General features: G+C 37.4%; 1 annotated feature.

The window, feature by feature from the left end:
• Positions 1-576,716: part of a centromere (Linear centromere model derived predominantly from reads generated in PMID: 17803354. This region does not represent an actual centromere sequence, as long-range ordering of repeats and unmapped WGS contigs is not provided by the model. For details of model production, see http://arxiv.org/abs/1307.0035.) that runs on past both edges of the window.

Here is a 576,716-nt window from a genome sequence, read left to right on the forward strand (position 1 = left end):
TGTGATGTTTGCATTCAAGTCACAGAGTTGAATATTCCCTTTTATAGAGCAGGTTTGAAACACTCTTTCTGCACTACCTGGAAGTGGACATTTGGAGCGCTTTGAGGCCTATGTTGAAAAAGGAAATATCTTCCCATAAAAACTAGACAGAAGCATTCTCAGAAACTTGTTTGTGATGTGTGTATTCAACTAACAGAGATGAACCTTTCTTTTTACAGAGCAGTTTTGAAACACTCTTTTTGTGGAATCTGAAAGTGGATATTTGGATAGCTTTGAGGATTTCGTTGGAAACGGGATTACATATAAAACCTAGAGAGAAGCATTCTCAGGAACTTCTTTGTGATGTTTGCATTCAAGTCACAGAACTGAACATTCCCTTTCATAGAGCAGGTTTGAAACACTCTTTCTGTAGTATCTGCAAGCTGACGTTTCAAGCGCTTTCAGGCCTATGGTGAGAAAGGAAATATCTTCAAGTAAAAACTAGACAGAAGCATTCTCAGAAACTTATTTGCCATGTGTGTTCTCAACTAACAGAGTTGAACCTTTGTATTGATACGGCATTTTGGAAACACTCTTTTTGTAGAATCTGCAGGTGGATATTCGGATAGCTTTGAAGGTTTCGTTGGAAACGGGAATATCTTCATATAAAATCTAGACGGAAGCATTCTGAGAAACTGATTTGTGATGTTTTCATTCAAGTCACAGAGTAGAATGTTCCCTGTTATATACCAGGTTTGAGACACGCTTTCTGCACTACCAGGAAGTGGACATTTGGAGCGCTTTGAGGCCTATGATGAAAAAGGAAATATCTTCCCATAAAAACTAGACAGAAGCATTCTCAGAAACTTGTTTGTGATGTGTGTATTCAACTAACAGAGATGAACCTTTCTTTTTACAGAGCAGTTTTGAAACACTCTTTTTGTGGAATCTGAAAGTGGATATTTGGATAGCTTTGAGGATTTCGTTGGAAACGGGATTACATATAAAATCTAGAGAGAAGCATTCTCAGGAACTTCTTTGTGATGTTTGCATTCACGTCACAGAACTGAACATTCCCTTTCATAGAGCATGTTTGAAACACTCTTTCTGTAGTATCTGCAAACGGACATTTCAAACGCTTTCAGGCCTATGGTGAGAAAGGAAATATCTTCAAATAAAAACTAGACAGAAGCATTCTCAGCAACTTATTTGCGATGTGTGTCCTCAACTAACAGAGTTGAACCTTTCTTTTGATACAACATTTTGGAAACACTCTTTTTGTAGAATCTGCAAGTGGATATTGGGATAGCTTTGAAGGTTTCGTTGGAAACGGGAATATCTTCATATAAAATCAAGACAGAAGCATTCTCAGAAACTGCTTTGTGATGTTTTCATTCAAGTCACAGAGTAGAATGTTCCCTGTTATATACCAGGTTTGAGACACTCTTTCTGCACTACCCGGAAGTGGACGTTTGGAGCGCTTTGAGGCCTATGTTGAAAAAGGAAATATCTTCCCATAAAAACTAGACAGAAGCATTCTCAGAAACTTGTTTGTGATGTGTGTATTCAACTAACAGAGATGAACCTTTCTTTTTACAGAGCAGTTTTGAAACACTCTTTTTGTGGAATCTGAAAGTGGATATTTGGATAGCTTTGAGGATTTCGTTGGAAACGGGATTACATATAAAATCTAGAGAGAAGCATTCTCAGGAACTTCTTTGTGATGTTTGCATTCACGTCACAGAACTGAACATTCCCTTTCATAGAGCATGTTTGAAACACTCTTTCTGTAGTATCTGCAAACGGACATTTCAAACGCTTTCAGGCCTATGGTGAGAAAGGAAATATCTTCAAGTAAAAACTAGACAGAAGCATTCTCAGAAACTTATTTGCGATGTGTGTCCTCAACTAACAGAGTTGAACCTTTCTTTTGATACAACATTTTGGAAACACTCTTTTTGTAGAATCAGCAAGTGGATATTTGAATAGCTTTGAAGGTTTCGTTGGAAACGGGAATATCTTCATATAAAATCAAGACAGAAGCATTCTCAGAAACTTCTCTGTGATGTTTGCATTCAACTCATAGAGTTGAACACTTCCCTTCATACAGCAGGTTTGAAACACTCTTTTTGTAATATTTGGAAGTGGACATTTGCAGCGCTTTGAGGCCTATGTTGAAAAAGGAAATATCTTCTCCTAAAAACCAGACAGAAGCATTCTCAGAAACTTGTTTGTGATGTGTGTATTCAACTAACAGAGATGAACCTTTCTTTTTACAGAGCAGTTTTGAAACACTCTTTTTGTGGAATCTGAAAGTGGATATTTGGATAGCTTTGAGGATTTCGTTGGAAACGGGATTACATATAAAACCTAGAGAGAAGCATTCTCAGGAACTTCTTTGTGATGTTTGCATTCAAGTCACAGAACTGAACATTCCCTTTCATAGAGCAGGTTTGAAACACTCTTTCTGTAGTATCTGCAAGCGGACGTTTTAAGCGCTTTCAGGCCTGTGGTGAGAAAGGAAATATCTTCAAATAAAAACTAGACAGAAGCATTCTCAGAAACTTATTTGCGATGTGTGTCCTCAACTAACAGAGTTGAACCTTTCTTTTGATACAACATTTTGGAAACACTCTTTTTGTAGAATCTGCAAGTGGATATTTGGATAGCTTTGAAGGTTTCGTTGGAAACGGGAATATCTTCATATGAAATCAAGACAGAAGCATTCTCAGAAACTTCTCTGTGATGTTTGCATTCAACTCATAGAGTTGAACACTTCCCTTCATACAGCAGGTTTGAAACACTCTTTTTGTAATATTTGGAAGTGGACATTTGCAGCGCTTTGAGGCCTATGTTGAAAAAGGAAATATCTTCTCCTAAAAACCAGACAGAAGCATTCTCAGAAACTTGTTTGTGATGTGTGTATTCAACTAACAGAGATGAACCTTTCTTTTTACAGAGCAGTTTTGAAACACTCTTTTTGTGGAATCTGAAAGTGGATATTTGGATAGCTTTGAGGATTCCGTTGGAAACGGGATTACATATAAAACCTAGAGAGAAGCATTCTCAGGAACTTCTTTGTGATGTTTGCCTTCAAGTCACAGGACTGAACATTCCCTTTCATAGAGCAGGTTTGAAACACTCTTTCTGTAGTATCTGCAAGCTGACGTTTCAAGCGCTTTCAGGCCTATGGTGAGAAAGGAAATATCTTCAAGCAAAAACTAGACAGAAGCATTCTCAGAAACTTATTTGCGATGTGTGTTCTCAACTAACAGAGTTGAACCTTTGTTTTGATATGGCATTTTGGAAACACTCTTTTTGTAGAATCTGCAGGTGGATATTCGGATAGCTTTGAAGGTTTCGTTGGAAACGGGAATATCTTCATATAAAATCTAGACGGAAGCATTCTCAGAAACTGCTTTGTGATGTTTTCATTCAAGTCACAGAGTAGAATGTTCCCTGTTATATACCAGGTTTGAGACACTCTTTCTGCACTACCTGGAAGTGGACATTTGCAGCGCTTTGAGGCCTATGATGAAAAAGGAAATATCTTCCCATAAAAACTAGACAGAAGCATTCTCAGAAACTTGTTTGTGATGTGTGTATTCAACTAACAGAGATGAACCTTTCTTTTTACAGAGCAGTTTTGAAACACTCTTTTTGTGGAATCTGAAAGTGGATATTTGGATAGCTTTGAGGATTTCGTTGGAAACGGGATTACATATAAAATCTAGAGAGAAGCATTCTCAGGAACTCCTTTGTGATGTTTGCATTCACGTCACAGAACTGAACATTCCCTTTCATAGAGCATGTTTGAAACACTCTTTCTGTAGTATCTGCAAACGGACATTTCAAACGCTTTCAGGCCTATGGTGAGAAAGGAAATATCTTCAAATAAAAACTAGACAGAAGCATTCTCAGAAACTTATTTGCGATGTGTGTCCTCAACTAACAGAGTTGAACCTTTCTTTTGATACAACATTTTGGAAACACTCTTTTTGTAGAATCTGCAAGTGGATATTTGAATAGCTTTGAAGGTTTCGTTGGAAACGGGAATATCTTCAAATAAAAACTAGACAGAAGCATTCTCAGAAACTTATTTGCGATGTGTGTCCTCAACTAACAGAGTTAAACCTTTCTTTTGGTACAACATTTTGGAAACACTCTTTTTGTAGAATCTGCAAGTGGATATTTGAATAGCTTTGAAGGTTTCGTTGGAAACGGGAATATCTTCATATAAAATCAAGACAGAAGCATTCTCAGAAACTTCTCTGTGATGTTTGCATTCAACTCATAGAGTTGAACACTTCCCTTCATACAGCAGGTTTGAAACACTCTTTTTGTAATATTTGGAAGTGGACATTTGCAGCGCTTTGAGGCCTATGATGAAAAAGGTAATATCTTCCCATAAAAACTAGACAGAAGCGTTCTCAGAAACTTGTTTGTGATGTGTGTATTCAACTAACAGAGATGAACCTTTCTTTTTACAGAGCAGTTTTGAAACACTCTTTTTGTGGAATCTGAAAGTGGATATTTGGATAGCTTTGCGGATTTCGTTGGAAACGGGATTACATATAAAATCTAGGGAGAAGCATTCTCAGGAACTTCTTTGTGATGTTTGCATTCAAGTCACAGAACTGAACATTCCCTTTCATAGAGCAGGTTTGAAACACTCTTTCTGTAGTATCTGCAAGCGGACGTTTTAAGCGCTTTCAGGCCTGTGGTGAGAAAGGAAATATCTTCAAATAAAAACTAGACAGAAGCATTCTCAGAAACTTATTTGCGATGTGTGTCCTCAACTAACAGAGTTGAACCTTTCTTTTGATACAACATTTTGGAAACACTCTTTTTGTAGAATCTGCAAGTGGATATTTGGATAGCTTTGAAGGTTTCGTTGGAAACGGGAATATCTTCATATGAAATCAAGACAGAAGCATTCTCAGAAACTTCTCTGTGATGTTTGCATTCAACTCATAGAGTTGAACACTTCCCTTCATACAGCAGGTTTGAAACACTCTTTTTCTAATATTTGGAAGTGGACATTTGCAGCGCTTTGAGGCCTATGTTGAAAAAGGAAATATCTTCTCCTAAAAACCAGACAGAAGCATTCTCAGAAACTTCCTTGTGATGTGTGTACTCAAGTAACAGAGTTGAACCTTCCTTTTGACAGAGCAGTTTTGAAGCACTCTTTTTGTAGAATCTGCAAGTGGATATTTTGATACCATTGAGGATTTCGTTGGACACGGGATATCTTCATATAAAATCTAGACAGAAGCATTCTCAGAAACTTCTTTGTGCTGTATGTCCTCAATTAACAGAGTTGAACCTTTGTGTGGATACAGCATTTTGGAAACATTCCTTTAGTAGAATCTGCAAGTTGATATTTAGATAGCTAGGAAGAGTTCCTTGGAAACGGGAATATCTTCATATAAAATCTAGACGGAAGCATTCTCAAAAAGTGCTTTGTGATGTTTGCATTCAAGTCACAGAGTTGAATGTTCCCTTTTATAGAGCAGGTTTGAAACACTCTTTCTGCACTACCTGGAAGTGGACATTTGGAGCGCTTTGAGGCCTATGTTGAAAAAGGAAATATCTTCCCATAAAAACTAGACAGAAGCATTCTCAGAAACTTGTTTGTGATGTGTGTATTCAACTAACAGAGATGAACCTTTCTTTTTACAGAGCAGTTTTGAAACACTCTTTTTGTGGAATCTGAAAGTGGATATTTGGATAGCTTTGAGGATTTCGTTGGAAACGGGATTACATATAAAACCTAGAGAGAAGCATTCTCAGGAACTTCTTTGTGATGTTTGCATTCAAGTCACAGAACTGAACATTCCCTTTCATAGAGCAGGTTTGAAACACTCTTTCTGTAGTATCTGCAAGCTGACGTTTCAAGCGCTTTCAGGCCTATGGTGAGAAAGGAAATATCTTCAAGTAAAAACTAGACAGAAGCATTCTCAGAAACTTATTTGCGATGTGTGTTCTCAACTAACAGAGTTGAACCTTTGTTTTGATATGGCATTTTGGAAACACTCTTTTTGTAGAATCTGCAGGTGGATATTCGGATAGCTTTGAAGGTTTCGTTGGAAACGGGAATATCTTCATATAAAATCTAGACGGAAGCATTCTCAGAAACTGCTTTGTGATGTTTTCATTCAAGTCACAGAGTAGAATGTTCCCTGTTATATACCAGGTTTGAGACACTCTTTCTGCACTACCTGGAAGTGGACATTTGCAGCGCTTTGAGGCCTATGATGAAAAAGGAAATATCTTCCCATAAAAACTAGACAGAAGCATTCTCAGAAACTTGTTTTTGATGTGTGTATTCAACTAACAGAGATGAACCTTTCTTTTTACAGAGCAGTTTTGAAACACTCTTTTTGTGGAGTCTGAAAGTGGATATTTGGATAGCTTTGAGGAATTCGTTGGAAACGGGATTACATATAAAATCTAGAGAGAAGCATTCTCAGGAACTTCTTTGTGATGTTTGCATTCACGTCACAGAACTGAACATTCCCTTTCATAGAGCATGTTTGAAACACTCTTTCTGTAGTATCTGCAAACGGACATTTCAAACGCTTTCAGGCCTATGGTGAGAAAGGAAATATCTTCAAATAAAAACTAGACAGAAGCATTCTCAGAAACTTATTTGCGATGTGTGTCCTCAACTAACAGAGTTGAACCTTTCTTTTGATACAACATTTTGGAAACACTCTTTTTGTGGAATCTGCAAGTGGATATTTGGATAGCTTTGAAGGTTTCGTTGGAAACGGGAATATCTTCATATAAAATCAAGACAGAAGCATTCTCAGAAACTTCTCTGTGATGTTTGCATTCAACTCATAGAGTTGAACACTTCCCTTCATACAGCAGGTTTGAAACACTCTTTTTCTAATATTTGGAAGTGGACTTTTGCAGCGCTTTGAAGCCTATGATGAAAAAGGTAATATCTTCCCATAAAAACTAGAAAGAAGCATTCTCAGAAACTTGTTTGTGATGTGTGTATTCAACTAACAGAGATGAACCTTTCTTTTTACAGAGCAGTTTTGAAGCACTCTTTTTGTAGAATCTGCAAGTGGATATTTTGATACCATTGAGGATTTCGTTGGACACGGGATATCTTCATACAAAATCTAGACAGAAGCATTCTCAGAAACTTCTTTGTGCTGTATGTCCTCAATTAACAGAGTTGAACCTTTGTGTGGATACAGCATTTTGGAAACATTCCTTTAGTAGAATCTGCAAGTTGATATTTAGATAGCTAGGAAGATTTCCTTGGAAACGGGAATATCTTCATATAAAATCTAGACGGAAGCATTCTCAGAAAGTGCTTTGTGATGTTTGCATTCAAGTCACAGAGTTGAATATTCCCTTTTATAGAGCAGGTTTGAAACACTCTTTCTGCACTACCTGGAAGTGGACATTTGGAGCGCTTTGAGGCCTATGTTGAAAAACGAAATATCTTCCCATAAAAACTAGACAGAAGCATTCTCAGAAACTTGTTTGTGATGTGTGTATTCAACTAACAGAGATGAACCTTTCTTTTTACAGAGCAGTTTTGAAACACTCTTTTTGTGGAATCTGAAAGTGGATATTTGGATAGCTTTGAGGATTTCGTTGGAAACGGGATTACATATAAAACCTAGAGAGAAGCATTCTCAGAAACTGCTTTGTGATGTTTTCATTCAAGTCACAGAGTAGAATGTTCCCTGTTATATAACAGGTTTGAGACACTCTTTCTGCACTACCTGGAAGTGGACGTTTGGAGCGCTTTGAGGCCTATGTTGAAAAAGGAAATATCTTCCCATAAAAACTAGACAGAAGCATTCTCAGAAACTTATTTGCCATGTGTGTTCTCAACTAACAGAGTTGAACCTTTGTTTTGATACGGCATTTTGGAAACACTCTTTTTGTAGAATCTGCAGGTGGATATTCGGATAGCTTTGAAGGTTTCGTTGGAAACGGGAATATCTTCATATAAAATCTAGACGGAAGCATTCTCAGAAACTGCTTTGTGATGTTTTCATTCAAGTCACAGAGTAGAATCTTCCCTGTTATATACCAGGTTTCAGACACTCTTTCTGCACTACCTGGAAGTGGACATTTGCAGCGCTTTGAGGCCTATGATGAAAAAGGAAATATCTTCCCATAAAAACTAGACAGAAGCATTCTCAGAAACTTGTTTGTGATGTGTGTATTCAACTAACAGAGATGAACCTTTCTTTTTACAGAGCAGTTTTGAAACACTCTTTTTGTGGAATCTGAAAGTGGATATTTGGATAGCTTTGAGGATTTCGTTGGAAACGGGATTACATATAAAATCTAGAGAGAAGCATTCTCAGGAACTTCTTTGTGATGTTTGCATTCACGTCACAGAACTGAACATTCCCTTTCATAGAGCATGTTTGAAACACTCTTTCTGTAGTATCTGCAAACGGACATTTCAAACGCTTTCAGGCCTATGGTGAGAAAGGAAATATCTTCAAATAAAAACTAGACAGAAGCATTCTCAGAAACTTATTTGCGATGTGTGTCCTCAACTAACAGAGTTGAACCTTTCTTTTGATACAACATTTTGGAAACACTCTTTTTGTGGAATCTGCAAGTGGATATTTGGATAGCTTTGAAGGTTTCGTTGGAAACGGGAATATCTTCATATAAAATCAAGACAGAAGCATTCTCAGAAACTTCTCTGTGATGTTTGCATTCAACTCATAGAGTTGAACACTTCCCTTCATACAGCAGGTTTGAAACACTCTTTTTGTAATATTTGGAAGTGGACTTTTGCAGCGCTTTGAGGCCTATGATGAAAAAGGTAATATCTTCCCATAAAAACTAGACAGAAGCATTCTCAGAAACTTGTTTGTGATGTGTGTATTCAACTAACAGAGATGAACCTTTCTTTTTACAGAGCAGTTTTGAAGCACTCTTTTTGTAGAATCTGCAAGTGGATATTTTGATACCATTGAGGATTTCGTTGGACACGGGATATCTTCATATAAAATCTAGACAGAAGCATTCTCAGAAACTTCTTTGTGCTGTATGTCCTCAATTAACAGAGTTGAACCTTTGTGTGGATACAGCATTTTGGAAACATTCCTTTAGTAGAATCTGCAAGTTGATATTTAGATAGCTAGGAAGAGTTCCTTGGAAACGGGAATATCTTCATATAAAATCTAGACGGAAGCATTCTCAGAAAGTGCTTTGTGATGTTTGCATTCAAGTCACAGAGTTGAATGTTCCCTTTTATAGAGCAGGTTTGAAACACTCTTTCTGCACTACCTGGAAGTGGACATTTGGAGCGCTTTGAGGCCTATGTTGAAAAAGGAAATATCTTCCCATAAAAACTAGACAGAAGCATTCTCAGAAACTTGTTTGTGATGTGTGTATTCAACTAACAGAGATGAACCTTTCTTTTTACAGAGCAGTTTTGAAACACTCTTTTTGTGGAATCTGAAAGTGGATATTTGGATAGCTTTGAGGATTTCGTTGGAAACGGGATTACATATAAAACCTAGAGAGAAGCATTCTCAGGAACTTCTTTGTGATGTTTGCATTCAAGTCACAGCACTGAACATTCCCTTTCATAGAGCAGGTTTGAAACACTCTTTCTGTAGTATCTGCAAGCTGACGTTTCAAGCGCTTTCAGGCCTATGGTGAGAAAGGAAATATCTTCAACTAAAAACTAGACAGAAGCATTCTCAGAAACTTATTTGCGATGTGTGTTCTCAACTAACAGAGTTGAACCTTTGTTTTGATATGGCATTTTGGAAACACTCTTTTTGTAGAATCTGCAGGTGGATATTCGGATAGCTTTGAAGGTTTCGTTGGAAACGGGAATATCTTCATATAAAATCTAGACGGAAGCATTCTCAGAAACTGCTTTGTGATGTTTTCATTCAAGTCACAGAGTAGAATGTTCCCTGTTATATACCAGGTTTGAGACACTCTTTCTGCACTACCTGGAAGTGGACATTTGCAGCGCTTTGAGGCCTATGATGAAAAAGGAAATATCTTCCCATAAAAACTAGACAGAAGCATTCTCAGAAACTTGTTTGTGATGTGTGTATTCAACTAACAGAGATGAACCTTTCTTTTTACAGAGCAGTTTTGAAACACTCTTTTTGTGGAATCTGAAAGTGGATATTTGGATAGCTTTGAGGATTTCGTTGGAAACGGGATTACATATAAAACCTAGAGAGAAGCATTCTCAGGAACTTCTTTGTGATGTTTGCATTCACGTCACAGAACTGAACATTCCCTTTCATAGAGCATGTTTGAAACACTCTTTCTGTAGTATCTACAAACGGACATTTCAAACGCTTTCAGGCCTATGGTGAGAAAGGAAATATCTTCAAATAAAAACTAGACAGAAGCATTCTCAGAAACTTATTTGCGATGTGTGTCCTCAACTAACAGAGTTGAACCTTTCTTTTGATACAACATTTTGGAAACACTCTTTTTGTAGAATCTGCAAGTGGATATTTGAATAGCTTTGAAGGTTTCGTTGGAAACGGGAATATCTTCATATAAAATCAAGACAGAAGCATTCTCAGAAACTTCTCTGTGATGTTTGCATTCAACTCATAGAGTTGAACACTTCCCTTCATAGAGCAGGTTTGAAACACTCTTTTTGTAATATTTGGAAGTGGACATTTGCAGCGCTTTGAGGCCTATGTTGAAAAAGGAAATTCTTCTCCTAAAAACCAGACAGAAGCATTCTCAGAAACTTGTTTGTGATGTGTGTATTCAACTAACAGAGATGAACCTTCCTTTTTACAGAGCAGTTTTGAAACACTCTTTTTGTGGAATCTGAAAGTGGATATTTGGATAGCTTTGAGGATTTCGTTGGAAACGGGATTACATATAAAACCTAGAGAGAAGCATTCTCAGGAACTTCTTTGTGATGTTTGCATTCAAGTCACAGAACTGAACATTCCCTTTCATAGAGCAGGTTTGAAACACTCTTTCTGTAGTATCTGCAAGCGGACGTTTTAAGCGCTTTCAGGCCTGTGGTGAGAAAGGAAATATCTTCAAATAAAAACTAGACAGAAGCATTCTCAGAAACTTATTTGCGATGTGTGTCCTCAACTAACAGAGTTGAACCTTTCTTTTGATACAACATTTTGGAAACACTCTTTTTGTAGAATCTGCAAGTGGATATTTGGATAGCTTTGAAGGTTTCGTTGGAAACGGGAATATCTTCATATGAAATCAAGACAGAAGCATTCTCAGAAACTTCTCTGTGATGTTTGCATTCAACTCATAGAGTTGAACACTTCCCTTCATACAGCAGGTTTGAAACACTCTTTTTGTAATATTTGGAAGTGGACATTTGCAGCGCTTTGAGGCCTATGTTGAAAAAGGAAATATCTTCTCCTAAAAACCAGACAGAGGCATTCTCAGAATCTTTCTTGTGATGTGTGTACTCAAGTAACAGAGTTGAACCTTCATTTTGACAGAGCAGTTTTGAAGCACTCTTTTTGTAGAATCTGCAAGTGGATATTTTGATACATTTGAGGATTTCGTTAGACACGGGATATCTTCATATAAAATCTAGACAGAAGCATTCTCAGAAACTTCTTTGTGCTGTATGTCCTCAATTAACAGAGTTGAACCTTTGTGTGGATACAGCATTTTGGAAACATTCCTTTAGTAGAATCTGCAAGTTGATATTTAGATAGCTAGGAAGATTTCCTTGGAAACGGGAATATCTTCATATAAAATCTAGACGGAAGCATTCTCAGAAAGTGCTTTGTGATGTTTGCATTCAAGTCACAGAGTTGAATATTCCCTTTTATAGAGCAGGTTTGAAACACTCTTTCTGCACTACCTGGAAGTGGACATTTGGAGCGCTTTGAGGCCTATGTTGAAAAACGAAATATCTTCCCATAAAAACTAGACAGAAGCATTCTCAGAAACTTGTTTGTGATGTGTGTATTCAACTAACAGAGATGAACCTTTCTTTTTACAGAGCAGTTTTGAAACACTCTTTTTGTGGAATCTGAAAGTGGATATTTGGATAGCTTTGAGGATTTCGTTGGAAACGGGATTACATATAAAACCTAGAGAGAAGCATTCTCAGGAACTTCTTTGTGATGTTTGCCTTCAAGTCACAGGACTGAACATTCCCTTTCATAGAGCAGGTTTGAAACACTCTTTCTGTAGTATCTGCAAGCTGACGTTTCAAGCGCTTTCAGGCCTATGGTGAGAAAGGAAATATCTTCAAGTAAAAACTAGACAGAAGCATTCTCAGAAACTTATTTGAGATGTGTGTTCTCAACTAACAGAGTTGAACCTTTGTTTTGATATGGCATTTTGGAAACACTCTTTTTGTAGAATCTGCAGGTGGATATTCGGATAGCTTTGAAGGTTTCGTTGGAAACGGGAATATCTTCATATAAAATCAAGACAGAAGCATTCTCAGAAACTTCTCTGTGATGTTTGCATTCAACTCATAGAGTTGAACACTTCCCTTCATACAGCAGGTTTGAAACACTCTTTTTGTAATATTTGGAAGTGGACATTTGCAGCGCTTTGAGGCCTATCATGAAAAAGGAAATATCTTCCCATAAAAACTAGACAGAAGCATTCTCAGAAACTTGTTTGTGATGTGTGTATTCAACTAACAGAGATGAACCTTTCTTTTTACAGAGCAGTTTTGAAACACTCTTTTTGTGGAATCTGAAAGTGGATATTTGGATAGCTTTGCGGATTTCGTTGGAAACGGGATTACATATAAAATCTAGGGAGAAGCATTCTCAGGAACTTCTTTGTGATGTTTGCATTCAAGTCACAGAACTGAACATTCCCTTTCATAGAGCAGGTTTGAAACACTCTTTCTGTAGTATCAGCAAGCGGACGTTTTAAGCGCTTTCAGGCCTGTGGTGAGAAAGGAAATATCTTCAAATAAAAACTAGACAGAAGCATTCTCAGAAACTTATTTGCGATGTGTGTCCTCAACTAACAGAGTTGAACCTTTCTTTTGATACAACATTTTGGAAACACTCTTTTTGTAGAATCTGCAAGTGGATATTTGGATAGCTTTGAAGGTTTCGTTGGAAACGGGAATATCTTCATATGAAATCAAGACAGAAGCATTCTCAGAAACTTCTCTGTGATGTTTGCATTCAACTCATAGAGTTGAACACTTCCCTTCATACAGCAGGTTTGAAACACTCTTTTTCTAATATTTGGAAGTGGACATTTGCAGCGCTTTGAGGCCTATGTTGAAAACGGAAATATCTTCTCCTAAAAACCAGACAGAAGCATTCTCAGAAACTTCCTTGTGATGTGTGTACTCAAGTAACAGAGTTGAACCTTCCTTTTGACAGAGCAGTTTTGAAGCACTCTTTTTGTAGAATCTGCAAGTGGATATTTTGATACCTTTGAGGATTTCGTTGGACACGGGATATCTTCATATAAAATCTAGACAGAAGCATTCTCAGAAACTTCTTTGTGCTGTATGTCCTCAATTAACAGAGTTGAACCTTTGTGTGGATACAGCATTTTGGAAACATTCCTTTAGTAGAATCTGCAAGTTGATATTTAGATAGCTAGGAAGATTTCCTTGGAAACGGGAATATCTTCATATAAAATCTAGACGGAAGCATTCTCAGAAAGTGCTTTGTGATGTTTGCATTCAAGTCACAGAGTTGAATATTCCCTTTTATAGAGCAGGTTTGAAACACTCTTTCTGCACTACCTGGAAGTGGACATTTGGAGGGCTTTGAGGCCTATGTTGAAAAACGAAATATCTTCCCATAAAAACTAGACAGAAGCATTCTCAGAAACTTGTTTGTGATGTGTGTATTCAACTAACAGAGATGAACCTTTCTTTTTACAGAGCAGTTTTGAAACACTCTTTTTGTGGAATCTGAAAGTGGATATTTGGATAGCATTGAGGATTTCGTTGGAAACGGGATTACATATAAAATCTAGAGAGAAGCATTCTCAGGAACTTCTTTGTTATGTTTGCATTCACGTCACAGAACTGAACATTCCCTTTCATAGAGCATGTTTGAAACACTCTTTCTGTACTATCTGCAAACGGACATTTCAAACGCTTTCAGGCCTATGGTGAGAAAGGAAATATCTTCAAATAAAAACTAGACAGAAGCATTCTCAGAAACTTATTTGCGATGTGTGTCCTCAGCTAACAGAGTTGAACCTTTCTTTTGATACAACATTTTGGAACCACTCTTTTTGTAGAATCTGCAAGTGGATATTTGGATAGCTTTGAAGGTTTCGTTGGAAACGGGAATATCTTCATATAAAATCAAGACAGAAGCATTCTCAGAAACTTCTCTGTGATGTTTGCATTCAACTCATAGAGTTGATCACTTCCCTTCATACAGCAGGTTTGAAACACTCTTTTTGTAATATTTGGAAGTGGACATTTGCAGCGCTTTGAGGCCTATGATGAAAAAGGAAATATCTTCCCATAAAAACTAGACAGAAGCATTCTCAGAAACTTGTTTGTGATGTGTGTATTCAACTAACAGAGATGAACCTTTCTTTTTACAGAGCAGTTTTGAAACACTCTTTTTGTGGAATCTGAAAGTGGATATTTGGATAGCTTTGCGGATTTCGTTGGAAACGGGATTACATATAAAATCTAGGGAGAAGCATTCTCAGGAACTTCTTTGTGATGTTTGCATTCAAGTCACAGAACTGAACATTCCCTTTCATAGAGCAGGTTTGAAACACTCTTTCTGTAGTATCTGCAAGCGGACGTTTTAAGCGCTTTCAGGCCTGTGGTGAGAAAGGAAATATCTTCAAATAAAAACTAGACAGAAGCATTCTCAGAAACTTATTTGCGATGTGTGTCCTCAACTAACAGAGTTGAACCTTTCTTTTGATACAACATTTTGGAAACACTCTTTTTGTAGAATCTGCAAGTGGATATTTGGATAGCTTTGAAAGGTTTCGTTGGAAACGGGAATATCTTCATATGAAATCAAGACAGAAGCATTCTAAGAAAGTGCTTTGTGACGTTTGCATTCAAGTCACAGAGTACAATATTCGCTTTTATGGAGCCGGTTTGAAACACTCTTTCTGCACTACCTGGAAGTGGACATTTGGAGCGCTTTTAGGCCTATGTTGAAAAAGGAAATATCTTCCCATAAAAACTAGACAGAAGCATTCTCAGAAACTTGTTTGTGATGTGTGTATTCAACTAACAGAGATGAACCTTTCTTTTTACAGAGCAGTTTTGAAACACTCTTTTTGTGGAATCTGAAAGTGGATATTTGGATAGCTTTGAGGATTTCGTTGGAAACGGGATTACATATAAAACCTAGAGAGAAGCATTCTCAGGAACTTCTTTTTGATGTTTGCCTTCAAGTCACAGGACTGAACATTCCCTTTCATAGAGCAGGTTTGAAACACTCTTTCTGTAGTATCTGCAAGCTGACGTTTCAAGCGCTTTCAGGCCTATGGTGAGAAAGGAAATATCTTCAAGTAAAAACTAGACAGAAGCATTCTCAGAAACATATTTGCCATGTGTGTTCTCAACTAACAGAGTTGAACCTTTGTTTTGATATGGCATTTTGGAAACACTCTTTTTGTAGAATCTGCAGGTGGATATTCGGATAGCTTTGAAGGTTTCGTTGGAAACGGGAATATCTTCATATAAAATCTAGACGGAAGCATTCTCAGAAAGTGCTTTGTGATGTTTGCATTCAAGTCACAGAGTTGAATATTCCCTTTTATAGAGCAGGTTTGAAACACTCTTTCTGCACTACCTGGAAGTGGACATTTGGAGCGCTTTGAGGCCTAAGTTGAAAAAGGAAATATCTTCCCATAAAAACTAGACAGAAGCATTCTCAGAAACTTGTTTTTGATGTGTGTATTCAACTAACAGAGATGAACCTTTCTTTTTACAGAGCAGTTTTGAAACACTCTTTTTGTGGAATCTGAAAGTGGATATTTGGATAGCTTTGAGGATTTCGTTGGAAACGGGATTACATATAAAACCTAGAGAGAAGCATTCTCAGGAACTTCTTTGTGATGTTTGCATTCAAGTCACAGAACTGAACATTCCCTTTCATAGAGCAGGTTTGAAACACTCTTTCTGTAGTATCTGCAAGCTGACGTTTCAAGCGCTTTCAGGCCTATGGTGAGAAAGGAAATATCTTCAAGTAAAAACTAGACAGAAGCATTCTCAGAAACTTATTTGCCATGTGTGTTCTCAACTAACAGAGTTGAACCTTTGTTTTGATACGGCATTTTGGAAACACTCTTTTTGTAGAATCTGCAGGTGGATATTCGGATAGCTTTGAAGGTTTCGTTGGAAACGGGAATATCTTCATATAAAATCTAGACGGAAGCATTCTCAGAAACTGCTTTGTGATGTTTTCATTCAAGTCACAGAGTAGAATGTTCCCTGTTATATACCAGGTTTGAGACACTCTTTCTGCACTACCTGGAAGTGGACGTTTGGAGTGCTTTGAGGCCTATGTTGAAAAAGGAAATATCTTCCCATAAAAACTAGACAGAAGCATTCTCAGAAACTTGTTTGTGATGTGTGTATTCAACTAACAGAGATGAACCTTTCTTTTTACAGAGCAGTTTTGAAACACTCTTTTTGTGGAATCTGAAAGTGGATATTTGGATAGCTTTGAGGATTTCGTTGGAAACGGGATTACATATAAAACCTAGAGAGAAGCATTCTCAGGAACTTCTTTGTGATGTTTGCATTCAAGTCACAGAACTGAACATTCCCTTTCATAGAGCAGGTTTGAAACACTCTTTCTGTAGTATCTGCAAGCTGACGTTTCAAGCGCTTTCAGGCCTATGGTGAGAAAGGAAATATCTTCAAGTAAAAACTAGACAGAAGCATTCTCAGAAACTTATTTGCCATGTGTGTTCTCAACTAACAGAGTTGAACCTTTGTTTTGATACGGCATTTTGGAAACACTCTTTTTGTAGAATCTGCAGGTGAATATTCGGATAGCTTTGAAGGTTTCGTTGGAAACGGGAATATCTTCATATAAAATCTTGACGGAAGCATTCTCAGAAACTGCTTTGTGATGTTTTCATTCAAGTCACAGAGTAGAATCTTCCCTGTTATATACCAGGTTTCAGACACTCTTTCTGCACTACCTGGAAGTGGACATTTGCAGCGCTTTGAGGCCTATGATGAAAAAGGAAATATCTTCCCATAAAAACTAGACAGAAGCATTCTCAGAAACTTGTTTGTGATGTGTGTATTCAACTAACAGAGATGAACCTTTCTTTTTACAGAGCAGTTTTGAAACACTCTTTTTGTGGAATCTGAAAGTGGATATTTGGATAGCTTTGAGGATTTCGTTGGAAACGGGATTACATATAAAATCTAGAGAGAAGCATTCTCAGGAACTTCTTTGTGATGTTTGCATTCACGTCACAGAACTGAACATTCCCTTTCATAGAGCATGTTTGAAACACTCTTTCTGTAGTATCTGCAAACGGACATTTCAAACGCTTTCAGGCCTACGGTGAGAAAGGAAATATCTTCAAATAAAAACTAGACAGAAGCATTCTCAGAAACTTATTTGCGATGTGTGTCCTCAACTAACAGAGTTGAACCTTTCTTTTGATACAACATTTTGGAAACACTCTTTTTGTGGAATCTGCAAGTGGATATTTGGATAGCTTTGAAGGTTTCGTTGGAAACGGGAATATCTTCATATAAAATCAAGACAGAAGCATTCTCAGAAACTTCTCTGTGATGTTTGCATTCAACTCATAGAGTTGAACACTTCCCTTCATACAGCAGGTTTGAAACACTCTTTTTCTAATATTTGGAAGTGGACTTTTGCAGCGCTTTGAAGCCTATGATGAAAAAGGTAATATCTTCCCATAAAAACTAGACAGAAGCATTCTCAGAAACTTGTTTGTGATGTGTGTATTCAACTAACAGAGATGAACCTTTCTTTTTACAGAGCAGTTTTGAAACACTCTTTTTGTGGAATCTGAAAGTGGATATTTGGATAGCTTTGCGGATTTCGTTGGAAACGGGATTACATATAAAATCTAGGGAGAAGCATTCTCAGGAACTTCTTTGTGATGTTTGCATTCAAGTCACAGAACTGAACATTCCCTTTCATAGAGCAGGTTTGAAACACTCTTTCTGTAGTATCTGCAAGCGGACGTTTTAAGCGCTTTCAGGCCTGTGGTGAGAAAGGAAATATCTTCAAATAAAAACTAGACAGAAGCATTCTCAGAGACTTATTTGCGATGTGTGTCCTCAACTAACAGAGTTGAACCTTTCTTTTGATACAACATTTTGGAAACACTCTTTTTGTAGAATCTGCAAGTGGATATTTGGATAGCTTTGAAGGTTTCGTTGGAAACGGGAATATCTTCATATGAAATCAAGACAGAAGCATTCTCAGAAACTTCTCTGTGATGTTTGCATTCAACTCATAGAGTTGAACACTTCCCTTCATACAGCAGGTTTGAAACACTCTTTTTCTAATATTTGGAAGTGGACATTTGCAGCGCTTTGAGGCCTATGTTGAAAAAGGAAATATCTTCTCCTAAAAACCAGACAGGAAGCATTCTCAGAAACTTCCTTGTGATGTGTGTACTCAAGTAACACAGTTGAACCTTAATTTTGACAGAGCCGTTTTGAAACAGTCTTTTTGTAGAATCTGGAAGTAGATATTTGGATACATTTGAGGATTTCTTTGGAAACGGGATATCTTCATATAAAATCTAGACAGAAGCATTCTCAGAAACTTCTTTGTGCTGTATGTCCTCAATTAACAGAGTTGAACCTTTGTGTGGATACAGCATTTTGGAAACATTCCTTTAGTAGAATCTGCAAGTTGATATTTAGATAGCTAGGAAGAGTTTCCTTGGAAACGGGAATATCTTCATATAAAATCTAGACGGAAGCATTCTCAGAAAGTGCTTTGTGATGTTTGCATTCAAGTCACAGAGTTGACTATTCCCTTTTATAGAGCAGGTTTGAAACACTCTTTCTGCACTACCTGGAAGTGGACATTTGGAGCGCTTTGAGGCCTATGTTGAAAAAGGAAATATCTTCCCATAAAAACTAGACAGAAGCATTCTCAGAAACTTGTTTGTGATGTGTGTATTCAACTAACAGAGATGAACCTTTCTTTTTACAGAGCAGTTTTGAAACACTCTTTTTGTGGAATCTGAAAGTGGATATTTGGATAGCTTTGAGGATTTCGTTGGAAACGGGATTACATATAAAACCTAGAGAGAAGCATTCTCAGGAACTTCTTTGTGATGTTTGCCTTCAAGTCACAGGACTGAACATTCCCTTTCATAGAGCAGGTTTGAAACACTCTTTCTGTAGTATCTGCAAACGGACGTTTCAAGCGCTTTCAGGCCTATGGTGAGAAAGGAAATATCTTCAAGTAAAAACTAGACAGAAGCATTCTCAGAAACTTATTTGCCATGTGTGTTCTCAACTAACAGAGTTGAACCTTTGTTTTGATACGGCATTTTGGAAACACTCTTTTTGTAGAATCTGCAGGTGGATATTCGGATAGCTTTGAAGGTTTCGTTGGAAACGGGAATATCTTCATATAAAATCTAGACGGAAGCATTCTCAGAAACTGCTTTGTGATGTTTTCATTCAAGTCACAGAGTAGAATGTTCCCTGTTATATACCAGGTTTGAGACACTCTTTCTGCACTACCTGGAAATGGACGTTTGGAGCGCTTTGAGGCCTATGTTGAAAAAGGAAATATCTTCCCATAAAAACTAGACAGAAGCATTCTCAGAAACTTGTTTGTGATGTGTGTATTCAACTAACAGGGATGAACCTTTCTTTTGACAGAGCAGTTTTGAAACACTCTTTTTGTGGAATCTGAAAGTGGATATTTGGATAGCTTTGAGGATTTCGTTGGAAACGGGATTACATATAAAACCTAGAGAGAAGCATTCTCAGGAACTTCTTTGTGATGTTTGCATTCACGTCACAGAACTGAACATTCCCTTTCATAGAGCATGTTTGAAACACTCTTTCTGTAGTATCTGCAAACGGACATTTCAAGCACTTTCAGGCCTATGGTAAGAAAGGAAATATCTTCAAATAAAAACTAGACAGAAGCATTCTCAGAAACTTATTTGCGATGTGTGTTCTCAACTAACAGCGTTGAACCTTTGTTTTGATACAACATTTTGGAAACACTCTTTTTGTAGAATCTGCAAGTGGATATTTGGATAGCTTTGAAGGTTTCGTTGGAAACGGGAATATCTTCATATAAAATCAAGACAGAAGCATTCTCAGAAACTTCTCTGTGATGTTTGCATTCAACTCATAGAGTTGAACACTTCCCTTCATAGAGCAGGTTTGAAACACTCTTTTTGTAATATTTGGAAGTGGACATTTGCAGCGCTTTGAGGCCTATGTTGAAAAAGGAAATATCTTCTCCTAAAAACCAGACAGAAGCATTCTCAGAAACTTCCTTGTGATGTGTGTACTCAAGTAACAGAGTTGAACCTTACTTTGGACAGAGCCGTTTTGAAACAGTCTTTTTGTAGAATCTGGAAGTAGATATTTGGATACCTTTGAGGATTTCTTTGGAAACGGTATATCTTCATATAAAATCTAGACAGAAGCATTCTCAGAAACTTCTTTGTGCTGTATGTCCTCAATTAACAGAGTTGAACCTTTGTGTGGATACAGCATTTTGGAAACATTCCTTTAGTAGAATCTGCAAGTTGATATTTAGATAGCTAGGAAGATTTCCTTGGAAACGGGAATATCTTCATATAAAATCTAGACGGAAGCATTCTCAGAAAGTGCTTTGTGATGTTTGCATTCAAGTCACAGAGTTGAATATTCCCTTTAATAGAGCAGGTTTGAAACACTCTTTCTGCACTACCTGGAAGTGGACATTTGGAGCGCTTTGAGGCCTATGTTGAAAAAGGAAATATCTTCCCATAAAAACTAGACAGAAGCATTCTCAGAAACTTGTTTGTGATGTGTGTATTCAACTAACAGAGATGAACCTTTCTTTTTACAGAGCAGTTTTGAAACACTCTTTTTGTGGAATCTGAAAGTGGATATTTGGATAGCTTTGAGGATTTCGTTGGAAACGGGATTACATATAAAACCTAGAGAGAAGCATTCTCAGGAACTTCTTTGTGATGTTTGCCTTCAAGTCACAGGACTGAACATTCCCTTTCATAGAGCAGGTTTGAAACACTCTTTCTGTAGTATCTGCAAGCTGACGTTTCATGCGCTTTCAGGCCTATGGTGAGAAAGGAAATATCTTCAAGTAAAAACTAGACAGAAGCATTGTCAGAAACTTATTTGCCATGTGTGTTCTCAACTAACAGAGTTGAACATTTGTTTTGATACGGCATTTTGGAAACACTCTTTTTGTAGGATCTGCAGGTGGATATTCGGATAGCTTTGAAGGTTTCGTTGGAAACGGGAATATCTTCATATAAAATCTAGACGGAAGCATTCTCAGAAACTGCTTTGTGATGTTTTCATTCAAGTCACAGTGTAGAATGTTCCCTGTTATATACCAGGTTTGAGACACTCTTTCTGCACTACCTGGAAGTGGACGTTTGGAGCGCTTTGAGGCCTATGTTGAAAAAGGAAATATCTTCCCATAAAAACTAGACAGAAGCATTCTCAGAAACTTGTTTCTGATGTGTGTATTCAACTAACAGAGATGAACCTTTCTTTTTACAGAGTAGTTTTGAAACACTCTTTTTGTGGAATCTGAAAGTGGATATTTGGATAGCTTTGCGGATTTCGTTGGAAACGGGATTACATATAAAATCTAGGGAGAAGCATTCTCAGGAACTTCTTTGTGATGTTTGCATTCAAGTCACAGAACTGAACATTCCCTTTCATAGAGCAGGTTTGAAACACTCTTTCTGTAGTATCTGCAAGTGGACGTTTCAAGCGCTTTCAGGCCTGTGGTGAAAAAGGAAATATCTTCAAATAAAAACTAGACAGAAGCATTCTCAGAAACTTATTTGCGATGTGTGTTCTCAGCTAACAGAGTTGAACCTTTGTTTTGATACAGCATTTTGGAAACACTCTTTTTGTAGGATCTGCAGGTGGATATTTGGATAGCTTTGAAGGTTTCTTTGGAAACGGGAATATCTTTATATAAAATCAAGACAGAAGCATTCTCAGAAACTGCTTTGTGATGTTTTCATTCAAGTCACAGAGTAGAATGTTCCCTGTTATATACCAGGTTTGAGACACTCTTTCTGCACTACCCGGAAGTGGACGTTTGGAGCGCTTTGAGGCGTATGTTGAAAAACGAAATATCTTCCCATAAAAACTAGACAGAAGCATTCTCAGAAACTTGTTTGTGATGTGTGTATTCAACTAACAGAGATGAACCTTTCTTTTTACAGAGCAGTTTTGAAACACTCTTTTTGTGGAATCTGAAAGTGGATATTTGGATAGCTTTGAGGATTTCGTTGGAAACGGGATTACATATAAAATCTAGAGAGAAGCATTCTCAGGAACTTCTTTGTGATGTTTGCATTCACGTCACAGAACTGAACATTCCCTTTCATAGAGCATGTTTGAAACACTCTTTCTGTAGTATCTGCAAACGGACATTTCAAACGCTTTCAGGCCTATGGTGAGAAAGGAAATATCTTCAAGTAAAAACTAGACAGAAGCATTCTCAGAAACTTATTTGCGATGTGTGTCCTCAACTAACAGAGTTGAACCTTTCTTTTGATACAACATTTTGGAAACACTCTTTTTGTAGAATCTGCAAGTGGATATTTGAGTAGCTTTGAAGGTTTCGTTGGAAACGGGAATATCTTCATATAAAATCAAGACAGAAGCATTCTCAGAAACTTCTCTGTGATGTTTGCATTCAACTCATAGAGTTGAACACTTCCCTTCATACAGCAGGTTTGAAACACTCTTTTTGTAATATTTGGAAGTGGACATTTGCAGCGCTTTGAGGCCTATGATGAAAAAGGTAATATCTTCCCATAAAAACTAGACAGAAGCATTCTCAGAAACTTGTTTAAGATGTGTGTATTCAACTAACAGAGATGAACCTTTCTTTTTACAGAGCAGTTTTGAAACACTCTTTTTGTGGAATCTGAAAGTGGATATTTGGATAGCTTTGCGGATTTCGTTGGAAACGGGATTACATATAAAAACTAGGGAGAAGCATTCTCAGGAACTGCTTTGTGATGTTTGCATTCAAGTCACAGAACTGAACATTCCCTTTCATAGAGCAGGTTTGAAACACTCTTTCTGTAGTATCTGCAAGCTGACGTTTCAAGCGCTTTCAGGCCTATGGTGAGAAAGGAAATATCTTCAAGTAAAAACTAGACAAAAGCATTCTCAGAAACTTATTTGCGATGTGTGTCCTCAACTAACAGAGTTGAACCTTTCTTTTGATACAACATTTTGGAAACACTCTTTTTGTAGAATCTGCAAGTGGATATTTGGATAGCTTTGAAGGTTTCGTTGGAAACGGGAATATCTTCATATAAAATCAAGACAGCAGCATTCTCAGAAACTTCTCTGTGATGTTTGCATTCAACTCATAGAGTTGAACACTTCCCTTCATACAGCAGGTTTGAAACACTCTTTTTCTAATATTTGGAAGTGGACATTTGCAGCGCTTTGAGGCCTATGTTGAAAAAGGAAATATCTTCTCCTAAAAACCAGACAGAAGCATTCTCAGAAACTTCCTTGTGATGTGTGTACTCAAGTAACAGAGTTGAACCTTCCTTTTGACAGAGCAGTTTTGAAGCACTCTTTTTGTAGAATCTGCAAGTGGATATTTTGATACCTTTGAGGATTTCGTTGGACACGGGATATCTTCATATAAAATCTAGACAGAAGCATTCTCAGAAACTTCTTTGTGCTGTATGTCCTCAATTAACAGAGTTGAACCTTTGTGTGGATACAGCATTTTGGAAACATTCCTTTAGTAGAATCTGCAAGTTGATATTTAGATAGCTAGGAAGATTTCCTTGGAAACGGGAATATCTTCATATAAAATCTAGACGGAAGCATTCTCAGAAAGTGCTTTGTGATGTTTGCATTCAAGTCACAGAGTTGAATATTCCCTTTTATAGAGCAGGTTTGAAACACTCTTTCTGCACTACCTGGAAGTGGACATTTGGAGCACTTTGAGGCCTATGTTGAAAAAGGAAATATCTTCCCATAAAAACTAGACAGAAGCATTCTCAGAAACTTGTTTGTGATGTGTGTATTCAACTAACAGAGATGAACCTTTCTTTTTACAGAGCAGTTTTGAAACACTCTTTTTGTGGAATCTGAAAGTGGATATTTGGATAGCTTTGAGGATTTCGTTGGAAACGGGATTACATATAAAACCTAGAGAGAAGCATTCTCAGGAACTTCTTTGTGATGTTTGCCTTCAAGTCACAGGACTGAACATTCCCTTTCATAGAGCAGGTTTGAAACACTCTTTCTGTAGTATCTGCAAGCTGACGTTTCAAGCGCTTTCAGGCCTATGGTGAGAAAGGAAATATCTTCAAGTAAAAACTAGACAGAAGCATTCTCAGAAACTTATTTGCCATGTGTGTTCTCAACTAACAGAGTTGAACCTTTGTTTTGATACGGCATTTTGGAAACACTCTTTTTGTAGAATCTGCAGGTGGATATTCGGATAGCTTTGAAGGTTTCGTTGGAAACGGGAATATCTTCATATAAAATCTAGACGGAAGCATTCTCAGAAACTGCTTTGTGATGTTTTCATTCAAGTCACACAGTAGAATCTTCCCTGTTATATACCAGGTTTCAGACACTCTTTCTGCACTACCTGGAAGTGGACATTTGCAGCGCTTTGAGGCCTATGATGAAAAAGGAAATATCTTCCCATAAAAACTAGACAGAAGCATTCTCAGAAACTTGTTTGTGATGTGTGTATTCAACTAACAGAGATGAACCTTTCTTTTTACAGAGCAGTTTTGAAACACTCTTTTTGTGGAATCTGAAAGTGGATATTTGGATAGCTTTGAGGATTTCGTTGGAAACGGGATTACATATAAAATCTAGAGAGAAGCATTCTCAGGAACTTCTTTGTGATGTTTGCATTCACGTCACAGAACTGAACATTCCCTTTCATAGAGCATGTTTGAAACACTCTTTCTGTAGTATCTGCAAACGGACATTTCAAACGCTTTCAGGCCTATGGTGAGAAAGGAAATATCTTCAAATAAAAACTAGACAGAAGCATTCTCAGAAACTTATTTGCGATGTGTGTCCTCAACTAACAGAGTTGAACCTTTCTTTTGATACAACATTTTGGAAACACTCTTTTTGTGGAATCTGCAAGTGGATATTTGGATAGCTTTGAAGGTTTCGTTGGAAACGGGAATATCTTCATATAAAATCAAGACAGAAGCATTCTCAGAAACTTCTCTGTGATGTTTGCATTCAACTCATAGAGTTGAACACTTCCCTTCATACAGCAGGTTTGAAACACTCTTTTTGTAATATTTGGAAGTGGACATTTGCAGCGCTTTGAGGCCTATGATGAAAAAGGTAATATCTTCCCATAAAAACTAGACAGAAGCATTCTCAGAAACTTGTTTGTGATGTGTGTATTCAACTAACAGAGATGAACCTTTCTTTTTACAGAGCAGTTTTGAAACACTCTTTTTGTGGAATCTGAAAGTGGATATTTGGATAGCTTTGCGGATTTCGTTGGAAACGGGATTACATATAAAATCTAGGGAGAAGCATTCTCAGGAACTTCTTTGTGATGTTTGCATTCAAGTCACAGAACTGAACATTCCCTTTCATAGAGCAGGTTTGAAACACTCTTTCTGTAGTATCTGCAAGCGGACGTTTTAAGCGCTTTCAGGCCTGTGGTGAGAAAGGAAATATCTTCAAATAAAAACTAGACAGAAGCATTCTCAGAAACTTATTTGCGATGTGTGTCCTCAACTAACAGAGTTGAACCTTTCTTTTGATACAACATTTTGGAAACACTCTTTTTGTAGAATCTGCAAGTGGATATTTGGATAGCTTTGAAGGTTTCGTTGGAAACGGGAATATCTTCATATGAAATCAAGACAGAAGCATTCTCAGAAACTTCTCTGTGATGTTTGCATTCAACTCATAGAGTTGAACACTTCCCTTCATACAGCAGGTTTGAAACACTCTTTTTCTAATATTTGGAAGTGGACATTTGCAGCGCTTTGAGGCCTATGTTGAAAAAGGAAATATCTTCTCCTAAAAACCAGACAGAAGCATTCTCAGAAACTTCCTTGTGATGTGTGTACTCAAGTAACAGAGTTGAACCTTCCTTTTGACAGAGCAGTTTTCAAGCACTCTTTTTGTAGAATCTGCAAGTGGATATTTTGATACCTTTGAGGATTTCGTTGGACACGGGATATCTTCATATAAAATCTAGACAGAAGCATTCTCAGAAACTTCTTTGTGCTGTATGTCCTCAATTAACAGAGTTGAACCTTTGTGTGGATACAGCATTTTGGAAACACTCCTTTAGTAGGATATGCAAGTTGATATTTAGATAGCTAGGAAGATTTCCTTGGAAACGGGAATATCTTCATATAAATTCTAGACGGAAGCATTCTCAGAAAGTGCTTTGTGATGTTTGCATTCAAGTCACAGAGTTGAATATTCCCTTTTATAGAGCAGGTTTGAAACACTCTTTCTGCACTACCTGGAAGTGGACATTTGGAGCGCTTTGAGGCCTATGTTGAAAAAGGAAATATCTTCCCATAAAAACTAGACAGAAGCATTCTCAGAAACTTGTTTGTGATGTGTGTATTCAACTAACAGAGATGAACCTTTCTTTTTACAGAGCAGTTTTGAAACACTCTTTTTGTGGAATCTGAAAGTGGATATTTGGATAGCTTTGAGGATTTCGTTGGAAACGGGATTACATATAAAACCTAGAGAGAAGCATTCTCAGGAACTTCTTTGTGATGTTTGCATTCAAGTCACAGAACTGAACATTCCCTTTCATAGAGCATGTTTGAAACACTCTTTCTGTAGTATCTGCAAGCGGACGTTTTAAGCGCTTTCAGGCCTGTGGTGAGAAAGGAAATATCTTCAAATAAAAACTAGACAGAAGCATTCTCAGAAACTTATTTGCGATGTGTGTCCTCAACTAACAGAGTTGAACCTTTCTTTTGATACAACATTTTGGAAACACTCTTTTTGTAGAATCTGCAAGTGGATATTTGGATAGCTTTGAAGGTTTCGTTGGAAACGGGAATATCTTCATATGAAATCAAGACAGAAGCATTCTCAGAAACTTCTCTGTGATGTTTGCATTCAACTCATAGAGTTGAACACTTCCCTTCATACAGCAGGTTTGAAACACTCTTTTTCTAATATTTGGAAGTGGACATTTGCAGCGCTTTGAGGCCTATGTTGAGAAAGGAAATATCTTCTCCTAAAAACCAGACAGAATCATTCTCAGAAACTTATTTGCGATGTGTGTTCTCAACTAACAGAGTTGAACCTTTGTTTTGATACAGCATTTTGGAAACACTCTTTTTGTAGTATCTGCAGGTGGATATTTGGATAGCTTTGATGGTTTCGTTGGAAACGGGAATATCCTCATATAAAATCAAGACAGAAGCATTCTCAGAAACTTCTCTGTGATGTTTGCATTCAACTCATAGAGTTGAACACTTCCCTTCATACTGCAGGTTTGAAACACTCTTTTTGTAATATTTGGAAGTGGACATTTGCAGCGCTTTGAGGCCTATGTTGAAAAAGGAAATATCTTCCCATAAAAACTAGACAGAAGCATTCTCAGAAACTTGTTTGTGATGTGTGTATTCAACTAACAGAGATGAACCTTTCTTTTTACAGAGCAGTTTTGAAACACTCTTTTTGTGGAATCTGAAAGTGGATATTTGGATAGCTTTGAGGATTTCGTTGGAAACGGGATTACATATAAAACCTAGAGAGAAGCATTCTCAGGAACTTCTTTGTGATGTTTGCCTTCAAGTCACAGGACTGAACATTCCCTTTCATAGAGCAGGTTTGAAACACTCTTTCTGTAGTATCTGCAAGCTGACGTTTCAAGCGCTTTCAGGCCTATGGTGAGAAAGGAAATATCTTCAAGTAAAAACTAGACAGAAGCATTCTCAGAAACTTATTTGCCATGTGTGTTCTCAACTAACAGAGTTGAACCTTTGTTTTGATACGGCATTTTGGAAACACTCTTTTTGTAGAATCTGCAGGTGGATATTCGGATAGCTTTGAAGGTTTCGTTGGAAACGGGAATATCTTCATATAAAATCTAGACGGAAGCATTCTCAGAAACTGCTTTGTGATGTTTTCATTCAAGTCACAGAGTAGAATGTTCCCTGTTATATACCAGGTTTAAGACACTCTTTCTGCACTACCTGGAAGTGGACGTTTGGAGCGCTTTGAGGCCTATGTTGAAAAAGGAAATATCTTCCCATAAAAACTAGACAGAAGCATTCTCAGAAACTTGTTTGTGATGTGTGTATTCAACTAACAGAGATGAACCTTTCTTTTTACAGAGCAGTTTTGAAACACTCTTTTTGTGGAATCTGAAAGTGGATATTTGGATAGCTTTGCGGATTTCGTTGGAAACGGGATTACATATAAAATCTAGGGAGAAGCATTCTCAGGAACTTCTTTGTGATGTTTGCATTCAAGTCACAGAACTGAACATTCCCTTTCATAGAGCAGGTTTGAAACACTCTTTCTGTAGTATCTGCAAGGCGACGTTTTAAGCGCTTTCAGGCCTGTGGTGAGAAAGGAAATATCTTCAAATAAAAACTAGACAGAAGCATTCTCAGAAACGTATTTGCGATGTGTGTCCTCAACTAACAGAGTTGAACCTTTCTTTTGATACAACATTTTGGAAACACTCTTTTTGTAGAATCTGCAAGTGGATATTTGGATAGCTTTGAAGGTTTCGTTGGAAACGGGAATATCTTCATATGAAATCAAGACAGAAGCATTCTCAGAAACTTCTCTGTGATGTTTGCATTCAACTCATAGAGTTGAACACTTCCCTTCATACAGCAGGTTTGAAACACTCTTTTTCTAATATTTGGAAGTGGACATTTGCAGCGCTTTGAGGCCTATGTTGAAAAAGGAAATATCTTCTCCTAAAAACCAGACAGAAGCATTCTCAGAAACTTCCTTGTGATGTGTGTACTCAAGTAACAGAGTTGAACCTTCCTTTTGACAGAGCAGTTTTGAAGCACTCTTTTTGTAGAATCTGCAAGTGGATATTTTGATACCTTTGAGGATTTCGTTGGACACGGGATATCTTCATATAAAATCTAGACAGAAGCATTCTCAGAAACTTCTTTGTGCTGTATGTCCTCAATTAACAGAGTTGAACCTTTGTGTGGATACAGCATTTTGGAAACATTCCTTTAGTAGAATCTGCAAGTTGATATTTAGATAGCTAGGAAGATTTCCTTGGAAACGGGAATATCTTCATATAAAATCTAGACGGAAGCATTCTCAGAAAGTGCTTTGTGATGTTTGCATTCAATTCACAGAGTTGAATATTCCCTTTTATAGAGCAGGTTTGAAACACTCTTTCTGCACTACCTGGAAGTGGACATTTGGAGCACTTTGAGGCCTATGTTGAAAAAGGAAATATCTTCCCATAAAAACTAGACAGAAGCATTCTCAGAAACTTGTTTGTGATGTGTGTATTCAACTAACAGAGATGAACCTTTCTTTTTACAGAGCAGTTTTGAAACACTCTTTTTGTGGAATCTGAAAGTGGATATTTGGATAGCTTTGAGGATTTCGTTGGAAACGGGATTACATATAAAACCTAGAGAGAAGCATTCTCAGGAACTTCTTTGTGATGTTTGCATTCAAGTCACAGAACTGAACATTCCCTTTCATAGAGCAGGTTTGAAACACTCTTTCTGTAGTATCTGCAAGCTGACGTTTCAAGCGCTTTCAGGCCTATGGTGAGAAAGGAAATATCTTCAAGTAAAAACTAGACAGAAGCATTCTCAGAAACTTATTTGCCATGTGTGTTCTCAACTAACAGAGTTGAACCTTTGTTTTGATACGGCATTTTGGAAACACTCTTTTTGTAGAATCTGCAGGTGGATATTCGGATAGCTTTGAAGGTTTCGTTGGAAACGGGAATATCTTCATATAAAATCTAGACGGAAGCATTCTCAGAAACTGCTTTGTGATGTTTTCATTCAAGTCACAGAGTTGAATGTTCCCTGTTATATACCAGGTTTGAGACACTCTTTCTGCACTACCCGGAAGTGGACGTTTGGAGCGCTTTGAGGCCAATGTTGAAAAAGGAAATATCTTCCCATAAAAACTAGACAGAAGCATTCTCAGAAACTTGTTTGTGATGTGTGTATTCAACTAACAGAGATGAACCTTTCTGTTTACAGAGCAGTTTTGAAACACTCTTTTTGTGGAATCTGAAAGTGGATATTTGGATAGCTTTGAGGATTTCGTTGGAAACGGGATTACATATAAAATCTAGAGAGAAGCATTCTCAGGAACTTCTTTGTGATGTTTGCATTCACGTCACAGAACTGAACATTCCCTTTCATAGAGCATGTTTGAAACACTCTTTCTGTAGTATCTGCAAACGGACATTTCAAACGCTTTCAGGCCTATGGTGAGAAAGGAAATATCTTCAAGTAAAAACTAGACAGAAGCATTCTCAGAAACTTATTTGCGATGTGTGTCCTCAACTAACAGAGTTGAACCTTTCTTTTGATACAACATTTTGGAAACACTCCTTTTGTGGAATCTGCAAGTGGATATTTGGATAGCTTTGAAGGTTTCGTTGGAAACGGGAATATCTTCATATAAAATCAAGACAGAAGCATTCTCAGAAACTTCTCTGTGATGTTTGCATTCAACTCATAGAGTTGAACACTTCCCTTCATACAGCAGGTTTGAAACACTCTTTTTGTAATATTTGGAAGTGGACATTTGCAGCGCTTTGAGGCCTATGATGAAAAAGGAAATATCTTCCCATAAAAACTAGACAGGAAAGCATTCTCAGGAAACTTGTTTGTGATGTGTGTATTCAACTAACAGAGCATGAACCTTTCTTTTTACAGAGCAGTTTTGAAACACTCTTTTTGTGGAATCTGAAAGTGGATATTTGGATAGCTTTGCGGATTTCGTTGGAAACGGGATTACATATAAAATCTAGGGAGAAGCATTCTCAGGAACTTCTTTGTGATGTTTGCATTCAAGTCACAGAACTGAACATTCCCTTTCATAGAGCAGGTTTGAAACACTCTTTCTGTAGTATCTGCAAGCGGACGTTTTAAGCGCTTTCAGGCCTGTGGTGAGAAAGGAAATATCTTCAAATAAAAACTAGACAGAAGCATTCTCAGAAACTTATTTGCGATGTGTGTCCTCAACTAACAGAGTTGAACCTTTCTTTTGATACAACATTTTGGAAACACTCTTTTTGTAGAATCTGCAAGTGGATATTTGGATAGCTTTGAAGGTTTCGTTGGAAACGGGAATATCTTCATATGAAATCAAGACAGAAGCATTCTCAGAAACTTCTCTGTGATGTTTGCATTCAACTCATAGAGTTGAACACTTCCCTTCATACAGCAGGTTTGAAACACTCTTTTTCTAATATTTGGAAGTGGACATTTGCAGCGCTTTGAGGCCTATGTTGAAAAAGGAAATATCATCTCCTAAAAACCAGACAGAAGCATTCTCAGAAACTTCCTTGTGATGTGTGTACTCAAGAAACAGAGTTGAACCTTACTTTTGACAGAGCCGTTTTGAAACAGTCTTTTTGTAGAATCTGGAAGTAGATATTTGGATACCTTTGAGGATTTCTTTGGAAACGGGATATCTTCATATAAAATCTAGACAGAAGCATTCTCAGAAACTTCTTTGTGCTGTATGTCCTCAATTAACAGAGTTGAACCTTTGTGTGGATACAGCATTTTGGAAACATTCCTTTAGTAGAATCTGCAAGTTGATATTTAGATAGCTAGGAAGATTTCCTTGGAAACGGGAATATCTTCATATAAAATCTAGACGGAAGCATTCTCAGAAAGTGCTTTGTGATGTTTGCATTCAAGTCACAGAGTTGAATATTCCCTTTTATAGAGCAGGTTTGAAACACTCTTTCTGCACTACCTGGAAGTGGACATTTGGAGCGCTTTGAGGCCTATGTTGAAAAACGAAATATCTTCCCATAAAAACTAGACAGAAGCATTCTCAGAAACTTGTTTGTGATGTGTGTATTCAACTAACAGAGATGAACCTTTCTTTTTACAGAGCAGTTTTGAAACACTCTTTTTGTGGAATCTGAAAGTGGATATTTGGATAGCTTTGAGGATTTCGTTGGAAACGGGATTACATATAAAACCTAGAGAGAAGCATTCTCAGGAACTTCTTTGTGATGTTTGCCTTCAAGTCACAGGACTGAACATTCCCTTTCATAGAGCAGGTTTGAAACACTCTTTCTGTAGTATCTGCAAGCTGACGTTTCAAGCGCTTTCAGGCCTATGGTGAGAAAGGAAATATCTTCAAGTAAAAACTAGACAGAAGCATTCTCAGAAACTTATTTGAGATGTGTGTTCTCAACTAACAGAGTTGAACCTTTGTTTTGATATGGCATTTTGGAAACACTCTTTTTGTAGAATCTGCAGGTGGATATTCGGATAGCTTTGAAGGTTTCGTTGGAAACGGGAATATCTTCATATAAAATCAAGACAGAAGCATTCTCAGAAACTTCTCTGTGATGTTTGCATTCAACTCATAGAGTTGAACACTTCCCTTCATACAGCAGGTTTGAAACACTCTTTTTGTAATATTTGGAAGTGGACATTTGCAGCGCTTTGAGGCCTATGATGAAAAAGGAAATATCTTCCCATAAAAACTAGACAGAAGCATTCTCAGAAACTTGTTTGTGATGTGTGTATTCAACTTACAGAGATGAACCTTTCTTTTTACCGAGCAGTTTTGAAACACTCTTTTTGTGGAATCTGAAAGTGGATATTTGGATAGCTTTGCGGATTTCGTTGGAAACGGGATTACATATAAAATCTAGGGAGAAGCATTCTCAGGAACTTCTTTGTGATGTTTGCATTCAAGTCACAGAACTGAACATTCCCTTTCATAGAGCAGGTTTGAAACACTCTTTCTGTAGTATCTGCAAGCGGACGTTTCAAGCGCTTTCAGGCCTGTGGTGAAAAGGAAATATCTTCAAATAAAAACTAGACAGAAGCATTCTCAGAAACTTATTTGCGATGTGTGTTCTCAACTAAAAGAGTTGAACCTTTGTTTGGATACAGCATTTTGCAAACACTCTTTTTGTAGAATCTGCAAGTGGATATTTGGATAGCTTTGAAGGTTTCGTTGGAAACGGGAATATCTTCATATAAAATCAAGACAGAAGCATTCTCAGAAACTTCTCTGTGATGTTTGCATTCAACTCATAGAGTTGAACACTTCCCTTCATACAGCAGGTTTGAAACACTCTTTTTGTAATATTTGGAAGTGGACATTTGCAGCGCTTTGAGGCCTATGATGAAAAAGGAAATATCTTCCCATAAAAACTAGACAGGAAGCATTCTCAGAAACTTCCTTGTGATGTGTGTACTCAAGTAACAGAGTTGAACCTTCCTTTTGACAGAGCAGTTTTGAAGCACTCTTTTTGTAGAATCTGCAAGTGGATATTTTGATACCTTTGAGGATTTCGTTGGACACGGGATATCTTCATATAAAATCTAGACAGAAGCATTCTCAGAAACTTCTTTGTGCTGTATGTCCTCAATTAACAGAGTTGAACCTTTGTGTGGATACAGCATTTTGGAAACATTCCTTTAGTAGAATCTGCAAGTTGATATTTAGATAGCTAGGAAGATTTCCTTGGAAACGGGAATATCTTCATATATAATCTAGACGGAAGCATTCTCAGAAACTGCTTTGTGATGTTTTCATTCAAGTCACAGAGTAGAATGTTCCCTGTTATATACCAGGTTTGAGACACTCTTTCTGCACTACCTGGAAGTGGACGTTTGGAGCGCTTTGAGGCCTATGTTTAAAAAGGAAATATCTTCCCATAAAAACTAGACAGAAGCATTCTCAGAAACTTGTTTGTGATGTGTGTATTCAACTAACAGAGATGAACCTTTCTTTTTACAGAGCAGTTTTGAAACACTCTTTTTGTGGAATCTGAAAGTGGATATTTGGATAGCTTTGAGGATTTCGTTGGAAACGGGATTACATATAAAACCTAGAGAGAAGCATTCTCAGGAACTTCTTTGTGATGTTTGCATTCAAGTCACAGAACTGAACATTCCCTTTCATAGAGCAGGTTTGAAACACTCTTTCTGTAGTATCTGCAAGCTGACGTTTCAAGCGCTTTCAGGCCTATGGTGAGAAAGGAAATATCTTCAAGTAAAAACTAGACAGAAGCATTCTCAGAAACTTATTTGCCATGTGTGTTCTCAACTAACAGAGTTGAACCTTTGTTTTGATACGGCATTTTGGAAACACTCTTTTTGTAGAATCTGCAGGTGGATATTCGGATAGCTTTGAAGGTTTCGTTGGAAACGGGAATATCTTCATATAAAATCTAGACGGAAGCATTCTCAGAAACTGCTTTGTGATGTTTTCATTCAAGTCACAGAGTAGAATGTTCCCTGTTATATACCAGGTTTGAGACACTCTTTCTGCACTACCTGGAAGTGGACATTTGCAGCGCTTTGAGGCCTATGATGAAAAAGGAAATATCTTCCCATAAAAACTAGACAGAAGCATTCTCAGAAACTTGTTTGTGATGTGTGTATTCAACTAACAGAGATGAACCTTTCTTTTTACAGAGCAGTTTTGAAACACTCTTTTTGTGGAATCTGAAAGTGGATATTTGGATAGCTTTGAGGATTTCGTTGGAAACGGGATTACATATAAAATCTAGAGAGAAGCATTCTCAGGAACTTCTTTGTGATGTTTGCATTCACGTCACAGAACTGAACATTCCCTTTCATAGAGCATGTTTGAAACACTCTTTCTGTAGTATCTACAAACGGACATTTCAAACGCTTTCAGGCCTATGGTGAGAAAGGAAATATCTTCAAATAAAAACTAGACAGAAGCATTCTCAGAAACTTATTTGCGATGTGTGTCCTCAACTAACAGAGTTGAACCTTTCTTTTGATACAACATTTTGGAAACACTCTTTTTGTAGAATCTGCAAGTGGATATTTGAATAGCTTTGAAGGTTTCGTTGGAAACGGGAATATCTTCATATAAAATCAAGACAGAAGCATTCTCAGAAACTTCTCTGTGATGTTTGCATTCAACTCATAGAGTTGAACACTTCCCTTCATACAGCAGGTTTGAAACACTCTTTTTGTAACATTTGGAAGTGGACATTTGCAGCGCTTTGAGGCCTATGTTGAAAAAGGAAATATCTTCTCCTAAAAACCAGACAGAAGCATTCTCAGAAACTTCCTTGTGATGTGTGTACTCCAGTAACAGAGTTGAACCTTCCTTTTGACAGAGCAGTTTTGAAGCACTCTTTTTGTAGAATCTGCAAGTGGATATTTTGATACCTTTGAGGATTTCGTTGGACACGGGATATCTTCATATAAAATCTAGACAGAAGCATTCTCAGGAACTTCTTTGTGATGTTTGCATTCAAGTCACAGAACTGAACATTCCCTTTCATAGAGCAGGTTTGAAACACTCTTTCTGTAGTATCTGCAAGCGGACGTTTTAAGCGCTTTCAGGCCTGTGGTGAGAAAGGAAATATCTTCAAATAAAAACTAGACAGAAGCATTCTCAGAAACTTATTTGCGATGTGTGTCCTCAACTAACAGAGTTGAACCTTTCTTTTGATACAACATTTTGGAAACACTCTTTTTGTAGAATCTGCAAGTGGATATTTGGATAGCTTTGAAGGTTTCGTTGGAAACGGGAATATCTTCATATGAAATCAAGACAGAAGCATTCTCAGAAACTTCTCTGTGATGTTTGCATTCAACTCATAGAGTTGAACACTTCCCTTCATACAGCAGGTTTGAAACACTCTTTTTGTAATATTTGGAAGTGGACATTTGCAGCGCTTTGAGGCCTATGTTGAAAAAGGAAATATCTTCTCCTAAAAACCAGACAGAAGCATTCTCAGAAACTTCCTTGTGATGTGTGTACTCAAGTAACAGAGTTGAACCTTCCTTTTGACAGAGCAGTTTTGAAGCACTCTTTTTGTAGAATCTGCAAGTGGATATTTTGATACCTTTGAGGATTTCGTTGGACACGGGATATCTTCATATAAAATCTAGACAGAAGCATTCTCAGAAACTTCTTTGTGCTGTATGTCCTCAATTAACAGAGTTGAACCTTTGTGTGGATACAGCATTTTGGAAACATTCCTTTAGAAGAATCTGCAAGTTGATATTTAGATAGCTAGGAAGATTTCCTTGGAAACGGGAATATCTTCATATAAAATCTAGATGGAAGCATTCTCAGAAACTTCTCTGTGATGTTTGCATTCAACTCATAGAGTTGAACACTTCCTTTCATAGAGCATGTTTGAAACACTCTGTGCACTACCTGGAAGTGGACATTTGGAGCGCTTTGAGGCCTATGTTGAAAAAGGAAATATCTTCTCATAAAAACTAGACAGAAACATTCTCAGAAACTTGTTTGTGATGTGTGTATTCAACTAACAGAGATGAACCTTTCTTTTTACAGAGCAGTTTTGAAACACTCTTTTTGTGGAATCTGAAAGTGGATATTTGGATAGCTTTGAGGATTTCGTTGGAAACGGGATTACATATAAAACCTAGAGAGAAGCATTCTCAGGAACTTCTTTGTGATGTTTGCCTTCAAGTCACAGGACTGAACATTCCCTTTCATAGAGCAGGTTTGAAACACTCTTTCTGTAGTATCTGCAAGCTGACGTTTCAAGCGCTTTCAGGCCTATGGTGAGAAAGGAAATATCTTCAAGTAAAAACTAGACAGAAGCATTCTCAGAAACATATTTGAGATGTGTGTTCTCAACTAACAGAGTTGAACCTTTGTTTTGATATGGCATTTTGGAAACACTCTTTTTGTAGAATCTGCAGGTGGATATTCGGATAGCTTTGAAGGTTTCGTTGGAAACGGGAATATCTTCATATAAAATCTAGACGGAAGCGTTCTCAGAAACTTCTCTGTGATGTTTGCATTCAACTCATAGAGTTGAACACTTCCCTTCATAGAGCAGGTTTGAAACACTCTTTTTGTAATATTTGGAAGTGGACATTTGCAGCGCTTTGAGGCCTATGTTGAAAAAGGAAATATCTTCTCCTAAAAACCAGACAGAAGCATTCTCAGAAACTTCCTTGTGATGTGTGTACTCAAGTAACAGAGTTGAACCTTACTTTTGACAGAGCCGTTTTGAAACAGTCTTTTTGTAGAATCTGGAAGTAGATATTTGGACACCTTTGAGGATTTCTTTGGAAACGGGATGTCTTCATATAAAATCTAGACAGAAGCATTCTCAGAAACTTCTTTGTGCTGTATGTCCTCAATTAACAGAGTTGAACCTTTGTGTGGATACAGCATTTTGGAAACATTCCTTTAGTAGAATCTGCAAGTTGATATTTAGATAGCTAGGAAGATTTCCTTGGAAACGGGAATATCTTCATATAAAATCTAGACGGAAGCATTCTCAGAAAGTGCTTTGTGATGTTTGCATTCAAGTCACAGAGTTGAATATTCCCTTTTATAGAGCAGGTTTGAAACACTCTTTCTGCACTACCTGGAAGTGGACATTTGGAGCGCTTTGAGGCCTATGTTGAAAAACGAAATATCTTCCCATAAAAACTAGACAGAAGCATTCTCAGAAACTTGTTTGTGATGTGTGTATTCAACTAACAGAGATGAACCTTTCTTTTTACAGAGCAGTTTTGAAACACTCTTTTTGTGGAATCTGAAAGTGGATATTTGGATAGCTTTGAGGATTTCGTTGGAAACGGGATTACATATAAAACCTAGAGAGAAGCATTCTCAGGAACTTCTTTGTGATGTTTGCCTTCAAGTCACAGGACTGAACATTCCCTTTCATAGAGCAGGTTTGAAACACTCTTTCTGTAGTATCTGCAAGCTGACGTTTCAAGCGCTTTCAGGCCTATGGTGAGAAAGGAAATATCTTCAAGTAAAAACTAGACAGAAGCATTCTCAGAAACTTATTTGCCATGTGTGTTCTCAACTAACAGAGTTGAACCTTTGTTTTGAAACGGCATTTTGGAAACACTCTTTTTGTAGAATCTGCAGGTGGATATTCCGATAGCTTTGAAGGTTTCGTTGGAAACGGGAATATCTTCATATAAAATCTAGACGGAAGCATTCTCAGAAACTGCTTTGTGATGTTTTCATTCAAGTCACAGAGTAGAATCTTCCCTGTTATATACCAGGTTTCAGACACTCTTTCTGCACTACCTGGAAGTGGACATTTGCAGCGCTTTGAGGCCTATGATGAAAAAGGAAATATCTTCCCATAAAAACTAGACAGAAGCATTCTCAGAAACTTGTTTGTGATGTGTGTATTCAACTAACAGAGATGAACCTTTCTTTTTACAGAGCAGTTTTGAAACACTCTTTTTGTGGAATCTGAAAGTGGATATTTGGATAGCTTTGAGGATTTCGTTGGAAACGGGATTACATATAAAATCTAGAGAGAAGCATTCTCAGGAACTTCTTTGTGATGTTTGCATTCACGTCACAGAACTGAACATTCCCTTTCATAGAGCATGTTTGAAACACTCTTTCTGTAGTATCTGCAAACGGACATTTCAAATGCTTTCAGGCCTATGGTGAGAAAGGAAATATCTTCAAATAAAAACTAGACAGCAGCATTCTCAGAAACTTATTTGCCATGTGTGTTCTCAACTAACAGAGTTGAACCTTTCTGTGGATACGGCATTTTGGAAACACTCTTTTTGTAGAATCTGCAGGTGGATATTCGGATAGCTTTGAAGGTTTCGTTGGAAACGGGAATATCTTCATATAAAATCTAGACGGAAGCATTCTCAGAAACTGCTTTGTGATGTTTTCATTCAAGTCACAGAGTAGAATGTTCCCTGTTATACACCAGGTTTGAGACACTCTTTCTGCACTACCTGGAAGTGGACGTTTGGAGCGCTTTGAGGCCTATGTTGAAAAAGGAAATATCTTCCCATAAAAACTAGACAGAAGCATTCTCAGAAACTTGTTTGTGATGTGTGTATTCAACTAACAGAGATGAACCTTTCTTTTTACAGAGCAGTTTTGAAACACTCTTTTTGTGGAATCTGAAAGTGGATATTTGGATAGCTTTGAGGATTTCGTTGGAAACGGGATTACATATAAAACCTAGAGAGAAGCATTCTCAGGAACTTCTTTGTGATGTTTGCATTCAAGTCACAGAACTGAACATTCCCTTTCATAGAGCAGGTTTGAAACACTCTTTCTGTAGTATCTGCAAGCTGACGTTTCAAGCGCTTTCAGGCCTATGGTGAGAAAGGAAATATCTTCAAGTAAAAACTAGACAGAAGCATTCTCAGAAACTTATTTGCCATGTGTGTTCTCAACTAACAGAGTTGAACCTTTGTTTTGATACGGCATTTTGGAAACACTCTTTTTGTAGAATCTGCAGGTGGATATTCGGATAGCTTTGAAGGTTTCGTTGGAAACGGGAATATCTTCATATAAAATGCTAGACGGAAGCATTCTCAGAAACTGCTTTGTGATGTTTTCATTCAAGTCACAGAGTAGAATGTTCCCTTTTATAGAGCAGGTTTGAGACACTCTTTCTGCACTACCTGGAAGTGGACATTTGTAGCGCTTTGAGGCCTATGATGAAAAAGGAAATATCTTCCCATAAAAACTAGACAGATGCATTCTCAGAAACTTGTTTGTGATGTGTGTATTCAACTAACAGAGATGAACCTTTCTTTTTACAGAGCAGTTTTGAAACACTCTTTTTGTGGAATCTGAAAGTGGATATTTGGAGAGCTTTGAGGATTTCGTTGGAAACGGGATTACATAGAAAATCTGGAGAGAAGCATTCTCAGGAACTTCTTTGTGATGTTTGCATTCACGTCACAGAACTGAACATTCCCTTTCATAGAGCATGTTTGAAACACTCTTTCTGTAGTATCTGCAAACGGACATTTCAAGCGCTTTCAGGCCTATGGTGAGAAAGGAAATATCTTCAAATAAAAACTAGACAGAAGCATTCTCAGAAACTTATTTGCGATGTGTGTCCTCAACTAACAGAGTTGAACCTTTGTTTTGATACAACATTTTGGAAACACTCTTTTTGTAGAATCTGCAAGTGGATATTTGGATAGCTTTGAAGGTTTCGTTGGAAACGGGAATATCTTCATATAAAATCAAGACAGAAGCATTTTCAGAAACTTCTCTGTGATGTTTGCATTCAACTCATAGAGTTGAACACTTCCCTTCATACAGCAGGTTTGAAACACTCTTTTTGTAATATTTGGAAGTGGACATTTGCAGCGCTTTGAGGCCTATGTTGAAAAAGGAAATATCTTCTCCTAAAAACCAGACAGAAGCATTCTCAGAAACTTGTTTGTGATGTGTGTATTCAACTAACAGAGATGAACCTTTCTTTTTACAGAGCAGTTTTGAAACACTCTTTTTGTGGAATCTGAAAGTGGATATTTGGATAGCTTTGAGGATTTCGTTGGAAACGGGATTACATATAAAATCTAGAGAGAAGCATTCTCAGGAACTTCTTTGTGATGTTTGCATTCAAGTCACAGAACTGAACATTCCCTTTCATAGAGCAGGTTTGAAACACTCTTTCAGTAGTATCTGCAAGCGGACGTTTCAAGCGCTTTCAGGCCTGTGGAGAAAAAGGAAATATCTTCAAATAAAAACTAGACGGAACCATTCTCAGAAACTTATTTGCGATGTGTGTCCTCAACTAACAGAGTTGAACCTTTGTTTTGATACAGCATTTTGGAAACACTCTTTTTGTAGGATCTGCAGGTGGATATTTGGATAGCTTTTAAGGTTTCGTTGGAAACGGGAATATCTTCATATAAAATCAAGACAGAAGCATTCTCAGAAACTTCTCTGTGATGTTTGCATTCAACTCATAGAGTTGAAGACTTCCTTTCACAGAGCCGGTTTGAAACACTCTGTGCACTACCTGGAAGTGGACATTTGGAGCGCTTTGAGGCCTATGTTGAAAAAGGAAATATCTTCCCATAAAAACTAGACAGAATCATTCTCAGAAACTTGTTTGTGATGTGTGTATTCAACTAACAGAGATGAACCTTTCTTTTTACAGAGCAGTTTTGAAACACTCTTTTTGTGGAATCTGAAAGTGGATATTTGGATAGCTTTGAGGATTTCGTTGGAAACGGGATTACATATAAAATCTAGGGAGAAGCATTCTCAGGAACTTCTTTGTGATGTTTGCATTCAAGTCACAGAACTGAACATTCCCTTTCATAGAGCAGGTTTGAAACACTCTTTCTGTAGTATCTGCAAGTGGACGTTTCAAGCGCTTTCAGGCCTGTGGTGAAAAAGGAAATATCTTCAAATAAAAACTAGACAGAAGCATTCTCAGAAACTTATTTGCGATGTGTGTTCTCAGCTAACAGAGTTGAACCTTTGTTTTGAATCAGCATTTTGGAAACACTCTTTTTGTAGGATCTGCAGGTGGATATTTGGATAGCTTTGAAGGTTTCTTTGGAAACGGGAATATCTTCATATAAAATCAAGACAGAAGCATTCTCAGAAACTTCTCTGTTCTGTTTGCATTCAACTCATAGAGTTGAACACTTCCTTTCATAGAGCTGGTTTGAAATACTCTTTTTGTAATATTTGGAAGTGGACATTGGCAGCGCTTTGAAGCCTATGGTGAAAAAGGAGATATCTTCTCCTAAAAACCAGACAGAAGCATTCTCAGAATCTTTCTTGTGATGTGTGTACTCAAGTAACAGAGTTGAACCTTCATTTTGACAGAGCAGTTTTGAAGCACTCTTTTTGTAGAATCTGCAAGTGGATATTTTGATACCTTTGAGGATTTCGTTAGACACGGGATATCTTCATATAAAATCTAGACAGAAGCATTCTCAGAAACTTCTTTGTGCTGTATGTCCTCAATTAACAGAGTTGAACCTTTGTGTGGATACAGCATTTTGGAAACATTCCTTTAGTAGAATCTGCAAGTTGATATTTAGATAGCTAGGAAGATTTCCTTGGAAACGGGAATATCTTCATATAAAATCTAGACGGAAGCATTCTCAGAAAGTGCTTTGTGATGTTTGCATTCAAGTCACAGAGTTGAATATTCCCTTTTATAGAGCAGGTTTGAAACACTCTTTCTGCACTACCTGGAAGTGGACATTTGGAGCGCTTTGAGGCCTATGTTGAAAAAGGAAATATCTTCCCATAAAAACTAGACAGAAGCATTCTCAGAAACTTGTTTGTGATGTGTGTATTCAACTAACAGAGATGAACCTTTCTTTTTACAGAGCAGTTTTGAAACACTCTTTTTGTGGAATCTGAAAGTGGATATTTGGATAGCTTTGAGGATTTCGTTGGAAACGGGATTACATATAAAACCTAGAGAGAAGCATTCTCAGGAACTTCTTTGTGATGTTTGCCTTCAAGTCACAGGACTGAACATTCCCTTTCATAGAGCAGGTTTGAAACACTCTTTCTGTAGTATCTGCAAGCTGACGTTTCAAGCGCTTTCAGGCCTATGGTGACAAAGGAAATATCTTCAAGTAAAAACTAGACAGAAGCATTCTCAGAAACTTATTTGCCATATGTGTTCTCAACTAACAGAGTTGAACCTTTGTTTTGATACGGCATTTTGGAAACACTCTTTTTGTAGAATCTGCAGGTGGATATTCGGATAGCTTTGAAGGTTTCGTTGGAAACGGGAATATCTTCATATAAAATCTAGACGGAAGCATTCTCAGAAAGTGCTTTGTGATGTTTTCATTCAAGTCACAGAGTAGAATGTTCCCTGTTATATACCAGGTTTGAGACACTCTTTCTGCACTACCTGGAAGTGGACGTTTGGAGCGCTTTGAGGCCTATGTGGAAAAAGGAAATATCTTCCCATAAAAACTAGACAGAAGCATTCTCAGAAACTTGTTTGTGATGTGTGTATTCAACTAACAGAGATGAACCTTTCTTTTTACAGAGCAGTTTTGAAACACTCTTTTTGTGGAATCTGAAAGTGGATATTTGGATAGCTTTGAGGATTTCGTTGGAAACGGGATTACATATAAAACCTAGAGAGAAGCATTCTCAGGAACTTCTTTGTGATGTTTGCATTCAAGTCACAGAACTGAACATTCCCTTTCATAGAGCAGGTTTGAAACAGTCTTTCTGTAGTATCTGCAAGCTGACGTTTCAAGCGCTTTCAGGCCTATGGTGAGAAAGGAAATATCTTCAAGTAAAAACTAGACAGAAGCATTCTCAGAAACTTATTTGAGATGTGTGTTCTCAACTAACAGAGTTGAACCTTTGTTTTGATATGGCATTTTGGAAACACTCTTTTTGTAGAATCTGCAGGTGGATATTCGGATAGCTTTGAAGGTTTCGTTGGAAACGGGAATATCTTCATATAAAATCAAGACAGAAGCATTCTCAGAAACTTCTCTGTGATGTTTGCATTCAACTCGTAGAGTTGAACACTTCCCTTCATACAGCAGGTTTGAAACACTCTTTTTGTAATATTTGGAAGTGGACATTTGCAGCGCTTTGAGGCCTATGATGAAAAAGGAAATATCTTCCCATAAAAACTAGACAGAAGCATTCTCAGAAACTTGTTTGTGATGTGTGTATTCAACTAACAGAGATGAACCTTTCTTTTTACAGAGCAGTTTTGAAACACTCTTTTTGTGGAATCTGAAAGTGGATATTTGGATAGCTTTGCGGATTTCGTTGGAAACGGGATTACATATAAAATCTAGGGAGAAGCATTCTCAGGAACTTCTTTGTGATGTTTGCATTCAAGTCACAGAACTGAACATTCCCTTTCATAGAGCATGTTTGAAACACTCTTTCTGTAGTATCTGCAAGCGGACGTTTTAAGCGCTTTCAGGCCTGTGGTGAGAAAGGAAATATCTTCAAATAAAAACTAGACAGAAGCATTCTCAGAAACTTATTTGCGATGTGTGTCCTCAACTAACAGAGTTGAACCTTTCTTTTGATACAACATTTTGGAAACACTCTTTTTGTAGAATCTGCAAGTGGATATTTGGATAGCTTTGAAGGTTTCGTTGGAAACGGGAATATCTTTATATAAAATCAAGACAGAAGCATTCTCAGAAACTTCTCTGTGATGTTTGCATTCAACTCATAGAGTTGAACACTTCCCTTCATACAGCAGGTTTGAAACACTCTTTTTGTAATATTTGGAAGTGGACATTTGCAGCGCTTTGAGGCCTATGTTGAAAAAGGAAATATCTTCTCCTAAAAACCAGACAGAAGCATTCTCAGAAACTTCCTTGTGATGTGTGTACTCAAGTAACAGAGTTGAACCTTCATTTTGACAGAGCAGTTTTGAAGCACTCTTTTTGTAGAATCTGCAAGTGGATATTTTGATACCTTTGAGGATTTCGTTAGACACGGGATATCTTCATATAAAATCTAGACAGAAGCATTCTCAGGAACTTCTTTGTGATGTTTGCATTCAAGTCACAGAACTGAACATTCCCTTTCATAGAGCAGGTTTGAAACACTCTTTCTGTAGTATCTGCAAGCGGACGTTTCAAGCGCTTTCAGGCCTGTGGTGAAAAAGGAAATATCTTCAAATAAAAACTAGACAGAAGCATTCTCAGAAACTTATTTGCGATGTGTGTTCTCAACTAACAGAGTTGAACCTTTGTTTTGATACAGCATTTTGGAAACACTCTTTTTGTAGGATCTGCAGGTGGATATTTGGATAGCTTTGAAGGTTTCGTTGGAAACGGGAATATCTTCATATAAAATCAAGACAGAAGCATTCTCAGAAACTTCTCTGTGATGTTTGCATTCAACTCATAGAGTTGAACACTTCCCTTCATACAGCAGGTTTGAAACACTCTTTTTCTAATATTTGGAAGTGGACATTTGCAGCGCTTTGAGTCCTATGTTGAAAAAGGAAATATCTTCTCCTAAAAACCAGACAGAAGCATTCTCAGAAACTTCCTTGTGATGTGTGTACTCAAGTAACAGAGTTGAACCTTCCTTTTGACAGAGCAGTTTTGAAGCACTCTTTTTGTAGAATCTGCAAGTGGATATTTTGATACCTTTGAGGATTTCGTTGGACACGGGATATCTTCATATAAAATCTAGACAGAAGCATTCTCAGAAACTTCTTTGTGCTGTATGTCCTCAATTAACAGAGTTGAACCTTTGTGTGGATACAGCATTTTGGAAACATTCCTTTAGTAGAATCTGCAAGTTGATATTTATATAGCTAGGAAGATTTCGTTGGAAACGGGAATATCTTCATATAAAATCTAGACGGAAGCATTCTCAGAAAGTGTTTTGTGATGTTTGCATTCAAGACACAGAGTTGAATATTCCCTTTTATACAGCAGGTTTGAAACACTCTTTCTGCACTACCTGGAAGTGGACATTTGGAGCGCTTTGAGGCCTATGTTGAAAAAGGAAATATCCTCCCATAAAAACTAGACAGAAGCATTCTCAGAAACTTGTTTGTGATGTGTGTATTCAACTAACAGAGATGAACCTTTCTTTTTACAGAGCAGTTTTGAAACACTCTTTTTGTGGAATCTGAAAGTGGATATTTGGATAGCTTTGAGGATTTCGTTGGAAACGGGATTACATATAAAATCTAGAGAGAAGCATTCTCAGGAACTTCTTTGTGATGTTTGCATTCACGTCACAGATCTGAACATTCCCTTTCATAGAGCATGTTTGAAACACTCTTTCTGTAGTATCTGCAAACGGACATTTCAAGCGCTTTCAGGCCTATGGTAAGAAAGGAAATATCTTCAAATAAAAACTAGACAGAAGCATTCTCAGAAACTTATTTGCGATGTGTGTCCTCAACTAACAGAGTTGAACCTTTGTTTTGATACAACATTTTGGAAACACTCTTTTTGTAGAATCTGCAAGTGGGTATTTGGATAGCTTTGAAGGTTTCGTTGGAAACGGGAATATCTTCATATAAAATCAAGACAGAAGCATTCTCAGAAACTTCTCTGTGATGTTTGCATTCAACTCATAGAGTTGAACACTTCCCTTCATAGAGCAGGTTTGAAACACTCTTTTTGTAATATTTGGAAGTGGACATTTGCAGCGCTTTGAGGCCTATGTTGAAAAAGGAAATATCTTCTCCTAAAAACCAGACAGAAGCATTCTCAGAAACTTCCTTGTGATGTGTGTACTCAAGTAACAGAGTTGAACCTTACTTTTGACAGAGCCGTTTTGAAACAGTCTTTTTGTAGAATCTGGAAGTAGATATTTGGACACCTTTGAGGATTTCTTTGGAAACGGGATATCTTCATATAAAATCTAGACAGAAGCATTCTCAGAAACTTCTTTGTGCTGTATGTCCTCAATTAACAGAGTTGAACCTTTGTGTGGATACAGCATTTTGGAAACACTCCTTTAGTAGGATATGCAAGTTGATATTTAGATAGCTAGGAAGATTTCCTTGGAAACGGGAATATCTTCATATAAAATGTAGACGGAAGCATTCTCAGAAAGTGCTTTGTGATGTTTGCATTCAAGTCACAGAGTTGAATATTCCCTTTTATAGAGCAGGTTTGAAACACTCTTTCTGCACTACCTGGAAGTGGACATTTGGAGCTCTTTGAGGCCTATGTTGAAAAAGGAAATATCTTCCCATAAAAACTAGACAGAAGCATTCTCAGAAACTTGTTTGTGATGTGTGTATTCAACTAACAGAGATGAACCTTTCTTTTTACAGAGCAGTTTTGAAACACTCTTTTTGTGGAATCTGAAAGTGGATATTTGGATAGCTTTGAGGATTTCGTTGGAAACGGGATTACATATAAAATCTAGAGAGAAGCATTCTCAGGAACTTCTTTGTGATGTTTGCATTCACGTCACAGAACTGAACATTCCCTTTCATAGAGCATGTTTGAAACACTCTTTCTGTAGCATCTGCAAACGGACATTTCAAGCGCTTTCAGGCCTATGGTAAGAAAGGAAATATCTTCAAATGAAAACTAGACAGAAGCATTCTCAGAAACTTATTTGCGATGTGTGTCCTCAACTAACAGAGTTGAACCTTTGTTTTGATACAACATTTTGGAAACACTCTTTTTGTAGAATCTGCAAGTGGATATTTGGATAGCTTTGAAGGTTTCGTTGGAAACGGGAATATCTTCATATAAAATCAAGACAGAAGCATTCTCAGAAACTTCTCTGTGATGTTTGCATTCAACTCATAGAGGTGAACACTTCCCTTCATAGAGCAGGTTTGAAACACTCTTTTTGTAATATTTGGAAGTGGACATTTGCAGCGCTTTGAGGCCTATGTTGAAAAAGGAAATATCTTCTCCTAAAAACCAGACAGAAGCATTCTCAGAAACTTCCTTGTGATGTGTGTACTCAAGTAACAGAGTTGAACCTTACTTTTGACAGAGCCGTTTTGAAACAGTCTTTTTGTAGAATCTGGAAGTAGATATTTGGACACCTTTGAGGATTTCTTTGGAAACGGGATATCTTCATATAAAATCTAGACAGAAGCATTCTCAGAATCTTCTTTGTGCTGTATGTCCTCAATTAACAGAGTTGAACCTTTGTGTGGATACAGCATTTTGGAAACACTCCTTTAGTAGGATATGCAAGTTGATATTTAGATAGCTAGGAAGATTTCCTTGGAAACGGGAATATCTTCATATAAAATCTAGACGGAAGCATTCTCAGAAAGTGCTTTGTGATGTTTGCATTCAAGTCACAGAGTTGAATATTCCCTTTTATAGAGCAGGTTTGAAACACTCTTTCTGCACTACCTGGAAGTGGACATTTGGAGCGCTTTGAGGCCTATGTTGAAAAAGGAAATATCTTCCCATAAAAACTAGACAGAAGCATTCTCAGAAACTTGTTTGTGATGTGTGTATTCAACTAACAGAGATGAACCTTTCTTTTTACAGAGCAGTTTTGAAACACTCTTTTTGTGGAATCTGAAAGTGGATATTTGGATAGCTTTGAGGATTTCGTTGGAAACGGGATTACATATAAAATCTAGAGAGAAGCATTCTCAGGAACTTCTTTGTGATGTTTGCATTCACGTCACAGAACTGAACATTCCCTTTCATAGAGCATGTTTGAAACACTCTTTCTGTAGTATCTGCAAACGGACATTTCAAACGCTTTCAGGCCTATGGTGAGAAAGGAAATGTCTTCAAGTAAAAACTAGACAGAAGCATTCTCAGAAACTTATTTGCGATGTGTGTCCTCAACTAACAGAGTTGAACCTTTCTTTTGATACAACATTTTGGAAACACTCTTTTTGTAGAATCTGCAAGTGGATATTTGAATAGCTTTGAAGGTTTCGTTGGAAACGGGAATATCTTCATATAAAATCAAGACAGAAGCATTCTCAGAAACTTCTCTGTGATGTTTGCATTCAACTCATAGAGTTGAACACTTCCCTTCATACAGCAGGTTTGAAACACTCTTTTTGTAATATTTGTAAGTGGACTTTTGCAGCGCTTTGAGGCCTATGATGAAAAAGGTAATATCTTCCCATAAAAACTAGACAGAAGCATTCTCAGAAACTTGTTTGTGATGTGTGTATTCAACTAACAGAGATGAACCTTTCTTTTTACAGAGCAGTTTTGAAACACTCTTTTTGTGGAATCTGAAAGTGGATATTTGGATAGCTTTGCGGATTTCGTTGGAAACGGGATTACATATAAAATCTAGGGAGAAGCACTCTCAGGAACTTCTTTGTGATGTTTGCATTCAAGTCACAGAACTGAACATTCCCTTTCATAGAGCATGTTTGAAACACTCTTTCTGTAGTATCTGCAAACGGACATTTCAAACGCTTTCAGGCCTATTGTGAGAAAGGAAATATCTTCAAGTAAAAACTAGACAGAAGCATTCTCAGAAACTTATTTGCGATGTGTGTCCTCAACTAACAGAGTTGAACCTTTCTTTTGATACAACATTTTGGAAACACTCTTTTTGTAGAATCTGCAAGTGGATATTTGAATAGCTTTGAAGGTTTCGTTGGAAACGGGAATATCTTCAAATAAAATCAAGACAGAAGCATTCTCAGAAACTTCTCTGTGATGTTTGCATTCAACTCATAGAGTTGAACACTTCCCTTCATACAGCAGGTTTGAAACACTCTTTTTGTAATATTTGGAAGTGGACATTTGCAGCGCTTTGAGGCCTATGATGAAAAAGGTAATATCTTCCCATAAAAACTAGACAGAAGCATTCTCAGAAACTTGTTTGTGATGTGTGTATTCAACTAACAGAGATGAACCTTTCTTTTTACAGAGCAGTTTTGAAACACTCTTTTTGTGTAATCTGAAAGTGGATATTTGGATAGCTTTGCGGATTTCGTTGGAAACGGGATTACATATAAAATCTAGGGAGAAGCATTATCAGGAACTTCTTTGTGATGTTTGCATTCAAGTCACAGAACTGAACATTCCCTTTCATAGAGCAGGTTTGAAACACTCTTTCTGTAGTATCTGCAAGCGGACGTTTTAAGCGCTTTCAGGCCTGTGGTGAGAAAAGAAATATCTTCAAATAAAAACTAGACAGAAGCATTCTCAGAAACTTATTTGCGATGTGTGTCCTCAACTAACAGAGTTGAACCTTTCTTTTGATACAACATTTTGGAAACACTCTTTTTGTAGAATCTGCAAGTGGATATTTGGATAGCTTTGAAGGTTTCGTTGGAAACGGGAATATCTTCATATGAAATCAAGACAGAAGCATTCTCAGAAACTTCTCTGTGATGTTTGCATTCAACTCATAGAGTTGAACACTTCCCTTCATACAGCAGGTTTGAAACACTCTTTTTGTAATATTTGGAAGTGGACATTTGCAGCGCTTTGAGGCCTATGTTGAAAAAGGAAATATCTTCTCCTAAAAACCAGACAGAAGCATTCTCAGAAACTTCCTTGTGATGTGTGTACTCAAGTAACAGAGTTGAACCTTACTTTTGACGGAGCAGTTTTGAAGCACTCTTTTTGTAGAATCTGCAAGTGGATATTTTGATACCTTTGAGGATTTCGTTGGACACGGGATATCTTCATATAAAATCTAGACAGAAGCATTCTCAGGCAACTTCTTTGTGATGTTTGCATTCAAGTCACAGAACTGAACATTCCCTTTCATAGAGCAGGTTTGAAACACTCTTTCTGTAGTATCTGCAAGCTGACGTTTCAAGCGCTTTCAGGCCTATGGTGAGAAAGGAAATATCTTCAAGTAAAAACTAGACAGAAGCATTCTCAGAAACTTCTTTGTGCTGTATGTCCTCAATTAACAGAGTTGAACCTTTGTGTGGATACAGCATTTTGGAAACATTCCTTTAGTAGAATCTGCAAGTTGATATTTAGATAGCTAGGAAGATTTCCTTGGAAACGGGAATATCTTCATATAAAATCTAGACGGAAGCATTCTCAGAAAGTGCTTTGTGATGTTTGCATTCAAGTCACAGAGTTGAATATTCCCTTTTATAGAGCAGGTTTGAAACACTCTTTCTGCACTACCTGGAAGTGGACATTTGGAGCGCTTTGAGGCCTATGTTGAAAAAGGAAATATCTTCCCATAAAAACTAGACAGAAGCATTCTCAGAAACTTGTTTGTGATGTGTGTATTCAACTAACAGAGATGAACCTTTCTTTTTACAGAGCAGTTTTGAAACACTCTTTTTGTGGAATCTGAAAGTGTATATTTGGATAGCTTTGCGGATTTCGTTGGAAACGGGATTACATATAAAATCTAGGGAGAAGCATTCTCAGGAACTTCTTTGTGATGTTTGCATTCAAGTCACAGGACTGAACATTCCCTTTCATAGAGCAGGTTTGAAACACTCTTTCTGTAGTATCTGCAAGCTGACGTTTCAAGCGCTTTCAGGCCTATGGTGAGAAAGGAAATATCTTCAAGTAAAAACTAGACAGAAGCATTCTCAGAAACTTATTTGCCATGTGTGTTCTCAACTAACAGAGTTGAACCTTTGTTTTGATACGGCATTTTGGAAACACTCTTTTTGTAGAATCTGCAGGTGGATATTCGGATAGCTTTGAAGGTTTCGTTGGAAACGGGAATATCTTCATATAAAATCTAGACGAAGCATTCTCAGAAACTTCTCTGTGATGTTTGCATTCAACTCATAGAGTTGAACACTTCCCTTCATACAGCAGGTTTGAAACACTCTTTTTGTAATATTTGGAAGTGGACATTTGCAGCGCTTTGAGGCCTATGATGAAAAAGGAAATATCTTCCCATAAAAACTAGACAGAAGCATTCTCAGAAACTTGTTTGTGATGTGTGTATTCAACTAACAGAGATGAACCTTTCTTTTTACAGAGCAGTTTTGAAACACTCTTTTTGTGGAATCTGAAAGTGGATATTTGGATAGCTTTGCGGATTTCGTTGGAAACGGGATTAAATATAAAATCTAGGGAGAAGCATTCTCAGGAACTTCTTTGTGATGTTTGCATTCAAGTCACAGAACTGAACATTCCCTTTCATAGAGCAGGTTTGAAACACTCTTTCTGTAGTATCTGCAAGCGGACGTTTTAAGCGCTTTCAGGCCTGTGGTGAGAAAGGAAATATCTTCAAATAAAAACTAGACAGAAGCATTCTCAGAAACTTATTTGCGATGTGTGTCCTCAACTAACAGAGTTGAACCTTTCTTTTGATACAACATTTTGGAAACACTCTTTTTGTAGAATCTGCAAGTGGATATTTGGATAGCTTTGAAGTTTTCGTTGGAAACGGGAATATCTTCATATGAAATCAAGACAGAAGCATTCTCAGAAACTTCTCTGTGATGTTTGCATTCAACTCATGGAGTTGAACACTTCCCTTCATACAGCAGGTTTGAAACACTCTTTTTCTAATATTTGGAAGTGGACATTTGCAGCGCTTTGAGGCCTATGTTGAAAAAGGAAATATCTTCTCCTAAAAACCAGACAGAAGCATTCTCAGAAACTTCCTTGTGATGTGTGTACTCAAGTAACAGAGTTGAACCTTACTTTTGACGGAGCAGTTTTGAAGCACTCTTTTTGTAGAATCTGCAAGTGGATATTTTGATACCTTTGAGGATTTCGTTGGACACGGGATATCTTCATATAAAATCTAGACAGAAGCATTCTCAGAAACTTCTTTGTGCTGTATGTCCTCAATTAACAGAGTTGAACCTTTGTGTGGATACAGCATTTTGGCAACATTCCTTTAGTAGAATCTGCAAGTTGATATTTAGATAGCTAGGAAGATTTCCTTGGAAACGGGAATATCTTCATATAAAATCTAGACGGAAGCATTCTCAGAAAGTGCTTTGTGATGTTTGCATTCAAGTCACAGAGTTGAATATTCCCTTTTATAGAGCAGGTTTGAAACACTCTTTCTGCACTACCTGGAAGTGGACATTTGGAGCGCTTTGAGGCCTATGTTGAAAAAGGAAATATCTTCCCATAAAAACTAGACAGAAGCATTCTCAGAAACTTGTTTGTGATGTGTGTATTCAACTAACAGAGATGAACCTTTCTTTTTACAGAGCAGTTTTGAAACACTCTTTTTGTGGAATCTGAAAGTGGATATTTGGATAGCTTTGAGGATTTCGTTGGAAACGGGATTACATATAAAACCTAGAGAGAAGCATTCTCAGGAACTTCTTTGTGATGTTTGCCTTCAAGTCACAGGACTGAACATTCCCTTTCATAGAGCATGTTTGAAACACTCTTTCTGTAGTATCTGCAAGCTGACGTTTCAAGCGCTTTCAGGCCTATGGTGACAAAGGAAATATCTTCAAGTAAAAACTAGACAGAAGCATTCTCAGAAACTTATTTGCGATGTGTGTTCTCAACTAACAGAGTTGAACCTTTGTTTTGATATGGCATTTTGGAAACACTCTTTTTGTAGAATCTGCAGGTGGATATTCGGATAGCTTTGAAGGTTTCGTTGGAAACGGGAATATCTTCATATAAAATCTAGACGGAAGCATTCTCAGAAACTGCTTTGTGATGTTTTCATTCAAGTCACAGAGTAGAATGTTCCCTGTTATATACCAGGTTTGAGACACTCTTTCTGCACTACCTGGAAGTGGACGTTTGGAGCGCTTTGAGGCCTATGTTGAAAAAGGAAATATCTTCCCATAAAAACTAGACAGAAGCATTCTCAGAAACTTGTTTGTGATGTGTGTATTCAACTAACAGAGATGAACCTTTCTTTTTACAGAGCAGTTTTGAAACACTCTTTTTGTGGAATCTGAAAGTGGATATTTGGATAGCTTTGAGGATTTCGTTGGAAACGGGATTACATATAAAATCTAGAGAGAAGCATTCTCAGGAACTTCTTTGTGATGTTTGCATTCACGTCACAGAACTGAACATTCCCTTTCATAGAGCATGTTTGAAACACTCTTTCTGTAGTATCTGCAAACGGACATTTCAAACGCTTTCAGGCCTATGGTGAGAAAGGAAATATCTTCATGTAAAAACTAGACAGAAGCATTCTCAGAAACTTATTTGCGATGTGTGTCCTCAACTAACAGAGTTGAACCTTTCTTTTGATACAACATTTTGGAAACACTCTTTTTGTAGAATCTGCAAGTGGATATTTGAATAGCTTTGAAGGTTTCGTTGGAAACGGGAATATCTTCATATAAAATCAAGACAGAAGCATTCTCAGAAACTTCTCTGTGATGTTTGCATTCAACTCATAGAGTTGAACACTTCCCTTCATACAGCAGGTTTGAAACACTCTTTTTGTAATATTTGGAAGTGGACTTTTGCAGCGCTTTGAGGCCTATGATGAAAAAGGTAATATCTTCCCATAAAAACTAGACAGAAGCATTCTCAGAAACTTGTTTGTGATGTGTGTATTCAACTAACAGAGATGAACCTTTCTTTTTACAGAGCAGTTTTGAAACACTCTTTTTGTGGAATCTGAAAGTGGATATTTGGATAGCTTTGCGGATTTCGTTGGAAACGGGATTACATATAAAATCTAGGGAGAAGCATTCTCAGGAACTTCTTTGTGATGTTTGCATTCACGTCACAGAACTGAACATTCCCTTTCATAGAGCATGTTTGAAACACTCTTTCTGTAGTATCTGCAAACGGACATTTCAAACACTTTCAGGCCTATGGTGAGAAAGGAAATATCTTCAAATAAAAACTAGACAGAAGCATTCTCAGAAACTTATTTGCGATGTGTGTCCTCAACTAACAGAGTTGAACCTTTCTTTTGATACAACATTTTGGAAACACTCTTTTTGTAGAATCTGCAAGTGGATATTTGGATAGCTTTGAAGGTTTCGTTGGAAACGGGAATATCTTCATATGAAATCAAGACAGAAGCATTCTCAGAAACTTCTCTGTGATGTTTGCATTCAACTCATAGAGTTGAACACTTCCCTTCATACAGCAGGTTTGAAACACTCTTTTTGTAATATTTGGAAGTGGACATTTGCAGCGCTTTGAGGCCTATGTTGAAAAAGGAAATATCTTCTCCTAAAAACCAGACAGAAGCATTCTCAGAAACTTGTTTGTGATGTGTGTATTCAACTAACAGAGATGAACCTTTCTTTTTACAGAGCAGTTTTGAAGCACTCTTTTTGTAGAATCTGCAAGTGGATATTTTGATACCATTGAGGATTTCGTTGGACACGGGATATCTTCATATAAAATCTAGACAGAAGCATTCTCAGAAACTTCTTTGTGCTGTATGTCCTCAATTAACAGAGTTGAACCTTTGTGTGGATACAGCATTTTGGAAACATTCCTTTAGTAGAATCTGCAAGTTGATATTTAGATAGCTAGGAAGATTTCCTTGGAAACGGGAATATCTTCATATAAAATCTAGACGGAAGCATTCTCAGAAAGTGCTTTGTGATGTTTGCATTCAAGTCACAGAGTTGAATGTTCCCTTTTATAGAGCAGGTTTGAAACACTCTTTCTGCACTACCTGGAAGTGGACATTTGGAGCGCTTTGAGGCCTATGTTGAAAAAGGAAATATCTTCCCATAAAAACTAGACAGAAGCATTCTCAGAAACTTGTTTGTGATGTGTGTATTCAACTAACAGAGATGAACCTTTCTTTTTACAGAGCAGTTTTGAAACACTCTTTTTGTGGAATCTGAAAGTGGATATTTGGATAGCTTTGAGGATTTCGTTGGAAACGGGATTACATATAAAACCTAGAGAGAAGCATTCTCAGGAACTTCTTTGTGATGTTTGCATTCAAGTCACAGAACTGAACATTCCCTTTCATAGAGCAGGTTTGAAACACTCTTTCTGTAGTATCTGCAAGCTGACGTTTCAAGCGCTTTCAGGTCTATGGTGAGAAAGGAAATATCTTCAAGTAAAAACTAGACAGAAGCATTCTCAGAAACTTATTTGCGATGTGTGTTCTCAACTAACAGAGTTGAACCTTTGTTTTGATATGGCATTTTGGAAACACTCTTTTTGTAGAATCTGCAGGTGGATATTCGGATAGCTTTGAAGGTTTCGTTGGAAACGGGAATATCTTCATATAAAATCTAGACGGAAGCATTCTCAGAAACTGCTTTGTGATGTTTTCATTCAAGTCACAGAGTAGAATGTTCCCTGTTATATACCAGGTTTGAGACACTCTTTCTGCACTACCTGGAAGTGGACATTTGCAGCGCTTTGAGGCCTATGATGAAAAAGGAAATATCTTCCCATAAAAACTAGACAGAAGCATTCTCAGAAACTTGTTTTTGATGTGTGTATTCAACTAACAGAGATGAACCTTTCTTTTTACAGAGCAGTTTTGAAACACTCTTTTTGTGGAATCTGAAAGTGGATATTTGGATAGCTTTGAGGATTTCGTTGGAAACGGGATTAAATATAAAATCTAGAGAGAAGCATTCTCAGGAACTTCTTTGTGATGTTTGCATTCACGTCACAGAACTGAACATTCCCTTTCATAGAGCATGTTTGAAACACTCTTTCTGTAGTATCTGCAAACGGACATTTCAAACGCTTTCAGGCCTATGGTGAGAAAGGAAATATCTTCAAATAAAAACTAGACAGAAGCATTCTCAGAAACTTATTTGCGATGTGTGTCCTCAACTAACAGAGTTGAACCTTTCTTTTGATACAACATTTTGGAAACACTCTTTTTGTAGAATCTGCAAGTGGATATTTGAATAGCTTTGAAGGTTTCGTTGGAAACGGGAATATCTTCATATAAAATCAAGACAGAAGCATTCTCAGAAACTTCTCTGTGATGTTTGCATTCAACTCATAGAGTTGAACACTTCCCTTCATACAGCAGGTTTGAAACACTCTTTTTGTAACATTTGGAAGTGGACATTTGCAGCGCTTTGAGGCCTATGTTGAAAAAGGAAATATCTTCTCCTAAAAACCAGACAGAAGCATTCTCAGAAACTTGTTTGTGATGTGTGTATTCAACTAACAGAGATGAACCTTTCTTTTTACAGAGCAGTTTTGAAACACTCTTTTTGTAGAATCTGCAAGTGGATATTTTGATACCTTTGAGGATTTCGTTGGACACGGGATATCTTCATATAAAATCTAGACAGAAGCATTCTCAGAAACTTCTTTGTGCTGTATGTCCTCAATTAACAGAGTTGAACCTTTGTGTGGATACAGCATTTTGGAAACATTCCTTTAGTAGAATCTGCAAGTTGATATTTAGATAGCTAGGAAGATTTCCTTGGAAACGGGAATATCTTCATATAAAATCTAGACGGAAGCATTCTCAGAAAGTGCTTTGTGATGTTTGCATTCAAGTCACAGAGTTGAATATTCCCTTTTATAGAGCAGGTTTGAAACACTCTTTCTGCACTACCTGGAAGTGGACATTTGGAGCGCTTTGAGGCCTATGTTGAAAAACGAAATATCTTCCCATAAAAACTAGACAGAAGCATTCTCAGAAACTTGTTTGTGATGTGTGTATTCAACTAACAGAGATGAACCTTTCTTTTTACAGAGCAGTTTTGAAACACTCTTTTTGTGGAATCTGAAAGTGGATATTTGGATAGCTTTGAGGATTTCGTTGGAAACGGGATTACATATAAAACCTAGAGAGAAGCATTCTCAGGAACTTCTTTGTGATGTTTGCCTTCAAGTCACAGGACTGAACATTCCCTTTCATAGAGCAGGTTTGAAACACTCTTTCTGTAGTATCTGCAAGCTGACGTTTCAAGCGCTTTCAGGCCTATGGTGAGAAAGGAAATATCTTCAAGTAAAAACTAGACAGAAGCATTCTCAGAAACTTATTTGCCATGTGTGTTCTCAACTAACAGAGTTGAACCTTTGTTTTGATACGGCATTTTGGAAACACTCTTTTTGTAGAATCTGCAGGTGGATATTCGGATAGCTTTGAAGGTTTCGTTGGAAACGGGAATATCTTCATATAAAATCTAGACGGAAGCATTCTCAGAAACTGCTTTGTGATGTTTTCATTCAAGTCACAGAGTAGAATGTTCCCTGTTATATACCAGGTTTGAGACACTCTTTCTGCACTACCCGGAAGTGGACGTTTGGAGCGCTTTGAGGCCAATGTTGAAAAAGGAAATATCTTCCCATAAAAACTAGACAGAAGCATTCTCAGAAACTTGTTTGTGATGTGTGTATTCAACTAACAGAGATGAACCTTTCTTTTTACAGAGCAGTTTTGAAACACTCTTTTTGTGGAATCTGAAAGTGGATATTTGGATAGCTTTGAGGATTTCGTTGGAAACGGGATTACATATAAAATCTAGAGAGAAGCATTCTCAGGAACTTCTTTGTGATGTTTGCATTCATGTCACAGAACTGAACATTCCCTTTCATAGAGCATGTTTGAAACACTCTTTCTGTAGTATCTGCAAACGGACATTTCAAACGCTTTCAGGCCTATGGTGAGAAAGGAAATATCTTCAAGTAAAAACTAGACAGAAGCATTCTCAGAAACTTATTTGCGATGTGTGTCCTCAACTAACAGAGTTGAACCTTTCTTTTGATACAACATTTTGGAAACACTCTTTTTGTAGAATCTGCAAGTGGATATTTGAATAGCTTTGAAGGTTTCGTTGGAAACGGGAATATCTTCATATAAAATCAAGACAGAAGCATTCTCAGAAACTTCTCTGTGATGTTTGCATTCAACTCATAGAGTTGAACACTTCCCTTCATACAGCAGGTTTGAAACACTCTTTTTGTAATATTTGGAAGTGGACATTTGCAGCGCTTTGAGGCCTATGATGAAAAAGGTAATATCTTCCCATAAAAACTAGACAGAAGCATTCTCAGAAACTTGTTTGTGATGTGTGTATTCAACTAACAGAGATGAACCTTTGTTTTTACAGAGCAGTTTTGAAACACTGTTTTTGTGGAATCTGAAAGTGGATATTTGGACAGCTTTGCGGATTTCGTTGGAAACGGGATTACATATAAAATCTAGGGAGAAGCATTCTCAGGAACTTCTTTGTGATGTTTGCATTCAAGTCACAGAACTGAACATTCCCTTTCATAGAGCAGGTTTGAAACACTCTTTCTGTAGTATCTGCAAGCGGACGTTTTAAGCGCTTTCAGGCCTGTGGTGAGAAAGGAAATATACTTCAAATAAAAACTAGACAGAAGCATTCTCAGCAAACTTCTTTGTGCTGTATGTCCTCAATTAACAGAGTTGAACCTTTGTGTGGATACAGCATTTTGGAAACATTCCTTTAGTAGAATCTGCAAGTTGATATTTAGATAGCTAGGAAGAGTTCCTTGGAAACGGGAATATCTTCATATAAAATCTAGACGGAAGCATTCTCAGAAAGTGCTTTGTGATGTTTGCATTCAAGTCACAGAGTTGAATATTCCCTTTTATAGAGTAGGTTTGAAACACTCTTTCTGCACTTCCTGGAAGTGGACATTTGGAGCGCTTTGAGGCCTATGTTGAAAAAGGAAATATCTTCCCATAAAAACTAGACAGAAGCATTCTCAGAAACTTGTTTGTGATGTGTGTATTCAACTAACAGAGATGAACCTTTCTTTTTACAGAGCAGTTTTGAAACACTCTTTTTGTGGAATCTGAAAGTGGATATTTGGATAGCTTTGAGGATTTCGTTGGAAACGGGATTACATATAAAACCTAGAGAGAAGCATTCTCAGGAACTTCTTTGTGATGTTTGCCTTCAAGTCACAGGACTGAACATTCCCTTTCATAGAGCAGGTTTGAAACACTCTTTCTGTAGTATCTGCAAGCTGACGTTTCAAGCGCTTTCAGGCCTATGGTGAGAAAGGAAATATCTTCAAGTAAAAACTAGACAGAAGCATTCTCAGAAACTTCTTTGCCATGTGTGTTCTCAACTAACAGAGTTGAACCTTTGTTTTGATACGGCATTTTGGAAACACTCTTTTTGTAGAATCTGCAGGTGGATATTCGGATAGCTTTGAAGGTTTCGTTGGAAACGGGAATATCTTCATATAAAATCTAGACGGAAGCATTCTCAGAAACTGCTTTGTGATGTTTTCATTCAAGTCACAGAGTAGAATGTTCCCTGTTATATACCAGGTTTGAGACACTCTTTCTGCACTACCCGGAAGTGGACGTTTGGAGCGCTTTGAGGCCTATGTTGAAAAAGGAAATATCTTCCCATAAAAACTAGACAGAAGCATTCTCAGAAACTTGTTTGTGATGTGTGTATTCAACTAACAGAGATGAACCTTTCTTTTTACAGAGCAGTTTTGAAACACTCTTTTTGTGGAATCTGAAAGTGGATATTTGGATAGCTTTGAGGATTTCGTTGGAAACGGGATTACATATAAAATCTAGAGAGAAGCATTCTCAGGAACTTCTTTGTGATGTTTGCATTCACGTCACAGAACTGAACATTCCCTTTCATAGAGCATGTTTGAAACACTCTTTCTGTAGTATCTGCAAACGGACATTTCAAACGCTTTCAGGCCTATGGTGAGAAAGGAAATATCTTCAAGTAAAAACTAGACAGAAGCATTCTCAGAAACTTATTTGCGATGTGTGTCCTCAACTAACAGAGTTGAACCTTTCTTTTGATACAACATTTTGGAAACACTCTTTTTGTAGAATCTGCAAGTGGATATTTGAATAGCTTTGAAGGTTTCGTTGGAAACGGGAATATCTTCATATAAAATCAAGACAGAAGCATTCTCAGAAACTTCTCTTTGATGTTTGCATTCAACTCATAGAGTTGAACACTTCCCTTCATACAGCAGGTTTGAAACACTCTTTTTGTAATATTTGGAAGTGGACATTTGCAGCGCTTTGAGGCCTATGATGAAAAAGGTAATATCTTCCCATAAAAACTAGACAGAAGCATTCTCAGAAACTTGTTTGTGATGTGTGTATTCAACTAACAGAAGATGAACCTTTCTTTTTACAGAGCAGTTTTGAAACACTCTTTTTGTGGAATCTGAAAGTGGATATTTGGATAGCTTTGCGGATATCGTTGGAAACGGGATTACATATAAAATCTAGGGAGAAGCATTCTCAGGAACTTCTTTGTGATGTTTGCATTCAAGTCACAGAACTGAACATTCCCTTTCATAGAGCAGGTTTGAAACACTCTTTCTGTAGTATCTGCAAGCGGACGTTTTAAGCGCTTTCAGGCCTGTGGTGAGAAAGGAAATATCTTCAAATAAAAACTAGACAGAAGCATTCTCAGAAACTTATTTGCGATGTGTGTCCTCAACTAACAGAGTTGAACCTTTCTTTTGATACAACATTTTGGAAACACTCTTTTTGTAGAATCTGCAAGTGGATATTTGGATAGCTTTGAAGGTTTCGTTGGAAACGGGAATATCTTCATATGAAATCAAGACAGAAGCATTCTCAGAAACTTCTCTGTGATGTTTGCATTCAACTCATAGAGTTGAACACTTCCCTTCATACAGTAGGTTTGAAACACTCTTTTTCTAATATTTGGAAGTGGACATTTGCAGCGCTTTGAGGCCTATGTTGAAAAAGGAAATATCTTCTCCTAAAAACCAGACAGAAGCATTCTCAGAAACTTCCTTGTGATGTGTGTACTCAAGTAACAGAGTTGAACCTTCCTTTTGACAGAGCAGTTTTGAAGCACTCTTTTTGTAGAATCTGCAAGTGGATATTTTGATACCTTTGAGGATTTCGTTGGACACGGGATATCTTCATATAAAATCTAGACAGAAGCATTCTCAGAAACTTCTTTGTGCTGTATGTCCTCAATTAACAGAGTTGAACCTTTGTGTGGATACAGCATTTTGGAAACATTCCTTTAGTAGAATCTGCAAGTTGATATTTAGATAGCTAGGAAGATTTCCTTGGAAACGGGAATATCTTCATATAAAATCTAGACGGAAGCATTCTCAGAAAGTGCTTTGTGATGTCTTCATTCAAGTCACAGAGTAGAATGTTCCCTTTTATAGAGCAGGTTTGAAACACTCTTTCTGCACTACCTGGAAGTGGACATTTGGAGCGCTTTGAGGCCTATGTTGAAAAAGGAAATATCTTCCCATAAAAACTAGACAGAAGCATTCTCAGAAACTTGTTTGTGATGTGTGTATTCAACTAACAGAGATGAACCTTTCTTTTTACAGAGCAGTTTTGAAACACTCTTTTTGTGGAATCTGAAAGTGGATATTTGGATAGCTTTGAGGATTTCGTTGGAAACGGGATTACATATAAAACCTAGAGAGAAGCATTCTCAGGAACTTCTTTGTGATGTTTGCCTTCAAGTCACAGGACTGAACATTCCCTTTCATAGAGCAGGTTTGAAACACTCTTTCTGTAGTATCTGCAAGCTGACGTTTCAAGCGCTTTCAGGCCTATGGTGACAAAGGAAATATCTTCAAGTAAAAACTAGACAGAAGCATTCTCAGAAACTTATTTGCGATGTGTGTTCTCAACTAACAGAGTTGAACCTTTGTATTGATATGGCATTTTGGAAACACTCTTTTTGTAGAATCTGCAGGTGGATATTCGGATAGCTTTGAAGGTTTCGTTGGAAACGGGAATATCTTCATATAAAATCTAGACGGAAGCATTCTCAGAAAGTGCTTTGTGATGTCTTCATTCAAGTCACAGAGTAGAATGTTCCCTTTTATAGAGCAGGTTTGAAACACTCTTTCTGCACTACCTGGAAGTGGACATTTGGAGCGCTTTGAGGCCTATGTTGAAAAACGAAATATCTTCCCATAAAAACTAGACAGAAGCATTCTCAGAAACTTGTTTGTGATGTGTGTATTCAACTAACAGAGATGAACCTTTCTTTTTACAGAGCAGTTTTGAAACACTCTTTTTGTGGAATCTGAAAGTGGATATTTGGATAGCTTTGAGGATTTCGTTGGAAACGGGATTACATATAAAACCTAGAGAGAAGCATTCTCAGGAACTTCTTTGTGATGTTTGCATTCAAGTCACAGAACTGAACATTCCCTTTCATAGAGCAGGTTTGAAACACTCTTTCTGTAGTATCTGCAAGCTGACGTTTCAAGCGCTTTCAGGCCTATGGTGAGAAAGGAAATATCTTCAAGTAAAAACTAGACAGAAGCATTCTCAGAAACTTATTTGCGATGTGTGTTCTCAACTAACAGAGTTGAACCTTTGTTTTGATATGGCATTTTGGAAACACTGTTTTGTAGAATCTGCAGGTGGATATTCGGATAGCTTTGAAGGTTTCGTTGGAAACGGGAATATCTTCATATAAAATCTAGACGGAAGCATTCTCAGAAACTGCTTTGTGATGTTTTCATTCAAGTCACAGAGTAGAATGTTCCCTGTTATATACCAGGTTTGAGACACTCTTTCTGCACTACCTGGAAGTGGACATTTGCAGCGCTTTGAGGCCTATGATGAAAAAGGAAATATCTTCCCATAAAAACTAGACAGAAGCATTCTCAGAAACTTGTTTTTGATGTGTGTATTCAACTAACAGAGATGAACCTTTCTTTTTACAGAGCAGTTTTGAAACACTCTTTTTGTGGAATCTGAAAGTGGATATTTGGATAGCTTTGAGGATTTCGTTGGAAACAGGATTACATATAAAATCTAGAGAGAAGCATTCTCAGGAACTTCTTTGTGATGTTTGCATTCACGTCACAGAACTGAACATTCCCTTTCATAGAGCATGTTTGAAACACTCTTTCTGTAGTATCTGCAAACGGACATTTCAAACGCTTTCAGGCCTATGGTGAGAAAGGAAATATCTTCACATAAAAACTAGACAGAAGCATTCTCAGAAACTTATTTGCGATGTGTGTCCTCAACTAACAGAGTTGAACCTTTCTTTTGATACAACATTTTGGAAACACTCTTTTTGTAGAATCTGCAAGTGGATATTTGAATAGCTTTGAAGGTTTCGTTGGAAACGGGAATATCTTCATATAAAATCAAGACAGAAGCATTCTCAGAAACTTCTCTGTGATGTTTGCATTCAACTCATAGAGTTGAACACTTCCCTTCATACAGCAGGTTTGAAACACTCTTTTTGTAATATTTGGAAGTGGACATTTGCAGCGCTTTGAGGCCTATGATGAAAAAGGTAATATCTTCCCATAAAAACTAGACAGAAGCATTCTCGGAAACTTGTTTGTGATGTGTGTATTCAACTAACAGAGATGAACCTTTCTTTTTACAGAGCAGTTTTGAAACACTCTTTTTGTGGAATCTGAAAGTGGATATTTGGATAGCTTTGAGGATTTCGTTGGAAACGGGATTACATATAAAATCTAGAGAGAAGCATTCTCAGGAACTTCTTTGTGATGTTTGCATTCAAGTCACAGAACTGAACATTCCCTTTCATAGAGCAGGTTTGAAACACTCTTTCTGTAGTATCTGCAAGCTGACGTTTCAAGCGCTTTCAGGCCTATGGTGAGAAAGGAAATATCTTCAAGTAAAAAGTAGACAGAAGCATTCTCAGAAACTTATTTGCGATGTGTGTTCTCAACTAACAGAGTTGAACCTTTGTTTTGATATGGCATTTTGGAAACACTCTTTTTGTAGAATCTGCAGGTGGATATTCGGATAGCTTTGAAGGTTTCGTTGGAAACGGGAATATCTTCATATAAAATCTAGACGGAAGCATTCTCAGAAACTGCTTTGTGATGTTTTCATTCAAGTCACAGAGTAGAATGTTCCCTGTTATATACCAGGTTTGAGACACTCTTTCTGCACTACCTGGAAGTGGACATTTGCAGCGCTTTGAGGCCTATGATGAAAAAGGAAATACCTTCCCATAAAAACTAGACAGAAGCATTCTCAGAAACTTGTTTGTGATGTGTGTATTCAACTAACAGAGATGAACCTTCCTTTTTACAGAGCAGTTTTGAAACACTCTTTTTGTGGAATCTGAAAGTGGATATTTGGATAGCTTTGAGGATTTCGTTGGAAACGGGATTACATATAAAATCTAGAGAGAAGCATTCTCAGGAACTTCTTTGTGATGTTTGCATTCACGTCACAGAACTGAACATTCCCTTTCATAGAGCATGTTTGAAACACTCTTTCTGTAGTATCTGCAAACGGACATTTCAAACGCTTTCAGGCCTATGGTGAGAAAGGAAATATCTTCAAAAGAAACTAGACAGAAGCATATTCAGAAACTTATTTGCGATGTGTGTCCTCAACTAACAGAGTTGAACCTTTCTTTTGATACAACATTTTGGAAACACTCTTTTTGTGGAATCTGCAAGTGGATATTTGGATAGCTTTGAAGGTTTCGTTGGAAACGGGAATATCTTCATATAAAATCAAGACAGAAGCATTCTCAGAAACTTCTCTGTGATGTTTGCATTCAACTCATAGAGTTGAACACTTCCCTTCATACAGCAGGTTTGAAACACTCTTTTTGTAATATTTGGAAGTGGACATTTGCAGCGCTTTGAGGCCTATGATGAAAAAGGTAATATCTTCCCATAAAAACTAGACAGAAGCATTCTCAGAAACTTGTTTGTGATGTGTGTATTCAACTAACAGAGATGAACCTTTCTTTTTACAGAGCAGTTTTGAAACACTCTTTTTGTGGAATCTGAAAGTGGATATTTGGATAGCTTTGCGGATTTCGTTGGAAACGGGATTACATATAAAATCTAGGGAGAAGCATTCTCAGGAACTTCTTTGTGATGTTTGCATTCAAGTCACAGAACTGAACATTCCCTTTCATAGAGCAGGTTCGAAACACTCTTTTTGTAGTATCTGCAAGCGGACGTTTTAAGTGCTTTCAGGCCTGTGGTGAGAAAGGAAATATCTTCAAATAAAAACTAGACAGAAGCATTCTCAGAAACTTATTTGCGATGTGTGTCCTCAACTAACAGAGTTGAACCTTTCTTTTGATACAACATTTTGGAAACACTCTTTTTGTAGAATCTGCAAGTGGATATTTGGATAGCTTTGAAGGTTTCGTTGGAAACGGGAATATCTTCATATAAAATCAAGACAGAAGCATTCTCAGAAACTTCTCTGTGATGTTTGCATTCAACTCATAGAGTTGAACACTTCCCTTCATACAGCAGGTTTGAAACACTCTTTTTCTAATATTTGGAAGTGGACATTTGCAGCGCTTTGAGGCCTATGTTGAAAAAGGAAATATCTTCTCCTAAAAACCAGACAGAAGCATTCTCAGAAAATTCCTTGTGATGTGTGTACTCAAGTAACAGAGTTGAACCTTCCTTTTGACAGAGCAGTTTTGAAGCACTCTTTTTGTAGAATCTGCAAGTGGATATTTTGATACCTCTGAGGATATCGTTGGAAACGGGATTACATATAAAACCTAGAGAGAAGCATTCTCAGGAACTTCTTTGTGATGTTGGCCTTCAAGTCACAGGACTGAACATTCCCTTTCATAGAGCAGGTTTGAAACACTCTTTCTGTAGTATCTGCAAGCTGATGTTTCAAGCGCTTTCAGGCCTATGGTGAGAAAGGAAATATCTTCAAGTAAAAACTAGACAGAAGCATTCTCAGAAACTTATTTGCCATGTGTGTTCTCAACTAACAGAGTTGAACCTTTGTTTTGATGCGGCATTTTGGAAACACTCTTTTTGTAGAATCTGCAGGTGGATATTCGGATAGCTTTGAAGGTTTCGTTGGAAACGGGAATATCTTCATATAAAATCTAGACGGAAGCATTCTCAGAAACTTCTCTGTGATGTGTGCATTCAACTCATAGAGTTGAACACTTCCCTTCATACAGCAGGTTTGAAACACTCTTTTTCTAATATTTGGAAGTGGACATTTGCAGCGCTTTGAGGCCTATGTTGAAAAAGGAAATATCTTCTCCTAAAAACCAGACAGAAGCATTCTCAGAAACTTCCTTGTGATGTGTGTACTCAAGTAACAGAGTTGAACCTTCCTTTTGACAGAGCAGTTTTGAAGCACTCTTTTTGTAGAATCTGCAAGTGGATATTTTGATACCTTTGAGGATTTCGTTGGACACGGGATATCTTCATATAAAATCTAGACAGAAGCATTCTCAGAAACTTCTTTGTTCTGTATGTCCTCAATTAACAGAGTTGAACCTTTGTGTGGATACAGGATTTTGGAAACATTCCTTTAGTAGAATCTGCAAGTTGATATTTAGATAGCTAGAAAGATTTCCTTGGAAACGGGAATATCTTCATATAAAATCTAGACGGAAGCATTCTCAGAAAGTGCTTTGTGATGTTTGCATTCAAGTCACAGAGTTGAATATTCCCTTTTATAGAGCAGGTTTGAAACACTCTTTCTGCACTACCTGGAAGTGGACATTTGGAGCGCTTTGAGGCCTATGTTGAAAAAGGAAATATCTTCCCATAAAAACTAGACAGAAGCATTCTCAGAAACTTGTTTGTGATGTGTGTATTCAACTAACAGAGATGAACCTTTCTTTTTACAGAGCAGTTTTGAAACACTCTTTTTGTGGAATCTGAAAGTGGATATTTGGATAGCTTTGAGGATTTCGTTGGAAACGGGATTACATATAAAACCTAGAGAGAAGCATTCTCAGGAACTTCTTTGTGATGTTTGCATTCAAGTCACAGAACTGAACATTCCCTTTCATAGAGCAGGTTTGAAACACTCTTTCTGTAGTATCTGCAAGCTGACGTTTCAAGCGCTTTCAGGCCTATGGTGAGAAAGGAAATATCTTCAAGTAAAAACTAGACAGAAGCATTCTCACAAACTTATTTGCGATGTGTGTTCTCAACTAACAGAGTTGAACCTTTGTTTTGATATGGCATTTTGGAAACACTCTTTTTGTAGAATCTGCAGGTGGATATTCGGATAGCTTTGAAGGTTTCGTTGGAAACGGGAATATCTTCATATAAAATCTAGACGGAAGCATTCTCAGAAACTTCTCTGTGATGTTTGCATTCAACTCATAGAGTTGAACACTTCCCTTCATACAGTAGGTTTGAAACACTCTTTTTCTAATATTTGGAAGTGGACATTTGCAGCGCTTTGAGGCCTATGTTGAAAAAGGAAATATCTTCTCCTAAAAACCAGACAGAAGCATTCTCAGAAACTTCCTTGTGATGTGTGTACTCAAGTAACAGAGTTGAACCTTCCTTTTGACAGAGCAGTTTTGAAGCACTCTTTTTGTAGAATCTGCAAGTGGATATTTTGATACCTCTGAGGATTTCGTTGGAAACGGGATTACATATAAAACCTAGAGAGAAGCATTCTCAGGAACTTCTTTGTGATGTTGGCCTTCAAGTCACAGGACTGAACATTCCCTTTCATAGAGCAGGTTTGAAACACTCTTTCTGTAGTATCTGCAAGCTGACGTTTCAAGCGCTTTCAGGCCTATGGTGAGAAAGGAAATATCTTCAAGTAAAAACTAGACAGAAGCATTCTCAGAAACTTATTTGCCATGTGTGTTCTCAACTAACAGAGTTGAACCTTTGTTTTGATACGGCATTTTGGAAACACTCTTTTTGTAGAATCTGCAGGTGGATATTCGGATAGCTTTGAAGGTTTCGTTGGAAACGGGAATATCTTCATATAAAATCTAGACGGAAGCATTCTCAGAAACTGCTTTGTGATGTTTTCATTCAAGTCACAGAGTAGAATGTTCCCTGTTATATACCAGGTTTGAGACACTCTTTCTGCACTACCTGGAAGTGGACGTTTGGAGCGCTTTGAGGCCTATGTTGAAAAAGGAAATATCTTCCCATAAAAACTAGACAGAAGCATTCTCAGAAACTTGTTTGTGATGTGTGTATTCAACTAACAGAGATGAACCTTTCTTTTTACAGAGCAGTTTTGAAACACTCTTTTTGTGGAATCTGAAAGTGGATATTTGGAGAGCTTCGAGGATTTCGTTGGAAACGGGATTACATATAAAATCTAGAGAGAAGCATTCTCAGGAACTTCTTTGTGATGTTTGCATTCACGTCACAGAACTGAACATTCCCTTTCATAGAGCATGTTTGAAACACTCTTTCTGTAGTATCTGCAAACGAACATTTCAAACGCTTTCAGGCCTATGGTGAGAAAGGAAATATCTTCAAATAAAAACTAGACAGAAGCATTCTCAGAAACTTATTTGCGATGTGTGTCCTCAACTAACAGAGTTGAACCTTTCTTTTGATACAACATTTTGGAAACACTCTTTTTGTAGAATCTGCAAGTGGATATTTGGATAGCTTTGAAGGTTTCGTTGGAAACGGGAATATCTTCATATAAAATCAAGACAGAAGCATTCTCAGAAACTTCTCTGTGATGTTTGCATTCAACTCATAGAGTTGAACACTTCCCTTCATACAGCAGGTTTGAAACACTCTTTTTGTAATATTTGGAAGTGGACATTTGCAGCGCTTTGAGGCCTATGATGAAAAAGGAAATATCTTCCCATAAAAACTAGACAGGAAGCATTCTCAGAAACTTGTTTGTGATGTGTGTATTCAACTAACAGAGATGAACCTTTCTTTTTACAGAGCAGTTTTGAAACACTCTTTTTGTGGAATCTGAAAGTGGATATTTGGATAGCTTTGCGGATTTCGTTGGAAACGGGATTACATATAAAATCTAGGGAGAAGCATTCTCAGAAACTTCTCTGTGATGTTTGCATTCAACTCATAGAGTTGAACACTTCCTTTCATAGAGCTGGTTTGAAATACTCTTTTTGTAATATTTGGAAGTGGACATTTGCAGCGCTTTGAAGCCTATGGTGAAAAAGGAGATATCTTCCCCTAAAAACCAGACAGAAGCATTCTCAGAAACTTATTTGCGATGTGTGTCATCAACTAACAGAGTTGAACCTTTCTTTTGATACAACATTTTGGAAACACTCTTTTTGTAGAATCTGCAAGTGGATATTTGGATAGCTTTGAAGGTTTCGTTGGAAACGGGAATATCTTCATATAAAATCAAGACAGAAGCATTCTCAGAAACTTCTCTGTGATGTTTGCATTCAACTCATAGAGTTGAACACTTCCCTTCATACAGCAGGTTTGAAACACTCTTTTTGTAATATTTGGAAGTGGACATTTGCAGCGCTTTGAGGCCTATGATGAAAAAGGTAATATCTTCCCATAAAAACTAGACAGAAGCGTTCTCAGAAACTTGTTTGTGACGTGTGTATTCAACTAACAGAGATGAACCTTTCTTTTTACAGAGCAGTTTTGAAACACTCTTTTTGTGGAATCTGAAAGTGGATATTTGGATAGCTTTGCGGATTTCGTTGGAAACGGGATTACATATAAAATCTAGGGAGAAGCATTCTCAGGAACTTCTTTGTGATGTTTGCATTCAAGTCACAGAACTGAACATTCCCTTTCATAGAGCAGGTTTGAAACACTCTTTCTGTAGCATCTGCAAGCGGACGTTTTAAGCGCTTTCAGGCCTGTGGTGAGAAAGGAAATATCTTCAAATAAAAACTAGACAGAAGCATTCTCAGAAACTTATTTGCGATGTGTGTCCTCAACTAACAGAGTTGAACCTTTCTTTTGATACAACATTTTGGAAACACTCTTTTTGTAGAATCTGCAAGTGGATATTTGGATAGCTTTGAAGGTTTCGTTGGAAACGGGAATATCTTCATATGAAATCAAGACAGAAGCATTCTCAGAAACTTCTCTGTGATGTTTGCATTCAACTCATAGAGTTGAACACTTCCCTTCATACAGCAGGTTTGAAACACTCTTTTTCTAATATTTGGAAGTGGACATTTGCAGCGCTTTGAGGCCTATGTTGAAAAAGGAAATATCTTCTCCTAAAAACCAGACAGAAGCATTCTCAGAAACTTCCTTGTGATGTGTGTACTCAAGTAACAGAGTTGAACCTTCCTTTTGACAGAGCAGTTTTGAAGCACTCTTTTTGTAGAATCTGCAAGTGGATATTTTGATACCTTTGAGGATTTCGTTGGACACGGGATATCTTCATATAAAATCTAGACAGAAGCATTCTCAGAAACTTCTTTGTGCTGTATGTCCTCAATTAACAGAGTTGAACCTTTGTGTGGATACAGCATTTTGGAAACATTCCTTTAGTAGAATCTGCAAGTTGATATTTAGATAGCTAGGAAGATTTCCTTGGAAACGGGAATATCTTCATATAAAATCTACACGGAAGCATTCTCAGAAACTTCTCTGTGATGTTTGCATTCAACTCATAGAGTTGAACACTTCCCTTCATACAGCAGGTTTGAAACACTCTTTTTCTAATATTTGGAAGTGGACATTTGCAGCGCTTTGAGGCCTATGTTGAAAAAGGAAATATCTTCTCCTAAAAACCAGACAGAAGCATTCTCAGAAACTTCCTTGTGATGTGTGTACTCAAGTAACAGAGTTGAACCTTCCTTTTGACAGAGCAGTTTTGAAGCACTCTTTTTGTAGAATCTGCAAGTGGATATTTTGATACCTCTGAGGATTTCGTTGGAAACGGGATTACATATAAAACCTAGAGAGAAGCATTCTCAGGAACTTCTTTGTGATGTTTGCATTCACGTCACAGAACTGAATATTCCCTTTCATAGAGCATGTTTGAAAAACTCTTTCTGTAGTATCTGCAAGCGGACATTTCAAGCGCTTTCAGGCCTATGGTGAGAAAGGAAATATCTTCAAATAAAAACTAGACAGAAGCATTCTCAGAAACTTCTTTGTGCTGTATGTCCTCAATTAACAGAGTTGAACCTTTGTGTGGATACAGCACTTTGGAAACATTCCTTTAGTAGAATCTGCAAGTTGATATTTAGATAGCTAGGAAGATTTCCTTGGAAACGGCAACATCTTCATATAAAATCTAGACGGAAACATTCTCAGAAAGTGCTTTGTGATGTTTGCATTCAAGTCACAGAGTAGAATATTCCCTTTTATAGAGCAGGTTTCAAACACACTTTCTGCACTACCTGGAAGTGGACATTTGGAGCGCTTTGAGGGCTATGTTGAAAATGGAAATATCTTCCCATAAAAACTAGACAGAAGCATTTTCAGAAACTTGTTTGTGATGTGTGTATTCAACTAACAGAGATGAACCTTTCTTTTTACAGAGCAGTTTTGAAACACTCTTTTTGTGGAATCTGAAAGTGGATATTTGGACAGCTTTGAGGATATCGTTGGAAACGGGATTACATATAAAATCTAGGGAGAAGCATTCTCAGGAACTTCTTTGTGATGTTTGCATTCAAGTCACAGAACTGAACATTCCCTTTCATAGAGCAGGTTTGAAACACTCTTTCTGTAGTATCTGCAAGCGGACGTTTCAAGCGCTTTCAGGCCTGTGGTGAAAAAGGAAATATCTTCAAATAAAAACTAGACAGAAGCATTCTCAGAAACTTACTTGCGATGTGTGTTCTCAACTAAAAGAGTTGAACCTTTGTTTTGATACAGCATTTTGGAAACACTCTTTTTGTAGAATCTGCAAGTGGATATTTGGATAGCTTTGAAGGTTTCGTTGGAAACGGGAATATCTTCATATAAAATCAAGACAGAAGCATTCTCAGAAACTTCTCTGTGATGTTTGCATTCAACTCATAGAGTTGAACCCTTCCCTTCATACAGCAGGTTTGAAACACTCTTTTTGTAATATTTGGAAGTGGACTTTTGCAGCGCTTTGAGGCCTATGTTGAAAAAGGAAATATCTTCTCCTAAAAACCAGACAGAAGCATTCTCAGAAACTTCCTTGTGATGTGTGTACTCAAGTTACAGAGTTGAACCTTCCTTTTGACAGAGCAGTTTTGAAGCACTCTTTTTGTAGAATCTGCAAGTGGATATTTTGATACCTTTGAGGATTTCGTTGGACACGGGATATCTTCATATAAAATCTAGACAGAAGCATTCTCAGGAACTTCTTTGTGATGTTTGCCTTCACGTCACAGAACTGAACATTCCCTTTCATAGAGCATGTTTGAAACACTCTTTCTGTAGTATCTGCAAACGGACATTTCAAGCGCTTTCAGGCCTATGGTAAGAAAGGAAATATCTTCAAGTAAAAACTAGACAGAAGCATTCTCAGAAACTTATTTGCGATGTGTGTCCTCAACTAACAGAGTTGAACCTTTGTTTTGATACAACATTTTGGAAACACTCTTTTTGTAGAATCTGCAAGTGGATATTTGGATAGCTTTGAAGGTTTCGTTGGAAACGGGAATATCTTCATATAAAATCAAGACAGAAGCATTCTCAGAAACTTCTCTGTGATGTTTGCATTCAACTCATAGAGTTGAACACTTCCCTTCATAGAGCAGATTTGAAACACTCTTTTTGTAATATTTGGAAGTGGACATTTGCAGCTCTTTGAGGCCTATGTTGAAAAAGGAAATATCTTCTCCTAAAAACCAGACAGAAGCATTCTCAGAAACTTCCTTGTGATGTGTGTACTCAAGTAACAGAGTTGAACCTTCCTTTTGACAGAGCCGTTTTGAAACAGTCTTTTTGTAGAATCTGGAAGTAGATATTTGGATATCTTTGAGGATTTCTTTGGAAACGGGATATCTTCATATAAAATATAGACAGAAGCATTCTCAGAAACTGCTTTGTGATGTTCTCATTCAAGTCACAGAGTAGAATGTTCCCTGTTATATACCAGGTTTGAGACACTCTTTCTGCACTACCTGGAAGTGGACGTTTGGAGCGCTTTGAGGCGTATGTTGAAAAAGGAAATATCTTCCCATAAAAACTAGACAGAAGCATTCTCAGAAACTTATTTGCGATGTGTGTTCTCAACTAAAAGAGTTGAACCTTTGTTTGGATACAGCACTTTGGAAACACTCTTTTTGTAGAATCTGCAAGTGGATATTTGGATAGCTTTGAAGGTTTCGTTGGAAACGGGAATATCTTCATATAAAATCAAGACAGAAGCATTCTCAGAAACTTCTCTGTGATGTTTGCATTCAACTCATAGAGTTGAACACTTCCCTTCATACAGCAGGTTTGAAACACTCTTTTTCTAATATTTGGAAGTGGACATTTGCAGCGCTTTGAGGCCTATGTTGAAAAAGGAAATATCTTCTCCTAAAAACCAGACAGAAGCATTCTCAGAAACTTCCTTGTGATGTGTGTACTCAAGTAACAGAGTTGAACCTTCCTTTTGAAAGAGCAGATTTGAAGCACTCTTTTTGTAGAATCTGCAAGTGGATATTTTGATACCTTTGAGGATTTCGTTGGACACGGGATATCTTCATATAAAATCTAGACAGAAGCATTCTCAGGAACTTCTTTGTGATGTTTGCATTCACGTCACAGCAACTGAACATTCCCTTTCATAGAGCATGTTTGAAACACTCTTTCTGTAGTATCTGCAAACGGACATTTCAAACGCTTTCAGGCCTATGGTGAGAAAGGAAATATCTTCAAATAAAAACTAGACAGAAGCATTCTCAGAAACTTATTTGCGATGTGTGTCCTCAACTAACAGAGTTGAACCTTTCTTTTGATACAACATTTTGGAAACACTCTTTTTGTAGAATCTGCAAGTGGATATTTGAATAGCTTTGAAGGTTTCGTTGGAAACGGGAATATCTTCATATAAAATCAAGACAGAAGCATTCTCAGAAACTTCTCTGTGATGTTTGCATTCAACTCATAGAGTTGAACACTTCCCTTCATACAGCAGGCTTGAAACACTCTTTTTGTAATATTTGGAAGTGGACATTTGCAGCGCTTTGAGGCCTATGATGAAAAAGGTAATATCTTCCCATAAAAACTAGACAGAAGCATTCTCAGAAACTTGTTTGTGATGTGTGTATTCAACTAACAGAGATGAACCTTTCTTTTTACAGAGCAGTTTTGAAACACTCTTTTTGTGGAATCTGAAAGTGGCTATTTGGATAGCTTTGCGGATTTCGTTGGAAACGGGATTACATATAAAATCTAGGGAGAAGCATTCTCAGGTAACTTCTTTGTGATGTTTGCATTCAAGTCACAGAACTGAACATTCCCTTTCATAGATCAGGTTTGAAACACTCTTTCTGTAGTATCTGCAAGCGGACGTTTTAAGCGCTTTCAGGCCTGTGGTGAGAAAGGAAATATCTTCAAATAAAAACTAGACAGAAGCATTCTCAGAAACTTATTTGCGATGTGTGTCCTCAACTAACAGAGTTGAACCTTTCTTTTGATACAACATTTTGGAAACACTCTTTTTGTAGAATCTGCAAGTGGATATTTGGATAGCTTTGAAGGTTTCGTTGGAAACGGGAATATCTTCATATGAAATCAAGACAGAAGCATTCTCAGAAACTTCTCTGTGATGTTTGCATTCAACTCATAGAGTTGAACACTTCCCTTCATACAGCAGGTTTGAAACACTCTTTTTCTAATATTTGGAAGTGGACATTTGCAGCGCTTTGAGGCCTATGTTGAAAAAGGAAATATCTTCTCCTAAAAACCAGACAGAAGCATTCTCAGAAACTTCCTTGTGATGTGTGTACTCAAGTAACAGAGTTGAACCTTCCTTTTGACAGAGCAGTTTTGAAGCACTCTTTTTGTAGAATCTGCAAGTGGATATTTTGATACCTTTGAGGATTTCGTTGGACACGGGATATCTTCATATAAAATCTAGACAGAAGCATTCTCAGAAACTTCTTCTTGCTGTGTGTCCTCCATTAACAGAGTTGAACCTTTGTGTGGATACAGCATTTTGGAAACATTCCTTTAGTAGAATCTGCAAGTTGATATTTAGATAGCTAGGAAGATATCCTTGGAAACGGGAATATCTTCATATAAAATCTAGACGGAAGCATTCTCAGAAACTGCTTTGTGATGTCTTCATTCAAGTCACAGAGTAGAATGTTCCCTTTTATAGAGCAGGTTTGAAACACTCTGTGCACTACGTGGAAGTGGACATTGGGAGCGCTTTGAGGCCTATGTTGAAAAAGGAAATATCTTCCCATAAAAACTAGACAGAAGCATTCTCAGAAACTTCCTTGTGATGTGTGTACTCAAGTAACACAGTTGAACCTTCCTTTTGACAGAGCAGTTTTGAAGCACTCTTTTTGTAGAATCTGCAAGTGGATATTTTGATACCTTTGAGGATTTCGTTGGACACGGGATATCTTCATATAAAATCTAGACAGAAGCATTCTCAGGAACTTCTTTGTGATGTTTGCATTCAAGTCACAGAACTGAACATTCCCTTTCATAGAGCAGGTTTGAAACACTCTTTCTGTAGTATCTGCAAGCTGACGTTTCAAGCGCTTTCAGGCCTATGGTGAGAAAGGAAATATCTTCAAGTAAAAACTAGACAGAAGCATTCTCAGAAACTTATTTGCCATGTGTGTTCTCAACTAACAGAGTTGAACCTTTGTTTTGATACGGCATTTTGGAAACACTCTTTTTGTAGAATCTGCAGGTGGATATTCAGATAGCTTTGAAGGTTTCGTTGGAAACGGGAATATCTTCATATAAAATCTAGACGGAAGCATTCTCAGAAACTGCTTTGTGATGTTTTCATTCAAGTCACAGAGTAGAATGTTCCCTGTTATATACCAGGTTTGAGACACTCTTTCTGCACTACCTGGAAGTGGACGTTTGGAGCGCTTTGAGGCCTATGTTGAAAAAGGAAATATCTTCCCATAAAAACTAGACAGAAGCATTCTCAGAAACTTGTTTGTGATGTGTGTATTCAACAAACAGGGATGAACCTTTCTTATTACAGTGCAGTTTTGAAACACTCTTTTTGTGGAATCTGAAAGTGGATATTTGGATAGCTTTGAGGATTTCGTTGGAAACGGGATTACATATAAAACCTAGAGAGAAGCATTCTCAGGAACTTCTTTGTGATGTTTGCATTCAAGTCACAGAACTGAACATTCCCTTTCATAGAGCATGTTTGAAACACTCTTTCTGTAGTATCTGCAAACGGACATTTCAAACGCTTTCAGGCCTATGGTGAGAAAGGAAATATCTTCAAATAAAAACTAGACAGAAGCATTCTCAGAAACTTCTTTGTGCTGTATGTCCTCAATTAACAGAGTTGAAGCTTTGTGTGGATACAGCATTTTGGAAACATTCCTTTAGTAGAATCTGCAAGTTGATATTTAGATAGCTAGGAAGATTTCCTTGGAAACGGGAATATCTTCATATAAAATCTAGACGGAAGCATTCTCAGAAACTGCTTTGTGATGTTTTCATTCAAGTCACAGAGTACAATGTTCCCTGTTATATACCAGGTTTGAGACACTCTTTCTGCACTACCTGGAAGTGGACATTTGGAGCGCTTTGAGGCCTATGATGAAAAAGGAAATATCTTCCCATAAAAACTAGACAGAAAGCATTCTCAGGAAACTTGTTTGTGATGTGTGTATTCAACTAACAGAGCATGAACCTTTCTTTTTACAGAGCAGTTTTGAAACACTCTTTTTGTGGAATCTGAAAGTGGATATTTGGATAGCTTTGCGGATTTCGTTGGAAACGGGATTACATATAAAATCTAGGGAGAAGCATTCTCAGGAACTTCTTTGTGATGTTTGCATTCACGTCACAGAACTGAACATTCCCTTTCATAGAGCATGTTTGAAACACTCTTTCTGTAGTATCTGCAAACGGACATTTCAAACGCTTTCAGGCCTATGGTGAGAAAGGAAATATCTTCAAGTAAAAACTAGACAGAAGCATTCTCAGAAACTTATTTGCGATGTGTGTCCTCAACTAACAGAGTTGAACCTTTCTTTTGATACAACATTTTGGAAACACTCTTTTTGTAGAATCTGCAAGTGGATATTTGAATAGCTTTGAAGGTTTCGTTGGAAACGGGAATATCTTCATATAAAATCAAGACAGAAGCATTCTCAGAAACTTCTCTGTGATGTTTGCATTCAACTCATAGAGTTGAACACTTCCCTTCATACAGCAGGTTTGAAACACTCTTTTTGTAATATTTGGAAGTGGACATTTGCAGCGCTTTGAGGCCTATGATGAAAAAGGTAATATCTTCCCATAAAAACTAGACAGAAGCATTCTCAGAAACTTGTTTGTGATGTGTGTATTCAACTAACAGAGATGAACCTTTCTTTTTACAGAGCAGTTTTGAAACACTCTTTTTGTGGAATCTGAAAGTGGATATTTGGATAGCTTTGCGGATTTCGTTGGAAACGGGATTACATATAAAATCTAGGGAGAAGCATTCTCAGGAACTTCTTTGTGATGTTTGCATTCAAGTCACAGAACTGAACATTCCCTTTCATAGAGCAGGTTTGAAACACTCTTTCTGTAGTATCTGCAAGCGGACGTTTTAAGCGCTTTCAGGCCTGTGGTGAGAAAGGAAATATCTTCAAATAAAAACTAGACAGAAGCATTCTCAGAAACTTATTTGCGATGTGTGTCCTCAACTAACAGAGTTCAACCTTTCTTTTGATACAACATTTTGGAAACACTCTTTTTGTAGAATCTGCAAGTGGATATTTGGATAGCTTTGAAGGTTTCGTTGGAAACGGGAATATCTTCATATGAAATCAAGACAGAAGCATTCTCAGAAACTTCTCTGTGATGTTTTCATTCAACTCATAGAGTTGAACACTTCCCTTCATACAGCAGGTTTGAAACACTCTTTTTCTAATATTTGGAAGTGGACATTTGCAGCGCTTTGAGGCCTATGTTGAAAAAGGAAATATCTTCTCCTAAAAACCAGACAGAAGCATTCTCAGAAACTTCCTTGTGATGTGTGTACTCAAGTAACAGAGTTGAACCTTCCTTTTGACAGAGCAGTTTTGAAGCACTCTTTTTGTAGAATCTGCAAGTGGATATTTTGATACCTTTGAGGATTTCGTTGGACACGGGATATATTCATATAAAATCTAGACAGAAGCATTCTCAGGAACTTCTTTGTGATGTTTGCATTCAAGTCACAGAACTGAACATTCCCTTTCATAGAGCAGGTTTGAAACACTCTTTCTGTAGTATCTGCAAGCTGACGTTTCAAGCGCTTTCAGGCCTATGGTGAGAAAGGAAATATCTTCAAGTAAAAACTAGACAGAAGCATTCTCAGAAACTTATTTGCGATGTGTGTTCTCAACTAACAGAGTTGAACCTTTGTTTTGATATGGCATTTTGGAAACACTCTTTTTGTAGAATCTGCAGGTGGATATTCGGATAGCTTTGAAGGTTTCGTTGGAAACGGGAATATCTTCATATAAAATCTAGACGGAAGCATTCTCAGAAACTGCTTTGTGATGTTTTCATTCAAGTCACAGAGTAGAATGTTCCCTGTTATATACCAGGTTTGAGACACTCTTTCTGCACTACCTGGAAGTGGACATTTGCAGCGCTTTGAGGCCTATGATGAAAAAGGAAATATCTTCTCCTAAAAACCAGACAGAAGCATTCTCAGAAACTTCCTTGTGATGTGTGTACTCAAGTAACAGAGTTGAACCTTCCTTTTGACAGAGCAGTTTTGAAGCACTCTTTTTGTAGAATCTGCAAGTGGATATTTTGATACCTTTGAGGATTTCGTTGGACACGGGATATCTTCATATAAAATCTAGACAGAAGCATTCTCAGAAACTTCTTTGTGCTTTATGTCCTCAATTAACAGAGTTGAACCTTTGTGTGGATACAGCATTTTGGAAACATTCCTTTAGTAGAATCTGCAAGTTGATATTTAGATAGCTAGGAAGATTTCCTTGGAAACGGGAATATCTTCATATAAAATCTAGACGGAAGCATTCTCAGAAAGTGCTTTGTGATGTTTGCATTCAAGTCACAGAGTTGAATATTCCCTTTTATAGAGCAGGTTTGAAACACTCTTTCTGCACTACCTGGAAGTGGACATTTGGAGCGCTTTGAGGCCTATGTTGAAAAACGAAATATCTTCCCATAAAAACTAGACAGAAGCATTCTCAGAAACTTGTTTGTGATGTGTGTATTCAACTAACAGAGATGAACCTTTCTTTTTACAGAGCAGTTTTGAAACACTCTTTTTGTGGAATCTGAAAGTGGATATTTGGATAGCTTTGAGGATTTCGTTGGAAACGGGATTACATATAAAACCTAGAGAGAAGCATTCTCAGGAACTTCTTTGTGATGTTTGCCTTCAAGTCACAGGACTGAACATTCCCTTTCATAGAGCAGGTTTGGAACACTCTTTCTGTAGTATCTGCAAGCTGACGTTTCAAGCGCTTTCAGGCCTATGGTGAGAAAGGAAATATCTTCAAGTAAAAACTAGACAGAAGCATTCTCAGAAACTTATTTGCCATGTGTGTTCTCAACTAACAGAGTTGAACCTTTGTTTTGATACGGCATTTTGGAAACACTCTTTTTGTAGAATCTGCAGGTGGATATTCGGATAGCTTTGAAGGTTTCGTTGGAAACGGGAATATCTTCATATAAAATCTAGACGGAAGCATTCTCAGAAACTGCTTTGTGATGTTTTCATTCAAGTCACAGAGTAGAATCTTCCCTGTTATATACCAGGTTTCAGACACTCTTTCTGCACTACCTGGAAGTGGACATTTGCAGCGCTTTGAGGCCTATGATGAAAAAGGAAATATCTTCCCATAAAAACTAGACAGAAGCATTCTCAGAAACTTGTTTGTGATGTGTGTATTCAACTAACAGAGATGAACCTTTCTTTTTACAGAGCAGTTTTGAAACACTCTTTTTGTGGAATCTGAAAGTGGATATTTGGATAGCTTTGAGGATTTCGTTGGAAACGGGATTACATATAAAATCTAGAGAGAAGCATTCTCAGGAACTTCTTTGTGATGTTTGCATTCACGTCACAGAACTGAACATTCCCTTTCATAGAGCATGTTTGAAACACTCTTTCTGTAGTATCTGCAAACGGACATTTCAAACGCTTTCAGGCCTATGGTGAGAAAGGAAATATCTTCAAATAAAAACTAGACAGAAGCATTCTCAGAAACTTATTTGCGATGTGTGTCCTCAACTAACAGAGTTGAACCTTTCTTTTGATACAACATTTTGGAAACACTCTTTTTGTGGAATCTGCAAGTGGATATTTGGATAGCTTTGAAGGTTTCGTTGGAAACGGGAATATCTTCATATAAAATCAAGACAGAAGCATTCTCAGAAACTTCTCTGTGATGTTTGCATTCAACTCATAGAGTTGAACACTTCCCTTCATACAGCAGGTTTGAAACACTCTTTTTGTAATATTTGGAAGTGGACATTTGCAGCGCTTTGAGGCCTATGATGAAAAAGGAAATATCTTCCAATAAAAACTAGACAGAAGCATTCTCAGAAACTTGTTTGTGATGTGTGTATTCAACTAACAGAGATGAACCTTTCTTTTTACAGAGCAGTTTTGAAACACTCTTTTTGTGGAATCTGAAAGTGGATATTTGGATAGCTTTGAGGATTTCGTTGGAAACGGGATTACATATAAAATCTAGAGAGAAGCATTCTCAGGAACTTCTTTGTGATGTTTGCATTCACGTCACAGAACTGAACATTCCCTTTCATAGAGCATGTTTGAAACACTCTTTCTGTAGTATCTGCAAACGGACATTTCAAACGCTTTCAGGCCTATGGTGAGAAAGGAAATATCTTCAAGTAAAAACTAGACAGAAGCATTCTCAGAAACTTATTTGCGATGTGTGTCCTCAACTAACAGAGTTGAACCTTTCTTTTGATACAACATTTTGGAAACACTCTTTTTGTAGAATCTGCAAGTGGATATTTGAATAGCTTTGAAGGTTTCGTTGGAAACGGGAATATCTTCATATAAAATCAAGACAGAAGCATTCTCAGAAACTTCTCTTTGATGTTTGCATTCAACTCATAGAGTTGAACACTTCCCTTCATACAGCAGGTTTGAAACACTCTTTTTGTAATATTTGGACGTGGACATTTGCAGCGCTTTGAGGCCTATGATGAAAAAGGTAATATCTTCCCATAAAAACTAGACAGAAGCATTCTCAGAAACTTGTTTGTGATGTGTGTATTCAACTAACAGAGATGAACCTTTCTTTTTACAGAGCAGTTTTGAAACACTCTTTTTGTGGAATCTGAAAGTGGATATTTGGATAGCTTTGCGGATTTCGTTGGAAACGGGATTACATATAAAATCTAGGGAGAAGCATTATCAGGAACTTCTTTGTGATGTTTGTATTCAAGTCACAGAACTGAACATTCCCTTTCATAGAGCAGGTTTGAAACACTCTTTCTGTAGTATCTGCAAGCGGACGTTTTAAGCGCTTTCAGGCCTGTGGTGAGAAAAGAAATATCTTCAAATAAAAACTAGACAGAAGCATTCTCAGAAACTTATTTGCGATGTGTGTCCTCAACTAACAGAGTTGAACCTTTCTTTTGATACAACATTTTGGAAACACTCTTTTTGTAGAATCTGCAAGTGGATATTTGGATAGCTTTGAAGGTTTCGTTGGAAACGGGAATATCTTCATATGAAATCAAGACAGAAGCATTCTCAGAAACTTCTCTGTGATGTTTGCATTCAACTCATAGAGTTGAACACTTCCCTTCATACAGCAGGTTTGAAACACTCTTTTTCTAATATTTGGAAGTGGACATTTGCAGCGCTTTGAGGCCTATGTTGAAAAGGGAAATATCTTCTCCTAAAAACCAGACAGAAGCATTCTCAGAAACTTCCTTGTGATGTGTGTACTCAAGTAACAGAGTTGAACCTTCCTTTTGACAGAGCAGTTTTGAAGCACTCTTTTTGTAGAATCTGCAAGTGGATATTTTGATACCTTTGAGGATTTCGTTGGACACGGGATATCTTCATATAAAATCTAGACAGAAGCATTCTCAGAAACTTCTTTGTGCTGTATGTCCTCAATTAACAGAGTTGAACCTTTGTGTGGATACAGCATTTTGGAAACATTCCTTTAGTAGAATCTGCAAGTTGATATTTAGATAGCTAGGAAGATTTCCTTGGAAACGGGAATATCTTCATATAAAATCTAGACGGAAGCATTCTCAGAAAGTGCTTTGTGATGTTTGCATTCAAGTCACAGAGTTGAATATTCCCTTTTATAGAGCAGGTTTGAAACACTCTTTCTGCACTACCTGGAAGTGGACATTTGGAGCGCTTTGAGGCCTATGTTGAAAAACGAAATATCTTCCCATAAAAACTAGACAGAAGCATTCTCAGAAACTTGTTTGTGATGTGTGTATTCAACTAACAGAGATGAACCTTTCTTTTTACAGAGCAGTTTTGAAACACTCTTTTTGTGGAATCTGAAAGTGGATATTTGGATAGCTTTGAGGATTTCGTTGGAAACGGGATTACATATAAAACCTAGAGAGAAGCATTCTCAGGAACTTCTTTGTGATGTTTGCCTTCAAGTCACAGGACTGAACATTCCCTTTCATAGAGCAGGTTTGAAACACTCTTTCTGTAGTATCTGCAAGCTGACGTTTCAAGCGCTTTCAGGCCTATGGTGAGAAAGGAAATATCTTCAAGTAAAAACTAGACAGAAGCATTCTCAGAAACTTATTTGCCATGTGTGTTCTCAACTAACAGAGTTGAACCTTTGTTTTGATACGGCATTTTGGAAACACTCTTTTTGTAGAATCTGCAGGTGGATATTGGGATAGCTTTGAAGGTTTCGTTGGAAACGGGAATATCTTCACATAAAATCTAGACGGAAGCATTCTCAGAAACTTCTCTGTGATGTTTGCATTCAACTCATAGAGTTGAACGCTTCCCTTCATACAGGAGGTTTGAAACACTCTTTTTGTAATATTTGGAAGTGGACATTTGCAGCGCTTTGAGGCCTATGATGAAAAAGGTAATATCTTCCCATAAAAACTAGACAGAAGCATTCTCAGAAGCTTGTTTGTGATGTGTGTATTCAACTAACAGAGATGAACCTTTCTTTTTACAGAGCAGTTTTAAAACACTCTTTTTGTGGAATCTGAAAGTGGATATTTGGATACCTTTGAGGATTTCGTTGGAAACGGGATTACATACAAAATCTAGAGAGAAGCATTCTCAGGAACTTCTTTGTGATGTTTGCATTCAAGTCACAGAACTGAACATTCCCTTTCATAGAGCATGTTTGAAACACTCTTTCTGTAGTATCTGCAACCGGACATTTCAAGCGCTTTCAGGCCTGTGGTGAGAAAGGAAATATCTTCAAATAAAAACTAGACAGAAGCATTCTCAGAAACTTATTTGCGATGTGTGTCCTCAACTAACAGAGTTGAACCTTTGTTTGGATACAGCATTTTGGAAACATTCCTTTAGTAGTATCTGCAAGTTGATATTTAGATAGGAAGATTTCGTTGGAAACGGGAATCTCTTCATATAAAATCTAGACGGAAGCATTCTCAGAAACTTCTCTGTGATGTTTGCATTCAACTCATAGAGTGGAACACTTCCTTTCATAGAGCAGGTTTGAAACACTCTTTTTGTAATATTTGGAAGTGGACATTGGCAGCGCTTTGAGGCCTATGTTGAAAAAGGAAATATCTTCTCCTAAAAACCAGACAGAAGCATTCTCAGAAACTTCCTTGTGATGTGTGTACTCAAGTAACAGAGATGAACTTTCCTTTTGACAGAGCAGTTTTGAAACACTCTTTTTGTAGAATCTGCAAGTGGATATTTTGATACCTTTGAGGATTTCGTTGGACACGGGATATCTTCATATAAAATCTAGACAGAAGCATTCTCAGAAACTTCTTTGTGCTGTATGTCCTCAATTAACAGAGTTGAACCTTTGTTTTGATACAGCATTCTGGAAACATTCCTTTAGTAGAATCTGCAAGTTGATATTTAGATAGCTAGGAAGATTTCCTTGGAAACGGGAATATCTTCATATAAAATCTAGACGGAAGTATTCTCAGAAAGTGCTTTGTGATGTTTGCATTCAAGTCACAGAGTTGAATATTCCCTTTTATAGAGCAGGTTTGAAACACTCTTTCTGCACTACCTGGAAGTGGACATTTGGAGCGCATTGAGGCCTATGTTGAAAAAGGAAATATCTTCCCATAAAAACTAGACAGAAGCATTCTCAGAAACTTGTTTGTGATGTGTGTATTCAACTAACAGAGATGAACCTTTCTTTTTACAGAGCAGTTTTGAAACACTCTTTTTGTGGAATCTGAAAGTGGATATTTGGATAGCTTTGAGGATTTCGTTGGAAACGGGATTACATATAAAACCTAGAGAGAAGCATTCTCAGGAACTTCTTTGTGATGTTTGCATTCAAGTCACAGAACTGAACATTCCCTTTCATAGAGCAGGTTTGAAACACTCTTTCTGTAGTATCTGCAAGCTGACGTTTCAAGCGCTTTCAGGCCTATGGTGAGAAAGGAAATATCTTCAAGTAAAAACTAGACAGAAGCATTCTCAGAAACTTATTTGCGATGTGTGTTCTCAACTAACAGAGTTGAACCTTTGTTTTGATATGGCATTTTGGAAACACTCTTTTTGTAGAATCTGCAGGTGGATATTCGGATAGCTTTGAAGGTTTCGTTGGAAACGGGAATATCTTCATATGAAATCTAGACGGAAGCATTCTCAGAAACTTCTCTGTGATGTTTGCATTCAACTCATAGAGTTGAACACTTCCCTTCATACAGCAGGTTTGAAACACTCTTTTTGTAATATTTGGAAGTGGACATTTGCAGCGCTTTGAGGCCTATGATGAAAAAGGAAATATCTTCCCATAAAAACTAGACAGAAGCATTCTCAGAAACTTGTTTGTGATGTGTGTATTCAACTAACAGAGATGAACCTTTCTTTTTACAGAGCAGTTTTGAAACACTCTTTTTGTGGAATCTGAAAGTGGATATTTGGATAGCTTTGAGGATTTCGTTGGAAACGGGATTACATATAAAATCTAGAGAGAAGCATTCTCAGGAACTTCTTTGTGATGTTTGCATTCACGTCACAGAACTGAACATTCCCTTTCATAGAGCATGTTTGAAACACTCTTTCTGTAGTATCTGCAAACGGACATTTCAAACGCTTTCAGGCCTATGGTGAGAAAGGAAATATCTTCAAGTAAAAACTAGACAGAAGCATTCTCAGAAACTTATTTGCGATGTGTGTCCTCAACTAACAGAGTTGAACCTTTCTTTTGATACAACATTTTGGAAACACTCTTTTTGTAGAATCTGCAAGTGGATATTTGGATAGCTTTGAAGGTTTCGTTGGAAACGGGAATATCTTCATATGAAATCAAGACAGAAGCATTCTCAGAAACTTCTCTGTGATGTTTGCATTCAACTCATAGAGTTGAACACTTCCCTTCATACAGCAGGTTTGAAACACTCTTTTTGTAATATTTGGAAGTGGACATTTGCAGCGCTTTGAGGCCTATGTTGAAAAAGGAAATATCTTCTCCTAAAAACCAGACAGAAGCATTCTCAGAAACTTCCTTGTGATGTGTGTACTCAAGTAACAGAGTTGAACCTTCCTTTTGACAGAGCAGTTTTGAAGCACTCTTTTTGTAGAATCTGCAAGTGGATATTTTGATACCTTTGAGGATTTCGTTGGACACGGGATATCTTCATATGAAATCTAGACAGAAACATTCTCAGAAACTTCTTTGTGCTGTATGTCCTCAATTAACAGAGTTGAACCTTTGTGTGGATACAGCATTTTGGAAACATTCCTTTAGTAGAATCTGCAAGTTGATATTTAGATAGCTAGGAAGATTTCCTTGGAAACGGGAATATCTTCATATAAAATCTAGACGGAAGCATTCTCAGAAACTGCTTTGTGATGTTTTCATTCAAGTCACAGAGTAGAATGTTCCCTGTTATATACCAGGTTTGAGACACTCTTTCTGCACTACCTGGAAGTGGACATTTGCAGCGCTTTGAGGCCTATGATGAAAAAGGAAATATCTTCCCATAAAAACTAGACAGAAGCATTCTCAGAAACTTGTTTGTGATGTGTGTATTCAACTAACAGAGATGAACCTTTCTTTTTACAGAGCAGTTTTGAAACACTCTTTTTGTGGAATCTGAAAGTGGATATTTGGATAGCTTTGAGGATTTCGTTGGAAACGGGATTACATATAAAACCTAGAGAGAAGCATTCTCAGGAACTTCTTTGTGATGTTTGCATTCAAGTCACAGAACTCAACATTCCCTTTCATAGAGCAGGTTTGAAACACTCTTTCTGTAGTATCTGCAAGCTGACGTTTCAAGCGCTTTCAGGCCTATGGTGAGAAAGGAAATATCTTCAAGTAAAAACTAGACAGAAGCATTCTCAGAAACTTATTTGCGATGTGTGTTCTCAACTAACAGAGTTGAACCTTTGTTTTGATATGGCATTTTGGAAACACTCTTTTTGTAGAATCTGCAGGTGGATATTCGGATAGCTTTGAAGGTTTCGTTGGAAACGGGAATATCTTCATATAAAATCTAGACGGAAGCATTCTCAGAAACTGCTTTGTGATGTTTTCATTCAAGTCACAGAGTAGAATGTTCCCTGTTATATACCAGGTTTGAGACACTCTTTCTGCACTACCTGGAAGTGGACATTTGCAGCGCTTTGAGGCCTATGATGAAAAAGGAAATATCTTCCCATAAAAACTAGACAGAAGCATTCTCAGAAACTTGTTTGTGATGTGTGTATTCAACTAACAGAGATGAACCTTTCTTTTTACAGAGCAGTTTTGAAACACTCTTTTTGTGGAATCTGAAAGTGGATATTTGGATAGCTTTGAGGATTTCGTTGGAAACGGGATTACATATAAAATCTAGAGAGAAGCATTCTCAGGAACTTCTTTGTGATGTTTGCATTCACGTCACAGAACTGAACATTCCCTTTCATAGAGCATGTTTGAAACACTCTTTCTGTAGTATCTACAAACGGACATTTCAAACGCTTTCAGGCCTATGGTGAGAAAGGAAATATCTTCAAATAAAAACTAGACAGAAGCATTCTCAGAAACTTATTTGCGATGTGTGTCCTCAACTAACAGAGTTGAACCTTTCTTTTGATACAACATTTTGGAAACACTCTTTTTGTAGAATCTGCAAGTGGATATTTGAATAGCTTTGAAGGTTTCGTTGGAAACGGGAATATCTTCATATAAAATCAAGACAGAAGCATTCTCAGAAACTTCTCTGTGATGTTTGCATTCAACTCATAGAGTTGAACACTTCCCTTCATACAGCAGGTTTGAAACACTCTTTTTGTAATATTTGGAAGTGGACATTTGCAGCGCTTTGAGGCCTATGTTGAAAAAGGAAATATCTTCTCCTAAAAACCAGACAGAAGCATTCTCAGAAACTTGTTTGTGATGTGTGTATTCAACTAACAGAGATGAACCTTTCTTTTTACAGAGCAGTTTTGAAACACTCTTTTTGTGGAATCTGAAAGTGGATATTTGGATAGCTTTGAGGATTTCGTTGGAAACGGGATTACATATAAAACCTAGAGAGAAGCATTCTCAGGAACTTCTTTGTGATGTTTGCATTCAAGTCACAGAACTGAACATTCCCTTTCATAGAGCAGGTTTGAAACACTCTTTCTGTAGTATCTGCAAGCGGACGTTTTAAGCGCTTTCAGGCCTGTGGTGAGAAAGGAAATATCTTCAAATAAAAACTAGACAGAAGCATTCTCAGAAACTTCTTTGTGCTGTATGTCCTCAATTAACAGAGTTGAACCTTTGTGTGGATACAGCATTTTGGAAACATTCCTTTAGTAGAATCTGCAAGTTGATATTTAGATAGCTAGGAAGATTTCCTTGGAAACGGGAATATCTTCATATAAAATCTAGACGGAAGCATTCTCAGAAAGTGCTTTGTGATGTTTGCATTCAAGTCACAGAGTTGAATATTCCCTTTTATAGAGCAGGTTTGAAACACTCTTTCTGCACTATCTGGAAGTGGACATTTGGAGCGCTTTGAGGCCTATGTTGAAAAAGGAAATATCTTCCCATAGAAAATAGACAGAAGCATTCTCAGAAACTTGTTTGTGATGTGTGTATTCAACTAACAGAGATGAACCTTTCTTTTTACAGAGCAGTTTTGAAACACTCTTTTTGTGGAATCTGAAAGTGGATATTTGGATAGCTTTGAGGATTTCGTTGGAAACGGGATTACATATAAAACCTAGAGAGAAGCATTCTCAGGAACTTCTCTTTGATGTTTGCCTTCAAGTCACAGGACTGAACATTCCCTTTCATAGAGCAGGTTTGAAACACTCTTTCTGTAGTATCTGCAAGCTGACGTTTCAAGCGCTTTCAGGCCTATGGTGAGAAAGGAAATATCTTCAAGTAAAAACTAGACAGAAGCATTCTCAGAAACTTATTTGCCATGTGTGTTCTCAACTAACAGAGTTGAACCTTTGTTTTGATAAGGCATTTTGGAAACACTCTTTTTGGAGAATCTGCAGGTGGATATTCGGATAGCTTTGAAGGTTTCGTTGGAAACGGGAATATCTTCATATAAAATCTAGACGGAAGCATTCTCAGAAACTGCTTTGTGATGTTTCCATTGAAGTCACAGAGTAGAATGTTCCCTTTTATATACCAGGTTTGAGACACTCTTTCTGCGCTATCTGGAAGTGGACATTTGGAGCGCTTTGAGGCCTATGATGAAAAAGGAAATATCTTCCCATAAAAACTAGACAGAAGCATTCTCAGAAACTTATTTGCGATGTGTGTCCTCAACTAACAGAGTTGAACCTTTCTTTTGATACAACATTTTGGAAACACTCTTTTTGTAGAATCTGCAAGTGGATATTTGGATAGCTTTGAAGGTTTCGTTGGAAACGGGAATATACTTCATATGAAATCAAGACAGAAGCATTCTCAGTAAAGTGCTTTGTGATGTTTGCATTCAAGTCACAGAGTTGAATATTCCCTTTTATAGAGCAGGTTTGAAACACTCTTTCTGCACTACCTGGAAGTGGACATTTGGAGCGCTTTGAGGCCTATGTTGAAAAAGGGAATATCTTCCCATAAAAACTAGACAGAAGCATTCTCAGAAACTTGTTTGTGATGTGTGTATTCAACTAACAGAGATGAACCTTTCTTTTTACAGAGCAGTTTTGAAACACTCTTTTTGTGGAATCTGAAAGTGGATATTTGGATAGCTTTGAGGATTTCGTTGGAAACGGGATTACATATAAAACCTAGAGAGAAGCATTCTCAGGAACTTCTTTGTGATGTTTGCCTTCAAGTCACAGGACTGAACATTCCCTTTCATAGAGCAGGTTTGAAACACTCTTTCTGTAGTATCTGCAAGCTGACGTTTCAAGCGCTTTCAGGCCTATGGTGAGAAAGGAAATATCTTCAAGTAAAAACTAGACAGAAGCATTCTCAGAAACTTATTTGCCATGTGTGTTCTCAACTAACAGAGTTGAACCTTTGTTTTGATACGGCATTTTGGAAACACTCTTTTTGTAGAATCTGCAGGTGGATATTCGGATAGCTTTGAAGGTTTCGTTGGAAACGGGAATATCTTCATATAAAATCTAGACGGAAGCATTCTCAGAAACTGCTTTGTGATGTTTTCATTCAAGTCACAGAGTAGAATGTTCCCTGTTATATACCAGGTTTGAGACACTCTTTCTGCACTACCTGGAAGTGGACGTTTGGAGCGCTTTGAGGCCTATGTTGAAAAAGGAAATATCTTCCCATAAAAACTAGACAGAAGCATTCTCAGAAACTTGTTTGTGATGTGTGTATTCAACTAACAGAGATGAACCTTTCTTTTTACAGAGCAGTTTTGAAACACTCTTTTTGTGGAATCTGAAAGTGGATATTTGGATAGCTTTGAGGATTTCGTTGGAAACGGGATTACATATAAAACCTAGAGAGAAGCATTCTCAGGAACTTCTTTGTGATGTTTGCATTCAAGTCACAGAACTCAACATTCCCTTTCATAGAGCAGGTTTGAAACACTCTTTCTGTAGTATCTGCAAGCTGACGTTTCAAGCGCTTTCAGGCCTATGGTGAGAAAGGAAATATCTTCAAGTAAAAACTAGACAGAACCATTCTCAGAAACTTATTTGCGATGTGTGTTCTCAACTAACAGAGTTGAACCTTTGTTTTGATATGGCATTTTGGAAACACTCTTTTTGTAGAATCTGCAGGTGGATATTCGGATAGCTTTGAAGGTTTCGTTGGAAACGGGAATATCTTCATATAAAATCTAGACGGAAGCATTCTCAGAAACTTCTCTGTGATGCTTGCATTCAACTCATAGAGTTGAACACTTCCCTTCATACAGCAGGTTTGAAACACTCTTTTTGTAATATTTGGAAGTGGACATTTGCAGCGCTTTGAGGCCTATGATGAAAAAGGTAATATCTTCCCATAAAAACTAGACAGAAGCATTCTCAGAAACTTGTTTGTGATGTGTGTATTCAACTAACAGAGATGAACCTTTCTTTTTACAGAGCAGTTTTGAAACACTCTTTTTGTGGAATCTGAAAGTGGATATTTGGATAGCTTTGCGGATTTCGTTGGAAACGGGATTACATATAAAATCTAGGGAGAAGCATTCTCAGGAACTTCTTTGTGATGTTTGCATTCAAGTCACAGAACTGAACATTCCCTTTCATAGAGCAGGTTTGAAACACTCTTTCTGTAGTATCTGCAAGCGGACGTTTTAAGCGCTTTCAGGCCTGTGGTGAGAAAGGAAATATCTTCAAATAAAAACTAGACAGAAGCATTCTCAGAAACTTATTTGCGATGTGTGTCCTCAACTAACAGAGTTGAACCTTTCTTTTGATACAACATTTTGGAAACACTCTTTTTGTAGAATCTGCAAGTGGATATTTGGATAGCTTTGAAGGTTTCGTTGGAAACGGGAATATCTTCATATGAAATCAAGACAGAAGCATTCTCAGAAACTTCTCTGTGATGTTTGCATTCAACTCATAGAGTTGAACACTTCCCTTCATACAGCAGGTTTGAAACACTCTTTTTCTAATATTTGGAAGTGGACATTTGCAGCGCTTTGAGGCCTATGTTGAAAAAGGAAATATCTTCTCCTAAAAACCAGACAGGAAGCATTCTCAGAAACTTCCTTGTGATGTGTGTACTCAAGTAACAGAGTTGAACCTTCCTTTTGACAGAGCAGTTTTGAAGCATTTTTTTTGTAGAATCTGCAAGTGGATATTTTGATACCTTTGAGGATTTCGTTGGACACGGGATATCTTCATATAAAATCTAGACAGAAGCATTCTCAGGAACTTCTTTGTGATGTTTGCATTCAAGTCACAGAACTGAACATTCCCTTTCATAGAGCATGTTTGAAACACTCTTTCTGTAGTATCTGCAAGCGGACGTTTCAAGCGCTTTCAGGCCTATGGTGAGAAAGGAAATATCTTCAAGTAAAAACTAGACAGAAGCATTCTCAGAAACTTATTTCCCATGTGTGTTCTCAACTAACAGAGTTGAACCTTTGTTTTGATACGGCATTTTGGAAACACTCTTTTTGTAGAATCTGCAGGTGGATATTCGGATAGCTTTGAAGGTTTCGTTGGAAACGGGAATATCTTCATAGAAAATCTAGACGGAAGCATTCTCAGAAACTGCTTTGTGATGTTTTCATTCAAGTCACAGAGTAGAATGTTCCCTTTTATATACCAGGTTTGAGACACTCTTTCTGCACTATCTGGAAGTGGACATTTGGAGCGCTTTGAGGCCTATGATGAAAAAGGAAATATCTTCCCATAAAAACTAGACAGAAGCATTCTCAGAAACTTGTTTGTGATGTGTGTATTCAACTAACAGATATGAACCTTTCTTTTAACAGAGCAGTTTTGAAACACTCTTTTTGTGGAATCTGACAGTGGATATTTGGATAGCTTTGAGGATTTCGTTGGAAACGGGATTACATATAAAATCTAGAGAGAAGCATTCTCAGGAACTTCTTTGTGATGTTTGCATTCACGTCACAGAACTGAACATTCCCTTTCATAGAGCATGTTTGAAACACTCTTTCTCTAGTATCTGCAAACGGACATTTCAAGCGCTTTCAGGCCTATGGTAAGAAAGGAAATATCTTCAAATAAAAACTAGACAGAAGAATTCTCAGAAACTTATTTGCGATGTGTGTCCTCAACTAACAGAGTTGAACCTTTCTTTTGATACAACATTTTGGAACCACTCTTTTTGTAGAATCTGCAAGTGGATATTTGGATAGCTTTGAAGGTTTCGTTGGAAACGGGAATATCTTCATATAAAAACAAGACAGAAAGCATTCTCAGTAAACTTCTCTGTGATGTTTGCATTCAACTCATAGAGTTGAACACTTCCCTTCATACAGCAGGTTTGAAACACTCTTTTTGTAATATTTGGAAGTGGACATTTGCAGCGCTTTGAGGCCTATGATGAAAAAGGTAATATCTTCCCATAAAAACTAGACAGAAGCATTCTCAGAAACTTGTTTGTGATGTGTGTATTCAACTAACAGAGATGAACCTTTCTTTTTACAGAGCAGTTTTGAAACACTCTTTTTGTGGAATCTGAAAGTCGATATTTGGATAGCTTTGAGGATTTCGTTGGAAACGGGATTACATATAAAATCTAGAGAGAAGCATTCTCAGGAACTTCTTTGTGATGTTTGCATTCACGTCACAGAACTGAACATTCCCTTTCATAGAGGATGTTTGAAACACTCTTTCTGTAGTATCTGAAAACGGACATTCCAAGCGCTTTCAGGCCTATGGTGAGAAAGGAAATATCTTCAAATAAAAACTAGACAGAAGCATTCTCAGAAACTTATTTGCGATGTGTGTCCTCAACTAACAGAGTTGAACCTTTCTTTTGATACAACATTTTGGAACCACTCTTTTTGTAGAATCTGCAAGTGGATATTTGGATAGCTTTGAAGGTTTCGTTGGAAACGGGAATATATTCATATAAAATCAACACAGAAGCATTCTCAGAAACTTCTCTGTGATGTTTGCATTCAACTCATAGAGTTGAACACTTCCCTTCATACAGCAGGTTTGAAACACTCTTTTTGTAATATTTGGAAGTGGCCATTTGCAGCGCTTTGAGGCCTATGTTGAAAAAGGAAATATCTTCTCCTAAAAACCAGACAGAAGCATTCTCAGAAACTTGTTTGTGATGTGTGTATTCAACTAACAGAGATGAACCTTTCTTTTTACAGAGCAGTTTTGAAACACTCTTTTTGTGGAATCTGAAAGTGGATATTTGGATAGCTTTGCGGATTTCGTTGGAAACGGGATTACATATAAAATCTAGGGAGAAGCATTCTCAGGAACTTCTTTGTGATGTTTGCATTCATGTCACATAACAGAACATTCCCTTTCATAGACCATGTTTGAAACACTCTTTCTGTAGTATCTGCAAACGGACATTTCAAACGCTTTCAGGCCTATGGTGAGAAAGGAAATATCTTCAAATAAAAACTAGACAGAAGCATTCTCAGAAACTTATTTGCGATGTGTATCCTCAACTAACAGAGTTGAACCTTTCTTTTGATACAACATTTTGGAAACACTCTTTTTGTGGAATCTGCAAGTGGATATTTGGATAGCTTTGAAGGTTTCGTTGGAAACGGGAACATCTTCATATAAAATCAAGACAGAAGCATTCTCAGAAACTTCTCTGTGATGTTTGCATTCAACTCATAGAGTTGAACACTTCCCTTCATACAGCAGGTTTGAAACACTCTTTTTCTAATATTTGGAAGTGGACATTTGCAGCGCTTTGAGGCCTATGTTGAAAAAGGAAATATCTTCTCCTAAAAACCAGACGGAAGCATTCTCAGAAACTTCCTTGTGATGTGTGTACTCAAGTAACAGAGTTGAACCTTCCTTTTGACAGAGCAGTTTTGAAGCACTCTTTTTGTAGAATCTGCAAGTGGATATTTTGATACCTTTGAGGATTTCGTTGGACACGGGATATCTTCATATAAAATCTAGACAGAAGCATTCTCAGAAACTTCTTTGTGCTGTATGTCCTCAATTAACAGAGTTGAACCTTTGTGTGGATACAGCATTTTGGAAACATTCCTTTAGTAGAATCTGCAAGTTGATATTTAGATAGCTAGGAAGATTTCCTTGGAAACGGGAATATCTTCATATAAAATCTAGATGGAAGCATTCTCAGAAAGTGCTTTGTGATGTTTGCATTCAAGTCACAGAGTTGAATATTCCCTTTTATAGAGCAGGTTTGAAACACTCTTTCTGCACTACCTGGAAGTGGACATTTGGAGGGCTTTGAGGCCTATGTTGAAAAAGGAAATATCTTCCCATAAAAACTAGACAGAAGCATTCTCAGAAACTTGTTTGTGATGTGTGTATTCAACTAACAGAGATGAACCTTTCTTTTTACAGAGCAGTTTTGAAACACTCTTTTTGTGGAATCTGAAAGTGGATATTTGGATAGCTTTGAGGATTTCGTTGGAAACGGGATTACATATAAAACCTAGAGAGAAGCATTCTCAGGAACTACTTTGCGATGTTTGCATTCAAGTCACAGAACTGAACATTCCCTTTCATAGATCAGGTTTGAAACACTCTTTCTGTAGTATCTGCAAGCTGACGTTTCAAGCGCTTTCAAGCCTATGGTGAGAAAGGAAATTTCTGCAAGTAAAAACTAGACAGAAGCATTCTCAGAAACTTATTTGCGATGTGTGTTCTCAACTAACAGAGTTGAACCTTTGTTTTGATATGGCATTTTGGAAACACTCTTTTTGTAGAATCTGCAGGTGGATATTCGGATAGCTTTGAAGGTTTCGTTGGAAACGGGAATATACTTCATATAAAATCTAGACGGAAGCATTCTCAGAAAGTGCTTTGTGATGTTTGCATTCAAGTCACAGAGTTGAATATTCCCTTTTATAGAGCAGGTTTGAAACACTCTTTCTGCACTACCTGGAAGTGGATATTTGGAGCGCTTTGAGGCCTATGTTGAAAAAGGAAATATGTTCCCATAAAAACTAGACAGAAGCATTCTCAGAAACTTGTTTGTGATGTGTGTATTCAACTAACAGAGATGAACCTTTCTTTTTACAGAGCAGTTTTGAAACACTCTTTTTGTGGAATCTGAAAGTGGATATTTGGATAGCTTTGAGGATTTCGTTGGAAACGGGATTACATATAAAACCTAGAGAGAAGCATTCTCAGGAACTTCTTTGTGATGTTTGCATTCAAGTCACAGAACTGAACATTCCCTTTCATAGAGCAGGTTTGAAACACTCTTTCTGTAGTATCTGCAAGCTGACGTTTCAAGCGCTTTCAGGCCTATGGTGAGAAAGGAAATATCTTCAAGTAAAAACTAGACAGAAGCATTCTCAGAAACTTATTTGCGATGTGTGTTCTCAACTAACAGAGTTGAACCTTTGTTTTGATATGGCATTTTGGAAACACTCTTTTTGTAGAATCTGCAGGTGGATATTCGGATAGCTTTGAAGGTTTCGTTGGAAACGGGAATATCTTCATATAAAATCTAGACGGAAGCATTCTCAGAAACTGCTTTGTGATGTTTTCATTCAAGTCACAGAGTAGAATGTTCCCTGTTATATACCAGGTTTGAGACACTCTTTCTGCACTACCTGGAAGTGGACATTTGCAGCGCTTTGAGGCCTATGATGAAAAAGGAAATATCTTCCCATGAAAACTAGACAGAAGCATTCTCAGAAACTTGTTTGTGATGTGTGTATTCAACTAACAGAGATGAACCTTTCTTTTTACAGAGCAGTTTTGAATCACTCTTTTTGTGGAATCTGAAAGTGGATATTTGGATAGCTTTGAGGATTTCGTTGGAAACGGGATTACATATAAAATCTAGAGAGAAGCATTCTCAGGAACTTCTTTGTGATGTTTGCATTCACGTCACAGAACTGAACATTCCCTTTCATAGAGCATGTTTGAAACACTCTTTCTGTAGTATCTGCAAACGGACATTTCAAACGCTTTCAGGCCTATGGTGAGAAAGGAAATATCTTCAAATAAAAACTAGACAGAAGCATTCTCAGAAACTTATTTGCGATGTGTGTCCTCAACTAACAGAGTTGAACCTTTCTTTTGATACAACATTTTGGAAACACACTTTTTATAGAATCTGCAAGTGGATATTTGAATAGCTTTGAAGGTTTCGTTGGAAACGGGAATATCTTCAAATAAAAACTAGACAGAAGCATTCTCAGAAACTTATTTGCGATGTGTGTCCTCAACTAACAGAGTTGAACCTTTCTTTTGATACAACATTTTGGAAACACTCTTTTTGTAGAATCTGCAAGTGGATATTTGAATAGCTTTGAAGGTTTCGTTGGAAACGGGAATATCTTCATATAAAATCAAGACAGAAGCATTCTCAGAAACTTCTCTGTGATGTTTGCATTCAACTCATAGAGTTGAACACTTCCCTTCATACAGCAGGTTTGAAACACTCTTTTTGTAATATTTGGAAGTGGACTTTTGCAGCGCTTTGAGGCTTATGATGAAAAAGGAAATATCTTCCCATAAAAACTAGACAGAAGCATTCTCAGAAACTTGTTTGTGATGTGTGTATTCAACTAACAGAGATGAACCTTTCTTTTTACAGAGCAGTTTTGAAACACTCTTTTTGTGGAATCTGAAAGTGGATATTTGGATAGCTTTGCGGATTTCGTTGGAAACGGGATTACATATAAAATCTAGGGAGAAGCATTCTCAGGAACTTCTTTGTGATGTTTGCATTCAAGTCACAGAACTGAACATTCCCTTTCATAGAGCATGTTTGAAACACTCTTTCTGTAGTATCTGCAAGCGGACGTTTTAAGCGCTTTCAGGCCTGTGGTGAGAAAGGAAATATCTTCAAATAAAAACTAGACAGAAGCATTCTCAGAAACTTATTTGCGATGTGTGTCCTCAACTAACAGAGTTGAACCTTTCTTTTGATACAACATTTTGGAAACACTCTTTTTGTAGAATCTGCAAGTGGATATTTGGATAGCTTTGAAGGTTTCGTTGGAAACGGGAATATCTTCATATGAAATCAAGACAGAAGCATTCTCAGAAACTTCTCTGTGATGTTTGCATTCAACTCATAGAGTTGAACACTTCCCTTCATACAGCAGGTTTGAAACACTCTTTTTGTAATATTTGGAAGTGGACATTTGCAGCGCTTTGAGGCCTATGTTGAAAAAGGAAATATCTTCTCCTAAAAACCAGACAGAAGCATTCTCAGAAACTTGTTTGTGATGTGTGTATTCAACTAACAGAGATGAACCTTTCTTTTTACAGAGCAGTTTTGAAACACTCTTTTTGTGGAATCTGAAAGTGGATATTTGGATAGCTTTGAGGATTTCGTTGGAAACGGGATTACATATAAAATCTAGGGAGAAGCATTCTCAGGAACTTCTTTGTGATGTTTGCATTCAAGTCACAGAACTGAACATTCCCTTTCATAGAGCAGGTTTGAAACACTCTTTCTTTAGTATCTGCAAGCGGACGTTTTAAGCGCTTTCAGGCCTGTGGTGAGAAAGGAAATATCTTCAAATAAAAACTAGACAGAAGCATTCTCAGAAACTTCTTTGTGCTGTATGTCCTCAATTAACAGAGTTGAACCTTTGTGCGGATACAGCACTTTGGAAACACTCCTTTAGTAGAATCTGCAAGTTGATATTTAGATAGCTAGGAAGATTTCCTTGGAAACGAGAATATCTTCACATAAAATCTAGACGGAAGCATTCTCAGAAACTTTTCTGTGATGCTTGCATTCAACTCATAGAGTTGAACACTTCCTTTCATAGAGCTGGTTTGAAATACTCTTTTTGTAATATTTGGAAGTGGACATTGGCAGCGCTTTGAAGCCTATGGTGAAAAAGGAGATATCTTCTCCTAAAAACCAGACAGAAGCATTCTCAGAAACTTATTTGCCATGTGTGTTCTCAACTAACAGAGTTGAACCTTTGTTTTGATACGGCATTTTGGAAACACTCTTTTTGTAGAATCTGCAGGTGGATATTCGGATAGCTTTGAAGGTTTCGTTGGAAACGGGAATATCTTCATATAAAATCTAGACGGAAGCATTCTCAGAAACTGCTTTGTGATGTTTTCATTGAAGTCACAGAGTAGAATGTTCCCTTTTATATACCAGGTTTGAGACACTCTTTCTGCACTATCTGGAAGTGGACATTTGGAGCGCTTTGAGGCCTATGATGAAAAAGGAAATATCTTCCCATAAAAACTAGACAGAAGCATTCTCAGAAACTTGTTTGTGATGTGTGTATTCAACTAACAGAGATGAACCTTTCTTTTTACAGAGCAGTTTTGAAACACTCTTTTTGTGGAATCTGAAAGTGGATATTTGGATAGCTTTGAGGATTTCGTTGGAAACGGGATTACATATAAAATCTAGAGAGAAGCATTCTCAGGAACTTCTTTGTGATGTTTGCATTCACGTCACAGAACTGAACATTCCCTTTCATAGAGCATGTTTGAAACACTCTTTCTGTAGTATCTGCAAGCGGACATTTCAAACGCTTTCAGGCCTATGGTGAGAAAGGAAATATCTTCAAATAAAAACTAGACAGAAGCATTCTCAGAAACTTATTTGCGATGTGTGTCCTCAACTATCAGAGTTGAACCTTTCTTTTGATTCAACATTTTGGAACCACTCTTTTTGTAGAATCTGCAAGTGGATATTTGAATAGCTTTGAAGGTTTCGTTGGAAACGGGAATATCTTCATATAAAATCAAGACAGAAGCATTCTCAGAAACTTCTCTGTGATGTTTGCATTCAACTCATAGAGTTGAACACTTCCCTTCATACAGCAGGTTTGAAACACTCTTTTTGTAATATTTGGAAGTGGACATTTGCAGCGCTTTGAGGCCTATGTTGAAAAAGGAAATATCTTCTCCTAAAAACCAGACAGAAGCATTCTCAGAAACTTCCTTGTGATGTGTGTACTCAAGTAACAGAGTTGAACCTTACTTTGGACAGAGCCGTTTTGAAACAGTCTTTTTGTAGAATCTGGAAGTAGATATTTGGATACCTTTGAGGATTTCTTTGGAAACGGTATATCTTCATATAAAATCTAGACAGAAGCATTCTCAGGAACTTCTTTGTGATGTTTGCATTCAAGTCACAGAACTGAACATTCCCTTTCATAGAGCAGGTTTGAAACACTCTTTCTGTAGTATCTGCAAGCGGACGTTTTAAGCGCTTTCAGGCCTGTGGTGAGAAAGGAAATATCTTCAAATAAAAACTAGACAGAAGCATTCTCAGAGACTTATTTGCGATGTGTGTCCTCAACTAACAGAGTTGAACCTTTCTTTTGATACAACATTTTGGAAACACTCTTTTTGTAGAACCTGCAAGTGGATATTTGGATAACTTTGAAGGTTTCGTTGGAAACGGGAATATCTTCATATGAAATCAAGACAGAAGCATTCTCAGAAACTTCTCTGTGATGTTTGCATTCAACTCATAGAGTTGAACACTTCCCTTCATACAGTAGGTTTGAAACACTCTTTTTCTAATATTTGGAAGTGGACATTTGCAGCGCTTTGAGGCCTATGTTGAAAAAGGAAATATCTTCTCCTAAAAACCAGACAGAAGCATTCTCAGAAACTTCCTTGTGATGTGTGTACTCAAGTAACAGAGTTGAACCTTCCTTTTGACAGAGCAGTTTTGAAGCACTCTTTTTGTAGAATCTGCAAGTGGATATTTTGATACCTCTGAGGATTTCGTTGGAAACGGGATTACATATAAAACCTAGAGAGAAGCATTCTCAGGAACTTCTTTGTGATGTTGGCCTTCAAGTCACAGGACTGAACATTCCCTTTCATAGAGCAGGTTTGAAACACTCTTTCTGTAGTATCTGCAAGCTGACGTTTCAAGCGCTTTCAGGCCTATGGTGAGAAAGGAAATATCTTCAAGGAAAAACTAGACAGAAGCATTCTCAGAAACTTATTTGCCATGTGTGTTCTCAACTAACAGAGTTGAACCTTTGTTTTGATACGGCATTTTGGAAACACTCTTTTTGTAGAATCTGCAGGTGGATATTCGGATAGCTTTGAAGGTTTCGTTGGAAACGGGAATATCTTCATATAAAATCTAGACGGAAGCATTCTCAGAAACTGCTTTGTGATGTTTTCATTCAAGTCACAGAGTAGAATGTTCCCTGTTATATACCAGGTTTGAGACACTCTTTCTGCACTACCTGGAAGTGGACGTTTGGAGCGCTTTGAGGCCTATGTTGAAAAAGGAAATATCTTCCCATAAAAACTAGACAGAAGCATTCTCAGAAACTTGTTTGTGATGTGTGTATTCAACTAACAGAGATGAACCTTTCTTTTTACAGAGCAGTTTTGAAACACTCTTTTTGTTGGATCTGAAAGTGGATATTTGGATAGCTTTGAGGATTTCGTTGGAAACTGGATTACATATAAAATCTAGAGAGAAGCATTCTCAGGAACTTCTTTGTGATGTTTGCATTCAAGTCACAGAACTGAACATTCCCTTTCATAGAGCAGGTTTGAAACACTCTTTCTGTAGTATCTGCAAGCGGACGTTTTAAGCGCTTTCAGGCCTGTGGTGAGAAAGGAAATATCTTCAAATAAAAACTAGACAGAAGCATTCTCAGAAACTTATTTGCGATGTGTGTCCTCAACTAACAGAGTTGAACCTTTCTTTTGATACAACATTTTGGAAACACTCTTTTTGTAGAATCTGCAAGTGGATATTTGGATAGCTTTGAAGGTTTCGTTGGAAACGGGAATATCTTCATATGAAATCAAGACAGAAGCATTCTCAGAAACTTCTCTGTGATGTTTGCATTCAACTCATAGAGTTGAACACTTCCCTTCATACAGCAGGTTTGAAACACTCTTTTTCTAATATTTGGAAGTGGACATTTGCAGCGCTTTGAGGCCTATGTTGAAAAAGGAAATATCTTCTCCTAAAAACCAGACAGAAGCATTCTCAGAAACTTCCTTGTGATGTGTGTACTCAAGTAACAGAGTTGAACCTTCCTTTTGACAGAGCAGTTTTGAAGCACTCTTTTTGTAGAATCTGCAAGTGGATATTTTGATACCATTGAGGATTTCGTTGGACACGGGATATCTTCATATAAAATCTAGACAGAAGCATTCTCAGAAACTTCTTTGTGCTGTATGTCCTCAATTAACAGAGTTGAACCTTTGTGTGGATACAGCATTTTGGAAACATTCCTTTAGTAGAATCTGCAAGTTGATATTTAGATAGCTAGGAAGAGTTCCTTGGAAACGGGAATATCTTCATATAAAATCTAGACGGAAGCATTCTCAGAAAGTGCTTTGTGATGTTTGCATTCAAGTCACAGAGTTGAATGTTCCCTTTTATAGAGCAGGTTTGAAACACTCTTTCTGCACTACCTGGAAGTGGACATTTGGAGCGCTTTGAGGCCTATGTTGAAAAAGGAAATATCTTCCCATAAAAACTAGACAGAAGCATTCTCAGAAACTTGTTTGTGATGTGTGTATTCAACTAACAGAGATGAACCTTTCTTTTTACAGAGCAGTTTTGAAACACTCTTTTTGTGGAATCTGAAAGTGGATATTTGGATAGCTTTGAGGATTTCGTTGGAAACGGGATTACATATAAAACCTAGAGAGAAGCATTCTCAGGAACTTCTTTGTGATGTTTGCATTCAAGTCACAGAACTGAACATTCCCTTTCATAGAGCAGGTTTGAAACACTCTTTCTGTAGTATCTGCAAGCTGACGTTTCAAGCGCTTTCAGGCCTATGGTGAGAAAGGAAATATCTTCAAGTAAAAACTAGACAGAAGCATTCTCAGAAACTTATTTGCGATGTGTGTTCTCAACTAACAGAGTTGAACCTTTGTTTTGATACGGCATTTTTGAAACACTCTTTTTGTAGAATCTGCAGGTGGATATTCGGATAGCTTTGAAGGTTTCGTTGGAAACGGGAATATCTTCATATAAAATCTAGACGGAAGCATTCTCAGAAACTGCTTTGTGATGTTTTCATTCAAGTCACAGAGTAGAATGTTCCCTGTTATATACCAGGTTTGAGACACTATTTCTGCACTACCTGGAAGTGGACATTTGGAGCGCTTTGAGGCCTAAGATGAAAAAGGAAATATCTTCCCATAAAAACTAGACAGAAGCATTCTCAGAAACTTGTTTGTGATGTGTGTATTCAACTAACAGAGATGAACCTTTCTTTTTACAGAGCAGTTTTGAAACACTCTTTTTGTGGAATCTGAAAGTGGATATTTGGATAGCTTTGAGGATTTCGTTGGAAACGGGATTACATATAAAACCTAGAGAGAAGCATTCTCAGGAACTTCTTTGTGATGTTTGCATTAACGTCACAAAACTGAACATTCCCTTTCATAGAGCATGTTTGAAACACTCTTTCTGTAGTATCTGCAAACGGACATTTCAAACGCTTTCAGGCCTATGGTGAGAAAGGAAATATCTTCAAATAAAAACTAGACAGAAGCATTCTCAGAAACTTATTTGCGATGTGTGTCCTCAACTAACAGAGTTGAACCTTTCTTTTGATACAACATTTTGGAACCACTCTTTTTGTAGAATCTGCAAGTGGATATTTGGATAGCTTTGAAGGTTTCGTTGGAAACGGGAATATCTTCATATAAAATCAAGACAGAAGCATTCTCAGAAACTTCTCTGTGATGTTTGCATTCAACTCATAGAGTTGAACACTGCCCTTCATACAGCAGGTTTGAAACACTCTTTTTGTAATATTTGGAAGTGGACATTTGCAGCGCTTTGAGGCCTATGATGAAAAAGGTAATATCTTCCCATAAAAACTAGACAGAAGCATTCTCAGAAACTTGTTTGTGATGTGTGTATTCAACTAACAGAGATGAACCTTTCTTTTTACAGAGCAGTTTTGAAACACTCTTTTTGTGGAATCTGAAAGTGGATATTTGGATAGCTTTGCGGATTTCGTTGGAAACGGGATTACATATAAAATCTAGGGAGAAGCATTCTCAGGAACTTCTTTGTGATGTTTGCATTCACGTCACAGAACTGAACATTCCCTTTCATAGAGCATGTTTGAAACACTCTTTCTGTAGTTTCTGTAAACGAACATTTCAAACGCTTTCAGGCCTATGGTGAGAAAGGAAATATCTTCAAATAAAAACTAGACAGAAGCATTCTCAGAAACTTATTTGCGATGTGTGTCCTCAACTAACAGAGTTGAACCTTTCTTTTGATACAACATTTTGGAAACACTCTTTTTGTAGAATCTGCAAGTGGATATTTGGATAGCTTTGAAGGTTTCGTTGGAAACGGGAATATCTTCATATGAAATCAAGACAGAAGCATTCTCAGAAACTTCTCTGTGATGTTTGCATTCAACTCATAGAGTTGAACATTTCCCTTCATACAGCAGGTTTGAAACACTCTTTTTGTAATATTTGGAAGTGGACATTTGCAGCGCTTTGAGGCCTATGTTGAAAAAGGAAATATCTTCTCCTAAAAACCAGACAGAAGCATACTCAGAAACTTGTTTGTGATGTGTGTATTCAACTAACAGAGATGAACCTTTCTTTTTACAGAGCAGTTTTGAAACACTCTTTTTGTGGAATCTGAAAGTGGATATTTGGATAGCTTTGAGGATTTCGTTGGAAACGGGATTACATATAAAACCTAGAGAGAAGCATTCTCAGGAACTTCTCTTTGATGTTTGCCTTCAAGTCACAGGACTGAACATTCCCTTTCATAGAGCAGGTTTGAAACACTCTTTCTGTAGTATCTGCAAGCTGATGTTTCAAGCGCTTTCAGGCCTATGGTGAGAAAGGAAATATCTTCAAGTAAAAACTAGACAGAAGCATTCTCAGAAACTTATTTGCCATGTGTGTTCTCAACTAACAGAGTTGAACCTTTGTTTTGATACGGCATTTTGGAAACACTCTTTTTGTAGAATCTGCAGGTGGATATTCGGATAGCTTTGAAGGTTTCGTTGGAAACGGGAATATCTTCATATAAAATCTAGACGGAAGCATTCTCAGAAACTGCTTTGTGATGTTTTCATTCAAGTCACAGAGTAGAATCTTCCCTGTTATATACCAGGTTTCAGACACTCTTTCTGCACTACCTGGAAGTGGACATTTGCAGCGCTTTGAGGCCTATGATGAAAAAGGAAATATCTTCCCATAAAAACTAGACAGAAGCATTCTCAGAAACTTGTTTGTGATGTGTGTATTCAACTAACAGAGATGAACCTTTCTTTTTACAGAGCAGTTTTGAAACACTCTTTTTGTGGAATCTGAAAGTGGATATTTGGATAGCTTTGAGGATTTCGTTGGAAACGGGATTACATATAAAATGCTAGAGAGAAGCATTCTCAGGAACTTCTTTGTGATGTTTGCATTTAAGTCACAGAACTGAACATTCCCTTTCATAGAGCAGGTTTGAAACACTCTTTCTGTAGTATCTGCAAGCGGACGTTTTAAGCGCTTTCAGGCTTGTGGTGAGAAAGGAAATATCTTCAAATAAAAACTAGACAGAAGTATTCTCAGAAACTTATTTGCGATGTGTGTCCTCAACTAACAGAGTTGAACCTTTCTTTTGATACAACATTTTGGAAACACTCTTTTTGTAGAATCTGCAAGTGGATATTTGGATAGCTTTGAAGGTTTCGTTGGAAACGGGAATATCTTCATATGAAATCAAGACAGAAGCATTCTCAGAAACTTCTCTGTGATGTTTGCATTCAACTCATAGAGTTGAACACTTCCCTTCATACAGCAGGTTTGAAACACTCTTTTTCTAATATTTGGAAGTGGACATTTGCAGCGCTTTGAGGCCTATGTTGAAAAAGGAAATATCTTCTCCTAAAAACCAGACAGAAGCATTCTCAGAAACTTCCTTGTGATGTGTGTACTCAAGTAACAGAGTTGAACCTTCCTTTTGACAGAGCAGTTTTGAAGCACTCTTTTTGTAGAATCTGCAAGTGGATATTTTGATACCTTTGAGGATTTCGTTGGACACGGGATATCTTCATATAAAATCTAGACAGAAGCATTCTCAGAAACTTCTTTGTGCTGTATGTCCTCAATTAACAGAGTTGAACCTTTGTGTGGATACAGCATTTTGGAAACATTCCTTTAGAAGAATCTGCAAGTTGATATTTAGATAGCTAGGAAGATTTCCTTGGAAACGGGAATATCTTCATATAAAATTTAGACGGAAGCATTCTCAGAAAGTGCTTTGTGATGTCTTCATTCAAGTCACAGAGTAGAATGTTCCCTTTTATAGAGCAGGTTTGAAACACTCTTTCTGCACTACCTGGAAGTGGACATTTGGAGCGCTTTGAGGCCTATGTTGAAAAACGAAATATCTTCCCATAAAAACTAGACAGAAGCATTCTCAGAAACTTGTTTGTGATGTGTGTATTCAACTAACAGAGATGAACCTTTCTTTTTACAGAGCAGTTTTGAAACACTCTTTTTGTGGAATCTGAAAGTGGATATTTGGATAGCTTTGAGGATTTCGTTGGAACGGGATTACATATAAAACCTAGAGAGAAGCATTCTCAGGAACTTCTTTGTGATGTTTGCCTTCAAGTCACAGGACTGAACATTCCCTTTCATAGAGCAGGTTTGAAACACTCTTTCTGTAGTATCTGCAAGCTGACGTTTCAAGCGCTTTCAGGCCTATGGTGACAAAGGAAATATCTTCAAGTAAAAACTAGACAGAAGCATTCTCAGAAACTTATTTGCGATGTGTGTTCTCAACTAACAGAGTTGAACCTTTGTTTTGATATGGCATTTTGGAAACACTCTTTTTGTAGAATCTGCAGGTGGATATTCGGATAGCTTTGAAGGTTTCGTTGGAAACGGGAATATCTTCATATAAAATCTAGACGGAAGCATTCTCAGAAACTGCTTTGTGATGTTTTCATTCAAGTCACAGAGTAGAATGTTCCCTGTTATATACCAGGTTTGAGACACTCTTTCTGCACTACCTGGAAGTGGACGTTTGGAGCGCTTTGAGGCCTATGTTGAAAAAGGAAATATCTTCCCATAAAAACTAGACAGAAGCATTCTCAGAAACTTGTTTGTGATGTGTGTATTCAACTAACAGAGATGAACCTTTCTTTTTACAGAGCAGTTTTGAAACACTCTTTTTGTGGAATCTGAAAGTGGATATTTGGATAGCTTTGAGGATTTCGTTGGAAACGGGATTACATATAAAATCTAGAGAGAAGAATTCTCAGGAACTTCTTTGTGATGTTTGCATTCAAGTCACAGAACTGAACATTCCCTTTCATAGAGCATGTTTGAAACACTCTTTCTGTAGTATCTGCAAACGGACATTTCAAACGCTTTCAGGCCTATGGTGAGAAAGGAAATATCTTCAAATAAAAACTAGACAGAAGCATTCTCAGAAACTTATTTGCGATGTGTGTCCTCAACTAACAGAGTTGAACCTTTCTTTTGATACAACATTTTGGAAACACTCTTTTTGTAGAATCTGCAAGTGGATATTTGGATAGCTTTGAAGGTTTCGTTGGAAACGGGAATATCTTCATATAAAATCAAGACAGAAGCATTCTCAGAAACTTCTCTGTGATGTTTGCATTCAACTCATAGAGTTGAACACTTCCCTTCATACAGCAGGTTTGAAACACTCTTTTTGTAATATTTGGAAGTGGACATTTGCAGCGCTTTGAGGCCTATGATGAAAAAGGTAATATCTTCCCATAAAAACTAGACAGAAGCATTCTCAGAAACTTGTTTGTGATGTGTGTATTCAACTAACAGAGATGAACCTTTCTTTTTACAGAGCAGTTTTGAAACACTCTTTTTGTGGAATCTGAAAGTGGATATTTGGATAGCTTTGCGGATTTCGTTGGAAACGGGATTACATATAAAATCTAGGGAGAAGCATTCTCAGGAACTTCTTTGTGATGTTTGCATTCAAGTCACAGAACTGAACATTCCCTTTCATAGAGCAGGTTTGAAACACTCTTTCTGTAGTATCTGCAAGCGGACGTTTTAAGCGCTTTCAGGCCTGTGGTGAGAAAGGAAATATCTTCAAATAAAAACTAGACAGAAGCATTCTCAGAAACTTATTTGCGATGTGTGTCCTCAACTAACAGAGTTGAACCTTTCTTTTGATACAACATTTTGGAAACACTCTTTTTGTAGAATCTGCAAGTGGATATTTGGATAGCTTTGAAGGTTTCGTTGGAAACGGGAATATCTTCATATGAAATCAAGACAGAAGCATTCTCAGAAACTTCTCTGTGATGTTTGCATTCAACTCATAGAGTTGAACACTTCCCTTCATACAGCAGGTTTGAAACACTCTTTTTCTAATATTTGGAAGTGGACATTTGCAGCGCTTTGAGGCCTATGTTGAAAAAGGAAATATCTTCTCCTAAAAACCAGACAGAAGCATTCTCAGAAACTTCCTTGTGATGTGTGTACTCAAGTAACAGAGTTGAACCTTCCTTTTGACAGAGCAGTTTTGAAGCACTCTTTTTGTAGAATCTGCAAGTGGATATTTTGATACCTTTGAGGATTTCGTTGGACACGGGATATCTTCATATAAAATCTAGACAGAAGCATTCTCAGAAACTTCTTTGTGCTGTATGTCCTCAATTAACAGAGTTGAACCTTTGTGTGGATACAGCATTTTGGAAACATTCCTTTAGAAGAATCTGCAAGTTGATATTTAGATAGCTAGGAAGATTTCCTTGGAAACGGGAATATCTTCATATAAAATCTAGACGGAAGCATTCTCAGAAAGTGCTTTGTGATGTTTGCATTCAAGTCACAGAGTTGAATATTCCCTTTTATAGAGCAGGTTTGAAACACTCTTTCTGCACTACCTGGAAGTGGACATTTGGAGCGCTTTGAGGCCTATGTTGAAAAAGGAAATATCTTCCCATAAAAACTAGACAGAAGAATTCTCAGAAACTTGTTTGTGATGTGTGTATTCAACTAACAGAGATGAACCTTTCTTTTTACAGAGCAGTTTTGAAACACTCTTTTTGTGGAATCTGAAAGTGGATATTTGGATAGCTTTGAGGATTTCGTTGGAAACGGGATTACATATAAAACCTAGAGAGAAGCATTCTCAGGAACTTCTTTGTGATGTTTGCATTCAAGTCACAGAACTGAACATTCCCTTTCATAGAGCATGTTTGAAACACTCTTTCTGTAGTATCTGCAAGCGGACGTTTCAAGCGCTTTCAGGCCTATGGTGAGAAAGGAAATATCTTCAAGTAAAAACTAGACAGAAGCATTCTCAGAAACTTATTTGCCATGTGTGTTCTCAACTAACAGAGTTGAACCTTTGTTTTGATACGGCATTTTGGAAACACTCTTTTTGTAGAATCTGCAGGTGGATATTCGGATAGCTTTGAAGGTTTCGTTGGAAACGGGAATATCTTCATATAAAATCTAGACGGAAGCATTCTCAGAAACTGCTTTGTGATGTTTTCATTGAAGTCACAGAGTAGAATGTTCCCTTTTATATACCAGGTTTGAGACACTCTTTCTGCACTATCTGGAAGTGGACATTTGGAGCGCTTTGAGGCCTATGATGAAAAAGGAAATATCTTCCCATAAAAACTAGACAGAAGCATTCTCAGAAACTTGTTTGTGATGTGTGTATTCAACTAACAGAGATGAACCTTTCTTTTTACAGAGCAGTTTTGAAACACTCTTTTTGTGGAATCTGAGAGTGGATATTTGGATAGCTTTGAGGATTTCGTTGGAAACGGGATTACATATAAAATCTAGAGAGAAGCATTCTCAGGAACTTCTTTGTGATGTTTGCATTCACGTCACAGAACTGAACATTCCCTTTCATAGAGCATGTTTGAAACACTCTTTCTGTAGTATCTGCAAACGGACATTTCAAGCGCTTTCAGGCCTATGGTAAGAAAGGAAATATCTTCAAATCAAAACTAGACAGAAGCATTCTCAGAAACTTATTTGCGATGTGTGTCCTCAACTAACAGAGTTGAACCTTTGTTTTGATACAACATTTTGGAAACACTCTTTTTGTAGAATCTGCAAGTGGATATTTGGATAGCTTTGAAGGTTTCGTTGGAAACGGGAATATCTTCATATAAAATCAAGACAGAAGCATTCTCAGAAACTTCTCTGTGATGTTTGCATTCAACTCATAGAGTTGAACACTTCCCTTCATAGAGCAGGTTTGAAACACTCTTTTTGTAATATTTGGAAGTGGACATTTGCAGCGCTTTGAGGCCTATGTTGAAAAAGGAAATATCTTCTCCTAAAAACCAGACAGAAGCATTCTCAGAAACTTCCTTGTGATGTGTGTACTCAAGTAACAGAGTTGAACCTTACTTTTGACAGAGCCGTTTTGAAACAGTCTTTTTGTAGAATCTGGAAGTAGATATTTGGACACCTTTGAGGATTTCTTTGGAAACGGGATATCTTCATATAAAATCTAGACAGAAGCATTCTCAGAAACTTCTTTTTGCTGTATGTCCTCAATTAACAGAGTTGAAACTTTGTGTGGATACAGCATTTTGGAAACACTCCTTTAGTAGGATATGCAAGTTGATATTTAGATAGCTAGGAAGATTTCCTTGGAAACGGGAATATCTTCATATAAAATCTAGACGGAAGCATTCTCAGAAAGTGCTTTGTGATGTTTGCATTCAAGTCACAGAGTTGAATATTCCCTTTTATAGAGCAGGTTTGAAACACTCTTTCTGCACTACCTGGAAGTGGACATTTGGAGCGCTTTGAGGCCTATGTTGAAAAAGGAAATATCTTCCCATAAAAACTAGACAGATGCATTCTCAGAAACTTGTTTGTGATGTGTGTATTCAACTAACAGAGTATGAACCTTTCTTTTTACAGAGCAGTTTTGAAACACTCTTTTTGTGGAATCTGAAAGTGGATATTTGGATAGCTTCGAGGATTTCGTTGGAAACGGGATTACATATAAAATCTAGAGAGAAGCATTCTCAGGAACTTCTTTGTGATGTTTGCATTCAAGTCACAGAACTGAACATTCCCTTTCATAGAGCATGTTTGAAACACTCTTTCTGTAGTATCTGCAAGCGGACGTTTCAAGCGCTTTCAGGCCTATGGTGAGAAAGGAAATATCTTCAAGTAAAAACTAGACAGAAGCATTCTCAGAAACTTATTTGCCATGTGTGTTCTCAACTAACAGAGTTGAACCTTTGTTTTGATACGGCATTTTGGAAACACTCTTTTTGTAGAATCTGCAGGTGGATATTCGGACAGCTTTGAAGGTTTCGTTGGAAACGGGAATATCTTCATATAAAATCTAGACGGAAGCATTCTCAGAAACTGCTTTGTGATGTTTCCATTGAAGTCAGAGAGTAGAATGTTCCCTTTTATATACCACGTTTGAGACACTCTTTCTGCGCTATCTGGAAGTGGACATTTGGAGCGCTTTGAGACCTATGATGAAAAAGGAAATATCTTCCCATAAAAACTAGACAGAAGCATTCTCAGAAACTTGTTTGTGATGTGTGTATTCAACTAACAGAGATGAACCTTTCTTTTTACAGAGCAGTTTTGAAACACTCTTTTTGTGGAATCTGAAAGTGGATATTTGGATAGCTTTGAGGATTTCGTTGAAAACGGGATTACATATAAAATCTAGAGAGAAGCATTCTCAGGAACTTCTTTGTGATGTTTGCATTCAAGTCACAGAACTGAACATTCCCTTTCATAGAGCAGGTTTGAAACACTCTTTCTGTAGTATCTGCAAACGGACATTTCAAGCGCTTTCAGGCCTATGGTAAGAAAGGAAATATCTTCAAATAAAAACTAGACAGAAGCATTCTCAGAAACTTATTTGCGATGTGTGTCCTCAACTAACAGAGTTGAACCTTTGTTTTGATACAACATTTTGGAAACACTCTTTTTGTAGAATCTGCAAGTGGATATTTGGATAGCTTTGAAGGTTTCGTTGGAAACGGGAATATCTTCATATAAAATCAAGACAGAAGCATTCTCAGAAACTTCTCTGTGATGTTTGCATTCAACTCATAGAGGTGAACACTTCCCTTCATAGAGCAGGTTTGAAACACTCTTTTTGTAATATTTGGAAGTGGACATTTGCAGCGCTTTGAGGCCTATGTTGAAAAAGGAAATATCTTCTCCTAAAAACCAGACAGAAGCATTCTCAGAAACTTCCTTGTGATGTGTGTACTCAAGTAACAGAGTTGAACCTTCCTTTTGACAGAGCCGTTTTGAAACAGTCTTTTTGTAGAATCTGGAAGTAGATATTTGGATACCTTTGAGGATTTCTTTGGAAACGGGATATCTTCATATAAAATCTAGACAGAAGCATTCTCAGAAACTTCTTTGTGCTGTATGTCCTCAATTAACAGAGTTGAACCTTTGTGTGGATACAGCATTTTGGAAACATTCCTTTAGTAGAATCTGCAAGTTGATATTTAGATAGCTAGGAAGATTTCCTTGGAAACGGGAATATCTTCATATAAAATCTAGACGGAAGCATTCTCAGAAAGTGCTTTGTGATGTTTGCATTCAAGTCACAGAGTTCAATATTCCCTTTTATAGAGCAGGTTTGAAACACTCTTTCTGCACTACCTGGAAGTGGACATTTGGAGCGCTTTGAGGCCTATGTTGAAAAACGAAATATCTTCCCATAAAAACTAGACAGAAGCATTCTCAGAAACTTGTTTGTGATGTGTGTATTCAACTAACAGAGATGAACCTTTCTTTTTACAGAGCAGTTTTGAAACACTCTTTTTGTGGAATCTGAAAGTGGATATTTGGATAGCTTTGAGGATTTCGTTGGAAACGGGATTACATATAAAACCTAGAGAGAAGCATTCTCAGGAACTTCTTTGTGATGTTTGCCTTCAAGTCACAGGACTGAACATTCCCTTTCATAGAGCAGGTTTGAAACACTCTTTCTGTAGTATCTGCAAGCTGACGTTTCAAGCGCTTTCAGGCCTATGGTGAGAAAGGAAATATCTTCAAGTAAAAACTAGACAGAAGCATTCTCAGAAACTTATTTGCGATGTGTGTTCTCAACTAACAGAGTTGAACCTTTGTTTTGATATGGCATTTTGGAAACACTCTTTTTGTAGAATCTGCAGGTGGATATTCGGATAGCTTTGAAGGTTTCGTTGGAAACGGGAATATCTTCATATAAAATCTAGACGGAAGCATTCTCAGAAACTGCTTTGTGATGTTTTCATTCCAGTCACAGAGTAGAATGTTCCCTTTTATATACCAGGTTTGAGACACTCTTTCTGCACTATCTGGAAGTGGACATTTGGAGCGCTTTGAGGCCTATGATGAAAAAGGAAATATCTTCCCATAAAAACTAGACAGAAGCATTCTCAGAAACTTGTTTGTGATGTGTGTATTCAACTAACAGAGATGAACCTTTCTTTTTACAGAGCAGTTTTGAAACACTCTTTTTGTGGAATCTGAAAGTGGATATTTGGATAGCTTTGAGGATTTCGTTGGAAACGGGATTACATATAAAACCTAGAGAGAAGCATTCTCAGGAACTTCTTTGTGATGTTTGCATTCAAGTCACAGAACTGAACATTCCCTTTCATAGAGCAGGTTTGAAACACTCTTTCTGTAGTATCTGCAAGCTGACGTTTCAAGCGCTTTCAGGCCTATGGTGAGAAAGGAAATATCTTCAAGTAAAAACTAGACAGAAGCATTCTCAGAAACTTATTTGCGATGTGTGTTCTCAACTAACAGAGTTGAACCTTTGTTTTGATATGGCATTTTGGAAACACTCTTTTTGTAGAATCTGCAGGTGGATATTCGGATAGCTTTGAAGGTTTCGTTGGAAACGGGAATATCTTCATATAAAATCTAGACGGAAGCATTCTCAGAAACTGCTTTGTGATGTTTTCATTCAAGTCACAGAGTAGAATGTTCCCTGTTATATACCAGGTTTGAGACACTCTTTCTGCACTACCTGGAAGTGGACATTTGCAGCGCTTTGAGGCCTATGATGAAAAAGGAAATATCTTCCCATAAAAACTAGACAGAAGCATTCTCAGAAACTTGTTTGTGATGCGTGTATTCAACTAACAGAGATGAACCTTTCTTTTTACAGAGCAGTTTTGAAACACTCTTTTTGTGGAATCTGAAAGTGGATATTTGGATAGCTTTGAGGATTTCGTTGGAAACGGGATTACATATAAAATCTAGAGAGAAGCATTCTCAGGAACTTCTTTGTGATGTTTGCATTCACCGTCACAGAACTGAACATTCCCTTTCATAGAGCATGTTTGAAACACTCTTTCTGTAGTATCTGCAAACGGACATTTCAAACGCTTTCAGGCCTATGGTGAGAAAGGAAATATCTTCAAATAAAAACTAGACAGAAGCATTCTCAGAAACTTATTTGCGATGTGTGTCCTCAACTAACAGAGTTGAACCTTTGTTTTGATACAACATTTTGCAAACACTCTTTTGGGAGAATCTGCAGGTGAATACTTGGATAGGTTTGAAGGTTTCGTTGGTAACGGGAATATCTTCATATAAAATCAACACAGAAGCATTCTCAGAAACTTCTCTGTGATGTTTGCATTCAACTCATAGAGTTGAACACTTCCCTTCATACAGCAGGTTTGAAACACTCTTTTTGTAATATTTGGAAGTGGACATTTGCAGCGCTTTGAGGCCTATGATGAAAAAGGAAATATCTTCCCATAAAAACTAGACAGGAAGCATTCTCAGAAACTTCCTTGTGATGTGTGTACTCAAGTAACAGAGTTGAACCTTCCTTTTGACAGAGCAGTTTTGAAGCACTCTTTTTGTAGAATCTGCAAGTGGATATTTTGATACCTTTGAGGATTTCGTTGGACACGGGATATCTTCATATAAAATCTAGACAGAAGCATTCTCAGAAACTTCTTTGTGCTGTATGTTCTCAATTAACAGAGTTGAACCTTTGTGTGGATACAGCATTTTGGAAACATTCCTTTAGTAGAATCTGCAAGTTGATATTTAGATAGCTAGGAAGATTTCCTTGGAAACGGGAATATCTTCATATAAAATCTAGACGGAAGCATTCTCAGAAAGTGCTTTGTGATGTTTGCATTCAAGTCACAGAGTTGAATATTCCCTTTTATAGAGCAGGTTTGAAACACTCTTTCTGCACTACCTGGAAGTGGACATTTGGAGGGCTTTGAGGCCTATGTTGAAAAAGGAAATATCTTCCCATAAAAACTAGACAGAAGCATTCTCAGAAACTTGTTTGTGATGTGTGTATTCAACTAACAGAGATGAACCTTTCTTTTTACAGAGCAGTTTTGAAACACTCTTTTTGTGGAATCTGAAAGTGGATATTTGGATAGCTTTGAGGATTTCGTTGGAAACGGGATTACATATAAAACCTAGAGAGAAGCATTCTCAGGAACTTCTTTGTGATGTTTGCATTCACGTCACAGAACTGAACATTCCCTTTCATAGAGCATGTTTGAAACACTCTTTCTGTAGTATCTGCAAACGGACATTTCAAACGCTTTCAGGCCTATGGTGAGAAAGGAAATATCTTCAAATAAAAACTAGACAGAAGCATTCTCAGAAACTTATTTGCGATGTGTGTCCTCAACTATCAGAGTTGAACCTTTCTTTTGATTCAACATTTTGGAACCACTCTTTTTGTAGAATCTGCAAGTGGATATTTGAATAGCTTTGAAGGTTTCGTTGGAAACGGGAATATCTTCATATAAAATCAAGACAGAAGCATTCTCAGAAACTTCTCTGTGATGTTTGCATTCAACTCATAGAGTTGAACACTTCCCTTCATACAGCAGGTTTGAAACACTCTTTTTGTAATATTTGGAAGTGGACATTTGCAGCGCTTTGAGGCCTATGATGAAAAAGGAAATATCTTCCCATAAAAACTAGACAGAAGCATTCTCAGAAACTTGTTTGTGATGTGTGTATTCAACTAACAGAGATGAACCTTTCTTTTTACAGAGCAGTTTTGAAACACTCTTTTTGTGGAATCTGAAAGTGGATATTTGGATAGCTTTGAGGATTTCGTTGGAAACGGGATTACATATAAAACCTAGAGAGAAGCATTCTCAGGAACTTCTTTGTGATGTTTGCCTTCAAGTCACAGGACTGAACATTCCCTTTCATAGAGCAGGTTTGAAACACTCTTTCTGTAGTATCTGCAAGCTGACGTTTCAAGCGCTTTCAGGCCTATGGTGAGAAAGGAAATATCTTCAAGTAAAAACTAGACAGAAGCATTCTCAGAAACTTATTTGCCATGTGTGTTCTCAACTAACAGAGTAGAACCTTTGTTTTGATACGGCATTTTGGAAACACTCTTTTTGTAGAATCTGCAGGTGGATATTCGGATAGCTTTGAAGGTTTCGTTGGAAACGGGAATATCTTCATATAAAATCTAGACGGAAGCATTCTCAGAAACTGCTTTGTGATGTTTTCATTCAAGTCACAGAGTAGAATGTTCCCTGTTATATACCAGGTTTGAGACACTCTTTCTGCACTACCCGGAAGTGGACGTTTGGAGCGCTTTGAGGCCTATGTTGAAAAAGGAAATATCTTCCCATAAAAACTAGACAGAAGCATTCTCAGAAACTTGTTTGTGATGTGTGTATTCAACTAACAGAGATGAACCTTTCTTTTTACAGAGCAGTTTTGAAACACTCTTTTTGTGGAATCTGAAAGTGGATATTTGGATAGCTTTGAGGATTTCGTTGAAACGGGATTACGTATAAAATCTAGAGAGAAGCATTCTCAGGAACTTCTTTGTGATGTTTGCATTCACGTCACAAAACTGAACATTCCCTTTCATAGAGCATGTTTGAAACACTCTTTCTGTAGTATCTGCAAACGGACATTTCAAGCGCTTTCAGGCCTATGGTAAGAAAGGAAATATCTTCAAATAAAAACTAGACAGAAGCATTCTCAGAAACTTATTTGCGATGTGTGCCCTCAACTAACAGAGTTGAACCTTTGTTTTGATACAACATTTTGGAAACACTCTTTTTGTAGAATCTGCAAGTGGATATTTGGATAGCTTTGAAGGTTTCGTTGGAAACGGGAATATCTTCATATAAAATCAAGACAGCAGCATTCTCAGAAACTTCTCTGTGATGTTTGCATTCAACTCATAGAGTTGAACACTTCCCTTCATACAGCAGGTTTGAAACACTCTTTTTCTAATATTTGGAAGTGGACATTTGCAGCGCTTTGAGGCCTATGTTGAAAAAGGAAATATCTTCTCCTAAAAACCAGACAGAAGCATTCTCAGAAACTTCCTTGTGATGTGTGTACACAAGTAACAGAGTTGAACCTTCCTTTTGACAGAGCAGTTTTGAAGCACTCTTTTTGTAGAATCTGCAAGTGGATATTTTGATACCTTTGAGGATTTCGTTGGACACGGGATATCTTCATATAAAATCTAGACAGAAGCATTCTCAGAAACTTCTTTGTGCTGTATGTCCTCAATTAACAGAGTTGAACCTTTGTGTGGATACAGCATTTTGGAAACATTCCTTTAGTAGAATCTGCAAGTTGATATTTAGATAGCTAGGAAGATTTCCTTGGAAACGGGAATATCTTCATATAAAATCTAGACGGAAGCATTCTCAGAAAGTGCTTTGTGATGTTTGCATTCAAGTCACAGAGTTGAATGTTCCCTTTTATAGAGCAGGTTTGAAACACTCTTTCTGCACTACCTGGAAGTGGACATTTGGAGCGCTTTGAGGCCTATGTTGAAAAACGAAATATCTTCCCATAAAAACTAGACAGAAGCATTCTCAGAAACTTGTTTGTGATGTGTGTATTCAACTAACAGAGATGAACCTTTCTTTTTACAGAGCAGTTTTGAAACACTCTTTTTGTGGAATCTGAAAGTGGATATTTGGATAGCTTTGAGGATTTCGTTGGAAACGGGATTACATATAAAACCTAGAGAGAAGCATTCTCAGGAACTTCTTTGTGATGTTTGCCTTCAAGTCACAGGACTGAACATTCCCTTTCATAGAGCAGGTTTGAAACACTCTTTCTGTAGTATCTGCAAGCTGACGTTTCAAGCGCTTTCAGGCCTATGGTGAGAAAGGAAATATCTTCAAGTAAAAACTAGACAGAAGCATTCTCAGAAACTTATTTGCGATGTGTGTTCTCAACTAACAGAGTTGAACCTTTGTTTTGATATGGCATTTTGGAAACACTCTTTTTGTAGAATCTGCAGGTGGATATTCGGATAGCTTTGAAGGTTTCGTTGGAAACGGGAATATCTTCATATAAAATCTAGACGGAAGCATTCTCAGAAACTGCTTTGTGATGTTTTCATTCAAGTCACAGAGTAGAATGTTCCCTGTTATATACCAGGTTTGAGACACTCTTTCTGCACTACCTGGAAGTGGACGTTTGGAGCGCTTTGAGGCCTATGTTGAAAAAGGAAATATCTTCCCATAAAAACTAGACAGAAGCATTCTCAGAAACTTGTTTGTGATGTGTGTATTCAACTAACAGGGATGAACCTTTCTTATTACAGAGCAGTTTTGAAACACTCTTTTTGTGGAATCTGAAAGTGGATATTTGGATAGCTTTGAGGATTTCGTTGGAAACGGGATTACATATAAAACCTAGAGAGAAGCATTCTCAGGAACTTCTTTGTGATGTTTGCATTCAAGTCACAGAAGTGAACATTCCCTTTCATAGAGCATGTTTGAAACACTCTTTCTGTAGTATCTGCAAACGGACATTTCAAACGCTTTCAGGCCTATGGTGAGAAAGGAAATATCTTCAAATAAAAACTAGACAGAAGCATTCTCAGAAACTTGTTTGCGATGTGTTTCCTCAACTAACAGAGTTGAACCTTTCTTTTGATACAACATTTTGGAAACACTCTTTTTGTAGAATCTGCAAGTGGATATTTGGATAGCTTTGAAGGTTTCTTTGGAAACGGGAATATCTTCATATAAAATCAAGACAGAAGCATTCTCAGAAACTTCTCTGTGATGTTTGCATTCAACTCATAGAGTTGAACACTTCCCTTCATACAGCAGGTTTGAAACACTCTTTTTGTAATATTTGGAAGTGGACATTTGCAGCGCTTTGAGGCCTATGATGAAAAAGGTAATATCTTCCCATAAAAACTAGACAGAAGCATTCTCAGAAACTTGTTTGTGATGTGTGTATTCAACTAACAGAGATGAACCTTTCTTTTTACAGAGCAGTTTTGAAACACTCTTTTTGTGGAATCTGAAAGTGGATATTTGGATAGCTTTGCGGATTTCGTTGGAAACGGGATTACATATAAAATCTAGGGAGAAGCATTCTCAGGAACTTCTTTGTGATGTTTGCATTCAAGTCACAGAACTGAACATTCCCTTTCATAGAGCAGGTTTGAAACACTCTTTCTGTAGTATCTGCAAGCGGACGTTTTAAGCCCTTTCAGGCCTGTGGTGAGAAAGGAAATATCTTCAAATAAAAACTAGACAGAAGCATTCTCAGAAACTTATTTGCGATGTGTGTCCTCAAGTAACAGAGTTGAACCTTTCTTTTGATACAACATTTTGGAAACACTCTTTTTGTAGAATCTGCAAGTGGATATTTGGATAGCTTTGAAGGTTTCGTTGGAAACGGGAATATCTTCATATGAAATCAAGACAGAAGCATTCTCAGAAACTTCTCTGTGATGTTTGCATTCAACTCATAGAGTTGAACACTTCCTTTCATAGAGGTGGTTTGAAATACTCTTTTTGTAATATTTGGAAGTGGACATTGGCAGCGCTTTGAAGCCTATGGCGAAAAAGGAGATATCTTCCCCTAAAAACCAGACAGAAGCATTCTCAGAATCTTTCTTTTGATGTGTGTACTCAAGTAACAGAGTTGAACCTTCATTTTGACAGAGCAGTTTTGAAGCACTCTTTTTGTAGAATCTGCAAGTGGATATTTTGATACCTTTGAGGATTTCGTTGGACACGGGATATCTTCATATAAAATCTAGACAGAAGCATTCTCAGAAACTTCTTTGTGCTGTATGTCCTCAATTAACAGAGTTGAACCTTTGTGTGGATACAGCATTTTGGAAACATTCCTTTAGTAGAATCTGCAAGTTGATATTTAGATAGCTAGGAAGATTTCCTTGGAAACGGGAATATCTTCACATAAAATCTAGACGGAAGCATTCTCAGAAACTGCTTTGTGATGTCTTCATTCAAGTCACAGACTAGAATGTTCCCTTTCATAGAGCAGGTTTGAAACACTCAGTGCACTACCTGGAAGTGGACATTTGGAGCGCTTTGACGCCTATGTTGAAAAAGGAAATATCTTCCCATAGAAACTAGACAGAAGCATTCTCAGAAACTTGTTTGTGATGTGTGTATTCAACTAACAGAGATGAACCTTTCTTTTTACAGAGCAGTTTTGAAACACTCTTTTTGTGGAATCTGAAAGTGGATATTTGGATAGCTTTGAGGATTTCGTTGGAAACGGGATTACATATAAAATCTAGGGAGAAGCATTCTCAGGAACTTCTTCGTGATGTTTGCATTCAAGTCACAGAACTGAACATTCCCTTTCATAGTGCAGGTTTGAAACACTCTTTCTGTAGTATCTGCAAGCTGACGTTTCAAGCGCTTTCAGGCCTGTGGTGAAAAAGGAAATATCTTCAAATAAAAACTAGACAGAAGCATTCTCAGAAACTTATTTGCGATGTGAGTTCTCAACTAACAGAGTTGAACCTTTGTTTGGATACAACATTTTGGAAACACTCTTTTTGTAGAATCTGCAAGTGGATATTTGGATAGCTTTGAAGGTTTCGTTGGAAACGGGAATATCTTGATATAAAATCAAGACAGAAGCATTCTCAGAAACTTCTCTGTGATGTTTGCATTCAACTCATAGAGTTGAACACTTCCCTTCATACAGCAGGTTTGAAACACTCTTTTTGTAATATTTGGAAGTGGACATTTGCAGCGCTTTGAGGCCTATGATGAAAAAGGAAATATCTTCCCATAAAAACTAGACAGAAGCATTCTCAGAAACTTGTTTGTGATGTGTGTATTCAACTTACAGAGATGAACCTTTCTTTTTACCGAGCAGTTTTGAAACACTCTTTTTGTGGAATCTGAAAGTGGATATTTGGATAGCTTTGAGGATTTCGTTGGAAACGGGATTACATATAAAATCTAGGGAGAAGCATTCTCAGGAACTTCTTTGTGATGTTTGCCTTCAAGTCACAGGACTGAACATTCCCTTTCATAGAGCAGGTTTGAAACACTCTTTCTGTAGTATCTGCAAGCTGACGTTTCAAGGGCTTTCAGGCCTATGGTGAGAAAGGAAATATCTTCAAGTAAAAACTAGACAGAAACATTCTCAGAAAACTTATTTGCGATGTGTGTCCTCAACTATCAGAGTTGAACCTTTCTTTTGATACAACATTTTGGAACCACTCTTTTTGTAGAATCTGCAAGTGGATATTTGAATAGCTTTGAAGGTTTCGTTGGAAACGGGAATATCTTCATATAAAATCAAGACAGAAGCATTCTCAGAAACTGCTTTGTGATGTTTGCATTCAAGTCACAGAGTAGAATGTTCCCTGTTATATACCAGGTTTGAGACACTCTTTCTGCACTACCTGGAAGTGGACGTTTGGAGCGCTTTGAGGCCTATGTTGAAAAAGGAAATATCTTCCCATAAAAACTAGACAGAAGCATTCTCAGAAACTTGTTTGTGATGTGTGTATTCAACTAACAGAGATGAACCTTTCTTTTTACAGAGCAGTTTTGAAACACTCTTTTTGTGGAATCTGAAAGTGGATATTTGGATAGCTTTGAGGATTTCGTTGGAAACGGGATTACATATAAAACCTAGAGAGAAGCATTCTCAGGAACTTCTTTGTGATGTTTGCATTCAAGTCACAGAACTGAACATTCCCTTTCATAGAGCAGGTTTGAAACACTCTTTCTGTAGTATCTGCAAGCTGACGTTTCAAGCGCTTTCAGGCCTATGGTGAGAAAGGAAATATCTTCAAGTAAAAACTAGACAGAAGCATTCTCAGAAACTTATTTGCGATGTGTGTTCTCAACTAACAGAGTTGAACCTTTGTTTTGATATGGCATTTTGGAAACACTCTTTTTGTAGAATCTGCAGGTGGATATTCGGATAGCTTTGAAGGTTTCGTTGGAAACGGGAATATCTTCATATAAAATCTAGACGGAAGCATTCTCAGAAAGTGCTTTGTGATGTTTGCATTCAAGTCACAGAGTTGAATATTCCCTTTTATAGAGCAGGTTTGAAACACTCTTTCTGCACTACCTGGAAGTGGACATTTGGAGCGCTTTGAGGCCTATGTTGAAAAAGGAAATATCTTCCCATAAAAACTAGACAGAAGCATTCTCAGAAACTTGTTTGTGATGTGTGTATTCAACTAACAGAGGTGAACCTTTCTTTTTACAGAGCAGTTTTGAAACACTCTTTTTGTGGAATCTGAAAGTGGATATTTGGATAGCTTTGAGGATTTCGTTGGAAACGGGATTACATATAAAACCTAGAGAGAAGCATTCTCAGGAACTTCTTTTTGATGTTTGCCTTCAAGTCACAGGACTGAACATTCCCTTTCATAGAGCAGGTTTGAAACACTCTTTCTGTAGTATCTGCAAGCTGACGTTTCAAGCGCTTTCAGGCCTATGGTGAGAAAGGAAATATCTTCAAGTAAAAACTAGACAGAAGCATTCTCAGAAACTTATTTGCGATGTGTGTTCTCAACTAACAGAGTTGAACCTTTGTTTTGATATGGCATTTTGGAAACACTCTTTTTGTAGAATCTGCAGGTGGATATTCGGATAGCTTTGAAGGTTTCGTTGGAAACGGGAATATCTTCATATAAAATCTAGACGGAAGCATTCTCAGAAACTGCTTTGTGATGTTTTCATTCAAGTCACAGAGTAGAATGTTCCCTGTTATATACCAGGTTTGAGACACTCTTTCTGCACTACCTGGAAGTGGACATTTGCAGCGCTTTGAGGCCTATGATGAAAAAGGAAATATCTTCCCATAAAAACTAGACAGAAGCATTCTCAGAAACTTGTTTGTGACGTGTGTATTCAACTAACAGAGATGAACCTTTCTTTTTACAGAGCAGTTTTGAAACACTCTTTTTGTGGAATCTGAAAGTGGATATTTGGATAGCTTTGAGGATTTCGTTGGAAACGGGATTACATATAAAATCTAGAGAGAAGCATTCTCAGGAACTTCTTTGTGATGTTTGCATTCACGTCACAGAACTGAACATTCCCTTTCATAGAGCATGTTTGAAACACTCTTTCTGTAGTATCTGCAAACGGACATTTCAAACGCTTTCAGGCCTATGGTGAGAAAGGAAATATCTTCAAATAAAAACTAGACAGAAGCATTCTCAGAAACTTATTTGCGATGTGTGTCCTCAACTAACAGAGTTGAACCTTTCTTTTGATACAACATTTTGGAAACACTCTTTTTGTAGAATCTGCAAGTGGATATTTGAATAGCTTTGAAGGTTTCGTTGGAAACGGGAATATCTTCATATAAAATCAAGACAGAAGCATTCTCAGAAACTTCTCTGTGATGTTTGCATTCAACTCATAGAGTTGAACACTTCCCTTCATACAGCAGGTTTGAAACACTCTTTTTGTAATATTTGGAAGTGGACATTTGCAGCGCTTTCAGGCCTATGATGAAAAAGGTAATATCTTCCCATAAAAACTAGACAGAAGCATTCTCAGAAACTTGTTTGTGATGTGTGTATTCAACTAACAGAGATGAACCTTTCTTTTTACAGAGCAGTTTTGAAACACTCTTTTTGTGGAATCTGAAAGTGGATATTTGGATAGCTTTGAGGATTTCGTTGGAAACGGGATTACATATAAAACCTAGAGAGAAGCATTCTCAGGAACTTCTTTGTGATGTTTGCATTCACGTCACAGAACTGAACATTCCCTTTCATAGAGCATGTTTGAAACACTCTTTCTGTAGTATCTGCAAACGGACATTTCAAACGCTTTCAGGCCTATGGTGAGAAAGGAAATATCTTCAAATAAAAACTAGACAGAAGCATTCTCAGAAACTTATTTGCGATGTGTGTCCTCAACTAACAGAGTTGAACCTTTCTTTTGATACAACATTTTGGAAACACTCTTTTTGTAGAATCTGCAAGTGGATATTTGAATAGCTTTGAAGGTTTCGTTGGAAACGGGAATATCTTCATATAAAATCAAGACAGAAGCATTCTCAGAAACTTCTCTGTGATGTTTGCATTCAACTCATAGAGTTGAACACTTCCCTTCATACAGCAGGTTTGAAACACTCTTTTTGTAATATTTGGAAGTGGACATTTGCAGCGCTTTGAGGCCTATGATGAAAAAGGTAATATCTTCCCATAAAAACTAGACAGAAGCATTCTCAGAAACTTGTTTGTGATGTGTGTATTCAACTAACAGAGATGAACCTTTCTTTTTACAGAGCAGTTTTGAAACACTCTTTTTGTGGGATCTGAAAGTGGATATTTGGATAGCTTTGCGGATTTCGTTGGAAACGGGATTACATATAAAATCTAGGGAGAAGCATTCTCAGGAACTTCTTTGTGATGTTTGCATTCAAGTCACAGAACTGAACATTCCCTTTCATAGAGCAGGTTTGAAACACTCTTTCTGTAGTATCTGCAAGCTGACGTTTCAAGCGCTTTCAGGCCTATGGTGAGAAAGGAAATATCTTCAAGTAAAAACTAGACAGAAGCATTCTCAGAAACTTATTTGCGATGTGTGTTCTCAACTAACAGAGTTGAACCTTTGTTTTGATATGGCATTTTGGAAACACTCTTTTTGTAGAATCTGCAGGTGGATATTCGGATAGCTTTGAAGGTTTCGTTGGAAACGGGAATATCTTCATATAAAATCTAGACGGAAGCATTCTCAGAAACTGCTTTGTGATGTTTTCATTCAAGTCACAGAGTAGAATGTTCCCTGTTATATACCAGGTTTGAGACACTCTTTCTGCACTACCTGGAAGTGGACATTTGCAGCGCTTTGAGGCCTATGATGAAAAAGGAAATATCTTCCCATAAAAACTAGACAGAAGCATTCTCAGAAACTTGTTTGTGATGTGTGTATTCAACTAACAGAGATGAACCTTTCTTTTTACAGAGCAGTTTTGAAACACTCTTTTTGTGGAATCTGAAAGTGGATATTTGGATAGCTTTGAGGATTTCGTTGGAAACGGGATTACATATAAAATCTAGAGAGAAGCATTCTCAGGAACTTCTTTGTGATGTTTGCATTCACGTCACAGAACTGAACATTCCCTTTCATAGAGCATGTTTGAAACACTCTTTCTGTAGTATCTGCAAACGGACATTTCAAACGCTTTCAGGCCTATGGTGAGAAAGGAAATATCTTCAAATAAAAACTAGATAGAAGCATTCTCAGAAACTTATTTGCGATGTGTGTCCTCAACTATCAGAGTTGAACCTTTCTTTTGATACAACATTTTGGAACCACTCTTTTTGTAGAATCTGCAAGTGGATATTTGAATAGCTTTGAAGGTTTCGTTGGAAACGGGAATATCTTCATATAAAATCAAGACAGAAGCATTCTCAGAAACTTCTCTGTGATGTTTGCATTCAACTCATAGAGTTGAACACTTCCCTTCATACAGCAGGTTTGAAACACTCTTTTTGTAATATTTGGAAGTGGACATTTGCAGCGCTTTGAGGCCTATGATGAAAAAGGAAATATCTTCCCATAAAAACTAGACAGAAGCATTCTCAGAAACTTGTTTGTGATATGTGTATTCAACTAACAGAGATGAACCTTTCTTTTTACAGAGCAGTTTTAAAACACTCTTTTTGTGGAATCTGAAAGTGGATATTTGGATAGCTTTGAGGATATCGTTGGAAACGGTATTACATATAAAATCTAGAGAGAAGAATTCTCAGGAACTTCTTTGTGATGTTTGAATTCAAGTCGCAGAACTGAACATTCCCTTTCATAGAGCAGGTTTGAAACACTCTTTCTGTAGTATCTGCAAGCGGACGTTTCAAGCACTTTCAAGCCTATGGTAAGAAAGGAAATATCTTCAAATAATAACTAGACAGAAGCATTCTCAGATACTTATTTCCCATGTGTGTTCTCAACTAACAGAGTTGAACCTTTGTTTTGATACGGCATTTTGGAAACACTCTTTTTGTAGAATCTGCAGGTGGATATTCGGATAGCTTTGAAGGTTTCGTTGGAAACGGGAATATCTTCATAGAAAATCTAGACGGAAGCATTCTCAGAAACTGCTTTGTGATGTTTTCATTCAAGTCACAGAGTAGAATGTTCCCTTTTATATACCAGGTTTGAGACACTCTTTCTGCACTATCTGGAAGTGGACATTTGGAGCGCTTTGAGGCCTATGATGAAAAAGGAAATATCTTCGCATAAAAACTAGACAGAAGCATTCTCAGAAACTTGTTTGTGATGTGTGTATTCAACTAGCAGAGATGAACCTTTCTTTTTACAGAGCAGTTTTGAAACACTCTTTTTGTGGAATCTGAAAGTGCATATTTGGATAGCTTTGAGGATTTCGTTGGAAACGGGATTACATATAAAATCTAGAGAGAAGCATTCTCAGGAACTTCTTTGTGATGTTTGCATTCAAGTCACAGAACTGAACATTCCCTTTCATAGAGCAGGTTTGAAACACTCTTTCTGTAGTATCTGCAAGCGGACGTTTTAAGCGCTTTCAGGCCTGTGGTGAGAAAGGAAATATCTTCAAATAAAAACTAGACAGAAGCATTCTCAGAAACTTATTTGCGATGTGTGTCCTCAACTAACAGAGTTGAACCTTTCTTTTGATACAACATTTTGGAAACACTCTTTTTGTAGAATCTGCAAGTGGATATTTGGATAGCTTTGAAAGTTTCGTTGGAAACGGGAATATCTTCATATGAAATCAAGACAGAAGCATTCTCAGAAACTTCTCTGTGATGTTTGCATTCAACTCATAGAGTTGAACACTTCCCTTCATACAGCAGGTTTGAAACACTCTTTTTGTAATATTTGGAAGTGGACATTTGCAGCGCTTTGAGGCCTATGTTGAAAAAGGAAATATCTTCTCCTAAAAACCAGACAGAAGCATTCTCAGAAACTTTCTTGTGATGTGTGTACTCAAGTAACAGAGTTGAACCTTACTTTTGACAGAGCCGTTTTGAAACAGTCTTTTTGTAGAATCTGGAAGTAGATATTTGGATACCTTTGAGGATTTCTTTGGAAACGGGATATCTTCATATAAAATCTAGACAGAAGCATTCTCAGAAACTTCTTTGTGCTGTATGTCCTCAATTAACAGAGTTGAACCTTTGTGTGGATACAGCATTTTGGAAACACTCCTTTAGTAGAATCTGCAAGTTGATATTTAGATAGCTAGGAAGATTTCCTTGGAAACGGGAATATCTTCACATAAAATCTAGACGGAAGCATTCTCAGAACCTGCTTTGTGATGTTTTCATTCAAGTCACAGAGTAGAATGTTCCCTGTTATATACCAGGTTTGAGACACTCTGTCTGCACTACCTGGAAGTGGACGTTTGGAGCGCTTTGAGGCCTATGTTGAAAAAGGAAATATCTTCCCATAAAAACTAGACAGAAGCATTCTCAGAAACTTGTTTGTGATGTGTGTATTCAACTAACAGAGATGAACCTTTCTTTTTACAGAGCAGTTTTGAAACACTCTTTTTGTGGAATCTGAAAGTGGATATTTGGATAGCTTTGAGGATTTCGTTGGAAACGGGATTACATATAAAATCTAGAGAGAAGCATTCTCAGGTAACTTCTTTGTGATGTTTGCATTCACGTCACAGAACTGAACATTCCCTTTCATAGAGCATGTTTGAAACACTCTTTCTGTAGTATCTGCAAACGGACATTTCAAGCGCTTTCAGGCCTATGGTAAGAAAGGAAATATCTTCAAATAAAAACTAGACAGAAGCATTCTCAGAAACTTATTTGCGATGTGTGTCCTCAACTAACAGAGTTGAACCTTTGTTTTGATACAGCATTTTGGAAACACTCTTTTTGTAGTATCTGCAAGTGGATATTTGGATAGCTTTGAAGGTTTCGTTGGAAACGGGAATATCTTCATATAAAACCAAGACAGAAGCATTCTCAGAAACTTCTCTGTGATGTTTGCATTCAACTCATAGAGTTGAACACTTCCCTTCATAGAGCAGGTTTGAAACACTCTTTTTGTAATATTTGGAAGTGGACATTTGCAGCGCTTTGAGGCCTATGTTGAAAAAGGAAATATCTTCTCCTAAAAACCAGACAGAAGCATTCTCAGAAACTTCCTTGTGATGTGTGTAGTCAAGTAACAGAGTTGAACCTTCCTTTTGACAGAGCCGTTTTGAAACAGTCTTTTTGTAGAATCTGGAAGTAGATATTTGGATACCTTTGAGGATTTCTTTGGAAACGGGATATCTTCATATAAAATCTAGACAGAAGCATTCTCAGGAACTTCTTTGTGATGTTTGCATTCACGTCACAGAACTGAACATTCCCTTTCATAGAGCATGTTTGAAACACTCTTTCTGTAGTATCTGCAAACGGACATTTCAAACGCTTTCAGGCCTAGGTGAGAAAGGAAATATCTTCAAATAAAAACTAGACAGAAGCATTCTCAGAAACTTATTTGCGATGTGTGTCCTCAACTAACAGAGTTGAACCTTTGTTTTGATACAACATTTTGGAAACACTCTTTTTGTAGAATCTGCAAGTGGATATTTGGATAGCTTTGAAGGTTTCGTTGGAAACGGGAATATCTTCATATAAAATCAAGACAGAAGCATTCTCAGAAACTTCTCTGTGATGTTTGCATTCAACTCATAGAGTTGAACACTTCCCTTCATAGAGCAGGTTTGAAACACTCTTTTTGTAATATTTGGAAGTGGACATTTGCAGCGCTTTGAGGCCTATGTTGAAAAAGGAAATATCTTCTCCTAAAAACCAGACAGAAGCATTCTCAGAAACTTCCTTGTGATGTGTGTACTCAAGTAACAGAGTTGAACCTTACTTTTGACAGAGCCGTTTTGAAACAGTCTTTTTGTAGAATCTGGAAGTAGATATTTGGACACCTTTGAGGATTTCTTTGGAAACCGGATATCTTCATATAAAATCTAGACAGAAGCATTCTCAGGAACTTCTTTGTGATGTTTGCCTTCAAGTCACAGGACTGAACATTCCCTTTCATAGAGCAGGTTTGAAACACTCTTTCTGTAGTATCTGCAAGCTGACGTTTCAAGCGCTTTCAGGCCTATGGTGAGAAAGGAAATATCTTCAAGTAAAAACTAGACAGAAGCATTCTCAGAAACTTATTTGCCATGTGTGTTCTCAACTAACAGAGTTGAACCTTTGTTTTGATATGGCATTTTGGAAACACTCTTTTTGTAGAATCTGCAGGTGGATATTCGGATAGCTTTGAAGGTTTCGTTGGAAACGGGAATATCTTCATATAAAATCTAGACGGAAGCATTCTCAGAAACTGCTTTGTGATGTTTTCATTCAAGTCACAGAGTAGAATGTTCCCTGTTATATACCAGGTTTGAGACACTCTTTCTGCACTACCTGGAAGTGGACATTTGCAGCGCTTTGAGGCCTATGATGAAAAAGGAAATATCTTCCCATAAAAACTAGACAGAAGCATTCTCAGAAACTTGTTTTTGATGTGTGTATTCAACTAACAGAGATGAACCTTTCTTTTTACAGAGCAGTTTTGAAACACTCTTTTTGTGGAATCTGAAAGTGGATATTTGGATAGCTTTGAGGAATTCGTTGGAAACGGGATTACATATAAAATCTAGAGAGAAGCATTCTCAGGAACTTCTTTGTGATATTTGCATTCACGTCACAGAACTGAACATTCCCTTTCATAGAGCATGTTTGAAACACTCTTTCTGTAGTATCTGCAAACGGACATTTCAAACGCTTTCAGGCCTATGGTGAGAAAGGAAATATCTTCAAATAAAAACTAGACAGAAGCATTCTCAGAAACTTATTTGCGATGTGTGTCCTCAACTAACAGAGTTGAACCTTTCTTTTGATACAACATTTTGAAACACTCTTTTTGTAGAATCTGCAAGTGGATATTTGAATAGCTTTGAAGGTTTCGTTGGAAACGGGAATATCTTCATATAAAATCAAGACAGAAGCATTCTCAGAAACTTCTCTGTGATGTTTGCATTCAACTCATAGAGTTGAACACTTCCCTTCATACAGCAGGTTTGAAACACTCTTTTTGTAATATTTGGAAGTGGACATTTGCAGCGCTTTGAGGCCTATGATGAAAAAGGTAATATCTTCCCATAAAAACTAGACAGAAGCATTCTCAGAAACTTGTTTGTGATGTGTGTATTCAACTAACAGAGATGAACCTTTCTTTTTACAGAGCAGTTTTGAAACACTCTTTTTGTGGAATCTGAAAGTGGATATTTGGATAGCTTTGAGGATTTCGTTGGAAACGGGATTACATATAAAACCTAGAGAGAAGCATTCTCAGGAACTTCTTTGTGATGTTTGCATTCAAGTCACAGAACTGAACATTCCCTTTCATAGAGCATGTTTGATACACTCTTTCTGTAGTATCTGCAAGCTGACGTTTCAAGCGCTTTCAGGCCTATGGTGAGAAAGGAAATATCTTCAAGTAAACACTAGACAGAAGCATTCTCAGAAACTTATTTGCCATGTGTGTTCTCAACTAACAGAGTTGAACCTTTGTTTTGATACGGCATTTTGGAAACACTCTTTTTGTAGAATCTGCAGGTGGATATTCGGATAGCTTTGAAGGTTTCGTTGGAAACGGGAATATCTTCATATAAAATCTTGACGGAAGCATTCTCAGAAACTGCTTTGTGATGTTTTCATTCAAGTCACAGAGTAGAATCTTCCCTGTTATATACCAGGTTTCAGACACTCTTTCTGCACTACCTGGAAGTGGACATTTGCAGCGCTTTGAGGCCTATGATGAAAAAGGAAATATCTTCCCATAAAAACTAGACAGAAGCATTCTCAGAAACTTGTTTGTGATGTGTGTATTCAACTAACAGAGATGAACCTTTCTTTTTACAGAGCAGTTTTGAAACACTCTTTTTGTGGAATCTGAAAGTGGATATTTGGATAGCTTTGAGGATTTCGTTGGAAACGGGATTACATATAAAAACCTAGGGAGAAGCATTCTCAGGAACTTCTTTGTGATGTTTGCATTCAAGTCACAGAACTGAACATTCCCTTTCATAGAGCAGGTTTGAAACAGTCTTTCTGTAGTATCTGCAAGCTGACGTTTCAAGCGCTTTCAGGCCTATGGTGAGAAAGGAAATATCTTCAAGTAAAAACTAGACAGAAGCATTCTCAGAAACTTATTTGCCATGTGTGTTCTCAACTAACAGAGTTGAACCTTTGTTTTGATACGGCATTTTGGAAACACTCTTTTTGTAGAATCTGCAGGTGGATATTCGGATAGCTTTGAAGGTTTCGTTGGAAACGGGAATATCTTCATATAAAATCTAGACGGAAGCATTCTCAGAAACTGCTTTGTGATGTTTTCATTCAAGTCACAGAGTAGAATGTTCCCTGTTATATACCAGGTTTGAGACACTCTTTCTGCACTACCCGGAAGTGGACGTTTGGAGCGCTTTGAGGCCTATGTTGAAAAAGGAAATATCTTCCCATAAAAACTAGACAGAAGCATTCTCAGAAACTTGTTTGTGATGTGTGTATTCAACTAACAGAGATGAACCTTTCTTTTTACAGAGCAGTTTTGAAACACTCTTTTTGTGGAATCTGAAAGTGGATATTTGGATAGCTTTGAGGATTTCGTTGGAAACGGGATTACATATAAAATCTAGAGAGAAGCATTCTCAGGAACTTCTTTGTGATGTTTGCATTCACGTCACAGAACTGAACATTCCCTTTCATAGAGCATGTTTGAAACACTCTTTCTGTAGTATCTGCAAACGGACATTTCAAACGCTTTCAGGCCTATGGTGAGAAAGGAAATATCTTCAAGTAAAAACTAGACAGAAGCATTCTCAGAAACTTTATTTGCGATGTGTGTCCTCAACTAACAGAGTTGAACCTTTCTTTTGATACAACATTTTGGAAACACTCTTTTTGTAGAATCTGCAAGTGGATATTTGAATAGCTTTGAAGGTTTCGTTGGAAACGGGAATATCTTCAAATAAAATCAAGACAGAAGCATTCTCAGAAACTTCTCTGTGATGTTTGCATTCAACTCATAGAGTTGAACACTTCCCTTCATACAGCAGGTTTGAAACACTCTTTTTGTAATATTTGGAAGTGGACATTTGCAGCGCTTTGAGGCCTATGATGAAAAAGGTAATATCTTCCCATAAAAACTAGACAGAAGCATTCTCAGAAACTTGTTTGTGATGTGTGTATTCAACTAACAGAGATGAACCTTTCTTTTTACAGAGCAGTTTTGAAACACTCTTTTTGTGGAATCTGAAAGTGGATATTTGGATAGCTTTGCGGATTTCGTTGGAAACGGGATTACATATAAATCTAGGGAGAAGCATTCTCAGGAACTTCTTTGTGATGTTTGCATTCAAGTCACAGAACTGAACATTCCCTTTCATAGAGCAGGTTTGAAACACTCTTTCTGTAGTATCTGCAAGCGGACGTTTTAAGCGCTTTCAGGCCTGTGGTGAGAAAGGAAATATCTTCAAATAAAAACTAGACAGAAGCATTCTCAGAAACTTATTTGCGATGTGTGTCCTCAACTAACAGAGTTGAACCTTTCTTTTGATACAACATTTTGGAAACACTCTTTTTGTAGAATCTGCAAGTGGATATTTGGATAGCTTTGAAGGTTTCGTTGGAAACGGGAATATCTTCATATGAAATCAAGACAGAAGCATTCTCAGAAACTTCTCTGTGATGTTTGCATTCAACTCATAGAGTTGAACACTTCCCTTCATACAGCAGGTTTGAAACACTCTTTTTGTAATATTTGGAAGTGGACATTTGCAGCGCTTTGAGGCCTATGTTGAAAAAGGAAATATCTTCTCCTAAAAACCAGACAGAAGCATTCTCAGAAACTTCCTTGTGATGTGTGTACTCAAGTAACAGAGTTGAACCTTCCTTTTGACAGAGCAGTTTTGAAGCACTCTTTTTGTAGAATCTGCAAGTGGATATTTTGATACCTTTGAGGATTTCGTTGGACACGGGATATCTTCATATAAAATCTAGACAGAAGCATTCTCAGAAACTTCTTTGTGCTGTATGTCCTCAATTAACAGAGTTGAACCTTTGTGTGGATACAGCATTTTGGAAACATTCCTTTAGAAGAATCTGCAAGTTGATATTTAGATAGCTAGGAAGATTTCCTTGGAAACGGGAATATCTTCATATAAAATCTAGACGGAAGCATTCTCAGAAAGTGCTTTGTGATGTTTGCATTCAAGTCACAGAGTTGAATATTCCCCTTTATAGAGCAGGTTTGAAACACTCTTTCTGCACTACCTGGAAGTGGACATTTGGAGCGCTTTGAGGCCTATGTTGAAAAAGGAAATATCTTCCCATAAAAACTAGACAGAAGCATTCTCAGAAACTTGTTTGTGATGTGTGTATTCAACTAACAGAGATGAACCTTTCTTTTTACAGAGCAGTTTTGAAACACTCTTTTTGTGGAATCTGAAAGTGGATATTTGGATAGCTTTGAGGATTTCGTTGGAAACGGGATTACATATAAAACCTAGAGAGAAGCATTCTCAGGAACTTCTTTGTGATGTTTGCCTTCAAGTCACAGGACTGAACATTCCCTTTCATAGAGCAGGTTTGAAACACTCTTTCTGTAGTATCTGCAAGCTGACGTTTCATGCGCTTTCAGGCCTATGGTGAGAAAGGAAATATCTTCAAGTAAAAACTAGACAGAAGCATTGTCAGAAACTTATTTGAAATGTGTGTTCTCAACTAACAGAGTTGAACCTTTGTTTTGATACGGCATTTTGGAAACACTCTTTTTGTAGAATCTGCAGGTGGATATTCGGATAGCTTTGAAGGTTTCGTTGGAAACGGGAATATCTTCATATAAAATCTAGACGGAAGCATTCTCAGAAACTGCTTTGTGATGTTTTCATTCAAGTCACAGTGTAGAATGTTCCCTGTTATATACCAGGTTTGAGACACTCTTTCTGCACTACCTGGAAGTGGACGTTTGGAGCGCTTTGAGGCCTATGTTGAAAAAGGAAATATCTTCCCATAAAAACTAGACAGAAGCATTCTCAGAAACTTGTTTGTGATGTGTGTATTCAACTAACAGAGATGAACCTTTCTTTTTACAGAGCAGTTTTGAAACACTCTTTTTGTGGAATCTGAAAGTGGATATTTGGATAGCTTTGAGGATTTCGTTGGAAACGGGATTACATATAAAACCTAGAGAGAAGCATTCTCAGGAACTTCTTTGTGATGTTTGCCTTCAAGTCACAGGACTGAACATTCCCTTTCATAGAGCAGGTTTGAAACACTCTTTCTGTAGTATCTGCAAGCTGACGTTTCATGCGCTTTCAGGCCTATGGTGAGAAAGGAAATATCTTCAAGTAAAAACTAGACAGAAGCATTCTCAGAAACTTATTTGCCATGTGTGTTCTCAACTAACAGAGTTGAACCTTTGTTTTGATACGGCATTTTGGAAACACTCTTTTTGTAGAATCTGCAGGTGGATATTCGGATAGCTTTGAAGGTTTCGTTGGAAACGGGAATATCTTCATATAAAATCTAGACGGAAGCATTCTCAGAAACTGCTTTGTGATGTTTTCATTCAAGTCACAGAGTAGAATGTTCCCTGTTATATACCAGGTTTGAGACACTCTTTCTGCACTACCTGGAAGTGGACATTTGGAGCGCTTTGAGGCCTATGATGAAAAAGGAAATATCTTCCCATAAAAACTAGACAGAAGCATTCTCAGAAACTTGTTTGTGATGTGTGTATTCAACTAACAGAGATGAACCTTTCTTTTTACAGAGCAGTTTTGAAACACTCTTTTTGTGGAATCTGAAAGTGGATATTTAGATAGCTTTGCGGATTTCGTTGGAAACGGGATTACATATAAAATCTAGGGAGAAGCATTCTCAGGAACTTCTTTGTGATGTTTGCATTCAAGTCACAGAACTGAACATTCCCTTTCATAGAGCAGGTTTGAAACACTCTTTCTGTAGTATCTGCAAGCGGACGTTTCAAGCGCTTTCAGGCCTGTGGTGAAAAAGGAAATATCTTCAAATTAAAACTAGACAGAAGCATTCTCAGAAACTTATTTGCGATGTGTGTTCTCAGCTAACAGAGTTGAACCTTTGTTTTGATACAGCATTTTGGAAACACTCTTTTTGTAGGATCTGCAGGTGGATATTTGGATAGCTTTGAAGGTTTCTTTGGAAACGGGAATATCTTCATATAAAATCAACACAGAAGCATTCTCAGAAACTTCTCTGTGATGTTTGCATTCAACTCATAGAGTTGAACACTTCCCTTCATACAGCAGGTTTGAAACACTCTTTTTGTAATATTTGGAAGTGGACATTTGCAGCGCTTTGAGGCCTATGATGAAAAAGGAAATATCTTCCCATAAAAACTAGACAGGAAGCATTCTCAGAAACTTCCTTGTGATGTGTGTACTCAAGTAACAGAGTTGAACCTTCCTTTTGACAGAGCAGTTTTGAAGCACTCTTTTTGTAGAATCTGCAAGTGGATATTTTGATACCTTTGAGGATTTCGTTGGACACGGGATATCTTCATATAAAATCTAGACAGAAGCATTCTCAGAAACTTCTTTGTGCTGTATGTCCTCAATTAACAGAGTTGAACCTTTGTGTGGATACAGCATTTTGGAAACATTCCTTTAGTAGAATCTGCAAGTTGATATTTAGATAGCTAGGAAGATTTCCTTGGAAACGGGAATATCTTCATATAAAATCTAGACGGAAGCATTCTCAGAAAGTGCTTTGTGAAGTTTGCATTCAAGTCACAGAGTTGAATATTCCCTTTTATAGAGCAGGTTTGAAACACTCTTTCTGCACTACCTGGAAGTGGACATTTGGAGCGCTTTGAGGCCTATGTTGAAAAAGGAAATATCTTCCCATAAAAACTAGACAGAAGCATTCTCAGAAACTTGTTTGTGATGTGTGTATTCAACTAACAGAGATGAACCTTTCTTTTTACAGAGCAGTTTTGAAACACTCTTTTTGTGGAATCTGAAAGTGGATATTTGGATAGCTTTGAGGATTTCGTTGGAAACGGGATTACATGTAAAACCTAGAGAGAAGCATTCTCAGGAACTTCTTTGTGATGTTTGCATTCAAGTCACAGGACTGAACATTCCCTTTCATAGAGCAGGTTTGAAACACTCTTTCTGTAGTATCTGCAAGCTGATGTTTCAAGCGCTTTCAGGCCTATGGTGAGAAAGGAAATATCTTCAAGTAAAAACTAGACAGAAGCATTCTCAGAAACTTATTTGCCATGTGTGTTCTCAACTAACAGAGTTGAACCTTTGTTTTGATACGGCATTTTGGAAACACTCTTTTTGTAGAATCTGCAGGTGGATATTCGGATAGCTTTGAAGGTTTCGTTGGAAACGGGAATATCTTCATATAAAATCTACACGGAAGCATTCTCAGAAACTGCTTTGTGATGTTTTCATTCAAGTCACAGAGTAGAATGTTCCCTGTTATATACCAGGTTTGAGACACTCTTTCTGCACTACCTGGAAGTGGACGTTTGGAGCGCTTTGAGGCCTATGTTGAAAAAGGAAATATCTTCCCATAAAAACTAGACAGAAGCATTCTCAGAAACTTGTTTGTGATGTGTGTATTCAACTAACAGGGATGAACCTTTCTTATTACAGTGCAGTTTTGAAACACTCTTTTTGTGGAATCTGAAAGTGGATATTTGGATAGCTTTGAGGACTTCGTTGGAAACGGGATTACATATAAAACCTAGAGAGAAGCATTCTCAGGAACTTCTTTGTGATGTATGCATTCAAGTCACAGAACTGAACATTCCCTTTCATAGAGCATGTTTGAAACACTCTTTCTGTAGTATCTGCAAACGGACATTTCAAACGCTTTCAGGCCTATGGTGAGAAAGGAAATATCTTCAAATAAAAACTAGACAGAAGAATTCTCAGAAACTTATTTGCGATGTGTGTCCTCAACTAACAGAGTTGAACCTTTCCTTTGATACAACATTTTGGAACCACTCTTTTTGTAGAATCTGCAAGTGGATATTTGGATAGCTTTGAAGGTTTCGTTGGAAACGGGAATATCTTCATATAAAAACAAGACAGATGCATTCTCAGAAACTTCTCTGTGATGTTTGCATTCAACTCATAGAGTTGAACACTTCCCTTCATACAGCAGGTTTGAAACACTCTTTTTGTAATATTTGGAAGTGGACATTTGCAGCGCTTTGAGGCCTATGATGAAAAAGGAAATATCTTCCCATAAAAACTAGACAGAAGCATTCTCAGAAACTTGTTTGTGATGTGTGTATTCAACTAACAGAGATGAACCTTTCTTTTTACAGAGCAGTTTTGAAACACTCTTTTTGTGGAATCTGAAAGTGGATATTTGGATAGCTTTGCGGATTTCGTTGGAAACGGGATTACATATAAAATCTAGGGAGAAGCATTCTCAGGAACTTCTTTGTGATGTTTGCATTCAAGTCACAGAACTGAACATTCCCTTTCATAGAGCAGGTTTGAAACACTCTTTCTGTAGTATCTGCAAGCGGACGTTTTAAGCGCTTTCAGGCCTGTGGTGAGAAAGGAAATATCTTCAAATAAAAACTAGACAGAAGCATTCTCAGAAACTTATTTGCGATGTGTGTCCTCAACTAACAGAGTTGAACCTTTCTTTTGATACAACATTTTGGAAACACTCTTTTTGTAGAATCTGCAAGTGGATATTTGGATAGCTTTGAAGGTTTCGTTGGAAACGGGAATATCTTCATATGAAATCAAGACAGAAGCATTCTCAGAAACTTCTCTGTGATGTTTGCATTCAACTCATAGAGTTGAACACTTCCCTTCATACAGCAGGTTTGAAACACTCTTTTTCTAATATTTGGAAGTGGACATTTGCAGCGCTTTGAGGCCTATGTTGAAAAAGGAAATATCTTCTCCTAAAAACCAGACAGAAGCATTCTCAGAAACTTCCTTGTGATGTGTGTACTCAAGTAACAGAGTTGAACCTTCCTTTTGACAGAGCAGTTTTGAAGCAGTCTTTTTGTAGAATCTGCAAGTGGATATTTTGATACCTTTGTGGATTTCGTTGGACACGGGATATCTTCATATAAAATCTAGACAGAAGCATTCTCAGAAACTTCTTTGTGCTGTATGTCCTCAATTAACAGAGTTGAACCTTTGTGTGGATACAGCATTTTGGAAACATTCCTTTAGTAGAATCTGCAAGTTGATATTTAGATAGCTAGGAAGATTTCCTTGGAAACGGGAATATCTTCATATAAAATCTAGACGGAAGCATTCTCAGAAAGTGCTTTGTGATGTTTGCATTCAAGTCACAGAGTTGAATATTCCCTTTTATAGAGCAGGTTTGAAACACTCTTTCTGCACTACCTGGAAGTGGACATTTGGAGCGCTTTGAGGCCTATTTTGAAAAAGGAAATATCTTCCCATAAAAACTAGACAGAAGCATTCTCAGAAACTTGTTTGTGATGTGTGTATTCAACTAACAGAGATGAACCTTTCTTTTTACAGAGCAGTTTTGAAACACTCTTTTTGTGGAATCTGAAAGTGGATATTTGGATAGCTTTGAGGATTTCGTTGGAAACGGGATTACATATAAAACCTAGAGAGAAGCATTCTCAGGAACTTCTTTGTGATGTTTGCATTCAAGTCACAGAACTGAACATTCCCTTTCATAGAGCAGGTTTGAAACACTCTTTCTGTAGTATCTGCAAGCTGACGTTTCAAGAGCTTTCAGGCCTATGGTGAGAAAGGAAATATCTTCAAGTAAAAACTAGACAGAAGCATTCTCAGAAACATATTTGCCATGTGTGTTCTCAACTAACAGAGGTTGAACCTTTGTTTTGATACAGCATTTTGGAAACACTCTTTTTGTAGAATCTGCAGGTGGATATTCGGATAGCTTTGAAGGTTTCGTTGGAAACGGGAATATCTTCATATAAAATCAAGACAGAAGCATTCTCTGAAACTTCTCTGTGATGTTTGCATTCAACTCATAGAGTTGAACACTTCCCTTCATACAGCAGGTTTGAAACACTCTTTTTGTAATATTTGGAAGTGGACATTTGCAGCGCTTTGAGGCCTATGTTGAAAAAGGAAATATCTTCTCCTAAAAACCAGACAGAAGAATTCTCAGAAACTTCCTTGTGATGTGTGTACTCAAGTAACAGAGTTGAACCTTACTTTTGACAGAGCCGTTTTGAAACAGTCTTTTTGTAGAATCTGGAAGTAGATATTTGGATACCTTTGAGGATTTCTTTGGAAACGGGATATCTTCATATAAAATCTAGACAGAAGCATTCTCAGAAACTTCTTTGTGCTGTATGTCCTCAGTTAACAGAGTTGAACCTTTGTGTGGATACAGCATTTTGGAAACACTCCTTTAGTAGAATCTGCAAGTTGATATTTAGATAGCTAGGAAGATTTCCTTGGAAACGGGAATATCTTCACATAAAATCTAGACGGAAGCATTCTCAGAAACTTCTCTGTGATGTTTGCATTCAACTCATAGAGTTGAACACTTCCCTTCATAGAGCAGGTTTGAAACACTCTTTTTGTAATATTTTGAAGTGGACATTTGCAGCGCTTTGAGGCCTATGTTGAAAAAGGAAATATCTTCTCCTAAAAACCAGACAGAAGCATTCTCAGAAACTTGTTTGTGATGTGTGTATTCAACTAACAGAGATGAACCTTTCTTTTTACAGAGCAGTTTTGAAACACTCTTTTTGTGGAATCTGAAAGTGGATATTTGGATAGCTTTGAGGATTTCGTTGGAAACGGGATTACATATAAAATCTAGAGAGAAGCATTCTCAGGAACTTCTTTGTGATGTTTGCATTCACGTCACAGAACTGAACATTCCCTTTCATAGAGCATGTTTGAAACACTCTTTCTGTAGTATCTGCAAACGGACATTTCAAACGCTTTCAGGCCTATGGTGAGAAAGGAAATATCTTCAACTAAAAACTAGACAGAAGCATTCTCAGAAACTTATTAGCGATGTGTGTCCTCAACTAACAGAGTTGTACCTTTCTTTTGATACAACATTTTGGAAACACTCTTTTTGTGGAATCTGCAAGTGGATATTTGGATAGCTTTGAAGATTTCGTTGGAAACGGGAATATCTTCATATAAAATCAAGACAGAAGCATTCTCAGAAACTGCTTTGTGATGTTTTCATTCAAGTCACAGAGTAGAATGTTCCCTGTTATATACCAGGTTTGAGACACACTTTCTGCACTACCTGGAAGTGCACATTTGGAGCGCTTTGAAGCCTATGATGAAAAAGGAAATATCTTCCCATAAAAACTAGACAGAAGCATTCTCAGAAACTTGTTTGTGATGTGTGTATTCAACTAACAGAGATGAACCTTTCTTTTTACAGAGCAGTTTTGAAACACTCTTTTTGTGGAATCTGAAAGTGGATATTTGGATAGCTTTGAGGATTTCGTTGGAAACGGGATTACATATAAAACCTAGAGAGAAGCATTCTCAGGAACTTCTTTGTGATGTTTGCATTCAAGTCACAGAACTGAACATTCCCTTTCATAGAGCAGGTTTGAAACACTCTTTCTGTAGTATCTGCAAGCTGACGTTTCAAGCGCTTTCAGGCCTATGGTGAGAAAGGAAATATCTTCAAGTAAAAACTAGACAGAAGCATTCTCAGAAACTTATTTGCGATGTGTGTTCTCAACTAACAGAGTTGAACCTTTGTTTTGATATGGCATTTTGGAAACACTCTTTTTGTAGAATCTGCAGGTGGATATTCGGATAGCTTTGAACGTTTCGTTGGAAACGGGAATATCTTCATATAAAATCTAGACGGAAGCATTCTCAGAAACTGCTTTGTGATGTTTTCATTCAAGTCACAGAGTAGAATGTTCCCTGTTATATACCAGGTTTGAGACACTCTTTCTGCACTACCTGGAAGTGGACATTTGGAGCGCTTTGAGGCCTATGATGAAGAAGGAAATATCTTCCCATAAAAACTAGACAGAAGCATTCTCAGAAACTTGTTTGTGATGTGTGTATTCAACTAACAGAGATGAACCTTTCTTTTTACAGAGCAGTTTTGAAACACTCTTTTTGTGGAATCTGAAAGTGGATATTTGGATAGCTTTGCGGATTTCGTTGGAAACGGGATTACATATAAAATCTAGGGAGAAGCATTCTCAGGAACTTCTTTGTGATGTTTGCATTCAAGTCACAGAACTGAACATTCCCTTTCATAGAGCAGGTTTGAAACACTCTTTCTGTAGTATCTGCAAGCGGACGTTTTAAGCGCTTTCAGGCCTGTGGTGAGAAAGGAAATATCTTCAAATAAAAACTAGACAGAAGCATTCTCAGAAACTTATTTGCGATGTGTGTCCTCAACTAACAGAGTTGAACCTTTCTTTTGATACAACATTTTGGAAACACTCTTTTTGTAGAATCTGCAAGTGGATATTTGGATAGCTTTGAAGGTTTCGTTGGAAACGGGAATATCTTCATATGAAATCAAGACAGAAGCATTCTCAGAAACTTCTCTGTGATGTTTGCATTCAACTCATAGAGTTGAACACTTCCCTTCATACAGCAGGTTTGAAACACTCTTTTTCTAATATTTGGAAGTGGACATTTGCAGCGCTTTGAGGCCTATGTTGAAAAAGGAAATATCTTCTCCTAAAAACCAGACAGAAGCATTCTCAGAATCTTTCTTGTGATGTGTGTACTCAAGTAACAGAGTTGAACCTTCATTTTGACAGAGCAGTTTTGAAGCACTCTTTTTGTAGAATCTGCAAGTGGATATTTTGATACCTTTGAGGATTTCGTTAGACACGGGATATCTTCATATGAAATCTAGACAGAAGCATTCTCAGAAACTTCTTTGTGCTGTATGTCCTCAATTAACAGAGTTGAACCTTTGTGTGGATACAGCATTTTGGAAACATTCCTTTAGTAGAATCTGCAAGTTGATATTTAGATAGCTAGGAAGATTTCCTTGGAAACGGGAATATCTTCATATAAAATCTAGACGGAAGCATTCTCAGAAAGTGCTTTGTGATGTTTGCATTCAAGTCACAGAGTTGAATATTCCCTTTTATAGAGCAGGTTTGAAACACTCTTTCTGCACTACCTGGAAGTGGACATTTGGAGCGCTTTGAGGCCTATGTTGAAAAACGAAATATCTTCCCATAAAAACTAGACAGAAGCATTCTCAGAAACTTGTTTGTGATGTGTGTATTCAACTAACAGAGATGAACCTTTCTTTTTACAGAGCAGTTTTGAAACACTCTTTTTGTGGAATCTGAAAGTGGATATTTGGATAGCTTTGAGGATTTCGTTGGAAACGGGATTACATATAAAACCTAGAGAGAAGCATTCTCAGGAACTTCTTTGTGATGTTTGCCTTCAAGTCACAGGACTGAACATTCCCTTTCATAGAGCAGGTTTGAAACACTCTTTCTGTAGTATCTGCAAGCTGACGTTTCAAGCGCTTTCAGGCCTATGGTGAGAAAGGAAATATCTTCAAGTAAAAACTAGACAGAAGCATTCTCAGAAACTTATTTGCGATGTGTGTTCTCAACTAACAGAGTTGAACCTTTGTTTTGATATGGCATTTTGGAAACACTCTTTTTGTAGAATCTGCAGGTGGATATTCGGATAGCTTTGAAGGTTTCGTTGGAAACGGGAATATCTTCATATAAAATCTAGACGGAAGCATTCTCAGAAACTGCTTTGTGATGTTTTCATTCAAGTCACAGAGTAGAATGTTCCCTGTTATATACCAGGTTTGAGACACTCTTTCTGCACTACCTGGAAGTGGACGTTTGGAGCGCTTTGAGGCCTATGTTGAAAAAGGAAATATCTTCCCATAAAAACTAGACAGAAGCATTCTCAGAAACTTGTTTGTGATGTGTGTATTCAACTAACAGAGATGAACCTTTCTTTTTACAGAGCAGTTTTGAAACACTCTTTTTGTGGAATCTGAAAGTGGATATTTGGATAGCTTTGAGGATTTCGTTGGAAACGGGATTACATATAAAACCTAGAGAGAAGCATTCTCAGGAACTTCTTTGTGATGTTTGCATTCAAGTCACAGAACTGAACATTCCCTTTCATAGAACAGGTTTGAAACACTCTTTCTGTAGTATCTGCAAGCTGACGTTTCAAGCGCTTTCAGGCCTATGGTGAGAAAGGAAATATCTTCAAGTAAAAACTAGACAGAAGCATTCTGAGAAACTTCTTTGCCATGTGTGTTCTCAACTAACAGAGTTGAACCTTTGTTTTGATACGGCATTTTGGAAACACTCTTTTTGTAGAATCTGCAGGTGGATATTCGGATAGCTTTGAAGGTTTCGTTGGAAACGGGAATATCTTCATATAAAATCTAGACGGAAGCATTCTCAGAAACTGCTTTGTGATGTTTTCATTCAAGTCACAGAGTAGAATGTTCCCTGTTATATACCAGGTTTGAGACACTCTTTCTGCACTACCCGGAAGTGGACGTTTGGAGCGCTTTGAGGCCTATGTTGAAAAAGGAAATATCTTCCCATAAAAACTAGACAGAAGCATTCTCAGAAACTTGTTTGTGATGTGTGTATTCAACTAACAGAGATGAACCTTTCTTTTTACAGAGCAGTTTTGAAACACTCTTTTTGTGGAATCTGAAAGTGGATATTTGGATAGCTTTGAGGATTTCGTTGGAAACGGGATTACATATAAAATCTAGAGAGAAGCATTCTCAGGAACTTCTTTGTGATGTTTGCATTCACGTCACAGAACTGAACATTCCCTTTCATAGAGCATGTTTGAAACACTCTTTCTGTAGTATCTGCAAACGGACATTTCAAACGCTTTCAGGCCTATGGTGAGAAAGGAAATATCTTCAAGTAAAAATTAGACAGAAGCATTCTCAGAAACTTATTTGCGATGTGTGTCCTCAACTAACAGAGTTGAACCTTTCTTTTGATACAACATTTTGGAAACACTCTTTTTGTAGAATCAGCAAGTGGATATTTGAATAGCTTTGAAGGTTTCGTTGGAAACGGGAATATCTTCATATAAAATCAAGACAGAAGCATTCTCAGAAACTTCTCTGTGATGTTTGCATTCAACTCATAGAGTTGAACACTTCCCTTCATACAGCAGGTTTGAAACACTCTTTTTGTAATATTTGGAAGTGGTCATTTGCAGCGCTTTGACGCCTATGATGAAAAAGGTAATATCTTCCCATAAAAACTAGACAGAAGCATTCTCAGAAACTTGTTTGTGATGTGTGTATTCAACTAACAGAGATGAACCTTTCTTTTTACAGAGCAGTTTTGAAACACTCTTTTTGTGGAATCTGAAAGTGGATATTTGGATAGCTTTGCGGATTTCGTTGGAAACGGGATTACATATAAAATCTAGGGAGAAGCATTCTCAGGAACTTCTTTGTGATGTTTGCATTCAAGTCACAGAACTGAACATTCCCTTTCATAGAGCAGGTTTGAAACACTCTTTCTGTAGTATCTGCAAGCGGACGTTTTAAGCGCTTTCAGGCCTGTGGTGAGAAAGGAAATATCTTCAAATAAAAACTAGACAGAAGCATTCTCAGAGACTTATTTGCGATGTGTGTCCTCAACTAACAGAGTTGAACCTTTCTTTTGATACAACATTTTGGAAACACTCTTTTTGTAGAACCTGCAAGTGGATATTTGGATAACTTTGAAGGTTTCGTTGGAAACGGGAATATCTTCATATGAAATCAAGACAGAAGCATTCTCAGAAACTTCTCTGTGATGTTTGCATTCAACTCATAGAGTTGAACACTTCCCTTCATACAGCAGGTTTGAAACACTCTTTTTCTAATATTTGGAAGTGGACATTTGCAGCGCTTTGAGGCCTATGTTGAAAAAGGAAATATCTTCTCCTAAAAACCAGACAGAAGCATTCTCAGAAACTTCCTTGTGATGTGTGTACTCAAGTAACAGAGTTGAACCTTCCTTTTGACAGAGCAGTTTTGAACCACTCTTTTTGTAGAATCTGCAAGTGGATATTTTGATACCTTTGAGGATTTCGTTGGACACGGGATATCTTCATATAAAATCTAGACAGAAGCATTCTCAGAAACCTCTTTGTGCTGTATGTCTTCAATTAACAGAGTTGAACCTTTGTTTGGAAACAGCATTTTGGAAACGTTCCTTTAGTAGAATCTGCAAGTTGATATTTAGATAGCTAGGAAGATTTCCTTGGAAACGGGGATATCTTCACATAAAATCTAGACGGAAGCATTCTCAGAAAGTGCTTTGTGATGTTTGCATTCAAGTCACAGAGTTGAATATTCCCTTTTATAGAGCAGGTTTGAAACACTCTTTCTGCACTACCTGGAAGTGGACATTTGGAGCGCTTTGAGGCCTATGTTGAAAAAGGAAATATCTTCCCATAAAAACTAGACAGAAGCATTCTCAGAAACTTGTTTGTGATGCGTGTTTTCAACTAACAGAGATGAACCTTTCTTTTTACAGAGCAGTTTGGAAACACTCTTTTTGTGGAATCTGAAAGTGGATATTTGGATAGCTTTGAGGATTTCGTTGGAAACGGGATTACATATAAAATCTAGAGAGAAGCATTCTCAGGAACTTCTTTGTGATGTTTGCATTCAAGTCACAGAACTGAACATTCCCTTTCATAGAGCATGTTTGAAACACTCTTTCTGTAGTATCTGCAAGCGGACGTTTCAAGCGCTTTCAGGCCTATGGTGAGAAAGGAAATATCTTCAAGTAAAAACTAGACAGAAGCATTCTCAGAAACTTATTTGCCATGTGTGTTCTCAACTAACAGAGTTGAACCTTTGTTTTGATACAGCATTTTGGAAACACTCTTTTTGTAGAATCTGCAGGTGGATATTCGGATAGCTTTGAAGGTTTCGTTGGAAACGGGAATATCTTCATATAAAATCTAGACGGAAGCATTCTCAGAAACTGCTTTGTGATGTTTTCATTCAAGTCACAGAGTAGAATGTTCCCTTTTATATACCAGGTTTGAGACACTCTTTCTGCACTATCTGGAAGTGGACATTTGGAGCGCTTTGAGGCCTATGATGAAAAAGGAAATATCTTCCCATAAAAACTAGACAGAAGCATTCTCAGAAACTTGTTTGTGATGTGTGTATTCAACTAACAGAGATGAACCTTTCTTTTTACAGAGCAGTTTTGAAACACTCTTTTTGTGGAATCTGAAAGTGGATATTTGGATAGCTTTGAGGATTTCGTTGGAAACGGGATTACATATAAAATCTAGAGAGAAGCATTCTCAGGAACTTCTTTGTGATGTTTGCATTCACGTCACAGAACTGAACATTCCCTTTCATAGAGCATGTTTGAAACACTCTTTCTGTAGTATCTGCAAACGGACATTTCAAGCGCTTTCAGGCCTATGGTAAGAAAGGAAATATCTTCAAATAAAAACTAGACAGAAGCATTCTCAGAAACTTATTTGCGATGTGTGTCCTCAACTAACAGAGTTGAACCTTTGTTTTGATACAACATTTTGGAAACACTCTTTTTGTAGAATCTGCAAGTGGATATTTGGATAGCTTTGAAGGTTTCGTTGGAAACGGGAATATCTTCATATAAAATCAAGACAGAAGCATTCTCAGAAACTTCTCTGTGATGTTTGCATTCAACTCATAGAGGTGAACACTTCCCTTCATAGAGCAGGTTTGAAACACACTTTTTGTAATATTTGGAAGTGGACATTTGCAGCGCTTTGAGGCCTATGTTGAAAAAGGAAATATCTTCTCCTAAAAACCAGACAGAAGCATTCTCAGAAACTTCCTTGTGATGTGTGTACTCAAGTAACAGAGTTGAACCTTACTTTTGACAGAGCCGTTTTGAAACAGTCTTTTTGTAGAATCTGGAAGTAGATATTTGGACACCTTTGAGGATTTCTTTGGAAACGGGATGATCTTCATATAAAATCTAGACAGAAGCATTCTCAGGAACTTCTTTGTGATGTTTGCATTCACGTCACAGAACTGAACATTCCCTTTCATAGAGCATGTTTGAAACACTCTTTCTGTAGTATCTGCAAACGGACATTTCAAACGCTTTCAGGCCTATGGTGAGAAAGGAAATATCTTCAAATAAAAACTAGACAGAAGCATTCTCAGAAACTTATTTGCGATGTGTGTCCTCAACTAACAGAGTTGAACCTTTCTTTTGATACAACATTTTGGAAACACTCTTTTTGAAGAATCTGCAAGTGGATATTTGGATAGCTTTGAAGGTTTCGTTGGAAACGGGAATATCTTCATATAAAATCAAGACAGAAGCATTCTCAGAAACTTCTCTGTGATGTTTGCATTCAACTCATAGAGTTGAACACTTCCCTTCATACAGCAGGTTTGAAACACTCTTTTTGTAATATTTGGAAGTGGACATTTGCAGCGCTTTGAGGCCTATGATGAAAAAGGTAATATCTTCCCATAAAAACTAGACAGAAGCATTCTCAGAAACTTGTTTGTGATGTGTGTATTCAACTAACAGAGATGAACCTTTCTTTTTACAGAGCAGTTTTGAAACGCTCTTTTTGTGGAATCTGAAAGTGGATATTTGGATAGCTTTGCGGATTTCGTTGGAAACGGGATTACATATAAAATCTAGGGAGAAGCATTCTCAGGAACTTCTTTGTGATGTTTGCATTCAAGTCACAGAACTGAACATTCCCTTTCATAGAGCAGGTTTGAAACACTCTTTCTGTAGTATCTGCAAGCGGACGTTTTAAGCGCTTTCAGGCCTGTGGTGAGAAAGGAAATATCTTCAAATAAAAACTAGACAGAAGCATTCTCAGAAACTTATTTGCGATGTGTGTCCTCAACTAACAGAGTTGAACCTTTCTTTTGATACAACATTTTGGAAACACTCTTTTTGTAGAATCTGCAAGTGGATATTTGGATAGCTTTGAAGGTTTCGTTGGAAACGGGAATATCTTCATATGAAATCAAGACAGAAGCATTCTCAGAAACTTCTCTGTGATGTTTGCATTCAACTCATAGAGTTGAACACTTCCCTTCATACAGCAGGTTTGAAACACTCTTTTTCTAATATTTGGAAGTGGACATTTGCAGCGCTTTGAGGCCTATGTTGAAAAAGGAAATATCTTCTAAAAACCAGACAGAAGCATTCTCAGAAACTTGTTTGTGATGTGTGTATTCAACTAAGAGAGATGAACCTTTCTTTTTACAGAGCAGTTTTGAAGCACTCTTTTTGTGGAATCTGAAAGTGGATATTTGGATAGCTTTGCGGATTTCGTTGGAAACGGGATTACATATAAAATCTAGGGAGAAGCATTCTCAGGAAATTCTTTGTGATGTTTGCATTCAAGTCACAGAACTGAACATTCCCTTTCATAGATCAGGTTTGAAACACTCTTTCTGTAGTATCTGCAAGCGGACGTTTTAAGCGCTTTCAGGCCTGTGGTGAGAAAGGAAATATCTTCAAATAAAAACTAGACAGAAGCATTCTCAGAAACTTATTTGCGATGTGTGTCCTCAACTAACAGAGTTGAACCTTTCTTTTGATACAACATTTTGGAAACACTCTTTTTGTAGAATCTGCAAGTGGATATTTGGATAGCTTTGAAGGTTTCGTTGGAAACGGGAATATCTTCATATGAAATCAAGACAGAAGCATTCTCAGAAACTTCTCTGTGATGTTTGCATTCAACTCATAGAGTTGAACACTTCCCTTCATACAGCAGGTTTGAAACACTCTTTTTCTAATATTTGGAAGTGGACATTTGCAGCACTTTGAGGCCTATGTTGAAAAAGGAAATATCTTCTCCTAAAAACCAGACAGAAGCATTCTCAGAAACTTCCTTGTGATGTGTGTACTCAAGTAACAGAGTTGAACCTTCCTTTTGACAGAGCAGTTTTGAAGCACTCTTTTTGTAGAATCTGCAAGTGGATATTTTGATACATTTGAGGATTTCGTTGGACACGGGATATCTTCATATAAAATCTAGACAGAAGCATTCTCAGAAACTTCTTTGTGCTGTATGTCCTCAATTAACAGAGTTGAACCTTTGTGTGGATACAGCATTTTGGAAACATTCCTTTAGTAGAATCTGCAAGTTGATATTTAGATAGCTAGGAAGATTTCCTTGGAAACGGGAATATCTTCATATAAAATCTAGACGGAAGCATTCTCAGAAAGTGCTTTGTGATGTTTGCATTCAAGTCACAGAGTTGAATATTCCCTTTTATAGAGTAGGTTTGAAACACTCTTTCTGCACTACCTGGAAGTGGACATTTGGAGCGCTTTGAGGCCTATGTTGAAAAAGGAAATATCTTCCCATAAAAACTAGACAGAAGCATTCTCAGAAACTTGTTTGTGATGTGTGTATTCAACTAACAGAGATGAACCTTTCTTTTTACAGAGCAGTTTTGAAACACTCTTTTTGTGGAATCTGAAAGTGGATATTTGGATAGCTTTGAGGATTTCGTTGGAAACGGGATTACATATAAAACCTAGAGAGAAGCATTCTCAGGAACTTCTTTGTGATGTTTGCCTTCAAGTCACAGGACTGAACATTCCCTTTCATAGAGCAGGTTTGAAACACTCTTTCTGTAGTATCTGCAAGCTGACGTTTCATGCGCTTTCAGGCCTATGGTGAGAAAGGAAATATCTTCAAGTAAAAACTAGACAGAAGCATTGTCAGAAACTTATTTGCCATGTGTGTTCTCAACTAACAGAGTTGAACCTTTGTTTTGATACGGCATTTTGGAAACACTCTTTTTGTAGAATCTGCAGGTGGATATTCGGATAGCTTTGAAGGTTTCGTTGGAAACGGGAATATCTTCATATAAAATCTAGACGGAAGCATTCTCAGAAACTGCTTTGTGATGTTTTCATTCAAGTCACAGTGTAGAATGTTCCCTGTTATATACCAGGTTTGAGACACTGTTTCTGCACTACCTGGAAGTGGACGTTTGGAGCGCTTTGAGGCCTATGTTGAAAAAGGAAATATCTTCCCATAAAAACTAGACAGAAGCATTCTCAGAAACTTGTTTCTGATGTGTGTATTCAACTAACAGAGATGAACCTTTCTTTTTACAGAGTAGTTTTGAAACACTCTTTTTGTGGAATCTGAAAGTGGATATTTGGATAGCTTTGCGGATTTCGTTGGAAACGGGATTACATATAAAATCTAGAGAGAAGCATTCTCAGGAACTTCTTTGTGATGTTTGCATTCACGTCACAGAACTGAACATTCCCTTTCATAGAGCATGTTTGAAACACTCTTTCTGTAGTATCTGCAAACGGACATTTCAAACGCTTTCAGGCCCATGGTGAGAAAGGAAATATCTTCAAGTAAAAACTAGACAGAAGCATTCTCAGAAACTTATTTGCGATGTGTGTCCTCAACTAACAGAGTTGAACCTTTCTTTTGATACAACATTTTGGAAACACTCTTTTTGTAGAATCTGCAAGTGGATATTTGAATAGCTTTGAAGGTTTCGTTGGAAACGGGAATATCTTCATATAAAATCAAGACAGAAGCATTCTCAGAAACTTCTCTGTGATGTTTGCATTCAACTCATAGAGTTGAACACTTCCCTTCATACAGCAGGTTTGAAACACTCTTTTTGTAATATTTGGAAGTGGACATTTGCAGCGCTTTGAGGCCTATGATGAAAAAGGTAATATCTTCCCATAAAAACTAGACAGAAGCATTCTCAGAAACTTGTTTGTGATGTGTGTATTCAACTAACAGAGATGAACCTTTCTTTTTACAGAGCAGTTTTGAAACACTCTTTTTGTGGAATCTGAAAGTGGATATTTGGATAGCTTTGCGGATTTCGTTGGAAACGGGATTACATATAAAATCTAGGGAGAAGCACTCTCAGGAACTTCTTTGTGATGTTTGCATTCAAGTCACAGAACTGAACATTCCCTTTCATAGAGCAGGTTTGAAACACTCTTTCTGTAGTATCTGCAAGCGGACGTTTTAAGCGCTTTCAGGCCTGTGGTGAGAAAGGAAATATCTTCAAATAAAAACTAGACAGAAGCATTCTCAGAAACTTATTTGCGATGTGTGTCCTCAACTAACAGAGTTGAACCTTTCTTTTGATACAACATTTTGGAAACACTCTTTTTGTAGAATCTGCAAGTGGATATTTGGATAGCTTTGAAGGTTTCGTTGGAAACGGGAATATCTTCATATGAAATCAAGACAGAAGCATTCTCAGAAACTTCTCTGTGATGTTTGCATTCAACTCATAGAGTTGAACACTTCCCTTCATACAGCAGGTTTGAAACACTCTTTTTCTAATATTTGGAAGTGGACATTTGCAGCGCTTTGAGGCCTATGTTGAAAAAGGAAATATCTTCTCCTAAAAACCAGACAGAAGCATTCTCAGAAACTTCCTTGTGATGTGTGTACTCAAGTAACAGAGTTGAACCTTCCTTTTGACAGAGCAGTTTTGAAGCACTCTTTTTGTAGAATCTGCAAGTGGATATTTTGATACCTTTGAGGATTTTGTTGGACACGGGATATCTTCATATAAAATCTAGACAGAAGCATTCTCAGAAACTTCTTTGTGCTGTATGTCCTCAATTAACAGAGTTGAACCTTTGTGTGGATACAGCATTTTGGAAACATTCCTTTAGTAGAATCTGCAAGTTGATATTTAGATAGCTAGGAAGATTACCTTGGAAACGGGAATATCTTCATATAAAATCTAGACGGAAGCATTCTCAGAAAGTGCTTTGTGATGTTTGCATTCAAGTCACAGAGTTGAATATTCCCTTTTATAGAGCAGGTTTGAAACACTCTTTCTGCACTACCTGGAAGTGGACATTTGGAGCGCTTTGAGGCCTATGTTGAAAAAGGAAATATCTTCCCATAAAAACTAGACAGAAGCATTCTCAGAAACTTGTTTGTGATGTGTGTATTCAAGTAACAGAGATGAACGTTTCCTTTTACAGAGCAGTTTTGAAACACTCTTTTTGTGGAATCTGAAAGTGGATATTTGGATAGCTTTGAGGATTTCGTTGGAAACGGGATTACATATAAAATCTAGAGAGAAGCATTCTCAGGAACTTCTTTGTGATGTTTGCATTCAAGTCACAGAACTGAACATTCCCTTTCATAGAGCAGGTTTGAAACACTCTTTCTGTAGTATCTGCAAGCGGACGTTTTAAGCGCTTTCAGGCCTGTGGTGAGAAAGGAAATATCTTCAAATAAAAACTAGACAGAAGCATTCTCAGAAACTTATTTGCGATGTGTGTCCTCAACTAACAGAGTTGAACCTTTCTTTTGATACAACATTTTGGAAACACTCTTTTTGTAGAATCTGCAAGTGGATATTTGGATAGCTTTGAAGGTTTCGTTGGAAACGGGAATATCTTCATATGAAATCAAGACAGAAGCATTCTCAGAAACTTCTCTGCGATGTTTGCATTCAACTCATAGAGTTGAACACTTCCCTTCATACAGCAGGTTTGAAACACTCTTTTTCTAATATTTGGAAGTGGACATTTGCAGCGCTTTGAGGCCTATGTTGAAAAAGGAAATATCTTCTCCTAAAAACCAGACAGAAGCATTCTCAGAAACTTCCTTGTGATGTGTGTACTCAAGTAACAGAGTTGAATCTTCCTTTTGACAGAGCAGTTTTGAAGCACTCTTTTTGTAGAATCTGCAAGTGGATATTTTGATACCTTTGAGGATTTCGTTGGACACGGGATATCTTCATATAAAATCTAGACAGAAGCATTCTCAGGAACTTCTTTGTGATGTTTGCATTCAAGTCACAGAACTCAACATTCCCTTTCATAGAGCAGGTTTGAAACACTCTTTCTGTAGTATCTGCAAGCTGACGTTTCAAGCGCTTTCAGGCCTATGGTGAGAAAGGAAATATCTTCAAGTAAAAACTAGACAGAAGCATTCTCAGAAACTTATTTGCGATGTGTGTTCTCAACTAACAGAGTTGAACCTTTGTTTTGATATGGCATTTTGGAAACACTCTTTTTGTAGAATCTGCAGGTGGATATTCGGATAGCTTTGAAGGTTTCGTTGGAAACGGGAATATCTTCATATAAAATCTAGACGGAAGCATTCTCAGAAACTGCTTTGTGATGTTTTCATTCAAGTCACAGAGTAGAATGTTCCCTGTTATATACGAGGTTTGAGACACTCTTTCTGCACTACCTGGAAGTGGACATTTGCAGCGCTTTGAGGCCTATGATGAAAAAGGAAATATCTTCCCATAAAAACTAGACAGAAGCATTCTCAGAAACTTGTTTTTGATGTGTGTATTCAACTAACAGAGATGAACCTTTCTTTTTACAGAGCAGTTTTGAAACACTCTTTTTGTGGAATCTGAAAGTGGATATTTGGATAGCTTTGAGGATTTCCTTGGAAACGGGATTACATATAAAATCTAGAGAGAAGCATTCTCAGGAACTTCTTTGTGATGTTTGCATTCACGTCACAGAACTGAACATTCCCTTTCATAGAGCATGTTTGAAACACTCTTTCTGTAGTATCTGCAAACGGACATTTCAAACGCTTTCAGGCCTATGGTGAGAAAGGAAATATCTTCAAATAAAAACTAGACAGAAGCATTCTCAGAAACTTATTTGAGATGTGTGTCCTCAACTAACAGAGTTGAACCTTTCTTTTGATACAACATTTTGGAAACACTCTTTTTGTAGAATCTGCAAGTGGATATTTGGATAGCTTTGAAGGTTTCGTTGGAAACGGGAATATCTTCATATAAAATCAAGACAGAAGCATTCTCAGAAACTTCTCTGTGATGTTTGCATTCAACTCATAGAGTTGAACACTTCCCTTCATACAGCAGGTTTGAAACACTCTTTTTGTAATATTTGGAAGTGGACATTTGCAGCGCTTTGAGGCCTATGATGAAAAAGGTAATATCTTCCCATAAAAACTAGACAGAAGCATTCTCAGAAACTTGTTTGTGATGTGTGTATTCAACTAACAGAGATGAACCTTTCTTTTTACAGAGCAGTTTTGAAACACTCTTTTTGTGGAATCTGAAAGTGGATATTTGGATAGCTTTGCGGATTTCGTTGGAAACGGGATTACATATAAAATCTAGGGAGAAGCATTCTCAGGAACTTCTTTGTGATGTTTGCATTCAAGTCACAGAACTGAACATTCCCTTTCATAGAGCAGCTTTGAAACACTCTTTCTGTAGTATCTGCAAGCGGACGTTTTAAGCGCTTTCAGGCCTGTGGTGAGAAAGGAAATATCTTCAAATAAAAACTAGACAGAAGCATTCTCAGAAACTTATTTGCGATGTGTGTCCTCAACTAACAGAGTTGAACCTTTCTTTTGATACAACATTTTGGAAACACTCTTTTTGTAGAATCTGCAAGTGGATATTTGGATAGCTTTGAAGGTTTCGTTGGAAACGGGAATATCTTCATATGAAATCAAGACAGAAGCATTCTCAGAAACTTCTCTGTGATGTTTGCATTCAACTCATAGAGTTGAACACTTCCCTTCATACAGCAGGTTTGAAACACTCTTTTTGTAATATTTGGAAGTGGACATTTGCAGCGCTTTGAGGCCTATGTTGAAAAAGGAAATATCTTCTCCTAAAAACCAGACAGAAGCATTCTCAGAAACTTCCTTGTGATGTGTGTACTCAAGTAACAGAGTTGAACCTTCCTTTTGACAGAGCAGTTTTGAAGCACTCTTTTTGTAGAATCTGCAAGTGGATATTTTGATACCTTTGAGGATTTCGTTGGACGCGGGATATCTTCATATAAAATCTAGACAGAAGCATTCTCAGGAACTTCTTTGTGATGTTTGCCTTCAAGTCACAGGACTGAACATTCCCTTTCATAGAGCAGGTTTGAAACACTCTTTCTGTAGTATCTGCAAGCTGACGTTTCATGCGCTTTCAGGCCTATGGTGAGAAAGGAAATATCTTCAAGTAAAAACTAGACAGAAGCATTCTCAGAAACTTATTTGCCATGTGTGTTCTCAACTAACAGAGTTGAACCTTTGTTTTGATGCGGCATTTTGGAAACACTCTTTTTGTAGAATCTGCAGGTGGATATTCGGATAGCTTTGAAGGTTTCGTTGGAATCGGGAATATCTTCATATAAAATCTGGACGGAAGCATTCTCAGAAACTGCTTTGTGATGTTTTCATTCAAGTCACAGAGTAGAATGTTCCCTGTTATATACCAGGTTTGAGACACTCTTTCTGCACTACCTGGAAGTGGACGTTTGGAGCGCTTTGAGGCCTATGTTGAAAAAGGAAATATCTTCCCATAAAAACTAGACAGAAGCATTCTCAGAAACTTGTTTGTGATGTGTGTATTCAACTAACAGAGATGAACCTTTCTTTTTACAGAGCAGTTTTGAAACACTCTTTTTGTGGAATCTGAAAGTGGATATTTGGATAGCTTTGAGGATTTCGTTGGAAACGGGATTACATATAAAATCTAGGGAGAAGCATTCTCAGGAACTTCTTTGTGATGTTTGCATTCAAGTCACAGAACTGAACATTCCCTTTCATAGAGCAGGTTTGAAACACTCTTTCTGTAGTATCTGCAAGTGAACGTTTGAAGCGCTTTCAGGCCTGTGGTGAAAAAGGAAATATCTTCAAATAAAAACTAGACAGAAGCATTCTCAGAAACTTATTTGCGATGTGTGTTCTCAGCTAACAGAGTTGAACCTTTGTTTTGATACAGCATTTTGGAAACACTCTTTTTGTAGGATCTGCAGGTGGATATTTGGATAGCTTTGAAGGTTTCTTTGGAAACGGGAATATCTTCATATAAAATCAAGACAGAAGCATTCTCAGAAACTTCTCTGTGATGTTTGCATTCAACTCATAGAGTTGAACACTTCCTTTCATAGAGCTGGTTTGAAATACTCTTTTTGTAATATTTGGAAGTGGACATTGGCAGCGCTTTGAAGCCTATGGTGAAAAAGGAGATATCTTCTCCTAAAAACCAGACAGAAGGATTCTCAGAATCTTTCTTGTGATGTGTGTACTCAAGTAACAGAGGTGAACCTTCATTTTGACAGAGCAGTTTTGAAGCACTCTTTTTGTAGAATCTGCAAGTGGATATTTTGATACCTTTGAGGATTTCGTTAGACACGGGATATCTTCATATAAAATCTAGACAGAAGCATTCTCAGAAACTTCTTTGTGCTGTATGTCCTCAATTAACAGAGTTGAACCTTTGTGTGGATACAGCATTTTGGAAACATTCCTTTAGTAGAATCTGCAAGTTGATATTTAGATAGCTAGGAAGATTTCCTTGGAAACGGGAATATCTTCATATAAAATCTAGACGGAAGCATTCTCAGAAAGTGCTTTGTGATGTTTGCATTCAAGTCACAGAGTTGAATATTCCCTTTTATAGAGCAGGTTTGAAACACTCTTTCTGCACTACCTGGAAGTGGACATTTGGAGCGCTTTGAGGCCTATGTTGAAAAACGAAATATCTTCCCATAAAAACTAGACAGAAGCATTCTCAGAAACTTGTTTGTGATGTGTGTATTCAACTAACAGAGATGAACCTTTCTTTTTACAGAGCAGTTTTGAAACACTCTTTTTGTGGAATCTGAAAGTGGATATTTGGATAGCTTTGAGGATTTCGTTGGAAACGGGATTACATATAAAACCTAGAGAGAAGCATTCTCAGGAACTTCTTTGTGATGTTTGCCTTCAAGTCACAGGACTGAACATTCCCTTTCATAGAGCAGGTTTGAAACACTCTTTCTGTAGTATCTGCAAGCTGACGTTTCAAGCGCTTTCAGGCCTATGGTGAGAAAGGAAATATCTTCAAGTAAAAACTAGACAGAAGCATTCTCAGAAACTTATTTGCCATGTGTGTTCTCAACTAACAGAGTTGAACCTTTGTTTTGATACGGCATTTTGGAAACACTCTTTTTGTAGAATCTGCAGGTGGATATTCGGATAGCTTTGAAGGTTTCGTTGGAAACGGGAATATCTTCATATAAAATCTAGACGGAAGCATTCTCAGAAACTGCTTTGTGATGTTTTCATTCAAGTCACAGAGTAGAATGTTCCCTGTTATATACCAGGTTTGAGACACTCTTTCTGCACTACCCGGAAGTGGACGTTTGGAGCGCTTTGAGGCCTATGTTGAAAAAGGAAATATCTTCCCATAAAAACTAGACAGAAGCATTCTCAGAAACTTGTTTGTGATGTGTGTATTCAACTAACAGAGATGAACCTTTCTTTTTACAGAGCAGTTTTGAAACACTCTTTTTGTGGAATCTGAAAGTGGATATTTGGATAGCTTTGAGGATTTCGTTGGAAACGGGATTACATATAAAATCTAGAGAGAAGCATTCTCAGGAACTTCTTTGTGATGTTTGCATTCACGTCACAGAACTGAACATTCCCTTTCATAGAGCATGTTTGAAACACTCTTTCTGTAGTATCTGCAAACGGACATTTCAAACGCTTTCAGGCCTATGGTGAGAAAGGAAATATCTTCAAGTAAAAACTAGACAGAAGCATTCTCAGAAACTTATTTGCGATGTGTGTCCTCAACTAACAGAGTTGAACCTTTCTTTTGATACAACATTTTGGAAACACTCTTTTTGTAGAATCAGCAAGTGGATATTTGAATAGCTTTGAAGGTTTCGTTGGAAACGGGAATATCTTCATATAAAATCAAGACAGAAGCATTCTCAGAAACTTCTCTGTGATGTTTGCATTCAACTCATAGAGTTGAACACTTCCCTTCATACAGCAGGTTTGAAACACTCTTTTTATAATATTTGGAAGTGGACATTTGCAGCGCTTTGAGGCCTATGATGAAAAAGGTAATATCTTCCCATAAAAACTAGACAGAAGCATTCTCAGAAACTTGTTTGTGATGTGTGTATTCAACTAACAGAGATGAACCTTTCTTTTTACAGAGCAGTTTTGAAACACTCTTTTTGTGGAATCTGAAAGTGGATATTTGGATAGCTTTGCGGATTTCGTTGGAAACTGGATTACATATAAAATCTAGGGAGAAGCATTCTCAGGAACTTCTTTGTGATGTTTGCATTCAAGTCACAGAACTGAACATTCCCTTTCATAGAGCAGGTTTGAAACACTCTTTCTGTAGTATCTGCAAGCGGACGTTTTAAGCGCTTTCAGGCCTGTGGTGAGAAAGGAAATATCTTCAAATAAAAACTAGACAGAAGCATTCTCAGAAACTTATTTGCGATGTGTGTCCTCAACTAACAGAGTTGAACCTTTCTTTTGATACAACATTTTGGAAACACTCTTTTTGTAGAATCTGCAAGTGGATATTTGGATAGCTTTGAAGGTTTCGTTGGAAACGGGAATATCTTCATATGAAATCAAGACAGAAGCATTCTCAGAAACTTCTCTGTGATGTTTGCATTCAACTCATAGAGTTGAACACTTCCCTTCATACAGCAGGTTTGAAACACTCTTTTTCTAATATTTGGAAGTGGACATTTGCAGCGCTTTGAGGCCTATGTTGAAAAAGGAAATATCTTCTCCTAAAAACCAGACAGAAGCATTCTCAGAAACTTCCTTGTGATGTGTGTACTCAAGTAACAGAGTTGAACCTTCCTTTTGACAGAGCAGTTTTGAAGCACTCTTTTTGTAGAATCTGCAAGTGGATATTTTGATACCTTTGAGGATTTCGTTGGACACGGGATATCTTCATATAAAATCTAGACAGAAGCATTCTCAGAAACTTCTTTGTGCTGTATGTCCTCAATTAACAGAGTTGAACCTTTGTGTGGATACAGCATTTTGGAAACATTCCTTTAGAAGAATCTGCAAGTTGATATTTAGATAGCTAGGAAGATTTCCTTGGAAACGGGAATATCTTCATATAAAATTTAGACGGAAGCATTCTCAGAAAGTGCTTTGTGATGTTTGCATTCAAGTCACAGAGTTGAATATTCCCTTTTATAGAGTAGGTTTGAAACACTCTTTCTGCACTACCTGGAAGTGGACATTTGGAGCGCTTTGAGGCCTATGTTGAAAAAGGAAATATCTTCCCATAAAAACTAGACAGAAGCATTCTCAGAAACTTGTTTGTGATGTGTGTATTCAACTAACAGAGATGAACCTTTCTTTTTACAGAGCAGTTTTGAAACACTCTTTTTGTGGAATCTGAAAGTGGATATTTGGATAGCTTTGAGGATTTCGTTGGAAACGGGATTACATATAAAACCTAGAGAGAAGCATTCTCAGGAACTTCTTTGTGATGTTTGCCTTCAAGTCACAGGACTGAACATTCCCTTTCATAGAGCAGGTTTGAAACACTCTTTCTGTAGTATCTGCAAGCTGACGTTTCAAGCGCTTTCAGGCCTATGGTGAGAAAGGAAATATCTTCAAGTAAAAACTAGACAGAAGCATTCTCAGAAACTTATTTGCCATGTGTGTTCTCAACTAACAGAGTTGAACCTTTGTTTTGATACGGCATTTTGGAAACACTCTTTTTGTAGAATCTGCAGGTGGATATTCGGATAGCTTTGAAGGTTTCGTTGGAAACGGGAATATCTTCATATAAAATCTAGACGGAAGCATTCTCAGAAACTGCTTTGTGATGTTTTCATTCAAGTCACAGAGTAGAATGTTCCCTGTTATATACCAGGTTTGAGACACTCTTTCTGCACTACCTGGAAGTGGACGTTTGGAGCGCTTTGAGGCCTATGTTGAAAAAGGAAATATCTTCCCATAAAAACTAGACAGAAGCATTTTCAGAAACTTGTTTGTGATGTGTGTATTCAACTAACAGAGATGAACCTTTCTTTTTACAGAGCAGTTTTGAAACACTCTTTTTGTGGAATCTGAAAGTGGATATTTGGATAGCTTTGAGGATTTCGTTGGAAACGGGATTACATATAAAATCTAGAGAGAAGCATTCTCAGGAACTTCTTTGTGATGTTTGCATTCAAGTCACAGAACTGAACATTCCCTTTCATAGAGCATGTTTGAAACACTCTTTCTGTAGTATCTGCAAACGGACATTTCAAACGCTTTCAGGCCTATGGTGAGAAAGGAAATATCTTCAAATAAAAACTAGACAGAAGCATTCTCAGAAACTTATTTGCGATGTGTGTCCTCAACTAACAGAGTTGAACCTTTCTTTTGATACAACATTTTGGAAACACTCTTTTTGTAGAATCTGCAAGTGGATATTTGGATAGCTTTGAAGGTTTCGTTGGAAACGGGAATATCTTCATATGAAATCAAGACAGAAGCATTCTCAGAAACTTCTCTGTGATGTTTGCATTCAACTCATAGAGTTGAACACTTCCCTTCATACAGCAGGTTTGAAACACTCTTTTTGTAATATTTGGAAGTGGACATTTGCAGCGCTTTGAGGCCTATGTTGAAAAAGGAAATATCTTCTCCTAAAAACCAGACAGAAGCATTCTCAGAAACTTGTTTGTGATGTGTGTATTCAACTAACAGAGATGAACCTTTCTTTTTACAGAGTAGTTTTGAAACACTCTTTTTGTGGAATCTGAAAGTGGATATTTGGATAGCTTTGAGGATTTCGTTGGAAACGGGATTACATATAAAATCTAGGGAGAAGCATTCTCAGGAACTTCTTTGTGATGTTTGCATTCAAGTCACAGAACTGAACATTCCCTTTCATAGTGCAGGTTTGAAACACTCTTTCTGTAGTATCTGCAAGCTGACGTTTCAAGCGCTTTCAGGCCTGTGGTGAAAAAGGAAATATCTTCAAATAAAAACTAGACAGAAGCATTCTCAGAAACTTATTTGCGATGTGTGTTCTCAACTAACAGAGTTGAACCTTTGTTTGGATACAACATTTTGGAAACACTCTTTTTGTAGAATCTGCAAGTGGATATTTGGATAGCTTTGAAGGTTTCGTTGGAAACGGGAATATCTTGATATAAAATCAAGACAGAAGCATTCTCAGAAACTTCTCTGTGATGTTTGCATTCAACTCATAGAGTTGAACACTTCCCTTCATACAGCAGGTTTGAAACACTCTTTTTGTAGTATTTGGAAGTGGACATTTGCAGCGCTTTGAGGCCTATGATGAAAAAGGAAATATCTTCCCATAAAAACTAGACAGAAGCATTCTCAGAAACTTGTTTGTGATGTGTGTATTCAACTAACAGAGATGAACCTTTCTTTTTACCGAGCAGTTTTGAAACACTCTTTTTGTGGAATCTGAAAGTGGATATTTGGATAGCTTTGAGGATTTCGTTGGAAACGGGATTACATATAAAACCTAGAGAGAAGCATTCTCAGGAACTACTTTGTGATGTTTGCATTCAAGTCACAGAACTGAAAATTCCCTTTCATAGAGCAGGTTTGAAACACTCTTTCTGTAGTATCTGCAAGCTGACGTTTCAAGCGCTTTCAGGCCTATGGTGAGAAAGGAAATATCTTCAAGTAAAAACTAGACAGAAGCATTCTCAGAAACTTATTTGCCATGTGTGTTCTCAACTAACAGAGTTGAACCTTTGTTTTGATACGGCATTTTGGAAACACTCTTTTTGTAGAATCTGCAGGTGGATATTCGGATAGCTTTGAACGTTTCGTTGGAAACGGGAATATCTTCATATAAAATCTAGACGGAAGCATTCTCAGAAACTGCTTTGTGATGTTTTCATTCAAGTCACAGAGTAGAATGTTCCCTGTTATATACCAGGTTTGAGACACTCTTTCTGCACTACCTGGAAGTGGACGTTTGGAGCGCTTTGAGGCCTATGTTGAAAAAGGAAATATCTTCCCATAAAAACTAGACAGAAGCATTCTCAGAAACTTGTTTGTGATATGTGTATTCAACTAACAGGGATGAACCTTTCTTATTACAGAGCAGTTTTGAAACACTCTTTTTGTGGAATCTGAAAGTGGATATTTGGATAGCTTTGAGGATTTCGTTGGAAACGGGATTACATATAAAACCTAGAGAGAAGCATTCTCAGGAACTTCTTTGTGATGTTTGCATTCAAGTCACAGAACTGAACATTCCCTTTCATAGAGCATGTTTGAAACACTCTTTCTGTAGTATCTGCAAACGGACATTTCAAACGCTTTCAGGCCTATGGTGAGAAAGGAAATATCTTCAAATAAAAACTAGACAGAAGCATTCTCAGAAACTTGTTTGCGATGTGTTTCCTCAACTAACAGAGTTGAACCTTTCTTTTGATACAACATTTTGGAAACACTCTTTTTGTAGAATCTGCAAGTGGATATTTGGATAGCTTTGAAGGTTTCTTTGGAAACGGGAATATCTTCATATAAAATCAAGACAGAAGCATTCTCAGAAACTTCTCTGTGATGTTTGCATTCAACTCATAGAGTTGAACACTTCCCTTCATACAGCAGGTTTGAAACACTCTTTTTGTAATATTTGGAAGTGGACATTTGCAGCGCTTTGAGGCCTATGATGAAAAAGGTAATATCTTCCCATAAAAACTAGACAGAAGCATTCTCAGAAACTTGTTTGTGATGTGTGTATTCAACTAACAGAGATGAACCTTTCTTTTTACAGAGCAGTTTTGAAACACTCTTTTTGTGGAATCTGAAAGTGGATATTTGGATAGCTTTGAGGATTTCGTTGGAAACGGGATTACATATAAAATCTAGAGAGAAGCATTCTCAGGAACTTCCTTTGTGATGTTTGCATTCAAGTCACAGAACTGAACATTCCCTTTCATAGAGCAGGTTTGAAACACTCTTTCTGTAGTATCTGCAAGCGGACGTTTTAAGCGCTTTCAGGCCTGTGGTGAGAAAAGAAATATCTTCAAATAAAAACTAGACAGAAGCATTCTCAGAAACTTATTTGCGATGTGTGTTCTCAACTAACAGAGTTGAACTTTTGTTTTGATACAGCATTTTGGAAACACTCTTTTTGTAGGATCTGCAGGTGGATATTTGGATAGCTTTGAAGGTTTCGTTGGAAACGGGAATATCTTCATATAAAATCAAGACAGAAGCATTCTCAGAAACTTCTCTGTGATGTTTGCATTCAACTCATAGAGTTGAACACTTCCCTTCATACAGCAGGTTTGAAACACTCTTTTTGTAATATTTGGAAGTGGACATTTGCAGCGCTTTGAGGCCTATGATGAAAAAGGAAATATCTTCCCATAAAAACTAGACAGGAAGCATTCTCAGAAACTTCCTTGTGATGTGTGTACTCAAGTAACAGAGTTGAACCTTCCTTTTGACAGAGCAGTTTTGAAGCACTCTTTTTGTAGAATCTGCAAGTGGATATTTTGATACCTTTGAGGATTTCGTTGGACACGGGATATCTTCATATAAAATCTAGACAGAAGCATTCTCAGAAACTTCTTTGTGCTGTATGTCCTCAATTAACAGAGTTGAACCATTGTGTGGATACAGCATTTTGGAAACATTCCTTTAGTAGAATCTGCAAGTTGATATTTAGATAGCTAGGAAGATTTCCTTGGAAACGGGAATATCTTCATATAAAATCTAGACGGAAGCATTCTCAGAAAGTGCTTTGTGATGTCTTCATTCAAGTCACAGAGTAGAATGTTCCCTTTTATAGAGCAGGTTTGAAACACTCTTTCTGCACTACCTGGAAGTGGACATTTGGAGCACTTTGAGGCCTATGTTGAAAAAGGAAATATCTTCCCATAAAAACTAGACAGAAGCATTCTCAGAAACTTGTTTGTGATGTGTGTATTCAACTAACAGAGATGAACCTTTCTTTTTACAGAGCAGTTTTGAAACACTCTTTTTGTGGAATCTGAAAGTGGATATTTGGATAGCTTTGAGGATTTCGTTGGAAACGGGATTACATATAAAACCTAGAGAGAAGCATTCTCAGGAACTTCTTTGTGATGTTTGCATTCAAGTCACAGAACTGAACATTCCCTTTCATAGAGCAGGTTTGAAACACTCTTTCTGTAGTATCTGCAAGCTGACGTTTCAAGCGCTTTCAGGCCTATGGTGAGAAAGGAAATATCTTCAAGTAAAAACTAGACAGAAGCATTCTCAGAAACTTATTTGCGATGTGTGTTCTCAACTAACAGAGTTGAACCTTTGTTTTGATATGGCATTTTGGAAACACACTTTTTGTAGAATCTGCAGGTGGATATTCGGATAGCTTTGAAGGTTTCGTTGGAAACGGGAATATCTTCATATAAAATCTAGACGGAAGCATTCTCAGAAACTGCTTTGTGATGTTTTCATTCAAGTCACAGAGTAGAATGTTCCCTGTTATATACCAGGTTTGAGACACTCTTTCTGCACTATCTGGAAGTGGACATTTGCAGCGCTTTGAGGCCTATGATGAAAAAGGAAATATCTTCCCATAAAAACTAGACAGAAGCATTCTCAGAAACTTGTTTGTGATGTGTGTTTTCAACTAACAGAGATGAACCTTTCTTTTTACAGAGCAGTTTTGAAACACTCTTTTTGTGGAATCTGAAAGTGGATATTTGGATAGCTTTGAGGATTTCGTTGGAAACGGGATTACATATAAAATCTAGAGAGAAGCATTCTCAGGAACTTCTTTGTGATGTTTGCATTCACGTCACAGAACTGAACATTCCCTTTCATAGAGCATGTTTGAAACACTCTTTCTGTAGTATCTGCAAACGGACATTTCAAACGCTTTCAGGCCTATGGTGAGAAAGGAAATATCTTCAAATAAAAACTAGACAGAAGCATTCTCAGAAACTTATTTGCGATGGGTGTCCTCAACTAACAGAGGTGAACCTTTGTTTTGATACAACATTTTGGAAACACTCTTTTTGTAGAATCTGCAAGTGGATATTTGGATAGCTTTGAAGGTTTCGTTGGAAACGGGAATATCTTCATATAAAATCAAGACAGAAGCATTCTCAGAAACTTCTCTGTGATGTTTGCATTCAACTCATAGAGTTGAACACTTCCCTTCATAGAGCAGGTTTGAAACACTCTTTTTGTAATATTTGGAAGTGGACATTTGCAGCGCTTTGAGGCCTATGTTGAAAAAGGAAATATCTTCTCCTAAAAACCAGACAGAAGCATTCTCAGAAACTTCCTTGTGATGTGTGTACTCAAGTAACAGAGTTGAACCTTACTTTGGACAGAGCCGTTTTGAAACAGTCTTTTTGTAGAATCTGGAAGTAGATATTTGGATACCTTTGAGGATTTCTTTGGAAACGGTATATCTTCATATAAAATCTAGACAGAAGCATTCTCAGGAACTTCTTTGTGATGTTTGCATTCAAGTCACAGAACTGAACATTCCCTTTCATAGAGCAGGTTTGAAACACTCTTTCTGTAGTATCTGCAAGCTGACGTTTCAAGCGCTTTCAGGCCTATGGTGAGAAAGGAAATATCTTCAAGTAAAAACTAGACAGAAGCATTCTCAGAAACTTATTTGCGATGTGTGTTCTCAACTAACAGAGTTGAACCTTTGTTTTGATATGGCATTTTGGAAACACTCTTTTTGTAGAATCTGCAGGTGGATATTCGGATAGCTTTGAACGTTTCGTTGGAAACGGGAATATCTTCATATAAAATCTAGACGGAAGCATTCTCAGAAACTTCTATGTGATGTTTGCCTTCAACTCATAGAGTTGAACACTTCCTTTCATAGAGCAGGTTTGAAACACTCTGTGCACTACCTGGAAGTGGACATTTTAAGCGCTTTGAGACCTATGTTGAAAAAGGAATTATCTTCCCATAAAAACTAGACAGAAGCATTCTCAGAAACTTGTTTGTGATGTGTGTATTCAACTAACAGAGATGAACCTTTCTTTTTACAGAGCAGTTTTGAAACACTCTTTTTGTGGAATCTGAAAGTGGATATTTGGATAGCTTTGAGGATTTCGTTGGAAACGGGATTACATATAAAATCTAGAGAGAAGCATTCTCAGGAACTTCTTTGTGATGTTTGCATTCACGTCACAGAACTGAACATTCCCTTTCATAGAGCATGTTTGAAACACTCTTTCTGTAGTATCTACAAACGGACATTTCAAACGCTTTCAGGCCTGTGGTGAGAAAGGAAATATCTTCAAATAAAAACTAGACAGAAGCATTCTCAGAAACTTATTTGCGATGTGTGTCCTCAACTAACAGAGTTGAACCTTTCTTTTGATACAACATTTTGGAAACACTCTTTTTGTAGAATCTGCAAGTGGATATTTGGATAGCTTTGAAGGTTTCGTTGGAAACGGGAATATCTTCATATGAAATCAAGACAGAAGCATTCTCAGAAACTTCTCTGTGATGTTTGCATTCAACTCATAGAGTTGAACACTTCCCTTCATACAGCAGGTTTGAAACACTCTTTTTCTAATATTTGGAAGTGGACATTTGCAGCGCTTTGAGGCCTATGTTGAAAAAGGAAATATCTTCTCCTAAAAACCAGACAGAAGCATTCTCAGAAACTTCCTTGTGATGTGTGTACTCAAGTAACAGAGTTGAACCTTCATTTTGACAGAGCAGTTTTGAAGCACTCTTTTTGTAGAATCTGCAAGTGGATATTTTGATACCTTTGAGGATTTCGTTAGACACGGGATATCTTCATATAAAATCTAGACAGAAGCATTCTCAGGAACTTCTTTGTGATGTTTGCATTCAAGTCACAGAACTGAACATTCCCTTTCATAGAGCATGTTTGAAACACTCTTTCTGTAGTATCTGCAAGCGGACGTTTTAAGCGCTTTCAGGCCTGTGGTGAGAAAGGAAATATCTTCAAATAAAAACTAGACAGAAGCATTCTCAGAAACTTATTTGCGATGTGTGTCCTCAACTAACAGAGTTGAACCTTTCTTTTGATACAACATTTTGGAAACACTCTTTTTGTAGAATCTGCAAGTGGATATTTGGATAGCTTTGAAGGTTTCGTTGGAAACGGGAATATCTTCATATGAAATCAAGACAGAAGCATTCTCAGAAACTTCTCTGTGATGTTTGCATTCAACTCATAGAGTTGAACACTTCCCTTCATACAGCAGGTTTGAAACACTCTTTTTCTAATATTTGGAAGTGGACATTTGCAGCGCTTTGAGGCCTATGTTGAAAAAGGAAATATCTTCTCCTAAAAACCAGACAGAAGCATTCTCAGAAACTTCCTTGTGATGTGTGTACTCAAGTAACAGAGTTGAACCTTCCTTTTGACAGAGCAGTTTTGAAGCACTCTTTTTGTAGAATCTGCAAGTGGATATTTTGATACCTTTGAGGATTTCTTTGGACACGGGATATCTTCATATAAAATCTAGACAGAAGCATTCTCAGAAACTTCTTTGTGCTGTATGTCCTCAATTAACAGAGTTGAACCTCTGTGTGGATACAGCATTTTGGAAACATTCCTTTAGTAGAATCTGCAAGTTGATATTTAGATAGCTAGGAAGATTTCCTTGGAAACGGGAATATCTTCATATAAAATCTAGACGGAAGCATTCTCAGAAAGTGCTTTGTGATGTTTGCATTCAAGTCACAGAGTTGAATATTCCCTTTTATAGAGCAGGTTTGAAACACTCTTTCTGCACTACCTGGAAGTGGACATTTGGAGCGCTTTGAGGCCTATGTTGAAAAAGGAAATATCTTCCCATAAAAACTAGACAGAAGCATTCTCAGAAACTTGTTTGTGATGTGTGTATTCAACTAACAGAGATGAACCTTTCTTTTTACAGAGCAGTTTTGAAACACTCTTTTTGTGGAATCTGAAAGTGGATATTTGGATAGCTTTGAGGATTTCGTTGGAAACGGGATTACATATAAAACCTAGAGAGAAGCATTCTCAGGAACTTCTTTGTGATGTTTGCATTCAAGTCACAGAACTGAACATTCCCTTTCATAGAGCAGGTTTGAAACACTCTTTCTGTAGTATCTGCAAGCTGACGTTTCAAGCGCTTTCAGGCCTATGGTGAGAAAGGAAATATCTTCAAGTAAAAACTAGACAGAAGCATTCTCAGAAACTTATTTGCGATGTGTGTTCTCAACTAACAGAGTTGAACCTTTGTTTTGATATGGCATTTTGGAAACACTCTTTTTGTAGAATCTGCAGGTGGATATTCGGATAGCTTTGAAGGTTTCGTTGGAAACGGGAATATCTTCATATAAAATCAAGACAGAAGCATTCTCAGAAACTTCTCTGTGATGTTTGCATTCAACTCATAGAGTTGAACACTTCCCTTCATACAGCAGGTTTGAAACACTCTTTTTGTAATATTTGGAAGTGGACATTTGCAGCGCTTTGAGGCCTATGTTGAAAAAGGAAATATCTTCTCCTAAAAACCAGACAGAAGCATTCTCAGAAACTTGTTTGTGATGTGTGTATTCAACTAACAGAGATGAACCTTTCTTTTTACAGAGCAGTTTTGAAACACTCTTTTTGTGGAATCTGAAAGTGGATATTTGGATAGCTTTGCGGATTTCGTTGGAAACGGGATTACATATAAAATCTAGGGAGAAGCATTCTCAGGAACTTCTTTGTGATGTTTGCATTCAAGTCACAGAACTGAACATTCCCTTTCATAGAGCAGGTTTGAAACACTCTTTCTGTAGTATCTGCAAGGGGACGTTTTAAGCGCTTTCAGGCCTGTGGTGAGAAAGGAAATATCTTCAAATAAAAACTAGACAGAAGCATTCTCAGAAACTTATTTGCGATGTGTGTTCTCAACTAACAGAGTTGAACCTTTGTTTTGATATGGCATTTTGGAAACACTCTTTTTGTAGAATCTGCAGGTGGATATTCGGATAGCTTTGAAGGTTTCGTTGGAAACGGGAATATCTTCATATAAAATCTAGACGGAAGCATTCTCAGAAACTGCTTTGTGATGTTTTCATTCAAGTCACAGAGTAGAATGTTCCCTGTTATATACCAGGTTTGAGACACTCTTTCTGCACTACCTGGAAGTGGACATTTGGAGCGTTTTGAGGCCTATGATGAAAAAGGAAATATCTTCCCATAAAAACTAGACAGAAGCATTCTCAGAAACTTGTTTGTGATGTGTGTATTCAACTAACAAGAGATGAACCTTTCTTTTTACAGAGCAGTTTTGAAACACTCTTTTTGTGGAATCTGAAAGTGGATATTTGGATAGCTTTGAGGATTTCGTTGGAAACGGGATTACATATAAAATCTAGAGAGAAGCATTCTCAGGAACTTCTTTGTGATGTTTGCCTTCAAGTCACAGGACTGAACATTCCCTTTCATAGAGCAGGTTTGAAACACTCTTTCTGTAGTATCTGCAAGCTGACGTTTCAAGCGCTTTCAGGCCTATGGTGAGAAAGGAAATATCTTCAAGTAAAAACTAGACAGAAGCATTCTCAGAAACTTATTTGCCATGTGTGTTCTCAACTAACAGAGTTGAACCTTTGTTTTGATACGGCATTTTGGAAACACTCTTTTTGTAGAATCTGCAGGTGGATATTCGGATAGCTTTGAAGGTTTCGTTGGAAACGGGAATATCTTCATATAAAATCTTGACGGAAGCATTCTCAGAAACTGCTTTGTGATGTTTTCATTCAAGTCACAGAGTAGAATCTTCCCTGTTATATACCAGGTTTCAGACACTCTTTCTGCACTACCTGGAAGTGGACATTTGCAGCGCTTTGAGGCCTATGATGAAAAAGGAAATATCTTCCCATAAAAACTAGACAGAAGCATTCTCAGAAACTTGTTTGTGATGTGTGTATTCAACTAACAGAGATGAACCTTTCTTTTTACAGAGCAGTTTTGAAACACTCTTTTTGTGGAATCTGAAAGTGGATATTTGGATAGCTTTGAGGATTTCGTTGGAAACGGGATTACATATAAAACCTAGAGAGAAGCATTCTCAGGAACTTCTTTGTGATGTTTGCATTCAAGTCACAGAACTGAACATTCCCTTTCATAGAGCAGGTTTGAAACACTCTTTCTGTAGTATCTGCAAGCTGACGTTTCAAGCGCTTTCAGGCCTATGGTGAGAAAGGAAATATCTTCAAGTAAAAACTAGACAGAAGCATTCTCAGAAACTTATTTGCCATGTGTGTTCTCAACTAACAGAGTTGAACCTTTGTTTTGATACGGCATTTTGGAAACACTCTTTTTGTAGAATCTGCAGGTGGATATTCGGATAGCTTTGAAGGTTTCGTTGGAAACGGGAATATCTTCATATAAAATCTAGACGGAAGCATTCTCAGAAACTGCTTTGTGATGTTTTCATTCAAGTCACACAGTAGAATCTTCCCTGTTATATACCAGGTTTCAGACACTCTTTCTGCACTACCTGGAAGTGGACATTTGCAGCGCTTTGAGGCCTATGATGAAAAAGGAAATATCTTCCCATAAAAACTAGACAGAAGCATTCTCAGAAACTTGTTTGTGATGTGTGTATTCAACTAACAGAGATGAACCTTTCTTTTTACAGAGCAGTTTTGAAACACTCTTTTTGTGGAATCTGAAAGTGGATATTTGGATAGCTTTGCGGATTTCGTTGGAAACGGGATTACATATAAAATCTAGGGAGAAGCATTCTCAGGAACTTCTTTGTGATGTTTGCATTCAAGTCACAGAACTGAACATTCCCTTTCATAGAGCAGGTTTGAAACACTCTTTCTGTAGTATCTGCAAGCGGACGTTTCAAGCGCTTTCAGGCCTGTGGAGAAAAAGGAAATATCTTCAAATAAAAACTAGACGGAAGCATTCTCAGAAACTTATTTGCGATGTGTGTCCTCAACTAACAGAGTTGAACCTTTGTTTTGATACAGCATTTTGGAAACACTCTTTTTGTAGGATCTGCAGGTGGATATTTGGATAGCTTTTAAGGTTTCGTTGGAAACGGGAATATCTTCATATAAAATCAAGACAGAAGCATTCTCAGAAACTTCTCTGTGATGTTTGCATTCAACTCATAGAGTTGAAGACTTCCTTTCACAGAGCCGGTTTGAAACACTCTGTGCACTACCTGGAAGTGGACATTTGGAGCGCTTTGAGGCCTATGTTGAAAAAGGAAATATCTTCCCATAAAAACTAGACAGAAGCATTCTCAGAAACTTGTTTGTGATGTGTGTATTCAACTAACAGAGATGAACCTTTCTTTTTACAGAGCAGTTTTGAAACACTCTTTTTGTGGAATCTGAAAGTGGATATTTGGATAGCTTTGAGGATTTCGTTGGAAACGGGATTACATATAGAATCTAGGGAGAAGCATTCTCAGGAACTTCTTTGTGATGTTTGCATTCAAGTCACAGAACTGAACATTCCCTTTCATAGAGCAGGTTTGAAACACTCTTTCTGTAGTATCTGCAAGCGGACGTTTTAAGCGCTTTCAGGCCTGTGGTGAGAAAGGAAATATCTTCAAATAAAAACTAGACAGAAGCATTCTCAGAAACTTATTTGCGATGTGTGTCCTCAACTAACAGAGTTGAACCTTTCTTTTGATACAACATTTTGGAAACACTCTTTTTGTAGAATCTGCAAGTGGATATTTGGATAGCTTTGAAGGTTTCGTTGGAAACGGGAATATCTTCATATGAAATCAAGACAGAAGCATTCTCAGAAACTTCTCTGTGATGTTTGCATTCAACTCATAGAGTTGAACACTTCCCTTCATACAGCAGGTTTGAAACACTCTTTTTCTAATATTTGGAAGTGGACATTTGCAGCGCTTTGAGGCCTATGTTGAAAAAGGAAATATCTTCTCCTAAAAACCAGACAGAAGCATTCTCAGAAACTTCCTTGTGATGTGTGTACTCAAGTAACAGAGTTGAACCTTCCTTTTGACAGAGCAGTTTTGAAGCACTCTTTTTGTAGAATCTGCAAGTGGATATTTTGATACCTTTGAGGATTTTGTTGGACACGGGATATCTTCATATAAAATCTAGACAGAAGCATTCTCAGAAACTTCTTTGTGCTGTATGTCCTCAATTAACAGAGTTGAACCTTTGTGTGGATACAGCATTTTGGAAACATTCCTTTAGTAGAATCTGCAAGTTGATATTTAGATAGCTAGGAAGATTACCTTGGAAACGGGAATATCTTCATATAAAATCTAGACGGAAGCATTCTCAGAAAGTGCTTTGTGATGTTTGCATTCAAGTCACAGAGTTGAATATTCCCTTTTATAGAGCAGGTTTGAAACACTCTTTCTGCACTACCTGGAAGTGGACATTTGGAGCGCTTTGAGGCCTATGTTGAAAAACGAAATATCTTCCCATAAAAACTAGACAGAAGCATTCTCAGAAACTTGTTTGTGATGTGTGTATTCAACTAACAGAGATGAACCTTTCTTTTTACAGAGCAGTTTTGAAACACTCTTTTTGTGGAATCTGAAAGTGGATATTTGGATAGCTTTGAGGATTTCGTTGGAAACGGGATTACATATAAAACCTAGAGAGAAGCATTCTCAGGAACTTCTTTGTGATGTTTGCCTTCAAGTCACAGGACTGAACATTCCCTTTCATAGAGCAGGTTTGAAACACTCTTTCTGTAGTATCTGCAAGCTGACGTTTCAAGCGCTTTCAGGCCTATGGTGAGAAAGGAAATATCTTCAAGTAAAAACTAGACAGAAGCATTCTCAGAAACTTATTTGCCATGTGTGTTCTCAACTAACAGAGTTGAACCTTTGTTTTGATACGGCATTTTGGAAACACTCTTTTTGTAGAATCTGCAGGTGGATATTCGGATAGCTTTGAAGGTTTCGTTGGAAACGGGAATATCTTCATATAAAATCTAGACGGAAGCATTCTCAGAAACTTCTCTGTGATGTTTGCATTCAACTCATAGAGTTGAACACTTCCTTTCATAGAGCTGGTTTGAAATACTCTTTTTGTAATATTTGGAAGTGGACATTGGCAGCGCTTTGAAGCCTATGGTGAAAAAGGAGATATCTTCTCCTAAAAACCAGACAGAAGCATTCTCAGAATCTTTCTTGTGATGTGTGTACTCAAGTAACAGAGGTGAACCTTCATTTTGACAGAGCAGTTTTGAAGCACTCTTTTTGTAGAATCTGCAAGTGGATATTTTGATATCTTTGAGGATTTCGTTAGACACGGGATATCTTCATATAAAATCTAGACAGAAGCATTCTCAGGATCTTCTTTGTGATGTTTGCATTCAAGTCACAGAACTGAACATTCCCTTTCATAGAGCAGCTTTGAAACACTCTTTCTGTAGTATCTGCAAGCGGACGTTTCAAGCGCTTTCAGGCCTGTGGTGAAAAAGGAAATATCTTCAAATAAAAACTAGACAGAAGCATTCTCAGAAACTTCTTTGTGCTGTATGTCCTGAATTAACAGAGTTGAACCTTTGTGTGGATACAGCATTTTGGAAACATTCCTTTAGTAGAATCTGCAAGTTGATATTTAGATAGCTAGGAAGATTTCCTTGGAAACGGGAATATCTTCATATAAAATCTAGACGGAAGCATTCTCAGAAAGTGCTTTGTGATGTTTGCATTCAAGTCACAGAGTTGAATATTCCCTTTTATAGAGCAGGTTTGAAACACTCTTTCTGCACTACCTGGAAGTGGACATTTGGAGCGCTTTGAGGCCTATGTTGAAAAAGGAAATATCTTCCCATAAAAACTAGACAGAAGCATTGTCAGAAACTTGTTTGTGATGTGTGTATTCAACTAACAGAGATGAACCTTTCTTTTTACAGAGCAGTTTTGAAACACTCTTTTTGTGGAATCTGAAAGTGAATATTTGGATAGCTTTGAGGATTTCGTTGGAAACGGGATTACATATAAAACCTAGAGAGAAGCATTCTCAGGAACTCCTTTGTGATGTTTGCCTTCAAGTCACAGGACTGAACATTCCCTTTCATAGAGCAGGTTTGAAACACTCTTTCTGTAGTATCTGCAAGCTGACGTTTCAAGCGCTTTCAGGCCTATGGTGAGAAAGGAAATATCTTCAAGTAAAAACTAGACAGAAGCATTCTCAGAAACTTATTTGCCATGTGTGTTCTCAACTACCAGAGTTGAACCTTTGTTTTGATACGGCATTTTGGAAACACTCTTTTTGTAGAATCTGCAGGTGGATATACGGATAGCTTTGAAGGTTTCGTTGGAAACGGGAATATCTTCATATAAAGTCTAGACGGAAGCATTCTCAGAAACTGCTTTGTGATGTTTTCATTCAAGTCACAGAGTAGAATGTTCCCTGTTATATACCAGGTTTGAGACACTCTTTCTGCACTACCTGGAAGTGGACGTTTGGAGCGCTTTGAGGCCTATGTTGAAAAAGGAAATATCTTCCCATAAAAACTAGACAGAAGCATTCTCAGAAACTTGTTTGTGATGTGTGTATTCAACTAACAGAGATGAACCTTTCTTTTTACAGAGCAGTTTTGAAACACTCTTTTTGTGGAATCTGAAAGTGGATATTTGGATAGCTTTGAGGATTTCATTGGAAACGGGATTACATATAAAATCTAGAGAGAAGCATTCTCAGGAACTTCTTTGTGATGTTTGCATTCACGTCACAGAACTGAACATTCCCTTTCATAGAGCATGTTTGAAACACTCTTTGTGTAGTATCTGCAAACGGACATTTCAAACGCTTTCAGGCCTATGGTGAGAAAGGAAATATCTTCAAATAAAAACTAGACAGAAGCATTCTCAGAAACTTATTTGCGATGTGTGTCCTCAACTAACAGAGTTGAACCTTTCTTTTGATACAACATTTTGGAAACACTCTTTTTGTAGAATCTGCAAGTGGATATTTGAATAGCTTTGAAGGTTTCGTTGGAAACGGGAATATCTTCATATAAAATCAAGACAGAAGCATTCTCAGAAACTTCTCTGTGATGTTTGCATTCAACTCATAGAGTTGAACACTTCCCTTCATACAGCAGGTTTGAAACACTCTTTTTGTAATATTTGGAAGTGGACATTTGCAGCGCTTTGAGGCCTATGATGAAAAAGGTAATATCTTCCCGTAAAAACTAGACAGAAGCATTCTCAGAAACTTGTTTGTGATGTGTGTATTCAACTAACAGAGATGAACCTTTCTTTTTACAGAGCAGTTTTGAAACACTCTTTTTGTGGAATCTGAAAGTGGATATTTGGATAGCTTTGCGGATTTCGTTGGAAACGGGATTACATATAAAACCTAGAGAGAAGCATTCTCAGGAACTTCTTTGTGATGTTTGCATTCAAGTCACAGAACTGAACATTCCCTTTCATAGAGCAGGTTTGAAACACTCTTTCTGTAGTATCTGCAAGCTGACGTTTCAAGCGCTTTCAGGCCTATGGTGAGAAAGGAAATATCTTCAAGTAAAAACTAGACAGAAGCATTCTCAGAAACTTATTTGCGATGTGTGTTCTCAACTAACAGAGTTGAACCTTTGTTTTGATATGGCATTTTGGAAACACTCTTTTTGTAGAATCTGCAGGTGGATATTCGGATAGCTTTGAAGGTTTCGTTGGAAACGGGAATATCTTCATATAAAATCTAGACGGAAGCATTCTCAGAAACTGCTTTGTGATGTTTTCATTCAAGTCACAGAGTAGAATGTTCCCTGTTATACACCAGGTTTGAGACACTCTTTCTGCACTACCTGGAAGTGGACGTTTGGAGCGCTTTGAGGCCTATGTTGAAAAAGGAAATATCTTCCCATAAAAACTAGACAGAAGCATTCTCAGAAACTTGTTTGTGATGTGTGTATTCAACTAACAGAGATGAACCTTTCTTTTTACAGAGCAGTTTTGAAACACTCTTTTTGTGGAATCTGAAAGTGGATATTTGGATAGCTTTGAGGATTTCGTTGGAAACGGGATTACATATAAAATCTAGGGAGAAGCATTCTCAGGAACTTCTTCGTGATGTTTGCATTCAAGTCACAGAACTGAACATTCCCTTTCATAGTGCAGGTTTGAAACACTCTTTCTGTAGTATCTGCAAGCTGACGTTTCAAGCGCTTTCAGGCCTGTGGTGAAAAAGGAAATATCTTCAAATAAAAACTAGACAGAAGCATTCTCAGAAACTTATTTGCCATGTGTGTTCTCAACTAACAGAGTTGAACCTTTGTTTGGATACAACATTTTGGAAACACTCTTTTTGTAGAATCTGCAAGTGGATATTTGGATAGCTTTGAAGGTTTCGTTGGAAACGGGAATATCCTCATATAAAATCAAGACAGAAGCATTCTCAGAAACTTCTCTGTGATGTTTGCATTCAACTCATAGAGTTGAACACTTCCCTTCATACAGCAGGTTTGAAACACTCTTTTTGTAATATTTGGAAGTGGACATTTGCAGCGCTTTGAGGCCTATGATGAAAAAGGAAATATCTTCCCATAAAAACTAGACAGAAGCATTCTCAGAAACTTGTTTGTGATGTGTGTATTCAACTAACAGAGATGAACCTTTCTTTTTACAGAGCAGTTTTGAAACACTCTTTTTGTGGAATCTGAAAGTGGATATTTGGATAGCTTTGAGGATTTCGTTGGAAACGGGATTACATATAAAATCTAGAGAGAAGCATTCTCAGGCAACTTCTTTGTGATGTTTGCATTCACGTCACAGAACTGAACATTCCCTTTCATAGCAGCATGTTTGAAACACTCTTTCTGTAGTATCTGCAAACGGACATTTCAAACGCTTTCAGGCCTATGGTGAGAAAGGAAATATCTTCAAATAAAAACTAGACAGAAGCATTCTCAGAAACTTATTTGCGATGTGTGTCCTCAACTAACAGAGTTGAACCTTTCTTTTGATACAACATTTTGGAAACACTCTTTTTGTAGAATCTGCAAGTGGATATTTGAATAGCTTTGAAGGTTTCGTTGGAAACGGGAATATCTTCATATAAAATCAAGACAGAAGCATTCTCAGAAACTTCTCTGTGATGTTTGCATTCAACTCATAGAGTTGAACACTTCCCTTCATACAGCAGGTTTGAAACACTCTTTTTGTAATATTTGGAAGTGGACATTTGCAGCGCTTTGAGGCCTATGATGAAAAAGGTAATATCTTCCCATAAAAACTAGACAGAAGCATTCTCAGAAACTTGTTTGTGATGTGTGTATTCAACTAACAGAGATGAACCTTTCTTTTTACAGAGCAGTTTTGAAACACTCTTTTTGTGGAATCTGAAAGTGGATATTTGGATAGCTTTGAGGATTTCGTTGGAAACGGGATTACATATAAAATCTAGAGAGAAGCATTCTCAGGAACTTCTTTGTGATGTTTGCATTCAAGTCACAGAACTGAACATTCCCTTTCATAGAGCATGTTTGAAACACTCTTTCTGTAGTATCTGCAAGCGGACGTTTTAAGCGCTTTCAGGCCTGTGGTGAGAAAGGAAATATCTTCAAATAAAAACTAGACAGAAGCATTCTCAGAAACTTATTTGCGATGTGTGTCCTCAACTAACAGAGTTGAACCTTTCTTTTGATACAACATTTTGGAAACACTCTTTTTGTAGAATCTGCAAGTGGATATTTGGATAGCTTTGAAGGTTTCGTTGGAAACGGGAATATCTTCATATGAAATCAAGACAGAAGCATTCTCAGAAACTTCTCTGTGATGTTTGCATTCAACTCATAGAGTTGAACACTTCCCTTCATACAGCAGGTTTGAAACACTCTTTTTCTAATATTTGGAAGTGGACATTTGCAGCGCTTTGAGGCCTATGTTGAAAAAGGAAATATCTTCTCCTAAAAACCAGACAGAAGCATTCTCAGAAACTTCCTTGTGATGTGTGTACTCAAGTAACAGAGTTGAACCTTCCTTTTGACAGAGCAGTTTTGAAGCACTCTTTTTGTAGAATCTGCAAGTGGATATTTTGATACCTTTGAGGATTTCGTTGGACACGGGATATCTTCATATAAAATCTAGACAGAAGCATTCTCAGAAACTTCTTTGTGCTGTATGTCCTCAATTAACAGAGTTGAACCATTGTGTGGATACAGCATTTTGGAAACATTCCTTTAGTAGAATCTGCAAGTTGATATTTAGATAGCTAGGAAGATTTCCTTGGAAACGGGAATATCTTCATATAAAATCTAGACGGAAGCATTCTCAGAAACTGCTGTGTGATGTTTTCATTCAAGTCACAGAGTAGAATGTTCCCTGTTATATACCAGGTTTGAGACACTCTTTCTGCACTACCTGGAAGTGGACGTTTGGAGCGCTTTGAGGCCTATGTTGAAAAAGGAAATATCTTCCCATAAAAACTAGACAGAAGCATTCTCAGAAACTTGTTTGTGATGTGTGTATTCAACTAACAGAGATGAACCTTTCTTTTTACAGAGCAGTTTTGAAACACTCTTTTTGTGGAATCTGAAAGTGGATATTTGGATAGCTTTGAGGATTTCGTTGGAAACGGGATTACATATAAAATCTAGGGAGAAGCATTCTCAGGAACTACTTTGTGATGTTTGCATTCAAGTCACAGAACTGAACATTCCCTTTCATAGAGCAGGTTTGAAACCCTCGTTCTGTGGTATCTGCAAGCGGACGTTTCAAGCGCTTTCAGGCCTGTGGTGAAAAAGGAAATATCTTCAAATAAAAACTAGACAGAAGCATTCTCAGAAACATATTTGCGATGTATGATCTCAACTAACAGAGTTGAACCTTTGTTTGGGTACAACATTTTGGAAACACTCTTTTTGTAGAATCTGCAAGTGGATATTTGGATAGCTTTGAAGGTTTCGTTGGAAACGGGAATATCTTCATATGAAATCAAGACAGAAGCATTCTCAGAAACTTCTCTGTGATGTTTGCATCAGCTCATAGAGTTGAACCCTTCCCTTCATACAGCAGGTTTGAAACACTCTTTTTGTAATATTTGGAAGTGGACATTTGCAGCGCTTTGAGGCCTATGTTGAAAAAGGAAATATCTTCTCCTAAAAACCAGACAGAAGCATTCTCAGAAACTTCCTTGTGATGTGTGTACTCAAGTAACAGAGTTGAACCTTCCTTTTGACAGAGCAGTTTTGAAGCACTCTTTTTGTAGAATCTGCAAGTGGATAGTTTGATACCTTTGAGGATTTCGTTGGACACGGGATATCTTCATATAAAATCTAGACAGAAGCATTCTCAGAAACTTCTTTGTGCTGTATGTCCTCAATTAACAGAGTTGAACCTTTGTGTGGATACAGCATTTTGGAAATATTTCTTTAGTAGAATCTGCAAGTTGATATTTAGATAGCTAGGAAGATTTCCTTGGAAACGGGAATATCTTCATATAAAATCTAGACAGAAGCATTCTCAGAAAGTGCTTTGTGATGTTTGCATTCATGTCACAGAGTTGAATATTCCCTTTTATAGAGCAGGTTTGAAACACTCTTTCTGCACTACCTGGAAGTGGACATTTGGAGCGCTTTGAGGCCTATGTTGAAAAAGGAAATATCTTCCCATAAAAACTAGACAGAAGCATTCTCAGAAACTTGTTTGTGATGTGTGTATTCAACTAACAGAGATGAACCTTTCTTTTTACAGAGCAGTTTTGAAACACTCTTTTTGTGGAATCTGAAAGTGGATATTTGGATAGCTTTGAGGATTTCGTTGGAAACGGGATTACATATAAAATCTAGAGAGAAGCATTCTCAGGAACTTCTTTGTGATGTTTGCATTCACGTCACAGAACTGAACATTCCCTTTCATAGAGCATGTTTGAAACACTCTTTCTGTAGTATCTGCAAACGGACATTTCAAACGCTTTCAGGCCTATGGTGAGAAAGGAAATATCTTCAAATAAAAACTAGACAGAAGCATTCTCAGAAACTTATTTGCGATGTGTGTCCTCAACTAACAGAGTTGAACCTTTCTTTTGATACAACATTTTGGAAACACTCTTTTTGAAGAATCTGCAAGTGGATATTTGGATAGCTTTGAAGGTTTCGTTGGAAACGGGAATATCTTCATATAAAATCAAGACAGAAGCATTCTCAGAAACTTCTCTGTGATGTTTGCATTCAACTCATAGAGTTGAACACTTCCCTTCATACAGCAGGTTTGAAACACTCTTTTTGTAATATTTGGAAGTGGACATTTGCAGCGCTTTGAGGCCTATGATGAAAAAGGTAATATCTTCCCATAAAAACTAGACAGAAGCATTCTCAGAAACTTGTTTGTGATGTGTGTATTCAACTAACAGAGATGAACCTTTCTTTTTACAGAGCAGTTTTGAAACACTCTTTTTGTGGAATCTGAAAGTGGATATTTGGATAGCTTTGCGGATTTCGTTGGAAACGGGATTACATATAAAATCTAGGGAGAAGCATTCTCAGGAACTTCTTTGTGATGTTTTCATTCAAGTCACAGAACTGAACATTCCCTTTCATAGAGCAGGTTTGAAACACTCTTTCTGTAGTATCTGCAAGCGGACGTTTTAAGCGCTTTCAGGCCTGTGGTGAGAAAGGAAATATCTTCAAATAAAAACTAGACAGAAGCATTCTCAGAAACTTATTTGCGATGTGTGTCCTCAACTAACAGAGTTGAACCTTTCTTTTGATACAACATTTTGGAAACACTCTTTTTGTAGAATCTGCAAGTGGATATTTGGATAGCTTTGAAGGTTTCGTTGGAAACGGGAATATCTTCATATGAAATCAAGACAGAAGCATTCTCAGAAACTTCTCTGTGATGTTTGCATTCAACTCATAGAGTTGAACACTTCCCTTCATACAGCAGGTTTGAAACACTCTTTTTCTAATATTTGGAAGTGGACATTTGCAGCGCTTTGAGGCCTATGTTGAAAAAGGAAATATCTTCTCCTAAAAACCAGACAGAAGCATTCTCAGAAACTTCCTTGTGATGTGTGTACTCAAGTAACAGAGTTGAACCTTCCTTTTGACAGAGCAGTTTTTAAGCACTCTTTTTGTAGAATCTGCAAGTGGATATTTTGATACCTTTGAGGATTTCGTTGGACACGGGATATCTTCATATAAAATCTAGACAGAAGCATTCTCAGAAACTTCTTTGTGCTGTATGTCCTCAATTAACAGAGTTGAACCTTTGTGTGGATACAGCATTTTGGAGACATTCCTTTAGTAGAATCTGCAAGTTGATATTTAGATAGCTAGGAAGATTTCCTTGGAAACGGGAATATCTTCATATAAAATCTAGACGGAAGCATTCTCAGAAAGTGCTTTGTGATGTTTGCATTCAAGTCACAGAGTTGAATATTCCCTTTTATAGAGCAGGTTTGAAACACTCTTTCTGCACTACCTGGAAGTGGACATTTGGAGCGCTTTGAGGCCTATGTTGAAAAAGGAAATATCTTCCCATAAAAACTAGACAGAAGCATTCTCAGAAACTTGTTTGTGATGTGTGTATTCAACTAACAGAGATGAACCTTTCTTTTTACAGAGCAGTTTTGAAACACTCTTTTTGTGGAATCTGAAAGTGGATATTTGGATAGCTTTGAGGATTTCGTTGGAAACGGGATTACATATAAAATCTAGAGAGAAGCATTCTCAGGAACTTCTTTGTGATGTTTGCATTCAAGTCACAGAACTGAACATTCCCTTTCATAGAGCAGGTTTGAAACACTCTTTCTGTAGTATCTGCAAGCTGACGTTTCAAGCGCTTTCAGGCCTATGGTGAGAAAGGAAATATCTTCAAGTAAAAACTAGACAGAAGCATTCTCAGAAACTTATTTGCGATGTGTGTTCTCAACTAACAGAGTTGAACCTTTGTTTTGATATGGCATTTTGGAAACACTCTTTTTGTAGAATCTGCAGGTGGATATTCGGATAGCTTTGAAGGTTTCGTTGGAAACGGGAATATCTTCATATAAAATCTAGACGGAAGCATTCTGAGAAACTGATTTGTGATGTTTTCATTCAAGTCACAGAGTAGAATGTTCCCTGTTATATACCAGGTTTGAGACACGCTTTCTGCACTACCTGGAAGTGGACATTTGGAGCGCTTTGAGGCCTATGATGAAAAAGGAAATATCTTCCCATAAAAACTAGACAGAAGCATTCTCAGAAACTTGTTTGTGATGTGTGTATTCAACTAACAGAGATGAACCTTTCTTTTTACAGAGCAGTTTTGAAACACTCTTTTTGTGGAATCTGAAAGAGGATATTTGGATAGCTTTGCGGATTTCGTTGGAAACGGGATTACATATAAAATCTAGGGAGAAGCATTCTCAGGAACTTCTTTGTGATGTTTGCATTCACGTCACAGAACTGAACATTCCCTTTCATAGAGCATGTTTGAAACACTCTTTCTGTAGTATCTGCAAACGGACATTTCAAACGCTTTCAGGCCTATGGTGAGAAAGGAAATATCTTCAAATAAAAACTAGACAGAAGCATTCTCAGAAACTTATTTGCGATGTGTGTCCTCAACTAACAGAGTTGAACCTTTCTTTTGATACAACATTTTGGAACCACTCTTTTTGTAGAATCTGCAAGTGGATATTTGGATAGCTTTGAAGGTTTCGTTGGAAACGGGAATATCTTCATATAAAATCAAGACAGAAGCATTCTCAGAAACTTCTCTGTGATGTTTGCATTCAACTCATAGAGTTGAACACTTCCCTTCATACAGCAGGTTTGAAACACTCTTTTTGTAATATTTGGAAGTGGACATTTGCAGCGCTTTGAGGCCTATGATGAAAAAGGAAATATCTTCCCATAAAAACTAGACAGAAGCATTCTCAGAAACTTGTTTGTGATGTGTGTATTCAACTAACAGAGATGAACCTTTCTTTTTACAGAGCAGTTTTGAAACACTCTTTTTGTGGAATCTGAAAGTGGATATTTGGATAGCTTTGAGGATTTCGTTGGAAACGGGATTACATATAAAACCTAGAGAGAAGCATTCTCAGGAACTTCTTTGTGATGTTTGCCTTCAAGTCACAGGACTGAACATTCCCTTTCATAGAGCAGGTTTGAAACACTCTTTCTGTAGTATCTGCAAGCTGACGTTTCAAGCGCTTTCAGGCCTATGGTGAGAAAGGAAATATCTTCAAGTAAAAACTAGACAGAAGCATTCTCAGAAACTTATTTGCCATGTGTGTTCTCAACTAACAGAGTTGAACCTTTGTTTTGATACGGCATTTTGGAAACACTCTTTTTGTAGAATCTGCAGGTGGATATTCGGATAGCTCTGAAGGTTTCGTTGGAAACGGGAATATCTTCATATAAAATCTTGACGGAAGCATTCTCAGAAACTGCTTTGTGATGTTTTCATTGAAGTCACAGAGTAGAATGTTCCCTTTTATATACCAGGTTTGAGACACTCTTTCTGCACTATCTGGAAGTGGACATTTGGAGCGCTTTGAGGCCTATGATGAAAAAGGAAATATCTTCCCATAAAAACTAGACAGAAGCATTCTCAGAAACTTGTTTGTGATGTGTGTATTCAACTAACAGAGATGAACCTTTCTTTTTACAGAGCAGTTTTGAAACACTCTTTTTGTGGAATCTGAAAGTGGATATTTGGATAGCTTTGAGGATTTCGTTGGAAACGGGATTACATATAAAACCTAGAGAGAAGCATTCTCAGGAACTTCTTTGTGATGTTTGCATTCAAGTCACAGAACTGAACATTCCCTTTCATAGAGCAGGTTTGAAACACTCTTTCTGTAGTATCTGCAAGCTGACGTTTCAAGCGCTTTCAGGCCTATGGTGAGAAAGGAAATATCTTCAAGTAAAAACTAGACAGAAGCATTGTCAGAAACTTATTTGCCATGTGTGTTCTCAACTAACAGAGTTGAACATTTGTTTTGATACGGCATTTTGGAAACACTCTTTTTGTAGGATCTGCAGGTGGATATTCGGATAGCTTTGAAGGTTTCGTTGGAAACGGGAATATCTTCATATAAAATCTAGACGGAAGCATTCTCAGAAACTGCTTTGTGATGTTTTCATTCAAGTCACAGAGTAGAATGTTCCCTGTTATATACCAGGTTTGAGACACTCTTTCTGCACTACCTGGAAGTGGACATTTGCAGCGCTTTGAGGCCTATGATGAAAAAGGAAATATCTTCCCATAAAAACTAGACAGAAGCATTCTCAGAAACTCGTTTGTGATGTGTGTATTCAACTAACAGAGATGAACCTTTCTTTTTACAGAGCAGTTTTGAATCACTCTTTTTGTGGAATCTGAAAGTGGATATTTGGATAGCTTTGAGGATTTCATTGGAAACGGGATTACATATAAAATCTAGAGAGAAGCATTCTCAGGAACTTCTTTGTGATGTTTGCATTCACGTCACAGAACTGAACATTCCCTTTCATAGAGCATGTTTGAAACACTCTTTCTGTAGTATCTGCAAACGGACATTTCAAACGCTTTCAGGCCTATGGTGAGAAAGGAAATATCTTCAAATAAAAACTAGACAGAAGCATTCTCAGAAACTTATTTGCGATGTGTGTCCTCAACTAACAGAGTTGAACCTTTCTTTTGATACAACATTTTGGAAACACTCTTTTTGTGGAATCTGCAAGTGGATATTTGGATAGCTTTGAAGGTTTCGTTGGAAACGGGAATATCTTCATATAAAATCAAGACAGAAGCATTCTCAGAAACTTCTCTGTGATGTTTGCATTCAACTCATAGAGTTGAACACTTCCCTTCATACAGCAGGTTTGAAACACTCTTTTTGTAATATTTGGAAGTGGACATTTGCAGCGCTTTGAGGCCTATGATGAAAAAGGTAATATCTTCCCATAAAAACTAGACAGAAGCATTCTCAGAAACTTGTTTGTGATGTGTGTATTCAACTAACAGAGATGAACCTTTCTTTTTACAGAGCAGTTTTGAAACACTCTTTTTGTGGAATCTGAAAGTGGATATTTGGATAGCTTTGAGGATTTCGTTGGAAACGGGATTACATATAAAACCTAGAGAGAAGCATTCTCAGGAACTTCTTTGTGATGTTTGCATTCAAGTCACAGAACTGAACATTCCCTTTCATAGAGCAGGTTTGAAACACTCTTTCTGTAGTATCTGCAAGCGGACGTTTTAAGCGCTTTCAGGCCTGTGGTGAGAAAGGAAATATCTTCAAATAAAAACTAGACAGAAGCATTCTCAGAAACTTATTTGCCATGTGTGTTCTCAACTAACAGAGTTGAACCTTTGTTTTGATACGGCATTTTGGAAACACTCTTTTTGTAGAATCTGCAGGTGGATATTCGGATAGCTTTGAAGGTTTCGTTGGAAACGGGAATATCTTCATATAAAATCTAGACGGAAGCATTCTCAGAAACTGCTTTGTGATGTTTTCATTCAAGTCACAGAGTAGAATGTTCCCTGTTATACACCAGGTTTGAGACACTCTTTCTGCACTACCTGGAAGTGGACGTTTGGAGCGCTTTGAGGCCTATGTTGAAAAAGGAAATATCTTCCCATAAAAACTAGACAGAAGCATTCTCAGAAACTTGTTTGTGATGTGTGTATTCAACTAACAGGGATGAACCTTTCTTATTACAGAGCAGTTTTGAAACACTCTTTTTGTGGAATCTGAAAGTGGATATTTGGATAGCTTTGCGGATTTCGTTGGAAACGGGATTACATATAAAATCTAGGGAGAAGCATTCTCAGGAACTTCTTTGTGATGTTTGCATTCAAGTCACAGAACTGAACATTCCCTTTCATAGAGCAGGTTTGAAACACTCTTTCTGTAGTATCTGCAAGCGGACGTTTTAAGCGCTTTCAGGCCTGTGGTGAGAAAGGAAATATCTTCAAATAAAAACTAGACAGAAGCATTCTCAGAAACTTATTTGCGATGTGTGTCCTCAACTAACAGAGTTGAACCTTTCTTTTGATACAACATTTTGGAAACACTCTTTTTGTAGAATCTGCAAGTGGATATTTGGATAGCTTTGAAGGTTTCGTTGGAAACGGGAATATCTTCATATGAAATCAAGACAGAAGCATTCTCAGAAACTTCTCTGTGATGTTTGCATTCAACTCATAGAGTTGAACAGTTCCCTTCATACAGCAGGTTTGAAACACTCTTTTTCTAATATTTGGAAGTGGACATTTGCAGCGCTTTGAGGCCTATGTTGAAAAAGGAAATATCTTCTCCTAAAAACCAGACAGAAGCATTCTCAGAAACTTCCTTGTGATGTGTGTACTCAAGTAACAGAGTTGAACCTTCCTTTTGACAGAGCAGTTTTGAAGCACTCTTTTTGTAGAATCTGCAAGTGGATATTTTGATACCTTTGAGGATTTCGTTGGACACGGGATATCTTCATATAAAATCTAGACAGAAGCATTCTCAGAAAATTCTTTGTGCTGTATGTCCTCAATTAACAGAGTTGAACCTTTGTGTGGATACAGCATTTTGGAAACATTCCTTTAGTAGAATCTGCAAGTTGATATTTAGATAGCTAGGAAGATTTCCTTGGAAACGGGAATATCTTCATATAAAATCTAGACGGAAGCATTCTCAGAAAGTGCTTTGTGATGTTTGCATTCAAGTCACAGAGTTGAATATTCCCTTTTATAGAGCAGGTTTGAAACACTCTTTCTGCACTACCTGGAAGTGGACATTTGGAGCGCTTTGAGGCCTATGTTGAAAAAGGAAATATCTTCCCATAAAAACTAGACAGAAGCATTCTCAGAAGCTTGTTTGTGATGTGTGTATTCAACTAACAGAGATGAACCTTTCTTTTTACAGAGCAATTTTGAAACACTCCTTTTGTGGAATCTGAAAGTGGATATTTGGATAGCTTTGAGGATTTCGTTGGAAACGGGATTACATATAAAACCTAGAGAGAAGCATTCTCAGGAACTTCTTTGTGATGTTTGCCTTCAAGTCACAGGACTGAACATTCCCTTTCATAGAGCAGGTTTGAAACACTCTTTCTGTAGTATCTGCAAGCTGACGTTTCAAGCGCTTTCAGGCCTATGGTGAGAAAGGAAATATCTTCAAGTAAAAACTAGACAGAAGCATTCTCAGAAACTTATTTGCCATGTGTGTTCTCAACTAACAGAGTTGAACCTTTGTTTTGATACGGCATTTTGGAAACACTCTTTTTGTAGAATCTGCAGGTGGATATTCGGATAGCTTTGAAGGTTTCGTTGGAAACGGGAATATCTTCATATAAAATCTAGACGGAAGCATTCTCAGAAACTGCTTTGTGATGTTTTCATTCAAGTCACAGAGTAGAATGTTTCCCTGTTATATACCAGGTTTGAGACACTCTTTCTGCACTACCCGGAAGTGGACGTTTGGAGCGCTTTGAGGCCTATGTTGAAAAAGGAAATATCTTCCCATAAAAACTAGACAGAAGCATTCTCAGAAACTTGTTTTTGATGTGTGTATTCAACTAACATAGATGAACCTTTCTTTTTACAGAGCAGTTTTGAAACACTCTTTTTGTGGAATCTGAAAGTGGATATTTGGATAGCTTTGAGGATTTCGTTGGAAACGGGATTAAATATAAAATCTAGAGAGAAGCATTCTCAGGAACTTCTTTGTGATGTTTGCATTCACGTCACAGAACTGAACATTCCCTTTCATAGAGCATGTTTGAAACACTCTTTCTGTAGTATCTGCAAAGGGACATTTCAAACGCTTTCAGGCCTATGGTGAGAAAGGAAATATCTTCAAATAAAAACTAGACAGAAGCATTCTCAGAAACTTATTTGCGATGTGTGTCCTCAACTAACAGAGTTGAACCTTTCTTTTGATACAACATTTTGGAAACACTCTTTTTGTAGAATCTGCAAGTGGATATTTGGATAGCTTTGAAGGTTTCGTTGGAAACGGGAATATCTTCATATAAAATCAAGACAGAAGCATTCTCAGAAACTTCTCTGTGATGTTTGCATTCAACTCATAGAGTTGAACACTTCCCTTCATACAGCAGGTTTGAAACACTCTTTTTGTAATATTTGGAAGTGGACATTTGCAGCGCTTTGAGGCCTATGATGAAAAAGGTAATATCTTCCCAGAAAAACTAGACAGAAGCATTCTCAGAAACTTGTTTGTGATGTGTGTATTCAACTAACAGAGATGAACCTTTCTTTTTACAGAGCAGTTTTGAAACACTCTTTTTGTGGAATCTGAAAGTAGATATTTGGATAGCTTTGCGGATTTCGTTGGAAACGGGATTACATATAAAATCTAGGGAGAAGCATTCTCAGGAACTTCTTTGTGATGTTTGCATTCAAGTCACAGAACTGAACATTCCCTTTCATAGAGCAGGTTTGAAACACTCTTTCTGTAGTATCTGCAAGCGGACGTTTTAAGCGCTTTCAGGCCTGTGGTGAGAAAGGAAATATCTTCAAATAAAAACTAGACAGAAGCATTCTCAGAGACTTATTTGCGATGTGTGTCCTCAACTAACAGAGTTGAACCTTTCTTTTGATACAACATTTTGGAAACACTCTTTTTGTAGAATCTGCAAGTGGATATTTGGATAGCTTTGAAGGTTTCGTTGGAAACGGGAATATCTTCATATGAAATCAAGACAGAAGCATTCTCAGAAACTTCTCTGTGATGTTTGCATTCAACTCATAGAGTTGAACACTTCCCTTCATACAGCAGGTTTGAAACACTCTTTTTGTAATATTTGGAAGTGGACATTTGCAGCGCTTTGAGGCCTATGTTGAAAAAGGAAATATCTTCTCCTAAAAACCAGACAGAAGCATTCTCAGAAACTTCCTTGTGATGTGTGTACTCAAGTAACAGAGTTGAACCTTCCTTTTGACAGAGCAGTTTTGAAGCACTCTTTTTGTAGAATCTGCAAGTGGATATTTTGATACCTTTGAGGATTTCGTTGGACACGGGATATCTTCATATAAAATCTAGACAGAAGCATTCTCAGAAACTTCTTTGTGCTGTATGTCCTCAATTAACAGAGTTGAACCTTTGTGTGGATACAGCATTTTGGAAACATTCCTTTAGTAGAATCTGCAAGTTGATATTTAGATAGCTAGGAAGAGTTCCTTGGAAACGGGAATATCTTCATATAAAATCTAGACGGAAGCATTCTCAGAAAGTGCTTTGTGATGTTTGCATTCAAGTCACAGAGTTGAATGTTCCCTTTTATAGAGCAGGTTTGAAACACTCTTTCTGCACTACCTGGAAGTGGACATTTGGAGCGCTTTGAGGCCTATGTTGAAAAAGGAAATATCTTCCCATAAAAACTAGACAGAAGCATTCTCAGAAACTTGTTTGTGATGTGTGTATTCAACTAACAGAGATGAACCTTTCTTTTTACAGAGCAGTTTTGAAACACTCTTTTTGTGGAATCTGAAAGTGGATATTTGGATAGCTTTGAGGATTTCGTTGGAAACGGGATTACATATAAAACCTAGAGAGAAGCATTCTCAGGAACTTCTTTGTGATGTTTGCCTTCAAGTCACAGGACTGAACATTCCCTTTCATAGAGCAGGTTTGAAACACTCTTTCTGTAGTATCTGCAAGCTGACGTTTCAAGCGCTTTCAGGCCTATGGTGAGAAAGGAAATATCTTCAAGTAAAAACTAGACAGAAGCATTCTGAGAAACTTCTTTGCCATGTGTGTTCTCAACTAACAGAGTTGAACCTTTGTTTTGATACGGCATTTTGGAAACACTCTTTTTGTAGAATCTGCAGGTGGATATTCGGATAGCTTTGAAGGTTTCGTTGGAAACGGGAATATCTTCATATAAAATCTAGACGGAAGCATTCTCAGAAACTGCTTTGTGATGTTTTCATTCAAGTCACAGAGTAGAATGTTCCCTGTTATATACCAGGTTTGAGACACTCTTTCTGCACTACCCGGAAGTGGACGTTTGGAGCGCTTTGAGGCCTATGTTGAAAAAGGAAATATCTTCCCATAAAAACTAGACAGAAGCATTCTCAGAAACTTGTTTGTGATGTGTGTATTCAACTAACAGAGATGAACCTTTCTTTTTACAGAGCAGTTTTGAAACACTCTTTTTGTGGAATCTGAAAGTGGATATTTGGATAGCTTTGAGGATTTCGTTGGAAACGGGATTACATATAAAATCTAGAGAGAAGCATTCTCAGGAACTTCTTTGTGATGTTTGCATTCACGTCACAGAACTGAACATTCCCTTTCATAGAGCATGTTTGAAACACTCTTTCTGTAGTATCTGCAAACGGACATTTCAAACGCTTTCAGGCCTATGGTGAGAAAGGAAATATCTTCAAATAAAAACTAGACAGAAGCATTCTCAGAAACTTATTTGCGATGTGTGTCCTCAACTAACAGAGTTGAACCATTCTTTTGATACAACATTTTGGAAACACTCTTTTTGTAGAATCTGCAAGTGGATATTTGAATAGCTTTGAAGGTTTCGTTGGAAACGGGAATATCTTCATATAAAATCAAGACAGAAGCATTCTCAGAAACTTCTCTGTGATGTTTGCATTCAACTCATAGAGTTGAACGCTTCCCTTCATACAGCAGGTTTGAAACACTCTTTTTGTAATATTTGGAAGTGGACATTTGCAGCGCTTTGAGGCCTATGATGAAAAAGGTAATATCTTCCCATAAAAACTAGACAGAAGCGTTCTCAGAAACTTGTTTGTGATGTGTGTATTCAACTAACAGAGATGAACCTTTCTTTTTACAGAGCAGTTTTGAAACACTCTTTTTGTGGAATCTGAAAGTGGATATTTGGATAGCTTTGCGGATTTCGTTGGAAACGGGATTACATATAAAATCTAGGGAGAAGCATTCTCAGGAACTTCTTTGTGATGTTTGCATTCAAGTCACAGAACTGAACATTCCCTTTCATAGAGCAGGTTTGAAACACTCTTTCTGTAGTATCTGCAAGCGGACGTTTTAAGCGCTTTCAGGCCTGTGGTGAGAAAGGAAATATCTTCAAATAAAAACTAGACAGAAGCATTCTCAGAAACTTATTTGCGATGTGTGTCCTCAACTAACAGAGTTGAACCTTTCTTTTGATACAACATTTTGGAAACACTCTTTTTGTAGAATCTGCAAGTGGATATTTGGATAGCTTTGAAGGTTTCGTTGGAAACGGGAATATCTTCATATGAAATCAAGACAGAAGCATTCTCAGAAACTTCTCTGTGATGTTTGCATTCAACTCATAGAGTTGAACACTTCCCTTCATACAGCAGGTTTGAAACACTCTTTTTGTAATATTTGGAAGTGGACATTTGCAGCGCTTTGAGGCCTATGTTGAAAAAGGAAATATCTTCTCCTAAAAACCAGACAGAAGCATTCTCAGAAACTTCCTTGTGATGTGTGTACTCAAGTAACAGAGTTGAACCTTCCTTTTGACAGAGCAGTTTTGAAGCACTCTTTTTGTAGAATCTGCAAGTGGATATTTTGATACCTTTGAGGATTTCGTTGGACACAGGATATCTTCATATAAAATCTAGACAGAAGCATTCTCAGAAACTTCTTTGTGCTGTATGTCCTCAATTAACAGAGTTGAACCTTTGTGTGGATACAGCATTTTGGAAACATTCCTTTAGTAGAATCTGCAAGTTGATATTTAGATAGCTAGGAAGATTTCCTTGGAAACGGGAATATCTTCATATAAAATCTAGACGGAAGCATTCTCAGAAAGTGCTTTGTGATGTTTGCATTCAAGTCACAGAGTTGAATATTCCCTTTTATAGAGCAGGTTTGAAACACTCTTTCTGCACTACCTGGAAGTGGACATTTGGAGCGCTTTGAGGCCTATGTTGAAAAAGGAAATATCTTCCCATAAAAACTAGACAGAAGCATTCTCAGAAACTTGTTTGTGATGTGTGTATTCAACTAACAGAGATGAACCTTTCTTTTTACAGAGCAGTTTTGAAACACTCTTTTTGTGGAATCTGAAAGTGGATATTTGGATAGCTTTGAGGATTTCGTTGGAAACGGGATTACATATAAAACCTAGAGAGAAGCATTCTCAGGAACTTCTTTGTGATGTTTGCCTTCAAGTCACAGGACTGAACATTCCCTTTCATAGAGCAGGTTTGAAACACTCTTTCTGTAGTATCTGCAAGCTGACGTTTCAAGCGCTTTCAGGCCTATGGTGAGAAAGGAAATATCTTCAAGTAAAAACTAGACAGAAGCATTCTCAGAAACTTATTTGCCATGTGTGTTCTCAACTAACAGAGTTGAACCTTTGTTTTGATACGGCATTTTGGAAACACTCTTTTTGTAGAATCTGCAGGTGGATATTCGGATAGCATTGAAGGTTTCGTTGGAAACGGGAATATCTTCATATAAAATCTAGACGGAAGCATTCTCAGAAACTGCTTTGGGATGTTTTCATTCAAGTCACAGAGTAGAATGTTCCCTGTTATATACCAGGTTTGAGACACTCTTTCTGCACTACCTGGAAGTGGACGTTTGGAGCGCTTTGAGGCCTATGTTGAAAAAGGAAATATCTTCCCATAAAAACTAGACAGAAGCATTCTCAGAAACTTGTTTGTGATGTGTGTATTCAACTAACAGAGATGAACCTTTCTTTTTACAGAGCAGTTTTGAAACACTCTTTTTGTGGAATCTGAAAGTGGATATTTGGATAGCTTTGAGGATTTCGTTGGAAACGGGATTACATATAAAACCTAGAGAGAAGCATTCTCAGGAACTTCTTTGTGATGTTTGCATTCAAGTCACAGAACTGAACATTCCCTTTCATAGAGCAGGTTTGAAACACTCTTTCTGTAGTATCTGCAAGCTGACGTTTCAAGCGCTTTCAGGCCTATGGTGAGAAAGGAAATATCTTCAAGTAAAAACTAGACAGAAGCATTCTCAGAAACTTATTTGCGATGTGTGTTCTCAACTAACAGAGTTGAACCTTTGTTTTGATACGGCATTTTGGAAACACACTTTTTGTAGAATCTGCAGGTGGATATTCGGATAGCTTTGAAGGTTTCGTTGGAATCGGGAATATCTTCATATAAAATCTAGACGGAAGCATTCTCAGAAACTGCTTTGTGATGTTTTCATTCAAGTCACAGAGTAGAATGTTCCCTGTTATATACCAGGTTTGAGACACTCTTTCTGCACTACCTGGAAGTGGACGTTTGGAGCGCTTTGAGGCCTATGATGAAAAAGGAAATATCTTCCCATAAAAACTAGACAGAAGCATTCTCAGAAACTTGTTTGTGATGTGTGTATTCAACTAACAGAGATGAACCTTTCTTTTTACAGAGCAGTTTTGAAACACTCTTTTTGTGGAATCTGAAAGTGGATATTTGGATAGCTTTGAGGATTTCGTTGGAAACGGGATTACATATAAAACCTAGAGAGAAGCATTCTCAGGAACTTCTTTGTGATGTTTTCATTCAAGTCACAGAACTGAACATTCCCTTTCATAGAGCAGGTTTGAAACACTCTTTCTGTAGTATCTGCAAGCTGACGTTTCAAGCGCTTTCAGGCCTATGGTGAGAAAGGAAATATCTTCAAGTAAAAACTAGACAGAAGCATTCTCAGAAACTTATTTGCGATGTGTGTTCTCAACTAACAGAGTTGAACCTTTGTTTTGATATGGCATTTTGGAAACACTCTTTTTGTAGAATCTGCAGGTGGATATTCGGATAGCTTTGAAGGTTTCGTTGGAAACGGGAATATCTTCATATAAAATACTAGACGGAAGCATTCTCAGAAACTGCTTTGTGATGTTTTCATTCAAGTCACAGAGTAGAATGTTCCCTGTTATATACCAGGTTTGAGACACTCTTTCTGCACTACCTGGAATTGGACATTTGCAGCGCTTTGAGGCCTATGATGAAAAAGGAAATATCTTCCCATAAGAACTAGACAGAAGCATTCTCAGAAACTTGTTTGTGATGTGTGTATTCAACTAACAGAGATGAACCTTTCTTTTTACAGAGCAGTTTTGAAACACTCTTTTTGTGGAATCTGAAAGTGGATATTTGGATAGCTTTGAGGATTTCGTTGGAAACGGGATTACATATAAAACCTAGAGAGAAGCATTCTCAGGAACTTCTTTGTGATGTTTGCCTTCAAGTCACAGGACTGAACATTCCCTTTCATAGAGCATGTTTGAAACACTCTTTCTGTAGTATCTGCAAGCTGACGTTTCAAGCGCTTTCAGGCCTATGGTGACAAAGGAAATATCTTCAAGTAAAAACTAGACAGAAGCATTCTCAGAAACTTATTTGCGATGTGTGTTCTCAACTAACAGAGTTGAACCTTTGTTTTGATATGGCATTTTGGAAACACTCTTTTTGTAGAATCTGCAGGTGGATATTCGGATATCTTTGAAGGTTTCGTTGGAAACGGGAATATCTTCATATAAAATCTAGACGGAAGCATTCTCAGAAAGTGCTTTGTGATGTTTTCATTCAAGTCACAGAGTAGAATGTTCCCTGTTATATACCAGGTTTGAGACACTCTTTCTGCACTACCTGGAAGTGGACGTTTGGAGCGCTTTGAGGCCTATGTTGAAAAAGGAAATATCTTCCCATAAAAACTAGACAGAAGCATTCTCAGAAACTTGTTTGTGATGTGTGTATTCAACTAACAGAGATGAACCTTTCTTTTTACAGAGCAGTTTTGAAACACTCTTTTTGTGGAATCTGAAAGTGGATATTTGGATAGCTTTGAGGATTTCGTTGGAAACCGGGATTACATATAAAACCTAGAGAGAAGCATTCTCAGGAACTTCTTTGTGATGTTTGCATTCAAGTCACAGAACTGAACATTCCCTTTCATAGAGCAGGTTTGAAACACTCTTTCTGTAGTATCTGCAAGCTGACGTTTCAAGCGCTTTCAGGCCTATGGTGACAAAGGAAATATCTTCAAGTAAAAACTAGACAGAAGCATTCTCAGAAACTTATCTGCGATGTGTGTTCTCAACTAACAGAGTTGAACCTTTGTTTTGATATGGCATTTTGGAAACACTCTTTTTGTAGAATCTGCAGGTGGATATTCGGATAGCTTTGAAGGTTTCGTTGGAAACGGGAATATCTTCATATAAAATCTAGACGGAAGCATTCTCAGAAACTGCTTTGTGATGTTTTCATTCAAGTCACACAGTAGAATGTTCCCTGTTATATACCAGGTTTGAGACACTCTTTCTGCACTACCTGGAAGTGGACATTTGCAGCGCTTTGAGGCCTATGATGAAAAAGGAAATATCTTCCCATAAAAACTAGACAGAAGCATTCTCAGAAACTTGTTTTTGATGTGTGTATTCAACTAACAGAGATGAACCTTTCTTTTTACAGAGCAGTTTTGAAACACTCTTTTTGTGGAATCTGAAAGTGGATATTTGGATAGCTTTGAGGATTTCGTTGGAAACGGGATTAAATATAAAATCTAGAGAGAAGCATTCTCAGGAACTTCTTTGTGATGTTTGCATTCACGTCACAGAACTGAACATTCCCTTTCATAGAGCATGTTTGAAACACTCTTTCTGTAGTATCTGCAAACGGACATTTCAAACGCTTTCAGGCCTATGGTGAGAAAGGAAATATCTTCAAATAAAAACTAGACAGAAGCATTCTCAGAAACTTATTTGCGATGTGTGTCCTCAACTAACAGAGTTGAACCTTTCTTTTGATACAACATTTTGGAAACACTCTTTTTGTAGAATCTGCAAGTGGATATTTGAATAGCTTTGAAGGTTTCGTTGGAAACGGGAATATCTTCATATAAAATCAAGACAGAAGCATTCTCAGAAACTTCTCTGTGATGTTTGCATTCAACTCATAGAGTTGAACACTTCCCTTCATACAGCAGGTTTGAAACACTCTTTTTGTAATATTTGGAAGAGGACATTTGTAGCGCTTTGAGGCCTATGTTGAAAAAGGAAATATCTTCTCCTAAAAACCAGACAGAAGCATTCTCAGAAACTTCCTTGTGATGTGTGTACTCAAGTAACAGAGTTGAACCTTCCTTTTGACAGAGCAGTTTTGAAACACTCTTTTTGTGGAATCTGAAAGTGGATATTTGGATAGCTTTGCAGATTTCGTTGGAAACGGGATTACATATAAAATCTAGGGAGAAGCATTCTCAGGAACTTCTTTGTGATGTTTGCATTCACGTCACAGAACTGAACATTCCCTTTCATAGAGCCTGTTTGAAACACTCTTTCTGTAGTATCTGCAAACGGACATTTCAAACGCTTTCAGGCCTATGGTGAGAAAGGAAATATCTTCAAATAAAAACTAGACAGAAGCATTCTCAGAAACTTATTTGCGATGTGTGTCCTCAACTAACAGAGTTGAACCTTTCTTTTGATACAACATTTTGGAAACACTCTTTTTGTAGAATCTGCAAGTGGATATTTGGATAGCTTTGAAGGTTTCGTTGGAAACGGGAATATCTTCATATGAAATCAAGACAGAAGCATTCTCAGAAACTTCTCTGTGATGTTTGCATTCAACTCATAGAGTTGAACACTTCCCTTCATACAGCAGGTTTGAAACACTCTTTTTGTAATATTTGGAAGTGGACATTTGCAGCGCTTTGAGGCCTATGTTGAAAAAGGAAATATCTTCTCCTAAAAACCAGACAGAAGCATTCTCAGAAACTTCCTTGTGATGTGTGTACTCAAGTAACAGAGTTGAACCTTCATTTTGACAGAGCAGTTTTGAAGCACTCTTTTTGTAGAATCTGCAAGTGGATATTTTGATACCTTTGAGGATTTCGTTGGACACGGGATATCTTCATATAAAATCTAGACAGAAGCATTCTCAGAAACTTCTTTGTGCTGTATGTCCTCAATTAAGAGAGTTGAACCTTTGTGTGGATACAGCATTTTGGAAACACTCCTTTAGTAGAATCTGCAAGTTGATATTTAGATAGCTAGGAAGATTTCCTTGGAAACGGGAATATCTTCATATAAAATCTAGACGGAAGCATTCTCAGAAAGTGCTTTGTGATGTTTGCATTCAAGTCACAGAGTTGAATATTCCCTTTTATAGAGCAGGTTTGAAACACTCTTTCTGCACTACCTGGAAGTGGACATTTGGAGCGCTTTGAGGCCTATGTTGAAAAAGGAAATATCTTCCCATAAAAACTAGACAGAAGCATTCTCAGAAATTTGTTTGTGATGTGTGTATTCAACTAACAGAGATGAACCTTTCTTTTTACAGAGCAGTTTTGAAACACTCTTTTTGTGGATTCTGAAAGTGGATATTTGGATGGCTTTGAGGATTTTGTTGGAAACGGGATTACATATAAAACCTAGAGAGAAGCATTCTCAGGAACTTCTTTGTGATGTTTGCATTCAAGTCACAGAACTGAACATTCCCTTTCATAGAGCAGGTTTGAAACACTCTTTCTGTAGTATCTGCAAGCTGACGTTTCAAGCGCTTTCAGGCCTATGGTGAGAAAGGAAATATCTTCAAGTAAAAACTAGACAGAAGCATTCTCAGAAACTTATTTGCGATGTGTGTTCTCAACTAACAGAGTTGAACCTTTGTTTTGATATGGCATTTTGGAAACACTCTTTTTGTAGAATCTGCAGGTGGATATTCGGATAGCTTTGAACGTTTCGTTGGAAACGGGAATATCTTCATATAAAATCTAGACGGAAGCATTCTCAGAAACTGCTTTGTGATGTTTTCATTCAAGTCACAGAGTAGAATGTTCCCCGTTATATACCAGGTTTGAGACACTCTTTCTGCACTACCTGGAAGTGGACATTTGGAGCGCTTTGAGGCCTATGATGAAGAAGGAAATATCTTCCCATAAAAACTAGACAGAAGCATTCTCAGAAACTTGTTTGTGATGTGTGTATTCAACTAACAGAGATGAACCTTTCTTTTTACAGAGCAGTTTTGAAACACTCTTTTTGTGGAATCTGAAAGTGGATATTTGGATAGCTTTGCGGATTTCGTTGGAAACGGGATTACATATAAAATCTAGAGAGAAGCATTCTCAGGAACTTCTTTGTGATGTTTGCATTCACGTCACAGAACTGAACATTCCCTTTCATAGAGCATGTTTGAAACACTCTTTCTGCAGTATCTGCAAACGGACATTTCAAAAGCTTTCAGGCCTATGGTGAGAAAGGAAATATCTTCAAATAAAAACTAGACAGAAGCATTCTCAGAAACTTATTTGCGATGTGTGTCCTCAACTAACAGAGTTGAACCTTTCTTTTGATACAACATTTTGGAACCACTCTTTTTGTAGAATCTGCATGTGGATATTTGGATAGCTTTGAAGGTTTCGTTGGAAACGGGAATATCTTCATATAAAATCAAGACAGAAGCATTCTCAGAAACTTCTCTGTGATGTTTGCATTCAACTCATAGAGTTGAACACTTCCCTTCATACAGCAGGTTTGAAACACTCTTTTTGTAATATTTGGAAGTGGACATTTGCAGCGCTTTGAGGCCTATGATGAAAAAGGAAATATCTTCCCATAAAAACTAGACAGAAGCATTCTCAGAAACTTGTTTGTGATGTGTGTATTCAACTAACAGAGATGAACCTTTCTTTTTACAGAGCAGTTTTGAAACACTCTTTTTGTGGAATCTGAAAGTGGATATTTGGATAGCTTTGCGGATTTCGTTGGAAACAGGATTACATATAAAATCTAGGGAGAAGCATTCTCAGGAACTTCTTTGTGATGTTTGCATTCAAGTCACAGAACTGAACATTCCCTTTCATAGAGCAGGTTTGAAACACTCTTTCTGTAGTATCTGCAAGCGGACGTTTTAAGCGCTTTCAGGCCTGTGGTGAGAAAGGAAATATCTTCAAATAAAAACTAGACAGAAGCATTCTCAGAAACTTATTTGCGATGTGTGTCCTCAACTAACAGAGTTGAACCTTTCTTTTGATACAACATTTTGGAAACACTCTTTTTGTAGAATCTGCAAGTGGATATTTGGAAAGCTTTGAAGGTTTCGTTGGAAACGGGAATATCTTCATATGAAATCAAGACAGAAGCATTCTCAGAAACTTCTCTGTGATGTTTGCATTCAACTCATAGAGTTGAACACTTCCCTTCATACAGCAGGTTTGAAACACTCTTTTTCTAATATTTGGAAGTGGACATTTGCAGCGCTTTGAGGCCTATGTTGAAAAAGGAAATATCTTCTCCTAAAAACCAGACAGAAGCATTCTCAGAAACTTCCTTGTGATGTGTGTACTCAAGTAACAGAGTTGAACCTTCCTTTTGACAGAGCAGTTTTGAAGCACTCTTTTTGTAGAATCTGCAAGTGGATATTTTGATACCATTGAGGATTTCGTTGGACACGGGATATCTTCATATAAAATCTAGACAGAAGCATTCTCAGAAACTTCTTTGTGCTGTATGTCCTCAATTAACAGAGTTGAACCTTTGTGTGGATACAGCATTTTGGAAACATTCCTTTAGTAGAATCTGCAAGTTGATATTTAGATAGCTAGGAAGAGTTCCTTGGAAACGGGAATATCTTCATATAAAATCTAGACGGAAGCATTCTCAGAAAGTGCTTTGTGATGTTTGCATTCAAGTCACAGAGTTGAATGTTCCCTTTTATAGAGCAGGTTTGAAACACTCTTTCTGCACTACCTGGAAGTGGACATTTGGAGCGCTTTGAGGCCTATGTTGAAAAAGGAAATATCTTCCCATAAAAACTAGACAGAAGCATTCTCAGAAACTTGTTTGTGATGTGTGTATTCAACTAACAGAGATGAACCTTTCTTTTTACAGAGCAGTTTTGAAACACTCTTTTTGTGGAATCTGAAAGTGGATATTTGGATAGCTTTGAGGATTTCGTTGGAAACGGGATTACATATAAAACCTAAAGAGAAGCATTCTCAGGAACTTCTTTGTGATGTTTGCATTCAAGTCACAGAACTGAACATTCCCTTTCATAGAGCAGGTTTGAAACACTCTTTCTGTAGTATCTGCAAGCTGACGTTTCAAGCGCTTTCAGGCCTATGGTGAGAAAGGAAATATCTTCAAGTAAAAACTAGACAGAAGCATTCTCAGAAACTTATTTGCGATGTGTGTTCTCAACTAACAGAGTTGAACCTTTGTTTTGATATGGCATTTTGGAAACACTCTTTTTGTAGAATCTGCAGGTGGATATTCGGATAGCTTTGAAGGTTTCGTTGGAAACGGGAATATCTTCATATAAAATCTAGACGGAAGCATTCTCAGAAACTGCTTTGTGATGTTTTCATTCAAGTCACAGAGTAGAATGTTCCCTGTTATATACCAGGTTTGAGACACTCTTTCTGCACTACCTGGAAGTGGACGTTTGGAGCGCTTTGAGGCCTATGTTGAAAAAGGAAATATCTTCCCATAAAAACTAGACAGAAGCATTCTCAGAAACTTGTTTGTGATGTGTGTATTCAACTAACAGAGATGAACCTTTCTTTTTACAGAGCAGTTTTGAAACACTCTTTTTGTGGAATCTGAAAGTGGATATTTGGATAGCTTTGAGGATTTCGTTGGAAACGGGATTACATATAAAACCTAGAGAGAAGCATTCTCAGGAACTTCTTTGTGATGTTTTCATTCAAGTCACAGAACTGAACATTCCCTTTCATAGAGCAGGTTTGAAACACTCTTTCTGTAGTATCTGCAAGCTGACGTTTCAAGCGCTTTCAGGCCTATGGTGAGAAAGGAAATATCTTCAAGTAAAAACTAGACAGAAGCATTCTCAGAAACTTCTTTGCGATGTGTGTTCTCAACTAACAGAGTTGAACCTTTGTTTTGATATGGCATTTTGGAAACACTCTTTTTGTAGAATCTGCAGGTGGATATTCGGATAGCTTTGAAGGTTTCGTTGGAAACGGGAATATCTTCATATAAAATCTAGACGGAAGCATTCTCAGAAACTGCTTTGTGATGTTTTCATTCAAGTCACAGAGTAGAATGTTCCCTGTTATATACCAGGTTTGAGACACTCTTTCTGCACTACCTGGAAGTGGACATTTGCAGCGCTTTGAGGCCTATGATGAAAAAGGAAATATCTTCCCATAAAAAACTAGACAGAAGCATTCTCAGAAACTTGTTTGTGATGTGTGTATTCAACTAACAGAGATGAACCTTTCTTTTTACAGAGCAGTTTTGAAACACTCTTTTTGTGGAATCTGAAAGTGGATATTTGGATAGCTTTGAGGATTTCGTTGGAAACGGGATTACATATAAAATCTAGAGAGAAGCATTCTCAGGAACTTCTTTGTGATGTTTGCATTCACGTCACAGAACTGAACATTCCCTTTCATAGAGCATGTTTGAAACACTCTTTCTGTAGTAGCTGCAAACGGACATTTCAAACGCTTTCAGGCCTATGGTGAGAAAGGAAATATCTTCAAATAAAAACTAGACAGAAGCATTCTCAGAAACTTATTTGCGATGTGTGTCCTCAACTAACAGAGTTGAACCTTTCTTTTGATACAACATTTTGGAAACACTCTTTTTGTAGAATCTGCAAGTGGATATTTGAATAGCTTTGAAGGTTTCGTTGGAAACGGGAATATCTTCATATAAAATCAAGACAGAAGCATTCTCAGAAACTTCTCTGTGATGTTTGCATTCAACTCATAGAGTTGAACACTTCCCTTCATACAGCAGGTTTGAAACACTCTTTTTGTAACATTTGGAAGTGGACATTTGCAGCGCTTTGAGGCCTATGTTGAAAAAGGAAATATCTTCTCCTAAAAACCAGACAGAAGCATTCTCAGAAACTTCCTTGTGATGTGTGTACTCCAGTAACAGAGTTGAACCTTCCTTTTGACAGAGCAGTTTTGAAGCACTCTTTTTGTAGAATCTGCAAGTGGATATTTTGATACCTTTGAGGATTTCGTTGGACACGGGATATCTTCATATAAAATCTAGACAGAAGCATTCTCAGGAACTTCTTTGTGATATTTGCATTCAAGTCACAGAACTGAACATTCCCTTTCATAGAGCATGTTTGAAACACTCTTTCTGTAGTATCTGCAAGCTGACGTTTCAAGCGCTTTCAGGCCTATGGTGAGAAAGGAAATATCTTCAAGTAAAAACTAGACAGAAGCATTCTCAGAAACTTATTTGCCATGTGTGTTCTCAACTAACAGAGTTGAACCTTTGTTTTGATACGGCATTTTGGAAACACTCTTTTTGTAGAATCTGCAGGTGGATATTCGGATAGCTTTGAAGGTTTCGTTGGAAACGGGAATATCTTCATATAAAATCTAGACGGAAGCATTCTCAGAAACTGCTTTGTGATGTTTTCATTCAAGTCACAGAGTAGAATGTTCCCTGTTATATACCAGGTTTGAGACACTCTTTCTGCACTACCTGGAAGTGGACGTTTGGAGCGCTTTGAGGCCTATGTTGAAAAAGGAAATATCTTCCCATAAAAACTAGACAGAAGCATTCTCAGAAACTTGTTTGTGATGTGTGTATTCAACTAACAGAGATGAACCTTTCTTTTTACAGAGCAGTTTTGAAACACTCTTTTTGTGGAATCTGAAAGTGGATATTTGGATAGCTTTGAGGATTTCGTTGGAAACGGGATTACAGATAAAACCTAGAGAGAAGCATTCTCAGGAACTTCTTTGTGATGTTTGCATTCAAGTCACAGAACTGAACATTCCCTTTCATAGAGCAGGTTTGAAACACTCTTTCTGTAGTATCTGCAAGCTGACGTTTCAAGCGCTTTCAGGCCTATGGTGAGAAAGGAAATATCTTCAAGTAAAAACTAGACAGAAGCATTCTCAGAAACTTATTTGCGATGTGTGTTCTCAACTAACAGAGTTGAACCTTTGTTTTGATATGGCATTTTGGAAACACTCTTTTTGTAGAATCTGCAGGTGGATATTCGGATAGCTTTGAAGGTTTCGTTGGAAACGGGAATATCTTCATATAAAATCTAGACGGAAGCATTCTCAGAAACTGCTTTGTGATGTTTTCATTCAAGTCACAGAGTAGAATGTTCCCTGTTATATACCAGGTTTGAGACACTCTTTCTGCACTACCTGGAAGTGGACATTTGCAGCGCTTTGAGGCCTATGATGAAAAAGGAAATATCTTCCCATAAAAACTAGACAGAAGCATTCTCAGAAACTTGTTTGTGATGTGTGTATTCAACTAACAGAGATGAACCTTTCTTTTTACAGAGCAGTTTTGAAACACTCTTTTTGTGGAATCTGAAAGTGGATATTTGGATAGCTTTGAGGATTTCGTTGGAAACGGGATTACATATAAAATCTAGAGAGAAGCATTCTCAGGAACTTCTTTGTGATGTTTGCATTCACGTCACAGAACTGAACATTCCCTTTCATAGAGCATGTTTGAAACACTCTTTCTGTAGTATCTGCAAACGGACATTTCAAACGCTTTCAGGCCTGTGGTGAGAAAGGAAATATCTTCAAATAAAAACTAGACAGAAGCATTCTCAGAAACTTATTTGCGATGTGTGTCCTCAACTAACAGAGTTGAACCTTTCTTTTGATACAACATTTTGGAAACACTCTTTTTGTAGAATCTGCAAGTGGATATTTGAATAGCTTTGAAGGTTTCGTTGGAAACGGGAATATCTTCATATAAAATCAAGACAGAAGCATTCTCAGAAACTTCTCTGTGATGTTTGCATTCAACTCATAGAGTTGAACACTTCCCTTCATACAGCAGGTTTGAAACACTCTTTTTGTAATATTTGGAAGTGGACATTTGCAGCTCTTTGAGGCCTATGATGAAAAAGGTAATATCTTCCCGTAAAAACTAGACAGAAGCATTCTCAGAAACTTGTTTGTGATGTGTGTATTCAACTAACAGAGATGAACCTTTCTTTTTACAGAGCAGTTTTGAAACACTCTTTTTGTGGAATCTGAAAGTGGATATTTGGATAGCTTTGCGGATTTCGTTGGAAACGGGATTACATATAAAACCTAGAGAGAAGCATTCTCAGGAACTTCTTTGCGATGTTTGCATTCAAGTCACAGAACTGAACATTCCCTTTCATAGAGCAGGTTTGAAACACTCTTTCTGTAGTATCTGCAAGCTGACGTTTCAAGCGCTTTCAGGCCTATGGTGAGAAAGGAAATTTCTTCAAGTAAAAACTAGACAGAAGCATTCTCAGAAACTTATTTGCGATGTGTGTTCTCAACTAACAGAGTTGAACCTTTGTTTTGATATGGCATTTTGGAAACACTCTTTTTGTAGAATCTGCAGGTGGATATTCGGATAGCTTTGAAGGTTTCGTTGGAAACGGGAATATCTTCATATAAAATCTAGACGGAAGCATTCTCAGAAACTGCTTTGTGATGTTTTCATTCAAGTCACAGAGTAGAATGTTCCCTGTTATATACCAGGTTTGAGACACTCTTTCTGCACTACCTGGAAGTGGACATTTGCAGCGCTTTGAGGCCTATGATGAAAAAGGAAATATCTTCCCATAAAAACTAGACAGAAGCATTCTCAGAAACTTGTTTTTGATGTGTGTATTCAACTAACAGAGATGAACCTTTCTTTTTACAGAGCAGTTTTGAAACACTCTTTTTGTGGAATCTGAAAGTGGATATTTGGATAGCTTTGAGGATTTCCTTGGAAACGGGATTACATATAAAATCTAGAGAGAAGCATTCTCAGGAACTTCTTTGTGATGTTTGCATTCACGTCACAGAACTGAACATTCCCTTTCATAGAGCATGTTTGAAACACTCTTTCTGTAGTATCTGCAAACGGACATTTCAAACGCTTTCAGGCCTATGGTGAGAAAGGAAATATCTTCAAATAAAAACTAGACAGAAGCATTCTCAGAAACTTATTTGCGATGTGTGTCCTCAACTAACAGAGTTGAACCTTTCTTTTGATACAACATTTTGGAAACACTCTTTTTGTGGAATCTGCAAGTGGATATTTGGATAGCTTTGAAGGTTTCGTTGGAAACGGGAATATCTTCATATAAAATCAAGACAGAAGCATTCTCAGAAACTTCTCTGTGATGTTTGCATTCAACTCATAGAGTTGAACACTTCCCTTCATACAGCAGGTTTGAAACACTCTTTTTCTAATATTTGGAAGTGGACTTTTGCAGCGCTTTGAAGCCTATGATGAAAAAGGTAATATCTTCCCATAAAAACTAGAAAGAAGCATTCTCAGAAACTTGTTTGTGATGTGTGTATTCAACTAACAGAGATGAACCTTTCTTTTTACAGAGCAGTTTTGAAACACTCTTTTTGTGGAATCTGAAAGTGGATATTTGGATAGCTTTGCGGATTTCGTTGGAAACGGGATTACATATAAAATCTAGGGAGAAGCATTCTCAGGAACTTCTTTGTGATGTTTGCATTCAAGTCACAGAACTGAACATTCCCTTTCATAGAGCAGGTTTGAAACACTCTTTCTGTAGTATCTGCAAGCGGACGTTTTAAGCGCTTTCAGGCCTGTGGTGAGAAAGGAAATATCTTCAAATAAAAACTAGACAGAAGCATTCTCAGAAACTTATTTGCGATGTGTGTCCTCAACTAACAGAGTTGAACCTTTCTTTTGATACAACATTTTGGAAACACTCTTTTTGTAGAATCTGCAAGGGGATATTTGGATAGCTTTGAAGGTTTCGTTGGAAACGGGAATATCTTCATATGAAATCAAGACAGAAGCATTCTCAGAAACTTCTCTGTGATGTTTGCATTCAACTCATAGAGTTGAACACTTCCCTTCATACAGCAGGTTTGAAACACTCTTTTTCTAATATTTGGAAGTGGACATTTGCAGCGCTTTGAGGCCTATGTTGAAAAAGGAAATATCTTCTCCTAAAAACCAGACAGAAGCATTCTCAGAAACTTCCTTGTGATGTGTGTACTCAAGTAACAGAGTTGAACCTTCCTTTTGACAGAGCAGTTTTGAAGCACTCTTTTTGTAGAATCTGCAAGTGGATATTTTGATACCTTTGAGGATTTCGTTGGACACGGGATATCTTCATATAAAATCTAGACAGAAGCATTCTCAGAAACTTCTTTGTGCTGTATGTCCTCAATTAACAGAGTTGAACCTTTGTGTGGATACAGCATTTTGGAAACATTCCTTTAGTAGAATCTGCAAGTTGATATTTAGATAGCTAGGAAGATTTCCTTGGAAACGGGAATATCTTCATATAAAATCTAGACGGAAGCATTCTCAGAAAGTGCTTTGTGATGTCTTCATTCAAGTCACAGAGTAGAATGTTCCCTTTTATAGAGCAGGTTTGAAACACTCTTTCTGCACTACCTGGAAGTGGACATTTGGAGCGCTTTGAGACCTATGTTGAAAAAGGAAATATCTTCCCATAAAAACTAGACAGAAGCATTCTCAGAAACTTGTTTGTGATGTGTGTATTCAACTAACAGAGATGAACCTTTCTTTTTACAGAGCAGTTTTGAAACACTCTTTTTGTGGAATCTGAAAGTGGATATTTAGATAGCTTTGAGGATTTCGTTGGAAACGGGATTACATATAAAACCTAGAGAGAAGCATTCTCAGGAACTTCTTTGTGATGTTTGCCTTCAAGTCACAGGACTGAACATTCCCTTTCATAGAGCAGGTTTGAAACACTCTTTCTGTAGTATCTGCAAGCTGACGTTTCAAGCGCTTTCAGGCCTATGGTGAGAAAGGAAATATCTTCAAGTAAAAACTAGACAGAAGCATTCTCAGAAACTTATTTGCCATGTGTGTTCTCAACTAACAGAGTTGAACCTTTGTTTTGATACGGCATTTTGGAAACACTCTTTTTGTAGAATCTGCAGGTGGATATTCGGATAGCATTGAAGGTTTCGTTGGAAACGGGAATATCTTCATATAAAATCTAGACGGAAGCATTCTCAGAAACTGCTTTGGGATGTTTTCATTCAAGTCACAGAGTAGAATGTTCCCTGTTATATACCAGGTTTGAGACACTCTTTCTGCACTACCTGGAAGTGGACGTTTGGAGCGCTTTGAGGCCTATGTTGAAAAAGGAAATATCTTCCTATAAAAACTAGACAGAAGCATTCTCAGAAACTTGTTTGTGATGTGTGTATTCAACTAACAGAGATGAACCTTTCTTTTTACAGAGCAGTTTTGAAACACTCTTTTTGTGGAATCTGAAAGTGGATATTTGGATAGCTTTGAGGATTTCGTTGGAAACGGGATTACATATAAAACCTAGAGAGAAGCATTCTCAGGAACTTCTTTGTGATGTTTTCATTCAAGTCACAGAACTGAACATTCCCTTTCATAGAGCAGGTTTGAAACACTCTTTCTGTAGTATCTGCAAGCTGACGTTTCAAGCGCTTTCAGGCCTATGGTGAGAAAGGAAATATCTTCAAGTAAAAACTAGACAGAAGCATTCTCAGAAACTTATTTGCGATGTGTGTTCTCAACTAACAGAGTTGAACCTTTGTTTTGATATGGCATTTTGGAAACACTCTTTTTGTAGAATCTGCAGGTGGATATTCGGATAGCTTTGAAGGTTTCGTTGGAAACGGGAATATCTTCATATAAAATCTAGACGGAAGCATTCTCAGAAACTGCTTTGTGATGTTTTCATTCAAGTCACAGAGTAGAATGTTCCCTGTTATATACCAGGTTTGAGACACTCTTTCTGCACTACCTGGAAGTGGACATTTGCAGCGCTTTGAGGCCTATGATGAAAAAGGAAATATCTTCCCATAAAAACTAGACAGAAGCATTCTCAGAAACTTGTTTGTGATGTGTGTATTCAACTAACAGAGATGAACCTTTCTTTTTACAGAGCAGTTTTGAAACACTCTTTTTGTGGAATCTGAAAGTGGATATTTGGATAGCTTTGAGGATTTCGTTGGAAACGGGATTACATATAAAATCTAGAGAGAAGCATTCTCAGGAACTTCTTTGTGATGTTTGCATTCACGTCACAGAACTGAACATTCCCTTTCATAGAGCATGTTTGAAACACTCTTTCTGTAGTATCTACAAACGGACATTTCAAACGCTTTCAGGCCTATGGTGAGAAAGGAAATATCTTCAAATAAAAACTAGACAGAAGCATTCTCAGAAACTTATTTGCGATGTGTGTCCTCAACTAACAGAGTTGAACCTTTCTTTTGATACAACATTTTGGAAACACTCTTTTTGTAGAATCTGCAAGTGGATATTTGAATAGCTTTGAAGGTTTCGTTGGAAACGGGAATATCTTCATATAAAATCAAGACAGAAGCATTCTCAGAAACTTCTCTGTGATGTTTGCATTTAACTCATAGAGTTGAACACTTCCCTTCATACAGCAGGTTTGAAACACTCTTTTTGTAACATTTGGAAGTGGACATTTGCAGCGCTTTGAGGCCTATGTTGAAAAAGGAAATATCTTCTCCTAAAAACCAGACAGAAGCATTCTCAGAAACTTCCTTGTGATGTGTGTACTCAAGTAACAGAGTTGAACCTTCCTTTTGACAGAGCAGTTTTGAAGCACTCTTTTTGTAGAATCTGCAAGTGGATATTTTGATACCTTTGAGGATTTCGTTGGACACGGGATATCTTCATATAAAATCTAGACAGAAGCATTCTCAGAAACTTCTTTGTGCTGTATGTCCTCAATTAACAGAGTTGAACCTTTGTGTGGATACAGCATTTTGGAAACATTCCTTTAGTAGAATCTGCAAGTTGATATTTAGATAGCTAGGAAGATTTCCTTGGAAACGGGAATATCTTCATATAAAATCTAGACGGAAGCATTCTCAGAAAGTGCTTTGTGATGTTTGCATTCAAGTCACAGAGTTGAATATTCCCTTTTATAGAGCAGGTTTGAAACACTCTTTCTGCACTACCTGGAAGTGGACATTTGGAGCGCTTTGAGGCCTATGTTGAAAAACGAAATATCTTCCCATAAAAACTAGACAGAAGCATTCTCAGAAACTTGTTTGTGATGTGTGTATTCAACTAACAGAGATGAACCTTTCTTTTTACAGAGCAGTTTTGAAACACTCTTTTTGTGGAATCTGAAAGTGGATATTTGGATAGCTTTGAGGATTTCGTTGGAAACGGGATTACATATAAAACCTAGAGAGAAACATTCTCAGGAACTTCTTTGTGATGTTTGCCTTCAAGTCACAGGACTGAACATTCCCTTTCATAGAGCAGGTTTGAAACAATCTTTCTGTAGTATCTGCAAGCTGACGTTTCAAGCGCTTTCAGGCCTATGGTGAGAAAGGAAATATCTTCAAGTAAAAACTAGACAGAAGCATTCTCAGAAACTTATTTGCCATGTGTGTTCTCAACTAACAGAGTTGAACCTTTGTTTTGATACGGCATTTTGGAAACACTCTTTTTGTAGAATCTGCAGGTGGATATTCGGATAGCTTTGAAGGTTTCGTTGGAAACGGGAATATCTTCATATAAAATCTAGACGGAAGCATTCTCAGAAACTGCTTTGTGATGTTTTCATTCAAGTCACAGAGTAGAATGTTCCCTGTTATATACCAGGTTTGAGACACTCTTTCTGCACTACCTGGAAGTGGACGTTTGGAGCGCTTTGAGGCCTATGTTGAAAAAGGAAATATCTTCCCATAAAAACTAGACAGAAGCATTCTCAGAAACTTGTTTGTGATGTGTGTATTCAACTAACAGAGATGAACCTTTCTTTTTACAGAGCAGTTTTGAAACACTCTTTTTGTGGAATCTGAAAGTGGATATTTGGATAGCTTTGAGGATTTCGTTGGAAACGGGATTACATATAAAATCTAGAGAGAAGCATTCTCAGGAACTTCTTTGTGATGTTTGCATTCACGTCACAGAACTGAACATTCCCTTTCATAGAGCATGTTTGAAACACTCTTTCTGTAGTATCTGCAAACGGACATTTCAAACGCTTTCAGGCCTATGGTGAGAAAGGAAATATCTTCAAATAAAAACTAGACAGAAGCATTCTCAGAAACTTATTTGCGATGTGTGTCCTCAACTAACAGAGTTGAACCTTTCTTTTGATACAACATTTTGGAAACACTCTTTTTGAAGAATCTGCAAGTGGATATTTGGATAGCTTTGAAGGTTTCGTTGGAAACGGGAATATCTTCATATAAAATCAAGACAGAAGCATTCTCAGAAACTTCTCTGTGATGTTTGCATTCAACTCATAGAGTTGAACACTTCCCTTCATACAGCAGGTTTGAAACACTCTTTTTGTAATATTTGGAAGTGGACATTTGCAGCGCTTTGAGGCCTATGATGAAAAAGGAAATATCTTCCCATAAAAACTAGACAGAAGGATTCTCAGAAACTTGTTTGTGATGTGTGTATTCAACTAACAGAGATGAACCTTTCTTTTTACAGAGCAGTTTTGAAACACTCTTTTTGTGGAATCTGAAAGTGGATATTTGGATAGCTTTGCGGATTTCGTTGGAAACGGGATTACATATAAAATCTAGGGAGAAGCATTCTCAGGAACTTCTTTGTGATGTTTGCATTCAAGTCACAGAACTGAACATTCCCTTTCATAGAGCATGTTTGAAACACTCTTTCTGTAGTATCTGCAAGCGGACGTTTTAAGCGCTTTCAGGCCTGTGGTGAGAAAGGAAATATCTTCAAATAAAAACTAGACAGAAGCATTCTCAGAAACTTATTTGCGATGTGTGTCCTCAACTAACAGAGTTGAACCTTTCTTTTGATACAACATTTTGGAAACACTCTTTTTGTAGAATCTGCAAGTGGATATTTGGATAGCTTTGAAGGTTTCGTTGGAAACGGGAATATCTTCATATGAAATCAAGACAGAAGCATTCTCAGAAACTTCTCTGTGATGTTTGCATTCAACTCATAGAGTTGAACACTTCCCTTCATACAGCAGGTTTGAAACACTCTTTTTGTAATATTTGGAAGTGGACATTTGCAGCGCTTTGAGGCCTATGTTGAAAAAGGAAATATCTTCTCCTAAAAACCAGACAGAAGCATTCTCAGAAACTTCCTTGTGATGTGTGTACTCAAGTAACAGAGTTGAACCTTCCTTTTGACAGAGCAGTTTTGAAGCACTCTTTTTGTAGAATCTGCAAGTGGATATTTTGATACCTTTGAGGATTTCGTTGGACACGGGATATCTTCATATAAAATCTAGACAGAAGCATTCTCAGAAACTTCTTTGTGCTGTATGTCCTCAATTAACAGAGTTGAACCTTTGTGTGGATACAGCATTTTGGAAACATTCCTTTAGAAGAATCTGCAAGTTGATATTTAGATAGCTAGGAAGATTTCCTTGGAAACGGGAATATCTTCATATAAAATCTAGACGGAAGCATTCTCAGAAAGTGCTTTGTGATGTTTGCATTCAAGTCACAGAGTTGAATATTCCCTTTTATAGAGCAGGTTTGAAACACTCTTTCTGCACTACCTGGAAGTGGACATTTGGAGCGCTTTGAGGCCTATGTTGAAAAACGAAATATCTTCCCATAAAAACTAGACAGAAGCATTCACAGAAACTTGTTTGTGATGTGTGTATTCAACTAACAGAGATGAACCTTTCTTTTTACAGAGCAGTTTTGAAACACTCTTTTTGTGGAATCTGAAAGTGGATATTTGGATAGCTTTGAGGATTTCTTTGGAAACGGGATTACATATAAAACCTAGAGAGAAGCATTCTCAGGAACTTCTTTGTGATGTTTGCCTTCAAGTCACAGGACTGAACATTCCCTTTCATAGAGCAGGTTTGAAACACTCCTTCTGTAGTATCTGCAAGCTGACGTTTCAAGCGCTTTCAGGCCTATGGTGAGAAAGGAAATATCTTCAAGTAAAAACTAGACAGAAGCATTCTCAGAAACTTATTTGCCATGTGTGTTCTCAACTAACAGAGTTGAACCTTTGTTTTGATACGGCATTTTGGAAACACTCTTTTTGTAGAATCTGCAGGTGGATATTCGGATAGCTTTGAAGGTTTCGTTGGAAACGGGAATATCTTCATATAAAATCTAGACGGAAGCATTCTCAGAAACTGCTTTGTGATGTTTTCATTCAAGTCACAGAGTAGAATGTTCCCTGTTATATACCAGGTTTGAGACACTCTTTCTGCACTACCCGGAAGTGGACGTTTGGAGCGCTTTGAGGCCTATGTTGAAAAAGGAAATATCTTCCCATAAAAACTAGACAGAAGCATTCTCAGAAACTTGTTTGTGATGTGTGTATTCAACTAACAGAGATGAACCTTTCTTTTTACAGAGCAGTTTTGAAACACTCTTTTTGTGGAATCTGAAAGTGGATATTTGGATGGCTTTGAGGATTTCGTTGGAAACGGGATTACATATAAACTCTAGAGAGAAGCATTCTCAGGAACTTCTTTGTGATGTTTGCATTCAAGTCACAGAACTGAACATTCCCTTTCATAGAGCAGGTTTGAAACACTCTTTCTGTAGTATCTGCAAGCGGACGTTTTAAGCGCTTTCAGGCCTGTGGTGAGAAAGGAAATATCTTCAAATAAAAACTAGACAGAAGCATTCTCAGAAACTTATTTGCGATGTGTGTCCTCAACTAACAGAGTTGAACCTTTCTTTTGATACAACATTTTGGAAACACTCTTTTTGTAGAATCTGCAAGTGGATATTTGGATAGCTTTGAAGGTTTCGTTGGAAACGGGAATATCTTCATATGAAATCAAGACAGAAGCATTCTCAGAAACTTCTCTGTGATGTTTGCATTCAACTCATAGAGTTGAACACTTCCCTTCATACAGCAGGTTTGAAACCCTCTTTTTCTAATATTTGGAAGTGGACATTTGCAGCGCTTTGAGGCCTATGTTGAAAAAGGAAATATCTTCTCCTAAAAACCAGACAGAAGCATTCTCAGAAACTTCCTTGTGATGTGTGTACTCAAGTAACAGAGTTGAACCTTCCTTTTGACAGAGCAGTTTTGAAGCACTCTTTTTGTAGAATCTGCAAGTGGATATTTTGATACCTTTGAGGATTTCGTTGGACACGGGATATCTTCATATAAAATCTAGACAGAAGCATTCTCAGAAACTTCTTTGTGCTGTATGTCCTCAATTAACAGAGTTGAACCTTTGTGTGGATACAGCATTTTGGAAACATTCCTTTAGTAGAATCTGCAAGTTGATATTTAGATAGCTAGGAAGATTTCCTTGGAAACGGGAATATCTTCATATAAAATCTAGACGGAAGCATTCGCAGAAAGTGCTTTGTGATGTTTGCATTCAAGTCACAGAGTTGAATATTCCCTTTTATAGAGCAGGTTTGAAACACTCTTTCTGCACTACCTGGAAGTGGACATTTGGAGCGCTTTGAGGCCTATGTTGAAAAAGGAAATATCTTCCCATAAAAACTAGACAGAAGCATTCTCAGAAACTTGTTTGTGATGTGTGTATTCAACTAACAGAGATGAACCTTTCTTTTTACAGAGCAGTTTTGAAACACTCTTTTTGTGGAATCTGAAAGTGGATATTTGGATAGCTTTGAGGATTTCGTTGGAAACGGGATTACATATAAAACCTAGAGAGAAGCATTCTCAGGAACTTCTTTGTGATGTTTGCCTTCAAGTCACAGGACTGAACATTCCCTTTCATAGAGCAGGTTTGAAACACTCTTTCTGTAGTATCTGCAAGCTGACGTTTCAAGCGCTTTCAGGCCTATGGTGAGAAAGGAAATATCTTCAAGTAAAAACTAGACAGAAGCATTCTCAGAAACTTATTTGCCATGTGTGTTCTCAACTAACAGAGTTGAACCTTTGTTTTGATGCGGCATTTTGGAAACACTCTTTTTGTAGAATCTGCAGGTGGATATTCGGATAGCTTTGAAGGTTTCGTTGGAAACGGGAATATCTTCATATAAAATCTAGACGGAAGCATTCTCAGAAACTGCTTTGTGATGTTTTTATTCAAGTCACAGAGTAGAATGTTCCCTTTTATATACCAGGTTTGAGACACTCTTTCTGCACTATCTGGAAGTGGACATTTGGAGCGCTTTGAGGCCTATGATGAAAAAGGAAATATCTTCCCATAAAAACTAGACAGAAGCATTCTCAGAAACTTGTTTGTGATGTGTGTATTCAACTAACAGAGATGAACCTTTCTTTTTACAGAGCAGTTTTGAAACACTCTTTTTGTGGAATCTGAAAGTGGATATTTGGATAGCTTTGTGGATTTCGTTGGAAACGGGATTACATATAAAATCTAGAGAGAAGCATTCTCAGGAACTTCTTTGTGATGTTTGCATTCACGTCACAGAACTGAACATTCCCTTTCATAGAGCATGTTTGAAACACTCTTTCTGTAGTATCTGCAAACGGACATTTCAAACGCTTTCAGGCCTATGGTGAGAAGGGAAATATCTTCAAATAAAAACTATACAGAAGCATTCTCAGAAACTTCTTTGTGCTGTATGTCCTCAATTAACAGAGTTGAACGTTTGTGTGGATACAGCATTTTGGAAACACTCCTTTAGTAGGATATGCAAGTTGATATTTAGATAGCTAGGAAGATTTCCTTGGAAACGGGAATATCTTCATATAAAATCTAGACGGAAGCATTCTCAGAAACTGCTTTGTGATGTTTTCATTCAAGTCACAGAGTAGAATGTTCCCTGTTATATACCAGGTTTGAGACACTCTTTCTGCACTACCTGGAAGTGGACGTTTGGAGCGCTTTGAGGCCTATGTTGAAAAAGGAAATATCTTCCCATAAAAACTAGACAGAAGCATTCTCAGAAACTTGTTTGTGATGTGTGTATTCAACTAACAGAGATGAACCTTTCTTTTTACAGAGCAGTTTTGAAACACTCTTTTTGTGGAATCTGAAAGTGGATATTTGGATAGCTTTGAGGATTTCGTTGGAAACGGGATTACATATAAAACCTAGAGAGAAGCATTCTCAGGAACTTCTTTGTGATGTTTGCATTCAAGTGACAGAACTGAACATTCCCTATCATAGAGCATGTTTGAAACACTCTTTCTGTAGTATCTGCAAACGGACATTTCAAACGCTTTCAGGCCTATGGTGAGAAAGGAAATATCTTCAAATAAAAAGTAGACAGAAGCATTCTCAGAAACTTGTTTGCGATGTGTTTCCTCAACTAACAGAGTTGAACCTTTCTTTTGATACAACATTTTGGAAACACTCTTTTTGTAGAATCTGCAAGTGGATATTTGGATAGCTTTGAAGGTTTCTTTGGAAACGGGAATATCTTCATATAAAATCAAGACAGAAGCATTCTCAGAAACTTCTCTGTGATGTTTGCATTCAACTCATAGAGTTGAACACTTCCCTTCATACAGCAGGTTTGAAACACTCTTTTTGTAATATTTGGAAGTGGACATTTGCAGCGCTTTGAGGCCTATGATGAAAAAGGTAATATCTTCCCATAAAAACTAGACAGAAGCATTCTCAGAAACTTGTTTGTGATGTGTGTATTCAACTAACAGAGATGAACCTTTCCTTTTACAGAGCAGTTTTGAAACACTCTTTTTGTGGAATCTGATAGTGGATATTTGGATAGCTTTGCGGATTTCGTTGGAAACGGGATTACATATAAAATCTAGGGAGAAGCATTCTCAGGAACTTCTTTGTGATGTTTGCATTCAAGTCACAGAACTGAACATTCCCTTTCATAGAGCAGGTTTGAAACACTCTTTCTGTAGTATCTGCAAGCGGACGTTTTAAGCGCTTTCAGGCCTGTGGTGAGAAAGGAAATATCTTCAAATAAAAACTAGACAGAAGCATTCTCAGAAACTTATTTGCGATGTGTGTCCTCAACTAACAGAGTTGAACCTTTCTTTTGATACAACATTTTGGAAACACTCTTTTTGTAGAATCTGCAAGTGGATATTTGGATAGCTTTGAAGGTTTCGTTGGAAACGGGAATATCTTCATATGAAATCAAGACAGAAGCATTCTCAGAAACTTCTCTGTGATGTTTGCATTCAACTCATAGAGTTGAACACTTCCCTTCATACAGCAGGTTTGAAACACTCTTTTTCTAATATTTGGAAGTGGACATTTGCAGCGCTTTGAGGCCTATGTTGAAAAAGGATATATCTTCTCCTAAAAACCAGACAGAAGCATTCTCAGAAACTTCCTTGTGATGTGTGTACTCAAGTAACAGAGTTGAACCTTCCTTTTGACAGAGCAGTTTTGAAGCACTCTTTTTGTAGAATCTGCAAGTGGAAATTTTGATACCTTTGAGGATTTCGTTGGACACGGGATATCTTCATATAAAATCTAGACAGAAGCACTCTCAGGAACTTCTTTGTGATGTTTGCCTTCAAGTCACAGGACTGAACATTCCCTTTCATAGAGCAGGTTTGAAACACTCTTTCTGTAGTATCTGCAAGCGGACGTTTTAAGCGCTTTCAGGCCTGTGGTGAGAAAGGAAATATCTTCAAATAAAAACTAGACAGAAGCATTCTCAGAAACTTATTTGCCATGTGTGTTCTCAACTAACAGAGTTGAACCTTTGTTTTGATACGGCATTTTGGAAACACTCTTTTTGTAGAATCTGCAGGTGGATATTCGGATAGCTTTGAATGTTTCGTTGGAAACGGGAATATATTCATATAAAATCTAGACGGAAGCATTCTCAGAAACTGCTTTGTGATGTTTTCATTGAAGTCACAGAGTAGAATGTTCCCTTTTATATACCAGGTTTGAGACACACTTTCTGCACTATCTGGAAGTGGACATTTGGAGCGCTTTGAGGCCTATGATGAAAAAGGAAATATCTTCCCATAAAAACTAGACAGAAGCATTCTCAGAAACTTGTTTGTGATGTGTGTATTCAACTAACAGAGATGAACCTTTCTTTTTACAGAGCAGTTTTGAAACACTCTTTTTGTGGAATCTGAAAGTGGATATTTGGATAGCTTTGAGGATTTCGTTGGAAACGGGATTACATATAAAATCTAGAGAGAAGCATTCTCAGGAACTTCTTTGTGATGTTTGCATTCACGTCACAGAACTGAACATTCCCTTTCATAGAGCATGTTTGAAACACTCTTTCTGTAGTATCTGCAAACGGACATTTCAAATGCTTTCAGGCCTATGGTGAGAAAGGAAATATCTTCAAATAAAAACTAGACAGAAGCATTCTCAGAAACTTATTTGCGATGTGTGTCCTCAACTAACAGAGTTGAACCTTTCTTTTGATACAACATTTTGGAAACACTCTTTTTGTGGAATCTGCAAGTGGATATTTGGATAGCTTTGAAGATTTCGTTGGAAACGGGAATATCTTCATATAAAATCAAGACAGAAGCATTCTCAGAAACTTCTCTGTGATGTTTGCATTCAACTCATAGAGTTGAACACTTCCCTTCATACAGCAGGTTTGAAACACTCTTTTTGTAATATTTGGAAGTGGACATTTGCAGCGCTTTGAGGCCTATGATGAAAAAGGTAATATCTTCCCATAAAAACTAGACAGAAGCATTCTCAGAAACTTGTTTGTGATGTGTGTATTCAACTAACAGAGATGAACCTTTCTTTTTACAGAGCAGTTTTGAAACACTCTTTTTGTGTAATCTGAAAGTGGATATTTGGATAGCTTTGCGGATTTCGTTGGAAACGGGATTACATATAAAATCTAGGGAGAAGCATTCTCAGGAACTTCTTTGTGATGTTTGCCTTCAAGTCACAGGACTGAACATTCCCTTTCATAGAGCAGGTTTGAAAAACTCTTTCTGTAGTATCTGCAAGCTGACGTTTCATGCGCTTTCAGGCCTATGGTGAGAAAGGAAATATCTTCAAGTAAAAACTAGACAGAAGCATTGTCAGAAACTTATTTGCCATGTGTGTTCTCAACTAACAGAGTTGAACCTTTGTTTTGATACGGCATTTTGGAAACACTCTTTTTGTAGAATCTGCAGGTGGATATTCGGATAGCTTTGAAGGTTTCGTTGGAAACGGGAATATCTTCATATAAAATCTAGACGGAAGCATTCTCAGAAACTGCTTTGTGATGTTTTCATTCAAGTCACAGAGTAGAATGTTCCCTGTTATATACCAGGTTTGAGACACTCTTTCTGCACTACCTGGAAGTGGACGTTTGGAGCGCTTTGAGGCGTATGTTGAAAAAGGAAATATCTTCCCATAAAAATTAGACAGAAGCATTCTCAGAAACTTGTTTGTGATGTGTGTATTCAACTAACAGAGATGAACCTTTCTTTTTACAGAGCAGTTTTGAAACACTCTTTTTGTGGAATCTGAAAGTGGATATTTGGATAGCTTTGAGGATTTCGTTGGAAACGGGATTACATATAAAACCTAGAGAGAAGCATTCTCAGGAACTTCTTTGTGATGTTTGCATTCAAGTCACAGAACTGAACATTCCCTTTCATAGAGCAGGTTTGAAACACTCTTTCTGTAGTATCTGCAAGCTGACGTTTCAAGCGCTTTCAGGCCTATGGTGAGAAAGGAAATATCTTCAAGTAAAAACTAGACAGAAGCATTCTCAGAAACTTATTTGCGATGTGTGTTCTCAACTAACAGAGTTGAACCTTTGTTTTGATATGGCATTTTGGAAACACTCTTTTTGTAGAATCTGCAGGTGGATATTCGGAAAGCTTTGAAGGTTTCCTTGGAAACGGGAATATCTTCATATAAAATCTAGACGGAAGCATTCTCAGAAACTGCTTTGTGATGTTTTCATTCAAGTCACAGAGTAGAATGTTCCCTGTTATATACCAGGTTTGAGACACTCTTTCTGCACTACCTGGAAGTGGACATTTGCAGCGCTTTGAGGCCTATGATGAAAAAGGAAATATCTTCCCATAAAAACTAGACAGAAGCATTCTCAGAAACTTGTTTGTGATGTGTGTATTCAACTAACAGAGATGAACCTTTCTTTTTACAGAGCAGTTTTGAAACACTCTTTTTGTGGAATCTGAAAGTGGATATTTGGATAGCTTTGAGGATTTCGTTGGAAACGGGATTACATATAAAATCTAGAGAGAAAGCATTCTCAGGCAACTTCTTTGTGATGTTTGCATTCACGTCACAGAACTGAACATTCCCTCTCATAGAGCATGTTTGAAACACTCTTTCTGTAGTATCTGCAAACGGACATTTCAAACGCTTTCAGGCCTATGGTGAGAAAGGAAATATCTTCAAGTAAAAACTAGACAGAAGCATTCTCAGAAACTTATTTGCGATGTGTGTCCTCAACTAACAGAGTTGAACCTTTCTTTTGATACAACATTTTGGAAACACTCTTTTTGTAGAATCTGCAAGTGGATATTTGAATAGCTTTGAAGGTTTCGTTGGAAACGGGAATATCTTCATATAAAATCAAGACAGAAGCATTCTCAGAAACTTCTCTGTGATGTTTGCATTCAACTCATAGAGTTGAACACTTCCCTTCATACAGCAGGTTTGAAACACTCTTTTTGTAATATTTGGAAGTGGACATTTGCAGCGCTTTGAGGCCTATGATGAAAAAGGTAATATCTTCCCATAAAAACTGGACAGAAGCATTCTCAGAAACTTGTTTGTGATGTGTGTATTCAACTAACAGAGATGAACCTTTCTTTTTACAGAGCAGTTTTGAAACACTCTTTTTGTGGAATCTGAAAGTGGATATTTGGATAGCTTTGCGGATTTCTTTGGAAACGGGATTACATATAAAATCTAGAGAGAAGCATTCTCAGGAAGTTCTTTGTGATGTTTGCATTCAAGTCACAGGACTGAACGTTCCCTTTCATAGAGCAGGTTTGAAACACTCTTTCTGTAGTATCTGCAAGCGGACGTTTTAAGCGCTTTCAGGCCTGTGGTGAGAAAGGAAATATCTTGAAATAAAAACTAGACAGAAGCATTCTCAGAAACTTATTTGCGATGTGTGTCCTCAACTAACAGAGTTGAACCTTTCTTTTGATACAACATTTTGGAAACACTCTTTTTGTAGAATCTGCAAGTGGATATTTGGATAGCTTTGAAGGTTTCGTTGGAAACGGGAATATCTTCATATGAAATCAAGACAGAAGCATTCTCAGAAACTTCTCTGTGATGTTTGCATTCAACTCATAGAGTTGAACACTTCCCTTCATACAGCAGGTTTGAAACACTCTTTTTCTAATATTTGGAAGTGGACATTTGCAGCGCTTTGAGGCCTATGTTGAAAAAGGAAATATCTTCTCCTAAAAACCAGACAGGAAGCATTCTCAGAAACTTCCTTGTGATGTGTGTACTCAAGTAACAGAGTTGAACCTTCCTTTTGACAGAGCAGTTTTGAAGCATTTTTTTTGTAGAATCTGCAAGTGGATATTTTGATACCTTTGAGGATTTCGTTGGACACGGGATATCTTCATATAAAATCTAGACAGAAGCATTCTCAGGAACTTCTTTGTGATGTTTGCCTTGAAGTCACAGGACTGAACATTCCCTTTCATAGAGCAGGTTTGAAACACTCTTTCTGTAGTATCTGCAAGCTGACGTTTCAAGCGCTTTCAGGCCTATGGTGAGAAAGGAAATATCTTCAAGTAAAAACTAGACAGAAGCATTCTCAGAAACTTATTTGCGATGTGTGTTCTCAACTAACAGAGTTGAACCTTTGTTTTGATATGGCATTTTGGAAACACTCTTTTTGTAGAATCTGCAGGTGGATATTCGGATAGCTTTGAAGGTTTCGTTGGAAACGGGAATATCTTCATATAAAATCTAGACGGAAGCATTCTCAGAAACTGCTTTGTGATGTTTTCATTCAAGTCACAGAGTAGAATGTTCCCTGTTATATACCAGGTTTGAGACACTCTTTCTGCACTACCTGGAAGTGGACATTTGCAGCGCTTTGAGGCCTATGATGAAAAAGGAAATATCTTCCCATAAAAACTAGACAGAAGCATTCTCAGAAACTTGTTTGTGATGTGTGTATTCAACTAAGAGAGATGAACCTTTCTTTTTACAGAGCAGTTTTGAAACACTCTTTTTGTGGAATCTGAAAGTGGATATTTGGATAGCTTTGAGGATTTCGTTGGAAACGGGATTACATATAAAATCTAGAGAGAAGCATTCTCAGGAACTTCTTTGTGATGTTTGCATTCACGTCACAGAACTGAACATTCCCTTTCATAGAACATGTTTGAAACACTCTTTCTGTAGTATCTGCAAACGGACATTTCAAACGCTTTCAGGCCTATGGTGAGAAAGGAAATATCTTCAAATAAAAACTAGACAGAAGCATTCTCAGAAACTTATTTGCCATGTGTGTTCTCAACTAACAGAGTTGAACCTTTGTTTTGATACGGCATTTTGGAAACACTCTTTTTGTAGAATCTGCAGGTGGATATTCGGATAGCTTTGAAGGTTTCGTTGGAAACGGGAATATCTTCATATAAAATCTAGACGGAAGCATTCTCAGAAACTGCTTTGTGATGTTTTCATTCAAGTCACAGAGTAGAATGTTCCCTTTTATATACCAGGTTTGAGACACTCTTTCTGCACTACCTGGAAGTGGACTTTTGGAGCGCTTTGAGGCCTATGATGAAAAAGGAAATATCTTCCCATAACAACTAGACAGAAGCATTCTCAGAAACTTGTTTGTGATGTGTGTATTCAACTAACAGAGATGAACCTTTCTTTTTACAGAGCAGTTTTGAAACACTCTTTTTGTGGAATCTGAAAGTGGATATTTGGATAGCTTTGAGGATTTCGTTGGAAACGAGATTACATATAAAATCTAGAGAGAAGCATTCTCAGGAACTTCTTTGTGATGTTTGCATTCATGTCACAGAACTGAACATTCCCTTTCATAGAGCATGTTTGAAACACTCTTTCTGTAGTATCTGCAAACGGACATTTCAAGCGCTTTCAGGCCTATGGTAAGAAAGGAAATATCTTCAAATAAAAACTAGACAGAAGCATTCTCAGCAAACTTATTTGCGATGTGTGTTCTCAACTAACAGAGTTGAACCTTTGTTTTGATACGGCATTTTGGAAACACTCTTTTTGTAGAATCTGCAGGTGGATATTCGGATAGCTTTGAAGGTTTCGTTGGAAACGGGAATATCTTCATATAAAATCTAGACGAAAGCATTCTCAGAAACTGCTTTGTGATGTTTTCATTCAAGTCACAGAGTAGAATGTTCCCTGTTATATACGAGGTTTGAGACACTCTTTCTGCACTACCTGGAAGTGGACATTTGCAGCGCTTTGAGGCCTATGATGAAAAAGGAAATATCTTCCCATAAAAACTAGACAGAAGCATTCTCAGAAATTTGTTTGTGATGTGTGTATTCAACTAACAGAGATGAACCTTTCTTTATACAGAGCAGTTTTGAAACACTCTTTTTGTGGAATCTGAAAGTGAATATTTGGATAGCTTTGAGGATTTCGTTGGAAACGGGATTACATATAAAATCTAGAGAGAAGCATTCTCAGGAACTTCTTTGTGATGTTTGCATTCAAGTCACAGAACTGAACATTCCCTTTCATAGAGCAGGTTTGAAACACTCTTTCTGTAGTATCTGCAAGCGCACGTTTTAAGCGCTTTCAAGCCTGTGGTGAGAAAGGAAATATCTTCAAATAAAAACTAGACAGAAGCATTCTCAGAAACTTATTTGCGATGTGTGTCCTCAACTAACAGAGTTGAACCTTTCTTTTGATACAACATTTTGGAAACACTCTTTTTGTAGAATCTGCAAGTGGATATTTGGATAGCTTTGAAGGTTTCGTTGGAAACGGGAATATCTTCATATGAAATCAAGACAGAAGCATTCTCAGAAACTTCTCTGTGATGTTTGCATTCAACTCATAGAGTTGAACACTTCCCTTCATACAGCAGGTTTGAAACACTCTTTTTGTAATATTTGGAAGTGGACATTTGCAGCGCTTTGAGGCCTATGTTGAAAAAGGAAATATCTTCTCCTAAAAACCAGACAGAAGCATTCTCAGAAACTTCCTTGTGATGTGTGTACTCAAGTAACAGAGTTGAACCTTCATTTTGACAGAGCAGTTTTGAAGCACTCTTTTTGTAGAATCTGCAAGTGGATATTTTGATACCTTTGAGGATTTCGTTGGACACGGGATATCTTCATATAAAATCTAGACAGAAGCATTCTCAGGAACTTCTTTGTGATGTTTGCATTCAAGTCACAGGACTGAACATTCCCTTTCATAGAGCAGGTTTGAAACTCTCTTTCTGTAGTATCTGCAAGCTGACGTTTCAAGCGCTTTCAGGCCTATGGTGAGAAAGGAAATATCTTCAAGTAAAAACTAGACAGAAGCATTCTCAGAAACTTATTTGCCATGTGTGTTCTCAACTAACAGAGTTGAACCTTTGTTTTGATACGGCATTTTGGAAACACTCTTTTTGTAGAATCTGCAGGTGGATATTCGGATAGCTTTGAAGGTTTCGTTGGAAACGGGAATATCTTCATATAAAATCTACACGGAAGCATTCTCAGAAACTGCTTTGTGATGTTTTCATTCAAGTCACAGAGTAGAATGTTCCCTGTTATATACCAGGTTTGAGACACTCTTTCTGCACTACCTGGAAGTGGACGTTTGGAGCGCTTTGAGGCCTATGTTGAAAAAGGAAATATCTTCCCATAAAAACTAGACAGAAGCATTCTCAGAAACTTGTTTGTGATGTGTGTATTCAACTAACAGAGATGAACCTTTCTTTTTACAGAGCAGTTTTGAAACACTCTTTTTGTGGAATCTGAAAGTGGATATTTGGATAGCTTTGAGGATTTCGTTGGAAACGGGATTACATATAAAATCTAGAGAGAAGCATTCTCAGGAACTTCTTTGTGATGTTTGCATTCAAGTCACAGAACTGAACATTCCCTTTCATAGAGCAGGTTTGAAACACTCTTTCTGTAGTATCTGCAAGCGGACGTTTCAAGCGCTTTCAGGCCTGTGGTGAAAAAGGAAATATCTTCAAATAAAAACTAGACAGAAGCATTCTCAGAAACTTATTTGAGATGTGTGTTCTCAACTAAAAGAGTTGAACCTTTGTTTGGATACAGCATTTTGCAAACACTCTTTTTGTAGAATCTGCAAGTGGATATTTGGATAGCTTTGAAGGATTCGTTGGAAACGGGAATATCTTCATATAAAATCAAGACAGAAGCATTCTCAGAAACTTCTCTGTGATGTTTGCATTCAACTCATAGAGTTGAACACTTCCCTTCATACAGCAGGTTTGAAACACTCTTTTTGTAATATTTGGAAGTGGACATTTGCAGCGCTTTGAGGCCTATGTTGAAAAAGGAAATATCTTCTCCTAAAAACCAGACAGAAGCATTCTCAGAAACTTCCTTGTGATGTGTGTACTCAAGTAACAGAGTTGAACCTTCCTTTTGACAGAGCAGTTTTGAAGCACTCTTTTTGTAGAATCTGCAAGTGGATATTTTGATACCTTTGAGGATTTCGTTGGACACGGGATATCTTCATATAAAATCTAGACAGAAGCATTCTCAGAAACTTCTTTGTGCTGTATGTCCTCAATTAACAGAGTTGAACCTTTGTGTGGATACAGCATTTTGGAAACATTCCTTTAGTAGAATCTGCAAGTTGATATTTAGATAGCTAGGAAGATTTCCTTGGAAACGGGAATATCTTCATATAAAATCTACACGGAAGCATTCTCAGAAACTTCTCTGTGATGTTTGCATTCAACTCATAGAGTTGAACACTTCCCTTCATAGAGCAGGTTTGAAACACTCTTTTTGTAATATTTGGAAGTGGACATTTGCAGCGCTTTGAGGCCTATGTTGAAAAAGGAAATATCTTCTCCTAAAAACCAGACAGAAGCATTCTCAGAAACTTCCTTGTGATGTGTGTACTCAAGTAACAGAGTTGAACCTTACTTTTGACAGAGCCGTTTTGAAACAGTCTTTTTGTAGAATCTGGAAGTAGATATTTGGACACCTTTGAGGATTTCTTTGGAAACCGGATATCTTCATATAAAATCTAGACAGAAGCATTCTCAGGAACTTCTTTGTGATGTTTGCATTCAAGTCACAGAACTGAACATTCCCTTTCATAGAGCATGTTTGAAACACTCTTTCTGTAGTATCTGCAAGCGGACGTTTTAAGCGCTTTCAGGCCTGTGGTGAGAAAGGAAATATCTTCAAATAAAAACTAGACAGAAGCATTCTCAGAAACTTATTTGCGATGTGTGTCCTCAACTAACAGAGTTGAACCTTTCTTTTGATACAACATTTTGGAAACACTCTTTTTGTAGAATCTGCAAGTGGATATTTGGATAGCTTTGAAGGTTTCGTTGGAAACGGGAATATCTTCATATGAAATCAAGACAGAAGCATTCTCAGAAACTGCTTTGTGATGTTTTCATTCAAGTCACAGAGTAGAATGTTCCCTGTTATATACCAGGTTTGAGACACTCTTTCTGCACTACCTGGAAGTGGAGGTTTGGAGCGCTTTGAGGCCTATGTTGAAAAAGGAAATATCTTCCCATAAAAACTAGACAGAAGCATTCTCAGAAACTTGTTTGTGATGTGTGTATTCAACTAACAGAGATGAACCTTTCTTTTTACAGAGCAGTTTTGAAACACTCTTTTTGTGGAATCTGAAAGTGGATATTTGGATAGCTTTGAGGATTTCGTTGGAAACGGGATTACATATAAAATCTAGGGAGAAGCATTCTCAGGAACTTCTTTGTGATGTTTGCATTCAAGTCACAGAACTGAACATTCCCTTTCATAGAGCAGGTTTGAAACACTCTTTCTGTAGTATCTGCAAGTGGACGTTTCAAGCGCTTTCAGGCCTGTGGTGAAAAAGGAAATATCTTCAAATAAAAACTAGACAGAAGCATTCTCAGAAACTTATTTGCGATGTGTGTTCTCAGCTAACAGAGTTGAACCTTTGTTTTGATACAGCATTTTGGAAACACTCTTTTTGTAGGATCTGCAGGTGGATATTTGGATAGCTGTGAAGGTTTCTTTGGAAACGGGAATATCTTCATATAAAATCAAGACAGAAGCATTCTCAGAAACTTTTCTGTTCTGTTTGCATTCAACTCATAGAGTTGAACACTTCCTTTCATAGAGCTGGTTTGAAATACTCTTTTTGTAATATTTGGAAGTGGACATTGGCAGCGGTTTGAAGCCTATGGTGAAAAAGGAGATATCTTCTCCTAAAAACCAGACAGAAGCATTCTCAGAATCTTTCTTGTGATGTGTGTACTCAAGTAACAGAGTTGAACCTTCATTTTGACAGAGCAGTTTTGAAGCACTCTTTTTGTAGAATCTGCAAGTGGATATTTTGATACCTTTGAGGATTTCGTTAGACACGGGATATCTTCATATAAAATCTAGACAGAAGCATTCTCAGAAACTTCTTTGTGCTGTATGTCCTCAATTAACAGAGTTGAACCTTTGTGTGGATACAGCATTTTGGAAACATTCCTTTAGTAGAATCTGCAAGTTGATATTTAGATAGCTAGGAAGATTTCCTTGGAAACGGGAATATCTTCATATAAAATCTAGACGGAAGCATTCTCAGAAAGTGCTTTGTGATGTTTGCATTCAAGTCACAGAGTTGAATATTCCCTTTTATAGAGCAGGTTTGAAACACTCTTTCTGCACTACCTGGAAGTGGACATTTGGAGCGCTTTGAGGCCTATGTTGAAAAAGGAAATATCTTCCCATAAAAACTTGACAGAAGCATTCTCAGAAACTTGTTTGTGATGTGTGTATTCAACTAACAGAGATGAACCTTTCTTTTTACAGAGCAGTTTTGAAACACTCTTTTTGTGGAATCTGAAAGTGGATATTTGGATAGCTTTGAGGATTTCGTTGGAAACGGGATTACATATAAAACCTAGAGAGAAGCATTCTCAGGAACTTCTTTGTGATGTTTGCCTTCAAGTCACAGGACTGAACATTCCCTTTCATAGAGCAGGTTTGAAACACTCTTTCTGTAGTATCTGCAAGCTGACGTTTCAAGCGCTTTCAGGCCTATGGTGAGAAAGGAAATATCTTCAAGTAAAAACTAGACAGAAGCTTTCTCAGAAACTTATTTGCCATGTGTGTTCTCAACTAACAGAGTTGAACCTTTGTTTTGATACGGCATTTTGGAAACACTCTTTTTGTAGAAACTGCAGGTGGATATTCGGATAGCTTTGAAGGTTTCGTTGGAAACGGGAATATCTTCATATAAAATCTAGACGGAAGCATTCTCAGAAACTTCTCTGTGATGTTTGCATTCAACTCATAGAGTTGAACACTTCCCTTCATACAGCAGGTTTGAAACACTCTTTTTGTAATATTTGGAAGTGGACATTTGCAGCGCTTTGAGGCCTATGATGAAAAAGGTAATATCTTCCCATAAAAACTAGACAGAAGCATTCTCAGAAACTTGTTTGTGATGTGTGTATTCAACTAACAGAGATGAACCTTTCTTTTTACAGAGCAGTTTTGAAACACTCTTTTTGTGGAATCTGAAAGTGGATATTTGGATAGCTTTGCGGATTTCGTTGGAAACGGGATTACATATAAAATCTAGGGAGAAGCATTCTCAGGAACTTCTTTGTGATGTTTGCATTCAAGTCACAGAACTGAACATTCCCTTTCATAGAGCAGGTTTGAAACACTCTTTCTGTAGTATCTGCAAGCGGACGTTTTAAGCGCTTTCAGGCCTGTGGTGAGAAAGGAAATATCTTCAAATAAAAACTAGACAGAAGCATTCTCAGAAACTTACTTGCGATGTGTGTCCTCAACTAACAGAGTTGAACCTTTCTTTTGATACAACATTTTGGAAACACTCTTTTTGTAGAATCTGCAAGTGGATATTTGGATAGCTTTGAAGGTTTCGTTGGAAACGGGAATATCTTCATATGAAATCAAGACAGAAGCATTCTCAGAAACTGCTTTGTGATGTTTTCATTCAAGTCACAGAGTAGAATGTTCCCTGTTATATACCAGGTTTGAGACACTCTTTCTGCACTACCTGGAAGTGGACATTTGCAGCGCTTTGAGGCCTATGATGAAAAAGGAAATATCTTCCCATAAAAACTAGACAGAAGCATTCTCAGAAACTTGTTTGTGATGTGTGTATTTAACTAACAGAGATGAACCTTTCTTTCTACAGAGCAGTTTTGAAACACTCTTTTTGTGGAATCTGAAAGTGGATATTTGGATAGCTTTGAGGATTTCGTTGGAAACGGGATTACATATAAAATCTAGAGAGAAGCATTCTCAGGAACTTCTTTGTGATGTTTGCATTCACGTCACAGAACTGAACATTCCCTTTCATAGAGCATGTTTGAAACACTCTTTCTGTAGTATCTGCAAACGGACATTTCAAACGCTTTCAGGCCTATGGTGAGAAAGGAAATATCTTCAAATAAAAACTAGACAGAAGCATTCTCAGAAACTTATTTGCGATGTGTGTCCTCAACTAACAGAGTTGAACCTTTCTTTTGATACAACATTTTGGAAACACTCTTTTTGTAGAATCTGCAAGTGGATATTTGAATAGCTTTGAAGGTTTCGTTGGAAACGGGAATATCTTCATATAAAATCAAGACAGAAGCATTCTCAGAAACTTCTCTGTGATGTTTGCATTCAACTCATAGAGTTGAACACTTCCCTTCATACAGCAGGTTTGAAACACTCTTTTTGTAATATTTGGAAGTGGACATTTGCAGCGCTTTGAGGCCTATGATGAAAAAGGAAATATCTTCCCATAAAAACTAGACAGGAAGCATTCTCAGAAACTTGTTTATGATGTGTGTATTCAACTAACAGAGATGAACCTTTCTTTTTACAGAGCAGTTTTGAAACACTCTTTTTGTGGAATCTGAAAGTGGATATTTGGATAGCTTTGAGGATTTCGTTGGAAACGGGATTACATATAAAATCTAGAGAGAAGCATTCTCAGGAACTTCTTTGTGATGTTTGCATTCACGTCACAGAACTGAACATTCCCTTTCATAGAGCATGTTTGAAACACTCTTTCTGTAGTATCTGCAAACGGACATTTCAAACGCTTTCAGGCCTATGGTGAGAAAGGAAATATCTTCAAATAAAAACTAGACAGAAGCATTCTCAGAAACTTATTTGCGATGTGTGTCCTCAACTAACAGAGTTGAACCTTTCTTTTGATACAACATTTTGGAAACACTCTTTTTGTAGAATCTGCAAGTGGATATTTGAATAGCTTTGAAGGTTTCGTTGGAAACGGGAATATCTTCATATAAAATCAAGACAGAAAGCATTCTCAGAAACTTCTCTGTGATGTTTGCATTCAACTCATAGTAGTTGAACACTTCCCTTCATACAGCAGGTTTGAAACACTCTTTTTGTAATATTTGGAAGTGGACATTTGCAGCGTTTTGAGGCCTATGATGAAAAAGGTAATATCTTCTCATAAAAACTAGACAGAAGCATTCTCAGAAACTTGTTTGTGATGTGTGTATTCAACTAAGAGAGATGAACCTTTGTTTTTACAGAGCAGTTTTGAAACACTCTTTTTGTGGAATCTGAAAGTGGATATTTGGATAGCTTTGCGGATTTCGTTGGAAACGGGATTACATATAAAATCTAGGGAGAAGCATTCTCAGGAAATTCTTTGTGATGTTTGCATTCAAGTCACAGAACTGAACATTCCCTTTCATAGATCAGGTTTGAAACACTCTTTCTGTAGTATCTGCAAGCGGACGTTTTAAGCGCTTTCAGGCCTGTGGTGAGAAAGGAAATATCTTCAAATAAAAACTAGACAGAAGCATTCTCAGAAACTTATTTGCGATGTGTGTCCTCAACTAACAGAGTTGAACCTTTCTTTTGATACAACATTTTGGAAACACTCTTTTTGTAGAATCTGCAAGTGGATATTTGGATAGCTTTGAAGGTTTCGTTGGAAACGGGAATATCTTCATATGAAATCAAGACAGAAGCATTCTCAGAAACTTCTCTGTGATGTTTGCATTCAACTCATAGAGTTGAACACTTCCCTTCATACAGCAGGTTTGAAACACTCTTTTTCTAATATTTGGAAGTGGACATTTGCAGCGCTTTGAGGCCTATGTTGAAAAAGGAAATATCTTCTCCTAAAAACCAGACAGAAGCATTCTCAGAAACTTCCTTGTGATGTGTGTACTCAAGTAACAGAGTTGAACCTTCCTTTTGACAGAGCAGTTTTGAAGCACTCTTTTTGTAGAATCTGCAAGTGGATATTTTGATACCTTTGAGGATTTCGTTGGACACGGGATATCTTCATATAAAATCTAGACAGAAGCATTCTCAGAAACTTCTTTGTGCTGTATGTCCTCAATTAACAGAGTTGAACCTTTGTGTGGATACAGCATTTTGGAAACATTCCTTTAGTAGAATCTGCAAGTTGATATTTAGATAGCTAGGAAGATTTCCTTGGAAACGGGAATATCTTCATATAAAATCTAGACGGAAGCATTCTCAGAAAGTGCTTTGTGATGTTTGCATTCAAGTCACAGAGTTGAATATTCCCTTTTATAGAGCAGGTTTGAAACACTCTTTCTGCACTACCTGGAAGTGGACATTTGGAGCGCTTTGAGGCCTATGTTGAAAAAGGAAATATCTTCCCATAAAAACTAGACAGAAGCATTCTCAGAAACTTGTTTGTGATGTGTGTATTCAACTAACAGAGATGAACCTTTCTTTTTACAGAGCAGTTTTGAAACACTCTTTTTGTGGAATCTGAAAGTGGATATTTGGATAGCTTTGAGGATTTCGTTGGAAACGGGATTACATATAAAACCTAGAGAGAAGCATTCTCAGGAACTTCTTTGTGATGTTTGCCTTCAAGTCACAGGACTGAACATTCCCTTTCATAGAGCAGGTTTGAAACACTCTTTCTGTAGTATCTGCAAGCTGACGTTTCAAGCGCTTTCAGGCCTATGGTGAGAAAGGAAATATCTTCAAGTAAAAACTAGACAGAAGCATTCTCAGAAACTTATTTGCCATGTGTGTTCTCAACTAACAGAGTTGAACCTTTGTTTTGATACGGCATTTTGGAAACACTCTTTGTGTAGAATCTGCAGGTGGATATTCGGATAGCTTTGAAGGTTTCGTTGGAAACGGGAATATCTTCATATAAAATCTAGACGGAAGCATTCTCAGAAACTGCTTTGGGATGTTTTCATTCAAGTCACAGAGTAGAATGTTCCCTGTTATATACCAGGTTTGAGACACTCTTTCTGCACTACCTGGAAGTGGACGTTTGGAGCGCTTTGAGGCCTATGTTGAAAAAGGAAATATCTTCCCATAAAAACTAGACAGAAGCATTCTCAGAAACTTGTGATGTGTGTATTCAACTAACAGAGATGAACCTTTCTTTTTACAGAGCAGTTTTGAAACACTCTTTTTGTGGAATCTGAAAGTGGATATTTGGATAGCTTTGAGGATTTCGTTGGAAACGGGATTACATATAAAACCTAGAGAGAAGCATTCTCAGGAACTTCTTTGTGATGTTTGCATTCAAGTCACAGAACTGAACATTCCCTTTCATAGAGCAGGTTTGAAACACTCTTTCTGTAGTATCTGCAAGCTGACGTTTCAAGCGCTTTCAGGCCTATGGTGAGAAAGGAAATATCTTCAAGTAAAAACTAGACAGAAGCATTCTCAGAAACTTATTTGCGATGTGTGTTCTCAACTAACAGAGTTGAACGTTTGTTTTGATACGGCATTTTGGAAACACTCTTTTTGTAGAATCTGCAGGTGGATATTCGGATAGCTTTGAAGGTTTCGTTGGAAACGGGAATATCTTCATATAAAATCTAGACGGAAGCATTCTCAGAAACTGCTTTGTGATGTTTTCATTCAAGTCACAGAGTAGAATGTTCCCTGTTATATACCAGGTTTGAGACACTATTTCTGCACTACCTGGAAGTGGACATTTGGAGCGCTTTGAGGCCTATGATGAAAAAGGAAATATCTTCCCATAAAAACTAGACAGAAGCATTCTCAGAAACTTGTTTGTGATGTGTGTATTCAACTAACAGAGATGAACCTTTCTTTTTACAGAGCAGTTTTGAAACACTCTTTTTGTGGAATCTGAAAGTGGATATTTGGATAGCTTTGAGGATTTCGTTGGAAACGGGATTACATATAAAACCTAGAGAGAAGCATTCTCAGGAACTTCTTTGTGATGTTTGCCTTCAAGTCACAGGACTGAACATTCCCTTTCATAGAGCAGGTTTGAAACACTCTTTCTGTAGTATCTGCAAGCTGACGTTTCAAGCGCTTTCAGGCCTATGGTGAGAAAGGAAATATCTTCAAGTAAAAACTAGACAGAAGCATTCTCAGAAACTTATTTGCGATGTGTGTCCTCAACTAACAGAGTTGAACCTTTGTTTTGATACGGCATTTTGGAAACACTCTTTTTGTAGAATCTGCAGGTGGATATTCGGATAGCTTTGAAGGTTTCGTTGGAAACGGGAATATCTTCATATAAAATCTAGACGGAAGCATTCTCAGAAACTGCTTTGTGATGTTTTCATTCAAGTCACAGAGTAGAATCTTCCCTGTTATATACCAGGTTTCAGACACTCTTTCTGCACTACCTGGAAGTGGACATTTGCAGCGCTTTGAGGCCTATGATGAAAAAGGAAATATCTTCCCATAAAAACTAGACAGAAGCATTCTCAGAAACTTGTTTGTGATGTGTGTATTCAACTAACAGAGATGAACCTTTCTTTTTACAGAGCAGTTTTGAAACACTCTTTTTGTGGAATCTGAAAGTGGATATTTGGATAGCTTTGAGGATTTCGTTGGAAACGGGATTACATATAAAATCTAGAGAGAAGCATTCTCAGGAACTTCTTTGTGATGTTTGCATTCACGTCACAGAACTGAACATTCCCTTTCATAGAGCATGTTTGAAACACTCTTTCTGTAGTATCTACAAACGGACATTTCAAACGCTTTCAGGCCTATGGTGAGAAAGGAAATATCTTCAAATAAAAACTAGACAGAAGCATTCTCAGAAACTTATTTGCGATGTGTGTCCTCAACTAACAAAGTTGAACCTTTCTTTTGATACAACATTTTGGAAACACTCTTTTTGTAGAATCTGCAAGTGGATATTTGAATAGCTTTGAAGGTTTCGTTGGAAACGGGAATATCTTCATATAAAATCAAGACAGAAGCATTCTCAGAAACTTCTCTGTGATGTTTGCATTCAACTCATAGAGTTGAACACTTCCCTTCATACAGCAGGTTTGAAACACTCTTTTTGTAACATTTGGAAGTGGACATTTGCAGCGCTTTGAGGCCTATGTTGAAAAAGGAAATATCTTCTCCTAAAAACCAGACAGAAGCATTCTCAGAAACTTCCTTGTGATGTGTGTACTCAAGTAACAGAGTTGAACCTTCCTTTTGACAGAGCAGTTTTGAAGCACTCTTTTTGTAGAATCTGCAAGTGGATATTTTGATACTTTTGAGGATTTCGTTGGACACGGGATATCTTCATATAAAATCTAGACAGAAGCATTCTCAGAAACTTCTTTGTGCTGTATGTCCTCAATTAACAGAGTTGAACCTTTGTGTGGATACAGCATTTTGGAAACATTCCTTTAGTAGAATCTGCAAGTTGATATTTAGATAGCTAGGAAGATTTCCTTGGAAACGGGAATATCTTCATATAAAATCTAGACGGAAGCATTCTCAGAAAGTGCTTTGTGATGTTTGCATTCAAGTCACAGAGTTGAATGTTCCCTTTTATAGAGCAGGTTTGAAACACTCTTTCTGCACTACCTGGAAGTGGACATTTGGAGCGCTTTGAGGCCTATGTTGAAAAAGGAAATATCTTCCCATAAAAACTAGACAGAAGCATTCTCAGAAACTTGTTTGTGATGTGTGTATTCAACTAACAGAGATGAACCTTTCTTTTTACAGAGCAGTTTTGAAACACTCTTTTTGTGGAATCTGAAAGTGGATATTTGGATAGCTTTGAGGATTTCGTTGGAAACGGGATTACATATAAAATCTAGAGAGAAGCATTCTCAGGAACTTCTTTGTGATGTTTGCATTCAAGTCACAGAACTGAACATTCCCTTTCATAGAGCATGTTTGAAACACTCTTTCTGTAGTATCTGCAAGCGGACGTTTCAAGCGCTTTCAGGCCTATGGTGAGAAAGGAAATATCTTCAAGTAAAAACTAGACAGAAGCATTCTCAGAAACTTATTTGCCATGTGTGTTCTCAACTAACAGAGTTGAACCTTTGTTTTGATACGGCATTTTGGAAACACTCTTTTTGTAGAATCTGCAGGTGGATATTCGGATAGCTTTGAAGGTTTCGTTGGAAACGGGAATATCTTCATATAAAATCTAGACGGAAGCATTCTCAGAAACTGCTTTGTGATGTTTTCATTCAAGTCACAGAGTAGAATGTTCTCTTTTATATACCAGGTTTGAGACACTCTTTCTGCACTATCTGGAAGTGGACATTTGGAGCGCTTTGAGGCCTATGATGAAAAAGGAAATATCTTCCCATAAAAACTAGACAGAAGCATTCTCAGAAACTTGGTTGTGATGTGTGTATTCAACTAACAGAGATGAACCTTTCTTTTTACAGAGCAGTTTTGAAACACTCTTTTTGTGGAATCTGAAAGTGCATATTTGGATAGCTTTGAGGATTTCGTTGGAAACGGGATTACATATAAAATCTAGAGAGAAGCATTCTCAGGAACTTCTTTGTGATGTTTGCATTCACGTCACAGAACTGAACATTCCCTTTCATAGAGCATGTTTGAAACACTCTTTCTGTAGTATCTGCAAACGGACATTTCAAGCGCTTTCAGGCCTATGGTAAGAAAGGAAATATCTTCAAATAAAAACTAGACAGAAGCATTCTCAGAAACTTATTTGCGATGTGTGTCCTCAACTAACAGAGTTCAACCTTTGTTTTGATACAACATTTTGGAAACACTCTTTTTGTAGAATCTGCAAGTGGATATTTGGATAGCTTTGAAGGTTTCGTTGGAAACGGGAATATCTTCATATAAAATCAAGACAGAAGCATTCTCAGAAACTTCTCTGTGATGTTTGCATTCAACTCATAGAGGTGAACACTTCCCTTCATAGAGCAGGTTTGAAACACTCTTTTTGTAATATTTGGAAGTGGACATTTGCAGCGCTTTGAGGCCTATGTTGAAAAAGGAAATATCTTCTCCTAAAAACCAGACAGAAGCATTCTCAGAAACTTCCTTGTGATGTGTGTACTCAAGTAACAGAGTTGAACCTTACTTTTGACAGAGCCGTTTTGAAACAGTCTTTTTGTAGAATCTGGAAGTAGATATTTGGACACCTTTGAGGATTTCTTTGGAAACGGGATATCTTCATATAAAATCTAGACAGAAGCATTCTCAGAAACTTCTTTGTGCTGTATGTCCTCAATTAACAGAGTTGAACCTTTGTGTGGATACAGCATTTTGGAAACATTCCTTTAGTAGAATCTGCAGGTTGATACTTAGATAGCTAGGAAGATTTCCTTGGAAACGGGAATATCTTCATATAAAATCTAGACGGAAGCATTCTCAGAAAGTGCTTTGTGATGTTTGCATTCAAGTCACAGAGTTGAATATTCCCTTTTATAGGGCAGGTTTGAAACACTCTTTCTGCACTACCTGGAAGTGGACATGTGGAGCGCTTTGAGGCCTATGTTGAAAAAGGAAATATCTCCCCATAAAAACTAGACAGAAGCATTCTCAGAAACTTGTTTGTGATGTGTGTATTCAACTAACAGAGATGAACCTTTCTTTTTACAGAGCAGTTTTGAAACACTCTTTTTGTGGAATCTGAAAGTGGATATTTGCATAGATTTGAGGATTTCGTTGGAAACGGGATTACATATAAAATCTAGGGAGAAGCATTCTCAGGAACTTCTTTGTGATGTTTGCATTCAAGTCACAGAACTGAACATTCCCTTTCATTGAGCAGCTTTGAAACACTCTTTCTGTAGTATCTCCAAGCGGACGTTTCAAGCGCTTTCAGGCCTGTGGTGAAAAGGGAAATATCTTCAAATAAAAACTAGACAGAAGCATTCTCAGAAACTTATTTGCGATGTGTGTTCTCAACTAACAGAGTTGAACCTTTGTTTTGATACAGCATTTTGGAAACACTCTTTTTGTAGGATCTGCAGGTGGATATTTGGATAGATTTGAAGGTTTCGTTGGAAACGGGAATATCTTCATATAAAATCAACACAGAAGCATTCTCAGAAACTTCTCTGTGATGTTGGCATTCAACTCATAGAGTTGAACACTTCCTTTCATAGAGCTGGTTTGAAATACTCTTTTTGTAATATTTGGAAGTGGACATTGGCAGCGCTTTGAAGCCTATGGCGAAAAAGGAGATATCTTCCCCTAAAAACCAGACAGAAGCATTCTCAGAATCTTTCTTGTGATGTGTGTACTCAAGTAACAGAGTTGAACCTTCATTTTGACAGAGCAGTTTTGAAGCACTCTTTTTGTAGAATCTACAAGTGGATATTTTGATACCTTTGAGGATTTCGTTGGACACGGGATATCTTCATATAAAATCTAGACAGAAGCATTCTCAGAAACTTCTCTGTGATGTTTGCATTCAACTCATAGAGTTGAACCCTTCCTTTCATAGAGCTGGTTTGAAATACTCTTTTTGTAATATTTGGAAGTGGACATTGGCAGCGCTTTGAAGCCTATGGTGAAAAAGGAGATATCTTCTCCTAAAAACCAGACAGAAGCATTCTCAGAATCTTTCTTGTGATGTGTGTACTCAAGTAACAGAGTTGAACCTTCATTTTGACAGAGCAGTTTTGAAGCACTCTTTTTGTAGAATCTGCAAGTGGATATTTTGATACCTTTGAGGATTTCGTTAGACACTGGATATCTTCATATAAAATCTAGACAGAAGCATTCTCAGAAACTTCTTTGTGCTGTATGTCCTCAATTAACAGAGTTGAACCTTTGTGTGGATACAGCATTTTGGAAACATTCCTTTAGTAGAATCTGCAAGTTGATATTTAGATAGCTAGGAAGATTTCCTTGGAAACGGGAATATCTTCATATAAAATCTAGACGGAAGCATTCTCAGAAAGTGCTTTGTGATGTTTGCATTCAAGTCACAGAGTTGAATATTCCCTTTTATAGAGCAGGTTTGAAACACTCTTTCTGCACTACCTGGAAGTGGACATTTGGAGCGCTTTGAGGCCTATGATGAAAAAGGAAATATCTTCCCATAAAAACTAGACAGAAGCATTCTCAGAAACTTGTTTGTGATGTGTGTATTCAACTAACAGAGATGAACCTTTCTTTTTACAGAGCAGTTTTGAAACACTCTTTTTGTGGAATCTGAAAGTGGATATTTGGATAGCTTTGCGGATTTCGTTGGAAACGGGATTACATATAAAATCTAGGGGGAAGCATTCTCAGGAACTTCTTTGTGATGTTTGCATTCAAGTCACAGAACTGAACATTCCCTTTCATAGAGCAGGTTTGAAACACTCTTTCTGTAGTATCTGCAAGCGGACGTTTTAAGCGCTTTCAGGCCTGTGGTGAGAAAGGAAATATCTTCAAATAAAAACTAGACAGAAGCATTCTCAGAAACTTATTTGCGATGTGTGTCCTCAACTAACAGAGTTGAACCTTTCTTTTGATACAACATTTTGGAAACACTCTTTTTGTAGAATCTGCAAGTGGATATTTGGATAGCTTTGAAGGTTTCGTTGGAAACGGGAATATCTTCATATGAAATCAAGACAGAAGCATTCTCAGAAACTTCTCTGTGATGTTTGCATTCAACTCATAGAGTTGAACACTTCCCTTCATACAGCAGGTTTGAAACACTCTTTTTGTAATATTTGGAAGTGGACATTTGCAGCGCTTTGAGGCCTATGTTGAAAAAGGAAATATCTTCTCCTAAAAACCAGACAGAAGCATTCTCAGAAACTTCCTTGTGATGTGTGTACTCAAGTAACAGAGTTGAACCTTCCTTTTGACAGAGCAGTTTTGAAGCACTCTTTTTGTAGAATCTGCAAGTGGATATTTTGATACCTTTGAGGATTTCGTTGGACGCGGGATATCTTCATATAAAATCTAGACAGAAGCATTCTCAGGAACTCCTTTGTGATGTTTGCCTTCAAGTCACAGGACTGAACATTCCCTTTCATAGAGCAGGTTTGAAACACTCTTTCTGTAGTATCTGCAAGCTGACGTTTCAAGCGCTTTCAGGACTATGGTGAGAAAGGAAATATCTTCAAGTAAAAACTAGACAGAAGCATTCTCAGAAACTTATTTGCGATGTGTGTCCTCAACTAACAGAGTTGAACCTTTCTTTTGATACAACATTTTGGAAACACTCTTTTTGTAGAATCAGCAAGTGGATATTTGAATAGCTTTGAAGGTTTCGTTGGAAACGGGAATATCTTCATATAAAATCAAGACAGAAGCATTCTCAGAAACTTCTCTGTGATGTTTGCATTCAACTCATAGAGTTGAACACTTCCCTTCATACAGCAGGTTTGAAACACTCTTTTTGTAATATTTGGAAGTGGACATTTGCAGCGCTTTGAGGCCTATGATGAAAAAGGAAATATCTTCCCATAAAAACTAGACAGAAGCATTCTCAGAAACTTGTTTGTGATGTGTGTATTCAACTAACAGAGATGAAACTTTCTTTTTACAGAGCAGTTTTGAAACACTCTTTTTGTGGAATCTGAAAGTGGATATTTGGATAGCTTTGCGGATTTCGTTGGAAACGGGATTACATATAAAATCTAGGGAGAAGCATTCTCAGGAACTTCTTTGTGATGTTTGCATTCAAGTCACAGAACTGAACATTCCCTTTCATAGAGCAGGTTTGAAACACTCTTTCTGTAGTATCTGCAAGCGGACGTTTTAAGCGCTTTCAGGCCTGTGGTGAGAAAGGAAATATCTTCAAATAAAAACTAGACAGAAGCATTCTCAGAGACTTATTTGCGATGTGTGTCCTCAACTAACAGAGTTGAACCTTTCTTTTGATACAACATTTTGGAAACACTCTTTTTGTAGAATCTGCAAGTGGATATTTGGATAACTTTGAAGGTTTCGTTGGAAACGGGAATATCTTCATATGAAATCAAGACAGAAGCATTCTCAGAAACTTCTCTGTGATGTTTGCATTCAACTCATAGAGTTGAACACTTCCCTTCATACAGTAGGTTTGAAACACTCTTTTTCTAATATTTGGAAGTGGACATTTGCAGCGCTTTGAGGCCTATGTTGAAAAAGGAAATATCTTCTCCTAAAAACCAGACAGAAGCATTCTCAGAAACTTCCCTTGTGATGTGTGTACTCAAGTTACAGAGTTGAACCTTCCTTTTGACAGAGCAGTTTTGAAGCACTCTTTTTGTAGAATCTGCAAGTGGATATTTTGATACCTTTGAGGATTTCGTTGGACACGGGATATCTTCATATAAAATCTAGACAGAAGCATTCTCAGAAACTTCTTTGTGCTGTATGTCCTCAATTAACAGAGTTGAACCTTTGTGTGGATACAGCATTTTGGAAACATTCCTTTAGTAGAATCTGCAAGTTGATATTTAGATAGCTAGGAAGATTTCCTTGGAAACGGGAATATCTTCATATAAAATCTAGACGGAAGCATTCTCAGAAAGTGCTTTGTGATGTCTTCATTCAAGTCACAGAGTAGAATGTTCCCTTTTATAGAGCAGGTTTGAAACACTCTTTCTGCACTACCTGGAAGTGGACATTTGGAGCGCTTTGAGGCCTATGTTGAAAAACGAAATATCTTCCCATAAAAACTAGACAGAAGCATTCTCAGAAACTTGTTTGTGATGTGTGTATTCAACTAACAGAGATGAACCTTTCTTTTTACAGAGCAGTTTTGAAACACTCTTTTTGTGGAATCTGAAAGTGGATATTTGGATAGCTTTGAGGATTTCGTTGGAAACGGGATTACATATAAAACCTAGAGAGAAGCATTCTCAGGAACTTCTTTGTGATGTTTGCATTCAAGTCACAGAACTGAACATTCCCTTTCATAGAGCAGGTTTGAAACACTCTTTCTGTAGTATCTGCAAGCTGACGTTTCAAGCGCTTTCAGGCCTATGGTGAGAAAGGAAATATCTTCAAGTAAAAACTAGACAGAAGCATTCTCAGAAACTTATTTGCGATGTGTGTTGTCAACTAACAGAGTTGAACCTTTGTTTTGATATGGCATTTTGGAAACACTCTTTTTGTAGAATCTGCAGGTGGATATTCGGATAGCTTTGAAGGTTTCGTTGGAAACGGGAATATCTTCATATAAAATCTAGACGGAAGCATTCTCAGAAACTGCTTTGTGATGTTTTCATTCAAGTCACAGAGTAGAATGTTCCCTGTTATATACCAGGTTTGAGACACTCTTTCTGCACTACCTGGAAGTGGACATTTGCAGCGCTTTGAGGCCTATGATGAAAAAGGAAATATCTTCCCATAAAAACTAGACAGAAGCATTCTCAGAAACTTGTTTGTGATGTGTGTATTCAACTAACAGAGATGAACCTTTCTTTTTACAGAGCAGTTTTGAAACACTCTTTTTGTGGAATCTGAAAGTGGATATTTTGATAGCTTTGAGGATTTCGTTGGAAACGGGATTACATATAAAATCTAGAGAGAAGCATTCTCAGGAACTTCTTTGTGATGTTTGCATTCACGTCACAGAACTGAACATTCCCTTTCATAGAGCATGTTTGAAACACTCTTTCTGTAGTATCTGCAAACGGACATTTCAAACGCTTTCAGGCCTATGGTGAGAAAGGAAATATCTTCAAATAAAAACTAGACAGAAGCATTCTCAGAAACTTATTTACGATGTGTGTCCTCAACTAACAGAGTTGAACCTTTCTTTTGATACAACATTTTGGAAACACTCTTTTTGTGGAATCTGCAAGTGGATATTTGGATAGCTTTGAAGATTTCGTTGGAAACGGGAATATCTTCATATAAAATCAAGACAGAAGCATTCTCAGAAACTTCTCTGTGATGTTTGCATTCAACTCATAGAGTTGAACACTTCCCTTCATACAGCAGGTTTGAAACACTCTTTTTGTAATATTTGGAAGTGGACATTTGCAGCGCTTTGAGGCCTATGATGAAAAAGGTAATATCTTCCCATAAAAACTAGACAGAAGCATTCTCAGAAACTTGTTTGTGATGTGTGTATTCAACTAACAGAGATGAACCTTTCTTTTTACAGAGCAGTTTTGAAACACTCTTTTTGTGGAATCTGAAAGTGGATATTTGGATAGCTTTGAGGATTTCGTTGGAAACGGGATTACATATAAAACCTAGAGAGAAGCATTCTCAGGAACTTCTTTGTGATGTTTGCATTCAAGTCACAGAACTGAACATTCCCTTTCATAGAGCATGTTTGAAACACTCTTTCTGTAGTATCTGCAAGCGGACGTTTTAAGCGCTTTCAGGCCTGTGGTGAGAAAGGAAATATCTTCAAATAAAAACTAGACAGAAGCATTCTCAGAAACTTATTTGCGATGTGTGTTCTCAACTAACAGAGTTGAACCTTTGTTTTGATATGGCATTTTGGAAACACTCTTTTTGTAGAATCTGCAGGTGGATATTCGGATAGCTTTGAAGGTTTCGTTGGAAACGGGAATATCTTCATATAAAATCTAGACGGAAGCATTCTCAGAAACTGCTTTGTGATGTTTTCATTCAAGTCACAGAGTAGAATGTTCCCTGTTATACACCAGGTTTGAGACACTCTTTCTGCACTACCTGGAAGTGGACGTTTGGAGCGCTTTGAGGCCTATGTTGAAAAAGGAAATATCTTCCCATAAAAACTAGACAGAAGCATTCTCAGAAACTTGTTTGTGATGTGTGTATTCAACTAACAGAGATGAACCTTTCTTTTTACAGAGCAGTTTTGAAACACTCTTTTTGTGGAATCTGAAAGTGGATATTTGGATAGCTTTGAGGATTTCGTTGGAAACGGGATTACATATAAAACCTAGAGAGAAGCATTCTCAGGAACTTCTTTGTGATGTTTGCATTCAAGTCACAGAACTGAACATTCCCTTTCATAGAGCAGGTTTGAAACACTCTTTCTGTAGTATCTGCAAGCTGACGTTTCAAGCGCTTTCAGGCCTATGGTGAGAAAGGAAATATCTTCAAGTAAAAACTAGACAGAAGCATTCTCAGAAACTTATTTGCGATGTGTGTTCTCAACTAACAGGGTAGAACCTTTGTTTTGATATGGCATTTTGGAAACACTCTTTTTGTAGAATCTGCAGGTGGATATTCGGATAGCTTTGAAGGTTTCGTTGGAAACGGGAATATCTTCATATAAAATACTAGACGGAAGCATTCTCAGAAAGTGCTTTGTGATGTTTGCATTCAAGTCACAGAGTTGAATATTCCCTTTTATAGAGCAGGTTTGAAACACTCTTTCTGCACTACCTGGAAGTGGACATTTGGAGCGCTTTGAGGCCTATGTTGAAAAACGTAATATCTTCCCATAAAAACTAGACAGAAGCATTCTCAGAAACTTCCTTGTGATGTGTGTACTCAAGTAACAGAGTTGAACCTTCCTTTTGACAGAGCAGTTTTGAAGCACTCTTTTTGTAGAATCTGCAAGTGGATATTTTGATACCATTGAGGATTTCGTTGGACACGGGATATCTTCATATAAAATCTAGACAGAAGCATTCTCAGAAACTTCTTTGTGCTGTATGTCCTCAATTAACAGAGTTGAACCTTTGTGTGGATACAGCATTTTGGAAACATTCCTTTAGTAGAATCTGCAAGTTGACATTTAGATAGCTAGGAAGAGTTCCTTGGAAACGGGAATATCTTCATATAAAATCTAGACGGAAGCATTCTCAGAAAGTGCTTTGTGATGTTTGCATTCAAGTCACAGAGTTGAATGTTCCCTTTTATAGAGCAGGTTTGAAACACTCTTTCTGCACTACCTGGAAGTGGACATTTGGAGCGCTTTGAGGCCTATGTTGAAAAAGGAAATATCTTCCCATAAAAACTAGACAGAAGCATTCTCAGAAACTTGTTTGTGATGTGTGTATTCAACTAACAGAGATGAACCTTTCTTTTTACAGAGCAGTTTTGAAACACTCTTTTTGTGGAATCTGAAAGTGGATATTTGGATAGCTTTGAGGATTTCGTTGGAAACGGGATTACATATAAAACCTAGAGAGAAGCATTCTCAGGAACTTCTTTGTGATGTTTGCATTCAAGTCACAGAACTGAACATTCCCTTTCATAGAGCAGGTTTGAAACACTCTTTCTGTAGTATCTGCAAGCTGACGTTTCAAGCGCTTTCAGGCCTATGGTGAGAAAGGAAATATCTTCAAGTAAAAACTAGACAGAAGCATTCTCAGAAACTTATTTGCGATGTGTGTTCTCAACTAACAGAGTTGAACCTTTGTTTTGATATGGCATTTTGGAAACACTCTTTTTGTGGAATCTGCAGGTGGATATTCGGATAGCTTTGAAGGTTTCGTTGGAAACGGGAATATCTTCATATAAAATCTAGACGGAAGCATTCTCAGAAACTGCTTTGTGATGTTTTCATTCAAGTCACAGAGTAGAATGTTCCCTGTTATATACCAGGTTTGAGACACTCTTTCTGCACTACCTGGAAGTGGACATTTGCAGCGCTTTGAGGCCTATGATGAAAAAGGAAATATCTTCCCATAAAAACTAGACAGAAGCATTCTCAGAAACTTGTTTTTGATGTGTGTATTCAACTAACAGAGATGAACCTTTCTTTTTACAGAGCAGTTTTGAAACACTCTTTTTGTGGAATCTGAAAGTGGATATTTGGATAGCTTTGAGGATTTCCTTGGAAACGGGATTACATATAAAATCTAGAGAGAAGCATTCTCAGGAACTTCTTTGTGATGTTTGCATTCAAGTCACAGAACTGAACATTCCCTTTCATAGAGCATGTTTGAAACACTCTTTCTGTAGTATCTGCAAGCGGACGTTTTAAGCGCTTTCAGGCCTGTGGTGAGAAAGGAAATATCTTCAAATAAAAACTAGACAGAAGCATTCTCAGAAACTTATTTGCGATGTGTGTCCTCAACTAACAGAGTTGAACCTTTCTTTTGATACAACATTTTGGAAACACTCTTTTTGTAGAATCTGCAAGTGGATATTTGGATAGCTTTGAAGGTTTCGTTGGAAACGGGAATATCTTCATATAAAATCAAGACAGAAGCATTCTCAGAAACTTCTCTGTGATGTTTGCATTCAACTCATAGAGTTGAACACTTCCCTTCATACAGCAGGTTTGAAACACTCTTTTTGTAATATTTGGAAGTGGACATTTGCAGCGCTTTGAGGCCTATGTTGAAAAAGGAAATATCTTCTCCTAAAAACCAGACAGAAGCATTCTCAGAAACTTCCTTGTGATGTGTGTACTCAAGTAACAGAGTTGAACCTTCCTTTTGACAGAGCAGTTTTGAAGCACTCTTTTTGTAGAATCTGCAAGTGGATATTTTGATACCTTTGAGGATTTCGTTGGACACGGGATATCTTCATATAAAATCTAGACAGAAGCATTCTCAGAAACTTCTTTGTGCTGTATGTCCTCAATTAACAGAGTTGAACCTTTGTGTGGATACAGCATTTTGGAAACATTCCTTTAGTAGAATCTGCAAGTTGATATTTAGATAGCTAGGAAGATTTCCTTGGAAACGGGAATATCTTCATATAAAATCTAGACGGAAGCATTCTCAGAAAGTGCTTTGTGATGTTTGCATTCAAGTCACAGAGTTGAATATTCCCTTTTATAGAGTAGGTTTGAAACACTCTTTCTGCACTACCTGGAAGTGGACATTTGGAGCGCTTTGAGGCCTATGTTGAAAAAGGAAATATCTTCCCATAAAAACTAGACAGAAGCATTCTCAGAAACTTCCTTGTGATGTGTGTACTCAGGTAACAGAGTTGAACCTTACTTTTGACAGAGCCGTTTTGAAACAGTCTTTTTGTAGAATCTGGAAGTAGATATTTGGATACCTTTGAGGATTTCTTTGGAAACGGGATATCTTCATATAAAATCTAGACAGAAGCATTCTCAGGAACTTCTTTGTGATGTTTGCATTCAAGTCACAGAACTGAACATTCCCTTTCATAGAGCAGGTTTGAAACACTCTTTCTGTAGTATCTGCAAGCGGACGTTTTAAGCGCTTTCAGGCCTGTGGTGAGAAAGGAAATATCTTCAAATAAAAACTAGACAGAAGCATTCTCAGAAACTTATTTGCGATGTGTGTCCTCAACTAACAGAGTTGAACCTTTCTTTTGATACAACATTTTGGAAACACTCTTTTTGTAGAATCTGCAAGTGGATATTTGGATAGCTTTGAAGGTTTCGTTGGAAACGGGAATATCTTCATATGAAATCAAGACAAAAGCATTCTCAGAAACTTCTCTGTGATGTTTGCATTCAACTCATAGAGTTGAACACTTCCCTTCATACAGCAGGTTTGAAACACTCTTTTTGTAATATTTGGAAGTGGACATTTGCAGCGCTTTGAGGCCTATGTTGAAAAAGGAAATATCTTCTCCTAAAAACCAGACAGAAGCATTCTCAGAAACTTCCTTGTGATGTGTGTACTCAAGTAACAGAGTTGAACCTTCCTTTTGACAGAGCAGTTTTGAAGCACTCTTTTTGTAGAATCTGCAAGTGGATATTTTGATACCTTTGAGGATTTCGTTGGACACGGGATATCTTCATATAAAATCTAGACTAGAAGCATTCTCAGAAACTTCTTTGTGCTGTATGTCCTCAATTAACAGAGTTGAACCTTTGTGTGGATACAGCATTTTGGAAACATTCCTTTATTAGAATCTGCAAGTTGATATTTAGATAGCTAGGAAGATTTCCTTGGAAACGGGAATATCTTCATATAAAATCTAGACGGAAGCATTCTCAGAAAGTGCTTTGTGATGTTTGCATTCAAGTCACAGAGTTGAATATTCCCTTTTATAGAGCAGGTTTGAAACACTCTTTCTGCACTACCTGGAAGTGGACATTTGGAGCGCTTTGAGGCCTATGTTGAAAAAGGAAATATCTTCCCATAAAAACTAGACAGAAGCATTCTCAGAAACTTGTTTGTGATGTGTGTATTCAACTAACAGAGATGAACCTTTCTTTTTACAGAGCAGTTTTGAAACACTCTTTTTGTGGAATCTGAAAGTGGATATTTGGATAGCTTTGAGGATTTCGTTGGAAACGGGATTACATATAAAACCTAGAGAGAAGCATTCTCAGGAACTTCTTTGTGATGTTTACATTCAAGTCACAGAACTGAACATTCCCTTTCATAGAGCATGTTTGAAACACTCTTTCTGTAGTATCTGCAAGCGGACGTTTCAAGCGCTTTCAGGCCTATGGTGAGAAAGGAAATATCTTCAAGTAAAAACTAGACAGAAGCATTCTCAGAAACTTATTTGCCATGTGTGTTCTCAACTAACAGAGTTGAACCTTTGTTTTGATACGGCATTTTGGAAACACTCTTTTTGTAGAATCTGCAGGTGGATATTCGGATAGCTTTGAAGGTTTCGTTGGAAACGGGAATATCTTCATATAAAATCTAGACGGAAGCATTCTCAGAAACTGCTTTGTGATGTTTTCATTCAAGTCACAGAGTAGATTGTTCCCTGTTATATACCAGGTTTGAGACACTCTTTCTGCACTACCTGGAAGTGGACGTTTGGAGCGCTTTGAGGCGTATGTTGAAAAAGGAAATATCTTCCCATAAAAACTAGACAGAAGCATTCTCAGAAACTTGTTTGTGATGTGTGTATTTAACTAACAGAGATGAACCTTTCTTTTTACAGAGCAGTTTTGAAACACTCTTTTTGTGGAATCTGAAAGTGGATATTTGGATAGCTTTGAGGATTTCGTTGGAAACGGGATTACATATAAAATCTAGAGAGAAGCATTCTCAGGAACTTCTTTGTGATGTTTGCATTCACGTCACAGAACTGAACATTCCCTTTCATAGAGCATGTTTGAAACACTCTTTCTGTAGTATCTGCAAACGGACATTTCAAACGCTTTCAGGCCTATGGTGAGAAAGGAAATATCTTCAAATAAAAACTAGACAGAAGCATTCTCAGAAACTTATTTGCGATGTGTGTCCTCAACTAACAGAGTTGAACCTTTCTTTTGATACAACATTTTGGAAACACTCTTTTTGTGGAATCTGCAAGTGGATATTTGGATAGCTTTGAAGATTTCGTTGGAAACGGGAATATCTTCATATAAAATCAAGACAGAAGCATTCTCAGAAACTTCTCTGTGATGTTTGCATTCAACTCATAGAGTTGAACACTTCCCTTCATACAGCAGGTTTGAAACACTCTTTTTGTAATATTTGGAAGTGGACATTTGCAGCGCTTTGAGGCCTGTGATGAAAAAGGTAATATCTTCCCATAAAAACTAGACAGAAGCATTCTCAGAAACTTGTTTGTGATGTGTGTATTCAACTAACAGAGATGAACCTTTCTTTTTACAGAGCAGTTTTGAAACACTCTTTTTGTGGAATCTGAAAGTGGATATTTGGATAGCTTTGCGGATTTCGTTGGAAACGGGATTACATATAAAATCTAGGGAGAAGCATTCTCAGGAACTTCTTTGTGATGTTTGCATTCAAGTCACAGAACTGAACATTCCCTTTCATAGAGCAGGTTTGAAACACTCTTTCTGTAGTATCTGCAAGCGGACGTTTTAAGCGCTTTCAGGCCTGTGGTGAGAAAGGAAATATCTTCAAATAAAAACTAGACAGAAGCATTCTCAGAAACTTATTTGCGATGTGTGTTCTCAACTAAAAGAGTTGAACCTTTGTTTGGATACAGCATTTTGGAAACACTCTTTTTGTAGAATCTGCAAGTGGATATTTGGATAGCTTTGAAGGTTTCGTTGGAAACGGGAATATCTTCATATAAAATCAAGACAGAAGCATTCTCAGAAACTGCTTTGTGATGTTTTCATTCAAGTCACAGAGTAGAATGTTCCCTGTTATATACCAGGTTTGAGACACTCTTTCTGCACTACCTGGAAGTGGACGTTTGGAGCGCTTTGAGGCCTATGTTGAAAAAGGAAATATCTTCCCATAAAAACTAGACAGAAGCATTCTCAGAAACTTGTTTGTGATGTGTGTATTCAACTAACAGAGATGAACCTTTCTTTTTACAGAGCAGTTTTGAAACACTCTTTTTGTGGAATCTGAAAGTGGATATTTGGATAGCTTTGAGGATTTCGTTGGAAACGGGATTACATATAAAACCTAGAGAGAAGCATTCTCAGGAACTTCTTTGTGATGTTTGCATTCAAGTCACAGAACTCAACATTCCCTTTCATAGAGCAGGTTTGAAACACTCTTTCTGTAGTATCTGCAAGCTGACGTTTCAAGCGCTTTCAGGCCTATGGTGAGAAAGGAAATATCTTCAAGTAAAAACTAGACAGAAGCATTCTCAGAAACTTATTTGCGATGTGTGTTCTCAACTAACAGAGTTGAACCTTTGTTTTGATATGGCATTTTGGAAACACTCTTTTTGTAGAATCTGCAGGTGGATATTCGGATAGCTTTGAAGGTTTCGTTGGAAACGGGAATATCTTCATATAAAATCTAGATGGAAGCATTCTCAGAAACTTCTCTGTGATGTTTGCATTCAACTCATAGAGTTGAACACTTCCCTTCATACAGCAGGTTTGAAACACTCTTTTTGTAATATTTGGAAGTGGACATTTGCAGCGCTTTGAGGCCTATGATGAAAAAGGTAATATCTTCCCATAAAAACTAGACAGAAGCATTCTCAGAAACTTGTTTGTGATGTGTGTATTCAACTAACAGAGATGAACCTTTCTTTTTACAGAGCAGTTTTGAAACACTCTTTTTGTGGAATCTGAAAGTGGATATTTGGATAGCTTTGCGGATTTCGTTGGAAACGGGATTACATATAAAATCTAGGGAGAAGCATTCTCAGGAACTTCTTTGTGATGTTTGCATTCAAGTCACAGAACTGAACATTCCCTTTCATAGAGCATGTTTGAAACACTCTTTCTGTAGTATCTGCAAGCGGACGTTTTAAGCGCTTTCAGGCCTGTGGTGAGAAAGGAAATATCTTCAAATAAAAACTAGACAGAAGCATTCTCAGAAACTTATTTGCGATGTGTGTCCTCAACTAACAGAGTTGAACCTTTCTTTTGATACAACATTTTGGAAACACTCTTTTTGTAGAATCTGCAAGTGGATATTTGGATAGCTTTGAAGGTTTCGTTGGAAACGGGAATATCTTCATATGAAATCAAGACAGAAGCATTCTCAGAAACTTCTCTGTGATGTTTGCATTCAACTCATAGAGTTGAACACTTCCCTTCATACAGCAGGTTTGAAACACTCTTTTTGTAATATTTGGAAGTGGACATTTGCAGCGCTTTGAGGCCTATGTTGAAAAAGGAAATATCTTCTCCTAAAAACCAGACAGAAGCATTCTCAGAAACTTGTTTGTGATGTGTGTATTCAACTAACAGAGATGAACCTTTCTTTTTACAGAGCAGTTTTGAAGCACTCTTTTTGTAGAATCTGCAAGTGGATATTTTGATACCATTGAGGATTTCGTTGGACACGGGATATCTTCATATAAAATCTAGACAGAAGCATTCTCAGAAACTTCTTTGTGCTGTATGTCCTCAATTAACAGAGTTGAACCTTTGTGTGGATACAGCATTTTGGAAACATTCCTTTAGTAGAATCTGCAAGTTGATATTTAGATAGCTAGGAAGAGTTCCTTGGAAACGGGAATATCTTCATATAAAATCTAGACGGAAGCATTCTCAGAAAGTGCTTTGTGATGTTTGCATTCAAGTCACAGAGTTGAATGTTCCCTTTTATAGAGCAGGTTTGAAACACTCTTTCTGCACTACCTGGAAGTGGACATTTGGAGCGCTTTGAGGCCTATGTTGAAAAAGGAAATATCTTCCCATAAAAACTAGACAGAAGCATTCTCAGAAACTTGTTTGTGATGTGTGTATTCAACTAACAGAGATGAACCTTTCTTTTTACAGAGCAGTTTTGAAACACTCTTTTTGTGGAATCTGAAAGTGGATATTTGGATAGCTTTGAGGATTTCTTTGGAAACGGGATTACATATAAAACCTAGAGAGAAGCATTCTCAGGAACTTCTTTGTGATGTTTGCATTCAAGTCACAGAACTGAACATTCCCTTTCATAGAGCAGGTTTGAAACACTCTTTCTGTAGTATCTGCAAGCTGACGTTTCAAGCGCTTTCAGGCCTATGGTGAGAAAGGAAATATCTTCAAGTAAAAACTAGACAGAAGCATTCTCAGAAACTTATTTGCCATGTGTGTTCTCAACTAACAGAGTTGAACCTTTGTTTTGATACGGCATTTTGGAAACACTCTTTTTGTAGAATCTGCAGGTGGATATTCGGATAGCTTTGAAGGTTTCGTTGGAAACGGGAATATCTTCATATAAAATCTAGACGGAAGCATTCTCAGAAACTGCTTTGTGATGTTTTCATTCAAGTCACAGAGTAGAATGTTCCCTGTTATATACCAGGTTTGAGACACTCTTTCTGCACTACCTGGAAGTGGACGTTTGGAGCGCTTTGAGGCCTATGTTGAAAAAGGAAATATCTTCCCATAAAAACTAGACAGAAGCATTCTCAGAAACTTGTTTGTGATGTGTGTATTCAACTAACAGAGATGAACCTTTCTTTTTACAGAGCAGTTTTGAAACACTCTTTTTGTGGAATCTGAAAGTGGATATTTGGATAGCTTTGAGGATTTCGTTGGAAACGGGATTACATATAAAATCTAGAGAGAAGCATTCTCAGGAACTTCATTGTGATGTTTGCATTCAAGTCACAGAACTGAACATTCCCTTTCATAGAGCATGTTTGAAACACTCTTTCTGTAGTATCTGCAAACGGACATTTCAAACGCTTTCAGGCCTATGGTGAGAAAGGAAATATCTTCAAATAAAAACTAGACAGAAGCATTCTCAGAAACTTATTTGCGATGTGTGTCCTCAACTAACAGAGTTGAACCTTTCTTTTGATACAACATGTTGGAAACACTCTTTTTGTAGAATCTGCAAGTGGATATTTGGATAGCTTTGAAGGTTTCGTTGGAAACGGGAATATCTTCATATAAAATCAAGACAGAAGCATTCTCAGAAACTTCTCTGTGATGTTTGCATTCAACTCATAGAGTTGAACACTTCCCTTCATACAGCAGGTTTGAAACACTCTTTTTGTAATATTTGGAAGTGGACATTTGCAGCGCTTTGAGGCCTATGATGAAAAAGGTAATATCTTCCCATAAAAACTAGACAGAAGCATTCTCAGAAACTTGTTTGTGATGTGTGTATTCAACTAACAGAGATGAACCTTTCTTTTTACAGAGCAGTTTTGAAACACTCTTTTTGTGGAATCTGAAAGTGGATATTTGGATAGCTTTGAGGATTTCGTTGGAAACGGGATTACATATAAAACCTAGAGAGAAGCATTCTCAGGAACTTCTTTGTGATGTTTGCATTCAAGTCACAGAACTGAACATTCCCTTTCATAGAGCAGGTTTGAAACACTCTTTCTGTAGTATCTGCAAGCTGACGTTTCAAGCGCTTTCAGGCCTATGGTGAGAAAGGAAATATCTTCAAGTAAAAACTAGACAGAAGCATTCTCAGAAACTTATTTGCGATGTGTGTTCTCAACTAACAGAGTTGAACCTTTGTTTTGATATGGCATTTTGGAAACACTCTTTTTGTAGAATCTGCAGGTGGATATTCGGATAGCTTTGAAGGTTTCGTTGGAAACGGGAATATCTTCATATAAAATCTAGACGGAAGCATTCTCAGAAACTGCTTTGTGATGTTTTCATTCAAGTCACAGAGTAGAATGTTCCCTGTTATATACCAGGTTTGAGACACTCTTTCTGCACTACCTGGAAGTGGACATTTGCAGCGCTTTGAGGCCTATGATGAAAAAGGAAATATCTTCCCATAAAAACTAGACAGAAGCATTCTCAGAAACTTGTTTGTGATGTGTGTATTCAACTAACAGAGATGAACCTTTCTTTTTACAGAGCAGTTTTGAAACACTCTTTTTGTGGAATCTGAAAGTGGATATTTGGATAGCTTTGAGGATTTCGTTGGAAACGGGATTACATATAAAATCTAGAGAGAAGCATTCTCAGGAACTTCTTTGTGATGTTTGCATTCACGTCACAGAACTGAACATTCCCTTTCATAGAGCATGTTTGAAACACTCTTTCTGTAGTATCTGCAAACGGACATTTCAAACGCTTTCAGGCCTATGGTGAGAAAGGAAATATCTTCAAATAAAAACTAGACAGAAGCATTCTCAGAAACTTATTTGCGATGTGTGTCCTCAACTATCAGAGTTGAACCTTTCTTTTGATACAACATTTTGGAACCACTCTTTTTGTAGAATCTGCAAGTGGATATTTGAATAGCTTTGAAGGTTTCGTTGGAAACGGGAATATCTTCATATAAAATCAAGACAGAAGCATTCTCAGAAACTTCTCTGTGATGTTTGCATTCAACTCATAGAGTTGAACACTTCCCTTCATACAGCAGGTTTGAAACACTCTTTTTGTAATATTTGGAAGTGGACATTTGCAGCGCTTTGAGGCCTGTGATGAAAAAGGAAATATCTTCCCATAAAAACTAGACAGAAGCATTCTCAGAAACTTGTTTGTGATGTGTGTATTCAACTAACAGAGATGAACCTTTCTTTTTACAGAGCAGTTTTGAAACACTCTTTTTGTGGAATCTGAAAGTGGATATTTGGATAGCTTTGCGGATTTCGTTGGAAACGGGATTACATATAAAATCTAGGGAGAAGCATTCTCAGGAACTTCTTTGTGATGTTTGCATTCAAGTCACAGAACTGAACATTCCCTTTCATAGAGCAGGTTTTGAAACACTCTTTCTGTAGTATCTGCAAGCGGACGTTTTAAGCGCTTTCAGGCCTGTGGTGAGAAAGGAAATATCTTCAAATAAAAACTAGACAGAAGCATTCTCAGAAACTTATTTGCGATGTGTGTCCTCAACTAACAGAGTTGAACCTTTCTTTTGATACAACATTTTGGAAACACTCTTTTTGTAGAATCTGCAAGTGGATATTTGGATAGCTTTGAAGGTTTCGTTGGAAACGGGAATATCTTCATATGAAATCAAGACAGAAGCATTCTCAGAAACTTCTCTGTGATGTTTGCATTCAACTCATAGAGTTGAACACTTCCCTTCATACAGCAGGTTTGAAACACTCTTTTTCTAATATTTGGAAGTGGACATTTGCAGCGCTTTGAGGCCTATGTTGAAAAAGGAAATATCTTCTCCTAAAAACCAGACAGAAGCATTCTCAGAAACTTCCTTGTGATGTGTGTACTCAAGTAACAGAGTTGAACCTTCCTTTTGACAGAGCAGTTTTGAAGCACTCTTTTTGTAGAATCTGCAAGTGGATATTTTGATACCTTTGAGGATTTCGTTGGACACGGGATATCTTCATATAAAATCTAGACAGAAGCATTCTCAGAAACTTCTTTGTGCTGTATGTCCTCAATTAACAGAGTTGAACGTTTGTGTGGATACGGCATTTTGGAAACATTCCTTTAGTAGAATCTGCTAGTTGATATTTAGATAGCTAGGAAGATTTCCTTGGAAACGGGAATATCTTCATATAAAATCTAGACGGAAGCATTCTCAGAAAGTGCTTTGTGATGTTTGCATTCAAGTCACAGAGTTGAATATTCCCTTTTATAGAGCAGGTTTGAAACACTCTTTCTGCACTACCTGGAAGTGGACATTTGGAGCGCTTTGAGGCCTATGTTGAAAAAGGAAATATCTTCCCATAAAAACTAGACAGAAGCATTCTCAGAAACTTGTTTGTGATGTGTGTATTCAACTAACAGAGATGAACCTTTCTTTTTACAGAGCAGTTTTGAAACACTCTTTTTGTGGAATCTGAAAGTGGATATTTGGATAGCTTTGAGGATTTCGTTGGAAACGGGATTACATATAAAACCTAGAGAGAAGCATTCTCAGGAACTTCTTTGTGATGTTTGCCTTCAAGTCACAGGACTGAACATTCCCTTTCATAGAGCAGGTTTGAAACACTCTTTCTGTAGTATCTGCAAGCTGACGTTTCAAGCGCTTTCAGGCCTATGGTGAGAAAGGAAATATCTTCAAGTAAAAACTAGACAGAAGCATTCTCAGAAACTTATTTGCCATGTGTGTTCTCAACTAACAGAGTTGAACCTTTGTTTTGATACGGCATTTTGGAAACAGTCTTTTTGTAGAATCTGCAGGTGGATATTCGGATAGCTTTGAAGGTTTCGTTGGAAACGGGAATATCTTCATATAAAATCTAGACGGAAGCATTCTCAGAAACTGCTTTGTGATGTTTTCATTCAAGTCACAGAGTAGAATGTTCCCTGTTATATACCAGGTTTGAGACACTCTTTCTGCACTACCTGGAAGTGGACGTTTGGAGCGCTTTGAGGCCTATGTTGAAAAAGGAAATATCTTCCCATAAAAACTAGACAGAAGCATTCTCAGAAACTTGTTTGTGATGTGTGTATTCAACTAACAGGGATGAACCTTTCTTATTACAGAGCAGTTTTGAAACACTCTTTTTGTGGAATCTGAAAGTGGATATTTGGATAGCTTTGCGGATTTCGTTGGAAACGGGATTACATTTAAAATCTAGGGAGAAGCATTCTCAGGAACTTCTTTGTGATGTTTGCATTCAAGTCACAGAACTGAACATTCCCTTTCATAGAGCAGGTTTGAAACACTCTTTCTGTAGTATCTGCAAGCGGACGTTTTAAGCGCTTTCAGGCCTGTGGTGAGAAAGGAAATATCTTCAAATAAAAACTAGACAGAAGCATTCTCAGAAACTTATTTGCGATGTGTGTCCTCAACTAACAGAGTTGAACCTTTCTTTTGATACAACATTTTGGAAACACTCTTTTTGTAGAATCTGCAAGTGGATATTTGGATAGCTTTGAAGGTTTCGTTGGAAACGGGAATATCTTCATATGAAATCAAGACAGAAGCATTCTCAGAAACTTCTCTGTGATGTTTGCATTCAACTCATAGAGTTGAACACTTCCCTTCATACAGCAGGTTTGAAACACTCTTTTTCTAATATTTGGAAGTGGACATTTGCAGCGCTTTGAGGCCTATGTTGAAAAAGGAAATATCTTCTCCTAAAAACCAGACAGAAGCATTCTCAGAAACTTCCTTGTGATGTGTGTACTCAAGTAACAGAGTTGAACCTTCCTTTTGACAGAGCAGTTTTGAAGCACTCTTTTTGTAGAATCTGCAAGTGGATATTTTGATACCTTTGAGGATTTCGTTGGACACGGGATATCTTCATATGAAATCTAGACAGAAGCATTCTCAGAAACTTCTTTGTGCTGTATGTCCTCAATTAACAGAGTTGAACCTTTGTGTGGATACAGCATTTTGGAAACATTCCTTTAGTAGAATCTGCAAGTTGATATTTAGATAGCTAGGAAGATTTCCTTGGAAACGGGAATATCTTCATATAAAATCTAGACGGAAGCATTCTCAGAAAGTGCTTTGTGATGTTTGCATTCAAGTCACAGAGTTGAATATTCCCTTTTATAGAGCAGGTTTGAAACACTCTTTCTGCACTACCTGGAAGTGGACATTGGGAGCGCTTTGAGGCCTATGTTGAAAAACGAAATATCTTCCCATAAAAACTAGACAGAAGCATTCACAGAAACTTGTTTGTGATGTGTGTATTCAACTAACAGAGATGAACCTTTCTTTTTACAGAGCAGTTTTGAAACACTCTTTTTGTGGAATCTGAAAGTGGATATTTGGATAGCTTTGAGGATTTCGTTGGAAACGGGATTACATATAAAACCTAGAGAGAAGCATTCTCAGGAACTTCTTTGTGATGTTTGCATTCAAGTCACAGAACTGAACATTCCCTTTCATAGAGCAGGTTTGAAACACTCTTTCTGTAGTATCTGCAAGCTGACGTTTCAAGCGCTTTCAGGCCTATGGTGAGAAAGGAAATATCTTCAAGTAAAAACTAGACAGAAGCATTCTCAGAAACTTATTTGCGATGTGTGTTCTCAACTAACAGGGTTGAACCTTTGTTTTGATATGGCATTTTGGAAACACTCTTTTTGTAGAATCTGCAGGTGGATATTCGGATAGCTTTGAAGGTTTCGTTGGAAACGGGAATATCTTCATATAAAATCTAGACGGAAGCATTCTCAGAAACTGCTTTGTGATGTTTTCATTCAAGTCACAGAGTAGAATGTTCCCTGTTATATACCAGGTTTGAGACACTCTTTCTGCACTACCTGGAAGTGGACATTTGCAGCGCTTTGAGGCCTATGATGAAAAAGGAAATATCTTCCCATAAAAACTAGACAGAAGCATTCTCAGAAACTTGTTTGTGATGTGTGTATTCAACTAACAGAGATGAACCTTTCTTTTTACAGAGCAGTTTTGAAACACTCTTTTTGTGGAATCTGAAAGTGGATATTTGGATAGCTTTGAGGATTTCGTTGGAAACCGGATTACATATAAAATCTAGAGAGAAGCATTCTCAGGAACTTCTTTGTGATGTTTGCATTCACGTCACAGAACTGAACATTCCCTTTCATAGAGCATGTTTGAAACACTCTTTCTGTAGTATCTGCAAACGGACATTTCAAACGCTTTCAGGCCTATGGTGAGAAAGGAAATATCTTCAAATAAAAACTAGACAGAAGCATTCTCAGAAACTTATTTGCGATGTGTGTCCTCAACTAACAGAGTTGAACCTTTCTTTTGATACAACATTTTGGAAACACTCTTTTTGTGGAATCTGCAAGTGGATATTTGGATAGCTTTGAAGGTTTCGTTGGAAACGGGAATATCTTCATATAAAATCAAGACAGAAGCATTCTCAGAAACTTCTCTGTGATGTTTGCATTCAACTCATAGAGTTGAACACTTCCCTTCATACAGCAGGTTTGAAACACTCTTTTTGTAATATTTGGAAGTGGACATTTGCAGCGCTTTGAGGCCTATGATGAAAAAGGTAATATCTTCCCATAAAAACTAGACAGAAGCATTCTCAGAAACTTGTTTGTGATGTGTGTATTCAACTAACAGAGATGAACCTTTCTTTTTACAGAGCAGTTTTGAAACACTCTTTTTGTGGAATCTGAAAGTGGATATTTGGATAGCTTTGCGGATTTCGTTGGAAACGGGATTACATATAAAATCTAGGGAGAAGCATTCTCAGGAACTTCTTTGTGATGTTTGCATTCAAGTCACAGAACTGAACGTTCCCTTTCATAGAGCAGGTTTGAAACACTCTTTCTGTAGTATCTGCAAGCGGACGTTTTAAGCGCTTTCAGGCCTGTGGTGAGAAAGGAAATATCTTCAAATAAAAACTAGACAGAAGCATTCTCAGAAACTTATTTGCGATGTGTGTCCTCAACTAACAGAGTTGAACCTTTCTTTTGATACAACATTTTGGAAACACTCTTTTTGTAGAATCTGCAAGTGGATATTTGGATAGCTTTGAAGGTTTCGTTGGAAACGGGAATATCTTCATATGAAATCAAGACAGAAGCATTCTCAGAAACTTCTCTGTGATGTTTGCATTCAACTCATAGAGTTGAACACTTCCCTTCATACAGCAGGTTTGAAACACTCTTTTTGTAATATTTGGAAGTGGACATTTGCAGCGCTTTGAGGCCTATGTTGAAAAAGGAAATATCTTCTCCTAAAAACCAGACAGAAGCATTCTCAGAAACTTCCTTGTGATGTGTGTACTCAAGTAACAGAGTTGAACCTTCCTTTTGACAGAGCAGTTTTGAAGCAGTCTTTTTGTGGAATCTGCAAGTGGATATTTTGATACCTTTGAGGATTTCGTTGGACACGGGATATCTTCATATAAAATCTAGACAGAAGCATTCTCAGGAACTTCTTTGTGATGTTTGCATTCAAGTCACAGAACTGAACATTCCCTTTCATAGAGCAGGTTTGAAACACTCTTTCTGTAGTATCTGCAAGCTGACGTTTCAAGCGCTTTCAGGCCTATGGTGAGAAAGGAAATATCTTCAAGTAAAAACTAGACAGAAGCATTCTCAGAAACTTATTTGCGATGTGTGTTCTCAACTAACAGAGTTGAACCTTTGTTTTGATATGGCATTTTGGAAACACTCTTTTTGTAGAATCTGCAGGTGGATATTCGGATAGCTTTGAACGTTTCGTTGGAAACGGGAATATCTTCATATAAAATCTAGACGGAAGCATTCTCAGAAACTGCTTTGTGATGTTTTCATTCAAGTCACAGAGTAGAATGTTCCCTGTTATATACCAGGTTTGAGACACTCTTTCTGCACTACCTGGAAGTGGATATTTGGAGCGCTTTGAGGCCTATGATGAAGAAGGAAATATCTTCCCATAAAAACTAGACAGAAGCATTCTCAGAAACTTGTTTGTGATGTGTGTATTCAACTAACAGAGATGAACCTTTCTTTTTACAGAGCAGTTTTGAAACACTCTTTTTGTGGAATCTGAAAGTGGATATTTGGATAGCTTTGCGGATTTCGTTGGAAACGGGATTACATATAAAATCTAGGGAGAAGCATTCTCAGGAACTTCTTTGTGATGTTTGCATTCAAGTCACAGAACTGAACATTCCCTTTCATAGAGCATGTTTGAAACACTCTTTCTGTAGTATCTGCAAGCGGACGTTTTAAGCGCTTTCAGGCCTGTGGTGAGAAAGGAAATATCTTCAAATAAAAACTAGACAGAAGCATTCTCAGAAACTTATTTGCGATGTGTGTCCTCAACTAACAGAGTTGAACCTTTCTTTTGATACAACATTTTGGAAACACTCTTTTTGTAGAATCTGCAAGTGGATATTTGGATAGCTTTGAAGGTTTCGTTGGAAACGGGAATATCTTCATATGAAATCAAGACAGAAGCATTCTCAGAAACTTCTCTGTGATGTTTGCATTCAACTCATAGAGTTGAACACTTCTCTTCATACAGCAGGTTTGAAACACTCTTTTTCTAATATTTGGAAGTGGACATTTGCAGCGCTTTGAGGCCTATGTTGAAAAAGGAAATATCTTCTCCTAAAAACCAGACAGAAAGCATTCTCAGGAACTTCTTTGTGATGTTTGCATTCACGTCACAGAACTGAACATTCCCTTTCATAGAGCATGTTTGAAACACTCTTTCTGTAGTATCTGCAAACGGACATTTCAAACGCTTTCAGGCCTATGGTGAGAAAGGAAATATCTTCAACTAAAAACTAGACAGAAGCATTCTCAGAAACTTCTTTGTGCTGTATGTCCTCAATTAACAGAGTTGAACCTTTGTGTGGATACAGCATTTTGGAAACATTCCTTTAGTAGAATCTGCAAGTTGATATTTAGATAGCTAGGAAGATTTCCTTGGAAACGGGAATATCTTCATATAAAATCTAGACGGAAGCATTCTCAGAAAGTGCTTTGTGATGTTTGCATTCAAGTCACAGAGTTGAATATTCCCTTTTATAGAGCAGGTTTGAAACACTCTTTCTGCACTACCTGGAAGTGGACATTTGGAGCGCTTTGAGGCCTATGTTGAAAAAGGAAATATCTTCCCATAAAAACTAGACAGAAGCATTCTCAGAAACTTGTTTGTGATGTGTGTATTCAACTAACAGAAATGAACCTTTCTTTTTACAGAGCAGTTTTGAAACACTCTTTTTGTGGAATCTGAAAGTGGATATTTGGATAGCTTTGAGGATTTCTTTGGAAACGGGATTATATATAAAACCTAGAGAGAAGCATTCTCAGGAACTTCTTTGTGATGTTTGCATTCAAGTCACAGAACTGAACATTCCGTTTCATAGAGCAGGTTTGAAACACTCTTTCTGTAGTATCTGCAAGCTGACGTTTCAAGCGCTTTCAGGCCTATGGTGAGAAAGGAAATATCTTCAAGTAAAAACTAGACAGAAGCATTCTCAGAAACTTATTTGGGATGTGTGTCCTCAACTAACAGAGTTGAACCTTTGTTTTGATACAACATTTTGGAAACACTCTTTTTGTAGAATCTGCAAGTGGATATTTGGATAGCTTTGAAGGTTTCGTTGGAAACGGGAATATCTTCATATAAAATCAAGACAGAAGCATTCTCAGAAACTTCTCTGTGATGTTTGCATTCAACTCATAGAGTTGAACACTTCCCTTCATACAGCAGGTTTGAAACACTCTTTTTGTAATATTTGGAAGTGGACTTTTGCAGCGCTTTGAGGCCTATGATGAAAAAGGTAATATCTTCCCATAAAAACTAGACAGAAGCATTCTCAGAAACTTGTTTGTGATGTGTGTATTCAACTAACAGAGATGAACCTTTCTTTTTACAGAGCAGTTTTGAAACACTCTTTTTGTGGAATCTGAAAGTGGATATTTGGATAGCTTTGCGGATTTCGTTGGAAACGGGATTACATATAAAATCTAGGGAGAAGCATTCTCAGGAACTTCTTTGTGATGTTTGCATTCAAGTCACAGAACTGAACATTCCCTTTCATAGAGCATGTTTGAAACACTCTTTCTGTAGTATCTGCAAACGGACGTTTCAAACGCTTTCAGGCCTATGGTGAGAAAGGAAATATCTTCAAATAAAAACTAGACAGAAGCATTCTCAGAAACTTATTTGCGATGTGTGTCCTCAACTAACAGAGTTGAACCTTTCTTTTGATACAACATTTTGGAAACACTCTTTTTGTGGAATCTGCAAGTGGATATTTGGATAGCTTTGAAGATTTCGTTGGAAACGGGAATATCTTCATATAAAATCAAGACAGAAGCATTCTCAGAAACTTCTCTGTGATGTTTGCATTCAACTCATAGAGTTGAACACTTCCCTTCATACAGCAGGTTTGAAACACTCTTTTTGTAATATTTGGAAGTGGACATTTGCAGCGCTTTGAGGCCTATGATGAAAAAGGTAATATCTTCCCATAAAAACTAGACAGAAGCATTCTCAGAAACTTGTTTGTGATGTGTGTATTCAACTAACAGAGATGAACCTTTCTTTTTACAGAGCAGTTTTGAAACACTCTTTTTGTGGAATCTGAAAGTGGATATTTGGATAGCTTGCGGATTTCGTTGGAAACGGGATTACATATAAAATCTAGAGAGAAGCATTCTCAGGAACTTCTTTGTGATGTTTGCCTTCAAGTCACAGGACTGAACATTCCCTTTCATAGAGCAGGTTTGAAACACTCTTTCTGTAGTATCTGCAAGCTGACGTTTCATGCGCTTTCAGGCCTATGGTGAGAAAGGAAATATCTTCAAGTAAAAACTAGACACAAGCATTCTCAGAAACTTATTTGCGATGTGTGTCCTCAACTAACAGAGTTGAACCTTTCTTTTGATACAACATTTTGGAAACACTCTTTTTGTAGAATCTGCAAGTGGATATTTGGATAGCTTTGAAGGTTTCGTTGGAAACGGGAATATCTTCATATGAAATCAAGACAGAAGCATTCTCAGAAACTTCTCTGTGATGTTTGCATTCAACTCATAGAGTTGAACACTTCCCTTCATACAGCAGGTTTGAAACACTCTTTTTCTAATATTTGGAAGTGGACATTTGCAGCGCTTTGAGGCCTATGTTGAAAAAGGAAATATCTTCTCCTAAAAACCAGACAGAAGCCTTCTCAGAAACTTCCTTGTGATGTGTGTACTCAAGTAACAGAGTTGAACCTTCCTTTTGACAGAGCAGTTTTGAAGCACTCTTTTTGTAGAATCTGCAAGTGGATATTTTGATACCTTTGAGGATTTCGTTGGACACGGGATATCTTCATATAAAATCTAGACAGAAGCATTCTCAGGAACTTCTTTGTGATGTTTGCCTTCAAGTCACAGGACTGAACATTCCCTTTCATAGAGCAGGTTTGAAACACTCTTTCTGTAGTATCTGCAAGCTGACGTTTCAAGCGCTTTCAGGCCTATGGTGAGAAAGGAAATATCTTCAAGTAAAAACTAGACAGAAGCATTCTCAGAAACTTATTTGCCATGTGTGTTCTCAACTAACAGAGTTGAACCTTTGTTTTGATACGGCATTTTGGAAACACTCTTTTTGTAGAATCTGCAGGTGGATATTCGGATAGCTTTGAAGGTTTCGTTGGAAACGGGAATATCTTCATATAAAATCTAGACGGAAGCATTCTCAGAAACTGCTTTGTGATGTTTTCATTCAAGTCACAGAGTAGAATGTTCCCTGTTATACACCAGGTTTGAGACACTCTTTCTGCACTACCTGGAAGTGGACGTTTGGAGCGCTTTGAGGCCTATGTTGAAAAAGGAAATATCTTCCCATAAAAACTAGACAGAAGCATTCTCAGAAACTTGTTTGTGATGTGTGTATTCAACTAACAGAGATGAACCTTTCTTTTTACAGAGCAGTTTTGAAACACTCTTTTTGTGGAATCTGAAAGTGGATATTTGGATAGCTTTGAGGATTTCGTTGGAAACGGGATTACATATAAAATCTAGAGAGAAGCATTCTCAGGAACTTCTTTGTGATGTTTGCATTCACGTCACAGAACTGAACATTCCCTTTCATAGAGCATGTTTGAAACACTCTTTCTGTAGTATCTGCAAACGGACATTTCAAACGCTTTCAGGCCTATGGTGAGAAAGGAAATATCTTCAAGTAAAAACTAGACAGAAGCATTCTCAGAAACTTATTTGCGATGTGTGTCCTCAACTAACAGAGTTGAACCTTTCTTTTGATACAACATTTTGGAAACACTCTTTTTGTAGAATCTGCAAGTGGATATTTGAATAGCTTTGAAGGTTTCGTTGGAAACGGGAATATCTTCATATAAAATCAAGACGGAAGCATTCTCAGAAACTTCTCTGTGATGTTTGCATTCAACTCATAGAGTTGAACACTTCCCTTCATACAGCAGGTTTGAAACACTCTTTTTGTAATATTTGGAAGTGGACTTTTGCAGCGCTTTGTGGCCTATGATGAAAAAGGTAATATCTTCCCATAAAAACTAGACAGAAGCATTCTCAGAAACTTGTTTGTGATGTGTGTATTCAACTAACAGAGATGAACCTTTCTTTTTACAGAGCAGTTTTGAAACACTCTTTTTGTGGAATCTGAAAGTGGATATTTGGATAGCTTTGCGGATTTCGTTGGAAACGGGATTACATATAAAATCTAGGGAGAAGCATTCTCAGGAACTTCTTTGTGATGTTTGCATTCAAGTCACAGAACTGAACATTCCCTTTCATAGAGCAGGTTTGAAACACTCTTTCTGTAGTATCTGCAAGGCGACGTTTTAAGCGCTTTCAGGCCTGTGGTGAGAAAGGAAATATCTTCAAATAAAAACTAGACAGAAGCATTCTCAGAAACTTCTTTGTGCTGTATGTCCTCAATTAACAGAGTTGAACCTTTGTGTGGATACAGCATTTTGGAAACATTCCTTTAGTAGAATCTGCAAGTTGATATTTAGATAGCTAGGAAGATTTCCTTGGAAACGGGAATATCTTCATATAAAATCTAGACGGAAGCATTCTCAGAAAGTGCTTTGTGATGTTTGCATTCAAGTCACAGAGTTGAATATTCCCTTTTATAGAGCAGGTTTGAAACACTCTTTCTGCACTACCTGGAAGTGGACATTTGGAGCGCTTTGAGGCCTATGTTGAAAAAGGCAATATCTTCCCATAAAAACTAGACAGATAAGCATTCTCAGAAACTTGTTTGTGATGTGTGTATTCAACTAACAGAGATGAACCTTTCTTTTTACAGAGCAGTTTTGAAACACTCTTTTTGTGGAATCTGAAAGTGGATATTTGGATAGCTTTGAGGATTTCGTTGGAAACGGGATTACATATAAAACCTAGAGAGAAGCATTCTCAGGAACTTCTTTGTGATGTTTGCCTTCAAGTCACAGGACTGAACATTCCCTTTCATAGAGCAGGTTTGAAACACTCTTTCTGTAGTATCTGCAAGCTGACGTTTCAAGCGCTTTCAGGCCTATGGTGAGAAAGGAAATATCTTTAAGTAAAAACTAGACAGAAGCATTCTCAGAAACTTATTTGCCATGCGTGTTCTCAACTAACAGAGTTGAACCTTTGTTTTGATACGGCATTTTGGAAACACTCTTTTTGTAGAATCTGCAGGTGGATATTCAGATAGCTTTGAAGGTTTCGTTGGAAACGGGAATATCTTCATATAAAATCTAGACGGAAGCATTCTCAGAAACTGCTTTGTGATGTTTTCATTCAAGTCACAGAGTAGAATGTTCCCTGTTATATACCAGGTTTGAGACACTCTTTCTGCACTACCTGGAAGTGGACGTTTGGAGCGCTTTGAGGCCTATGTTGAAAAAGGAAATATCTTCCCATAAAAACTAGACAGAAGCATTCTCAGAAACTTGTTTGTGATGTGTGTATTCAACTAACAGAGATGAACCTTTCTTTCTACAGAGCAGTTTTGAAACACTCTTTTTGTGGAATCTGAAAGTGGATATTTGGATAGCTTTGAGGATTTCGTTGGAAACGGGATTACATATAAAACCTAGAGAGAAGCATTCTCAGGAACTTCTTTGTGATGTTTGCATTCACGTCACAGAACTGAACATTCCCTTTCATAGAGCATGTTTGAAACACTCTTTCTGTAGTATCTGCAAACGGACATTTCAAACGCTTTCAGGCCTATGGTGAGAAAGGAAATATCTTCAAGTAAAAAGTAGACAGAAGCATTCTCAGAAACTTATTTGCGATGTGTGTCCTCAACTAACAGAGTTGAACCTTTCTTTTGATACAACATTTTGGAAACACTCTTTTTGTAGAATCTGCAAGTGGATATTTGGATAGCTTTGAAGGTTTCGTTGGAAACGGGAATATCTTCATATAAAATCAAGACAGAAGCATTCTCAGAAACTTCTCTGTGATGTTTGCATTCAACTCATAGAGTTGAACACTTCCCTTCATACAGCAGGTTTGAAACACTCTTTTTGTAATATTTGGAAGTGGACATTTGCAGCGCTTTGAGGCCTATGATGAAAAAGGAAATATCTTCCCATAAAAACTAGACAGGAAGCATTCTCAGAAACTTGTTTGTGATGTGTGTATTCAACTAACAGAGATGAACCTTTCTTTTTACAGAGCAGTTTTGAAACACTCTTTTTGTGGAATCTGAAAGTGGATATTTGGATAGCTTTGAGGATTTCGTTGGAAACGGGATTACATATAAAACCTAGAGAGAAGCATTCTCAGGAACTTCTTTGTGATGTTTGCATTCACGTCACAGAACTGAACATTCCCTTTCATAGAGCATGTTTGAAACACTCTTTCTGTAGTATCTGCAAACGGACATTTCAAACGCTTTCAGGCCTATGGTGAGAAAGGAAATATCTTCAAATAAAAACTAGACAGAAGCGTTCTCAGAAACTTATTTGCGATGTGTGTCCTCAACTAACAGAGTTGAACCTTTCTTTTGATACAACATTTTGGAAACACTCTTTTTGTAGAATCTGCAAGTGGATATTTGAATAGCTTTGAAGGTTTCGTTGGAAACGGGAATATCTTCATAAAAAATCAAGACAGAAGCATTCTCAAAAACTTCTCTGTGATGTTTGCATTCAACTCATAGAGTTGAACACTTCCCTTCATACAGCAGGCTTGAAACACTCTTTTTGTAATATTTGGAAGTGGGCATTTGCAGCGCTTTGAGGCCTATGATGAAAAAGGTAATATCTTCCCATAAAAACTAGACAGAAGCATTCTCAGAAACTTGTTTGTGATGTGTGTATTCAACTAACAGAGATGAACCTTTCTTTTTACAGAGCAGTTTTGAAACACTCTTTTTGTGGAATCTGAAAGTGGATATTTGGATAGCTTTGCGGATTTCGTTGGAAACGGGATTACATATAAAATCTAGGGAGAAGCATTCTCAGGAACTTCTTTGTGATGTTTGCATTCAAGTCACAGAACTGAACATTCCCTTTCATAGAGCAGGTTTGAAACACTCTTTCTGTAGTATCTGCAAGCGGACGTTTTAAGCGCTTTCAGGCCTGTGGTGAGAAAGGAAATATCTTCAAATAAAAACTAGACAGAAGCATTCTCAGAAACGTATTTGCGATGTGTGTCCTCAACTAACAGAGTTGAACCTTTCTTTTGATACAACATTTTGGAAACACTCTTTTTGTAGAATCTGCAAGTGGATATTTGGATAGCTTTGAAGGTTTCGTTGGAAACGGGAATATCTTCATATGAAATCAAGACAGAAGCATTCTCAGAAACTTCTCTGTGATGTTTGCATTCAACTCATAGAGTTGAACACTTCCCTTCATACAGCAGGTTTGAAACACTCTTTTTGTAATATTTGGAAGTGGACATTTGCAGCGCTTTGAGGCCTATGTTGAAAAAGGAAATATCTTCTCCTAAAAACCAGACAGAAGCATTCTCAGAAACTTCCTTGTGATGTGTGTACTCAAGTAACAGAGTTGAACCTTCCTTTTGACAGAGCAGTTTTGAAGCACTCTTTTTGTAGAATCTGCAAGTGGATATTTTGATACCTTTGAGGATTTCGTTGGACACGGGATATCTTCATATAAAATCTAGACAGAAGCATTCTCAGAAACTTCTTTGTGCTGTATGTCCTCAATTAACAGAGTTGAACCTTTGTGTGGATACAGCATTTTGGAAACATTCCTTTAGAAGAATCTGCAAGTTGATATTTAGATAGCTAGGAAGATTTCCTTGGAAACGGGAATATCTTCATATAAAATCTAGACGGAAGCATTCTCAGAAAGTGCTTTGTGATGTTTGCATTCAAGTCACAGAGTTGAATATTCCCTTTTATAGAGCAGGTTTGAAACACTCTTTCTGCACTACCTGGAAGTGGACATTTGGAGCGCTTTGAGGCCTATGTTGAAAAAGGAAATATCTTCCCATAAAAACTAGACAGAAGCATTCTCAGAAACTTGTTTGTGATGTGTGTATTCAACTAACAGAGATGAACCTTTCTTTTTACAGAGCAGTTTTGAAACACTCTTTTTGTGGAATCTGAAAGTGGATATTTGGATAGCTTTGAGGATTTCGTTGGAAAAGGGATTACATATAAAACCTAGAGAGAAGCATTCTCAGGAACTTCTTTGTGATGTTTGCCTTCAAGTCACAGGACTGAACATTCCCTTTCATAGAGCAGGTTTGAAACACTCTTTCTGTAGTATCTGCAAGCTGACGTTTCAAGCGCTTTCAGGCCTATGGTGAGAAAGGAAATATCTTCAAGTAAAAACTAGACAGAAGCATTCTCAGAAACTTATTTGCCATGTGTGTTCTCAACTAACAGAGTTGAACCTTTGTTTTGATACGGCATTTTGGAAACACTCTTTTTGTAGAATCTGCAGGTGGATATTCGGATAGCTTTGAAGGTTTCGTTGGAAACGGGAATATCTTCATATAAAATCTAGACGGAAGCATTCTCAGAAACTGCTTTGTGATGTTTTCATTCAAGTCACAGAGTAGAATCTTCCCTGTTATATACCAGGTTTCAGGCACTCTTTCTGCACTACCTGGAAGTGGACATTTGCAGCGCTTTGAGGCCTATGATGAAAAAGGAAATATCTTCCCATAAAAACTAGACAGAAGCATTCTCACAAACTTGTTTGTGATGTGTGTATTCAACTAACAGAGATGAACCTTTCTTTTTACAGAGCAGTTTTGAAACACTCTTTTTGTGGAATCTGAAAGTGGATATTTGGATAGCTTTGAGGATTTCGTTGGAAACGGGATTACATATAAAACCTAGAGAGAAGCATTCTCAGGAACTTCTTTGTGATGTTTGCATTCAAGTCACAGAACTGAACATTCCCTTTCATAGAGCAGGTTTGAAACACTCTTTCTGTAGTATCTGCAAGCTGACGTTTCAAGCGCTTTCAGGCCTATGGTGAGAAAGGAAATATCTTCAAGTAAAAACTAGACAGAAGCATTCTCAGAAACTTATTTGCCATGTGTGTTCTCAACTAACAGAGTTGAACCTTTGTTTTGATACGGCATTTTGGAAACACTCTTTTTGTAGAATCTGCAGGTGGATATTCGGATAGCTTTGAAGGTTTCGTTGGAAACGGGAATATCTTCATATAAAATCTAGACGGAAGCATTCTCAGAAACTGCTTTGTGATGTTTTCATTCAAGTCACAGAGTAGAATGTTCCCTGTTATATACCAGGTTTGAGACACTCTTTCTGCACTACCTGGAAGTGGACGTTTGGAGCGCTTTGAGGCGTATGTTGAAAAAGGAAATAACTTCCCATAAAAACTAGACAGAAGCATTCTCAGAAACTTGTTTGTGATGTGTGTATTCAACTAACAGAGATGAACCTTTCTTTTTACAGAGCAGTTTTGAAACACTCTTTTTGTGGAATCTGAAAGTGGATATTTGGATAGCTTTGAGGATTTCGTTGGAAACGGGATTACATATAAAATCTAGAGAGAAGCATTCTCAGGAACTTCTTTGTGATGTTTGCATTCACGTCACAGAACTGAACATTCCCTTTCATAGAGCATGTTTGAAACACTCTTTCTGTAGTATCTGCAAACGGACATTTCAAACGCTTTCAGGCCTATGGTGAGAAAGGAAATATCTTCAAGTAAAAACTAGACAGAAGCATTCTCAAAAACTTATTTGCGATGTGTGTCCTCAACTAACAGAGTTGAACCTTTCTTTTGATTCAACATTTTGGAAACACTCTTTTTGTAGAATCTGCAAGTGGATATTTGAATAGCTTTGAAGGTTTCGTTGGAAACGGGAATATCTTCATATAAAATCAAGACAGAAGCATTCTCAGAAAGTGCTTTGTGATGTTTGCATTCAAGTCACAGAGTTGAATATTCCCTTTTATAGAGCAGGTTTGAAACACTCTTTCTGCACTACCTGGAAGTGGACATTTGGAGCGCTTTGAGGCCTATGTTGAAAAAGGAAATATGTTCCCATAAAAACTGGACAGAAGCATTCTCAGAAACTTGTTTGTGATGTGTGTATTCAACTAACAGAGATGAACCTTTCTTTTTACAGAGCAGTTTTGAAACACTCTTTTTGTGGAATCTGAAAGTGGATATTTGGATAGCTTTGAGGATTTCGTTGGAAACGGGATTACATATAAAACCTAGAGAGAAGCATTCTCAGGAACTTCTTTGTGATGTTTGCATTCAAGTCACAGGACTGAACATTCCCTTTCATAGAGCAGGTTTGAAACACTCTTTCTGTAGTATCTGCAAGCTGACGTTTCAAGCGCTTTCAGGCCTATGGTGAGAAAGGAAATATCTTCAAGTAAAAACTAGACAGAAGCATTCTCAGAAACTTATTTGCCATGTGTGTTCTCAACTAACAGAGTTGAACCTTTGTTTTGATACGGCATTTTGGAAACACTCTTTTTGTAGAATCTGCAGGTGGATATTCGGATAGCTTTGAAGGTTTCGTTGGAAACGGGAATATCTTCATATAAAATCTAGACGGAAGCATTCTCAGAAACTGCTTTGTGATGTTTTCATTCAAGTCACAGAGTAGAATGTTCCCTGTTATATACCAGGTTTGAGACACTCTTTCTGCACTACCTGGAAGTGGACGTTTGGAGCGCTTTGAGGCCTATGTTGAAAAAGGAAATATCTTCCCATAAAAACTAGACAGAAGCATTCTCAGAAACTTGTTTGTGATGTGTGTATTCAACTAACAGGGATGAACCTTTCTTATTACAGAGCAGTTTTGAAACACTCTTTTTGTGGAATCTGAAAGTGGATATTTGGATAGCTTTGAGGATTTCGTTGGAAACGGGATTACATATAAAACCTAGAGAGAAGCATTCTCAGGAACTTCTTTGTGATGTTTGCATTCAAGTCACAGAACTGAACATTCCCTTTCATAGAGCATGTTTGAAACACTCTTTCTGTAGTATCTGCAAACGGACATTTCAAACGCTTTCAGGCCTATGGTGAGAAAGGAAATATCTTCAAATAAAAACTAGACAGAAGCATTCTCAGAAACTTGTTTGCGATGTGTTTCCTCAACTAACAGAGTTGAACCTTTCTTTTGACACAACATTTTGGAAACACTCTTTTTGTAGAATCTGCAAGTGGATATTTGGATAGCTTTGAAGGTTTCTTTGGAAACGGGAATATCTTCATATAAAATCAAGACAGAAGCATTCTCAGAAACTTCTCTGTGATGTTTGCATTCAACTCATAGAGTTGAACACTTCCCTTCATACAGCAGGTTTGAAACACTCTTTTTGTAATATTTGGAAGTGGACATTTGCAGCGCTTTGAGGCCTATGATGAAAAAGGTAATATCTTCCCATAAAAACTAGACAGAAGCATTCTCAGAAACTTGTTTGTGATGTGTGTATTCAACTAACAGAGATGAACCTTTCTTTTTACAGAGCAGTTTTGAAACACTCTTTTTGTGGAATCTGAAAGTGGATATTTGGATAGCTTTGCGGATTTCGTTGGAAACGGGATTACATATAAAATCTAGGGAGAAGCATTCTCAGGAACTTCTTTGTGATGTTTGCATTCAAGTCACAGAACTGAACATTCCCTTTCATAGAGCAGGTTTGAAACACTCTTTCTGTAGTATCTGCAAGCGGACGTTTTAAGCGCTTTCAGGCCTGTGGTGAGAAAGGAAATATCTTCAAATAAAAACTAGACAGAAGCATTCTCAGAAACTTATTTGCGATGTGTGTCCTCAACTAACAGAGTTGAACCTTTCTTTTGATACAACATTTTGGAAACACTCTTTTTGTAGAATCTGCAAGTGGATATTTGGATAGCTTTGAAGGTTTCGTTGGAAACGGGAATATCTTCATATGAAATCAAGACAGAAGCATTCTCAGAAACTTCTCTGTGATGTTTGCATTCAACTCATAGAGTTGAACACTTCCCTTCATACAGCAGGTTTGAAACACTCTTTTTGTAATATTTGGAAGTGGACATTTGCAGCGCTTTGAGGCCTATGTTGAAAAAGGAAATATCTTCTCCTAAAAACCAGACAGAAGCATTCTCAGAAACTTCCTTGTGATGTGTGTACTCAAGTAACACAGTTGAACCTTCCTTTTGACAGAGCAGTTTTGAAGCACTCTTTTTGTAGAATCTGCAAGTGGATATTTTGATACCTTTGAGGATTTCGTTGGACACGGGATATCTTCATATAAAATCTAGACAGAAGCATTCTCAGGAACTTCTTTGTGATGTTTGCATTCAAGTCACAGAACTGAACATTCCCTTTCATAGAGCAGGTTTGAAACACTCTTTCTGTAGTATCTGCAAGCGGACGTTTTAAGCGCTTTCAGGCCTGTGGTGAGAAAGGAAATATCTTCAAATAAAAACTAGACAGAAGCATTCTCAGAAACTTATTTGCGATGTGTGTCCTCAACTAACAGAGTTGAACCTTTCTTTTGATACAACATTTTGGAAACACTCTTTTTGTAGAATCTGCAAGTGGATATTTGGATAGCTTTGAAGGTTTCGTTGGAAACGGGAATATCTTCATATGAAATCAAGACAGAAGCATTCTCAGAAACTTCTCTGTGATGTTTGCATTCAACTCATAGAGTTGAACACTTCCCTTCATACAGCAGGTTTGAAACACTCTTTTTGTAATATTTGGAAGTGGACATTTGCAGCGCTTTGAGGCCTATGTTGAAAAAGGAAATATCTTCTCCTAAAAACCAGACAGAAGCATTCTCAGAAACTTCCTTGTGATGTGTGTACTCAAGTAACAGAGTTGAACCTTCCTTTTGACAGAGCAGTTTTGAAGCACTCTTTTTGTAGAATCTGCAAGTGGATATTTTGATACCTTTGAGGATTTCGTTGGACACAGGATATCTTCATATAAAATCTAGACAGAAGCATTCTCAGGAACTTCTTTGTGATGTTTGCATTCAAGTCACAGAACTGAACATTCCCTTTCATAGAGCATGTTTGAAACACTCTTTCTGTAGTATCTGCAAGCGGACGTTTTAAGCGCTTTCAGGCCTGTGGTGAGAAAGGAAATATCTTCAAATAAAAACTAGACAGAAGCATTCTCAGAAACTTATTTGCGATGTGTGTCCTCAACTAACAGAGTTGAACCTTTCTTTTGATACAACATTTTGGAAACACTCTTTTTGTAGAATCTGCAAGTGGATATTTGGATAGCTTTGAAGGTTTCGTTGGAAACGGGAATATCTTCATATGAAATCAAGACAGAAGCATTCTCAGAAACTTCTCTGTGATGTTTGCATTCAACTCATAGAGTTGAACACTTCCCTTCATACAGCAGGTTTGAAACACTCTTTTTGTAATATTTGGAAGTGGACATTTGCAGCGCTTTGAGGCCTATGTTGAAAAAGGAAATATCTTCTCCTAAAAACCAGACAGAAGCATTCTCAGAAACTTCCTTGTGATGTGTGTACTCAAATAACAGAGTTGAACCTTCCTTTTGACGGAGCAGTTTTGAAGCACTCTTTTTGTAGAATCTGCAAGTGGATATTTTGATACCTTTGAGGATTTCGTTGGACACGGGATATCTTCATATAAAATCTAGGCAGAAGCATTCTCAGGAGCTTCTTTGTGATGCTTGCATTCAAGTCACAGAACTGAACATTCCCTTTCATAGAGCATGTTTGAAACACTCTTTCTGTAGTATCTGCAAACGGACATTTCAAGCACTTTCAGGCCTACGGTGAGAAAGGAAATATCTTCAAATAGAAACTAGACAGAAGCATTCTCAGAAACTTATTTGCGATGTGTGTCCTCAACTAACAGAGTTGAACCTTTCTTTTGATACAACATTTTGGAAACACTCTTTTTGTAGAATCTGCAAGTGGATATTTGGATAGCTTTGAAGGTTTCGTTGGAAACGGGAATATCTTCATATAAAATCAAGACAGAAGCATTCTCAGAAACTTCTCTGTGATGTTTGCATTCAACTCATAGAGTTGAACACTTCCCTTCATACAGCAGGTTTGAAACACTCTTTTTGTAATATTTGGAAGTGGACATTTGCAGCGCTTTGAGGCCTATGATGAAAAAGGAAATATCTTCCCATAAAAACTAGACAGAAGCATTCTCAGAAACTTGTTTGTGATGTGTGTATTCAACTAACAGAGATGAACCTTTCTTTTTACAGAGCAGTTTTGAAACACTCTTTTTGTGGAATCTGAAAGTGGATATTTGGATAGCTTTGCGGATTTCGTTGGAAACGGGATTACATATAAAATCTAGGGAGAAGCATTCTCAGGAACTTCTTTGTGATGTTTGCATTCAAGTCACAGAACTGAACATTCCCTTTCATAGAGCATGTTTGAAACACTCTTTCTGTAGTATCTGCAAGCGGACGTTTTAAGCGCTTTCAGGCCTGTGGTGAGAAAGGAAATATCTTCAAATAAAAACTAGACAGAAGCATTCTCAGAAACTTCTTTGTGCTGTATGTCCTCAATTAACAGAGTTGAACCTTTGTGCGGATACAGCACTTTGGAAACACTCCTTTAGTAGAATCTGCAAGTTGATATTTAGATAGCTAGGAAGATTTCCTTGGAAACGGGAATATCTTCACATAAAATCTAGACGGAAGCATTCTCACAAACTTCTCTGTGATGCTTGCATTCAACTCATAGAGTTGAACACTTCCTTTGATAGAGCTGGTTTGAAATACTGTTTTTGTAATATTTGGAAGTGGACATTGGCAGCGCTTTGAAGCCTATGGAGAAAAAGGAGATATCTTCTCCTAAAAACCAGACAGAAGCATTCTCAGAAACTTCCTTGTGATGTGTGTACTCAAGTAACAGAGTTGAACCTTCCTTTTGACAGAGCAGTTTTGAAGCACTCTTTTTGTAGAATCTGCAAGTGGATATTTTGATACCTTTGAGGATTTCGTTGGACACGGGATATCTTCATATAAAATCTAGACAGAAGCATTCTCAGAAACTTCTTTGTGCAGTATGTCCTCAATTAACAGAGTTGAACCTTTGTGTGGATACAGCATTTTGGAAACATTCCTTTAGTAGAATCTGCAAGTTGATATTTAGATAGCTAGGAAGATTTCCTTGGAAACGGGAATATCTTCATATAAAATCTAGACGGAAGCATTCTCAGAAACTTCTCTGTGATGTTTGCATTCAACTCATAGAGTTGAACACTTCCCTTCATACAGCAGGTTTGAAACACTCTTTTTGTAATATTTGGAAGTGGACATTTGCAGCGCTTTGAGGCCTATGATGAAAAAGGTAATATCTTCCCATAAAAACTAGACAGAAGCATTCTCAGAAACTTGTTTGTGATGTGTGTATTCAACTAACAGAGATGAACCTTTCTTTTTACAGAGCAGTTTTGAAACACTCTTTTTGTGGAATCTGAAAGTGGATATTTGGATAGCTTTGCGGATTTCGTTGGAAACGGGATTACATATAAAATCTAGGGAGAAGCATTCTCAGGAACTTCTTTGTGATGTTTACATTCAAGTCACAGAACTGAACATTCCCTTTCATAGATCAGGTTTGAAACACTCTTTCTGTAGTATCTGCAAGCGGACGTTTTAAGCGCTTTCAGGCCTGTGGTGAGAAAGGAAATATCTTCAAATAAAAACTAGACAGAAGCATTCTCAGAAACTTATTTGCGATGTGTGTCCTCAACTAACAGAGTTGAACCTTTCTTTTGATACAACATTTTGGAAACACTCTTTTTGTAGAATCTGCAAGTGGATATTTGGATAGCTTTGAAGGTTTCGTTGGAAACGGGAATATCTTCATATGAAATCAAGACAGAAGCATTCTCAGAAACTTCTCTGTGATGTTTGCATTCAACTCATAGAGTTGAACACTTCCCTTCATACAGCAGGTTTGAAACACTCTTTTTCTAATATTTGGAAGTGGACATTTGCAGCGCTTTGAGGCCTATGTTGAAAAAGGAAATATCTTCTCCTAAAAACCAGACAGAAGCATTCTCAGAAACTTCCTTGTGATGTGTGTACTCAAGTAACAGAGTTGAACCTTCCTTTTGACAGAGCAGTTTTGAAGCACTCTTTTTGTAGAATCTGCAAGTGGATATTTTGATACCTTTGAGGATTTCGTTGGACACGGGATATCTTCATATAAAATCTAGACAGAAGCATTCTCAGAAAATTCTTTGTGCTGTATGTCCTCAATTAACAGAGTTGAACCTTTGTGTGGATACAGCATTTTGGAAACATTCCTTTAGTAGAATCTGCAAGTTGATATTTAGATAGCTAGGAAGATTTCCTTGGAAACGGGAATATCTTCATATAAAATCTAGACGGAAGCATTCTCAGAAAGTGCTTTGTGATGTTTGCATTCAAGTCACAGAGTTGAATATTCCCTTTTATAGAGCAGGTTTGAAACACTCTTTCTGCACTACCTGGAAGTGGACATTTGGAGCGCTTTGAGGCCTATGTTGAAAAAGGAAATATCTTCCCATAAAAACTAGACAGAAGCATTCTCAGAAACTTGTTTGTGATGTGTGTATTCAACTAACAGAGATGAACCTTTCTTTTTACAGAGCAGTTTTGAAACACTCTTTTTGTGGAATCTGAAAGTGGATATTTGGATAGCTTTGAGGATTTCGTTGGAAACGGGATTACATATAAAACCTAGAGAGAAGCATTCTCAGGAACTTCTTTGTGATGTTTGCCTTCTAGTCACAGGACTGAACATTCCCTTTCATAGAGCATGTTTGAAACACTCTTTCTGTAGTATCTGCAAGCTGACGTTTCAAGCGCTTTCAGGCCTACGGTGAGAAAGGAAATATCTTCAAGTGAAAACTAGACAGAAGCATTCTCAGCAAACTTATTTGCCATGTGTGTTCTCAACTAACAGAGTTGAACCTTTGTTTTGATGCGGCATTTTGGAAACACTCTTTTTGTAGAATCTGCAGGTGTATATTTGGATAGCTTTGAAGGTTTCGTTGGAAACGGGAATATCTTCATATAAAATCTAGACGGAAGCATTCTCAGAAACTTCTCTGTGATGTTTGCATTCAACTCATAGAGTTGAACACTTCCCTTCATACAGCAGGTTTGAAACACTCTTTTTGTAATATTTGGAAGTGGACATTTGCAGCGCTTTGAGGCCTATGTTGAAAAAGGAAATATCTTCTCCTAAAAACCAGACAGAAGCATTCTCAGAAACTTCCTTGTGATGTGTGTACTCAAGTAACAGAGTTGAACCTTCCTTTTGACGGAGCAGTTTTGAAGCACTCTTTTTGTAGAATCTGCAAGTGGATATTTTGATACCTTTGAGGATTTCGTTGGACACGGGATATCTTCATATAAAATCTAGACAGAAGCATTCTCAGGAACTTCTTTGTGATGTTTGCATTCAAGTCACAGAACTGAACATTCCCTTTCATAGAGCAGGTTTGAAACACTCTTTCTGTAGTATCTGCAAGCGGACGTTTTAAGCGCTTTCAGGCCTGTGGTGAGAAAGGAAATATCTTCAAATAAAAACTAGACAGAAGCATTCTCAGAAACTTATTTGCGATGTGTGTCCTCAACTAACAGAGTTGAACCTTTCTTTTGATACAACATTTTGGAAACACTCTTTTTGTAGAATCTGCAAGTGGATATTTGGATAGCTTTGAAGGTTTCGTTGGAAACGGGAATATCTTCATATGAAATCAAGACAGAAGCATTCTCAGAAACTTCTCTGTGATGTTTGCATTCAACTCATAGAGTTGAACACTTCTCTTCATACAGCAGGTTTGAAACACTCTTTTTCTAATATTTGGAAGTGGACATTTGCAGCGCTTTGAGGCCTATGTTGAAAAAGGAAATATCTTCTCCTAAAAACCAGACAGAAGCATTCTCAGAAACTTCCTTGTGATGTGTGTACTCAAGTAACAGAGTTGAACCTTCCTTTTGACAGAGCAGTTTTGAAGCACTCTTTTTGTAGAATCTGCAAGTGGATATTTTGATACCATTGAGGATTTCGTTGGACACGGGATATCTTCATATAAAATCTAGACAGAAGCATTCTCAGAAACTTCTTTGTGCTGTATGTCCTCAATTAACAGAGTTGAACCTTTGTGTGGATACAGCATTTTGGAAACATTCCTTTAGTAGAATCTGCAAGTTGACATTTAGATAGCTAGGAAGAGTTCCTTGGAAACGGGAATATCTTCATATAAAATCTAGACGGAAGCATTCTCAGAAACTGCTTTGTGATGTTTTCATTCAAGTCACAGAGTAGAATGTTCCCTGTTATATACCAGGTTTGAGACACTCTTTCTGCACTACCTGGAAGTGGACGTTTGGAGCGCTTTGAGGCCTATGTTGAAAAAGGAAATATCTTCCCATAAAAACTAGACAGAAGCATTCTCAGAAACTTGTTTGTGATGTGTCTATTCAACTAACAGAGATGAACCTTTCTTTTTACAGAGCAGTTTTGAAACACTCTTTTTGTGGAATCTGAAAGTGGATATTTGGATAGCTTTGAGGATTTCGTTGGAAACGGGATTACATATAAAATCTAGAGAGAAGCATTCTCAGGAACTCCTTTGTGATGTTTGCATTCACGTCACAGAACTGAACATTCCCTTTCATAGAGCATGTTTGAAACACTCTTTCTGTAGTATCTGCAAACGGACATTTCAAACGCTTTCAGGCCTATGGTGAGAAAGGAAATATCTTCAAGTAAACACTAGACAGAAGCATTCTCAGAAACTTATTTGCGATTTGTGTCCTCAACTAACAGAGTTGAACCTTTCTTTTGATGCAACATTTTGGAAACACTCTTTTTGTAAAATCTGCAAGTGGATATTTGAATAGCTTTGAAGGTTTCGTTGGAAACGGGAATATCTTCATATAAAATCAAGACAGAAGCATTCTCAGAAACTTCTCTGTGATGTTTGCATTCAACTCACAGAGTTGAACACTTCCCTTCATACAGCAGGTTTGAAACACTCTTTTTGTAATATTTGGAAGTGGACATTTGCAGCGCTTTGAGGCCTATGATGAAAAAGGTAATATCTTCCCATAAAAACTAGACAGAAGCATTCTCAGAAACTTGTTTGTGATGTGTGTATTCAACTAACAGAGATGAACCTTTCTTTTTACAGAGCAGTTTTGAAACACTCTTTTTGTGGAATCTGAAAGTGGATATTTGGATAGATTTGAGGATTTCGTTGGAAACGGGATTACATATAAAACCTAGAGAGAAGTATTCTCAGGAACTTCTTTTTGATGTTTGCCTTCAAGTCACAGGACTGAACATTCCCTTTCATAGAGCAGGTTTGAAACACTCTTTCTGTAGTATCTGCAAGCTGACGTTTCAAGCGCTTTCAGGCCTATGGTGAGAAAGGAAATATCTTCAAGTAAAAACTAGACAGAAGCATTCTCAGAAACTTATTTGCCATGTGTGTTCTCAACTAACAGAGTTGAACCTTTGTTTTGATACGGCATTTTGGAAACACTCTTTTTGTAGAAGCTGCAGGTGGATATTCGGATAGCTTTTTAAGGTTTCGTTGGAAACGGGAATATCTTCATATAAAATCCTAGACGGAAGCATTCTCAGAAACTGCTTTGTGATGTTTTCATTCAAGTCACAGAGTAGAATGTTCCCTGTTATATACCAGGTTTGAGACACTCTTTCTGCACTACCTGGAAGTGGACGTTTGGAGCGCTTTGAGGCCTATGTTGAAAAAGGAAATATCTTCTCCTAAAAACCAGACAGAAGCATTCTCAGAAACTTCCTTGTGATGTGTGTACTCAAGTAACAGAGTTGAACCTTCCTTTTGACAGAGCAGTTTTGAAGCACTCTTTTTGTAGAATCTGCAAGTGGATATTTTGATACCTTTGAGGATTTCGTTGGACACGGGATATCTTCATATAAAATCTAGACAGAAGCATTCTCAGAAACTTCTTTGTGCTGTATGTCCTCAATTAACAGAGTTGAACCTTTGTGTGGATACAGCATTTTGGAAACATTCCTTTAGTAGAATCTGCAAGTTGATATTTAGATAGCTAGGAAGAGTTTCCTTGGAAACGGGAATATCTTCATATAAAATCTAGACGGAAGCATTCTCAGAAAGTGCTTTGTGATGTTTGCATTCAAGTCACAGAGTTGAATATTCCCTTTAATAGAGCAGGTTTGAAACACTCTTTCTGCACTACCTGGAAGTGGACATTTGGAGCGCTTTGAGGCCTATGTTGAAAAAGGAAATATCTTCCCATAAAAACTAGACAGAAGCATTCTCAGAAACTTGTTTGTGATGTGTGTATTCAACTAACAGAGATGAACCTTTCTTTTTACAGAGCAGTTTTGAAACACTCTTTTTGTGGGATCTGAAAGTGGATATTTGGATAGCTATGAGGATTTCGTTGGAAACGGGATTACATATAAAACCTAGAGAGAAGCATTCTCAGGAACTTCTTTGTGATGTTTGCATTCAAGTCACAGAACTGAACATTCCCTTTCATAGAGCAGGTTTGAAACACTCTTTCTGTAGTATCTGCAAGCTGACGTTTCAAGCGCTTTCAGGCCTATGGTGAGAAAGGAAATATCTTCAAGTAAAAACTAGACAGAAGGATTCTCAGAAACTTATTTGCCATGTGTGTTCTCAACTAACAGAGTTGAACCTTTGTTTTGATACGGCATTTTGGAAACACTCTTTTTGTAGAATCTGCAGGTGGATATTCGGATAGCTTTGAAGGTTTCGTTGGAAACGGGAATATCTTCATATAAAATCTAGACGGAAGCATTCTCAGAAACTGCTTTGTGATGTTTTCATTCAAGTCACAGAGTAGAATGTTCCCTGTTATATACCAGGTTTGAGACACTCTTTCTGCACTACCCGGAAGTGGACGTTTGGAGCGCTTTGAGGCCTATGTTGAAAAAGGAAATATCTTCCCATAAAAACTAGACAGAAGCATTCTCAGAAACTTGTTTGTGATGTGTGTATTCAACTAACAGAGATGAACCTTTCTTTTTACAGAGCAGTTTTGAAACACTCTTTTTGTGGAATCTGAAAGTGGATATTTGGATAGCTTTGAGGATTTCGTTGGAAACGGGATTACATATAAAATCTAGAGAGAAGCATTCTCAGGAACTTCTTTGTGATGTTTGCATTCACGTCACAGAACTGAACATTCCCTTTCATAGAGCATGTTTGAAACACTCTTTCTGTAGTATCTGCAAACGGACATTTCAAACGCTTTCAGGCCTATGGTGAGAAAGGAAATATCTTCAAGTAAAAACTAGACAGAAGCATTCTCAGAAACTTATTTGCGATGTGTGTCCTCAACTAACAGAGTTGAACCTTTCTTTTGATACAACATTTTGGAAACACTCTTTTTGTAGAATCTGCAAGTGGATATTTGAATAGCTTTGAAGGTTTCGTTGGAAACGGGAATATCTTCATATAAAATCAAGACAGAAGCATTCTCAGAAACTTCTCTGTGATGTTTGCATTCAACTCATAGAGTTGAACACTTCCCTTCATACAGCAGGTTTGAAACACTCTTTTTGTAATATTTGGAAGTGGACTTTTGCAGCGCTTTGAGGCCTATGATGAAAAAGGTAATATCTTCCCATAAAAACTAGACAGAAGCATTCTCAGAAACTTGTTTGTGATGTGTGTATTCAACTAACAGAGATGAACCTTTCTTTTTACAGAGCAGTTTTGAAACACTCTTTTTGTGGAATCTGAAAGTGGATATTTGGATAGCTTTGAGGATTTCGTTGGAAACGGGATTACATATAAAATCTAGAGAGAAGCATTCTCAGGAACTTCTTTGTGATGTTTGCATTCAAGTCACAGAACTGAACATTCCCTTTCATAGAGCATGTTTGAAACACTCTTTCTGTAGTATCTGCAAGCGGACGTTTCAAGCGCTTTCAGGCCTATGGTGAGAAAGGAAATATCTTCAAGTAAAAACTAGACAGAAGCATTCTCAGAAACTTATTTGTCATGTGTGTTCTCAACTAACAGAGTTGAACCTTTGTTTTGATACGGCATTTTGGAAAAACTCTTTTTGTAGAAACTGCAGGTGGATATTCGGATAGCTTTGAAGGTTTCGTTGGAAACGGGAATATCTTCATATAAAATCTAGACGGAAGCATTCTCAGAAACTGCTTTGTGATGTTTTCATTGAAGTCACAGAGTAGAATGTTCCCTTTTATATACCAGGTTTGAGACACTCTTTCTGCACTATCTGGAAGTGGACATTTGGAGCGCTTTGAGGCCTATGATGAAAAAGGAAATATCTTCCCATAAAAACTAGACAGAAGCATACTCAGAAACTTGTTTGTGATGTGTGTATTCAACTAACAGAGATGAAACTTTCTTTTTACAGAGCAGTTTTGAAACACTCTTTTTGTGGAATCTGAAAGTGGATATTTGGATAGCTTTGAAGATTTCGTTGGAAACGGGATTACATATAAAATCTAGGGAGAAGCATTCTCAGGAACTTCTTTGTGATGTTTGCATTCAAGTCACAGAACTGAACATTCCCTTTCATAGAGCAGGTTTGAAACACTCTTTCTGTAGTATCTGCAAGCGGACGTTTCAAGCGCTTTCAGGCCTGTGGTGAAAAAGGAAATATCTTCAAATAAAAACTAGACAGAAGCATTCTCAGAAACTTATTTGCGATGTGTGTTCTCAACTAACAGAGTTGAACCTTTGTTTTGATACAGCATTTTGGAAACACTCTTTTTGTAGGATCTGCAGGTGGATATTTGGATAGCTTTGAAGGTTTCGTTGGAAACGGGAATATCTTCATATAAAATCAACACAGAAGCATTCTCAGAAACTTCTCTGTGATGTTTGCATTCAACTCATAGAGTTGAACACTTCCCTTCATACAGCAGGTTTGAAACACTCTTTTTCTAATATTTGGAAGTGGACATTTGCAGCGCTTTGAGGCCTATGTTGAAAAAGGAAATATCTTCTCCTAAAAACCAGACAGGAAGCATTCTCAGAAACTTCCTTGTGATGTGTGTACTCAAGTAACAGAGTTGAACCTTCCTTTTGACAGAGCAGTTTTGAAGCACTCTTTTTGTAGAATCTGCAAGTGGATATTTTGATACCATTGAGGATTTCGTTGGACACGGGATATCTTCATATAAAATCTAGACAGAAGCATTCTCAGAAACTTCTTTGTGCTGTATGTCCTCAATTAACAGAGTTGAACCTTTGTGTGGATACAGCATTTTGGAAACATTCCTTTAGTAGAATCTGCAAGTTGATATTTAGATAGCTAGGAAGAGTTCCTTGGAAACGGGAATATCTTCATATAAAATCTAGACGGAAGCATTCTCAGAAAGTGCTTTGTGATGTTTGCATTCAAGTCACAGAGTTGAATGTTCCCTTTTATAGAGCAGGTTTGAAACACTCTTTCTGCACTACCTGGAAGTGGACATTTGGAGCGCTTTGAGGCCTATGTTGAAAAAGGAAATATCTTCCCATAAAAACTAGACAGAAGCATTCTCAGAAACTTGTTTGTGATGTGTGTATTCAACTAACAGAGATGAACCTTTCTTTTTACAGAGCAGTTTTGAAACACTCTTTTTGTGGAATCTGAAAGTGGATATTTGGATAGCTTTGAGGATTTCGTTGGAAACGGGATTACATATAAAATCTAGAGAGAAGCATTCTCAGGAACTTCTTTGTGATGTTTGCATTCAAGTCACAGAACTGAACATTCCCTTTCATAGAGCATGTTTGAAACACTCTTTCTGTAGTATCCGCAAGCGGACGTTTCAAGCGCTTTCAGGCCTATGGTGAGAAAGGAAATATCTTCAAGTAAAAACTAGACAGAAGCATTCTCAGAAACTTATTTGCCATGTGTGTTCTCAACTAACAGAGTTGAACCTTTGTTTGGATACGGCATTTTGGAAACACTCTTTTTGTAGAATCTGCAGGTGGATATTCGGATAGCTTTGAAGGTTTCGTTGGAAACGGGAATATCTTCATATAAAATCAAGACAGAAGCATTCTCAGAAACTTCTCTGTGATGTTTGCATTCAACTCATAGAGTTGAACACTTCCCTTCATAGAGCAGGTTTGAAACACTCTTTTTGTAATATTTGGAAGTGGACATTTGCAGCGCTTTGAGGCCTATGTTGAAAAAGGAAATATCTTCTCCTAAAAACCAGACAGAAGCATTCTCAGAAACTTCCTTGTGATGTGTGTACTCAAGTAACAGAGTTGAACCTTACTTTGGACAGAGCCGTTTTGAAACAGTCTTTTTGTAGAATCTGGAAGTAGATATTTGGATACATTTGAGGATTTCTTTGGAAACGGGATATCTTCATATAAAATCTAGACGGAAGCATTCTCAGGAACTTCTTTGTGATGTTTGCATTCACGTCACAGAACTGAACATTCCCTTTCATAGAGCATGTTTGAAACACTCTTTCTGTAGTATCTGCAAACGGACATTTCAAACGCTTTCAGGCCTATGGTGAGAAAGGAAATATCTTCAAATAAAAACTAGACAGAAGCATTCTCAGAAACTTATTTGCGATGTGTGTCCTCAACTAACAGAGTTGAACCTTTCTTTTGATACAACATTTTGGAAACACTCTTTTTGTAGAATCTGCAAGTGGATATTTGGATAGCTTTGAAGGTTTCGTTGGAAACGGGAATATCTTCATATAAAATCAAGACAGAAGCATTCTCAGAAACTTCTCTGTGATGTTTGCATTCAACTCATAGAGTTGAACACTTCCCTTCATACAGCAGGTTTGAAACACTCTTTTTCTAATATTTGGAAGTGGACATTTGCAGCGCTTTGAGGCCTATGTTGAAAAAGGAAATATCTTCTCCTAAAAACCAGACAGAAGCATTCTCAGAAACTTCCTTGTGATGTGTGTACTCAAGTAACAGAGTTGAACCTTCCTTTTGACAGAGCAGTTTTGAAGCAGTCTTTTTGTGGAATCTGCAAGTGGATATTTTGATACCTTTGAGGATTTCGTTGGACACGGGATATCTTCATATAAAATCTAGACAGAAGCATTCTCAGAAACTTCTTTGTGCTGTATGTCCTCAATTAACAGAGTTGAACCTTTGTGTGGATACAGCATTTTGGAAATATTCCTTTAGTAGAATCTGCAAGTTGATATTTAGATAGCTAGGAAGATTTCCTTGGAAACGGGAATATCTTCATATAAAATCTTGACGGAAGCATTCTCGGAAACTGCTTTGTGATGTCTTCATTCAAGTCACAGAGTAGAATGTTCCCTATTATAGAGCAGGTTTGAAACACTCTGTGCACTACCTGGAAGTGGACATTTGGAGCGCTTTGAGGCCTATGTTGAAAAAGGAAATATCTTCCCATAGAAACTAGACAGAAGCATTCTCAGAAACTTGTTTGTGATGTGTGTATTCAACTAACAGAGATGAACCTTTCTTTTTACAGAGCAGTTTTGAAACACTCTTTTTGTGGAATCTGAAAGTGGATATTTGGATAGCTTTGAGGATTTCGTTGGAAACGGGATTACATATAAAATCTAGGGAGAAGCATTCTCAGGAACTTCTTTGTGATGTTTGCATTCAAGTCACAGAACTGAACATTCCCTTTCATAGAGCATGTTTGAAACACTCTTTCTGTAGTATCTGCAAGCGGACGTTTCAAGCGCTTTCAGGCCTGTGGTGAAAAAGGAAATATCTTCAAATAAAAAGTAGACAGAAGCATTCTCAGAAACTTATTTGCGATGTGTGTTCTCAACTAACAGAGTTGAACCTTTGTTTTGATATGGCATTTTGGAAACACTCTTTTTGTAGAATCTGCAGGTGGATATTCGGATAGCTTTGAAGGTTTCGTTGGAAACGGGAATATCTTCATATAAAATCTAGACGGAAGCATTCTCAGAAACTGCTTTGTGATGTTTTCATTCAAGTCACAGAGTAGAATGTTTCCCTGTTATATACCAGGTTTGAGACACTCTTTCTGCACTACCTGGAAGTGGACATTTGCAGCGCTTTGAGGCCTATGATGAAAAAGGAAATATCTTCCCATAAAAACTAGACAGAAAGCATTCTCAGAAACTTGTTTGTGATGTGTGTATTCAACTAACAGAGATGAACCTTTCTTTTTACAGAGCAGTTTTGAAACACTCTTTTTGTGGAATCTGAAAGTGGATATTTGGATAGCTTTGCGGATTTCGTTGGAAACGGGATTACATATAAAATCTAGGGAGAGCATTCTCAGGAACTTCTTTGTGATGTTTGCATTCAAGTCACAGAACTGAACATTCCCTTTCATAGAGCAGGATTGAAACACTCTTTCTGTAGTATCTGCAAGCGGACGTTTTAAGCGCTTTCAGGCCTGTGGTGAGAAAGGAAATATCTTCAAATAAAAACTAGACAGAAGCATTCTCAGAAACTTATTTGCGATGTGTGTCCTCAACTAACAGAGTTGAACCTTTCTTTTGATACAACATTTTGGAAACACTCTTTTTGTAGAATCTGCAAGTGGATATTTGGATAGCTTTGAAGGTTTCGTTGGAAACGGGAATATCTTCATATGAAATCAAGACAGAAGCATTCTCAGAAACTTCTCTGTGATGTTTGCATTCAACTCATAGAGTTGAACACTTCCCTTCATACAGCAGGTTTGAAACACTCTTTTTGTAATATTTGGAAGTGGACATTTGCAGCGCTTTGAGGCCTATGTTGAAAAAGGAAATATCTTCTCCTAAAAACCAGACAGAAGCATTCTCAGAAACTTCCTTGTGATGTGTGTACTCAAGTAACAGAGTTGAACCTTCCTTTTGACAGAGCAGTTTTGAAGCACTCTTTTTGTAGAATCTGCAAGTGGATATTTTGATACCTTTGAGGATTTCGTTGGACACGGGATATCTTCATATAAAATCTAGACAGAAGCATTCTCAGAAACTTCTTTGTGCTGTATGTCCTCAATTAACAGAGTTGAACCTTTGTGTGGATACAGCATTTTGGAAACATTCCTTTAGTAGAATCTGCAAGTTGATATTTAGATAGCTAGGAAGATTTCCTTGGAAACGGGAATATCTTCATATAAAATCTAGACGGAAGCATTCTCAGAAAGTGCTTTGTGATGTTTGCATTCAAGTCACAGGAGTTGAATATTCCCTTTTATAGAGCAGGTTTGAAACACTCTTTCTGCACTACCTGGAAGTGGACATTTGGAGCGCTTTGAGGCCTATGTTGAAAAAGGAAATATCTTCACATAAAAACTAGACAGAAGCATTCTCAGAAACTTGTTTGTGATGTGTGTATTCAACTAACAGAGATGAACCTTTCTTTTTACAGAGCAGTTTTGAAACACTCTTTTTGTGGAATCTGAAAGTGGATATTTGGATAGCTTTGAGGATTTCGTTGGAAACGGGATTACATATAAAACCTAGAGAGAAGCATTCTCAGGAACTTCTTTGTGATGTTTGCATTCAAGTCACAGAACTGAACATTCCCTTTCATAGAGCAGGTTTGAAACACTCTTTCTGTAGTATCTGCAAGCTGACGTTTCAAGCGCTTTCAGGCCTATGGTGAGAAAGGAAATATCTTCAAGTAAAAACTAGACAGAAGCATTCTCAGAAACTTATTTGCCATGTGTGTTCTCAACTAACAGAGTTGAACCTTTGTTTTGATACGGCATTTTGGAAACACACTTTTTGTAGAATCTGCAGGTGGATATTCGGATAGCTTTGAAGGTTTCGTTGGAAACGGGAATATCTTCATATAAAATCTAGACGGAAGCATTCTCAGAAAGTGCTTTGTGATGTTTGCATTCAAGTCACAGAGTTGAATATTCCCTTTTATAGAGCAGGTTTGAAACACTCTTTCTGCACTACCTGGAAGTGGACATTTGGAGCGCTTTGAGGCCTATGTTGAAAAAGGAAATATCTTCCCATAAAAACTAGACAGAAGCATTCTCAGAAACTTGTTTGTGATGTGTGTATTCAACTAACAGAGATGAACCTTTCTTTTTACAGAGCAGTTTTGAAACACTCTTTTTGTGGAATCTGAAAGTGGATATTTGGATAGCTTTGAGGATTTCGTTGGAAACGGGATTACATATAAAATCTAGAGAGAAGCATTCTCAGGAACTTCTTTGTGATGTTTGCATTCACGTCACAGAACTGAACATTCCCTTTCATAGAGCATGTTTGAAACACTCTTTCTGTAGTATCTGCAAACGGACATTTCAAACGCTTTCAGGCCTATGGTGAGAAAGGAAATATCTTCAAATAAAAACTAGACAGAAGCATTCTCAGAAACTTATTTGCGATGTGTGTCCTCAACTATCAGAGTTGAACCTTTCTTTTGATACAACATTTTGGAACCACTCTTTTTGTAGAATCTGCAAGTGGATATTTGAATAGCTTTGAAGGTTTCGTTGGAAACGGGAATATCTTCATATAAAATCAAGACAGAAGCATTCTCAGAAACTTCTCTGTGATGTTTGCATTCAACTCATAGAGTTGAACACTTCCCTTCATACAGCAGGTTTGAAACACTCTTTTTGTAATATTTGGAAGTGGACATTTGCAGCGCTTTGAGGCCTATGATGAAAAAGGTAATATCTTCCCATAAAAACTAGACAGAAGCATTCTCAGAAACTTGTTTGTGATGTGTGTATTCAACTAACAGAGATGAACCTTTCTTTTTACAGAGCAGTTTTGAAACACTCTTTTTGTGGAATCTGAAAGTGGATATTTGGATAGCTTTGCGGATTTCGTTGGAAACGGGATTACATATAAAATCTAGGGAGAAGCATTCTCAGGAACTTCTTTGTGATGTTTGCATTCAAGTCACAGAACTGAACATTCCCTTTCATAGAGCAGGTTTGAAACACTCTTTCTGTAGTATCTGCAAGCGGACGTTTTAAGCGCTTTCAGGCCTGTGGTGAGAAAGGAAATATCTTCAAATAAAAACTAGACAGAAGCATTCTCAGAAACTTATTTGCGATGTGTGTCCTCAACTAACAGAGTTGAACCTTTCTTTTGATACAACATTTTGGAAACACTCTTTTTGTAGAATCTGCAAGTGGATATTTGAATAGCTTTGAAGGTTTCGTTGGAAACTGGGAATATCTTCATATAAAATCAAGACGGAAGCATTCTCAGAAACTTCTCTGTGATGTTTGCATTCAACTCATAGAGTTGAACACTTCCCTTCATACAGCAGGTTTGAAACACTCTTTTTGTAATATTTGGAAGTGGACATTTGCAGCGCTTTGAGGCCTATGATGAAAAAGGTAATATCTTCCCATAAAAACTAGACAGAAGCATTCTCAGAAACTTGTTTGTGATGTGTGTATTCAACTAACAGAGATGAACCTTTCTTTTTACAGAGCAGTTTTGAAACACTCTTTTTGTGGAATCTGAAAGTGGATATTTGGATAGCTTTGAGGATTTCGTTGGAAACGGGATTACATATAAAACCTAGAGAGAAGCATTCTCAGGAACTACTTTGCGATGTTTGCATTCAAGTCACAGAACTGAACATTCCCTTTCATAGAGCAGGTTTGAAACACTCTTTCTGTAGTATCTGCAAGCTGACGTTTCAAGCGCTTTCAGGCCTACGGTGAGAAAGGAAATTTCTGCAAGTAAAAACTAGACAGAAGCATTCTCAGAAACTTATTTGCGATGTGTGTTCTCAACTAACAGAGTTGAACCTTTGTTTTGATATGGCATTTTGGAAACACTCTTTTTGTAGAATCTGCAGGTGGATATTCGGATAGCTTTGAAGGTTTCGTTGGAAACGGGAATATCTTCATATAAAATCTAGACGGAAGCATTCTCAGAAACTGCTTTGTGATGTTTTCATTCAAGTCACAGAGTAGAATGTTCCCTGTTATATACCAGGTTTGAGACACTCTTTCTGCACTACCTGGAAGTGGACGTTTGGAGCGCTTTGAGGCCTATGTTGAAAAAGGAAATATCTTCCCATAAAAACTAGACAGAAGCATTCTCAGAAACTTGTTTTTGATGTGTGTATTCAACTAACAGAGATGAACCTTTCTTTTTACAGAGCAGTTTTGAAACACTCTTTTTGTGGAATCTGAAAGTGGATATTTGGATAGCTTTGAGGATTTCGTTGGAAACGGGATTACATATAAAATCTAGAGAGAAGCATTCTCAGGAACTTCTTTGTGATGTTTGCATTCACGTCACAGAACTGAACATTCCCTTTCATAGAGCATGTTTGAAACACTCTTTCTGTAGTATCTGCAAACGGACATTTCAAACGCTTTCAGGCCTATGGTGAGAAAGGAAATATCTTCAAATAAAAACTAGACAGAAGCATTCTCAGAAACTTATTTGCGATGTGTGTCCTCAACTATCAGAGTTGAACCTTTCTTTTGATACAACATTTTGGAACCACTCTTTTTGTAGAATCTGCAAGTGGATATTTGAATAGCTTTGAAGGTTTCGTTGGAAACGGGAATATCTTCATATAAAATCAAGACAGAAGCATTCTCAGAAACTTCTCTGTGATGTTTGCATTCAACTCATAGAGTTGAACACTTCCCTTCATACAGCAGGTTTGAAACACTCTTTTTGTAATATTTGGAAGTGGACATTTGCAGCGCTTTGAGGCCTATGATGAAAAAGGAAATATCTTCCCATAAAAACTAGACAGAAGCATTCTGAGAAACTTGTTTGAGATGTGTGTATTCAACTAACAGAGATGAACCTTTCTTTTTACAGAGCAGTTTTGAAACACTCTTTTTGTGGAATCTGAAAGTGGATATTTGGATAGCTTTGCGGATTTCGTTGGAAACGGGATTACATATAAAATCTAGGGAGCAGCATTCTCAGGAACTTCTTTGTGATGTTTGCATTCAAGTCACAGAACTGAACATTCCCTTTCATAGAGCAGGTTTGAAACACTCTTTCTGTAGTATCTGCAAGCGGACGTTTTAAGCGCTTTCAGGCCTGTGGTGAGAAAGGAAATATCTTCAAATAAAAACTAGACAGAAGCATTCTCAGAGACTTATTTGCGATGTGTGTCCTCAACTAACAGAGTTGAACCTTTCTTTTGATACAACATTTTGGAAACACTCTTTTTGTAGAATCTGCAAGTGGATATTTGGATAGCTTTGAAGGTTTCGTTGGAAACGGGAATATCTTCATATGAAATCAAGACAGAAGCATTCTCAGAAACTTCTCTGTGATGTTTGCATTCAACTCATAGAGTTGAACACTTCCCTTCATACAGCAGGTTTGAAACACTCTTTTTCTAATATTTGGAAGTGGACATTTGCAGCGCTTTGAGGCCTATGTTGAAAAAGGAAATATCTTCTCCTAAAAACCAGACAGAAGCATTCTCAGAAACTTCCTTGTGATGTGTGTACTCAAGTAACAGAGTTGAACCTTCCTTTTGACAGAGCAGTTTTGAAGCACTCTTTTTGTAGAATCTGCAAGTGGATATTTTGATACCTTTGAGGATTTCGTTGGACACGGGATATCTTCATATAAAATCTAGACAGAAGCATTCTCAGAAACTTCTTTGTGCTGTATGTCCTCAATTAACAGAGTTGAACCTTTGTCTGGATACAGCATTTTGGAAACATTCCTTTAGTAGAATCTGCAAGTTGATATTTAGATAGCTAGGAAGATTTCCTTGGAAACGGGAATATCTTCATATAAAATCTAAACGGAAGCATTCTCAGAAACTGCTTTGTGATGTTTTCATTCAAGTCACAGAGTAGAATCTTCCCTGTTATATACCAGGTCTCAGACACTCTTTCTGCACTACCTGGAAGTGGACATTTGCAGCGCTTTGAGGCCTATGATGAAAAGGGAAATATCTTCCCATAAAAACTAGACAGAAGCATTCTCAGAAACTTGTTTGTGATGTGTGTATTCAACTAACAGAGATGAACCTTTCTTTTTACAGAGCAGTTTTGAAACACTCTTTTTGTGGAATCTGAAAGTGGATATTTGGATAGCTTTGAGGATTTCGTTGGAAACGGGATTACATATAAAACCTAGAGAGAAGCATTCTCAGGTAACTTCTTTGTGATGTTTGCATTCACGTCACAGAACTGAACATTCCCTTTCATAGAGCATGTTTGAAACACTCTTTCTGTAGTATCTGCAAACGGACATTTCAAACGCTTTCAGGCCTATGGTGAGAAAGGAAATATCTTCAAGTAAAAACTAGACAGAAGCATTCTCAGAAACTTATTTGCGATGTGTGTCCTCAACTAACAGAGTTGAACCTTTCTTTTGATACAACATTTTGGAAACACTCTTTTTGTAGAATCTGCAAGTGGATATTTGAATAGCTTTGAAGGTTTCGTTGGAAACGGGAATATCTTCATATAAAATCAAGACAGAAGCATTCTCAGAAACTTCTCTGTGATGTTTGCATTCAACTCATAGAGTTGAACACTTCCCTTCATACAGCAGGTTTGAAACACTCTTTTTGTAATATTTGGAAGTGGACATTTGCAGCGCTTTGAGGCCTATGATGAAAAAGGTAATATCTTCCCATAAAAACTAGACAGAAGCATTCTCAGAAACTTGTTTGTGATGTGTGTATTCAACTAACAGAGATGAACCTTTCTTTTTACAGAGCAGTTTTGAAACACTCTTTTTGTGGAATCTGAAAGTGGATATTTGGATAGCTTTGCGGATTTCGTTGGAAACGGGATTACATATAAAATCTAGGGAGAAGCATTCTCAGGAACTTCTTTGTGATGTTTGCATTCAAGTCACAGAACTGAACATTCCCTTTCATAGAGCATGTTTGAAACACTCTTTCTGTAGTATCTGCAAGCGGACGTTTTAAGCGCTTTCAGGCCTGTGGTGAGAAAGGAAATATCTTCAAATAAAAACTAGACAGAAGCATTCTCAGAAACTTATTTGCGATGTGTGTCCTCAACTAACAGAGTTGAACCTTTCTTTTGATACAACATTTTGGAAACACTCTTTTTGTAGAATCTGCAAGTGGATATTTGGATAGCTTTGAAGGTTTCGTTGGAAACGGGAATATCTTCATATGAAATCAAGACAGAAGCATTCTCAGAAACTTCTCTGTGATGTTTGCATTCAACTCATAGAGTTGAACACTTCCCTTCATACAGCAGGTTTGAAACACTCTTTTTCTAATATTTGGAAGTGGACATTTGCAGCGCTTTGAGGCCTATGTTGAAAAAGGAAATATCTTCTCCTAAAAACCAGACAGGAAGCATTCTCAGAATCTTTCTTGTGATGTGTGTACTCAAGTAACAGAGTTGAACCTTCATTTTGACAGAGCAGTTTTGAAGCACTCTTTTTGTAGAATCTACAAGTGGATATTTTGATACCTTTGAGGATTTCGTTGGACACGGGATATCTTCATATAAAATCTAGACAGAAGCATTCTCAGGAACTTCTTTGTGATGTTTTCATTCAAGTCACAGAACTGAACATTCCCTTTCATAGAGCAGGTTTGAAACACTCTTTCTGTAGTATCTGCAAGCTGACGTTTCAAGCGCTTTCAGGCCTATGGTGAGAAAGGAAATATCTTCAAGTAAAAACTAGACAGAAGCATTCTCAGAAACTTCTTTGCGATGTGTGTTCTCAACTAACAGAGTTGAACCTTTGTTTTGATATGGCATTTTGGAAACACTCTTTTTGTAGAATCTGCAGGTGGATATTCGGATAGCTTTGAAGGTTTCGTTGGAAACGGGAATATGTTCATATAAAATCTAGACGGAAGCATTCTCAGAAACTGCTTTGTGATGTTTTCATTCAAGTCACAGAGTAGATTGTTCCCTGTTATATACCAGGTTTGAGACACTCTTTCTGCACTACCTGGAAGTGGACATTTGCAGCGCTTTGAGGCCTATGATGAAAAAGGAAATATCTTCCCATAAAAACTAGACAGAAGCATTCTCAGAAACTTCTCTGTGATGTTTGCATTCAACTCATAGAGTTGAACGCTTCCCTTCATACAGCAGGTTTGAAACACTCTTTTTGTAATATTTGGAAGTGGACATTTGCAGCGCTTTGAGGCCTATGATGAAAAAGGTAATATCTTCCCATAAAAACTAGACAGAAGCATTCTCAGAAACTTGTTTGTGACGTGTGTATTCAACTAACAGAGATGAACCTTTCTTTTTACAGAGCAGTTTTGAAACACTCTTTTTGTGGAATCTGAAAGTGGATATTTGGATAGCTTTGCGGATTTCGTTGGAAACGGGATTACATATAAAATCTAGGGAGAAGCATTCTCAGGAACTTCTTTGTGATGTTTGCATTCAAGTCACAGAACTGAACATTCCCTTTCATAGAGCAGGTTTGAAACACTCTTTCTGTAGTATCTGCAAGCGGACGTTTTAAGCGCTTTCAGGCCTGTGGTGAGATAGGAAATATCTTCAAATAAAAACTAGACAGAAGCATTCTCAGAAACTTATTTGCGATGTGTGTTCTCAACTAACAGAGTTGAACCTTTGTTTTGATACGGCATTTTGGAAACACTCTTTTTGTAGAATCTGCAGGTGGATATTCGGATAGCTTTGAAGGTTTCGTTGGAAACGGGAATATCTTCATATAAAATACTAGACGGAAGCATTCTCAGAAACTGCTTTGGGATGTTTTCATTCAAGTCACAGGAGTAGAATGTTCCCTGTTATATACCAGGTTTGAGACACTCTTTCTGCACTACCTGGAAGTGGACGTTTGGAGCGCTTTGAGGCCTATGTTGAAAAAGGAAATATCTTCCCATAAAAACTAGACAGAAGAATTCTCAGAAACTTGTTTGTGATGTGTGTATTCAACTAACAGAGATGAACCTTTCTATTTACAGAGCAGTTTTGAAACACTCTTTTTGTGGAATCTGAAAGTGGATATTTCGATAGCTTTGTGGATTTCGTTGGAAACGGGATTACATATAAAACCTAGAGAGAAGCATTCTCAGGAACTTCTTTGTGATGTTTGCATTCAAGTCACAGGACTGAACATTCCCTTTCATAGAGCAGGTTTGAAACACTCTTTCTGTAGTATCTGCAAGCTGACGTTTCAAGCGCTTTCAGGCCTATGGTGAGAAAGGAAATATCTTCAAGTAAAAACTAGACAGAAGCATTCTGAGAAACTTATTTGCCATGTGTGTTCTCAACTAACAGAGTTGAACCTTTGTTTTGATACGGCATTTTGGAAACACTCTTTTTGTAGAATCTGCAGGTGGATATTCGGATAGCTTTGAAGGTTTCGTTGGAAACGGGAATATCTTCATATAAAATCTAGACGGAAGCATTCTCAGAAACTGCTTTGTGATGTTTTCATTCAAGTCACAGAGTAGAATGTTCCCTGTTATATACCAGGTTTGAGACACTCTTTCTGCACTACCTGGAAGTGGACGTTTGGAGCGCTTTGAGGCCTATGTTGAAAAAGGAAATATCTTCCCATAAAAACTAGACAGAAGCATTCTCAGAAACTTGTTTGTGATGTGTGTATTCAACTAACAGAGATGAACCTTTCTTTTTACAGAGCAGTTTTGAAACACTCTTTTTGTGGAATCTGAAAGTGGATATTTGGATAGCTTTGAGGATTTCGTTGGAAACGGGATTACATATAAAACCTAGAGAGAAGCATTCTCAGGAACTTCTTTGTGATGTTTGCATTCAAGTCACAGAACTGAACATTCCCTTTCATAGAGCAGGTTTGAAACACTCTTTCTGTAGTATCTGCAAGCTGACGTTTCAAGCGCTTTCAGGCCTATGGTGAGAAAGGAAATATCTTCAAGTAAAAACTAGACAGAAGCATTCTCAGAAACTTATTTGCCATGTGTGTTCTCAACTAACATAGTTGAAACTTTTTTTTGATACGGCATTTTGGAAACACTCTTTTTGTAGAATGTGCAGGTGGATATTCGGATAGCTTTGAAGGTTTCGTTGGAAACGGGAATATCTTCATATAAAATCTAGACGGAAGCATTCTGAGAAACTGCTTTGTGATGTTTTCATTCAAGTCACAGAGTAGAATGTTCCCTGTTATATACCAGGTTTGAGACACGCTTTCTGCACTACCTGGAAGTGGACATTTGGAGCGCTTTGAGGCCTATGCTGAAAAAGGAAATATCTTCCCATAAAAACTAGACAGAAGCATTCTCAGAAACTTGTTTGTGATGTGTGTATTCAACTAACAGAGATGAACCTTTCTTTTTACAGAGCAGTTTTGAAACACTCTTTTTGTGGAATCTGAAAGTGGATATTTGGATAGCTTTGAGGATTTCGTTGGAAACGGGATTACATATAAAATCTAGAGAGAAGCATTCTCAGGAACTTCTTTGTGATGTTTGCATTCAAGTCACAGAACTGAACATTCCCTTTCATAGAGCATGTTTGAAACACTCTTTCTGTAGTATCTGCAAACGGACATTTCAAGCGCTTTCAGGCCTATGGTAAGAAAGGAAATATCTTCAAATAAAAACTAGACAGAAGCATTCTCAGAAACTTATTTGCGATGTGTGTCCTCAACTAACAGAGTTGAACCTTTGTTTTGATACAACATTTTGGAAACACTCTTTTTGTAGAATCTGCAAGTGGATATTTGGATAGCTTTGAAGGTTTCGTTGGAAACGGGAATATCTTCATATAAAATCAAGACAGAAGCATTCTCAGAAACTTCTCTGTGATGTTTGCATTCAACTCATAGAGTTGAACACTTCCCTTCATAGAGCAGGTTTGAAACACTCTTTTTGTAATATTTGGAAGTGGACATTTGCAGCGCTTTGAGGCCTATGTTGAAAAAGGAAATATCTTCTCCTAAAAACCAGACAGAAGCATTCTCAGAAACTTCCTTGTGATGTGTGTACTCAAGTAACAGAGTTGAACCTTACTTTTGACAGAGCCGTTTTGAAACAGTCTTTTTGTAGAATCTGGAAGTAGATATTTGGATACCTTTGAGGATTTCTTTGGAAACGGGATATCTTCATATAAAATCTAGGCGGAAGCATTCTCAGAAAGTGCTTTGTGATGTTTGCATTCAAGTCACAGAGTTGAATATTCCCTTTTATAGAGCAGGTTTGAAACACTCTTTCTGCACTACCTGGAAGTGGACATTTGGAGCGCTTTGAGGCCTATGTTGAAAAAGGAAATATCTTCCCATAAAAACTAGACAGAAGCATTCTCAGAAACTTGTTTGTGATGTGTGTATTCAACTAACAGAGATGAACCTTTCTTTTTACAGAGCAGTTTTGAAACACTCTTTTTGTGGAATCTGAAAGTGGATATTTGGATAGCTTTGAGGATTTCGTTGGAAACGGGATTACATATAAAACCTAGAGAGAAGCATTCTCAGGAACTTCTTTGTGATGTTTGCCTTCAAGTCACAGGACTGAACATTCCCTTTCATAGAGCAGGTTTGAAAAACTCTTTCTGTAGTATCTGCAAGCTGACGTTTCATGCGCTTTCAGGCCTATGGTGAGAAAGGAAATATCTTGAAGTAAAAACTAGACAGAAGCATTCTCAGAAACTTATTTGCGATGTGTGTTCTCAACTAACAGAGTTGAACCTTTGTTTTGATATGGCATTTTGGAAACACTCTTTTTGTAGAATCTGCAGGTGGATATTCGGATAGCTTTGAAGGTTTCGTTGGAAACGGGAATATCTTCATATAAAATCTAGACGGAAGCATTCTCAGAAACTGCTTTGTGATGTTTTCATTCAAGTCACAGAGTAGAATGTTCCCTGTTATATACCAGGTTTGAGACACTCTTTCTGCACTACCTGGAAGTGGACATTTGCAGCGCTTTGAGGCCTATGATGAAAAAGGAAATATCTTCCCATAAAAACTAGACAGAAGCATTCTCAGAAACTTGTTTGTGATGTGTGTATTCAACTAACAGAGATGAACCTTTCTTTTTACAGAGCAGTTTTGAAACACTCTTTTTGTGGAATCTGAAAGTGGATATTTGGATAGCTTTGAGGATTTCGTTGGAAACGGGATTACATATAAAAACCTAGGGAGAAGCATTCTCAGGATCTTCTTTGTGATGTTTGCATTCAAGTCACAGAACTGAACATTCCCTTTCATAGAGCAGGTTTGAAACACTCTTTCTGTAGTATCTGCAAGCTGACGTTTCAAGCGCTTTCAGGCCTATGGTGAGAAAGGAAATATCTTCAAGTAAAAACTAGACAGAAGAATTCTCAGAAACTTATTTGCCATGTGTGTTCTCAACTAACAGAGTTGAACCTTTGTTTTGATACGGCATTTTGGAAACAATCTTTTTGTAGAATCTGCAGGTGGATATTCGGATAGCTTTGAAGGTTTCGTTGGAAACGGGAATATCTTCATATAAAATCTAGACGGAAGCATTCTCAGAAACTGCTTTGTGATGTTTTCATTCAAGTCACAGAGTAGAATGTTTCCCTGTTATATACCAGGTTTGAGACACTCTTTCTGCACTACCTGGAAGTGGACGTTTGGAGCGCTTTGAGGCCTATGTTGAAAAAGGAAATATCTTCCCATAAAAACTAGACAGAAGCATTCTCAGAAACTTGTTTGTGATGTGTGTATTCAACTAACAGAGATGAACCTTTCTTTTTACAGAGCAGTTTTGAAACACTCTTTTTGTGGAATCTGAAAGTGGATATTTGGATAGCTTTGAGGATTTCGTTGGAAACGGGATTACAGATAAAACCTAGAGAGAAGCATTCTCAGGAACTTCTTTGTGATGTTTGCATTCAAGTCACAGAACTGAACATTCCCTTTCATAGAGCAGGTTTGAAACACTCTTTCTGTAGTATCTGCAAGCTGACGTTTCAAGCGCTTTCAGGCCTATGGTGAGAAAGGAAATATCTTCAAGTAAAAACTAGACAGAAGCATTCTCAGAAACTTATTTGCGATGTGTGTTCTCAACTAACAGAGTTGAACCTTTGTTTTGATATGGCATTTTGGAAACACTCTTTTTGTAGAATCTGCAGGTGGATATTCGGATAGCTTTGAAGGTTTCGTTGGAAACGGGAATATCTTCATATAAAATCTAGACGGAAGCATTCTCAGAAACTGCTTTGTGATGTTTTCATTCAACTCATAGAGTTGAACACTTCCCTTCATACAGCAGGTTTGAAACACTCTTTTTGTAATATTTGGAAGTGGACATTTGCAGCGCTTTGAGGCCTATGATGAAAAAGGTAATATCTTCCCATAAAAACTAGACAGAAGCATTCTCAGAAACTTGTTTGTGATGTGTGTATTCAACTAACAGAGATGAACCTTTCTTTTTACAGAGCAGTTTTGAAACACTCTTTTTGTGGAATCTGAAAGTGGATATTTGGATAGCTTTGCGGATTTCGTTGGAAACGGGATTACATATAAAATCTAGGGAGAAGCATTCTCAGGAACTTCTTTGTGATGTTTGCATTCAAGTCACAGAACTGAACATTCCCTTTCATAGAGCAGGTTTGAAATACTGTTTCTGTAGTATCTGCAAGCGGACGTTTTAAGCGCTTTCAGGCCTGTGGTGAGAAAGGAAATATCTTCAAATAAAAACTAGACAGAAGCATTCTCAGAAACTTATTTGCGATGTGTGTCCTCAACTAACAGAGTTGAACCTTTCTTTTGATACAACATTTTGGAAACACTCTTTTTGTAGAATCTGCAAGTGGATATTTGGATAGCTTTGAAGGTTTCGTTGGAAACGGGAATATCTTCATATGAAATCAAGACAGAAGCATTCTCAGAAACTTCTCTGTGATGTTTGCATTCAACTCATAGAGTTGAACACTTCCCTTCATACAGCAGGTTTGAAACACTCTTTTTCTAATATTTGGAAGTGGACTTTTGCAGCGCTTTGAGGCCTATGTTGAAAAAGGAAATATCTTCTCCTAAAAACCAGACAGAAGCATTCTCAGAAACTTCCTTGTGATGTGTGTACTCAAGTAACAGAGTTGAACCTTCCTTTTGACAGAGCAGTTTTGAAGCACTCTTTTTGTAGAATCTGCAAGTGGATATTTTGATACCTTTGAGGATTTCGTTGGACACGGGATATCTTCATATAAAATCTAGACTAGAAGCATTCTCAGAAACTTCTTTGTGCTGTATGTCCTCAATTAACAGAGTTGAACCTTTGTGTGGATACAGCATTTTGGAAACATTCCTTTAGTAGAATCTGCAAGTTGATATTTAGATAGCTAGGAAGATTTCCTTGGAAACGGGAATATCTTCATATAAAATCTAGACGGAAGCATTCTCAGAAAGTGCTTTGTGATGTTTGCATTCAAGTCACAGAGTTGAATATTCCCTTTTATAGAGCAGGTTTGAAACACTCTTTCTGCACTACCTGGAAGTGGACATTTGGAGCGCTTTGAGGCTTATGTTGAAAAACGAAATATCTTCCCATAAAAACTAGACAGAAGCATTCTCAGAAACTTGTTTGTGATGTGTGTATTCAACTAACAGAGATGAACCTTTCTTTTTACAGAGCAGTTTTGAAACACTCTTTTTGTGGAATCTGAAAGTGGATATTTGGATAGCTTTGAGGATTTCGTTGGAAACGGGATTACATATAAAACCTAGAGAGAAGCATTCTCAGGAACTTCTTTGTGATGTTTGCCTTCAAGTCACAGGACTGAACATTCCCTTTCATAGAGCAGGTTTGAAACACTCTTTCTGTAGTATCTGCAAGCTGACGTTTCAAGCGCTTTCAGGCCTATGGTGAGAAAGGAAATATCTTCAAGTAAAAACTAGACAGAAGCATTCTCAGAAACTTATTTGAGATGTGTGTTCTCAACTAACAGAGTTGAACCTTTGTTTTGATACGGCATTTTGGAAACACTCTTTTTGTAGAATCTGCAGGTGGATATTCGGTTAGCTTTGAAGGTTTCGTTGGAAACGGGAATATCTTCATATAAAATCAAGACAGAAGCATTCTCAGAAAGTGCTTTGTGATGTTTGCATTCAAGTCACACAGTTGAATATTCCCTTTTATAGAGCAGGTTTGAAACACTCTTTCTGCACTACCTGGAAGTGGACATTTGGAGCGCTTTGAGGCCTATGTTGAAAAAGGAAATATCTTCCCATAAAAACTAGACAGAAGCATTCTCAGAAACTTGTTTGTGATGTGTGTATTCAACTAACAGAGATGAACCTTTCTTTTTACAGAGCAGTTTTGAAACACTCTTTTTGTGGAATCTGAAAGTGGATATTTGGATAGCTTTGAGGATTTCGTTGGAAACGGGATTACATATAAAATCTAGAGAGAAGCATTCTCAGGAACTTCTTTGTGATGTTTGCATTCACGTCACAGAGCTGAACATTCCCTTTCATAGAGCATGTTTGAAACACTCTTTCTGTAGTATCTGCAAACGGACATTTCAAACGCTTTCAGGCCTATGGTGAGAAAGGAAATATCTTCAAATAAAAACTAAACAGAAGCATTCTCAGAAACTTATTTGCGATGTGTGTCCTCAACTAACAGAGTTGAACCTTTCTTTTGATACAACATTTTGGAAACACTCTTTTTGTGGAATCTGCAAGTGGATATTTGTATAGCTTTGAAGATTTCGTTGGAAACGGGAATATCTTCATATAAAATCAAGACAGAAGCATTCTCAGAAACTTCTCTGTGATGTTTGCATTCAACTCATAGAGTTGAACACTTCCCTTCATACAGCAGGTTTGAAACACTCTTTTTGTAATATTTGGAAGTGGACATTTGCAGCGCTTTGAGGCCTATGATGAAAAAGGTATTATCTTCCCATAAAAACTAGACAGAAGCATTCTCAGAAACTTGTTTGTGATGTGTGTATTCAACTAACAGAGATGAACCTTTCTTTTTACAGAGCAGTTTTGAAACACTCTTTTTGTGGAATCTGAAAGTGGATATTTGGATAGCTTTGCGGATTTCGTTGGAAACGGGATTACATATAAAATCTAGGGAGAAGCATTCTCAGGAACTTCTTTGTGATGTTTGCATTCAAGTCACAGAACTGAACATTCCCTTTCATAGAGCAGGTTTGAAACACTCTTTCTGTAGTATCTGCAAGCGGACGTTTTAAGCGCTTTCAGGCCTGTGGTGAGAAAGGAAATATCTTCAAATAAAAACTAGACAGAAGCATTCTCAGAAACTTATTTGCGATGTGTGTCCTCAACTAACAGAGTTGAACCTTTCTTTTGATACAACATTTTGGAAACACTCTTTTTGTAGAATCTGCAAGTGGATATTTGGATAGCTTTGAAAGTTTCGTTGGAAACGGGAATATCTTCATATGAAATCAAGACAGAAGCATTCTCAGAAACTTCTCTGTGATGTTTGCATTCAACTCATAGAGTTGAACACTTCCCTTCATACAGCAGGTTTGAAACACTCTTTTTGTAATATTTGGAAGTGGACATTTGCAGCGCTTTGAGGCCTATGTTGAAAAAGGAAATATCTTCTCCTAAAAACCAGACAGAAGCATTCTCAGAAACTTCCTTGTGATGTGTGTACTCAAGTAACAGAGTTGAACCTTCCTTTTGACAGAGCAGTTTTGAAGCACTCTTTTTGTAGAATCTGCAAGTGGATATTTTGATACCTCTGAGGATTTCGTTGGAAACGGGATTACATATAAAACCTAGAGAGAAGCATTCTCAGGAACTTCTTTGTGATGTTGGCCTTCAAGTCACAGGACTGAACATTCCCTTTCATAGAGCAGGTTTGAAACACTCTTTCTGTAGTATCTGCAAGCTGACGTTTCAAGCGCTTTCAGGCCTATGGTGAGAAAGGAAATATCTTCAAGTAAAAACTAGACAGAAGCATTCTCAGAAACTTATTTGCGATGTGTGTCCTCAACTAACAGAGTTGAACCTTTCTTTTGATACAACATTTTGGAAACACTCTTTTTGTAGAATGTGCAAGTGGATATTTGGATAGCTTTGAAGGTTTCGTTGGAAACGGGAATATCTTCATATGAAATCAAGACAGAAGCATTCTCAGAAAGTGCTTTGTGATGTTTGCATTCAAGTCACAGAGTTGAATATTCCCTTTTATAGAGCAGGTTTGAAACATTCTTTCTGCACTACCTGGAAGTGGACATTTGGAGCGCTTTGAGGCCTATGTTGAAAAAGGAAATATCTTCCCATAAAAACTAGACAGAAGCATTCTCAGAAACTTGTTTGTGATGTGTGTATTCAACTAACAGAGATGAACCTTTCTTTTTACAGAGCAGTTTTGAAACACTCTTTTTGTGGAATCTGAAAGTGGATATTTGGATAGCTTTGAGGATTTCGTTGGAAACGGGATTACATATAAAACCTAGAGAGAAGCATTCTCAGGAACTTCTTTGTGATGTTTGCATTCAAGTCACAGAACTGAACATTCCCTTTCATAGAGCAGGTTTGAAACACTCTTTCCGTAGTATCTGCAAGCTGACGTTTCAAGCGCTTTCAGGCCTATGGTGAGAAAGGAAATATCTTCAAGTAAAAACTAGACAGAAGCATTCTCAGAAACTTATTTGCGATGTGTGTTCTCAACTAACAGAGTTGAACCTTTGTTTTGATATAGCATTTTGGAAACACTCTTTTTGTAGAATCTGCAGGTGGATATTCGGATAGCTTTGAAGGTTTCGTTGGAAACGGGAATATCTTCATATAAAATCTAGACGGAAGCATTCTCAGAAACTGCTTTGTGATGTTTTCATTCAAGTCACAGAGTAGAATGTTCCCTGTTATATACCAGGTTTGAGACACTCTTTCTGCACTACCTGGAAGTGGACGTTTGGAGCGCTTTGAGGCCTATGTTGAAAAAGGAAATATCTTCCCATAAAAACTAGACAGAAGCATTCTCAGAAACTTGTTTGTGATGTGTGTATTCAACTAACAGAGATGAACCTTTCTTTTTACAGAGCAGTTTTGAAACACTCTTTTTGTGGAATCTGAGAGTGGATATTTGGATAGCTTTGAGGATTTCGTTGGAAACGGGATTACATATAAAATGCTAGAGAGAAGCATTCTCAGGAACTTCTTTGTGATGTTTGCATTCACGTCACAGAACTGAACATTCCCTTTCATAGAGCATGTTTGAAACACTCTTTCTGTAGTATCTGCAAACGGACATTTCAAACGCTTTCAGGCCTATGGTGAGAAAGGAAATATCTTCAAATAAAAACTAGACAGAAGCATTCTCAGAAACTTATTTGCGATGTGTGTCCTCAACTAACAGAGTTGAACCTTTCTTTTGATACAACATTTTGGAAACACTCTTTTTGTAGAATCTGCAAGTGGATATTTGGATAGCTTTGAAGGTTTCGTTGGAAACGGGAATATCTTCATATAAAATCAAGACAGAAGCATTCTCAGAAACTTCTCTGTGATGTTTGCATTCAACTCATAGAGTTGAACACTTCCCTTCATAGAGCAGGTTTGAAACACTCTTTTTGTAATATTTGGAAGTGGACATTTGCAGCGCTTTGAGGCCTATGTTGAAAAAGGAAATATCTTCTCCTAAAAAGCAGACAGAAGCATTCTCAGAAACTTCCTTGTGATGTGTGTACTCAAGTAACAGAGTTGAACCTTACTTTTGACAGAGCCGTTTTGAAACAGTCTTTTTGTAGAATCTGGAAGTAGATATTTGGATACCTTTGAGGATTTCTTTGGAAACGGGATATCTTCATATAAAATCTAGACAGAAGCATTCTCAGGAACTTCTTTGTGATGTTTGCATTCAAGTCACAGAACTGAACATTCCCTTTCATAGAGCAGGTTTGAAACACTCTTTCTGTAGTATCTGCAAGCGGACGTTTCAAGCGCTTTCAGGCCTGTGGTGAAAAAGGAAATATCTTCAAATAAAAACTAGACAGAAGCATTCTCAGAAACTTATTTGCGATGGGTGTTCTCAACTAACAGAGTTGAACCTTTGTTTTGATACAGCATTTTGGAAACACTCTTTTTGTAGGATCTGCAGGTGGATATTTGGATAGATTTGAAGGTTTCGTTGGAAACGGGAATATCTTCATATAAAATCAACACAGAAGCCTTCTCAGAAACTTCTCTGTGATGTTTGCATTGAACTCATAGAGTTGAACACTTCCTTTCATAGAGCTGGTTTGAAATACTCTTTTTGTAATATTTGGAAGTGGACATTGGCAGCGCTTTGAAGCCTGTGGTGAAAAAGGAGATATCTTCTCCTAAAAAACAGACAGAAGCATTCTCAGAATCTTTCTTGTGATGTGTGTACTCAAGTAACAGAGTTGAACCTTCATTTTGACAGAGCAGTTTTGAAGCACTCTTTTTGTAGAATCTACAAGTGGATATTTTGATACCTTTGAGGATTTCGTTGGACACGGGATATCTTCATATAAAATCTAGACAGAAGCATTCTCAGAAACTTCTTTGTGCTGTATGTCCTCAATTAACAGAGTTGAACCTTTGTGTGGATACAGCATTTTGGAAATATTCCTTTAGTAGAATCTGCAAGTTGATATTTAGATAGCTAGGAAGATTTCCTTGGAAACGGGAATATCTTCACATAAAATCTAGACGGAAGCATTCTCAGAAACTGCTTTGTGATGTTTTCATTCAAGTCACAGAGTAGAATGTTCCCTGTTATATACCAGGTTTGAGACACTCTTTCTGCACTACCTGGAAGTGGACGTTTGGAGCGCTTTGAGGCCTATGTTGAAAAAGGAAATATCTTCCCATAAAAACTAGACAGAAGCATTCTCAGAAACTTGTTTGTGATGTGTGTATTCAACTAACAGAGATGAACCTTTCTTTTTACAGAGCAGTTTTGAAACACTCTTTTTGTGGAATCTGAAAGTGGATATTTGGATAGCTTTGAGGATTTCGTTGGAAACGGGATTACATATAAAATCTAGAGAGAAGCATTCTCAGGAACTTCTTTGTGATGTTTGCATTCACGTCACAGAACTGAACATTCCCTTTCATAGAGCATGTTTGAAACACTCTTTCTGTAGTATCTGCAAGCGGACATTTCAAACGCTTTCAGGCCTATGGTGAGAAAGGAAATATCTTCAAATAAAAACTAGACAGAAGCATTCTCAGAAACTTATTTGCGATGTGTGTCCTCAACTATCAGAGTTGAACCTTTCTTTTGATTCAACATTTTGGAACCACTCTTTTTGTAGAATCTGCAAGTGGATATTTGAATAGCTTTGAAGGTTTCGTTGGAAACGGGAATATCTTCATATAAAATCAAGACAGAAGCATTCTCAGAAACTTCTCTGTGATGTTTGCATTCAACTCATAGAGTTGAACACTTCCCTTCATACAGCAGGTTTGAAACACTCTTTTTGTAATATTTGGAAGTGGACATTTGCAGCGCTTTGAGGCCTATGATGAAAAAGGAAATATCTTCCCATAAAAACTAGACAGAAGCATTCTCAGAAACTTGTTTGTGATGTGTGTATTCAACTAACAGAGATGAACCTTTCTTTTTACAGAGCAGTTTTGAAACACTCTTTTTGTGGAATCTGAAAGTGGATATTTGGATAGCTTTGCGGATTTCGTTGGAAACGGGATTACATATAAAATCTAGGGAGAAGCATTCTCAGGAACTTCTTTGTGATGTTTGCATTCAAGTCACAGAACTGAACATTCCCTTTCATAGAGCAGGTTTGAAACACTCTTTCTGTAGTATCTGCAAGCGGACGTTTTAAGCGCTTTCAGGCCTGTGGTGAGAAAGGAAATATCTTCAAATAAAAACTAGACAGAAGCATTCTCAGAAACTTATTTGCGATGTGTGTCCTCAACTAACAGAGTTGAACCTTTCTTTTGATACAACATTTTGGAAACACTCTTTTTGTAGAATCTGCAAGTGGATATTTGGATAGCTTTGAAGGTTTCGTTGGAAACGGGAATATCTTCATATGAAATCAAGACAGAAGCATTCTCAGAAACTTCTCTGTGATGTTTGCATTCAACTCATAGAGTTGAACACTTCCCTTCATACAGCAGGTTTGAAACACTCTTTTTGTAATATTTGGAAGTGGACATTTGCAGCGCTTTGAGGCCTATGTTGAAAAAGGAAATATCTTCTCCTAAAAACCAGACAGAAGCATTCTCAGAAACTTCCTTGTGATGTGTGTACTCAAGTAACAGAGTTGAACCTTCCTTTTGACAGAGCAGTTTTGAAGCACTCTTTTTGTAGAATCTGCAAGTGGATATTTTGATACCTTTGAGGATTTCGTTGGACACGGGATATCTTCATATAAAATCTAGACAGAAGCATTCTCAGAAACTTCTTTGTGCTGTATGTCCTCAATTAACAGAGTTGAACCTTTGTCTGGATACAGCATTTTGGAAACATTCCTTTAGTAGAATCTGCAAGTTGATATTTAGATAGCTAGGAAGATTTCCTTGGAAACGGGAATATCTTCATATAAAATCTAAACGGAAGCATTCTCAGAAAGTGCTTTGTGATGTTTGCATTCAAGTCACAGAGTTGAATATTCCCTTTTATAGAGCAGGTTTGAAACACTCTTTCTGCACTACCTGGAAGTGGACATTTGGAGCGCTTTGAGGCCTATGTTGAAAAACGAAATATCTTCCCATAAAAACTAGACAGAAGCATTCTCAGAAACTTGTTTGTGATGTGTGTATTCAACTAACAGAGATGAACCTTTCTTTTTACAGAGCAGTTTTGAAACACTCTTTTTGTGGAATCTGAAAGTGGATATTTGGATAGCTTTGAGGATTTCGTTGGAAACGGGATTACATATAAAACCTAGAGAGAAGCATTCTCAGGAACTTCTTTGTGATGTTTGCATTCAAGTCACAGAACTGAACATTCCCTTTCATAGAGCAGGTTTGAAACACTCTTTCTGTAGTATCTGCAAGCTGACGTTTCAAGCGCTTTCAGGCCTATGGTGAGAAAGGAAATATCTTCAAGTAAAAACTAGACAGAAGCATTCTCAGAAACTTATTTGCGATGTGTGTTCTCAACTAACAGAGTTGAACCTTTGTTTTGATATGGCATTTTGGAAACACTCTTTTTGTAGAATCTGCAGGTGGATATTCGGATATCTTTGAAGGTTTCGTTGGAAACGGGAGTATCTTCATATAAAATCTAGACGGAAGCATTCTCAGAAACTGCTTTGTGATGTTTTCATTCAAGTCACAGAGTAGAATGTTCCCTGTTATATACCAGGTTTGAGACACTCTTTCTGCACTACCTGGAAGTGGACATTTGGAGCGCTTTGAGGCCTATGATGAAAAAGGAAATATCTTCCCATAAAAACTAGACAGAAGCATTCTCAGAAACTTGTTTGTGATGTGTGTATTCAACTAACAGAGATGAACCTTTCTTTTTACAGAGCAGTTTTGAAACACTCTTTTTGTGGAATCTGAAAGTGGATATTTGGATAGCTTTGAGGATTTCGTTGGAAACGCGATTACATATAAAATCTAGAGAGAAGCATTCTCAGGAACTTCTTTGTGATGTTTGCATTCACGTCACAGAACTGAACATTCCCTTTCATAGAGCATGTTTGAAACACTCTTTCTGTAGTATCTGCAAACGGACATTTCAAACGCTTTCAGGCCTATGGTGAGAAAGGAAATATCTTCAAATAAAAACTAGACAGAAGCATTCTCAGAAACTTATTTGCGATGTGTGTCCTCAACTAACAGAGTTGAACCTTTCTTTTGATACAACATTTTGGAAACACTCTTTTTGTAGAATCTGCAAGTGGATATTTGGATAGCTTTGAAGGTTTCGTTGGAAACGGGAATATCTTCATATGAAATCAAGACAGAAGCATTCTCAGAAACTTCTCTGTGATGTTTGCATTCAACTCATAGAGTTGAACACTTCCCTTCATACAGCAGGTTTGAAACACTCTTTTTGTAATATTTGGAAGTGGACATTTGCAGCGCTTTGAGGCCTATGTTGAAAAAGGAAATATCTTCTCCTAAAAACCAGACAGAAGCATTCTCAGAAACTTCCTTGTGATGTGTGTACTCAAGTAACAGAGTTGAACCTTCCTTTTGACAGAGCAGTTTTGAAGCACTCTTTTTGTAGAATCTGCAAGTGGATATTTTGATACCTTTGAGGATTTCGTTGGACACGGGATATCTTCATATAAAATCTAGACTAGAAGCATTCTCAGAAACTTCTTTGTGCTGTATGTCCTCAATTAACAGAGTTGAACCTTTGTGTGGATACAGCATTTTGGAAATATTCCTTTAGTAGAATCTGCAAGTTGATATTTAGATAGCTAGGAAGATTTCCTTGGAAACGGGAATATCTTCATATAAAATCTAGACGGAAGCATTCTCAGAAAGTGCTTTGTGATGTTTGCATTCAAGTCACAGAGTTGAATATTCCCTTTTATAGAGCAGGTTTGAAACACTCTTTCTGCACTACCTGGAAGTGGACATTTGGAGCGCTTTGAGGCCTATGTTGAAAAAGGAAATATCTTCCCATAAAAACTAGACAGAAGCATTCTCAGAAACTTGTTTGTGATGTGTGTATTCAACTAACAGAGATGAACCTTTCTTTTTACAGAGCAGTTTTGAAACACTCTTTTTGTGGAATCTGAAAGTGGATATTTGGATAGCTTTGAGGATTTCGTTGGAAACGGGATTACATATAAAACCTAGAGAGAAGCATTCTCAGGAACTTCTTTGTGATGTTTGCCTTCAAGTCACAGGACTGAACATTCCCTTTCATAGAGCAGGTTTGAAACACTCTTTCTGTAGTATCTGCAAACGGACGTTTCAAGCGCTTTCAGGCCTATGGTGAGAAAGGAAATATCTTCAAGTAAAAACTAGACAGAAGCATTCTCAGAAACTTATTTGCGATGTGTGTCCTCAACTAACAGAGTTGAACCTTTCTTTTGATACAACATTTTGGAAACACTCTTTTTGTAGAATCAGCAAGTGGATATTTGAATAGCTTTGAAGGTTTCGTTGGAAACGGGAATATCTTCATATAAAATCAAGACAGAAGCATTCTCAGAAACTTCTCTGTGATGTTTGCATTCAACTCATAGAGTTGAACACTTCCCTTCATACAGCAGGTTTGAAACACTCTTTTTGTAATATTTGGAAGTGGACATTTGCAGCGATTTGAGGCCTATGATGAAAAAGGAAATATCTTCCCATAAAAACTAGACAGAAGCATTCTCAGAAACTTGTTTGTGATGTGTGTATTCAACTAACAGAGATGAACCTTTCTTTTTACAGAGCAGTTTTGAAACACTCTTTTTGTGGAATCTGAAAGTGGATATTTGGATAGCTTTGCGGATTTCGTTGGAAACGGGATTACATATAAAATCTAGGGAGAAGCATTCTCAGGAACTTCTTTGTGATGTTTGCATTCAAGTCACAGAACTGAACATTCCCTTTCATAGAGCAGGTTTGAAACACTCTTTCTGTAGTATCTGCAAGCGGACGTTTTAAGCGCTTTCAGGCCTGTGGTGAGAAAGGAAATATCTTCAAATAAAAACTAGACAGAAGCATTCTCAGAAACTTATTTGCGATGTGTGTCCTCAACTAACAGAGTTGAACCTTTCTTTTGATACAACATTTTGGAAACACTCTTTTTGTAGAATCTGCAAGTGGATATTTGGATAGCTTTGAAGGTTTCGTTGGAAACGGGAATATCTTCATATGAAATCAAGACAGAAGCATTCTCAGAAACTTCTCTGTGATGTTTGCATTCAACTCATAGAGTTGAACACTTCCCTTCATACAGCAGGTTTGAAACACTCTTTTTCTAATATTTGGAAGTGGACATTTGCAGCGCTTTGAGGCCTATGTTGAAAAAGGAAATATCTTCTCCTAAAAACCAGACAGAAGCATTCTCAGAAACTTCCTTGTGATGTGTGTACTCAAGTAACAGAGTTGAACCTTCCTTTTGACAGAGCAGTTTTGAAGCACTCTTTTTGTAGAATCTGCAAGTGGATATTTTGATACCTTTGAGGATTTCGTTGGACACGGGATATCTTCATATAAAATCTAGACAGAAGCATTCTCAAAAACTTCTTTGTGCTGTATGTCCTCAATTAACAGAGTTGAACCTTTGTGTGGATACAGCATTTTGGAAACATTCCTTTAGTAGAATCTGCAAGTTGATATTTAGATAGCTAGGAAGATTTCCTTGGAAACGGGAATATCTTCATATAAAATCTAGACGGAAGCATTCTCAGAAAGTGCTTTGTGATGTTTGCATTCAAGTCACAGAGTTGAATATTCCCTTTTATAGAGCAGGTTTGAAACACTCTTTCTGCACTACCTGGAAGTGGACATTTGGAGCGCTTTGAGGCCTATGTTGAAAAAGGAAATATCTTCCCATAAAAACTAGACAGAAGCATTCTCAGAAACTTGTTTGTGATGTGTGTATTCAACTAACAGAGATGAACCTTTCTTTTTACAGAGCAGTTTTGAAACACTCTTTTTGTGGAATCTGAAAGTGGATATTTGGATAGCTTTGAGGATTTCGTTGGAAACGGGATTACATATAAAACCTAGAGAGAAGCATTCTCAGGAACTTCTTTGTGATGTTTGCATTCACGTCACAGAACTGAACATTCCCTTTCATAGAGCATGTTTGAAACACTCTTTCTGTAGTATCTGCAAACGGACATTTCAAACGCTTTCAGGCCTATGGTGAGAAAGGAAATATCTTCAAATAAAAACTAGACAGAAGCATTCTCAGAAACTTATTTGCGATGTGTGTCATCAACTAACAGAGTTGAACCTTTCTTTTGATACAACATTTTGGAAACACTCTTTTTGTAGAATCTGCAAGTGGATATTTGAATAGCTTTGAAGGTTTCGTTGGAAACGGGAATATCTTCATATAAAATCAAGACAGAAGCATTCTCAGAAACTTCTCTGTGATGTTTGCATTCAACTCATAGAGTTGAACACTTCCCTTCATACAGCAGGTTTGAAACACTCTTTTTGTAATATTTGGAAGTGGACATTTGCAGCGCTTTGAGGCCTATGATGAAAAAGGTAATATCTTCCCATAAAAACTAGACAGAAGCATTCTCAGAAACTTGTTTGTGATGTGTGTATTCAACTAACAGAGATGAACCTTTCTTTTTACAGAGCAGTTTTGAAACACTCTTTTTGTGGCATCTGAAAGTGGATATTTGGATAGCTTTGAGGATTTTGTTGGAAACGGGATTACATATAAAACCTAGAGAGAAGCATTCTCAGGAACTTCTTTGCGATGTTTGCATTCAAGTCACAGAACTGAACATTCCCTTTCATAGAGCAGGTTTGAAACACTCTTTCTGTAGTATCTGCAAGCTGACGTTTCAAGCGCTTTCAGGCCTATGGTGAGAAAGGAAATATCTTCAAGTAAAAACTAGACAGAAGCATTCTCAGAAACTTATTTGCGATGTGTGTTCTCAACTAACAGAGTTGAACCTTTGTTTTGATATGGCATTTTGGAAACACTCTTTTTGTAGAATCTGCAGGTGGATATTCGGATAGCTTTGAAGGTTTCGTTGGAAACGGGAATATCTTCATATAAAATCTAGACGGAAGCATTCTCAGAAACTGCTTTGTGATGTTTTCATTCAAGTCACAGAGTAGAATGTTCCCTGTTATATACCAGGTTTGAGACACTCTTTCTGCACTACCTGGAAGTGGACGTTTGGAGCGCTTTGAGGCCTATGTTGAAAAAGGAAATATCTTCCCATAAAAACTAGACAGAAGCATTCTCAGAAACTTGTTTGTGATGTGTGTATTCAACTAACAGAGATGAACCTTTCTTTTTACAGAGCAGTTTTGAAACACTCTTTTTGTGGAATCTGAAAGTGGATATTTGGATAGCTTTGAGGATTTCGTTGGAAACGGGATTACATATAAAACCTAGAGAGAAGCATTCTCAGGAACTTCTTTGTGATGTTTGCATTCAAGTCACAGAACTGAACATTCCCTTTCATAGAGCATGTTTGAAACACTCTTTCTGTAGTATCTGCAAACGGACATTTCAAACGCTTTCAGGCCTATGGTGAGAAAGGAAATATCTTCAAATAAAAACTAGACAGAAGCATTCTCAGAAACTTATTTGCGATGTGTGTCCTCAACTAACAGAGTTGAACCTTTCTTTTGATACAACATTTTGGAAACACTCTTTTTGTAGAATCTGCAAGTGGATATTTGGATAGCTTTGAAGGTTTCGTTGGAAACGGGAATATCTTCATATAAAATCAAGACAGAAGCATTCTCAGAAACTTCTCTGTGATGTTTGCATTCAACTCATAGAGTTGAATGCTTCCCTTCATACAGCAGGTTTGAAACACTCTTTTTGTAATATTTGGAAGTGGACATTTGCAGCGCTTTGAGGCCTATGATGAAAAAGGTAATATCTTCCCATAAAAACTAGACAGAAGCATTCTCAGAAACTTGTTTGTGATGTGTGTATTCAACTAACAGAGATGAACCTTTCTTTTTACAGAGCAGTTTTGAAACACTCTTTTTGTGGAATCTGAAAGTGGATATTTGGATAGCTTTGCGGATTTCGTTGGAAACGGGATTACATATAAAATCTAGGGAGAAGCATTCTCAGGAACTTCTTTGTGATGTTTGCATTCAAGTCACAGAACTGAACATTCCCTTTCATAGAGCAGGTTTGAAACACTCTTTCTGTAGTATCTGCAAGCGGACGTTTTAAGCGCTTTCAGGCCTGTGGTGAGAAAGGAAATATCTTTAAATAAAAACTAGACAGAAGCATTCTCAGAAACTTCTTTGTGCTGTATGTCCTCAATTAACAGAGTTGAACCTTTGTGTGGATACAGCATTTTGGAAACATTCCTTTAGTAGAATCTGCAAGTTGATATTTAGATTGCTAGGAAGATTTCCTTGGAAACGGGAATATCTTCATATAAAATCTAGACGGAAGCATTCTCAGAAACTTCTCTGTGATGTTTGCATTCAACTCATAGAGTTGAACACTTCCCTTCATACAGCAGGTTTGAAACACTCTTTTTCTAATATTTGGAAGTGGACATTTGCAGCGCTTTGAGGCCTATGTTGAAAAAGGAAATATCTTCTCCTAAAAACCAGACAGAAGCATTCTCAGAAACTTCCTTGTGATGTGTGTACTCAAGTAACAGAGTTGAACCTTCCTTTTGACAGAGCAGTTTTGAAGCACTCTTTTTGTAGAATCTGCAAGTGGATATTTTGATACCTTTGAGGATTTCGTTGGACACGGGATATCCTCATATAAAATCTAGACAGAAGCATTCTCAGAAACTTCTTTGTGCTGTATGTCCTCAATTAACAGAGTTGAACCTTTGTGTGGATACAGCATTTTGGAAACATTCCTTTAGTAGAATCTGCAAGTTGATATTTAGATAGCTAGGAAGATTTCCTTGGAAACGGGAATATCTTCATATAAAATCTAGACGGAAGCATTCTCAGAAAGTGCTTTGTGATGTTTGCATTCAAGTCACAGAGTTGAATATTCCGTTTTATAGAGCAGGTTTGAAACACTCTTTCTGCACTACCTGGAAGTGGACATTTGGAGCGCTTTGAGGCCTATGTTGAAAAAGGAAATATCTTCCCCTAAAAACTAGACAGAAGCATTCTCAGAAACTTGTTTGTGATGTGTGTATTCAACTAACAGAGATGAACCTTTCTTTTTACAGAGCAGTTTTGAAACACTCTTTTTGTGGAATCTGAAAGTGGATATTTGGATAGCTTTGAGGATTTCGTTGGAAACGGGATTACATATAAAACCTAGAGAGAAGCATTCTCAGGAACTTCTTTGTGATGTTTGCCTTCAAGTCACAGGACTGAACATTCCCTTTCATAGAGCAGGTTTGAAACACTCTTTCTGTAGTATCTGCAAGCTGACGTTTCAAGCGCTTTCAGGCCTATGGTGAGAAAGGAAATATCTTCAAGTAAAAACTAGACAGAAGCATTCTCAGAAACTTCTTTGCCATGTGTGTTCTCAACTAACAGAGTTGAACCTTTGTTTTGATACGGCATTTTGGAAACACTCTTTTTGTAGAATCTGCAGGTGGATATTCGGATAGCTTTGAAGGTTTCGTTGGAAACGGGAATATCTTCATATAAAATCTAGACGGAAGCATTCTCAGAAACTGCTTTGTGATGTTTTCATTCAAGTCACAGAGTAGAATGTTCCCTGTTATACACCAGGTTTGAGACACTCTTTCTGCACTACCTGGAAGTGGACGTTTGGAGCGCTTTGAGGCCTATGTTGAAAAAGGAAATATCTTCCCATAAAAACTAGACAGAAGCATTCTCAGAAACTTGTTTGTGATGTGTGTATTCAACTAACAGAGATGAACCTTTCTTTTTACAGAGCAGTTTTGAAACACTCTTTTTGTGGAATCTGAAAGTGGATATTTGGATAGCTTTGAGGATTTCGTTGGAAACGGGATTACATATAAAATCTAGAGAGAAGCATTCTCAGGAACTTCTTTGTGATGTTTGCATTCACGTCACAGAACTGAACATTCCCTTTCATAGAGCATGTTTGAAACACTCTTTCTGTAGTATCTGCAAACGGACATTTCAAACGCTTTCAGGCCTATGGTGAGAAAGGAAATATCTTCAAATAAAAACTAGACAGAAGCATTCTCAGAAACTTATTTGCGATGTGTGTCCTCAACTAACAGAGTTGAACCTTTCTTTTGATACAACATTTTGGAAACACTCTTTTTGTAGAATCTGCAAGTGGATATTTGAATAGCTTTGAAGGTTTCGTTGGAAACGGGAATATCTTCATATAAAATCAAGACAGAAGCATTCTCAGAAACTTCTCTGTGATGTTTGCATTCAACTCATAGAGTTGAACACTTCCCTTCATACAGCAGGTTTGAAACACTCTTTTTGTAATATTTGGAAGTGGACATTTGCAGCTCTTTGAGGCCTATGATGAAAAAGGTAATATCTTCCCGTAAAAACTAGACAGAAGCATTCTCAGAAACTTGTTTGTGATGTGTGTATTCAACTAACAGAGATGAACCTTTCTTTTTACAGAGCAGTTTTGAAACACTCTTTTTGTGGAATCTGAAAGTGGATATTTGGATAGCTTTGAGGATTTCGTTGGAAACGGGATTACATATAAAACCTAGAGAGAAGCATTCTCAGGAACTTCTTTGTGATGTTTGCATTCAAGTCACAGAACTGAACATTCCCTTTCATAGAGCAGGTTTGAAACACTCTTTCTGTAGTATCTGCAAGCTGACGTTTCAAGCGCTTTCAGGCCTATGGTGAGAAAGGAAATATCTTCAACTAAAAACTAGACAGAAGCATTCTCAGAAACTTATTTGCCATGTGTGTTCTCAACTAACAGAGTTGAACCTTTGTTTTGATACGGCATTTTGGAAACACTCTTTTTGTAGAATCTGCAGGTGGATATTCGGATAGCTTTGAAGGTTTCGTTGGAAACGGGAATATCTTCATATAAAATCTAGACGGAAGCATTCTCAGAAACTGCTTTGTGATGTTTTCATTCAACTCACAGAGTAGAATGTTCCCTGTTATATACCAGGTTTGAGACACTCTTTCTGCACTACCTGGAAGTGGACATTTGGAGCGCTTTGAGGCCTATGATGAAAAAGGAAATATCTTCCCATAAAAACAAGACAGAAGCATTCTCAGAAACTTGTTTGTGATGTGTGTATTCAACTAACAGAGATGAACCTTTCTTTTTACAGAGTAGTTTTGAAACACTCTTTTTGTGGAATCTGAAAGTGGATATTTGTATAGCTTTGAGGATTTCGTTGGAAACGGGATTACATATAAAATCTAGAGAGAAGCATTCTCAGGAACTTCTTTGTGATGTTTGCATTCACGTCACAGAACTGAACATTCCCTTTCATAGAGCATGTTTGAAACACTCTTTCTGTAGTATCTGCAAACGGACATTTCAAACGCTTTCAGGCCTATGGTGAGAAAGGAAATATCTTCAAATAAAAACAAGACAGAAGCATTCTCAGAAACTTATTTGCCATGTGTGTTCTCAACTAACAGAGTTGAACCTTTGTTTTGATACGGCATTTTGGAAACACTCTTTTTGTAGAATCTGCAGGTGGATATTCGGATAGCTTTGAAGGTTTCGTTGGAAACGGGAATATCTTCATATAAAATCTAGACGGAAGCATTCTCAGAAACTGCTTTGTGATGTTTTCATTCAAGTCACAGAGTAGAATCTTCCCTGTTATATACCAGGTTTCAGACACTCTTTCTGCACTACCTGGAAGTGGACATTTGCAGCGCTTTGAGGCCTATGATGAAAAAGGAAATATCTTCCCATAAAAACTAGACAGAAGCATTCTCAGAAACTTGTTTGTGATGTGTGTATTCAACTAACAGAGATGAACCTTTCTTTTTACAGAGCAGTTTTGAAACACTCTTTTTGTGGAATCTGAAAGTGGATATTTGGATAGCTTTGAGGATTTCGTTGGAAACGGGATTACATATAAAACCTAGAGAGAAGCATTCTCAGGAACTTCTTTGTGATGTTTGCATTCACGTCACAGAACTGAACATTCCCTTTCATAGAGCATGTTTGAAACACTCTTTCTGTAGTATCTGCAAACGGACATTTCAAACGCTTTCAGGCCTATGGTGAGAAAGGAAATATCTTCAAATAAAAACTAGACAGAAGCATTCTCAGAAACTTATTTGCGATGTGTGTCCTCAACTAACAGAGTTGAACCTTTCTTTTCATACAACATTTTGGAAACACTCTTTTTGTGGAATCTGTAAGGGGATATTTGGATAGCTTTGAAGGTTTCGTTGGAAACGGGAATATCTTCATATAAAATCAAGACAGAAGCATTCTCAGAAACTTCTCTGTGATGTTTGCATTCAACTCATAGAGTTGAACACTTCCCTTCATACAGCAGGTTTGAAACACTCTTTTTGTAATATTTGGAAGTGGACATTTGCAGCGCTTTGAGGCCTATGATGAAAAAGGAAATATCTTCCAATAAAAACTAGACAGAAGAATTCTCAGAAACTTGTTTGTGATGTGTGTATTCAACTAACAGAGATGAACCTTTCTTTTTACAGAGCAGTTTTGAAACACTCTTTTTGTGGAATCTGAAAGTGGATATTTGGATAGCTTTGCGGATTTCGTTGGAAACGGGATTACATATAAAATCTAGGGAGAAGCATTCTCAGGAACTTCTTTGTGATGTTTGCATTCAAGTCACAGAACTGAACATTCCCTTTCATAGAGCAGGTTTGAAACACTCTTTCTGTAGTATCTGCAAGCGGACGTTTTAAGCGCTTTCAGGCCTGTGGTGAGAAAGGAAATATCTTCAAATAAAAACTAGACAGAAGCATTCTCAGAAACTTATTTGCGATGTGTGTCCTCAACTAACAGAGTTGAACCTTTCTTTTGATACAACATTTTGGAAACACTCTTTTTGTAGAATCTGCAAGTGGATATTTGGATAGCTTTGAAGGTTTCGTTGGAAACGGGAATATCTTCATATGAAATCAAGACAGAAGCATTCTCAGAAACTTCTCTGTGATGTTTGCATTCAACTCATAGAGTTGAACACTTCTCTTCATACAGCAGGTTTGAAACACTCTTTTTCTAATATTTGGAAGTGGACATTTGCAGCGCTTTGAGGCCTATGTTGAAAAAGGAAATATCTTCTCCTAAAAACCAGACAGAAGCATTCTCAGAAACTTCCTTGTGATGTGTGTACTCAAGTAACAGAGTTGAACCTTCCTTTTGACAGAGCAGTTTTGAAGCACTCTTTTTGTAGAATCTGCAAGTGGATATTTTGATACCTTTGAGGATTTCGTTGGACACGGGATATCTTCATATAAAATCTAGACAGAAGCATTCTCAGAAACTTCTTTGTGCTGTATGTCCTCAATTAACAGAGTTGAACCATTGTGTGGATACAGCATTTTGGAAACATTCCTTTAGTAGAATCTGCAAGTTGATATTTAGATAGCTAGGAAGATTTCCTTGGAAACGGGAATATCTTCATATAAAATCTAGACGGAAGCATTCTCAGTAAACTGCTTTGTGATGTTTTCATTCAAGTCACAGAGTAGAATGTTCCCTTTTATATACCAGGTTTGAGACACTCTTTCTGCACTACCTGGAAGTGGACATTTGGAGCGCTTTGAGGCCTATGATGAAAAAGGAAATATCTTCCCATAAAAACTAGACAGAAGCATTCTCAGAAACTTGTTTGTGATGTGTGTATTCAACTAACAGAGATGAACCTTTCTTTTTACAGAGCAGTTTTGAAACACTCTTTTTGTGGAATCTGAAAGTGGATATTTGGATAGCTTTGCGGATTTCGTTGGAAACGGGATTACATATAAAACCTAGAGAGAAGCATTCTCAGGAACTACTTTGCGATGTTTGCATTCAAGTCACAGAACTGAACATTCCCTTTCATAGAGCAGGTTTGAAACACTCTTTCTGTAGTATCTGCAAGCTGACGTTTCAAGCGCTTTCAGGCCTACGGTGAGAAAGGAAATTTCTGCAAGTAAAAACTAGACAGAAGCATTCTCAGAAACTTATTTGCGATGTGTGTTCTCAACTAACAGAGTTGAACCTTTGTTTTGATATGGCATTTTGGAAACACTCTTTTTGTAGAATCTGCAGGTGGATATTCGGATAGCTTTGAAGGTTTCGTTGGAAACGGGAATATCTTCATATAAAATCTAGACGGAAGCATTCTCAGAAACTGCTGTGTGATGTTTTCATTCAAGTCACAGAGTAGAATGTTCCCTGTTATATACCAGGTTTGAGACACTCTTTCTGCACTACCTGGAAGTGGACGTTTGGAGCGCTTTGAGGCCTATGTTGAAAAAGGAAATATCTTCCCATAAAAACTAGACAGAAGCATTCTCAGAAACTTGTTTGTGATGTGTGTATTCAACTAACAGAGATGAACCTTTCTTTTTACAGAGCAGTTTTGAAACACTCTTTTTGTGGAATCTGAAAGTGGATATTTGGATAGCTTTGAGGATTTCGTTGGAAACGGGATTACATATAAAATCTAGAGAGAAGCATTCTCAGGAACTTCTTTGTGATGTTTTCATTCACGTCACAGAACTGAACATTCCCTTTCATAGAGCATGTTTGAAACACTCTTTCTGTAGTATCTGCAAACGGACATTTCAAACGCTTTCAGGCCTATGGTGAGAAAGGAAATATCTTCAAATAAAAACTAGACAGAAGCATTCTCAGAAACTTATTTGCGATGTGTGTCCTCAACTAACAGAGTTGAACCTTTCTTTTGATACAACATTTTGGAAACACTCTTTTTGTAGAATCTGCAAGTGGATATTTGGATAGCTTTGAAGGTTTCGTTGGAAACGGGAATATCTTCATATAAAATCAAGACAGAAGCATTCTCAGAAACTTCTCTGTGATGTTTGCATTCAACTCATAGAGTTGAACACTTCCTTTCATACAGCAGGTTTGAAACACTCTTTTTGTAATACTTGGAAGTGGACATTTGCAGCGCTTTGAGGCCTATGTTGAAAAAGGAAATATCTTCTCCTAAAAACCAGACAGAAGCATTCTCAGAAACTTCCTTGTGATGTGTGTACTCAAGTAACAGAGTTGAACCTTCCTTTTGACAGAGCAGTTTTGAAGCACTCTTTTTGTAGAATCTGCAAGTGGATATTTTGATACCTTTGAGGATTTCGTTGGACACGGGATATCTTCATATAAAATCTAGACAGAAGCATTCTCAGAAACTTCTTTGTGCTGTATGTCCTCAATTAACAGAGTTGAACCTTTGTGTGGATACAGCATTTTGGAAACATTCCTTTAGTAGAATCTGCAAGTTGATATTTAGATAGCTAGGAAGATTTCCTTGGAAACGGGAATATCTTCATATAAAATCTAGACGGAAGCATTCTCAGAAAGTGCTTTGTGATGTTTGCATTCAAGTCACAGAGTTGAATATTCCCTTTTATAGAGCAGGTTTGAAACACTCTTTCTGCACTACCTGGAAGTGGACATTTGGAGCGCTTTGAGGCCTATGTTGAAAAAGGAAATATCTTCCCATAAAAACTAGACAGAAAGCATTCTCAGAAATTTGTTTGTGATGTGTGTATTCAACTAACAGAGATGAACCTTTCTTTTTACAGAGCAGTTTTGAAACACTCTTTTTGTGGATTCTGAAAGTGGATATTTGGATGGCTTTGAGGATTTTGTTGGAAACGGGATTACATATAAAACCTAGAGAGAAGCATTCTCAGGAACTTCTTTGTGATGTTTGCATTCAAGTCACAGAACTGAACATTCCCTTTCATAGAGCAGGTTTGAAACACTCTTTCTGTAGTATCTGCAAGCTGACGTTTCAAGCGCTTTCAGGCCTATGGTGAGAAAGGAAATATCTTCAAGTAAAAACTAGACAGAAGCATTCTCAGAAACTTATTTGCGATGTGTGTTCTCAACTAACAGAGTTGAACGTTTGTTTTGATACGGCATTTTGGAAACACTCTTTTTGTAGAATCTGCAGGTGGATATTCGGATAGCTTTGAAGGTTTCGTTGGAAACGGGAATATCTTCATATAAAATCTAGACGGAAGCATTCTCAGAAACTGCTTTGTGATGTTTTCATTCGAGTCACAGAGTAGAATGTTCCCTGTTATATACCAGGTTTGAGACACTATTTCTGCACTACCTGGAAGTGGACATTTGGAGCTCTTTGAGGCCTATGATGAAAAAGGAAATATCTTCCCATAAAAACTAGACAGAAGCATTCTCAGAAACTTGTTTGTGATGTGTGTATTCAACTAACAGAGATGAACCTTTCTTTTTACAGAGCAGTTTTGAAACACTCTTTTTGTGGAATCTGAAAGTGGATATTTGGATAGCTTTGAGGATTTCGTTGGAAACGGGATTACATATAAAATCTAGAGAGAAGCATTCTCAGGAACTTCTTTGTGATGTTTGCATTCACGTCACAGAACTGAACATTCCCTTTCATAGAGCATGTTTGAAACACTCTTTCTGTAGTATCTGCAAACGGACATTTCAAACGCTTTCAGGCCTATGGTGAGAAAGGAAATATCTTCAAATAAAAACTAGACAGAAGCATTCTCAGAAACTTATTTGCGATGTGTGTCCTCAACTAACAGAGTTGAACCTTTCTTTTGATACAACATTTTGGAAACACTCTTTTTGTAGAATCTGCAAGTGGATATTTGGATAGCTTTGAAGGTTTCGTTGGAAACGGGAATATCTTCATATGAAATCAAGACAGAAGCATTCTCAGAAACTTCTCTGTGATGTTTGCATTCAACTCATAGAGTTGAACACTTCCCTTCATACAGCAGGTTTGAAACACTCTTTTTGTAATATTTGGAAGTGGACATTTGCAGCGCTTTGAGGCCTATGTTGAAAAAGGAAATATCTTCTCCTAAAAACCAGACAGAAGCATTCTCAGAAACTTCCTTGTGATGTGTGTACTCAAGTAACAGAGTTGAACCTTCCTTTTGACAGAGCAGTTTTGAAGCACTCTTTTTGTAGAATCTGCAAGTGGATATTTTGATACCTTTGAGGATTTCGTTGGACACGGGATATCTTCATATAAAATCTAGACAGAAGCATTCTCAGAAACTTCTTTGTGCTGTATGTCCTCAATTAACAGAGTTGAACCTTTGTGTGGATACAGCATTTTGGAAACATTCATTTAGTAGAATCTGCAAGTTGATATTTAGATAGCTAGGAAGATTTCCTTGGAAACGGGAATATCTTCATATAAAATCTAGACGGAAGCATTCTCAGAAAGTGCTTTGTGATGTTTGCATTCAAGTCACAGAGTTGAATATTCCCTTTTATAGAGCAGGTTTGAAACACTCTTTCTGCACTACCTGGAAGTGGACATTTGGAGCGCTTTGAGGCCTTTGTTGAAAAAGGAAATATCTTCCCATAAAAACTAGACAGAAGCATTCTCAGAAACTTGTTTGTGATGTGTGTATTCAACTAACAGAGATGAACCTTTCTTTTTACAGAGCAGTTTTGAAACACTCTTTTTGTGGAATCTGAAAGTGGATATTTGGATAGCTTTGCGGATTTCGTTGGAAACGGGATTACATATAAAATCTAGGGAGAAGCATTCTCAGGAACTTCTTTGTGATGTTTGCATTCAAGTCACAGAACTGAACATTCCGTTTCATAGAGCAGGTTTGAAACACTCTTTCTGTAGTATCTGCAAGCGGACGTTTTAAGCGCTTTCAGGCCTGTGGTGAGAAAGGAAATATCTTCAAATAAAAACTAGACAGAAGCATTCTCAGAAACTTATTTGCGATGTGTGTCCTCAACTAACAGAGTTGAACCTTTCTTTTGATACAACATTTTGGAAACACTCTTTTTGTAGAATCTGCAAGTGGATATTTGGATAGCTTTGAAGGTTTCGTTGGAAACGGGAATATCTTCATATGAAATCAAGACAGAAGCATTCTCAGAAACTTCTCTGTGATGTTTGCATTCAACTCATAGAGTTGAACACTTCCCTTCATACAGCAGGTTTGAAACACTCTTTTTCTAATATTTGGAAGTGGACATTTGCAGCAATTTGAGGCCTATGTTGAAAAAGGAAATATCTTCTCCTAAAAACCAGACAGAAGCATTCTCAGGAACTTCTTTGTGATGTTTGCATTCACGTCACAGAACTGAACATTCCCTTTCATAGAGAATATTGAAACACTCTTTCTGTAGTATCTGCAAACGGACATTTCAAACGCTTTCAGGCCTATGGTGAGAAAGGAAATATCTTCAAATAAAAACTAGACAGAAGCATTCTCAGAAACTTCTTTGTGCTGTATGTCCTCAATTAACAGAGTTGAACCTATGTTTCGATACAGCATTTTGGAAACATTCCTTTAGTAGAATCTGCAAGTTGATATTTAGATAGCTAGGAAGATTTCCTTGGAAACGGGAATATCTTCATATAAAATCTAGACGGAAGCATTCTCAGAAAGTGCTTTGTGATGTTTGCATTCAAGTCACAGAGTTGAATATTCCCTTTTATAGAGCAGGTTTGAAACACTCTTTCTGCACTACCTGGAAGTGGACATTTGGAGCGCTTTGAGGCCTATGTTGAAAAAGGAAATATCTTCCCATAAAAACTAGACAGAAGCATTCTCAGAAACTTGTTTGTGATGTGTGTATTCAACTAACAGAGATGAACCTTTCTTTTTACAGAGCAGTTTTGAAACACTCTTTTTGTGGAATCTGAAAGTGGATATTTGGATAGCTTTGAGGATTTCGTTGGAAACGGGATTACATATAAAACCTAGAGAGAAGCATTCTCAGGAACTTCTTTGTGATGTTTGCCTTCAAGTCACAGGACTGAACATTCCCTTTCATAGAGCAGGTTTGAAACACTCTTTCTGTAGTATCTGCAAGCTGACGTTTCAAGCGCTTTCAGGCCTATGGTGAGAAAGGAAATATCTTCAAGTAAAAACTAGACAGAAGCATTCTCAGAAACTTATTTGCCATGTGTGTTCTCAACTAACAGCAGTTGAACCTTTGTTTTGATACGGCATTTTGGAAACACTCTTTTTGTAGAATCTGCAGGTGGATATTCGGATAGCTTTGAAGGTTTCGTTGGAAACGGGAATATCTTCATATAAAATCTAGACGGAAGCATTCTCAGAAAGTGCTTTGTGATGTTTGCATTCAAGTCACAGAGTTGAATATTCCCTTTTATAGAGCAGGTTTGAAACACTCTTTCTGCACTACCTGGAAGTGGACATTTGGAGCGCTTTGAGGCCTATGTTGAAAAAGGAAATATCTTCCCATAAAAACTAGACAGAAGCATTCTCAGAAACTTGTTTGTGATGTGTGTATTCAACTAACAGAGATGAACCTTTCTTTTTACAGAGCAGTTTTGAAACACTCTTTTTGTGGAATCTGAAAGTGGATATTTGGATAGCTTTGAGGATTTCGTTGTAAACGGGATTACATATAAAACCTAGAGAGAAGCATTCTCAGGAACTTCTTTGTGATGTTTGCCTTCAAGTCACAGGACTGAACATTCCCTTTCATAGAGCAGGTTTGAAACACTCTTTCTGTAGTATCTGCAAGCTGACGTTTCAAGCGCTTTCAGGCCTATGGTGAGAAAGGAAATATCTTCAAGTAAAAACTAGACAGAAGCATTCTCAGAAACTTATTTGCGATGTGTGTTCTCAACTAACAGAGTTGAACCTTTGTTTTGATATGGCATTTTGGAAACACTCTTTTTGTAGAATCTGCAGGTGGATATTCGGATAGCTTTGAAGGTTTCGTTGGAAACGGGAATATCTTCATATAAAATCTAGACGGAAGCATTCTCAGAAACTGCTTTGTGATGTTTTCATTCAAGTCACAGAGTAGAATGTTCCCTGTTATATACCAGGTTTGAGACACTCTTTCTGCACTACCTGGAAGTGGACGTTTGGAGCGCTTTGAGGCCTATGTTGAAAAAGGAAATATCTTCCCATAAAAACTAGACAGAAGCATTCTCAGAAACTTGTTTGTGATGTGTGTATTCAACTAACAGAGATGAACCTTTCTTTTTACAGAGCAGTTTTGAAACACTCTTTTTGTGGAATCTGAAAGTGGATATTTGGATAGCTTTGAGGATTTCGTTGGAAACGGGATTACATATAAAATCTAGAGAGAAGCATTCTCAGGAACTTCTTTGTGATGTTTGCATTCACGTCACAGAACTGAACATTCCCTTTCATAGAGCATGTTTGAAACACTCTTTCTGTAGTATCTACAAGCGGACATTTCAAACGCTTTCAGGCCTATGGTGAGAAAGGAAATATCTTCAAATAAAAACTAGACAGAAGCATTCTCAGAAACTTATTTGCGATGTGTGTCCTCAACTAACAGAGTTGAACCTTTCTTTTGATACAACATTTTGGAAACACTCTTTTTGTAGAATCTGCAAGTGGATATTTGAATAGCTTTGAAGGTTTCGTTGGAAACGGGAATATCTTCATATAAAATCAAGACAGAAGCATTCTCAGAAACTTCTCTGTGATGTTTGCATTCAACTCATAGAGTTGAACACTTCCCTTCATACAGCAGGTTTGAAACACTCTTTTTGTAATATTTGGAAGTGGACTTTTGCAGCGCTTTGAGGCTTATGATGAAAAAGGTAATATCTTCCCATAAAAACTAGACAGAAGCATTCTCAGAAACTTGTTTGTGATGTGTGTATTCAACTAACAGAGATGAACCTTTCTTTTTACAGAGCAGTTTTGAAACACTCTTTTTGTGGAATCTGAAAGTGGATATTTGGATAGCTTTGCGGATTTCGTTGGAAACGGGATTACATATAAAATCTAGGGAGAAGCATTCTCAGGAACTTCTTTATGATGTTTGCATTCAAGTCACAGAACTCAACATTCCCTTTCATAGAGCAGGTTTGAAACACTCTTTCTGTAGTATCTGCAAGCGAACGTTTTAAGCGCTTTCAGGCCTGTGGTGAGAAAGGAAATATCTTCAAATAAAAACTAGACAGAAGCATTCTCAGAAACTTATTTGCGATGTGTGTCCTCAACTAACAGAGTTGAACCTTTCTTTTGATACAACATTTTGGAAACACTCTTTTTGTAGAATCTGCAAGTGGATATTTGGATAGCTTTGAAGGTTTCGTTGGAAACGGGAATATCTTCATATGAAATCAAGACAGAAGCATTCTCAGAAACTTCTCTGTGATGTTTGCATTCAACTCATAGAGTTGAACACTTCCCTTCATACAGCAGGTTTGAAACACTCTTTTTCTAATATTTGGAAGTGGACATTTGCAGCGCTTTGAGGCCTATGTTGAAAAAGGAAATATCTTCTCCTAAAAACCAGACAGAAGCATTCTCAGAAACTTCCTTGTGATGTGTGTACTCAAGTAACAGAGTTGAACCTTCCTTTTGACAGAGCAGTTTTGAAGCACTCTTTTTGTAGAATCTGCAAGTGGATATTTTGATACCTTTGAGGATTTCGTTGGACACGGGATATCTTCATATAAAATCTAGACAGAAGCATTCTCAGAAACTTATTTGCGATGTGTGTCCTCAGCTAACAGAGTTGAACCTTTCTTTTGATACAACATTTTGGAACCACTCTTTTTGTAGAATCTGCAAGTGGATATTTGGATAGCTTTGAAGGTTTCGTTGGAAACGGGAATATCTTCATATAAAATCAACACAGAAGCATTCTCAGCAAAGTGCTTTGTGATGTTTGCATTCAAGTCACAGAGTTGAATATTCCCTTTTATAGAGCAGGTTTGAAACACTCTTTCTGCACTACCTGGAAGTGGACATTTGGAGCGCTTTGAGGCCTATGTTGAAAAACGAAATATCTTCCCATAAAAACTAGACAGAAGCATTCTCAGAAACTTGTTTGTGATGTGTGTATTCAACTAACAGAGATGAACCTTTCTTTTTACAGAGCAGTTTTGAAACACTCTTTTTGTGGAATCTGAAAGTGGATATTTGGATAGCTTTGAGGATTTCGTTGGAAACGGGATTACATATAAAACCTAGAGAGAAGCATTCTCAGGAACTTCTTTGTGATGTTTGCCTTCAAGTCACAGGACTGAACATTCCCTTTCATAGAGCAGGTTTGAAACACTCTTTCTGTAGTATCTGCAAGCTGACGTTTCAAGCGCTTTCAGGCCTATGGTGAGAAAGGAAATATCTTCAAGTAAAAACTAGACAGAAGCATTCTCAGAAACTTATTTGCGATGTGTGTTCTCAACTAACAGAGTTGAACCTTTGTTTTGATATGGCATTTTGGAAACACTCTTTTTGTAGAATCTGCAGGTGGATATTCGGATAGCTTTGAAGGTTTCGTTGGAAACGGGAATATCTTCATATAAAATCTAGACGGAAGCATTCTCAGAAACTGCTTTGTGATGTTTTCATTCAAGTCACAGAGTAGAATGTTCCCTGTTATATACCAGGTTTGAGACACTCTTTCTGCACTACCTGGAAGTGGACATTTGCAGCGCTTTGAGGCCTATGATGAAAAAGGAAATATCTTCCCATAAAAACTAGACAGAAGCATTCTCAGAAACTTGTTTTTGATGTGTGTATTCAACTAACAGAGATGAACCTTTCTTTTTACAGAGCAGTTTTGAAACACTCTTTTTGTGGAATCTGAAAGTGGATATTTGGATAGCTTTGAGGAATTCGTTGGAAACGGGATTACATATAAAATGCTAGAGAGAAGCATTCTCAGGAACTTCTTTGTGATGTTTGCATTCACGTCACAGAACTGAACATTCCCTTTCATAGAGCAGGTTTGAAACACTCTTTCTGTAGTATCTGCAAACGGACATTTCAAACGCTTTCAGGCCTATGGTGAGAAAGGAAATATCTTCAAGTAAAAACTAGACAGAAGCATTCTCAGAAACTTATTTGCGATGTGTGTCCTCAACTAACAGAGTTGAACCTTTCTTTTGATACAACATTTTGGAAACACTCTTTTTGTAGAATCTGCAAGTGGATATTTGAATAGCTTTGAAGGTTTCGTTGGAAACGGGAATATCTTCATATAAAATCAAGACAGAAGCATTCTCAGAAACTTCTCTGTGATGTTTGCATTCAACTCATAGAGTTGAACACTTCCCTTCATACAGCAGGTTTGAAACACTCTTTTTGTAATATTTGGAAGTGGACATTTGCAGCGCTTTGAGGCCTATGATGAAAAAGGAAATATCTTCCCATAAAAACTAGACAGAAGCCTTCTCAGAAACTTGTTTGTGATGTGTGTATTCAACTAACAGAGATGAACCTTTCTTTTTACAGAGCAGTTTTGAAACACTCTTTTTGTGGAATCTGAAAGTGGATATTTGGATAGCTTTGCGGATTTCGTTGGAAACGGGATTACATATAAAATCTAGGGAGAAGCATTCTCAGGAACTTCTTTGTGATGTTTGCATTCAAGTCACAGAACTGAACATTCCCTTTCATAGAGCAGGTTTGAAACACTCTTTCTGTAGTATCTGCAAGCGGACGTTTTAAGCGCTTTCAGGCCTGTGGTGAGAAAGGAAATATCTTCAAATAAAAACTAGACAGAAGCATTCTCAGAAACTTATTTGCGATGTGTGTCCTCAACTAACAGAGTTGAACCTTTCTTTTGATACAACATTTTGGAAACACTCTTTTTGTAGAATCTGCAAGTGGACATTTGGATAGCTTTGAAGGTTTCGTTGGAAACGGGAATATCTTCATATGAAATCAAGACAGAAGCATTCTCAGAAACTTCTCTGTGATGTTTGCATTCAACTCATAGAGTTGAACACTTCCCTTCATACAGCAGGTTTGAAACACTCTTTTTCTAATATTTGGAAGTGGACATTTGCAGCGCTTTGAGGCCTATGTTGAAAAAGGAAATATCTTCTCCTAAAAACCAGACAGAAGCATTCTCAGAAACTTCCTTGTGATGTGTGTACTCAAGTAACAGAGTTGAACCTTCCTTTTGACAGAGCAGTTTTGAAGCACTCTTTTTGTAGAATCTGCAAGTGGATATTTTGATACCTTTGAGGATTTCGTTGGACACGGGATATCTTCATATAAAATCTAGACAGAAGCATTCTCAGAAACTTCTTTGTGCTGTATGTCCTCAATTAACAGAGTTGAACCTTTGTGTGGATACAGCATTTTGGAAACATTCCTTTAGTAGAATCTGCAAGTTGATATTTAGATAGCTAGGAAGATTTCCTTGGAAACGGGAATATCTTCATATAAAATCTAGACAGAAGCATTCTCAGAAAGTGCTTTGTGATGTCTTCATTCAAGTCACAGAGTAGAATGTTCCCTTTTATAGAGCAGGTTTGAAACACTCTTTCTGCACTACCTGGAAGTGGACATTTGGAGCGCTTTGAGGCCTATGTTGAAAAAGGAAATATCTTCCCATAAAAACTAGACAGAAGCATTCTCAGAAACTTGTTTGTGATGTGTGTATTCAACTAACAGAGATGAACCTTTCTTTTTACAGAGCAGTTTTGAAACACTCTTTTTGTGGAATCTGAAAGTGGATATTTGGATAGCTTTGAGGATTTCGTTGGAAACGGGATTACATATAAAACCTAGAGAGAAGCATTCTCAGGAACTTCTTTGTGATGTTTGCATTCAAGTCACAGAACTGAACATTCCCTTTCATAGAGCAGGTTTGAAACACTCTTTCTGTAGTATCTGCAAGCTGACGTTTCAAGCGCTTTCAGGCCTATGGTGAGAAAGGAAATATCTTCAAGTAAAAACTAGACAGAAGCATTCTCAGAAACTTATTTGCCATGTGTGTTCTCAACTAACAGAGTTGAACCTTTGTTTTGATATGGCATTTTGGAAACACTCTTTTTGTAGAATCTGCAGGTGGATATTCGGATAGCTTTGAAGGTTTCGTTGGAAACGGGAATATCTTCATATAAAATCTAGACGGAAGCATTCTCAGAAACTGCTTTGTGATGTTTTCATTCAAGTCACAGAGTAGAATGTTCCCTGTTATATACCAGGTTTGAGACACTCTTTCTGCACTACCTGGAAGTGGACATTTGCAGCGCTTTGAGGCCTATGATGAAAAAGGAAATATCTTCCCATAAAAACTAGACAGAAGCATTCTCAGAAACTTGTTTGTGATGTGTGTATTCAACTAACAGAGATGAACCTTTCTTTTTACAGAGCAGTTTTGAAACACTCTTTTTGTGGAATCTGAAAGTGGATATTTGGATAGCTTTGAGGATTTCGTTGGAAACGGGATTACATATAAAATCTAGAGAGAAGCATTCTCAGGAACTTCTTTGTGATGTTTGCATTCAAGTCACAGAACTGAACATTCCCTTTCATAGAGCATGTTTGAAACACTCTTTCTGTAGTATCTGCAAGCGGACGTTTTAAGCGCTTTCAGGCCTGTGGTGAGAAAGGAAATATCTTCAAATAAAAACTAGACAGAAGCATTCTCAGAAACTTATTTGCGATGTGTGTCCTCAACTAACAGAGTTGAACCTTTCTTTTGATACAACATTTTGGAAACACTCTTTTTGTAGAATCTGCAAGTGGATATTTGGATAGCTTTGAAGGTTTCGTTGGAAACGGGAATATCTTCATATGAAATCAAGACAGAAGCATTCTCAGAAACTTCTCTGTGATGTTTGCATTCAACTCATAGAGTTGAACACTTCCCTTCATACAGCAGGTTTGAAACACTCTTTTTCTAATATTTGGAAGTGGACATTTGCAGCGCTTTGAGGCCTATGTTGAAAAAGGAAATATCTTCTCCTAAAAACCAGACAGAAGCATTCTCAGAAACTTCCTTGTGATGTGTGTACTCAAGTAACAGAGTTGAACCTTCCTTTTGACAGAGCAGTTTTGAAGCACTCTTTTTGTAGAATCTGCAAGTGGATATTTTGATACCTTTGAGGATTTCGTTGGACACGGGATATCTTCATATAAAATCTAGACAGAAGCATTCTCAGAAACTTCTTTGTGCTGTATGTCCTCAATTAACAGAGTTGAACCTTTGTGTGGATACAGCATTTTGGAAACATTCCTTTAGTAGAATCTGCAAGTTGATATTTAGATAGCTCGGAAGATTTCCTTGGAAACGGGAATATCTTCATATAAAATCTAGACGGAAGCATTCTCAGAAAGTGCTTTGTGATGTCTTCATTCAAGTCACAGAGTAGAATGTTCCCTTTTATAGAGCAGGTTTGAAACACTCTTTCTGCACTACCTGGAAGTGGACATTTGGAGCGCTTTGAGGCCTATGTTGAAAAACGAAATATCTTCCCATAAAAACTAGACAGAAGCATTCTCAGAAACTTGTTTGTGATGTGTGTATTCAACTAAGAGAGATGAACCTTTCTTTTTACAGAGCAGTTTTGAAACACTCTTTTTGTGGAATCTGAAAGTGGATATTTGGATAGCTTTGCGGATTTCGTTGGAAACGGGATTACATATAAAATCTAGGGAGAAGCATTCTCAGGAACTTCTTTGTGATGTTTGCATTCAAGTCACAGAACTGAACATTCCCTTTCATAGATCAGGTTTGAAACACTCTTTCTGTAGTATCTGCAAGCGGACGTTTTAAGCGCTTTCAGGCCTGTGGTGAGAAAGGAAATATCTTCAAATAAAAACTAGACAGAAGCATTCTCAGAAACTTATTTGCGATGTGTGTCCTCAACTAACAGAGTTGAACCTTTCTTTTGATACAACATTTTGGAAACACTCTTTTTGTAGAATCTGCAAGTGGATATTTGGATAGCTTTGAAGGTTTCGTTGGAAACGGGAATATCTTCATATGAAATCAAGACAGAAGCATTCTCAGAAACTTCTCTGTGATGTTTGCATTCAACTCATAGAGTTGAACACTTCCCTTCATACAGCAGGTTTGAAACACTCTTTTTCTAATATTTGGAAGTGGACATTTGCAGCGCTTTGAGGCCTATGTTGAAAAAGGAAATATCTTCTCCTAAAAACCAGACAGAAGCATTCTCAGAAACTTCCTTGTGATGTGTGTACTCAAGTAACAGAGTTGAACCTTCCTTTTGACAGAGCAGTTTTGAAGCACTCTTTTTGTAGAATCTGCAAGTGGATATTTTGATACCTTTGAGGATTTCGTTGGACACGGGATATCCTCATATAAAATCTAGACAGAAGCATTCTCAGGAACTTCTTTGTGATGTTTGCATTCAAGTCACAGAACTGAACATTCCCTTTCATAGAGCAGGTTTGAAACACTCTTTCTGTAGTATCTGCAAGCAGACGTTTTAAGCGCTTTCAGGCCTGTGGTGAGAAAGGAAATATCTTCAAATAAAAACTAGACAGAAGCATTCTCAGAAACTTATTTGCGATGTGTGTTCTCAACTAACAGAGTTGAACCTTTGTTTTGATATGGCATTTTGGAAACACTCTTTTTGTAGAATCTGCAGGTGGATATTCGGATAGCTTTGAAGGTTTCGTTGGAAACGGGAATATCTTCATATAAAATCTAGACGGAAGCATTCTCAGAAACTGCTTTGTGATGTTTTCATTCAAGTCACAGAGTAGAATGTTCCCTGTTATATACCAGGTTTGAGACACTCTTTCTGCACTACCTGGAAGTGGACATTTGCAGCGCTTTGAGGCCTATGATGAAAAAGGAAATATCTTCCCATAAAAACTAGACAGAAGCATTCTCAGAAACTTGTTTTTGATGTGTGTATTCAACTAACAGAGATGAACCTTTCTTTTTACAGAGCAGTTTTGAAACACTCTTTTTGTGGAATCTGAAAGTGGATATTTGGATAGCTTTGAGGATTTCGTTGGAAACGGGATTACATATAAAATCTAGAGAGAAGCATTCTCAGGAACTTCTTTGTGATGTTTGCATTCACGTCACAGAACTGAACATTCCCTTTCATAGAGCATGTTTGAAACACTCTTTCTGTAGTATCTGCAAACGGACATTTCAAACGCTTTCAGGCCTATGGTGAGAAAGGAAATATCTTCAAATAAAAACTAGACAGAAGCATTCTCAGAAACTTATTTGCGATGTGTGTCCTCAACTAACAGAGTTGAACCTTTCTTTTGATACAACATTTTGGAAACACTCTTTTTGTAGAATCTGCAAGTGGATATTTGAATAGCTTTGAAGGTTTCGTTGGAAACGGGAATATCTTCATATAAAATCAAGACAGAAGCATTCTCAGAAACTTCTCTGTGATGTTTGCATTCAACTCATAGAGTTGAACACTTCCCTTCATACAGCAGGTTTGAAACACTCTTTTTCTAATATTTGGAAGTGGACATTTGCAGCGCTTTGAGGCCTATGTTGAAAAAGGAAATATCTTCTCCTAAAAACCAGACAGAAGCATTCTCAGAAACTTCCTTGTGATGTGTGTACTCAAGTAACAGAGTTGAACCTTCCTTTTGACAGAGCAGTTTTGAAGCACTCTTTTTGTAGAATCTGCAAGTGGATATTTTGATACCTTTGAGGATTTCGTTGGACACGGGATATCTTCATATAAAATCTAGACAGAAGCATTCTCAGAAACTTCTTTGTGCTGTATGTCCTCAATTAACAGAGTTGAACCTTTGTGTGGATACAGCATTTTGGAAACATTCCTTTAGTAGAATCTGCAAGTTGATATTTAGATAGCTAGGAAGATTTCCTTGGAAACGGGAATATCTTCATATAAAATATAGACGGAAGCATTCTCAGAAAGTGCTTTGTGATGTTTGCATTCAAGTCACAGAGTTGAATATTCCCTTTTATAGAGCAGGTTTGAAACACTCTTTCTGCACTACCTGGAAGTGCACATTTGGAGCGCTTTGAGGCCTATGTTGAAAAAGGAAATATCTTCCCATAAAAACTAGACAGAAGCATTCTCAGAAACTTGTTTGTGATGTGTGTATTCAACTAACAGAGATGAACCTTTCTTTTTACAGAGCAGTTTTGAAACACTCTTTTTGTGGAATCTGAAAGTGGATATTTGGATAGCTTTGCGGATTTCGTTGGAAACGGGATTACATATAAAATCCAGGGAGAAGCATTCTCAGGAACTTCTTTGTGATGTTTGCCTTCAAGTCACAGGACTGAACATTCCCTTTCATAGAGCAGGTTTGAAACACTCTTTCTGTAGTATCTGCAAGCTGACGTTTCAAGCGCTTTCAGGCCTATGGTGAGAAAGGAAATATCTTCAAGTAAAAACTAGACAGAAGCATTCTCAGAAACTTATTTGCGATGTGTGTTCTCAACTAACAGAGTTGAACCTTTGTTTTGATATGGCATTTTGGAAACACTCTTTTTGTAGAATCTGCAGGTGGATATTCGGATAGCTTTGAAGGTTTCGTTGGAAACGGGAATATCTTCATATAAAATCTAGACGGAAGCATTCTCAGAAACTGCTTTGTGATGTTTTCATTCAAGTCACAGAGTAGAATGTTCCCTGTTATATACCAGGTTTGAGACACTCTTTCTGCACTACCTGGAAGTGGACGTTTGGAGCGCTTTGAGGCCTATGTTGAAAAAGGAAATATCTTCCCATAAAAACTAGACAGAAGCATTCTCAGAAACTTGTTTGTGATGTGTGTATTCAACTAACAGAGATGAACCTTTCTTTTTACAGAGCAGTTTTGAAACACTCTTTTTGTGGAATCTGAAAGTGGATATTTGGATAGCTTTGAGGATTTCGTTGGAAACGGGATTACATATAAAACCTAGAGAGAAGCATTCTCAGGAACTTCTTTGTGATGTTTGCATTCAAGTCACAGAACTGAACATTCCCTTTCATAGAGCATGTTTGAAACACTCTTTCTGTAGTATCTGCAAGCGGACGTTTCAAGCGCTTTCAGGCCTATGGTGAGAAAGGAAATATCTTCAAGTAAAAACTAGACAGAAGCATTCTCAGAAACTTATTTGCCATGTGTGTTCTCAACTAACAGAATTGAATCTTTGTTGTGATACGGCATTTTGGAAACACTCTTTTTGTAGAATCTGCAGGTGCATATTCGGATAGCTTTGAAGGTTTCGTTGGAAACGGGAATATCTTCATATAAAATCTAGACGGAAGCATTCTCAGAAACTGCTTTGTGATGTTTTCATTCCAGTCACAGAGTAGAATGTTCCCTTTTATATACCAGGTTTGAGACACTCTTTCTGCACTATCTGGAAGTGGACATTTGGAGCGCTTTGAGGCCTATGATGAAAAAGGAAATATCTTCCCATAAAAACTAGACAGAAGCATTCTCAGAAACTTGTTTGTGATGTGTGTATTCAACTAACAGAGATGAACCTTTCTTTTTACAGAGCAGTTTTGAAACACTCTTTTTGTGGAATCTGAGAGTGGATATTTGGATAGCTTTGAGGATTTCGTTGGAAACGGGATTACATATAAAATCTAGAGAGAAACATTCTCAGGAACTTCTTTGTGATGTTTGCATTCACGTCACAGAACTGAACATTCCCTTTCATAGAGCATGTTTGAAACACTCTTTCTGTAGTATCTGCAAACGGACATTTCAAGCGCTTTCAGGCCTATGGTAAGAAAGGAAATATCTTCAAATAAAAACTAGACAGAAGCATTCTCAGAAACTTATTTGCGATGTGTGTCCTCAACTAACAGAGTTGAACCTTTGTTTTGATACAACATTTTGGAAACACTCTTTTTGTAGAATCTGCAAGTGGATATTTGGATAGCTTTGAAGGTTTCGTTGGAAACGGGAATATCTTCATATAAAATCAAGACAGAAGCATTCTCAGAAACTTCTCTGTGATGTTTGCATTCAACTCATAGAGTTGAACACTTCCCTTCATAGAGCAGGTTTGAAACACTCTTTTTGTAATATTTGGAAGTGGACATTTGCAGCGCTTTGAGGCCTATGTTGAAAAAGGAAATATCTTCTCCTAAAAACCAGACAGAAGCATTCTCAGAAACTTCCTTGTGATGTGTGTACTCAAGTAACAGAGTTGAACCTTACTTTTGACAGAGCCGTTTTGAAACAGTCTTTTTGTAGAATCTGGAAGTAGATATTTGGATACTTTTGAGGATTTCTTTGGAAACGGGATATCTTCATATAAAATCTAGACAGAAGCATTCTCAGAAACTTCTTTGTGCTGTATGTCCTCAATTAACAGAGTTGAACCTTTGTGTGGATACAGCATTTTGGAAACATTCCTTTAGTAGAATCTGCAAGTTGATATTTAGATAGCTAGGAAGATTTCCTTGGAAACGGGAATATCTTCATATAAAATCTAGACGGAAGCATTCTCAGAAAGTGCTTTGTGATGTTTGCATTCAAGTCACAGAGTTGAATATTCCCTTTTATAGAGCAGGTTTGAAACACTCTTTCTGCACTACCTGGAAGTGGACATTTGGAGCGCTTTGAGGCCTATGTTGAAAAAGGAAATATCTTCCCATAAAAACTAGACAGAAGCATTCTCAGAAACTTGTTTGTGATGTGTGTATTCAACTAACAGAGATGAACCTTTCTTTTTACAGAGCAGTTTTGAAACACTCTTTTTGTGGAATCTGAAAGTGGATATTTGGATAGCTTTGAGGATTTCGTTGGAAACGGGATTACATATAAAACATAGAGAGAAGCATTCTCAGGAACTTCTTTGTGATGTTTGCATTCAAGTCACAGAACTGAACATTCCCTTTCATAGAGCAGGTTTGAAACACTCTTTCTGTAGTATCTGCAAGCTGACGTTTCAAGCGCTTTCAGGCCTATGGTGAGAAAGGAAATATCTTCAAGTAAAAACTAGACAGAAGCATTCTCAGAAACTTATTTGCCATGTGTGTTCTCAACTAACAGAGTTGAACCTTTGTTTTGATACGGCATTTTGGAAACACTCTTTTTGTAGAATCTGCAGGTGGATATTCGGATAGCTTTGAAGGTTTCGTTGGAAACGGGAATATCTTCATATAAAATGTAGACGGAAGCATTCTCAGAAACTGCTTTGTGATGTTTTCATTCAAGTCACAGAGTAGAATGTTCCCTGTTATATACCAGGTTTGAGACACTCTTTCTGCACTACCTGGAAGTGGACATTTGGAGCGCTTTGAGGCCCATGATGAAAAAGGAAATATCTTCCCATAAAAACTAGACAGAAGCATTCTCAGAAACTTGTTTGTGATGTGTGTATTCAACTAACAGAGATGAACCTTTCTTTTTACAGAGCAGTTTTGAAACACTCTTTTTGTGGAATCTGGAAGTGGATATTTGGATAGCTTTGAGGATTTCGTTGGAAACGGGATTACATATAAAATCAAGAGAGAAGAATTCTCAGGAACTTCTTTGTGATATTTGCATTCAAGTCACAGAACTGAACATTCCCTTTAATAGAGCATGTTTGAAACACTCTTTCTGTAGTATCTGCAAACGGACATTTCAAACGCTTTCAGGCCTATGGTGAGAAAGGAAATATCTTCAAATAAAAACTAGACAGAAGCATTCTCAGAAACTTATTTGCCATGTGTGTTCTCAACTAACAGAGTTGAACCTTTGTTTGGATACGGCATTTTGGAAACACTCTTTTTGTAGAATCTGCAGGTGGATATTCGGATAGCTTTGAAGGTTTCGTTGGAAACGGGAATATCTTCATATAAAATCTAGACGGAAGCATTCTCAGAAACTGCTTTGTGATGTTTTCATTGAAGTCACAGAGTAGAATGTTCCCTTTTATATACCAGGTTTGAGACACTCTTTCTGCACTATCTGGAAGTGGACATTTGGAGCGCTTTGAGGCCTATGATGAAAAAGGAAATATCTTCCCATAAAAACTAGACAGAAGCATTGTCAGAAACTTGTTTGTGATGTGTGTATTCAACTAACAGAGATGAACCTTTCTTTTTACAGAGCAGTTTTGAAACACTCTTTTTGTGGAATCTGAAAGTGGATATTTGGATAGCTTTGAGGATTTCGTTGGAAACGGGATTACATATAAAATCTAGAGAGAAGCATTCTCAGGAACTTCTTTGTGATGTTTGCATTCAAGTCACAGAACTGAACATTCCCTTTCATAGAGCATGTTTGAAACACTCTTTCTGTAGTATCCGCAAGCGGACGTTTCAAGCGCTTTCAGGCCTATGGTGAGAAAGGAAATATCTTCAAGTAAAAACTAGACAGAAGCATTCTCAGAAACTTATTTGCCATGTGTGTTCTCAACTAACAGAGTTGAACCTTTGTTTGGATACGGCATTTTGGAAACACTCTTTTTGTAGAATCTGCAGGTGGATATTCGGATAGCTTTGAAGGTTTCGTTGGAAACGGGAATATCTTCATATAAAATCTAGACGGAAGCATTCTCAGAAACTGCTTTGTGATGTTTTCATTCAAGTCACAGAGTAGAATGTTCCCTTTTATATACCAGGTTTCAGACACTCTTTCTGCACTATCTGGAAGTGGACATTTGGAGCGCTTTGAGGCCTATGATGAAAAAGGAAATATCTTCCCATAAAAACTAGACAGAAGCATTCTCAGAAACTTGTTTGTGATGTGTGTATTCAACTAACAGAGATGAACCTTTTTTTTTACAGAGCAGTTTTGAAACACTCTTTTTGTGGAATCTGAAAGTGCATATTTGGATAGCTTTGAGGATTTCGTTGGAAACGGGATTACATATAAAATCTAGAGAGAAGCATTCTCAGGAACTTCTTTGTGATGTTTGCATTCAAGTCACAGAACTGAACATTCCCTTTCATAGAGCATGTTAGAAACACTCTTTCTGTAGTATCTGCAAACGGAGATTTCAAGCGCTTTCAGGCCTATGGTAAGAAAGGAAATATCTTCAAATAAAAACTAGACAGAAACATTCTCAGAAACTTATTTGCGATGTGTGTTCTCAACTAACAGAGTTGAACCTTTGTTTTGATACGGCATTTTGGAAGCACTCTTTTTGTAGAATCTGCAGGTGGATATTCGGATAGCTTTGAAGGTTTCGTTGGAAACGGGAATATCTTCATATAAAATCTAGACGGAAGCATTCTCAGAAAGTGCTTTGTGATGTTTGCATTCAAGTCACAGAGTTGAATATTCCCTTTTATAGAGCAGGTTTGAAACACTCTTTCTGCACTACCTGGAAGTGGACATTTGGAGCGCTTTGAGGCCTATGTTGAAAAAGGAAATATCTTCCCATAAAAACTAGACAGAAGCATTCTCAGAAACTTGTTTGTGATGTGTGTATTCAACTAACAGAGATGAACCTTTCTTTTTACAGAGCAGTTTTGAAACACTCTTTTTGTGGAATCTGAAAGTGGATATTTGGATAGCTTTGAGGATTTCGTTGGAAACGGGATTACATATAAAACCTAGAGAGAAGCATTCTCAGGAACTTCTTTGTGATGTTTGCCTTCAAGTCACAGGACTGAACATTCCCTTTCATAGAGCAGGTTTGAAACACTCTTTCTGTAGTATCTGCAAGCTGACGTTTCAAGCGCTTTCAGGCCTATGGTGAGAAAGGAAATATCTTCAAGTAAAAACTAGACAGAAGCATTCTCAGAAACTTATTTGCCATGTGTGTTCTCAACTAACAGAGTTGAACCTTTGTTTTGATACGGCATTTTGGAAACACTCTTTTTGTAGAATCTGCAGGTGGATATTCGGATAGCTTTGAAGGTTTCGTTGGAAACGGGAATATCTTCATATAAAATCTAGACGGAAGCATTCTCAGAAACTGCTTTGTGATGTTTTCATTCAAGTCACAGAGTAGAATGTTCCCTGTTATATACCAGGTTTGAGACCCTCTTTCTGCACTACCTGGAAGTGGACATTTGGAGCGCTTTGAGGCCTATGATGAAAAAGGAAATATCTTCCCATAAAAACTAGACAGAAGCATTCTCAGAAACTTGTTTGTGATGTGTGTATTCAACTAACAGAGATGAACCTTTCTTTTTACAGAGCAGTTTTGAAACACTCTTTTTGTGGAATCTGAAAGTGGATATTTGGATAGCTTTGAGGATTTCGTTGGAAACGGGATTACATATAAAATCTAGAGAGAAGCATTCTCAGGAACTTCTTTGTGATGTTTGCATTCACGTCACAGAACTGAACATTCCATTTCATAGAGCATGTTTGAAACTCTCTTTCTGTAGTATCTGCAAACGGACATTTCAAACGCTTTCAGGCCTATGGTGAGAAAGGAAATATCTTCAAATAAAAACTAGACAGAAGCATTCTCAGAAACTTATTTGCGATGTGTGTCCTCAACTAACAGAGTTGAACCTTTCTTTTGATACAACATTTTGGAAACACTCTTTTTGTAGAATCTGCAAGTGGATATTTGAATAGCTTTGAAGGTTTCGTTGGAAACGGGAATATCTTCATATAAAATCAAGACAGAAGCATTCTCAGAAACTTCTCTGTGATGTTTGCATTCAACTCATAGAGTTGAACACTTCCCTTCATACAGCAGGTTTGAAACACTCTTTTTGTAATATTTGGAAGTGGACATTTGCAGCGCTTTGAGGCCTATGATGAAAAAGGTAATATCTTCCCATAAAAACTAGACAGAAGCATTCTCAGAAACTTGTTTGTGATGTGTGTATTCAACTAACAGAGATGAACCTTTCTTTTTACAGAGCAGTTTTGAAACACTCTTTTTGTGGAATCTGAAAGTGGATATTTGGATAGCTTTGCGGATTTCTTTGGAAACGGGATTACATATAAAATCTAGAGAGAAGCATTCTCAAGATCTTCTTTGTGATGTTTGCATTCAAGTCACAGAACTGAACATTCCCTTTCATAGAGCAGGTTTGAAACACTCTTTCTGTAGTATCTGCAAGCGGACGTTTTAAGCGCTTTCAGGCCTGTGGTGAGAAAGGAAATATCTTCAAATAAAAACTAGACAGAAGCATTCTCAGAAACTTATTTGCGATGTGTGTCCTCAACTAACAGAGTTGAACCTTTCTTTTGATACAACATTTTGGAAACACTCTTTTTGTAGAATCTGCAAGTGGATATTTGGATAGCTTTGAAGGTTTCGTTGGAAACGGGAATATCTTCATATGAAATCAAGACAGATGCATTCTCAGAAACTTCTCTGTGATGTTTGCATTCAACTCATAGAGTTGAACACTTCCCTTCATACAGCAGGTTTGAAACACTCTTTTTCTAATATTTGGAAGTGGACATTTGCAGCGCTTTGAGGCCTATGTTGAAAAAGGAAATATCTTCTCCTAAAAACCAGACAGAAACATTCTCAGGAACTTCTTTGTGATGTTTGCATTCACGTCACTGAACTGAACATTCCCTTTCATAGAGCATGTTTGAAACACTCTTTCTGTAGTATCTGCAAACGGACATTTCAAAAGCTTTCAGGCCTATGGTGAGAAAGGAAATATCTTCAAATAAAAACTAGACAGAAGCATTCTCAGAAACTTCTTTGTGCTGTATGTCCTCAATTAACAGAGTTGAACCTTTGTGTGGATACAGCATTTTGGAAACATTCCTTTAGTAGAATCTGCAAGTTGATATTTAGATAGCTAGGAAGATTTCCTTGGAAACGGGAATATCCTCATATAAAATCTAGACGGAAGCATTCTCAGAAAGTGCTTTGTGATGTTTGCATTCAAGTCACAGAGTTGAATATTCCCTTTTATAGAGCAGGTTTGAAACACTCTTTCTGCACTACCTGGAAGTGGACATTTGGAGCGCTTTGAGGCCTATGTTGAAAAAGGAAATATGTTCCCATAAAAACTGGACAGAAGCATTCTCAGAAACTTGTTTGTGATGTGTGTATTCAACTAACAGAGATGAACCTTTCTTTTTACAGAGCAGTTTTGAAACACTCTTTTTGTGGAATCTGAAAGTGGATATTTGGATAGCTTTGAGGATTTCGTTTGAAACGGGATTACATATAAAACCTAGAGAGAAGCATTCTCAGGAACTTCTTTGTGATGTTTGCATTCAAGTCACAGGACTGAACATTCCCTTTCATAGAGCAGGTTTGAAACACTCTTTCTGTAGTATCTGCAAGCTGACGTTTCAAGCGCTTTCAGGCCTATGGTGAGAAAGGAAATATCTTCAAGTAAAAACTAGACAGAAGCATTCTCAGAAACTTATTTGCCATGTGTGTTCTCAACTAACAGAGTTGAACCTTTGTTTTGATACGGCATTTTGGAAACACTCTTTTTGTAGAATCTGCAGGTGGATATTCGGATAGCTTTGAAGGTTTCGTTGGAAACGGGAATATCTTCATATAAAATCTAGACGGAAGCATTCTCAGAAACTGCTTTGTGATGTTTTCATTCAAGTCACAGAGTAGAATGTTCCCTGTTATATACCAGGTTAGAGACACTCTTTCTGCACTACCTGGAAGTGGACATTTGCAGCGCTTTGAGGCCTATGATGAAAAGGGAAATATCTTCCCATAAAAACTAGACAGAAGCATTCTCAGAAACTTGTTTGTGATGTGTGTATTCAACTAACAGAGATGAACCTTTCTTTTTACAGAGCAGTTTTGAAACACTCTTTTTGTGGAATCTGAAAGTGGATATTTGGATAGCTTTGAGGATTTCGTTGGAAACGGGATTACATATAAAATCTAGGGAGAAGCATTCTCAGGAACTTCTTTGTGATGTTTGCATTCAAGTCACAGAACTGAACATTCCCTTTCATAGAGCAGGTTTGAAACACTCTTTCTGTAGTATCTGCAAGTGAACGTTTCAAGCGCTTTCAGGCCTGTGGTGAAAAAGGAAATATCTTCAAATGAAAACTAGACAGAAGCATTCTCAGAAACTTATTTGCGATGTGTGTTCTCAGCTAACAGAGTTGAACCTTTGTTTTGATACAGCATTTTGGAAACACTCTTTTTGTAGGATCTGCAGGTGGATATTTGGATAGCTTTGAAGGTTTCTTTGGAAACGGGAATATCTTCATATAAAATCAAGACAGAAGCATTCTCAGAAACTTCTCTGTGATGTTTGCATTCAACTCATAGAGTTGAACCCTTCCTTTCATAGAGCTGGTTTGAAATACTCTTTTTGTAATATTTGGAAGTGGACATTGGCAGCGCTTTGAAGCCTATGGTGAAAAAGGAGATATCTTCTCCTAAAAACCAGACAGAAGCATTCTCAGAATCTTTCTTGTGATGTGTGTACTCAAGTAACAGAGTTGAACCTTCATTTTGACAGAGCAGTTTTGAAGCACTCTTTTTGTAGAATCTGCAAGTGGATATTTTGATACCTTTGAGGATTTCGTTAGACACTGGATATCTTCATATAAAATCTAGACAGAAGCATTCTCAGGAACTTCTTTGTGATGTTTGCATTCAAGTCACAGAACTGAACATTCCCTTTCATAGAGCAGGTTTGAAACACTCTTTCTGTAGTATCTGCAAGCTGACGTTTCAAGCGCTTTCAGGCCTATGGTGAGAAAGGAAATATCTTCAAGTAAAAACTAGACAGAAGCATTCTCAGAAACTTATTTGCCATGTGTGTTCTCAACTAACAGAGTTGAACCTTTGTTTTGATACGGCATTTTGGAAACACTATTTTGAAGAATCTGCAGGTGGATATTCGGATAGCTTTGAAGGTTTCGTTGGAAACGTGAATATCTTCATATAAAATCTAGACGGAAGCATTCTCAGAAACTGCTTTGTGATGTTTTCATTCAAGTCACAGAGTAGAATGTTCCCTGTTATATACCAGGTTTGAGACACTCTTTCTGCACTACCTGGAAGTGGACGTTTGGAGCGCTTGAGGCCTATGTTGAAAAAGGAAATATCTTCCCATAAAAACTAGACAGAAGCATTCTCAGAAACTTGTTTGTGATGTGTGTATTCAACTAACAGAGATGAACCTTTCTTTTTACAGAGCAGTTTTGAAACACTCTTTTTGTGGAATCTGAAAGTGGATATTTGGATAGCTTTGAGGATTTCGTTGGAAACGGGATTACATATAAAACCTAGAGAGAAGCATTCTCAGGAACTTCTTTGTGATGTTTGCATTCAAGTCACAGAACTCAACATTCCCTTTCATAGAGCAGGTTTGAAACACTCTTTCTGTAGTATCTGCAAGCTGACGTTTCAAGCGCTTTCAGGCCTATGGTGAGAAAGGAAATATCTTCAAGTAAAAACTAGACAGAAGCATTCTCAGAAACTTATTTGCGATGTGTGTCCTCAACTAACAGAGTTGAACCTTTGTTTTGATATGGCATTTTGGAAACACTCTTTTTGTAGAATCTGCAGGTGGATATTCGGATAGCTTTGAAGGTTTCGTTGGAAACGGGAATATCTTCATATAAAATCTAGACGGAAGCATTCTCAGAAAGTGCTTTGTGATGTTTGCATTCAAGTCACAGAGTTGAATATTCCCTTTTATAGAGCAGGTTTGAAACACTCTTTCTGCACTACCTGGAGGTGGACATTTAGAGCGCTTTGAGGCCTATGTTGAAAAAGGAAATATCTTCCCATAAAAACTAGACAGAAGCATTCTCAGAAACTTGTTTGTGATGTGTGTATTCAACTAACAGAGATGAACCTTTCTTTTTACAGAGCAGTTTTGAAACACTCTTTTTGTGGAATCTGAAAGTGGATATTTGGATAGCTTTGAGGATTTCGTTGGAAACGGGATTACATATAAAATCTAGAGAGAAGCATTCTCAGGAACTTCTTTGTGATGTTTGCATTCAAGTCACAGAACTGAACATTCCCTTTCATAGAGCAGGTTTGAAACACTCTTTCAGTAGTATCTGCAAGCGGACGTTTCAAGCGCTTTCAGGCCTGTGGAGAAAAAGGAAATATCTTCAAATAAAAACTAGACGGAAGCATTCTCAGAAACTTATTTGCGATGTGTGTCCTCAACTAACAGAGTTGAACCTTTCTTTTGATACAACATTTTGGAAACACTCTTTTTGTAGAATCTGCAAGTGGATATTTGAATAGCTTTGAAGGTTTCGTTGGAAACGGGAATATCTTCATATAAAATCAAGACAGAAGCATTCTCAGAAACTTCTCTGTGATGTTTGCATTCAACTCATAGAGTTGAACACTTCCTTTCATACAGCAGGTTTGAAACACTCTTTTTGTAATATTTGGAAGTGGACATTTGCAGCGCTTTGAGGCCTATGTTGAAAAAGGAAATATCTTCTCCTAAAAACCAGACAGAAGCATTCTCAGAAACTTCCTTGTGATGTGTGTACTCAAGTAACAGAGTTGAACCTTACTTTTGACAGAGCCGTTTTGAAACAGTCTTTTTGTAGAATCTGGAAGTAGATATTTGGATACCTTTGAGGATTTCTTTGGAAACGGGATATCTTCATATAAAATCTAGACAGAAGCATTCTCAGGAACTTCTTTGTGATGTTTGCATTCAAGTCACAGAACTGAACATTCCCTTTCATAGAGCAGGTTTGAAACAGTCTTTCTGTAGTATCTGCAAGCTGACGTTTCAAGCGCTTTCAGGCCTATGGTGAGAAAGGAAATATCTTCAAGTAAAAACTAGACAGAAGCATTCTCAGAAACTTATTTGCGATGTGTGTTCTCAACTAACAGAGTTGAACCTTTGTTTTGATATGGCATTTTGGAAACACTCTTTTTGTAGAATCTGCAGGTGGATATTCGGATAGCTTTGAAGGTTTCGTTGGAAACGGGAATATCTTCATATAAAATCTAGACGGAAGCATTCTCAGAAACTGCTTTGTGATGTTTTCATTCAAGTCACAGAGTAGAATGTTCCCTGTTATATACCAGGTTTGAGACACTCTTTCTGCACTACCTGGAAGTGGACATTTGCAGCGCTTTGAGGCCTATGATGAAAAAGGAAATATCTTCCCATAAAAACTAGACAGAAGCATTCTCAGAAACTTGTTTGTGATGTGTGTATTCAACTAACAGAGATGAACCTTTCTTTTTACAGAGCAGTTTTGAAACACTCTTTTTGTGGAATCTGAAAGTGGATATTTGGATAGCTTTGAGGATTTCGTTGGAAACGGGATTACATATAAAATCTAGAGAGAAGCATTCTCAGGAACTTCTTTGTGATGTTTGCATTCACGTCACAGAACTGAACATTCCCTTTCATAGAGCATGTTTGAAACACTCTTTCTGTAGTATCTGCAAACGGACATTTCAAACGCTTTCAGGCCTATGGTGAGAAAGGAAATATCTTCAAATAAAAACTAGACAGAAGCATTCTCAGAAACTTATTTGCGATGTGTGTCCTCAACTAACAGAGTTGAACCTTTCTTTTGATACAACATTTTGGAAACACTCTTTTTGTAGAATCTGCAAGTGGATATTTGAATAGCTTTGAAGGTTTCGTTGGAAACGGGAATATCTTCATATAAAATCAAGACAGAAGCATTCTCAGAAACTTCTCTGTGATGTTTGCATTCAACTCATAGAGTTGAACACTTCCCTTCATACAGCAGGTTTGAAACACTCTTTTTCTAATATTTGGAAGTGGACATTTGCAGCGCTTTGAGGCCTATGTTGAAAAAGGAAATATCTTCTCCTAAATACCAGACAGAAGCATTCTCAGAAACTTGTTTGTGATGTGTGTATTCAACTAACAGAGATGAACCTTTCTTTTTACAGAGCAGTTTTGAAACACTCTTTTTGTGGAATCTGAAAGTGGATATTTGGATAGCTTTGAGGATTTCGTTGGAAACGGGATTACATATAAAACCTAGAGAGAAGCATTCTCAGGAACTTCTTTGTGATGTTTGCATTCAAGTCACAGAACTGAACATTCCCTTTCATAGAGCAGGTTTGAAACACTCTTTCTGTAGTATCTGCAAGCTGACGTTTCAAGCGCTTTCAGGCCTATGGTGAGAAAGGAAATATCTTCAAGTAAAAACTAGACAGAAGCATTCTCAGAAACTTATTTGCCATGTGTGTTCTCAACTAACAGAGTTGAACCTTTGTTTTGAAACGGCATTTTGGAAACACTCTTTTTGTAGAATCTGCAGGTGGATATTCGGATAGCTTTGAAGGTTTCGTTGGAAACGGGAATATCTTCATATAAAATCTAGACGGAAGCATTCTCAGAAAGTGCTTTGTGATGTTTGCATTCAAGTCACAGAGTTGAATATTCCCTTTTATAGAGCAGGTTTGAAACACTCTTTCTGCACTACCTGGAAGTGGACATTTGGAGCGCTTTGAGGCCTATGTTGAAAAAGGAAATATCTTCCCATAAAAACTAGACAGAAGCATTCTCAGAAACTTGTTTGTGATGTGTGTATTCAACTAACAGAGATGAACCTTTCTTTTTACAGAGCAGTTTTGAAACACTCTTTTTGTGGAATCTGAAAGTGGATATTTGGATAGCTTTGAGGATTTCGTTGGAAACGGGATTACATATAAAACCTAGAGAGAAGCATTCTCAGGAACTTCTTTGTGATGTTTGCCTTCAAGTCACAGGACTGAACATTCCCTTTCATAGAGCAGGTTTGAAACACTCTTTCTGTAGTATCTGCAAGCTGACGTTTCAAGCGCTTTCAGGCCTATGGTGAGAAAGGAAATATCTTCAAGTAAAAACTAGACAGAAGCATTCTCAGAAACTTATTTGCCATGTGTGTTCTCAACTAACAGAGTTGAACCTTTGTTTTGATACGGCATTTTGGAAACACTCTTTTTGTAGAATCTGCAGGTGGATATTCGGATAGCTTTGAAGGTTTCGTTGGAAACGGGAATATCTTCATATAAAATCTAGACGGAAGCATTCTCAGAAACTGCTTTGTGATGTTTTCATTCAAGTCACAGAGTTGAATGTTCCCTGTTATATACCAGGTTTGAGACACTCTTTCTGCACTACCTGGAAGTGGACGTTTGGAGCGCTTTGAGGCCTATGTTGAAAAAGGAAATATCTTCCCATAAAAACTAGACAGAAGCATTCTCAGAAACTTGTTTGTGATGTGTGTATTCAACTAACAGAGATGAACCTTTCTTTTTACAGAGCAGTTTTGAAACACTCTTTTTGTGGAATCTGAAAGTGGATATTTGGATAGCTTTGAGGATTTCGTTGGAAACGGGATTACATATAAAATCTAGAGAGAAGCATTCTCAGGAACTTCTTTGTGATGTTTGCATTCACGTCACAGAACTGAACATTCCCTTTCATAGAGCATGTTTGAAACACTCTTTCTGTAGTATCTGCAAACGGACATTTCAAACGCTTTCAGGCCTATGGTGAGAAAGGAAATATCTTCAAATAAAAACTAGACAGAAGCATTCTCAGAAACTTATTTGCGATGTGTGTCCTCAACTAACAGAGTTGAACCTTTCTTTTGATACAACATATTTTAAACACTCTTTTTGTGGAATCTGCAAGTGGATATTTGGATAGCTTTGAAGGTTTCGTTGGAAACGGGAATATCTTCATATAAAATCAAGACAGAAGCATTCTCAGAAACTGCTTTGTGATGTTTTCATTCAAGTCACAGAGTAGAATCTTCCCTGTTATATACCAGGTTTCAGGCACTCTTTCTGCACTACCTGGAAGTGGACATTTGCAGCGCTTTGAGGCCTATGATGAAAAAGGAAATATCTTCCCATAAAAACTAGACAGAAGCATTCTCAGAAACTTGTTTGTGATGTGTGTATTCAACTAACAGAGATGAACCTTTCTTTTTACAGAGCAGTTTTGAAACACTCTTTTTGTGGAATCTGAAAGTGGATATTTGGATAGCTTTGAGGATTTCGTTGGAAACGGGATTACATATAAAACCTAGAGAGAAGCATTCTCAGGAACTTCTTTGTGATGTTTGCCTTCAAGTCACAGGACTGAACATTCCCTTTCATAGAGCAGGTTTGAAACACTCTTTCTGTAGTATCTGCAAGCTGACGTTTCAAGCGCTTTCAGGCCTATGGTGAGAAAGGAAATATCTTCAAGTAAAAACTAGACAGAAGCATTCTCAGAAACTTATTTGCCATGTGTGTTCTCAACTAACAGAGTTGGACCTTTGTTTTGATACGGCATTTTGGAAACACTCTTTTTGTAGAATCTGCAGGTGGATATTCGGATAGCTTTGAAGGTTTCGTTGGAAACGGGAATATCTTCATATAAAATCTAGACGGAAGCATTCTCAGAAACTGCTTTGTGATGTTTTCATTCAAGTCACAGAGTAGAATGTTCCCTGTTATATACCAGGTTTGAGACACTCTTTCTGCACTACCTGGAAGTGGACGTTTGGAGCGCTTTGAGGCCTATGTTGAAAAAGGAAATATCTTCCCATAAAAACTAGACAGAAGCATTCTCAGAAACTTGTTTGTGATGTGTGTATTCAACTAACAGAGATGAACCTTTCTTTTTACAGAGCAGTTTTGAAACACTCTTTTTGTGGAATCTGAAAGTGGATATTTGGATAGCTTTGAGGATTTCGTTGGAAACGGGATTACATATAAAACCTAGAGAGAAGCATTCTCAGGAACTTCTTTGTGATGTTTGCATTCACGTCACAGAACTGAACATTCCCTTTCATAGAGCATGTTTGAAACACTCTTTCTGTAGTATCTGCAAACGGACATTTCAAACGCTTTCAGGCCTATGGTGAGAAAGGAAATATCTTCAAATAAAAACTAGACAGAAGCATTCTCAGAAACTTATTTGCGATGTGTGTCCTCAACTAACAGAGTTGAACCTTTCTTTTGATACAACATTTTGGAAACACTCTTTTTGAAGAATCTGCAAGTGGATATTTGGATAGCTTTGAAGGTTTCGTTGGAAACGGGAATATCTTCATATAAAATCAAGACAGAAGCATTCTCAGAAACTTCTCTGTGATGTTTGCATTCAACTCATAGAGTTGAACACTTCCCTTCATACAGCAGGTTTGAAACACTCTTTTTGTAATATTTGGAAGTGGACATTTGCAGCGCTTTGAGGCCTATGATGAAAAAGGTAATATCTTCCCATAAAAACTAGACAGAAGCATTCTCAGAAACTTGTTTGTGATGTGTGTATTCAACTAACAGAGATGAACCTTTCTTTTTACAGAGCAGTTTTGAAACACTCTTTTTGTGGAATCTGAAAGTGGATATTTGGATAGCTTTGCGGATTTCGTTGGAAACGGGATTACATATAAAATCTAGGGAGAAGCATTATCACGAACTTCTTTGTGATGTTTGCATTCAAGTCACAGAACTGAACATTCCCTTTCATAGAGCAGGTTTGAAACACTCTTTCTGTAGTATCTGCAAGCGGACGTTTTAAGCGCTTTCAGGCCTGTGGTGAGAAAAGAAATATCTTCAAATAAAAACTAGACAGAAGCATTCTCAGAAACTTATTTGCGATGTGTGTCCTCAACTAACAGAGTTGAACCTTTCTTTTGATACAACATTTTGGAAACACTCTTTTTGTAGAATCTGCAAGTGGATATTTGGATAGCTTTGAAGGTTTCGTTGGAAACGGGAATATCTTCATATGAAATCAAGACAGAAGCATTCTCAGAAACTTCTCTGTGATGTTTGCATTCAACTCATAGAGTTGAACACTTCCCTTCATACAGCAGGTTTGAAACACTCTTTTTGTAATATTTGGAAGTGGACATTTGCAGCGCTTTGAGGCCTATGTTGAAAAAGGAAATATCTTCTCCTAAAAACCAGACAGAAGCATTCTCAGAAACTTGTTTGTGATGTGTGTATTCAACTAACAGAGATGAACCTTTCTTTTTACAGAGCAGTTTTGAAACACTCTTTTTGTGGAATCTGAAAGTGGATATTTGGATAGCTTTGAGGATTTCGTTGGAAACGGGATTACATATAAAATCTAGAGAGAAGCATTCTCAGGAACTTCTTTGTGATGTTTGCATTCAAGTCACAGAACTGAACATTCCCTTTCATAGAGCATGTTTGAAACACTCTTTCTGTAGTATCTGCAAGCGGACGTTTTAAGCGCTTTCAGGCCTGTGGTGAGAAAGGAAATATCTTCAAATAAAAACTAGACAGAAGCATTCTCAGAAACTTATTTGCGATGTGTGTCCTCAACTAACAGAGTTGAACCTTTCTTTTGATACAACATTTTGGAAACACTCTTTTTGTGGAATCTGCAAGTGGATATTTGGATAGCTTTGAAGGTTTCGTTGGAAACGGGAATATCTTCATATAAAATCAAGACAGAAGCATTCTCAGAAACTTCTCTGTGATGTTTGCATTCAACTCATAGAGTTGAACACTTCCCTTCATACAGCAGGTTTGAAACACTCTTTTTGTAATATTTGGAAGTGGACATTTGCAGCGCTTTGAGGCCTATGATGAAAAAGGTAATATCTTCCCATAAAAACTAGACAGAAGCATTCTCAGAAACTTGTTTGTGATGTGTGTATTCAACTAACAGAGATGAACCTTTCTTTTTACAGAGCAGTTTTGAAACACTCTTTTTGTGGAATCTGAAAGTGGATATTTGGATAGCTTTGAGGATTTCGTTGGAAACGGGATTACATATAAAACCTAGAGAGAAGCATTCTCAGGAACTTCTTTGTGATGTTTGCCTTGAAGTCACAGGACTGAACATTCCCTTTCATAGAGCAGGTTTGAAACACTCTTTCTGTAGTATCTGCAAGCTGACGTTTCAAGCGCTTTCAGGCCTATGGTGAGAAAGGAAATATCTTCAAGTAAAAACTAGACAGAAGCATTCTCAGAAACTTATTTGCGATGTGTGTCCTCAACTAACAGAGTTGAACCTTTCTTTTGATACAACATTTTGGAAACACTCTTTTTGTAGAATCTGCAAGTGGATATTTGGATAGCTTTGAAGGTTTCGTTGGAAACGGGAATATCTTCATATGAAATCAAGACAGAAGCATTCTCAGAAACTTCTCTGTGATGTTTGCATTCAACTCATAGAGTTGAACACTTCCCTTCATACAGCAGGTTTGAAACACTCTTTTTCTAATATTTGGAAGTGGACATTTGCAGCGCTTTGAGGCCTATGTTGAAAAAGGAAATATCTTCTCCTAAAAACCAGACAGAAGCATTCTCAGAAACTTCCTTGTGATGTGTGTACTCAAGTAACAGAGTTGAACCTTCCTTTTGACAGAGCAGTTTTGAAGCACTCTTTTTGTAGAATCTGCAAGTGGATATTTTGATACCTTTGAGGATTTCGTTGGACACGGGATATCTTCATATAAAATCTAGACAGAAGCATTCTCAGAAACTTCTTTGTGCTTTATGTCCTCAATTAACAGAGTTGAACCTTTGTGTGGATACAGCATTTTGGAAACATTCCTTTAGTAGAATCTGCAAGTTGATATTTAGATAGCTAGGAAGATTTCCTTGGAAACGGGAATATCTTCATATAAAATCTAGACGGAAGCATTCTCAGAAAGTGCTTTGTGATGTTTGCATTCAAGTCACAGTAGTTGAATATTCCCTTTTATAGAGCAGGTTTGAAACACTCTTTCTGCACTACCTGGAAGTGGACATTTGGAGCGCTTTGAGGCCTATGTTGAAAAACGAAATATCTTCCCATAAAAACTAGACAGAAGCATTCTCAGAAACTTGTTTGTGATGTGTGTATTCAACTAACAGAGATGAACCTTTCTTTTTACAGAGCAGTTTTGAAACACTCTTTTTGTGGAATCTGAAAGTGGATATTTGGATAGCTTTGAGGATTTCGTTGGAAACGGGATTACATATAAAACCTAGAGAGAAGCATTCTCAGGAACTTCTTTGTGATGTTTGCCTTCAAGTCACAGGACTGAACATTCCCTTTCATAGAGCAGGTTTGAAACACTCTTTCTGTAGTATCTGCAAGCTGACGTTTCAAGCGCTTTCAGGCCTATGGTGAGAAAGGAAATATCTTCAAGTAAAAACTAGACAGAAGCATTCTCAGAAACTTATTTGCCATGTGTGTTCTCAACTAACAGAGTTGAACCTTTGTTTTGATACGGCATTTTGGAAACACTCTTTTTGTAGAATCTGCAGGTGGATATTCGGATAGCTTTGAAGGTTTCGTTGGAAACGGGAATATCTTCATATAAAATCTAGACGGAAGCATTCTCAGAAACTGCTTTGTGATGTTTTCATTCAAGTCACAGAGTAGAATGTTCCCTGTTATACACCAGGTTTGAGACACTCTTTCTGCACTACCTGGAAGTGGACGTTTGGAGCGCTTTGAGGCCTATGTTGAAAAAGGAATTATCTTCCCATAAAAACTAGACAGAAGCATTCTCAGAAACTTCCTTGTGATGTGTGTACTCAAGTAACAGAGTTGAACCTTACTTTTGACAGAGCCGTTTTGAAACAGTCTTGTTGTAGAATCTGGAAGTAGATATTTGGACACCTTTGAGGATTTCTTTGGAAACGGGATATCTTCATATAAAATCTAGACGGAAGCATTCTCAGGAACTTCTTTGTGATGTTTGCATTCACGTCACAGAACTGAACATTCCCTTTCATAGAGCATGTTTGAAACACTCTTTCTGTAGTATCTGCAAACGGACATTTCAAACGCTTTCAGGCCTATGGTGAGAAAGGAAATATCTTCAAATAAAAACTAGACAGAAGCATTCTCAGAAACTTATTTGCGATGTGTGTCCTCAACTAACAGAGTTGAACCTTTCTTTTGATACAACATTTTGGAAACACTCTTTTTGTGGAATCTGCAAGTGGATATTTGGATAGCTTTGAAGATTTCGTTGGAAACGGGAATATCTTCATATAAAATCAAGACAGAAGCATTCTCAGAAACTTCTCTGTGATGTTTGCATTCAACTCATAGAGTTGAACACTTCCCTTCATACAGCAGGTTTGAAACACTCTTTTTGTAATATTTGGAAGTGGACATTTGCAGCGCTTTGAGGCCTATGTTGAAAAAGGAAATATCTTCTCCTAAAAACCAGACAGAAGCATTCTCAGAAACTTCCTTGTGATGTGTGTACTCAAGTAACAGAGTTGAACCTTACTTTTGACAGAGCCGTTTTGAAACAGTCTTTTTGTAGAATCTGGAAGTAGATATTTGGATACCTTTGAGGATTTCTTTGGAAACGGGATGTCTTCATATAACATCTAGACAGAAGCATTCTCAGAAACTTCTTTGTGCTGTATGTCCTCAATTAACAGAGTTGAACCTTTGTGTGGATACAGCATTTTGGAAACACTCCTTTAGTAGAATCTGCAAGTTGATATTTAGATAGCTAGGAAGATTTCCTTGGAAACGGGAATATCTTCACATAAAATCTAGACGGAAGCATTCTCAGAAACTGCTTTGTGATGTTTTCATTCAAGTCACAGAGTAGAATGTTCCCTGTTATACACCAGGTTTGAGACACTCTTTCTGCACTACCTGGAAGTGGACGTTTGGAGCGCTTTGAGGCCTATGTTGAAAAAGGAAATATCTTCCCATAAAAACTAGACAGAAGCATTCTCAGAAACTTGTTTGTGATGTGTGTATTCAACTAACAGAGATGAACCTTTCTTTTTACAGAGCAGTTTTGAAACACTCTTTTTGTGGAATCTGAAAGTGGATATTTGGATAGCTTTGAGGATTTCGTTGGAAACGGGATTACATATAAAACCTAGAGAGAAGCATTCTCAGGAACTTCTTTGTGATGTTTGCATTCAAGTCACAGAACTGAACATTCCCTTTCATAGAGCATGTTTGAAACACTCTTTCTGTAGTATCTGCAAACGGACATTTCAAACGCTTTCAGGCCTATGGTGAGAAAGGAAATATCTTCAAATAAAAACTAGACAGAAGCATTCTCAGAAACTTGTTTGCGATGTGTTTCCTCAACTAACAGAGTTGAACCTTTCTTTTGATACAACATTTTGGAAACACTCTTTTTGTAGAATCTGCAAGTGGATATTTGGATAGCTTTGAAGGTTTCTTTGGAAACGGGAATATCTTCATATAAAATCAAGACAGAAGCATTCTCAGAAACTTCTCTGTGATGTTTGCATTCAACTCATAGAGTTGAACACTTCCCTTCATACAGCAGGTTTGAAACACTCTTTTTGTAATATTTGGAAGTGGACATTTGCAGCGCTTTGAGGCCTATGATGAAAAAGGTAATATCTTCCCATAAAAACTAGACAGAAGCATTCTCAGAAACTTGTTTGTGATGTGTGTATTCAACTAACAGAGATGAACCTTTCTTTTTACAGAGCAGTTTTGAAACACTCTTTTTGTGGAATCTGAAAGTGGATATTTGGATAGCTTTGCGGATTTCGTTGGAAACGGGATTACATATAAAATCTAGGGAGAAGCATTCTCAGGAACTTCTTTGTGATGTTTGCATTCAAGTCACAGAACTGAACATTCCCTTTCATAGAGCAGGTTTGAAACACTCTTTCTGTAGTATCTGCAAGCGGACGTTTTAAGCGCTTTCAGGCCTGTGGTGAGAAAGGAAATATCTTCAAATAAAAACTAGACAGAAGCATTCTCAGAAACTTATTTGCGATGTGTGTCCTCAACTAACAGAGTTGAACCTTTCTTTTGATACAACATTTTGGAAACACTCTTTTTGTAGAATCTGCAAGTGGATATTTGGATAGCTTTGAAGGTTTCGTTGGAAACGGGAATATCTTCATATGAAATCAAGACAGAAGCATTCTCAGAAACTTCTCTGTGATGTTTGCATTCAACTCATAGAGTTGAACACTTCCCTTCATACAGCAGGTTTGAAACACTCTTTTTGTAATATTTGGAAGTGGACATTTGCAGCGCTTTGAGGCCTATGTTGAAAAAGGAAATATCTTCTCCTAAAAACCAGACAGAAGCATTCTCAGGAACTTCTTTGTGATGTTTGCCTTCTAGTCACAGGACTGAACATTCCCTTTCATAGAGCATGTTTGAAACACTCTTTCTGTAGTATCTGCAAGCTGACGTTTCAAGCGCTTTCAGGCCTATGGTGAGAAAGGAAATATCTTCAAGTAAAAACTAGACAGAATCATTCTCAGAAACTTCTTTGTGCTGTATGTCCTCAATTAACAGAGTTGAACCTTTGTGTGGATACAGCATTTTGGAAACATTCCTTTAGTAGAATCTGCAAGTTGATATTTAGATAGCTAGGAAGATTTCCTTGGAAACGGGAATATCTTCATATAAAATCTAGACGGAAGCATTCTCAAAAAGTGCTTTGTGATGTTTGCATTCAAGTCACAGAGTTGAATATTCCCTTTTATAGAGCAGGTTTGAAACACTCTTTCTGCACTACCTGGAAGTGGACATTTGGAGCGCTTTGAGGCCTATGTTGAAAAAGGAAATATCTTCCCATAAAAACTAGACAGAAGCATTCTCAGAAACTTGTTTGTGATGTGTGTATTCAACTAACAGAGATGAACCTTTCTTTTTACAGAGCAGTTTTGAAACACTCTTTTTGTGGAATCTGAAAGTGGATATTTGGATAGCTTTGAGGATTTCGTTGGAAACGGGATTACATATAAAACCTAGAGAGAAGCATTCTCAGGAACTTCTTTGTGATGTTTGCCTTCAAGTCACAGGACTGAACATTCCCTTTCATAGAGCAGGTTTGAAACACTCTTTCTGTAGTATCTGCAAGCTGACGTTTCAAGCGCTTTCAGGCCTATGGTGAGAAAGGAAATATCTTCAAGTAAAAACTAGACAGAAGCATTCTCAGAAACTTATTTGCGATGTGTGTTCTCAACTAACAGAGTTGAACCTTTGTTTTGATATGGCATTTTGGAAACACTCTTTTTGTAGAATCTGCAGGTGGATATTCGGATAGCTTTGAAGGTTTCGTTGGAAACGGGAATATCTTCATATAAAATCTAGACGGAAGCATTCTCAGAAACTGCTTTGTGATGTTTTCATTCAAGTCACAGAGTAGAATGTTCCCTGTTATATACCAGGTTTGAGACACTCTTTCTGCACTACCTGGAAGTGGACGTTTGGAGCGCTTTGAGGCCTATGTTGAAAAAGGAAATATCTTCCCATAAAAACTAGACAGAAGCATTCTCAGAAACTTGTTTGTGATGTGTGTATTCAACTAACAGAGATGAACCTTTCTTTTTACAGAGCAGTTTTGAAACACTCTTTTTGTGGAATCTGAAAGTGGATATTTGGATAGCTTTGAGGATTTCGTTGGAAACGGGATTACATATAAAATCTAGAGAGAAGCATTCTCAGGAACTTCTTTGTGATGTTTGCATTCAAGTCACAGAACTGAACATTCCCTTTCATAGAGCAGGTTTGAAACACTCTTTCTGTAGTATCTGCAAGCTGACGTTTCAAGCGCTTTCAGGCCTATGGTGAGAAAGGAAATATCTTCAAGTAAAAACTAGACAGAAGCATTCTCAGAAACTTATTTGCGATGTGTGTTCTCAACTAACAGAGTTGAACCTTTGTTTTGATATGGCATTTTGGAAACACTCTTTTTGTAGAATCTGCAGGTGGATATTCGGATAGCTTTGAAGGTTTCGTTGGAAACGGGAATATCTTCATATAAAATCTAGACGGAAGCATTCTCAGAAACTGCTTTGTGATGTTTTCATTCAAGTCACAGAGTAGAATGTTCCCTGTTATATACCAGGTTTGAGACACTCTTTCTGCACTACATGGAAGTGGACATTTGGAGCGCTTTGAGGCCTATGTTGAAAAAGGAAATATCTTCCCATAAAAACTAGACAGAAGCATTCTCAGAAACTTGTTTGTGATGTGTGTATTCAACTAACAGAGATGAACCTTTCTTTTTACAGAGCAGTTTTGAAACACTCTTTTTGTGGAATCTGAAAGTGGATATTTGGATAGCTTTGAGGATTTCGTTGGAAACGGGATTACATATAAAACCTAGAGAGAAGCATTCTCAGGAACTTCTTTGTGATGTTTGCATTCAAGTCACAGAACTGAACATTCCCTATCATAGAGCATGTTTGAAACACTCTTTCTGTAGTATCTGCAAACGGACATTTCAAACGCTTTCAGGCCTATGGTGAGAAAGGAAATATCTTCAAATAAAAACTAGACAGAAGCATTCTCAGAAACTTGTTTGCGATGTGTTTCCTCAACTAACAGAGTTGAACCTTTCTTTTGATACAACATTTTGGAAACACTCTTTTTGTAGAATCTGCAAGTGGATATTTGGATAGCTTTGAAGGTTTCTTTGGAAACGGGAATATCTTCATATAAAATCAAGACAGAAGCATTCTCAGAAACTTCTCTGTGATGTTTGCATTCAACTCATAGAGTTGAACACTTCCCTTCATACAGCAGGTTTGAAACACTCTTTTTGTAATATTTGGAAGTGGACATTTGCAGCGCTTTGAGGCCTATGATGAAAAAGGTAATATCTTCCCATAAAAACTAGACAGAAGCATTCTCAGAAACTTGTTTGTGATGTGTGTATTCAACTAACGGAGATGAACCTTTCTTTTTACAGAGCAGTTTTGAAACACTCTTTTTGTGGAATCTGAAAGTGGATATTTGGATAGCTTTGCGGATTTCGTTGGAAACGGGATTACATATAAAATCTAGGGAGAAGCATTCTCAGGAACTTCTTTGTGATGTTTGCATTCAAGTCACAGAACTGAACATTCCCTTTCATAGAGCAGGTTTGAAACACTCTTTCTGTAGTATCTGCAAGCGGACGTTTTAAGCGCTTTCAGGCCTGTGGTGAGAAAGGAAATATCTTCAAATAAAAACTAGACAGAAGCATTCTCAGAAACTTATTTGCGATGTGTGTCCTCAACTAACAGAGTTGAACCTTTCTTTTGATACAACATTTTGGAAACACTCTTTTTGTAGAATCTGCAAGTGGATATTTGGATAGCTTTGAAGGTTTCGTTGGAAACGGGAATATCTTCATATGAAATCAAGACAGAAGCATTCTCAGAAACTTCTCTGTGATGTTTGCATTCAACTCATAGAGTTGAACACTTCCCTTCATACAGCAGGTTTGAAACACTCTTTTTCTAATATTTGGAAGTGGACATTTGCAGCGCTTTGAGGCCTATGTTGAAAAAGGAAATATCTTCTCCTAAAAACCAGACAGAAGCATTCTCAGAAACTTCCTTGTGATGTGTGTACTCAAGTAACAGAGTTGAACCTTCCTTTTGACAGAGCAGTTTTGAAGCACTCTTTTTGTAGAATCTGCAAGTGGATATTTTGATACCTTCGAGGATTTCGTTGGACACGGGATATCTTCATATAAAATCTAGACAGAAGCATTCTCAGAAACTTCTTTGTGCTGTATGTCCTCAATTAACAGAGTTGAACCTTTGTGTGGATACAGCATTTTGGAAACATTCCTTTAGTAGAATCTGCAAGTTGATATTTAGATAGCTAGGAAGATTTCCTTGGAAACGGGAATATCTTCACATAAAATCTAGACGGAAGCATTCTCAGAAACTGCTTTGTGATGTTTGCATTCAAGTCACAGAGTTGAATATTCCGTTTTATAGAGCAGGTTTGAAACACTCTTTCTGCACTACCTGGAAGTGGACATTTGGAGCGCTTTGAGGCCTATGATGAAAAAGGAAATATCTTCCCATAAAAACTAGACAGAAGCATTCTCAGAAACTTGTTTGTGATGTGTGTATTCAACTAACAGAGATGAACCTTTCTTTTTACAGAGCAGTTTTGAAACACTCTTTTTGTGGAATCTGAAAGTGGATATTTGGATAGCTTTGAGGATTTCGTTGGAAACGGGATTACATATAAAATTCTAGAGAGAAGAGCATTCTCAGGAAATTCTTTGTGATGTTTGCCTTCAAGTCACAGGACTGAACATTCCCTTTCATAGAGCAGGTTTGAAACACTCTTTCTGTAGTATCTGCAAGCTGACGTTTCAAGCGCTTTCAGGCCTATGGTGAGAAAGGAAATATCTTCAAGTAAAAACTAGACAGAAGCATTCTCAGAAACTTCTTTGTGCTGTATGTCCTCAATTAACAGAGTTGAACCTTTGTGTGGATACAGCATTTTGGAAACATTCCTTTAGTAGAATCTGCAAGTTGATATTTAGATAGCTAGGAAGATTTCCTTGGAAACGGGAATATCTTCATATAAAATCTAGACGGAAGCATTCTCAGAAAGTGCTTTGTGATGTTTGCATTCAGGTCACAGAGTTGAATATTCCCTTTTATAGAGCAGGTTTGAAACACTCTTTCTGCACTACCTGGAAGTGGACATTTGGAGCGCTTTGAGGCCTATGTTGAAAAAGGAAATATCTTCCCATAAAAACTAGACAGAAGCATTCTCAGAAACTTGTTTTTGATGTGTGTATTCAACTAACAGAGATGAACCTTTCTTTTTACAGAGCAGTTTTGAAACACTCTTTTTGTGGAATCTGAAAGTGGATATTTGGATAGTTTTGAGGATTTCGTTGGAAACGGGATTACATATAAAATCTAGAGAGAAGCATTCTCAGGAACTTCTTTGTGATGTTTGCCTTCAAGTCACAGGACTGAACATTCCCTTTCATAGAGCAGGTTTGAAACACTCTTTCTGTAGTATCTGCAAGCTGACGTTTCAAGCGCTTTCAGGCCTATGGTGAGAAAGGAAATATCTTCAAGTAAAAACTAGACAGGAAGCATTCTCAGAAACTTATTTGCCATGTGTGTTCTCAACTAACAGAGTTGAACCTTTGTTTTGATACGGCATTTTGGAAACACTCTTTTTGTAGAATCTGCAGGTGGATATTCGGATAGCTTTGAAGGTTTCGTTGGAAACGGGAATATCTTCATATAAAATCTAGACGGAAGCATTCTCAGAAACTGCTTTGTGATGTTTTCATTCAAGTCACAGAGTAGAATGTTCCCTTTTATATACCAGGTTTGAGACACTCTTTCTGCACTATCTGGAAGTGGACATTTGGAGCGCTTTGAGGCCTATGATGAAAAAGGAAATATCTTCCCATAAAAACTAGACAGAAGCATTCTCAGAAACTTGTTTGTGATGTGTGTATTCAACTAACAGAGATGAACCTTTCTTTTTACAGAGCAGTTTTGAAACACTCTTTTTGTGGAATCTGAAAGTGGATATTTGGATAGCTTTGAGGATTTCGTTGGAAACGGGATTACATATAAAATCTAGAGAGAAGCATTCTCAGGAACTTCTTTGTGATGTTTGCATTCACGTCACAGAACTGAACATTCCCTTTCATAGAGCATGTTTGAAACACTCTTTCTGTAGTATCTGCAAACGGACATTTCAAACGCTTTCAGGCCTATGGTGAGAAAGGAAATATCTTCAAATAAAAACTAGACAGAAGCATTCTCAGAAACTTATTTGTGATGTGTGTCCTCAACTAACAGAGTTGAACCTTTCTTTTGATACAACATTTTGGAACCACTCTTTTTGTAGAATCTGCAAGTGGATATTTGGATAGCTTTGAAGGTTTCGTTGGAAACGGGAATATCTTCATATAAAATCAAGACAGAAGCATTCTCAGAAACTTCTCTGTGATGTTTGCATTCAACTCATAGAGTTGAACACTTCCCTTCATACAGCAGGTTTGAAACACTCTTTTTGTAATATTTGGAAGTGGACATTTGCAGCGCTTTGAGGCCTATGATGAAAAAGGAAATATCTTCCCATAAAAACTAGACAGAAGCATTCTCAGAAACTTGTTTGTGATGTGTGTATTCAACTAACAGAGATGAACCTTTCTTTTTACAGAGCAGTTTTGAAACACTCTTTTTGTGGAATCTGAAAGTGGATATTTGGATAGCTTTGCGGATTTCGTTGGAAACTGGATTACATATAAAATCTAGGGAGAAGCATTCTCAGGAACTTCTTTGTGATGTTTGCATTCAAGTCACAGAACTGAACATTCCCTTTCATAGAGCATGTTTGAAACACTCTTTCTGTAGTATCTGCAAACGGACATTTCAAGCGCTTTCAGGCCTATGGTAAGAAAGGAAATATCTTCAAATAAAAACTAGACAGAAGCATTCTCAGAAACTTATTTGCGATGTGTGTCCTCAACTAACAGAGTTGAAGCTTTGTTTTGATACAACATTTTGGAAACACTCTTGTTGTAGAATCTGCAAGTGGATATTTGGATAGCTTTGAAGGTTTCGTTGGAAACGGGAATATCTTCATATAAAATCAAGACAGAAGCATTCTCAGAAACTTCTCTGTGATGTTTGCATTCAACTCATAGAGTTGAACACTTCCCTTCATAGAGCAGGTTTGAAACACTCTTTTTGTAATATTTGGAAGTGGACATTTGCAGCGCTTTGAGGCCTATGTTGAAAAAGGAAATATCTTCTCCTAAAAACCAGACAGAAGCATTCTCAGAAACTTCCTTGTGATGTGTGTACTCAAGTAACAGAGTTGAACCTTACTTTTGACAGAGCCGTTTTGAAACAGTCTTTTTGTAGAATCTGGAAGTAGATATTTGGATACCTTTGAGGATTTCTTTGGAAACGGGATATCTTCATATAAAATCTAGACAGAAGCATTCTCAGGAACTTCTTTGTGATGTTTGCATTCAAGTCACAGAACTGAACATTCCCTTTCATAGAGCAGGTTTGAAACACTCTTTCTGTAGTATCTGCAAGCGGACGTTTTAAGCGCTTTCAGGCCTGTGGTGAGAAAGGAAATATCTTCAAATAAAAACTAGACAGAAGTATTCTCAGAAACTTATTTGCGATGTGTGTCCTCAACTAACAGAGTTGAACCTTTCTTTTGATACAACATTTTGGAAACACTCTGTTTGTAGAATCTGCAAGTGGATATTTGGATAGCTTTGAAGGTTTCGTTGGAAACGGGAATATCTTCATATGAAATCAAGACAGAAGCATTCTCAGAAACTTCTCTGTGATGTTTGCATTCAACTCATAGAGTTGAACACTTCCCTTCATACAGCAGGTTTGAAACACTCTTTTTCTAATATTTGGAAGTGGACATTTGCAGCGCTTTGAGGCCTATGTTGAAAAAGGAAATATCTTCTCCTAAAAACCAGACAGAAGCATTCTCAGAAACTTCCTTGTGATGTGTGTACTCAAGTAACAGAGTTGAACCTTCCTTTTGACAGAGCAGTTTTGAAGCACTCTTTTTGTAGAATCTGCAAGTGGATATTTTGATACCTTTGAGGATTTCGTTGGACACGGGATATCTTCATATAAAATCTAGACAGAAGCATTCTCAGAAACTTCTTTGTGCTGTATGTCCTCAATTAACAGAGTTGAACCTTTGTGTGGATACAGCATTTTGGAAACATTCCTTTAGTAGAATCTGCAAGTTGATATTTAGATAGCTAGGAAGATTTCCTTGGAAACGGGAATATCTTCATATAAAATCTAGACGGAAGCATTCTCAGAAAGTGCTTTGTGATGTCTTCATTCAAGTCACAGAGTAGAATGTTCCCTTTTATAGAGCAGGTTTGAAACACTCTTTCTGCACTACCTGGAAGTGGACATTTGGAGCGCTTTGAGGCCTATGTTGAAAAAGGAAATATCTTCCCATAAAAACTAGACAGAAGCATTCTCAGAAACTTGTTTGTGATGTGTGTATTCAACTAACAGAGATGAACCTTTCTTTTTACAGAGCAGTTTTGAAACACTCTTTTTGTGGAATCTGAAAGTGGATATTTGGATAGCTTTGAGGATTTCGTTGGAAACGGGATTACATATAAAACCTAGAGAGAAGCATTCTCAGGAACTTCTTTGTGATGTTTGCATTCAAGTCACAGAACTGAACATTCCCTTTCATAGAGCAGGTTTGAAACACTCTTTCTGTAGTATCTGCAAGCTGACGTTTCAAGCGCTTTCAGGCCTATGGTGAGAAAGGAAATATCTTCAAATAAAAACTAGACAGAAGCATTCTCAGAAACATATTTGCCATGTGTGTTCTCAACTAACAGAGTTGAACCTTTGTTTTGATACAGCATTTTGGAAACACTCTTTTTGTAGAATCTGCAGGTGGATATTCGGATAGCTTTGAAGGTTTCGTTGGAAACGGGAATATCTTCATATAAAATCAAGACAGAAGCATTCTCAGAAACTTCTCTGTGATGTTTGCATTCAACTCATAGAGTTGAACACTTCCCTTCATACAGTAGGTTTGAAACACTCTTTTTGTAATATTTGGAAGTGGACATTTGCAGCGCTTTGAGGCCTATGTTGAAAAAGGAAATATCTTCTCCTAAAAACCAGACAGAAGCATTCTCAGAAAGTTGTTTGTGATGTGTGTATTCAACTAACAGAGATGAACCTTTCTTTTTACAGAGCAGTTTTGAAACACTCTTTTTGTGGAATCTGAAAGTGGATATTTGGATAGCTTTGCGGATTTCGTTGGAAACGGGATTACATATAAAATCTAGGGAGAAGCATTATCAGGAACTTCTTTGTGATGTTTGCATTCAAGTCACAGAACTGAACATTCCCTTTCATAGAGCAGGTTTGAAACACTCTTTCTGTAGTATCTGCAAGCGGACGTTTTAAGCGCTTTCAGGCCTGTGGTGAGAAAAGAAATATCTTCAAATAAAAACTAGACAGAAGCATTCTCAGAAACTTATTTGCGATGTGTGTCCTCAACTAACAGAGTTGAACCTTTCTTTTGATACAACATTTTGGAAACACTCTTTTTGTAGAATCTGCAAGTGGATATTTGGATAGCTTTGAAGGTTTCGTTGGAAACGGGAATATCTTCATATGAAATCAAGACAGAAGCATTCTCAGAAACTTCTCTGTGATGTTTGCATTCAACTCATAGAGTTGAACATTTCCCTTCATACAGCAGGTTTGAAACACTCTTTTTGTAATATTTGGAAGTGGACATTTGCAGCGCTTTGAGGCCTATGTTGAAAAAGGAAATATCTTCTCCTAAAAACCAGACAGAAGCATTCTCAGAAACTTGTTTGTGATGTGTGTATTCAACTAACAGAGATGAACCTTTCTTTTTACAGAGCAGTTTTGAAACACTCTTTTTGTGGAATCTGAAAGTGGATATTTGGATAGCTTTGAGGATTTCGTTGGAAACGGGATTACATATAAAACCTAGAGAGAAGCATTCTCAGGAACTTACTTTGTGATGTTTGCCTTCAAGTCACAGGACTGAACATTCCCTTTCATAGAGCAGGTTTGAAACACTCTTTCTGTAGTATCTGCAAGCTGACGTTTCAAGCGCTTTCAGGCCTATGGTGAGAAAGGAAATATGCTTCAAGTAAAAACTAGACAGAAGCATTCTCAGAAACTTATTTGCCATGTGTGTTCTCAACTAACAGAGTTGAACCTTTGTTTTGATACGGCATTTTGGAAACACTCTTTTTGTAGAATCTGCAGGTGGATATTCGGATAGCTTTGAAGGTTTCGTTGGAAACGGGAATATCTTCATATAAAATCTAGACGGAAGCATTCTCAGAAACTGCTTTGTGATGTTTTCATTCAAGTCACAGAGTAGAATGTTCCCTGTTATACACCAGGTTTGAGACACTCTTTCTGCACTACCTGGAAGTGGACGTTTGGAGCGCTTTGAGGCCTATGTTGAAAAAGGAAATATCTTCCCATAAAAACTAGACAGAAGCATTCTCAGAAACTTGTTTGTGATGTGTGTATTCAACTAACAGAGATGAACCTTTCTTTTTACAGAGCAGTTTTGAAACACTCTTTTTGTGGAATCTGAAAGTGGATATTTGGATAGCTTTGCGGATTTCGTTGGAAACGGGATTACATATAAAATCTAGGGAGAAGCATTCTCAGGAACTTCTTTGTGATGTTTGCATTCAAGTCACAGAACTGAACATTCCCTTTCATAGAGCAGGTTTGAAACACTCTTTCTGTAGTATCTGCAAGCGGACGTTTTAAGCGCTTTCAGGCCTGTGGTGAGAAAGGAAATATCTTCAAATAAAAACTAGACAGAAGCATTCTCAGAAACTTATTTGCGATGTGTGTCCTCAACTAACAGAGTTGAACCTTTCTTTTGATACAACATTTTGGAAACACTCTTTTTGTAGAATCTGCAAGTGGATATTTGGATAGCTTTGAAGGTTTCGTTGGAAACGGGAATATCTTCATATGAAATCAAGACAGAAGCATTCTCAGAAACTTCTCTGTGATGTTTGCATTCAACTCATAGAGTTGAACACTTCCCTTCATACAGCAGGTTTGAAACACTCTTTTTCTAATATTTGGAAGTGGACATTTGCAGCGCTTTGAGGCCTATGTTGAAAAAGGAAATATCTTCTCCTAAAAACCAGACAGAAGCATTCTCAGAAACTTCCTTGTGATGTGTGTACTCAAGTAACAGAGTTGAACCTTCCTTTTGACAGAGCAGTTTTGAAGCACTCTTTTTGTAGAATCTTCAAGTGGATATTTTGATACCTTTGAGGATTTCGTTGGACACGGGATATCTTCATATAAAATCTAGACAGAAGCATTCTCAGGAACTTCTTTGTGATGTTTGCATTCAAGTCACAGAACTGAACATTCCCTTTCATAGAGCAGGTTTGAAACACTCTTTCTGTAGTATCTGCAAGCTGACGTTTCAAGCGCTTTCAGGCCTATGGTGAGAAAGGAAATATCTTCAAGTAAAAACTAGACAGAAGCATTGTCAGAAACTTATTTGCCATGTGTGTTCTCAACTAACAGAGTTGAACCTTTGTTTTGATACGGCATTTTGGAAACACTCTTTTTGTAGAATCTGCAGGTGGATATTCGGATAGCTTTGAAGGTTTCGTTGGAAACGGGAATATCTTCATATAAAATCTAGACGGAAGCATTCTCAGAAACTGCTTTGTGATGTTTTCATTCAAGTCACAGAGTAGAATGTTCCCTGTTATATACCAGGTTTGAGACACTCTTTCTGCACTACCTGGAAGTGGACATTTGGAGCGCTTTGAGGCCTATGATGAAAAAGGAAATATCTTCCCATAAAAACTAGACAGAAGCATTCTCAGAAACTTGTTTGTGATGTGTGTATTCAACTAACAGAGATGAACCTTTCTTTTTACAGAGCAGTTTTGAAACACTCTTTTTGTGGAATCTGAAAGTGGATATTTGGATAGCTTTGAGGATTTCGTTGGAAACGGGATTACATATAAAATCTAGAGAGAAGCATTCTCAGGAACTTCTTTGTGATGTTTGCATTCACGTCACAGAACTGAACATTCCCTTTCATAGAGCATGTTTGAAACACTCTTTCTGTAGTATCTGCAAACGGACATTTCAAACGCTTTCAGGCCTATGGTGAGAAAGGAAATATCTTCAAATAAAAACTAGACAGAAGCATTCTCAGCAACTTATTTGCGATGTGTGTCCTCAACTAACAGAGTTAAACCTTTCTTTTGATACAACATTTTGGAAACACTCTTTTTGTAGAATCTGCAAGTGGATATTTGGATAGCTTTGAAGGTTTCGTTGGAAACGGGAATATCTTCATATAAAATCAAGACAGAAGCATTCTCAGAAACTTCTCTGTGATGTTTGCATTCAACTCATAGAGTTGAACACTTCCCTTCATACAGCAGGTTTGAAACACTCTTTTTGTAATATTTGGAAGTGGACATTTGCAGCGCTTTGAGGCCTATGATGAAAAAGGTAATATCTTCCCATAAAAACTAGACAGAAGCCTTCTCAGAAACTTGTTTGTGATGTGTGTATTCAACTAACAGAGATGAACCTTTCTTTTTACAGAGCAGTTTTGAAACACTCTTTTTGTGGAATCTGAAAGTGGATATTTGGATAGCTTTGCGGATTTCGTTGGAAACGCGATTACATATAAAATCTAGGGAGAAGCATTCTCAGGAACTTCTTTGTGATGTTTGCATTCAAGTCACAGAACTGAACATTCCCTTTCATAGAGCAGGTTTGAAACACTCTTTCTGTAGTATCTGCAAGCGGACGTTTTAAGCGCTTTCAGGCCTGTGGTGAGAAAGGAAATATCTTCAAATAAAAACTAGACAGAAGCATTCTCAGAAACTTATTTGCGATGTGTGTCCTCAACTAACAGAGTTGAACCTTTCTTTTGATACAACATTTTGGAAACACTCTTTTTGTAGAATCTGCAAGTGAATATTTGGATAGCTTTGAAGGTTTCGTTGGAAACGGGAATATCTTCATATGAAATCAAGACAGAAGCATTCTCAGAAACTTCTCTGTGATGTTTGCATTCAACTCATAGAGTTGAACACTTCCCTTCATACAGCAGGTTTGAAACACTCTTTTTGTAATATTTGGAAGTGGACATTTGCAGCGCTTTGAGGCCTATGTTGAAAAAGGAAATATCTTCTCCTAAAAACCAGACAGAAGCATTCTCAGAAACTTCCTTGTGATGTGTGTACTCAAGTAACAGAGTTGAACCTTCCTTTTGACAGAGCAGTTTTGAAGCACTCTTTTTGTAGAATCTGCAAGTGGATATTTTGATACCTTTGAGGATTTCGTTGGACACGGGATATCTTCATATAAAATCTAGACAGAAGCATTCTCAGAAACTTCTTTGTGCTGTATGTCCTCAATTAACAGAGTTGAACCTTTGTGTGGATACAGCATTTTGGAAACATTCCTTTAGAAGAATCTGCAAGTTGATATTTAGATAGCTAGGAAGATTTCCTTGGAAACGGGAATATCTTCATATAAAATCTAGATGGAAGCATTCTCAGAAACTTCTCTGTGATGTTTGCATTCAACTCATAGAGTTGAACACTTCCCTTCATACAGCAGGTTTGAAACACTCTTTTTCTAATATTTGGAAGTGGACATTTGCAGCGCTTTGAGGCCTATGTTGAAAAAGGAAATATCTTCTCCTAAAAACCAGACAGAAGCATTCTCAGAAACTTCCTTGTGATGTGTGTACTCAAGTAACAGAGTTGAACCTTCCTTTTGACAGAGCAGTTTTGAAGCAGTCTTTTTGTAGAATCTGCAAGTGGATATTTTGATACCTTTGAGGATTTCGTTGGACACGGGATATCTTCATATAAAATCTAGACAGAAGCATTCTCAGAAACTTCTTTGTGCTGTATGTCCTCAATTAACAGAGTTGAACCTTTGTGTGGATACAGCATTTTGGAAACATTCCTTTAGTAGAATCTGCAAGTTGATATTTAGATAGCTAGGAAGATTTCCTTGGAAACGGGAATATCTTCATATAAAATCTAGACGGAAGCATTCTCAGAAAGTGCTTTGTGATGTTTGCATTCAAGTCACAGAGTTGAATATTCCCTTTTATAGAGCAGGTTTGAAACACTCTTTCTGCACTACCTGGAAGTGGACATTTGGAGCGCTTTGAGGCCTATGTTGAAAAAGGAAATATCTTCCCATAAAAACTAGACAGAATCATTCTCAGAAACTTGTTTGTGATGTGTGTATTCAACTAACAGAGATGAACCTTTCTTTTTACAGAGCAGTTTTGAAACACTCTTTTTGTGGAATCTGAAAGTGGATATTTGGATAGCTTTGAGGATTTCGTTGGAAACGGGATTACATATAAAATCTAGAGAGAAGCATTCTCAGGAACTTCTTTGTGATGTTTGCATTCAAGTCACAGAACTGAACATTCCCTTTCATAGAGCAGGTTTGAAACACTCTTTCTGTAGTATCTGCAAGCTGACGTTTCAAGCGCTTTCAGGCCTATGGTGAGAAAGGAAATATCTTCAAGTAAAAACTAGACAGAAGCATTCTCAGAAACTTATTTGCCATGTGTGTTCTCAACTAACAGAGTTGAACCTTTGTTTTGATACGGCATTTTGGAAACACTCTTTTTGTAGAATCTGCAGGTGGATATTCGGATAGCTTTGAAGGTTTCGTTGGAAACGGGAATATCTTCATATAAAATCTAGACGGAAGCATTCTCAGAAACTGCTTTGTGATGTTTTCATTCAAGTCACAGAGTAGAATGTTCCCTGTTATATACCAGGTTTGAGACACTCTTTCTGCACTACCTGGAAGTGGACGTTTGGAGCGCTTTGAGGCCTATGTTGAAAAAGGAAATATCTTCCCATAAAAACTAGACAGAAGTATTCTCAGAAACTTGTTTGTGATGTGTGTATTCAACTAACAGAGATGAACCTTTCTTTTTACAGAGCAGTTTTGAAACACTCTTTTTGTGGAATCTGAAAGTGGATATTTGGATAGCTTTGACGATTTCGTTGGAAACGGGATTACATATAAAACCTAGAGAGAAACATTCTCAGGAACTTCTTTGTGATGTTGGCCTTCAAGTCACAGGACTGAACATTCCCTTTCATAGAGCAGGTTTGAAACACTCTTTCTGTAGTATCTGCAAGCTGATGTTTCAAGCGCTTTCAGGCCTATGGTGAGAAAGGAAATATCTTCAAGTAAAAACTAGACAGAAGCATTCTCAGAAACTTATTTGCGATGTGTGTCCTCAACTAACAGAGTTGAACCTTTCTTTTGATACAACATTTTGGAAACACTCTTTTTGTAGATTCTGCAAGTGGATATTTGAATAGCTTTGAAGGTTTCGTTGGAAACGGGAATATCTTCATATAAAATCAAGACAGAAGCATTCTCAGAAACTTCTCTGTGATGTTTGCATTCAACTCATAGAGTTGAACACTTCCCCTCATACAGCAGGTTTGAAACACTCTTTTTGTAATATTTGGAAGTGGACATTTGCAGCGCTTTGAGGCCTATGATGAAAAAGGTAATATCTTCCCATAAAAACTAGACAGAAGCGTTCTCAGAAACTTGTTTGTGACGTGTGTATTCAACTAACAGAGATGAACCTTTCTTTTTACAGAGCAGTTTTGAAACACTCTTTTTGTGGAATCTGAAAGTGGATATTTGGATAGCTTTGCGGATTTCGTTGGAAACGGGATTACATATAAAATCTAGGGAGAAGCATTCTCAGGAACTTCTTTGTGATGTTTGCATTCAAGTCACAGAACTGAACATTCCCTTTCATAGAGCATGTTTGAAACACTCTTTCTGTAGTATCTGCAAGCGGACGTTTTAAGCGCTTTCAGGCCTGTGGTGAGAAAGGAAATATCTTCAAATAAAAACTAGACAGAAGCATTCTCAGAAACTTATTTGCGATGTGTGTCCTCAACTAACAGAGTTGAACCTTTGTTTTGATACAGCATTTTGGAAACACTCTTTTTGTAGGATCTGCAGGTGGATATTTGGATAGCTTTTAAGGTTTCGTTGGAAACGGGAATATCTTCATATAAAATCAAGACAGAAGCATTCTCAGAAACTTCTCTGTGATGTTTGCATTCAACTCATAGAGTTGAACACTTCCCTTCATACAGCAGGTTTGAAACACTCTTTTTGTAATATTTGGAAGTGGACATTTGCAGCGCTTTGAGGCCTATGATGAAAAAGGTAATATCTTCCCATAAAAACTAGACAGAAGCATTCTCAGAAACTTGTTTGTGATGTGTGTATTCAACTAACAGAGATGAACCTTTCTTTTTACAGAGCAGTTTTGAAACACTCTTTTTGTGGAATCTGAAAGTGGATATTTGGATAGCTTTGCGGATTTCGTTGGAAACGGGATTACATATAAAATCTAGGGAGAAGCACTCTCAGGAACTTCTTTGTGATGTTTGCATTCAAGTCACAGAACTGAACATTCCCTTTCATAGAGCAGGTTTGAAACACTCTTTCTGTAGTATCTGCAAGCGGACGTTTTAAGCGCTTTCAGGCCTCTGGTGAGAAAGGAAATATCTTCAAATAAAAACTAGACAGAAGCATTCTCAGAAACTTATTTGCGATGTGTGTCCTCAACTAACAGAGTTGAACCTTTCTTTTGATACAACATTTTGGAAACACTCTTTTTGTAGAATCTGCAAGTGGATATTTGGATAGCTTTGAAGGTTTCGTTGGAAACGGGAATATCTTCATATGAAATCAAGACAGAAGCATTCTCAGAAACTTCTCTGTGATGTGTGCATTCAACTCATAGAGTTGAACACTTCCCTTCATACAGCAGGTTTGAAACACTCTTTTTCTAATATTTGGAAGTGGACATTTGCAGCGCTTTGAGGCCTATGTTGAAAAAGGAAATATCTTCTCCTAAAAACCAGACAGAAGCATTCTCAGAAACTTCCTTGTGATGTGTGTACTCAAGTAACAGAGTTGAACCTTCCTTTTGACAGAGCAGTTTTGAAGCACTCTTTTTGTAGAATCTGCAAGTGGATATTTTGATACCTTTGAGGATTTCGTTGGACACGGGATATCTTCATATAAAATCTAGACAGAAGCATTCTCAGAAACTTCTTTGTGCTGTATGTCCTCAATTAACAGAGTTGAACCTTTGTGTGGATACAGCATTTTGGAAACATTCCTTTAGTAGAATCTGCAAGTTGATATTTAGATAGCTAGGAAGATTTCCTTGGAAACGGGAATATCTTCATATAAAATCTAGAGGGAAGCATTCTCAGAAACTGCTTTGTGATGTTTTCATTCAAGTCACAGAGTAGAATCTTCCCTGTTATATACCAGGTTTCAGACACTCTTTCTGCACTACCTGGAAGTGGACATTTGCAGCGCTTTGAGGCCTATGATGAAAAAGGAAATATCTTCCCATAAAAACTAGACAGAAGCATTCTCAGAAACTTGTTTGTGATGTGTGTATTCAACTAACAGAGATGAACCTTTCTTTTTACAGAGCAGTTTTGAAACACTCTTTTTGTGGAATCTGAAAGTGGATATTTGGATAGCTTTGAGGATTTCGTTGGAAACGGGATTACATATAAAACCTAGAGAGAAGCATTCTCAGGAACTTCTTTGTGATGTTTGCATTCACCGTCACAGAACTGAACATTCCCTTTCATAGAGCATGTTTGAAACACTCTTTCTGTAGTATCTGCAAACGGACATTTCAAACGCTTTCAGGCCTATGGTGAGAAAGGAAATATCTTCAAATAAAAACTAGACAGAAGCATTCTCAGAAACTTATTTGCGAGGTGTGTCTTCAACTAACAGAGTTGAACCTTTCTTTTGATACAACATTTTGGAAACACTCTTTTTGTAGAATCTGCAAGTGGATATTTGAATAGCTTTGAAGGTTTCGTTGGAAACGGGAATATCTTCATATAAAATCAAGACAGAAGCATTCTCAGAAACTGCTTTGTGATGTTTTCATTCAAGTCACAGAGTAGAATGTTCCGTTATATACCAGCTTTGAGACACTCTTTCTGCACTACCTGGAAGTGGACATTTGGAGCGCTTTGAGGCCTATGTTGAAAAAGGAAATATCTTCCCATAAAAACTAGACAGAAGCATTCTCAGAAACTTGTTTGTGATGTGTGTATTCAACTAACAGAGATGAACCTTTCTTTTTATAGAGCAGTTTTGAAACACTCTTTTTGTGGAATCTGAAAGTGGATATTTGGATAGCTTTGAGGATTTCGTTGGAAACGGGATTACATATAAAACCTAGAGAGAAGCATTCTCAGGAACTTCTTTGTGATGTTTGCATTCACGTCACAGAACTGAACATTCCCTTTCATAGAGCATGTTTGAAACACTCTTTCTGTAGTATCTGCAAACGGACATTTCAAACGCTTTCAGGCCTATGGTGAGAAAGGAAATATCTTCAAATAAAAACTAGACAGAAGCATTCTCAGAAACTTATTTGCGATGTGTGTCCTCAACTAACAGAGTTGAACCTTTCTTTTGATACAACATTTTGGAAACACTCTTTTTGTAGAATCAGCAAGTTGATATTTGAATAGCTTTGAAGGTTTCGTTGGAAACGGGAATATCTTCATATAAAATCAAGACAGAAGCATTCTCAGAAACTTCTCTGTGATGTTTGCATTCAACTCATAGAGTTGAACACTTCCCTTCATACAGCAGGTTTGAAACACTCTTTTTGTAATATTTGGAAGTGGACATTTGCAGCGCTTTGAGGCCTATGATGAAAAAGGTAATATCTTCCCATAAAAACTAGACAGAAGCATTCTCAGAAACTTGTTTGTGATGTGTGTATTCAACTAACAGAGATGAACCTTTCTTTTTACAGAGCAGTTTTGAAACACTCTTTTTGTGGAATCTGAAAGTGGATATTTGGATAGCTTTGCGGATTTCGTTGGAAACGTGATTACATATAAAATCTAGGGAGAAGCATTCTCAGGAACTTCTTTGTGATGTTTGCATTCAAGTCACAGAACTGAACATTCCCTTTCATAGAGCAGGTTTGAAACACTCTTTCTGTAGTATCTGCAAGCGGACGTTTTAAGCGCTTTCAGGCCTGTGGTGAGAAAGGAAATATCTTCAAATAAAAACTAGACAGAAGCATTCTCAGAAACTTATTTGCGATGTGTGTCCTCAACTAACAGAGTTGAACCTTTCTTTTGATACAACATTTTGGAAACACTCTTTTTGTAGAATCTGCAAGTGGATATTTGGATAGCTTTGAAGGTTTCGTTGGAAACGGGAATATCTTCATATGAAATCAAGACAGAAGCATTCTCAGAAACTTCTCTGTGATGTTTGCATTCAACTCATAGAGTTGAACACTTCCCTTCATACAGCAGGTTTGAAACACTCTTTTTGTAATATTTGGAAGTGGACATTTGCAGCGCTTTGAGGCCTATGTTGAAAAAGGAAATATCTTCTCCTAAAAACCAGACAGAAGCATTCTCAGAAACTTCCTTGTGATGTGTGTACTCAAGTAACAGAGTTGAACCTTCCTTTTGACAGAGCAGTTTTGAAGCACTCTTTTTGTAGAATCTGCAAGTGGATATTTTGATACCTTTGAGGATTTCGTTGGACACGGGATATCTTCATATAAAATCTAGACAGAAGCATTCTCAGAAACTTCTTTGTGCTGTATGTCCTCAATTAACAGAGTTGAACCTTTGTGTGGATACAGCATTTTGGAAACATTCCTTTAGTAGAATCTGCAAGTTGATATTTAGATAGCTAGGAAGATTTCCTTGGAAACGGGAATATCTTCATATAAAATCTAGACGGAAGCATTCTCAGAAAGTGCTTTGTGATGTTTGCATTCAAGTCACAGAGTTGAATATTCCCTTTTATAGAGCAGGTTTGAAACACTCTTTCTGCACTACCTGGAAGTGGACATTTGGAGCGCTTTGAGGCCTATGTTGAAAAAGGAAATATCTTCCCATAAAAACTAGACAGAAGCATTCTCAGAAACTAGTTTGTGATGTGTGTATTCAACTAACAGAGATGAACCTTTCTTTTTACAGAGCAGTTTTGAAACACTCTTTTTGTGGAATCTGAAAGTGGATATTTGGATAGCTTTGAGGATTTCGTTGGAAACGGGATTACATATAAAACCTAGAGAGAAGCATTCTCAGGAACTCCTTTGTGATGTTTGCCTTCAAGTCACAGGACTGAACATTCCCTTTCATAGAGCAGGTTTGAAACACTCTTTCTGTAGTATCTGCAAGCTGACGTTTCAAGCGCTTTCAGGCCTATGGTGAGAAAGGAAATATCTTCAAGCAAAAACTAGACAGAAGCATTCTCAGAAACTTATTTGCCATGTGTGTTCTCAACTAACAGAGTTGAACCTTTGTTTTGATACGGCATTTTGGAAACACTCTTTTTGTAGAATCTGCAGGTGGATGTACGGATAGCTTTGAAGGTTTCGTTGGAAACGGGAATATCTTCATATAAAGTCTAGACGGAAGCATTCTCAGAAACTGCTTTGTGATGTTTTCATTCAAGTCACAGAGTAGAATGTTCGCTGTTATATACCAGGTTTGAGACACTCTTTCTGCACTACCTGGAAGTGGACGTTTGGAGCGCTTTGAGCCCTATGTTGAAAAAGGAAATATCTTCCCATAAAAACTAGACAGAAGCATTCTCAGAAACTTGTTTGTGATGTGTGTATTCAACTAACAGAGATGAACCTTTCTTTCTACAGAGCAGTTTTGAAACACCCTTTTTGTGGAATCTGAAAGTGGATATTTGGATAGCTTTGAGGATTTCGTTGGAAACGGGATTACATATAAAATCTAGAGAGAAGCATTCTCAGGAACTTCTTTGTGATGTTTGCATTCAAGTCACAGAACTGAACATTCCCTTTCATAGAGCATGTTTGAAACACTCTTTCTGTAGTATCTGCAAACGGACATTTCAAACGCTTTCAGGCCTATGGTGAGAAAGGAAATATCTTCAAATAAAAACTAGACAGAAGCATTCTCAGAAACTTATTTGCGATGTGTGTCCTCAACTAACAGAGTTGAACCTTTCTTTTGATACAACATTTTGGAAACACTCTTTTTGTAGAATCTGCAAGTGGATATTTGGATAGCTTTGAAGGTTTCGTTGGAAACGGGAATATCTTCATATGAAATCAAGACAGAAGCATTCTCAGAAACTTCTCTGTGATGTTTGCATTCAACTCATAGAGTTGAACACTTCCCTTCATACAGCAGGTTTGAAACACTCTTTTTCTAATATTTGGAAGTGGACATTTGCAGCGCTTTGAGGCCTATGTTGAAAAAGGATATATCTTCTCCTAAAAACCAGACAGAAGCATTCTCAGAAACTTCCTTGTGATGTGTGTACTCAAGTAACAGAGTTGAACCTTCCTTTTGACAGAGCAGTTTTGAAGCACTCTTTTTGTAGAATCTGCAAGTGGATATTTTGATACCTTTGAGGATTTCGTTGGACACGGGATATCTTCATATAAAATCTAGACAGAAGCATTCTCAGAAACTTCTTTGTGCTGTATGTCCTCAATTAACAGAGTTGAACCTTTGTGTGGATACAGCATTTTGGAAACATTCCTTTAGTAGAATCTGCAAGTTGATATTTAGATAGCTAGGAAGATTTCCTTGGAAACGGGAATATCTTCATATAAAATCTAGACGGAAGCATTCTCAGAAAGTGCTTTGTGATGTTTGCATTCAAGTCACAGAGTTGAATATTCCCTTTTATAGAGCAGGTTTGAAACACTCTTTCTGCACTACCTGGAAGTGGACATTTGGAGCGCTTTGAGGCCTATGTTGAAAAAGGAAATATCTTCCCATAAAAACTAGACAGAAGCATTCTCAGAAACTTGTTTGTGATGTGTGTATTCAACTAACAGAGATGAACCTTTCTTTTTACAGAGCAGTTTTGAAACTCTCTTTTTGTGGAATCTGAAAGTGGATATTTGGATAGCTTTGAGGATTTCGTTGGAAACGGGATTACATATAAAACCTAGAGAGAAGCATTCTCAGGAACTTCTTTGTGATGTTTGCCTTCAAGTCACAGGACTGAACATTCCCTTTCATAGAGCAGGTTTGAAACACTCTTTCTGTAGTATCTGCAAGCTGACGTTTCAAGCGCTTTCAGGCCTATGGTGAGAAAGGAAATATCTTCAAGTAAAAACTAGACAGAAGCATTCTCAGAAACTTATTTGCCATGTGTGTTCTCAACTAACAGAGTTGAACCTTTGTTTTGATACGGCATTTTGGAAACACTCTTTTTGTAGAATCTGCAGGTGGATATTCGGATAGCTTTGAAGGTTTCGTTGGAAACGGGAATATCTTCATATAAAATCTAGACGGAAGCATTCTCAGAAACTGCTTTGTGATGTTTTCATTCAAGTCACAGAGTAGAATGTTCCCTGTTATATACCAGGTTTGAGACACTCTTTCTGCACTACCTGGAAGTGGACATTTGCAGCGCTTTGAGGCCTATGATGAAAAAGGAAATATCTTCCCATAAAAACTAGACAGAAGCATTCTCAGAAACTTGTTTGTGATGTGTGTATTCAACTAACAGAGATGAACCTTTCTTTTTACAGAGCAGTTTTGAAACACTCTTTTTGTGGAATCTGAAAGTGGATATTTGGATAGCTTTGAGGATTTCGTTGGAAACGGGATTACATATAAAATCTAGAGAGAAGCATTCTCAGGAACTTCTTTGTGATGTTTGCATTCACGTCACAGAACTGAACATTCCCTTTCATAGAGCATGTTTGAAACACTCTTTCTGTAGTATCTGCAAACGGACATTTCAAACGCTTTCAGGCCTATGGTGAGAAAGGAAATATCTTCAAATAAAAACTAGACAGAAGCATTCTCAGCAACTTATTTGCGATGTGTGTCCTCAACTAACAGAGTTGAACCTTTCTTTTGATACAACATTTTGGAAACACTCTTTTTGTAGAATCTGCAAGTGGATATTTGGATAGCTTTGAAGGTTTCGTTGGAAACGGGAATATCTTCATATAAAATCAAGACAGAAGCATTCTCAGAAACTTCTCTGTGATGTTTGCATTCAACTCATAGAGTTGAACACTTCCCTTCATACAGCAGGTTTGAAACACTCTTTTTGTAATATTTGGAAGTGGACATTTGCAGCGCTTTGAGGCCTATGATGAAAAAGGTAATATCTTCCCATAAAAACTAGACAGAAGCGTTCTCAGAAACTTGTTTGTGATGTGTGTATTCAACTAACAGAGATGAACCTTTCTTTTTACAGAGCAGTTTTGAAACACTCTTTTTGTGGAATCTGAAAGTGGATATTTGGATAGCTTTGCGGATTTCGTTGGAAACGGGATTACATATAAAATCTAGGGAGAAGCATTCTCAGGAACTTCTTTGTGATGTTTGCATTCAAGTCACAGAACTGAACATTCCCTTTCATAGAGCATGTTTGAAACACTCTTTCTGTAGTATCTGCAAGCGGACGTTTCAAGCGCTTTCAGGCCTATGGTGAGAAAGGAAATATCTTCAAGTAAAAACTAGACAGAAGCATTCTCAGAAACTTATTTGCCATGTGTGTTCTCAACTAACAGAGTTGAACCTTTGTTTGGATACGGCATTTTGGAAACACTCTTTTTGTAGAATCTGCAGGTGGATATTCGGATAGCTTTGAAGGTTTCGTTGGAAACGGGAATATCTTCATAGAAAATCTAGACGGAAGCATTCTCAGAAACTGCTTTGTGATGTTTTCATTCAAGTCACAGAGTAGAATGTTCCCTTTTATATACCAGGTTTGAGACACTCTTTCTGCACTATCTGGAAGTGGACATTTGGAGCGCCTTGAGGCCTATGATGAAAAAGGAAATATCTTCCCATAAAAACTAGACAGAAGCATTCTCAGAAACTTGTTTGTGATGTGTGTATTCAACTAACAGAGATGAACCTTTCTTTTTACAGAGCAGTTTTGAAACACTCTTTTTGTGGAATCTGAAAGTGGATATTTGGATAGCTTTGAGGATTTCGTTGGAAACGGGATTACATATAAAATCTAGAGAGAAGCATTCTCAGGAACTTCTTTGTGATGTTTGCATTCACGTCACAGAACTGAACATTCCCTTTCATAGAGCATGTTTAAAACACTCTTTCTGTAGTATCTGCAAACGGACATTTCAAGCGCTTTCAGGCCTATGGTAAGAAAGGAAATATCTTCAAATAAAAACTAGACAGAAGCATTCTCAGAAACTTATTTGCGATGTGTGTCCTCAACTAACAGAGTTGAACCTTTGTTTTGATACAACATTTTGGAAACACTCTTTTTGTAGAATCTGCAAGTGGATATTTGGATAGCTTTGAAGGTTTCGTTGGAAACGGGAATATCTTCATATAAAATCAAGACAGAAGCATTCTCAGAAACTTCTCTGTGATGTTTGCATTCAACTCATAGAGGTGAACACTTCCCTTCATAGAGCAGGTTTGAAACACTCTTTTTGTAATATTTGGAAGTGGACATTTGCAGCGCTTTGAGGCCTATGTTGAAAAAGGAAATATCTTCTCCTAAAAACCAGACAGAAGCATTCTCAGAAACTTCCTTGTGATGTGTGTACTCAAGTAACAGAGTTGAACCTTACTTTTGACAGAGTCGTTTTGAAACAGTCTTTTTGTAGAATCTGGAAGTAGATATTTGGACACCTTTGAGGATTTCTTTGGAAACGGGATATCTTCATATAAAATCTAGACAGAAGCATTCTCAGAAACTTCTTTGTGCTGTATGTCCTCAATTAACAGAGTTGAACCTTTGTGTGGATACAGCATTTTGGAAACACTCCTTTAGTAGGATATGCAAGTTGATATTTAGATAGCTAGGAAGATTTCCTTGGAAACGGGAATATCTTCATATAAAATCTAGACGGAAGCATTCTCAGAAAGTGCTTTGTGATGTTTGCATTCAAGTCACAGAGTTGAATATTCCCTTTTATAGAGCAGGTTTGAAACACTCTTTCTGCACTACCTGGAAGTGGACATTTGGAGCGCTTTGAGGCCTATGTTGAAAAAGGAAATATCTTCCCATAAAAACTAGACAGAAGCATTATCAGAAACTTGTTTGTGATGTGTGTATTCAACTAACAGAGATGAACCTTTCTTTTTACAGAGCAGTTTTGAAACACTCTTTTTGTGGAATCTGAAAGTGGATATTTGGATAGCTTTGAGGATTTCGTTGGAAACGGGATTACATATAAAATCTAGAGAGAAGCATTCTCAGGAACTTCTTTGTGATGTTTGCATTCAAGTCACAGAACTGAACATTCCCTTTCATAGAGCATGTTTGAAACACTCTTTCTGTAGTATCTGCAAGCGGACGTTTCAAGCGCTTTCAGGCCTATGGTGAGAAAGGAAATATCTTCAAGTAAAAACTAGACAGAAGCATTCTCAGAAACTTATTTAACATGTGTGTTCTCAACTAACAGAGTTGAACCTTTGTTTTGATACGGCATTTTGGAAACACTCTTTTTGTAGAATCTGCTGGTGGATATTCGGATAGCTTTGAAGGTTTCGTTGGAAACGGGAATATCTTCATAGAAAATCTAGACGGAAGCATTCTCAGAAACTGCTTTGTGATGTTTTCATTCAAGTCACAGAGTAGAATGTTCTCTTTTATATACCAGGTTTGAGACACTCTTTCTGCACTATCTGGAAGTGGACATTTGGAGCGCTTTGAGGCCTATGATGAAAAAGGAAATATCTTCCCATAAAAACTAGACAGAAGCATTCTCAGAAACTTGGTTGTGATGTGTGTATTCAACTAACAGAGATGAACCTTTCTTTTTACAGAGCAGTTTTGAAACACTCTTTTTGTGGAATCTGAAAGTGCATATTTGGATAGCTTTGAGGATTTCGTTGGAAACGGGATTACATATAAAATCTAGAGAGAAGCATTCTCAGGAACTTCTTTGTGATGTTTGCATTCAAGTCACAGAACTGAACATTCCCTTTCATAGAGCATGTTTGAAACACTCTTTCTGTAGTATCTGCAAACGGACATTTCAAGCGCTTTCAGGCCTATGGTAAGAAAGGAAATATCTTCAAATAAAAACTAGACAGAAGCATTCTCAGAAACTTATTTGTGATGTGTGTCCTCAACTAACAGAGTTGAACCTTTGTTTTGATACAACATTTTGGAAACACTCTTTTTGTAGAATCTGCAAGTGGATATTTGGATAGCTTTGAAGGTTTCGTTGGAAACGGGAATATCTTCATATAAAATCAAGACAGAAGCATTCTCAGAAACTTCTCTGTGATGTTTGCATTCAACTCATAGAGGTGAACACTTCCCTTCATAGAGCAGGTTTGAAACACTCTTTTTGTAATATTTGGAAGTGGACATTTGCAGCGCTTTGAGGCCTATGTTGAAAAAGGAAATATCTTCTCCTAAAAACCAGACAGAAGCATTCTCAGAAACTTCCTTGTGATGTGTGTACTCAAGTAACAGAGTTGAACCTTACTTTTGACAGAGCCGTTTTGAAACAGTCTTTTTGTAGAATCTGGAAGTAGATATTTGGACACCTTTGAGGATTTCTTTGGAAACGGGATATCTTCATATAAAATCTAGACAGAAGCATTCTCAGAAACTTCTTTGTGCTGTATGTCCTCAATTAACAGAGTTGAACCTTTGTGTGGATACAGCATTTTGGAAACACTCCTTTAGTAGGATATGCAAGTTGATATTTAGATAGCTAGGAAGATTTCCTTGGAAACGGGAATATCTTCATATAAAATCTAGACGGAAGCATTCTCAGAAAGTGCTTTGTGATGTTTGCATTCAAGTCACAGAGTTGAATATTCCCTTTTATAGAGCAGGTTTGAAACACTCTTTCTGCACTACCTGGAAGTGGACATTTGGAGCGCTTTGAGGCCTATGTTGAAAAAGGAAATATCTTCCCATAAAAACTAGACAGAAGCATTCTCAGAAACTTGTTTGTGATGTGTGTATTCAACTAACAGAGATGAACCTTTCTTTTTACAGAGCAGTTTTGAAACACTCTTTTTGTGGAATCTGAAAGTGGATATTTGGAGAGCTTTGAGGATTTCGTTGGAAACGGGATTACATATAAAACCTAGAGAGAAGCATTCTCAGGAACTTCTTTGTGATGTTTGCCTTCAAGTCACAGGACTGAACATTCCCTTTCATAGAGCAGGTTTGAAACACTCTTTCTGTAGTATCTGCAAGCTGACGTTTCAAGCGCTTTCAGGCCTATGGTGAGAAAGGAAATATCTTCAAGTAAAAACTAGACAGAAGCATTCTCAGAAACTTATTTGCCATGTGTGTTCTCAACTAACAGAGTTGAACCTTTGTTTTGATACGGCATTTTGGAAACACTCTTTTTGTAGAATCTGCAGGTGGATATTCGGATAGCTTTGAAGGTTTCGTTGGAAACGGGAATATCTTCATATAAAATCTAGACGGAAGCATTCTCAGAAACTGCTTTGTGATGTTTTCATTGAAGTCACAGAGTAGAATGTTCCCTTTTATATACCAGGTTTGAGACACTCTTTCTGCACTATCTGGAAGTGGACATTTGGAGCGCTTTGAGGCCTATGATGAAAAAGGAAATATCTTCCCATAAAAACTAGACAGAAGCATTCTCAGAAACTTGTTTGTGATGTGTGTATTCAACTAACAGATATGAACCTTTCTTTTAACAGAGCAGTTTTGAAACACTCTTTTTGTGGAATCTGACAGTGGATATTTGGATAGCTTTGAGGATTTCGTTGGAAACGGGATTACATATAAAATCTAGAGAGAAGCATTCTCAGGAACTTCTTTGTGATGTTTGCATTCAAGTCACAGAACTGAACATTCCCTTTCATAGAGCAGGTTTGAAACACTCTTTCTGTAGTATCTGCAAGCGGACGTTTTAAGCGCTTTCAGGCCTGTGGTGAGAAAGGAAATATCTTCAAATAAAAACTAGACAGAAGCATTCTCAGAAACTTATTTGCGATGTGTGTCCTCAACTAACAGAGTTGAACCTTTCTTTTGATACAACATTTTGGAAACACTCTTTTTGTAGAATCTGCAAGTGGATATTTGGATAGCTTTGAAGGTTTCGTTGGAAACGGGAATATCTTCATATGAAATCAAGACAGAAGCATTCTCAGAAACTTCTCTGTGATGTTTGCATTCAACTCATAGAGTTGAACACTTCCCTTCATACAGCAGGTTTGAAACACTCTTTTTCTAATATTTGGAAGTGGACATTTGCAGCGCTTTGAGGCCTATGTTGAAAAAGGAAATATCTTCTCCTAAAAACCAGACAGAAGCATTCTCAGAAACTTCCTTGTGATGTGTGTACTCAAGTAACAGAGTTGAACCTTCCTTTTGACAGAGCAGTTTTGAAGCAGTCTTTTTGTAGAATCTGCAAGTGGATATTTTGATACCTTTGAGGATTTCGTTGGACACGGGATATCTTCATATAAAATCTAGACAGAAGCATTCTCAGGAACTTCTTTGTGATGTTTGCATTCACGTCACAGAACTGAACATTCCCTTTCATAGAGCATGTTTGAAACACTCTTTCTGTAGTATCTGCAAACGGACATTTCAAACGCTTTCAGGCCTATGGTGAGAAAGGAAATATCTTCAAATAAAAACTAGACAGAAGCATTCTCAGAAACTTATTTGCGATGTGTGTCCTCAACTAACAGAGTTGAACCTTTCTTTTGATACAACATTTTGGAAACACTCTTTTTGTGGAATCTGCAAGTGGATATTTGGATAGCTTTGAAGATTTCGTTGGAAACGGGAATATCTTCATATAAAATCAAGACAGAAGCATTCTCAGAAACTTCTCTGTGATGTTTGCATTCAACTCATAGAGTTGAACACTTCCCTTCATACAGCAGGTTTGAAACACTCTTTTTGTAATATTTGGAAGTGGACATTTGCAGCGCTTTGAGGCCTATGATGAAAAAGGTAATATCTTCCCATAAAAACTAGACAGAAGCATTCTCAGAAACTTGTTTGTGATGTGTGTATTCAACTAACAGAGATGAACCTTTCTTTTTACAGAGCAGTTTTGAAACACTCTTTTTGTGGAATCTGAAAGTGGATATTTGGATAGCTTTGCGGATTTCGTTGGAAACGGGATTACATATAAAATCTAGGGAGAAGCATTCTCAGGAACTTCTTTGTGATGTTCGCATTCAAGTCACAGAACTGAACATTCCCTTTCATAGAGCAGGTTTGAAACACTCTTTCTGTAGTATCTGCAAGCGGACGTTTTAAGCGCTTTCAGGCCTGTGGTGAGAAAGGAAATATCTTCAAATAAAAACTAGACAGAAGCATTCTCAGCAAACTTATTTGCGATGTGTGTCCTCAACTAACAGAGTTGAACCTTTCTTTTGATACAACATTTTGGAAACACTCTTTTTGTGGAATCTGCAAGTGGATATTTGGATAGCTTTGAAGGTTTCGTTGGAAACGGGAATATCTTCATATAAAATCAAGACAGAAGCATTCTCAGAAACTTCTCTGTGATGTTTGCATTCAACTCATAGAGTTGAACACTTCCCTTCATACAGCAGGTTTGAAACACTCTTTTTGTAATATTTGGAAGTGGACATTTGCAGCGCTTTGAGGCCTATGATGAAAAAGGTAATATCTTCCCATAAAAACTAGACAGAAGCATTCTCAGAAACTTGTTTGTGATGTGTGTATTCAACTAACAGAGATGAACCTTTCTTTTTACAGAGCAGTTTTGAAACACTCTTTTTGTGGAATCTGAAAGTGGATATTTGGATAGCTTTGAGGATTTCGTTGGAAACGGGATTACATATAAAACCTAGAGAGAAGCATTCTCAGGAACTTCTTTGTGATGTTTGCCTTCAAGTCACAGGACTGAACATTCCCTTTCATAGAGCAGGTTTGAAACACTCTTTCTGTAGTATCTGCAAGCTGACGTTTCAAGCGCTTTCAGGCCTATGGTGAGAAAGGAAATATCTTCAAGTAAAAACTAGACAGAAGCATTCTCAGAAACTTATTTGCCATGTGTGTTCTCAACTAACAGAGTTGAACCTTTGTTTTGATACGGCATTTTGGAAACACTCTTTTTGTAGAATCTGCAGGTGGATATTCGGATAGCTTTGAAGATTTCGTTGGAAACGGGAATATCTTCATATAAAATATTGACGGAAGCATTCTCAGAAACTGCTTTGTGATGTTTTCATTCAAGTCACAGAGTAGAATCTTCCCTGTTATATACCAGGTTTCAGGCACTCTTTCTGCACTACCTGGAAGTGGACATTTGCAGCGCTTTGAGGCCTATGATGAAAAAGGAAATATCTTCCCATAAAAACTAGACAGAAGCATTCTCAGAAAACTTGTTTGTGATGTGTGTATTCAACTAACAGAGATGAACCTTTCTTTTTACAGAGCAGTTTTGAAACACTCTTTTTGTAGAATCTGCAAGTGGATATTTTGATACCTTTGAGGATTTCGTTGGACACGGGATATCTTCATATAAAATCTAGACAGAAGCATTCTCAGGAACTTCTTTGTGATGTTTGCCTTCAAGTCACAGGACTGAACATTCCCTTTCATAGAGCAGGTTTGAAACACTCTTTCTGTAGTATCTGCAAGCTGACGTTTCAAGCGCTTTCAGGCCTATGGTGAGAAAGGAAATATCTTCAAGTAAAAACTAGACAGAAGCATTCTCAGAAACTTATTTGCCATGTGTGTTCTCAACTAACAGAGTTGAACCTTTGTTTTGATACGGCATTTTGGAAACACTCTTTTTGTAGAATCTGCAGGTGGATATTCGGATAGCTTTGAAGGTTTCGTTGGAAACGGGAATATCTTCATATAAAATCTAGACGGAAGCATTCTCAGAAACTGCTTTGTGATGTTTTCATTCAAGTCACAGAGTAGAATGTTCCCTGTTATATACCAGGTTTGAGACACTCTTTCTGCACTACCCGGAAGTGGACGTTTGGAGCGCTTTGAGGCGTATGTTGAAAAAGGAAATATCTTCCCATAAAAACTAGACAGAAGCATTCTCAGAAACTTGTTTGTGATGTGTGTATTCAACTAACAGAGATGAACCTTTCTTTTTACAGAGCAGTTTTGAAACACTCTTTTTGTGGAATCTGAAAGTGGATATTTGGATAGCTTTGAGGATTTCGTTGGAAACGGGATTACATATAAAATCTAGAGAGAAGCATTCTCAGGAACTTCTTTGTGATGTTTGCATTCACGTCACAGAACTGAACATTCCCTTTCATAGAGCATGTTTGAAACACTCTTTCTGTAGTATCTGCAAACGGACATTTCAAACGCTTTCAGGCCTATGGTGAGAAAGGAAATATCTTCATGTAAAAACTAGACAGAAGCATTCTCAGAAACTTATTTGCGATGTGTGTCCTCAACTAACAGAGTTGAACCTTTCTTTTGATACAACATTTTGGAAACACTCTTTTTGTAGAATCTGCAAGTGGATATTTGAATAGCTTTGAAGGTTTCGTTGGAAACGGGAATATCTTCATATAAAATCAAGACAGAAGCATTCTCAGAAACTTCTCTGTGATGTTTGCATTCAACTCATAGAGTTGAACACTTCCTTTCATACAGCAGGTTTGGAACACTCTTTTTGTAATATTTGGAAGTGGACATTTGCAGCGCTTTGAGGCCTATGATGAAAAAGGTAATATCTTCCCATAAAAACTAGACAGAAGCATTCTCAGAAACTTGTTTGTGATGTGTGTATTCAACTAACAGAGATGAACCTTTCTTTTTACAGAGCAGTTTTGAAACACTCTTTTTGTGGAATCTGAAAGTGGATATTTGGATAGCTTTGCGGATTTCGTTGGAAACGCGATTACATATAAAATCTAGGGAGAAGCATTCTCAGAAACTTCTCTGTGATGTTTGCATTCAACTCATAGAGTTGAACACTTCCTTTCATAGAGCTGGTTTGAAATACTCTTTTTGTAATATTTGGAAGTGGACATTGGCAGCGCTTTGAAGCCTATGGTGAAAAAGGAGATATCTTCTCCTAAAAACCAGACAGAAGCATTCTCAGAATCTTTCTTGTGATGTGTGTACTCAAGTAACAGAGGTGTACCTTCATTTTGACAGAGCAGTTGTGAAGCACTCTTTTTGTAGAATCTGCAAGTGGATATTTTGATACCTTTGAGGATTTCGTTAGACACGGGATATCTTCATATAAAATCTAGACAGAAGCATTCTCAGAAACTTCTTTGTGCTGTATGTCCTCAATTAACAGAGTTGAACCTTTGTGTGGATACAGCATTTTGGAAACATTCCTTTAGTAGAATCTGCAAGTTGATATTTAGATAGCTAGGAAGATTTCCTTGGAAACGGGAATATCTTCATATAAAATCTAGACGGAAGTATTCTCAGAAAGTGCTTTGTGATGTTTGCATTCAAGTCACAGAGTTGAATATTCCCTTTTATAGAGCAGGTTTGAAACACTCTTTCTGCACTACCTGGAAGTGGACATTTGGAGCGCTTTGAGGCCTATGTTGAAAAAGGAAATATCTTCCCATAAAAACTAGACAGAAGCATTCTCAGCAAACTTGTTTGTGATGTGTGTATTCAACTAACAGAGATGAACCTTTCTTTTTACAGAGCAGTTTTGAAACACTCTTTTTGTGGAATCTGAAAGTGGATATTTGGATAGCTTTGAGGATTTCGTTGGAAACGGGATTACATATAAAACCTAGAGAGAAGCATTCTCAGGAACTTCTTTGTGATGTTTGCCTTCAAGTCACAGGACTGAACATTCCCTTTCATAGAGCAGGTTTGAAACACTCTTTCTGTAGTATCTGCAAGCTGACGTTTCAAGCGCTTTCAGGCCTATGGTGAGAAAGGAAATATCTTCAAGTAAAAACTAGACAGAAGCATTCTCAGAAACTTATTTGCGATGTGTGTTCTCAACTAACAGAGTTGAACCTTTGTTTTGATATGGCATTTTGGAAACACTCTTTTTGTAGAATCTGCAGGTGGATATTCGGATAGCTTTGAAGGTTTCGTTGGAAACGGGAATATCTTCATATAAAATCTAGACGGAAGCATTCTCAGAAACTGCTTTGTGATGTTTTCATTCAAGTCACAGAGTAGAATGTTCCCTGTTATACACCAGGTTTGAGACACTCTTTCTGCACTACCTGGAAGTGGACGTTTGGAGCGCTTTGAGGCCTATGTTGAAAAAGGAAATATCTTCCCATAAAAACTAGACAGAAGCATTCTCAGAAACTTGTTTGTGATGTGTGTATTCAACTAACAGAGATGAACCTTTCTTTTTACAGAGCAGTTTTGAAACACTCTTTTTGTGGAATCTGAAAGTGGATATTTGGATAGCTTTGAGGATTTCGTTGGAAACGGGATTACATATAAAATCTAGAGAGAAGCATTCTCAGGAACTTCTTTGTGATGTTTGCATTCACGTCACAGAACTGAACATTCCCTTTCATAGAGCATGTTTGAAACACTCTTTCTGTAGTATCTGCAAACGGACATTTCAAACGCTTTCAGGCCTATGGTGAGAAAGGAAATATCTTCAAGTAAAAACTAGACAGAAGCATTCTCAGAAACTTATTTGCGATGTGTGTCCTCAACTAACAGAGTTGGACCTTTCTTTTGATACAACATTTTGGAAACACTCTTTTTGTAGAATCTGCAAGTGGATATTTGAATAGCTTTGAAGGTTTCGTTGGAAACGGGAATATCTTCATATAAAATCAAGACAGAAGCATTCTCAGAAACTTCTCTGTGATGTTTGCATTCAACTCATAGAGTTGAACACTTCCCTTCATACAGCAGGTTTGAAACACTCTTTTTGTAATATTTGGAAGTGGACATTCGCAGCGCTTTGAGGCCTATGATGAAAAAGGTAATATCTTCCCATAAAAACTAGACTGAAGCATTCTCAGAAACTTGTTTGTGATGTGTGTATTCAACTAACAGAGATGAACCTTTCTTTTTACAGAGCAGTTTTGAAACACTCTTTTTGTGGAATCTGAAAGTGGATATTTGGATAGCTTTGAGGATTTCGTTGGAAACGGGATTACATATAAAACCTAGAGAGAAGAATTCTCAGGAACTTCTTTGTGATGTTTGCCTTCAAGTCACAGAACTGAACATTCCCTTTCATAGAGCAGGTTTGAAACACTCTTTCTGTAGTATCTGCAAGCGGACGTTTCAAGCGCTTTCAGGCCTATGGTGAGAAAGGAAATATCTTCAAGTAAAAACTAGAAAGAAGCATTCTCAGAAACTTATTTGCCATGTGTGTTCTCAACTAACAGAGTTGAACCTTTGTTTTGATACGGCATTTTGGAAACACTCTTTTTGTAGAATCTGCAGGTGGATATTCGGATAGCTTTGAAGGTTTCGTTGGAAACGGGAATATCTTCATATAAAATCTAGACGGAAGCATTCTCAGAAACTGCTTTGTGATGTTTTCATTCAAGTCACAGAGTAGAATGTTCCCTGTTATATACCAGGTTTGAGACACTCTTTCTGCACTACCTGGAAGTGGACGTTTGGAGCGCTTTGAGGCCTATGTTGAAAAAGGAAATATCTTCCCATAAAAACTAGACAGAAGCATTCTCAGAAACTTGTTTGTGATGTGTGTATTCAACGAACAGAGATGAACCTTTCTTTTTACAGAGCAGTTTTGAAACACTCTTTTTGTGGAATCTGAAAGTGGATATTTGGATAGCTTTGAGGATTTCGTTGGAAACGGGATTACATATAAAATCTAGAGAGAAGCATTCTCAGAAACTTCTCTGTGATGTTTGCATTCAACTCATAGAGTGGAACACTTCCTTTCATAGAGCAGGTTTGAAACACTCTTTTTGTAATATTTGGAAGTGGACATTGGCAGCGCTTTGAGGCCTATGGTGAAAAACGAAATATCTTCTCCTAAAAACCAGACAGAAGCATTCTCAGAAACTTCCTTGTGATGTGTGTACTCAAGTAACAGAGATGAACTTTCCTTTTGACAGAGCAGTTTTGAAACACTCTTTTTGTAGAATCTGCAAGTGGATATTTTGATACCTTTGAGGATTTCGTTGGACACGGGATATCTTCATATAAAATCTAGACAGAAGCATTCTCAGAAACTTCTTTGTGCTGTATGTCCTCAATTAACAGAGTTGAACCTTTGTTTTGATACAGCATTCTGGAAACATTCCTTTAGTAGAATCTGCAAGTTGATATTTAGATAGCTAGGAAGATTTCCTTGGAAACGGGAATATCTTCATATAAAATCTAGACGGAAGCATTCTCAGAAACTGCTTTGTGATGTTTTCATTCAAGTCACAGAGTAGAATGTTCCCTGTTATATACCAGGTTTGAGACACTCTTTCTGAACTACCTGGAAGTGGACGTTTGGAGCGCTTTGAGGCCTATGTTGAAAAAGGAAATATCTTCCCATAAAAACTAGACAGAAGCATTCTCAGAAACTTGTTTGTGATGTGTGTATTCAACTAACAGAGATGAACCTTTCTTTTTACAGAGCAGTTTTGAAACACTCTTTTTGTGGAATCTGAAAGTGGATATTTGGATAGCTTTGAGGATTTCGGTGGAAACGGGATTACATATAAAACCTAGAGAGAAGCATTCTCAGGAACTTCTTTGTGATGTTTGCCTTCAAGTCACAGGACTGAACATTCCCTTTCATAGAGCAGGTTTGAAACACTCTTTCTGTAGTATCTGCAAGCTGACGTTTCAAGCGCTTTCAGGCCTATGGTGAGAAAGGAAATATCTTCAAGTAAAAACTAGACAGAAGCATTCTCAGAAACTTCTTTGCCATGTGTGTTCTCAACTAACAGAGTTGAACCTTTGTTTTGATACGGCATTTTGGAAACACTCTTTTTGTAGAATCTGCAGGTGGATATTCGGATAGCTTTGAAGGTTTCGTTGGAAACGGGAATATCTTCATATAAAATCTAGACGGAAGCATTCTCAGAAACTGCTTTGTGATGTTTTCATTCAAGTCACAGAGTAGAATGTTCCCTGTTATACACCAGGTTTGAGACACTCTTTCTGCACTACCTGGAAGTGGACGTTTGGAGCGCTTTGAGGCCTATGTTGAAAAAGGAAATATCTTCCCATAAAAACTAGACAGAAGCATTCTCAGAAACTTGTTTGTGATGTGTGTATTCAACTAACAGAGATGAACCTTTCTTTTTACAGAGCAGTTTTGAAACACTCTTTTTGTGGAATCTGAAAGTGGATATTTGGATAGCTTTGAGGATTTCGTTGGAAACGGGATTACATATAAAACCTAGAGAGAAGCATTCTCAGGAACTTCTTTGTGATGTTTGCATTCAAGTCACAGAACTGAACATTCCCTTTCATAGAGCAGGTTTGAAACACTCTTTCTGTAGTATCTGCAAGCTGACGTTTCAAGCGCTTTCAGGCCTATGGTGAGAAAGGAAATATCTTCAAGTAAAAACTAGACAGAAGCATTCTCAGAAACTTATTTGCCATGTGTGTTCTCAACTAACAGAGTTGAACCTTTGTTTTGATACGGCATTTTGGAAACACTCTTTTTGTAGAATCTGCAGGTGGATATTCGGATAGCTTTGAAGGTTTCGTTGGAAACGGGAATATCTTCATATAAAATCTAGACGGAAGCATTCTCAGAAACTGCTTTGTGATGTTTTCATTCAAGTCACAGAGTAGAATGTTCCCTGTTATACACCAGGTTTGAGACACTCTTTCTGCACTACCTGGAAGTGGACGTTTGGAGCGCTTTGAGGCCTATGTTGAAAAAGGAAATATCTTCCCATAAAAACTAGACAGAAGCATTCTCAGAAACTTGTTTGTGATGTGTGTATTCAACTAACAGAGATGAACCTTTCTTTTTACAGAGCAGTTTTGAAACACTCTTTTTGTGGAATCTGAAAGTGGATATTTGGATAGCTTTGAGGATTTCGTTGGAAACGGGATTACATATAAAATCTAGAGAGAAGCATTCTCAGGAACTTCTTTGTGATGTTTGCATTCACGTCACAGAACTGAACATTCCCTTTCATAGAGCATGTTTGAAACACTCTTTCTGTAGTATCTGCAAACGGACATTTCAAACGCTTTCAGGCCTATGGTGAGAAAGGAAATATCTTCAAGTAAAAACTAGACAGAAGCATTCTCAGAAACTTATTTGCGATGTGTGTCCTCAACTAACAGAGTTGAACCTTTCTTTTGATACAACATTTTGGAAACACTCTTTTTGTAGAATCTGCAAGTGGATATTTGAATAGCTTTGAAGGTTTCGTTGGAAACGGGAATATCTTCATATAAAATCAAGACAGAAGCATTCTCAGAAACTTCTCTGTGATGTTTGCATTCAACTCATAGAGTTGAACACTTCCCTTCATACAGCAGGTTTGAAACACTCTTTTTGTAATATTTGGAAGTGGACATTTGCAGCGCTTTGAGGCCTATGATGAAAAAGGAAATATCTTCCCATAAAAACTAGACAGAAGCATTCTCAGAAACTTGTTTGTGATGTGTGTATTCAACTAACAGAGATGAACCTTTCTTTTTACAGAGCAGTTTTGAAACACTCTTTTTGTGGAATCTGAAAGTGGATATTTGGATAGCTTTGCGGATTTCGTTGGAAACGGGATTACATATAAAATCTAGGGAGAAGCATTCTCAGGAACTTCTTTGTGATGTTTGCATTCAAGTCACAGAACTGAACATTCCCTTTCATAGAGCAGGTTTGAAACACTCTTTCTGTAGTATCTGCAAGCGGACGTTTTAAGCGCTTTCAGGCCTGTGGTGAGAAAGGAAATATCTTCAAATAAAAACTAGACAGAAGCATTCTCAGAAACTTATTTGCGATGTGTGTCCTCAACTAACAGAGTTGAACCTTTCTTTTGATACAACATTTTGGAAACACTCTTTTTGTAGAATCTGCAAGTGGATATTTGGATAGCTTTGAAGGTTTCGTTGGAAACGGGAATATCTTCATATGAAATCAAGACAGAAGCATTCTCAGAAACTTCTCTGTGATGTTTGCATTCAACTCATAGAGTTGAACACTTCCCTTCATACAGCAGGTTTGAAACACTCTTTTTCTAATATTTGGAAGTGGACATTTGCAGCGCTTTGAGGCCTATGTTGAAAAAGGAAATATCTTCTCCTAAAAACCAGACAGAAGCATTCTCAGAAACTTCCTTGTGATGTGTGTACTCAAGTAACAGAGTTGAACCTTCCTTTTGACAGAGCAGTTTTGAAGCACTCTTTTTGTAGAATCTGCAAGTGGATATTTTGATACCTTTGAGGATTTCGTTGGACACGGGATATCTTCATATAAAATCTAGACAGAAGCATTCTCAGAAACTTCTTTGTGCTGTATGTCCTCAATTAACAGAGTTGAACCTTTGTGTGGATACAGCATTTTGGAAACATTCCTTTAGAAGAATCTGCAAGTTGATATTTAGATAGCTAGGAAGATTTCCTTGGAAACGGGAATATCTTCATATAAAATCTAGACGGAAGCATTCTCAGAAACTGCTTTGTGATGTTTTCATTCAAGTCACAGAGTAGAATGTTCCCTGTTATATACCAGGTTTGAGACACTCTTTCTGCACTACCTGGAAGTGGACGTTTGGAGCGCTTTGAGGCCTTTGTTGAAAAAGGAAATATCTTCCCATAAAAACTAGACAGAAGCATTCTCAGAAACTTGTTTGTGATGTGTGTATTCAACTAACAGAGATGAACCTTTCTTTTTACAGAGCAGTTTTGAAACACTCTTTTTGTGGAATCTGAAAGTGGATATTTGGATAGCTTTGAGGATTTCGTTGGAAACGGGATTACAGATAAAACCTAGAGAGAAGCATTCTCAGGAACTTCTTTGTGATGTTTGCATTCAAGTCACAGAACTGAACATTCCCTTTCATAGAGCAGGTTTGAAACACTCTTTCTGTAGTATCTGCAAGCTGACGTTTCAAGCGCTTTCAGGCCTATGGTGAGAAAGGAAATATCTTCAAGTAAAAACTAGACAGAAGCATTCTCAGAAACTTATTTGCCATGTGTGTTCTCAACTAACAGAGTTGAACCTTTGTTTTGATACGGCATTTTGGAAACACTCTTTTTGTAGAATCTGCAGGTGGATATTCGGATAGCTTTGAAGGTTTCGTTGGAAACGGGAATATCTTCATATAAAATCTAGACGGAAGCATTCTCAGAAACTGCTTTGTGATGTTTTCATTCAAGTCACAGAGTAGAATGTTCCCTGTTATATACCAGGTTTGAGACACTCTTTCTGCACTACCTGGAAGTGGACGATTGGAGCGCTTTGAGGCCTATGTTGAAAAAGGAAATATCTTCCCATAAAAACTAGACAGAAGCATTCTCAGAAACTTGTTTGTGATGTGTGTATTCAACTAACAGAGATGAACCTTTCTTTTTACAGAGCAGTTTTGAAACACTCTTTTTGTGGTATCTGAAAGTGGATATTTGGATAGCTTTGAGGATTTCGTTGGAAACGGGATTACAGATAAAACCTAGAGAGAAGCATTCTCAGGAACTTCTTTGTGATGTTTGCATTCAAGTCACAGAACTGAACATTCCCTTTCATAGAGCAGGTTTGAAACACTCTTTCTGTAGTATCTGCAAGCTGACGTTTCAAGCGCTTTCAGGCCTATGGTGAGAAAGGAAATATCTTCAAGTAAAAACTAGACAGAAGCATTCTCAGAAACTTATTTGCGATGTGTGTTCTCAACTAACAGAGTTGAACCTTTGTTTTGATATGGCATTTTGGAAACACTCTTTTTGTAGAATCTGCAGGTGGATATTCGGATAGCTTTGAAGGTTTCGTTGGAAACGGGAATATCTTCATATAAAATCTAGACGGAAGCATTCTCAGAAACTGCTTTGTGATGTTTTCATTCAAGTCACAGAGTAGAATGTTCCCTGTTATATACCAGGTTTGAGACACTCTTTTTGTAATATTTGGAAGTGGACATTTGCAGCGCTTTGAGGCCTATGATGAAAAAGGTAATATCTTCCCATAAAAACTAGACAGAAGCATTCTCAGAAAGTTGTTTGTGATGTGTGTATTCAACTAACAGAGATGAACCTTTCTTTTTACAGAGCAGTTTTGAAACACTCTTTTTGTGGAATCTGAAAGTGGATATTTGGATAGCTTTGCGGATTTCGTTGGAAACGGGATTACATATAAAATCTAGGGAGAAGCATTATCAGGAACTTCTTTGTGATGTTTGCATTCAAGTCACAGAACTGAACATTCCCTTTCATAGAGCAGGTTTGAAACACTCTTTCTGTAGTATCTGCAAGCGGACGTTTTAAGCGCTTTCAGGCCTGTGGTGAGAAAAGAAATATCTTCAAATAAAAACTAGACAGAAGCATTCTCAGAAACTTATTTGCGATGTGTGTCCTCAACTAACAGAGTTGAACCTTTGTTTTGATACAGCATTTTGGAAACACTCTTTTTGTAGGATCTGCAGGTGGATATTTGGATAGCTTTTAAGGTTTCGTTGGAAACGGGAATATCTTCATATAAAATCAAGACAGAAGCATTCTCAGAAACTTCTCTGTGATGTTTGCATTCAACTCATAGAGTTGAACACTTCCTTTCATAGAGCTGGTTTGAAATACTCTTTTTGTAATATTTGGAAGTGGACATTTGCAGCGCTTTGAAGCCTATGGTGAAAAAGGAGATATCTTCTCCTAAAAACCAGACAGAAGCATTCTCAGAATCTTCCTTGTGATGTGTGTACTCAAGTAACAGAGTTGAACCTTCCTTTTGACAGAGCAGTTTTGAAGCACTCTTTTTGTAGAATTTGCAAGTGGATATTTTGATACCTTTGAGGATTTCGTTGGACACGGGATATCTTCATATAAAATCTAGACAGAAGCATTCTCAGAAACTTCTTTGTGCTGTATGTCCTCAATTAACAGAGTTGAGCCTTTGTTTCGATACAGCATTTTGGAAACATTCCTTTAGTAGAATCTGCAAGTTGATATTTAGATAGCTAGGAAGATATCCTTGGAAACGGGAATATCTTCATATAAAATCTAGACGGAAGCATTCTCAGAAACTGCTTTGTGATGTTTTCATTCAAGTCACAGTGTAGAATGTTCCCTGTTATATACCAGGTTTGAGACACTCTTTCTGCACTACCTGGAAGTGGACGTTTGGAGCGCTTTGAGGCCTATGTTGAAAAAGGAAATATCTTCCCATAAAAACTAGACAGAAGCATTCTCAGAAACTTGTTTGTGATGTGTGTATTCAACTAACAGAGATGAACCTTTCTTTTTACAGAGCAGTTTTGAAACACTCTTTTTGTGGAATCTGAAAGTGGATATTTGGATAGCTTTGAGGATTTCGTTGGAAACGGGATTACATATAAAACCTAGAGAGAAGCATTCTCAGGAACTTCTTTGTGATGTTTGCATTCAAGTCACAGAACTGAACATTCCCTTTCATAGAGCAGGTTTGAAACACTCTTTCTGTAGTATCTGCAAGCGGACGTTTTAAGCGCTTTCAGGCCTGTGGTGAGAAAGGAAATATCTTCAAATAAAAACTAGACAGAAGCATTCTCAGAAACTTATTTGCGATGTGTGTCCTCAACTAACAGAGTTGAACCTTTCTTTTGATACAACATTTTGGAAACACTCTTTTTGTAGAATCTGCAAGTGGATATTTGGATAGCTTTGAAGGTTTCGTTGGAAACGGGAATATCTTCATATGAAATCAAGACAGAAGCATTCTCAGAAACTTCTCTGTGATGTTTGCATTCAACTCATAGAGTTGAACACTTCCCTTCATACAGCAGGTTTGAAACACTCTTTTTCTAATATTTGGAAGTGGACATTTGCAGCGCTTTGAGGCCTATGTTGAAAAAGGAAATATCTTCTCCTAAAAACCAGACAGAAGCATTCTCAGAAACTTCCTTGTGATGTGTGTACTCAAGTAACAGAGTTGAACCTTCCTTTTGACAGAGCAGTTTTGAAGCACTCTTTTTGTAGAATCTGCAAGTGGATATTTTGATACCTTTGAGGATTTCGTTGGACACGGGATATCTTCATATAAAATCTAGACAGAAGCATTCTCAGAAACTTCTTTGTGCTGTATGTCCTCAATTAACAGAGTTGAACCTTTGTGTGGATACAGCATTTTGGAAACATTCCTTTAGTAGAATCTGCAAGTTGATATTTAGATAGCTAGGAAGATTTCCTTGGAAACGGGAATATCTTCATATAAAATCTAGACGGAAGCATTCTCAGAAAGTGCTTTGTGATGTTTGCATTCAAGTCACAGAGTTGAATATTCCCTTTTATAGAGCAGCTTTGAAACACTCTTTCTGCACTACCTGGAAGTGGACATTTGGAGCGCTTTGAGGCCTATGTTGAAAAAGGAAATATCTTCCCATAAAAACTAGACAGAAGCATTCTCAGAAACTTGTTTGTGATGTGTGTATTCAACTAACAGAGATGAACCTTTCTTTTTACAGAGCAGTTTTGAAACACTCTTTTTGTGGAATCTGAAAGTGGATATTTGGATAGCTTTGAGGATTTCGTTGGAAACGGGATTACATATAAAACCTAGAGAGAAGCATTCTCAGGAACTTCTTTGTGATGTTTGCCTTCAAGTCACAGGACTGAACATTCCCTTTCATAGAGCAGGTTTGAAACACTCTTTCTGTAGTATCTGCAAGCTGACGTTTCAAGCGCTTTCAGGCCTATGGTGAGAAAGGAAATATCTTCAAGTAAAAACTAGACAGAAGCATTCTCAGAAACTTATTTGCCATGTGTGTTCTCAACTAACAGAGTTGAACCTTTGTTTTGATACGGCATTTTGGAAACACTCTTTTTGTAGAATCTGCAGGTGGATATTCGGATAGCTTTGAAGGTTTCGTTGGAAACGGGAATATCTTCATATAAAATCTAGACGGAAGCATTCTCAGAAACTGCTTTGTGATGTTTTCATTCAAGTCACAGAGTAGAATGTTCCCTGTTATATACCAGGTTTGAGACACTCTTTCTGCACTACCCGGAAGTGGACGTTTGGAGCGCTTTGAGGCGTATGTTGAAAAACGAAATATCTTCCCATAAAAACTAGACAGAAGCATTCTCAGAAACTTGTTTGTGATGTGTGTATTCAACTAACAGAGATGAACCTTTCTTTTTACAGAGCAGTTTTGAAACACTCTTTTTGTGGAATCTGAAAGTGGATATTTGGAGAGCTTTGAGGATTTCGTTGGAAACGGGATTACATGTAAAATCTAGAGAGAAGCATTCTCAGGAACTTCTTTGTGATGTTTGCATTCACGTCACAGAACTGAACATTCCCTTTCATAGAGCATGTTTGAAACACTCTTTCTGTAGTATCTGCAAACGGACATTTCAAGCGCTTTCAGGCCTATGGTGAGAAAGGAAATATCTTCAAATAAAAACTAGACAGAAGCATTCTCAGAAACTTATTTGCCATGTGTGTTCTCAACTAACAGAGTTGAACCTTTGTTTTGATACGGCATTTTGGAAACACTCTTTTTGTAGAATCTGCAGGTGGATATTCGGATAGCTTTGAAGGTTTCGTTGGAAACGGGAATATCTTCATATAAAATCTAGACGGAAGCATTCTCAGAAACTGCTTTGTGATGTTTTCATTCAAGTCACAGAGTAGAATGTTCCCTGTTATATACCAGGTTTGAGACACTCTTTCTGCACTACCTGGAAGTGGACGTTTGGAGCGCTTTGAGGCCTATGTTGAAAAAGGAAATATCTTCCCATAAAAACTAGACAGAAGCATTCTCAGAAACTTGTTTGTGATGTGTGTATTCAACTAACAGGGATGAACCTTTCTTATTACAGAGCAGTTTTGAAACACTCTTTTTGTGGAATCTGAAAGTGGATATTTGGATAGCTTTGAGGATTTCGTTGGAAACGGGATTACATATAAAATCTAGGGAGAAGCATTCTCAGGAACTTCTTTGTGATGTTTGCATTCAAGTCACAGAACTGAACATTCCCTTTCATAGAGCAGGTTTGAAACACTCTTTCTGTAGTATCTGCAAGCGGACGTTTTAAGCGCTTTCAGGCCTGTGGTGAGAAAGGAAATATCTTCAAATAAAAACTAGACAGAAGCATTCTCAGAAACTTATTTGCGATGTGTGTCCTCAACTAACAGAGTTGAACCTTTCTTTTGATACAACATTTTGGAAACACTCTTTTTGTAGAATCTGCAAGTGGATATTTGGATAGCTTTGAAGGTTTCGTTGGAAACGGGAATATCTTCATATGAAATCAAGACAGAAGCATTCTCAGAAACTTCTCTGTGATGTTTGCATTCAACTCATAGAGTTGAACACTTCCCTTCATACAGCAGGTTTGAAACACTCTTTTTGTAATATTTGGAAGTGGACATTTGCAGCGCTTTGAGGCCTATGTTGAAAAAGGAAATATCTTCTCCTAAAAACCAGACAGAAGCATTCTCAGAAACTTCCTTGTGATGTGTGTACTCAAGTAACACAGTTGAACCTTCCTTTTGACAGAGCAGTTTTGAAGCACTCTTTTTGTAGAATCTGCAAGTGGATATTTTGATACCTTTGAGGATTTCGTTGGACACGGGATATCTTCATATAAAATCTAGACAGAAGCATTCTCAGAAACTTCTTTGTGATGTTTGCATTCAAGTCACAGAGGTGAACATTCCCATTCATAGAGAAAGTTTGAAACACTCTTTTTATAGTATCTGAAAGTGGTCATTTGTTGCGCTTTGTGGCTTACGTTGAAAAAGGAAATATCTTCCCATAAAAACCAGACAGAAGCATTCTCAGAAACTTGTTTGTGATGTGTGTATTCAACTAACAGAGATGAACCTTTCTTTTTACAGAGCAGTTTTAAAGCACTCTTTTTGTGGAATCTGAAAGTGGATATTTGGATAGCTTTGAGGATTTCGTTGGAAACGGGATTACATATAAAATCTAGAGAGAAGCATTCTCAGAAACTTCTCTGTGATGTTTGCATTCAACTCATAGAGTTGAACACTTCCCTTCATACAGCAGGTTTGAAACACTCTTTTTGTAATATTTGGAAGTGGACATTTGCAGCGCTTTGAGGCCTATGATGAAAAAGGAAATATCTTCCCATAAAAACTAGACAGAAGCATTCTCAGAAACTTGTTTGTGATGTGTGTATTCAACTAACAGAGATGAACCTTTCTTTTTACAGAGCAGTTTTGAAACACTCTTTTTGTGGAATCTGAAAGTGGATATTTGGATAGCTTTGCGGATTTCGTTGGAAACGGGATTACATATGAAATCTAGGGAGAAGCATTCTCAGGAACTTCTTTGTGATGTTTGCATTCAAGTCACAGAACTGAACATTCCCTTTCATAGAGCAGGTTTGAAACACTCTTTCTGTAGTATCTGCAAGCGGACGTTTTAAGCGCTTTCAGGCCTGTGGTGAGAAAGGAAATATCTTCAAATAAAAACTAGACAGAAGCATTCTCAGAAACTTATTTGCGATGTGTGTCCTCAACTAACAGAGTTGAACCTTTCTTTTGATACAACATTTTGGAAACACTCTTTTTGTAGAATCTGCAAGTGGATATTTGGATAACTTTGAAGGTTTCGTTGGAAACGGGAATATCTTCATATGAAATCAAGACAGAAGCATTCTCAGAAACTTCTCTGTGATGTTTGCATTCAACTCATAGAGTTGAACACTTCCCTTCATACAGCAGGTTTGAAACACTCTTTTTGTAATATTTGGAAGTGGACATTTGCAGCGCTTTGAGGCCTATGTTGAAAAAGGAAATATCTTCTCCTAAAAACCAGACAGAAGCATTCTCAGAAACTTGTTTGTGATGTGTGTATTCAACTAACAGAGATGAACCTTTCTTTTTACAGAGCAGTTTTGAAACACTCTTTTTGTGGAATATGAAAGTGGATATTTGGATAGCTTTGAGGATTTCGTTGGAAACGGGATTACATATAAAACCTAGAGAGAAGCATTCTCAGGAACTTCTTTGTGATGTTTGCCTTCAAGTCACAGGACTGAACATTCCCTTTCATAGAGCAGGTTTGAAACACTCTTTCTGTAGTATCTGCAAGCTGACGTTTCAAGCGCTTTCAGGCCTATGGTGACAAAGGAAATATCTTCAAGTAAAAACTAGACAGAAGCATTCTCAGAAACTTATTTGCCATGTGTGTTCTCAACTAACAGAGTTGAACCTTTGTTTTGATACGGCATTTTGGAAACACTCTTTTTGTAGAATCTGCAGGTGGATATTCGGATAGCTTTGAAGGTTTCGTTGGAAACGGGAATATCTTCATATAAAATCTAGACGGAAGCATTCTCAGAAACTGCTTTGTGATGTTTTCATTCAAGTCACAGAGTAGAATCTTCCCTGTTATATACCAGGTTTCAGACACTCTTTCTGCACTACCTGGAAGTGGACATTTGCAGCGCTTTGAGGCCTATGATGAAAAAGGAAATATCTTCCCATAAAAACTAGACAGAAGCATTCTCAGAAACTTGTTTGTGATGTGTGTATTCAACTAACAGAGATGAACCTTTCTTTTTACAGAGCAGTTTTGAAACACTCTTTTTGTGGAATCTGAAAGTGGATATTTGGATAGCTTTGCGGATTTCGTTGGAAACGGGATTACATATAAAATCTAGGGAGAAGCATTCTCAGGAACTTCTTTGTGATGTTTGCATTCAAGTCACAGAACTGAACATTCCCTTTCATAGAGCAGGTTTGAAACACTCTTTCTGTAGTATCTGCAAGCGGACGTTTTAAGCGCTTTCAGGCCTGTGGTGAGAAAGGAAATATCTTCAAATAAAAACTAGACAGAAGCATTCTCAGAAACTTATTTGCGATGTGTGTCCTCAACTAACAGAGTTGAACCTTTCTTTTGATACAACATTTTGGAAACACTCTTTTTGTAGAATCTGCAAGTGGATATTTGGATAGCTTTGAAGGTTTCGTTGGAAACGGGAATATCTTCATATGAAATCAAGACAGAAGCATTCTCAGAAACTTCTCTGTGATGTTTGCATTCAACTCATAGAGTTGAACACTTCCCTTCATACAGCAGGTTTGAAACACTCTTTTTGTAATATTTGGAAGTGGACATTTGCAGCGCTTTGAGGCCTATGTTGAAAAAGGAAATATCTTCTCCTAAAAACCAGACAGAAGCATTCTCAGAAACTTCCTTGTGATGTGTGTACTCAAGTAACAGAGTTGAACCTTCCTTTTGACAGAGCAGTTTTGAAGCACTCTTTTTGTAGAATCTGCAAGTGGATATTTTGATACCATTGAGGATTTCGTTGGACACGGGATATCTTCATATAAAATCTAGACAGAAGCATTCTCAGAAACTTCTTTGTGCTGTATGTCCTCAATTAACAGAGTTGAACCTTTGTGTGGATACAGCATTTTGGAAACATTCCTTTAGTAGAATCTGCAAGTTGATATTTAGATAGCTAGGAAGAGTTCCTTGGAAACGGGAATATCTTCATATAAAATCTAGACGGAAGCATTCTCAGAAAGTGCTTTTTGATGTTTGCATTCAAGTCACAGAGTTGAATATTCCCTTTTATAGAGTAGGTTTGAAACACTCTTTCTGCACTACCTGGAAGTGGACATTTGGAGCGCTTTGAGGCCTATGTTGAAAAAGGAAATATCTTCCCATAAAAACTAGACAGAAGCATTCTCAAAACTTGTTTGTGATGTGTGTATTCAACTAACAGAGATGAACCTTTCTTTTTACAGAGCAGTTTTGAAACACTCTTTTTGTGGAATCTGAAAGTGGATATTTGGATAGCTTTGAGGATTTCGTTGGAAACGGGATTACATATAAAACCTAGAGAGAAGCATTCTCAGGAACTTCTTTGTGATGTTTGCCTTCAAGTCACAGGACTGAACATTCCCTTTCATAGAGCAGGTTTGAAACACTCTTTCTGTAGTATCTGCAAGCTGACGTTTCAAGCGCTTTCAGGCCTATGGTGAGAAAGGAAATATCTTCAAGTAAAAACTAGACAGAAGCATTCTCAGAAACTTATTTGCCATGTGTGTTCTCAACTAACAGAGTTGAACCTTTGTTTTGATACGGCATTTTGGAAACACTCTTTTTGTAGAATCTGCAGGTGGATATTCGGATAGCATTGAAGGTTTCGTTGGAAACGGGAATATCTTCATATAAAATCTAGACGGAAGCATTCTCAGAAACTTCTCTGTGATGTTTGCATTCAACTCATAGAGTTGAACACTTCCCTTCATACAGCAGGTTTGAAACACTCTTTTTCTAATATTTGGAAGTGGACATTTGCAGCGCTTTGAGGCCTATGATGAAAAAGGTAATATCTTCCCATAAAAACTAGACAGAAGCATTCTCAGAAACTTGTTTGTGATGTGTGTATTCAACTAACAGAGATGAACCTTTCTTTTTACAGAGCAGTTTTGAAACACTCTTTTTGTGGAATCTGAAAGTGGATATTTGGATAGCTTTGCGGATTTCGTTGGAAACGGGATTACATATAAAATCTAGGGAGAAGCATTCTCAGGAACTTCTTTGTGATGTTTGCATTCAAGTCACAGAACTGAACATTCCCTTTCATAGAGCATGTTTGAAACACTCTTTCTGTAGTATCTGCAAGCGGACGTTTTAAGCGCTTTCAGGCCTGTGGTGAGAAAGGAAATATCTTCAAATAAAAACTAGACAGAAGCATTCTCAGAAACTTATTTGCGATGTGTGTCCTCAACTAACAGAGTTGAACCTTTCTTTTGATACAACATTTTGGAAACACTCTTTTTGTAGAATCTGCAAGTGGATATTTGGATAGCTTTGAAGGTTTCGTTGGAAACGGGAATATCTTCATATGAAATCAAGACAGAAGCATTCTCAGAAACTTCTCTGTGATGTTTGCATTCAACTCATAGAGTTGAACACTTCCCTTCATACAGCAGGTTTGAAACACTCTTTTTGTAATATTTGGAAGTGGACATTTGCAGCGCTTTGAGGCCTATGTTGAAAAAGGAAATATCTTCTCCTAAAAACCAGACAGAAGCATTCTCAGAAACTTCCTTGTGATGTGTGTACTCAAGTAACAGAGTTGAACCTTCCTTTTGACAGAGCAGTTTTGAAGCACTCTTTTTGTAGAATCTGCAAGTGGATATTTTGATACCTTTGAGGATTTCGTTGGACACGGGATATCTTCATATAAAATCTAGACAGAAGCATTCTCAGAAACTTCTTTGTGCTGTATGTCCTCAATTAACAGAGTTGAACCTTTGTGTGGATACAGCATTTTGGAAACATTCCTTTAGTAGAATCTGCAAGTTGATATTTAGATAGCTAGGAAGATTTCCTTGGAAACGGGAATATCTTCATATAAAATCTAGACGGAAGCATTCTCAGAAAGTGCTTTGTGATGTTTGCATTCAAGTCACAGAGTTGAATATTCCCTTTTATAGAGCAGGTTTGAAACACTCTTTCTGCACTACCTGGAAGTGGACATTTGGAGCGCTTTGAGGCCTATGTTGAAAAAGGAAATATCTTCCCATAAAAACTAGACAGAAGCATTCTCAGAAACTTGTTTGTGATGTGTGTATTCAACTAACAGAGATGAACCTCTCTTTTTACAGAGCAGTTTTGAAACACTCTTTTTGTGGAATCTGAAAGTGGATATTTGGAGAGCTTTGCGGATTTCGTTGGAAACGGGATTACATATAAAATCTAAGGAGAAGCATTCTCAGGAACTTCTTTGTGATGTTTGCCTTCAAGTCACAGGACTGAACATTCCCTTTCATAGAGCAGGTTTGAAACACTCTTTCTGTAGTATCTGCAAGCTGACGTTTCAAGCGCTTTCAGGCCTATGGTGAGAAAGGAAATATCTTCAAGTAAAAACTAGACAGAAGCATTCTCAGAAACTTATTTGCCATGTGTGTTCTCAACTAACAGAGTTGAACCTTTGTTTTGATACGGCATTTTGGAAACACTCTTTTTGTAGAATCTGCAGGTGGATATTCGGATAGCTTTGAAGGTTTCGTTGGAAAACGGGAATATCTTCATATAAAATCTAGACGGAAGCATTCTCAGAAACTGCTTTGTGATGTTTTCATTCAAGTCACAGAGTAGAATGTTCCCTGTTATATACCAGGTTTGAGACACTCTTTCTGCACTACCCGGAAGTGGACGTTTGGAGCGCTTTGAGGCCTATGTTGAAAAAGGAAATATCTTCCCATAAAAACTAGACAGAAGCATTCTCAGAAACTTGTTTGTGATGTGTGTATTCAACTAACAGAGATGAACCTTTCTTTTTACAGAGCAGTTTTGAAACACTCTTTTTGTGGAATCTGAAAGTGGATATTTGGATAGCTTTGAGGATTTCGTTGGAAACGGGATTACATATAAAATCTAGAGAGAAGCATTCTCAGGAACTTCTTTGTGATGTTTGCATTCACGTCACAGAACTGAACATTCCCTTTCATAGAGCATGTTTGAAACACTCTTTCTGTAGTATCTGCAAACGGACATTTCAAACGCTTTCAGGCCTATGGTGAGAAAGGAAATATCTTCAAGTAAAAACTAGACAGAAGCATTCTCAGAAACTTATTTGCGATGTGTGTCCTCAACTAACAGAGTTGAACCTTTCTTTTGATACAACATTTTGGAAACACTCTTTTTGTAGAATCAGCAAGTGGATATTTGAATAGCTTTGAAGGTTTCGTTGGAAACGGGAATATCTTTATATAAAATCAAGACAGAAGCATTCTCAGAAACTTCTCTGTGATGTTTGCATTCAACTCATAGAGTTGAACACTTCCCTTCATACAGCAGGTTTGAAACACTCTTTTTGTAATATTTGGAAGTGGACATTTGCAGCGCTTTGAGGCCTATGATGAAAAAGGTAATATCTTCCCATAAAAACTAGACAGAAGCATTCTCAGAAACTTGTTTGTGATGTGTGTATTCAACTAACAGAGATGAACCTTTCTTTTTACAGAGCAGTTTTGAAACACTCTTTTTGTGGAATCTGAAAGTGGATATTTGGATAGCTTTGCGGATTTCGTTGGAAACGGGATTACATATAAAATCTAGGGAGAAGCATTCTCAGGAACTTCTTTGTGATGTTTGCATTCAAGTCACAGAACTGAACATTCCCTTTCATAGAGCAGGTTTGAAACACTCTTTCTGTAGTATCTGCAAGCGGACGTTTTAAGCGCTTTCAGGCCTGTGGTGAGAAAGGAAATATCTTCAAATAAAAACTAGACAGAAGCATTCTCAGAAACTTATTTGCGATGTGTGTCCTCAACTAACAGCGTTGAACCTTTCTTTTGATACAACATTTTGGAAACACTCTTTTTGTAGAATCTGCAAGTGGATATTTGGATAGCTTTGAAGGTTTCGTTGGAAACGGGAATATCTTCATATGAAATCAACACAGAAGCATTCTCAGAAACTGCTTTGTGATGTTTTCATTCAAGTCACAGAGTAGAATGTTCCCTTTTATATACCAGGTTTGAGACACTCTTTCTGCACTATCTGGAAGTGGACATTTGGAGCGCTTTGTGGCCTATGATGAAAAAGGAAATATCTTCCCATAAAAACTAGACAGAAGCATTCTCAGAAACTTGTTTGTGATGTGTGTATTCAACTAACAGAGATGAACCTTTCTTTTTACAGAGCAGTTTTGAAACACTCTTTTTGTGGAATCTGAAAGTGGATATTTGGATAGCTTTGCGGATTTCGTTGGAAACGGGATTACATATAAAATCTAGGGAGAAGCATTCTCAGGAACTTCTTTGTGATGTTTGCATTCAAGTCACAGAACTGAACATTCCCTTTCATAGAGCAGGTTTGAAACACTCTTTCTGTAGTATCTGCAAGCGGACGTTTTAAGCGCTTTCAGGCCTGTGGTGAGAAAGGAAATATCTTCAAATAAAAACTAGACAGAAGTATTCTCAGAAACTTATTTGCGATGTGTGTCCTCAACTAACAGAGTTGAACCTTTCTTTTGATACAACATTTTGGAAACACTCTTTTTGTAGAATCTGCAAGTGGATATTTGGATAGCTTTGAAGGTTTCGTTGGAAACGGGAATATCTTCATATGAAATCAAGACAGAAGCATTCTCAGAAACTTCTCTGTGATGTTTGCATTCAACTCATAGAGTTGAACACTTCCCTTCATACAGCAGGTTTGAAACACTCTTTTTCTAATATTTGGAAGTGGACATTTGCAGCGCTTTGAGGCCTATGTTGAAAAAGGAAATATCTTCTCCTAAAAACCAGACAGAAGCATTCTCAGAAACTTCCTTGTGATGTGTGTACTCAAGTAACAGAGTTGAACCTTCCTTTTGACAGAGCAGTTTTGAAGCACTCTTTTTGTAGAATCTGCAAGTGGATATTTTGATACCTTTGAGGATTTCGTTGGACACGGGATATCTTCATATAAAATCTAGACTAGAAGCATTCTCAGAAACTTCTTTGTGCTGTATGTCCTCAATTAACAGAGTTGAACCTTTGTGTGGATACAGCATTTTGGAAACATTCCTTTAGTAGAATCTGCAAGTTGATATTTAGATAGCTAGGAAGATTTCCTTGGAAACGGGAATATCTTCATATAAAATCTAGACGGAAGCATTCTCAGAAAGTGCTTTGTGATGTTTGCATTCAAGTCACAGAGTTGAATATTCCCTTTTATAGAGCAGGTTTGAAACACTCTTTCTGCACTACCTGGAAGTGGACATTAGCAGCGCTTTGAGGCCTATGATGAAAAAGGTAATATCTTCCCATAAAAACTAGACAGAAGCATTCTCAGAAACTTGTTTGTGATGTGTGTATTCAACTAACAGAGATGAACCTTTCTTTTTACAGAGCAGTTTTGAAACACTCTTTTTGTGGAATCTGAAAGTGGATATTTGGATAGCTTTGCGGATTTCGTTGGAAACGGGATTACATATAAAATCTAGGGAGAAGCACTCTCAGGAACTTCTTTGTGATGTTTGCATTCAAGTCACAGAACTGAACATTCCCTTTCATAGAGCAGGTTTGAAACACTCTTTCTGTAGTATCTGCAAGCGGACGTTTTAAGCGCTTTCAGGCCTGTGGTGAGAAAGGAAATATCTTCAAATAAAAACTAGACAGAAGCATTCTCAGAAACTTATTTGCGATGTGTGTCCTCAACTAACAGAGTTGAACCTTTCTTTTGATACAACATTTTGGAAACACTCTTTTTGTAGAATCTGCAAGTGGATATTTGGATAGCTTTGAAGGTTTCGTTGGAAACGGGAATATCTTCATATGAAATCAAGACAGAAGCATTCTCAGAAACTTCTCTGTGATGTTTGCATTCAACTCATAGAGTTGAACACTTCCCTTCATACAGCAGGTTTGAAACACTCTTTTTCTAATATTTGGAAGTGGACATTTGCAGCGCTTTGAGGCCTATGTTGAAAAAGGAAATATCTTCTCCTAAAAACCAGACAGAAGCATTCTCAGAAACTTCCTTGTGATGTGTGTACTCAAGTAACAGAGTTGAACCTTCCTTTTGACAGAGCAGTTTTGAAGCACTCTTTTTGTAGAATCTGCAAGTGGATATTTTGATACCTTTGAGGATTTCGTTGGACACGGGATATCTTCATATAAAATCTAGACTAGAAGCATTCTCAGAAACTTCTTTGTGCTGTATGTCCTCAATTAACAGAGTTGAACCTTTGTGTGGATACAGCATTTTGGAAACATTCCTTTAGTAGAATCTGCAAGTTGATATTTAGATAGCTAGGAAGATTTCCTTGGAAACGGGAATATCTTCATATAAAATCTAGACGGAAGCATTCTCAGAAAGTGCTTTGTGATGTTTGCATTCAAGTCACAGAGTTGAATGTTCCCTTTTATAGAGCAGGTTTGAAACACTCTTTCTGCACTACCTGGAAGTGGACATTTGGAGCGCTTTGAGGCCTATGTTGAAAAAGGAAATATCTTCCCATAAAAACTAGACAGAAGCATTCTCAGAAACTTGTTTGTGATGTGTGTATTCAACTAACAGAGATGAACCTTTCTTTTTACAGAGCATTTTTGAAACACTCTTTTTGTGGAATCTGAAAGTGGATATTTGGATAGCTTTGAGGATTTCGTTGGAAACGGGATTACATATAAAACCTAGAGAGAAGCATTCTCAGGAACTTCTTTGTGATGTTTGCATTCAAGTCACAGAACTGAACATTCCCTTTCATAGAGCAGGTTTGAAACACTCTTTCTGTAGTATCTGCAAGCTGACGTTTCAAGCGCTTTCAGGCCTATGGTGAGAAAGGAAATATCTTCAAGTAAAAACTAGACAGAAGCATTCTCAGAAACTTATTTGCCATGTGTGTTCTCAACTAACAGAGTTGAACCTTTGTTTTGATACGGCATTTTGGAAACACTCTTTTTGTAGAATCTGCAGGTGGATATTCGGATAGCTTTGAAGGTTTCGTTGGAAACGGGAATATCTTCATATAAAATCTAGACGGAAGCATTCTCAGAAACTGCTTTGTGATGTTTTCATTCAAGTCACAGAGTAGAATCTTCCCTGTTATATACCAGGTTTCAGACACTCTTTCTGCACTACCTGGAAGTGGACATTTGCAGCGCTTTGAGGCCTATGATGAAAAAGGAAATATCTTCCCATAAAAACTAGACAGAAGCATTCTCAGAAACTTGTTTGTGATGTGTGTATTCAACTAACAGAGATGAACCTTTCTTTTTACAGAGCAGTTTTGAAACACTCTTTTTGTGGAATCTGAAAGTGGATATTTGGATAGCTTTGAGGATTTCGTTGGAAACGGGATTACATATAAAACCTAGAGAGAAGCATTCTCAGGAACTTCTTTGTGATGTTTGCATTCACGTCACAGAACTGAACATTCCCTTTCATAGAGCATGTTTGAAACACTCTTTCTGTAGTATCTGCAAACGGACATTTCAAACGCTTTCAGGCCTATGGTGAGAAAGGAAATATCTTCAACTAAAAACTAGACAGAAGCATTCTCAGAAACTTATTTGCGATGTGTGTCCTCAACTAACAGAGTTGAACCTTTCTTTTGATACAACATTTTGGAAACACTCTTTTTGTGGAATCTGCAAGTGGATATTTGGATAGCTTTGAAGATTTCGTTGGAAACGGGAATATCTTCATATAAAATCAAGACAGAAGCATTCTCAGAAACTTCTCTGTGATGTTTGCATTCAACTCATAGAGTTGAACACTTCCCTTCATACAGCAGGTTTGAAACACTCTTTTTGTAATATTTGGAAGTGGACATTTGCAGCGCTTTGAGGGCTATGATGAAAAAGGTAATATCTTCCCATAAAAACTAGACAGAAGCATTCTCAGAAACTTGTTTGTGATGTGTGTATTCAACTAACAGAGATGAACCTTTCTTTTTACAGAGCAGTTTTGAAACACTCTTTTTGTGGAATTTGAAAGTGGATATTTGGATAGCTTTGCGGATTTCGTTGGAAACGCGATTACATATAAAATCTAGGGAGAAGCATTCTCAGGAACTTCTTTGTGATATTTGCATTCAAGTCACAGAACTGAACATTCCCTTTCATAGAGCAGGTTTGAAACACTCTTTCTGTAGTATCTGCAAGCTGACGTTTCAAGCGCTTTCAGGCCTATGGTGAGAAAGGAAATATCTTCAAGTAAAAACTAGACAGAAGCATTCTCAGAAACTTATTTGCGATGTGTGTTCTCAACTAACAGAGTTGAACCTTTGTTTTGATATGGCATTTTGGAAACACTCTTTTTGTAGAATCTGCAGGTGGATATTCGGATAGCTTTGAAGGTTTCGTTGGAAACGGGAATATCTTCATATAAAATCTAGACGGAAGCATTCTCAGAAACTGCTTTGTGATGTTTTCATTCAAGTCACAGAGTAGAATCTTCCCTGTTATATACCAGGTTTCAGACACTCTTTCTGCACTACCTGGAAGTGGACATTTGCAGCGCTTTGAGGCCTATGATGAAAAAGGAAATATCTTCCCATAAAAACTAGACAGAAGCATTCTCAGAAACTTGTTTGTGATGTGTGTATTCAACTAACAGAGATGAACCTTTCTTTTTACAGAGCAGTTTTGAAACACTCTTTTTGTGGAATCTGAAAGTGGATATTTGGATAGCTTTGAGGATTTCGTTGGAAACGGGATTACATATAAAACCTAGAGAGAAGCATTCTCAGGAACTTCTTTGTGATGTTTGCATTCAAGTCACAGAACTGAACATTCCCTTTCATAGAGCAGGTTTGAAACACTCTTTCTGTAGTATCTGCAAGCTGACGTTTCAAGCGCTTTCAGGCCTATGGTGAGAAAGGAAATATCTTCAAGTAAAAACTAGACAGAAGCATTCTCAGAAACTTATTTGCGATGTGTGTTCTCAACTAACAGAGTTGAACCTTTGTTTTGATATGGCATTTTGGAAACACTCTTTTTGTAGAATCTGCAGGTGGATATTCGGATAGCTTTGAAGGTTTCGTTGGAAACGGGAATATCTTCATATAAAATCTAGACGGAAGCATTCTCAGAAACTGCTTTGTGATGTTTTCATTCAAGTCACAGAGTAGAATGTTCCCTGTTATATACCAGGTTTGAGACACTCTTTCTGCACTACCTGGAAGTGGACATTTGCAGCGCTTTGAGGCCTATGATGAAAAAGGAAATATCTTCCCATAAAAACTAGACAGAAGCATTCTCAGAAACTTGTTTTTGATGTGTGTATTCAACTAACAGAGATGAACCTTTCTTTTTACAGAGCAGTTTTGAAACACTCTTTTTGTGGAATCTGAAAGTGGATATTTGGATAGCTTTGAGGAATTCGTTGGAAACGGGATTACATATAAAATCTAGAGAGAAGCATTCTCAGGAACTTCTTTGTGATGTTTGCATTCACGTCACAGAACTGAACATTCCCTTTCATAGAGCATGTTTGAAACACTCTTTCTGTAGTATCTGCAAACGGACATTTCAAACGCTTTCAGGCCTATGGTGAGAAAGGAAATATCTTCAAATAAAAACTAGACAGAAGCATTCTCAGAAACTTATTTGCGATGTGTGTCCTCAACTAACAGAGTTGAACCTTTCTTTTGATACAACATTTTGGAAACACTCTTTTTGTAGAATCTGCAAGTGGATATTAGGATAGCTTTGAAGGTTTCGTTGGAAACGGGAATATCTTCATATAAAATCAAGACAGAAGCATTCTCAGAAACTTCTCTGTGATGTTTACATTCAACTCATAGAGTTGAATACTTCCCTTCATACAGCAGGTTTGAAACACTCTTTTTGTAATATTTGGAAGTGGACATTTGCAGCGCTTTGAGGCCTATGATGAAAAAGGAAATATCTTCCCATAAAAACTAGACAGAAGCATTCTCAGAAACTTGTTTGTGATGTGTGTATTCAACTAACAGAGATGAAACTTTCTTTTTACAGAGCAGTTTTGAAACACTCTTTTTGTGGAATCTGAAAGTGGATATTTGGATAGCTTTGAGGATTTCGTTGGAAACGGGATTACATATAAAATCTAGAGAGAAGCATTCTCAGGAACTTTTTTGTGATGTTTGCATTCACGTCACAGAACTGAACATTCCCTTTCATAGAGCATGTTTGAAACACTCTTTCTGTAGTATCTGCAAACGGACATTTCAAACGCTTTCAGGCCTATGGTGAGAAAGGAAATATCTTCAAATAAAAACTAGACAGAAGCATTCTCAGAAACATATTTGCGATGTGTGTCCTCAACTAACAGAGTTGAACCTTTCTTTTGATACAACATTTTGGAAACACTCTTTTTGTAGAATCTGCAAGTGGATATTTGAATAGCTTTGAAGGTTTCGTTGGAAACGGGAATATCTTCATATAAAATCAAGACAGAAGCATTCTCAGAAACTTCTCTGTGATGTTTGCATTCAACTCATAGAGTTGAACACTTCCCTTCATACAGCAGGTTTGAAACACTCTTTTTGTAATATTTGGAAGTGGACATTTGCAGCGCTTTGAGGCCTATGATGAAAAAGGAAATATCTTCCCATAAAAACTAGACAGAAGCATTCTCAGAAACTTGTTTGTGATGTGTGTATTCAACTAACAGATGAACCTTTCTTTTTACAGAGCAGTTTTGAAACACTCTTTTTGTGGAATCTGAAAGTGGATATTTGGATAGCTTTGCGGATTTCGTTGGAAACGGGATTACATATAAAATCTAGGGAGAAGCATTCTCAGGAACTTCTTTGTGATGTTTGCATTCAAGTCACAGAACTGAACATTCCCTTTCATAGAGCAGGTTTGAAACACTCTTTCTGTAGTATCTGCAAGCGGACGTTTTAAGCGCTTTCAGGCCTGTGGTGAGAAAGGAAATATCTTCAAATAAAAACTAGACAGAAGCATTCTCAGAAACTTATTTGCGATGTGTGTCCTCAACTAACAGAGTTGAACCTTTCTTTTGATACAACATTTTGGAAACACTCTTTTTGTAGAATCTGCAAGTGGATATTTGGATAGCTTTGAAGGTTTCGTTGGAAACGGGAATATCTTCATATGAAATCAAGACAGAAGCATTCTCAGAAACTTCTCTGTGATGTTTGCATTCAACTCATAGAGTTGAACACTTCCCTTCATACAGCAGGTTTGAAACACTCTTTTTGTAATATTTGGAAGTGGACATTTGCAGCGCTTTGAGGCCTATGTTGAAAAAGGAAATATCTTCTCCTAAAAACCAGACAGAAGCATTCTCAGAAACTTCCTTGTGATGTGTGTACTCAAGTAACAGAGTTGAACCTTCCTTTTGACAGAGCAGTTTTGAAGCACTCTTTTTGTAGAATCTGCAAGTGGATATTTTGATACCTTTGAGGATTTCGTTGGACACGGGATATCTTCATATAAAATCTAGACAGAAGCATTCTCAGAAACTTATTTGCCATGTGTGTTCTCAACTGACAGAGTTGAACCTTTGTTTTGATACGGCATTTTGGAAACACTCTTTTTGTAGAATCTGCAGGTGTATATTCGGATAGCTTTGAAGGTTTCGTTGGAAACGGGAATATCTTCATATAAAATCTAGACGGAAGCATTCTCAGAAAGTGCTTTGTGATGTTTGCATTCAAGTCACAGAGTTGAATGTTCCCTTTTATAGAGCAGGTTTGAAACACTCTTTCTGCACTACCTGGAAGTGGACATTTGGAGCGCTTTGAGGCCTATGTTGAAAAAGGAAATATCTTCCCATAAAAACTAGACAGAAGCATTCTCAGAAACTTGTTTGTGATGTGTGTATTCAACTAACAGAGATGAACCTTTCTTTTTACAGAGCAGTTTTGAAACACTCTTTTTGTGGAATCTGAAAGTGGATATTTGGATAGCTTTGAGGATTTCGTTGGAAACTGGATTACATATAAAACCTAGAGAGAAGCATTCTCAGGAACTTCTTTGTGATGTTTGCATTCAAGTCACAGAACTGAACATTCCCTTTCATAGAGCAGGTTTGAAACACTCTTTCTGTAGTATCTGCAAGCTGACGTTTCAAGCGCTTTCAGGCCTATGGTGAGAAAGGAAATATCTTCAAGTAAAAACTAGACAGAAGCATTCTCAGAAACTTATTTGCCATGTGTGTTCTCAACTAACAGAGTTGAACCTTTGTTTTGATATGGCATTTTGGAAACACTCTTTTTGTAGAATCTGCAGGTGGATATTCGGATAGCTTTGAAGGTTTCGTTGGAAACGGGAATATCTTCATATAAAATCTAGACGGAAGCATTCTCAGAAACTGCTTTGTGATGTTTTCATTCAAGTCACAGAGTAGAATGTTCCCTGTTATATACCAGGTTTGAGACACTCTTTCTGCACTACCTGGAAGTGGACATTTGCAGCGCTTTGAGGCCTATGATGAAAAAGGAAATATCTTCCCATAAAAACTAGACAGAAGCATTCTCAGAAACTCGTTTGTGATGTGTGTATTCAACTAACAGAGTATGAACCTTTCTTTTTACAGAGCAGTTTTGAATCACTCTTTTTGTGGAATCTGAAAGTGGATATTTGGATAGCTTTGAGGATTTCATTGGAAACGGGATTACATATAAAATCTAGAGAGAAGCATTCTCAGGAACTTCTTTGTGATGTTTGCATTCACGTCACAGAACTGAACATTCCCTTTCATAGAGCATGTTTGAAACACTCTTTCTGTAGTATCTGCAAACGGACATTTCAAACGCTTTCAGGCCTATGGTGAGAAAGGAAATATCTTCAAATAAAAACTAGACAGAAGCATTCTCAGAAACTTATTTGCGATGTGTGTCCTCAACTAACAGAGTTGAACCTTTCTTTTGATACAACATTTTGGAAACACTCTTTTTGTAGAATCTGCAAGTGGATATTTGAATAGCTTTGAAGGTTTCGTTGGAAACGGGAATATCTTCATATAAAATCAAGACAGAACGCATTCTCAGAAACTTCTCTGTGATGTTTGCATTCAACTCATAGAGTTGAACACTTCCCTTCATGCAGCAGGTTTGAAACACTCTTTTTGTAATATTTGGAAGTGGACATTTGCAGCGCTTTGAGGCCTATGATGAAAAAGGTAATATCTTCCCATAAAAACTAGACAGAAGCATTCTCAGAAACTTGGTTGTGATGTGTGTATTCAACTAACAGAGATGAACCTTTCTTTTTACAGAGCAGTTTTGAAACACTCTTTTTGTGGAATCTGAAAGTGCATATTTGGATAGCTTTGAGGATTTCGTTGGAAACGGGATTACATATAAAATCTAGAGAGAAGCATTCTCAGGAACTTCTTTGTGATGTTTGCATTCACGTCACAGAACTGAACATTCCCTTTCATAGAGCATGTTTGAAACACTCTTTCTGTAGTATCTGCAAACGGACATTTCAAGCGCTTTCAGGCCTATGGTAAGAAAGGAAATATCTTCAAATAAAAACTAGACAGAAGCATTCTCAGAAACTTATTTGCGATGTGTGTCCTCAACTAACAGAGTTGAACCTTTGTTTTGATACAACATTTTGGAAACACTCTTTTTGTAGAATCTGCAAGTGGATATTTGGATAGCTTTGAAGGTTTCGTTGGAAACGGGAATATCTTCATATAAAATCAAGACAGAAGCATTCTCAGAAACTTCTCTGTGATGTTTGCATTCAACTCATAGAGTTGAACACTTCCCTTCATAGAGCAGGTTTGAAACACTCTTTTTGTAATATTTGGAAGTGGACATTTGCAGCGCTTTGAGGCCTATGTTGAAAAAGGAAATATCTTCTCCTAAAAACCAGACAGAAGCATTCTCAGAAACTTCCTTGTGATGTGTGTACTCAAGTAACAGAGTGGAACCTTACTTTTGACAGAGCCTGTTTGAAACAGTCTTTTTGTAGAATCTGGAAGTAGATATTTGGACACCTTTGAGGATTTCTTTGGAAACGGTATATCTTCATATAAAATCTAGACAGAAGCATTCTCAGGAACTTCTTTGTGATGTTTGCCTTCAAGTCACAGGACTGAACATTCCCTTTCATAGAGCAGGTTTGAAACACTCTTTCTGTAGTATCTGCAAGCTGACGTTTCAAGCGCTTTCAGGCCTATGGTGAGAAAGGAAATATCTTCAAGTAAAAACTAGACAGAAGCATTCTCAGAAACTTATTTGCGATGTGTGTTCTCAACTAACAGAGTTGAACCTTTGTTTTGATATGGCATTTTGGAAACACTCTTTTTGTAGAATCTGCAGGTGGATATTCGGATAGCTTTGAAGGTTTCGTTGGAAACGGGAATATCTTCATATAAAATCTAGACGGAAGCATTCTCAGAAACTGCTTTGTGATGTTTTCATTCAAGTCACAGAGTAGAATGTTCCCTGTTATATACCAGGTTGGAGACACTCTTTCTGCACTACCTGGAAGTGGACGTTTGGAGCGCTTTGAGGCCTATGTTGAAAAAGGAAATATCTTCCCATAAAAACTAGACAGAAGCATTCTCAGAAACTTGTTTGTGATGTGTGTATTCAACTAACAGAGATGAACCTTTCTTTTTACAGAGCAGTTTTGAAACACTCTTTTTGTGGAATCTGAAAGTGGATATTTGGATAGCTTTGAGGATTTCGTTGGAAACGGGATTACATATAAAATCTAGAGAGAAGCATTCTCAGGAACTTCTTTGTGATGTTTGCATTCACGTCACAGAACTGAACATTCCCTTTCATAGAGCATGTTTGAAACACTCTTTCTGTAGTATCTGCAAACGGACATTTCAAACGCTTTCAGGCCTATGGTGAGAAAGGAAATATCATCAAATAAAAACTAGACAGAAGCATTCTCAGAAACTTATTTGCGATGTGTGTCCTCAACTAACAGAGTTGAACCTTTCTTTTGATACAACATTTTGGAAACACTCTTTTTGTGGAATCTGCAAGTGGATATTTGGATAGCTTTGAAGGTTTCGTTGGAAACGGGAATATCTTCATATAAAATCAAGACAGAAGCATTCTCAGAAACTTCTCTGTGATGTTTGCATTCAACTCATAGAGTTGAACACTTCCCTTCATACAGCAGGTTTGAAACACTCTTTTTCTAATATTTGGAAGTGGACTTTTGCAGCGCTTTGAAGCCTATGATGAAAAAGGTAATATCTTCCCATAAAAACTAGAAAGAAGCATTCTCAGAAACTTGTTTGTGATGTGTGTATTCAACTAACAGAGATGAACCTTTCTTTTTACAGAGCAGTTTTGAAACACTCTTTTTGTGGAATCTGAAAGTGGATATTTGGATAGCTTTGCGGATTTCGTTGGAAACGGGATTACATATAAAATCTAGGGAGAAGCATTCTCAGGAACTTCTTTGTGATGTTTGCATTCAAGTCACAGAACTGAACATTCCCTTTCATAGAGCAGGTTTGAAACACTCTTTCTGTAGTATCTGCAAGCGGACGTTTTAAGCGCTTTCAGGCCTGTGGTGAGAAAGGAAATATCTTCAAATAAAAACTAGACAGAAGCATTCTCAGAAACTTATTTGCGATGTGTGTCCTCAACTAACAGAGTTGAACCTTTCTTTTGATACAACATTTTGGAAACACTCTTTTTGTAGAATCTGCAAGTGGATATTTGGATAGCTTTGAAGGTTTCATTGGAAACGGGAATATCTTCATATGAAATCAAGACAGAAGCATTCTCAGAAACTGCTTTGTGATGTTTTCATTCAAGTCACAGAGTAGAATGTTCCCTGTTATATACCAGGTTTGAGACACTCTTTCTGCACTACCTGGAAGTGGACGTTTGGAGCGCTTTGAGGCCTATGTTGAAAAAGGAAATATCTTCCCATAAAAACTAGACAGAAGCATTCTCAGAAACTTGTTTGTGATGTGTGTATTCAACTAACAGAGATGAACCTTTCTTTTTACAGAGCAGTTTTGAAACACTCTTTTTGTGGAATCTGAAAGTGGATATTTGGATAGCTTTGAGGATTTCGTTGGAAACGGGATTACATATAAAATCTAGAGAGAAGCATTCTCAGAAACTTGTTTGTGATGTGTGTATTCAACTAACAGAGATGAACCTTTCTTTTTACAGAGCAGTTTTGAAACACTCTTTTTGTGGAATCTGAAAGTGGATATTTGGATAGCTTTGAGGATTTCGTTGGAAACGGGATATCTTCATATAAAATCTAGACAGAAGCATTCTCAGAAACTTCTTTGTGCTGTATGTCCTCAATTAACAGAGTTGAAACTTTGTGTGGATACAGTATTTTGGAAACACTCCTTTAGTAGAATCTGCAAGTTGATATTTAGATAGCTAGGAAGATTTCCTTGGAAACGGGAATATCTTCACATAAAATCTAGACGGAAGCATTCTCAGAAACTTCTCTGTGATGTTTGCATTCAACTCATAGAGTTGAACACTTCCCTTCATACAGCAGGTTTGAAACACTCTTTTTGTAATATTTGGAAGTGGACATTTGCAGCGCTTTGAGGCCTATGATGAAAAAGGAAATATCTTCCCATAAAAACTAGACAGGAAGCATTCTCAGAAACTTGTTTGTGATGTGTGTATTCAACTAACAGAGATGAACCTTTCTTTTTACAGAGCAGTTTTGAAACACTCTTTTTGTGGAATCTGAAAGTGGATATTTGGATAGCTTTGCGGATTTCGTTGGAAACGGGATTACATATAAAATCTAGGGAGAAGCATTCTCAGGAACTTCTTTGTGATGTTTGCATTCAAGTCACAGAACTGAACATTCCCTTTCATAGAGCATGTTTGAAACACTCTTTCTGTAGTATCTGCAAGCGGACGTTTTAAGCGCTTTCAGGCCTGTGGTGAGAAAGGAAATATCTTCAAATAAAAACTAGACAGAAGCATTCTCAGAAACTTATTTGCGATGTGTGTCCTCAACTAACAGAGTTGAACCTTTCTTTTGATACAACATTTTGGAAACACTCTTTTTGTAGAATCTGCAAGTGGATATTTGGATAGCTTTGAAGGTTTCGTTGGAAACGGGAATATCTTCATATGAAATCAAGACAGAAGCATTCTCAGAAACTTCTCTGTGATGTTTGCATTCAACTCATAGAGTTGAACACTTCCCTTCATACAGTAGGTTTGAAACACTCTTTTTCTAATATTTGGAAGTGGACATTTGCAGCGCTTTGAGGCCTATGTTGAAAAAGGAAATATCTTCTCCTAAAAACCAGACAGAAGCATTCTCAGAAACTTCCTTGTGATGTGTGTACTCAAGTAACAGAGTTGAACCTTCCTTTTGACAGAGCAGTTTTGAAGCACTCTTTTTGTAGAATCTGCAAGTGGATATTTTGATACCTTTGAGGATTTCGTTGGACACGGGATATCTTCATATAAAATCTAGACAGAAGCATTCTCAGAAACTTCTTTGTGCTGTATGTCCTCAATTAACAGAGTTGAACCTTTGTGTGGATACAGCATTTTGGAAACATTCCTTTAGTAGAATCTGCAAGTTGATATTTAGATAGCTAGGAAGATTTCCTTGGAAACGGGAATATCTTCATATAAAATCTAGACGGAAGCATTCTCAGAAAGTGCTTTGTGATGTTTGCATTCAAGTCACAGAGTTGAATATTCCCTTTTATAGAGCAGGTTTGAAACACTCTTTCTGCACTACCTGGAAGTGGACATTTGGAGCGCTTTGAGGCCTATGTTGAAAAAGGAAATATCTTCCCATAAAAACTAGACAGAAGCATTCTCAGAAACTTGTTTGTGATGTGTGTATTCAACTAACAGAGATGAACCTTTCTTTTTACAGAGCAGTTTTGAAACACTCTTTTTGTGGAATCTGAAAGTGGATATTTGGATAGCTTTGAGGATTTCGTTGGAAACGTGATTACATATAAAACCTAGAGAGAAGCATTCTCAGGAACTTCTTTGTGATGTTTGCATTCAAGTCACAGAACTGAACATTCCCTTTCATAGAGCAGGTTTGAAACACTCTTTCTGTAGTATCTGCAAGCTGACGTTTCAAGCGCTTTCAGGCCTATGGTGAGAAAGGAAATATCTTCAAGTAAAAACTAGACAGAAGCATTCTCAGAAACTTATTTGCGATGTGTGTCCTCAACTAACAGAGTTGAACCTTTGTTTTGATACAGCATTTTGGAAACACTCTTTTTGTAGGATCTGCAGGTGGATATTTGGATAGCTTTTAAGGTTTCGTTGGAAACGGGAATATCTTCATATAAAATCAAGACAGAAGCATTCTCAGAAACTGCTTTGTGATGTTTTCATTCAAGTCACAGAGTAGAATCTTCCCTGTTATATACCAGGTTTCAGACACTCTTTCTGCACTACCTGGAAGTGGACATTTGCAGCGCTTTGAGGCCTATGATGAAAAAGGAAATATCTTCCCATAAAAACTAGACAGAAGCATTCTCAGAAACTTGTTTGTGATGTGTGTATTCAACTAACAGAGATGAACCTTTCTTTTTACAGAGCAGTTTTGAAACACTCTTTTTGTGGAATCTGAAAGTGGATATTTGGATAGCTTTGAGGATTTCGTTGGAAACGGGATTACATATAAAACCTAGAGAGAAGCATTCTCAGGAACTTCTTTGTGATGTTTGCATTCACGTCACAGAACTGAACATTCCCTTTCATAGAGCATGTTTGAAACACTCTTTCTGTAGTATCTGCAAACGGACATTTCAAACGCTTTCAGGCCTATGGTGAGAAAGGAAATATCTTCAACTAAAAACTAGACAGAAGCATTCTCAGAAACTTATTTGCGATGTGTGTCCTCAACTAACAGAGTTGAACCTTTCTTTTGATACAACATTTTGGAAACACTCTTTTTGTGGAATCTGCAAGTGGATATTTGGATAGCTTTGAAGGTTTCGTTGGAAACGGGAATATCTTCATATAAAATCAAGACAGAAGCATTCTCAGAAACTTCTCTGTGATGTTTGCATTCAACTCATAGAGTTGAACACTTCCCTTCATACAGCAGGTTTGAAACACTCTTTTTCTAATATTTGGAAGTGGACTTTTGCAGCGCTTTGAAGCCTATGATGAAAAAGGTAATATCTTCCCATAAAAACTAGAAAGAATCATTCTCAGAAACTTGTTTGTGATGTGTGTATTCAACTAACAGAGATGAACCTTTCTTTTTACAGAGCAGTTTTGAAACACTCTTTTTGTGGAATCTGAAAGTGGATATTTGGATAGCTTTGAGGATTTCGTTGGAAACGGGATTACATATAAAATCTAGGGAGAAGCATTCTCAGGAACTTCTTTGTGATGTTTGCATTCAAGTCACAGAACTGAACATTCCCTTTCATAGTGCAGCTTTGAAACACTCTTTCTGTAGTATCTGCAAGCTGACGTTTCAAGCGCTTTCAGGCCTGTGGTGAAAAAGGAAATATCTTCAAATAAAAACTAGACAGATGTATTCTCAGAAACTTATTTGCGATGTGTGTTTCCAACTAACAGAGTTGAACCTTTGCTTTGATACAGCATTTTGGAAACACTATTTTTGTAGGATCTGCAGGTGGATATTTGGATAGCTTTAAAGGTTTCGTTGGAAACGGGAATATCTTCATATAAAATCAAGACAGAAGCATTCTCAGAAACTTCTCTGTGATGTTTGCATTCAACTCATAGAGTTGAACACTTCCTTTCATAGAGCTGGTTTGAAATACTCTTTTTGTAATATTTGGAATTGGACATTTGCAGCGGTTTGAGACCTATGGTGAAAAAGGAGATATCTTCTCCTAAAAACCAGACAGAAGCATTCTCAGAATCTTCCTTGTGATGTGTGTACTCAAGTAACAGAGTTGAACCTTCCTTTTGACAGAGCAGTTTTGAAGCACTCTTTTTGTAGAATTTGCAAGTGGATATTTTGATACCTTTGAGGATTTCGTTGGACACGGGATATCTTCATATAAAATCTAGACAGAAGCATTCTCAGGAACTTCTTTGTGATGTTTGCATTCACGTCACAGAACTGAACTTTCCTTTTCATAGAGCATGTTTGAAACACTCTTTCTATACTACCTGCAAGCGGACATTTCAAGCGCTTTCAGGCCTATGGTGAGAAAGGAAATATCTTCAAATAAAAACTAGACAGAAGCATTCTCAGAAACTTCTTTGTGCTGTATGTCCTCAATTAACAGAGTTGAACCTTTGTGTGGATACAGCATTTTGGAAACATTCCTTTAGTAGAATCTGCAAGTTGATATTTAGATAGCTAGGAAGAGTTCCTTGGAAACGGGAATATCTTCATATAAAATCTAGACGGAAGCATTCTCAGAAACTGCTTTGTGATGTTTTCATTCAAGTCACAGAGTAGAATGTTCCCTGTTATATACCAGGTTTGAGACACTCTTTCTGCACTACCTGGAAGTGGACGTTTGGAGCGCTTTGAGGCCTATGTTGAAAAAGGAAATATCTTCCCATAAAAACTAGACAGAAGCATTCTCAGAAACTTGTTTGTGATGTGTGTATTCAACTAACAGAGATGAACCTTTCTTTTTACAGAGCAGTTTTGAAACACTCTTTTTGTGGAATCTGAAAGTGGATATTTGGATAGCTTTGAGGATTTCGTTGGAAACGGGATTACATATAAAACCTAGAGAGAAGCATTCTCAGGAACTTCTTTGTGATGTTTGCATTCACGTCACAGAACTGAACATTCCCTTTCATAGAGCATGTTTGAAACACTCTTTCTGTAGTATCTGCAAACGGACATTTCAAACGCTTTCAGGCCTATGGTGAGAAAGGAAATATCTTCATGTAAAAACTAGACAGAAGCATTCTCAGAAACTTATTTGCGATGTGTGTCCTCAACTAACAGAGTTGAACCTTTCTTTTGATACAACATTTTGGAAACACTCTTTTTGTAGAATCTGCAAGTGGATATTTGGATAGCTTTGAAGGTTTCGTTGGAAACGGGAATATCTTCATATGAAATCAAGACAGAAGCATTCTCAGAAACTTCTCTGTGATGTTTGCATTCAACTCATAGAGTTGAACACTTCCCTTCATACAGCAGGTTTGAAACACTCTTTTTGTAATATTTGGAAGTGGACATTTGCAGCGCTTTGAGGCCTATGTTGAAAAAGGAAATATCTTCTCCTAAAAACCAGACAGAAGCATTCTCAGAAACTTGTTTGTGATGTGTGTATTCAACTAACAGAGATGAACCTTTCTTTTTACAGAGCAGTTTTGAAACACTCTTTTTGTGGAATCTGAAAGTGGATATTTGGATAGCTTTGCGGATTTCGTTGGAAACGGGATTACATATAAAATCTAGGGAGAAGCATTCTCAGGAACTTCTTTGTGATGTTTGCATTCAAGTCACAGAACTGAACATTCCCTTTCATAGAGCAGGTTTGAAACACTCTTTCTGTAGTATCTGCAAGCGGACGTTTTAAGCGCTTTCAGGCCTGTGGTGAGAAAGGAAATATCTTCAAATAAAAACTAGACAGAAGCATTCTCAGAAACTTATTTGCGATGTGTGTCCTCAACTAACAGAGTTGAACCTTTCTTTTGATACAACATTTTGGAAACACTCTTTTTGTAGAATCTGCAAGTGGATATTTGGATAGCTTTGAAGGTTTCGTTGGAAACGGGAATATCTTCATATGAAATCAAGACAGAAGCATTCTCAGAAACTTCTCTGTGATGTTTGCATTCAACTCATAGAGTTGAACACTTCCCTTCATACAGCAGGTTTGAAACACTCTTTTTGTAATATTTGGAAGTGGACATTTGCAGCGCTTTGAGGCCTATGTTGAAAAAGGAAATATCTTCTCCTAAAAACCAGACAGAAGCATTCTCAGAAACTTCCTTGTGATGTGTGTACTCAAGTAACAGAGTTGAACCTTACTTTTGACGGAGCAGTTTTGAAGCACTCTTTTTGTAGAATCTGCAAGTGGATATTTTGATACCTTTGAGGATTTCGTTGGACACGGGATATCTTCATATAAAATCTAGACAGAAGCATTCTCAGGAACTTTCTTTGTGATGTTTGCATTCAAGTCACAGAACTGAACATTCCCTTTCATAGAGCAGGTTTGAAACACTCTTTCTGTAGTATCTGCAAGCGGACGTTTTAAGCGCTTTCAGGCCTGTGGTGAGAAAGGAAATATCTTCAAATAAAAACTAGACAGAAGCATTCTCAGAAACTTATTTGCGATGTGTGTCCTCAACTAACAGAGTTGAACCTTTCTTTTGATACAACATTTTGGAAACACTCTTTTTGTAGAATCTGCAAGTGGATATTTGGATAGCTTTGAAGGTTTCGTTGGAAACGGGAATATCTTCATATGAAATCAAGACAGAAGCATTCTCAGAAACTTCTCTGTGATGTTTGCATTCAACTCATAGAGTTGAACACTTCCCTTCATACAGCAGGTTTGAAACACTCTTTTTCTAATATTTGGAAGTGGACATTTGCAGCGCTTTGAGACCTATGTTGAAAAAGGAAATATCTTCTCCTAAAAACCAGACAGAAGCATTCTCAGAAACTTCCTTGTGATGTGTGTACTCAAGTAACAGAGTTGAACCTTCCTTTTGACGGAGCAGTTTTGAAGCACTCTTTTTGTAGAATCTGCAAGTGGATATTTTGATACCTTTGAGGATTTCGTTGGACACGGGATATCTTCATATAAAATCTAGACAGAAGCATTCTCAAGAACTTCTTTGTGATGTTTGCATTCAAGTCACAGGACTGAACGTTCCCTTTCATAGAGCAGGTTTGAAACACTCTTTCTGTAGTATCTGCAAGCGGACGTTTTAAGCGCTTTCAGGCCTGTGGTGAGAAAGGAAATATCTTCAAATAAAAACTAGACAGAAGCATTCTCAGAAACTTATTTGCGATGTGTGTCCTCAACTAACAGAGTTGAACCTTTCTTTTGATACAACATTTTGGAAACACTCTTTTTGTAGAATCTGCAAGTGGATATTTGGATAGCTTTGAAGGTTTCGTTGGAAACGGGAATATCTTCATATGAAATCAAGACAGAAGCATTCTCAGAAACTTCTCTGTGATGTTTGCATTCAACTCATAGAGTTGAACACTTCCCTTCATACAGCAGGTTTGAAACACTCTTTTTGTAATATTTGGAAGTGGACATTTGCAGCGCTTTGAGGCCTATGTTGAAAAAGGAAATATCTTCTCCTAAAAACCAGACAGAAGCATTCTCAGAAACTTCCTTGTGATGTGTGTACTCAAGTAACAGAGTTGAACCTTCCTTTTGACAGAGCAGTTTTGAAGCACTCTTTTTGTAGAATCTGCAAGTGGATATTTTGATACCTTTGAGGATTTCGTTGGACACGGGATATCTTCATATAAAATCTAGACAGAAGCATTCTCAGAAACTTCTTTGTGCTGTATGTCCTCAATTAACAGAGTTGAACCTTTGTGTGGATACAGCATTTTGGAAACATTCCTTTAGTAGAATCTGCAAGTTGATATTTAGATAGCTAGGAAGATTTCCTTGGAAACGGGAATATCTTCATATAAAATCTACACGGAAGCATTCTCAGAAAGTGCTTTGTGATGTTTGCATTCAAGTCACAGAGTTGAATATTCCCTTTTATAGAGCAGGTTTGAAACACTCTTTCTGCACTACCTGGAAGTGGACATTTGGAGCGCTTTGAGGCCTATGTTGAAAAAGGAAATATCTTCCCATAAAAACTAGACAGAAGCATTCTCAGAAACTTGTTTGTGATGTGTGTATTCAACTAACAGAGATGAACCTTTCTTTTTACAGAGCAGTTTTGAAACACTCTTTTTGTGGAATCTGAAAGTGGATATTTGGATAGCTTTGAGGATTTCGTTGGAAACGGGATTACATATAAAACCTAGAGAGAAAGCATTCTCAGGAACTTCTTTGTGATGTTTGCCTTCAAGTCACAGGACTGAACATTCCCTTTCATAGAGCAGGTTTGAAACACTCTTTCTGTAGTATCTGCAAGCTGACGTTTCAAGCGCTTTCAGGCCTATGGTGAGAAAGGAAATATCTTCAAGTAAAAACTAGACAGAGCATTCTCAGAAACTTATTTGCCATGTGTGTTCTCAACTAACAGAGTTGAACCTTTGTTTTGATACGGCATTTTGGAAACACTCTTTTTGTAGAATCTGCAGGTGAATATTCGGATAGCTTTGAAGGTTTCGTTGGAAACGGGAATATCTTCATATAAAATCTTGACGGAAGCATTCTCAGAAACTGCTTAGTGATGTTTTCATTCAAGTCACAGAGTAGAATCTTCCCTGTTATATACCAGGTTTGAGACACTCTTTCTGCACTACCTGGAAGTGGACGTTTGGAGCGCTTTGAGGCCTATGTTGAAAAAGGAAATATCTTCCCATAAAAACTAGACAGAAGCATTCTCAGAAACTTGTTTGTGATGTGTGTATTCAACTAACAGAGATGAACCTTTCTTTTTACAGAGCAGTTTTGAAACACTCTTTTTGTGGAATCTGAAAGTGGATATTTGGATAGCTTTGAGGATTTCGTTGGAAACGGGATTACATATAAAACCTAGAGAGAAGCATTCTCAGGAACTTCTTTGTGATGTTTGCCTTCAAGTCACAGGACTGAACATTCCCTTTCATAGAGCAGGTTTGAAACACTCTTTCTGTAGTATCTGCAAGCTGACGTTTCAAGCGCTTTCAGGCCTATGGTGAGAAAGGAAATATCTTCAAGTAAAAACTAGACAGAAGCATTCTCAGAAACTTATTTGCGATGTGTGTTCTCAACTAACAGAGTTGAACCTTTGTTTTGATATGGCATTTTGGAAACACTCTTTTTGTAGAATCTGCAGGTGGATATTCGGATAGCTTTGAAGGTTTCGTTGGAAACGGGAATATCTTCATATAAAATCTAGACGGAAGCATTCTCAGAAACTGCTTTGTGATGTTTTCATTCAAGTCACAGAGTAGAATGTTCCCTGTTATATACCAGGTTTGAGACACTCTTTCTGCACTACCTGGAAGTGGACGTTTGGAGCGCTTTGAGGCCTATGTTGAAAAAGGAAATATCTTCCCATAAAAACTAGACAGAAGCATTCTCAGAAACTTGTTTGTGATGTGTGTATTCAACTAACAGAGATGAACCTTTCTTTTTACAGAGCAGTTTTGAAACACTCTTTTTGTGGAATCTGAAAGTGGATATTTGGATAGCTTTGCGGATTTCGTTGGAAACGGGATTACATATAAAATCTAGGGAGAAGCATTCTCAGGAACTTCTTTGTGATGTTTGCATTTAAGTCACAGAACTGAACATTCCCTTTCATAGAGCAGGTTTGAAACACTCTTTCTGTAGTATCTGCAAGTGGACGTTTCAAGCGCTTTCAGGCCTGTGGTGAAAAAGGAAATATCTTCAAATAAAAACTAGACAGAAGCATTCTCAGAAACTTATTTGCGATGTGTGTTCTCAGCTAACAGAGTTGAACCTTTGTTTTGATACAGCATTTTGGAAACACTCTTTTTGGAGGATCTGCAGGTGGATATTTGGATAGCTTTGAAGGTTTCTTTGGAAACGGGAATATCTTCATATAAAATCAAGACAGAAGCATTCTCAGAAACTGCTTTGTGATGTTTTCATTCAAGTCACAGAGTAGAATGTTCCCTGTTATATACCAGGTTTGAGACACTCTTTCTGCACTACCCGGAAGTGGACGTTTGGAGCGCTTTGAGGCCTATGTTGAAAAAGGAAATATCTTCCCATAAAAACTAGACAGAAGCATTCTCAGAAACTTGTTTGTGATGTGTGTATTCAACTAACAGAGATGAACCTTTCTTTTTACAGAGCAGTTTTGAAACACTCTTTTTGTGGAATCTGAAAGTGGATATTTGGATAGCTTTGGGGATTTCGTTGGAAACGGGATTACATATAAAATCTAGAGAGAAGCATTCTCAGGAACTTCTTTGTGATGTTTGCATTCACGTCACAGAACTGAACATTCCCTTTCATAGAGCATGTTTGAAACACTCTTTCTGTAGTATCTGCAAACGGACATTTCAAACGCTTTCAGGCCTATGGTGAGAAAGGAAATATCTTCAAGTAAAAACTAGACAGAAGCATTCTCAGAAACTTATTTGCGATGTGTGTCCTCAACTAACAGAGTTGAACCTTTCTTTTGATACAACATTTTGGAAACACTCTTTTTGTAGAATCTGCAAGTGGATATTTGAATAGCTTTGAAGGTTTCGTTGGAAACGGGAATATCTTCATATAAAATCAAGACAGAAGCATTCTCAGAAACTTCTCTGTGATGTTTGCATTCAACTCATAGAGTTGAACACTTCCCTTCATACAGCAGGTTTGAAACACTCTTTTTGTAATATTTGGAAGTGGACATTTGCAGCGCTTTGAGGCCTATGATGAAAAAGGTAATATCTTCCCATAAAAACTAGACAGAAGCATTCTCAGAAACTTGTTTGTGATGTGTGTATTCAACTAACAGAGATGAACCTTTCTTTTTACAGAGCAGTTTTGAAACACTCTTTTTGTGGAATCTGAAAGTGGATATTTGGATAGCTTTGCGGATTTCGTTGGAAACGGGATTACATATAAAATCTAGGGAGAAGCATTCTCAGGAACTTCTTTGTGATGTTTGCATTCAAGTCACAGAACTGAACATTCCCTTTCATAGAGCAGGTTTGAAACACTCTTTCTGTAGTATCTGCAAGCGGACGTTTTAAGCGCTTTCAGGCCTGTGGTGAGAAAGGAAATATCTTCAAATAAAAACTAGACAGAAGCATTCTCAGAAACTTGTTTGTGATGTGTGTATTCAACTAACAGAGATGAACCTTTCTTTTTACAGAGCAGTTTTGAAACACTCTTTTTGTGGAATCTGAAAGTGGATATTTGGATAGCTTTGAGGATTTCGTTGGAAACGGGATTACATATAAAACCTAGAGAGAAGCATTCTCAGGAACTTCTTTGTGATGTTTGCCTTCAAGTCACAGGACTGAACATTCCCTTTCATAGAGCAGGTTTGAAACACTCTTTCTGTAGTATCTGCAAGCTGACGTTTCAAGCGCTTTCAGGCCTATGGTGAGGAAGGAAATATCTTCAAGTAAAAACTAGACAGAAGCATTCTCAGAAACTTATTTGCCATGTGTGTTCTCAACTAACAGAGTTGAACCTTTGTTTTGATACGGCATTTTGGAAACACTCTTTTTGTAGAATCTGCAGGTGGATATTCGGATAGCTTTGAAGGTTTCGTTGGAAACGGGAATATCTTCATATAAAATCTAGACGGAAGCATTCTCAGAAACTGCTTTGTGATGTTTTCATTCAAGTCACAGAGTAGAATGTTCCCTGTTATACACCAGGTTTGAGACACTCTTTCTGCACTACCTGGAAGTGGACGTTTGGAGCGCTTTGAGGCCTATGTTGAAAAAGGAAATATCTTCCCATAAAAACTAGACAGAAGCATTCTCAGAAACTTGTTTGTGATGTGTATATTCAACTAACAGGGATGAACCTTTCTTATTACAGAGCAGTTTTGAAACACTCTTTTTGTGGAATCTGAAAGTGGATATTTGGATAGCTTTGAGGATTTCGTTGGAAACGGGATTACATATAAAACCTAGAGAGAAGCATTCTCAGGAACTTCTTTGTGATGTTTGCATTCAAGTCACAGAACTGAACATTCCCTTTCATAGAGCAGGTTTGAAACACTCTTTCTGTAGTATCTGCAAGCGGACGTTTTAAGCGCTTTCAGGCCTGTGGTGAGAAAGGAAATATCTTCAAATAAAAACTAGACAGAAGCATTCTCAGAGACTTATTTGCGATGTGTGTCCTCAACTAACAGAGTTGAACCTTTCTTTTGATACAACATTTTGGAAACACTCTTTTTGTAGAATCTGCAAGTGGATATTTGGATAGCTTTGAAGGTTTCGTTGGAAACGGGAATATCTTCATATGAAATCAAGACAGAAGCATTCTCAGAAACTTCTCTGTGATGTTTGCATTCAACTCATAGAGTTGAACACTTCCCTTCATACAGCAGGTTTGAAACACTCTTTTTCTAATATTTGGAAGTGGACATTTGCAGCGCTTTGAGGCCTATGTTGAAAAAGGAAATATCTTCTCCTAAAAACCAGACAGAAGCATTCTCAGAAACTTCCTTGTGATGTGTGTACTCAAGTAACAGAGTTGAACCTTCCTTTTGACAGAGCAGTTTTGAAGCACTCTTTTTGTAGAATCTGCAAGTGGATATTTTGATACCTTTGAGGATTTCGTTGGACACGGGATATCTTCATATAAAATCTAGACAGAAGCATTCTCAGAAACTTATTTGCCATGTGTGTTCTCAACTAACAGAGTTGAACCTTTGTTTTGATACGGCATTTTGGAAACACTCTTTTTGTAGAATCTGCAGGTGGATATTCGGATAGCTTTGAAGGTTTCGTTGGAAACGGGAATATTTTCATATAAAATCTAGACAGAAGCATTGTCAGAAACTGCTTTGTGATGTTTGCATTCAAGTCACAGAGTAGAATGTTCCCTGTTATATACCAGGTTTGAGACACTCTTTCTGCACTACCTGGAAGTGGACGTTTGGAGCGCTTTGAGGCCTATGTTGAAAAAGGAAATATCTTCCCATAAAAACTAGACAGAAGCATTCTCAGAAACTTGTTTGTGATGTGTGTATTCAACTAACAGAGATGAACCTTTCTTTTTACAGAGCAGTTTTGAAACACTCTTTTTGTGGAATCTGAAAGTGGATATTTGGATAGCTTTGAGGATTTCGTTGGAAACGGGATTACATATAAAACCTAGAGAGAAGCATTCTCAGGAACTTCTTTTTGATGTTTGCCTTCAAGTCACAGGACTGAACATTCCCTTTCATAGAGCAGGTTTGAAACACTCTTTCTGTAGTATCTGCAAGCTGACGTTTCAAGCGCTTTCAGGCCTATGGTGAGAAAGGAAATATCTTCAAGTAAAAACTAGACAGAAGCATTCTCAGAAACTTATTTGCCATGTGTGTTCTCAACTAACAGAGTTGAACCTTTGTTTTGATACGGCATTTTGGAAACACTCTTTTTGTAGAATCTGCAGGTGGATATTCGGATAGCTTTGAAGGTTTCGTTGGAAACGGGAATATCTTCATATAAAATCTAGACGGAAGCATTGTCAGAAACTGCTTTGTGATGTTTTCATTCAAGTCACAGAGTAGAATGTTCCCTGTTATATACCAGGTTTGAGACACTCTTTCTGCACTACCTGGAAGTGGACATTTGTAGCGCTTTGAGGCCTATGATGAAAAAGGAAATATCTTCCCATAAAAACTAGACAGAAGCATTCTCAGAAACTTGTTTGTGATGTGTGTATTCAACTAACAGAGATGAACCTTTCTTTTTACAGAGCAGTTTTGAAACACTCTTTTTGTGGAATCTGAAAGTGGATATTTGGATAGCTTTGAGGATTTCGTTGGAAACGGGATTACATATAAAATCTAGAGAGAAGCATTCTCAGGAACTTCTTTGTGATGTTTGCATTCACGTCACAGAACTGAACATTCCCTTTCATAGAGCATGTTTGAAACACTCTTTCTGTAGTATCTGCAAACGGACATTTCAAACGCTTTCAGGCCTATGGTGAGAAAGGAAATATCTTCAAATAAAAACTAGACAGAAGCATTCTCAGAAACTTATTTGCGATGTGTGTCCTCAACTAACAGAGTTGAACCTTTCTTTTGATACAACATTTTGGAAACACTCTTTTTGTAGAATCTGCAAGTGGATATTTGAATAGCTTTGAAGGTTTCGTTGGAAACGGGAATATCTTCATATAAAATCAAGACAGAAGCATTCTCAGAAACTTCTCTGTTATGTTTGCATTCAACTCATAGAGTTGAACACTTCCCTTCATACAGCAGGCTTGAAACACTCTTTTTGTAATATTTGGAAGTGGACATTTTCAGCGCTTTGATGCCTATGATGAAAAAGGTAATATCTTCCCATAAAAACTAGACAGAAGCATTCTCAGAAACTTGTTTGTGATGTGTGTATTCAACTAACAGAGATGAACCTTTCTTTTTACAGAGCAGTTTTGAAACACTCTTTTTGTGGAATCTGAAAGTGGATATTTGGATAGCTTTGCGGATTTCGTTGGAGACGGGATTACATATAAAATCTAGGGAGAAGCATTCTCAGGAACTTCTTTGTGATGTTTGCATTCAAGTCACAGAACTGAACATTCCCTTTCATAGAGCAGGTTTGAAACACTCTTTCTGTAGTATCTGCAAGCTGACGTTTCAAGTGCTTTCAGGCCTATGGTGAGAAAAGAAATATCTTCAAGTAAAAACTAGACAGAAGCATTCTCAGAAACTTATTTGCCATGTGTGTTCTCAACTAACAGAGTTGAACCTTTGTTTTGATACGGCATTTTGGAAACACTCTTTTTGTAGAATCTGCAGGTGGATATTCGGATAGCTTTGAAGGTTTCGTTGGAAACGGGAATATCTTCATATAAAATCTAGACGGAAGCATTCTCAGAAACTGCTTTGTGATGTTTTCATTCAAGTCACAGAGTAGAATGTTCCCTGTTATATACCAGGTTTGAGACACTCTTTCTGCACTACCCGGAAGTGGACGTTTTTAGCGCTTTGAGGCCTATGTTGAAAAAGGAAATATCTTCCCATAAAAACTAGACAGAAGCATTCTCAGAAACTTGTTTGTGATGTGTGTATTCAACTAACAGAGATGAACCTTTCTTTTTACAGAGCAGTTTTGAAACACTCTTTTTGTGGAATCTGAAAGTGGATATTTGGATAGCTTTGAGGATTTCGTTGGAAACGGGATTACATATAAAACCTAGAGAGAAGCATTCTCAGGAACTTCTTTGTGATGTTTGCATTCAAGTCACAGAACTGAACATTCCCTTTCATAGAGCATGTTTGAAACACTCTTTCTGTAGTATCTGCAAGCGGACGTTTCAAGCGCTTTCAGGCCTATGGTGAGAAAGGAAATATCTTCAAGTAAAAACTAGACAGAAGCATTCTCAGAAACTTATTTGCCATGTGTGTTCTCAACTAACAGAGTTGAACCTTTGTTTGGATACGGCATTTTGGAAACACTCTTTTTGTAGAATCTGCAGGTGGATATTCGGATAGCTTTGAAGGTTTCGTTGGAAACGGGAATATCTTCATATAAAATCTAGACGGAAGCATTCTCAGAAACTGCTTTGTGATGTTTTCATTCAAGTCACAGAGTAGAATGTTCCCTTTTATATACCAGGTTTGAGACACTCTTTCTGCACTATCTGGAAGTGGACATTTGGAGCGCTTTGAGGCCTATGATGAAAAAGGAAATATCTTCCCATAAAAACTAGACAGAAGCATTCTCAGAAACTTGGTTGTGATGTGTGTATTCAACTAACAGAGATGAACCTTTCTTTTTACAGAGCAGTTTTGAAACACTCTTTTTGTGGAATCTGAAAGTGCATATTTGGATAGCTTTGAGGATTTCGTTGGAAACGGGATTACATATAAAATCTAGAGAGAAGCATTCTCAGGAACTTCTTTGTGATGTTTGCATTCACGTCACAGAACTGAACATTCCCTTTCATAGAGCATGTTTGAAACACTCTTTCTGTAGTATCTGCAAACGGACATTTCAAGCGCTTTCAGGCCTATGGTAAGAAAGGAAATATCTTCAAATAAAAACTAGACAGAAGCATTCTCAGAAACTTATTTGCGATGTGTGTCCTCAACTAACAGAGTTGAACCTTTGTTTTGATACAACATTTTGGAAACACTCTTTTTGTAGAATCTGCAAGTGGATATTTGGATAGCTTTGAAGGTTTCTTTGGAAACGGGAATATCTTCATATAAAATCAAGACAGAAGCATTCTCAGAAACTTCTCTGTGATGTTTGCATTCAACTCATAGAGTTGAACACTTCCCTTCATAGAGCAGGTTTGAAACACTCTTTTTGTAATATTTGGAAGTGGACATTTGCAGCGCTTTGAGGCCTATGTTGAAAAAGGAAATATCTTCTCCTAAAAACCAGACAGAAGCATTCTCAGAAACTTCCTTGTGATGTGTGTACTCAAGTAACACAGTTGAACCTTCCTTTTGACAGAGCCGTTTTGAAACAGTCTTTTTGTAGAATCTGGAAGTAGATATTTGGACACCTTTGAGGATTTCTTTGGAAACGGGATATCTTCATATAAAATCTAGACAGAAGCATTCTCAGAAACTTCTTTGTGCTGTATGTCCTCAATTAAGAGAGTTGAACCTTTGTGTGGATACAGCATTTTGGAAACATTCCTTTAGTAGAATCTGCAAGTTGATATTTAGATAGCTAGGAAGATTTCCTTGGAAACGGGAATATCTTCATATAAAATCTAGACGGAAGCATTCTCAGAAAGTGCTTTGTGATGTTTGCATTCAAGTCACAGAGTTGAATATTCCCTTTTATAGAGCAGGTTTGAAACACTCTTTCTGCACTACGTGGAAGTGGACATTTGGAGCGCTTTGAGGCCTATGTTGAAAAAGGAAATATCTTCCCATAAAAACTAGACAGAAGCATTCTCAGAAACTTGTTTGTGATGTGTGTATTCAACTAACAGAGATGAACCTTTCTTTTTACAGAGCAGTTTTGAAACACTCTTTTTGTGGAATCTGAAAGTGGATATTTGGATAGCTTTGAGGATTTCGTTGGAAACGGGATTACATATAAAATCTAGGGAGAAGCATTCTCAGGAACTTCTTTGTGATGTTTGCATTGAAGTCACAGAACTGAACATTCCCTTTCATAGAGCAGGTTTGAAACACTCTTTCTGTAGTATCTGAAAGCGGACGTTTCAAGCGCTTTCAGGCCTGTGGTGAAAAGGGAAATATCTTCAAATAAAAACTAGACAGAAGCATTCTCAGAAACTTATTTGCGATGTGTGTTCTCAACTAACAGAGTTGAACCTTTGTTTTGATACAGCATTTTGGAAACACTCTTTTTGTAGGATCTGCAGGTGGATATTTGGATAGATTTGAAGGTTTCGTTGGAAACGGGAATATCTTCATATAAAATCAACACAGAAGCATTCTCAGAAACTTCTCTGTGATGTTTGCATTCAACTCATAGAGTTGAACACTTCCTTTCATAGAGCTGGTTTGAAATACTCTTTTTGTAATATTTGGAAGTGGACATTGGCAGCGCTTTGAAGCCTATGGTGAAAAAGGAGATATCTTCTCCTAAAAACCAGACAGAAGCATTCTCAGAAACTTATTTGCGATGTGTGTTCTCAACTAACAGAGTTGAACCTTTGTTTTGATATGGCATTTTGGAAACACTCTTTTTGTAGAATCTGCAGGTGGATATTCGGATAGCTTTGAAGGTTTCGTTGGAAACGGGAATATCTTCATATAAAATCTAGACGGAAGCATTCTCAGAAACTGCTTTGTGATGTTTTCATTCAAGTCACAGAGTAGAATGTTCCCTGTTATATACCAGGTTTGAGACACTCTTTCTGCACTACCTGGAAGTGGACATTTGGAGCGCTTTGAGGCCTATGATGAAAAAGGAAATATCTTCCCATAAAAACTAGACAGAAGCATTCTCAGAAACTTGTTTGTGATGTGTGTATTCAACTAACAGAGATGAACCTTTCTTTTTACAGAGCAGTTTTGAAACACTCTTTTTGTGGAATCTGAAAGTGGATATTTGGATAGCTTTGAGGATTTCGTTGGAAACGGGATTACATATAAAATCTAGAGAGAAGCATTCTCAGGAACTTCTTTGTGATGTTTGCATTCACGTCACAGAACTGAACATTCCCTTTCATAGAGCATGTTTGAAACACTCTTTCTGTAGTATCTGCAAACGGACATTTCAAACGCTTTCAGGCCTATGGTGAGAAAGGAAATATCTTCAAATAAAAACTAGACAGAAGCATTCTCAGAAACTTATTTGCGATGTGTGTCCTCAACTAACAGAGTTGAACCTTTCTTTTGATACAACATTTTGGAAACACTCTTTTTGTAGAATCAGCAAGTTGATATTTGAATAGCTTTGAAGGTTTCGTTGGAAACGGGAATATCTTCATATAAAATCAAGACAGAAGCATTCTCAGAAACTGCTTTGTGATGTTTTCATTCAAGTCACAGAGTAGAATGTTCCCTTTTATATACCAGGTTTGAGACACTCTTTCTGCACTATCTGGAAGTGGACATTTGGAGCGCTTTGAGGCCTATGATGAAAAAGGAAATATCTTCCCATAAAAACAAGACAGAAGCATTCTCAGAAACTTGTTTGTGATGTGTGTATTCAACTAACAGAGATGAACCTTTCTTTTTACAGAGCAGTTTTGAAACACTCTTTTTGTGGAATCTGAAAGTGGATATTTGGATAGCTTTGAGGATTTCGTTGGAAACGGGATTACATTTAAGATCTAGAGAGAAGCATTCTCAGGAACTTCTTTGTGATGTTTGCATTCAAGTCACAGAACTGAACATTCCCTTTCATAGAGCATGTTTGAAACACTCTTTCTGTAGTATCTGCAAACGGACATTTCAAGCGCTTTCAGGCCTATGGTAAGAAAGGAAATATCTTCAAATAAAAACTAGACAGAAGCATTCTCAGAAACTTATTTGTGATGTGTGTCCTCAACTAACAGAGTTGAACCTTTGTTTTGATACAACATTTTGGAAACACTCTTTGTGTAGAATCTGCAAGTGGATATTTGGATAGCTTTGAAGGTTTCGTTGGAAACGGGAATATCTTCATATAAAATCAAGACAGAAGCATTCTCAGAAACTTCTCTGTGATGTTTGCATTCAACTCATAGAGTTGAACACTTCCCTTCATAGAGCAGGTTTGAAACACTCTTTTTGTAATATTTGGAAGTGGACATTTGCAGCGCTTTGAGGCCTATGTTGAAAAAGGAAATATCTTCTCCTAAAAACCAGACAGAAGCATTCTCAGAAACTTCCTTGTGATGTGTGTACTCAAGTAACAGAGTTGAACCTTACCTTTGACAGAGCCGTTTTGAAACAGTCTTTTTGTAGAATCTGGAAGTAGATATTTGGACACCTTTGAGGATTTCTTTGGAAACGGGATATCTTCATATAAAATCTAGACAGAAGCATTCTCAGGAACTTCTTTGTGATGTTTGCATTCAAGTCACAGAACTGAACATTCCCTTTCATAGAGCAGGTTTGAAACACTCTTTCTGTAGTATCTGCAAGCGGACGTTTTAAGCGCTTTCAGGCCTGTGGTGAGAAAGGAAATATCTTCAAATAAAAACTAGACAGAAGCATTCTCAGAAACTTATTTGCGATGTGTGTCCTCAACTAACAGAGTTGAACCTTTCTTTTGATACAACATTTTGGAAACACTCTTTTTGTAGAATCTGCAAGTGGATATTTGGATAGCTTTGAAGGTTTCGTTGGAAACGGGAATATCTTCATATGAAATCAAGACAGAAGCATTCTCAGAAACTTCTCTGTGATGTTTGCATTCAACTCATAGAGTTGAACACTTCCCTTCATACAGCAGGTTTGAAACACTCTTTTTCTAATATTTGGAAGTGGACATTTGCAGCGCTTTGAGGCCTATGTTGAGAAAGGAAATATCTTCTCCTAAAAACCAGACAGAAGCATTCTCAGAAACTTATTTGCGATGTGTGTTCTCAACTAACAGAGTTGAACCTTTGTTTTGATATGGCATTTTGGAAACACTCTTTTTGTAGAATCTGCAGGTGGATATTCGGATAGCTTTGAAGGTTTCGTTGGAAACGGGAATATCTTCATATAAAATCTAGACGGAAGCATTCTCAGAAACTGCTTTGTGATGTTTTCATTCAAGTCACAGAGTAGAATGTTCCCTGTTATATACCAGGTTTGAGACACTCTTTCTGCACTACCTGGAAGTGGACGTTTGGAGCGCTTTGAGGCCTATGTTGAAAAAGGAAATATCTTCCCATAAAAACTAGACAGAAGCATTCTCAGAAACTTGTTTGTGATGTGTGTATTCAACTAACAGAGATGAACCTTTCTTTTTACAGAGCAGTTTTGAAACACTCTTTTTGTGGAATCTGAAAGTGGATATTTGGATAGCTTTGAGGATTTCGTTGGAAACGGGATTACATATAAAATCTAGAGAGAAGCATTCTCAGGAACTTCTTTGTGATGTTTGCATTCACGTCACAGAACTGAACATTCCCTTTCATAGAGCATGTTTGAAACACTCTTTCTGTAGTATCTGCAAGCGGACATTTCAAACGCTTTCAGGCCTATGGTGAGAAAGGAAATATCTTCAAATAAAAACTAGACAGAAGCATTCTCAGAAACTTATTTGCGATGTGTGTCCTCAAATAACAGAGTTGAACCTTTCTTTTGATACAACATTTTGGAAACACTCTTTTTGTAGAATCAGCAAGTGGATATTTGAATAGCTTTGAAGGTTTCGTTGGAAACGGGAATATCTTCATATAAAATCAAGACAGAAGCATTCTCAGAAACTTCTCTGTGATGTTTGCATTCAACTCATAGAGTTGAACACTTCCCTTCATACAGCAGGTTTGAAACACTCTTTTTGTAATATTTGGAAGTGGACATTTGCAGCGCTTTGAGGCCTATGATGAAAAAGGTAATATCTTCCCATAAAAACTAGACAGAAGCATTCTCAGAAACTTGTTTGTGATGTGTGTATTCAACTAACAGAGATGAACCTTTCTTTTTACAGAGCAGTTTTGAAACACTCTTTTTGTGGAATCTGAAAGTGGATATTTGGATAGCTTTGCGGATTTCGTTGGAAACGGGATTACATATAAAATCTAGGGAGAAGCATTCTCAGGAACTTCTTTGTGATGTTTGCATTCAAGTCACAGAACTGAACATTCCCTTTCATAGAGCAGGTTTGAAACACTCTTTCTGTAGTATCTGCAAGCGGACGTTTTAAGCGCTTTCAGGCCTGTGGTGAGAAAGGAAATATCTTCAAATAAAAACTAGACAGAAGCATTCTCAGAAACTTATTTGCGATGTGTGTCCTCAACTAACAGAGTTGAACCTTTCTTTTGATACAACATTTTGGAAACACTCTTTTTGTAGAATCTGCAAGTGGATATTTGGATAGCTTTGAAGGTTTCGTTGGAAACGGGAATATCTTCATATGAAATCAAGACAGAAGCATTCTCAGAAACTTCTCTGTGATGTTTGCATTCAACTCATAGAGTTGAACACTTCCCTTCATACAGCAGGTTTGAAACACTGTTTTTCTAATATTTGGAAGTGGACATTTGCAGCGCTTTGAGGCCTATGTTGAAAAAGGAAATATCTTCTCCTAAAAACCAGACAGAAGCATTCTCAGAAACTTCCTTGTGATGTGTGTACTCAAATAACAGAGTTGAACCTTCCTTTTGACGGAGCAGTTTTGAAGCACTCTTTTTGTAGAATCTGCAAGTGGATATTTTGATACCTTTGAGGATTTCGTTGGACACGGGATATCTTCATATAAAATCTAGGCAGAAGCATTCTCAGGAACTTCTTTGTGATGTTTGCATTCAAGTCACAGAACTGAACATTCCCTTTCATAGAGCATGTTTGAAACACTCTTTCTGTAGTATCTGCAAACGGACATTTCAAACGCTTTCAGGCCTATGGTGAGAAAGGAAATATCTTCAAATAAAAACTAGACAGAAGCATTCTCAGAAACTTATTTGCGATGTGTGTCCTCAACTAACAGAGTTGAACCTTTCTTTTGATACAACATTTTGGAAACACTCTTTTTGTAGAATCTGCAAGTGGATATTTGGATAGCTTTGAAGGTTTCGTTGGAAACGGGAATATCTTCATATAAAATCAAGACAGAAGCATTCTCAGAAACTTCTCTGTGATGTTTGCATTCAACTCATAGAGTTGAACACTTCCCTTCATACAGCAGGTTTGAAACACTCTTTTTGTAATATTTGGAAGTGGACATTTGCAGCGCTTTGAGGCCTATGATGAAAAAGGTAATATCTTCCCATAAAAACTAGACAGAAGCATTCTCAGAAACTTGTTTGTGATGTGTGTATTCAACTAACAGAGATGAACCTTTCTTTTTACAGAGCAGTTTTGAAACACTCTTTTTGTGGAATCTGAAAGTGGATGTTTGGATAGCTTTGCGGATTTCGTTGGAAACGGGATTACATATAAAATCTAGGGAGAAGCATTCTCAGGAACTTCTTTGTGATGTTTGCATTCAAGTCACAGAACTGAACATTCCCTTTCATAGAGCAGGTTTGAAACACTCTTTCTGTAGTATCTGCAAGCGGACGTTTTAAGCGCTTTCAGGCCTGTGGTGAGAAAGGAAATATCTTCAAATAAAAACTAGACAGAAGCATTCTCAGAAACTTATTTGCGATGTGTGTCCTCAACTAACAGAGTTGAACCTTTCTTTTGATACAACATTTTGGAAACACTCTTTTTGTAGAATCTGCAAGTGGATATTTGGATAGCTTTGAAGGTTTCGTTGGAAACGGGAATATCTTCATATGAAATCAAGACAGAAGCATTCTCAGAAACTTCTCTGTGATGTTTGCATTCAACTCATAGAGTTGAACACTTCCCTTCATACAGCAGGTTTGAAACACTCTTTTTCTAATATTTGGAAGTGGACATTTGCAGCGCTTTGAGGCCTATGTTGAAAAAGGAAATATCTTCTCCTAAAAACCAGACAGAAGCATTCTCAGAAACTTCCTTGTGATGTGTGTACTCAAGTAACAGAGTTGAACCTTCCTTTTGACAGAGCAGTTTTGAAGCACTCTTTTTGTAGAATCTGCAAGTGGATATTTTGATACCTTTGAGGATTTCGTTGGACACGGGATATCTTCATATAAAATCTAGACAGAAGCATTCTCAGAAACTTCTTTGTGCTGTATGTCCTCAATTAACAGAGTTGAACCTTTGTGTGGATACAGCATTTTGGAAACATTCCTTTAGTAGAATCTGCAAGTAGATATTTAGATAGCTAGGAAGATTTCCTTGGAAACGGGAATATCTTCATATAAAATCTAGACGGAAGCATTCTCAGAAAGTGCTTTGTGATGTCTTCATTCAAGTCACAGAGTAGAATGTTCCCTTTTATAGAGCAGGTTTGAAACACTCTTTCTGCACTACCCGGAAGTGGACATTTGGAGCGCTTTGAGGCCTATGTTGAAAAAGGAAATATCTTCCCATAAAAACTAGACAGAAGCATTCTCAGAAACTTGTTTGTGATGTGTGTATTCAACTAACAGAGATGAACCTTTCTTTTTACAGAGCAGTTTTGAAACACTCTTTTTGTGGAATCTGAAAGTGGATATTTGGATAGCTTTGAGGATTTCGTTGGAAACGGGATTACATGTAAAATCTAGAGAGAAGCATTCTCAGGAACTTCTTTGTGATGGTTGCATTCACGTCACAGAACTGAACATTCCCTTTCATAGAGCATGTTTGAAACACTCTTTCTGTAGTATCTGCAAACGGACATTTCAAACGCTTTCAGGCCTATGGTGAGAAAGGAAATATCTTCAAATAAAAACTAGACAGAAGCATTCTCAAGAAACTTATTTGCGATGTGTGTTCTCAACTAACAGAGTTGAACCTTTGTTTTGATATGGCATTTTGGAAACACTCTTTTTGTAGAATCTGCAGGTGGATATTCGGATAGCTTTGAAGGTTTCGTTGGAAACGGGAATATCTTCATATAAAATCTAGACGGAAGCATTCTCAGAAAGTGCTTTGTGATGTTTGCATTCAAGTCACAGAGTTGAATATTCCCTTTTATAGAGCAGGTTTGAAACACTCTTTCTGCACTACCTGGAAGTGGACATTTGGAGCGCTTTGAGGCCTATGTTGAAAAAGGAAATATCTTCCCATAAAAACTAGACAGAAGCATTCTCAGAAACTTGTTTGTGATGTGTGTATTCAACTAACAGAGATGAACCTTTCTTTTTACAGAGCAGTTTTGAAACACTCTTTTTGTGGAATCTGAAAGTGGATATTTGGATAGCTTTGAGGATTTCGTTGGAAACGGGATTACATATAAAACCTAGAGAGAAGCATTCTCAGGAACTTCTTTGTGATGTTTGCCTTCAAGTCACAGGACTGAACATTCCCTTTCATAGAGCAGGTTTGAAACACTCTTTCTGTAGTATCTGCAAGCTGACGTTTCAAGCGCTTTCAGGCCTATGGTGAGAAAGGAAATATCTTCAAGTAAAAACTAGACAGAAGCGTTCTCAGAAACTTATTTGCCATGTGTGTTCTCAACTAACAGAGTTGAACCTTTGTTTTGATACGGCATTTTGGAAACACTCTTTTTGTAGAATCTGCAGGTGGATATTCGGATAGCTTTGAAGGTTTCGTTGGAAACGGGAATATCTTCATATAAAATCTAGACGGAAGCATTCTCAGAAAGTGCTTTGTGATGTTTGCATTCAAGTCACAGAGTTGAATATTCCCTTTTATACAGCACGTTTGAAACACTCTTTCTGCACTACCTGGAAGTGGACATTTGGAGCGCTTTGAGGCCTATGTTGAAAAAGGAAATATCTTCCCATACAAACTAGACAGAAGCATTCTCAGAAACTTGTTTGTGATGTGTGTATTCAACTAACAGAGATGAACCTTTCTTTTTACAGAGCAGTTTTGAAACACTCTTTTTGTGGAATCTGAAAGTGGATATTTGGATAGCTTTGAGGATTTCGTTGGAAACGGGATTACATATAAAATCTAGAGAGAAGCATTCTCAGGAACTTCTTTGTGATGTTTGCATTCACGTCACAGAACTGAACATTCCCTTTCATAGAGCATGTTTGAAACACTCTTTCTGTAGTATCTGCAAACGGACATTTCAAACGCTTTCAGGCCTGTGGTGAGAAAGGAAATATCTTCAAATAAAAACTAGACAGAAGCATTCTCAGAAACTTATTTGCGATGTGTGTCCTCAACTAACAGAGTTGAACCTTTCTTTTGATACAACATTTTGGAAACACTCTTTTTGTAGAATCTGCAAGTGGATATTTGGATAGCTTTGAAGGTTTCGTTGGAAACGGGAATATCTTCATATGAAATCAAGACAGAAGCATTCTCAGAAACTTCTCTGTGATGTTTGCATTCAACTCATAGAGTTGAACACTTCCCTTCATACAGCAGGTTTGAAACACTCTTTTTCTAATATTTGGAAGTGGACATTTGCAGCGCTTTGAGGCCTATGTTGAAAAAGGAAATATCTTCTCCTAAAAACCAGACAGAAGCATTCTCAGAAACTTCCTTGTGATGTGTGTACTCAAGTAACAGAGTTGAACCTTCCTTTTGACGGAGCAGTTTTGAAGCACTCTTTTTGTAGAATCTGCAAGTGGATATTTTGATACCTTTGAGGATTTCGTTGGACACGGGATATCTTCATGTAAAATCTAAACAGAAGCATTCTCAGGAACTTCTTTGTGATGTTTGCATTCAAGTCACAGAACTGAATATTCCCTTTCATAGAGCAGGTTTGAAACACTCTTTCTGTAGTATCTGCAAGCTGACGTTTCAAGCGCTTTCAGGCCTATGGTGAGAACGGAAATATCTTCAAGTAAAAACTAGACAGAAGCATTCTCAGAAACTTATTTGCGATGTGTGTTCTCAACTAACAGAGTTGAACCTTTGTTTTGATATGGCATTTTGGAAACACTCTTTTTGTAGAATCTGCAGGTGGATATTCGGATAGCTTTGAAGGTTTCGTTGGAAACGGGAATATCTTCATATAAAATCTAGACGGAAGCATTCTCAGAAACTGCTTTGTGATGTTTTCATTCAAGTCACAGAGTAGAATGTTCCCTGTTATATACCAGGTTTGAGACACTCTTTCTGCACTACCCGGAAGTGGACGTTTGGAGCGCTTTGAGGCCAATGTTGAAAAAGGAAATATCTTCCCATAAAAACTAGACAGAAGCATTCTCAGAAACTTGTTTGTGATGTGTGTATTCAACTAACAGAGATGAACCTTTCTTTTTACAGAGCAGTTTTGAAACACTCTTTTTGTGGAATCTGAAAGTGGATATTTGGATAGCTTTGAGGATTTCGTTGGAAACGGGATTACATATAAAACCTAGAGAGAAGCATTCTCAGGAACTTCTTTGTGATGTTTGCATTCAAGTCACAGAACTGAACATTCCCTTTCATAGAGCATGTTTGAAACACTCTTTCTGTAGTATCTGCAAGCGGACGTTTTAAGCGCTTTCAGGCCTGTGGTGAGAAAGGAAATATCTTCAAATAAAAACTAGACAGAAGCATTCTCAGAAACTTATTTGCCATGTGTGTTCTCAACTAACAGAGTTGAACCTTTGTTTTGATACGGCATTTTGGAAACACTCTTTTTGTAGAATCTGCAGGTGGATATTCGGATAGCTTTGAAGGTTTCGTTGGAAACGGGAATATCTTCATATAAAATCTAGACGGAAGCATTCTCAGAAACTGCTTTGTGATGTTTTCATTCAAGTCACAGAGTAGAATGTTCCCTGTTATATACCAGGTTTGAGACACTCTTTCTGCACTACCTGGAAGTGGACGTTTGGAGCGCTTTGAGGCCTATGTTGAAAAAGGAAATATCTTCCCATAAAAACTAGACAGAAGCATTCTCAGAAACTTGTTTGTGATGTGTGTATTCAACTAACAGGGATGAACCTTTCTTATTACAGAGCAGTTTTGAAACACTCTTTTTGTGGAATCTGAAAGTGGATATTTGGATAGCTTTGAGGATTTCGTTGGAAACGGGATTACATATAAAACCTAGAGAGAAGCATTCTCAGGAACTTCTTTGTGATGTTTGCATTCACGTCACAGAACTGAACATTCCCTTTCATAGAGCATGTTTGAAACACTCTTTCTGTAGTATCTGCAAACGGACATTTCAAACGCTTTCAGGCCTATGGTGAGAAAGGAAATATCTTCAAATAAAAACTAGACAGAAGCATTCTCAGAAACTTGTTTGCGATGTGTTTCCTCAACTAACAGAGTTGAACCTTTCTTTTGATACAACATTTTGGAAACACTCTTTTTGTAGAATCTGCAAGTGGATATTTGGATAGCTTTGAAGGTTTCTTTGGAAACGGGAATATCTTCATATAAAATCAAGACAGAAGCATTCTCAGAAACTTCTCTGTGATGTTTGCATTCAACTCATAGAGTTGAACACTTACCTTCATACAGCAGGTTTGAAACACTCTTTTTGTAATATTTGGAAGTGGACATTTGCAGCGCTTTGAGGCCTATGATGAAAAAGGAAATATCTTCCCATAACAACTAGACAGAAGCATTCTCAGAAACTTGTTTGTGATGTGTGTATTCAACTAACAGAGATGAACCTTTCTTTTTACAGAGCAGTTTTGAAACACTCTTTTTGTGGAATCTGAAAGTGGATATTTGGATAGCTTTGCGGATTTCGTTGGAAACGGGATTACATATAAAATCTAGGGAGAAGCATTCTCAGGAACTTCTTTGTGATGTTTGCATTCAAGTCACAGAACTGAACATTCCCTTTCATAGAGCAGGTTTGAAACACTCTTTCTGTAGTATCTGCAAGCGGACGTTTTAAGCGCTTTCAGGCCTGTGGTGAGAAAGGAAATATCTTCAAATAAAAACTAGACAGAAGCATTCTCAGAAACTTATTTGCGATGTGTGTCCTCAACTAACAGAGTTGAACCTTTCTTTTGATACAACATTTTGATAACACTCTTTTTGTAGAATCTGCAAGTGGATATTTGGATAGCTTTGAAGGTTTCGTTGGAAACGGGAATATCTTCATATGAAATCAAGACAGAAGCATTCTCAGAAACTTCTCTGTGATGTTTGCATTCAACTCATAGAGTTGAACACTTCCCTTCATACAGCAGGTTTGAAACACTCTTTTTCTAATATTTGGAAGTGGACATTTGCAGCGCTTTGAGGCCTATGTTGAAAAAGGAAATATCTTCTCCTAAAAACCAGACAGAAGCATTCTCAGAAACTTCCTTGTGATGTGTGTACTCAAGTAACAGAGTTGAACCTTCCTTTTGACAGAGCAGTTTTGAAGCACTCTTTTTGTAGAATCTGCAAGTGGATATTTTGATACCTTTGAGGATTTCGTTGGACACGGGATATCTTCATATAAAATCTAGACAGAAGCATTCTCAGAAACTTCTTTGTGCTGTATGTCCTCAATTAACAGAGTTGAACCTTTGTGTGGATACAGCATTTTGGAAACATTCCTTTAGTAGAATCTGCAAGTTGATATTTAGATAGCTAGGAAGATTTCCTTGGAAACGGGAATATCTTCATATAAAATCTAGACGGAAGCATTCTCAGAAAGTGCTTTGTGATGTTTGCATTCAAGTCACAGAGTTGAATATTCCCTTTTATAGAGCAGGTTTGAAACACTCTTTCTGCACTACCTGGAAGTGGACATTTGGAGCGCTTTGAGGCCTATGTTGAAAAAGGAAATATCTTCCCCTAAAAACTAGACAGAAGCATTCTCAGAAACTTGTTTGTGATGTGTGTATTCAACTAACAGAGATGAACCTTTCTTTTTACAGAGCAGTTTTGAAACACTCTTTTTGTGGAATCTGAAAGTGGATATTTGGATAGCTTTGAGGATTTCGTTGGAAACGGGATTACATATAAAACCTAGAGAGAAGCATTCTCAGGAACTTCTTTGTGATGTTTGCCTTCAAGTCACAGGACTGAACATTCCCTTTCATAGAGCAGGTTTGAAACACTCTTTCTGTAGTATCTGCAAGCTGACGTTTCAAGCGCTTTCAGGCCTATGGTGAGAAAGGAAATATCTTCAAGTAAAAACTAGACAGAAGCATTCTCAGAAACTTATTTGCCATGTGTGTTCTCAACTAACAGAGTTGAACCTTTGTTTTGATACGGCATTTTGGAAACACTCTTTTTGTAGAATCTGCAGGTGGATATTCGGATAGCTTTGAAGGTTTCGTTGGAAACGGGAATATCTTCATATAAAATCTTGACGGAAGCATTCTCAGAAACTGCTTTGTGATGTTTTCATTCAAGTCACAGAGTAGAATCTTCCCTGTTATATACCAGGTTTCAGACACTCTTTCTGCACTACCTGGAAGTGGACATTTGCAGCGCTTTGAGGCCTATGATGAAAAAGGAAATATCTTCCCATAAAAACTAGACAGAAGCATTCTCAGAAACTTGTTTGTGATGTGTGTATTCAACTAACAGAGATGAACCTTTCTTTTTACAGAGCAGTTTTGAAACACTCTTTTTGTGGAATCTGAAAGTGGATATTTGGATAGCTTTGAGGATTTCGTTGGAAACGGGATTACATATAAAACCTAGAGAGAAGCATTCTCAGGAACTTCTTTGTGATGTTTGCATTCACGTCACAGAACTGAACATTCCCTTTCATAGAGCATGTTTGAAACACTCTTTCTGTAGTATCTGCAAACGGACATTTCAAACGCTTTCAGGCCTATGGTGAGAAAGGAAATATCTTCAAATAAAAACTAGACAGAAGCATTCTCAGAAACTTATTTGCGATGTGTGTCCTCAACTATCAGAGTTGAACCTTTCTTTTGATACAACATTTTGGAACCACTCTTTTTGTAGAATCTGCAAGTGGATATTTGAATAGCTTTGAAGGTTTCGTTGGAAACGGGAATATCTTCATATAAAATCAAGACAGAAGCATTCTCAGAAACTTCTCTGTGATGTTTGCATTCAACTCATAGAGTTGAACACTTCCCTTCATACAGCAGGTTTGAAACACTCTTTTTGTAATATTTGGAAGTGGACATTTGCAGCGCTTTGAGGCCTATGATGAAAAAGGAAATATCTTCCCATAAAAACTAGACAGAAGCATTCTCAGAAACTTGTTTGTGATGTGTGTATTCAACTAACAGAGATGAACCTTTCTTTTTACAGAGCAGTTTTGAAACACTCTTTTTGTGGAATCTGAAAGTGGATATTTGGATAGCTTTGCGGATTTCGTTGGAAACGGGATTACATATAAAATCTAGGGAGAAGCATTCTCAGGAACTTCTTTGTGATGTTTGCATTCAAGTCACAGAACTGAACATTCCCTTTCATAGAGCAGGTTTGAAACACTCTTTCTGTAGTATCTGCAAGCGGACGTTTTAAGCGCTTTCAGGCCTGTGGTGAGAAAGGAAATATCTTCAAATAAAAACTAGACAGAAGCATTCTCAGAAACTTATTTGCGATGTGTGTCCTCAACTAACAGAGTTGAACCTTTCTTTTGATACAACATTTTGGAAACACTCTTTTTGTAGAATCTGCAAGTGGATATTTGGATAGCTTTGAAGGTTTCGTTGGAAACGGGAATATCTTCATATGAAATCAAGACAGAAGCATTCTCAGAAACTTCTCTGTGATGTTTGCATTCAACTCATAGAGTTGAACACTTCCCTTCATACAGCAGGTTTGAAACACTCTTTTTCTAATATTTGGAAGTGGACATTTGCAGCGCTTTGAGACCTATGTTGAAAAAGGAAATATCTTCTCCTAAAAACCAGACAGAAGCATTCTCAGAAACTTGTTTGTGATGTGTGTATTCAACTAACAGAGATGAACCTTTCTTTTTACAGAGCAGTTTTGAAACACTCTTTTTGTGGAATCTGAAAGTGGATATTTGGATAGCTTTGAGGATTTCGTTGGAAACGGGATTACATATAAAACCTAGAGAGAAGCATTCTCAGGAACTTCTTTGTGATGTTTGCATTCAAGTCACAGAACTGAACATTCCCTTTCATAGAGCAGGTTTGAAACACTCTTTCTGTATTATCTGCAAGCTGACGTTTCAAGCGCTTTCAGGCCTATGGTGAGAAAGGAAATATCTTCAAGTAAAAACTAGACAGAAGCATTCTCAGAAACTTATTTGCCATGTGTGTTCTCAACTAACAGAGTTGAACCTTTGTTTTGATACGGCATTTTGGAAACACTCTTTTTGTAGAATCTGCAGGTGGATATTCGGATAGCTTTGAAGGTTTCGTTGGAAACGGGAATATCTTCATATAAAATCTAGACGGAAGCATTCTCAGAAACTGCTTTGTGATGTTTTCATTCAAGTCACAGAGTAGAATGTTCCCTGTTATATACCAGGTTTGAGACACTCTTTCTGCACTACCTGGAAGTGGACGTTTGGAGCGCTTTGAGGCCTATGTTGAAAAAGGAAATATCTTCCCATAAAAACTAGACAGAAGCATTCTCAGAAACTTGTTTGTGATGTGTGTATTCAACTAACAGGGATGAACCTTTCTTATTACAGTGCAGTTTTGAAACACTCTTTTTGTGGAATCTGAAAGTGGATATTTGGATAGCTTTGAGGATTTCGTTGGAAACGAGATTACATATAAAACCTAGAGAGAAGCATTCTCAGGAACTTCTTTGTGATGTTTGCATTCAAGTCACAGAACTGAACATTCCCTTTCATAGAGCAGGTTTGAAACACTCTTTCTGTAGTATCTGCAAGCGGACGTTTCAAGCGCTTTCAGGCCTGTGGTGAAAAAGGAAATATCTTCAAATAAAAACTAGACAGAAGCATTCTCAGAAACTTATTTGCGATGTGTGTCCTCAACTAACAGAGTTGAACCTTTCTTTTGATACAACATTTTGGAAACACTCTTTTTGTGGAATCTGCAAGTGGATATTTGGATAGCTTTGAAGATTTCGTTGGAAACGGGAATATCTTCATATAAAATGAAGACAGAAGCATTCTCAGAAACTTCTCTGTGATGTTTGCATTCAACTCATAGAGTTGAACACTTCCCTTCATACAGCAGGTTTGAAACACTCTTTTTGAAATATTTGGAAGTGGACATTTGCAGCGCTTTGAGGCCTATGATGAAAAAGGTAATATCTTCCCATAAAAACTAGACAGAAGCATTCTCAGAAACTTGTTTGTGATGTGTGTATTCAACTAACAGAGATGAACCTTTCTTTTTACAGAGCAGTTTTGAAACACTCTTTTTGTGGAATCTGAAAGTGGATATTTGGATAGCTTTGCGGATTTCGTTGGAAACGGGATTACATATAAAATCTAGGGAGAAGCATTCTCAGGAACTTCTTTGTGATGTTTGCATTCAAGTCACAGAACTGAACATTCCCTTTCATAGAGCAGGTTTGAAACACTCTTTCTGTAGTATCTGCAAGCGGACGTTTTAAGCGCTTTCAGGCCTGTGGTGAGAAAGGAAATATCTTCAAATAAAAACTAGACAGAAGCATTCTCAGAAACTTATTTGCGATGTGTGTTCTCAACTAAAAGAGTTGAACCTTTGTTTGGATACAACATTTTGGAAACACTCTTTTTGTAGAATCTGCAAGTGGATATTTGGATAGCTGTGAAGGTTTCTTTGGAAACGGGAATATCTTCATATAAAATCAAGACAGAAGCATTCTCAGAAACTTCTCTGTGATGTTTGCATTCAACTCATAGAGTTGAACACTTCCCTTCATACAGCAGGTTTGAAACACTCTTTTTGTAATATTTGGAAGTGGACATTTGCAGCGCTTTGAGGCCTATGTTGAAAAAGGAAATATCTTCTCCTAAAAACCAGACAGAAGCATTCTCAGAAACTTCCTTGTGATGTGTGTACTCAAGTAACAGAGTTGAACCTTCCTTTTGACAGAGCAGTTTTGAAGCACTCTTTTTGTAGAATCTGCAAGTGGATATTTTGATACCTTTGAGGATTTCGTTGGACACGGGATATCTTCATATAAAATCTAGACAGAAGCATTCTCAGAAACTTCTTTGTGCTGTATGTCCTCAATTAACAGAGTTGAACCTTTGTGTGGATACAGCATTTTGGAAACATTCCTTTAGTAGAATCTGCAAGTTGATATTTAGATAGCTAGGAAGATTTCCTTGGAAACGGGAATATCTTCATATAAAATCTAGACGGAAGCATTCTCAGAAAGTGCTTTGTGATGTTTGCATTCAAGTCACAGAGTTGAATATTCCCTTTTATAGAGCAGGTTTGAAACACTTTTTCTGCACTACCTGGAAGTGGACATTTGGAGCGCTTTGAGGCCTATGTTGAAAAAGGAAATATCTTCCCATAAAAACTAGACAGAGAAGCATTCTCAGAAACTTGTTTGTGATGTGTGTATTCAACTAACAGAGATGAACCTTTCTTTTTACAGAGCAGTTTTGAAACACTCTTTTTGTGGAATCTGAAAGTGGATATTTGGATAGCTTTGCGGATTTCGTTGGAAACGGGATTACATATAAAATCTAGGGAGAAGCACTCTCAGGAACTTCTTTGTGATGTTTGCATTCAAGTCACAGAACTGAACATTCCCTTTCATAGAGCAGGTTTGAAACACTCTTTCTGTAGTATCTGCAAGCGGACGTTTTAAGCGCTTTCAGGCCTGTGGTGAGAAAGGAAATATCTTCAAATAAAAACTAGACAGAAGCATTCTCAGAAACTTATTTGCGATGTGTGTCCTCAACTAACAGAGTTGAACCTTTCTTTTGATACAACATTTTGGAAACACTCTTTTTGTAGAATCTGCAAGTGGATATTTGGATAGCTTTGAAGGTTTCGTTGGAAACGGGAATATCTTCATATGAAATCAAGACAGAAGCATTCTCAGAAACTTCTCTGTGATGTTTGCATTCAACTCATAGAGTTGAACACTTCCCTTCATACAGCAGGTTTGAAACACTCTTTTTGTAATATTTGGAAGTGGACATTTGCAGCGCTTTGAGGCCTATGTTGAAAAAGGAAATATCTTCTCCTAAAAACCAGACAGAAGCATTCTCAGAAACTTCCTTGTGATGTGTGTACTCAAGTAACAGAGTTGAACCTTCCTTTTGACAGAGCAGTTTTGAAGCACTCTTTTTGTAGAATCTGCAAGTGGATATTTTGATACCTTTGAGGATTTCGTTGGACACGGGATATCTTCATATAAAATCTAGACAGAAGCATTCTCAGAAACTTCTTTGTGCTGTATGTCCTCAATTAACAGAGTTGAACCTTTGTGTGGATACAGCATTTTGGAAACATTCCTTTAGTAGAATCTGCAAGTTGATATTTAGATAGCTAGGAAGATTTCCTTGGAAACGGGAATATCTTCATATAAAATCTAGACGGAAGCATTCTCAGAAACTGCTTTGTGATGTCTTCATTCAAGTCACAGAGTAGAATGTTCCCTTTTATAGAGCAGGTTTGAAACACTCAGTGCACTACCTGGAAGTGGACATTTGGAGCGCTTTGAGGCCTATGTTGAAAAAGGAAATATCTTCCCATAGAAAATAGACAGAAGCATTCTCAGAAACTTGTTTGTGATGTGTGTATTCAACTAACAGAGATGAACCTTTCTTTTTACAGAGCAGTTTTGAAACACTCTTTTTGTGGAATCTGAAAGTGGATATTTGGATAGCTTTGAGGATTTCGTTGGAAACGGGATTACATATAAAACCTAGAGAGAAGCATTCTCAGGAACTTCTTTGTGATGTTTGCATTCAAGTCACAGAACTGAACATTCCCTTTCATAGAGCAGGTTTGAAACACTCTTTCTGTAGTATCTGCAAGCTGACGTTTCAAGCGCTTTCAGGCCTATGGTGAGAAAGGAAATATCTTCAAGTAAAAACTAGACAGAAGCATTCTCAGAAACTTATTTGCGATGTGTGTTCTCAACTAACAGAGTTGAACCTTTGTTTTGATATGGCATTTTGGAAACACTCTTTTTGTAGAATCTGCAGGTGGATATTCGGATAGCTTTGAAGGTTTCGTTGGAAACGGGAATATCTTCATATAAAATCTAGACGGAAGCATTCTCAGAAACTGCTTTGTGATGTTTGCATTCAAGTCACAGAGTTGAATATTCCCTTTTATAGAGCAGGTTTGAAACACTCTTTCTGCACTACCTGGAAGTGGACATTTGGAGCGCTTTGAGGCCTATGTTGAAAAAGGAAATATCTTCCCATAAAAACTAGACAGAAGCATTCTCAGAAACTTGTTTGTGATGTGTGTATTCAACTAACAGAGATGAACCTTTCTTTTTACAGAGCAGTTTTGAAACACTCTTTTTGTGGAATCTGAAAGTGGATATTTGGATAGCTTTGAGGATTTCGTTGGAAACGGGATTACATATAAAACCTAGAGAGAAGCATTCTCAGGAACTTCTTTGTGATGTTTGCCTTCAAGTCACAGGACTGAACATTCCCTTTCATAGAGCAGGTTTGAAACACTCTTTCTGTAGTATCTGCAAGCTGACGTTTCAAGCGCTTTCAGGCCTATGGTGAGAAAGGAAATATCTTCAAGTAAAAACTAGACAGAAGCATTCTCAGAAACTTATTTGCCATGTGTGTTCTCAACTAACAGAGTTGAACCTTTGTTTTGATACGGCATTTTGGAAACACTCTTTTTGTAGAATCTGCAGGTGGATATTCGGATAGCTTTGAAGGTTTCGTTGGAAACGGGAATATCTTCATATAAAATCTAGACGGAAGCATTCTCAGAAACTGCTTTGTGATGTTTTCATTCAAGTCACAGAGTTGAATGTTCCCTGTTATATACCAGGTTTGAGACACTCTTTCTGCACTACCCGGAAGTGGACGTTTGGAGCGCTTTGAGGCCAATGTTGAAAAAGGAAATATCTTCCCATAAAAACTAGACAGAAGCATTCTCAGAAACTTGTTTGTGATGTGTGTATTCAACTAACAGAGATGAACCTTTCTTTTTACAGAGCAGTTTTGAAACACTCTTTTTGTGGAATCTGAAAGTGGATATTTGGATAGCTTTGAGGATTTCGTTGGAAACGGGATTACATATAAAATCTAGAGAGAAGCATTCTCAGGAACTTCTTTGTGATGTTTGCATTCACGTCACAGAACTGAACATTCCCTTTCATAGAGCATGTTTGAAACACTCTTTCTGTAGTATCTGCAAACGGACATTTCAAACGCTTTCAGGCCTATGGTGAGAAAGGAAATATCTTCAAGTAAAAACTAGACAGAAGCATTCTCAGAAACTTATTTGCGATGTGTGTCCTCAACTAACAGAGTTGAACCTTTCTTTTGATACAACATTTTGGAAACACTCTTTTTGTAGAATCTGCAAGTGGATATTTGAATAGCTTTGAAGGTTTCGTTGGAAACGGGAATATCTTCATATAAAATCAAGACAGAAGCATTCTCAGAAACTTCTCTGTGATGTTTGCATTCAACTCATAGAGTTGAACACTTCCCTTCATACAGCAGGTTTGAAACACTCTTTTTGTAATATTTGGAAGTGGACATTTGCAGCGCTTTGAGGCCTATGATGAAAAAGGAAATATCTTCCCATAAAAACTAGACAGAAGCATTCTCAGAAACTTGTTTGTGATGTGTGTATTCAACTAACAGAGATGAACCTTTCTTTTTACAGAGCAGTTTTGAAACACTCTTTTTGTGGAATCTGAAAGTGGATATTTGGATAGCTTTGCGGATTTCGTTGGAAACGGGATTACATATAAAATCTAGGGAGAAGCATTCTCAGGAACTTCTTTGTGATGTTTGCATTCAAGTCACAGAACTGAACATTCCCTTTCATAGAGCAGGTTTGAAACACTCTTTCTGTAGTATCTGCAAGCGGACGTTTTAAGCGCTTTCAGGCCTGTGGTGAGAAAGGAAATATCTTCAAATAAAAACTAGACAGAAGCATTCTCAGAAACTTATTTGCGATGTGTGTCCTCAACTAACAGAGTTGAACCTTTCTTTTGATACAACATTTTGGAAACACTCTTTTTGTAGAATCTGCAAGTGGATATTTGGATAGCTTTGAAGGTTTCGTTGGAAACGGGAATATCTTCATATGAAATCAAGACAGAAGCATTCTCAGAAACTTCTCTGTGATGTTTGCATTCAACTCATAGAGTTGAACACTTCCCTTCATACAGCAGGTTTGAAACACTCTTTTTCTAATATTTGGAAGTGGACATTTGCAGCGCTTTGAGGCCTATGTTGAAAAAGGAAATATCTTCTCCTAAAAACCAGACAGAAGCATTCTCAGAAACTTCCTTGTGATGTGTGTACTCAAGTAACAGAGTTGAACCTTCCTTTTGACAGAGCAGTTTTGAAGCACTCTTTTTGTAGAATCTGCAAGTGGATATTTTGATACCTTTGAGGATTTCGTTGGACACGGGATATCTTCATATAAAATCTAGACAGAAGCATTCTCAGAAACTTCTTTGTGCTTTATGTCCTCAATTAACAGAGTTGAACCTTTGTGTGGATACAGCATTTTGGAAACATTCCTTTAGTAGAATCTGCAAGTTGATATTTAGATAGCTAGGAAGATTTCCTTGGAAACGGGAATATCTTCATATAAAATCTAGACGGAAGCATTCTCAGAAAGTGCTTTGTGATGTTTGCATTCAAGTCACAGAGTTGAATATTCCCTTTTATAGAGCAGGTTTGAAACACTCTTTCTGCACTACCTGGAAGTGGACATTTGGAGCGCTTTGAGGCCTATGTTGAAAAAGGAAATATCTTCCCATAAAAACTAGACAGAAGCATTCTCAGAAACTTGTTTGTGATGTGTGTATTCAACTAACAGAGATGAACCTTTCTTTTTACAGAGCAGTTTTGAAACACTCTTTTTGTGGAATCTGAAAGTGGATATTTGGATAGCTTTGAGGATTTCGTTGGAAACGGGATTACATATAAAACCTAGAGAGAAGCATTCTCAGGAACTTCTTTGTGATGTTTGCCTTCAAGTCACAGGACTGAACATTCCCTTTCATAGAGCAGGTTTGAAACACTCTTTCTGTAGTATCTGCAAGCTGACGTTTCAAGCGCTTTCAGGCCTATGGTGAGAAAGGAAATATCTTCAAGTAAAAACTAGACAGAAGCATTCTCAGAAACTTATTTGCCATGTGTGTTCTCAACTAACAGAGTTGAACCTTTGTTTTGATACGGCATTTTGGAAACACTCTTTTTGTAGAATCTGCAGGTGGATATTCGGATAGCTTTGAAGGTTTCGTTGGAAACGGGAATATCTTCATATAAAATCTAGACGGAAGCATTCTCAGAAACTGCTTTGTGATGTTTTCATTCAAGTCACAGAGTAGAATGTTCCCTGTTATATACCAGGTTTGAGACACTCTTTCTGCACTACCCGGAAGTGGACGTTTGGAGCGCTTTGAGGCCTATGTTGAAAAAGGAAATATCTTCCCATAAAAACTAGACAGAAGCATTCTCAGAAACTTGTTTGTGATGTGTGTATTCAACTAACAGAGATGAACCTTTCTTTTTACAGAGCAGTTTTGAAACACTCTTTTTGTGGAATCTGAAAGTGGATATTTGGATAGCTTTGAGGATTTCGTTGGAAACGGGATTACATATAAAATCTAGAGAGAAGCATTCTCAGGAAATTCTTTGTGATGTTTGCATTCACGTCACAGAACTGAACATTCCCTTTCATAGAGCATGTTTGAAACACTCTTTCTGTAGTATCTGCAAACGGACATTTCAAACGCTTTCAGGCCTATGGTGAGAAAGGAAATATCTTCAAGTAAAAACTAGACAGAAGCATTCTCAGAAACTTATTTGCGATGTGTGTCCTCAACTAACAGAGTTGAACCTTTCTTTTGATACAACATTTTGGAAACACTCTTTTTGTAGAATCTGCAAGTGGATATTTGAATAGCTTTGAAGGTTTCGTTGGAAACGGGAATATCTTCATATAAAATCAAGACAGAAGCATTCTCAGAAACTTCTCTGTGATGTTTGCATTCAACTCATAGAGTTGAACACTTCCCTTCATACAGCAGGTTTCAAACACTCTTTTTGTAATATTTGGAAGTGGACATTTGCAGCGCTTTGAGGCCTATGATGAAAAAGGTAATATCTTCCCATAAAAACTAGACAGAAGCATTCTCAGAAACTTGTTTGTGATGTGTGTATTCAACTAACAGAGATGAACCTTTCTTTTTACAGAGCAGTTTTGAAACACTCTTTTTGTGGAATCTGAAAGTGGATATTTGGATAGCTTTGCGGATTTCGTTGGAAACGGGATTACATATAAAATCTAGGGAGAAGCATTCTCAGGAACTTCTTTGTGATGTTTGCATTCAAGTCACAGGAACTGAACATTCCCTTTCATAGAGCAGGTTTGAAACACTCTTTCTGTAGTATCTGCAAGCGGACGTTTTAAGCGCTTTCAGGCCTGTGGTGAGAAAGGAAATATCTTCAAATAAAAACTAGACAGAAGCATTCTCAGAAACTTATTTGCGATGTGTGTCCTCAACTAACAGAGTTGAACCTTTCTTTTGATACAACATTTTGGAAACACTCTTTTTGTAGAATCTGCAAGTGGATATTTGGATAGCTTTGAAGGTTTCGTTGGAAACGGGAATATCTTCATATGAAATCAAGACAGAAGCATTCTCAGAAACTTCTCTGTGATGTTTGCATTCAACTCATAGAGTTGAACACTTCCCTTCATACAGCAGGTTTGAAACACTCTTTTTCTAATATTTGGAAGTGGACATTTGCAGCGCTTTGAGGCCTTTGTTGAAAAAGGAAATATCTTCTCCTAAAAACCAGACAGAAGCATTCTCAGAAACTTGTTTGTGATGTGTGTATTCAACTAACAGAGATGAACCTTTCTTTTCACAGAGCAGTTTTGAAACACTCTTTTTGTGGAATCTGAAAGTGGATATTTGGATAGCTTTGAGGATTTCGTTGCAAACGGGATTACATATAAAATCTAGAGAGAAGCATTCTCAAGAACTTCTTTGTGATGTTTGCATTCAAGTCACAGAACTGAACATTCCCTTTCATAGAGCATGTTTGAAACACTCTTTCTGTAGTATTTGCAAACGGACATTTCATACGCTTTCAGGCCTATGGTGAGAAAGGAAATATCTTCAAATAAAAACTAGACAGAAGCATTCTCAGAAACTTATTTGCGATGTGTGTCCTCAACTAACAGAGTTGAACCTTTCTTTTGATACAACATTTTGGAAACACTCTTTTTGTAGAATCTGCAAGTGGATATTTGAATAGCTTTGAAGGTTTCGTTGGAAACGGGAATATCTTCATATAAAATCAAGACAGAAGCATTCTCAGAAACTTCTCTGTGATGTTTGCATTCAACTCATAGAGTTGAACACTTCCCTTCATACAGCAGGTTTGAAACACTCTTTTTGTAATATTTGGAAGTGGACATTTGCAGCGCTTTGAGGCCTATGTTGAAAAAGGAAATATCTTCTCCTAAAAACCAGACAGAAGCATTCTCAGAAACTTCCTTGTGATGTGTGTACTCAAGTAACAGAGTTGAACCTTCCTTTTTACAGAGCAGTTTTGAAACACTCTTTTTGTGGAATGTGAAAGTGGATATTTGGATAGCTTTGCGGATTTCGTTATAAACGGGATTACATATAAAATCTAGGGAGAAGCATTCTCAGGAACTTCTTTGTGATGTTTGCATTCAAGTCACAGAACTGAACATTCCCTTTCATAGAGCAGGTTTGAAACACTCTTTCTGTAGTATCTGCAAGCGGACGTTTTAAGCGCTTTCAGGCCTGTGGTGAGAAAGGAAATATCTTCAAATAAAAACTAGACAGAAGCATTCTCAGAAACTTATTTGCGATGTGTGTTCTCAGCTAACAGAGTTGAACCTTCGTTTTGATACAGCATTTTGGAAACACTCTTTTTGTAGGATCTGCAGGTGGATATTTGGATAGCTTTGAAGGTTTCTTTGGAAACGGGAATATCTTCATATAAAATCAAGACAGAAGCATTCTCAGAAACTTCTCTGTGATGTTTGCATTCAACTCATAGAGTTGAACACTTCCTTTCATAGAGCTGGTTTGAAATACTCTTTTTGTAATATTTGGAAGTGGACATTGGCAGCGCTTTTAAGCCTATGGTGAAAAAGGAGATATCTTCTCCTAAAAACCAGACAGAAGCATTCTCAGAAACTTCCTTGTGATGTGTGTACTCAAGTAACAGAGTTGAACCTTCCTTTTGACAGAGCAGTTTTGAAGCACTCTTTTTGTAGAATCTGCAAGTGGATATTTTGATACCTTTGAGGATTTCGTTGGACACGGGATATCTTCATATAAAATCTAGACTAGAAGCATTCTCAGGAACTTCTTTGTGATGTTTGCATTCAAGTCACAGAACTGAACATTCCCTTTCATAGAGCAGGTTTGAAACACTCTTTCTGTAGTATCTGCAAGCGGACGTTTTAAGCGCTTTCAGGCCTGTGGTGAGAAAAGAAATATCTTCAAATAAAAACTAGACAGAAGCATTCTCAGAAACTTATTTGCGATGTGTGTCCTCAACTAACAGAGTTGAACCTTTCTTTTGATACAACATTTTGGAAACACTCTTTTTGTAGAATCTGCAAGTGGATATTTGGATAGCTTTGAAGGTTTCGTTGGAAACGGGAATATCTTCATATGAAATCAAGACAGAAGCATTCTCAGAAACTTCTCTGTGATGTTTGCATTCAACTCATAGAGTTGAACACTTCCCTTCATACAGCAGGTTTGAAACACTCTTTTTGTAATATTTGGAAGTGGACATTTGCAGCGCTTTGAGGCCTATGTTGAAAAAGGAAATATCTTCTCCTAAAAACCAGACAGAAGCATTCTCAGAAACTTCCTTGTGATGTGTGTACTCAAGTAACAGAGTTGAACCTTCCTTTTGACAGAGCAGTTTTGAAGCACTCTTTTTGTAGAATCTGCAAGTGGATATTTTGATACCTTTGAGGATTTCGTTGGACACGGGATATCTTCATATAAAATCTAGACAGAAGCATTCTCAGAAACTTCTTTGTGCTGTATGTCCTCAATTAACAGAGTTGAACCTTTGTGTGGATACAGCATTTTGGAAACATTCCTTTAGTAGAATCTGCAAGTTGATATTTAGATAGCTAGGAAGATTTCCTTGGAAACGGGAATATCTTCATATAAAATCTAGACGGAAGCATTCTCAGAAAGTGCTTTGTGATGTTTGCATTCAAGTCACAGAGTTGAATATTCCCTTTTATAGAGCAGGTTTGAAACACTCTTTCTGCACTACCTGGAAGTGGACATTTGGAGCGCTTTGAGGCCTATGTTGAAAAAGGAAATATCTTCCCATAAAAACTAGACAGAAGCATTCTCAGAAACTTGTTTGTGATGTGTGTATTCAACTAACAGAGATGAACCTTTCTTTTTACAGAGCAGTTTTGAAACACTCTTTTTGTGGAATCTGAAAGTGGATATTTGGATAGCTTTGAGGATTTCGTTGGAAACGGGATTACATATAAAACCTAGAGAGAAGCATTCTCAGGAACTTCTTTGTGATGTTTCCCTTCAAGTCACAGGACTGAACATTCCCTTTCATAGAGCAGGTTTGAAACACTCTTTCTGTAGTATCTGCAAGCTGACGTTTCAAGCGCTTTCAGGCCTATGGTGAGAAAGGAAATATCTTCAAGTAAAAACTAGACAGAAGCATTCTCAGAAACTTATTTGCCATGTGTGTTCTCAACTAACAGAGTTGAACCTTTGTTTTGATACGGCATTTTGGAAACACTCTTTTTGTAGAATCTGCAGGTGGATATTCGGATAGCTTTGAAGGTTTCGTTGGAAACGGGAATATCTTCATATAAAATCTAGACGGAAGCATTCTCAGAAACTGCTTTGTGATGTTTTCATTCAAGTCACAGAGTAGAATGTTCCCTGTTATATACCAGGTTTGAGACACTCTTTCTGCACTACCCGGAAGTGGACGTTTGGAGCGCTTTGAGGCCTATGTTGAAAAACGAAATATCTTCCCATAAAAACTAGACAGAAGCATTCTCAGAAACTTGTTTGTGATGTGTGTATTCAACTAACAGAGATGAACCTTTCTTTTTACAGAGCAGTTTTGAAACACTCTTTTTGTGGAATCTGAAAGTGGATATTTGGATAGCTTTGAGGATTTCGTTGGAAACGGGATTACATATAAAATCTAGAGAGCATTCTCAGGAACTTCTTTGTGATGTTTGCAATCACGTCACAGAACTGAACATTCCCTTTCATAGAGCATGTTTGAAACACTCTTTCTGTAGTATCTGCAAACGGACATTTCAAACGCTTTCAGGCCTATGGTGAGAAAGGAAATATCTTCAAGTAAAAACTAGACAGAAGCATTCTCAGAAACTTATTTGCGATGTGTGTCCTCAACTAACAGAGTTGAACCTTTCTTTTGATACAACATTTTGGAAACACTCTTTTTGTAGAATCTGCAAGTGGATATTTGAATAGCTTTGAAGGTTTCGTTGGAAACGGGAATATCTTCATATAAAATCAAGACAGAAGCATTCTCAGAAACTTCTCTGTGATGTTTGCATTCAACTCATAGAGTTGAACACTTCCCTTCATACAGCAGGTTTGAAACACTCTTTTTGTAATATTTGGAAGTGGACTTTTGCAGCGCTTTGAGGCCTATGATGAAAAAGGTAATATCTTCCCATAAAAACTAGACAGAAGCATTCTCAGAAACTTGTTTGTGATGTGTGTATTCAACTAACAGAGATGAACCTTTGTTTTTACAGAGCAGTTTTGAAACACTGTTTTTGTGGAATCTGAAAGTGGATATTTGGATAGCTTTGCGGATTTCGTTGGAAACGGGATTACATATAAAATCTAGGGAGAAGCATTCTCAGGAACTTCTTTGTGATGTTTGCATTCAAGTCACAGAACTGAACATTCCCTTTCATAGAGCAGGTTTGAAACACTCTTTCTGTAGTATCTGCAAGCTGACGTTTCAAGCGCTTTCAGGCCTATGGTGAGAAAGGAAATATCTTCAAGTAAAAACTAGACAGAAGCATTCTCAGAAACTTATTTGCCATGTGTGTTCTCAACTAACAGAGTTGAACCTTTGTTTTGATACGGCATTTTGGAAACACTCTTTTTGTAGAATCTGCAGGTGGATATTCGGATAGCTTTGAAGGTTTCGTTGGAAACGGGAATATCTTCATATAAAATCTAGACGGAAGCATTCTCAGAAACTGCTTTGTGATGTTTTCATTCAAGTCACAGAGTAGAATGTTCCCTGTTATATACCAGGTTTGAGACACTCTTTCTGCACTACCTGGAAGTGGACGTTTGGAGCGCTTTGAGGCCTATGTTGAAAAAGGAAATATCTTCCCATAAAAACTAGACAGAAGCATTCTCAGAAACTTGTTTGTGATGTGTGTATTCAACTAACAGAGATGAACATTTCTTTTTACAGAGCAGTTTTGAAACACTCTTTTTGTGGAATCTGAAAGTGGATATTTGGATAGCTTTGAGGATTTCGTTGGAAACGGGATTACATATAAAATCTAGAGAGAAGCATTCTCAGGAACTGCTTTGTGATGTTTGCATTCAAGTCACAGAACTGAACATTCCCTTTCATAGAGCAGGTTTGAAACACTCTTTCTGTAGTATCTGCAAGCTGACGTTTCAAGCGCTTTCAGGCCTATGGTGAGAAAGGAAATATCTTCAAGTAAAAACAAGACAGAAGCATTCTCAGAAACTTATTTGCCATGTGTGTTCTCAACTAACAGAGTTGAACCTTTGTTTTGATACGGCATTTTGGAAACACTCTTTTTGTATAATCTGCAGGTGGATATTCGGATAGCTTTGAAGGTTTCGTTGGAAACGGGAATATCTTCATATAAAATCTAGACGGAAGCATTCTCAGAAAGTGCTTTGTGATGTTTGCATTCAAGTCACAGAGTTGAATATTCCCTTTTATAGAGCAGGTTTGAAACACTCTTTCTGCACTACCTGGAAGTGGACATTTGGAGCGCTTTGAGGCCTATGTTGAAAAACGAAATATCTTCCCATAAAAACTAGACAGAAGCATTCTCAGAAACTTGTTTGTGATGTGTGTATTCAACTAACAGAGATGAACCTTTCTTTTTACAGAGCAGTTTTGAAACACTCTTTTTGTGGAATCTGAAAGTGGATATTTGGATAGCTTTGAGGATTTCGTTGGAAACGGGATTACATATAAAACCTAGAGAGAAGCATTCTCAGGAACTTCTTTGTGATGTTTGCCTTCAAGTCACAGGACTGAACATTCCCTTTCATAGAGCAGGTTTGAAACACTCTTTCTGTAGTATCTGCAAGCTGACGTTTCAAGCGCTTTCAGGCCTATGGTGAGAAAGGAAATATCTTCAAGTAAAAACTAGACAGAAGCATTCTCAGAAACTTATTTGCGATGTGTGTTCTCAACTAACAGAGTTGAACCTTTGTTTTGATACAACATTTTGGAAACACTCTTTTTGTAGAATCTGCAAGTGGATATTTTGATAGCTTTGAAGGTTTCGTTGGAAACGGGAATATCTTCATATAAAATCAAGACAGAAGCATTCTCAGAAACTTCTCTGTGATGTTTGCATTCAACTCATAGAGTTGAACACTTCCCTTCATAGAGCAGGTTTGAAACACTCTTTTTGTAATATTTGGAAGTGGACATTTGCAGCGCTTTGAGGCCTATGTTGAAAAAGGAAATATCTTCTCCTAAAAACCAGACAGAAGCATTCTCAGAAACTTCCTTGTGATGTGTGTACTCAAGTAACAGAGTTGAACCTTCCTTTGGACAGAGCCGTTTTGAAACAGTCTTTTTGTAGAATCTGGAAGTAGATATTTGGATACCTTTGAGGATTTCTTTGGAAACGGGATATCTTCATATAAAATCTAGACAGAAGCATTCTCAGAAACTTCTTTGTGCTGTATGTCCTCAATTAACAGAGTTGAACCTTTGTGTGGATACAGCATTTTGGAAACATTCCTTTAGTAGAATCTGCAAGTTGATATTTAGATAGCTAGGAAGATTTCCTTGGAAACGGGAATATCTTCATATAAAATCTAGACGGAAGCATTCTCAGAAAGTGCTTTGTGATGTCTTCATTCAAGTCACAGAGTAGAATGTTCCCTTTTATAGAGCAGGTTTGAAACACTCTTTCTGCACTACCTGGAAGTGGACATTTGGAGCGCTTTGAGACCTATGTTGAAAAAGGAAATATCTTCCCATAAAAACTAGACAGAAGCATTCTCAGAAACTTGTTTGTGATGTGTGTATTCAACTAACAGAGATGAACCTTTCTTTTTACAGAGCAGTTTTGAAACACTCTTTTTGTGGAATCTGAAAGTGGATATTTGGATAGCTTTGAGGATTTCGTTGGAAACGGGATTACATATAAAACCTAGAGAGAAGCATTCTCAGGAACTTCTTTGTGATGTTTGCATTCACGTCACAGAACTGAACATTCCCTTTCATAGAGCAGGTTTGAAACACTCTTTCTGTAGTATCTGCAAGCTGACGTTTCAAGCGCTTTCAGGCCTATGGTGAGAAAGGAAATATCTTCAAGTAAAAACTAGACAGAAGCATTCTCAGAAACTTATTTGCGATGTGTGTCCTCAACTAACAGAGTTGAATCTTTCTTTTGATACAACATTTTGGAAACACTCTTTTTGTAGAATCTGCAAGTGGATATTTGAATAGCTTTGAAGGTTTCGTTGGAAACGGGAATATCTTCATATAAAATCAAGACAGAAGCATTCTCAGAAAGTGCTTTGTGATGTTTTCATTCAAGTCACAGTGTAGAATGTTCCCTTTTATATACCAGGTTTGAGACACTCTTTCTGCACTATCTGGAAGTGGACATTTGGAGCGCTTTGAGGCCTATGTTGAAAAAGGAAATATCTTCCCATAAAAACTAGACAGAAGCATTCTCAGAAACTTGTTTCTGATGTGTGTATTCAACTAACAGAGATGAACCTTTCTTTTTACAGAGTAGTTTTGAAACACTCTTTTTGTGGAATCTGAAAGTGGATATTTGGATAGCTTTGCGGATTTCGTTGGAAACGGGATTACATATAAAATCTAGGGAGAAGCATTCTCAGGAACTTCTTTGTGATGTTTGCATTCAAGTCACAGAACTGAACATTCCCTTTCATAGAGCCGGTTTGAAACACTCTTTCTGTAGTATCTGCAACCGGACGTTTCAAGCGCTTTCAGGCCTGCGGTGAAAAAGGAAATATCTTCAAATAAAAACTAGACAGAAGCATTCTCAGAAACTTATTTGCGATGTGTGTTCTCAACTAACAGAGTTGAACCTTTGTTTTGATACAGCATTTTGGAAACACTCTTTTTGTAGGATCTGCAGGTGGATATTTGGATAGCTTTGAAGGTTTCGTTGGAAACGGGAATATCTTCATATAAAATCAAGACAGAAGCATTTTCAGAAACTTCTCTGTGATGTTTGCATTCAACTCATAGAGGTGAACACTTCCCTTCATAGAGCAGGTTTGAAACACTCTTTTTGTAATATTTGGAAGTGGACATTTGCAGCGCTTTGAGGCCTATGTTGAAAAAGGGAATATCTTCTCCTGAAAACCAGACAGAAGCATTCTCAGAAACTTATTTGCGATGTGTGTTCTCAACTAACAGAGTTGAACCTTTGTTTTGATATGGCATTTTGGAAACACTCTTTTTGTAGAATCTGCAGGTGGATATTCGGATAGCTTTGAAGGTTTCGTTGGAAACGGGAATATCTTCATATAAAATCTAGACGGAAGCATTCTCAGAAACTGCTTTGTGATGTTTTCATTCAAGTCACAGAGTAGAATGTTCCCTGTTATATACCAGGTTAGAGACACTCTTTCTGCACTACCTGGAAGTGGACATTTGCAGCGCTTTGAGGCCTATGATGAAAAAGGAAATATCTTCCCATAAAAACTAGACAGAAGCATTCTCAGAAACTTGTTTGTGATTTGTGTATTCAACTAACAGAGATGAACCTTTCTTTTTACAGAGCAGTTTTGAAACACTCTTTTTGTGGAATCTGAAAGTGGATATTTGGATAGCTTTGAGGATTTCGTTGGAAACGGGATTACATATAAAATCTAGAGAGAAGCATTCTCAGGAACTTCTTTGTGATGTTTGCATTCACGTCACAGAACTGAACATTCCCTTTCATAGAGCATGTTTGAAACACTCTTTCTGTAGTATCTGCAAGCGGACGTTTTAAGCGCTTTCAGGCCTGTGGTGAGAAAGGAAATATCTTCAAATAAAAACTAGACAGAAGCATTCTCAGAAACTTATTTGCGATGTGTGTCCTCAACTAACAGAGTTGAACCTTTCTTTTGATACAACATTTTGGAAACACTCTTTTTGTAGAATCTGCAAGTGGATATTTGGATAGCTTTGAAGGTTTCGTTGGAAACGGGAATATCTTCATATGAAATCAAGACAGAAGCATTCTCAGAAACTGCTTTGTGATGTTTTCATTCAAGTCACAGAGTAGAATGTTCCCTGTTATACACCAGGTTTGAGACACTCTTTCTGCACTACCTGGAAGTGGACGTTTGGAGCGCTTTGAGGCCTATGTTGAAAAAGGAAATATCTTCCCATAAAAACTAGACAGAAGCATTCTCAGAAACTTGTTTGTGATGTGTGTATTCAACTAACAGAGATGAACCTTTCTTTTTACAGAGCAGTTTTGAAACACTCTTTTTGTGGAATCTGAAAGTGGATATTTGGATAGCTTTGAGGATTTCGTTGGAAACGGGATTACATATAAAATCTAGAGAGAAGCATTCTCAGGAACTTCTTTGTGATGTTTGCATTCACGTCACAGAACTGAACATTCCCTTTCATAGAGCATGTTTGAAACACTCTTTCTGTAGTATCTGCAAACGGACATTTCAAACGCTTTCAGGCCTATGGTGAGAAAGGAAATATCTTCAAATAAAAACTAGACAGAAGCATTCTCAGAAACTTATTTGCGATGTGTGTCCTCAACTAACAGAGTTGAACCTTTCTTTTGATACAACATTTTGGAAACACTCTTTTTGTAGAATCTGCAAGTGGATATTTGCATAGCTTTGAAGGTTTCGTTGGAAACGGGAATATCTTCATATAAAATCAAGACAGAAGCATTCTCAGAAACTTCTCTGTGATGTTTGCATTCAACTCATAGAGTTGAACACTTCCCTTCATACAGCAGGTTTGAAACACTCTTTTTGTAATATTTGGAAGTGGACATTTGCAGCGCTTTGAGGCCTATGTTGAAAAAGGAAATATCTTCTCCTAAAAACCAGACAGAAGCATTCTCAGAAACTTCCTTGTGATGTGTGTACTCAAGTAACAGAGTTGAACCTTCCTTTTGACAGAGCAGTTTTGAGGCACTCTTTTTGTAGAATCTGCAAGTGGATATTTTGATACCTTTGAGGATTTCGTTGGACACGGGATATCTTCATATAAAATCTAGACAGAAGCATTCTCAGAAACTTCTTTGTGCTGTATGTCCTCAATTAACAGAGTTGAACCTTTGTGTGGATACAGCATTTTGGAAACATTCCTTTAGTAGAATCTGCAAGTTGATATTTAGATAGCTAGGAAGATTTCCTTGGAAACGGGAATATCTTCATATAAAATCTAGCCGGAAGCATTCTCAGAAAGTGCTTTGTGATGTTTGCATTCAAGTCACAGAGTTGAATATTCCCTTTTATAGAGCAGGTTTGAAACACTCTTTCTGCACTACCTGGAAGTGGACATTTGGAGCGCTTTGAGGCCTATGTTGAAAAAGGAAATATCTTCCCATAAAAACTAGACAGAAGCATTCTCAGAAACTTGTTTGTGATGTGTGTATTCAACTAACAGAGATGAACCTTTCTTTTTACAGAGCAGTTTTGAAACACTCTTTTTGTGGAATCTGAAAGTGGATATTTGGATAGCTTTGAGGATTTCGTTGGAAACGGGATTACATATAAAACCTAGAGAGAAGCATTCTCAGGAACTTCTTTGTGATGTTTGCCTTCAAGTCACAGGACTGAACATTCCCTTTCATAGAGCAGGTTTGAAACACTCTTTCTGTAGTATCTGCAAGCTGACGTTTCAAGCGCTTTCAGGCCTATGGTGAGAAAGGAAATATCTTCAAGTAAAAACTAGACAGAAGCATTCTCAGAAACTTATTTGCGATGTGTGTTCTCAACTAACAGAGTTGAACCTTTGTTTTGATATGGCATTTTGGAAACACTCTTTTTGTAGAATCTGCAGGTGGATATTCGGATAGCTTTGAAGGTTTCGTTGGAAACGGGAATATCTTCATATAAAATCTAGACGGAAGCATTCTCAGAAACTGCTTTGTGATGTTTTCATTCAAGTCACAGAGTAGAATGTTCCCTGTTATATACCAGGTTTGAGACACTCTTTCTGCACTACCTGGAAGTGGACGTTTGGAGCGCTTTGAGGCCTATGTTGAAAAAGGAAATATCTTCCCATAAAAACTAGACAGAAGCATTCTCAGAAACTTGTTTGTGATGTGTGTATTCAACTAACAGAGATGAACCTTTCTTTTTACAGAGCAGTTTTGAAACACTCTTTTTGTGGAATCTGAAAGTGGATATTTGGATAGCTTTGAGGATTTCGTTGGAAACGGGATTACATATATAACCTAGAGAGAAGCATTCTCAGGAACTGCTTTGTGATGTTTGCATTCAAGTCACAGAACTGAACATTCCCTTTCATAGAGCAGGTTTGAAACACTCTTTCTGTAGTATCTGCAAGCTGACGTTTCAAGCGCTTTCAGGCCTATGGTGAGAAAGGAAATATCTTCAAGTAAAAACTAGACAGAAGCATTCTCAGAAACTTATTTGCGATGTGTGTTCTCAACTAACAGAGTTGAACCTTTGTTTTGATATGGCATTTTGGAAACACTCTTTTTGTAGAATCTGCAGGTGGATATTCGGATAGCTTTGAAGGTTTCGTTGGAAACGGGAATATCTTCATATAAAATCTAGACGGAAGCATTCTCAGAAACTGCTTTGTGATGTTTGCATTCAAGTCACAGAGTAGAATGTTCCCTGTTATATACCAGGTTTGAGACACTCTTTCTGCACTACATGGAAGTGGACGTTTGGAGCGCTTTGAGGCCTATGTTGAAAAAGGAAATATCTTCCCATAAAAACTAGACAGAAGCATTCTCAGAAACTTGTTTGTGATGTGTGTATTCAACTAACAGAGATGAACCTTTCTTTTTACAGAGCAGTTTTGAAACACTCTTTTTGTGGAATCTGAAAGTGGATATTTGGATAGCTTTGAGGATTTCGTTGGAAACGGGATTACATATAAAACCTAGAGAGAAGCATTCTCAGGAACTTCTTTGTGATGTTTGCATTCACGTCACAGAACTGAACATTCCCTTTCATAGAGCATGTTTGAAACACTCTTTCTGTAGTATCTGCAAACGGACATTTCAAACGCTTTCAGGCCTATGGTGAGAAAGGAAATATCTTCAAATAAAAACTAGACAGAAGCATTCTCAGAAACTTATTTGCGATGTGTGTCCTCAACTAACAGAGTTGAACCTTTCTTTTGATACAACATTTTGGAAACACTCTTTTTGTAGAATCTGCAAGTGGATATTTGAATAGCTTTGATGGTTTCGTTGGAAACGGGAATATCTTCATATAAAATCAAGACAGAAGCATTCGCAGAAAGTGCTTTGTGATGTTTGCATTCAAGTCACAGAGTTGAATATTCCCTTTTATAGAGCAGGTTTGAAACACTCTTTCTGCACTACTTGGAAGTGGACATTTGGAGCGCTTTGAGGCCTATGTTGAAAAAGGAAATATCTTCCCATAAAAACTAGACAGAAGCATTCTCAGAAACTTGTTTGTGATGTGTGTATTCAACTAACAGAGATGAACCTTTCTTTTTACAGAGCAGTTTTGAAACACTCTTTTTGTGGAATCTGAAAGTGGATATTTGGATAGCTTTGAGGATTTCGTTGGAAACGGGATTACATATAAAATCTAGAGAGAAGCATTCTCAGGAACTTCTTTGTGATGTTTGCATTCAAGTCACAGAACTGAACATTCCCTTTCATAGAGCAGGTTTGAAACACTCTTTCTGTAGTATCTGCAAGCGGACGTTTTAAGCGCTTTCAGGCCTGTGGTGAGAAAGGAAATATCTTCAAATAAAAACTAGACAGAAGCATTCTCAGAAACTTATTTGCGATGTGTGTCCTCAACTAACAGAGTTGAACCTTTCTTTTGATACAACATTTTGGAAACACTCTTTTTGTAGAATCTGCAAGTGGATATTTGGATAGCTTTGAAGGTTTCGTTGGAAACGGGAATATCTTCATATGAAATCAAGACAGAAGCATTCTCAGAAACTTCTCTGTGATGTTTGCATTCAACTCATAGAGTTGAACACTTCCCTTCATACAGCAGGTTTGAAACACTCTTTTTCTAATATTTGGAAGTGGACATTTGCAGCGCTTTGAGGCCTATGTTGAAAAAGGAAATATCTTCTCCTAAAAACCAGACAGAAGCATTCTCAGAAACTTCCTTGTGATGTGTGTACTCAAGTAACAGAGTTGAACCTTCCTTTTGACAGAGCAGTTTTGAAGCACTCTTTTTGTAGAATCTGCAAGTGGATATTTTGATACCTTTGAGGATTTCGTTGGACACGGGATATCTTCATATAAAATCTAGACTAGAAGCATTCTCAGGAACTTCTTTGTGATGTTTGCATTCAAGTCACAGAACTGAACATTCCCTTTCATAGAGCATGTTTGAAACACTCTTTCTGTAGTATCTGCAAGCGGACGTTTTAAGCGCTTTCAGGCCTGTGGTGAGAAAGGAAATATCTTCAAATAAAAACTAGACAGAAGCATTCTCAGAAACTTATTTGCGATGTGTGTCCTCAACTAACAGAGTTGAACCTTTCTTTTGATACAACATTTTGGAAACACTCTTTTTGTAGAATCTGCAAGTGGATATTTGGATAGCTTTGAAGGTTTCGTTGGAAACGGGAATATCTTCATATGAAATCAAGACAGAAGCATTCTCAGAAACTTCTCTGTGATGTTTGCATTCAACTCATAGAGTTGAACACTTCCCTTCATACAGCAGGTTTGAAACACTCTTTTTGTAATATTTGGAAGTGGACATTTGCAGCGCTTTGAGGCCTATGTTGAAAAAGGAAATATCTTCTCCTAAAAACCAGACAGAAGCATTCTCAGAAACTTCCTTGTGATGTGTGTACTCAAGTAACAGAGTTGAACCTTCCTTTTGACAGAGCAGTTTTGAAGCACTCTTTTTGTAGAATCTGCAAGTGGATATTTTGATACCATTGAGGATTTCGTTGGACACGGGATATCTTCATATAAAATCTAGACAGAAGCATTCTCAGAAACTTCTTTGTGCTGTATGTCCTCAATTAACAGAGTTGAACCTTTGTGTGGATACAGCATTTTGGAAACATTCCTTTAGTAGAATCTGCAAGTTGATATTTAGATAGCTAGGAAGAGTTCCTTGGAAACGGGAATATCTTCATATAAAATCTAGACGGAAGCATTCTCAGAAAGTGCTTTGTGATGTTTGCATTCAAGTCACAGAGTTGAATATTCCCTTTTATAGAGCAGGTTTGAAACACTCTTTCTGCACTACCTGGAAGTGGACATTTGGAGCGCTTTGAGGCCTATGTTGAAAAAGGAAATATCTTCCCATAAAAACTAGACAGAAGCATTCTCAGAAACTTGTTTGTGATGTGTGTATTCAACTAACAGAGATGAACCTTTCTTTTTACAGAACAGTTTTGAAACACTCTTTTTGTGGAATCTGAAAGTGGATATTTGGATAGCTTTGAGGATTTCGTTGGAAACGGGATTACATATAAAACCTAGAGAGAAGCATTCTCAGGAACTTCTTTGTGATGTTTGCATTCAAGTCACAGAACTGAACATTCCCTTTCATAGAGCAGGTTTGAAACACTCTTTCTGTAGTATCTGCAAGCTGATGTTTCAAGCGCTTTCAGGCCTATGGTGAGAAAGGAAATATCTTCAAGTAAAAACTAGACAGAAGCATTCTCAGAAACTTATTTGCGATGTGTGTTCTCAACTAACAGAGTTGAACCTTTGTTTTGATACGGCATTTTGGAAACACTCTTTTTGTAGAATCTGCAGGTGGATATTCGGATAGCTTTGAAGGTTTCGTTGGAAACGGGAATATCTTCATATAAAATCTAGACGGAAGCATTCTCAGAAACTGCTTTGTGATGTTTTCATTCAAGTCACAGAGTAGAATGTTCCCTGTTATATACCAGGTTTGAGACACTCTTTCTGCACTACCTGGAAGTGGACATTTGGAGCGCTTTGAGGCCTATGATGAAAAAGGAAATATCTTCCCATAAAAACTAGACAGAAGCATTCTCAGAAACTTGTTTGTGATGTGTGTATTCAACTAACAGAGATGAACCTTTCTTTTTACAGAGCAGTTTTGAAACACTCTTTTTGTGGAATCTGAAAGTGGATATTTGGATAGCTTTGAGGATTTCGTTGGAAACGGGATTACATATAAAATCTAGAGAGAAGCATTCTCAGGAACTTCTTTGTGATGTTTGCATTCACGTCACAGAACTGAACATTCCCTTTCATAGAGCATGTTTGAAACACTCTTTCTGTAGTATCTGCAAACGGACATTTCAAACGCTTTCAGGCCTATGGTGAGAAAGGAAATATCTTCAAGTAAAAACTAGACAGAAGCATTCTCAGAAACTTATTTGCGATGTGTGTCCTCAACTAACAGAGTTGAACCTTTCTTTTGATACAACATTTTGGAAACACTCTTTTTGTAGAATCTGCAAGTGGATATTTGAATAGCTTTGAAGGTTTCGTTGGAAACGGGAATATCTTCATATAAAATCAAGACGGAAGCATTCTCAGAAACTTCTCTGTGATGTTTGCATTCAACTCATAGAGTTGAACACTTCCCTTCATACAGCAGGTTTGAAACACTCTTTTTGTAATATTTGGAAGTGGACATTTGCAGCGCTTTGAGGCCTATGATGAAAAAGGAAATATCTTCCCATAAAAACTAGACAGAAGCATTCTCAGAAACTTGTTTGTGATGTGTGTATTCAACTAACAGAGATGAACCTTTCTTTTTACAGAGCAGTTTTGAAACACTCTTTTTGTGGAATCTGAAAGTGGATATTTGGATAGCTTTGCGGATTTCGTTGGAAACGGGATTACATGTAAAATCTAGGGAGAAGCATTCTCAGAAACTTCTCTGTGATGTTTGCATTCAACTCATAGAGTTGAACACTTCCCTTCATACAGCAGGATTGAAACACTCTCTTTGTAATATTTGGAAGTGGACATTTTCAGCGCTTTGAGGCCTATGATGAAAAAGGAAATATCTTCCCATAAAAACTAGACAGAAGCATTCTCAGAAACTTGTTTGTGATGTGTGTATTCAACTAACAGAGATGAACCTTTCTTTTTACAGAGCAGTTTTGAAACACTCTTTTTGTGGAATCTGAAAGTGGATATTTGGATAGCTTTGCGGATTTCGTTGGAAACGGGATTACATATAAAATCTAGGGAGAAGCATTCTCAGGAACTTCTTTGTGATGTTTGCATTCAAGTCACAGAACTGAACATTCCCTTTCATAGAGCATGTTTGAAACACTCTTTCTGTAGTATCTGCAAGCGGACGTTTTAAGCGCTTTCAGGCCTGTGGTGAGAAAGGAAATATCTTCAAATAAAAACTAGACAGAAGCATTCTCAGAAACTTATTTGCGATGTGTGTCCTCAACTAACAGAGTTGAACCTTTCTTTTGATACAACATTTTGGAAACACTCTTTTTGTAGAATCTGCAAGTGGATATTTGGATAGCTTTGAAGGTTTCGTTGGAAACGGGAATATCTTCATATGAAATCAAGACAGAAGCATTCTCAGAAACTTCTCTGTGATGTTTGCATTCAACTCATAGAGTTGAACACTTCCCTTCATACAGCAGGTTTGAAACACTCTTTTTCTAATATTTGGAAGTGGACATTTTCAGCGCTTTGAGGCCTATGTTGAAAAAGGAAATATCTTCTCCTAAAAACCAGACAGAAGCATTCTCAGAAACTTCCTTGTGATGTGTGTACTCAAGTAACAGAGTTGAACCTTCCTTTTGACAGAGCAGTTTTGAAGCACTCTTTTTGTAGAATCTGCAAGTGGATATTTTGATACCTTTGAGGATTTCGTTGGACACGGGATATCTTCATATAAAATCTAGACAGAAGCATTCTCAGAAACTTCTTTGTGCTGTATGTCCTCAATTAACAGAGTTGAACCTTTGTGTGGATACAGCATTTTGGAAACATTCCTTTAGTAGAATCTGCAAGTTGATATTTAGATAGCTAGGAAGATGTCCTTGGAAACGGGAATATCTTCATATAAAATCTAGACGGAAGCATTCTCAGAAAGTGCTTTGTGATGTTTGCATTCAAGTCACAGAGTTGAATATTCCCTTTTATAGAGCAGGTTTGAAACACTCTTTCTGCACTACCTGGAAGTGGACATTTGGAGCGCTTTGAGGCCTATGTTGAAAAAGGAAATATCTTCCCATAAAAACTAGACAGAAGCATTCTCAGAAACTTGTTTGTGATGTGTGTATTCAACTAACAGAGATGAACCTTTCTTTTTACAGAGCAGTTTTGAAACACTCTTTTTGTGGAATCTGAAAGTGGATATTTGGATAGCTTTGAGGATTTCGTTGGAAACGGGATTACATATAAAACCTAGAGAGAAGCATTCTCAGGAACTTCTTTGTGATGTTTGCATTCAAGTCACAGAACTGAACATTCCCTTTCATAGAGCAGGTTTGAAACACTCTTTCTGTAGTATCTGCAAGCTGACGTTTCAAGCGCTTTCAGGCCTATGGTGAGAAAGGAAATATCTTCAAGTAAAAACTAGACAGAAGCATTCTCAGAAACTTATTTGCGATGTGTGTTCTCAACTAACAGAGTTGAACCTTTGTTTTGATATGGCATTTTGGAAACACTCTTTTTGTAGAATCTGCAGGTGGATATTCGGATAGCTTTGAAGGTTTCGTTGGAAACGGGAATATCTTCATATAAAATCTAGACGGAAGCATTCTCAGAAACTGCTTTGTGATGTTTTCATTCAAGTCACAGAGTAGAATGTTCCCTGTTATATACGAGGTTTGAGACACTCTTTCTGCACTACCTGGAAGTGGACATTTGCAGCGCTTTGAGGCCTATGATGAAAAAGGAAATATCTTCCCATAAAAACTAGACAGAAGCATTCTCAGAAACTTGTTTTTGATGTGTGTATTCAACTAACAGAGATGAACCTTTCTTTTTACAGAGCAGTTTTGAAACACTCTTTTTGTGGAATCTGAAAGTGGATATTTGGATAGCTTTGCGGATTTCGTTGGAAACGGGATTACATATAAAATCTAGGGAGAAGCATTCTCAGGAACTTCTTTGTGATGTTTGCATTCAAGTCACAGAACTGAACATTCCCTTTCATAGAGCAGGTTTGAAACACTCTTTCTGTAGTATCTGCAAGCGGACGTTTTAAGCGCTTTCAGGCCTGTGGTGAGAAAGGAAATATCTTCAAATAAAAACTAGACAGAAGCATTCTCAGAAACTTATTTGCGATGTGTGTCCTCAACTAACAAAGTTGAACCTTTCTTTTGATACAACATTTTGGAAACACTCTTTTTGTAGAATCTGCAAGTGGATATTTGGATAGCTTTGAAGGTTTCGTTGGAAACGGGAATATCTTCATATGAAATCAAGACAGAAGCATTCTCAGAAACTGCTTTGTGATGTTTTCATTCAAGTCACAGAGTAGAATGTTCCCTGTTATATACCAGGTTTGAGACACTCTTTCTGCACTACCTGGAAGTGCACGTTTGGAGCGCTTTGAGGCCTATGTTGAAAAAGGAAATATCTTCCCATAAAAACTAGACAGAAGCATTCTCAGAAACTTGTTTGTGATGTGTGTATTCAACTAACAGAGATGAACCTTTCTTTTTACAGAGCAGTTTTGAAACACTCTTTTTGTGGAATCTGAAAGTGGATATTTGGATAGCTTTGAGGATTTCGTTGGAAACGGGATTACATATAAAACCTAGAGAGAAGCATTCTCAGGAACTTCTTTGTGATGTTTGCATTCAAGTCACAGAACTGAACATTCCCTTTCATAGAGCATGTTTGAAACACTCTTTCTGTAGTATCTGCAAACGGACATTTCAAACGCTTTCAGGCCTATGGTGAGAAAGGAAATATCTTCAAATAAAAACTAGACAGAAGCATTCTCAGAAACTTGTTTGCGATGTGTTTCCTCAACTAACAGAGTTGAACCTTTCTTTTGATACAACATTTTGGAAACACTCTTTTTGTAGAATCTGCAAGTGGATATTTGGATAGCTTTGAAGGTTTCTTTGGAAACGGGAATATCTTCATATAAAATCAAGACAGAAGCATTCTCAGAAACTTCTCTGTGATGTTTGCATTCAACTCATAGAGTTGAACACTTCCCTTCATACAGCAGGTTTGAAACACTCTTTTTGTAATATTTGGAAGTGGACATTTGCAGCGCTTTGAGGCCTATGATGAAAAAGGTAATATCTTCCCATAAAAACTAGACAGAAGCATTCTCAGAAACTGGTTTGAGATGTGTGTATTCAACTAATAGAGATGAACCTTTCTTTTTACAGAGCAGTTTTGAAACACTCTTTTTGTGGAATCTGAAAGTGGATATTTGGATAGCTTTGCGGATTTCGTTGGAAACGGGATTACATATAAAATCTAGGGAGAAGCATTCTCAGGAACTTCTTTGTGATGTTTGCATTCAAGTCACAGAACTGAACATTCCCTTTGATAGAGCAGGTTTGAAACACTCTTTCTGTAGTATCTGCAAGCGGACGTTTTAAGCGCTTTCAGGCCTGTGGTGAGAAAGGAAATATCTTCAAATAAAAACTAGACAGAAGCATTCTCAGAAACTTATTTGCGATGTGTGTCCTCAACTAACAGAGTTGAACCTTTCTTTTGATACAACATTTTGGAAACACTCTTTTTGTAGAATCTGCAAGTGGATATTTGGATAGCTTTGAAGGTTTCGTTGGAAACGGGAATATCTTCATATGAAATCAAGACAGAAGCATTCTCAGAAACTTCTCTGTGATGTTTGCATTCAACTCATAGAGTTGAACACTTCCCTTCATACAGCAGGTTTGAAACACTCTTTTTCTAATATTTGGAAGTGGACATTTGCAGCGCTTTGAGGCCTATGTTGAAAAAGGAAATATCTTCTCCTAAAAACCAGACAGAAGCATTCTCAGAAACTTCCTTGTGATGTGTGTACTCAAGTAACAGAGTTGAACCTTCCTTTTGACAGAGCAGTTTTGAAGCACTCTTTTTGTAGAATCTGCAAGTGGATATTTTGATACCTTTGAGGATTTCGTTGGACACGGGATATCTTCATATAAAATCTAGACAGAAGCATTCTCAGAAACTTCTTTGTGCTGTATGTCCTCAATTAACAGAGTTGAACCTTTGTGTGGATACAGCATTTTGGAAACATTCCTTTAGTAGAATCTGCAAGTTGATATTTAGATAGCTAGGAAGATTTCCTTGGAAACGGGAATATCTTCATATAAAATCTAGACGGAAGCATTCTCAGAAAGTGCTTTGTGATGTCTTCATTCAAGTCACAGAGTAGAATGTTCCCTTTTATAGAGCAGGTTTGAAACACTCTTTCTGCACTACCTGGAAGTGGACATTTGGAGCGCTTTGAGACCTATGTTGAAAAAGGAAATATACTTCCCATAAAAACTAGACAGAAGCATTCTCAGAAACTTGTTTGTGATGTGTGTATTCAACTAACAGAGATGAACCTTTCTTTTTACAGAGCAGTTTTGAAACACTCTTTTTGTGGAATCTGAAAGTGGATATTTGGATAGCTTTGAGGATTTCGTTGGAAACGGGATTACATATAAAACCTAGAGAGAGAGCATTCTCAGGAACTTCTTTGTGATGTTTGCCTTCAAGTCACAGGACTGAACATTCCCTTTCATAGAGCAGGTTTGAAACACTCTTTCTGTAGTATCTGCAAGCTGACGTTTCATGCGCTTTCAGGCCTATGGTGAGAAAGGAAATATCTTCAAGTAAAAACTAGACAGAGCATTCTCAGAAACTTATTTGCGATGTGTGTTCTCAACTAACAGAGTTGAACCTTTGTTTTGATATGGCATTTTGGAAACACTCTTTTTGTAGAATCTGCAGGTGGATATTCGGATAGCTTTGAAGGTTCGTTGGAAACGGGAATATCTTCATATAAAATCTAGACGGAAGCATTCTCAGAAAGTGCTTTGTGATGTTTGCATTCAAGTCACAGAGTTGAATATTCCCTTTTATAGAGCAGGTTTGAAACACTCTTTCTGCACTACCTGGAAGTGGACATTTGGAGCGCTTTGAGGCCTATGTTGAAAAAGGAAATATCTTCCCATAAAAACTACACAGAAGCATTCTCAGAAACTTGTTTGTGATGTGTGTATTCAACTAACAGAGATGAACCTTTCTTTTTACAGAGCAGTTTTGAAACACTCTTTTTGTGGAATCTGAAAGTGGATATTTGGATAGCTTTGAGGATTTCGTTGGAAACGGGATTACATATAAAATCTAGAGAGAAACATTCTCAGGAACTTTTTTGTGATGTTTGCATTCACGTCACAGAACTGAACATTCCCTTTCATAGAGCCGGTTTGAAACACTGTTTCTGTAGTATCTGCAAACGGACATTCCAAGCGCTTTCAGGCCTATGGTGAGAAAGGAAATATCTTCAAATAAAAACTAGACAGAAGCATTCTCAGAAACTTATTTGCGATGTGTGTCCTCAACTAACAGAGTTGAACCTTTCTTTTGATACAACATTTTGGAAACACTCTTTTTGTAGAATCTGCAAGTGGATATTTGAATAGCTTTGAAGGTTTCGTTGGAAACGGGAATATCTTCATATAAAATCAAGACAGAAGCATTCTCAGAAACTTCTCTGTGATGTTTGCATTCAACTCATAGAGTTGAACACTTCCCTTCATACAGCAGGTTTGAAACACTCTTTTTGTAATATTTGGAAGTGGACATTCGCAGCGCTTTGAGGCCTATGATGAAAAAGGTAATATCTTCCCATAAAAACTAGACAGAAGCATTCTCAGAAACTTGTTTGTGATGTGTGTATTCAACTAACAGAGATGAACCTTTCTTTTTACAGAGCAGTTTTGAAACACTCTTTTTGTGGAATCTGAAAGTGGATATTTGGATAGCTTTGAGGATTTCGTTGGAAACGGGATTACATATAAAATCTAGAGAGAAGCATTCTCAGGAACTTCTTTGTGATGTTTGCATTCACGTCACAGAACTGAACATTCCCTTTCATAGAGCATGTTTGAAACACTCTTTCTGTAGTATCTGCAAACGGACATTTCAAACGCTTTCAGGCCTATGGTGAGAAAGGAAATATCTTCAAATAAAAACTAGACAGAAGCATTCTCAGAAACTTATTTGCGATGTGTGTCCTCAACTAACAGAGTTGAACCTTTCTTTTGATACAACATTTTGGAAACACTCTTTTTGTGGAATCTGCAAGTGGATATTTGGATAGCTTTGAAGGTTTCGTTGGAAACGGGAATATCTTCATATAAAATCAAGACAGAAGCATTCTCAGAAACTTCTCTGTGATGTTTGCATTCAACTCATAGAGTTGAACACTTCCCTTCATACAGCAGGTTTGAAACACTCTTTTTCTAATATTTGGAAGTGGACATTTGCAGCGCTTTGAGGCCTATGATGAAAAAGGAAATATCTTCTCCTAAAAACCAGACAGAAGCATTCTCAGAAACTTCCTTGTGATGTGTGTACTCAAGTAACAGAGTTGAACCTTCCTTTTGACAGAGCAGTTTTGAAGCACTCTTTTTGTAGAATCTGCAAGTGGATATTTTGATACCTTTGAGGATTTCGTTGGACACGGGATATCTTCATATAAAATCTAGACAGAAGCATTCTCAGAAACTTCTTTGTGCTGTATGTCCTCAATTAACAGAGTTGAACCTTTGTGTGGATACAGCATTTTGGAAACATTCCTTTAGTAGAATCTGCAAGTTGATATTTAGATAGCTAGGAAGATTTCCTTGGAAACGGGAATATCTTCATATAAAATCTAGACGGAAGCATTCTCAGAAAGTGCTTTGTGATGTTTGCATTCAAGTCACAGAGTTGAATATTCCCTTTTATAGAGCAGGTTTGAAACACTCTTTCTGCACTACCTGGAAGTGGACATTTGGAGCGCTTTGAGGCCTATGTTGAAAAAGGAAATATCTTCCCATAAAAACTAGACAGAAGCATTCTCAGAAACTTGTTTGTGATGTGTGTATTCAACTAACAGAGATGAACCTTTCTTTTTACAGAGCAGTTTTGAAACACTCTTTTTGTGGAATCTGAAAGTGGATATTTGGATAGCTTTGAGGATTTCGTTGGAAACGGGATTACATATAAAACCTAGAGAGAAGCATTCTCAGGAACTTCTTTGTGATGTTTGCCTTCAAGTCACAGGACTGAACATTCCCTTTCATAGAGCAGGTTTGAAACACTCTTTCTGTAGTATCTGCAAGCTGACGTTTCAAGCGCTTTCAGGCCTATGGTGAGAAAGGAAATATCTTCAAGTAAAAACTAGACAGAAGCATTCTCAGAAACTTATTTGCGATGTGTGTTCTCAACTAACAGAGTTGAACCTTTGTTTTGATATGGCATTTTGGAAACACTCTTTTTGTAGAATCTGCAGGTGGATATTCGGATAGCTTTGAAGGTTTCGTTGGAAACGGGAATATCTTCATATAAAATCTAGACGGAAGCATTCTCAGAAACTGCTTTGTGATGTTTTCATTCAAGTCACAGAGTAGAATGTTCCCTGTTATATACCAGGTTTGAGACACTCTTTCTGCACTACCTGGAAGTGGACATTTGCAGCGCTTTGAGGCCTATGATGAAAAAGGAAATATCTTCCCATAAAAACTAGACAGAAGCATTCTCAGAAACTTGTTTGTGATGTGTGTATTCAACTAACAGAGATGAACCTTTCTTTTTACAGAGCAGTTTTGAAACACTCTTTTTGTGGAATCTGAAAGTGGATATTTGGATAGCTTTGAGGATTTCGTTGGAAACGGGATTACATATAAAATCTAGAGAGAAGCATTCTCAGGAACTTCTTTGTGATGTTTGCATTCACGTCACAGAACTGAACATTCCCTTTCATAGAGCATGTTTGAAACACTCTTTCTGTAGTATCTCCAAACGGACATTTCAAACGCTTTCAGGCCTATGGTGAGAAAGGAAATATCTTCAAATAAAAACTAGACAGAAGCATTCTCAGAAACTTATTTGCGATGTGTGTCCTCAACTAACAGAGTTGAACCTTTCTTTTGATACAACATTTTGGAAACACTCTTTTTGTAGAATCTGCAAGTGGATATTTGAATAGCTTTGAAGGTTTCGTTGGAAACGGGAATATCTTCATATAAAATCAAGACAGAAGCATTCTCAGAAACTTCTCTGTGATGTTTGCATTCAACTCATAGAGTTGAACACTTCCCTTCATACAGCAGGTTTGAAACACTCTTTTTGTAACATTTGGAAGTGGACATTTGCAGCGCTTTGAGGCCTATGTTGAAAAAGGAAATATCTTCTCCTAAAAACCAGACAGAAGCATTCTCAGAAACTTCCTTGTGATGTGTGTACTCAAGTAACAGAGTTGAACCTTCCTTTTGACAGAGCAGTTTTGAAGCACTCTTTTTGTAGAATCTGCAAGTGGATATTTTGATACCTTTGAGGATTTCGTTGGACACGGGATATCTTCATATAAAATCTAGACAGAAGCATTCTCAGAAACTTCTTTGTGCTGTATGTCCTCAATTAACAGAGTTGAACCTTTGTGTGGATACAGCATTTTGGAAACATTCCTTTAGTAGAATCTGCAAGTTGATATTTAGATAGCTAGGAAGAGTTCCTTGGAAACGGGAATATCTTCATATAAAATCTAGACGGAAGCATTCTCAGAAACTGCTTTGTGATGTTTTCATTGAAGTCACAGAGTAGAATGTTCCCTTTTATATACCAGGTTTGAGACACTCTTTCTGCACTATCTGGAAGTGGACATTTGGAGCGCTTTGAGGCCTATGATGAAAAAGGAAATATCTTCCCATAAAAACTAGACAGAAGCATTCTCAGAAACTTGTTTGTGATGTGTGTATTCAACTAACAGAGATGAACCTTTCTTTTTACAGAGCAGTTTTGAAACACTCTTTTTGTGGAATCTGAAAGTGGATATTTGGATAGCTTTGAGGATTTCGTTGAAACGGGATTACGTATAAAATCTAGAGAGAAGCATTCTCAGGAACTTCTTTGTGATGTTTGCATTCACGTCAAAGAACTGAACATTCCCTTTCATAGAGCATGTTTGAAAAACTCTTTCTGTAGTATCTGCAAACGGACATTTCAAGGGCTTTCAGGCCTATGGTAAGAAAGGAAATATCTTCAAATAAAAACTAGACAGAAGCATTCTCATAAACTTGTTTGTGATGTGTGAACTCAGCTAACAACGGTGGATCTTTCTTTTGATAGAGCAGTTCTGAAAAACACTTTTTGTTGAATCTGCAAGTGGACATTTGGATAGTTTTGAAGATTTCCTTGGAAAAGGGAATATCTTCATATCAAATCTAGACAGAAGCATTCTCAGAAACGTCTTTGTGATGTTTGCATTCAACTCATAGAGTTGAACATTCCGTTTCAGAGAGCAGCTTTGAAGCACTCTTTTTGTAGTATGTGCAAGTGGATATTTGGAGCGCTCTGAGGCCTATGTTGAAAAAGGAAATATCTTCTCCTAAAAACCAGACAGAAGCATTCTCAGAAACTTCCTTGTGATGTGTGTACTCAGGTAACAGAGTTGAACCTTACTTTTGACAGAGCCGTTTTGAAACAGTCTTTTTGTAGAATCTGGAAGTAGATATTTGGACACCTTTGAGGATTTCTTTGGAAACGGGATATCTTCATATAAAATCTAGACAGAAGCATTCTCAGAAACTTCTTTGTGCTGTATGTCCTCAATTAACAGAGTTGAACCTTTGTGTGGATACAGCATTTTGGAAACACTCCTTTAGTAGGATATGCAAGTTGATATTTAGATAGCTAGGAAGATTTCCTTGGAAACGGGAATATCTTCATATAAAATCTAGACGGAAGCATTCTCAGAAAGTGCTTTGTGATGTTTGCATTCAAGTCACAGAGTTGAATATTCCCTTTTATACAGCAGGTTTGAAACACTCTTTCTGCACTACCTGGAAGTGGACATTTGGAGCGCTTTGAGGCCTATGTTGAAAAAGGAAATATCTTCCCATAAAAACTAGACAGAAGCATTCTCAGAAACTTGTTTGTGATGTGTGTATTCAACTAACAGAGATGAACCTTTCTTTTTACAGAGCAGTTTTGAAACACTCTTTTTGTGGAATCTGAAAGTGGATATTTGGATAGCTTCGAGGATTTCGTTGGAAACGGGATTACATATAAAATCTAGAGAGAAGCATTCTCAGGAACTTCTTTGTGATGTTTGCATTCAAGTCACAGAACTGAACATTCCCTTTCATAGAGCATGTTTGAAACACTCTTTCTGTAGTATCTGCAAGCGGACGTTTCAAGCGCTTTCAGGCCTATGGTGAGAAAGGAAATATCTTCAAGTAAAAACTAGACAGAAGCATTCTCAGAAACTTATTTCCCATGTGTGTTCTCAACTAACAGAGTTGAACCTTTGTTTTGATACGGCATTTTGGAAACACTCTTTTTGTAGAATCTGCAGGTGGATATTCGGATAGCTTTGAAGGTTTCGTTGGAAACGGGAATATCTTCATAGAAAATCTAGACGGAAACATTCTCAGAAACTGCTTTGTGATGTTTTCATTCAAGTCACAGAGTAGAATGTTCCCTTTTATATACCAGGTTTGAGACACTCTTTCTGCACTATCTGGAAGTGGACATTTGGAGCGCTTTGAGGCCTATGATGAAAAAGGAAATAGCTTCCCATAAAAACTAGACAGAAGCATTCTCAGAAACTTGTTTGTGATGTGTGTATTCAACTAACAGAGATGAACCTTTCTTTTTACAGAGCAGTTTTGAAACACTCTTTTTGTGGAATCTGAAAGTGCATATTTGGATAGCTTTGAGGATTTCGTTGGAAACGGGATTACATATAAAATCTAGAGAGAAGCATTCTCAGGAACTTCTTTGTGATGTTTGCATTCACGTCACAGAACTGAACATTCCCTTTCATAGAGCATGTTTGAAACACTCTTTCTGTAGTATCTGCAAACGGACATTTCAAGCGCTTTCAGGCCTATGATAAGAAAGGAAATTTCTTCAAATAAAAACTAGACAGAAGCATTCTCAGAAACTTCTTTGTGCTGTATGTCCTCAATTAACAGAGTTGAACCTTTGTGTGGATATAGCATTTTGGAAACATTCCTTTAGTAGAATCTGCAAGTTGATATTTAGATAGCTAGGAAGATTTCCCTGGAAACGGGAATATCTTCATATAAAATCTAGACGGAAGCATTCTCAGAAAGTGCTTTGTGATGTTTGCATTCAAGTCACAGAGTTGAATATTCCCTTTTATAGAGCAGGTTTGAAACACTCTTTCTGCACTACCTGGAAGTGGACATTTGGAGCGCTTTGAGGCCTATGTTGAAAAAGGAAATATCTTCCCATAAAAACTAGACAGAAGCATTCTCAGAAACTTGTTTGTGATGTGTGTATTCAACTAACAGAGATGAACCTTTCTTTTTACAGAGCAGTTTTGAAACACTCTTTTTGTGGAATCTGAAAGTGGATATTTGGATAGCTTTGAGGATTTCGTTGGAAACGGGATTACATATAAAACCTAGAGAGAAGCATTCTCAGGAACTTCTTTGTGATGTTTGCATTCAAGTCACAGAACTGAACATTCCCTTTCATAGAGCAGGTTTGAAACACACTTTCTGTAGTATCTGCAAGCTGACGTTTCAAGCGCTTTCAGGCCTATGGTGAGAAAGGAAATATCTTCAAGTAAAAACTAGACAGAAGCATTCTCAGAAACTTATTTGCCATGTGTGTTCTCAACTAACAGAGTTGAACCTTTGTTTTGATACGGCATTTTGGAAACACTCTTTTTGTAGAATCTGCAGGTGGATATTCGGATAGCTTTGAAGGTTTCGTTGGAAACGGGAATATCTTCATATAAAATCTAGACGGAAGCATTCTCAGAAACTGCTTTGTGATGTTTTCATTCAAGTCACAGAGTTGAATGTTCCCTGTTATATACCAGGTTTGAGACACTCTTTCTGCACTACCCGGAAGTGGACGTTTGGAGCGCTTTGAGGCCAATGTTGAAAAAGGAAATATCTTCCCATAAAAACTAGACAGAAGCATTCTCAGAAACTTGTTTGTGATGTGTGTATTCAACTAACAGAGATGAACCTTTCTTTTTACAGAGCAGTTTTGAAACACTCTTTTTGTGGAATCTGAAAGTGGATATTTGGATAGCTTTGAGGATTTCGTTGGAAACGGGATTACATATAAAATCTAGAGAGAAGCATTCTCAGGAACTTCTTTGTGATGTTTGCATTCACGTCACAGAACTGAACATTCCCTTTCATAGAGCATGTTTGAAACACTCTTTCTGTAGTATCTGCAAACGGACATTTCAAACGCTTTCAGGCCTATGGTGAGAAAGGAAATATCTTCAAATAAAAACTAGACAGAAGCATTCTCAGAAACTTATTTGCGATGTGTGTCCTCAACTAACAGAGTTGAACCTTTCTTTTGATACAACATTTTGGAAACACTCTTTTTGTAGAATCTGCAAGTGGATATTTGGATAGCTTTGAAGGTTCGTTGGAAACGGGAATATCTTCATATGAAATCAAGACAGAAGCATTCTCAGTAAACTGCTTTGTGATGTTTTCATTCAAGTCACAGAGTAGAATGTTCCCTTTTATATACCAGGTTTGAGACACTCTTTCTGCACTACCTGGAAGTGGACATTTGGAGCGCTTTGAGGCCTATGATGAAAAAGGAAATATCTTCCCATAAAAACTAGACAGAAGCATTCTCAGAAACTTGTTTGTGATGTGTGTATTCAACTAACAGAGATGAACCTTTCTTTTTACAGAGCAGTTTTGAAACACTCTTTTTGTGGAATCTGAAAGTGGATATTTGGATAGCTTTGAGGATTTCGTTGGAAACGGGATTACATATAAAACCTAGAGAGAAGCATTCTCAGGAACTTCTTTGTGATGTTTGCCTTCAAGTCACAGGACTGAACATTCCCTTTCATAGAGCAGGTTTGAAACACTCTTTCTGTAGTATCTGCAAGCTGACGTTTCAAGCGCTTTCAGGCCTATGGTGAGAAAGGAAATATCTTCAAGTAAAAACTAGACAGAAGCATTCTCAGAAACTTATTTGCCATGTGTGTTCTCAACTAACAGAGTTGAACCTTTGTTTTGATACGGCATTTTGGAAACACTCTTTTTGTAGAATCTGCAGGTGGATATTCGGATAGCTTTGAAGGTTTCGTTGGAAACGGGAATATCTTCATATAAAATCTTGACGGAAGCATTCTCAGAAACTGCTTTGTGATGTTTTCATTCAAGTCACAGAGTAGAATCTTCCCTGTTATATACCAGGTTTCAGACACTCTTTCTGCACTACCTGGAAGTGGACATTTGCAGCGCTTTGAGGCCTATGATGAAAAAGGAAATATCTTCCCATAAAAACTAGACAGAAGCATTCTCAGAAACTTGTTTGTGATGTGTGTATTCAACTAACAGAGATGAACCTTTCTTTTTACAGAGCAGTTTTGAAACACTCTTTTTGTGGAATCTGAAAGTGGATATTTGGATAGCTTTGAGGATTTCGTTGGAAACGGGATTACATATAAAACCTAGAGAGAAGCATTCTCAGGAACTTCTTTGTGATGTTTGCATTCACCGTCACAGAACTGAACATTCCCTTTCATAGAGCATGTTTGAAACACTCTTTCTGTAGTATCTGCAAACGGACATTTCAAACGCTTTCAGGCCTATGGTGAGAAAGGAAATATCTTCAAATAAAAACTAGACAGAAGCATTCTCAGAAACTTATTTGCGATGTGTGTTCTCAACTAACAGAGTTGAACCTTTGTTTTGATATGGCATTTTGGAAACACTCTTTTTGTAGAATCTGCAGGTGGATATTCGGATAGCTTTGAAGGTTTCGTTGGAAACGGGAATATCTTCATATAAAATCTAGACGGAAGCATTCTCAGAAACTGCTTTGTGATGTTTTCATTCAAGTCACAGAGTAGAATGTTCCCCGTTATATACCAGGTTTGAGACACTCTTTCTGCACTACCTGGAAGTGGACATTTGGAGCGCTTTGAGGCCTATGTTGAAGAAGGAAATATCTTCCCATAAAAACTAGACAGAAGCATTCTCAGAAACTTGTTTGTGATGTGTGTATTCAACTAACAGAGATGAACCTTTCTTTTTACAGAGCAGTTTTGAAACACTCTTTTTGTGGAATCTGAAAGTGGATATTTGGATAGCTTTGAGGATTTCGTTGGAAACGGGATTACATATAAAACCTAGAGAGAAGCATTCTCAGGAACTTCTTTGTGATGTTTGCCTTCAAGTCACAGGACTGAACATTCCCTTTCATAGAGCAGGTTTGAAACACTCTTTCTGTAGTATCTGCAAGCTGACGTTTCAAGCGCTTTCAGGCCTATGGTGAGAAAGGAAATATCTTCAAGTAAAAACTAGACAGAAGCATTCTCAGAAACTTATTTGCGATGTGTGTTCTCAACTAACAGAGTTGAACCTTTGTTTTGATATGGCATTTTGGAAACACTCTTTTTGTAGAATCTGCAGGTGGATATTCGGATAGCTTTGAAGGTTTCGTTGGAAACGGGAATATCTTCATATAAAATCTAGACGGAAGCATTCTCAGAAACTGCTTTGTGATGTTTTCATTCAAGTCACAGAGTAGAATGTTCCCTGTTATACACCAGGTTTGAGACACTCTTTCTGCACTACCTGGAAGTGGACGTTTGGAGCGCTTTGAGGCCTATGTTGAAAAAGGAAATATCTTCCCATAAAAACTAGACAGAAGCATTCTCAGAAACTTGTTTGTGATGTGTGTATTCAACTAACAGAGATGAACCTTTCTTTTTACAGAGCAGTTTTGAAACACTCTTTTTGTGGAATCTGAAAGTGGATATTTGGATAGCTTTGAGGATTTCGTTGGAAACGGGATTACATATAAAATCTAGAGAGAAGCATTCTCAGGAACTTCTTTGTGATGTTTGCATTCACGTCACAGAACTGAACATTCCCTTTCATAGAGCATGTTTGAAACACTCTTTCTGTAGTATCTGCAAACGGACATTTCAAACGCTTTCAGGCCTATGGTGAGAAAGGAAATATCTTCAAGTAAAAACTAGACAGAAGCATTCTCAGAAACTTATTTGCGATGTGTGTCCTCAACTAACAGAGTTGAACCTTTCTTTTGATACAACATTTTGGAAACACTCTTTTTGTAGAATCAGCAAGTGGATATTTGAATAGCTTTGAAGGTTTCGTTGGAAACGGGAATATCTTCATATAAAATCAAGACAGAAGCATTCTCAGAAACTTCTCTGTGATGTTTGCATTCAACTCATAGAGTTGAACACTTCCCTTCATACAGCAGGTTTGAAACACTCTTTTTGTAATATTTGGAAGTGGACATTTGCAGCGCTTTGAGGCCTATGATGAAAAAGGAAATATCTTCCCATAAAAACTAGACAGAAGCATTCTCAGAAACTTGTTTGTGATGTGTGTATTCAACTAACAGAGATGAACCTTTCTTTTTACCGAGCAGTTTTGAAACACTCTTTTTGTGGAATCTGAAAGTGGATATTTGGATAGCTTTGCGGATTTCGTTGGAAACGGGATTACATATAAAATCTAGGGAGAAGCATTCTCAGGAACTTCTTTGTGATGTTTGCATTCACGTCACAGAGCTGAACATTCCCTTTCATAGAGCATGTTTGAAACACTCTTTCTGTAGTATCTGCAAACGGACATTTCAAACGCTTTCAGGCCTATGGTGAGAAAGGAAATATCTTCAAATAAAAACTAAACAGAAGCATTCTCAGAAACTTATTTGCCATGTGTGTTCTCAACTAACAGAGTTGAACCTTTGTTTTGATACGGCATTTTGGAAACACTCTTTTTGTAGAATCTGCAGGTGGATATTCGGATAGCTTTGAAGGTTTCGTTGGAAACGGGAATATCTTCATATAAAATCTAGACGGAAGCATTCTCAGAAACTGCTTTGTGATGTTTTCATTCAAGTCACAGAGTAGAATGTTCCCTGTTATATACCAGGTTTGAGACACTCTTTCTGCACTACCTGGAAGTGGACGTTTGGAGCGCTTTGAGGCGTATGTTGAAAAAGGAAATATCTTCCCATAAAAACTAGACAGAAGCATTCTCAGAAACTTGTTTGTGATGTGTGTATTCAACTAACAGAGATGAACCTTTCTTTTTACAGAGCAGTTTTGAAACACTCTTTTTGTGGAATCTGAAAGTGGATATTTGGATAGCTTTGAGGATTTCGTTGGAAACGGGATTACATATAAAACCTAGAGAGAAGCATTCTCAGGAACTTCTTTGTGATGTTTGCATTCAAGTCACAGAACTGAACATTCCCTTTCATAGAGCAGGTTTGAAACAGTCTTTCTGTAGTATCTGCAAGCTGACGTTTCAAGCGCTTTCAGGCCTATGGTGAGAAAGGAAATATCTTCAAGTAAAAACTAGACAGAAGCATTCTCAGAAACTTATTTGCCATGTGTGTTCTCAACTAACAGAGTTGAACCTTTGTTTTGATATGGCATTTTGGAAACACTCTTTTTGTAGAATCTGCAGGTGGATATTCGGATAGCTTTGAAGGTTTCGTTGGAAACGGGAATATCTTCATATAAAATCTAGACGGAAGCATTCTCAGAAACTGCTTTGTGATGTTTTCATTCAAGTCACAGAGTAGAATGTTCCCTGTTATATACCAGGTTTGAGACACTCTTTCTGCACTACCTGGAAGTGGACATTTGCAGCGCTTTGAGGCCTATGATGAAAAAGGAAATATCTTCTCCTAAAAACCAGACAGAAGCATTCTCAGAAACTTCCTTGTGATGTGTGTACTCAAGTAACAGAGTTGAACCTTCCTTTTGACAGAGCAGTTTTGAAGCAGTCTTTTTGTAGAATCTGCAAGTGGATATTTTGATACCTTTGAGGATTTCGTTGGACACGGGATATCTTCATATAAAATCTAGACAGAAGCATTCTCAGAAACTTATTTGCGATGTGTGTTCTCAACTAACAGAGTTGAACCTTTGTTTTGATACAGCATTTTGGAAACACTCTTTTTGTAGGATCTGCAGGTGGATATTTCGATAGCTTTGAAGGTTTCGTTGGAAACGGGAATATCTTCATATAAAATCAACACAGAAGCATTCTCAGAAAGTGCTTTGTGATGTCTTCATTCAAGTCACAGAGTAGAATGTTCCCTTTTATAGAGCAGGTTTGAAACACTCTTTCTGCACTACCTGGAAGTGGACATTTGGAGCGCTTTGAGACCTATGTTGAAAAAGGAAATATCTTCCCATAAAAACTAGACAGAAGCATACTCAGAAACTTGTTTGTGATGTGTGTATTCAACTAACAGAGATGAACCTTTCTTTTTACAGAGCAGTTTTGAAACACTCTTTTTGTGGAATCTGAAAGTGGATATTTGGATAGCTTTGAAGATTTCGTTGGAAACGGGATTACATATAAAATCTAGGGAGAAGCATTCTCAGGAACTTCTTTGTGATGTTTGCCTTCAAGTCACAGGACTGAACATTCCCTTTCATAGAGCAGGTTTGAAACACTCCTTCTGTAGTATCTGCAAGCTGACGTTTCAAGCGCTTTCAGGCCTATGGTGAGAAAGGAAATATCTTCAAGTAAAAACTAGACAGAAGCATTCTCAGAAACTTATTTGCCATGTGTGTTCTCAACTAACAGAGTTGAACCTTTGTTTTGATACGGCATTTTGGAAACACTCTTTTTGTAGAATCTGCAGGTGGATATTCGGATAGCTTTGAAGGTTTCGTTGGAAACGGGAATATCTTCATATAAAATCTAGACGGAAGCATTCTCAGAAACTGCTTTGTGATGTTTTCATTCAACTCACAGAGTAGAATGTTCCCTGTTATATACCAGGTTTGAGACACTCTTTCTGCACTACCTGGAAGTGGACATTTGGAGCGCTTTGAGGCCTATGATGAAAAAGGAAATATCTTCCCATAAAAAAAAGACAGAAGCATTCTCAGAAACTTGTTTGTGATGTGTGTATTCAACTAACAGAGATGAACCTTTCTTTTTACAGAGCAGTTTTGAAACACTCTTTTTGTGGAATCTGAAAGTGGATATTTGGATAGCTTTGAGGATTTCGTTGGAAACGGGATTACATATAAAATCTAGAGAGAAGCATTCTCAGGAACTTCTTTGTGATGTTTGCATTCACGTCACAGAACTGAACATTCCCTTTCATAGAGCATGTTTGAAACACTCTTTCTGTAGTATCTGCAAACGGACATTTCAAACGCTTTCAGGCCTATGGTGAGAAAGGAAATATCTTCAAGTAAAAACTAGACAGAAGCATTCTCAGAAACTTATTTGCGATGTGTGTCCTCAACTAACAGAGTTGAACCTTTCTTTTGATACAACATTTTGGAAACACTCTTTTTGTAGAATCAGCAAGTTGATATCTGAATAGCTTTGAAGGTTTCGTTGGAAACGGGAATATCTTCATATAAAATCAAGACAGAAGCATTCTCAGAAACTTCTCTGTGATGTTTGCATTCAACTCATAGAGTTGAACACTTCCCTTCATACAGCAGGTTTGAAACACTCTTTTTGTAATATTTGGAAGTGGACATTTGCAGCGCTTTGAGGCCTATGATGAAAAAGGTAATATCTTCCCATAAAAACTAGACAGAAGCATTCTCAGAAACTTGTTTGTGGTGTGTGTATTCAACTAACAGAGATGAACCTTTCTTTTTACAGAGCAGTTTTGAAATACTCTTTTTGTGGAATCTGAAAGTGGATATTTGGATAGCTTTGAGGATTTCGTTGGAAACGGGATTACATATAAAACCTAGAGAGAAGCATTCTCAGGAACTTCTTTGTGATGTTTGCATTCACGTCACAGAACTGAACATTCCCTTTCATAGAGCATGTTTGAAACACTCTTTCTGTAGTATCTGCAAACGGACATTTCAAACGCTTTCAGGCCTATGGTGAGAAAGGAAATATCTTCAAATAAAAACTAGACAGAAGCATTCTCAGAAACTTATTTGCGATGTGTGTCCTCAACTATCAGAGTTGAACCTTTCTTTTGATACAACATTTTGGAACCACTCTTTTTGTAGAATCTGCAAGTGGATATTTGAATAGCTTTGAAGGTTTCGTTGGAAACGGGAATATCTTCATATAAAATCAAGACAGAAGCATTCTCAGAAACTTCTCTGTGATGTTTGCATTCAACTCATAGAGTTGAACACTTCCCTTCATACAGCAGGTTTGAAACACTCTTTTTGTAATATTTGGAAGTGGACATTTGCAGCGCTTTGAGGCCTATGATGAAAAAGGAAATATCTTCCCATAAAAACTAGACAGGAAGCATTCTCAGAAACTTGTTTGTGATGTGTGTATTCAACTAACAGAGATGAACCTTTCTTTTTACAGAGCAGTTTTGAAACACTCTTTTTGTGGAATCTGAAAGTGGATATTTGGATAGCTTTGCGGATTTCGTTGGAAACGGGATTACATATAAAATCTAGGGAGAAGCATTCTCAGGAACTTCTTTGTGATGTTTGCATTCAAGTCACAGAACTGAACATTCCCTTTCATAGAGCAGGTTTGAAACACTCTTTCTGTAGTATCTGCAAGCGGACGTTTTAAGCGCTTTCAGGCCTATGGTGAGAAAGGAAATATCTTCAAATAAAAACTAGACAGAAGCATTCTCAGAAACTTATTTGCGATGTGTGTCCTCAACTAACAGAGTTGAACCTTTCTTTTGATACAACATTTTGGAAACACTCTTTTTGTAGAATCTGCAAGTGGATATTTGGATAGCTTTGAAGGTTTCGTTGGAAACGGGAATATCTTCATATGAAATCAAGACAGAAGCATTCTCAGAAACTTCTCTGTGATGTTTGCATTCAACTCATAGAGTTGAACACTTCCCTTCATACAGCAGGTTTGAAACACTCTTTTTCTAATATTTGGAAGTGGACATTTGCAGCGCTTTGAGGCCTATGTTGAAAAAGGAAATATCTTCTCCTAAAAACCAGACAGAAGCATTCTCAGAAACTTCCTTGTGATGTGTGTACTCAAGTAACAGAGTTGAACCTTCCTTTTGACAGAGCAGTTTTGAACCACTCTTTTTGTAGAATCTGCAAGTGGATATTTTGATACCTTTGAGGATTTCGTTGGACACGGGATATCTTCATATAAAATCTAGACAGAAGCATTCTCAGGAACTTCTTTGTGATGTTTGCATTCACGTCACAGAACTGAACATTCCCTTTCATAGAGCATGTTTGAAACACTCTTTCTGTAGTATCTGCAAACGGACATTTCAAACGCTTTCAGGCCTATGGTGAGAAAGGAAATATCTTCAAATAAAAACTAGACAGAAGCATTCTCAGAAACTTATTTGCGATGTGTGTCCTCAACTAACAGAGTTGAACCTTTCTTTTGATACAACATTTTGGAAACACTCTTTTTGTAGAATCTGCAAGTGGATATTTGAATAGCTTTGAAGGTTTCGTTGGAAACGGGAATATCTTCATATAAAATCAAGACAGAAGCATTCTCAGAAACTTCTCTGTGATGTTTGCATTCAACTCATAGAGTTGAACACTTCCCTTCATACAGCAGGTTTGAAACACTCTTTTTGTAATATTTGGAAGTGGACATTTGCAGCGCTTTGAGGCCTATGATGAAAAAGGAAATATCTTCCCATAAAAACTAGACAGAAGCATTCTCAGAAACTTGTTTGTGATGTGTGTATTCAACTAACAGAGATGAACCTTTCTTTTTACAGAGCAGTTTTGAAACACTCTTTTTGTGGAATCTGAAAGTGGATATTTGGATAGCTTTGAGGATTTCGTTGGAAACGGGATTACATATAAAACCTAGAGAGAAGCATTCTCAGGAACTTCTTTGTGATGTTTGCATTCAAGTCACAGAACTGAACATTCCCTTTCATAGATCAGGTTTGAAACACTCTTTATGTAGTATCTGCAAGCGGACGTTTTAAGCGGTTTCAGGCCTGTGGTGAGAAAGGAAATATCTTCAAGTAAAAACTAGACAGAAGCATTCTCAGAAACTTATTTGCCATGTGTGTTCTCAACTAACAGAGTTGAACCTTTGTTTTGATACGGCATTTTGGAAACACTCTTTTTGTAGAATCTGCAGGTGGATATTCGGATAGCTTTGAAGGTTTCGTTGGAAACGGGAATATCTTCATATAAAATCTAGACGGAAGCATTCTCAGAAACTGCTTTGTGATGTTTTCATTCAAGTCACAGAGTAGAATGTTCCCTGTTATATACCAGGTTTGAGACACTCTTTCTGCACTACCCGGAAGTGGACGTTTGGAGCGCTTTGAGGCCTATGTTGAAAAAGGAAATATCTTCCCATAAAAACTAGACAGAAGCATTCTCAGAAACTTGTTTGTGATGTGTGTATTCAACTAACAGAGATGAACCTTTCTTTTTACAGAGCAGTTTTGAAACACTCTTTTTGTGGAATCTGAAAGTGGATATTTGGATAGCTTTGAGGATTTCGTTGGAAACGGGATTACATATAAAATCTAGAGAGAAGCATTCTCAGGAACTTCTTTGTGATGTTTGCATTCACGTCACAGAACTGAACATTCCCTTTCATAGAGCATGTTTGAAACACTCTTTCTGTAGTATCTGCAAACGGACATTTCAAACGCTTTCAGGCCTATGGTGAGAAAGGAAATATCTTCAAGTAAAAACTAGACAGAAGCATTCTCAGAAACTTATTTGCGATGTGTGTCCTCAACTAACAGAGTTGAACCTTTCTTTTGATACAACATTTTGGAAACACTCTTTTTGTAGAATCTGCAAGTGGATATTTGAATAGCTTTGAAGGTTTCGTTGGAAACGGGAATATCTTCATATAAAATCAAGACAGAAGCATTCTCAGAAACTTCTCTGTGATGTTTGCATTCAACTCATAGAGTTGAACACTTCCCTTCATACAGCAGGTTTGAAACACTCTTTTTGTAATATTTGGAAGTGGACATTTGCAGCGCTTTGAGGCCTATGATGAAAAAGGTAATATCTTCCCATAAAAACTAGACAGAAGCATTCTCAGAAACTTGTTTGTGATGTGTGTATTCAACTAACAGAGATGAACCTTTCTTTTTACAGAGCAGTTTTGAAACACTCTTTTTGTGGAATCTGAAAGTGGATATTTGGATAGCTTTGCGGATTTCGTTGGAAACGGGATTACATATAAAATCTAGGGAGAAGCATTCTCAGGAACTTCTTTGTGATGTTTGCATTCAAGTCACAGAACTGAACATTCCCTTTCATAGAGCAGGTTTGAAACACTCTTTCTGTAGTATCTGCAAGCGGACGTTTTAAGCACTTTCAGGCCTGTGGTGAGAAAGGAAATATCTTCAAATAAAAACTAGACAGAAGCATTCTCAGAAACTTATTTGCGATGTGTGTCCTCAACTAACAGAGTTGAACCTTTCTTTTGATACAACATTTTGGAAACACTCTTTTTGTAGAATCTGCAAGTGGATATTTGGATAGCTTTGAAGGTTTCGTTGGAAACGGGAATATCTTCATATGAAATCAAGACAGAAGCATTCTCAGAAACTTCTCTGTGATGTTTGCATTCAACTCATAGAGTTGAACACTTCCCTTCATACAGCAGGTTTGAAACACTCTTTTTGTAATATTTGGAAGTGGACATTTGCAGCGCTTTGAGGCCTATGTTGAAAAAGGAAATATCTTCTCCTAAAAACCAGACAGAAGCATTCTCAGAAACTTCCTTGTGATGTGTGTACTCAAGTAACAGAGTTGAACCTTCATTTTGACAGAGCAGTTTTGAAGCACTCTTTTTGTAGAATCTGCAAGTGGATATTTTGATACCTTTGAGGATTTCGTTAGACACGGGATATCTTCATATAAAATCTAGACAGAAGCATTCTCAGGAACTTCTTTGTGATGTTTGCATTCAAGTCACAGAACTGAACATTCCCTTTCATAGAGCAGGTTTGAAACACTCTTTCTGTAGTATCTGCAAGCTGACGTTTCAAGCGCTTTCAGGCCTATGGTGAGAAAGGAAATATCTTCAAGTAAAAACTAGACAGAAGCATTCTCAGAAACTTATTTGCCATGTGTGTTCTCAACTAACAGAGTTGAACCTTTGTTTTGATACGGCATTTTGGAAACACTCTTTTTGTAGAATCTGCAGGTGGATATTCGGATAGCTTTGAAGGTTTCGTTGGAAACGGGAATATCTTCATATAAAATCTAGACGGAAGCATTCTCAGAAACTGCTTTGTGATGTTTTCATTCAAGTCACAGAGTAGAATGTTCCCTGTTATATACCAGGTTTGAGACACTCTTTCTGCACTACCTGGAAGTGGACGTTTGGAGCGCTTTGAGGCCTTTGTTGAAAAAGGAAATATCTTCCCATAAAAACTAGACAGAAGCATTCTCAGAAACTTGTTTGTGATGTGTGTATTCAACTAACAGAGATGAACCTTTCTTTTTACAGAGCAGTTTTGAAACACTCTTTTTGTGGAATCTGAAAGTGGATATTTGGATAGCTTTGAGGATTTCGTTGGAAACGGGATTACAGATAAAACCTAGAGAGAAGCATTCTCAGGAACTTCTTTGTGATGTTTGCATTCAAGTCACAGAACTGAACATTCCCTTTCATAGAGCAGGTTTGAAACACTCTTTCTGTAGTATCTGCAAGCTGACGTTTCAAGCGCTTTCAGGCCTATGGTGAGAAAGGAAATATCTTCAAGTAAAAACTAGACAGAAGCATTCTCAGAAACTTATTTGCCATGTGTGTTCTCAACTAACAGAGTTGAACCTTTGTTTTGATACGGCATTTTGGAAACACTCTTTTTGTAGAATCTGCAGGTGGATATTCGGATAGCTTTGAAGGTTTCGTTGGAAACGGGAATATCTTCATATAAAATCTAGACGGAAGCATTCTCAGAAACTGCTTTGTGATGTTTTCATTCAAGTCACAGAGTAGAATGTTCCCTGTTATATACCAGGTTTGAGACACTCTTTCTGCACTACCTGGAAGTGGACGTTTGGAGCGCTTTGAGGCCTATGTTGAAAAAGGAAATATCTTCCCATAAAAACTAGACAGAAGCATTCTCAGAAACTTGTTTGTGATGTGTGTATTCAACTAACAGAGATGAACCTTTCTTTTTACAGAGCAGTTTTGAAACACTCTTTTTGTGGAATCTGAAAGTGGATATTTGGATAGCTTGGAGGATTTCGTTGGAAACGGGATTACATATAAAACCTAGAGAGAAGCATTCTCAGGAACTTCTTTGTGATGTTTGCATTCAAGTCACAGAACTGAACATTCCCTTTCATAGAGCAGGTTTGAAACACTCTTTCTGTAGTATCTGCAAGCTGACGTTTCAAGCGCTTTCAGGCCTATGGTGAGAAAGGAAATATCTTCAAGTAAAAACTAGACAGAAGCATTCTCAGAAACTTATTTGCCATGTGTGTTCTCAACTAACAGAGTTGAACCTTTGTTTTGATACGGCATTTTGGAAACACTCTTTTTGTAGAATCTGCAGGTGGATATTCGGATAGCTTTGAAGGTTTCGTTGGAAACGGGAATATCTTCATATAAAATCTAGACGGAAGCATTCTCAGAAACTGCTTTGTGATGTTTTCATTCAAGTCACAGAGTAGAATGTTCCCTGTTATATACCAGGTTTGAGACACTCTTTCTGCACTACCTGGAAGTGGACGTTTGGAGCGCTTTGAGGCCTATGTTGAAAAAGGAAATATCTTCCCATAAAAACTAGACAGAAGCATTCTCAGAAACTTGTTTGTGATGTGTGTATTCAACTAACAGAGATGAACCTTTCTTTTTACAGAGCAGTTTTGAAACACTCTTTTTGTGGAATCTGAAAGTGGATATTTGGATAGCTTTGAGGATTTCGTTGGAAACGGGATTACATATAAAACCTAGAGAGAAGCATTCTCAGGAACTTCTTTGTGATGTTTGCATTCAAGTGACAGAACTGAACATTCCCTATCATAGAGCATGTTTGAAACACTCTTTCTGTAGTATCTGCAAACGGACATTTCAAACGCTTTCAGGCCTATGGTGAGAAAGGAAATATCTTCAAATAAAAACTAGACAGAAGCATTCTCAGAAACTTGTTTGCGATGTGTTTCCTCAACTAACAGAGTTGAACCTTTCTTTTGATACAACATTTTGGAAACACTCTTTTTGTAGAATCTGCAAGTGGATATTTGGATAGCTTTGAAGGTTTCTTTGGAAACGGGAATATCTTCATATAAAATCAAGACAGAAGCATTCTCAGAAACTTCTCTGTGATGTTTGCATTCAACTCATAGAGTTGAACACTTCCCTTCATACAGCAGGTTTGAAACACTCTTTTTGTAATATTTGGAAGTGGACATTTGCAGCGCTTTGAGGCCTATGATGAAAAAGGTAATATCTTCCCATAAAAACTAGACAGAAGCATTCTCAGAAACTTGTTTGTGATGTGTGTATTCAACTAACAGAGATGAACCTTTCTTTTTACAGAGCAGTTTTGAAACACTCTTTTTGTGGAATCTGAAAGTGGATATTTGGATAGCTTTGCGGATTTCGTTGGAAACGGGATTACTTATAAAATCTAGGGAGAAGCATTCTCAGGAACTTCTTTGTGATGTTTGCATTCAAGTCACAGAACTGAACATTCCCTTTCATAGAGCAGGTTTGAAACACTCTTTCTGTAGTATCTGCAAGCGGACGTTTTAAGCGCTTTCAGGCCTGTGGTGAGAAAGGAAATATCTTCAAATAAAAACTAGACAGAAGCATTCTCAGAAACTTATTTGCGATGTGTGTCCTCAACTAACAGAGTTGAACCTTTCTTTTGATACAACATTTTGGAAACACTCTTTTTGTAGAATCTGCAAGTGGATATTTGGATAGCTTTGAAGGTTTCGTTGGAAACGGGAATATCTTCATATGAAATCAAGACAGAAGCATTCTCAGAAACTTCTCTGTGATGTTTGCATTCAACTCATAGAGTTGAACACTTCCCTTCATACAGCAGGTTTGAAACACTCTTTTTCTAATATTTGGAAGTGGACATTTGCAGCGCTTTGAGGCCTATGTTGAAAAAGGAAATATCTTCTCCTAAAAACCAGACAGAAGCATTCTCAGAAACTTCCTTGTGATGTGTGTACTCAAGTAACAGAGTTGAACCTTCCTTTTGACAGAGCAGTTTTGAAGCACTCTTTTTGTAGAATCTGCAAGTGGATATTTTGATACCTTTGAGGATTTCGTTGGACACGGGATATCTTCATATAAAATCTAGACAGAAGCATTCTCAGAAACTTCTTTGTGCTGTATGTCCTCAATTAACAGAGTTGAACCATTGTGTGGATACAGCATTTTGGAAACATTCCTTTAGTAGAATCTGCAAGTTGATATTTAGATAGCTAGGAAGATTTCCTTTGGAAACGGGAATATCTTCATATAAAATCTAGACGGAAGCATTCTCAGAAAGTGCTTTGTGATGTTTGCATTCAAGTCACAGAGTTGAATATTCCCTTTTATAGAGCAGGTTTGAAACACTCTTTCTGCACTACCTGGAAGTGGACATTTGGAGCGCTTTGAGGCCTATGTTGAAAAAGGAAATATCTTCCCATAAAAACTAGACAGAAGCATTCTCAGAAATTTGTTTGTGATGTGTGTATTCAACTAACAGAGATGAACCTTTCTTTTTACAGAGCAGTTTTGAAACACTCTTTTTGTGGATTCTGAAAGTGGATATTTGGATAGCTTTGAGGATTTTGTTGGAAACGGGATTACATATAAAACCTAGAGAGAAGCATTCTCAGGAACTTCTTTGTGATGTTTGCATTCAAGTCACAGAACTGAACATTCCCTTTCATAGAGCAGGTTTGAAACACTCTTTCTGTAGTATCTGCAAGCTGACGTTTCAAGCGCTTTCAGGCCTATGGTGAGAAAGGAAATATCTTCAAGTAAAAACTAGACAGAAGCATTCTCAGAAACTTATTTGCGATGTGTGTTCTCAACTAACAGAGTTGAACCTTTGTTTTGATATGGCATTTTGGAAACACTCTTTTTGTAGAATCTGCAGGTGGATATTCGGATAGCTTTGAACGTTTCGTTGGAAACGGGAATATCTTCATATAAAATCTAGACGGAAGCATTCTCAGAAACTGCTTTGTGATGTTTTCATTCAAGTCACAGAGTAGAATGTTCCCTGTTATATACCAGGTTTGAGACACTCTTTCTGCACTACCTGGAAGTGGACATTTGCAGCGCTTTGAGGCCTATGATGAAAAAGGAAATATCTTCCCATAAAAACTAGACAGAAGCATTCTCAGAAACTTGCTTGTGATGTGTGTATTCAACTAACAGAGATGAACCTTTCTTTTTACAGAGCAGTTTTGAAACACTCTTTTTGTGGAATCTGAAAGTGGATATTTGGATAGCTTTGAGGATTTCGTTGGAAACGGGATTACATATAAAATCTAGAGAGAAGCATTCTCAGGAACTTCTTTGTGATGTTTGCATTCAAGTCACAGAACTGAACATTCCCTTTCATAGAGCATGTTTGAAACACTCTTTCTGTAGTATCTGCAAACGGACATTTCAAGCGCTTTCAGGACTATGGTAAGAAAGGAAATATCTTCAAATAAAAACTAGACAGGAAGCATTCTCAGAAGCTTTTTTGCCATGTGTGTTCTCAACTAACAGAGTTGAACCTTTGTTTTGATACGGCATTTTGGAAACACTCTTTTTGTAGAATCTGCAGGTGGATATTCGGATAGATTTGAAGGATTCGTTGGAAACGGGAATACCTTCATATAAAATCTAGACGGAAGCATTCTCAGAAACTGCTTTGTGATGTTTTCATTCAAGTCACAGAGTAGAATGTTCGCTGTTATATACCAGGTTTGAGACACTCTTTCTGCACTACCTGGAAGTGGACGTTTGAAGCGCTTTGAGCCCTATGTTGAAAAAGGAAATATCTTCCCATAAAAACTAGACAGAAGCATTCTCAGAAACTTGTTTGTGATGTGTGTATTCAACTAACAGAGATGAACCTTTCTTTTTACAGAACAGTTTTGAAACACTCTTTTTGTGGAATCTGAAAGTGGATATTTGGAGAGCTTTGAGGATTTCGTTGGAAACGGGATTACATATAAAATCTAGAGAGAAGCATTCTCAGGAACTTCTTTGTGATGTTTGCATTCAAGTCACAGAACTGAACATTCCCTTTCATAGAGCATGTTTGAAACACTCTTTCTGTAGTATCTGCAAACGGCCATTTCAAACGCTTTCAGGCCTATGGTGAGAAAGGAAATATCTTCAAATAAAAACTAGACAGAAGCATTCTCAGAAACTTATTTGCGATGTGTGTCCTCAACTAACAGAGTTGAACCTTTCTTTTGATACAACATTTTGGAAACACTCTTTTTGTAGAATCTGCAAGTGGATATTTGGATAGCTTTGAAGGTTTCGTTGGAAACGGGAATATACTTCATATGAAATCAAGACAGAAGCATTCTCAGTAAAGTGCTTTGTGATGTTTGCATTCAAGTCACAGAGTTGAATATTCCCTTTTATAGAGCAGGTTTGAAACACTCTTTCTGCACTACCTGGAAGTGGACATTTGGAGCGCTTTGAGGCCTATGTTGAAAAAGGGAATATCTTCCCATAAAAACTAGACAGAAGCATTCTCAGAAACTTGTTTGTGATGTGTGTATTCAACTAACAGAGATGAACCTTTCTTTTTACAGAGCAGTTTTGAAACACTCTTTTTGTGGAATCTGAAAGTGGATATTTGGATAGCTTTGAGGATTTCGTTGGAAACGGGATTACATATAAAACCTAGAGAGAAGCATTCTCAGGAACTTCTTTGTGATGTTTGCATTCAAGTCACAGAACTGAACATTCCCTTTCATAGAGCATGTTTGAAACACTCTTTCTGTAGTATCTGCAAGCGGACGTTTCAAGCGCTTTCAGGCCTATGGTGAGAAAGGAAATATCTTCAAGTAAAAACTAGACAGAAGCATTCTCAGAAACTTATTTGCCATGTGTGTTCTCAACTAACAGAGTTGAACCTTTGTTTTGATACGGCATTTTGGAAACACTCTTTTTGTAGAATCTGCAGGTGGATATTCGGATAGCTTTGAAGGTTTCGTTGGAAACGGGAATATCTTCATAGAAAATCTAGACGGAAGCATTCTCAGAAACTGCTTTGTGATGTTTTCATTCAAGTCACAGAGTAGAATGTTCTCTTTTATATACCAGGTTTGAGACACTCTTTCTGCACTATCTGGAAGTGGACATTTGGAGCGCTTTGAGGCCTATGATGAAAAAGGAAATATCTTCCCATAAAAACTAGACAGAAGCATTCTCAGAAACTTGGTTGTGATGTGTGTATTCAACTAACAGAGATGAACCTTTCTTTTTACAGAGCAGTTTTGAAACACTCTTTTTGTGGAATCTGAAAGTGGATATTTGGATAGCTTTGAGGATTTCGTTGGAAACGGGATTACATATAAAATCTAGAGAGAAGCATTCTCAGGAACTTCTTTGTGATGTTTGCATTCACGTCACAGAACTGAACATTCCCTTTCATAGAGCATGTTTGAAACACTCTTTCTGTAGTATCTGCAAACGGACATTTCAAGCGCTTTCAGGCCTATGGTAAGAAAGGAAATATCTTCAAATAAAAACTAGACAGAAGCATTCTCAGAAACTTATTTGTGATGTGTGTCCTCAACTAACAGAGTTGAACCTTTGTTTTGATACAACATTTTGGAAACACTCTTTTTGTAGAATCTGCAAGTGGATATTTGGATAGCTTTGAAGGTTTCGTTGGAAACGGGAATATCTTCATATAAAATCAAGACAGAAGCATTCTCAGAAACTGCTTTGTGATGTTTTCATTCAAGTCACAGAGTAGAATGTTCCCTGTTATATACCAGGTTTGAGACACTCTTTCTGCACTACCCGGAAGTGGACGTTTGGAGCGCTTTGAGGCCTATGTTGAAAAAGGAAATATCTTCCCATAAAAGCTAGACAGAAGCATTCTCAGAAACTTGTTTGTGATGTGTGTATTCAACTAACAGAGATGAACCTTTCTTTTTACAGAGCAGTTTTGAATCACTCTTTTTGTGGAATCTGAAAGTGGATATTTGGATAGCTTTGAGGATTTCGTTGGAAACGGGATTACATATAAAATCTAGAGAGAAGCATTCTCAGGAACTTCTTTGTGATGTTTGCATTCACGTCACAGAACTGAACATTCCCTTTCATAGAGCATGTTTGAAACACTCTTTCTGTAGTATCTGCAAACGGACATTTCAAACGCTTTCCGGCCTATGGTGAGAAAGGAAATATCTTCAAATAAAAACTAGACAGAAGCATTCTCAGAAACTTATTTGCGATGTGTGTCCTCAACTAACAGAGTTGAACCTGTCTTTTGATACAACATTTTGGAAACACTCTTTTTGTAGAATCTGCAAGTGGATATTTGAATAGCTTTGAAGGTTTCGTTGGAAACGGGAATATCTTCAAATAAAAACTAGACAGAAGCATTCTCAGAAACTTATTTGCGATGTGTGTCCTCAACTAACAGAGTTGAACCTTTCTTTTGATACAACATTTTGGAAACACTCTTTTTGTAGAATCTGCAAGTGGATATTTGAATAGCTTTGAAGGTTTCGTTGGAAACGGGAATATCTTCATATAAAATCAAGACAGAAGCATTCTCAGAAACTTCTCTGTGATGTTTGCATTCAACTCATAGAGTTGAACACTTCCCTTCATACAGCAGGTTTGAAACACTCTTTTTGTAATATTTGGAAGTGGACATTTGCAGCGCTTTGAGGCCTATGATGAAAAAGGTAATATCTTCCCATAAAAACTAGACAGAAGCATTCTCAGAAACTTGTTTGTGATGTGTGTATTCAACTAACAGAGATGAACCTTTCTTTTTACAGAGCAGTTTTGAAACACTCTTTTTGTGGAATCTGAAAGTGGATATTTGGATAGCTTTGCGGATTTCGTTGGAAACGGGATTACATATAAAATCTAGGGAGAAGCATTCTCAGGAACTTCTTTGTGATGTTTGCATTCAAGTCACAGAACTGAACATTCCCTTTCATAGAGCAGGTTTGAAACACTCTTTCTGTAGTATCTGCAAGCGGACGTTTTAAGCGCTTTCAGGCCTGTGGTGAGAAAGGAAATATCTTCAAATAAAAACTAGACAGAAGCATTCTCAGAAACTTATTTGCGATGTGTGTCCTCAACTAACAGAGTTGAACCTTTGTTTTGATACAACATTTTGGAAACACTCTTTTTGTAGGATCTGCAAGTGGATATTTGGATAGCTTTGAAGGTTTCGTTGGAAACGGGAATATCTTCATATAAAATCAAGACAGAAGCATTCTCAGAAAGTGCTTTGTGATGTTTTCATTCAGGTCACAGAGTAGAATCTTCCCTGTTATATACCAGGTTTCAGACACTCTTTCTGCACTACCTGGAAGTGGACATTTGCAGCGCTTTGAGGCCTATGATGAAAAAGGAAATATCTTCCCATAAAAACTAGACAGAAGCATTCTCAGAAACTTGTTTGTGATGTGTGTATTCAACTAACAGAGATGAACCTTTCTTTTTACAGAGCAGTTTTGAAACACTCTTTTTGTGGAATCTGAAAGTGGATATTTGGATAGCTTTGAGGATTTCGTTGGAAACGGGATTACATATAAAATCTAGAGAGAACCATTCTCAGGAACTTCTTTGTGATGTTTGCATTCACGTCACAGAACTGAACATTCCCTTTCATAGAGCATGTTTGAAACACTCTTTCTGTAGTATCTGCAAACGGACATTTCAAACGCTTTCAGGCCTATGGTGAGAAAGGAAATATCTTCAAGTAAAAACTAGACAGAAGCATTCTCAGAAACTTCTTTGTGCTGTATGTCCTCAATTAACAGAGTTGAACCTTTGTGTGGATACAGCATTTTGGAAACATTCCTTTAGTAGAATCTGCAAGTTGATATTTAGATAGCTAGGAAGATTTCCTTGGAAACGGGAATATCTTCATAAAAAATCTAGACGGAAGCATTCTCAGAAAGTGCTTTGTGATGTTTGCATTCAAGTCACAGAGTTGAATATTCCCTTTTATAGAGCAGGTTTGAAACACTCTTTCTGTACTACCTGGAAGTGGACATTTGGAGCCGCTTTGAGGCCTATGTTGAAAAAGGAAATATCTTCCCATAAAAACTAGACAGAAGCATTCTCAGAAACTTGTTTGTGATGTGTGTATTCAACTAACAGAGATGAACCTTTCTTTTTACAGTGCAGTTTTGAAACACTCTTTTTGTGGAATCTGAAAGTGGATATTTGGATAGCTTTGAGGATTTCGTTGGAAACGGGATTACATATAAAATCTAGAGAGAAGCATTCTCAGGAACTTCTTTGTGATGTTTGCATTCAAGTCACAGAACTGAACATTCCCTTTCATAGAGCAGGTTTGAAACACTCTTTCTGTAGTATCTGCAAGCTGACGTTTCAAGCGCTTTCAGGCCTATGGTGAGAAAGGAAATATCTTCAAGTAAAAACTAGACAGAAGCATTCTCAGAAACTTATTTGCGATGTGTGTTCTCAACTAACAGAGTTGAACCTTTGTTTTGATATGGCATTTTGGAAACACTCTTTTTGTAGAATCTGCAGGTGGATATTCGGATAGCTTTGAAGGTTTCGTTGGAAACGGGAATATCTTCATATAAAATCTAGACGGAAGCATTCTCAGAAACTGCTTTGTGATGTTTTCATTCAAGTCACAGAGTAGAATGTTCCCTGTTATATACCAGGTTTGAGACACTCTTTCTGCACTACCTGGAAGTGGACATTTGCAGCGCTTTGAGGCCTATGATGAAAAAGGAAATATCTTCCCATAAAAACTAGACAGAAGCATTCTCAGAAACTTGTTTGTGATGTGTGTATTCAACTAACAGAGATGAACCTTTCTTTTTACAGAGCAGTTTTGAAACACTCTTTTTGTGGAATCTGAAAGTGGATATTTGGATAGCTTTGAGGATTTCGTTGGAAACGGGATTACATATAAAATCTAGAGAGAAGCATTCTCAGGAACTTCTTTGTGATGTTTGCATTCAAGTCACAGAACTGAACATTCCCTTTCATAGTGCAGGTTTGAAACACTCTTTCTGTAGTATCTGCAAGCTGACGTTTCAAGCGCTTTCAGGCCTGTGGTGAAAAAGGAAATATCTTCAAATAAAAACTAGACTGAAGCATTCTCAGAAACTTATTTGCGATGTGTGTCCTCAACTAACAGAGTTGAACCTTTCTTTTGATACAACATTTTGGAAACACTCTTTTTGTAGAATCTGCAAGTGGATATTTGGATAGCTTTGAAGGTTTCGTTGGAAACGGGAATATCTTCATATAAAATCAAGACAGAAGCATTCTCAGAAACTTCTCTGTGATGTTTGCATTCAACTCATAGAGTTGAACACTTCCCTTCATACAGCAGGTTTGAAACACTCTTTTTCTAATATTTGGAAGTGGACATTTGCAGCGCTTTGAGGCCTATGTTGAAAAAGGAAATATCTTCTCCTAAAAACCAGACAGGAAGCATTCTCAGAAACTTCCTTGTGATGTGTGTACTCAAGTAACAGAGTTGAACCTTCCTTTTGACAGAGCAGTTTTGAAGCACTCTTTTTGTAGAATCTGCAAGTGGATATTTTGATACCTTTGAGGATTTCGTTGGACACGGGATATCTTCATATAAAATCTAGACAGAAGCATTCTCAGAAACTTCTTTGTGCTGTATGTCCTCAATTAACAGAGTTGAACCTTTGTGTGGATACAGCATTTTGGAAACATTCCTTTAGTAGAATCTGCAAGTTGATATTTAGATAGCTAGGAAGATTTCCTTGGAAACGGGAATATCTTCATATAAAATCTAGACGGAAGCATTCTCAGAAAGTGCTTTGTGATGTTTGCATTCAAGTCACAGAGTTGAATATTCCCTTTTATAGAGCAGGTTTGAAACACTCTTTCTGCACTACCTGGAAGTGGACATTTGGAGCGCTTTGAGGCCTATGTTGAAAAAGGAAATATCTTCCCATAAAAACTGGACAGAAGCATTCTCAGAAACTTGTTTGTGATGTGTGTATTCAACTAACAGAGATGAACCTTTCTTTTTACAGAGCAGTTTTGAAACACTCTTTTTGTGGAATCTGAAAGTGGATATTTGGATAGCTTTGCGGATTTCGTTGGAAACGGGATTACATATAAAATCTAGGGAGAAGCATTCTCAGGAACTTCTTTGTGATGTTTGCATTCAAGTCACAGAACTGAACATTCCCTTTCATAGAGCAGGTTTGAAACACTCTTTCTGTAGTATCTGCAAGCGGACGTTTTAAGCGCTTTCAGGCCTGTGGTGAGAAAGGAAATATCTTCAAATAAAAACTAGACAGAAGCATTCTCAGAAACTTATTTGCGATGTGTGTCCTCAACTAACAGAGTTGAACCTTTCTTTTGATACAACATTTTGGAAACACTCTTTTTGTAGAATCTGCAAGTGGATATTTGGATAGCTTTGAAGGTTTCGTTGGAAACGGGAATATCTTCATATGAAATCAAGACAGAAGCATTCTCAGAAACTTCTCTGTGATGTTTGCATTCAACTCATAGAGTTGAACACTTCCCTTCATACAGCAGGTTTGAAACACTCTTTTTGTAATATTTGGAAGTGGACATTTGCAGCGCTTTGAGGCCTATGTTGAAAAAGGAAATATCTTCTCCTAAAAACCAGACAGAAGCATTCTCAGAAACTTCCTTGTGATGTGTGTACTCAAGTAACAGAGTTGAACCTTCCTTTTGACAGAGCAGTTTTGAAGCACTCTTTTTGTAGAATCTGCAAGTGGATATTTTGATACCTTTGAGGATTTCGTTGGACACGGGATATCTTCATATAAAATCTAGACAGAAGCATTCTCAGAAACTTCTTTGTGCTGTATGTCCTCAATTAACAGAGTTGAACCTTGGGTGGATACAGCATTTTGGAAACATTCCTTTAGTAGAATCTGCAAGTTGATATTTAGATAGCTAGGAAGATTTCCTTGGAAACGGGAATATCTTCATATAAAATCTAGACGGAAGCATTCTCAGAAAGTGCTTTGTGATGTTTGCATTCAAGTCACAGAGTTGAATATTCCCTTTTATAGAGCAGGTTTGAAACACTCTTTCTGCACTACCTGGAAGTGGACATTTGGAGCGCTTTGAGGCCTATGTTGAAAAAGGAAATATCTTCCCCTAAAAACTAGACAGAAGCATTCTCAGAAACTTGTTTGTGATGTGTGTATTCAACTAACAGAGATGAACCTTTCTTTTTACAGAGCAGTTTTGAAACACTCTTTTTGTGGAATCTGAAAGTGGATATTTGGATAGCTTTGAGGATTTCGTTGGAAACGGGATTACATATAAAACCTAGAGAGAAGCATTCTCAGGAACTTCTTTGTGATGTTTGCATTCAAGTCACAGAACTGAACATTCCCTTTCATAGAGCAGGTTTGAAACACTCTTTCTGTAGTATCTGCAAGCTGACGTTTCAAGCGCTTTCAGGCCTATGGTGAGAAAGGAAATATCTTCAAGTAAAAACTAGACAGAAGCATTCTCAGAAACTTATTTGCCATGTGTGTTCTCAACTAACAGAGTTGAACCTTTGTTTTGATACGGCATTTTGGAAACACTCTTTTTGTAGAATCTGCAGGTGGATATTCGGATAGCTTTGAAGGTTTCGTTGGAAACGGGAATATCTTCATATAAAATCTAGACGGAAGCATTCTCAGAAACTGCTTTGTGATGTTTTCATTCAAGTCACAGAGTAGAATCTTCCCTGTTATATACCAGGTTTCAGACACTCTTTCTGCACTACCTGGAAGTGGACATTTGCAGCGCTTTGAGGCCTATGATGAAAAAGGAAATATCTTCCCATAAAAACTAGACAGAAGCATTCTCAGAAACTTGTTTGTGATGTGTGTATTCAACTAACAGAGATGAACCTTTCTTTTTACAGAGCAGTTTTGAAACACTCTTTTTGTGGAATCTGAAAGTGGATATTTGGATAGCTTTGAGGATTTCGTTGGAAACGGGATTACATATAAAATCTAGAGAGAAGCATTCTCAGGAACTTCTTTGTGATGTTTGCATTCACGTCACAGAACTGAACATTCCCTTTCATAGAGCATGTTTGAAACACTCTTTCTGTAGTATCTGCAAACGGACATTTCAAACGCTTTCAGGCCTATGGTGAGAAAGGAAATATCTTCAAATAAAAACTAGACAGAAGCATTCTCAGAAACTTATTTGCGATGTGTGTCCTCAACTAACAGAGTTGAACCTTTCTTTTGATACAACATTTTGGAAACACTCTTTTTGTGGAATCTGCAAGTGGATATTTGGATAGCTTTGAAGGTTTCGTTGGAAACGGGAATATCTTCATATAAAATCAAGACAGAAGCATTCTCAGAAACTTCTCTGTGATGTTTGCATTCAACTCATAGAGTTGAACACTTCCCTTCATACAGCAGGTTTGAAACACTCTTTTTGTAATATTTGGAAGTGGACATTTGCAGCGCTTTGAGGCCTATGATGAAAAAGGTAATATCTTCCCATAAAAACTAGACAGAAGCATTCTCAGAAACTTGTTTGTGATGTGTGTATTCAACTAACAGAGATGAACCTTTCTTTTTACAGAGCAGTTTTGAAACACTCTTTTTGTGGAATCTGAAAGTGGATATTTGGATACCTTTGAGGATTTCGTTGGAAACGGGATTACATATAAAACCTAGAGAGAAGCATTCTCAGGAACTTCTTTGTGATGTTTGCATTCAAGTCACAGAACTGAACATTCCCTTTCATAGAGCATGTTTGAAACACTCTTTCTGTAGTATCTGCAAACGGACATTTCAAGCGCTTTCAGGCCTATGGTAAGAAAGGAAATATCTTCAAATAAAAACTAGACAGAAGCATTCTCAGAAACTTATTTGCGATGTGTGTCCTCAACTAACAGAGTTGAACCTTTGTTTTGATACAACATTTTGGAAACACTCTTTTTGTAGAATCTGCAAGTGGATATTTGGATAGCTTTGAAGGTTTCGTTGGAAACGGGAATATCTTCATATAAAATCAAGACAGAAGCATTCTCAGAAACTTCTCTGTGATGTTTGCATTCAACTCATAGAGTTGAACACTTCCCTTCATAGAGCAGGTTTGAAACACTCTTTTTGTAATATTTGGAAGTGGACATTTGCAGCGCTTTGAGGCCTATGTTGAAAAAGGAAATATCTTCTCCTAAAAACCAGACAGGAAGCATTCTCAGAAACTTCCTTGTGATGTGTGTACTCAAGTAACACAGTTGAACCTTACTTTTGACAGAGCCGTTTTGAAACAGTCTTTTTGTAGAATCTGGAAGTAGATATTTGGATACCTTTGAGGATTTCTTTGGAAACGGGATATCTTCATATAAAATCTAGACAGAAGCATTCTCAGGAACTTCTTTGTGATGTTTGCCTTCAAGTCACAGGACTGAACATTCCCTTTCATAGAGCAGGTTTGAAACACTCTTTCTGTAGTATCTGCAAGCTGACGTTTCAAGCGCTTTCAGGCCTATGGTGAGAAAGGAAATATCTTCAAGTAAAAACTAGACAGAAGCATTCTCAGAAACTTATTTGCCATGTGTGTTCTCAACTAACAGAGTTGAACCTTGGTTTTGATATGGCATTTTGGAAACACTCTTTTTGTAGAATCTGCAGGTGGATATTCGGATAGCTTTGAAGGTTTCTTTGGAAACGGGAATATCTTCATATAAAATCTAGACGGAAGCATTCTCAGAAACTGCTTTGTGATGTTTTCATTCAAGTCACAGAGTAGAATGTTCCCTGTTATATACCAGGTTTGAGACACTCTTTCTGCACTACCTGGAAGTGGACGTTTGGAGCGCTTTGAGGCCTATGTTGAAAAAGGAAATATCTTCCCATAAAAACTAGACAGAAGCATTCTCAGAAACTTGTTTGTGATGTGTGTATTCAACTAACAGAGATGAACCTTTCTTTTTACAGAGCAGTTTTGAAACACTCTTTTTGTGGAATCTGAAAGTGGATATTTGGATAGCTTTGAGGATTTCGTTGGAAACGGGATTACATATAAAATCTAGAGAGAAGCATTCTCAGGAACTCCTTTGTGATGTTTGCATTCACGTCACAGAACTGAACATTCCCTTTCATAGAGCATGTTTGAAACACTCTTTCTGTAGTATCTGCAAACGGACATTTCAAACGCTTTCAGGCCTATGGTGAGAAAGGAAATATCTTCAAGTAAAAACTAGACAGAAGCATTCTCAGAAACTTATTTGCGATTTGTGTCCTCAACTAACAGAGTTGAACCTTTCTTTTGATGCAACATTTTGGAAACACTCTTTTTGTAAAATCTGCAAGTGGATATTTGAATAGCTTTGAAGGTTTCGTTGGAAACGGGAATATCTTCATATAAAATCAAGACAGAAGCATTCTCAGAAACTTCTCTGTGATGTTTGCATTCAACTCATAGAGTTGAACACTTCCCTTCATACAGCAGGTTTGGAACACTCTTTTTGTAATATTTGGAAGTGGACATTTGCAGCGCTTTGAGGCCTATGATGAAAAAGGTAATATCTTCCCATAAAAACTAGACAGAAGCATTCTCAGAAACTTGTTTGTGATGTGTGTATTCAACTAACAGAGATGAACCTTTCTTTTTACAGAGCAGTTTTGAAACACTCTTTTTGTGGAATCTGAAAGTGGATATTTGGATAGCTTTGAGGATTTCGTTGGAAACGGGATTACATATAAAATCTAGGGAGAAGCATTCTCAGGAACTTCTTTGTGATGTTTGCATTCAAGTCACAGAACTGAACATTCCCTTTCATAGAGCAGGTTTGAAACACTCTTTCTGTAGTATCTGCAAGCGGACGTTTTAAGCGCTTTCAGGCCTGTGGTGAGAAAGGAAATATCTTCAAATAAAAACTAGACAGAAGCATTCTCAGAAACTTATTTGCGATGTGTGTCCTCAACTAACAGAGTTGAACCTTTCTTTTGATACAACATTTTGGAAACACTCTTTTTGTAGAATCTGCAAGTGGATATTTGGATAGCTTTGAAGGTTTCGTTGGAAACGGGAATATCTTCATATAAAATCAAGACAGCAGCATTCTCAGAAACTTCTCTGTGATGTTTGCATTCAACTCATAGAGTTGAACACTTCCCTTCATACAGCAGGTTTGAAACACTCTTTTTCTAATATTTGGAAGTGGACATTTGCAGCGCTTTGAGGCCTATGTTGAAAAAGGAAATATCTTCTCCTAAAAACCAGACAGAAGCATTCTCAGAAACTTCCTTGTGATGTGTGTACTCAAGTAACAGAGTTGAACCTTCCTTTTGACAGAGCAGTTTTGAAGCACTCTTTTAGTAGAATCTGCAAGTGGATATTTTGATACCTTTGAGGATTTCGTTGGACACGGGATATCTTCATATAAAATCTAGACAGAAGCATTCTCAGAAACTTCTTTGTGCTGTATGTCCTCAATTAACAGAGTTGAACCTTTGTGTGGATACAGCATTTTGGAAACATTCCTTTAGTAGAATCTGCAAGTTGATATTTAGATAGCTAGGAAGATTTCCTTGGAAACGGGAATATCTTCATATAAAATCTAGACGGAAGCATTCTCAGAAAGTGCTTTGTGATGTTTGCATTCAAGTCACAGAGTTGAATATTCCCTTTTATAGAGCAGGTTTGAAACACTCTTTCTGCACTATCTGGAAGTGGACATTTGGAGCGCTTTGAGGCCTATGTTGAAAAAGGAAATATCTTCCCATAAAAACTAGACAGAAGCATTCTCAGAAACTTGTTTGTGATGTGTGTATTCAACTAACAGAGATGAACCTTTCTTTTTACAGAGCAGTTTTGAAACACTCTTTTTGTGGAATCTGAAAGTGGATATTTGGATAGCTTTGAGGATTTCGTTGGAAACGGGATTACATATAAAACCTAGAGAGAAGCATTCTCAGGAACTTCTTTGTGATGTTTGCATTCAAGTCGCAGAACTGAACATTCCCTTTCATAGAGCAGGTTTGAAACACTCTTTCTGTAGTATCTGCAAGCTGACGTTTCAAGCGCTTTCAGGCCTATGGTGAGAAAGGAAATATCTTCAAGTAAAAACTAGACAGAAGCATTCTCAGAAACTTATTTGCGATGTGTGTTCTCAACTAACAGAGTTGAACCTTTGTTTTGATATGGCATTTTGGAAACACTCTTTTTGTAGAATCTGCAGGTGGATATTCGGATAGCTTTGAAGGTTTCGTTGGAAACGGGAATATCTTCATATAAAATCTAGACGGAAGCATTCTCAGAAACTGCTTTGTGATGTTTTCATTCAAGTCACAGAGTAGAATGTTCCCTGTTATATACCAGGTTTGAGACACTCTTTCTGCACTACCTGGAAGTGGATGTTTGGAGCGCTTTGAGGCCTATGTTGAAAAAGGAAATATCTTCCCATAAAAACTAGACAGAAGCATTCTCAGAAACTTGTTTGTGATGTGTGTATTCAACTAACAGAGATGAACCTTTCTTTTTACAGAGCAGTTTTGAAACACTCTTTTTGTGGAATCTGAAAGTGGATATTTGGATAGCTTTGAGGATTTCGTTGGAAACGGGATTACATATAAAACCTAGAGAGAAGCATTCTCAGGAACTTCTTTGTGATGTTTGCCTTCAAGTCACAGGACTGAACATTCCCTTTCATAGAGCAGGTTTGAAACACTCTTTCTGTAGTATCTGCAAGCTGACGTTTCAAGCGCTTTCAGGCCTATGGTGAGAAAGGAAATATCTTCAAGTAAAAACTAGACAGAAGCATTCTCAGAAACTTATTTGCCATGTGTGTTCTCAACTAACAGAGTTGAACCTTTGTTTTGATACGGCATTTTGGAAACACTCTTTTTGTAGAATCTGCAGGTGGATATTCGGATAGCTTTGAAGGTTTCGTTGGAAACGGGAATATCTTCATATAAAATGCTAGACGGAAGCATTCTCAGAAACTGCTTTGTGATGTTTTCATTCAAGTCACAGAGTAGAATGTTCCCTTTTATAGAGCAGGTTTGAGACACTCTTTCTGCACTACCTGGAAGTGGACATTTGTAGCGCTTTGAGGCCTATGATGAAAAAGGAAATATCTTCCCATAAAAACTAGACAGATGCATTCTCAGAAACTTGTTTGTGATGTGTGTATTCAACTAACAGAGATGAACCTTTCTTTTTACAGAGCAGTTTTGAAACACTCTTTTTGTGGAATCTGAAAGTGGATATTTGGAGAGCTTTGAGGATTTCGTTGGAAACGGGATTACATAGAAAATCTGGAGAGAAGCATTCTCAGGAACTTCTTTGTGATGTTTGCATTCAAGTCACAGAACTGAACATTCCCTTTCATAGAGCAGGTTTGAAACACTCTTTCTGTAGTATCTGCAAGCTGACGTTTCAAGCGCTTTCAGGCCTATGGTGAGAAAGGAAATATACTTCAAGTAAAAACTAGACAGAAGGATTCTCAGAAACTTCTTTGTGCTGTATGTCCTCAATTAACAGAGTTGAACCTTTGTGTGGATACAGCATTTTGGAAACATTCCTTTAGTAGAATCTGCAAGTTGATATTTAGATAGCTAGGAAGATTTCCTTGGAAACGGGAATATCTTCATATAAAATCTAGACGGAAGCATTCGCAGAAAGTGCTTTGTGATGTTTGCATTCAAGTCACAGAGTTGAATATTCCCTTTTATAGAGCAGGTTTGAAACACTCTTTCTGCACTACCTGGAAGTGGACATTTGGAGCGCTTTGAGGCCTATGTTGAAAAAGGAAATATCTTCCCATAAAAACTAGACAGAAGCATTCTCAGAAACTTGTTTGTGATGTGTGTATTCAACTAACAGAGATGAACCTTTCTTTTTACAGAGCAGTTTTGAAACACTCTTTTTGTGGAATCTGAAAGTGGATATTTGGATAGCTTTGAGGATTTCGTTGGAAACGGGATTACATATAAAACCTAGAGAGAAGCATTCTCAGGAACTTCTTTGTGATGTTTGCATTCACGTCACAGAACTGAACATTCCCTTTCATAGAGCATGTTTGAAACACTCTTTCTGTAGTATCTGCAAACGGACATTTCAAACGCTTTCAGGCCTATGGTGAGAAAGGAAATATCTTCAAATAAAAACTAGACAGAAGCATTCTCAGAAACTTATTTGCGATGTGTGTCCTCAACTAACAGAGTTGAACCTTTCTTTTGATACAACATTTTGGAAACACTCTTTTTGTAGAATCTGCAAGTGGATATTTGGATAGCTTTGAAGGTTTCGTTGGAAACGGGAATATCTTCATATAAAATCAAGACAGAAGCATTCTCAGAAACTTCTCTGTGATGTTTGCATTCAACTCATAGAGTTGAACACTTCCCTTCATACAGCAGGTTTGAAACACTCTTTTTGTAATATTTGGAAGTGGACATTTGCAGCGCTTTGAGGCCTATGATGAAAAAGGAAATATCTTCCCATAAAAACTAGACAGAAGCATTCTCAGAAACTTGTTTGTGATGTGTGTATTCAACTAACAGAGATGAACCTTTCTTTTTACAGAGCAGTTTTGAAACACTCTTTTTGTGGAATCTGAAAGTGGATATTTGGATAGCTTTGCGGATTTCGTTGGAAACGGGATTACATATAAAATCTAGGGAGAAGCATTCTCAGGAACTTCTTTGTGATGTTTGCATTCAAGTCACAGAACTGAACATTCCCTTTCATAGAGCAGGTTTGAAACACTCTTTCTGTAGTATCTGCAAGCGGACGTTTTAAGCGCTTTCAGGCCTGTGGTGAGAAAGGAAATATCTTCAAATAAAAACTAGACAGAAGCATTCTCAGAAACTTATTTGCGATATGTGTCCTCAACTAACAGAGTTGAACCTTTCTTTTGATACAACATTTTGGAAACACTCTTTTTGTAGAATCTGCAAGTGAATATTTGGATAGCTTTGAAGGTTTCGTTGGAAACGGGAATATCTTCATATGAAATCAAGACAGAAGCATTCTCAGAAACTTCTCTGTGATGTTTGCATTCAACTCATAGAGTTGAACACTTCCCTTCATACAGCAGGTTTGAAACACTCTTTTTCTAATATTTGGAAGTGGACATTTGCAGCGCTTTGAGGCCTATGTTGAAAAAGGAAATATCTTCTCCTAAAAACCAGACAGAAGCATTCTCAGAAACTTCCTTGTGATGTGTGTACTCAAGTAACAGAGTTGAACCTTCCTTTTGACAGAGCAGTTTTGAAGCACTCTTTTTGTAGAATCTGCAAGTGGATATTTTGATACCTTTGAGGATTTCGTTGGACACGGGATATCTTCATATAAAATCTAGACAGAAGCATTCTCAGAAACTTCTTTGTGCTGTATGTCCTCAATTAACAGAGTTGAACCTTTGTGTGGATACAGCATTTTGGAAACATTCCTTTAGTAGAATCTGCAAGTTGATATTTAGATAGCTAGGAAGATTTCCTTGGAAACGGGAATATCTTCATATAAAATCTAGACGGAAGCATTCTCAGAAAGTGCTTTGTGATGTTTGCATTCAAGTCACAGAGTTGAATATTCCCTTTTATAGAGCAGGTTTGAAACACTCTTTCTGCACTACCTGGAAGTGGACATTTGGAGCGCTTTGAGGCCTATGTTGAAAAAGGAAATATGTTCCCATAAAAACTAGACAGAAGCATTCTCAGAAACTTGTTTGTGATGTGTGTATTCAACTAACAGAGATGAACCTTTCTTTTTACAGAGCAGTTTTGAAACACTCTTTTTGTGGAATCTGAAAGTGGATATTTGGATAGCTTTGAGGATTTCGTTGGAAACGGGATTACATATAAAACCTAGAGAGAAGCATTCTCAGGAACTTCTTTGTGATGTTTGCCTTCAAGTCACAGGACTGAACATTCCCTTTCATAGAGCAGGTTTGAAACACTCTTTCTGTACTATCTGCAAGCTGACGTTTCATGCGCTTTCAGGCCTATGGTAAGAAAGGAAATATCTTCAAGTAAAAACTAGACAGAAGCATTCTCAGAAACTTATTTGTCATGTGTGTTCTCAACTAACAGAGTTGAACCTTTGTTTTGATACGGCATTTTGGAAACACTCTTTTTGTAGAATCTGCAGGTGGATATTCGGATAGCTTTGAAGGTTTCGTTGGAAACGGGAATATCTTCATATAAAATCTAGACGGAAGCATTCTCAGAAAGTGCTTTGTGATGTTTGCATTCAAGTCACAGAGTTGAATATTCCCTTTTATAGAGCAGGTTTGAAACACTCTTTCTGCACTACCTGGAAGTGGACATTTGGAGCGCTTTGAGGCCTATGTTGAAAAAGGAAATATCTTCCCATAAAAACTAGACAGAAGCATTCTCAGAAACTTGTTTGTGATGTGTGTATTCAACTAACAGAGATGAACCTTTCTTTTTACAGAGCAGTTTTGAAACACTCTTTTTGTGGAATCTGAAAGTGGATATTTGGATAGCTTTGAGGATTTCGTTGGAAACGGGATTACATATAAAACCTAGAGAGAAGCATTCTCAGGAACTTCTTTGTGATGTTTGCCTTCAAGTCACAGGACTGAACATTCCCTTTCATAGAGCAGGTTTGAAACACTCTTTCTGTAGTATCTGCAAGCTGACGTTTCATGCGCTTTCAGGCCTATGGTGAGAAAGGAAATATCTTCAAGTAAAAACTAGACAGAAGCATTCTCAGAAACTTATTTGCCATGTGTGTTCTCAACTAACAGAGTTGAACCTTTGTTTTGATACGGCATTTTGGAAACAGTCTTTTTGTAGAATCTGCAGGTGGATATTCGGATAGCTTTGAAGGTTTCGTTGGAAACGGGAATATCTTCATATAAAATCTAGACGGAAGCATTCTCAGAAACTGCTTTGTGATGTTTTCATTCAAGTCACAGAGTAGAATGTTCCCTGTTATATACCAGCTTTGAGACACTCTTTCTGCACTACCTGGAAGTGGACGTTTGGAGCGCTTTGAGGCCTATGTTGAAAAAGGAAATATCTTCCCATAAAAACTAGACAGAAGCATTCTCAGAAACTTGTTTGTGATGTGTGTATTCAACTAACAGAGATGAACCTTTCTTTTTACAGAGCAGTTTTGAAACACTCTTTTTGTGGAATCTGAAAGTGGATATTTGGATAGCTTTGAGGATTTCGTTGGAAACGGGATTACATATAAAACCTAGAGAGAAGCATTCTCAGGAACTTCTTTGTGATGTTTGCCTTCAAGTCACAGGACTGAACATTCCCTTTCATAGAGCAGGTTTGAAACACTCTTTCTGTAGTATCTGCAGGCTGACGTTTCAAGCCCTTTCAGGCCTATGGTGAGAAAGGAAATATCTTCAAGTAAAAACTAGACAGAAAGCATTCTCAGAAACTTATTTGCCATGTGTGTTCTCAACTAACAGAGTTGAACCTTTGTTTTGATACGGCATTTTGGAAACACTCTTTTTGTAGAATCTGCAGGTGGATATTCGGATAGCTTTGAAGGTTTCGTTGGAAACGGGAATAACTTCATATAAAATCTAGACGGAGCATTCTCAGAAACTGCTTTGTGATGTTTTCATTCAAGTCACAGAGTAGAATGTTCCCTTTTATATACCAGGTTTGAGACACTCTTTCTGCACTATCTGGAAGTGGACATTTGGAGCGCTTTGAGGCCTATGATGAAAAAGGAAATATCTTCCCATAAAAACTAGACAGAAGCATTCTCAGAAACTTGGTTGTGATGTGTGTATTCAACTAACAGAGATGAACCTTTCTTTTTACAGAGCAGTTTTGAAACACTCTTTTTGTAGAATCTGAAAGTGCATATTTGGATAGCTTTGAGGATTTCGTTGGAAACGGGATTACATATAAAATCTAGAGAGAAGCATTCTCAGGAACTTCTTTGTGATGTTTGCATTCACGTCACAGAACTGAACATTCCCTTTCATAGAGCATGTTTGAAACACTCTTTCTGTAGTATCTGCAAACGGACATTTCAAGCGCTTTCAGGCCTATGGTAAGAAAGGAAATATCTTCAAATAAAAACTAGACAGAAGCATTCTCAGAAACTTATTTGCGATGTGTGTCCTCAACTAACAGAGTTGAACCTTTGTTTTGATACAACATTTTGGAAACACTCTTTTAGTAGAATCTGCAAGTGAATATTTGGATAGCTTTGAAGGTTTCGTTGGAAACGGGAATATCTTCATATAAAATCAAGACAGAAGCATTCTCAGAAACTTCTCTGTGATGTTTGCATTCAACTCATAGAGGTGAACACTTCCCTTCATAGAGCAGGTTTGAAACACTCTTTTTGTAATATTTGGAAGTGGACATTTGCAGCGCTTTGAGGCCTATGTTGAAAAAGGAAATATCTTCTCCTAAAAACCAGACAGAAGCATTCTCAGAAACTTCCTTGTGATGTGTGTACTCAAGTAACACAGTTGAACCTTCCTTTTGACAGAGCCGTTTTGAAACAGTCTTTTTGTAGAATCTGGAAGTAGATATTTGGACACCTTTGAGGATTTCTTTGGAAACGGGATATCTTCATATAAAATCTAGACAGAAGCATTCTCAGAAACTTCTTTGTGCTGTATGTCCTCAATTAACAGAGTTGAACCTTTGTGTGGATACAGCATTTTGGAAACACCCCTTTAGTAGGATATGCAAGTTGATATTTAGATAGCTAGGAAGATTTCCTTGGAAACGGGAATATCTTCATATAAAATCTAGACGGAAGCATTCTCAGAAACTGCTTTGTGATGTTTTCATTCAAGTCACAGAGTAGAATGTTCCCTGTTATATACCAGGTTTGAGACACTCTTTCTGCACTACCCGGAAGTGGACGTTTGGAGCGCTTTGAGGCCTATGTTGAAAAAGGAAATATCTTCCCATAAAAACTAGACAGAAGCATTCTCAGAAACTTGTTTGTGATGTGTGTATTCAACTAACAGAGATGAACCTTTCTTTTTACAGAGCAGTTTTGAAACACTCTTTTTGTGGAATCTGAAAGTGGATATTTGGATGGCTTTGAGGATTTCGTTGGAAACGGGATTACATATAAAATCTAGAGAGAAGCATTCTCAGGAACTTCTTTGTGATGTTTGCATTCACGTCACAGAACTGAACATTCCCTTTCATAGAGCATGTTTGAAACACTCTTTCTGTAGTATCTGCAAACGGACATTTCAAACGCTTTCAGGCCTATGGTGAGAAAGGAAATATCTTCAAGTAAAAACTAGACAGAAGCATTCTCAGAAACTTATTTGTGATGTGTGTCCTCAACTAACAGAGTTGAACCTTTCTTTTGATACAACATTTTGGAAACACTCTTTTTGTAGAATCTGCAAGTGGATATTTGAATAGCTTTGAAGGTTTCGTTGGAAACGGGAATATCTTCATATAAAATCAAGACAGAAGCATTCTCAGAAACTTCTCTGTGATGTTTGCATTCAACTCATAGAGTTGAACACTTCCCTTCATACAGCAGGTTTGAAACACTCTTTTTGTAATATTTGGAAGTGGACATTTGCAGCGCTTTGAGGCCTATGATGAAAAAGGTAATATCTTCCCATAAAAACTAGACAGAAGCATTCTCAGAAACTTGTTTGTGATGTGTGTATTCAACTAACAGAGATGAACCTTTCTTTTTACAGAGCAGTTTTGAAACACTCTTTTTGTGGAATCTGAAAGTGGATATTTGGATAGCTTTGCGGATTTCGTTGGAAACGGGATTACATATAAAATCTAGGGAGAAGCATTCTCAGGAACTTCTTTGTGATGTTTGCATTCAAGTCACAGAACTGAACATTCCCTTTCATAGAGCAGGTTTGAAACACTCTTTCTGTAGTATCTGCAAGCGGACGTTTTAAGCGCTTTCAGGCCTGTGGTGAGAAAGGAAATATCTTCAAATAAAAACTAGACAGAAGCATTCTCAGAAACTTATTTGCGATGTGTGTCCTCAACTAACAGCGTTGAACCTTTCTATTGATACAACATTTTGGAAACACTCTTTTTGTAGAATCTGCAAGTGGATATTTGGATAGCTTTGAAGGTTTCGTTGGAAACGGGAATATCTTCATATGAAATCAAGACAGAAGCATTCTCAGAAACTGCTTTGTGATGTTTTCATTCAAGTCACAGAGTAGAATGTTCCCTTTTATATACCAGGTTTGAGACACTCTTTCTGCACTATCTGGAAGTGGACATTTGGAGCGCTTTGAGGCCTATGATGAAAAAGGAAATATCTTCCCATAAAAACTAGACAGAAGCATTCTCAGAAACTTGTTTGTGATGTGTGTATTCAACTAACAGAGATGAACCTTTCTTTTTACAGAGCAGATTTGAAACACTCTTTTTGTGGAATCTGAAAGTGGATATTTGGACAGCTTTGAGGATTTCGTTGGAAACGGGATTACATATAAAATCTAGAGAGAAGCATTCTCAGGAACTTCTTTGTGATGTTTGCATTCACGTCACAGAACTGAACATTCCCTTTCATAGAGCATGTTTGAAACACTCTTTCTGTAGTATCTGCAAACGGACATTTCAAGCGCTTTCAGGCCTATGGTAAGAAAGGAAATTTCTTCAAATAAAAACTAGACAGAAGCATTCTCAGAAACTTATTTGCGATGTGTGTCCTCAACTAACAGAGTTGAACCTTTGTTTTGATACAACATTTTGGAAACACTCTTTTAGTAGAATCTGCAAGTGGATATTTGGATAGCTTTGAAGGTTTCGTTGGAAACGGGAATATCTTCATATAAAATCAAGACAGAAGCATTCTCAGAAACTTCTCTGTGATGTTTGCATTCAACTCATAGAGGTGAACACTTCCCTTCATAGAGCAGGTTTGAAACACTCTTTTTGTAATATTTGGAAGTGGACATTTGCAGCGCTTTGAGGCCTATGTTGAAAAACGAAATATCTTCTCCTAAAAACCAGACAGAAGCATTCTCAGAAACTTCCTTGTGATGTGTGTACTCAAGTAACAGAGTTGAACCTTACTTTTGACAGAGCCGTTTTGAAACAGTCTTTTTGTAGAATCTGGAAGTAGATATTTGGACACCTTTGAGGATTTCTTTGGAAACGGGATATCTTCATATAAAATCTAGACAGAGGCATTCTCAGAAACTTCTTTGTGCTGTATGTCCTCAATTAACAGAGTTGAACCTTTGTGTGGATACAGCATTTTGGAAACACTCCTTTAGTAGGATATGCAAGTTGATATTTAGATAGCTAGGAAGATTTCCTTGGAAACGGGAATATCTTCATATAAAATCTAGACGGAAGCATTCTCAGAAAGTGCTTTGTGATGTTTGCATTCAAGTCACAGAGTTGAATATTCCCTTTTATAGAGCAGGTTTGAAACACTCTTTCTGCACTACCTGGAAGTGGACATTTGGAGCGCTTTGAGGCCTATGTTGAAAAAGGAAATATCTTCCCATAAAAACTAGACAGAAGCATTCTCAGAAACTTGTTTGTGATGTGTGTATTCAACTAACAGAGATGAACCTTTCTTTTTACACAGCAGTTTTGAAACACTCTTTTTGTGGAATCTGAAAGTGGATATTTGGATAGCTTTGAGGATTTCGTTGGAAACGGGATTACATATAAAACCTAGAGAGAAGCATTCTCAGGAACTTCTTTGTGATGTTTGCATTCAAGTCACAGAACTGAACGTTCCCTTTCATAGAGCAGGTTTGAAACACTCTTTCTGTAGTATCTGCAAGCTGACGTTTCAAGCGCTTTCAGGCCTATGGTGAGAAAGGAAATATCTTCAAGTAAAAACTAGACAGAAGCATTCTCAGAAACTTATTTGCGATGTGTGTTCTCAACTAACAGAGTTGAACCTTTGTTTTGATACGGCATTTTGGAAACACTCTTTTTGTAGAATCTGCAGGTGGATATTCGGATAGCTTTGAAGGTTTCGTTGGAAACGGGAATATCTTCATATAAAATCTAGACGGAAGCATTCTCAGAAACTGCTTTGTGATGTTTTCATTCAAGTCACAGAGTAGAATGTTCCCTGTTATATACCAGGTTTGAGACACTCTTTCTGCACTACCTGGAAGTGGACATTTGCAGCGCTTTGAGGCCTATGATGAAAAAGGAAATATCTTCCCATAAAAACTAGACAGAAGCATTCTCAGAAACTTCTTTGTGATGTGTGTATTCAACTAACAGAGATGAACCTTTCTTTTTACAGAGCAGTTTTGAAACACTCTTTTTGTGGAATCTGAAAGTGGATATTTGGATAGCTTTGAGGATTTCGTTGGAAACGGGATTAAATATAAAATCTAGAGAGAAGCATTCTCAGGAACTTCTTTGTGATGTTTGCATTCACGTCACAGAACTGAACATTCCCTTTCATAGAGCATGTTTGAAACACTCTTTCTGTAGTATCTGCAAACGGACATTTCAAACGCTTTCAGGCCTATGGTGAGAAAGGAAATATCTTCAAATAAAAACTAGACAGAAGCATTCTCAGAAACTTATTTGCGATGTGTGTCTTCAACTAACAGAGTTGAACCTTTCTTTTGATATAACATTTTGGAAACACTCTTTTTGTAGAATCTGCAAGTGGATATTTGAATAGCTTTGAAGGTTTCGTTGGAAACGGGAATATCTTCATATAAAATCAAGACAGAAGCATTCTCAGAAACTTCTCTGTGATGTTTGCATTCAACTGATAGAGTTGAACAATTCCCTTCATACAGCAGGTTTGAAACACTCTTTTTGTAATATTTGGAAGTGGACATTTGCAGCGCTTTGAGGCCTATGATGAAAAAGGAAATATCTTCCCATAAAAACTAGACAGAAGCATTCTCAGAAACTTGTTTGTGATGTGTGTATTCAACTAACAGAGATGAACCTTTCTTTTTACAGAGCAGTTTTGAAACACTCTTTTTGTGGAATCTGAAAGTGGATATTTGGATAGCTTTGCGGATTTCGTTGGAAACGGGATTACATATAAAATCTAGGGAGAAGCATTCTCAGGAACTTCTTTGTGATGTTTGCATTCAAGTCACAGAACTGAACATTCCCTTTCATAGAGCAGGTTTGAAACACTCTTTCTGTAGTATCTGCAAGTGGACGTTTGAAGCGCTTTCAGGCCTGTGGTGAAAAAGGAAATATCTTGAAATAAAAACTAGACAGAAGCATTCTCAGAAACTTATTAGCGATGTCCGTTCTCAACTAAAAGAGTTGAACCTTTGTTTGGATACAGCATTTTGGAAACACTCTTTTTGTAGAATCTGCAAGTGGATATTTGGATAGCTTTGAAGGTTTCGTTGGAAACGGGAATATCTTCATATAAAATCAAGACAGAAGCATTCTCAGAAAGTGCTTTGTGATGTTTGCATTCAAGTCACAGAGTTGAATATTCCCTTTTATAGAGTAGGTTTGAAACACTCTTTCTGCACTACCTGGAAGTGGACATTTGGAGCGCTTTGAGGCCTATGTTGAAAAAGGAAATATCTTCCCATAAAAACTAGACAGAAGCATTCTCAGAAACTTGTTTGTGATGTGTGTATTCAACTAACAGAGATGAACCTTTCTTTTTACAGAGCAGTTTTGAAACACTCTTTTTGTGGAATCTGAAAGTGGATATTTGGATAGCTTTGAGGATTTCGTTGGAAACGGGATTACATATAAAATCTAGAGAGAAGCATTCTCAGGAACTTCTTTGTGATGTTTGCATTCACGTCACAGAGCTGAACATTCCCTTTCATAGAGCATGTTTGAAACACTCTTTCTGTAGTATCTGCAAACGGACATTTCAAACGCTTTCAGGCCTATGGTGAGAAAGGAAATATCTTCAAATAAAAACTAGACAGAAGCATTCTCAGAAACTTATTTGCGATGTGTGTCCTCAACTATCAGAGTTGAACCTTTCTTTTGATTCAACATTTTGGAACCACTCTTTTTGTAGAATCTGCAAGTGGATATTTGAATAGCTTTGAAGGTTTCGTTGGAAAGGGGAATATCTTCATATAAAATCAAGACAGAAGCATTCTCAGAAACTTCTCTGTGATGTTTGCATTCAACTCATAGAGTTGAACACTTCCCTTCATACAGCAGGTTTGAAACACTCTTTTTGTAATATTTGGAAGTGGACATTTGCAGCGCTTTGAGGCCTATGATGAAAATGGAAATATCTTCCCATAAAAACTAGACAGAAGCATTCTCAGAAACTTGTTTGTGATGTGTGTATTCAACTAACAGAGATGAACCTTTCTTTTTACAGAGCAGTTTTGAAACACTCTTTTTGTGGAATCTGAAAGTGGATATTTGGATAGCTTTGCGGATTTCGTTGGAAACGGGATTACATATAAAATCTAGGGAGAAGCATTCTCAGGAACTTCTTTGTGATGTTTGCATTCAAGTCACAGAACTGAACATTCCCTTTCATAGAGCAGGTTTGAAACACTCTTTCTGTAGTATCTGCAAGCGGACGTTTTAAGCGCTTTCAGGCCTGTGGTGAGAAAGGAAATATCTTCAAATAAAAACTAGACAGAAGCATTCTCAGAAAAGTATTTGCGATGTGTGTCCTCAACTAACAGAGTTGAACCTTTCTTTTGATACAACATTTTGGAAACACTCTTTTTGTAGAATCTGCAAGTGGATATTTGGATAGCTTTGAAGGTTTCGTTGGAAACGGGAATATCTTCATATGAAATCAAGACAGAAGCATTCTCAGAAACTTCTCTGTGATGTTTGCATTCAACTCATAGAGTTGAACACTTCCCTTCATACAGCAGGTTTGAAACACTCTTTTTGTAATATTTGGAAGTGGACATTTGCAGCGCTTTGAGGCCTATGATGAAAAAGGAAATATCTTCCCATAAAAACTAGACAGGAAGCATTCTCAGAAACTTGTTTGTGATGTGTGTATTCAACTAACAGAGATGAACCTTTCTTTTTACAGAGCAGTTTTGAAACACTCTTTTTGTGGAATCTGAAAGTGGATATTTGGATAGCTTTGCGGATTTCGTTGGAAACGGGATTACATATAAAATCTAGGGAGAAGCATTCTCAGGAACTTCTTTGTGATGTTTGCATTCAAGTCACAGAACTGAACATTCCCTTTCATAGAGCAGGTTTGAAACACTCTTTCTGTAGTATCTGCAAGCGGACGTTTTAAGCGCTTTCAGGCCTGTGGTGAGAAAGGAAATATCTTCAAATAAAAACTAGACAGAAGCATTCTCAGAAACTTATTTGCGATGTGTGTCCTCAACTAACAGAGTTGAACCTTTATTTTGATACAACATTTTGGAAACACTCTTTTTGTAGAATCTGCATGTGGATATTTGGATAGCTTTGAAGATTTCGTTGGAAACGGGAATATCTTCATATAAAATCAAGACAGAAGCATTCTCAGAAACTTCTCTGTGATGTTTGCATTCAACTCATAGAGTTGAACACTTCCCTTCATACAGCAGGTTTGAAACACTCTTTTTGTAATATTTGGAAGTGGACATTTGCAGCGCTTTGAGGCCTATGTTGAAAAAGGAAATATCTTCTCCTAAAAACCAGACAGAAGCATTCTCAGAAACTTGTTTGTGATGTGTGTATTCAACTAACAGAGATGAACCTTTCTTTTTACAGAGCAGTTTTGAAACACTCTTTTTGTGGAATCTGAAAGTGGATATTTGGATAGCTTTGAGGATTTCGTTGGAAACGGGATTACATATAAAATCTAGAGAGAAGCATTCTCAGGAACTTCTTTGTGATGTTTGCATTCACGTCACAGAACTGAACATTCCCTTTCATAGAGCATGTTTGAAACACTCTTTCTGTAGTATCTGCAAACGGACATTTCAAACGCTTTCAGGCCTATGGTGAGAAAGGAAATATCTTCAAATAAAAACTAGACAGAAGCATTCTCAGAAACTTATTTGCGATGTGTGTCCTCAACTAACAGAGTTGAACCTTTCTTTTGATACAACATTTTGGAAACACTCTTTTTGTAGAATCTGCAAGTGGATATTTGAATAGCTTTGAAGGTTTCGTTGGAAACGGGAATATCTTCATATAAAATCAAGACAGAAGCATTCTCAGAAACTTCTCTGTGATGTTTGCATTCAACTCATAGAGTTGAACACTTCCCTTCATACAGCAGGCTTGAAACACTCTTTTTGTAATATTTGGAAGTGGACATTTGCAGCGCTTTGATGCCTATGATGAAAAAGGTAATATCTTCCCATAAAAACTAGACAGAAGCATTCTCAGAAACTTGTTTGTGATGTGTGTATTCAACTAACAGCAGATGAACCTTTCTTTTTACAGAGCAGTTTTGAAACACTCTTTTTGTGGAATTTGAAAGTGGATATTTGGATAGCTTTGCGGATTTCGTTGGAAACGGGATTACATATAAAATCTAGGGAGAAGCATTCTCAGGAACTTCTTTGTGATGTTTGCATTCACGTCACAGAACTGAACATTCCCTTTCATAGAGCATGTTTGAAACACTCTTTCTGTAGTATCTGCAAACGGACATTTCAAACGCTTTCAGGCCTATGGTGAGAAAGGAAATATCTTCAAGTAAAAACTAGACAGAAGCATTCTCAGAAACTTATTTGCGATGTGTGTCCTCAACTAACAGAGTTGAACCTTTCTTTTGATACAACATTTTGGAAACACTCTTTTTGTAGAATCAGCAAGTGGATATTTGAATAGCTTTGAAGGTTTCGTTGGAAACGGGAATATCTTCATATAAAATCAAGACAGAAGCATTCTCAGAAATTTCTCTGTGATGTTTGCATTCAACTCATAGAGTTGAACACTTCCCTTCATACAGCAGGTTTGAAACACTCTTTTTGTAATATTTGGAAGTGGACATTTGCAGCGCTTTGAGGCCTATGATGAAAAAGGTAATATCTTCCCATAAAAACTAGACAGAAGCATTCTCAGAAACTTGTTTGTGATGTGTGTATTCAACTAACAGAGATGAACCTTTCTTTTTACAGAGCAGTTTTGAAACACTCTTTTTGTGGAATCTGAAAGTGGATATTTGGATAGCTTTGCAGATTTCGTTGGAAACGGGATTACATATAAAATCTAGGGAGAAGCATTCTCAGGAACTTCTTTGTGATGTTTGCATTCAAGTCACAGAACTGAACATTCCCTTTCATAGAGCAGGTTTGAAACACTCTTTCTGTAGTATCTGCAAGCGGACGTTTTAAGCGCTTTCAGGCCTGTGGTGAGAAAGGAAATATCTTCAAATAAAAACTAGACAGAAGCATTCTCAGAAACTTATTTGCGATGTGTGTCCTCAACTAACAGAGTTGAACCTTTCTTTTGATACAACATTTTGGAAACACTCTTTTTGTAGAATCTGCAAGTGGATATTTGGATAACTTTGAAGGTTTCGTTGGAAACGGGAATATCTTCATATGAAATCAAGACAGAAGCATTCTCAGAAACTTCTCTGTGATGTTTGCATTCAACTCATAGAGTTGAACACTTCCCTTCATACAGCAGGTTTGAAACACTCTTTTTCTAATATTTGGAAGTGGACATTTGCAGCGCTTTGAGGCCTATGTTGAAAAAGGAAATATCTTCTCCTAAAAACCAGACAGAAGCATTCTCAGAAACTTCCTTGTGATGTGTGTACTCAAGTAACAGAGTTGAACCTTCCTTTTGACAGAGCAGTTTTGAAGCACTCTTTTTGTAGAATCTGCAAGTGGATATTTTGATACCTTTGAGGATTTCGTTGGACACGGGATATCTTCATATAAAATCTAGACAGAAGCATTCTCAGAAACTTCTTTGTGCTGTATGTCCTCAATTTACAGAGTTGAACCTTTGTGTGGATACAGCATTTTGGAAACATTCCTTTAGTAGAATCTGCAAGTTGATATTTAGATAGCTAGGAAGATTTCCTTGGAAACGGGAATATCTTCATATAAAATCTAGACGGAAGCATTCTCAGAAAGTGCTTTGTGATGTTTGCATTCAAGTCACAGAGTTGAATATTCCCTTTTATAGAGCAGGTTTGAAACACTCTTTCTGCACTACCTGGAAGTGGACATTTGGAGCGCTTTGAGGCCTATGTTGAAAAAGGAAATATCTTCCCATAAAAACTAGACAGAAGCATTCTCAGAAACTTGTTTGTGATGTGTGTATTCAACTAACAGAGATGAACCTTTCTTTTTACAGAGCAGTTTGGAAACACTCTTTTTGTGGAATCTGAAAGTGGATATTTGGATAGCTTTGAGGATTTCGTTGGAAACGGGATTACATATAAAATCTAGAGAGAAGCATTCTCAGGGAACTTCTTTGTGATGTTTGCATTCCAGTCACAGAACTGAACATTCCCTTTCATAGAGCATGTTTGAAACACTCTTTCTGTAGTATCTGCAAGCGGACGTTTCAAGCGCTTTCAGGCCTATGGTGCGGAAGGAAATATCTTCATGTAAAAACTAGACAGAAGCATTCTCAGAAACTAATTTGCCATGTGTGTTCTCAACTAACAGAGTTGAACCTATGTTTTGATACGGCATTTTGGAAACACTCTTTTTGTAGAATCTGCAGGTGGATATTCGGATAGCTTTGAAGGTTTCGTTGGAAACGGGAATATCTTCATATAAAATACTAGACGGAAGCATTCTCAGAAACTGCTTTGTGATGTTTTCATTCAAGTCACAGAGTAGAATGTTCCCTGTTATATACCAGGTTTGAGACACTCTTTCTGCACTACCTGGAAGTGGACGTTTGGAGCGCTTTGAGGCCTATGTTGAAAAAGGAAATATCTTCCCATAAAAACTAGACAGAAGCATTCTCAGAAACTTGTTTGTGATGTGTGTATTCAACTAACAGAGATGAACCTTTCTTTTTACAGAGCAGTTTTGAAACACTCTTTTTGTGGAATCTGAAAGTGGATATTTGGATAGCTTTGAGGATTTCGTTGGAAACGGGATTACATATAAAACCTAGAGAGAAGCATTCTCAGGAACTTCTTTGTGATGTTTGCATTCAAGTCACAGAACTGAACATTCCCTTTCATAGAGCAGGTTTGAAACACTCTTTCTGTAGTGTCTGCAAGCTGACGTTTCAAGCGCTTTCAGGCCTATGGTGAGAAAAGAAATATCTTCAAGTAAAAACTAGACAGAAGCATTCTCAGAAACTTATTTGCGATGTGTGTTCTCAACTAACAGAGTTGAACCTTTGTTTTGATATGGCATTTTGGAAACACTCTTTTTGTAGAATCTGCAGGTGGATATTCGGATAGCTTTGAAGGTTTCGTTGGAAACGGGAATATCTTCATATAAAATCTAGACGGAAGCATTCTCAGAAACTGCTTTGTGATGTTTTCATTCAAGTCACAGAGTAGAATGTTCCCTGTTATATACCAGGTTTGAGACACTCTTTCTGCACTACCTGGAAGTGGACGTTTGGAGCGCTTTGAGGCCTATGTTGAAAAAGGAAATATCTTCCCATAAAAACTAGACAGAAGCATTCTCAGAAACTTGTTTGTGATGTGTGTATTCAACTAACAGAGATGAACCTTTCTTTTTACAGAGCAGTTTTGAAACACTCTTTTTGTGGAATCTGAAAGTGGATATTTGGATAGCTTTGAGGATTTCGTTGGAAACGGGATTACATATAAAACCTAGAGAGAAGCATTCTCAGGAACTTCTTTGTGATGTTTGCATTCAAGTCAAAGAACTGAACATTCCCTTTCATTGAGCAGCTTTGAAACACTCTTTCTGTAGTATCTGCAAGCGGACGTTTCAAGCGCTTTCAGGCCTGTGGTGAAAAGGGAAATATCTTCAAATAAAAACTAGACAGAAAGCATTCTCAGAAACTTATTTGCGATGTGTGTTCTCAACTAACAGAGTTGAACCTTTGTTTTGATATGGCATTTTGGAAACACTCTTTTTGTAGAATCTGCAGGTGGATATTCGGATAGCTTTGAAGGTTTCGTTGGAAACGGGAATATCTTCATATAAAATCTAGACGGAAGCATTCTCAGAAACTGCTTTGTGATGTTTTCATTCAAGTCACAGAGTAGAATGTTCCCTGTTATATACCAGGTTTGAGACACTCTTTCTGCACTACCTGGAAGTGGACATTTGCAGCGCTTTGAGGCCTATGATGAAAAAGGAAATATCTTCCCATAAAAACTAGACAGAAGCATTCTCAGAAACTTGTTTGTGATGTGTGTATTCAACTAACAGAGATGAACCTTTCTTTTTACAGAGCAGTTTTGAAACACTCTTTTTGTGGAATCTGAAAGTGGATATTTGGATAGCTTTGAGGATTTCGTTGGAAACGGGATTACATATAAAATCTAGAGAGAAGCACTCTCAGGAACTTCTTTGTGATGTTTGCATTCACGTCACAGAACTGAACATTCCCTTTCATAGAGCATGTTTGAAACACTCTTTCTGTAGTATCTGCAAACGGACATTTCAAACGCTTTCAGGCCTATGGTGAGAAAGGAAATATCTTCAAGTAAAAACTAGACAGAAGCATTCTCAGAAACTTATTTGCGATGTGTGTCCTCAACTAACAGAGTTGAACCTTTGTTTTGATACAACATTTTGGAAACATTCTTTTTGTAGAATCTGCAAGTGGATATTTGAATAGCTTTGAAGGTTTCGTTGGAAACGGGAATATCTTCAAATAAAATCAAGACAGAAGCATTCTCAGAAACTTCTCTGTGATGTTTGCATTCAACTCATAGAGTTGAACACTTCCCTTCATACAGCAGGTTTGAAACACTCTTTTTGTAATATTTGGAAGTGGACATTTGCAGCGCTTTGAGGCCTATGATGAAAAAGGTAATATCTTCCCATAAAAACTAGACAGAAGCATTCTCAGAAACTTGTTTGTGATGTGTGTATTCAACTAACAGAGATGAACCTTTCTTTTTACAGAGCAGTTTTGAAACACTCTTTTTGTGGAATCTGAAAGTGGATATTTGGATAGCTTTGCGGATTTCGTTGGAAACGGGATTACATATAAAATCTAGGGAGAAGCATTCTCAGGAACTTCTTTGTGATGTTTGCATTCAAGTCACAGAACTGAACATTCCCTTTCATAGAGCAGGTTTGAAACACTCTTTCTGTAGTATCTGCAAGCGGACGTTTTAAGCGCTTTCAGGCCTGTGGTGAGAAAGGAAATATCTTCAAATAAAAACTAGACAGAAGCATTCTCAGAAACTTATTTGCGATGTGTGTCCTCAACTAACAGAGTTGAACCTTTCTTTTGATACAACATTTTGGAAACACTCTTTTTGTAGAATCTGCAAGTGGATATTTGGATAGCTTTGAAGGTTTCGTTGGAAACGGGAATATCTTCATATGAAATCAAGACAGAAGCATTCTCAGAAACTTCTCTGTGATGTTTGCATTCAACTCATAGAGTTGAACACTTCCCTTCATACAGCAGGTTTGAAACACTCTTTTTGTAATATTTGGAAGTGGACATTTGCAGCGCTTTGAGGCCTATGTTGAAAAAGGAAATATCTTCTCCTAAAAACCAGACAGAAGCATTCTCAGAAACTTCCTTGTGATGTGTGTACTCAAGTAACAGAGTTGAACCTTCCTTTTGACAGAGCAGTTTTGAAGCACTCTTTTTGTAGAATCTGCAAGTGGATATTTTGATACCTTTGAGGATTTCGTTGGACACGGGATATCTTCATATAAAATCTAGACAGAAGCATTCTCAGAAACTTCTTTGTGCTGTATGTCCTCAATTAACAGAGTTAAACCTTTGTGTGGATACAGCATTTTGGAAACATTCCTTTAGTAGAATCTGCAAGTTGATATTTAGATAGCTAGGAAGATTTCCTTGGAAACGGGAATATCTTCATATAAAATCTAGACGGAAGCATTCGCAGAAAGTGCTTTGTGATGTTTGCATTCAAGTCACAGAGTTTAATATTCCCTTTTATAGAGCAGGTTTGAAACACTCTTTCTGCACTACCTGGAAGTGGACATTTGGAGCGCTTTGAGGCCTATGTTGAAAAACGAAATATCTTCCCATAAAAACTAGACAGAAGCATTCTCAGAAACTTGTTTGTGATGTGTGTATTCAACTAACAGAGATGAACCTTTCTTTTTACAGAGCAGTTTTGAAACACTCTTTTTGTGGAATCTGAAAGTGGATATTTGGATAGCTTTGAGGATTTCGTTGGAAACGGGATTACATATAAAACCTAGAGAGAAGCATTCTCAGGAACTTCTTTGTGATGTTTGCCTTCAAGTCACAGGACTGAACATTCCCTTTCATAGAGCAGGTTTGAAACACTCTTTCTGTAGTATCTGCAAGCTGACGTTTCAAGCGCTTTCAGGCCTATGGTGAGAAAGGAAATATCTTCAAGTAAAAACTAGACAGAAGCATTCTCAGAAACTTATTTGCCATGTGTGTTCTCAACTAACAGAGTTGAACCTTTGTTTTGATACGGCATTTTGGAAACACTCTTTTTGTAGAATCTGCAGGTGGATATTCGGATAGCTTTGAAGGTTTCGTTGGAAACGGGAATATCTTCATATAAAATCTTGACGGAAGCATTCTCAGAAACTGCTTTGTGATGTTTTCATTCAAGTCACAGAGTAGAATCTTCCCTGTTATATACCAGGTTTCAGACCCTCTTTCTGCACTACCTGGAAGTGGACATTTGCAGCGCTTTGAGGCCTATGATGAAAAAGGAAATATCTTCCCATAAAAACTAGACAGAAGCATTCTCAGAAACTTGTTTGTGATGTGTGTATTCAACTAACAGAGATGAACCTTTCTTTTTACAGAGCAGTTTTGAAACACTCTTTTTGTGGAATCTGAAAGTGGATATTTGGATAGCTTTGAGGATTTCGTTGGAAACGGGATTACATATAAAATCTAGAGAGAAGCATTCTCAGGAACTTCTTTGTGATGTTTGCATTCACGTCACAGAACTGAACATTCCCTTTCATAGAGCATGTTTGAAACACTCTTTCTGTAGTATCTGCAAACGGACATTTCAAACGCTTTCCGGCCTATGGTGAGAAAGGAAATATCTTCAAATAAAAACTAGACAGAAGCATTCTCAGAAACTTATTTAACATGTGTGTTCTCAACTAACAGAGTTGAACCTTTGTTTTGATACGGCATTTTGGAAACACTCTTTTTGTAGAATCTGCTGGTGGATATTCGGATAGCTTTGAAGGTTTCGTTGGAAACGGGAATACCTTCATAGAAAATCTAGACGGAAGCATTCTCAGAAACTGCTTTGTGATGTTTTCATTCAAGTCACAGAGTAGAATGTTCTCTTTTATATACCAGGTTTGAGACACTCTTTCTGCACTATCTGGAAGTGGACATTTGGAGCGCTTTGAGGCCTATGATGAAAAAGGAAATATCTTCCCATAAAAACTAGACAGAAGCATTCTCAGAAACTTGGTTGTGATGTGTGTATTCAACTAACAGAGATGAACCTTTCTTTTTACAGAGCAGTTTTGAAACACTCTTTTTGTGGAATCTGAAAGTGCATATTTGGATAGCTTTGAGGATTTCGTTGGAAACGGGATTACATATAAAATCTAGAGAGAAGCATTCTCAGGAACTTCTTTGTGATGTTTGCATTCACGTCACAAAACTGAACATTCCCTTTCATAGAGCATGTTTGAAACACTCTTTCTGTAGTATCTGCAAACGGACATTTCAAACGCTTTCAGGCCTATGGTGAGGAAGGAAATATCTTCAAATAAAAACTAGACAGAAGCATTCTCAGAAACTTATTTGCGATGTGTGTCCTCAACTAACAGAGTTGAACCTTTCTTTTGATACAACATTTTGGAAACACTCTTTTTGTAGAATCTGCAAGTGGATATTTGAATAGCTTTGAAGGTTTCGTTGGAAACGGGAATATCTTCAAATAAAAACTAGACAGAAGCATTCTCAGAAACTTATTTGCGATGTGTGTCCTCAACTAACAGAGTTGAACCTTTCTTTTGATACAACATTTTGGAAACACTCTTTTTGTAGATTCTGCAAGTGGATATTTGAATAGCTTTGAAGGTTTCGTTGGAAACGGGAATATCTTCATATAAAATCAAGACAGAAGCATTCTCAGAAACTTCTCTGTGATGTTTGCATTCAACTCATAGAGTTGAACACTTCCCCTCATACAGCAGGTTTGAAACACTCTTTTTGTAATATTTGGAAGTGGACATTTGCAGCGCTTTGAGGCCTATGATGAAAAAGGTAATATCTTCCCATAAAAACTAGACAGAAGCGTTCTCAGAAACTTGTTTGTGACGTGTGTATTCAACTAACAGAGATGAACCTTTCTTTTTACAGAGCAGTTTTGAAACACTCTTTTTGTGGAATCTGAAAGTGGATATTTGGATAGCTTTGCGGATTTCGTTGGAAACGGGATTACATATAAAATCTAGGGAGAAGCATTCTCAGGAACTTCTTTGTTATGTTTGCATTCACGTCACAGAACTGAACATTCCCTTTCATAGAGCATGTTTGAAACACTCTTTCTGTAGTATCTGCAAACGGACATTTCAAACGCTTTCAGGCCTATGGTGAGAAAGGAAATATCTTCAAATAAAAACTAGACAGAAGCATTCTCAGAAACTTATTTGCGATGTGTGTCCTCAACTAACAGAGTTGAACCTTTCTTTTGATACAACATTTTGGAACCACTCTTTTTGTAGAATCTGCAAGTGGATATTTGGATAGCTTTGAAGGTTTCGTTGGAAACGGGAATATCTTCATATAAAATCAAGACAGAAGCATTCTCAGAAACTTCTCTGTGATGTTTGCATTCAACTCATAGAGTTGAACACTTCCCTTCATACAGCAGGTTTGAAACACTCTTTTTGTAATATTTGGAAGTGGACATTTGCAGCGCTTTGAGGCCTATGATGAAAAAGGAAATATCTTCCCATAAAAACTAGACAGAAGCATTCTCAGAAACTTGTTTGTGATGTGTGTATTCAACTAACAGAGATGAACCTTTCTTTTTACAGAGCAGTTTTGAAACACTCTTTTTGTGGAATCTGAAAGTGGATATTTGGATAGCTTTGAGGATTTCGTTGGAAATGGGATTACATATAAAATCTAGGGAGAAGCATTCTCAGGAACTTCTTTGTGATGTTTGCATTCACGTCACAGAACTGAACATTCCCTTTCATAGAGCATGTTTGAAACACTCTTTCTGTAGTATCTGCAAACGGACATTTCAAACGCTTTCAGGCCTATGGTGAGAAAGGAAATATCTTCAAGTAAAAACTAGACAGAAGCATTCTCAGAAACTTATTTGCGATGTGTGTCCTCAACTAACAGAGTTGAACCTTTCTTTTGATACAACATTTTGGAAACACTCTTTTTGTAGAATCTGCAAGTGGATATTTGAATAGCTTTGAAGGTTTCGTTGGAAACGGGAATATCTTCATATAAAATCAAGACAGAAGCATTCTCAGAAACTTCTCTGTGATGTTTGCATTCAACTCATAGAGTTGAACACTTCCCTTCATACAGCAGGTTTGAAACACTCTTTTTGTAATATTTGGAAGTGGACATTTGCAGCGCTTTGAGGCCTATGATGAAAAAGGTAATATCTTCCCATAAAAACTAGACAGAAGCATTCTCAGAAACTTGTTTGTGATGTGTGTATTCAACTAACAGAGATGAACCTTTCTTTTTACAGAGCAGTTTTGAAACACTCTTTTTGTGGAATCTGAAAGTGGATATTTGGATAGCTTTGAGGATTTCGTTGGAAACGGGATTACATATAAAATCTAGAGAGAAGCATTCTCAGGAACTTCTTTGTGATGTTTGCATTCAAGTCACAGAACTGAACATTCCCTTTCATAGAGCATGTTTGAAACACTCTTTCTGTAGTATCTGCAAGCGGACGTTTTAAGCGCTTTCAGGCCTGTGGTGAGAAAGGAAATATCTTCAAATAAAAACTAGACAGAAGCATTCTCAGAAACTTATTTGCGATGTGTGTCCTCAACTAACAGAGTTGAACCTTTCTTTTGATACAACATTTTGGAAACACTCTTTTTGTAGAATCTGCAAGTGGATATTTGGATAGCTTTGAAGGTTTCGTTGGAAACGGGAATATCTTCATATGAAATCAAGACAGAAGCATTCTCAGAAACTTCTCTGTGATGTTTGCATTCAACTCATAGAGTTGAACACTTCCCTTCATACAGCAGGTTTGAAACACTCTTTTTGTAATATTTGGAAGTGGACATTTGCAGCGCTTTGAGGCCTATGATGAAAAAGGAAATATCTTCCCATAAAAACTAGACAGGAAGCATTCTCAGAAACTTCCTTGTGATGTGTGTACTCAAGTAACAGAGTTGAACCTTCATTTTGACAGAGCAGTTTTGAAGCACTCTTTTTGTAGAATCTGCAAGTGGATATTTTGATACCTTTGAGGATTTCGTTGGACACGGGATATCTTCATATAAAATCTAGACAGAAGCATTCTCAGGAACTTCTTTGTGATGTTTGCATTCAAGTCACAGAACTGAACATTCCCTTTCATAGAGCAGGTTTTGAAACACTCTTTCTGTAGTATCTCCAAGCGGACGTTTTAAGCGCTTTCAGGCCTGTGGTGAGAAAGGAAATATCTTCAAATAAAAACTAGACAGAAGCATTCTCAGAAACTTATTTGCGATGTGTGTTCTCAACTAACAGAGTTGAACCTTTGTTTTGATATGGCATTTTGGAAACACTCTTTTTGTAGAATCTGCAGGTGGATATTCGGATAGCTTTGAAGGTTTCGTTGGAAACGGGAATATCTTCATATAAAATCTAGACGGAAGCATTCTCAGAAACTGCTTTGTGATGTTTTCATTCAAGTCACACAGTAGAATGTTCCCTGTTATATACCAGGTTTGAGACACTCTTTCTGCACTACCTGGAAGTGGACATTTGCAGCGCTTTGAGGCCTATGGTGAAAAAGGAAATATCTTCCCATAAAAACTAGACAGAAGCATTCTCAGAAACTTGTTTGTGATGTGTGTATTCAACTAACAGAGATGAACCTTTCTTTTTACAGAGCAGTTTTGAAACACTCTTTTTGTGGAATCTGAAAGTGGATATTTGGATAGCTTTGAGGATTTCGTTGGAAACGGGATTACATATAAAATGCTAGAGAGAAGCATTCTCAGGAACTTCTTTGTGATGTTTGCATTCACGTCACAGAACTGAACATTCCCTTTCATAGAGCAGGTTTGAAACACTCTTTCTGTAGTATCTGCAAACGGACATTTCAAACGCTTTCAGGCCTATGGTGAGAAAGGAAATATCTTCAAATAAAAACTAGACAGAAGCATTCTCAGAAACTTATTTGCGATGTGTGTCCTCAACTAACAGAGTTGAACCTTTCTTTTGATACAACATTTTGGAAACACTCTTTTTGTAGAATCTGCAAGTGGATATTTGAATAGCTTTGAAGGTTTCGTTGGAAACGGGAATATCTTCATATAAAATCAAGACAGAAGCATTCTCAGAAACTTCTCTGTGATGTTTGCATTCAACTCATAGAGTTGAACACTTCCCTTCATACAGCAGGTTTGAAACACTCTTTTTGTAATATTTGGAAGTGGACATTTGCAGCGCTTTGAGGCCTATGTTGAAAAAGGAAATATCTTCTCCTAAAAACCAGACAGAAGCATTCTCAGAAACTTCCTTGTGATGTGTGTACTCAAGTAACAGAGTTGAACCTTCCTTTTTACAGAGCAGTTTTGAAACACTCTTTTTGTGGAATGTGAAAGTGGATATTTGGATAGCTTTGCGGATTTCGTTATAAACGGGATTACATATAAAATCTAGGGAGAAGCATTCTCAGAAACTTCTCTGTTCTGTTTGCATTCAACTCATAGAGTTGAACACTTCCTTTCATAGAGCTGGTTTGAAATACTCTTTTTGTAATATTTGGAAGTGGACATTGGCAGCGCTTTGAAGCTTATGGTGAAAAAGGAGATATCTTCTCCTAAAAACCAGACAGAAGCATTCTCAGAATCTTTCTTGTGATGTGTGTACTCAAGTAACAGAGTTGAACCTTCATTTTGACAGAGCAGTTTTGAAGCACTCTTTTTGTAGAATCTGCAAGTGGATATTTTGATACCTTTGAGGATTTCGTTAGACACGGGATATCTTCATATAAAATCTAGACAGAAGCATTCTCAGGAACTTCTTTGTGATGTTTGCCTTCAAGTCACAGGACTGAACATTCCCTTTCATAGAGCAGGTTTGAAACACTCTTTCTGTAGTATCTGCAAGCTGACGTTTCAAGCGCTTTCAGGCCTATGGTGAGAAAGGAAATATCTTCAAGTAAAAACTAGACAGAAGCATTCTCAGAAACTTATTTGCCATGTGTGTTCTCAACTAACAGAGTTGAACCTTTGTTTTGATACGGCATTTTGGAAACACTCTTTTTGTAGAATCTGCAGGTGGATATTCGGATAGCTTTGAAGGTTTCGTTGGAAACGGGAATATCTTCATATAAAATCTAGACGGAAGCATTCTCAGAAACTGCTTTGTGATGTTTTCATTCAAGTCACAGAGTAGAATGTTCCCTGTTATATACCAGGTTTGAGACACTCTTTCTGCACTACCTGGAAGTGGACGTTTGGAGCGCTTTGAGGCCTATGTTGAAAAAGGAAATATCTTCCCATAAAAACTAGACAGAAGCATTCTCAGAAACTTGTTTGTGATGTGTGTATTCAACTAACAGAGATGAACCTTTCTTTTTACAGAGCAGTTTTGAAACACTCTTTTTGTGGAATCTGAAAGTGGATATTTGGATAGCTTTGAGGATTTCGTTGAAACGGGATTACATATAAAATCTAGAGAGAAGCATTCTCAGGAACTTCTTTGTGATGTTTGCGTTCAAGTCACAGAACTGAACATTCCCTTTCATAGAGCAGGTTTGAAACACTCTTTCTGTAGTATCTGCAAGCGGACGTTTGAAGCGCTTTCAGGCCTGTGGTGAAAAAGGAAATATCTTCAAATAAAAACTAGACAGAAGCATTCTCAGAAACTTATTTGCGATGTGTGTTCCCAACTAAAAGAGTTGAACCTTTGTTTGGATACAGCACTTTGGAAACACTCTTTTTGTAGAATCTGCAAGTGGATATTTGGATAGCTTTGAAGGTTTCGTTGGAAACGGGAATATCTTCATATAAAATCAAGACAGAAGCATTCTCAGAAAGTGCTTTGTGATGTTTGCATTCAAGTCACAGTAGTTGAATGTTCCCTTTTATAGAGCAGGTTTGAAACACTCTTTCTGCACTACCTGGAAGTGGACATTTGGAGCGCTTTGAGGCCTATGTTGAAAAAGGAAATATCTTCCCATAAAAACTAGACAGAAGCATTCTCAGAAACTTGTTTGTGATGTGTGTATTCAACTAACAGAGATGAACCTTTCTTTTTACAGAGCAGTTTTGAAACACTCTTTTTGTGGAATCTGAAAGTGGATATTTGGATAGCTTTGAGGATTTCGTTGGAAACGGGATTACATATAAAACCTAGAGAGAAGCATTCTCAGGAACTTCTTTGTGATGTTTGCATTCAAGTCACAGAACTGAACATTCCCTTTCATAGAGCAGGTTTGAAACACTCTTTCTGTAGTATCTGCAAGCTGACGTTTCAAGCGCTTTCAGGCCTATGGTGAGAAAGGAAATATCTTCAAGTAAAAACTAGACAGAAGCATTCTCAGAAACTTATTTGCGATGTGTGTTCTCAACTAACAGAGTTGAACCTTTGTTTTGATATAGCATTTTGGAAACACTCTTTTTGTAGAATCTGCAGGTGGATATTCGGATAGCTTTGAAGGTTTCGTTGGAAACGGGAATATCTTCATATAAAATCTAGACGGAAGCATTCTCAGAAACTGCTTTGTGATGTTTTCATTCAAGTCACAGAGTAGAATGTTCCGTGTTATATACCAGCTTTGAGACACTCTTTCTGCACTACCTGGAAGTGGACTTTTGGAGCGCTTTGAGGCCTATGTTGAAAAAGGAAATATCTTCCCATAAAAACTAGACAGAAGCATTCTCAGAAACTTGTTTGTGATGTGTGTATTCAACTAACAGAGATGAACCTTTCTTTTTACAGAGCAGTTTTGAAACACTCTTTTGTGGAATCTGAAAGTGGATATTTGGATAGCTTTGAGGATTTCGTTGGAAACGGGATTACATATAAAATCTAGAGAGAAGCATTCTCAGGAACTTCTTTGTGATGTTTGCATTCAAGTCACAGAACTGAACATTCCCTTTCATAGAGCATGTTTGAAACACTCTTTCTGTAGTATCTGCAAGCGGACGTTTCAAGCGCTTTCAGGCCTATGGTGAGAAAGGAAATATCTTCAAGTAAAAACTAGACAGAAGCATTCTCAGAAACTTATTTGCGATGTGTGTCCTCAACTAACAGAGTTGAACCTTTCTTTTGATACAACATTTTGGAAACACTCTTTTTGTAGAATCTGCAAGTGGATATTTGAATAGCTTTGAAGGTTTCGTTGGAAACGGGAATATCTTCATATAAAATCAAGACAGAAGCATTCTCAGAAACTTCTCTGTGATGTTTGCATTCAACTCATAGAGTTGAACACTTCCCTTCATACAGCAGGTTTGAAACACTCTTTTTGTAATATTTGGAAGTGGACATTTGCAGCGCTTTGAGGCCTATGATGAAAAAGGTAATATCTTCCCATAAAAACTAGACAGAAGCATTCTCAGAAACTTGTTTGTGATGTGTGTATTCAACTAAGAGAGATGAACCTTTCTTTTTACAGAGCAGTTTTGAAACACTCTTTTTGTGGAATCTGAAAGTGGATATTTGGATAGCTTTGCGGATTTCGTTGGAAACGGGATTACATATAAAATCTAGGGAGAAAGCATTCTCAGGAACTGCTTTGTGATGTTTGCATTCAAGTCACAGAACTGAACATTCCCTTTCATAGAGCAGGTTTGAAACACTCTTTCTGTAGTATCTGCAAGCTGACGTTTCAAGCGCTTTCAGGCCTATGGTGAGAAAGGAAATATCTTCAAGTAAAAACTAGACAGAAGCATTCTCAGAAACTTCTTTGTGCTGTATGTCCTCAATTAACAGAGTTGAACCTTTGTGTGGATACAGCATTTTGGAAACATTCCTTTAGTAGAATCTGCAAGTTGATATTTAGATAGCTAGGAAGATTTCCTTGGAAACGGGAATATCTTCATATAAAATCTAGACGGAAGCATTCTCAGAAAGTGCTTTGTGATGTTTGCATTCAAGTCACAGAGTTGAATATTCCCTTTTATAGAGCAGGTTTGAAACACTCTCTCTGCACTACCTGGAAGTGGACATTTGGAGCGCTTTGAGGCCTATGTTGAAAAAGGAAATATCTTCCCATAAAAACTAGACAGAAGCATTCTCAGAAACTTGTTTGTGATGTGTGTATTCAACTAACAGAGATGAACCTTTCTTTTTACAGAGCAGTTTTGAAACACTCTTTTTGTGGAATCTGAAAGTGGATATTTGGATAGCTTTGAGGATTTCGTTGGAAACGGGATTACATATAAAACCTAGAGAGAAGCATTCTCAGGAACTTCTTTGTGATGTTTGCCTTCAAGTCACAGGACTGAACATTCCCTTTCATAGAGCAGGTTTGAAACACTCTTTCTGTAGTATCTGCAAGCTGACGTTTCAAGCGCTTTCAGGCCTATGGTGAGAAAGGAAATATCTTCAAGTAAAAACTAGACAGAAGCATTCTCAGAAACTTATTTGCCATGTGTGTTCTCAACTAACAGAGTTGAACCTTTGTTTTGATACGGCATTTTGGAAACACTCTTTTTGTAGAATCTGCAGCTGGATATTCGGATAGCTTTGAAGGTTTCGTTGGAAACGGGAATATCTTCATATAAAATCTAGACGGAAGCATTCTCAGAAACTGCTTTGTGATGTTTTCATTCAAGTCACAGAGTAGAATGTTCCCTGTTATATACCAGGTTTGAGACACTCTTTCTGCACTACCCGGAAGTGGACGTTTGGAGCGCTTTGAGGCCTATGTTGAAAAAGGAAATATCTTCCCATAAAAACTAGACAGAAGCATTCTCAGAAACTTGTTTGTGATGTGTGTATTCAACTAACAGAGATGAACCTTTCTTTTTACAGAGCAGTTTTGAAACACTCTTTTTGTGGAATCTGAAAGTGGATATTTGGATGGCTTTGAGGATTTCGTTGGAAACGGGATTACATATAAAATCTAGAGAGAAGCATTCTCAGGAACTTCTTTGTGATGTTTGCATTCACGTCACAGAACTGAACATTCCCTTTCATAGAGCATGTTTGAAACACTCTTTCTGTAGTATCTGCAAACGGACATTTCAAACGCTTTCAGGCCTATGGTGAAAAAGGAAATATCTTCAAGTAAAAACTAGACAGAAGCATTCTCAGAAACTTATTTGCGATGTGTGTCCTCAACTAACAGAGTTGAACCTTTCTTTTGATACAACATTTTGGAAACACTCTTTTTGTAGAATCTGCAAGTGGATATTTGAATAGCTTTGAAGGTTTCGTTGGAAACGGGAATATCTTCATATAAAATCAAGACAGAAGCATTCTCAGAAACTTCTCTGTGATGTTTGCATTCAACTCATAGAGTTGAACACTTCCCTTCATACAGCAGGTTTGAAACACTCTTTTTGTAATATTTGGAAGTGGACATTTGCAGCGCTTTGAGGCCTATGATGAAAAAGGTAATATCTTCCCATAAAAACTAGACAGAAGCATTCTCAGAAACTTGTTTGTGATGTGTGTATTCAACTAACAGAGATGAACCTTTCTTTTTACAGAGCAGTTTTGAAACACTCTTTTTGTGGAATCTGAAAGTGGATATTTGGATAGCTTTGCGGATTTCGTTGGAAACGGGATTACATATAAAATCTAGGGAGAAGCATTCTCAGGAACTTCTTTGTGATGTTTGCATTCAAGTCACAGAACTGAACATTCCCTTTCATAGAGCAGGTTTGAAACACTCTTTCTGTAGTATCTGCAAGCGGACGTTTTAAGCGCTTTCAGGCCTGTGGTGAGAAAGGAAATATCTTCAAATAAAAACTAGACAGAAGCATTCTCAGAAACTTATTTGCGATGTGTGTCCTCAACTAACAGAGTTGAACCTTTCTTTTGATACAACATTTTGGAAACACTCTTTTTGTAGAATCTGCAAGTGGATATTTGGATAGCTTTGAAGGTTTCGTTGGAAACGGGAATATCTTCATATGAAATCAAGACAGAAGCATTCTCAGAAACTTCTCTGTGATGTTTGCATTCAACTCATAGAGTTGAACACTTCCCTTCATACAGCAGGTTTGAAACACTCTTTTTGTAATATTTGGAAGTGGACATTTGCAGCGCTTTGAGGCCTATGTTGAAAAAGGAAATATCTTCTCCTAAAAACCAGACAGAAGCATTCTCAGAAACTTGTTTGTGATGTGTGTATTCAACTAACAGAGATGAACCTTTCTTTTTACAGAGCAGTTTTGAAACACTCTTTTTGTGGAATCTGAAAGTGGATATTTGGATAGCTTTGAGGATTTCGTCGGAAACGGGATTACATATAAAATCTAGAGAGAAGCATTCTCAGGAACTTCTTTGTGATGTTTGCATTCAAGTCACAGAACTGAACATTCCCTTTCATAGAGCATGTTTGAAACACTCTTTCTGTAGTATCTGCAAGCGGACGTTTTAAGCGCTTTCAGGCCTGTGGTGAGAAAGGAAATATCTTCAAATAAAAACTAGACAGAAGCATTCTCAGAAACTTGTTGGCGATGTGTTTCCTCAACTAACAGAGTTGAACCTTTCTTTTGATACAACATTTTGGAAACACTCTTTTTGTAGAATCTGCAAGTGGATATTTGGATAGCTTTGAAGGTTTCTTTGGAAACGGGAATATCTTCATATAAAATCAAGACAGAAGCATTCTCAGAAACTTCTCTGTGATGTTTGCATTCAACTCATAGAGTTGAACACTTCCCTTCATACAGCAGGTTTGAAACACTCTTTTTGTAATATTTGGAAGTGGACATTTGCAGCGCTTTGAGGCCTATGTTGAAAAAGGAAATATCTTCTCCTAAAAACCAGACAGAAGCATTCTCAGAAACTTCCTTGTGATGTGTGTACTCAAGTAACAGAGTTGAACCTTCCTTTTGACAGAGCAGTTTTGAAGCACTCTTTTTGTAGAATCTGCAAGTGGATATTTTGATACCTTTGAGGATTTCGTTGGACACGGGATATCTTCATATAAAATCTAGACAGAAGCATTCTCAGAAACTTCTTTGTGCTGTATGTCCGCAATTAACAGAGTTGAACCTTTGTGTGGATACAGCATTTTGGAAACATTCCTTTAGTAGAATCTGCAAGTTGATATTTAGATAGCTAGGAAGATTTCCTTGGAAACGGGAATATCTTCATATAAAATCTAGACGGAAGCATTCTCAGAAAGTGCTTTGTGATGTTTGCATTCAAGTCACAGAGTTGAATATTCCCTTTTATAGAGCAGGTTTGAAACACTCTTTCTGCACTACCTGGAAGTGGACATTTGGAGCGCTTTGAGGCCTATGTTGAAAAAGGAAATATCTTCCCATAAAAACTAGACAGAAGCATTCTCAGAAACTTGTTTGTGATGTGTGTATTCAACTAACAGAGATGAACCTTTCTTTTACAGAGCAGTTTTGAAACACTCTTTTTGTGGAATCTGAAAGTGGATATTTGGATAGCTTTGAGGATTTCGTTGGAAACGGGATTACATATAAAACCTAGAGAGAAGCATTCTCAGGAACTTCTTTGTGATGTTTGCCTTCAAGTCACAGGACTGAACATTCCCTTTCATAGAGCAGGTTTGAAACACTCTTTCTGTAGTATCTGCAAGCTGACGTTTCAAGCGCTTTCAGGCCTATGGTGAGAAAGGAAATATCTTCAAGTAAAAACTAGACAGAAGCATTCTCAGAAACTTATTTGCCATGTGTGTTCTCAACTAACAGAGTTGAACCTTTGTTTTGATACGGCATTTTGGAAACACTCTTTTTGTAGAATCTGCAGGTGGATATTCGGATAGCTTTGAAGGTTTCGTTGGAAACGGGAATATCTTCATATAAAATGCTAGACGGAAGCATTCTCAGAAACTGCTTTGTGATGTTTTCATTCAAGTCACAGAGTAGAATGTTCCCTTTTATAGAGCAGGTTTGAGACACTCTTTCTGCACTACCTGGAAGTGGACATTTGTAGCGCTTTGAGGCCTATGATGAAAAAGGAAATATCTTCCCATAAAAACTAGACAGATGCATTCTCAGAAACTTGTTTGTGATGTGTGTATTCAACTAACAGAGATGAACCTTTCTTTTTACAGAGCAGTTTTGAAACACTCTTTTTGTGGAATCTGAAAGTGGATATTTGGAGAGCTTTGAGGATTTCGTTGGAAACGGGATTACATAGAAAATCTGGAGAGAAGCATTCTCAGGAACTTCTTTGTGATGTTTGCATTCACGTCACAGAACTGAACATTCCCTTTCATAGAGCATGTTTGAAACACTCTTTCTGTAGTATCTGCAAACGGACATTTCAAACGCTTTCAGGCCTATGGTGAGAAAGGAAATATCTTCAAATAAAAACTAGACAGAAGCATTCTCAGAAACTTATTTGCGATGTGTGTCCTCAACTAACAGACTTGAACCTTTCTTTTGATACAACATTTTGGAAACACTCTTTTTGTGGAATCTGCAAGTGGATATTTGGATAGCTTTGAAGATTTCGTTGGAAACGGGAATATCTTCATATAAAATCAAGACAGAAGCATTCTCAGAAACTTCTCTGTGATGTTTGCATTCAACTCATAGAGTTGAACACTTCCCTTCATACAGCAGGTTTGAAACACTCTTTTTGTAATATTTGGAAGTGGACATTTGCAGCGCTTTGAGGCCTATGATGAAAAAGGTAATATCTTCCCATAAAAACTAGACAGAAGCATTCTCAGAAAGTTGTTTGTGATGTGTGTATTCAACTAACAGAGATGAACCTTTCTTTTTACAGAGCAGTTTTGAAACACTCTTTTTGTGGAATCTGAAAGTGGATATTTGGATAGCTTTGCGGATTTCGTTGGAAACGGGATTACATATAAAATCTAGGGAGAAGCATTCTCAGGAACTTCTTTGTGATGGTTGCATTCAAGTCACAGAACTGAACATTCCCTTTCATAGAGCATGTTTGAAACACTCTTTCTGTAGTATCTCCAAGCGGACGTTTCAAGCGCTTTCAGGCCTATGGTGAGAAAGGAAATATCTTCAAGTAAAAACTAGACAGAAGCATTCTCAGAAACTTATTTGCGATGTGTGTCCTCAACTAACAGAGTTGAACCTTTCTTTTGATACAACATTTTGGAAACACTCTTTTTGTAGAATCTGCAAGTGGATATTTGAATAGCTTTGAAGGTTTCGTTGGAAACGGGAATATCTTCATATAAAATCAAGACAGAAGCATTCTCAGAAACTTCTCTGTGATGTTTGCCTTCAACTCATAGAGTTGAACACTTCCTTCATACAGCAGGTTTGAAACACTCTTTTTGTAATATTTGGAAGTGGACATTTGCAGCGCTTTGAGGCCTGTGATGAAAAAGGTAATATCTTCCCATAAAAACTAGACAGAAGCATTCTCAGAAACTTGTTTGAGATGTGTGTATTCAACTAACAGAGATGAACCTTTCTTTTTACAGAGCAGTTTTGAAACACTCTTTTTGTGGAATCTGAAAGTGGATATTTGGATAGCTTTGAGGATTTCGTTGGAAACGGGATTACATATAAAATCTAGGGAGAAGCATTCTCAGGAACTTCTTTGTGATGTTTGCATTCACGTCACAGAACTGAACATTCCCTTTCATAGAGCATGTTTGAAACACTCTTTCTGTAGTATCTGCAAACGGACATTTCATACGCTTTCAGGCCTATGGTGAGAAAGGAAATATCTTCAAGTAAAAACTAGACAGAAGCATTCTCGGAAACTTATTTGCGATGTGTGTTCTCAACTAACAGAGTTGAACCTTTGTTTTGATACAGCATTTTGGAAACACTCTTTTTGTAGGATCTGCAGGTGGATATTTGCATAGCTTTGAAGGTTTCGTTGGAAACGGGAATATCTTCATATAAAATCAACACAGAAGCATTCTCAGAAACTTCTCTGTGATGTTTGCATTCAACTCATAGAGTTGAACACTTCCCTTCATACAGCAGGTTTGAAACACTCTTTTTGTAATATTTGGAAGTGGACATTTGCAGCGCTTTGAGGCCTATGACGAAAAAGGTAATATCTTCCCATAAAAACTAGACAGAAGCATTCTCAGAAACTTGTTTGTGATGTGTGTATTCAACTAACAGAGATGAACCTTTCTTTTTACAGAGCAGTTTTGAAACACTCTTTTTGTGGAATCTGAAAGTGGATATTTGGATAGCTTTGCGGATTTCTTTGGAAACGGGATTACATAAAAAATCTAGAGAGAAGCATTCTCAAGAACTTCTTTGTGATGTTTGCATTCAAGTCACAGAACTGAACATTCCCTTTCATAGAGCAGGTTTGAAACACTCTTTCTGTAGTATCTGCAAGCGGACGTTTTAAGCGCTTTCAGGCCTGTGGTGAGAAAGGAAATATCTTCAAATAAAAACTAGACAGAAGCATTCTCAGAAACTTATTTGCGATGTGTGTCCTCAACTAACAGAGTTGAACCTTTCTTTTGATACAACATTTTGGAAACACTCTTTTTGTAGAATCTGCAAGTGGATATTTGGATAGCTTTGAAGGTTTCGTTGGAAACGGGAATATCTTCATATGAAATCAAGACAGAAGCATTCTCAGAAACTTCTCTGTGATGTTTGCATTCAACTCATAGAGTTGAACACTTCCCTTCATACAGCAGGTTTGAAACACTCTTTTTGTAATATTTGGAAGTGGACATTTGCAGCGCTTTGAGGCCTATGTTGAAAAAGGAAATATCTTCTCCTAAAAACCAGACAGAAGCATTCTCAGAAACTTCCTTGTGATGTGTGTACTCAAGTAACAGAGTTGAACCTTCCTTTTGACAGAGCAGTTTTGAAGCACTCTTTTTGTAGAATCTGCAAGTGGATATTTTGATACCTTTGAGGATTTCGTTGGACACGGGATATCTTCATATAAAATCTAGACAGAAACATTCTCAGAAACTTCTTTGTGCTGTATGTCCTCAATTAACAGAGTTGAACCTTTGTGTGGATACAGCATTTTGGAAACATTCCTTTAGTAGAATCTGCAAGTTGATATTTAGATAGCTAGGAAGATTTCCTTGGAAACGGGAATATCTTCATATAAAATCTAGACGGAAGCATTCTCAGAAAGTGCTTTGTGATGTTTGCATTCAAGTCACAGAGTTGAATATTCCCTTTTATAGAGCAGGTTTGAAACACTCTTTCTGCACTACCTGGAAGTGGACATTTGGAGCGCTTTGAGGCCTATGTTGAAAAAGGAAATATCTTCCCATAAAAACTAGACAGAAGCATTCTCAGAAACTTGTTTGTGATGTGTGTATTCAACTAACAGAGATGAACCTTTCTTTTTACAGAGCAGTTTTGAAACACTCTTTTTGTGGAATCTGAAAGTGGATATTTGGATAGCTTTGAGGATTTCGTTGGAAACGGGATTACATATAAAACCTAGAGAGAAGCATTCTCAGGAACTTCTTTGTGATGTTTGCCTTCAAGTCACAGGACTGAACATTCCCTTTCATAGAGCAGGTTTGAAACACTCTTTCTGTAGTATCTGCAAGCTGACGTTTCAAGCGCTTTCAGGCCTATGGTGAGAAAGGAAATATCTTCAAGTAAAAACTAGACAGAAGCATTCTCAGAAACTTATTTGCCATGTGTGTTCTCAACTAACAGAGTTGAACCTTTGTTTTGATACGGCATTTTGGAAACACTCTTTTTGTAGAATCTGCAGGTGGATATTCGGATAGCTTTGAAGGTTTCGTTGGAAACGGGAATATCTTCATATAAAATCTAGACGGAAGCATTCTCAGAAACTGCTTTGTGATGTTTTCATTCAAGTCACAGAGTTGAATGTTCCCTGTTATATACCAGGTTTGAGACACTCTTTCTGCACTACCCGGAAGTGGACGTTTGGAGCGCTTTGAGGCCAATGTTGAAAAAGGAAATATCTTCCCATAAAAACTAGACAGAAGCATTCTCAGAAACTTGTTTGTGATGTGTGTATTCAACTAACAGAGATGAACCTTTCCTTTTACAGAGCAGTTTTGAAACACTCTTTTTGTGGAATCTGAAAGTGGATATTTGGATAGCTTTGAGGATTTCGTTGGAAACGGGATTACAGATAAAACCTAGAGAGAAGCATTCTCAGGAACTTCTTTGTGATGTTTGCATTCAAGTCACAGAACTGAACATTCCCTTTCATAGAGCAGGTTTGAAACACTCTTTCTGTAGTATCTGCAAGCTGACGTTTCAAGCGCTTTCAGGCCTATGGTGAGAAAGGAAATATCTTCAAGTAAAAACTAGACAGAAGCATTCTCAGAAACTTATTTGCCATGTGTGTTCTCAACTAACAGAGTTGAACCTTTGTTTTGATACAGCATTTTGGAAACACTCTTTTTGTAGGATCTACAGGTGGATATTTGGATAGCTTTTAAGGTTTCGTTGGAAACGGGAATATCTTCATATAAAATCAAGACAGAAGCATTCTCAGAAACTTCTCTGTGATGTTTGCATTCAACTCATAGAGTTGAAGACTTCCTTTCATAGAGCCGGTTTGAAACACTCTGTGCACTACCTGGAAGTGGACATTTCGAGCGCTTTGAGGCCTATGTTGAAAAAGGAAATATCTTCCCATAAAAACTAGACAGAAGCATTCTCAGAAACTTGTTTGTGATGTGTGTATTCAACTAACAGATATGAACCTTTCTTTTTACAGAGCAGTTTTGAAACACTCTTTTTGTGGAATCTGAAAGTGGATATTTGGATAGCTTTGAGGATTTCGTTGGAAACGGGATTACATATAAAATCTAGGGAGAAGCATTCTCAGGAACTTCTTTGTGATGTTTGCATTCAAGTCACAGAACTGAACATTCCCTTTCATAGAGCAGGTTTGAAACACTGTTTCTGTAGTATCTGCAAACGGACATTCCAAGCGCTTTCAGGCCTATGGTGAGAAAGGAAATATCTTCAAATAAAAACCAGACAGAAGCATTCTCAGAAACTTATTTGTGATGTGTGTCCTCAACTAACAGAGTTGAACCTTTCTATTGATACAACATTTTGGAAACACTCTTTTTGTAGAATCTGCAGGTGGATATTCGGATAGCTTTGAAGGTTTCGTTGGAAACGGGAATATCTTCATATAAAATCAAGACAGAAGCATTCTCAGAAACTTCTCTGTGATGTTTGCATTCAACTCATAGAGGTGAACACTTCCCTTCATAGAGCAGGTTTGAAACACTCTTTTTGTAATATTTGGAAGTGGACATTTGCAGCGCTTTGAGGCCTATGTTGAAAAAGGAAATATCTTCTCCTAAAAACCAGACAGAAGCATTCTCAGAAACTTCCTTGTGATGTGTGTACTCAAGTAACAGAGTTGAACCTTCCTTTTGACAGAGCCGTTTTGAAACAGTCTTTTTGTAGAATCTGGAAGTAGATATTTGGATACCTTTGAGGATTTCTTTGGAAACGGGATATCTTCATATAAAATCTAGACAGAAGCATTCTCAGAAACTTCTTTGTGCTGTATGTCCTCAATGAACAGAGTTGAACCTTTGTGTGGATACAGCATTTTGGAAACATTCCTTTAGTAGAATCTGCAAGTTGATATTTAGATAGCTAGGAAGATTTCCTTGGAAAAGGGAATATCTTCATATAAAATCTAGCCGGAAGCATTCTCAGAAACTTCTCTGTGATGTTTGCATTCAACTCATAGAGTTGAACACTTCCCTTCATACAGCAGGTTTGAAACACTCTTTTTGTAATATTTGGAAGTGGACATTTGCAGCGCTTTGAGGCCTATGATGAAAAAGGTAATATCTTCCCATAAAAACTAGACAGAAGCATTCTCAGAAACTTGTTTGTGATGTGTGTATTCAACTAACAGAGATGAACCTTTCTTTTTACAGAGCAGTTTTGAAACACTCTTTTTGTGGAATCTGAAAGTGGATATTTGGATAGCTTTGAGGATTTCGTTGGAAACGGGATTACATATAAAACCTAGAGAGAAGCATTCTCAGGAACTTCTTTGTGATGTTCGCATTCAAGTCACAGGACTGAACGTTCCCTTTCATAGAGCAGGTTTGAAACACTCTTTCTGTAGTATCTGCAAGCTGACGTTTCATGCGTTTTCAGGCCTATGGTGAGAAAGGAAATATCTTCAAGTAAAAACTAGACAGAAGCATTCTCAGAAACTTATTTGCCATGTGTGTTCTCAACTAACAGAGTTGAACCTTTGTTTTGATACGGCATTTTGGAAACACTCTTTTTGTAGAATCTGCAGGTGGATATTCGGATAGCTTTGAAGGTTTCGTTGGAAACGGGAATATCTTCATATAAAATCTAGACGGAAGCATTCTCAGAAACTGCTTTGTGATGTTTTCATTCAAGTCACAGAGTAGAATGTTCCCTGTTATACACCAGGTTTGAGACACTCTTTCTGCACTACCTGGAAGTGGACGTTTGGAGCGCTTTGAGGCCTATGTTGAAAAAGGAAATATCTTCCCATAAAAACTAGACAGAAGCATTCTCAGAAACTTGTTTGTGATGTGTGTATTCAACTAACAGAGATGAACCTTTCTTTTTACAGAGCAGTTTTGAAACACTCTTTTTGTGGAATCTGAAAGTGGATATTTGGATAGCTTTGAGGATTTCGTTGGAAACGGGATTACATATAAAACCTAGAGAGAAGCATTCTCAGGAACTTCTTTGTGATGTTTGCATTCAAGTCACAGAACTGAACATTCCCTTTCATAGAGCAGGTTTGAAACACTCTTTCTGTAGTATCTGCAAGCTGACGTTTCAAGCGCTTTCAGGCCTATGGTGAGAAAGGAAATATCTTCAAGTAAAAACTAGACAGAAGCATTCTCAGAAACTTATTTGCGATGTGTGTTCTCAACTAACAGAGTTGAACCTTTGTTTTGATATGGCATTTTGGAAACACTCTTTTTGTAGAATCTGCAGGTGGATATTCGGATAGCTTTGAAGGTTTCGTTGGAAACGGGAATATCTTCATATAAAATCTAGACGGAAGCATTCTCAGAAACTGCTTTGTGATGTTTTCATTCAAGTCACAGAGTAGAATGTTCCCTGTTATATACCAGGTTTCAGACACTCTTTCTGCACTACCTGGAAGTGGACATTTGCAGCGCTTTGAGGCCTATGATGAAAAAGGAAATATCTTCCCATAAAAACTAGACAGAAGCATTCTCAGAAACTTGTTTGTGATGTGTGTATTCAACTAACAGAGATGAACCTTTCTTTTTACAGAGCAGTTTTGAAACACTCTTTTTGTGGAATCTGAAAGTGGATATTTGGATAGCTTTGAGGATTTCGTTGGAAACGGGATTACATATAAAATCTAGAGAGAAGCATTCTCAGGAACTTCTTTGTGATGTTTGCATTCACGTCACAGAACTGAACATTCCCTTTCATAGAGCATGTTTGAAACACTCTTTCTGTAGTATCTGCAAACGGACATTTCAAACGCTTTCAGGCCTATGGTGAGAAAGGAAATATCTTCAAATAAAAACTAGACAGAAGCATTCTCAGAAACTTATTTGCGATGTGTGTCCTCAACTAACAGAGTTGAACCTTTCTTTTGATACAACATTTTGGAAACACTCTTTTTGTAGAATCTGCAAGTGGATATTTGAATAGCTTTGAAGGTTTCGTTGGAAACGGGAATATCTTCATATAAAATCAAGACAGAAACATTCTCAGAAACTTCTCTGTGATGTTTGCATTCAACTCATAGAGTTGAACACTTCCCTTCATACAGCAGGTTTGAAACACTCTTTTTGTAATATTTGGAAGTGGACATTTGCAGCGTTTTGAGGCCTATGATGAAAAAGGTAATATCTTCTCATAAAAACTAGACAGAAGCATTCTCAGAAACTTGTTTGTGATGTGTGTATTCAACTAACAGAGATGAACCTTTCTTTTTACAGAGCAGTTTTGAAACACTCTTTTTGTGGAATCTGAAAGTGGATATTTGGATAGCTTTGCGGATTTCGTTGGAAACGGGATTACATATAAAATCTAGGGAGAAGCATTCTCAGGAACTTCTTTGTGATGTTTGCATTCAAGTCACAGAACTGAACATTCCCTTTCATAGAGCAGGTTTGAAACACTCTTTCTGTAGTATCTGCAAGCGGACGTTTTAAGCGCTTTCAGGCCTGTGGTGAGAAAGGAAATATCTTCAAATAAAAACTAGACAGAAGCATTCTCAGAAACTTATTTGCGATGTGTGTCCTCAACTAACAGAGTTGAACCTTTCTTTTGATACAACATTTTGGAAACACTCTTTTTGTAGAATCTGCAAGTGGATATTTGGATAACTTTGAAGGTTTCGTTGGAAACGGGAATATCTTCATATGAAATCAAGACAGAAGCATTCTCAGAAACTTCTCTGTGATGTTTGCATTCAACTCATAGAGTTGAACACTTCCCTTCATACAGCAGGTTTGAAACACTCTTTTTCTAATATTTGGAAGTGGACATTTGCAGCGCTTTGAGGCCTATGTTGAAAAAGGAAATATCTTCTCCTAAAAACCAGACAGAAGCATTCTCAGAAACTTCCTTGTGATGTGTGTACTCAAGTAACAGAGTTGAACCTTCCTTTTGACAGAGCCGTTTTGAAGCACTCTTTTTGTAGAATCTGCAAGTGGATATTTTGATACCTTTGAGGATTTCGTTAGACACGGGATATCTTCATATAAAATCTAGACAGAAGCATTCTCAGAAACTTCTTTGTGCTGTATGTCCTCAATTAACAGAGTTGAACCTTTGTGTGGATACAGCATTTTGGAAACATTCCTTTAGTAGAATCTGCAAGTTGATATTTAGATAGCTAGGAAGATTTCCTTGGAAACGGGAATATCTTCATATAAAATCTAGACGGAAGCATTCGCAGAAAGTGCTTTGTGATGTTTGCATTCAAGTCACAGAGTTGAATATTCCCTTTTATAGAGCAGGTTTGAAACACTCTTTCTGCACTACCTGGAAGTGGACATTTGGAGCGCTTTGAGGCCTATGTTGAAAAAGGAAATATCTTCCCATAAAAACTAGACAGAAGCATTCTCAGAAACTTGTTTGTGATGTGTGTATTCAACTAACAGAGATGAACCTTTCTTTTTACAGAGCAGTTTTGAAACACTCTTTTTGTGGAATCTGAAAGTGGATATTTGGATAGCTTTGAGGATTTCGTTGGAAACGGGATTACATATAAAACCTAGAGAGAAGCATTCTCAGGAACTTCTTTGTGATGTTTGCCTTCAAGTCACAGGACTGAACATTCCCTTTCATAGAGCAGGTTTGAAACACTCTTTCTGTAGTATCTGCAAGCTGACGTTTCAAGCGCTTTCAGGCCTATGGTGAGAAAGGAAATATCTTCAAGTAAAAACTAGACAGAAGCATTCTCAGAAACTTATTTGCCATGTGTGTTCTCAACTAACAGAGTTGAACCTTTGTTTTGATACGGCATTTTGGAAACACTCTTTTTGTAGTATCTGCAGGTGGATATTCGGATAGCTTTGAAGGTTTCGTTGGAAACGGGAATATCTTCATATAAAATCTAGACGGAAGCATTCTCAGAAAGTGCTTTGTGATGTTTTCATTCAAGTCACAGAGTGGAGTGTTCCCTGTTATATACCAGGTTTGAGACACTCTTTCTGCACTACCTGGAAGTGGACGTTTGGAGCGCTTTGAGGCCTATGTTGAAAAAGGAAATATCTTCCCATAAAAACTAGACAGAAGCATTCTCAGACACTTCCTTGTGATGTGTGTACTCAAGTAACAGAGTTGAACCTTCCTTTTGACAGAGCAGTTTTGAAGCACTCTTTTTGTAGAATCTGCAAGTGGATATTTTGATACCTTTGAGGATTTCGTTGGATACGGGATATCTTCATATAAAATCTAGACAGAAGCATTCTCAGGAACTTCTTTGTGATGTTTGCATTCACGTCACAGAACTGAACATTCCCTTTCATAGAGCAGGTTTGAAACACTCTTTCTGTAGTATCTGCAAGCGGACGTTTTAAGCGCTTTCAGGCCTGTGGTGAGAAAGGAAATATCTTCAAATAAAAACTAGACAGAAGCATTCTCAGAAACTTATTTGCGATGTGTGTCCTCAACTAACAGAGTTGAACCTTTCTTTTGATACAACATTTTGGAAACACTCTTTTTGTAGAATCTGCAAGTGGATATTTGGATAGCTTTGAAGGTTTCGTTGGAAACGGGAATATCTTCATATGAAATCAAGACAGAAGCATTCTCAGAAACTTCTCTGTGATGTTTGCATTCAACTCATAGAGTTGAACACTTCTCTTCATACAGCAGGTTTGAAACACTCTTTTTCTAATATTTGGAAGTGGACATTTGCAGCGCTTTGAGGCCTATGTTGAAAAAGGAAATATCTTCTCCTAAAAACCAGACAGAAGCATTCTCAGAAACTTCCTTGTGATGTGTGTACTCAAGTAACAGAGTTGAACCTTCCTTTTGACAGAGCAGTTTTGAAGCACTCTTTTTGTAGAATCTGCAAGTGGATATTTTGATACCATTGAGGATTTCGTTGGACACGGGATATCTTCATATAAAATCTAGACAGAAGCATTCTCAGGAACTTCTTTGTGATGTTTGCATTCACGTCACAGAACTGAACATTCCCTTTCATAGAGCATGTTTGAAACACTCTTTCTGTAGTATCTGCAAACGGACATTTCAAACGCTTTCAGGCCTATGGTGAGAAAGGAAATATCTTCAAATAAAAACTAGACAGAAGCATTCTCAGAAACTTATTTGCGATGTGTGTCCTCAACTAACAGAGTTGAACCTTTCTTTTGATACAACATTTTGGAAACACTCTTTTTGTAGAATCTGCAAGTGGATATTTGAATAGCTTTGAAGGTTTCGTTGGAAACGGGAATATCTTCATATAAAATCAAGACAGAAGCATTCTCAGAAACTTCTCTGTGATGTTTGCATTCAACTCATAGAGTTGAACACTTCCCTTCATACAGCAGGTTTGAAACACTCTTTTTCTAATATTTGGAAGTGGACATTTGCAGCGCTTTGAGGCCTATGATGAAAAAGGAAATATCTTCTCCTAAAAACCAGACAGAAGCATTCTCAGAAACTTCCTTGTGATGTGTGTACTCAAGTAACAGAGTTGAACCTTCCTTTTGACAGAGCAGTTTTGAAGCACTCTTTTTGTAGAATCTGCAAGTGGATATTTTGATACCTTTGAGGATTTCGTTGGACACGGGATATCTTCATATAAAATCTAGACAGAAGCATTCTCAGAAACTTCTTTGTGCTGTATGTCCTCAATTAACAGAGTTGAACCTTTGTGTGCATACAGCATTTTGGAAACATTCCTTTAGTAGAATCTGCAAGTTGATATTTAGATAGCTAGGAAGATTTCCTTGGAAACGGGAATATCTTCATATAAAATCTAGACGGAAGCATTCTCAGAAAGTGCTTTGTGATGTTTGCATTCAAGTCACAGAGTTGAATATTCCCTTTTATAGAGCAGGTTTGAAACACTCTTTCTGCACTACCTGGAAGTGGACATTTGGAGCGCTTTGAGGCCTATGTTGAAAAAGGAAATATCTTCCCATAAAAACTAGACAGAAGCATTCTCAGAAACTTGTTTGTGATGTGTGTATTCAACTAACAGAGATGAACCTTTCTTTTTACAGAGCAGTTTTGAAACACTCTTTTTGTGGAATCTGAAAGTGGATATTTGGATAGCTTTGAGGATTTCGTTGGAAACGGGATTACATATAAAACCTAGAGAGAAGCATTCTCAGGAACTTCTTTGTGATGTTTGCATTCAAGTCACAGAACTGAACATTCCCTTTCATAGAGCAGGTTTGAAACACTCTTTCTGTAGTATCTGCAAGCTGACGTTTCAAGCGCTTTCAGGCCTATGGTGAGAAAGGAAATATCTTCAAGTAAAAACTAGACAGAAGCATTCTCAGAAACTTATTTGCGATGTGTGTCCTCAACTAACAGAGTTGAACCTTTCTTTTGATATAACATTTTGGAAACACTCTTTTTGTAGAATCTGTAAGTGGATATTTGAATAGCTTTGAAGGTTTCGTTGGAAACGGGAATATCTTCTTATAAAATCAAGACAGAAGCATTCTCAGAAAGTGCTTTGTGATGTTTGCATTCAAGTCACAGAGTTGAATGTTCCCTTTTATAGAGCAGGTTTGAAACACTCTTTCTGCACTACCTGGAAGTGGACATTTGGAGCGCTTTGAGGCCTATGTTGAAAAAGGAAATATCTTCCCATAAAAACTAGACAGAAGCATTCTCAGAAACTTGTTTGTGATGTGTGTATTCAACTAACAGAGATGAACCTTTCTTTTTACAGAGCAGTTTTGAAACACTCTTTTTGTGGAATCTGAAAGTGGATATTTGGATAGCTTTGAGGATTTCGTTGGAAACGGGATTACATATAAAACCTAGAGAGAAGCATTCTCAGGAACTTCTTTGTGATGTTTGCATTCAAGTCACAGAACTGAACATTCCCTTTCATAGAGCAGGTTTGAAACACTCTTTCTGTAGTATCTGCAAGCGGACGTTTCAAGCACTTTCAGGCCTATGGTGAGAAAGGAAATATCTTCAAGTAAAAACTAGACAGAAGCATTCTCAGAAACTTATTTGCCATGTGTGTTCTCAACTAACAGAGTTGAACCTTTGTTTTGATACGGCATTTTGGAAACACTCTTTTTGTAGAATCTGCAGGTGGATATTCGGATAGCTTTGAAGGTTTCGTTGGAAACGGGAATATCTTCATATAAAATCTAGACGGAAGCATTCTCAGAAACTGCTTTGTGATGTTTTCATTCAAGTCACAGAGTAGAATGTTCCCTGTTATATACCAGGTTTGAGACACTCTTTCTGCACTACCTGGAAGTGGACGTTTGGAGCGCTTTGAGGCGTATGTTGAAAAAGGAAATATCTTCCCATAAAAATTAGACAGAAGCATTCTCAGAAACTTGTTTGTGATGTGTGTATTCAACTAACAGAGATGAACCTTTCTTTTTACAGAGCAGTTTTGAAACACTCTTTTTGTGGAATCTGAAAGTGGATATTTGGATAGCTTTGAGGATTTCGTTGGAAACGGGATTACATATAAAACCTAGAGAGAAGCATTCTCAGGAACTTCTTTGTGATGTTTGCATTCAAGTCACAGAACTGAACATTCCCTTTCATAGAGCAGGTTTGAAACACTCTTTCTGTAGTATCTGCAAGCTGACGTTTCAAGCGCTTTCAGGCCTATGGTGAGAAAGGAAATATCTTCAAGTAAAAACTAGACAGAAGCATTCTCAGAAACTTATTTGCCATGTGTGTTCTCAACTAACAGAGTTGAACCTTTGTTTTGATACGGCATTTTGGAAACCCTCTTTTTGTAGAATCTGCAGGTGGATATTCGGATAGCTTTGAAGGTTTCGTTGGAAACGGGAATATCTTCATATAAAATGTAGACGGAAGCATTCTCAGAAACTGCTTTGTGATGTTTTCATTCAAGTCACAGAGTAGAATGTTCCCTGTTATATACCAGGTTTGAGACACTCTTTCTGCACTACCTGGAAGTGGACGTTTGGAGCGCTTTGAGGCGTATGTTGAAAAAGGAAATATCTTCCCATGAAAACTAGACAGAAGCATTCTCAGAAACTTGTTTGTGATGTGTGTATTCAACTAACAGAGATGAACCTTTCTTTTTACAGAGCAGTTTTGAAACACTCTTTTTGTGGAATCTGAAAGTGGATATTTGGATAGCTTTGAGGATTTCGTTGGAAACGGGATTACATATAAAATCTAGAGAGAAGCATTCTCAGGAACATCTTTGTGATGTTTGCATTCACGTCACTGAACTGAACATTCCCTTTCATAGAGCATGTTTGAAACACTCTTTCTGTAGTATCTGCAAACGGACATTTCAAACGCTTTCAGGCCTATGGTGAGAAAGGAAATATCTTCAAATAAAAACTAGACAGAAGCATTCTCAGAAACTTATTTGCCATGTGTGTTCTCAACTAACAGAGTTGAACCTTTGTTTTGATACGGCATTTTGGAAACACTCTTTTTGTAGAATCTGCAGGTGGATATTCGGATAGCTTTGAAAGTTTCGTTGGAAACGGGAATATCTTCATATAAAATCTAGACGGAAGCATTCTCAGAAACTGCTTTGTGATGTTTTCATTCAAGCCACAGAGTAGAATGTTCCCTTTTATATACCAGGTTTGAGACACTCTTTCTGCACTATCTGGAAGTGGACATTTGGAGCGCTTTGAGGCCTATGATGAAAAAGGAAATATCTTCCCATAAAAACTAGACAGAAGCATTCTCAGAAACTTGTTTGTGATGTGTGTATTCAACTAACAGAGATGAACCTTTCTTTTTACAGAGCAGTTTTGAAACACTCTTTTTGTGGAATCTGAAAGTGGATATTTGGATAGCTTTGAGGATTTCGTTGGAAACGGGATTACATATAAAATCTAGAGAGAAGCATTCTCAGGAACTTCTTTGTGATGTTTGCATTCAAGTCACAGAACTGAACATTCCCTTTCATAGAGCATGTTTGAAACACTCTTTCTGTAGTATCTGCAAGCGGACGTTTCAAGCGCTTTCAGGCCTATGGTGAGAAAGGAAATATCTTCAAGTAAAAACTAGACAGAAGCATTCTCAGAAACTTATTTGCCATGTGTGTTCTCAACTAACAGAGTTGAACCTTTGTTTTGATACGGCATTTTGGAAACACTCTTTTTGTAGAATCTGCAGGTGGATATTCGGATAGCTTTGAAGGTTTCGTTGGAAACGGGAATATCTTCATATAAAATCTAGACGGAAGCATTCTCAGAAAGTGCTTTGTGATGTTTTCATTCAAGTCACAGTGTAGAATGTTCCCTTTTATATACCAGGTTTGAGACACTCTTTCTGCACTATCTGGAAGTGGACATTTGGAGCGCTTTGAGGCTTATGTTGAAAAAGGAAATATCTTCCCATAAAAACTAGACAGAAGCATTCTCAGAAACTTGTTTGTGATGTGTGTATTCAACTAACAGAGATGAACCTTTCTTTTTACAGAGCAGTTTTGAAACACTCTTTTTGTGGAATCTGAAAGTGGATATTTGGATAGCTTTGAGGATTTCGTTGGAAACGGGATTACATACAAAATCTAGAGAGAAGCATTCTCAGGAACTTCTTTGTGATGTTTGCATTCACGTCACAGAACTGAACATTCCCTTTCATAGAGCATGTTTGAAACACTCTTTCTGTAGTATCTGCAAACGGACATTTCAAGCGCTTTCAGGCCTATGGTAAGAAAGGAAATATCTTCAAGTAAAAACTAGACAGAAGCATTCTCAGAAACTTATTTGCGATGTGTGTCCTCAACTAACAGAGTTGAACCTTTGTTTTGATACAACATTTTGGAAACACTCTTTTTGTAGAATCTGCAAGTGGATATTTGGATAGCTTTGAAGGTTTCGTTGGAAACGGGAATATCTTCATATAAAATCAAGACAGAAGCATTCTCAGAAAGTGCTTTGTGATGTTTGCATTCAAGTCACAGAGTTGAATATTCCCTTTTATAGAGCAGGTTTGAAACACTCTTTTTGCACTACCTGGAAGTGGACATTTGGAGCGCTTTGAGGCCTATGTTGAAAAAGGAAATATCTTCCCATAAAAACTAGACAGAAGCATTCTCAGAAACTTGTTTGTGATGTGTGTATTCAACTAACAGAGATGAACCTTTCTTTTTACAGAGTAGTTTTGAAACACTCTTTTTGTGGAATCCGAAAGTGGATATTTGGATAGCTTTGAGGATTTCGTTGGAAACGGGATTACATATAAAATCTAGGGAGAAGCATTCTCAGGAACTTCTTTGTGATGTTTGCATTCAAGTCACAGAACTGAACATTCCCTTTCATAGAGCAGGTTTGAAACACTCTTTCTGTAGTATCTGCAAGCGGACGTTTGAAGCGCTTTCAGGCCTGTGGTGAAAAAGGAAATATCTTCAAATAAAAACTAGACAGAAGCATTCTCAGAAACTTATTTGCGATGTGTGTCCTCAACTAACAGAGTTGAACCTTTCTTTTGATACAACATTTTGGAAACACTCTTTTTGTAGAATCTGCAAGTGGATATTTGGATAGCTTTGAAGGTTTCGTTGGAAACGGGAATATCTTCATATGAAATCAAGACAGAAGCATTCTCAGAAACTTCTCTGTGATGTTTGCATTCAACTCATAGAGTTGAACACTTCCCTTCATACAGCAGGTTTGAAACACTCTTTTTCTAATATTTGGAAGTGGACATTTTCAGCGCTTTGAGGCCTATGTTGAAAAAGGATATATCTTCTCCTAAAAACCAGACAGAAGCATTCTCAGAAACTTCCTTGTGATGTGTGTACTCAAGTAACAGAGTTGAACCTTCCTTTTGACAGAGCAGTTTTGAAGCACTCTTTTTGTAGAATCTGCAAGTGGATATTTTGATACCTTTGAGGATTTCGTTGGACACGGGATATCTTCATATAAAATCTAGACAGAAGCATTCTCAGAAACTTACCTTGTGATGTGTGTACTCAAGTAACAGAGTTGAACCTTACTTTTGACAGAGCCGTTTTGAAACAGTCTTTTTGTAGAATCTGGAAGTAGATATTTGGACACATTTGAGGATTTCTTTGGAAACGGGATATCTTCATATAAAATCTAGACAGAAGCATTCTCAGAAAGTGCTTTGTGATGTTTGCATTCAAGTCACAGAGTTGAATATTCCCTTTTATAGAGCAGGTTTGAAACACTCTTTCTGCACTACCTGGAAGTGGACATTTGGAGCGCTTTGAGGCCTATGTTGAAAAAGGAAATATCTTCCCATAAAAACTAGACAGAAGCATTCTCAGAAATTTGTTTGTGATGTGTGTATTCAACTAACAGAGATGAACCTTTCTTTTTACAGAGCAGTTTTGAAACACTCTTTTTGTGGATTCTGAAAGTGGATATTTGGATAGCTTTGAGGATTTTGTTGGAAACGGGATTACATATAAAACCTAGAGAGAAGCATTCTCAGGAACTTCTTTGTGATGTTTGCATTCAAGTCACAGAACTGAACATTCCCTTTCATAGAGCAGGTTTGAAACACTCTTTCTGTAGTATCTGCAAGCTGACGTTTCAAGCGCTTTCAGGCCTATGGTGAGAAAGGAAATATCTTCAAGTAAAAACTAGACAGAAGCATTCTCAGAAACTTATTTGCGATGTGTGTTCTCAACTAACAGAGTTGAACCTTTGTTTTGATATGGCATTTTGGAAACACTCTTTTTGTAGAATCTGCAGGTGGATATTCGGATAGCTTTGAAGGTTTCGTTGGAAACGGGAATATCTTCATATAAAATCTAGACGGAAGCATTCTCAGAAAGTGCTTTGTGATGTTTTCATTCAAGTCACAGAGTAGAATCTTCCCTGTTATATACCAAGTTTCAGACACTCTTTCTGCACTACCTGGAAGTGGACATTTGCAGCGCTTTGAGGCCTATGATGAAAAAGGAAATATCTTCCCATAAAAACTAGACAGAAGCATTCTCAGAAACTTGTTTGTGATGTGTGTATTCAACTAACAGAGATGAACCTTTCTTTTTACAGAGCAGTTTTGAAACACTCTTTTTGTGGAATCTGAAAGTGGATATTTGGATAGCTTTGAGGATTTCGTTGGAAACGGGATTACATATAAAATCTAGAGAGAAGCATTCTCAGGAACTTCTTTGTGATGTTTGCATTCACGTCACAGAACTGAACATTCCCTTTCATAGAGCATGTTTGAAACACTCTTTCTGTAGTATCTGCAAGCGGACGTTTTAAGCGCTTTCAAGCCTGTGGTGAGAAAGGAAATATCTTCAAATAAAAACTAGACAGAAGCATTCTCAGAAACTTCTTTGTGCTGTATGTCCTCAATTAACAGAGTTGAACCTTTGTGTGGATACAGCATTTTGGAAACATTCCTTTAGTAGAATCTGCAAGTTGATATTTAGATAGCTAGGAAGATTTCCTTGGAAACGGGAATATCTTCATATAAAATCTAGACGGAAGCATTCTCAGAAAGTGCTTTGTGATGTCTTCATTCAAGTCACAGAGTAGAATGTTCCCTTTTATAGAGCAGGTTTGAAACACTCTTTCTGCACTACCTGGAAGTGGACATTTGGAGCGCTTTGAGGCCTATGTTGAAAAACGAAATATCTTCCCATAAAAACTAGACAGAAGCATTCTCAGAAACTTGTTTGTGATGTGTGTATTCAACTAACAGAGATGAACCTTTCTTTTTACAGAGCAGTTTTGAAACACTCTTTTTGTGGAATCTGAAAGTGGATATTTGGATAGCTTTGAGGATTTCGTTGGAAACGGGATTACATATAAAACCTAGAGAGAAGCATTCTCAGGAACTTTTTTGTGATGTTTGCATTCAAGTCACAGAACTGAACATTCCCTTTCATAGAGCAGGTTTGAAACACTCTTTCTGTAGTATCTGCAAGCGGACGTTTTAAGCGCTTTCAGGCCTGTGGTGAGAAAGGAAATATCTTCAAATAAAAACTAGACAGAAGCATTCTCAGAAACTTATTTGCGATGTGTGTCCTCAACTAACAGAGTTGAACCTTTCTTTTGATACAACATTTTGGAAACACTCTTTTTGTAGAATTTGCAAGTGGATATTTGGATAACTTTGAAGGTTTCGTTGGAAACGGGAATATCTTCATATGAAATCAAGACAGAAGCATTCTCAGAAACTGCTTTGTGATGTTTTCATTCAAGTCACAGAGTAGAATGTTCCCTGTTATATACCAGGTTTGAGACACTCTTTCTGCACTACCTGGAAGTGGACGTTTGGAGCGCTTTGAGGCGTATGTTGAAAAAGGAAATATCTTCCCATAAAAACTAGACAGAAGCATTCTCAGAAACTTGTTTGTGATGTGTGTATTCAACTAACAGAGATGAACCTTTCTTTTTACAGAGCAGTTTTGAAACACTCTTTTTGTGGAATCTGAAAGTGGATATTTGGATAGCTTTGAGGATTTCGTTGGAAACGGGATTACATATAAAACCTAGAGAGAAGCATTCTCAGGAACTTCTTTGTGATGTTTGCATTCAAGTCACAGAACTGAACATTCCCTTTCATAGAGCAGGTTTGAAACACTCTTTCTGTAGTATCTGCAAGCTGACGTTTCAAGTGCTTTCAGGCCTATGGTGAGAAAGGAAATATCTTCAAGTAAAAACTAGACAGAAAGCATTCTCAGAAAACTTATTTGCCATGTGTGTTCTCAACTAACAGAGTTGAACCTTTGTTTTGATACGGCATTTTGGAAACACTCTTTTTGTAGAATCTGCAGGTGGATATTCGGATAGCTTTGAAGGTTTCGTTGGAAACGGGAATATCTTCATATAAAATCTAGACGGAAGCATTCTCAGAAACTGCTTTGTGATGTTTTCATTGAAGTCACAGAGTAGAATGTTCCCTTTTATATACCAGGTTTGAGACACTCTTTCTGCACTATCTGGAAGTGGACATTTGGAGTGCTTTGAGGCCTATGATGAAAAAGGAAATATCTTCCCATAAAAACTAGACAGAAGCATTCTCAGAAACTTGTTTGTGATGTGTGTATTCAACTAACAGAGATGAACCTTTCTTTTTACAGAGCAGTTTTGAAACACTCTTTTTGTGGAATCTGAAAGTGGATATTTGGATAGCTTTGAGGATTTCGTTGGAAACGGGATTACATATAAAATCTAGAGAGAAGCATTCTCAGGAACTTCTTTGTGATGTTTGCATTCACGTCACAGAACTGAACATTCCCTTTCATAGAGCATGTTTGAAACACTCTTTCTGTAGTATCTGCAAACGGACATTTCAAACGCTTTCAGGCCTATGGTGAGAAAGGAAATATCTTCAAGTAAAAACTAGACAGAAGCATTCTCAGAAACTTATTTGCGATGTGTGTCCTCAACTAACAGAGTTGAACCTTTCTTTTGATACAACATTTTGGAAACACTCTTTTTGTAGAATCAGCAAGTGGATATTTGAATAGCTTTGAAGGTTTCGTTGGAAACGGTAATATCTTCATATAAAATCAAGACAGAAGCATTCTCAGAAACTTCTCTGTGATGTTTGCATTCAACTCATAGAGTTGAACACTTCCCTTCATACAGCAGGTTTGAAACACTCTTTTTGTAATATTTGGAAGTGGACATTTGCAGCGCTTTGAGGCCTATGATGAAAAAGGTAATATCTTCCCATAAAAACTAGACAGAAGCATTCTCAGAAACTTGTTTGTGATGTGTGTATTCAACTAACAGAGATGAACCTTTCTTTTTACAGAGCAGTTTTGAAACACTCTTTTTGTGGAATCTGAAAGTGGATATTTGGATAGCTTTGCGGATTTCGTTGGAAACGGGATTACATATAAAATCTAGGGAGAAGCATTCTCAGGAACTTCTTTGTGATGTTTGCATTCAAGTCACAGAACTGAACATTCCCTTTCATAGAGCAGGTTTGAAACACTCTTTCTGTAGTATCTGCAAGCGGACGTTTTAAGCGCTTTCAGGCCTGTGGTGAGAAAGGAAATATCTTCAAATAAAAACTAGACAGAAGCATTCTCAGAAACTTATTTGCGATGTGTGTCCTCAACTAACAGAGTTGAACCTTTCTTTTGATACAACATTTTGGAAACACTCTTTTTGTAGAATCTGCAAGTGGATATTTGGATAGCTTTGAAGGTTTCGTTGGAAACGGGAATATCTTCATATGAAATCAAGACAGAAGCATTCTCAGAAACTTCTCTGTGATGTTTGCATTCAACTCATAGAGTTGAACACTTCCCTTCATACAGCAGGTTTGAAACACTCTTTTTGTAATATTTGGAAGTGGACATTTGCAGCGCTTTGAGGCCTATGTTGAAAAAGGAAATATCTTCTCCTAAAAACCAGACAGAAGCATTCTCAGAAACTTCCTTGTGATGTGTGTACTCAAGTAACAGAGTTGAACCTTCCTTTTGACAGAGCAGTTTTGAAGCACTCTTTTTGTAGAATCTGCAAGTGGATATTTTGATACCTTTGAGGATTTCGTTGGACACGGGATATCTTCATATGAAATCTAGACAGAAGCATTCTCAGGAACTTCTTTGTGATGTTTGCATTCACGTCACAGAACTGAACATTCCCTTTCATAGAGCATGTTTGAAACACTCTTTCTGTAGTATCTGCAAGCGGACATTTCAAACGCTTTCAGGCCTATGGTGAGAAAGGAAATATCTTCAAATAAAAACTAGACAGAAGCATTCTCAGAAACTTGTTTGCGATGTGTTTCCTCAACTAACAGAGTTGAACCTTTCTTTTGATACAACATTTTGGAAACACTCTTTTTGTAGAATCTGCAAGTGGATATTTGGATAGCTTTGAAGGTTTCTTTGGAAACGGGAATATCTTCATATAAAATCAAGACAGAAGCATTCTCAGAAACTTCTCTGTGATGTTTGCATTCAACTCATAGAGTTGAACACTTCCCTTCATACAGCAGGTTTGAAACACTCTTTTTGTAATATTTGGAAGTGGACATTTGCAGCGCTTTGAGGCCTATGATGAAAAAGGTAATATCTTCCCATAAAAACTAGACAGAAGCATTCTCAGAAACTTGTTTGTGATGTGTGTATTCAACTAACAGAGATGAACCTTTCTTTTTACAGAGGAGTTTTGAAACACTCTTTTTGTGGAATCTGAAAGTGGATATTTGGATAGCTTTGCGGATTTCGTTGGAAACGGGATTACATATAAAATCTAGGGAGAAGCATTCTCAGGAACTTCTTTGTGATGTTTGCATTCAAGTCACAGAACTGAACATTCCCTTTCATAGAGCAGGTTTGAAACACTCTTTCTGTAGTATCTGCAAGCGGACGTTTTAAGCGCTTTCAGGCCTGTGGTGAGAAAGGAAATATCTTCAAATAAAAACTAGACAGAAGCATTCTCAGAAACGTATTTGCGATGTGTGTCCTCAACTAACAGAGTTGAACCTTTCTTTTGATACAACATTTTGGAAACACTCTTTTTGTAGAATCTGCAAGTGGATATTTGGATAGCTTTGAAGGTTTCGTTGGAAACGGGAATATCTTCATATGAAATCAAGACAGAAGCATTCTCAGAAACTTCTCTGTGATGTTTGCATTCAACTCATAGAGTTGAACACTTCCCTTCATACAGCAGGTTTGAAACACTCTTTTTCTAATATTTGGAAGTGGACATTTGCAGCGCTTTGAGGCCTATGTTGAAAAAGGAAATATCTTCTCCTAAAAACCAGACAGAAGCATTCTCAGAAACTTCCTTGTGATGTGTGTACTCAAGTAACAGAGTTGAACCTTCCTTTTGACAGAGCAGTTTTGAAGCACTCTTTTTGTAGAATCTGCAAGTGGATATTTTGATACCTTTGAGGATTTCGTTGGACACGGGATATCTTCATATAAAATCTAGACAGAAGCATTCTCAGAAACTTCTTTGTGCTGTATGTCCTCAATTAACAGAGTTGAACCTTTGTGTGGATACAGCATTTTGGAAACATTCCTTTAGTAGAATCTGCAAGTTGATATTTAGATAGCTAGGAAGATTTCCTTGGAAACGGGAATATCTTCATATAAAATCTAGACGGAAGCATTCTCAGAAAGTGCTTTGTGATGTTTGCATTCAAGTCACAGAGTTGAATATTCCCTTTTATAGAGCAGGTTTGAAACACTCTTTCTGCACTACCTGGAAGTGGACATTTGGAGCGCTTTGAGGCCTATGTTGAAAAAGGAAATATCTTCCTATAAAAACTAGACAGAAGCATTGTCAGAAACTTGTTTGTGATGTGTGTATTCAACTAACAGAGATGAACCTTTCTTTTTACAGAGCAGTTTTGAAACACTCTTTTTGTGGAATCTGAAAGTGGATATTTGGATAGCTTTGAGGATTTCGTTGGAAACGGGATTACATATAAAACCTAGAGAGAAGCATTCTCAGGAACTCCTTTGTGATGTTTGCCTTCAAGTCACAGGACTGAACATTCCCTTTCATAGAGCAGGTTTGAAACACTCTTTCTGTAGTATCTGCAAGCTGACGTTTCAAGCGCTTTCAGGCCTATGGTGAGAAAGGAAATATCTTCAAGTAAAAACTAGACAGAAGCATTCTCAGAAACTTATTTGCCATGTGTGTTCTCAACTACCAGAGTTGAACCTTTGTTTTGATACGGCATTTTGGAAACACTCTTTTTGTAGAATCTGCAGGTGGATATACGGATAGCTTTGAAGGTTTCGTTGGAAACGGGAATATCTTCATATAAAGTCTAGACGGAAGCATTCTCAGAAACTGCTTTGTGATGTTTTCATTGAAGTCACAGAGTAGAATGTTCCCTTTTATATACCAGGTTTGAGACACTCTTTCTGCACTATCTGGAAGTGGACATTTGGAGCGCTTTGAGGCCTATGATGAAAAAGGAAATATCTTCCCATAAAAACTAGACAGAAGCATTCTCAGAAACTTGTTTGTGATGTGTGTATTCAACTAACAGAGATGAACCTTTCTTTTTACAGAGCAGTTTTGAAACACTCTTTTTGTGGAATCTGAAAGTGGATATTTGGATAGCTTTGAGGATTTCGTTGGAAACGGGATTACATATAAAATCTAGAGAGAAGCATTCTCAGGAACTTCTTTGTGATGTTTGCATTCACGTCACAGAACTGAACATTCCCTTTCATAGAGCATGTTTGAAACACTCTTTCTGTAGTATCTGCAAACGGACATTTCAAGGGCTTTCAGGCCTATGGTAAGAAAGGAAATATCTTCAAATAAAAACTAGACAGAAGCATTCTCAGAAACTTATTTGCGATGTGTGTCCTCAACTAACAGAGTTGAACCTTTGTTTTGATACAACATTTTGGAAACACTCTTTTTGTAGAATCTGCAAGTGGATATTTGGATAGCTTTGAAGGTTTCGTTGCAAACGGGAATATCTTCATATAAAATCAAGACAGAAGCATTCTCAGAAACTTCTCTGTGATGTTTGCATTCAACTCATAGAGTTGAACACTTCCCTTCATAGAGCAGGTTTGAAACACTCTTTTTGTAATATTTGGAAGTGGACATTTGCAGCGCTTTGAGGCCTATGTTGAAAAAGGAAATATCTTCTCCTAAAAACCAGACAGAAGCATTCTCAGAAACTTCCTTGTGATGTGTGTACTCAAGTAACAGAGATGAACCTTGCTTTTGACAGAGCCGTTTTGAAACAGTCTTTTTGTAGAATCTGGAAGTAGATATTTGGATACCTTTGAGGATTTCTTTGGAAACGGGATATCTTCATATAAAATCTAGACAGAAGCATTCTCAGAAACTTCTTTGTGCTGTATGTCCTCAATTAACAGAGTTGAACCTTTGTGTGGATACAGCATTTTGGAAACATTCCTTTAGTAGAATCTGCAAGTTGATATTTAGATAGCTAGGAAGATTTCCTTGGAAACGGGAATATCTTCATATAAAATCTAGACGGAAGCATTCTCAGAAAGTGCTTTGTGATGTTTGCATTCAAGTCACAGAGTTGAATATTCCCTTTTATAGAGCAGGTTTGAAACACTCTTTCTGCACTACCTGGAAGTGGACATTTGGAGCGCTTTGAGGCCCATGTTGAAAAAGGAAATATCTTCCCATAAAAACTAGACAGAAGCATTCTCAGAAACTTGTTTGTGATGTGTGTATTCAACTAACAGAGATGAACCTTTCTTTTTACAGAGCAGTTTTGAAACACTCTTTTTGTGGAATCTGAAAGTGGATATTTGGATAGCTTTGAGGATTTCGTTGGAAACGGGATTACATATAAAACCTAGAGAGAAGCATTCTCAGGAACTTCTTTGTGATGTTTGCATTCAAGTCACAGAACTGAACATTCCCTTTCATAGAGCAGGTTTGAAACACTCTTTCTGTAGTATCTGCAAGCGGACGTTTTAAGCGCTTTCAGGCCTGTGGTGAGAAAGGAAATATCTTCAAATAAAAACTAGACAGAAGCATTCTCAGAAACTTATTTGCGATGTGTGTCCTCAACTAACAGAGTTGAACCTTTCTTTTGATACAACATTTTGGAAACACTCTTTTTGTAGAATCTGCAAGTGGATATTTGGATAGCTTTGAAGGTTTCGTTGGAAACGGGAATATCTTCATATGAAATCAAGACAGAAGCATTCTCAGAAACTTCTCTGTGATGTTTGCATTCAACTCATAGAGTTGAACACTTCCCTTCATACAGCAGGTTTGAAACACTCTTTTTCTAATATTTGGAAGTGGACATTTGCAGCGCTTTGAGGCCTATGTTGAAAAAGGAAATATCTTCTCCTAAAAACCAGACAGAAGCATTCTCAGAAACTTCCTTGTGATGTGTGTACTCAAGTAACAGAGTTGAACCTTCCTTTTGACAGAGCAGTTTTGAAGCACTCTTTTTGTAGAATCTGCAAGTGGATATTTTGATACCTTTGAGGATTTCGTTGGAAACGGGATATCTTCATATAAAATCTAGACAGAAGCATTCTCAGGAACTTCTTTGTGATGTTTGCCTTCAAGTCACAGGACTGAACATTCCCTTTCATAGAGCAGGTTTGAAACACTCTTTCTGTAGTATCTGCAAGCTGACGTTTCAAGCGCTTTCAGGCCTATGGTGAGAAAGGAAATATCTTCAAGTAAAAACTAGACAGAAGCATTCTCAGAAACTTATTTGCCATGTGTGTTCTCAACTAACAGAGTTGAACCTTTGTTTTGATACGGCATTTTGGAAACACTCTTTTTGTAGAATCTGCAGGTGGATATTCGGATAGCTTTGAAGGTTTCTTTGGAAACGGGAATATCTTCATATAAAATCTAGACGAAAGCATTCTCAGAAACTGCTTTGTGATGTTTTCATTCAAGTCACAGAGTAGAATCTTCCCTGTTATATACCAGGTTTCAGACACTCTTTCTGCACTACCTGGAAGTGGACATTTGCAGCGCTTTGAGGCCTATGATGAAAAAGGAAATATCTTCCCATAAAAACTAGACAGAAGCATTCTCAGAAACTTGTTTGTGATGTGTGTATTCAACTAACAGAGATGAACCTTTCTTTTTACAGAGCAGTTTTGAAACACTCTTTTTGTGGAATCTGAAAGTGGATATTTAGATAGCTTTGAGGATTTCGTTGGAAACGGGATTACATATAAAATCTAGAGAGAAGCATTCTCAGGAACTTCTTTGTGATGTTTGCATTCACGTCACAGAACTGAACATTCCCTTTCATAGAGCATGTTTGAAACACTCTTTCTGTAGTATCTGCAAACGGACATTTCAAACGCTTTCAGGCCTATGGTGAGAAAGGAAATATCTTCAAATAAAAACTAGACAGAAGCATTCTCAGAAACTTATTTGCGATGTGTGTCCTCAACTAACAGAGTTGAACCTTTCTTTTGATACAACATTTTGGAACCACTCTTTTTCTAGAATCTGCAAGTGGATATTTGGATAGTTTTGAAGGTTTCGTTGGAAACGGGAATATCTTCATATAAAATCAAGACAGAAGCATTCTCAGAAACTGCTTTGTGATGTTTTCATTCAAGTCACAGAGTAGAATGTTCCCTGTTATATACCAGGTTTGAGACACTCTTTCTGCACTACCTGGAAGTGGACGTTTGGAGCGCTTTGAGGCCTATGTTGAAAAAGGAAATATCTTCCCATAAAAACTAGACAGAAGCATTCTCAGAAACTTGTTTGTGATGTGTGTATTCAACTAACAGGGATGAACCTTTCTTATTACAGAGCAGTTTTGAAACACTCTTTTTGTGGAATCTGAAAGTGGATATTTGGATAGCTTTGAGGATTTCGTTGGAAACGGGATTACATATAAAACCTAGAGAGAAGCATTCTCAGGAACTTCTTTGTGATGTTTGCATTCAAGTCACAGAACTGAACATTCCCTTTCATAGAGCATGTTTGAAACACTCTTTCTGTAGTATCTGCAAACGGACATTTGAAACGCTTTCAGGCCTATGGTGAGAAAGGAAATATCTTCAAATAAAAACTAGACAGAAGCATTCTCAGAAACTTCTTTGTGCTGTATGTCCTCAATTAACAGAGTTGAACCTTTGTGTGGATACAGCATTTTGGAAACATTCCTTTAGTAGAATCTGCAAGTTGATATTTAGATAGCTAGGAAGATTTCCTTGGAAACGGGAATATCTTCATATAAAATCTAGACGGAAGCATTCTCAGAAAGTGCTTTGTGATGTCTTCATTCAAGTCACAGAGTAGAATGTTCCCTTTTATAGAGCAGGTTTGAAACACTCTTTCTGCACTACCTGGAAGTGGACATTTGGAGCGCTTTGAGACCTATGTTGAAAAAGGAAATATCTTCCCATAAAAACTAGACAGAAGCATTCTCAGAAACTTGTTTGTGATGTGTGTATTCAACTAACAGAGATGAACCTTTCTTTTTACAGAGTAGTTTTGAAACACTCTTTTTGTGGAATCTGAAAGTGGATATTTGGATAGCTTTGAGGATTTCGTTGGAAACGGGATTACATATAAAACCTAGAGAGAAGCATTCTCAGGAACTTCTTTGTGATGTTTGCATTCAAGTCACAGAACTGAACATTCCCTTTCATAGAGCAGGTTTGAAACACTCTTTCTGTAGTATCTGCAAGCTGACGTTTCAAGCGCTTTCAGGCCTATGGTGAGAAAGGAAATATCTTCAAGTAAAAACTAGACAGAAGCATTCTCAGAAACTTATTTGCCATGTGTGTTCTCAACTAACATAGTTGAACCTTTGTTTTGATACGGCATTTTGGAAACACTCTTTTTGTAGAATCTGCAGGTGGATATTCGGATAGCTTTGAAGGTTTCGTTGGAAACGGGAATATCTTCATATAAAATCTAGACGGAAGCATTCTCAGAAACTTCTCTGCGATGTTTGCATTCAACTCATACAGTTGAACACTTCCCTTCATACAGCAGGTTTGAAACACTCTTTTTGTAATATTTGGAAGTGGACATTTGCAGCGCTTTGAGGCCTATGATGAAAAAGGTAATATCTTCCCATAAAATCTAGACAGAAGCATTCTCAGAAACTTGTTTGTGATGTGTGTATTCAACTAACAGAGATGAACCTTTCTTTTTACAGAGCAGTTTTGAAACACTCTTTTTGTGGAATCTGAAAGTGGATATTTGGATAGCTTTGCGGATTTCGTTGGAAACGGGATTACATATAAAATCTAGGGAGAAGCATTCTCAGGAACTTCTTTGTGATGTTTGCATTCAAGTCACAGAACTGAACATTCCCTTTCATAGAGCAGGTTTGAAACACTCTTTCTGTAGTATCTGCAAGCGGACGTTTTAAGCGCTTTCAGGCCTGTGGTGAGAAAGGAAATATCTTCAAATAAAAACTAGACAGAAGCATTCTCAGAAACTTATTTGCGATGTGTGTCCTCAACTAACAGAGTTGAACCTTTCTTTTGATACAACATTTTGGAAACACTCTTTTTGTAGAATCTGCAAGTGGATATTTGGATAGCTTTGAAGGTTTCGTTGGAAACGGGAATATCTTCATATGAAATCAAGACAGAAGCATTCTCAGAAACTTCTCTGTGATGTTTGCATTCAACTCATAGAGTTGAACACTTCCCTTCATACAGCAGGTTTGAAACACTGTTTTTCTAATATTTGGAAGTGGACATTTGCAGCGCTTTGAGGCCTATGTTGAAAAAGGAAATATCTTCTCCTAAAAACCAGACAGAAGCATTCTCAGAAACTTCCTTGTGATGTGTGTACTCAAATAACAGAGTTGAACCTTCCTTTTGACGGAGCAGTTTTGAAGCACTCTTTTTGTAGAATCTGCAAGTGGATATTTTGATACCTTTGAGGATTTCGTTGGACACGGGATATCTTCATATAAAATCTAGGCAGAAGCATTCTCAGGAACTTCTTTGTGATGTTTGCATTCAAGTCACAGAACTGAACATTCCCTTTCATAGAGCATGTTTGAAACACTCTTTCTGTAGTATCTGCAAACGGACGTTTTAAGCGCTTTCAGGCCTGTGGTGAGAAAGGAAATATCTTCAAATAAAAACTAGACAGAAGCATTCTCAGAAACTTATTTGCGATGTGTGTCCTCAACTAACAGAGTTGAACCTTTCTTTTGATAAAACATTTTGGAACCACTCTTTTTGTAGAATCTGCAAGTGGATATTTGGATAGCTTTGAAGGTTTCGTTGGAAACGGGAATATCTTCATATAAAATCAAGACAGAAGCATTCTCAGAAAGTGCTTTGTGATGTTTGCATTCAAGTCACAGAGTTGAATATTCCCTTTTATAGAGCAGGTTTGAAACACTCTTTCTGTACTACCTGGAAGTGGACATTTGGAGCGCTTTGAGGCCTATGTTGAAAAAGGAAATATCTTCCCATAAAAACTAGACAGAAGCATTCTCAGAAATTTGTTTGTGATGTGTGTATTCAACTAACAGAGATGAACCTTTCTTTTTACAGAGCAGTTTTGAAACACTCTTTTTGTGGATTCTGAAAGTGGATATTTGGATAGCTTTGAGGATTTTGTTGGAAACGGGATTACATATAAAACCTAGAGAGAAGCATTCTCAGAAACTTCTCTGTGATGTTTGCATTCAACTCACAGAGTTGAACACTTCCTTTCATAGAGCTGGTTTGAAATACTGTTTTTGTAATATTTGGAAGTGGACATTGGCAGCGCTTTGAAGCCTATGGTGAAAAAGGAGATATCTTCTCCTAAAAACCAGACAGAAGCATTCTCAGAAACTTATTTGCGATGTGTGTTCTCAACTAACAGAGTTGAACCTTTGTTTTGATATGGCATTTTGGAAACACTCTTTTTGTAGAATCTGCAGGTGGATATTCGGATAGCTTTGAAGGTTTCGTTGGAAACGGGAATATCTTCATATAAAATCTAGACGGAAGCATTCTCAGAAACTGCTTTGTGATGTTTTCATTCAAGTCACAGAGTAGAATCTTCCCTGTTATATACCAGGTTTGAGACACTCTTTCTGCACTACCTGGAAGTGGACATTTGCAGCGCTTTGAGGCCTATGATGAAAAAGGAAATATCTTCCCATAAAAACTAGACAGAAGCATTCTCAGAAACTTGTTTGTGATGTGTGTATTCAACTAACAGAGATGAACCTTTCTTTTTACAGAGCAGTTTTGAAACACTCTTTTTGTGGAATCTGAAAGTGGATATTTGGATAGCTTTGAGGATTTCGTTGGAAACGGGATTACATATAAAATCTAGAGAGAAGCATTCTCAGGAACTTCTTTGTGATGTTTGCATTCACGTCACAGAACTGAACATTCCCTTTCATAGAGCATGTTTGAAACACTCTTTCTGTAGTATCTGCAAACGGACATTTCAAACGCTTTCAGGCCTATGGTGAGAAAGGAAATATCTTCAAATAAAAACTAGACAGAAGCATTCTCAGAAACTTATTTGCGATGTGTGTCCTCAACTAACAGAGTTGAACCTTTCTTTTGATACAACATTTTGGAAACACTCTTTTTGTAGAATCTGCAAGTGGATATTTGGATAGCTTTGAAGGTTTCGTTGGAAACGGGAATATCTTCATATAAAATCAAGACAGAAGCATTCTCAGAAACTTCTCTGTGATGTTTGCATTCAACTCATAGAGTTGAACACTTCCCTTCATACAGCAGGTTTGAAACACTCTTTTTGTAATATTTGGAAGTGGACATTTGCAGCGCTTTGAGGCCTATGTTGAAAAAGGAAATATCTTCTCCTAAAAACCAGACAGAAGCATTCTCAGAAACTTCCTTGTGATGTGTGTACTCAAGTAACAGAGTTGAACCTTCCTTTTGACAGAGCAGTTTTGAAGCACTCTTTTTGTAGAATCTGCAAGTGGATATTTTGATACCTCTGAGGATTTCGTTGGAAACGGGATTACATATAAAACCTAGAGAGAAGCATTCTCAGGAACTTCTTTGTGATGTTGGCCTTCAAGTCACAGGACTGAACATTCCCTTTCATAGAGCAGGTTTGAAACACTCTTTCTGTAGTATCTGCAAGCTGACGTTTCAAGCGCTTTCAGGCCTATGGTGAGAAAGGAAATATCTTCAAGTAAAAACTAGACAGAAGCATTCTCAGAAACTTAT

The sequence above is a fragment of the Homo sapiens genome, chromosome 9 (genome assembly GCF_000001405.40).
Source record: "Homo sapiens chromosome 9, GRCh38.p14 Primary Assembly".
Taxonomy (NCBI): domain Eukaryota; kingdom Metazoa; phylum Chordata; class Mammalia; order Primates; family Hominidae; genus Homo; species Homo sapiens.